Raw genomic sequence first — 426628 nt, 5'->3', positions numbered from 1 at the left:
TATGGACATCATCTTGTTTAATTTATGACTTATAACTGTAATAGAAAAGAGCAAATCTGACTCCATATTAGATCTGTCCTTTTGGCTTTAACCCCGTGCCCTGTTTTCTAGGCTTAGTCTTGCCAGCTCTGCACCTTTTGTAAAAGAACGTTGCCTTTAGCCTGCCTGGTAAACAGGACAGCCTGATCTCAAGGCTCTGACCTTTAAGGATATTAACACTTTTGCACTTACATAAAGATAACAAGTTGCAGAATAGAAAGTAACTGTTTTATTAGAGGTTTCACAGGGGCACCATGCCCTGACCCAGGTGGACAGCTGCAACAACAAAGAATTCCTACAGCAAGTTTGCAACAACCAATCACACCTCCTCCCCTTTTTAGTATAAAAAGAGCTGTAATTCTGACTTGGGTAAGATGGTTCTCCAAGACATTAGTCTGGCATCTTCTCGGTCTGCTGGCTTTCTGAATAAAGTCGCTATTCCTTGCACCAACACCTCGTCTCCCAATTTATTGGCCTGTGGCGAGCAGAACGAGTTTGGACTTGGTAACATAACCTCTCTGTAACTCATAACCTCTTTGTAAAGAAGTATCCTCACTTTATGTAGAAGGAAGCCAAGTGTGAATTTCCCAAGGTCGCTCGGGTGGTAATTGGCCAAGTAAGTCCTTGAGTTTGGGTCGTCTCACTCCAGACCCCAGCCGTATGTTCAACTCTAAAGCAGCGCTGGCAGGTGTTGGTGCGAATGTTGGTTGAATACTTCCAGCGACGGGGAGCTGCTCACAGAGAATCTCATTGCGCTGTTGAACGGCTTTGACTGGAAGTTGAGGCAACCTCTGCCTCCGTAAAAAAAATTCACTCGTGGGACCTGCTGGGGCAGCACAGAGCTTGTCCGCTCCCCGACAAAACAGCCTTACAGCCCCACCTGGGAACGGCCACTTCAGACCACAGCACGCGGCTCGTCCTTCCCCAGCTTTTTTAAAAAAGGATTTTACCACGTGTTTTGCTCAAACAAGCTACACTGTGTCCACAGCCCCTTTCTAAGGTGAGTCGGGCAACATCAGCGTCACTGATGGAAATCACTGCCCGCCTGGCTGGTCCCCATCCCTAGATTTCTGCCAGCAATTCACACCGAGCTCGCTGGGCCAGCTTCTGAACTTTGCCTGCCCTCACTTTTGGAAATCATTATCCACTTTTTTTTTTTTTTTCCTTACTTGAAGTGACTCTGAAAGCCCTGGCAATTTCCTGCAGCATCTGGGAGTTTCACCTGTGTGAGCCTAGAAACTCCCTTGAACCAGCTGGGTCTCCTGTATTCTCCTGCCGCACTGTGAACCCTGACCCCACCTACTCTCTGTCTACCTGTGCTTCTGGAAAGACAATTCTTTTGGGAGAAGTTGTAAGCTGGAGAAGCTGGACCTTGAACCCAGACCTCTCTGGCTCCAGTTCCCTTATTCTTGGTCCTGTCCACATGCACACCTTCTGAGCTCACACTTTCTGGCGCAGATCCCTGCCCCTGGGTGACGAGACCCCCATCTTCATTTTATAGACAATTGACAGTGAGTCCTGCCTAGGGCCATGAGCAATGGACTGGATGGGCTTTGCTCTGAGGAAGCCTGTGCCCCAGGCCCCTCTCTAGCAACGCCTGAATGAATGGGCTTGTAAACTTAGGGTTAATGTTTGTGACTCTCACCTTATGGTTAACCCTAAAGGAACAGAGGGGCTCTGAGTCTTGGTAAGTCAGGAAAGCTAACTAGAGCCAGTGAGGTTTGGGGCAAACTGAATGTAACTACCAGGAACCATCCAGGGCAATGACCATGCAGGTGTTAACCAAAACACTTGATTCCAGCTACGTCATTCGTGCTCGAAAAACTGAATTGATGTGCAGCAAAGATTTGGGTCTAAGATGCTTTTCTCTTTCCTAAAATGGGAGAATAAACAATTAGTCATTTTATCTGATTGCTATGAATTTAGGTAAAGAAAGAAACCTCTAAGCTGTGAATTTAGATAAATTAATCTCAAACCTCTAGGGTACAGGTTCTTTTTTTTTTTTTTCAACTTTATATTTGTCACCACTTGTGACAAAGCCAGGATTTCATACTTCTTTTGATCTAGTCAATGCTGGAGTTTGGCCTGAGCCGAGACTTCAGCCACTGCCCTCCGTGGAACTGCAGGAGCTGGTCTGGGCCTTCAAGTAGGCAGTTTGTTGGAGAGGAATTCCTTCTATTTGTGATGCCAGGCTCGGGACCCTGGGCTAATCCTGTCTTGCTTTGAAGGCTCAGGTGGGGTCCCTTCGTCCAGTAAGCACCTGGCGATGGCCGCAGCCGCTGTCACCTGATCACGTCCCCAGGCCTGTGCCCACACTGGTGCTGCCCTTGGCCTGGAATGGCCTTCCCTTTGCCTCTGTGTCTTGTTCTCCAGAACTGAGGTCATGTTTCACCTCCTCTCGGGAGCTTTCCAGACACCCCTAGACTGTGTTTAGGGCCCTGCCCCTCACCTTCCTCCAACCTGTTTTTGTTGCAGGGACCCTGGTGATCACTGACAACTGTCTGTCCCCCACCAGTGTGGCTTCCTCCGCGGTGGGGCCTGGGTCTGACCACCCGGGTCCCCGGCACATGGCGTGACGTGGGACCGGCACCTGAGCAGCGAGGTCTCTGGCTGTGCTCATGACCGGCATGCTCAGGTCAGTGGTCCGCAGCTTTCTGGCTGTCCCATGTGTTAGTCTTCTCTGCTAGCCTGGGTCCCAGGGGCTCAGAGCACCGTTTGGGGGGTCCTCAGCATCGCCCCTGCCCTCGGACCAGAGCTGGGTACCAGGAGGGGCTCAGCCCTGAGGCTGAATGTTTGCAATCTGGAAACACATACCTTCCCTGCTGCCTTTTTTCATTCATTTTCAAAATAAGTATTTAGCCTAGATTTGGACCCCCAATAAAACCTGCCAGGTTTCTCCTGATCTGAGCTTGCTGTCTGATGTTTAAACTCGACAGGAGAGCTGGGAAATGAATTGTTTGCTCCTAATTCACTCACGAAGTGATGCGATAATGATGTCTCCGAGTGTCCCCAGGTTTGCAGGTTGCGGGGAAGTAGGTGGGGGTGGTGAATGCAGGTGGGCTCAGAGCTGCCTCTGCTGAGCGGGAAGGGGGCAAGTATCTTAAATATGTTCAGTCCGAGGATTTGATCAATCACAGGCCTGGGCTGGAAAGGGCCTTTGTTATCCAGCCGTCTCTCTGTGAGCGACTTCCTGGAGAACAGAGCAGTCAGCCCTGGGGGAGCACCTGTGCAGGGGCCAGGCTGCAAAGCCTTCATTCTGAGCAGTGTCCCCCTTTTCTTGTGTGCACCTCTGCCTCCCAGGGACTTCTCCCTGCTGCCGCTTCTGCCCTCCAGGGTGACACAGGCCAGTGGGTTCCTTATGCTTGGAAGGCTGCTCTTTAGATGCGTGGACACATTTTTCTGTGAGCTTTCTGGGTTCCTGACACATACTACAAGGGATGGGCTTTTATTTGAGAACTTCAGCAGGTCAGGTGCTGGAGGGACAGACCCTCCGTGGCCCAGAGGAGCCTCAGGGGCTGGCAACCAGCGGGGGAGAGGCAGGCTTCTCAAGGAGGGGACACCCAGTACCCTGTCCCCTCCGCTGTGGGCTCACAGCCCTGCTGTCTCTCCAAGCGCTGTGTAACAGGTCACCTTTGCCTTCTTGTCCCAGGGGTTCCGACACCACGTGGGGTGGGGGAGGGGGCAGCCCTGTCCATCTGCTCTGCCACATGGCTCTGTGCTCTGTGAAGTGCTCCCCGTCACCCCGTTTCCTGGGTTCTCACTGCATCCGGGGCTCTGGTTCACTTGCTGCGTGCCCCGGGCATTCTCCCAGCTGGTGCGGCCTCACGGAGAGGGCGGGGTCCTCCCGCCTCGCTCACCTGTCCTTTGTCCACACAGCCACTTCTCAGCCCCGCAGAGGGAGCAGCTCCCAGACTATCCACCAGCCATTTCTGATGGGAGGCTGGGTTTTTCCTTAGTTATCTTTTTCAACGACCTGAATCAGGAGTCTGCCTTGTGGGATACGTCATCCCAGAGGGCTCCCACGTCTTGCAGAAGACGTGTATCACGTTTGACCCTGAAATCAGGTTTAACGCAACATGACCGCTACTATACTTGAGCGTATGTGACATTGCAGTAACGTTTTAAGTGCTGACTATGTTTTAGGCAGGATTTTAAATACCTCACCACAACTCTAGGAAATTTTTACCCCACTGCACTGATGGGGAACCAAAGCACAACGCATTTAAGTAGCTTGCCTCACAGCTCGGGGGGGCGGGGCGGGGGGCTGAGATGCAGACCAGGCTGTCTGGTTCCTGAGTTTGAGAACTGAACCACTACTTTCTACTGATCCCAGACAGCAGAGATGTTTGCCTTTTTTTTTTTTTTTCATTCCAGAACCTAAAACAGTAATTCATCGTAGACACTCAATGAGTATTTGTTGAATGAGCAAACAGATGACTGAATAAATAAATGAGAGGTGTCTCGCGTGTGAGGACTCTCACAGGAAGTGTTCAGCTTCTGCTTGGAACATTGTGCTCAAGCTGTAGGTGCATCAGAATCCCCTGGTGGGTTTGGTAAAAAGCCAGATGGCTGCCCCACCCTGGGATTTCTGATCCAGGAGGTCAACGATGAGATTTGCATTTCTAAAAGTTGCCAGGGGCTACTGAAGCTGCGGGGTTGGGGGGCGGGAGATGGGGGTAGGGTTTGAGCCACACTGGCTGAGAGTAAAATCTCATCGCACCTCAGAGAGCAGCTGGAAAGGTGCCTGACCAGAGCTGGAGCCTCGCTAAGAAGGCAGGAGCTGGTTACCCAGGGCCCACCGGCCTGCCGCGGTCAGGGCTGAGGCCGGCCCCAGACTCAGACCCTCCTGTTGGTGCAGAATGTGTCTGGCCCCAGGCGTGCCTCTTCCCAGCAGCCTCAGCTGGTCTGAGTCCTTTCAGCACCAAGTCCCAACCAGAACAACTCTGTGAGGAATGTCGTGAGTATTTATTTTGACGGGGGTTGCGCTGGATCTGTGGATTGCTTTGGGGAGTGTGGCCGTTTTGATAGTGTTGATTCTTCTAATCCAAGAGCACAAGGTATCTTTCTATTTCTTTGTGTCATTTTGGTTCTCGGAGTATAGGTAGCCTCCTTGGTTAAGTTTATTTCTAGGTATTTTGTTGTTTTTGATGCAATGGAAATGTTTATGTCATTTATAAAATTCTGGTTTTTGAAGTGGAAAAAAAATGAATGAAAGGCTGCAAATGGCAAAATATCCTTCTTTCTTAGGGGTGAGTTGTATTCCATTACGTATTTATTATGTGCTGCATCTTCTTTATCCATCTGCTGACGGGCACTTGGGACGCTTCCATGTCTTGGCAATTATAAATCATGTTGCTGTTAATAGCAGGGTGTATGTATCCTTTAAAATTAATTCTTATTTTGTGATTGGCTTTATTCCTTTGATAACTACGCAAGTTTAAAAAACTAAAGCTCTAAATGTTCTTAGAAACAATGAACAGTACATATATGTAAATTGAAAATACGTGCAGTAAAAAAGATGTGTTAGTTTCTGGCGTACAGTGTGGATGGATTTGGAGGGCATTATGCTAAGTGAAATAAGTCAGAGAAAGACAAATACTGTAAGACATCACTTATATGTGGAATCTAAAAAAATACAACTAACTAGTGAATATAACAGAAAAGAAACAGACTCACAGATGTAGAGAAGGAACACGTGGTGACCACTGGGGAGAGGGAGGGGAGGGGCAAGATGGAGGTGGAGGATTAAGAGGTACAAACTATCAGGTGTAAAATGAGCTACAAGGATGTGCTGTACAGCATGGGGAATAGAACCGATATTTTATAACAACTATAAATGGAGCTTAACCTTTAAAAACTTGTGAATCATTATACTGTATACCTGTAATGTATAATATTGTACACCTGTAGCGTACAGTATTGTACATCAACAATACTTCAATGTAAAAACAATATGATATTGTAAAAAAAAGTCTCAAGCAGAACACCAGATGCAGGGTGGCAATTACTTCATCAGAACCTTCCATGTATAAATCGCCTTCTGTACACCAGACATGAACGCACACATACATTCACATACACACTCACACACACATACACATGTATGTCTGTGCATTTCTGCTATGACAGCATAGATGTGGCCCTAAAAATCCTTGGGTTCTCCAAACTTGCACAATAAAAATGATCAGCCTTTTAGGAAAATGAGGTTAAAGGCAGACCACTCAAAATCTACCGTGGCTGGGAAGCTGAAGGAACCATAAAAATGAGCAATCGCAGCACCAGCCGAGTCTTTAGCTGCCGCTTCACTGGGATCTGTACCCAGCAGCACACACAGCCCATTCTCTGCTGCCTGAAACTTGGGGTGTGTCCACCCTATTCCGATATGAGGTTCTGGAGGTGATTTTAAATCCAAATTAAACATCTGCTCCAGGTGTAGCCTTCTTCGCTGGTCCACTGTTGCATACAGGGGGTTAGCTCACCCACAGCCTCCTAGGTGGCTTCAGCCCTAGAAAGCTTAGTGGTTCTAGTAGCTTCTATGTGGGTCACTTTGCTGTAGAGAAAGGCACTTCTGCAAGTTGTCGGCTTGGTCTGCAGCCGGCATACATGACCGCGGCCTTCTCTTTAGTGGTGAGAACACTGGCCCCACGGCTTCCCCACTAGGCTGTGCTACAAACAGATCTCACGATGCAAAGCGACCTCCCGTGTTGTAACAGAGGGGACTGGTTACGGCGAAATCGGATTTAAACCCAGAGCTGGCTGACGGCAGAGCCCGCCCTTCCCCCCATCCCGCTGCCTTCAGTAGGTGAGCCGGCGCGGGGCTGTGTGGCCGCAGGGATGCGCCTCCGCCCTGGCCGGGCTTTTGGGGGCCTGGCTGTGTCCCCCCACGGCACCCACCCGGGGGCTCACCCAGCACAGTGCTCAGCACAGGTTTCATGAATGGAATCCTATTGGAATCGGTAGTAATCAAACAAGTCAACCTTGGAAGCGACCCCTTTAGTAAACAAATGTCACATGTCCGTTAACTAGGTTGGGAGTTTGCGGGATTGGAGGGGAGTGACATTTTTGACACGGTGTCTGTGGCAGGCTTTCCTGGGGCCAGTTCTGGAAATTACCTTGGTGTTCACGGCCCAGGGCAGTTTGCCAAGGCAGCCAGCACGTGGGTGATGAGGAGCTGGGACAGAGGGTGCTTCCTGGGCTGTGGCCACACTGCAGGTCATGTAATGTGTGTTGTCTTGTGACACTGGGTGTGCATGTGTGTAGGAGAGTGACCGTGGGTGGCCCTGGGGCCAGGCCACTGAGGAGACAACAATCTGGCCAAGGGCAGCTGGAGGGAGACCACCACCGGCATGTGGAGGGCTGTGGGGGCTGGGACCTGGCCCGCGTGGCCCCAAGGGCGGGATGCTTCCCCCGCCCCGCGGTGCGGGTAGTGTCCATGCGTGACCTTAGTGCCCAGCCTTGCCCTTGCCGTCAAGTTGCTTGGGACTTTCATGTTCATTGACTCTCCAGCCAAACCCTGCAAGCCTCGGGATCAAAACTTCACTCGGCTAATCAGTGTCGTGTGATCTTTGCCCTGTGACATGAAGGAACGCGTGGCCTGTGCTGAGGATCAAAGTCCAGCCCTCCTGGCCCCCCAGACACTCATTCACCACATGACCCCGAGCTCCCTGGGCCGCAGATCTCCCATTTGTAAAAATGAGGGTAGTAACTGACTTCAGAGGGTCATTGGAGCCTTCAAGGAGACAAGGAATTCTAGAAGGATGCTGAGCGTGTGGTCCAACCTCCTAGGAGGCACAAAGAAGTAGATCACAGCAGCGGGCTTCTGCAAGCTTCTAAGCTATTTGGGGTGACAAGACACACTCTGAAAGCAGAAAATCATCACGTACACATTTGCCGTGACAGTGAAGTAGTGCAGAAAATCATCTATAGTTCCGCTTGTCTCTTTCCCGGAACTAGTGCCCCAAAACTGCTTGTTGAGGGTGGCAGGATGAATCTTGGGGGCGCCCTCCTCTCAAACTCTAGTCATAAAACCTACTAGAAGGATGGAGATGCGATTCTTCCAAAGTTTCACATTTTCTTTGTTCTCATCTGTGCGCCGGCTGTAGGTTCCCAGAGTGAAACCAAGATGCTCTTCATAAGTCTGGAGAGCGTTTATTTCAGCCCACGGATGCTCCCCATGCTCCCCTTCCTCATCCTCTTCAGACACAGACGGATGCAGTTTGAGAGGAAAGAGACAGTAAGCTTTTACAGCCAGCAGCCTGGGACGAGCACCCCTACCCCCAAACCCCAACCCCGAATATGAGATGTAGCAGCACGAATAAGCCTGTATTTAGAGTTTTTAGCAAGCCTGGCAGGATGGTTGACGTGAAGGATGCTCGTCCCCAGAGCTGGCAGGCATCTCTTCAGAATGGAAGGTGGCCAGCAAGGTGTCTCTCAAATGCTTGCCTGTCAGCCCTGCCGAGGCAGGTGAGCATTTTTAGCTCTCGGATAAATCGCCCCACTGTGGCGGTACCAGCTAAGCCCCCCTGATGTCATCTGCGGAGCCTTATTTGGTTTGAACGGGGATGCATTCCTGGCTGAGAAAGGCACATGCCCATCCCAGGATGTGACATGCGTCTGGCCGGGTGCAGCCCACACAGCTGTGCCCGCGGGCAGAGCCAAGCGGGCTGGCGCAGGGAGAGGGTGACAAGCGGCAAGGCTGTGTCTCTGGTTTGTCCTGGTTTGTCCTATAGTCTCCTCCCTGCCACTGGCTCTCCATTTCCCCCTGATTTTTAGGGCATTTGCAAGTGTCTGAAGGCTGGGTGGCTGAGGGTGGTCACCCCCAACGAGCACGCCTCCCAGCATTTTCTCCACATTGTCATCCACTGCTGCAACGGCTGTGCCTCACCCGCCACGGGGCTGGCGACGCCCGGCTGTTCCATATTCAATGGTGGGAGGTGATTCTGGATATATCCTCTGACATGAATTTAGTAATTGTGAACGTCACCGACTCACACTGTTTTTTAATATGTTCATGACTTCAGAGTCAGTGGGAATTGGAATTCCAAGAGCTCATTATTTCTCTTTCCAGGAAGAGGAAAAAAAAACATACAGATGTTATGACGTCTGGGTTTCCATGGTGCCCGACAGCCACGTCGGGAAGGACTCCTCTCCAGCACCCACTCTGCTTTCCTATTGGGGAGCGGGTACTGTCTGACAAAGGGGACGCTGGTTTTGAGTTCTCGCCTCTCCACCTGGCCTGAGGACACAAATCGCTCCTATTATTAAAAAAACAGACTTTGCTGATAATCTACTCTGTGTTAATTTTATACTCAAAATATCTTGGTTCTATATCCAAGTGAGTCTAGCGTTCATAAAACCAACTTGAAAACACATTTCCCCAGTGCAGTTGGAGGCGTTAATTGAAATTATTTAAAACAGAATGACATCATCTGAAGCCTTGGGAATATGGAGTTAGAAGCAGATGAATGGAATAGCGCCCTCCACCCAGCTGGCGTGGAGCAGAAAGAACTTGGAGGCCTGGGCTGCCGTCCGCGTTCTACCACTCGGCTGGTATATCCTGGATGAGAACGTGAATCTCCCCGATCCTCACTGTTCTCATCTGGAAAATGGGAGCAGTGTCCACTACCTGCTGCATCACCAGGATTCAGTGAACCAGCACAGGAGAAAGTGCTGAGCTCAGAGAAGAGAGTCCACTCACGGGTGCTGAGTTTAAAGAGAGAAAAGCTCACAGCAGAGGTCTGTGCCAACTCAAAACTCAAACTTGTAGATGTGCAGAAGGAGAGGATGGGAAGGGAGAGGGGAGGAGGATGGAAGAGACAGAGAGGAAGCCAGCTCACCCAGAAAAAAACCCAAGACAGAGATTTCCTCCAAAAGAAACACTTTGTGCAAAAAAAGCCATTTCAAGCTGCACCAGAAGTAATAGTTTACATGTATTAAACACTTATTAAATCCCAGATCCCGCACATTTTTCCTGGAAAAGACTCCCCCGGTGCGTTATGTGGGTTGGTATCAGCCTGGCTGCGAGTTAAAACTCCAGAGCTTCCCTGAGAAGTGGTTCATTTTCAATCTTAATATGAATGTGTACAATTTAGTGCTCCAAACAACCCTATTTAGTAGGACCATAAAATTAAATGCACTCCATAGACGTTGTCACTTTATCTCTGGATTCCCATGACGACCTTTTAGGTCACAGTTAAAGTTAAAGGACGGAGGCACCTGCCCCGAGGACCCCACCCAGCGTCGTCACCTGGGACCGTGTAGGATTCCTGACGAACTTGTCACTGGATCGCTGAAGACTTTCCTGAACTTGAGAAATAATAATCCTTCCTATTTGAATAGTGTTTCCTTATATTTATCAAGTGTCTTCTGTACCAAATTTTATGCAACCCAACATTTCTAATATGTAAGAGACATATTGCCATTTACAAATGAGAATCCTGAGTCCCAGAGAAGTTAAATGACTTGCATAAGGTCACTAAATGGTAACGCTCTGTAATCCTGGGAAATCCGGTGTCCCCTTCCCCTTCCACTGTGTTCCAGTGACGACCGTTACACTGCAAACCACCCCCATGCTGTCAAACACTCGTCTTGTGTATCATGCCCGCAGATCGTCGGGGTCAGAATCCGGAAAGTCCTGGTGGGGAGGACTGTTTGTTTCTCCTCCACGCGGCCCCCGCTGGGAAGACCCGGAAGCCTGGGCTGATGTGACAGCTGGAGGCTACAATTATCTGAAAGCTCATCACTCATTTGTCTCCCGCTTGAGGCTGACTGTTGGCTGGAACTTGGGGAGGGCTGTGGGCACCTGCAAGTGTCCTCTCCATGTGGCTGCGTTCCAAGAGCGAGTGTCCCCGGATGGGCTGAGCAGAGGCCACTCCACCTTCATGATTTGCTTTGGAAGGCACATTGCATCACTTCCGCCACAGCCACAGACCCGCCTGGATCCATGGGGAGGAAGCGAGAGCTCACCAGGCTGTGGGAAGAATGTGAGTCGCAGCCGGCTTGTGGATGTCAGGGGAGGCTGCTCTGGGAGGGCTTCTCTGGGAGGAAAAATGCCACCACTCTCCTCAGTGCCCCCCACAGACCTTCTATTCTTAGATGAAGGACAGTTTGGGGAGGTGAGGCCCCTTGCTCGGTTTACCAGGACATGATTTCTCTTATATGTGATTTACGAGTGGGGCTGAAAAATAGTGATGGCCGAAGGCAGCAGGATTTTCTGGTTTCTAGAATATCTTCTTCCTGCCTAATTCCACACGAGATCTGAGGTGGTTTTCCTTATAGCGCACACATGCACACACACCCCCTCTATTAAAAAAAAAAAAGATCACAAAGTAAAAAAACTAACATCAAAATCACATTTACTGTCTTAAAGTCATCTTTAAACAGGGATTGACCATCAGGTGAAGCTCTGAGCTTCCTGGAAGTCCAGGCAGACGGGCTAGGACTGTTCGTGAAATCAGATGCTTTTAACTCTCCTCCCCCTCCCCCATCCCCCCATTATCTTTCCCTGCATTGCAGCTGTCCACCTCTGGCTTTCTGGTAGTTTTTTTTAAAAGCTTCTTACTTAAAAGAAAAAAAAAGATGATGATGGCCTGTGTTCTTGACATTTCAAAGGAGAAAGTGAACTGGAGAGGCACAGCTAGGGTCACTGTCGGGCTGGGGTAGAAGGCTCCCGCCAGAGGCAGAGCACCCCCCGTCGTCTTGTGGCTCACACTGGCCTTCTTCACAAAATCCATACCGGTGCACGCACAAACAAAAAGTCAGCCAAAAAATGAAGATGTGGAAAAGTAAATTTGACATCTCGAAGGCAAACGGGAAAAGACAAAAGACGCCTTCTCCTTCTCTTTCAAGGAAACGGTGAATTCTGTGAGTGATTTCTTTGTGTCCCACTGAGCTAAGTAATGTGGCTTAATTAGCCCACTCCTTCGCAGCTTCTAAATTCTCTTTATTATTTGATTGAGTCCCATTTCACAAAAGGGATATATTCTGAGTGTGAAGAAATTAGCCATGAAATGAGCATCTCCAGAATATTGGTTATTGTCTTTTTATGTTTTGGGGTCTCTTTATTTAATATTGTTTTGAAGACCCAAAAGGTCTGCGGGCTCAGTTCTGATGTCTGAGCGCAGAGGAGAACATGGAGCTTGGGGTTCACTCACAGGTGCATGGCCTGGGAGTCCGCTTCTAGATCCTTTGCTCGTTGTTGTTACACCAGGATAAATGGGAGAGTGGAAAGCACAGAACCCAGGTCCTGGTGCAAAGCCAGAAGCTCCATGAGCTCTAATTAGTACTCTCGCCGCAAGCAATTGGGTTTACATCCCCCTTATGCTTAAAAGGCTTCATGGACCCTCTTCCAAATGTCATAACTCAACCTTCCCCACTTCCCGTCATCTGGACCCTCCTTACCTCTCCAGAACCATCCTTGGGCTCCTCCTCAATAAACCTCTTTCAGAGTCCGGAAAGCTCTGGGCTCTTTTTCTCCAAGTTGAGGAACAACACCTGCTGTTTCCTCTGCCTGAAATTTTCTTCCCTTCTCTCGCCCGCCAGTCTGCTCAGGTGTGGCCTCCTCCAGGCGTAAATCCGCGTCAGGTCTCTAGCGCATGCTCTGCCCCAGGGCCTCGCCCTTCCCTGTACTTGCACTCATCAGACGATGCTATGATGTCCAGTTATTGTGTTTTGCGGGCTGTGGTGATAGCAGACCCTGGGTCCTAAGTCTTATTCTGGAATCTTGATAAATAGCTGTGAGCAGATTTCTACTCTCAGAGGTAGAAAAGTGAATTTCCCTGGCCAAAGATGATGCTCTTGATCTTGAAGAGAAATCTCCTGAGAGGCGTGTTAGTTACGTAAACAAAGTTAAGACCCTCCTTCCACTGCTCTTGGAGAACACTGGAGGAACCATCAACCTGGATACAGCTGTTTAATTTAGAAAAATTTTTCTGCTTGGAATTGTAAATTGCAGGATATTGCTGAGCCGGTCACATTCTAAGAAGCTTGTGCATTTTTCCCCATCTCATGATATTTCTTGGTTCTGCTCAATGTGGGATGGATTTTGGTGCAAGAGTTGCTTGACTTGGGGGAGGTGAATGTTCTTATTCACAGCACTTTTTAGCAGATAATCAGGACTAAAATCTTGAGTTTCACAGAGACAATCAGGTGTATTTCGTCTCATGAACGACTTGACTAGATCACTGACACACTCAACTTGATGTTATTTAACATTGAGACATGCAGGATGTCTAGTCCAAGGGTTAGCAAATTGTAGGCCAAATCTGGCTCAGCACCTCTTTTTACTAAAAAAAAAAAAAAAAAAAAGCTTTATTAAAGCACAGCCACACTGATTTCTCTACTGATTGACTGTGGTTGCACTCATGCTACAGACACTTGACTGGTTGCACCAAGACCACATGGTGCACAAAGCCAAAAATATTGACCATCTAGCCCTTTCCAAAGACAATTTGCCATCCCCTGGTCTGTCCCACTGTGTTGTGATGTGACCATCTTGTTGGGGTTCACGTCTGTGGGAGGGTATGGGGTCACTCTGTTACCGAACTCAAGATCATATGCCTGACACACAGGGAGGCCAAAAAATACTGAAATGTTGGCGTTTGGAACAGAGAAAGGTTTATTGCTGGGCCAAGCAAATAACCCAACTCCTTGCCCCCAAAACCCGAACTCCTTGAAGGATTTCAGCTGAGCCTTTTTAAAGGCCAGGTGAGAGAGGGACATCCCAGAGTCTGTGATCAGCTGTGCACAATTCTCTGGTTGGTTGATGGTGATCAATCTTTAGGCACCAGAAGGTCTGGAGGCCACGTGCTTATGATTCTCAAGTACTTAATTCTTCTATTTAGTAGTTTTTTAGCATCTGAAAAACTCGGGAAATGTGCATGAGATACTGTTATCTGGGTACTTCAGAGAGGAGCTACAGCAGTGGATGTGGGGGGGGGGCCTGTCCCGGGAAGGCCCCATGGGGTCCTGCTCCCTTACAGCTCCTGGAGGAGAGGACATGCCCACTGGCAGCCCGGCTGGAAGTGAGGCTGGGGTGTGGCAGCTGCAGGGCAGAGGGGAAGGGGGGGCTTCCTCCTCTCTGTGGACCCAACCCCCTGCCTTTAGCCTGTCCGCTTCTCATGTTGCAGAAAAACGTGTTACAGCTCACTTGTGACAGCAACCTGGATCCGGGTGAGAGACCAAGCAGCACCCGGAGAGTTGGAGAACTCAGGTTTATTACACCAGCAGGCCCAGAGGGGTTAACACTCCAAGCTCTGGAGACGTCTATAGGTTTACACAGGCTTTTATAGGCTGCTAGTTTACACTTTGTAACATTGTATGCAAATAAGGTATAACAGAAGTTGACTAATTAGGAACAAGCTTTGTAGAAATGGTCCAATCAGGAGAGAGAGAAATAACCAATCAGGAGTGAGAGAAATAACCAATCAGGAGTGAGCTCCATGCAAATGAAGTACTACAAATGTACCAATCAGGAGTGAGCTCAGGGAACCGATAGGATTTTACGGGTAAGTTCCGCTTTCCTAGAAATAAACCATTTCAGAGGCAAAATGAGATAGAGCCTCTGGGCCAGGGAACCAGATGGTGCTGGCAGGAGAGTAGTGGCCCTGCCTGGGGGTCCTGCTGGTCTTTTTTATGGGGCTTCCCACCTCACTCACTTCAGGCTCTTGTTCTAGATCCCAGAAAGGATGGAGTTGTGCTATTTCCCCCTGAGAACAGCTGTTGGCTCTGGTGCTTTCTTTCTCAAAGCCGCACAGCCTGTGTGTGTGGTCTCCCTCCAAGGTCAGTGTATTTCGACAGTCTGCAGGGGAAGGGAGGGGGTTTTAACCTCTCGGACAGCAGAGTTCCTTCCTGCCATGGAGTAAGAACAGACATCAGGGACTCCACTACCCAGGATCAGCGTGCTTCGATACAGAGTAATTACAGACCTCACCCCTCCTCCACTGCTCACACCTCTTCCCACCCTCTCCCCTAACAGCCCCCCTACTTCCTGCCCCTCTGAATACCCATAAAGGGGCAGGAAGGGCCACTCCAACTCTGGATACCCCGGGGACCCCCCCACCCGAGGGTGGGCGCTCCATCACTTTACAGCGACCAGGTGCCATTAAGGAGCCACCTTATGCCCAAAACTGCATCACAAAAGCAGCTGGCTGGCCTGCCAGCCTTGCGCGCTCTCCAGGTTCAAGAAGGAGCAGCAATTATTATTAATGTCAAACTCCCTCTGCCTGCCGCCCGGGCCGTAGATAAGCAAAGCACAGACCAGACTTAAATCATCCGGAGTGATACCCAAGTCTCACGCCAGACTCTGAGGCCACCTGAGGAGCCAATCTGCCGAGCCTGCTTAACTGAAAGTGTCACCTTATGATCTCGATTGCGTAAGAGCTCCTGATGGTGAAGTCTCTTACGGTGATACTTTATACTGACAACAGCGCTAAATTAGAGGGTGCAGCTGACTGAAATGAGCTTAATTTTCCATACAAATATGGGCTCTTGGAAAGACATCACTTTTTTTCAGGTCGAAAATCGATTTTATCTCCCCTAATTAGGAGAATATGTAAAGCAAGAGGAGGGGAATGGTGTTCAATTTGCCATAAAAAGCAAACCCGGTAGTTTGTAAGATCACACTTTCCCAACAAGCGCTGGCCCATTAGAGGGGATCATACATAATTCAGGACCCACTTGTTACTGCGTGTATCATGCAGATTTGCTCAAATTACATTTAGAAAAAATGAGGTTCATCTTCTGGCTTTAAATAGACTATTAAAGAAAAGGGGTAGATAGAAAAGCCATAAAGAAGCAAATGATTTAAGTGTGAATGTGGGACAGGGAGGCTTAAATGTAGGAGGGAAAAGCCCCTGGTTCTGAGCCCCATGTTAAGACAGAGTCCAGCAGGTAACAGATTGTTTCCATTTTCATCCGACTGCTCTGCAAAGGTGCTTGCCCCCATTAGAAGTAAGGACGCTTCCATTTTGGGTGCCTCTTGCCTCTTGTCTCTGAGATCATCCGAATTTCTATTTTCTGGGAGGTTTTCTTCTTGGGCCTTAGAGGTTTATGTGAGGGGGCGGGATGAGGGGGTAAGAGAGACAGAGAGGCTTAGCCAGCTCGAGCTGCTATAACCAAGTAAGATGCTGGGTGGCTTAGAAACCACAGACATTAATTTCTCACCGACTGGAATTCGGCTGGAATTCTCAGATCAGGGCACCAGCATGGCCGGGTCCTGGTGCGAGTCTACAGCTCTTCCGGGTTGTAGACGTCTGACATCTCATTGCATCCTCCCATCATGGCAGAAAGAGGAGTGAAGCGCTTGCTGAGGTCCCTTTTATAAGAAACACTGATCTCATTCCTGAGGGCTCCACCCTCACGACCTTAATTACCTCCCAAAGGCCCCACCTCCAAATACCATCAGATTGGCGATCAGCATTGAAACCTGTGAATGTGGACGAGGGAACAAACATTCAGTATGTAATGAGAGCTCAGAGGAGGCAGGGTCCGTTTCCTCTGGGGAAATTTGCCCGACCAGTTGTCCAGGTGCTGAGCAAGGCCTTGGGAACTTGGAGGTGACAAGAAAGAGTCTGGGCAGGAAAGGCGCTTCAGAGACAGAAGACAGGGGCCTTGAAGAGAGGGGTTGGAATGGGCGCTGGGCAGGCAGCGTATTGGGGAGGGGGCGAAACCGCTTGGGAGAGACAGACAGAGAGATACTTGTGTCTGGCCAGCAGGAGAGGATGTGAAATGCCTTGCGACAGTGGCTGGCCCTGCCGGGATGCTCCGGGATGCAGGACGGGGAGGCCTTTGTTGATGGAACCAGCTGCCTCCTTTCCTAAAAGACGACTGTCTTGAGCCCCGTTCTGCATGGTGATGCCACCTGGACAGTAGAAGGAGGAGCACAGTGACCCTTGGAATTTCTGGAAAAAAATTTTTTCGGAGCTGCTCCAGCTGTCAGCTCTGAGGGAGAAGCTTGGGGGCTGGACGATCAATAAGCCAAACAAGGCCATGGGCAGCTGGGGAGTTTAAGGGCGGCAATTAAACAAACTCTGCATGCAAACCTCTGGGTGGGGATTAATTGAGATTTGAATAATTAAGCCTCCCTGGGAAAGTTGGAAGCAAGATACAAAGGAAGAAGGGCTTTGCTGAGGCCTGACCGGTGCCTGGGGAGACGTGAAACACCCCCAGCTCCTGCTCAAATGTCCGACTCCTGTGTCCTGAAAACCAGTTCCTCATGTTTCCCTGGCCCCTTTCCTTCTACCTTCAAGGTCTCATTTCAATCTAAGCTCCTCCTGACTCCACCAGCCACAACCTTAATCATCTTTCTGCTGGATTCCTGCAGGTGTCTCCTGGAAAGTCACCCACTCTGGGCTCTGGCTTTGCCAAAATTTCACTTCCTGAAACCAGCCCCAAGGGCGGCACCACTGAGCTTTGCCTCTGCATGGACTCAAGTCCTCCGATGTAACTTTTCCAACCTTGTTTGCTACTCTCCCTTGGCCCCTGTAGAAGTGAGCTCCCTGACCCCACATTTCCCCTACAGCTTCCTGCCTCTGTGCCTTTGCACACTCGGGAATGAATTTCCCTTCCCATGCCCTCTGCTAGGCCAGTCATATTTCCATGAAGCACCCCTGACCTCCCCCACCAGAAGGACCACGTCCTACTTTGCACGATGGTTATTTATGTGTGCGTGTTGGAGTGTTACTGGAGAATAAGTTCTTGTCTCGCATGGGAAAGAATTCAAGAGCAAGCCTTGGTGAAGTGAAAGTAGGTTTATTCAGGGAGATACACAATCCGCAGACAGAGTGGGGGCTATCTCAGAAGGCAAGAGAGGCGGCCCCAGCGTGTGGGGTTGTTAATTTTCATGGACTGGGTAATTTCATATGACAAGTGGGAGGATTATTCCAACTGTTTGGGGGAAAGGGCAGAAATTACCAGGAATTGGGCACCTGCCCACTTTTTGGCCTTTTATGGGCAGCCTGGGAGCTGTCCCAGAGCTTTGTGGGTGTCATTTATCATGCTCATTGTTACCATGAGCCTGTAATGAGGCTCAAGGTCCTACGGGAAGTCAGATCTTCTGCCATCTTGGGCTTAGTTGGTTCTAACCAGTTAATGTCATATCCTCAATTGCTGCGCCATCCTTTTAACGGTTGTGCCCTGCCGCCTTCCCTCCTTTCTTAGGAGGGGGTCATAGAAAGGATGTGATTGCTGGCTGACCCATGAGCTGGACCTGGGCCACCGGAGGCTCCTCACCCGCTCTCTGATCTTGTAGTTCTGCCCATAGTTCGTGGTGAGAGCCATTCTCAAGGATGCAGCCTTGAGAGAGCCCTGTGTGGTTGAGACCATCTGGCTGAATACATGACTGAACCCAGTTAAGGCCTCTCTACAAACTGAATATTCTGGTGGGTGGGTGCAGAGATATTCTCATCTTGTGGTGCCCAAGACAAGCGTCCAGTGTAAGTTCCACTGCTTACTAAGCCTGCACCCCACCAATCTGGGGCAGTCTGCCTCTTTCTTCTGTGTCCAGGGGCCAGTGTTGGATTTCACCCTGGGACTCAAACCAACAGTGTGTCTCATCACTTCTCAGGTTGGCAGCTTCTCGAATGAAAGGCTGCCTGATTTGGTGCATGAAACTGGGGGTGTCCTGTGATGGCAACGTCAGGGGAGGGAAGTGGCACAATCCCAGGGAACAGATGTGCAGTGGGATTTAGAGCTGTTCACATTTTGGAAAGACATTAAGGGGCATCTCTGCTTTATCCTGCAGCAGCTCCAGTAGGGCTGGGGTGGTTCCCTATGCTGAACGCATGAATGTTTCTGCCGTGAAAGTGGAAATGTTCGTAAGAAAAGGAATGAAGACGGTATTTAGCTTCAGTGAAGTTCAGGTCAGGTTTTGACCAAGAAAGTTAAGAAAAAGTTTTCTGAGCTTTTTTGATACTGGAACTGAGGTGAAGGGATTGCGGACCAGTGTTCCCTGAGGAATTCTCTCCGGTGCTCTGCAGGGATGCTGCTGATGAGAAAAAAGAGCTTGTTTATGCACTTTCCCAGGCAGACTGAAGAGTAATTCAAACTTAGCTGATATCACATCCCTCCCTCTCTAAATAGAGAGGGTTTAGCTGAATGGGGGATGACAATCGCAATGATGTATTTGAAACCGTGGTGGCCTCAGGAGATCCTTCTGGAATCATGGGACCTTTTTCACATGCACATCAGTGTGTGGTTGGAGGAGGTGTGTCCAGGTGCCAAGGGGTGATGCCTGCCGGCCCCAGCAAGTGACTTGAACATGGTCTTAGGGGGACATCAGGTTTTGGGGCGGGTCCCCTGTAACATACCACATTTATGATCACTTTGGTGATCCAACCATCGGACTTTAAAGAGGAAGCTGTCTGGAAAGGTTACATAAAAGGGTAGCTACGAGTGATTAAAAGAAAAAATACAGGTCTCTAGGTGAGACGGGAGAGATGTCGTTGTGGGTCTTAAAAGAAGAACAGCCTTAATATCGAGGAATCCTTGCTGGGCCCCGGTAACCTAGATACCACCTCTCAAAGAAAATATAGATCTGTTTCCTAGCTGAGCCCCAGTATCTTTCAAGTCACAGCTTCTAGGATTTATTGCAGGTCATTAACTGCTGTGCTACGACACAGGGAAGAAGTGAGAAGATTAAAGTAACAGCCAGGGCTGTTGAGAAATAATTTGGCCTGTCTGTGTTGCTGGGAGTGAGCTGTTAAACCATTATTACCTGTTAATTCTCGGTGTAACTTTGGGGAGGAATATTATTACCCAAGTGACAGAGATGTTTTTCAATTAACTCTGTATAGTCAGAGGTAAGTGGCTAAGAATTGGAGATGCATTTCTTAAGGTAAATTAGAACTCAGGTAGGCAAGGCCCTGAGTCAGGACTTGCTACATGATTTACCATCCAATGCAGAATGGAAATACAGGGGCCCTGGTTCGAAAATTAGTGAAGTTTCAAGATGGTGGCATTAAACCAAGCATGGGGCCTGTCTGAGCCAGGGGGCCTGGGTCAGGATGTGAGCCACATGCCCGTGAAGCCTGCCTGGCCCCAGGGCCTTCTGAGATTTTAGAAGAAATACAGTGTAGTAGAAAAATCAAGGGGCTCTATTCAAGCCAGACAAGCCTGTGATCAGTTCTCAGTTTTGCATTTTATTGGTTTGACCATGGACATAGTGGAGGGGCCTCTCTTTCCTCCTTTGTAAAGAGCAGCTAGGAAAACTAGTTCCACAGTGATAATACAATGATGGAAAAAATAAAGTTTGCAGAGTGCTTACCAGAGCACACGGTATCTAATAAGAACTTAATTAATCTTAGTTCCGTAGGAGTGTTGCTGGTGCCAGGCCACATCCTCTCTCCTGTCCCTCTTACGTCCCTACCAGCTGACTTCCAAATGCCAGCACCTGCATTTCTAGCCTGGTGAATTTTCTCTTGCTGCTGCCAGAGAATTAATCACCACCACCACCCTTTGTCATCCCTCCACCAGGCACTGAGGGAATCTGGAGTATCTGTGCCCCTGCTCCCTAGCTGCTTAGGTGGGATAGCTCTGAGTTGTGTGTCTTTCTCAGGGTCCCAGAGTTCTCCCAGTGGGGCAAAGCTCCGGTCTCTCCAGAGGTAGCTGGCTTGTTACACTGTCCTGTTGTCCTCCCCACCCCTCTACCATTCACCTGGTCTCCAGGTCAGCTTCTAGGGTAGCCCCGTCTCTGACAAAGTCCCACCCCTTCTCTTTCCCTTAGTGAGAGGGGTGGAGAAGATGCTGAAAAGCAGGGGCAGGGGCGTTGGCCCACCTGCCCGCTCAGCTGAGTTGGTGTTGGAAGGCTTTATCTGATCTGATATAATAACCAAAGGAGAAACTGACAGAGCATGGACTGGCCCTACAGCCACCGTGACTCAGAGTCCTTGGGGCCAGCACTACACTGCTTCCCCTGGGCTGCCTCAGCAGGGCTCCAGCTCTGGGCTCTTCCCAGAGAAAGTCACTGTGCAACTCCACTTCGGCCATGAAACCGCTGAGCTGGAGCTCAGTATCCAGAGTCACCACCTGGATTCCATCATCCACTGCTTTTGGCCAGAGAGAGCATTTGGGTCCTGGCATCCCACAGTAGGGTCCATGAAAACCCCAGAACTTCCCTCATTCTGGCCTTGGCCTTGGCATGTTCTGGCTGGGGCTGTTCTTCTATAGAGTCCCTGGGTTGAAAGCAGGACCACTTGGGTCTTCGGTGGGTGGGTAGGGAGGCATTCTTTAAGCATCTCAGTGTTTACCTTACAGTAGCTATTTGAATATAGAGGGTTTCAAGATTTGTTTTCAGATTCTTTAAATCTCTGCTTCACTCATTCAGTCTTGCTTGCAGTGCTCTTAGAATGGTTTTGCACAGCTCTGTTCCTTCTGTCTTTCTTTCTTGGTCCACTAGTTTCCTTTGGTAACATTTCCAGGCCTCAGACTCTCCTCCTTCTTCTTTCTCCATCTCCTGTTGGGGAGGGAGTATAAGAGCCTCACTGTGCCCTTGGAGCAGAAGATATTCCCCACTGTCATGCCAGGGTCCCTTTAGTGGTGTGATGAAGCCTTTGGGGCCCGTTCTCGAAGTAATGATTCTTAACGCGCAAAATAATACATATAGGATTACAAAAAGTAATATATAATTAGACAATGTTTTATTATATTGATATATCTATATAACACATCTCTCTCTCTATAGATAAAGTATTTAACTTTTAAGCCCCCAATTTTTGATTTAGTACAATATGTGCTTTCTATTAATGACTAATAACCCAACCTGGTATGGATAAAGTGACTTCCATAAGTCTGAAGCAACAGTGGGCACATTTTGATGTATCTGCAATGACTGTAATGTGATCCAAAAATAGCTGCATGTCCACTGGTGACAAAGCTGAATTACTGTTTCTACCACTCTGGTTTGCTTACTCTTATAATTGAAAGAAATGCCAAATTTCAGGCAGAGATGAATGAAAATGAAGACATAATTTTTTCCCCGTTCACGTTCTTTGGATGCCTGAATTAAACCCTCGGACCCTTGTAAAAAACGTTGTCCTAGAGTTTGACATGTACCCCAAACATTTCCCTGATTTTCTGCCTTTGCTACCCCTGCTAAGAGGGGTCAGCACTCTGCTTCCCTCGTCTACAGCAGGACCGGGGCCGATCAGAGTATGCCACAGGGCTGTTCCTACTTTTGACACCTGAGCCCTCACCAAGATCCTTGGGTCATTGCAACGGTGGTGGGCCTCAGACTCTAGCCACAGGAAGGAGTTAAGCATTTTGGCTAAAACGCACCGAGAGAGGAAAGATGTGTGATGCTCGTTCTTTAGGATGTCAAACCAGGTCACCGGCCCAGAAGGAAATTCAGCTAAAAACAAAGATTGCCCAGGAGGAGAACCTAGCTCTCACAGTGGTGGACATATGGGCTGGCTGGAAATCGACAAATAATTATATCTCATCCCCATTTGGCTTTCTTTCAAGACAGAAGATGAATTAGATATTGAGCAAAATTTTTGGCTGAGTGAAACCTAGATGTTCTCAAAGCCAGAAAAGAATGAAAGAGGTTGAGAGATGCTGTGAATAGGCCGTTGGAGAGCAGCAAAAGGCATCCTGCTGGGAGAAAGGTCACATGCAGAAAGAAACACTCAGCCCTAGACACTCCGTGTGCGGAAACAAAACAAAGCTACAAGGGTTTGTGGTGGAGACAAAGGAAGCTGGGGATGGCCAGCATCACTCACCCACACATTAAAAAAAAAAATTGAAGTAGAGTTGATTTACAATATTATTATTAGTTTCAGGTGTACAACATAGTGATTCAATATTTTTATAGTTTATACTCCATTTAAAGTTATTTCAAAATGTTAGCTATATTCCCTGTGCTGTACAATAAAAATATATCCAGGTAGCTTATTTACTTCATCCATGGTAGTTTGTATCTCTTAATCCCATACCCGTATCTTGCCCCTCCCCACTTCCGTCTCCCCACTGGTATCAGATAGTTTGTTCTTTATACCTGTGAGTCTGTTTCAGTTTTATTATATACATTCATTTGTCTTATCTTTTGGCTTCCACATATTAACATGGAGTTTTTGTCTTTGTCTGACTTATTTCACTAAGCATAATACCTATTAGGTCATCCATGTTGTTGCAAATGGCAGAATTCCATTCTTTTTTATGGCTGTGTAGTACTCCATTGTGAATATACACCTCATCTTCTTTATCCATTCATCCGTTGATGGGCACTTACATTGTTTCCATGGCTTGGCTATTGTAAATAATGATGCTGTGAGCATTGGGGTTCATGTAGCTTTTCAAATCAGTGTTTTCATTTTCTTCAGCTATATACCCAGCACTGGAATTGCTGGTTCATAGGGGAGTCCTCTTTTCCTATGTAGAAAGCCAAGCAGAGTAAGCCTGGTCCCCTGCTCTTGAAGGAGATAGTACAAAGGAAACATTTTGGGTTCAAATCCTAAAATATTTACTTCACATCCGGGAAGTTTCAAGGAGCCATAAACCTCTCTGAGCCTCACTTTCCTTACCTGAAAAATAAGACAGCGTTCTACTTAGAGAGTTGTGAGGATTAACCCATCCCTCCTTATGCCCTCGACACACCTGGAGTGGAAAGAACCCAGGTTTGGAGCGGGACAGGCGTGGGCACGTCATTTCTCTCTCTGAACGTCAGTCTCTTTGGCTGTAAAATGGGGATTAAAAAAATCCACATTGTAGGTGTGTTGCGGGTATTAAATGTGATAAGGAATTCCCCACTGCTCTGACATGGAACAGGCACTCAGTCATTAAAATGAAGTCAGGAATGTATTCGTTGTTAACGTCTGCTAAGCTGCCTTGAATTCCCTGGTGTAACCGAGTACATTTAGATTTTAAGAGGTCGGTTGGCCGATAGCCAGCCCGCTCACACTTCCCTCCTCGAAGACCCCACACTTGGTTCTAGACATTTTTGGTCATCAGAACTTCTAGGGACAGTTGTGCCCCACCACCTCTCCCCACAGTGGGCTTGGGAGGCAGGTGTCCTGTGTTCCTGTCCCAGCCGCCGCTTCCCACCTGGTGAACGTTTGCTGGGTTTCTCGTCTGTAAAAGGGGGAGTGGTTTCCATTTGCGGAGCTGTGTGGATGGATGGTGTAAGGGGATGAGGCGCCAGGAACCCAGCAGCTGCTCAGTTCTGCAGCCGTCAGGGGCTCTGCAGAGAGCCTCTGCGGGGACAGCCTACCTTTGTGACCAAGGTCCTTCTGTCTCCTGTGTCCTTACCACAGTCACATGCCATCACGTTGAGTGACCTGCAGCACTGCCAAACCATGTGGAAGTGTACTCCTAAAAACCCAGTCATGTTCAGTATTGACATCAGTACTATTTTCATTACCGATAATGATGTAACTGTGGGTGGGAATCGCAACCTCAAAGTGGATTTGAGTAACAGCTCTACCACTAGCTTCAAGACCTTGGGCCAGTTTTTTACCCTCAGCTTTAGGTTCCTCATCTGTAAAATATGGATAATAGCCGTCTGTACCTGATAAGATTATCGCAGAGAAGAAAGGAGAGAATGCACACGGAATACTTCAACAGAGTTGCTTCTATTCGGTGCTTAATACATGTGAGCTACCTCAAGCTTATCGTATTCTTGTGGATCTAAGACTTTTGAGAACCCAACCATAGTATGTACCATAATTTTTGCGATGAAAGTGCCACCCATGAATACGCCTTCTGGTGGCCCCACTTCCACAGAAAATGGGGCTGGAGGCTTGTCGTGGGCTCTCCAACCTCATTGATAGGAAGGGCCCCCAGGGCCCAACTATACACCTGCTCCTAGTGGCTTATGGAAACGTCCACGTTATACACACAAGCAGTACAGGAGTGAGCCTCGCGGAGCAGGGTTCCCCTTGGGGCAGCTTCTTTTTACTGCGAGCCTCTTCCCTGGATTTGGGGCATCACACACGCTGTGCGGGACCCCGGCAGACTCCCCAGGGGAGGATGATTTTTATAAACTTATACCTCACTGGACTCCACATCTTCCCCAAACTGCCTGTAAGAGTCCCTGCCTCACCCTGATAAAAAGCAAATGCTCCGAGGCTGGGTCATGAGGAGGGCTGGGGTCCTGCAGAAAGATGACACACCCGGAGGCAAGTCGAATACAGCTGCCAACTGGGAAGCTCTCTTGTGTTACTTATTTAACAAACACAAAACGTTGACTACGCCCAGGCACTGCTTTAAGTCTTTTTACAAATATTAACTCAATTAATACATGAAACCACATTATGAGGCAAATACTATGATCATCCCCATTGACGGAGAAGGAAACAGAGGCCCAGAGAGGTCAGAACACTGGTCCGAGGTTCCGCCGTGGGCTAGGGCTGAGCTGGGAGTCTCACCACGCTGCCTGTGTTAGCTGTTTGAAGCAGAGGGAAGGCTGCATTTCTCATCGGACCCTGCAGTAGATGCAGCTTCGCACTCACAGCCAGGGAATGAGGTAATGAATAGTGGACCCGTCTCCATCTCCCAGGGGTGACGGGGGCCATGTTGCCCTTCCCCAGGGCTCCAGCTGGATCTCCTGAGCAGACCTCTGCCCTGCCCTGTTCTCCAGGTTGTCACTTGATATCTGAGTCTCCATGTCTTAAGCCATAAGATGGGGCAGTGGTGTTGCCCACTGCCCAGGACTGGGGTGAGGACTGATGATGCTGGCGTGTGTGTGAAAACCTTTGTCCCCAAGCCCCTATGCATGATGACCGTATTCACAGTTTCACAGGTGGTGGGGATTCCCTGCCAGGTGATCCCGACTCCCCTGGGGCTTCCCACCCTCAGCCCGTCCGTGGCTGAACTGGAGACCCTTCCTCTCTTCTCTTCCTGCTCGGCCCTCAAGGCTTGGCCAGAACACAGAGGACCCCTCTTTGCTGAGTCTGAACCCCCTCTGTGGTGAGAGTACTAGTTCTTCATCCCTCCCCCCTGCTCTGACCTCTGTAGCCTGCACACCCCACACTCTGTCTGCTTTTCTGGAACCCTGACTCCAAACCATGGTCCCCCACTTCCTCTCGGTTTTAGTTATTCTTTGCTGCTTAACAAACTACCCAAGAACATCGTGGCTGAAAGCACCCATGTTTGTGATTTCTCAGGATTCTGGGGGTCGGGAACTCGGACAGAGCAGGGTGGTGAAGGCTCATCTCTGTCCCCTGCAATGTCTTCCAGGACCAGAACAAAGCGGGCAGCATCTTTGCTCGTCTGTTCCCTTGGCCTGGAAGGCTGGGCTCGGCTGGGTTGCCGTCTTTGAGTCATCTCCATGGCCACTCCACTTGGCCACCTTATGTCACCCTTCCAGCAGGACAGCCAGACTTTGTACATAGAGGCTAGGGTCCCCCACAGCACAGAGCAGGACTGCCAAGTCTTCCTGAGACCGAGGCCTGGAGCTGGCAGAGCACCTGTTCCTCCTGGCAATGAGGCCAGGAGGGGTATAAGCCAGGTGGTGAGGTGAGTGTGGGCAGCGGTGGCTCACTGGGTCACTTTGGAGCCTGGCCACCACCTCTCTGTGTCCTTTAATGATGACAGTGGTTGAAAATCAACCTGCATGCTTGTTTCCAGCCTACACAGAAACTTCCCCAAGACTTTCCACAGTGAACCTCAGTGACAAACTCATGCTCACCCCAGATGCCCCTGAAATTCCTGATTAATGACTGTCACCGGCTGGAGAACCAGCGGTCACAGAGACCTGACGATCAGTAGTCTGCCTCATTCAGGCGCTGGAAGCCTCCTCTGCTTGGCTGATGCGGTCAGGCTTTCTGAGAGCAAATGCAAGGGCAGCGAATGGCTCAGACGAGTCCACAACAAATTCTTTCTTTTTTTCCTGTTAATAAAGCCTGTTCCTGATAAACCCAGGGGACAGTCGGCTGGCAGAATGCTGCCGTCTTGCCTCCGCTCCCGCCCAGCCCAGTCTCAGCTGCTTTGTGGATGCAGAGCAGAATGCTGAGACCTAGCAAGTGGGTCTGTGCACCTGAGCACACTCTGTCCTTTTGAGAGGAAGGGCTGGGTTGGGACCCTTGGAGAAGGGGAGCAGAGGACGCACTGCACCTGCCCCCCAGGGCAGCGTTTCCCAGACTGTGTTCCTGGTGACACCAACCCTGACGGTGAGAAGAGGTGCCGTTCCCCAAAAGAGGTCCCCAACAATGAGTCTTGGAGAAACACACCTTCTAATGGTTTTCTTATGGTGAATTGGCACATCAGCATATCAAAGGCCCTGAGAAGGCCTGCAGTGAGGGAACATGTCCAACTTTGCTCAGCATAAACACTCCCAGACTGCCTTATAGATCCTCGTTTCCTTCTCAGGATAAGTTTCAAGGCCAGCCTTCTGAAGAGCATACTTTACAAGGGCTTCCTTGGAGCAGCCAGGGAGGCCCAGCCCAATCTTCAGATGCAGAGGGAAGAGCCGGGCTCTGAGCAGGAGAAAAGGGGAGAGTCTATACACAGTAGGGCCTAGAGCGGATGGGCCTGGACAGGAGGCGGGGCAGGGTCCAGCCATTGATGTCTTCGTCAGTTGGCTTCACTTCCTGTCTGCCATGGTGGCCAGCCTGGTTTCAAGGGCAGAGCTCCTTTCAGTGGTTGGCCCCATGAGTGTGGTCCAGGGAAGGAGGGGCAGCTGCTTCACCCAGACCTCCAAGCTCCAAATGGCCATGTGTGACGCAACCCTGCAAAGCCCCAGACGGCCATGGTTACCCTGTGACGTCTGATAACAAATTACAGAGGGGCACGCCTCCCTCCCTGTACTGCATCTAATTGACAAAGCATTGCAGTGAAAGTTGGCTCTCGTTAGCACTGGATGGGGAAGAGAATAAAAGAGAAAGCAAGGGAGAGAAGGAGAAAATAATCGTTCAACTTTCCCAAATCTCCTTTGCTACAACGGTAAAATGAGTTTCACATACATATTTAATGTGATTTTTTTTCTTCTTTACAAAAAAATACAACCTATATGTATTAAATTAAGAAGCTCCTGAAAGGTAGCTGATTTAATTGCATCTTTAAAAAATCCTGAGACCTTTTCTTCTGCAAATGTGATATAATTATCCTCTTAACTGCTTATTTTCAGCTGAGAATTCAAATGCTATAGGGTGTGAGAGTATTTTGTAAGCCACAAAATGATGCACACATGTCAGTTATCAATATCCTGTTGCCACTACTGATGCCCTTTGTCATGGACTGAATGTTTGTGTCACCCCAAGAATCATATTAAAGCCCTAATCCCTAATGTGATTGTATTTGGAGACAGGGCCTATGAGGAGGTGATAAAGGTTAAATGATGTCACAACTGTGGGGCCAGAATCAGATAGGGCTGGTGCCTTTATAAGAAGAGCAAGAAACACCAGAGATCTCTTTCTGTCCATGCACACTCAGGGGAAAGCCATGTGAGGATGCTGGGAGAAGGTGGCCATCTGCAAGCCAGGAAGAGAGCTCTCCCCAGGAGTCCAGTCGGCCAGCACTGCGATCTTGGTCATGGCCTCTGGTGGCAAAAACTTGGTTTATTTTCTAGATGTGCGATGTTGTGTGTGAGCTGTTATGTAAGCTGCTTTTCAAACGTCACAAAAGAGCGAAGATTAGATGCTGACCCTGAAGTATTTACATGTGGATTGTGACTTAGCTGGAGAACCTCTTTGACCGAGGTCCTCAGTGGCTATTTTTAGGGTCACTCCCTGTAGCCCTAGGTTGGTAGTTCTATTAACTATAGTTACTATACATATTTTTGCACATCTACTATGAGCCTGAAGAAAATGTTGGGCATTTTTGTATATCCTATTTTACGTAATTAAATATAATCCAATCATCCCCCACAAGAGGAAGTAATTGGCCTAAATAATCAAATTTAAGCTCTAGATCCAGCTACTGTATCTTTTAGCATCTAATCTCCAAGGTAATTGTTCCCATGCCACAGGTACTTTTTTGCCTCCAGGGATTAAAACCATTTTTCCAAGGTTTACAGTGGCAGAAGTGGGATTAGAGACTGGGTGTCTCTGACTGTGGAATGAAATCAAATGTTCCTTCATTAGAAGTCTATTTATCAGTTATCCGTACTAAGTTTCTGACAGTGGGCCAGGAACTGGGGTTTACAGTCCACTAAGACAGACCCTAATGGGAATATACGCTTATTAATTAAAATTCTTTGAAATTTTCATAGTAGTAGATAAATAAAAAGCCACTATGGATAAATAAAACGCCATTAGTACTAAGGGCTTGCATTATAAGTATATACATGCAGTCCCTCCCTCCAGTTTTCCCAAAGGCAATAACTTCCAACTCTTTTCAGCTACTTCTGGTATTTACTGTCATGTTTCGAAATACCAACACATTTATTCCTCTGTTTTTTGGCTTTGTTTTTATTTTTGTTTTTCCTTTTGGTTTTATTGAGATATAATTAACATAGAGTGCTGTGTAAGTGTAAGGTGTACACTGTATGATTTGACTTACATATGTCATGAAACAACTTCCTACACAAGTTTAGTGAACATCCATCATCTCATATACATATAAAATTAAAGAAATAGGAAAACATTTTGTTTCCTTGTGATGAGAACTCTTAGGATTTACTCTCAACAGCTTTCATAACTAACACACAGCAGTGTTAATTGTATTGATCATGTTGTACATCACATCCCTCATACTTACTTATCTTACAACTGGAAGTTTGTATTTTTTGACTGCCTTCATCCAGTTCCCCCTTCCCTCACCCCCACCTCTGGTAACCATAAATCTGATCTCTTTATATTTATTTGGTTTTGAAGTAAAACCAACCTGTAACACAGTATTAGTTCCTGGTAGACAACATAGTGATTTGATACTTCTAAACATCTCAAAACGATCACCAGGATAAGTCTAGTTACCGTCTATCCCCATTCAAAGTTACAGCATAATGATTGACTCTGTTCCCCCGACACTGTACATTTCATACCATGTCTCATTTATCTTGTAACTGAAAGTTTGTACCTCTTAATCACCCTAACCTGTTTCTCTTCTCTCCTCACTCCCTCCCCTCTGTCAACAACCTGTTTATTCTCTATTTTTATGACTCTGTTGCTATTTAGTTACATTTTTTATATTTGTTGTTAAGAATTCACGTGTAAGTGAAATTGTACAGTATTTGTCTTTCTCTGTCTGACATACCCTCTGGATTTATTCATGTTGTTGCAAATGGCTATATTTCATTTTCTTCATGGCTTCTTAATATTCCATTGTGTATATATACATGACACCTTCTTTATTCATTCATCCATTGCTTCCATATCTTGGCTATTGTAAATAATGCTGCTATGAACAGTGGGGTGTATGCATCTTTTTGAATATGTGTTTTCATTTTCTTCAGTTAAATACCCAGGAGTAGAATTGCTAGATCATACGGTAGTTCTATTTTTAATTTTTTGAGGCGTCTCCATACTGTGGCTGCACTAATTTACATTCCCACCAACAGTGCATGAGGATTCCCTTTTCTCCACATCCTCGCCAACACTTGTTACTTGTTATTTTTAGATAATAGCCATTCTGACAGGTGTGAGGTGAAATCGTGGGGATGATTTGCACTTCCCAGGTGAAGTCAGTTTTTGTGCAAATACCATACTGTTTTGATTACGGTAGATTTGTAGTATAGTTTGAAACCAGGGAGTGTGATACCTTTGAGTTTGTTCTTCTTTCTTAAGGTTTTTTTGGGCTATTTAGGATCTTTTGTGTTTCGATATAAATTTTAGAATTATTTGTTCTAGTTCTGTGAAAAATGCCATTGGTATTTCGATAGGGATTGAATTGAATCTGTAGTTTGCCTTGGGTAGTATGGTCATTTTAACAATGTTAATTCTTCTCCATGAGCATGGTATATCTTTCTGTTTGTGTAGTCTTCAGTTTCTTTCATCAGTGTCTTATAGTTTTCAGAGTACAGATCTTTTACCTCCTTAGATTTATTCCTACATATTTTATTCTTTTTGATGTGATTGTAAATGGGATTGTTTTCTTAAATTCTCTGATAGTTCATTGTGAGTTTGTAGAAATGCAACGGATTTCGGTATATTAATTTTGTGTCCTGTAACTTTACCAAATTCATTGATGAGTGTAGATGATATGATACTATATGTAGGAAATCCTAAAGACACCACCAAAAAATACTATCTATCTATCTATCTATCTATCTATCTATCTATCTATCTATCTATCTATCTATCTATTTACTTGTATTAAGTCTGACACAAATACAGAAAATTGTGTAAAGCAAATGAACTATTAAAAGAGGAACACCCTTGTACCCACCTCCTTGTCATGAGATGAAAGCTGAAGTCGCCCCAGATGCCTTCCCCAAGCCCACTCCCCAAACACAGCCCCATTCTTTCCCCAGACTCTGCACTGTCCCTTTACCGTCCTTGTCCTTCTCAACTGGCTCTCTTCCCAGCAGTTTTCCTCAGGGTGGCACTTTTTCCTGGAAAGGATCTTTGGCTCATTAATTCTGAGACTTCACAGGGCTCAGACTGCTTCATCCCCTTCAGAGTGTACAGAGGGCACCAGGTACTCACTTGCTAATGGAGTGTGTGAACACCCCCCCCCCCCGCCTTTCTAGCTGTTACAGCAGATTGGGGCCTGAGCTCTCCAGTGAACGCTTGTTGGTTATTTTGCAGCTCCTGGGTCCACCAGCCACCTCTCTGCTTCCTTCTGCACCGATGCTGATAGCATGTGAGTCTTATAACTGTCTGTGGCTTGTCCTCACCCACCCGTAACTTGGAGCTTATGGGGCACCTCATCACCTGGTTTTGTTGTAAACTAGGTTTTGGTTTTTGCTAATTTAGTTTCTTTATGAGTTTTTAGAGGGGTGATTTGGGGAGATTAAAAAAACACATTGCTCTCACTGCCATCTTCCCAGAATCTTATGCTATATTTCATGGATGTTTCTTGGTTTATCATTTTAAGACATTACTCATTGATTTTCCATCAGAGTAGACAGGAATTCAGCTTTCTCACAGTTCAGGGCCCACTCACTCACTTTCCCTTCCTCTAATCTTCCAATAAAGTTATTTCCCTGTAAAGTCAGTGTCTATTACTATAACTGTATTGTTTAAATAACATATTATGTTCATGTTTCTTTTCTTATACATATTTTTAGGGATTCCCCCCTGGAAAGTATACTTCTGGGATTATATATTATATTGTGTTATGTTATATTATATTATATTATATTATATTATATTATATTTAGATATATTATATATCTATATAAAATTTAAAAAAATATTTTCCTGCTCCCAACATTATCTGTGTCCTTTAAGTTCTTTATTTTGGTTCCCATCCTTCATGCTAGAGGCTTTCCTCAAATTTCTGTTTATCTCTGGTTGTCTGTTCATACAGTACGAGTGGACTTAAAAGTGAAATGGAGTTTTCCCTGTCGGTTTGTGTTGGGGAGAGGACTTGTCGATAAGTGGAACTGTTGCAGACTTGCCTTTTGTCTTCTGATTAGGTCTTTTCTTCCGAGTTGATCCCATTCCCCAGAGAAGTGTCCTCTGATCCCCTGCATGGAAGGTATTTCCCTGGACTGAGGACGGGGTCAGAATGGTAGGTAGACTCTGAGGAGTAATGCCCCTGTGTATAGCCTTTCTCTTCTCTGGCAAACAAGCCATGTCTTCTCTATTTCAGTTTCCATTGAACCAACTTTGTCTTCGTTCCTGTCCATCTTTGTGCATCTATGCATGAATACTTCCATGCACTGCTCCCTATCTGTATATGTATTAAATGTCAGTAGAGCTTGTTTTCATTTTTTAAAAGAAAAATTATAAATAGAAGTTCTAATATTTTCTTCCCATTCCCAAATAAATCATCTTGCAAACCACTCCCTTGGGATTTGTGCATCTGCGCCAGAGAACCAATGTCTGGAAGGGAAAGCTTCTTAGAGTGAAGCAGTAGCAACTTCCCTCTCTCTGTAGACATGCACCTTCCTTCCTTGTCTTGAGCCTTATGCATCTCATCTGCCTTCAGTGAACCTCATGTCTCCATGTCCTGGGCTCCCATCAATATTCATCTCTGCAGTCGTGGGAGGCAGCTTCCCTTAGACTCTCCTCCAGCTTCAGAAGTTAATTTGACTTCTCTTATTTCCAGTGGTATCCTTTACTAGTATCCTTTGTCTCTGTGGATTCAGACTTTACAAATTCTTTTACTGTCAACTTAATGACCTTTTGAGAGGAAAAGGGATTAACACATATGTTCCATCTGCCAGAAATACATTTTAACAATTAGCAATTAATATATATAAACAGAAGAGCATTAACATTTAAACAGCTTAAGTATTTTAAAAACGTCACATTAATGTAACATCTCTTATCTCCAAAGCACTTTAGGACATAGCCCTTCATTAGAGTACCTCACGAGGTAAATAGCAGAGAGATTATTACCCTCCTTCTAGGGGGCAAGGCTGAGACCTAGAGTACTTATGGGACCAGAGTAGCAGTGGGACTGGGTCAGACAAAAATATGTGACTCCTGGTTGTTATCGCTGTAGTTGTTTTAATCCCACCACCTGGCCATGAACTCAAGGAATATTCTGCACTTTTCTAAGAACTGTAATTCTGTGGAATTCAAGCATGTTAGTGCTTATTGATGGGCACTGAAGACTAGAATATACAGAGGGGACCCCACTTTGTGCAAGCGGAGGCTTTTAGTTGACTACAGAAATGTAAACATGACTCTTCTAATGCATTTTTAATAGTCTCCATTTCTGAACATTAGCCAAAGTTTGCATCTTTAGCAGTAACAGATTTGCCATACGAGCCAATCCCTCCCTTAAGAATTCTGAAGATCTGAACTTAACACCAGCCATTTCCTTTATTTCCTTGTTCCAGTGAGTTGATTCTCCTATGTGTGAGTTCTGAGGTCTCTGGGAGGGGTATTTACTGGGCTTTAACTGATCGGACAGCCTTGGTCAGCATGCGGGTTGACATTACTCTCTACCCTAATCTCTCTAGGCTGCTTGGATGTTGACTTAGAAACTCTTCCTCAGAATGGACTGAAAAAGCCTGTTTCCTTCAAGTTCATTATTCATTGGTTGTATTTTCAGCCTGACAGGCTATAAGCAATCAATTATAGATTTTAAAACTATCAATTCTACACTAGTAGGTATAAGATATTATTTGTGGTAAATAATATCTTTGTGCTAATCCCAGGTCAGGCCCAGCCAGGTTTTCTGCCTCTGTAACCGCCTTTCCCCTCCTCTCCCTGGAGTTGCCTTACTCCAACATGGACACATTACCAAGTCCAAACTCATATGGCTCCCCCTACATCAGGCCAATAAATCAAGTAACAAGTTGTTGGGGCAAGGAATAGCGATTTTATGCAGAAAGCCAGCAGACTGAGAAGATAGTGGTCTGGTGTCCCAAAGAATCATCTTAACCCAAGTTAGAATTCAGGCTCCTTTTATACTAGATGCAGAAGGGGTGTGGTTGGTTGTTGCAAACCTCTTGGTGCCAGAATCCTTTGTTCTTGCAGCTGTCCACATAGATCTGGTCACAATGTTCCTATAAACCTCCAACAAGACAATTGTTGTCTTCTGTTCTGCGACTTTTTCTCTATATGAATGTAATAGTGTTAATACCTTTAAAGGTCAGAGCCTTGAGAATGGGCTGTCTTGTGTATTTCAGGCTCTAGGCAACATTATTTTACAAAAGGTGCAGAGCCAGCTTGACTGAGCCCAGGACACAGAGCACAAAGGTTAGAGCAAAAGGAATAGATCCAATAGGGGTCAGGGTTGTTCTTCTCTGTTACAGCCACTCAACCTTTCCTGAACCAGATACATTTTAGACATGAGAAGGATATAAATAACTCTTTATCTATTTTGTGTATGTGTGTGTGTTTGTGTGCCTTTGGGGTGTTTCAACATCCAGTCCTCTTTCTGAGCCAATAAATAAAAGCAAGATAGTGTCGTGAAAAGGACACAAAATTTGGGGCTGGTTACACTTAGGCATGGATCTCATATCTACCCTTACAAGCGATAGGAGCTTAGGTAAGTCATTCACCTTCTATGAGTCTTGGTATACTTAATCGAGGTAAATTAAAAGTGCCTAGCATAGACTTATGTAAAGTTAAATAGACTCTTACTATATAACCCAGTAATTCGACTCCTTGGAAGCTATCCAAGAGAAAAAGAACATGTGTCTACACAAAGACTTATATACAAATATTGCTAAGAGTTTTATTAATAATAACTTCAGGTAGGAATGGCCCAAAAGCCCATCGATGGGCAAACAAATAAACAAATTATGGTATATTCCTACAATAGAATTCTACCCAGCAATTAAAAAAAACTGTTGAGATATGCTACATTCTTCTCAAAATAATGATTCTTGAAAATATACTGAGAAAGAGGAGCCAGACACAAAAGACTGCATGTTGTGTGATTGTGTAGGAAACTTTTAGAAAGACAAATCTAATCAATAATGATAGAAATCACATCAATGCTAACCTGGGGCAGGGGTGAGGGACTGACGGGGAAGAGGCACAAAGGAATCTTTGGGGATAGAAATGTTTCCATGTCTTGATGTGGGAGTAGTTATGTGAATATACACATTAGTCAAAATTCGCCAAACTATATGCTTAAAATGTGCGTGTTTTGTTGTATGTAAATGACACCTTAATAAAGTGGATTTTTAAAGAATGGCTGGCACAGTGCCCGACGTGTAGTTAGCGCTCAGGAGGTGTTGCTTCTCTCTTCGGTAGGTGCTCAGGGAAGACAGCATTGCACGGTCCCTGCCTTGGGCTCAGTCTTGTGAGTGGGACGTAAACAGATGTCTTCAGTGCCCCTCCCCTTCCTCTGAGCTTTCAGTACACAATTGTCTTAGTCCGTTTGGCCTACAAAACAGAATACTGTAGACAGGGTGGCTTAAATGACAGCACTGTATTTTCTCACAGTTCTGGAGGGTAGGAAGTCCAAGATCAAGGCTGCTGCCCATTTATTTTCTGGTGAGAACTCTCTTCCTGGCTTGTAGATGACCACCTCTTTCTATGTTCTCACGTGGCCTTTCCTTGGGGTGGGCACATGGAGACAGGGATGTCTCTATTCTTCTCCTTTTAAGGTTACCAATACCTCAAGCTGTGAGCAGAGGGATCAATTGTGGAGGAGAGTGTGATTCTGACATAGGGACCAGAGACAGTTCTTGAAAGAGGTGGGGTTTGAACTGGGCCTTAAAATATACATACAGCTTTTTCAGGGAACTCTTATGGGACCCAGAGAAAGGAGGGACGGAGGGAGGGGGACAGAGCAAGAGATGTTGAGATGTTGATATATTGGAATGGGAGTGAGCTGAGTGAGACCTAGTCCCTGTCCTCAAGGATGTCACGGTCTAGCGGGGGAGTGGGGTGAGTAGCAGATAAAGCACTTGTCACATTGCCCTGTGGTTTGATGCATAATTTCCCAAGTGTTGTGGGTTCCCAGAGGTTATCCAGTGGCAAGCACCCCGAGAGAGCCCTCAGTGTGGAGCTCCCTCACACCAAGGCTCCAACAGGAGGGAAAACTCAGCTTTTGAAAAAACTCTCCTCAGGCACAGCTCCAAAATTCAGTACAGAGTTCACAGGCCTGTTTTAATGGCTTTGGCTAAATTCATGTTCAGCGTTTGATTTAGAGCTTGCAGTGTTAATATTTTGTGCATAGGGCCAATTCTCTGGTGATTTTAATATTTCATTTATCGACTGATTTAACTTTTAATAGTATCCAAAGCCATCTCATTAGATTACTGTGCTGAAAGAGTGCCGCTGGAATAGCTATCCTGTTGTTCAAGTAAATTCAATTTGGACGGATGTAGCCCAGGGCGAGAGGCAATCGTGATCTCTGAAGCATTTTGCCACCCTGTATTCCAAACAAGTCTTAGCCTTCTCTGTGTGCAGGACTTGGACAGGACAGACAATTCTCCAAAGATCTTGGAGGACCAGGGGAGAAATATGATCTGGCGTGGCCAGTGCTCATCGTCACAGTAAAGTGTACATGAGTGCTGTGTCCCTGTCACAGCCGTATTTGGGGAGTTCTTAGAGGATAGTGGCTGTGCCTGGTTAATCTCTGAATCCCCTGCAGAGTTTTTGATGCAAGGTAGAGACTTATTAAACGTGTGAATTGAATGAGACCTGAATTTTTGTTTCCAGGCGCCAGAGAGTTCTGTCCTTGGTCCTGAACCGTTTAATGGTTTTTAAACATTGTCTTTGATGGAGTCGTAAAGGACATTTTCTGATATTTTATGATCATAAGCAGGGAGGGGCTATAAAGACATTGAGTGAAAGAACCAATACAATATCAGAAAGATTTTTCTATCCTGAGACACCCTCCATCTAATAAAAAATGTAGCAGATAAATGATCTCGTAATATTGTATAATCATAGACGTATTTATATGGTCTTCAAAACAGCTAACTTTTCTTTTGGCCATGTGATGTAAGGAAGTTGTGCAGACCGTGGAAATCACAGCACTGCTCTGAGCAGACCATACTCACACCTCTTCCTTCAGTTCTGACACCTGTGCCAGACTCTCAACCTCTTGAAAGAAAACTCTCAAGTGAAAAAAATACAGCTTTTCTAGAGATACAGAAACATTAGTTTGCTTATTCATTTAACCTAAAAACATTTATTGAGCAGCTTCTCTGTGCCAGGCATCTCAGTGACACAGTGGAATGTAAGACGTGGTCCTTCTTCCCCCCAGATTTACAATATAGTAGTGGGGTAAGATAGAGGATTGTTACACAAAGTCAAGACATTTAGGAAAAACCTATGATAGTGGGAGGCAAAGAGTATGTATGATTCAAATGCTAATCTCACCCAGAAACAAACTTTTGAATGAATAGAATAAAAATTCTCAAACTTCAATATGTGTAAGAATCACCCAGCAGAGAATCAGTAGGTTTGGGAATACGGATCTGAGGGTGTTCTCCAGGTGATGATGATGATGTTGAATACAGACCTCACTTTTAGGGTGAGGCTTCAGTAAAGTTTTTCAGAAAGAAGGTTGACATGTGTGTTACTCAGCATTCTCCAGAGAAACATATACATAATAATGTATTGGCTCATGAAATTACAGAGGCTTAGAAGTCCCACCATTTACCATCAGCTACTGGAGACCCAGGGAAGCCAACTGTATAATTCTCGTCCAAAGGCTAGAGCCAGGAGATCCGATGGTATAAATCCAGTCCAAGGGCAGGAGGAGACCCATGTCCCAGCTCAAGCAGATGGACAGGAAGGGAATGAATGCTCTCTTCCTCCTATTTTTGTTATATTCAGACCCTCAGTGATTTGGATGGTGCCCCCTACATTGGGGAAGGTGATCTACTTTATTGCATCCATTGATTCAAATGCTAATCTCATGTAGAAACATCCTCACAGATACACCTAGAGAGAATGTTTAATCTGGGTGTGCTGTGGTGTAGTCAAGTTGACACATAAAATAACCTTCATGATGTGTGAGAGGGGCCTGGAGGACTAAAGGTTCAGAAGGAAGCTGAAAACCAGAGCTGTGTTGGGAGCAGTCACATGTGAGACTGATCTTTTTCCTTCTCCTTCATGGTCAGGGAGATTCTGTTGGCTGGTTGGGTGGTGGGGGTAAGCTGTTCCTCCCTCCCTCCTATCCTTTCTCCTTCCCTTCCCTTCCCTGCCTTTCTCTCCCTCTCCCCTCCCTTCTCAGTGCTCCACATACAACTCTCCAAAAGCTGTCAGTGCTGACAAATAAGACCCTTCCCCAATAACCTGACTGATTTTTTGGTTCAAGGTCCATGGTTCTCTGGCTCGAGCAGAGCGCTGGATAAAGGTAGATGCACGGAAGACCCTTGGAGCTGGTCATGGCATTATTCGTCCGCTCTTTCCAAGCATTCCCAATTAGTCTGATGTGAAGACAGGTGTTAGTCATGGATGGGGTGGGGGAGGGAGCAGAGAGCTGTCCTTGGGTGGTTACAACCCATCATCAAGCCAGCTGCTTCTTGGATGTCGGAAAGAGCTTGTGTAAGAGCAGTGGAAGGTCATCTCAAGTCCCCTGGCTTCACGATGGACTCACAGATCCTCTCTCTCTTCATCAAACAGCTGAGAGCCTATATTCTAGATGCAATAGCGTTGCAAGTCCGAACTAGAGGTCTGCCCTATAGGAACTCGCTATTAGGTAGGGGGATTTAGATAAGAGCAGAAATAAGTGTATTATTCAGGTAGGAATTACCCAGCATGGCCCAGCACCTGAGCCTTCTTGAATATTGTTAAATGAATATGTTTATGAATACAGCCTGACTGCCCCCTCATCCCTCAAGCACTGAGTAATAGGGATGGAAACACTCTGGGTGGGTGGAGAGTGCCTCCTGCTCACAGATGCTGGTCTGATCTACTTGCCTGGACCAGCTTCTCCCACTTCACCCCCTTCCTGTAGTCGTCCCAGCCACTCGCCTCACCACTTGCTCTCCCATCTCCCCCACACTTGGTGCTCACTATTGCCTTCTCAGTTTTGAACTGGAGTCTTCTGTCATGATGCTGCGTTTTGACTGCATGGCATCTTGGGTAGCAGCCCTCATGACACCGAGGGCCCTCCCCTCTCAGAATTGCCCTGACATGCGCTGCTGACCCAGGTAGTTGGAAAGAAGTAGAGCCCACGTCTGATCCAGGGCTTAGGGAAGCGCTGTGGGAGGGACGCTTGAACGGGGTTTTGAAGGGCAGGTCACCTCACGTCATTAAGAACACAAGAAATGGCCAGTGAAGCCGTGCAGAGGCGTCCCCTCCCCTGATGGTCTCCACCCTCAGAAATGGATCGGACACTCAGCACCCCTTGGATCAGTCACTGAAGAGTGAGGTTCACTCTCCTGGACCCCAGTTCTACTTCCACCCTCTCTCATCTTGCAGGAAAATGAGTTTCTACAGGATCCCACGTGCTATAAAAAGGACAGCATCCTCTCCTTTGCTCTAAGCCCACTCCCATCTGATTCTGAAGGAATATTAAGACTGGATAAAGAATTTTGTGTTTCTCCATCCGTGATTTAGTGCAGTCATAACTGAGGTGACACTCTTGCTTTAAGGCTCAGCTCAAGATCACTCCTTCAGTAAAGCCACACCTGCCCCTGTCCCATCCCACATTCGGTTGGGATGAAAAATCCTAACTTTTTTCCTATAGGTATATTTATTTATCTGTAATTTATATATGTATTATTATACCGCATATTTTTTTTTATTTTATCTTTTATTTATTTATTTGTTTTTGTTGGGAGGGGGAGGTAATTAGGTTTGTTTGTTTATTTAGTGGAGGTACTGGGGATTGAACCCAGGACTTCGTGCCTGCTAGGCATGCACTGTACCACTGAGCTGTACCCTCCCCCATATATACATGTTATTAACTTTTATGTACTTATAAATATGCTACTATACTATGATTTATTTGTATTGTTATATATAAATATAAATGTTATTATGTAACATACACAAAAATAGAAAATTGTCAGGTTTGAGATCAGTACGACACAGATAATATTCTAAATTGTATTACAAAGTCCTTGTTTTGCTGCCAGTAGAATTGGTCGTAATATTTTAAAGTGAGTATTAAGATCGGATATGCTTCATTAGTTTTGAAATTTTCACACTAGATGATACAGCAAGGTATTGAAGTTTTAAGCTCAGTTAAAAAATAATCTTACTGGCTGTCAGAGGTGAAAAGGATTCTTCACAAAGAGATGTGCATCCAAATGGAAGAAGGCATGGGCCGCTGTGTTTACTAAATTATGATTCTCATTTTTCAATGCCATCCACCAATTACGCAAAGGTTTTTGTTGAAATTGGGCTAGTAAATTTCTGTCTCCCGGATGTCAGGCAGTAATTCTTGCAAACGAATTGGAAGATATTTCATTTTTATATTTTTAAACAAGTGGGTCCAAAACCCATTGAAACTTCATTTGGAAGATTTTGAGCAGGCTAGAGACTTCTGGTTGAGTGTGCCTCTGTGAATCTTATTATAGCTGATAACCAAGCTATTGGTAAGAAAACACAGTGATGGAAATGCTTTTGAAAATGCTCTTCTCCACCCGAATTTCTTTGGCAAAGTGGCTGCTTCATCACTCACTGTTGACCTTAAAGGGTCAAATTAAATCTGATTAAAAAAAAAATCTACCTGTGGCAGCTGCTGAGAGCCACTTACCAGCATCACTAAATTTGATACCCTATCCCTTTGTAAAGGAAAACTGCATAACCCAGCTTCTAGTTCATTCAGTACCTATTTCAAGTATGTTGAGTCTTCTAAAAGAAGGTCATGGTCACGCCTTACATTATTATGAAGTTTTGTGAAAATTCTACTATACAAATATCCTTTTCTCCTTAAATATAATTACACCAATGATATTCTGTGACACTACGTGCACCTCTTATACTTCTTTGCTGTGATACCATGAATGATGCTGGGAATGCATTTTGTGTATGACACTATCTCTGTAACCCCACTCTGGAATCTGTTTTCAATTTTAGTGGTTGTGTTTCTACAGTGTGTCTGTAAAACACAGTTACTGTTTCAAATTTAATTGTTGAGATTATATCTTCTTCAATAACTTTCCTTTTATGCTTCATATAAAGTAGTTCTTCATGTGTCACTACATCAGGGCCCCCAGAATGTGCCCTGCACAATGTCAGAGGCAAGCACCACATAGATTGCAATGTGTGTGATGCCTTCTGGAGTGTGCAGTGCACAACCTGGGCAACTGTATGAGGCATTGGAATTAAACACTTCCAATCCAAATCCATAAAATGGGACATGTTAGACACATCTGCACTTTAATTCAACTGCCTGGCAAAACATTGATACCACATAAATAATCATTTACCCCCACTTTTCCTACATAAATTCTTTTGTGTGTCTTCCAAGTGTATTTCCAACAAAGAATGCAATTTAATTTATCACCATATTGACGTATTGTAGCTGTGTATGATTTCAGCCGTGTTACTGTCCCAGGAAGAGTGAGAAATTCTTAAAAATCCTATATTCTGGGTGCTTTGTGCTTTCGAAGCCAAACCTATGTGTGTTTATGGAATATGGGTTATCTTTTAGTGGCTAGAAATTCAAATTTCAAATAGAACCCTTGTAATTTAATTGTTGGGGGAGAGGTGGGGGTTGACTTCCTCTGTGATTTGATTAGCGTATCATTATTGTAGAATAACATCATACCATCTTGCAGTGTAGATGAAAAAAATTCATACTCAGAAGTACCAGCGTCTCCTTTTCTTGTATGCTTGTACCTGCATTATAATTGTCTTCACCTAGATGTTTCTTTGCAGAAATTTTTGTAAACCATTTGTCCATTTTCAAATCAACACCAGATAGTGTAATCTGTGACTTAACTGGGTACACACAAGTACAACAGATGGCCAAATAATTTAGGGTACAAGGAAAGTAGCAACAAAACATGGACACCATGGTCAAGCCATCTCATTGGGAAATTCTCAGTTTTCCAACAGGATTCCGTGTGTCCCAGACACGTGGCCATATGACAGATGCATTGGAGAGGGTGCCAGGGTCATTCTGAGTATTGAGTTAGCACAATGCAAATTCTTATCTTTTAAGGTAAATAAATAAATACAGAAGTTTTATATTTTCCTCTATCAGCATCCCAGTATGGCTATATCCCATCTCAGAAATCACTGAGGTTAAATAACTTCTTCCTCTGTGGTCCCACTTACACCTATACTTGGAAAAAAGAAAGTTACTATTATTTTTTGTTTTTAGTAAAGTTACGTGTGCCCAGTGTAAGATATTTGGAAACTAGAGAAAAGTACAAAAATAAAAATAAGCCATGATAGTACCCCCTCAAAAGTGATCACCAAAAATGGTGGTATATGTCCCTCCAAGCTTTTCTTGGGTATTTAAAAAATATAGTTAGTGTTATCCTGTTTATACAATATTATATCTCAGATTTTCACTTAACAAGTTCCTCTGTTTTTAGCAACTCTCTGTAAATATTTTGGTAATAAGTGGTAAATCTTTTGTAGGGGTTTTGCTAGTGTAGGAAACTAACGTGGGCTTTGGGGCCAGCTTGTCCTGAGTATGGGTCCTGGCTCTTCCCACTAACCAGCTGGGTGTCACTGGGTGAGTGACCCAGCCTCTCTGAGCCCCAGCTCACTTTTTTTTATGAAGTAAGAAAAATAATGCTTAATATTAAGAGATTAAGAGATAATAGATGTAAGACGCTTAAGACAAGGTAGGTGTCCAATAGATGGTTATTATTATTTAGCAGAGGTTGGTCCAATTTAGCCTGCCACCCGGTTTTGTCAATAAAGTTTTATTAGAAGACAGCCTCACTCATTCCTTTATGTATTATTGACAGCTGCTTTTGCTCTATAAAAACAGTTATGTAGTTGTGACAGAGATCCAGTGGTCCACAGAGACGAAAATATTTACTGTTTTATACATTTTATAGAAAAAGTTTGCCAATCCCTGTTATATAGTATTGTCACCATTTATTCTTCATAACTCTATAAACTTGAACAGAGCTTTCTCTCGGCCTCTGTTATGGCCCAGACCCCCATCCATCCCTCTGGGGCCTGACCAGTGTCCTACATGCAAGGCCCTCTCTGATTTCCCTGTCCAGCAGCCACCCCTTAGATGTGTTTGCTGGAGAATTTACAAGCCCCTCCCCAGCAGCCCTCAACCAGGGATGGACAGGAGGTGCCATATAAATACCCCAGCTACTTAAAAAGAATATGAAAAACATATGTATGTATATGTATGACTGAAACATGATGCTGTACACCAGAAATTGACACAACGTTGTAAACTGACTATACTTCAATTAAAAAAAAAAATACCCCAGCTGCAACCCCATCTCAGGTGGGCTAATTCTGTCCTCGTCCACAGTGCTGCCCCAGGGGATTAAACTTTAACAATTCAGTTTGGGGACTTGCTTCCTCCTCTTCCCTGTCTCCCCCGTGGTGTTTGCTGGGATCACCTCCCAGTAAATTCCTTGCTCCAAATCCTCTTCTCAGGCTCTGCACTGAGATGCTCCCGATTTCTTCCTTCACCAGCCCTCCCATCACTCTCAATGAAGATAACTTCCTTGGTTTCCTCTGAGTTGGGATGGTAGTCAACAGATAAGAGCAGGTTGGGAGCATGTTTTTATTGTGGGTGAAGTGACTGATCACCTACAAGAAACAGGACGGACTGCTTAGGGGACAAACCCTCAGATTGACCCACTGCCTCTTCTCTGCACCTTCCCCATTCTGTTGACTGCTCCGAGTGTCACAGGTACCTGGTGATGTGGCATCTTTTTGTCTGTGGGTGGCAGACAATCCTTCGCCTGGGACACTGGGGATTGCATGGGGGGAGGTTGGAGGATGCATGAAGCACCATGAGGATGTTAGGAGGAAAGGCTTATGTAACGAAGGACTGTTTCTGAACATCTGGCAATGCCAAAAATCGTGCTGTGTTTTCTCATTTTTTATTTATTTTGCAGAGAGCTTTTCTGCAGTCCCCAGAATAACTTCCATGAGGGCCAGTAGTGGTGGCATCATGAGTCCAAGAAGCTGGGTCTGAGTGTCAGCTGTGGCCTTGACTTACAGTTAGAAAAGGCTGTTAATTACTTAATTTGTCTTTGTCTCTATTTGACCAGCTGGTAAATGGGGGTGCAATAGTGCATTGCATCTCATTTTAAAGAGCCAGTTGACCTTGAAAAAGCAAAGTCACGAACGTGGGGCTTGGAAAACTTTTGGATTAAGGGCAACTGTTCAGGCTTGTGTGTCTGAGCTGACTGTGTTTTTTTAAACAAAGGCTCTCAGGGAAGGTGGGGTTGACAGAACCCATCGATCTAAAGAATAGGCCAAGAGCTGTGTGTCTTGATAGGCCACTTACTCCTGGCCTGGTGCCTCAAGCCAGATCTGAGATGCCTCTAGAGGGAGGTACATGTGGGGCTCCCCATGGAGCCTCACGGCGCACGTGCGGGGCCAAGGTAGCTCCGGGGCCAGGGAAGCCTGGGCAGTCATTCCCTGCGCTTCCTGGAGGAAGCGAAGGGAATGTGCAGAGCCTCCTGCAGCATCTCCAAGACGTCATCAGACACTGCGCTCTTCCTGCCCTCTGATGGGGGTGGGGCTGGAGAGCAGCAGTCAGATGAGAAGCCACCGCGTGGTGATGTCAGCTATCAGGGGGGTAAGAGAGGTTTTAATGCCCAGAGCGAAGGTCCTCCTCACCTCATGCCTCTGGGTAGAGGGGGATGGCGGTGGGAGAGAGGACTGGATAAGGGAGGGGACAGGGCTGTGACTCCTTTGAGCCTGTTCGTGGACATCTGGGAGAGCAGGTGGGAAGAGACTGCGTGTCTGGTTCCCAGTCAGACTCGGGCCAGGAGATGGCAGCTTGAAAAAGTAAACTTTGAAATACACTCGTTGAAAATGATGAACCTTTGGAAAAGTGAAAAGAAGAAAAAGAAAATCATTCTATTCCCAAACCGAAGATGACTATAAACGTTTTAACATTGTCTTTGTGGTCTTTAAGAAAAAAAAATCCCACTTTGAAAACACAGTTGAAGTAATATCGAGGACAGTTTTGCATTTTGCTATGTTTTTCGTATTATAGCATAAACGTTTTTTCACGACACTAAAACCTTTTGTAAAACCACTTTAATGGCTTCATAATATCCTGATGAAATGGAATTACTGTGTGTCAGTCAGGGTCCAGCAGAAAATAGAAACACTCTAAGTATTTTAATAGAAAGAACTTCCAGCAGGGAGCTGGTTATACACAGTGAAGGAAGAACGGGGCAGACAGAGCCAAGCAGAGGATGGAGGGGGCCACCCAGAGATTAGCCACAGCAGAATCCACTTCCGGCCCCAGGGCTGGACAGCCAAGGGGAAGGATGCTGGACCAGTATCTGGAAGCAGGGACTGTGGGGCAGAAGCCAGAGCAGTTGTAGAAATGCCACGTAGGTGTTAAGACTGCAGAGGAGAGGCAGTGACATCCAAAGATGCTGCAAAAAGCAGAGAGGCAGGGGAGATACCCAAGGTCCTCCCTCCTCCCGCCTTCCACCTTGCACTAGGGTCTCTCACTGGCTAAATCCGACAGTGACCCCTTCCTTGCTTTAGACTTTCAGTGGGTCCCCATCACCTACAGGTAAAAAGTAAACTCCTTGCTCTGCTAGAACAGGCCCTTCCCAGGCTGACTGTAGCTTAAATGTCCATCTTGGCACCTCCTGTCTTCTGCCCCCTATTCCCCATGAAAAATCCCACCCCTAGGCCCACCAGACTTTTATTGTTTCCTTTAATGACTCTGTGCCTCCGTACATGCTGTTCCTGCATCTTAGAACACCCTTCTTATCCTTGTCTGCTTGATGAGATCCATTCATCCTTCTAGACCCAGCTCAACCATTCCTTTGTGGAGCCCTCCTTCACCCCTTCCCTGGGGCGTTCTTGAGGGTATGTGCCTATCTGTCCCCCACCGGACTGTGTACCCCTTTGTGGTGGGGGCCCCATGGAGTTGCGTTTTGCAGCTTAACCATTGTGTGTGCCTGGGCCAGAGCGAGTGCTTAGGAGAGCAGAGCTGAACGTTTGAAAATGCCATTTTCCTAGGCCTATAGCTGTTGACCTGGAGGGCTGTTAAGGGAGAAAGACAAATTGCAGAGTAATGCGTATGAAATGCCCCTATTTTAATAAAAACAATGATACCGCCTATATGTGTTTTATGAGCTTGGAGGGAAGTGTGGAAAGATACACGCCAGGCTGTCTCTGTTGGTTCCCTTATGAGGGGTGAGCTCCAAAGGGTGAAGGGAGATTATTTTTTACTGTGCATTTCAGTTATTCTTTTAAAATTAGGAGGCACTCACGTTACCTTTATTTTGAGAAGGAATTTGAAAGGTTAGATAATATGAAAAGAAAGTGATGAAATTTCTTAGAATTTGGCTGGGTCCACACTGCCTCATTTCCCTCTTTCTGGAAGCTTCCTGGAACCTGGAGTCTGTGATGGGAGTCCCTCGGTCTCAGCTCCACCCCTCCACGTAGAGGAGGTCCATCCTGGAGGAGAACACAGCAGAGGGGGCAGACGGGGCCACCATGGGGTTCAGCCCTACGAAGGAAACTTGGCACCGTCTTTGGGCCCATAGGTCCCCAGATGCTAAGCTCAAAAAATTCAGCCCTTGACAACGAGGTTGAATTTCAAGTGAGAGGCTTGGCTTAGCTTCCATGATAAACATCCTGAGCCAGGCAGGCTCTTAATAAGAAAATTGATTCAGCCCCAGGCTTAATCCCTGAGGTGCATTTTTTTTTTTTTCCAAGACAGCAAGTTCAGGGCTGTGCAATATCTGATTTAGATGTTTTGAAAATATATTCTTTGACAAGGCTTAATTAAAGTGGCTTGCACCTATATGGGAACATTTTACAATTTCCATAACAAACACTATTATTACCAGGAGCAATGTATTTTTTTTTTGTTCTATTGATGTCTTTTATGGTGATGTCATAAAAAGGAGATTATGACTTCTCATTATGAGGCAGATGGAGGAGAAGACGCATTTTGATTACCACAGAGGGGAGTGTGTTCTTTCCAAACAGTTACCTTAATAGCCGGAGAGGGCTGGCCGGGACGTGAATGGGAGGTCCCGGCAAATGACTTTTTTATGGGCCTTGCTTTATAGCAGCTTCCTTTTGTATGTTTTTAAGCCGAGATCCATCAGATGTGAAGCTGATTTTTCAGTTTGGCTAGAAACGAAGGTTCCACAGACTGTATCTGTTCTGAAGCCATTATTAAAAATGAACCAAATTCACTTTCTGCCTCTCTTAATTTAGTAGCAAGAAACTGGCTTACTTTAAAAATCCATTATGATTAAATAACACCTTACATTTATACAGTGTTGTGAGAATCATCCTTTTTGTTTTAAAATATATTTTGTATTATAAGAGTAGCACATTTTCATTGTAATAAATTGGGAAAACAGTCTTTCTCTATATTAAAAAAAATAGCCAGGTTTGACTACTCATGATGGATATATTCACCATATCTTTGTTGTTGTAAACATCATTTTGTTTATTTTTTTTCCAGCTTTATGGGGGTATAATTGACAAAAAATATATATATATTTAAGGTATACACCGTGATGTTTTGAGATATGTAACACTGTGAAATGACGACTACAGTCAAGTTATTCACATTTCCATGACCTCACAGTCATCATTCGTGTGTGTGTATGCACGCGGGTTTGTTACACCAAGGAGGGGAGACTTCTTGGTCCTTGTCTTGCCAGAAGGAATTCAGTCAGGAGACTAAAGCGTTGTATAAAGCAAAGTACACCTTGGAGAACTGAAGGCAGGCCAACCCCAAAGAGGATGATGGCCACGCCCCTTCTTTCTTTCTCTGCCTTACATCTTGGCTTAGGGGCGTTCTCATGACTGACCACTCACGCCCCTTTCGTGCCTGGGGATGCACATGTTCTTCCTCACACAGAAAAGCCCACGGTTGGGGGGGGTGCCCAAACTGCAATGCTAATTACGTTATAATGAGCACTGGGTTATGTTAGGTCGGGTCCTTCTCTCCACCACGCAGTCGCAGCATCCGGTTCTCACTGGTTTCTTTGTTGGCACTCTATTTAGAGAAAGTAAAACTCTTTGAAGCCCCTTATCCTGAGCACAGGTGTATGGTTATCTTCTGGACTGTTCCCTCCCCTTGCCTGGTGCCCACTTCTATCTAACTGCCTGACACGTTGAGAAGATTTGATTTAAGATCTATCATTTTTGCAAATTTCAAGTATACAGGACAGTACTGTCCACCGTGATCATCACGTGCTGTACGTTAGGTCCCTAACACTTACTCATCCCGCGTGACTGACACTTTGTGCCCTGCGATCCACACCTTCCAGTGCCCCTGCACCCCCATCCCCAGCCCCTGGTAAACGCCATTTTAAATGACTTCGTGGTATTTAACCTTGGATTGTAAACATAATTTACTTAACCGATTCTCTAATGTTGGACATTAATTCTTTTCAAGTTTTTCGTCTGTGTTAATAACACCGTGATAAACTTCCTTATGGAAAATCTTGGTCAGTCTTGCTGATTAATCTCCTTGAGTCAACTCTGAAAGTGAAGTTACCGGATCCAAGTGTCTAAACATTTTGCCAGCTAGCTTTCCAGAAAGTTTGTACCAGTTGATACTTCATATAGGAACACATAAAGGATACCTTGTATATCTTGAACATGTTTAATAATATTTGCCAGGCAGAAATATGATCTTACCTTCTTATTTCAGTCTCTTTTCCTGGATGACAGCAGTAATTGAAATTGTAGAGGTGGCTGGGCTCAGGCTGGCTCCTCGAGGGCCTTGAATGTCTTTGGTGCCAGGGATAAACACGTTGCCATTTTTGAGGGACATTCTAGAATAACTCCATTTAAATTCTGAGCTTAGGGTCAAAATACAGTGCTGTGCTTAAGGAATTTGTCTTACTTCTTCCGCCGTCAGAACCAGCAGTGGTGACCTACAGATATAGAAGAGGATTAGACCTCCTGTGATTTCCATTTGACTTAAGAAATAATCATGTCGTATGCAAGTCCGTGAAGCCCAAAGCAGACTTTTTTTTTTTTTTTTTTAACTGACTTCATATAGAGTCAGTTACCCTGAGCAGATTACGTTTGTAGCTCAGGCTAATTATCCGTGAATCGGGCACGCCAGAGGATGCTCTGACTGCATCCATAGTCAGGGAGGATTGGGCCAGACGAGGGACACACATCCCTGCAGAAACAGGGAACTTCAGAGATGCAGCTGAGAGGCGAGAAGGAAAACACAGGCTTGTAACATATTTGTAGGAGTAAATGGGGGGACAAAAAGCAGAAGCAATTAATTCATTTCTTTGGGAGCTAATTGATGAATCTTTACCCAGGACTTTCCAAGCCTCTTCCTTTGTTTCAAGTCCAAGGCTCACTGTGTTTTTCATGCCTAATTAATTAGGACATGTATTTCCTTCCTTTGCCAAGGGTACATAATTAATCATGCTGGGCTCCTGAAACCATCTTAGGTAAGTTTTTTGAAAGATATACCCATTGACTTGCCAGCACCTACGCAAGTCAACGATGGGATCCCGGAGTTCCTGTGCAAGGCTTTGGAAGTGTGCTTTTGTTTTCTTGGAGATTTTGACAATCAGGGGTTGGGTAGGCATTTTACTGACAGGCAGTTGAAATTGTGAAGCCGCATGTGGCGTTCTGGGAATTCCTGGGATCAAGCTCCCCCGGCTACAGGTGTGGGTCATTAAACTAGGTGGCCTCTGCAGGGCGCTCAAGGCCTGCGTCCTTGTCTCAAGGCGGCCCAGGTGCTCACTCTCCTGACTGGGGCCCTGTCTCTGCAAGACCAGTACCCTCTTGCCCAGCAGATAGCCTGGACCCAAGCCTGGGACATCCAAAGCAGAGCCCTGTAAAAATGAAGAAAGTTTCTGTTTCAGGGACTCATCTAGACATTTTTAACGTTGGACATCTAGGAAAAGGCTGTTTTGACTTTCTCATAGCATCAGTTTTGTTTGTGTTTGAGTTTGGAGCGTGTTTTGAATTGCAGATGTGGGTAAGGATGGAGTGAGCAGGGTACCGTCATCTTTTCAGAATGCAGGGTCACTAAAGGACTTAGCTGGATGCTGTGTCCCCTGGAGGACTCTGTGCAGGACGAGAGGGCCAGTAAGGGCATCGCCCAGAATCTTGCACAGTGGGCCCCACAGGGCTAGAGTGTGCAAACTGTTTGAAACGCCTTTTATCCAGTGCTACAGAGCTCCCAACTGAAGCCTTGCTGCCTGTGGCTTTTCCAAATAAGGAGCGAGATTTTGTCAGTATAAATGTACTCGATGTAAATACGCATCTGGGTGTCAGGCCTGTTAGCTGTTTACCCAGAGGGGTTTTACAGCCTCAAGTGGGTTCTCTCCAGGGCAGGAAACGTAATGAGATGAGGCTGCATTTTCTTGTTTTAATTACTTTTCTATTTGGAGCATACTTTCAAAGACGTCTTGTTAATTTTCAACAGTAGGTTTTTGGGGGAAACGTAAAAGAATGTTCTTTCCATTTCTCTTTGGGTTTTGTAGTTTGCTTGAGCCAGATGACTGTCCTGCAGCTGATCCATGGAAAACCCCAGGCCCAAGCAGGGATTATTATTGTATTATATATATTATGTTATTATACCAGAATATTAACGCTGGGATCACACGGTCCCATTCTGTTTTGGTCCGCGTGCACATGTCTTATGTCGAGGTAACTTAATGCTTTTACATCAATGGAAACTAAGGCTGAGCTGGGGAAATCTTTATGGAGCCAAGTGATTTACCCACAGAGGTCAGAATTCCTGTATTCTGGTGATTTGACTTCAAGGAAGAAAGCTGAGATGAAGGACTCAACCTTTAAGTTCCCAGATGACTAAAAAGATGAGTTGTCACCCTTCAGAAGGCAGAAGGAGACAGGTGGACAGGTAGAAAAGGCAGTGAGGGGAGGGCCCACTGGCCGGACTTGATATGCTGGGCCTCCGTCCTCTGGGTCAGAGGTCACAGGTCAAAGGCCCACTTGCCAACCCCTGCCCACACACAGGTATTTTTGGCCTGCAGAATGTTTAAAACTCCTGACTCAGATGTTGATTTTTTTAAAGGTAGTGATTTCATATAAAAATCTGACTTTCAGCTTTTTTGGAAAAAGAACTCCTGGTAACACAGCTTGCATGTCCCCATGGCAACCATTTCTGGAGCTGTGTGGGGACCACTCTCAGTGGACCCCGCCAAGCCCTTCTCATTCAGTATTGTGCCCCCTCCCCTCCTGGTACCCCAACCTTGCTTACTCCATTACCTGCCTGTGTCCTCTGGGTACCTGAGCTGTGACTGTGGCTCTAAACCGATGCTGTTAACACCAGTCTCCCCCAGTCTCAAGTCTTTTTGTCCTGCCCAGGCCTCAGTGTTCCCACGTGTAAAATGAGGAATTAGATTAGAGACGGTCCAGGGTCTCTCTCAACTCTCACATTTTGTGATTCTGAAATGATCTGGAATTTTAAAATCATTATTTCAGGTATACATGAAAAGCCAATTACACTTCTTTGACTTTGCAGAATTCCAAAATTCATGAAACGCTTACAAAGCCATTTGTAATTCGACCTAGTGAGACCAGGCTGTCTAGTAGCTCAGAATGTTTTGGGGAGGGTGGTGGGGCTAGTTTTGCTGTGGGATTAGTCTCCACATTTTAAACCAGCCGGGAGGCTGGAGGGACGGGCTCTGGGCAGGTGGACACCCTTGCTCTGTGCTTGTCTGGTGCCGTTTGTGTAAATCCAGCTTGAGCTCGGGTCTCCACAGCCCATCTGTTTTACAACCTCGTCTCTCACGCTGAATCTGGGTATCTTCTCTCCCGTCCCAGTCAGTTTCAGGGATGAGGAGAACCCTGGACCGGGAGTTAGCCAAGCTGGATCCTTGTTTTCGATCTGCATGGACTCATTGCTCACATCCCTTCAGTTTCCAGCTCTGTAAGACTGGAAGGAATTTCTTCGAGCTCTGACATCTGTGGTTCTCGGGTCCATCCTCTGCTTCTGTAGGAGACATCAAGGCAAAGCCCACAGAGGTTGCCAGGGACCCCACAGACAGTATGCTGGGGACAGTCCACAGAGCCAGCAGGGGCTCCTCAGTGCGCCGTGGCTGCGGGTCTCAAGAACCTCTCCATCTAATGGGAAAGATAAAGCACATACCGAAGCCTCTACCATGGGAGAAGAAATTGGTATCTTTTCTCTCCTTTTCCTCCACTTTTAAAGGTCTTTCATGTTCAACCTCTGGGCCTTTGCAGTGAAACAGAAAGAAAGAATTTAAAAAGAAATTCAGAAAGATGGGAAATCAGGTGAAATTTCCCCTGTCAGATTGATTTTTCTAAAATATGGCTCCAATGACATACTCAAATTCTTTGTCCCTGTGGGGTCTTGTATCAAGTTCAAATGCTTTGGCTGGCCCTGTCCCACCTGGCATGATGGCCTTCTGCATACTCACCAGGGAGGGGAACACCGACTTTCCGCCTTGTCCTCCCTGCGGCCCCCTGATCCTGCTGGACCTGCCCCCAGCCCACCCTGCCCCTCCTGCTCAGACCCCGGCCGGCCTCCGGGACCCCCTGCCGAGGTGCAGCTGACCCTGCTGACCTTCCCCGAGCACGTGCTGTCCTCTCTCAGCTCCCTCGCATGTGACCCAACCTGCTCTGGGATGTCCTCCAGGGTGGCCCTCTCGGTGTGTCTTGTGTCTTCACCTCGAGTCCTGCCTGTTAACTGCAGAGTTAGGACTTTGAGTTCCTGCCACTGGAGCCTTGGACCTCAGGCACTCAGTAAATATTTGTTGTGTAAATAAACGAAGGAGTGACTGAGTGAAGGACAAGATAAAGGGAACAGGTGGTCCCCCGGCCACTGTGCACCAGTTCTCAGACGGTGAACAGCTCTCCCGTCTTTCACCAGCTTCTCCCTGGCTGACATTCCCTCTGTCCGGCTGTCAGGGTGGCCGGTGAGCAGCCCCTAATGCAGGACATGCAGGGCTGGCCAGCATCCCTCCCAGGCTGAAAGGGATCTGATGTTCAAGGTCTTTTTCTGATGCCTTAGAAGGTGAGTTCTCTGAGGACCTTTACTACGTTCCTTCCTCTGGGTGCGCTGCTGTAGGGGAGAGCAAGGCTGCTCACCCTGTCTTCCTCCTCTGTAATATCTGCAGCCAAACATCCTGAGTCTGACTGGTTGGGGATGAAGGCAGGCTAAAGAAGGAGACAGCCTGGTCACGCGCATCACGCTCAAGGAAGCCACCGTTCATCTTCTCTAACTCCTTCTTACTGTGTGACCAGCATTGCCTGCAAGTTGCTCAAATACCTATTTTAATGAATAGACAAGAACGATCGAGAGTAACTGCATGAGTCAGCATTCCCCATAGAAACAGAATGCACTGGAAAGCTGGGGATTTAGAGCCAGTGTAAGAAAGACCCTCAGGCTTGAAACCTACGAAATGCTGAGTTTTCAGTTCAACTTGAATGCAAAGGCAGGGAAAAAAAAAATGAAGTCCCAGTCCAAAGGCCACCAGGCAAGAGTTTCCTCTTCAGCCTTTTTGTTCTAGTCAAACCTTCAACTGATTGGATGAGACCCACCCACAGTAGGGAGGACAACCTACTTTATTCATCTGATTTAAACGCCAATCTCATCTCAAAACATCCTCAACAGAAACAGAATAACATTTGACCCAATATCGGGACGCCCTGTGGCCCAGTCTGGCTGACACGTAAACGTAACCTTCACAGGAAGCAAATCAATAGATTTTTTTTACATCACGTGTAATTTTCAAGTGGTTTCCAGTGCTGGAGCATAATTTGTTCTGTTTTGTGTTGTCTAAATGTTCTGCAATTTTACATTCACCATGAATGAACCAGCTTCTCAGACCACTGGAAGGAGGGAGAGAAAGCGAGGGAAGGGTCAGTGGTGAGGGGCACAGACACCCCGTAAGGGATCCCCGCCTTGTTGTGCATGAGAACGTGACTCAGCTTTTCCTGAGACCAGCGTCAGAAGATGGAGGGTGCACTGCTTTAATGAGCTTTGTAGTCTGTGTTTCGCCTTAAGGAACCAGAATTGAAGAAGCGTGGGGGCATTTCTGGGAGATAATTTAGAGATAGCGAAATAGATTTTATCTCAGACACCCCGGGCTCTTTCTAATACTGGTTTTGCTGAGAATAAGCCACTTGAATAATGGATTAATTAATTAATCATAGGTATAATTTATTGAACATTGCTTCTGTGATAAAAATAAAGTGCTTACCATATATTATTTCTGATGCTAGGTGTTTTTTACTTTGTTTTACTTTTCTATTGAAGTATAGTTGATTTACAATGTTGTGTTAGTTCCTGGTGTACAACACAGTGATTCAGTTATACACATATGTGCATATTCTTTTCCATTATGGTTTTTTTTTTACAGGATATTGAATATAGTTCCCTGTGCTATACAGGAGGACCTTGTTGTTTATCTATTTTATAAACAATTCATACCTGCTAAACCCAGAATCCTAATTTATCCTCCCCCACCCCCTTTCCCCTTTAGTAATCATAAGTTTGTTTTCTACATTTGTGAGTATCTTTCTGTTTTGTAAATAAGTTCATTTGTGTTATGTTTTAGATTCCACATGTAAGTGATATTATGTGTATTTGTCTTCCTCTGCTTGACTTACTTCACTTAGTATGATCATCTCTGAGTCCATCCATGTGGCTGCAAATGGCATAATTTTATCCTTTTTAATGGCTGAGTAGTATTCCATATTGTGTGTGTGTGTGTGTGTGTGTGTGTGTGTGTGTGTGTGTGTGTGTACCACACCTTCTTTATCCAATCATCTTTCAGTGGACATTCAGGTTGCTTCCAGGTCTTGACTGTTATAAATAGTGCTGCTATGAACATTGAAGTGCATGTATCTTTTCAAATTAGAGTCTTCTCTGGATATACGCCCAGGAGTGAGACAGCTGGATCATATGGCAACTCTGTTTTTAGTTTTTTAAGGAATATCCTGTTGTCCCTAGCGGCTGCCCAAACTACATTCCCACCAACAGTGTAGGAGGGCTCCCTTTTCTCCACACCCTCTCCTACGCTAGGTATTTTTTATATTTCCTTATTCGAGCCAACCAGCAAACTTACTGTATGCATTTTGTCTCCACTTTACAGATGTTAAAACCAAGGCTCAGAGACATTAAGCCACTCGTGCCAGGTTGCAGGGCTGGTACACGCAGAGCTGAGACTCACATGCTGACCATTCTGACCCCAAAGTCCACGCTCTCGGACCCCCATGGTTCTCACCTTTGTGAGAATGTGCTGGTTTATACGCAGGCTGATCAGTCGTTCCCAGAGTCCTGTTAATGGAGCCATCCCCTCCCCAATGTAGCCACACCAATTTGGAAGAACTGTGATTCTGTTGTGATGGATGAAAATGGCATGATGATTCTGTGTGTTATGTTGGTAAAAGCAGGCTCCACCTGTATTACACATCCGTTCTCTCCTCATCACAGCATTATTCGGGGACAGAGTAAAACATGCGGCTGAGGGCAGACAATTTTAGCCCACAGCAATTTTCAATTTTAGAACACTTTTGCAGTGGTGCTCAGGAGGTACCTATTCCATGTGGAATAGACTAGAACATTTTGTTCCTTCCAAACAAACCTGGGGAGGGGGAGGAGAACAAAACCCAGCTTTTATTTGAAAAGCTTAAAAGGCTGCTGCTGTGGACTTAGTCATCAAATGTGGGTGCCCACACTGTCCCGCCCCCAACTACACGATGGGGAGCTGGGGAGGAAAGGAAGGCAGGTCCTGCCCAGGGAGGAGGTGATGGATTTTGGGGGCTTGGTTGCAGGGAGCAGGAACCTGCTCAAGTGCTCTGGGATAGTGGGGTGTTGGAAAGGAAGCAGAGTCCGGCCGGGTCCCAGGGGTGGGAGGGGAACACTGGGACAGTGCTGGTCCCTCCCCGACGAGTGGTCCCCATGCTGCCTCTGACCTCACATCCGCTCCATTCTTCACGGAGCTGCTTTCCTGGTCACTCGGTGCCACGCCCACCACAGGCAGATGCGTGGACATGAAAATGTTCCCAAGGATGACTCACTCCTTGGAAGTGGGGGAAACATCCGTTAACTTTCCGGGTCGCTTTCATCACGTCCCAGCTCTCACCTTCAGTTCCCATACAGACCTGCGTCTGAATGCCGCCTCCAGCACGTATCAGCTGACTTGGCCAAGTTCTCGTCACCCAGGTCTCAGTCCCCTTGGTTGTCAAGTGGAGAGGAAGGCACATGTCCCTGCTGGGAGGAGCAAATGGAAGCACCTGTGCAGAGAACTTAGGCGATCCTTATGATTTTTATAGCTCTCTCAGTCTGGGGAAGTGAGCTTTTGGGTCCAGGGTGCCGGCCGGGTGAGCTGCTGCAGACCCTGGTCCCCAAGGGCCTGGGCTTCTCCCCCTGGGGTCTTCAGTCAGGGAAGCTGGTAGAGGAGGGAGCAAGAGAGAAGGTGAGAGCAGGCCCGAGGAGGGATTGATTCTAGGGGCCAAACTGGGCCAGAGCTGGGATGCCACATGCAGATCGGACTCGAACTAAAGGCCCAGAGACAGTGGAAGTGGCCTTCAGGGTGTGATATCTGTGAGTCCAGGGAGTAGCTGTCACCTGATTCAGAGCATGAAATGAGCCAGTGATGTTGGAAGATTGATTTGGGCAGTGACCAAACCTCTGCTGTGTCCCTAGCCCCCAGCACAATGCCCAGCTCAGACTGGTGACTCCACCCACGTATGTCATATGAATGAATTAACAGATGAATGGCGGAGGGGGCAAAGGCTGGCATACAGATCACTGTGAGAGCAAACAGAACAGACCGGGGCATGAGGGACTGTGTGATGCTGGTGCTGGGCCCAGGGCACAGCAGAGGGCTTGGGGCAGAGCCAGGTAAATTGGGCTGGTAATAACACCGTCACCACCGCCCTCATCTTATTAATAGCTACCACTTTTGAGCATTGTTTTTTTTTTTTTGGGGGGGGAGCAGATTTTATATTAAATTATATTATGTATTTAGTTATTACAATCCCCCTGTGAGAGAGACATCATTACCTTCATCTCATACATGTGGAGACCGAGGCTGACAGGTTGAAGAGCTTTCTGCAGATCCCACGTCGAGCGAGTTGTGATCAAGCCCAGCTGTGCCCGGCTCCCAGCTATGCCCTCAGCCCCATCGTTGTGCAGCCTCCCTGAGTGGACCGAACCGGCTAGGCTACCAGGTGGCAGCCAAAGTCTCACACAGTCTGGGCTCCGTGACACGTCTGGTCAGAGCCCACCCATCTTGATGTGGGGAACTGAGGGCAGTGGTCTAACAGGCTGAGCTGGACAGTTTGGGCTTTGGATTCATGAGGAAAGGGCCCCTGGTCTTAACTGTATGGGAAGGGGGAGAAAGAGCGGCCCCTGGCGCACAGGGCATCCCTCTCCGCAGAAGGATGTGGCTGCACTGTGCACGGCTTTCTCCGGAACGGGAGTTTGGGTAGCACCTTTGGATGAGGAGGTCATGGGACCAAAGAGGGCATGGGTGTCAGGAGAGCCAGTGGCTGTAGACTCTGCTTGAGTTAGAGGCCTTGGCTGGGTGTACTGGACTGTTCTTGTAATATCATAGTAAGTCCATAAGTAAATATGGTATGTGGGATATCTATTTATTCTCTACCTGTCATCTATTTATCATTTATCTGTCTCTACTCTCCGTGTCTGTCCTCTATCTATCCACCTACCTACCTATTTATCATCTATCCGTCCATCTACTATCTGTCCATCCATCCATCCATCCATCACTTACCTATCCATCTATTTATCATCTATCTCTGCCTCTCCCTGTCTGTTACCTATCAATCTATCTGTCTATCTATCCATCCATCCATCCATCCATCTATCTGTCCATCTACTTACCTACTTACCATCCAGCTATCTACCTAGGCTGAGGATCTGAGTGAAGAGTAAGGAGGTCTGTGAACAACTTGAGAGGACTTAACGCTGAGCTTACTGTCTTCAACACACCCCCCTCGGAGGTGCCCCGTTGGAACTCCCAGAAGTAACCAGGGGAGACGTAGAGTGAAAGGGAAAGATTCAGCAGTCACACAGGTAGCGACGGCATGCTAGTCAAAATCCTCAATTAAAGTTCCCGTGACCCCATGGCTCCTCACGGGCCAGTGAGACCCGGGGATGTCTGGGCTCTCAAAGAGCGTGGTTTTGGCTTTGCTTGGTTGAGCTAGAGATTGTGGGCATCGATGTGGAAACATCACTGAGAGGCAGAGATAATTCAGGGGGGAAAAGTCAACCACCCTTGCAGGACAGCCCTTTCCTAACTGAAGGATTAAAGGTGTCTGTGAATTCTTTGGCAGCCTTCCCACCAGGAGGTGATGTTTACATCTCAACCCTTTGCATCCAGGTGGGCTCTGTGACCCACAGAATGGGATAGAAGTGATGCTTTGTGAAATTGGAGGCTTGTTCTTCCTGGCTCTTTGAATTCTCTTTCTAAGAGCTCTGAGCCATCACATAAAAAATCTGACTACCTGACACCATCGTGCTGGGAAGGTCACATGGCGCCTCTTCAGGCCAGCTGTGCCCAGCCTTCCAGCCATCCCCACCAGGGTGCCAGACATGGAAGCGAAGCCATCTGGTCCGCCTGACCAGCTCATCCACCCACTGAATTCCACTGAATGATTTCAGTTGATGCCATTTGGAGCAGAAGACGTACCCAACTGAGCATTGCTCAAGTTCTTGACCCATAAAATTGTGAGCTGTCATAAAATGGTTGCCTTTTTCTCTTTAAGCCACTGAGTTTTGGAATAATTTGTTATGCGGTAATAGATAACCAGAACAATCATCCTTCAGATCTCTTTTTCACCCAGATTGGCGAGGGCTTTCAGTGTGGGTCACAGGGACCAGGGAGAGGAGAGGACAAGTAATTGGCACACGAGGGCATTTACGGATGCTGTTGCTCTGAAGTTAAATCACTGTGGATGCGGCTTTATTCTTATCAGCTCAAGTCTAGTAAGTTATCTCTGGGTGCATGTGAGCCTGTTTGGCTTTAAAAGACTGGATGTACTGTGATGGTTCAGGACTTCTGGAGGAGAAAGGGCCACCCACCCTCTTCCACCTAAGAGCCTGCCTGGCCCACCAGCGCTGAAGGAGAAGGCCGATCCGCCTGAGTGGCTGGGGCATCACGAGGTCTGCCTGGTTGGGTGGGACTGGCTTCTGGGACAGAGGGTCTGGCTCACGGGATGATGGTCTGGCTTACTCTCCTTGGCCCCCTCATCTTCTGTGAACCTCCAGGGTGAGACTGAGGTCTCCTGTTCTTCACCAAACAGTGGAAAGGAAAGAGCTGTTGCTTTGCCAATGTAACAGCTGTGGCAAGCTATGCCGTACAGTGTGAATGACTGTAAACGTCAGTCTTTCTGAAAGTGTGTATCGGCCCCGTGCACTGTGCCTGGTCCTTGGAGTGTGTGTCAGCCCCGTGCACTGTGCCTGGTCCTTGGAGTGTGTGTCGGCCCCGTGCACTGTGCCTGGTCCTTGGAGTGTGTGTCGGCCCCGTGCACTGTGCCTGGTCCTTGGAGTGTGTGTCGGCCCCGTGCACTGTGCCTGGTCCTTGGAGTGTGTGTCGGCCCCGTGCACTGTGCCTGGTCCTTGGAGTGAGGAACTAGCTCTACAGGGATGACTGAGACCCAGGTCTGCCCTCAGAGGGCTCCCACCTGTTAGAGGGTGAAGCCAATCAAGAGGAGAATTGCATCGCAGGGAGCGAGGGCCACCTGGAGGACCCTGCCAAGGGCGGCGGACCCCCGGGGAGGGCGGTGACATCAGCTGAGAACTTGGCAATGGATTGGACACATCAGACACACAGGAACCAGAGCTCTTCCAGAATGACAAGAGCTTCAGAAACTGAGTGCTCTTCAGAGGCCTCGGTGGGGGTGACGGTGAGAGGTTCCTGCTAGCACTGAGCACAGAGAAGGTCCCGTGTCCTTGGAGATTTGTGTGGAAAGGAGTGAGGGTGGTGAATCCTGACAGATCCCACCAGAGGCCTCACCAGTGAGTGGTGACTTCTACTTGCTTTCTTAGGGGCCAGAAAGTGACACTGATGACGGGGAGGCTGCGCCTTTATTGAACGCCGACAGCACGCTTGGACCTCTCTGACAGTTCCCAAACATTTATGAAGGAGGAACTATCACTCCCACTTTACAGATGAGGAAACTGAGGGTTAGAGAAATTAAACATTTGGATGAAGCCCACACAGCTAGTTAGTGGCTGGGCTAGGTTTCTCATTTCACCCCGATCTGGTCCAAAATTTCACATTTCCTCTTTTCTGAAGAATGAAACTTGGAGTTAAATCCTCTGAGACTAATCTGGTCCTTTGTCATTTTACGTTTTCAGAGTCAGATTAACCAGGCTTTGGAGGGGATTCTGAGGTTGCCTAGACCATCCAACTATCACTTAAAACTTCACTGCACTTTTCCTACTTGAGAGGAGATTGAGACAGAGGCTGTGGAGACAAATGACCATCACTTACATGCAGTTTTCTGTCTCACAGCACTTGTCTCTGTAACAAATTGCAGTACATTTTCCCCTTTTTTACTTCTTCTATGATGCACATTTTCTCAAGTCTCCCTCCACCTTCAGTAGGATTGAAATTTATTGGGACACAAAATTGTATGTTCTCTCTGATCCTGATTGTATTATGTGGCCAGGAAGACCAGAAGGAAATACATCCAAAAGCTAGAAGTCATCATCTCTGGGTTATGGAGTAACTACGGATTTTTATGCCTGCATTTATTCTTTTTTTTCTGTACGGTCCAAGTTATTTTTGTTGTTGTTGTTGTTTTTAACAATGAAAAGCCCATTATTTGGAAAAATTTCAGGACAGCCTGATGGTCTGCAACTCAGATCGAGAGCCCTCAAATCCTTTCTCCACCCCGGGGGTCCAGGGACAGGGTCCCCTTCCTCAGGGGAGAGTGGGTGAAGGTGACCGAGGTCAAAGCCCTCCTTGTGTGTAGCTCACACACACACACCTTTGTGAGTGCCGGAAGGAGGTGTTATTTCCTCGCCCTGCCTCTCAGAGATGTTGGAAAAGATTAAAGTGGCAAAGTCAACAAGTTTCTTTGAACTTTCTAGAAGAAAGAACCGAACCGACAAAGGACAAAGAGTTCTTCCTTTGTAGCAGTAAAGGTGCTCTTCAGGAGAACGTGCTACACTAACTTCATTGACCGTCTGTAACTGTTCATGATCGTAATACTGCGATGCCCCAACTTGGCTAATTCCCATCCCAGCCACCACAGGGAAACTGCCCGTCTGACCGTGTTACTCCCCTATTTGAAACCCATATGTTACACACATAGAATATAGGTGTACATGCAGTTATATCCACACCCCAGTAGGAAACAAATGGCACGCTCTATTCAGGGTAATTTGAAGAGAGTTCACTAAGTTGCACAGGGGTTAGTTACAAAGACGTGGGTGATACTTTGGGGACCCACAAAGATAGAGCAGGAAACCAGATCCATTAGCAGCAGAGCTGTCCCCAGCCTCGAGCTGAAGGAACGAGGGGAGGAAGTAGTTATTGGAATGAGAAGGAAGATGCTGGGTGAACACTGCTGTTTGGCTGGGGGTGCATGGCCAGCAAGAGGCAGCCTTTGCCAGGACGGAGCCAGAGGGATAAAGCCTCAGACCCTTCTTTACTTCCTCTGACCTGCCTCTGGGGCTGCCCAGTGGCGGATGCCAGCAGGAGCCAGAGGGGCAAGTCTGTGGATGTGGTCCATATAAGGGGTCTCTAGGGGCAAAGGGCAGCGTGCAGAAGAGTGGAGAGGGGATCTCTCTCCAGCACGCATACTGTTCTGCAACTTGCTTTTTGAAAAAACTTAACAATTTATCATGGATATATTGAAATTAAAAAAAATGACCCTATAGTATTTAACTGTAGAGCTCTGCTGTGCATTTTTTCTCTGGTTGCCTACCGAAAACCATTCAGGTTATATCCATTCTTTTCTATTGCTGATAATGGCACAATGGATATTTTTGTAGATTAATTCTTGTGTAGTTGTACCAGTTTACCAACGAAGGTAATCCTTTGAAGCAGGATTATTGGTTGGAAGAGTATGTGTATTTTAAATACATACAGATTCTATCAAATTACCCAAACTTAGCTTCCACCATCATTTTTTTGCTGCACCCAGACCAACACTGGGCATCGTCCATCCTTTGAATCCTTGCCATTCTCGTAGGTAAGACAGGGTATCTTGGATTTCTTTACCTGTATGTTCAGTTGATCATTTTTATATGTTCTTTGACAACTTTACTCTGTGTGTGTGTGTGCGTGTGTGTGTGTGTGTGTGTGTGTGTGTGTGAAAGAGAGACTATGAATGTAAGCACGCTGCTTAAAATCTGTTACTTGTTTCTTTGTTGTGGGTTTAAAGTTTTCAATTTTGGTTTGTAAGAGCTCTTGGTCTATTAAGGAAATTTGCCCTGTATCTGTCATCTGAATTACAAACTTTTCTAACACAGATCTTTGCTTGACTTTTGACTTTATGTTCCACTCCATCACCATGGCTGTTTTAAAGATATTTATTTTTAATAAATCTAATTTGTTGATATTTTCCTTTACAACTTCTTGTTCTCATAGCTTGCTTACAAAGATTTCCTTCATTCTGAGATTATAAACATCATGTTCTTTTCTGTTTTCCTTCTCTCTTTCTCTCTTTTTCTCTTTCTTTCTTTCATCTTCAATCCAATTGGAATTAACTTTTATATAAGAATGAAATAGGAGTCCAGCCTAGTTTTATCAGATAGCTGGCCAATTATCCCAACACTGTTGATTAAATCATCCTTTAAAAAAAATCGTTTGTTTGAAATACCCCCTTCAACATTGCACAACTTTTCAGAGGAACTTGGGTTGATTTTCGAGCTCTTTGAGCTATTCTGTTGTTCTCTCTATTCTTAAACCAACAGTAAACTGTTTTGATTACTGTTGCTTTATAAAATGTTTTCATATCTGGTGTTGTTTTCCTTATTCTTCACCAGAGATTTTTCTGATTTTTCCCTGAGTTTTTCAAGTGTTGTCTTTCCAAAGAACTATAAAATCACTATGTCTAGTTCTAAAAATATCCTGTTGAAATTGCAACTAACACTGGCAAATTAGAGATATGGGCACAAAGGTATTAGCAGCAGCATAGTGTGGGAAGGGAAAAAAGCAATTGGAAAGCTGAACACCTATTAAGAAGATGATACATTAAAATGCATAAAATGCGTCAGTGGAAAAAATGTATTGGTGTTATCCGCATCCATATAGATGACTCTCCTAAGCATCATATTAAGTAAAAAAGAGTAAGTAACAGAGGAAAGAGAAAACAATGTTGTATGTGTATGCATCCATGTGCGCACAACATGCATGTGTGTAACATGAAAAAGTGTATTTTGCTTAAGAACACATATTTAAGCAGTACAAAGTGAAAAGAAATGCATGGAAGTTATAAACGCAAATTCAGTGTTGCAGCTACTCACCGTGAGGTGGGGAGGAGATACAGCGGAAGTGGGGGGCCCAGGTGTCTTCACTGATGCTGGTATTGTTGTATCTCTTGCTAAACTGAAGATATAGGAGTTGGTTCTATTAGTCTTCATCCTTTTTTGTATGTCTTAGATGTTGATAATTCATTTTTAATTAATAAGGTCTACTGAGTACATAAAATAAGTCATAAATAGAATGGGAGACTGTGCTCATTCTGAAATGGGGAATGTCAATGTTGGAGTTACTTCCATCCCCTCCGACTCCTACTTAGGCAGTGTACTTATCACTTCCCGTACTGCTTTGTTTTGAGACTATTTAAATATGTATGTAATTATGTTTATAAAACTATAAACACAAAACCAAGATTGAAATAGGGAAACATTTACCTGATTATTTAAAGAGGAATTCCCTCTTTATAGAAGAAATGCTAAAGAAACAAATGGGTTTGACTCGTTAAAAAAAATTTTAAGTATCTTCGATATTATGAAAATGTAAAAATTCAAAAGACAAATGAGAAATTAGAAAATATTTACATAATATGATAAAGGATTCTTATAGTTAATATATAAAAAAGGTTCACACCAGTCAATAAGAAAATCCTAAAACTAGTGAACACAGTAAGAACACACTGAAAAATAAATACAAATGACCAATAAGCAAATGAAGCAAGCTAGCCTTACTAAAGTGAATTAAAACAACAAGGCGGGTATTTGTTTAACCTGTTAAATAGCCAAAGATTAAAGATAAAATACTGGCAAGAGCTATGAGGCAGATACTCTTCACACACTGCTGGGTTGGGTTTTATCTGGTAAAACTTTTGGAAAGTCATGAGAAAATCTCTCCAGAGCCTTAAAACAAATAACTTTGAATCAGTAATCCCTTCTAGAGATCCATGCTGAGAAAGCAGGCAGAAATATTCATATATTCATTTGGGTGAACATCCATCCTCGTTTGCGTGTTTATTTACTCCACAGACTCTCTGAGGACAAAGATTTAACCGATACACTCCACTTTATCCTCGGGGAAGTTGTCATTCCATCTCTGTGGTTCTCACCCTCACCTCCAGGAAGACACTGTGTAGAGGGAAAGTTTTGTTCTTCAGAAGCAGAAGGGAGATATGCTCATTAAACGTGGATTTCTCCTTAAACTCAGGAGAAATGTCCTCGGTCTAATGTAACTTGAAGGCACGTGGTATCCTGTTTTTGCCGGGGCGTTTTCTGAGGGGCATACCCGCGGTCTGCTGCGGTTGGAAGCAGGGTTTCTTAACCTCAGCACTGCTGCTGTTTGGGGCTGGATAATTCTTTGCTGGAGGGGACTTGTTACCAGGTCCAGTCTCGTTCTGCTTGCTGCACAAGAGGCCAATGAATCTGGAGACGAGGTGTTGGAGCAAGGAATAGAGACTATTCAGAAAGCCACAGACTGAGTAGATGGTGGGCTAATATCCTGGAGAACCGTCTTCCCCAAGTCAGAATTCAGGCTCCTGTTATACGAAAAAGGGGAGGGGGTGTGGTTGGTTGTTGCAAACTTTCTGGGGCCAGAATCCTTTGTTCTTGCAGCTGGCCGCCTAGGTCAGGTCATGATGTCCCCGTAAACCTCTGGTAAGACAAATGTTATTCTCTGTTCTGAAACTTTTTTATCTCTATATGAATGGAAAAGTGTTACACCCTTAAAGGTCAGAGCCTTGAGAATGGGCTGTCCTGTAGATTTCAGGCTCTGGGCAACATTCTTTCACAAAAGGTGCAGAGTGAGCATGACTGAGCCCAGGAAACAGAGCGCAGGGTGAGCGCTAAAGGAGCAGGTGTAATACGGAGTCAGGTTTGTTCTTCCCTGTTACAGTCTGTCCTGTGTCCTGCACGATGTACAGCAGGGTCCCTGGCCTCTACCCACTGAATGCCAATAGGTGATAAAGGGTCAAGATAAAAATGCCTCTAGATGTTTCTGAATGTCTCCTGGGGGTTGAGAACCCCAGGTTTGGAGAGTTCTTCTTCCTGGGAGAGTAGGTCTCTTCTTGCTCTGGACTGGGAACACGCACCCTGCTTCTCTGTGGACGAGTGTTGATCTGGCATCACAAGAAGAGCATGTGGCGTGGAATTCCACTGGAGGGACCGACTTGGGAAAACGCTGCCTGCCACGCCCTCGTGGTCACTAACCCGCTGTGTGTTCTTGCATCAGCCACTTTCTGCTCAGGGTCTCAATTTCTCCAGCTGCCGAAATGAAGAATTTGAGCTGGAATCTGTGGCTTTTAAAGTGCCTGGCAGAGGTTCTGTTGAAGAGGCTGCCACGAGATAAAGGGGACAGGCTAGGAAGACATCCCTCATTCTTCTCCCAAAGAAGCTTCACTTTTGTCTGTTTTACATTTTGATCCTTCAAATAAGTGTTGTAACGAGGTAGTCAGGTAGAGGTGGAGCTGTGATGAACTGGTGCCCTGAGACATGTTCTAATGATGCCTATTCTGGGATGGCTGCATGGGCCCTTAGGACAAGGGCACAGCCCGGTGTGAAGGGGGCTGGAGTCTTCTACGGCAAGGACTTGGTGGTCCTAGTGGAGAGCTGGTAGCTCTAGGGCAGGATACTTGATTGGCCTTTGACTAATGGGTCTAGACTGGGAAGCCCACGGGAGCCATAGAATGTTCTGCTCTTCTCAGTGGGCTGCCCTGACCCTTGAAGCTGGCATGAAGCCAGTGGTGCCCAAGTTACTTTGCTTTTCACCGACAACAGCAAAGGCAGCAGCTGTGGCGTCCTTTAGCCTAAACGTGGATTATTTGAGTTTTATTCTTGCTGCAAAATGGTCCAGGATGGACCCTACGTCAAAAGAGCTGATCAAGGCCCATGAGGGCCCTCAGGGGTAAACATCTGAGGAGGGAGCTGTGCGTGAGGGACTAGAGGCACTTGATGTAGAGCCGTGATTTCCCCAGGATGGGAAGTTTAGGGACATAACGAGGACCCAGAACAGCAAATAGGACCTTGGGGGATGGCAAGTCAGGAGATAGCTGGGTCCTGTTTAAAAAAATGAATTAGTTTTTAAAATAAAGGGTATTGCCAGGGGCCACCGCAGTCCTGACATCCTCATGGTGGAGGTCTTCACAAACGGCAGACACCTGCGTCAGGAGGGCTGTTCCAAGGAAGCATTTGTCGAGCACTGATCTTCCTCCATTTCTCCAGACATATCTGCCTCCCCACTTTGAATCCCTTCATCATTGTGCCTGCTGTTTAATTCAGCATCTATGAAGGCATCAATCATGATACAAGCTTGACCCACATCAACTCATTAGTGTTCATGGCAGTCTAGGCTATGACTCTGCAAAAGAAGATGTTTCAAATATGAAGAAAAATATAAGAGAACCAAGGTGCAGGGAGTTTAAATGACACACCGCTGGAAAGAGGCAGATCCATTCTTCCAGTCCGGGTCTGTCTGACTTCCAAGTCCATAACTTTGGGTGATTCTGCCTCATTCTAAATCTGCGTTCACAATTGGCGTACATATATCCTTCATTATAGGACTCGTTCGGGTGGTTATCAGTGTTGTCAAGTTCCGGAACTTGGGGGCTGAACTCACCTCCTCTTTCTACTACCTCCCTTCTTCACCTTTTACTGCTTAGATGAGAAAGGACGAATACCAGATGGTTTCATGTTCTGTGCTTTTTGTGCAGTCTGCTTGGGCTGGCTTAAACAGCACAAATACATCGTCCCTCAGCTCTGGAGGCTGGAAGTCCAAGATCAGGGTGTCGGCAGGATCGATTTCTTCCAGGGTCTCTCTCCTCAGCTTGCAGGCAGCTGTCTCCTCGCTGTGTTTTCACATGGCCTTTCCTCTGTGCATGCTCACTTCTGGTGTCTCTTCCTCATCTTAAAAGGACACCAGTCATATCGGATTAGGGCCCCACCCATATGACCTCATTTAATCACCTCTTTAAAGACCAGACTATATATCTCCAAATATATATTCTGACATGTACAAGGGTTAACACTTCAACATTTAAATTTTGCAGGGATGCATTCCAGTCCATATCACCTTATCTATTTAAAAAATCAGTGAAATATGCAAAGATGAAAAAGAGATTCTCTTCATCCTCCAGGAGCTTACAGGCTAGATGTAGATACAGGGACTGATGAGCAGTTTGGGAGCCCAGAGGAGGGTCAGGCTACCATGGGCAATAGTGGATGAGGGAAGCTTCTGGGAGGAAGCAGCATACAGGGGGTCTTGAAAGATGCATACACATTTCTAGAAACCCAAAGAAGAGTCTAAAAATTAAATAGATGTGAGAAGTCAGCCCTCAATCTAATGTAATTCTGGAAGCGTTTCCTGGACATCTATTCTCCTCCAGGCATCAAGTTGAAGGGTGAGAATGCAAAGGCTGGGATATGCCCTTGAGTTGCCCGCACTCCAGAAAAAGTTGATTTTAGAGCATTTCAAGGATTGATAATATGCTAGGTAGGGAAGAGTACAGCCCACCCAGTCATCTGAAGTTGGCTTGTGGGAACAGCTGCAGACGTGTTGCTCATGGACCCAGGGCTGGGGGCAGGGGGCACTGCTGGTGCATATAACCTCGACTCCATTCCAGTCTTCCCAGAGCGTTCCTCCTGGCCTCAGCCCAGCATCCCTTCCCTGTCCACATCGTTCTGATTGAATACTTGGCTTCTGCCTGCACTTTAGTTTACATATTGTTCAAATTTTGAGTTCCACGTGGCAGGACCTTGTCTTTTTAAGTTCTGCTATTTACAGAGTTCACTCTGTATGTGTGATGCCCCTTTGAAGACACAAATGTGAATCAGAGTTTGGGTTCTGGCCACAACAAATTTTGACCTGACGGTGTCTAAATCCTGAAAACGTTGGAAGTCAGAATATGAACCCTTTGTCCCCACAACTCTGTCTAATTTCCATTAATTGCGCTAATATGCTGGCTCCTCTTTTTGATTGCATGCCCTTTAGAGGAAAATCATTGATACATTAATTACAGCTTCATCTGGAGGTTGGAGGATTTCTAAGCATCTATTTGAATTTCATCCCAAACTGGGGGATAATTGCCTATAAAAGGATCATGCTGGGTTAGATACTGAGATGGGGATTTCAAATATCCTTCCTCCAGTATAAATAGCCCAGTTGGCAGGCCAGGCATCTCATCACTCTGTGTAGCTTGACCAAGTCCATTTTCTGTGTGGTGATAACACAGGATAATAGATGATAGTTTGAGAGGTAACCTTCAAGCTCAACGACTGCGACATCCTTTCTGGTCCAGAGTTGTGGCGGGTGAGATTGCAAAGCCTGGATGTGGAGCAGTTATAAAGGATGCCTGCACCTGGGGGCAGCAGGGACACAGCTTTATTCTTCTACAGCGAATCCCAGAGGGGCCCATTCTGCCAATACAGGGTGACAACAGTGTTAACTAGAACTGTGGATGGCCCAGCTTAATTCCAGCAGATGGAGCCTTGCTGGGGCTGCCCTCCTTTCAAAGGTCAAAGGGGTGCTTCCTGGGTCTTGGCTGTCCGTCTTAGGCGGGCTGATGGTTACTGTCTCACCTCATGTGGGTCCCTGACTTTCTTTTTCTTCCCTACCAGTCCCTCCTGATCTGTGTATGTTTTTGCAGGTTTAATCATGCAACACTTTTCTTTAAAATGTCTTTAAGGTTTACTTATATTCCACCGTGAAACCACAGACGAGAATTACAAACTGAGGGTTTTGGCGATGTACACAAAAAAGAATTTTGGAAACAAATAATTTCCATAAATGAACATTGCTATTGCTTCCTCCTGGATTGTCATCACCCACATAACCAGGAGGGAGTTGGAAGACAGCCTTCCAGGCCCCTCTGATTGAGCTCCTGGCTGCAATTGGATTCTCCGATTTGGTGAATTTCTCTGGGGGGCCAGACTTACCGCCAAACGGGTGAATGGAGCACAGAACGGAGGGCAGGAACTGTGGGTTCTTACGCCGTCCACTGTGTCCCACGTGACCTTGGGGATGTCAGCCAACATGCAGCTGACATTGTATTTTAATACAATCACGTGCATTAAAACAGATAATGGCCACCACTTAAAACTACCATATATAAAATACTTACCATGTGCTGAACAGTAGATTCAGCAGTTTATGTATGTGATTGAATCTTCCCAACTTTGAAAGTTAGTTCTTATGCTGATTAGAGAAGTAGCTTGCCCCAAGTCAGAAAGCTGGTAAGAAAACCCGAGACCCAGAATGTCACTTGGACGCTGAAGTGTTTGCTCCTTGCTTCTTTCCCCACACCAGCCTGCCTCTCAGTGGTCATCTCTTGACCCTGTTGGGTTCAAACGTGTGCACGTGTCTGTGTCTGTGCACACAAACAGGCGTGTAAGTACCGTGCGCGTCTGTCGTGTTTCCTACGGAGGGGAGCGAGTTTTGTGTCTCTGGTCCCAAATCCCCGAGGACACAGTTTTATCATCTTATCCCTGGCCCTGCGCCATCCTTTTCAGCCTCTCTTGGAAGCGAGGACTCAGGGTTTTACTTTTCCGTGTAGATGAAAGCATCATGATTTTTTGGTACCATTTTTACTTTCTGTGGAATAATTGAACCCAATTTACATGTCACACATTACATAGCTGGTCACTTAGAGCTTTGAGAGTCCTGCACCGTGTGTGAGAGTTGAACTGTTTTTGTTTTCTGAAGAGTCGTGGGAAGGGACACGCGTCTCCTTTATCTGATGCTGAGGCTGTGCCATTTAATCCTCCCAGCAAGCTCCGAGATCAGAATTAAGATGATCTCCCCAATTTTATGGCTGAAAACACTGAGGCTCAGAGTGGTTACAGTCCTGGACTCAAATTATGCATCAGAAAAGGTGCAGGTGTGGGAATCTCCGGACTTGGGAGTCGGGTCCTCCCAGTGTGCCCTCCAGGGCTGGGCTGACCACAGGCCCCCTGGACAGGGAAGGATGGGGTCTGCTCAGGACGATCACGCAGGGGCTCAGCAAGCCCTATGCTGTGTCCTCCCTTGCGTCAATAAAATACGATCTTCATGCAGACAGCCCGATGTCATCCACTGAGTTCATTTAATCAAGAGCTCCCTCTGCGCTGCTGTCACTAAAAGAGAATTTCACTTTGGCCCGAATGCGGGCTGCAGGGGGGCACTGATGGAGAAGACCTTCTAAGAGATGGGGACTGGTTCCCGAGAACATCGCAGGGCAGGGGGCGGATTGCAACCCAAATCCACCCCCTTTACCTCGAACTTCACACTTCTCAAAGCAAGCTCACTGATCTTCCTTGATTTTGATACTTCACGGGTATGGTCATCCTCCTTTGACAGATGATGGAACAGACGCCCAGTGAGATTTGGTGACTCATGCAGCATCACCCAGCAAGTGTGGGACCCTGGGAGCTTCCTTATGATTAGGCAGCTGTGTCATGTGTTAAATGACCAGCCTTCTCCACGGAGTGGTTGCTTGTTAGCCAAGCTGCCATCCTTCCCATCTTAGTTCATGATTAAAACATCATAGTTCCTGATTAAAAATGCATACGTTCCCGTGGCTCAGCCTTTCTGCTGTGGTCTGCCAGGAGTGACTGTCTTTATGTTGAGCTGAAATCCCCCCCTTTCATCCTGATTCAGGCTCCGCAGCATCACAGAATACGTTTTCAGCTCAATTTCTCTCTTCTCCAGGGCTGACATCTCTGATTTCTTCAGTCTGTTCTTTATAGGAAGAATCTCAAGGCTGATGGCCGTCTCTGGATGACTTCCGGGTGTGTATATTGTGAAAAATGACCATTCGGTCCCCCAGGTCGGATCTAATCAGGTCAGTGCACAGGGGGACTCTGAGGCTGTGTTGGACCCCCTGGCGCTCCAGGGGAGACAGTCCCTGACAGTCTTCAGGGGACATGCCCTTCTATCCCACATGGGCCCACTTCCTGGTAGGATTCTCTGCTGGTTCTGGAGGTTTCTGTCTTGCTCACTGTGGGTGAGCTCTGTGAGGACCACCACTGCGATTCATCCTCTCCCCCGCCACTTCCCACCCCCGCAACCGTCGCCGCCCTACCACACCCGTGAGCTTCATGAACAGCAAAGCACATGTACTGAACATTGGTTACACAGAATGAGTGTCTCCAGGTTATAAGGAGATGAGAGACGGATGTTGTCCTGAGAACAGTTTTCCTACATCTGTGAAGCACATTCGAGTTTACAAACTGTTTCCATATCCATCATCTCACAGGGACCCCTGTCCCTCAGCCCGATATAGTAGTGAAAGCAGCATTGACTCCAGCCTGGTGACAGATTTTGCAAAGGTCAGAGATCAGAAAAATAGGGGGATGCTCAAAACAGGGGCCAGAGAGAGAGCGTTTGAGGCATAGTGGTTCCAAGGTCCGTGGGGAGGACACCACGTTGCTCAGACATGGGCAGGAAGCAGGCACTTAAGCTCGTGTTGGAAGCAAGGACTTCAGGAATAGAGGTTGTAGTCTGGGTGCTGCTTAAAACGGAGGCTGGCCTTTCAGGTCTGCTTTGGTGTGTCCCCCACGTGGGGCGTGTGGGTCAACAGAGTCAGGGGTGCAATGGATGGCAATGTGAGGATATTAACCATCTTTTTAAAAAAAATTTAATTTAATTTTATACATATATATTTGTACTGAAGCATAGTCAGTTTACAACGTTGTGTCAGTTTCTGGTGCACAGCACAATGCTTCAGTCATATGTGAACACACAGATACTCGTGTTCATGTTCTTTTTCACCATAAGTTACTACAAGCTACTGAATACAGTTCCCTGTGCTGTGCAGCATGAACTTGTGGTTTATCTATTTTATGTACATTAGTTAGTATCTGCAAATCTCGAAAGGTGGAGATTCCTGGCCAGTTGTGACAATACTAATCAATAAATCCAAAATTAAATTCTGGCCTCTGACCCCCGAACCCCAGACGTTTTCTATTACCCTGTTTCTACCTCAAGGACTTCATCTTTCCTGCCAAGCACAGTGACCTGGATTAGAACAAGCTTTGTGCGTCAGATGCTCTGTACTGTCATGCTTGAGAATCAGGCACTTAAACCCCACGTCTTGTATCTGGTTTAGCGTATTGAAACATCAATGGTTGTGGTATGTTGGGTTTTTTTTCTTTTTTTTTCTTTTGATTCAAAGCAGAAGCCAAATACATATATTTTTAACTCATGTGTATTTCTTGTTAGATAATAAGTTCTAGGGTTTTTCCACCTTCACACTGTTGTTGACCCCCTGGGCTGGATAATTCTTTGTCGTGAAGAGTGTCCTGTTCGTTGCAGGATGTTTACTCATACCCCTGGCCTCTGCCCCCTGGATGCCAGTGATAACCACATCCCCTCTCTCCCCCACTCTGCCCCCAGTTGTGACAATCAAAATGAATCCAGGCACCACGGAATGTTCTCTAGGGGGCAAAATTGCCTCCCACCCCCTCCACTGAGAAGCTGATCCAGTCACGTGATGGTGAATGTGAAAGATAGTGAAGGTGTAAGAACTGTCTCTCCTCCTCTTCTTATCACCTCACCAGCGATTTTCGTTTTATGCTTGGTGTTTTGGGTTTTTACAAGAGGACACGCTGGTCATCACTGAGGGCACACCGGCCTTGCCGGAGGAAGGCTGAGGGGAAGGACAAACGCGGAGAACGTGAGGGTCTCTGTCTGGGCGGCTGTCTAGGACTGAGGCCAGGGACTCCAGACTGGGTTTGCAAACTTTGGCAAATGTCGGCAAAAGGGGGAAATAAGAGCAGGGTCCAATACTGTGAAATTTACCTTGTCTTGAAAAACAAAAAGAAACAGACAAGGATAAACTGATTTGCTGTTTCTCAGAGGCAAGACGTTCCCTCTTGCCCTGGGCTCACGCAGCCTTCTCCCGTGGCCGAGCTGCACGCCGCTGTCTCCCCCAGGGCTCCATAGTTAGTATCTGAAGTCTGCAAAGTGTCTCCCTGAGCAACAGAGAAAAATGCATGCACGTTATTATTCTCCCAACAAGCCTCTGCAAGCAGCAACACTTCCGTTTGGCAGATGAAGGAATGGAGTCTTTTGAGAGTCCGTATTTCCTTTTTATTTTAATGGAAAAAAAAAAACCTTTAAATCAGTCTTGAATGTACCAAAGTTAGGAGTACAGCGCAAAACACTTCTGTTTTCCTGAACCATCTGAGATTAGGTTGCCGACTGCTGCCCCATTACACCGGGTTGTTTCCTGCAGACAAGGACGATCTTCTGCATAAACACAACGTATGCACAAAATCATGAAATTAACATCGCTGCTTTGTGCTCTTGTCAACCCTCGACCCCATCTGAGTTTTGTCCATTGCCCCAGTGATTTTTTTAGGGCAAATGCATTTAGTTTAGAGTCGTTCGATGTGTCTACGTGTCCTGTCTGCTTGGGTCTGGAACAATCCCTCCACTTTTCTTGACTAGTGACCTTGACACTTTTGAAGATTTCAGGCCACTTATTGTTGACTGCCCCTCACTTTAGTTTTGTTTAATGTTTCCTCATGATTAGATTCAGGTTATGCGTCTTTGGCAGAAATATGACAGAGGAGAGGGTGTGTCCTTCCGAGGTCAATTTCTTCAAGCATCTTATGTTTGTAAAGTATTTCTTTTAATGAAGAATGATCTTTACAAACCAAGTTTTGGGTGCTAGTGGTGCTCGTTGCTACAATGCAGAACATTTATATCTACAGATGAAAAATACAGTTGTACCTGTGTGTAGTGTACGTGTTGTATGTACACACAGGAACAAACACACAGACATGTCCTATACATGTTCCCTAGCTGTATCCATTGAGAGAATCTAGGAAGAGTGTCACCCCAACAGCATCATTTTAGCAATGTTTTAAGTTTTAACAGTGTCAGAAGCAAAATTACTGTGAACTTAACAAAAATCATTACTGGAAAGTTTGATTATTTAAATCTTTTATACTTATTGCATTTAAAATTTTTTGAACAATGAGTTTTAAACTTTTTGGTCCATGTTCTCCATCTTCAGAAGGACTGAGAAAATGAGAACTTTGCAGTTCAACAGTCACAAACTAAATGCATGGAAAAGAAATGTAAATAGTTAATCTTTCAAATGGTATGTTTTGTAACTTTGCAGCATTTTGCTCTGAAGTTATTAAAGCTTAAAACTACAACCTATGTTTTGGGACATGCTGGATATTGGAAACCATCAATTCACACAATAGGTATAATTCCAATTTAACAGAACACATTCTTTTCTAGTTTTTTCCCTTTCCATGTTCGTAACTCCCTTCTCTAAAAGTGAGAAATCTCCTGTTATGGTTATGTGTTTTCTTATTTTGTCTGTCCCTGTGTGTAACCTCTCACCTTTGCCATCTCCCCCGCCCCACCAGCCCTACCCAGGGCCTTCACCCCATGCTGGGCTGCGCTGCTCCCCCCGCCCCCTCCGCCCCCACCAGGCTCAGACTCCAACATCCTGCTTTTGGTGGTCCACCCTCATCCTGAACAGACTTTCCTTCCCCTTCTCTGGCTCCCATACCCCTCAAGGGGGCACTGTATCTCCTCCACACCCTCACTCCCCCAACACTGCTCAGCCCCACGCAATGGCTTTAGGACTGAACTGTTCAGGAAGAGGAAGAGGAGGGTGAACAGAAGGAAGCGGAAGGGCTCTTGAGGTTACATCCCACCCACTGCACTGCACCACTCTCTCTGAGAAGCCACTGGTTCTTACTGGTGTAAGAACACACTCTTCTTACCTCGGTCTGATACTTCTCCATCCTTCAGAAGTGGTTACCCCTCCTGATCATGGCTTCTTTCTTGAAATTTCTCCTCCTTTGGCGTCTAAATCTCCACCCTCTCTTGGTGTTTCTTCCATCCTAGCTCCACTGGGTTCTTCTTAAACTTTTGAGTGGTCTTTTCCTCTGCTCACCCCTGAAGTGTTGGTGCTTGTTCATGATTCATCCTTGGTTTTCTTCTCTTCTTATTTGACACCATCGCTTCGAGTGATCTCATCCCAAGATCACACAGGTAGCTGTGGATGAATGTCATTTACCCAATGCCAGACATAATGAATAACATGTCCCCAGATCAGAAACTGTATCTCAATGTTAACTCCCTTTGCTACAGGGCTTTTAAAAAAACTTTTTACCATCTCAGTGAACATCTGAATCTTCAAGAGTGATCATCCCAGTTCCAAATTTATTTGGCCTCCACAATTTTTTCTGTTGTTTTTGCTTTTGGAGTTTCGGTTAACCTTGTGTAAAAACCTTGGTTTTCAATGGAGCACAGCTTTCAATGGAGCACAGCGTAGGAGGTGCTGCTTTAAATTGTTGTTTCTAGGGGGAGGGTATAGGGGGCGGGTATGGCTCAGTGCGAGAGCGCAAGCTCAGCATGCACGGGGCCTGGGTATTGTCACCCCACTTCATAAGTGAGGGGACTTCTCGGAGAAGTTAGGTCAGATGCCGAGCATATCAGCTAGGCACAGGGTAGGTTTGTTTTACCTCTCTGAGCTGGCACTGCTTTCCAGGAAATTAGGTAATGAATCATTTTAAGTCTACAAATAGCCTTATAGAACTTCCTGTCCACCTCTCTTACTTTCTTAGTGAGCCAAGGCTCAGAGAAGGGAAGGAATTGTTCAAGATCACTGGTGACTTGGAGGTGGAGGCACAGCTGGAATTGGGGGCGCTGAGCTCCCTCCCACCCTACCCTCTGAGCGCCGTGTTAATTTCTTTGACTTTCTATTTCACCATTAGTGTCTTGGTCTATTTGGGCTCCTACAACACAATACCATCAACTGGACGGCTTGGGGTTCAAGCTCGAGGCGCCGGCGGATTCAGCACCTTGTGCGAATCTGCTTCGTTTCACACGCAGTCGTCTCGCACTGTGTCCTCACGTGATGGAAGGCGTGAGGGAGCTCCCTTGTGTAAGGACACCAGTCTCACTATTTAGGACTCTACTCTCATGACCTAATCACCCCAAAGGCTGCACCTCCTAATACCGTCACACTGGGGACTAGGTTTCAACTTAGGAATTCTGGGAGGGACACATTCAGTCTCTAGAAGTTCGATTTTCCTTCTTTCACCTTTGCTTTCTCAAGTTTCAACAGGTCATTTGCTTATTCAAATGCAGAAGTCCATTTGAGAGAAACATGGTGTACCCCTAAAGTAATTTTAAAATCAATGTACATATCCGAACATTTCCATCATGCTTATAAGGAGCTGCCAATGACAGTGTTTCTGACTTACTATAAAATATCGACATTTTATAATACAAACATTCCATCCCTTCTTTTAATGCATTTAATGGAATATAAAAACCATAGTGATTTTATACTTCCCATCATTCATTAAAAAGAATATATAAACTATTTTTAACAGTTGTAAATTTACATGGTTCCTTCTTCTCCTGACATTGTATTTGTGTATCTCTCCCCCTTCAAACTTTTAAATTAACATAACACATTATTACACTTAAAAGTCTTTTATTCATCATCCTATTATAAATTTCTGCAACAAAAATATGTACATAATTTACAATGTAATTTGTAAATTTCCTTCATTATTAAGGCTCTTAAGTGTTAACATTTTTTTCTGCATTGGATTACTATTACAATTATTTTTAATATGCAATTCATCAGTATATATATACGTATATAGCAAATTTGTCTATTTACTAATTAAATGTGGAAAGTACATTTTATTGGAAGTTACGTGTCTGTGAGACGGGCCAGAGGGATTCACAGCGCCATGATTCAAGGAGGCAGCTGATAGTTGCAAAATCTCTTTGTTTTATGCTCCAGAGGCAGCTTGGCATGGGGAGACTCCCGAGGGGTGAGAGGCACAGCTTTCTTTTGTGCAGTGGGTGCAGGATGGCTGTGAAAGGGCAGGTGGGAGATGCCAGCATGGTGCCAGCCTCTGCCGTGGTGTGTTCCTGGGCAGACTCTGAGGAAAGCATGTTTAGATGTCCAGGACTGGGAAATCGAATCCATCAACGTTCCGCCTGCCCTGAGAGTTTGGGGAAACTCTCTAATACCTCTAGAGGCCTCAGACTTCAGCTTGAAAACCAGGGCAGTCAAGGCAAGCCCGTGGGTATGATCTCGGTATGTAAACGTCCCACTGAAAAGAGAGGGGCTGTATTTATTGCTTGCTTTTGCAACTCATGATCTAGCGGCTTCTTGCCCTCATGTCTGTGTCTAATGGGATCGCTTAGTCGCTGGGGGTATTTTAAGTGCCAGCCTCTGTGCTGGGAACAAGAGAGACAGAGGTGGGTAAAACCTGGCCCCTGCCGACCAGATGTTCAAAGTCAGGAAGGGGTGTTGTGAGAAGCCCACTGTCACTGTTGTGCTGTGATGGGGTCTTACAGGAGGCACAGGGGGTAAGAGGGCATTTACAGCTGGGGGACAAGAAAGGAAGGTTTTATGGGAAAGACATCATTTTAACTGTCCCTTGAAAAAGTGGGTAGGGCTTGAACACTCTGAGAAGGTAGAACATTCTTGAACTTCGAGAGAGAGTCAGGGAGGACGCAGTGAGTTGGGGCTGCTCCTTAATGGGTGTCTGCCGTCCATCAATCACTGACTTGAGCAAAGACCTACAGTGACATGCAGGATGGTATCAAACGATAAGCGATAAGATGCCCGAGACAAATACAGGAGCTTTAATTGCCGTCTGTATTGAAGCAATTAACCTAATCACGGTGACGGTGTAAGACTGCGTCTCGCTCTAAAGGCATCTGCAGTGTGAAGTAACAGCTGCTTCTGGCTGCTTGCTTTGTGCTTTTGACATGAACAACTCCGGGAGGCAGGTTTTACTATTACTTTCATTATAAAGGAAACCAAGGCCCTCCGAGGGTTAGGTCTCTTGCCGCAGAACCACAGCTGGGAGGTGGCCGAGCTGGAATTCACAACCGAGTATGTCCAACTCAGAATCCTCTGCTCCGGCCCATGATCTGTACCCGGGCCCCTTCTTTTCTCTCCATGAAACCCCAGTGTGGCTCTGAATTCTGCACACAATTCACCTGGTGGACTCTGTTCTGACTGATCTGTGGCTGGTTCTGTGGCTGTTATCACAGTGGCTGTGACTGGCTGAGGGTGGCTGCGTGGAGAATAGACAGCTGGAGAAGAGGCCACTGTCTCGGGGCCACAGGAGGGTGCAGGATGTGTTCATTGTTGAGCCACCAAATGATCGTCGATTCAGCGAGCATTTATTGAGGCCCCATTATTTGCAAGATGCTCTGCTAGATACTGAAATATGGAAAGAAAACGCTCAACAGGTGCCCTGAGGGGCTTACCACGGAGGGGGGTGGTTCAGGCAAGCAGACCCTGAACACAACCGGGTGGGGACAACAGGGATGCGTGGGCCGAGAGTGCCCCGCCCCCTCCTCCTTAGGTTTCTATCACCCCCACCTCCTTCGGCCGTCCCTTGTCTCATTCCATCTTTAGGAGCCTGTGGTCAATATTATGATCTCGGTTTCCAGACATGAGAACTGAGGCTCAGGTTAAAGAGCTTGCCCAGGTACAGAGGGTCAAGGAGAAATCCTAATGGAACCCAGATCCCAGATGTTGGGGCTGGGTCTGCCCGGCAGCCGCAGGCCAGCAGCCGCGTTCGCACGAACACTTCTCATCCTGTGTTTTTTTTTTTTTTTTTTTTTTTTTGAGCTGAGTTATTTTTATCCCATTTCCTGTGCATATTTGTCTGCTTTGCTGCATAAATGCTACTGTTTGATGGTGGGATGCTTGGGTGCTGCCCGAGGCTCAGCTGGGTGTCACATGGCAGACATCATGAGTAATCCTTCCCTGAAAACTAAATTTGGAAGCCCCAAAGGTTTTGGATAAAAGACTGTGGACCTATTGCAGGGATTCCAGTTCTTAACAAAAGGAAAACAAAACCTTTTTTTTTTTTTTGAAGTCTATATAAAACGTAGTGGGAGTTAGAGGAGGGGGACTGCTCTCTGTTTGGGGGTGTGTCGGGGTGTCTGCGGCGGCGCTCACTTGAGTGAGATGGGAAGCAAGTCACAGAGATCTCACGTGAGGAAGAAAGCTGGGGTTTTGGATAATTCAGAGGATGCAACCAAGGGGCAGAGAGGAGAGGGAACTGGCCCGAGGCCACGTGTCCATTAGAATTGCAGATGGGGCTAAAATCCAGGTCGGGGGGCTCCAGGCCAGGGCCTCTAAGGCCTCCGGCTGCCTGACCCAGGCTGGGCTGGGCTATCTGGGGCCGCCAGGAGCAGAGAGTCCGCAGCCCCAGCGCCTCGGGCTTGACATGCCCACGTGGACAATGGTTTGTTCCAGCTCTTGTCTGCCTCTCTTTGTCAGCTCCCCAGGCATCTGTTGGTGGCCCAGGCCCTGTCACTGGCTTGTTTACAAGCACGGTCCCCCTGCTCAGCGCCTGGCTGGCTGTGGTCCTAGTTGGAGGGGCTGGGCGCTTCTCTCCATCTCCTGACGGAGGCCCTGGAGGAGCAGGGCTGTCTCAGGCTCTCCACCAGCCTCTGGCTCCCTTGGTTGGGAATTCAGCACCCTGTCAGAGAGAAAATTGCCTCGGATTCTTGTTTTTGATTCACAGGGCCTGTGGTGGTGCTGACATGATGGGAGGAGGGTGTTCCAGCCCCCAGGAAGCCCTTACAGCCAGCAACCCCCCTCCTTCCCTGGTCTGAGCTCAGAGGGGCCACACCCACGGGGTTTGGTTGGCTGAGCACTGGCTGAGCAGCGCGGATGCTCCCAGGGTAGGAGATGGGAGGGGCCCCTGAAGACAAGGCTGGGAGAGGATAATGACAAAGGGGGTGAGATGCAGTCACCCGAGCAGGTGGAGGCATGGAGGAGGCCTGGCAGGAGGGAGTGGTGTGGCCCTGCAGGTGGCTGTAACATGGCCCTGGGGAGTCAGCGCAGGTGACACCTGAGCTCTTGGCAGGCAGGTGACGGGCATCTGGGAGCCGCCGCAGTGCAGGTGACCAGGCTGCAGCTGCAGGCCTGGAGTTCTGGCTGGAAGCGGCAGATGAGGCAGCGGCCCAGGTTTGGAGAAAGCTCAGCTGTTCCTAACAGTTTCCAAGTCTTCACATATCACATCCTCTCTTCACCTCCAGCTTCCTTCCCTGCCAGCAGACCCCTCACCTCGTGGACTCCTAGGCTTCCTCGGGGTTCCTTAGGCACCACCTCCTTTAAGAAGGCTCCTGGGCCCCGCCCTGCTCCTGGCTGGGTTGGGAGCCTCTCCTCTATGCCACCCAGCACCCCTTCTCTCTGCCACACACTCATCACAGGGCCTTATAATCGCCCGCAGTTGTCCAGACCGAGCTCGCTGAGGGAGGAACGGTGTCTTGTCCGACTGAGTCCTAACACGCAGATGGCACCTCATCAGCGCACGACTCACGCTTTGCGTTGAACAAAGAGGGCGGGGACCGCTCGCTGCGGTTTAGCCCTTCTGGGCCTGGGGGGCGGCGCTGGGCTGATGGAGAAGGCGGGCGTGCGGGCTGCGAGGGGGGTGGGGAGGGAGGGAGGGCTGCTTCTCTCGTGGGCTGGGCCCGTGCCCTGCACTTAATGGGGCTTGGGGGGCAGGGAGAGAGCCTCAGGCTTGGACGGACCTGAGATGGAAGTGCCTGGAAGGGCTGCTCTGCCCTCTCCGCTCCTCAGCCCTCCTCTCCCCACCGTAACGGGCGTTTCACTCCCTGTACCAGCTCTCTGGCCATCTGACCACCTGTAGTTCCTGGGGTTTTTGAGCCACAAAATGGCAGGGACAATGTCTGTCTTCCTGCCTGCTGTGTCCGCACTGCTGGGCAGAGCCCTCAGCATAGAGAAGATTCCAGTAGCCGTTGGCTGGATACAAGATTAAAGAATTATGATCAGCTAGTGACTGCCTCTTAGGAGCCAGACACCCTGCTGAGCATCTTATGTGAGTTTTCTAATTTAGACTGTACACAGTGCTTTCTGATCAGTATCCCTGTTTTACTATCCCTAGGAAACTAGGTCAGAGAGGTTAAGTAACTTGCCTGATGTCACACAGCCAGGAAGTCACAGAGCTGGGACGGCAGCCAGGTCTGTATCACCTGCTTCCGCGCCCAGCCTGCCCCAGCGTCTGGACTCCACAGCCCCGACTTGAGCCCTTGGTTCGGTCCACTGTGCTCTAGAGATTCATCTCCTCAGAGCATCTCCCCTGCTTAGAAACCCGGAGTGCAGAATCCCCAAACTGCCCGGCCAGCAGTCAGAACTTCCACCAGCAGCCGCCCGGCTCTGTCTTGCTGCTCCCCAGCCCACACCCCCCTGACCAGCCCACAGAACTTTCTGGAGACTCTTTACTGAATTTGCCCTTCCTTCTTCACCTCGCCTCTCAGAACCTGGCCCTTCAAGGCCCAGTATCCTCCTTGCTGACCTTTACTAACACTCCTAGTGTAGAGTTAGTCGTTGGTTAAAGCCACCTCCACTCAGCATTTCCCGGGTTACCGTCAGTGTAGAGTTGCCTAGAATAACTTTTTCCCTGCCTTGGACACACTCTGACTCTCCTCTTCTGCACAACTAATTAAAAACGAACTAAAAATAAAACCACTGTCAGTATTAAACTGGCAAAAAATAAAATAAATAAAATAAAAATAGAACGATTCCTCCACTTCCACACAGTAGCAGCAGTTTCTTGTTATTCCAGAAAGGGAAGCTTTCTGTCCACATTCACATTATTCTCGGTTTTAATTGCCTCTGGAGCCTAAAAAAACCAGGAAGTTTCAGAGTTGGTGTTTGTTGGGTCTAAGTGATAATCCCCCAAAATTCTATAATTAGGTATGTACTGTGGTTAAAAGAGATTTCCCTGAGTTAGACTGATGATGATGAGTTTTTAAAGTTTTTAAAAAGTTTACAGATTTCTGTGAATTGGAATAAGACCTTCCCATTAAGATAGGTTTTTAGCTTATTCAAATTAAGCCTGAAGAACCAAAATAAAAATTCACCATAAAAAGATATGAATCCAGCTTCCACCCCAGGACATAGAGGGCTGGAAGCGGCATGGCTCACCACCTCTGTCAGGAAAAAGAGGGGGCCTGTTTTGAATTCATGACTGTGAGACCACCAGAAAGCTGAGGTCATAGAGGTCAAAACTTGTGGGACATCTCAGGAGAGACAGCGCCCTTAGGGAGAGAAGCTGTGAACACGTGCTCATGTGGAGGGGGGACACAGCATGAGTAGGGGGACCTCAGCAGAAGAGCTGTCAGATTGGTGGAGGCTGGGTGTGGACCAAAGGGACAGAGTGAACCTCTGTGGCTGCTGAACTTGGGGGTCTGTATCTTCCTGCAGACTTCTCCCACAGGCCCTGTGAACCCCATCCATCCCGCAGAAGATCTGAGTGAGAGAAAGAACAGCCGTGAGAGGGGACAGGAAACTGCCCCAGCCTCCCTCCGTGTCCTCCACAGAAGAGCAGCCCTACCCTGGGCCCCGGGAAGGTCCCCTCTGCTGTCCGTGGGCATTGGTGACTTCTCAGGGCAGCAGCTGAAGGGAGTGGGGAGGACCACTCCTCCCCGGGGGAGGGGAGGGATCAGGTGCTGAGCCTGTGACTGCAGAAGGGAGGAGGCAGGAGCAGCTAGCAGGCCACACTCCAGGGACCCAGGGAGGAGGGACAGGCACCTGAGATTAACTCCAGGTCGGAATTACGGAGACAGCACCTTCCCACCCCCATCCCTACCACCAGCCTAAAGAGGCTTCCACGACAGGGCAGGATGCTGTTGGGAGAGGAAGAGCAGAGGACAAGAATGTGGAAGGAGGCCCTTCCTGAGTCACAGCACAAAGGGGAGACCAGACAGACACTGACTGGTGAGCCCTAGACACAAGCTGTCTCTATGGGAAGTTTGAAGGCTGTGGTAGGCTGGTGGTAACTATGGCAACAGTAGGTCTCAAACCCAGCCCAGCACCTGACACCAGAGACTTAACCACAGGGAATGTGTATCCATTTCTAGACATAAAAACTGTTTACCTCAGTCTCTCCTGCCCTATACGTTCATGTCTTGCTTTCAACAAAAAATCAGGGGGTGTTTGAAAAGGCAAGAAAAAGCAACCCTCCCTACCCCGCCTGAAAAAAGCAGCAATAATCAGAAACCAACACAGACACGGCACAGCTATAGGAATTATCTAACAAGGAATTTTAAATAACTGTAATTAATATGCTAAAGGCCCAAATGGTTTCACTGACGAATGATACCAAACATCTAAGAAAGAAATAATATTAATTCTATACAAATTCATCCTGAAAATAGAAATGGGAACACTTCCAAACTCATTTTATAAGGTTAGCATCACTGTAATACTAAAGCCAAACAAAGACATTATAGGAAAATGGAATTACTAGTAAATCAAAGTCTTCAATATATAAAAGGGTACTACATCATGACCAACTGGGTCTCATCTCAGAAATGCAACGTTGGTTTAACATTTGGAATTTGATCAATGTAATTCACTTATTAAGATACCAAAGAAGACTATGAACGATCATCTCAATAGAGACGTAAAAAGCATTTGACAGAATTTAACACCTGTTTGTGACATAAACTGCAGCAGTTTAGAAGGAGAAGGGCACGTCCTTCTAATAAAGAGTGTCAGGAAACCCAGCACCAAATGCAATCTGTGGCAAATAAACCTAACTGTATGGCAGTGTGAAGGTGGTGGGGAATAAGGAGCCGACCTCAGCTAAGAAACTTTAGAAAATAATGATTTGCCTGAATATCAAGGTTAAAGACAGGAAAGAACTACTCACAAACACTGTACTCTGACTGGTAAGTTTGTTTCTTACAGGGTATGGGTTAGTAATTCTGAAACTGCTTAACATGACTGCTAGGATGTAACAGAGAAGTACATACACTGTAGCTAATGAGAGTGGAGTTTCTCACCGTCAGAGAAGGAAGAGACAAATAAGCCAGAGGGAGGAAAGTCAGCATGAACCCTGTGTTGCTGGATTAGATTTGGAGGAATCAGTATGAACTCATGTTTATTTTGATATGTCAGTGTGTGTACAGCTAGATAATTACAGAAATAATTATAGATGTGTGTATGTTGTTTCAGAAAAAGCAATATTCTAAAGCTGGTTAAAAATGGTTAAGAAGACTTTATTCAGGACTGTTGCAGTAGCGAAGAGAGGCTGGGCTCAGTTCTGAATACAGCAAAGCCGGCTGGAGACGCATAGCCAACGAGTAGAGTGAGGGGGTCAGTGGACAGAAATTTACTAAGAGGATGAATCAAGGGTCGGAGATTCTTGCTAAACTGACCTAACTGGATTCTTGCTGAAGGCAGATCCAGAGCTTAGACATCAGAGGTGGAGGATAAGGAACTTGACCAAACACCATGGATGATCCGATATCAAGGGTGCGGAGACCACCTTGCAGGATTCGCTGCTAAGACTGCGTTGGCCAGGCCAAAGGTCAGGATGGGGCAACAAGACCTGGCCAAGAAGAGGGCTCAGAGGAGCCCAACAAAAATTTGGTCAAGGAGAGTTTTGTCAGCATCCATGAACTGCCGTCTATACATCTGTTTCCTAGCCCTGGTCGCTGGGAAAGCCTATAGGCAGGGACACCTCGATAGCAATGAGCACAGCCAGCCCCAGACATTTGTTTCTAAACACCACCCTGCAGCAGAAGGAACCAGGGCTCCTTGGAGAAAGGGCTGAATCTAGGGCTGGGGCAGGGGGAGAAAAGGAAACTAATTCACCGGCATGAAATGTGGCTGAGTGAATAAATAGGGGAGGAGGGGCAAATCTTCCTTACAGAAGAGTTCCAATTAATAAATGTATAAGGAAGAAGGGAAATTTAAAAGTCACCATTAGAGTAACAGGTAAAACAGCTGCAGTCAAGATCAATGGATAAAATCTAAAATCCATCGGCGAGACTTTGAGGAGAAACAGGACTTTGGCATAGGTGCAAAATACCTCCCCACACATTTACTAGTTACTGCGGTGCTTTTCACATATGATGACGACTTCTTTGATGTTTTTCCCTCCAGAAGGCAGAGCTTAATACCTGTCCCCTTGAATGTGAGCTGGGCTTGGTAACTTGCTTTTAGCAAATAGGGAATAGGAAGGGAAAATCAGACAGCGCCTTCGTGAAGTGATGAAGGTCACAGTCAGCATTCGTAAGTCATGCTGATACCCTGTGTGTCCCCAACATGAAGATGTGATGAGAACACCCCATCTTGCGGTATCCTTCCCCCAAATCCAGAACTTCTGGATCAACAGCATCCCAAAGATGCAACATCGTGTCCTGGACTGGATTCTGGAACTGAAACAGGGCATTCGTGGAAAAACTGAGGAAACTCTAATAAAATCTGTAGTTTAATATCAGTTTGATTTCTTAGTTTTAATAAACAGACCAAAGTTTTGTAGCATTAGAGGAAACTGGTTGAAAGGGAAAGGGAAAAAAAACTCTGGACTGTCTTTCTATATCTTCTGTAAATATAAAATTATTTCCAAATACAAAGTTTAAAAAAAGATATTGGATTTTTACAGGGAAAATATAGTAGACATTATGGATAAAGGATATGGTCATTAGGCCAGAGATGTTTTTGGAGCAGAGCACGTGTTTCAGAACCAGAAGAGATGGGTGCAAGCCATTCTCTTCCACTCATGATTGTGTCCTTTTCCTGGGAAGGTCACTCGATACCTCTGAGCCTCAATTTGCTCATAGATAAAATGTGAATAATAAAATCCCATCCATAGGGTAATTAGGGAGATTAGATCCAAGTGCTGGATTAGCTTCAAGGATTAGATTCAAATGTGAGAGGCCAAGATAATAGTTAAGTATAACCATCATGCAATTATCTACCTACGTTCAAGTTTTGAATCTTTCCAAAGGTGGTCTGTGCCCCTTTCACTGGAGCCTGCTGGCCCCCACGTGAGGTGGGCAGGGTGGGATCATGACCCCTAGGAAGTTAGCACCAATTTATTTAATGAAGGAATATGCTTTAATTCCTGTGGTATTATATTAATTTATTATTTTCTACCTCATGCTGGAAGTAATTTAATGAGGAGAAGCCCCATCTCATAAGTAAGGCTAAAGACTTGTGCAAAGTCCTTTAGGAAGGTGGAGGCAAAGCTGAGCCCCGAATTCTCTGGAATTCTTCAGAATTAGCATTTTCTGTCTGGGCAACCGAGACCATGCCTCAGATCTCAGGCTCCGTATTGTAAAATGGGGAGTTGGCAGACACGGCTCTGGTGTAGTTAAGAATAATCGCCACAGGGAGATCTGGGTGGCCCTGAAGACTCTGGAGAGCCAGCACACTTGCAGGGCAGCGATAACAAAGCAACGCTGCTCTACGAATGTCCACTACGTGCAGGGAGCATCACACAGTAGCTGAGATGACCGCCTGCCGGGAACTCCGTAATAGTCACGGTCTGTTCCCTTCTCCAACTCCACCCTGACCCCACCCCAGGGCTTTGTCATCTTGATCCCAGGAACTCCTTTCTCTTCCTCTTCATTAGACCCTCCCTTGCCTCCGGGCCTCAGACTCAGCTGCCCCGGTTACTGAGCCTGGGGTCCTAGAGAACCTGCTAGGTGGTGTGCACTTTGCGGAGAAGGGCTGGATGCTCGAGCTGACGCAGCGTTTGAGAAGACGTGGGCTTTGGAGTGGAGGATCCAGGGTTTGCTGGCTGCACCACGCTAGAAAAGCTACTTAACCTTTCTGAGCTTCAGTGTCCTCCTCTGTAACTGAATTAACATCACCGAACCCATCGTAGAGCAACGAGGATTAACTGAGATAATTTGCATGAAATGATCTTGAAACAGTTCTCTTCCCCAGCCCAGAGTAGCAGGGATTTGGAAGAAAACAAACACAAACCAACACCTAGAAATAGCAGTATCTTTATCTGAAACCCACCACAGGTGAGTTTCTGCCCTTGCGTTCCATGTTGGGAAAGGCATTTTTTTTAAACTTTTTTTTATTGATTTATAATCATTTTACAATGTTGTGTCAAATTCCAGTGTAGAGCACAATTTTTCAGTTATACATGAACATATATATATTCATTGTCACATTTTTTTCTCTGTGAGCTACCATAAGATCTTGTATATATTTCCCTGTGCTATACAGTATAATCTTGTTTATCTATTCTACAGTTTTGAAATCCTGTCTATCCCTTCCCACCCTCTGCCCCTTTGGCAACCACAAGTTTGTATTCTATGTCTGTGAGTCTATTTCTGTTTTGTATTTATGCTTTGTGTTTTTGTTTTTGTTTTTTAGATTCCACATAAGAGCGATCTCATATGGTATTTTTCTCTCTTTCTGGCTTACTTCACTTAGAATAACATTCTCCAGGAGCAACTATGTTGTTGCAAATGGCGTTATGTTGTCGGTTTTTATGGCTGAGTAGTATTCCATGGTATAAATATACCACCTCTTCTTTATCCAGTCATCCGTTGATGGACATTTAGGCTGTTTCCATGTCTTGGCTGTTGTAAATAATGCTGCTATGAACATTGGGGTGCAGGTGTCATCCTGAAGTAGGGTTCCTTCTGGATATATGCCCAGGAGTGGGATTCCTCGGTCATATGGTAAGTCTATTCCTAGTCTTTTGAGGAATCTCCATACTGTTTTCCACAGTGGCTGCACCAAACTGCATTCCCACCAGCAGTGTAGGAGAGTTCCCCTTTCTCCACAGCCTCTCCAGCATTTGTCATGCGAAGGGGTGTGGGAAACACTTCTACCCTGATCTCAGATGACAGGATGAAACATGATGGGGGACCATTCCCACAGGCAGCCGTGTTACAGGGGGTAGAAATGCCCATAGCTATGCAGAGAATGGTGCCCCTCTCTGTGCCTCCACAGCATCTTGTTCAGACCGCGGCGTTTGCTCTTCCCACGCTGTTCCAGAATATTTTTCCGGCTGTTTCCCTGTTAGACTGTGAGCTCAGGATCGCGTCGTGTTGCGCCTTCAGTTGCCAGCACAGGGCCTGACTCAGCATTGGTGGTCAGCTAGTGCCCCACTAGATCAGTTCATCTAACTGAAATGCCCAGGAAAGTTGGAAAACACATGATTGATATTTTGATATTTATTTTGGGAGAAGATAGTGTTTAGAAATTGATCCGTCTTTGCTAATTGGGCAGAATGGGCTCTTTCCTTTGAAATCTGATTTCAATACGTCACCTCTTAGGGACCTCCTGTTAGCAGGTGACATTTCATTGTTATGCGCTAGCTTCTTCTTGATTCTGTTCTGGTGCCGGCAAGTGCATTTCTGTTTCATTTCACACAGGAGGCTAAGTGTTGAAAGCAAAACACGGGTCACATTTATCTTATATGGGAAGCGTCCTGCTGTCCTTCGGTGAAAATAATTGCTCGATTAAATAGAAGCATGGACCATAGGGTGGGTAACTTTTTGCCTCTTTATAGTTATTTACGGTTTAGAAAATGAGGTCCTCTCATTAAAATCTCACAACGACTCTGTGAGGTCGGCAGGCAGAGATGATCACCCCTACTGTTTGGATGAGGAAATTGAGTCTTATATAAATAAGCCGAGTTGCAGGACATCTGAGTCAGGACGAAAGCCTGGCGTTCCAACTCACCAGCTAATCTTTTACTCCATGGTCCCCACGGCCGCCCTGAATGTGAGCTCTGCCTTTCTGGTTATTTGCTGAAGTCTTAATTCTGTCCCCCACTCAGCCCCTTGTTAGTATGTTTCACTGCAGACTGCATCTATTTTTCTGTTTTATGGAAAACATCATTAATACAGTTTTGCTGTTCATTCTTCTGTATGTGTAATGTCAACAGGCTTGAACAGAGCTCAGATAATTGGACGGTGGGGGTTCTGAGCTGGGAGTTTATTGTCAAGTCGGCTGTCACCGATTCTTCAGCAGTGTGGGGAACTCAACCATGCAAAGACCTTTCTCTCTTACCTGCAAATCGTGCAGCATCAGCGCGTTAATACAGACAGCCTTACAGAATGCTAATTTTGTCATCTGGAATCTAAATAATCAGAAACACAGCTAGAGAATGGTCTAAATTGTATGTAGTAGCAAAGGAAAAGTTTAACATTTCTCTCTCTCTTCGGCCTCACCCTTTGTGAGAAAGCCTGAGTGAGAATGTCTTAGTTTCCTCATCTGTGGACTTTATTCACTGATATTTCGTTTATCCATCCAGTCAGTCACCATTCACCGGCCATCTGCTCTGTCCCAGGCCCTCAGGCACGTGCTGGAAATAGAAAGGTTAACGAGGCATCTCTGCCCATGTGCCTCGTGTTTTCAGATGAAGGGCAGAGGGAGACTGTACACTGTGGGACTTTTCTATACTCCCAGAGGTATGAACAGGAGCCCTGGCGGCCCAGCGTGGGCCGGAGTCAGGGGCATCCTCTGGCGGGGAGACACTGAGTCGAGTCCCAGAGGGTTGGCTGATCAGCAGAGGGCCACCAGTCTCCCCAGAGTTAAACCCAGGTTTGCTAACTCATCGAGAGTTTTTAAGTCCTCTTTACCACCATGGCGTCCCTGGCAATGACATCCTGGTATAAGGGGTGGAGGGAGAGCATGGGCCCTCGTGCATAGGGAGTGGTATGTACCAAGGCCCAGAGGCCGGCCATGGGGCGATGACTCGTGGGCACATCATGCCATTTGCAGTTGAGGTTTAGGAGATCTGAGCAAGGGGTGAGGATGGAGGGCTAGGAAGAGGCCAGGGCTGGGAGAGCCCCAGGGCCTGAGCCCAGAAGGTCATGTAGGTCTTACTCAGCCTGTGGGTCATGGGGAGACATCGAAGGGCTTTTAGCAGGAGTATGACCTGCTGACATCTGACTTTGAGAAGGCTCATTCAGGCAGCTGTGCAGAGAGATGGAAGGAGGGAGAAAAAGCTTCCTCTGCAAGACACAGCCAACGGGGACAGACACAGCACTCGCTCGTGCAGATGAAGCACTGAGCTAGAGGTCCTCGTGGGCAGAAGCTGCAGGACCTGGAGCTGGACCAGATGTGCGGGGGCCCAAGGCACGCAGTGAGGGAACATCCCAGTTTTGCTGCCTGTGGACTGTGTGACCTTGTGCAATGCACCTGTTTTCTGTGAACCCCCAGCTCCTGTCGGGTGAGCCTCGGATCCCTACTCTGTCTCCTCGCTGATTCCTGAGGTGACCCAGGGAAGAAGCAAGGCAGGGTGCCGTCTACATGGTAAAGTGCTGTCAGATGGGATTTGTTATGATCACTGAACTCAGAGGGTGGCAAACGATAGCCCCAAGGATCAAATCTGGCTTGCGGACTGTTTTGTGAATAAAGTTTTATTGGAACACAGCTGCACCCATCTGCTGATGTATTGTCTTGGCTGCTGTCACACTACGATGGCAGAGTTGAGCAGTTGAGACAGAAACTGCGTGGCCCTGAAATATTTACTATCTGGCCCTTGACTGAAAAAGTTTGCTGGCTTCTGACTTAACTGATAGGTGATGGCTCTGCCAAATTTAATTATTAAATTGACATGGGGAAATTCCAGAATCTCTTCCATTTATTGATTCGGCTGTGATCAGGCAGGAGGCTGGGGTGCTTGTGGGTGCCTGGCTTTCTGGTCCTGGCTTGGAATGATTTCTTGTAAGGAAGGGGGACAGTCAGTTTCTCAGCCCTGCAGAGCTCCTGTCTCGTGGAAAGCATGTGTACCATTCGCTCACGTCAGTTAGTCAGTTTCATTCTGAATCAGCACCTCAGAAGAAACACAAAGGAGACCGGTGCCAACGGGCTCCCTCTGAATCCCTGCACGACACATTCACACTTCTTTCCTTTTCCATTCTTTCCTCGTAGTTATTTTAGCCTGATTGTTGTTCATTTCACTTCTTCCCGGATTTCCTGGAGTCATTCTGATTCCCCACTTCCCTCTCCCAGTAATTTTCTTTCTTCGATTCCAATTCACAACCTGGGTAGTAATAAGGAGAAACCCAACCCAATTATAGTCATTATTTCTGCACGGCTCGGCTCCAGCCAGCCCGTCACACTGTCACTCCTTTGGTTCAAGCTATTCCGGACACCCCTTCGCCTTTCCCGGCTCTGAGGATGCCAGTTGCATGTTTACACACAGACCGGAACGGAGGCGAAAGGCCCCCAGCCTCCAGGTGCGCCTCCCTGCTTGTTTTTCCTTTCTTACAAAAGAAATCAATTTGGACGAAGTTTTTACATTAGGCTGCCAGCAATTCTCGGCTCCGGAAACGTCGGGAGGATTTAGAAGCTGCACGTGCTGCTAAATGTTGTCTGTGTTTAAAGCCAATGGAGAAACATGTGGGGCACCAACACAAATCACCTTCATTTCCCACTTTATTTTCACGCGCTAAAATAAAGTCTGTTCCGCAGACAACTTTGGAATGTGTGCTCTCAACTGTGAAAACGGGCCCACCTTCCCAGGCCTTATTTCCATTTAGTATCCAAGAGGGATTAAAAAAAGGAAAGACTAGAACATCGGCGCTGGCAGAGCCCTGCATTTCACTGCGCAGATGGTGCAGGGACCCAGATGTGCTGCGTGCGTTTATTTATTTATACGAACTACCATTGGATGGCTGCTGGGCAGCTGCGATTTCTTCATTTGTTCAGGCTTCATTCTTTCCTTTGTCTGATGTACAGCCAGAGATGACTTCCTGCTCCTGTCCTGAGCTGGTGACCAGAGCTGGGTGCCCCTCCCACATCCAATCCCCCAGGCAGGTTCTCCATCCCAGGCTCACTTCTCCTTCTGGTCCACCCCAGAAGGGTTTATTCACTCCTTCCCCCTGCCTCGGGGATTTCTCCACATCTTACAAGTGGGGTCCTGCCCCATCAGCCCTCTGGCCCTCCTGCCCTACAGCTGCTTCTGTTGGAAGGGTTTCTATGGAAGAATACACAGATGGAGGGAGGAGATGTGGGAGAGCAAACAATGTTCTGGAATGTCAGAATTTGCACGGTCGTTTGCCCAGGTCTGAGGCTCCTGATTTCCTCTGAAGATGAACCTGGATTTGTGCACGGAGAGACTCCTACTTCTTTGATTCCTGAGGAGGTCCTTGAACCTCGCATCATGGGCACTCAGCTCTGCCTTCCTCTAGAAAGCCCTCTCTGTGTTCTCATCCAGGTCTGGGGCACTGTCCAGGTGAGACCACAGGTGGGGACCAGTATCCCCAACAGTAGTGAGGTTCACTCTCTGCTCAGGGGACGTGAGGTGGCTCAGCTTGGCTTGAGTAAAGAGTGGGGTGAATAACAGAATAAGGGGTTTGACTTTATTCACCCCTTTGGAAGGATTTTGGGCAAAGGCTTGCTGACATGATCAAAGCTAAACTTCGGTAAATTTAATCTGCCACCGATGTCTAGGTTAGATTGCAGGGGATTAAACCCGGAGAGGAAAGCTTAATGAGGCTGTAGTTCAAGGAAAACAAACTGATAAAAGAGAAACAAAGACTTTGAGACCGGTGAGAGTTAAACTGAATTCACCTCCAGGTGAGGCAGTGACAGCCTCACCACCAGAGGGCATAGGCGCCGAGGGGTGGAGTCCTTCAGAGTCAGTCGGAGAATGAGGCAGGGGCAGCTGCGAGCCCTGGGATTCCTTGGCGAGGGGGTCTGACTGGGAGCAGCCCGTGTAAAGAATCTCCCAGCCCAAAGGCGAGGGTGGGGCTCATCAAGCAAAAAACTCAAGTTGGACAAGGAAGCCTGGGTAGTGGGTTTAAAGATGCCCTCGGCTTGTCAGTTTAGGATGGGCTGGTTGTTGTGAGCTGGGGGCCAGCTGCCAAGCCGCACGTCTGGTTGCTGAGTCTGAGCCGTGCAAGTTCCCCATCGGGCTGTTTTTGCTGGTCCTAACCAGTTTTCCTGGAAAATTTTGCTTTGGCTCCTGATTGCTGGCGGATTTACCCTTTTACGGTTCAAGGTCATTCTGGGCAAGTCATGTTCGAGACTTAGCAAAGGTTTCCTTTATCAAAACAAACCAACCAGAAACCTTGGACTAATCAGAGATCCCTACCCGGCTGTGGTCTGGGCTCTGTGTGACCCTGGGCGAGTCACCATAACCTCTTTGAGCCTCAGTTTCCTTCCCTGTGATAACACTTACTTTGTGGGAGGTGAGGAATCAATGTGATAAAGAATGTACCGGACACACAGTGGGCACACAGTAAATGCTGGCAAGGAGTATGATTGTGCAGTGGGGAAAAGCACTCCAAGATGACTGAGGCCGCTTGATTGGAAGCCTGCTTCCTGCAGGTAGTTCAAGCTCCAGGGAAGCACCTTCCAAAGGCCTTGAGCTGGGTCAGCCTGCATCACAGACTGACGTGCGCGTGGCTGGTTAATCCCTTCCTGATTCCGTGCTTACCACTCTTCTCTGCCTGCCGATCTGCCCATCTCCCCAGAGACAGAGAAGATGGATCGCCACCCTCCTGACCTGTTACAAGATTTAAGCTGTCGCTTAATTTGTTCCCCATTAAGTGCAGACGCATCCTCACCTCCTCACCTTCTCACCTTTTGCAGAGCTTGGAGGGCAGGCTGGGAAGGAAGTGATGAAGTCAGGAGCTGATCGGCTTCCAGGGAAGCCCTGTCTGAGTTCTCCTGGCCCACAGAGGCTGCAGGGAGGAATTGGTTCTCAGCAGCGGACGGGGCTCCTGAGCTGGGGCTGGGATCTGGCCACAGGCGCAGGGAGGGGGCCGATTGGGGGTGAAGGCTGTGAGCAGAGCTCCGCTCTCTGCTGCAGTGGATTTGTTTTAAAGTCACAGCTTTCTGGAAACCCTTCACCTTAGGTTAGCTTTCCCTGAAATGCTTATCTTAAAAGTTCTGGCTTGTGCACAAAATATTGAGCTGGGCTGCATCCTCCGGACTCCTGGGATGGGATTTGAAGTAATCAGCCTTTGAATTTCCAGGAGCCCTTAATCTTCTTTGACCTGCACGGAGCCACAGATTAGCCTGTGAAAAATCACATGTAACTATTTCTTTAAATCCTTCCCTGGGTTATTTCTATGGGGATTTTGAAGCATAGAATGTTTCAGCTGAAGGCACCTAAGAGGTTGTTAGCACAGGACCCTGAGATCTGCCTTCCAGTTGTCCCCGTTTTCAACATATTTATTCAGTGCGCAACTACAGCAACACTGCTAATGTGCTCGGTGCTTTCGTTATGTTTAATCCTCCACGTGATCTCCCAAGATCTAGTTCTAGAACTAGAACTAATGTTTCCATTTTACAGACGTGGAAACTAAGTTTCAGCGAAAATATGTCACTTGCCCAAACGAAGACATTGCCTCATCTGATTTAGGGTCTGGATTCAAATTAAGGTCTTCTGCTTCCACTGTTTGTATGTCCCCAAGACATTAGTCACTGCTGCAAATGGTGATTCATAGTGTCTTCTGTGAACCCAGGAGCCAGAGCAGATGTGGACCTACCATAAGGCCAATGAAGATAAAGCTTCAGGGCCCCTCATATCATGTTCATGTGATCAGGCCTTTTTGTAAGATTTGCAAAAGTAAGATCCTGTATCTGTAATTGGTTAAGAACATTGTCTCTTTCTACTCTGGTTTCCACCTTGTTTTCTATGCCATTTCACTTCCCCTTGGGTCAGGTGGCATGGAATGGCTATGGGCCTTTCTGGGATTGGCCAAAGGAGACTTGATTTGGGGGGTATATCTGCTTGGGCTCCATGGGATATATTCACACGGTCCCTGGCAGTCTCGGCGATAAGTTGCTGCTGCTTGTCCCAGAGGAGCAGGGTTTGCAGGGATCCTCCTGATGCTGCTGTGACTCACCTGGTTCCAGGGCACAGCGGTGTAGCGTCAGAGGCCATGCTGTAATATGAACAAGCCCCGGGGCACCAGGCGTCAGGCCTGGCTGGGTGACGCAGGAGAAACACAGTATGAGATGCACAGAACCAGGAGCCAGCCTATGGGAAATTCTTCCACCCTTGAGACGTGTAGAACTCCAAGTGGGATGTTTGATCCTCATCTAATGGTCAAATGGAAGTTCTCTCCTATTGAGAAGATAGTCACTAGTATATATAATTATAAATTCACTCTACTTTTTCTTTCTAACACATTTCAAATTATTTATTTTTCTTCTTTTTTTGTTAACACAACATTGTAAATCAACTATACTTTAATTTCTAATGTACAGCATAGTGATTCAGTTATTTATATATTCGTTTTCATATTCTTTTTCATTTAGGTTATTACAAGTTGTTGAACATAGTTCCCTGTGCTATGCAGTAGGACTTTGTTGTTTATCTATTCTATATATAATAGTTCGTATCTGCTAATCCCAAACTCCCAATTTATCCCTCCCCTCTCTCTTTCCCCTTTGGTGACCATACGTTTGTTTTCTATGTCTGTAAGTCTCTTTCTGTTTTGTAAATAAGTTCATTTGTGTCATTTTTTAAGATTCCACATGTAAGTAATATCATATGATATTTGTCTGTCTCTGTCTGACTTACTTCACTTAATATGATAATCCCTAGGTCCATCCATGTTGCTGCAAATGGCATTTAATTTTTTATGGCTGAGTAATACTCCATTGTATACATATACCATATCTTCTTTATCCAATCATCCATTGATGGACATTTAGGTTACTTTCATGTCTTGGCTGTTGTAAATAGTGCTGCTGTGAACATTGGGATCATGTATCTTTTTGAATTAGAGTTTTCTCTGGATATATGCCTGGGAATGGCATTGCTGGATCATATGGTAAGTTTGTTTTTAGTTTTTTAGGAAACCTAAATGTTTTCCATAGTGGCTGCTCCAAATTACATTCCCTCTAACAGTGTAGGAGGGCTCCCTTTTCTCCACACCCACTCCAGCATTCATCAGTTGTGGACTTTTTAATGATGGCCATTCTGACCAATGTGAGGTGATACTTCATTGTCGTTTTGATTTGCATTTCTCTGATAATTAGTGATACTGAGCATCTTTTCAGGTGCCTGTTGGCCATCCGTATGTCTTCACTGGAGAAAAGTCTGTTTAGGTCTTCTGTTCATTTTTGGATTGGGTTGTTTTTGTTGTTGTTGTTGTTTTGTTATTGAGTTGTATGTGCTGTTTGTATATTCTGGAAGTTAAGCCCTTGTCAATCATATTGTTTGCAAATATTTTCTCCCAGTCCATAGGTTGTCTTTTTGTTTTGTTTGTGGTTTCTTTTGGTGTGCAAAAGCTTCTAAGTTTAAGTAGATCTCATTTGTTTATTTTCACTTTTATTTCCATTGCCTTGGTAGAGACCTAGGAGAACATTGCTGTGATTTATGTCAGAGAATGTTTTGCCTATGTTCTCTTGTAGAAGATTTATGGTATTGGTCTTCTGTTTAAGTCTTTAAACTGTTTTGAGTTAATTTTTGTGTACAGTGTGAGGGAGTGTTCTAACTTCATTGATTTACACGCAGCTGTCCAGCTTTCCCAACACCACTTTGCCAAAGGGACTGTCTTTTTTCCATTGTATATTCTTGTCTCTTTGTCGAAGATTAATTGACCATAGGTGTGTGGTTTTATTTCTGGTCTCTCTATTCTGTTCCATTGATCCATCTGTCTGTTGTTGTGCCAAAACCATGCTGTTTAAGTTACTGTAGCTTCGCAGTATTGTCTGAAGTTTGGAAGTGTTTTTCCTCCAGCTTCGTTCTTTTTCTTTGGTATCATTTTGGCAATTCTGGGTCTTTTGTGATTCCATGTAAATTTTAGGATTATTTTTCTAGTTCTGTGAAAAATGTCCTGGGTAATTTGATAGGGACTGCATTAAATCTGTAGATTGCTTTGGGCAATATGGCCATTTTAACAATATTAATTCTTCCAACCCAAGAGCATAACTTTCCATTTCTTTAAATCTTCTTTATAAACTCACTATACTTCTGTTATTTGGTGAGAATCATGTAAAATGGAATTTCTCAGAATACTTGTATTTTAGAGTACAAACCTGCAGCATTATCACAATTAGTAACTCTGTGCATAGAGTCGCATTTCATGCATTCCCAACTGCTGCTAATAAAAAAGAAATTTTAATCAATCACGCTGGAGGAAAGATTGAGTTAATTTTTTATTGTCTTTATATAAATAGAGCAAATCATTATCATATGACAAGAGGATCAAAGAGTTTGCAGGCACAAAATGGAGAGCAAAAGACTGTAGAGGTGTATCTGGCAGATAATTAGCGACAAAAAGTCTGTTGTTTTCTAGTTTGTGGTAGATACATATTTGTCTGATTTTTAAAATTTGCAACTTGGAATAATTTACTTCTAATTCCAAATAATTGTTTACTTTAACTTCATTTTCATTAGTTACTCTGTATTACTTTTCGAACAGAGGACCCCCTCCAATTGTAAAAGTTCCAGGTTTCAGGTAAAGAACATCCACTCCTGGCTACAGAGCAATTTTGTAAACTGTAAAGTGCTGTGAGCGTGTTGGCAGCAGTAGTGCCAGGCCTTGGTAGGTGGAGACAGGGTTGGGATGGGACGGGCAGATACGAGCAAGAGTACGATTTGGTCTCTGCTCCCATGGAAGTTAGACATGGAGTCACTGGCCATAGTGGGGCAGACCATTAGGAGACTGTGACTGGTCCCATCACAGAAGGAAACATGAGGTTGTGTGGGACCAGAGACGGATCAGCACACCTGAGGCCCCCTCTTGCCCTCTTGTAGCCCAAATGCCAGCTTTTTAAACTGAGTGTAAGACCTCAGTAGGCGCCCAGGGACTTTCTTGGTGGTAGTGGAAGGAAAGCCATTGCAAATCTCACCCCAGAGAAGAACAGAGCACCTTCATGAATCCGAGCGCCAGAAAAATACTGATGCTTCTGACCCTTCGATGTTGACATTTGGAGGATCAAATTGATCCCAGAAACCTTCCCATATTCTAGGCCCCTGTCAAGATTCTGCTCTTCAAGAACTTCCCATTTGCTCAGCCTCCAGGGACCTCCCTCAAGACTCCAACTGTCTTTCCTACCTAGGTTCCTCCTCGGATACTTGGCATCTCCTGCCACGCACCGGCTGGGTGCTCATGGGAAACTCAGAACCACTTGGAGACTCAGATTCCACAGCTGCAAGATATTGGAGGACAGTGTTCAAATAGCCCCTGCCCCTCCATCTAAAGACTCGCGGTGAGTACCAGGTGTGCGGTGGGGAGAAAGGACTTGGTGAGCTGTCAGTGGTAATGCTGGTTCTCTGTACTTGTTTCAGGCTATGTCGAACCCTCCCAGTGATTCCTGGAAGGGGCACAGAGTTAATGATCTTGAGACCCCCTGCAGCTTTTGCTGGGGTAGGTGCTCAATTAAGATTTGGGGGTGACCAGTGGAATATGTCTTGGTTTCTGGAATCAGACCTGGGCTGGAACTTGTGTCGTCTTATAATCTTTGTGGCTTTGAGGAATTTCCTGCGTCTTGGGCATCATTTCTTCATCATAAAATGGGAAGAAAAAAGAACTTCTTCAGGGAACAGTTGAGGGAATTAATGAGGAAATTTATATAAAGTTGAGCGAATGAATGAGGAAATGTACGTAAAGTGCCTAGTACACCTGCTGTCATGTCCTCTAGTAAGTTTTGCTTTTGCAATTGTATTTGGAAAACCTTATAAAAATACTTACAAGTATTTATTTCATACTGTGACTCTGCTAGGCATCAAACATGAATGGGACTCAGGGTCACTGGTTGTTAAGAACGTGCATTAAAACCAAAATGGGATAACCTTAAAAAATACAACATATTGGAAAAATCTAAACTATCGGTACTATCAAGTTTTAGAGCACAGAAAAGCAACTCCTTTCATTTACTGTTGGCGGGAGTAGAAGTTGAATTCTTGGAGAGCAATTTCACAATTTTCTACTTAAATTTAAAATATGCATACACTTTTAATTCAGCAATCCATCCTCTCAGTATTTACCCTAAGGAAACATTTGCAGACGTAAATTATGAAAGATTTACAAGCGTTTTCACTGCAGCATTGTTTACGCGGGTGAAAAACTGGTCTGGCTTTTCCTCTGGTCCCTGATCCAACTGCAGGGATGGGCCGGATGTGGGTAGAGAGCCAAGAGTCTCCTACCTCACTGTGCACCGTGGGAGCAGGTGGCGTTCACCATCTTTGGCTTCAGCCAAAGCTCAGACTGCAGGAGCTCCGTGCCAGGTCCACTAAGAATGTAGTGCATCCCGGCTGGGACTTGGAGCCCAGACTGTGGAACCTTCGAGGTTATGGTCCTTAAATACTTCTCCAAAAATGAGAACACTGGGGCTCAGAGATGCTAAATGACTGGTCCAAGCTCACACAGCTCTTTAGCCACAGAGGTGACTGTTAATTATATGAGGTCATTGGTTGGTAATAGCACTTGTAGCTCTCGGTCTCAGGTGTATTATAAACTTTCATTGTGAGGTTCTTTATACTTTGTGATTGACAGCGACTGGTATATTGGTGTAGAATACAATGTATATATACACTGTATGAAAACATTTTGAGACTATACATTCTCCTTCTATATTTGTAATCAAATGATGGTGTGTAGGCTTAGTGGCAGATCTGAGACTCAAAACTAGGTTTCTGAGGCAGAGGGAGCAACAAAGAACACGCGTGATCCGTATCCTCAGGGATCTGATGTCACGCCTGGAGAGGCCAGCATGACACACACAACGTCCAGCCATGGTTGTCAGCTAGGGGGCGTCGATGCTGTCTGGAGGGATTTCTGGTTGTCGTAACTGGGAGGGGAAGGGATGCTGTTGACATCTAGCAGGCGGATGTCAAGGATGCTGTTAAAATCCTACAGTGCACCAAACATTGCTCACGACAAAGAGTCACCTGACCCAAAATGTCAACTGTGCCGAGGTTGAAAAGCCTTTCTCGTGCATGAAATGCTAAAAGCTGTGCTAGTGACTGTGCACCAGAAATTCAGAGGTGGAAAAAGTCAGGGCATGAGTAGAGATCCTATCTGTAACCCTCTCCCCAGCCAAAAAAGAGCATTGCCTCTCTCGCCGTTCCTGCCATCTGCCGGAAAGAGGGGTTCCCACACCTAGTCCATTCTCCTTCTTGGCAGCGGCATCTGGAAAGGAAGCCACTACCGAGGCCAGGGTGGGTGAAGGACCTTCTGCGTCCTGGCCATTCATCAATATTCAGGGCGCGTTGTAGAGGGTGCCTCCGAGATTTCCTGATTTGGATTTACCCTGCTCGAACCTCTACTGAGTACTCCTTTGCCTTAAAAGCTCCAGTGCTCCGGCTTTGAGCATGACTGTGGTCCGCAGAATTCCGACTGTGACCCTCCCTCCCTCTCCCTCCCTCCTGCTGCCCCCTGACTGCTGTCCCTGTGCGCCACTGCTCTGAACTGGCTGGTCGAGAACACAGCCTGCTCTTTTTCACTGCTAAGACCTTCCATGTGATTTTTTCTTGGGGGGGGACCGAAATTATGCTTAAAAACATCAACTTCCTGTTTTCCCAGAAGATGATTTTCTGAAGACAACAGACAGATGCTTAAATTAAGTAAGAGCAGAAATAGCATGATGAAGAGTTTCCTCCCTGGCGAGCTGTGGAGGCTGTGAGCCTGAATTTTTTTTTCCCCCATGCTAAAAAGGCTGCCTTTCGGAAGACAAAATTACTAATAGTTTTTGAAGAATGGATTCTTTTGAACATCATTCTTCCTGAATTCTCAGCTCTCATTGAAAGAACACTGCAAATGTTTGACTTGAGGGTCTGAGTTGAAAGCATTTAGTACCTGCCCCCTTCCCTCCCCTGCCCCTCCCCCCGTTACTCCTGCCTCCTTATTTGACAGGTAACCAGGTAACGTGGAAAGGGTCCTGGCCAAAGCCTCTCAGACAACGGCAGAAGTGGGCTGGATGACAGGTCTACACTCTGTTTCCTCTCCAACTTTAGCTCTTTGGTCTCGGTAGAATCATTGACGGTCTCTGATCTTCTTCACCTGATATCTGCAAAACTCAGGACAGAAATAGATGACAGCTCACTCCTTTGACTCACTGTGGCATTTATTCCTGAGTGGTTTCTGTGACTACAAAGGTCTGCTCCCTCCATCCTTCTTTTTTTCTTTTCTCTCTCTCTTTTTTAAGATAAAGGTATACAGCATGGTGACTTGATATACACAGTGAAATGATTACTATGGTCAAGCTTATTAACAGATCATCGTCGCATATTATTACCTTTTTTTTTGGTAATGAGAGCACTTGAAATCTACTCTCTTGGTAAATTTCCAGTATTCTGTGCAGTGTTATTGACTGTAGTCATCATCCTCCTTTCTTGTTTCCTCTGCATCCGCACCTACCGCCCTGCTCTGTTCTATGTCACCTGATGACACCTTACTAGGACGCAAAAAAGAACACTAACACACACCAGAATATTTTGACCAGACACCATCAGTTCATTTCATGTGTTTCTCTTTCAACACATGCAGGAGTGTACTTCCAACGCCCAGTAATAGTTTTCTTCCAATTCCTTTCTCTCTCCCTAGAGTTTGCTGAAATTACTCTAGTTAGATGTCTGTATTTTACCTCATTTTCTCATCTGTATTTTACCTCATTTTCCCATCTTTCTAATGCCGAGTTCCCTCTTTTCTTTTATTACTAACAAGCTGCATCTATAAAGTGAGGATAATGATGGTGAACTAGCTGAAGGCAGAGAGCCTTTACCAGGCGACCATTTTCAGCTTATTTTGGTATAAGATTTATTATTCAGTTACTCTTCTAAGGGTAGTCATACCTTTGGGAGAAGGCACTTTGATGAGAATTTGTAGCAGGACCCTCCTACTTCCTCAGGCCAGTCTCACCTCCTGTTTCTCAGAGAGTCTTTAAGTTCTGTATAAGCTTTAAAAGCCGTATTTTAAAGTCAACAACCCTTTGCTATGAATCCTTCTGGAGCTGAGTAAAAACCAACAAGCTTTCATTTGCTCATTCAGTGAATGTCTCCAGTGCATCTGAGTCGTACCAGCCTCTGAGGCTACAGATATGAACCAGACTGAGTTGTATCTTCCTGAAGCCTACAGACTAATAAGGGAATAAATACATTGACTCAATATGTCAAGTATGATTCTAGGTGCTGGAAATTTAGTAGTAGCTCCTTGCTGTTGTAAGGTTACATTTTATGAGAGAGAGGGAGGGAGGAATTGGAGGAGGGAGAATATTAACAAATAGGTATATATATATATATACACGAAAGTGACAAGAACCTATTTTAAGACTCTAGCTAGGGACAGACTTGCTTGTCTTTAGGCTGATACTGGGCTGTCAAGGAGAAGCGAGCATGTCAGCATCTGGGAGAAGGACGTTTCCAGGTGGAGGAAACTGCAAAGGCCCCAAAGTAGACTGAGTTTGTTGGGACTGAGGACAGAGAAGCTGTGGCTCCCAGAGCGAGAAGATGCCAGAGGAACATGGTGTGCCAAATGCTGCCGTGCATCATAGGGGTAGAGAATGTGGGTTTTACTCCAGTGCGATGGAAAACTGTTCACAAGTTTCAAGCAGGAGACAGACACAATCTGATTTCTGTTTTAAAAAGATAAGAAGGCCCTAACTTTATCAGATTTTGATATTAGAGCTTTTTGTCTTCGTAAAATGAGTTGGGAGCTTTTGGGACGCTTTAGAACAGTAGCTCTCAGATTTTGGTATGTGTCAGAATCCCCTGGACAGCTAATAAAGAATCCTGAAACTTAGACCTGCTGAGTTATGTCAGGGTCTGAGCCGCTGTTTTTTGTTTTTTTTTGTTTTTTTTTCCCACCAAGTTTCCTAGGTGATTCTTATTCATACCAGAGTTTGGAAATCACTAGATGAGAAAACAATGCAATGATCTGTTACTAAAAGTTCAGGTAAAATGCAGCTGGGAGCTCATAAGTTCCTGATGGGTTTTGCGATGGTCACGCTTTAATAATCTTTCGGGTTTCTTCGGTGGTAATTGATCTGCTCAACAGATCTCTCAAACAACTGCACTCACGACTGTAAAAGCAAGTGTTCTAAACATTAGTCAATGGACTCCAGCCATGTGTCAGAAGGATAAGACGTGCTGATGAGGCAGAGTTGTTTTCTGGTAAACCAAGTTTTAGCATCAGTGGAACCCGTGAGCGTTATCCATGACAGCAACAAGGTGAAGCTGAAAACCTTCACAGTCATAAGAGTAAGTGCTGAGAAGGCATTTGATAAAACTCGCAGCAGTTCCTAAGAACAACTCAGAAAATGGGAGGCAAGTATAGCTACTTACATGTGATAAAGACCAAGGACAACAAAAATGGTAATACTGATGACTAACAGTTGGTAGGAAAATATTATTCTAAATGGAAAGAATCGTTTCACTTAGAATCAGGAACGATGGCGCTAGGCTGCCATTCCTTTCATTATTTAACTTTCCGGGAGGTTTTAGTGAATGCAAAAATCCAAGAACATGAATTAACTGCTGCAAACATTTGGAAAGAATAAATAGAGCTGTATCTTTGCACTTGTGATCTATTTTATGTTTGAAAAACCCAAGGGAGTCTGGTAAAATTATTACAGTTATTAGGAGGATGTGGTAAGGTGGCTGGATATGGGAGGGGTTTACAAAATTATTAGTGACTTCTCCCTCATTTGATAAGGAAAATAACTCATTTACAATTCTCAAAAATTGGAAGTACTTATGAGTAAATAAAACAAGAAAGGCAGTAAGCCTGTATGAAGAAAACTATAACACAGGCGGACCTCAGAGATACTGTGGGCTTGGTTCCAGACCACTGCCATACAGTGAATATTGCAATAAAGTGAGTACATGGATTTTTTTGGTATCTCCCAGTGCATATAAAAATTATGTTTACACTGCACTGTAGTGTATACTGTGAAATAGTGTTGTCTAAAGATCAGTGTACATACCTTAGTTTAAAAATACTTTAGTACTAAAAAAATGCTAATCATCATCTGAGCCTTCAGTGAGTCATCATCTTTTTTGCTGGTGAAAGGCTTGGAATATCGCGAGAATTACCAAAATGTGATGCAGAGACACAAAGTGAGCACATGCTGTTAGAGTAATGGTGCTGATAGACTTGCTTGATGCAGAGTTGCCCAAACCTTCAATCTGTAAAAAACCAATGTCTGTGAAGCACAGTAAAGAGAAGCATAATAAAATAAGGTAGGTCAATAATCTATTTAAAGGCATGTTAATCAGTCTGAACCAAATAGTCGATGTATTGTTGGATAAGAAGACTTCCTACCACACGCTTGTGATTACCCTAAATTAGTAACTACATTTTAATGCCTTGCCAATCAGAGTCCCCGATTTGGGAGCGTATTGAGAAAATGATCCTAAGGTTTATACGTACGAGTAAGAGTCTGAGAGAAACTATGAGAGGAGATAGGAAAGAAAAGGAAGATCTGCCTCGCCAGATAGCATTATATGCTAAAGCCCCTGTAATCAAGCCAGTGTAGTGTTAGGTTACGAACAGACAATTGATTAATGGAACAGAAAACAGGGAACTCATAAGTACATCCCAATGACATGTAAGACTTTAATGTTTAGTACAACCAGCTTATTCATCTGAAAGAAAAAAGAAATAGGCACCCACTTTAAGCCATATTTTATCCTACGCCATATGTGAAAATACATTCCAGATGCATTAAAGAGTTAAATGCAGACAAATCTAGAAAACTACATGTACAGTATAGAAGCTAGGAATATCTTCTTAATTAAAACTGCAAACCCAAAAGCTATATAAGGATGTGAAGGCATCTTTGAATATATGAAAATTAAAATGTTTATGTATACAGAAAAACTCCACAAATAAAGCCACTTACAGAAGGCAGTGCTTTGATAGAATTTTTATTGCAGATATTGAACAAAGCATGAATGTTTTTGATAGCCAAAGATTTCTTACAAGTTGACAAGAAGGAAAACAACCATTAAGGAAATGAACAAAAGGCATAAACTGTCAGTTCAGAGAAAAGGCAGTACCAGTGGCTGGTCAACATTCAATGGTGTTTAAATTAACTCTCAGTTAAGGAAATGGAAATTAAAATCACAATGAGATATAACTTTACACCCATTGGCAAAAGTTAAAGGAAAAAAATAAAACCGATGGTTGTCAAATATGAGAGGAAAATAGTACTTTCAGTTTTAACTTAGAGCTTTGAAGAGTTACAGCTTTTTTATTAAGCAATGGATGACATCTATAAAATTTAAACTATATATATTCCTCTGACCCACTCTTGGTGGCCTTCCTCACAGAGATTAAATTCCCCAGATGTAAGGACTCATGAGTGAGGATGATTCGTGTGACATTCTTCATAGTGACAAATCGAAAAACAGAATGAAAGAAAACTGGAAGCAAGTTGGTGAATACCCACCAGTAAGGGAATAGCAATAAATTACGGTGCATGCATACTCTGGTATGCTATGGAGTCCTTGAAGAATGGATTAGCTGTTCAGTTGATTTGAAGGGCCTCCCACTAGGGCACTGTTGAGTGAGAAAAGTAAGATGCACTGAAATAGGAATATTAGGGTGCCATTTTGTAAATCAAACTGACAAAAATCCCTTCCCTATGCATATAGATCTATGTATACGCACATACGTATCTCTGTGGAATTGAGATAACTCCGAAAATAACATGGAGACAGCCATGGAGAAATGTAACTTATCAACATGGGCTATGATGTTTGGGGAGTGGGGAGGCCGATGGAGGTGGAGGAGAAAGATGAGAGAACAACACAGAAAAGGAACAGAAAAAAAGACTAATTTAGAAAGCATATATATAATCTCATTGGCATAACATTATGTACATGTGTGTACTGTAGAAATAAATAAAATATTTCAAAAATCAAAGGAATTCTAACAACGTTGAAAAGATCAAGCCAGGTAATAGTATGCAAAAAAGGAAGCAGGGAAAGTAACCCAGAAGTTCTCCTGACCAGTAATCCAGGCAAGAAATGATACTGGCTGGTACCCAAAAATAATAGTAAAAGGGTGAGAAGGGATAAATTTGGGAGTTTGAGATTTACAAATGTTAGCCACTATATATAAAAATAGATTTAAAAAAGTTTCTTCTCTATAGCACAGGGAACTCTGTTCAACATCTTATAATTACCTTTAATGAAAAAAAAATGAAAACAAAATATATGCATGTATATGCATGACTGGGACATTGTACTGTACACCAGAAATTGACACATTGTAACTGACTTACTTTAATAGAAAAAATTTTTTTAATTAAAAGAAAAAATAATAGTAAAGGTGGGAGAAGTGAACATACTTGGAGTGTGTCGTGGCAGTTATAGTGGGCAAGATTTTCTGATGGATTTAACAAGAAGCAAGTTGAAGGGTAAAGATGACTGAAGGACTCAAGGATGAATCTTAGGTTTTTGCTTTAGCAACTTGATAGAATACAGATCCATTTTAGTGACAGGAAAACTGCACGAGGAATGGGTTGGTTGAGGAAAAAATTAACGAGCCCTCTTTAGGGGCATGTTAAAAGTTTGGGATGCTCGCTGTAACTCTAGCTGGAAAGGTCAAGTAAGCTGAAGCACACAGACTCTGAGCTGACAATGCCCATCCCTCCCTTAGGCTAGTGGGGTCGTAGTGGTTGTGGGGGTGCATCGCCCTTATCTGCCCTTGGGGACCAGGACACCCTTCTCCACGGCTCTTCTCCATGCCTCCCAGCTGTGTCCAGTGCACACTGGTTCCTCTGCCCAGGCCTCTGTCCTCACTCCGTTCAGGTGATGTCCCCAAGAGCCCCCAATAAACCATCTGCTGACAAACTCTCCACTCAAGAGTCTGTTTTCTGGGAAACCTGAACCCTCAAGGTTACTGAGGTGGTTGGTGACTAAACTGGGACTTAGATCCAGTTCTCCTGAAGAAAAAGCTTCTCATCTTTCTACATGGCCTGAGAAAACTTTGGGATAACCTCTTTAGAAGACAGAGAATCTGGAGTTTTCCAGCCTGCTGCGGGCTGCCGGGGCCGGATAGCAGGTGCCCACAGTCAGGAGTGGAGCCGCTGCGTGCTTAGACCTACTTGTCTTCGTGCCCCTTCCATCAGGGCTGAGAAGCTCAGGTTGGCTCCAGGTCGGGCCCCCAAAGCCCTCCCCACCAGTCTGGATGTCGACTATGCATCTTGAAGGCCTAAGGCACAGGTGCTCCCCTCTCTAACGAACGCCTTCCCTTGGGTGGAATGAATGAATTCAGTCAACGACACACAGCAGTGCTGATCCCCCTCTGCGGCAGGCCCTGGGGTGATGTGGCCTCGCACACGCCTCTGTGTGCATTCCCCTTTGTGTTGCCTCTTCCAGGGCACTCATCACGGCGGTGATTATTTATACTGTGGTCTCTCCCACTGGACTCTGTGCTCCCCTGGGGTCACCCTCTTACTTATGTCTTTATTGTGAGCTTTTTGTATAGTGCCTGGTGCAGACTGGGTACATGGTGGTGGATTTTAATCCATTCATGACTTTACACTCATCTTTCTGCTTCAGACTTCCGGTTTCAGAATCTCAGGCTCGCGGAATGGTCACGCTCTTTCCCCGGCCCATGCTGACAAGTTTTTATTTCTGACGTCTCAAATAAAAGAGACACCGTGTAGCAATCATTTTACCCACGTAAGCCCTTTCTCGTATCTTAGCTCTGAGGATTCTAAGTGAAAAAGAGCAATGTCTATATTATTCTCTTTTTGTTTCCAGTCTATGTCTTCACCCTTGCTCTTAGGAATGCAGTCTGGTCTCTGTTTTTCTCTCCATTTCAAACTCCCTCTGGGCTTTAATTTACTTTGTTTTCCTGTCCAGCTTCTCTCATCCTCAGGGCCAACCTCTCCACTGGAGGCTTCGCCATTGCCCTGGAGCCCTGTTCCTTCTGTGATTCAGTTCTGCTTTCCTCTTCAGTCCCTCCTTCCGCCTTCACACCCCCATCCTGAAGCAAGCTTCCTTCAACTCAGATACCCTCTCCACCTCCTAATGCATCTTTCTTACCTCCCACCACCACCCTTCTCGAAGGAATAGTTTGAGTGTTTGCTTCCATTTACTCCTCATACTGTTGATACAGGAAAAATGGGGCGCGAGAGGATGGCTGTGTCCCAGGTCTTGGTCAGATCCTTGGGACGCACCCCATCAAGTGAGGGTCCTTGGCTTCGTGCAGGAAAGAGTTCAAGAGTGAGCCAAGGTGGACTGAAGGTAGATTTATTCAGAGAGAGACATACTCCACAGACAGAGTGCAGGCCGTTTCAAAAGACAAGAGAAAAGTCAGGAGGGAGGGAAGGAAGTAGGGAGAGAGAGAGAGAGAGCGTGGGCACCCCAGGATGTGGGGCTGTTAGTTTTTATGGGCTCGGTAACTTCATATGCTAACAAATGGGAGGATTATTCCAACTACTTTGGGGAAGGGGCTGCGATTCCCAGGAACTGGGCCATCACCCACTTCCTGACCTTGTATGGTCAGCCTGGAAACTGTCATGGCACCTGTAGGAGTACCGTTTAGCAGCCGTTGCATTATAATGAGCTATATCGAAGCTCACGGTCCACTGGGATTTGAATCTTTTGCCATATTGGTGCTAATGGCTGTGTCATTCTTTTAATGGTTGTGTCCTTTCCCCTTCCCTCCTGTCTCATTACCCTCAGTCACAAATTCTATGCTCTTGAAAGTGTTACGGAGAAGGTCGTAACTTTCCAATCAAGTCTTGCCCTCATTATCTTTAACCACTTGGGGACACTTAAAAAACTGTTAGCCCTCTCTCCTTTTGGAAATATTTCCCTTGGAGAAATCTCCAGTCATGTGGTAGAGTGAAAAAGAGTGTGGACATGGGAGTTAACCATAAGGAAGTTGTGAACAAAAAATATTGCAAGCTGCATCAGTAAACAAAGAATGTTGTGGCCACCAAGTCATCAGCCACTACTGTCGGACAAGCAGGTAGCCTGGCGTCTGTAGCCACCCCCACTGGTGCACCATGAGGGATGTGAAAAAAATAGGATGCTGGCCCTAGACAGCTGGATGCATATCCAAGGAGTGATTTCAATGAGCCCAAACCTTTGAGCCTTCCCACATGTAGAAAAGCCCTAAATTCTTCAACTTGAAATGTCTGGTTTTCTTTAGTTAACAGTAATCTTTTAATGTTCCGACCACCTGGTCTTTGTTGTAAAACTCCTATAAATCCTGGCTCCTCCCTACCTCTTCGGAGCAGTCCCTCAGAGCGATCTGAGAGGCTGTCATCCCGGGCTGAGTTCTCAGAATTGTCCACCGAATAAAACATAACTCTCAACTTTGAAGTTGTGCATTTTATTTCAGTCAACAGAGTTCATCTTCTAGTTCTACAGGAGTAGCTCTGTGGCCTTGGACAGCTTCTTAACGTCTCTCAGCCTTGACTTTCTTATCTGTAAAATGGGGAGATAATTGTAAAGACTGTATAGAATGGTCCTCATTGCCTTATCAAGCTCTCTTGATTTCCATGACTCTGCACAATCGTTGTTCTCTTTCTGTCTTTCTAACTGCAGCTCCTTTTTCTTGGTCTGCTCTGTAATAAAGATTTCCCGAGGGCACAAGGAATGAAGGGGTGTAAATGAGGTAATTTGACCTTTTAACAAGGATCAGATGGGAAGTTATGAATACAAAACTTTTGAGGAGTAAGTCCTTGAATTTTGGCTTCATCATTTACCTCATGCATAATTATAATCAGAAAAAAAATTTTTTTCTATCATTTCAACATGATACTTTAATTCATGTCCCTTTGCAATAATCTCTAATGATATTGCGACAATGTCTACATCAGGACTCTGATGGTAGAGAACACATTTAATCTATTGCCAATTGGACTGTTTATTATGCATTCAGAGTGAATGCAAGTTGTCTTGTGTTCCTTGAAAGGAATTAGACATGGCTTGATATATTAATGAAGTCATTACCATTTCATTAAACTGTATGTTTTGAACCAGACTATTCTGTGGCTTATTGAGATGCAGAAAGTGCATTCTTGTATGTGTATCAGTCATAGAGGCGTTGTATCATAGCATATGTTGTATTAGGCACAGCTGATGGGCAAACGTACGGAACTTGAAAGCTGCAGCTTTTTGCGTGGAATACTTTCCTGTACATGCATGGAATTTTGCACAAAATGACAAAAAGTCAGATGCATTTAAATAAAGAAAAAAACATGCAAAACAATTGCAAAATGACTTTATTTCAGGAAAAAAAAATTTATCTGATTCTCAGAAACTAAGGTGGATTTATTTGGGTATGTCTACAAATTATTATATGTAGAAATAATTTTCAACCTTGCATATTTAGGAGCAAAGTTTAGGAATACTCTTGTATAGCAACTACTATTACTGATTAATTGATTAATTCCTTGACGAAGCAAAATAGAGAACATAACCCAATCCTTTTATGCTTATGTTGAGGTAAATTGCTCAAGCTTCACACTACCAAAACTGTTGTATTATTAAAAAATAATAATAATAAAACAATAGTACCAACAGTACTAAAACCAGCCAGTGCTTTGGGAAGGAATCATATTTGCCATTTCATGTTTGAAAGGACCCAGGAAGGAGCCAAAATTGTTTATTAGATTTTAGGGTCTCACGGTTGGATTGGTTCATTGCGGGTATGAGGAGGTAGGGTTGCATCAGCGTCAAATCACAGACCCTGCACACAGGATGTGGGTTTACATCCTGTTTCCGCCATTCACCAACTGTGTGCAATCTTGGTGGTGGTTTTTTTTGGGGGGGCTATATTTTACATTCATCTAGAAAATAGGGGTAGTTTCGGCTCCTGGTGTATGCGTTTTCCAGGATTGCTTGGTGTGTCAACAGATCAGATGGTGGATGTGAAAATCTCATGTAAAATTGTGACTTACCATAAAACACTGGGGGTTAGCATTACGACTGGGAAATCAGGCTGAGCTGGGCCAGTGCTCAGAGCTGGGTTCCAATTTGAAAACAACTGACATTTCAGCTCGCAGGCCAGGCAAAGGCCATCCCTGAGATGCAGTGCATGTTAAGTAGAAGTTCCCTGCTGCCTGCCTTTTCCTTCCTGAAGGTGCCAGAGAAGTGTGCTGGTCTCAGTGGCTCACGTGGAGAGAGAACCCTTTAGAAGATCCCTAGATGGAGGACCTTTTATTGCTGTTGTTGTTTTTTTAGGCTGGAGAGACATGTGCACGTCATGTCGTATCACCTGGTCCAAAAACACGCTTCCTGGGTTTGGGATCTCTTGCTAGGCTCATGAGTGCTGGAACACAACCCTCCCTGGATTTCTTGGTGTTCCTGCGTGTCTCAGACCCTCTCTGCATCAGGAATTGACCAACTATAAAGAGAGAGAATGAATGCCTCCTCTTCTCCGCCGTTTGCCCCCATTCTAAGGGTAATAATGTCTAGAGACACATTTTCATCTCCCCCAAACACTATGGTTTATGTTCCCGTTAGAGACCTTCACTTCTTCCCCCAGGATACTGCTTTCCAGAGTAAATGAAAAGCTCTCTCTCCTTCTCTCTCTTTCTCAGAAGTGAGGCTGGGGAAATGTGCCACATCTTTCTATGTTCCTATATAAACTCTTAAGTTTCATAATTTGGAAGTTCTTCTCCTGTCAAACAAACTATTGCATGTGCAGGGGCATCTGGTCCTCACCCAGGCGAGGGAGCATCTTGCATCCTTCACAGTTTGGGCGCTATGATTACTTCCTGCACTATGTATTGAGCCTGCCAAGTAACAGCCATGCAGACCTTTAGCTTGGGCTCTAGGATGGTTATTCTGGGAGACTTAGTAAGTCCAGTTGAGGAATCTTTGGCTGAGACTTGGAGAGTCTTTTTGGGGGGAGGGATGGGAGGGAGGTATTTAGGTTTTTATTTATTCATTCATTTATTTATTTTAATGGAGGTACTGGGGATTGAACCCAGGACCTTGTGCCTGCTAGGCACAAGCTTTACCAACTGAGCTATACCCTTCCCCCCCTTTTAAGCAGCCTTTAAAAAGAGGAAACGGGCAAATCTTTTTCTAATAGGTGTCTGCTACATCAGGAGAATAACTTGAGGTTGACGATGCACTTCTTGCTTGTTACTCTGTGAGTGCTTGACCTCTCTCTTGTTTGTAGTATTTCCATGGAGACAGATTACCGTGTGTGTTTGGGACGGCTGGATACTGGTTAAGAGAGTGGTCATTCATAGTTTCTTGTCTGTGTCCACACACCTTTGGGAAACAAGGGGTAAGAGTTTTACTTGCTGGCATTGATGACATTTGTCACGAACCAAAGGTCGTACTCGATGGTGCCTTGGGGAGAGCACTGGACCAAAAGCCAAACTTGCATCAGGACTGGATTCAAGTTCTTACTGTTACTAATCAGATGGCCTTGGGAAAATCACTTCAGTCTGCTAATCCTCAGTTTCTTCACTTGAGTCATTAGGATGACTGAACTGTTTAATAGGAATTTTATGAAGATCAAATGGGTCAATGGGTGAGATATTTTTTTTTTTCAGTTCTGAGGTGGTGGTAACTGGACCCTTATGAAGGATATTTTTTAAAGAATTTTTATTAATTAATTAATTAACTTTGCTATATAATAATTTAAATATCTGATCTGCCAGTATACTCCTTCTTGCCGTACTTCAGGGCAAGGAGTGGAAAATAATACAATCTATGCCTGATTTTACCCATTTTCTATTCTCTTTGCAAGTTTCAGAAAGGCGTTTAAGTATTATGGCAGAAAGTGAAATCATGTTTATACAGGTAAGCGAGCAGCCCCTAGCAGAGGTGTTTATACCTTGGGAAACTGTGGACATCCAGAGTGATATCTGGGGCATGACTTCTATCAATGAGATGATACTCTGCTGAAAGGGACCTGAGGATGGGGGTTTTAGGCTCTGGTCAAGCCCCTGGGTATCTAAATGCCCTGGACATCGAGGGCACTTCCCGGAGGAGTGAATGGACCCGGGAGAGGTCACCTGGAGAGGGAGGTTGTGTCATGGACGTGGGTAGGCATCAGGCAACTGTGGGGGAGAAGTGGAGGTGCATCCGGATTTCCCCAGTGAACTTGCTCTGGAAGGAATGTGTCTTTGGTAGAATCCTATAGAACAGCAGAGAACTGCCCTCTAGAGCAACAGAACTGAGGGAGTCACCCTGAGCCAGGCACCCAGGAGGCAGGACATGGTGAGGTCACACGGAGACCCTTCAATGGCAGTAGTTGTTTGGAGTTGCCACTGCTTTGGGCTGTTCCTGGGTGGTCCCCTCTGCTGATTGTCATTGCTGTTGGGAGTGGCCCTTGGGAGTCCTAATGACTGGAAGGGATGATGCAACTAACAGGGACTGTGTCACCGGGAGGGTCGATGTTGGGACATCTGTTGCACAGAGACATCTTACTAAGCTGGAGTGACTGACTGATGTCATTTTAACTTTCCTGTTATATTTCTGGCACTTTGTAAACATTATTTTGTAAATCTTCATGATAGCTCTGTAATTCCGGTGTTATATGCATTTGACAAAGGTGGGAACCGACACTTGGAAAGTTTAAGTAACTTGACTGAAGTCACGCATATAATATGGTGGAGCTCAGATCTGGACTTAGATTGAATGCCAGAACCCAAGCTGTTTTCATTTTCAATACATTTTGTTGCTGAATATTCTTTAGCCTTTATTATCCCAGTGAGAGTCAGGTTTGATACCTGGAGTTGGGTAGAGACATTTTTTATCTTCAGTGCACTTTCTACAGAAGAGGAGGAATCACAATTTCCCACCTGGAAATCTGATGAGACTGGAAGCTCAGAAACTCTGAGTTACGGTTCCAGCTAATAACAGGGACCTTTGACATTGTCTATCAGTGGTTTTTGGCAAAATATATAGCTCACAGGAAACAAATTTCAGAAGAGAAAAAGGCTTCAATGAGAAAAAATATCTCCACCTGCTTCAAATAAACAGCATAAGTTTAAATAAAAATCAAGATGGCGGAAGCTGGGAAATTAGATGATGTGCTTGGATTTGAAAATCATGAATAAATGAGACAATATTAAAAGAGAACATCAAAAACATTGATAGAGTTGGCTTCCTGCCTATCAAACGGCATGTGCCTGAATGAGTTTCAGTGTTGACTGCTGGCTTCGAAGTGGAATTACCCGTTACGTAGGGAAAAAAAGAATCACGGTAGCACTCAGTGTCTGGCTTTAGATAATTGGCTCACCTGGTGCACCCTGGTAATTTAGGTTTAAAACTAGTTCAGATTCTATGATGATGAAAATCAGCACATGTATGGCAAATGCCCTTGGAAGAAAGCAAAGTGAAATGCTTTAGTGTCTTTGCCTGGCATCATGTCCAAGGTCCCTCTAGAGGGGTTGAGAATTCCTGACTGGCTTGCTGTCTGCCTTAATGATGACAGAGAAGGACTGAATAGTGTTTAATGATGTTTTAAGTACATCCTAAGTAGAGGCTCATGACCAACATCCAGGAGTAGAGAAAATGCAAATGAATGAAACGGAACAATAACCACAGCTTCCTCCTACTGCAGCCAGAATGAATAAAACTCAGAAAGTTCATGAGACTGGCCAGCAAGTGCAAGCCTGGAGGTGTGGTTGGCTCATCCCAGGCACTGCTGTTGACTTGATGTGCATAATCAGGGGCGTCGCTGGAATCTGAGTTTGCCAAGAAGATGCCTGGAAAGCTGAAAAAGACATTTAAGAGACTCCACTTTTAATTATAAATAAATAGGTACTTACTAAAGGAAGCCTGTGCTTTCATAGGAACAGAGAAATAAGAATAAAGAATTGACCTTAGTCTCATCACCAAACAAAAACCATCTCTTTAACCGTATCATGTGAATCCTTCCTATCTTGCCTTGTGTCGATTTTATTTTTTAAAGCACCATTGTAATCATATTGTAAATACAATTTATATCACATTTTCTGCTATTACTATTTAGCAAGCATGTTCTTTTTTAAAACCATTTCATAATTATATATTTCAATAGCTTTACAGTAACTTCTTGAACAAATGTACCATGGCACACCATGTCTGTATTGCTATCTGGTTTTCTGGATTCAATTTTTCACCGTCATAAAAAATTCCACAATGAATGTCTTTGTGCATGGAACTTATTTCCTGGCTTCCAAAGGATTCCTTTGGATTAATATCCAAAAATAGAATTTCTGGATCAAGGAATCTGATAAGTTCTTGATACATGCTAACAATTTGTTTTCCAAAAGGACTGTGATTTTTGTCTATTATAACATTTGCTCATTGGTATTAGGTATTCTAATTTTTAAACTGTTAATTTAAGTTTAAAAAGTATATATTTGTTTCATTTAAATTTATTGGATTGCTATTAAAATAGAGTATTTTCCCAAGTTGGTTGCCAAATACGTTTCTTGATGTTATTTGCTTTTTTTTTTTTAAATGGTTTGCCCATTTCTCTTGAATTGGCTCTAAACTGGTCTCCCTGATTCTGTTCTAACCATTTGATCCTCTACACGTTGCTAGAATTATTCCTAAAATCAATACCCTCATCACATCACCACTTCCTCCAATCTTTCAGTGGCTCCCCATGCCTTCTGAAGTAGAGTAAATTATTTACCCTCCATGGAAGGCCACCACATGGTCCAAGCTGCCACCCTGCCTGGGCTCGGGCAACTACTTTGGTAAATATGGAATTAAAGATGGAAATACAACTTCTGAGAGTTGTGCAGTGAGAGACTCATCGAGGGTCACACATCTTCTTAAATTCTAGCAGGTTGGCAGCCACAGTTTCTTTAATAAGAGAACCTGGATGAAGGGTTAATACGCCAGGGACGGTCCACGTCTTACCTTCATATTCCTAAGGGGAAAGCAAACCTGTTTTGGAGTTCGATCGTCTTGGGCTCCAGTCCTGCCTCTGCTGTCTGGCCCTGACCTGGGGCAGTCAGTGAGCCTCCATGGCAGCAATGCGCATTTCTCAGGGTTGTTTGGAGTTTGAATTGAAATGATAAAGTGCATCGTGTATACTAGGATGTTGGGAAATGAAAACCCTTCTAAATCAAGGATGCTCCTCCTTTAAAGAATGAAGGGCCACCTAAAACAGTCAGATTCATAGACGCGAAGAATGGAATGGTGGTCGCCAGGGGCTGGGCGGTGGGGAAGGAGCTGAAGTTTCCATCAAACCAGGTGCGTAAGTTCTAGGGCCCTGCTGTGCAATTTTGTGTCTGTAGGAAACCATGCTATGTCGTACACTTAAAAATCTGTTAAGTGAGTTGATTTCACATTAAATGCTGTTACTGCAATAAAATAAAATTATAAAGCATTTAGTTCTCGGGATTTTGTTGTTTTGAGCACAAGAAGCTTAGACTTGCCAAAATTCACAGCACGGGTTGTAGCAAGTTTAAGTAAAATAATGTTTAATTGTTGTCAGTTCTGGTTTTAAGGTCTCCCCTTAACTGGCAGGCAGTTCTAGCTTTTTCGGGAGAATCCAGATCCCGGCTGTCTTATTAGCATCATTTTACAGTTGAAAATATGAACTTCATTGTACAATAAAGGCTGGTATTTGTCACTCGCTGTTTGATCCCTAAAAAACATTTTTTAAATAATAAAAATAATGAAAAGAACAGTGTTTCCTCCCTTGGTTCGGCAAGTAACACATTACCAAATGCCAGTTTTGGGGAAAGTCTCGAGGATTCTTGTTCAAAAGGTTGAAATGAATGAAAAACTAGGAAAATCTAATGACAAAAATATTGAAAAGATGATGTGTGAGCAAAATCTTTTCCTCAACTCTAAATGGATGTTATTTCAAAAAAAAAAAAACTCTCAGAAACTGTAAACTGTTTGTATGTATTTGCAGATCCTAGAAATCACTTATTTTGAAAGCTTGGCATCAAATCAGAAAATACAAATAAAAAGTAGCACAAAAACCAATGCTGTGCTAAATGAACTGGATAGTAAAGAAATTATTTTGTGCTTTGAAGGAGACCAAGTTTATTAGTGACCAGAGGGCAGGAATCCAGTTGGTGAAGATAATTCCAGATTGTACATATGAATCCTTGGCTCTGAAACACTCTCCTAAATGTTATAGATTCCAGTGGCCTAAAAATAATTTAATGTATGTCCCAATTTTTTATGGCACTAAAAAAAAAATAGATGTCTGAAAACGGCTGCAAATTTCTCAAGTTGATTTATCTTTCACGAGTCACAAGAGTAAAGCCGGTTTTCCGATACCATGTCCTGCATTTATCTTTCCAGAGCGGGAGAGCATTCTAATTAAAACTAATCCAGTCACGAACTTGAAATATCAGGTACTTTAATGTGATTTGCTTCTTAACGGCCAAGACTATCTTGCCATAAATATTTTGCCCCTGTTTGGTTAGAAGCTAATTCAAAAAAGAGACAAAGCGGTAATCTGGAAAGCTGGGATCTTCAGTTCCGTCCGATGAGTTTGGAGATTGCTTGGTGGGGTTCAGGCTTGGAGAGGAAGGCATGGGGGCTCTGTTCCCTGACGCTCGAGAACCCAGGGCTGTGGGTAAATCAGTCAATAGTGTTGACACGAGTGCCTCATCTTTAAAGAGAGAAGGACCTCCCACAGCCCACCCCACAGAACAGCACAACACACCCCAACCCTCATTCCTTCCCTTGTGGGTTCTTCTTTGTAGCACTGATAACCGGGTGATGCAAAAAAGAGCTGGTTTCTCATCTGTTTTTCCTGCATTAGGAAGCAAGCTTTGTGAGTACCAGAAATTGTTGGTTTTGTTTGCTGCTGTTTTCAGACTACCTTAGACTATACTCACGAAATGATCCCAAGAAGTATTTGCAAGGATGAGAAAGTAAATGATACAATAAGACAAACCACTCCCAGTCCATCCTCTAGGCTTTGGTCATTCAAAAGGCACTGAATGCAGAATCAGCAGCTCTTCCCTAGATTCTCCTCCCTCCTTCCCTTTGCCACTATTCACATCCTAAAAGCCCAGTTAACATGCCTGTCTTAACCGCTGCTCTGGAAATTAACTTCTCCCTGCTCTGAACAGCTTAAGCATTTTCTAATACTTTATACTACGTTGAGCTATATATATTCCATAACAACTATAATTTGACTTGACATTGTATTATGTTGCATAATTATATTACACAATACTATACTATACTATATTGCAATGCAACTAGATTTGTAACATAATGTAGATTTTTTTCTCCTGTTAGGCTCTGAACTCCATAAGGTTAAGAAGTGAATTGTAACCATCTTTTTAATCTCCTCAAATGTCCAATATCTTGTATCATATGTAATGAATATTCCATAAATGTTTGTGGAATAAACAGCCAATTAGGATAGTACGTACATGAGAATCCTATAAGAAAGATCTGGATAGTGGACCATTCAATAGCAGAGAGATTACTCAGTGATTCTTCCATCAACCCTGTCTTCCTCATAAAGATGTCAGGTTTCCCAGGAAATTCACAATATGTGATACAGCCTCTTTTCTTTGAACAACTTTGAGACAGTGACCTCTAAGACACTCGTATCTCCCCAGCGCCATGCAACTGGGAGGGATGCTGTGCTATGATGGAATCAGGGACACTCGTGCTCAGTAGCTGTTCCCATCCTTTGCCAGCTGCATGGTGTGTCATTTGACCTCTCTGAACCTTAGTTCCTCTGTCTGTAAAATGGAAGAGGCATTCTTACCTCCCTACGCTCTTTTGATGGCTGAGTGAGAACGTGATTGTCAAGTGCCCAGGTGTGTCTGGCAGGTCCCAGCAAGCAGTGACCCCGATCACCTTTGGCATTAGAATTGGGGCTGTTCCAAATGCCTCCTGCACTTTGTGTCTTCATAGAACATTTCTGTCTGAAAGGAGATTAGAAATACGGTTTATTTATCATGCTTTGCCACTATTTATTTAATATTCATTGCCGATTTAATGTTCGTCTTCGGCTTCTGCACAGTTTCTTTGTAACATTCATGAAAGTCGTATTACTTGAGAACAGCTGAGCCCAAAGGAGGCAGGCAGGACACAGATCCTGGAAAAGAATCAGTTTGAGTTTACATTGTAACGATTGCAATCACCAGACCAGACTCAGTGCTGTACCAGGAATTCTACGTACCTTCTCTCTCCTTACCTGTCCTCCCACCCGCGCAGAAGGGGCATCTCCCATCTTCTTTAAGACATTGGCTCATTTTGTGCCTATTGGCGGAATTGGGTTAAGTAGCAGTACTCTTAGAAGACTAATTCTTCTTCTTTTTTAAGACCTGCTTTTCCTGAATATTTTTATTTTACTTTAAATTTATTTTTTAGGTAGGGGGTGGTAATTACGTTTTACTTACGTTTATTTATTTATTCTTGGAGGAGGTACTGGCCCTCATGCATGCTAAGCATGCACTCTACCACTTGAGCTATTCCCTCCCCTTAGAAGACTAGCTCTAAACTAGTCTTCCTAAACATTGACTAGTTTAGGGTTATCTGGGAGTACATCCTGGGATTGTCAGCTTTTGGTTTTTCAATGAAGCCTAAGCGAGGTGGGGAGGGTATAGCTCAGTGGTGAAGCTAAATGCTCAGCATGCACGAAGTCCTGGGTTCAATCCCCAGTACCTCCACCAAAAAAAACCCCCCAGAAACTCTGAGTGCTTTCTTTCAGACACAGACAATACTGGATTAAGACTGATAGCACTTACTGGGCAGGCATCCTGCCTTAATGAATTGATAAGAAGGGTCTGATCCCAGCCCAGTTTAAGCCATCAGGGTGCCTGCTCTGCCAGTTGTAGTGCTCACGTGTAAATGGGCCCTGATATTAGTCACTGTTTGATCCCTTAAAAAGCTTTTAAAAGCAATCAAAATTACAAAAAAGAATGAAAAGAACTGTGACTCCTCCCTCCCACTTTGGCAAGCAAGAGGTAGCCAACAATGCCTCCTAGGCAGTGATAACCATAATAAAGCCAACTGACGTGCACATTTGCAATTTGCAAAGTTCTTATTTGTCATTTACTTCATTATCTGGTTTATACCATATGTGTTGTTAGTCCCGTTCTCCACGTGAGAAGTTTGTGGCTGGAGGAATTTAAGTCATTTGCTGGAACACATAGGCAGTAAATGCTGGAAGTGAGATCAAACCTAGGCCTTTGGGCTTCCAACCCAATGAGTTAATGAGTGGATAGAGATGATTTTAAATGATCACATCTGTGCATCCGCACAGTTCTCGTATCTGCTTGGCGACTCCCAGTTACGTTTGTGAATGGACTCCTCTGAGGTGCTTCAAAAGCGTTGTCTGTCTTACATTAATGGCTTCTCGGCAACTGTGTTGACAAGGTTCATTTGCAAGCCTCATTCTCCATGGAGAGCAGGAAGGTAACCGTGTATGGAGGCCCTCTGAGAGTTATGACGGAGGCGGAATTCCCGCAGCCCTGAATGAATGGGCATTCACCGCCTCCTTCTTCCTCATTGTCCCGATGGTTGGTAGGGGTGTCGGAGGGTTAGGTGACTCTGGGAGGGCCACTGAGCGGGTACGTGGCGCTGTGGGTACAAAGGCCCCTCCCACTCCTCCCCCTGGTCTAGGGCCTGAGTGCCATGTGCTCACCTGAACATTAATTAGGGCTGATTTGTCAGTTGCCAGTGGAGTGTGAATCTCTGGAAAGAGGAGCAGATTTGGAGAAATTCATCCTGTTCCTTGGAAGTGAATCCCATCAGAACACCTTCGTCTCACTGTCCTCGGGTGAATGGAAGTGTGTTCCACTGCAGGAAGATGTGAGGGTGAAATTTTAATTGACTAAAAGGCAGGAGGTTCTCAGGGATGGTTCCCATAGCAACTGCAGTGTGTGTGTGTGTGCGCGCGCACGTATTTAATATGTGCATTAGAAGAGAAAAAGCAGCTCATGTTCGTGTGCAAGTCTGGCATTTGGAACTGGAAGGGAAGGGAACAGGAGCCCCCAGAGCAGCCTGATGCTGGACGTACTGTTTTCCTTGATTTGTGTACTTTCTCTCTAACGTGGCAACACCAATTCCATTCCTCTGTCTCCCTCTCTTCCTTGGCTTCATGTAGACTGGGCGCCACCTGGCACAAGGACACTCTGAGGACAAAGTCGCTGGCGTACGTGAGGCAGGGTCCTGTAACAGGTCTCCAGCATGCTGGTCTTTGCTTCTGGGGATGGTTCTGCCCCTGATCTGTGAGAGCAGAGGAACCAGGGGGCTTTGTTGGCAGACAGCCTGGGCCAAGTCCTGGCTTCCATTTATGAGCTCTGTCAACTTGGACGCGCCCCTTACCTAGGCAGAACTTTCTTTTTTTTAAATTTGTTTGTTTTGTTTGTTTTTTAAGCCCATCAAAGGGAGACAAAAGTGGCTTGTCCACTGTAGTATCAGGTCTGGGAGAAAGTTAGAAGACAAAGTGTGGGAGCTGTGCTTTTTTTCCTTCCCAGGGCTGGCAGGGAAGTAGGAAATCCACCTGGTTGGGGTTGCACTGTTTAATTGGAAGTCAGCATGACCGGGATGGTTGCCATGTTTGCTGGTTTCAGGTAACATGTAGAGAATAGTCCATCAGTCAGAGAGGAGGCTTTTTGGAAAGGATCCCTGGGGACGAAGGAACGGGGCAAGTGCAAGGTGAATCAGGGTTGTTCCTGTTTATCTCTCAGGTGTCTATTCTGTGAGCATGTCGACACCAGTGACTTCTGACTCATTTCACGGACCCAAGACCAAGGGCAGCGTCTGGCGCTTGGTCAGTTCTGGGCCAATGTTGAGCTGAACTGAATCTGAGCTAGTTCATTTGGCAAAGAGCAAGTTCATGTGCCAGGCTGGAGAGAGAAGAGAAACAACTTAGAATTTATTCAAGTATTTTGCATCCCATGATTTCTACATATAAAAGCACAAAAAGTGCTTTTAGAGGGTCAGAAACTTGGACTTTGTATATTCAAGTAGAGGCTTTTTTTTTTTTTTAAATCTGTGCTGTTGTGATTTTTCTTATTGTTTGAATAAGAAGCTTCTGAAAATTCCAGTGAGTCTCCGCTGGGCGACGTGGGGATGCAGAGGAGGGATCTTAACTTTGCACACAGCTTTGCTGGAGAGAAAATTGAGGGGGTGGCGGCAGCTTTTTCCTTGCAAGCCCTTGAAACCTTCTGTACTTGATTTATCTAAGGAATGATTTTTCTTATAATATCAGCAGCTGCTTCTCTGCCCTTTGGAGGGTAGAAGGAGCTCTGGGGTCCCTGGCAGCCTGCTCCTTCCTGCAATATGAAATCTGCCTTGTCAATTCAAGGTTGGGAATGCTGTTCCCAGCATCCGAGGGCATCTGTCATCTGGAAGAAGCAACAAAATCTTCCGACAGCCCCGAGCAATTATTTTGGAAGGATTTCCCTCCGGGCTGTGACAAGAGCATGTGGACAAGGCAAGAGCAGATGTCCCCTGGTTTGGAGGGGGTGTTTGACCTTGGAGGGCAGCATGCCATTTGGCATTGAGATTCTCTGTAATGAAATCTGGACTCCACCATGCATTTGCTCTGTGACTCTCAATCAGTTGCTTCACCACTCTGGGCTTCCTGTTTCTTCATTTGTAAATTGGAATCTCGATAGTACGTGGCTGAGAGTCATTAGGATTGAACAAGCTAATACACATTAAAGTCTTCAAGTGTTGATGCCTGGCAAATAGTACATGAACATCAATATTAGCAGCTGTTAGCACTGTCAGTGTCCCGATGATTCCAGCCATCACTGACTCCCAGTGGGGTCTCTTCTGTGTTCTCTAGAGTCAGATCCATGTGACACTTCCTGGGGATCTGCTATGTGCCAAGCGCAGTGACAGGGGCTTACAGGTATCTTTTTCCAACCTCAGAAGACGACAGATGAGCATGTCATTGCCTGATGGCTCTGAGCTGACTTCTGGGGGGAACTGGTGGGGGCCAGGCTTGAGACAAGGCTGTGCACGTACTTGTGTGGGGTGGGAGAGGCAGGCAAGAGGGGAGCATGACATTCTGGGCCTGGGGCTGCCTTGGCTGGGCATCAGAAGATAAAAGGAGATTTCCGGGGGCACAGCTCAGCCCTGAGCAGTTGAAGGCCAGCAGGATGCCAGGGGATGATGTGTCCAGGCTGATGCGGGTCAGGCTGGGGCCCAAGTTCTGGATTGAGAGCAGTGAGGCCAGGGGGCTGGGTAGGATGTGGGGGAGCCTCTTCAGTGTACTGTAGGATGCTGAGCGGTCACGAAGGGTATTGTTTCGGATCCAGTCAAAGCGCTATGACAGATGCAGCAGCCGTGGCAGGAACGGTGGGGACCAAATCTGACTGGTTCTCAGAATCCCCTGGGAGCTTGAGAAGAATGCAGATTCCTCTACCACACATCTGCCCAATTAATCGGATTCTCTAGGGGTAGGAATTGGAGCCGTACAGTCTTGGCGAACTCCCCAGGTATTGCTGTGCCCTTTTTGTTATCACTGATGGAGCCCGTCAGGGAATGAGCTGGGGGACAGCAGCTTCTGCTGAGAGGTTACCTGATGCCTGAGATAATGCCAGGCTCTTAGCACTGAAGGGACTGCAGCCTGTGTTACTGGGAAACCAGGAAAGCCTTGTTGCCGGCAGAGCCCTGCGTGCAGGTGGGACCGGCAGCAGGATAAGGCAGGGAAGACAAGACAGGACTATGGCTGCCAAGGGCGCAGGCATGCCTGGCAGGTGGACCCCCGCAGAGTCGGGGCAAGTGGCAATTCAGCTCGTCCCAGGCTGTGACTCCCCGGGAACCTTGTTAGACAGAAATTGAGAAGCATCACGCACATCCAGGACCCCCGCTGGGAGCAGCTGGAATCCCGTATGTCCTCACCCCGCCCTCACCGAACCCCTTCCCGGCATCTGCCAGGCGGGCTCTCTGAGCTGCGAGCTGCTACGGGCTGCCGCCGCCGGCGGGCGCTGAGGGTGTCAGAAAATGCCAGCAGGACCGCACGCCAGCGATGGACAATCTCCACCTCCCCATCTTTCATCTCTCTGTCCTCACTGCTGGGAATAGTCCCTTCACCGGCTCGCAGCAGCTGGAACCCTCCCGCTCCCTCGAGGTGATCATTCATAGATTGCTGATTTTTTAAATTGCCATCAACTTCCAGTTTAAGGCAATTCAATCCAGTGAAACACATACTTATCGAGGACACGTAATGAACCAGGCCCTGAGTCTGGTGCTGGATGGTATGAGAAAAATTAGGACAGGCTTCCAGTTCTCAGGGAGCTCCACGCACAGAAAGAAAAATGCAGGTCAACACATGTCATTCGGCAAAACTCTAATCTTCCAAAAGGCCAACATAAGAATTATTTCTGTGCAAGTTTTATCTCCTCTACCTGACGCATTTTTATAGAGGGCTGGGGACCATCTCTCATTCAACTTTCTCTTCCCACCCTCTGAAACAGTGAAGGGAGCATGTTTGGTATTCAGTGGATCTTCACTGATCTGGTTTGAATTGAGTTCTACCTAGCACTATGATTTTTTTTTTAATTTTTATTTATTTATTTATTTAATTTTATTGAAGTATAGTCCGTTTACAATGTGCCAGTTTCTGCTGTACAGCATAATGTGTCAGTCATACCTGTACATACATATATTCGTTTTCACCTAGCACTATGTTTTTCATAAATATTAGTATTTGATTTAAAAATGTTTAGGAACATATTATAGAATGGCAGGCTACAGGTAAGACAGATTCAGGAAAGTTTGCGTTGGATTTGTTTTATTTCTGGCAGTGACTGGGTTTTTAATAAACACTGACTGTAAGGAGTCAGGATAAAATATAGTTTGAACGCATTTAGACAACGCTGAATTAGAAGAACTTGCCAGTGCTCTGAAAGGGCAAATTGTGACACAAAATTATTTGGACAAATTAAAGGATTGATAAGCTCGAAAGGGATGATTTTCACTAGCACAAAGTGTTTGTTCTAGAAAGAAGTACTCTCTCCAAATGCTGTGTGAGAGAGAAATGGCCAGGGGTTGCCTTAGAAAACACCAGAGATTTGGAAGCAGAAAAGGAATGAAAATACCAGATGAAAAGGAAATCTTCAGATTTCGCTCTTTCGTTCCCCGACTGATGGAGTAATTTGCCTTCGATGTGGTATAGATGAAAAAGCATAGGGCAGGTCTGAGTTAAAACAGGGGGCCACAGTACACTGCACTGTGACCCTGGGCAGTTTCACCTCTCCCAGTGTCAGCTTCCTCCAGTATAAGGTGGCAGGCACTTCCAGGGCTGCTGTGAGTGATGATCCAATGAGAAAACAGATGTAAAGGGCCCGGCTGGATCCCTCGCCCGTAGCATGGACTCAGTAAACGGTCCCTCCTGTTACCAAAACAAACTTGGGTTTATCTGCCCATGTGCAGTAAAGCCAACTATTGACACCAGGTTGTGGTGAAGGAAAGTACAGTGTTTATTGCAGGGCGCTGAGAAAGGAGTCCAGACAGCGAGTGCTTAAAAAATGCAAACTCCCCCATGGCTTTCAGGGAAAGGTTTTCTTTTTTTTTATTTTAACTGAAGTGTAGTCAGTGTGTCCATTTCTGGTGCACAGCACAATGTCCCAGTCATGCATATACATGTGTATATTCGTTTCCATATTCTTTCTCATTAAAGGTTTCTAAAGACAGGGTGAAGGAGGGGCAGCGTGGGGTGCATGACCTGCTCGTGGACGTTCTTCTGATGGCGGTGAGGTTATGAGGAGTCAACATCATCAACCTTCTGGTTCCAGCAGGTCTGGGGTCTACGTGCTTGTTGGCAGCAGAAGGAACTTCTTCCACTTGGCGGGGGTTTCAGTACCTGCAAAACAGCTCACAGGATATGGCTCCGAATATTATTTATAACACTTGAAGAAGAACTAGAAGTCCTTGACTTTGTTTAATGGCTAAACTATTAGTATTTTGTCTTGCTTGGCTGTTCTCCTTTGCTTCTGCATTTTCTCACTTTTCTGATTCAATTCATTCTCTGGAACTTGAGGAAGGCCTAGGAAGCGAAGGTTTCTCTGCAAACAAGAGGCTGGCGGAGGACAGGGGAGGGGTCCTTCCCAGGAAGGTCCCATAGGGTCCTGCTCAGTTACACTCCCTTTACAGGTCCCTTCCCCGAGATAACTGTGGAGGGCTAAGTGGCAGCTCAGAAACCAGGAACAGGTTCTGCCAAACATTATGCAATTGTTCTTTTAATGACTCCATGGGCAATGTCATTGGCTTCCTCAGAAACTGAGCCTGGAGACATGAAGATGGAACTGGTGGTCATGGACTGGATGTGGGCAGCTGGTGGAGGGGCAGAAATGGCACTGAGATGCTGGGGACAAGCTGAGGCTTGTCCGGATGGTGGATTGTTCTGATTTGCGTCTTCCTCTTTGTCACCTGCAAGAACCCCCAGACAATGATTGGTGGGGTCCTTCGCCACCTGGAAGACTTTGCAGCTCCTCACTCAAGCCTGTTGGACTACGGACACCGGTGTGGGAGGTGTGTAGTCTCTGGGGCTCCGGGGACTGTTTAGACCAAGGAAATACCCGGATTCAGAGATGACTCCACACAAGCCTGGGTAATGTCCCTGCTAGGGGCAGCCTTAGACCATTTTTTGAAAAATAAAAAAAAAAAAAATCAGTTTTTTTGAAGCTCTTGGGTTCAACATGGGATGGCCATATATTTTGATCATCCAGAGCAGGACACTTTTGAGAAACAGTGAGGGCATCATAAAAATCATGCTGGGACGACAGACAGCACTAAGACTGTCCTGGGTGAAGCAGGACATATGACACTTTTGTCAGGCAGCCTGGGCAGAGGGGGCTTATATTAGATAGTGCTATCTGGAGTTATTTTCATTGTACTTGCAAGGACTTCAGCACATAGCTGAAGCTTCATCTTGATTTGGTGATTTCCTTTTGCTGCAATTAAGAGTTTAATTTTTGGAAGATTCTATTATGAGAAAGACCCACTAGGATTGGGAAGAATAATATAAATAGTCCCATTTGCATAATGATTTACAGTTTACAGAGCATTTTCACACCTATTATGTCACCAATCTGGACCTCCTCCCTAAACCTGAAACCTCCAAAATGCAAGCTTGGTGCCTCCGAAGCGTAACGTTGTCTACACCGAGCTCTGCGGTGTCTGTTCCATGCCTACTCCTCTTCCTCCAGGAAGCCTTCCCTGATCTCGACTCACCATCCCCACCCTCAGAGAAGGGTGCACCCCCTCAGTAACCTGTGTGCTTGTCTACCTTGCTAACTAGAGAGCATGTCTTTGAGGGAGGGAGTGGGACTGATTCTCTGCTGTATTCTGAGAGCCAGCTCAGAGAATATTTGCTGGATGAATGAATCTGGCTAGAACAATGCTTCTCAAAATTTAATGTACACCAATCACCTGCAGAGGTTTTTAAAAGGAAGATTCTCACATAGCCACCCTGAGTGGGGCCTGAAATTCTGCAAATGCTAATGCTGCATGTCCTGGGACCGTACTGGAAGTAGACACTCAAGCACTAATAGTTAAACTTGGCTGTTCATTGGACTCACCTCTGGAAGTTTTTGATTGACATGGAATTTCTGATGTAATGGATAAGGGTGCACCGGGGTATCATGGTTTTAAAAGTTCCCCAGGTGCTTCTAGTGTGCAGCAAAGTTGGAGAACCATGATGCTGCAGGGAAATCTGTCACAGATATGCAACTTTCTAAGTAAAGGGCGTGGTTCCCTGTAAAGCTAGAAAGAAGTGGGTTAATGGTACCTTACAATTTTAGAGTTCACAAAGGACTTTAAGATCATATCCATTATTTTATTAGTTCCTTACAACCTGGGAGGAAGGCTGTTTTTTCACTTGAGAAGCAGATTCAGCAAGGTGATCCTTATACAGCAGAGATATGAATCAAGCTTTTTTTTAAATTCCAAATTTAATTTTTTTCCTGAGGTCGATGGAGAAAGCTGAGGGTTGTGGGTCAAGTCCCAGCCCTGACAGTTGAGCTGGGTGTCACTTGACTTTGGGCATTTCTTCTATGTCCCCACCCCTCCCCCATGCATATGATACCCAGGCAGCCCTCCTGGGTAATCTGTGTCACACTGAAGCCCTTGGATGAATACACTCGTCTGCTCTGTGCTTCCCCAGCTGTCCCACTGATGCTTCAAGACCAGGCTCAGATGTCCTTGCTTCCCGTGGGCAAGTTTAATCCCTCCCATGGGTACATCTCTGGTGGTCACTATTAGTGTCTACTTCTTCATTTCCGTCTTCTAGCTTATAAGCTCTTTGAATTCATGGGCCATGTCTTATTTTCTTGTATTCCCTACACACATTACAGGGTCTCATATAAGATGTCCTCGGTAAATATGTTGAATAAAAATGGGTGATAAAATAAATTAATTATAGAGATTATAGAGAGATGTTTTAAGACTACAAGGACTTGGAAGATGATAAAAAACTACTTTGGAAAGTTAAAAGCATGATACTTAATGTAAGATATTACTATTACTATGATTATTAATAGAAATATTGTTGTTCAGGTATTAATTTTATTTTAGTCTTCCAAGATGCTTATGCATTTTGTGCCTGAAACTTTCAGTTGACTAAGCAAGCATTCTTGCTGTTTTAACAATTTGAGAATTACAGTGAGAAAAAGGGTCATTTATATTAATCAGCATATGGGGAACAAAAGGAAAAAAGGAGAGAAAAAAGAAGTTACCCATAATCTTGCCACCCAAATACACACTGGTAAAATTTTGATATATTTCTTTCCAGTCTGTTTTATGCACAGAGTGTTTTCTCAACCAGAGTTGTAATGATGCTGTTTGTGTACCATTTTATCCCTTTCTTTTTCACTTAAAATTATAGCATATTTATTCTGTCACATTATTACTACTTTTACAAGCATCTGTTTCAGTGACTATGTAATGTTGTTTCAAGCGTATACACCACAGTTTACATGCATATTGCCCTGCTCTTGGACATTTAGATTGCATTTTTCTTTTTGTGGATGTTGAATGATGCTGCTGTGATGACTTGTGATAAAGATTTTGTTTATCGGGTCAACGTCCAGAGAAGTGATCCCCCAAATTTACGTTATTCATTCGATCACCAGCAATGTATTCTCAAGAGTCATCATTTCGTTGTACTGTTTCCGTAGCTGGGTGTTAAGAAATTTTAAGTTGTGGTTAAGTTGATAGGTGAAAAATGTTCTTTCACATTAATTTGCATTTCTTTTATTACTAGAGAGTTTGAATAAATTCAAATGTTTAGCATGGGCTTAGAGGTTCTTTTGAGCTTTAAAAGGATTTTTTTTTTTTGAATACATAAACTTCTCGGGCAACTATTCTATGCCTCTCCTAATCTAAGAATCTATGATTCTCTAATATATAAATGCTGATGTCATTTAATAGACATTCAGTGAGCATCATCTCTGCCTAATACATAGATGTTTGGAAATTTTTCCTACCATATATTTAAAAATTGTTTTCTAATTAAACATGATGTAAATATTGGTAAACAGAAAAATGGCTACAGAATCATATTTTGCATGGTTGGAATCCTGTTACACACATAATTTTGTCTGTTTCTAAATTACATGTTACTTGGGGCTCTTTCCAATGATTATTTCAGAGAATGCAGGGTGTTCCACTGAATTGACATAAAATTTATTATTTTATAGCTAGTATTTATACTGCCTTTGATTTTACTTGATTGTTTTGGTGCATCTGGCTTTATTCCATATTTGAGATGATTTTCTTAAACTCACAAAAGTGAGGTTACTGGATCAAGTAGGCAAAACGTTTAAATGTCACATGCCTAACGTATTTCCTAAAGAGTCTTGAAAATTTGCTGTTTCATTACTGATAGAAGTTTACCAGTTTGAGCATTTTCATGGAAATCGGGAGCTAAATTTGAAAATTTGTTACAAATTTAATAGGCAGAAACTTCTAACTTATGTTGTAATTTGTATTTATTTTAATAACCAGATAGGCTGAACATTTAAAAATATTAGTTTACCAATTGCCTTTCTTCTTTTGTGAATTGGTTCTTCAGCTTTGTTTGTTTTGCTTGTTTACCTAATTAGTACCTTAATTCTCCTGCTATTTTTTTTCTTAAAAAAAATACCAAACACTCTCACCCATTTCACACACCCTACATCCTCTGCTTCTGGCAATCATCAGTTGTTTTTTTCAGATTCTACACGTAAGTTAGATCCTATAGTATTTGAATTTCTCTGACTTACTTCACTTAGCATAATGCTCTCAAGGCCCATCCATGTTGTGGCAAATGGCAGGATTTTCTTTTTATGGCTGAGTAATGTTCCATTGTATGTATATACCACGCCTTCTTTATCGATTCCCCTATGGGTGGACACTTACGTTGTTTCCACGTCTTGACTATTGTAAATAATGCTGCAATGAACATAAGGGTGATACCTTTCCAAGACTGATTTCATTCCTTTGGATAATACCCAGAAGTGGAAATACCAGATCATATGGGAGTTCTATTTTCAATTTTTTGAGGTGCCTCCATACTGTTTTCCCTATTGCCTGCACCAATTTCCATTCCTACCAAGAGTACATGAGGGTTTTCTTCTTTTCACATCCTCACCAACATTTTTTATCCCTTGTCTTCTTGATAATAGCCATTCTAAAGATGTGAGGTGATATCTCATTGTGGTTTTGCATTTCTCTGACGATGAGTGATGCTGAGAACCTTTTCATGTGCTTGCAGGCTCTTTGTATGTCTCCTTTGGGAGATCCCTATTCATATTCTCTGTCCATTTTAAAACCAGATTTTTTTTTATTGATTTGTATGAGTTCTTTACATATTTTAGATATTAACTCCTTATCAGATATATGACTTACAGCTATTTCCTCTCATTCTGTAGGTTGCTTTTTTCATTTTGTTGATAGTGGATGTACAGAAACTTTTTAGTTTGATGTAGGCCCACTTGTTTGTTTTTGTGTTTGTTGCCTTTGCTTTCAGTGTCAAGTCCAAAAACATCATTGCCAAGACCAGTGTTGAGGAGCTTACTGCCTATGTTTTCTTTTCTTTTTTTCCCTAAGGTGTTTTATGGTTTCAGGTCTTAGATTCAAGTTTTTAATGCATTTTGAGTTGATTGTTGTGGTTTGTGAGATACTGGTCCAGTTTCGTTCTTTTGCACGTGGTTGTCCAGTTTCCCCGCACCATTTACAGAGGAGACTATCTGTCCCCTTGGCTATTTTTGTCATTTTCTTCTGTTAACAGTCTTCTGGGGTACTGGAAACAATGAGGGAGGGATTCAAAGTAATTAATTTTTTTTCACAGATCCTACTTAAAACAAAAGGGAATTATCATCAAGTCATCTAAAAAAGCAGTGTTTCACTTAAGACAAAACTCTCCTGTTTCCTAGTGTACATTGTCCTGGAATTTCTGATAGATGGGTCCATTTGGATTATGTTATGTCTTACATTTTAAAGTGGCTGTTTATGGTTGAACAGCTGTGGTCCCTCCAATTCAGAGTAGTGTTTCCCTACAAATTTACAGAAACCTCAGTGATACCACCACCTTTAGTCTGATAGGGACAAAATCAAGAAAAGAATTGGTAAAATCTCTGGGGTGAAGTTTCTTGCCTCTTGCCTCATTATGTGGGGAGGGGAGCTATCTTATTTGTTTCCTTACTGATGTTTTCAGGGTGAAGGTTTGCCTCAACACCTCTGGCACCATGGTGGACACATCTGGACAAACAGAAATGCTTCCCCCTGTGCGTTGACCAGCTAGTCACATTCTAATTGAGAATTAAAATTGGGAATTGAGATATGGGAGGGAGGCTGGAAAGAGTGGAAAAAGAGAGGAGGCTAGAAAACCAACCTCAAAATTCATCGACATTTGAATAGTGGGGTAAGATAGCAACTAAGAAAGAAATGCATAGAAAATGGATCAAAAGAAAATACACCAAAATGTATTTAATCATCTCTCTACTGTTGGGCCTTTGGGTGAATTGCTGTTTTAGCTCTAGGCATAAAAGAAAATCTTTTGTGTGGTAAGATTATGGGTAATGTAGCTTTTCTTCCCTTCATGCTTTCCACGTTAACCCCTAATTAGCCCATCTTACTTTAGTTATCAAGTGAAATTATAATGTTAGAGCTATTAGTACTAGTGTTGCCTGTTTTATATGATGTTTTAACAAAGCACTGCACCTCAATATGTTTCTTTCTACATTATTATTTATTTGGATAGGAAAGTTCCCCAAAGATATGAACATACTACTTAAGGTACCTCCAACTCTATGGTCTGATCTTACGATCTATGTGTCTATTTTTCATAAAAAGAAATATCTGTCAGCCTCAAGTCACGCTAGGTCTGTACAATACAGCACTTAACAAATGGCATTCATTCTAACAGTTTAGCACAACAAAGCAAAAAAGGTTATTTTTAATTAAAAAAAGGAAGTCTAGTATCTTAAGGAACTCACCAGGAAATCAACAATACTGTGAATATAATGCTGTTGCTTAAAAGCAATGCTCTGAATAATTTAAAAAATTTTCAGGCACTTTTTAGGCAGGCACAGAATTGATATTTGTGAAGTAAATTTCTTCTAAATGAAGAATCTGAATATTCCTTTGTCAAATTTTTGTTTCATTTAAAATGCACGTGCTCTCTTGAAGGAGTTAACATTTATGGACCAGGTTATTATTATTATGTTTTTAACCAGAATTTGCTGGCATTAAAAAAAATAATTGATTACCTGAAATCATACCATACCTGATTTTAGATCTTTATTTATAGAATAATTAGGACATTGACTTGCCGAGACAAGGAGATAAACTGATGAACTTCCAAAAGCCTTTTCTGTCTATCTTAGGTATTTCAGAATTTAGGAAAAAAATAGAAATATTTCACCTAAAGCCTATATAATTTTATCCTGTGAAATGTGAGGGCTCCTATATTGGTCAAATGATATTATTTCTAGAATACATTTGTGTGTGTGTGTGTGTGTGTGTGTATGAATGGAAGATCCTTCCTCTATTAAGCAAATTTAATATTTAATTTTTCTAACGCTATAAAAGGTGCCAAAATAGCCACCTTTCCCACAGATTGCTCTAGAGGAAGGATTCTTGATTGTTTAAGCACTAAAGTTATTGGAAAGTTGAAGAAAATAAACTTGAAGTTACAAGCTATGGTGTATTTTCTGCAAATGAAGCAGGTTATTACCAGTTTCTTCAAAAGTGCTTGAAAGCTGTTACTGTGAAATATAAGAAAAGCTTTGGCATGGAATACTTCTGTTAGAGTCCTTTAAAAAGTCAGGAGATAGTGAGGAATTGAAGAGACTAATGGAATGTGTTATGTATGAAAACGGCTTTTTCTTTCCATGGGTTGAAGGTATTATATCTCAAGCCAGAGTTCACACAGCGTATCCTCAGGGGAGGAGGGGTCAGTGTGTTGGATTAATTTTTTAACAACCTTCTACTTGGTAGCGTTAAATGTATTCTCTCTCGGAACTGTTGTGAATTTAATGGGCCATTCTACACGCTGGCAGGAGATACTAGTATGGGAATTATAACGGAACACGCCAATCCATATCTTTTTCGTTACAGAGTTGAAAATAGCTTTTCTCTCCCCCCCAACCCCCAATTATGCTGCCCCAAGATATACCTGTAAGAAATTTAAACCTTTGAAAGTGAGCAATTTTATTTTGTTCTCGGATGTTTGGAAGATAAATCTTAGCTAAAACACATGCTAAAATAGTATCTTGTTATTGGAACGATTGACACCCGCAATTTACATGTGAATTCTACCCAACTGTATGGTGTTTAAAAGGATCTTTAATTATTTCACCTAATGTGACAGTGGCTGTTCCACTTGTATCTGCCCAGAGAATATTACAGAAGATTTCAAGGTTGATGGCAGAAACTGGTTTTAGATCACCAGTAGACTGGAGATTTCTAAGTGTGCCCTGCTCTATGATATGTGAACAGACTAATTTGCACACACTGTTTCAGAATTAGTAATACAATTCTTAACTGCATTTGATTTTTTTTTTGTATTTCAGTGGTCTCAGTTTAAAGCATAAGTTATTCAGAAGTTCAAAATGGTAGCCATTCATAGAATATTCCTTGAGCACCTTTTTAAGGTACCCAACTAGCTTCTTGACATGTAAACCAACCATTATAATTCCAAGTCCTCTAAGAAAAGCACACAGCAAAGACTCTTGTCCTCAATGGATTTCTCATTGAAAGTGCAGTTTTTTCCATAGTCTGAGCTCTCAGGGGCTCAGAGAGAACCTAATTTATCATTTTTATACGCTAGACTTTGTCTATCTCATTCTCCTTTATGCCAGTTAGAAGCTTTCCTTTTTATCACCTCTATTTTTGCAGTGGGGGGTATATGCTTCTTGTGTTCCATTGCTCTCTTGCGACCTGACTTTTTTTCAGGCTGTCCCAGGCAAGTTTAAACATTTCCGCGTGCTCTGGTAATTGTCCACACTTTCCCTTTATCGCATGTAGGACTGAAAGTATTTTCTGGATGAGAGTGTCTCATCTTTCTTTTCCTCTTTTAATGATAGAACCAAAACCTGTTCTCAAAACCAGACCTGCTTCTCCTGTTTCTGATACTCCCTTTCCAAACAATAGTGTTTTGTTTTTTTTGCCAATATACTAATTCTGAAGCCTTCCTACTATAGCTTTCTCTCTGCCTCTGACAAAGCTGATTCTTTGAATCATAGTATTTCTGACCACAGAGCTTTTAGACTTCATTCTTATATCATTTTTTTTTAAAAATTGAAGTATAGTCGATTTACAATGTTGTGTTAATTTCTGGTATATAACGTAGTGATTCACTTGCATATATATATATATTCTTTTTTATGTTCTTTTTCATTATAAGCTATTACAAGGTATTAAATATAGTTCCTTGTGCTATACAATAGGTCTTGTTATTTATCTATTTTATATATAGTGGCTAGTATCTGCAAATCCTGAACTCCCAATTCATCCCTCCCCTCCCCTTTTCTTCCTTTCCCCCTTGTTAACCCCATTTCCCCCCACTAATATCATCTTAATTTACAATAATTTAAGGGAGCTTTTTTCACCATTCTAAATCCCCCAAAATGAGATAACTCTAATATTATAGGGACGCTACTCATCTGTTATCTGTTTGTTCGCGAAGTTTACCCACTCAGTGACTCATCTCATAGTCTGAGTCTCTCACTCATTCAGACACTTGGAAGGAGGCAAGAAAAGTCCACGCAGGAGACACATGGACTTTCTCACGGTGTCCACGACTAGTCAGTGTTCTGGATGGAAAGCGACCCATTCGGTGATCAAGTCAGCTCCCCTGGGAGTGAGGGATGGAGGCAAGGTGGGGAGCATGGAGAAAAGTTTAGGAGAGAGACAGAATTTGTGCTGGCCTAGAAACAGAATGGATGTCTGACTTCTAATCCAGGGTTCCATGTACTGTGCCTGGAGGTGCACTCATCTCTAAAAAGGTTTACTTGTAGGACTTTAAAATTCTCCTTCAGCTCACTTATCTCCCAGTGAAGTCAGTGATCTCCAGAAAACACACGCTCTTTAGTGTATTCATTTGTTTTACTGCTGACTTGAAAATTTCCTTTATTCCACCTTCTGATGATCTGATCTGTTGGTTGAAGTGCAAAGGCCTCATCGTGAAGGACTAGTAGGCCAAGAGCTAAGTCCAGGAAGAACAGGAGGAGGGATCAACATCGGGGTGTGAAGTTAAGGGATTAAACTGGAGAGGAGATGAATGAAAGAAAACCAGACCCACACAGGGGGGCTTGGACTGAGGTCCTGAGTGGCTTATGAGACTGTTAGCCCCTAGGGCATGATGTGTCTGTGGGTCGGCCTCGTTAGAGAGCAAGGGGTGTGAATACTCTTTTAAGTACCATGTATATGGCAAAATGTTCAAGTTCAGTAAATGGCAGATTCTGATGCTAGAAGATGTCGTTGTCAGGAGCACTGGAAGGTCATCCTAAACCATAAGGCTGAGTTCTGTTTTTAAAACATCCCAAGTAAGGACTTTCAATGCCTCCTTCAGTGTTTAATGTCCCTTCCTAAGAGTAAACTCTTATTGCAAATAAGTTTCTACCAGTCGTTTCTTGTGTCCTCTTCCCTGACAATGGAGAAGGTTGAACACCATCCTCTGTACAGGGAATCTGACAGCCATTGCTTTTCTCCCTCAAACTTATATCCTAATGGTCTTAATCTTTCTTCATTGATTATACGTTTGTTGATCAAATGGTCTGTAATTTGGGTCATGGAGTGGGGATTTATATTTGTTGAACCCTTATGACCTGCTAATGTTGTTTTAGTCACTTCACATGTGTTAGTGAATTTGATTTGCCTTACTGCTCTAGGAGACAGGTTATTATGTTCATTTTATAAATGAAGAAATCGGATAAAATTTTTTCTGTGGACCAGGATGCACAGTCAAGAATGTGAGAGACATTGGCAAGCAGCAAATCATTAATCTCTAGATTTATTTTAGAATTTTTAAATTCATTTTTGTTTTTACCAAAGTAATTCTTGCTCATGGATTATATAAAATAGACAAGCAACAAGTTTCTTCTGTATAGCACAGGGAACTCTATTCAATATCTTGTAGTAACCTATAATGAAAAAGAATATGGAAACGAATATGTGTATGTATCTGTATGGCTGAAACATGATTCTGTACACCAGCAATTGACACATTGTAAACTGACTATACTTCAGTTTAAAAAAATGGGGCTAAAAGACTTGACGTAGTGACAGCAAATGCTTGTGTAGTGTGTACTTACATGTCAGGTACTGTTCTAAATGCTTTTTACATATTAGCTCATTTAATAATCACCACAACTTACTGATTTATTATTGATTATTAAGTGAGCTAATACGTAAAAAGAGGACACAAGAAACATCTTCAGGGAAGGGGACACAAGTAAGTTATCTCCATCTTACAGGTGGACACTGGAGTACGAAGAGGTTTATCTAGTTGTGTGAGGTCATAGAGCTTGTAAATGGTAGAGCTGAGATGTAAATGCTGTGGACTGAATGTGTCCCCCATGCCCCCATTCCTGTGTTGAAGACTTATCCCCAGGGTGATGGTATTTGGATGTTGGACTGTGGGGAGGTGATTAGGTCATGAGGGCAGGTGGAATTAGTGCTCTTGTACAGGAGAGTCCAGAGCATCCTTCCTCCTTCATTCATTTGAGGACCAGCGAAAAGACAGTCTTCTGTGAAGCAGGAAGTAGGCGCTCACCAGACACCACGTGTGCCAGGGCCTTGATCTTGGACTTCCCAGCCTCCAGAGCTGTGCGAAGGCCATTTCTGTTGTTTGTAAGCCACCCAGTCTGCGGTATTCTGTAACAGCAGCCAGAGTAGACCAAGACAGAAATCGTGGGTAGCTGGGCACACATTTTATAGGCCTGCTCTTCTGCTTGGAAAGGTAGCGGCAGCCCTGCCCGACTCCTCCCACGCCTGGTTCCTCTTCCTAGAGACAATGACTCTTAACTCTTTTTGACGTTTACCTGATAGTGTTTCTAAATAATGTATTTACACTGCCACTTATTAATCATCAGTTGTAGACTTGCCCTTTTGAGTTCCTCTGTGTAAGATAAGGAATTAGTTCTTACACATCCCTTTCCTTCTTATTTTCTACCCTCATTTTCTTAATCTTGTTGTCTCACAATTTCTAATTCATCAGTGTTTACCTTATGTAAATGCTCATGTAAATTTTGATTATTTATGAACCAAGTTGTTTATAATTATTACATTTTCTTTCGCATTTAATTTTTATTTTCCTTGAACAAATAATTGCCTCATTTATCATTGGCTTGGTTGTTTATGTATCTGTTTTTCTTTTGCCCCCATGCATTCAGTCCAATTTCATATGCTACCTGGTATTTTTTGTAAAGATTCAAATATGTCAGAAAAACTCATCAAATCTATGATTTTTTTCCCTAAAGCTCTCTCTCCTGAAATCCCTACTCTCCCTTTCTAGAAGGGACCAGTTATTGGCAGCTCTGGTGCGCAGCTCTCCTCCTGGGACAACTGGTAGCCTTTGTTCTTACTTCCTGGACCCCATGTCTTCCTCTTCCTGATTCACTCCCTAGCTGTATTATGTCAGTGTTCTGGTTCTCTATTGCTGCATAATAAACCACCTCAAAACTCACTGGCTTAAAAATATGTATTATCACCACCGTGCAGTGGGCTAACCGGGTCTGCTCCACATGGTGGTGGCGGGGGGCTGGGATGTACGCAGTGATCCTGCGGCTTGATTGTTCTGCAAAGGGACGATGGCTCACGCACACAGTTGCCAGCTGATCTTGCCTGTTGGCTGAGAGCTCCGCTTGGGCAGTCAACCAGAGCATCTCTGCATGGCCTCTCCAAGTGGCTTGGGCTTTTTTACTGCATCGCAGCTGGGTTCTGCGAGGAAGCATCCTAAGAATGAGCTTTTCAAGGTGCCCAGCGAGCATCTGCAGGTCCTCTTATTACCTAGCTTTGGAGGTCCTGGAACATCCCTTTTGCTGTATTCTGTTGTTCAAAGAAGTCACTAAGGCAAGCACAGGTTCCAGGGAGAGGAACAGACATCCTCCCTTGATGTGAGGAGCAGAATGTGTGCAGAGGTGGGGAAGGACCCGTTGGCAGCCATCTTTGAGGCTAAGAATATTTGTCATAAATCAATGGCAGCATTTCAGTGACTTAAATCAGCGTCATTTTATTTCCCACTCACATTTTTCTTCTCTTCTCTTCCCTTCCATCGTATGGCTCCACATTCCCCTAGAGCATTAGACTCCTTTGCTGTGATTTAACATGGTCTTTTCATTCATTGTGCTAGGCTTTTGGTGGGAGACTCATACGCTTCATTATGGGAAGATTTCCTGCATTATTTCTTTGATAAATTTTCCTTTTCTAATTTTTTTTTTTTACTTTTTATTTCCTTTTTTTTCATTCTGATTAGCTGTTGAATGTTGGATTGATTATCTAATTTTCTTATCTCCCTTTCTTCTGTTTATTTTATGTCTATTTTCTGGTAAGTTTCCCTCACTTTATCTTTGAACACTTTTATTAAATTAAAAATTAGCAGCTATCAATTTCAAAAGTAATTTTTCTTGATTTTACCTTTCTGTAGCATCTTGTTCTTGTCCATAGGATGTGTTATCTTCTTCTGTCTTTCTGATGATCTTGATCATATTTTTAAAAAATGTTTTTAAAATTCTTTGCTTCTTCTATGTCTTCAAGAGTCCTACTATCTTTTTTTTTTTTTTTTTTTTTGGTCCCAATTTCTCACATTAGAGGCCATTTTCACATATCCAGTGATTTTTTTTTCCCCTTGCTTATTCACATTAAGAATCAAAAAATTAAAAGTTGAACAATTAAAAACCCAATCTGGACTTCTGAGTGGGCATAACTCCCTCCGGTAAGGTTCCAGAGAAGGTGGTTTAGCATCAAGGTGTCCCTTTTGGCCCAAAGTCAGGACTTGGAAGTCCTTTCTCAGGGGGCATTTGGTTTCCTCCCCACAGTAATCTCTTTGCCTGGGGTGTGTATATGTCCGGCTGCTGGTGTTTTAGAAGCAGGGCAGGACAAGAGGGCTAAGGTAGCGGCTGTCTCTTACTGCTTCTGTTTTCAGCCTTTGTGCTCATTCTTGCCCTAATGCTGTCTGTTGTCTCCAAGTATGGAGTTTTCATAGATACATTTCAAACCTCCTGATGGGGTTTTTGTGGGGTGAAGTGATCACTGTCTGGATGCTCAGAGGTGATGAGAGGTACCCGGAACCTGACCAGGGGACTTTCATCTGGTCTCTGTGTTTACTTCCGGTGCTCATCCTTGCCTACACCAGTCCTGGTTCTTCCAGTGCTCTTGTTAGCATTTTTTTTGTGCCGCATTAGTGGCTTCCTTCACTCTGCTAAGGTGGTTACCATTTGTCCCTCTACTTGGTGCCTCCCAATTTTTGGAAATATTTTATTTGTTGATATCTTCTTCACTACTCAGTTTGCCCTTATAGGTTTGTAGATTTTTCATGCCTTTATTTTATTTAGCAGGGTTTCCAGAGGGATGATAGGGAGGGTGATCCCATTTCCTGCAGGGTTTTATATCAACAGGAGAGATCCACACTTAGATCCTAAAGTTGTCTCTTCACATTAAAATTACAGACCTAGCCTTTTCCCCAGAGCACTTAAGCTTAGGTCAGGAGTGGCTTCCAACACATCTATACCATGTCCTGGGAGTGACCTTCTCCCATTTGTATTAAATTTTAAACTTTTTCTTTCTTAAAAAACTGTGAGGAGTTGCCAGAGGTTTTCAAGGATAGGAATGGGAAGTCAGATTATGAATAGTAGGGCTCTGTGTGACTTGGTCTTACACAGGCTAGTACTGGAGAAAGCAAAGGCTTTTGGAGTCATAAGGATCTGGTTGTTAAATCCCAGCTCTGCCACTACTTGCTGTGTGACTTGAAGAAATTTGCTCAACCTCTCTGAACCTCATTTTCCTTATCTATAAAGTATTAATAACACCTACTCTGCAAAGATCTTTTTTTAACATTTTTTTATTGATTTATAATCATTTTACAATGTTGTGTCAAATTCCAGTGTTCAGCACAATTTTTTCAGTTATTCATGGACATATACACACTCATTGTCACATTTTTTTCTCTGTGAGTTATCATAACATTTTGTGTATATTTCCCCGTGCTATACAGTGTAATCTTGTTTATCGCAAAGATCTTTTGAAGACCTAAGGTAATGATGGTAGAAAGTGGTCTTGTGATGATGTTTAATAGATTGTAGCTGTTTTTACTCCTACTTAAAGTATTGCCCTGTCTGCCAATAAAGAGAAAGTTTCTAGAGCTACTGACAAATATTCTTTCTCAGTCCCAAACAACATGACACTAGCGGACAATGACTATTTAAAGAAAAACCTCATTTAAATACTTGAGAAAAGCTATCTCCTTATCTTCCCCATAAATCTTCTTCTTTGCTTCTCATAATGTAGAAATGAGTTCCCGGCCTGGAGACAGCAATATCAGGGCAATATTTTATAGTGTTATTGCACTTTGGATCCAAACATGCCCCGAGGACTTTATAAGCAAAAATGAAATTTCTTCCTATCCCTGTGGCATAAGCATTTCATTACTAAATTTATAGGCAGATAAACAGTGACTCACAAAAATGAAAACTTTCTCCCCAGCCTTGGCAATGACTAATGGAACTGGGCATAAAATAGCGCTCCATGTTCCTCTGTGCACCTCGTATTCACGTTCTGCAGCCTTAACCGCCCCCGTGTACCCGGAGAATCATGTGGAAAGTGAGATCAAAGAGGGGCTACCTCAGAAAGATACCAGATGTTATGTTGGGGCTGGAGTTGGGGGCAGGGGATGCTGGAGGGAGCATCACTGACATGTGATGCTGCAAAGACTGGATTTTACTGGAGTACGAAGAAAAAGTAAAAATGGGAGGGAGTGTATCTAATAGAACGAAATTATATCCAGAGACTTAATTCTTCTGATGACTAGCGATGGTCCAATAGCCATTCAATTTAACAAGTGTTAATTATCTACCTACTATGTGCCAGCTACACTCAAAGCCAGCACTGTATTGATTTTTCTCTCTTGACCCAGAAAAGCAGTCCCAGTTGTCCCAGTTCTTTTAACATTTCTTTATAGTTTTAATATGTAATTAGATAAAATTCTTTGAGGGTAGTTAGTCTCTGCTAATGAAAAATTTGATGGAATTCAATAAATATTGATTAATCATTATATGTGCAAAGCTTCACTAGGCTAGATCAGTGAGGGTTTCAAAGGTGAATAAAGACACAATTTCCACTCTCCTCTCCCCCTCCCCAAAGCCCACACTCCACGTGAGAAAGCAGACATCAATAGAATGAGCTTTAATACAAGTCATGTGGTGATACATGTTCTGCAAGGGGTTTACAAAATTCCAGAGTGGAGAGATGCAGAAGAGCTCTGGAAGGACCAGGGAATGTTTCACAGAGGCCATGATCTCTAGACTGAGCATTAAAGGAATAGCCAGAACTTTGACAAGAGGAGAAGAGAAGGAAAGGTGTTCTCGGTGGAGGGATTAGCCCAAGCAAAGGCACAGATGCAAAAATAAAAGCATTTACACCAAGACCTCTTCCAACTCTACAGCTGCCTGTTTGGGATAACTAGGAGCTCAGCTTAAAAAATACCTATTGAAGAATTGGAGTAAAGCCAATCAGATACCCTGAGCAGAGACCATCACTTAGTTAGATGTGGAGGACTCTCTGATTGAGAGAGAAAGTCGACTCTATTGTCTTCTTCTTTTTAAAAATTCAAAAGAAACGACACTAATTATCCCAGCGTGGGTCAGATATCACTGTTCTCTAGATCAAGGATTGTGGCATGGAATATGGGTTTTCTGAGAAGATGGTTACTTTCATTTGAACCCTGTTCAGGGTGGGACAAAAAGCAAAGCGAGGGGAAAAGGGTGGAAAAGTGGGATGCTTTTCAGGTCAGAAAATGACAGATGTGATGTATTATGGTAACTTGCCCCAAATTCCATGGCTAGAATTTAAATGCCAAGCCTTGTGATACTTCCATTGTGTCGTGCTGCTGCTTAAATGAGATGATGTATGTAAAACTCAGGAATTTATAAACCTTATTTCAACTATATTTTTTAGTTGTAGAATTTCCACTGAGCTCTCTTTCATTTCCTTTCTGAGATTCTTTGTTTAATCATTGTGTATATCTTTTTCTTAAACATATTTAAGATAGCTGTTTTGAAGTCTTATCCATAAAGTCCAACATGTCTTTCGCCCATAGATCTTTCTTTCTTTCTTGTTTTCTTTTTCTCCTCCTTCACTTCCTCACCACTTCTTCTCTTCCATCTCCTCCTTCTTTTGGTTATGGGGCACATTTTCTTGTTCCTTTGCATGCCTCTTTATTTTTTATTCTATTTTGGACAATAGTGAACACTGCATGGTTGAAAGTCTGAATATTATTGTCTTCTCTTAAAGACTGTTGAATTTCAGGTGGCATATTTACTAGTGGGTCAATTTGACCTTCTTGATGTTTGGTTTTCCATTTTGTTAGGGTGGTATATTAGTTTCATAGGCTTGCCTTAGCATATTTTTACAAACTTTGGAAACAATAGAAATTTATTCTCTCACAATTCTGGAGGCCAGAAATCTGAAATTAAGCTGTGGGCAGGGCTGCACTCCCTTGGAAAACTCTAGGGGAGAATGCTTCCTGGCCTCTTATCGCCTTTGGTGGCGCCAGGCATTCTTTGCCTTAGGGATGCATAACTCCTGTCTCCATCTTCATCTTTTCTTGACCTTCTTCTGTGTTTCTGGGCAACTTATTCCCTCTTTTATAAAAATCCTTGTCATTGGATTTAGAGCTCACCCAGATATTCCAGCGTGATCTCATTTAAAGATCTCGAACTTAATTACATCTGAAAAATGAAGTCATATTCACAGGTTCTGACAGTTAGAACACAGACCTATCTTTCAGGGGACCACCATTCTACCCACTGTGGTAGGATCTAGAATAGATCTAAGTCTAGAGACAGGGTAGTGCTATTCCCAGAGTTTGGGCTTTCTGAGGTCTCAGTTGAATGCCTGGAATTTCCAGCAAGCTGTATGCACTCTGATCAGTACGAGCTCCTATGTCTCTTAGAGCTTTTCTGTGGAGTCTTGTCCCATACATGTGCAGCTTCGTATCCAGCCAAGGACTTTAAGAATTAAAGCCAAAGACTTTAAACAAGCTCTTTCCTTTTGCTACTCCCTCCTCTGTGGTACCTTGGCCTGTGAATTCTAGCCAACCCATCCATCCCCAAATCTGATCTCTGCCTCCTCAGCTCAGCCAGACGGCATGCTCTTCTTGGGCTCCATCTTTCTGCACACAGTCTGAGAAGTGCCTCCAGGCAGAGAGCCAGGGCCGTCAGGAGGCTCAGCCTGTGCTCCGTTATCTATTATTGCTTCTCAGTTCCAAATCTGTTCCCTTCATTGCTAGAACCCTACCTGGTACATCTCTTGGATTTCCTTCTCTCAAGGATCACAGTCCAGTGCTGTCTGTTGTTTCATATCTGAAACAAGTTGTTTAATAGATTTCTTTCCCCAGTTTTACAGTTGTTTACAGTGAGAGGGCTAGTCCAGTACCAGTTACTCCATCATTGTCGGAAGGGAGGTTCCTTTATAAACTTCATAAACCACGCGTGCATTTAGGTGGCTGCCAAGTAGGAGCCTGGAATTGAAAAATCAGACTTCTTCTGGACCATCTTTTTTTCTACCAGTCAGGATGAAACAATGGCTGACCCAGAGGTATCAAGGCAGTTTCTCTCTGGAAGGTAAAAGGTAATCCATCTTGCAATACCAATTATCCACGTACCTTGGATGTAGCCTCAAGCTAGAGTTGGCGGTGCTGACCTAAGACAGTCGAGAGACGGTGCAGTGTGAGCGAGGGGTGGTGTATTGATACAGGATTCTTTATTAGTGCCTCACTTTTATTAGTCAACTGGATAAATGAGGTCACACTCATAGGATGGCAAATACAGTGGCAAAAGCATTCAAAGCCACGCAATGTAAAGAAAGCTTTAAGGGACTAAAGATGTGACATTAGAAACATCTTTAATTTTTGAAAGGCTGTCATGTGGAAGAAAGACTGAATTTTCTCTGAGTGAGCCAAGTGCTAGGAGCAGGATCCATGGGTGTTATAGGAAGAAATAATTTGTTGACTTGAAAAAAAAAAAGAATTTTCTACTAACCAGAGTTCTCCAAAGATAGAAAAGGCTGCCACTGGGGACAGTGACTATGTGTCACTGAAAGTGTATCAGCTTTCTTTTGCCGCTAAACACCCACAAATTACAACAACTTTAGCAGCTTAAAATAATACTCATTTTTATCCCAGTTATGCTGGTCAGAAATCCAGGCAGGCTTAGCAGGATACTTTGCTTAGAGTCTCACTAGGCTGGAAGGCAAGATATTATCTAGCTGAGAGGAGAATCGGCCTTATGTTCATCCAAGTTGTTGGCAGAGTTCAGTTCTGTGAGGTTGTAGGACTGAGGTCTTCAGTGCTTGTGGACTCTCAGTCAGGGGTTGTTCTCAGCTTCCAGAAACCATCTGCGTTCCTTGGCTTTTCATCCCTTGCATCTTCAAAGCCAGCAAAGGAGTATTGAGTCCCTCTTGTGCTTCAAATCCTCCTGACTCTTCCTTCTGCTACCATCTGGAGAGAGTTCTTCCTTCTGCTGCCATCTGGAGAAAGTTCTTCCTTCTGCTGCTATCTGGAGAAAGTTCTCTGCTTTTAAGGGCTCATGTGATTAGATCTGATCCATTTAGACCACTGTCTCTTTTTAAGGTCAACTGTGTCATATAACATCACCAATCAAGGGAGTAATATCTCCTCACATTTACAAGGTTTAGGGATTAAGGGCTATGGAATCTTGGGGGTTACTTTTTATAATTCTGCCTCCCGTAGGAGATATCCCAGCAGAGAATGGGATGACCACTCAACAGGGATGTCATCCAAGCTTCTCAAACATAGAATGGGTCCCTGGACTAGATGAACTTTAAGGTCCTTTTCAGTCCAGAGATTTTACGAGTATTTTATTTAAACAGGATGCACAAATAAAACATTTACTGAAAACAGGGGGTGCAAATAGGGAACATGTTGAGGGAACCTGTTGACATAGAGTAAAGAATTTCATTCATTGCTGTTCTAACATTGGCTAATCAACTTGCACTGTGGCAAGTATTCTTGGTGACAATGCTAAGTCCACAACATTTCTTTTATTCCCCCACCAACAAGGTCATTTCCTCTGGCCCCAACCTAGGACTGTTCTTCTACTCTACACCAAAGGATTCTGCTGTACACCTGTCCTACCTTTCTATATATCAAGGCTGCCTGTAAACAGTACAACTTTCATTCATTCACTGAGTTTTTTTTTTTTTTTTGAGCTCTTTCTATGTGTCAAGTTCTTTCCTAAATAATTCAAGGGTTTCAGAGATACAGAAGACATGATTGTCTTCTCTTAAGGAGCAAACTGTGCATGAGGGGAAATAAGTTGTGCACAGATACTTATTATTTAAGACCAAGTCGGTTGTGGGAATATATGGATAAAATGGTGTGGAAATTAAAAGGAGGAAGGAGAGCATCATTTTGTCCTGGAGGATCTGAGAAATATTCCTGGGGCAGAGAGAGTTGGCTTTTTCTATGGCTCTTGAAGGATGGGAAGGATTTGGGCACATAGGGAAGAGGGAATGGCATTTCAGACAGAGGGAGTTGTTGGGACAAAGCTGGAGAAATAGGCCAGAGTCATTTCATAGGGTCGTGAATGAAGAGTTCAGCTTGATTCAATAGAAAACAGGGAACGGTCTGCTACATGCATATAATAGTGATGGTCGCCTCCTCCTAGCAAACTTTACTGAAACAAAGCAATTCAAATATTCATAAAGAACTCATGCATAGGATTATAATGGCACACAGCGAACTTTGAACAAGAGGTAATAAACTAAAAATATTCCTGGGGAAGAAAGAACACCTCACTTTATCCTGTTTGTTCATTTTCCATTGCCTTTGATTCTCATTGTTCCTATTTTGTGGTTTGAAGCTTCTTTTTGTATTTGTCAATGAAGCCTGCGAGATGCTTTGAAAGCCCTGGATACACTTTATATTCTATTCCCCGCCCCAACTCCCCGCCAGCCCCCGCAGTTGCTTTAACCTATGTCTGTCAAAAGCATATTTTGTTTCAGATGAATGTGCATATTCAAAGTCATTTTTTAAAATTCCTTTTTAAAGTAAAATCAAATCAATTTTCCTTCCTAAAGTATTCCCTGGTTGCCTTTCCTTTGATTGCAGAGGCTTGTTTTATGCAACATCATCCAAAAGCGGTCACACAGGTTTCAGGTCTGTTTGATGCAGCAGCAGGGCTTATTAATTTTGAGGACTAGGTGTCTGTCAATAGGTGGGCGTTTCATGACCCCTAGAAAGGTTCCAGCTCATCCTCGGTCTTCACACGCAGACACCAGGGTTACTGACGCTTCTGAAATGCCCACATCAGGGCTTGAGGTGCGTTACAGCTAAAACGTTTCTGGCTAGTGTTGGGCTCTGGCACCTCAGGGTGACCGGAATACCTGAGAGCTGCGTTTAAGAAAGACTTTCACGAGAATACCAAAAGGGTAGTGTGAGCTCCATCGAATGGCGTGGGGAGAGGCTCCCGGGACACACTGCCCTTTCCCCACTATGCATTCGATGGTTGTAGCCGAGTGTTGTTTACGATGATCATTTGTCAGATATCACTCTTCTCATTTTAGAAACCCTTGGTGACTCAGCATATGTCTGCTCTGGAGACAGCTAGGGTCTTAGATGACAGAGGGGTCTTTGCTTGGGCTCCCATCAACTTGGTTGCTAGGCACATCACCCCTTCTGCCATCCTGCCTCCACTTCCTGCATCTCTCTTCTTTGAGGGTTCTTTCCAGATGGTTTCTTTAAGAGGCACCTCTGCCTTCAGAATGAAAGCGACCTGGATTTACATCTGGTTCCACAGCTTACTAGCTCTGTAACCTTGGGAAATCACCTAACTTCTTTTAGCCCACAAGGATACACACGTATAAATGTTTGGTCCATGTTAGATTTCCATTACTGTTTGGATTCATTTCATTAGAATGGTGAATGAATGTTAATTTCAGAAATCCTTGTTTTTTTATCTGCCTTTTATTTTTAAGCAGAGCTACCATTTGACAAGCATTGATTGACATTCATTTTTTCTGTGTACAGATCTCTACATCAGGCATTGTGAGAACTGTGGAATTGCAAGAGAAATGTCCCCATCTTCTTTAGATATCCCATCACATGCATTTTTATGAGCACTGGTGATTGATATGTCTGGTTGATGGAGATGCAGGAGCCATAGGGATGGACACTTAGCTTGTCCCAGAGAGATTTTATTCAGTAGAGTCTTGGTGTTTGAGGATTCCGTATTCGTGGTTTTAACGATTCATGACACCTGTAAATCCCATGACCTGCATGTAGTCATTTACAGTCTAGCTGAGCACAAATATGAATTTCATGAATCCACGACATGTCAAGTACACTTGGCTGGCTGCTCAGCGTCCTCATCCCAGCGTGCTGTGGCTGTTTCCTACTCATGGTTCGCTCTTCGTGGCGTGTGCCAGGAAGCAGGCCAACAGACTGACGGCGGTGGTGGAAACAAAGGGAAAATGAAGGGATTTTTAGAAAGTGAGGGCTCTTGGCCAGTTTCAGATTCAAAAAACAATCCAATAATGAATTTGGTGACAGTTTTGACCTATTAAATTAATGAGTTGAACCAAATTTTGTGTAGAATTTAGAAAACAATTCAGGACACTGGTTCGGTAAGAGGTAAAACTTGCAGTTGTGAGAGAAACAAATACAATTTGAACCCACACTGTTGGCACTGAAGAGAGGGTAGGAAAGGGCCAGAGCTCCCTGCTGTGATGCTTCGTAGAGATTCGCTATTTCTTGGACTCTTGGTACACCAGCTACTGCCACTACCCTGTTGGCCTCCAGGAGGCATTGCTTTGTCTTAAATGATAATACTGAGCAGGGGACAACAGATCCTTGCTTTAATACCCTGAGTAGAAGCTGGATGAGGTTTTACTAAGGGCTTGATGGTAACAAACTGGAAATGAATGATGCCTGGCTCTGTATCTGGTCTCACAAAGCATAGATGACTTGGCTTCAAGTTTGCGGTCTCCTAGCGGAGGTCTGTTTAATCTGGCTCCCAGGCCACCTTCATTGGCCCAGTTCATCTTTTCACATCCACTTGACATGCTCCCAAGAGGGTTAGATTCCTCAAATCCAGGCCCAAGAGATAAGCAAGGAATACCTTTTCCTTTAGGGGGAGAACCTTACCTCTGCCTTCAGAAGATGGGCTTTCTTGCTGGGACAAATTTCATTACAACCGTTACAATGTTGTAATATTAGCACAGAGAGGTTTTTAAAATAGTAGCAGACTTCTTTCATTATTTTTACTGTGACCCAGTGCCGCCTGTCACCGGTGCCTTGGAGCCCGCACCTGCTGTTTCACACTGCGTCCAGCCCATCAACACAGCCCCTCTTTATGTTTCCTTTAAAGATTAGATGTTCAGATAAACCTCAATGAGCAACTCAGAGTTCTAATGGGCAAGACAGAGAAGTGAGTTTAAATCATAATTCCTCAGCACAATGTGAAGCTACTCATTAGACATTTCCTGTTTCTCAGAGACCCTTCTGGATGGACCGTTCTATGGGCATGAGGAAAATGGGAGATGGGTTTTCCTTTCTGCCTCTTCAGCCAGGTTGAACCTGACTCCTCTCTTCACCATTTCTCACCCCTTTGTTGTGAAGAATTTAGCTTTAGCACAGCCAAACTGATCAGAGGGATTTGTAAGCTGAGGGGGGCACCACCACTCTTAGAAGGCAATGGGCACTTAACACATAGAATTTGATGGGAGGGTTTTGTTATGTGATACTGAGAGCAGCTTATGGAAAGTTTACTACTTTTTAGCTACTGTGTTAGGTGCTTTTCTTGGAGATGTTTTTCAATTCGTTGCTCACAAACACATTAGATGGTTTTATTATTCCCATATTGTTGATGACGATAGACTAACGTCCACTGGTGGAGTGTGGGTGTAAATTCCAGCGTTCCCGTTGTAAAGCCTTTATTCTTAAGCACTACGTTGAATAGCCTTTCATATACAAATGGGCTTCATACTGTACATTGGAACCAGTACAGATCCAGAAAGGTCATTTAAATTTTTTAGTTTTATTTTATATTCATTTACAAGAAAAATACATGCATCACAGCAGTCTTTCCTAAAGTTCCTTCAATGATAAGGCTTACATGGGATGAATGTTAGACATCCAGATTTCGCTGATGGAGAATCTAACTCGGTAGGGAGCCTGTGTTACTGATTTTTAAAAAGTTTAAAAGACTCCATTAAAACAGGGGTCCCTCCAGATGATTCTTGTTCCACAGGAAGTCTCGGAAATTCTACTGAGTATACCTGGTTCTTTTTGTATGAGGAGCCCTTCTGATGCCTTTAGCATCTCAACAGCTGTTGACTCCTCCCCAGTCTTGGCTTTTCCTGAGCCCTTCTTGCTCGGACCAGTTTTGAGTTAAATTTTGTATATGGTACAAAGACGTATAGATTGAATGCCATCTTTTGGCTAATGGATATCTAATTTTCCCAGCACCATTTGTTGATAAGGCTATCCTTTCTCCACTGAATTGCTTTTTATTTTTTAAAAGAGCTTTATTTTATTGAGCTATAATTTACATACTACACAGGTCAGCCATGTAAAGTATACAACTCAATGGTTTTAGTATATTCACAGTATTTTCTATCACCACACTGAAATTTGGAACATTTTTCTTATCCTGGAAAGAAACCCTCTACCCATGAAGTAGTCCCTTTTCAGTAGCCACTCCCCTGACCCTAGGTTGTTTGTGTCTTTCAAGGACTTTGTCTATTTTATCTTAATTGTTGAATTTATTGGCATAAAAGTATTTTAACATTATTTATTTTTACCTATTAAACTACTAATATCTATAGAACTGATTAGAGATTATTGATATTGGTAATTTCTATCTTTTTTTCCCTTAATTTACTAGTCTGGATTAGGGTGTCAATTTTATTAGTCTTCTTAAGGGACTAGATTTTGGTTACATTGATTGGCTCTATTGTTTTTCTGTTTTCAGTTTCATTGATATCATTCTGATTGCTATCATTTCCTTTCCCCCACTTTCTTTGTATTTAATCTGCTTATTTTTTAGGTTTGTAAGGTAGAAATGGAGGTCACTGATTTCAGACCTTATTCTTTTCTCATGTAGATGTTTAGTGCTATAAATTTTCCCCGAAGTACTGCTTTATCAGCGTACTGTACATACATAGCATACATTTGGATACTTCGTGTTTCTATTTTTATTCCCTTCAAAATACTTTAAAATTATCCTTTTGATTTATTACTTTATGCATAGGGTATTTACAAGTATGTTGCTTAGTTTCCAAATATTTGGTGACTTTTAGAGCCATCTTTTAGCTTTTGATTTCTCATTTGAATCCATTTGTTATGAGGACATCCTTTGTATGACTTGAATCTTTTAAACTTTGTTGAAATTTGTCTTATTGCTCAGATTGTGGTCTTCCCTGGTCCATGTTTCAGGTGCACTTGGAAAATATGTGTGTTGCACCATGGTTGGGTAGCATGTTCCATAAATGCTAATTAGGTTGAGTTGTTTGGAGTTGTTTTCAATTCATTTATGTTTTCCTGATTCTCTGTTTATTTTTAATCAATTATCAATATATGAGTATTAAAATAACCAACTGTGTTTTTTTAGACATCCACATGTGGATTTGTCTATTTGTCCTTGTAATTCTATAAATTTTCCCTTCATATATTTTGAGTCTCTTATCAAGAACATAAATGTTTAGGATTGTTAAGTACTCTTGATGAATTTATCCCCTTTTTCCTGTTTCATTTTGAATAGTTACGGTTGCTATGTCATTGCAGTTTCTTCCATAACATCTAACATGCTGTTAAGCCCATCCAGTGCATTGAAAAAAATCTCAGATACAGTTTTAATTTCTAGAATTTTGATTTGAATATCATTAATATTATTCCTGTCTCTAACATTTTGGACATATGGAATACAGTGATGATAATAATTACTCTAATGTCTTTGTATGCAAATTCTAGCATGTGTCAGTTACGGAAAGTTTCAATTCACTGGTCAGTTTAATCTTACGGGTCTTGTTTTCCTGCTTCTTTGCATGCCTGGTAGTTTTTGGATGCCAGCCATCATAATTTTACCTTGCTGGGTGTTGGATATTGTATACTTATAAATATTCTTGATTTTTACTGTGGGAATCACCTAAGTTACTTGAAAAGAGTGGACTCCTTTCAGGTCTTACTTTTAAGATTTGTTTGGTAGGACAGAGCAGTGTTTAGTCTAGGGCTAATTATTCTCCGATACTGAGTCAAGACCCTTATGAGTATCCTACCCAGTGTTCCATGAATTAGGAGGTGTTCCAATCTGGCTGGTGAGAATGAGCATTATTTTTGTCCTTTGTGAGCACTTAGTGCTGTTTCCTCCGTCCTTTCTGATGGTTCATTCCTTGAGGCAGTTTCCTCATACAGATGCACTGACCTGCTGAATGCTTGAAAAAGACTTCTGCAGATTTCCAGGTGTTATTGTGCAGTTCTGTCCTCTCTGGAATTCTGTTCTGTGAATGCCAGCTCCTCAGGTCTACCTGGATTCTCAGCTCCATCTCCTTAACTCAGAGAGTCAGTGAGGCTCTGCCTGGGTTGTCCCTTTCTGTACTACACCTAGAAACTTTCTCAAAGTGCCAACCTGGGGCAATCATAGGGCTCACCTCATTTATCTCCTGTCTCTCATGGTCCACTGTCCTTTGTTTCCTAATATCCAGTGTCTCAAGACTGTTATGTTATGTATTTTGTCTTTTTCTGTTGTTTTAATTATTAGGGTAAATCTAGTCCCTATTATTCCGATTTGACTGGAAGCAGAAGTCCCCATATACGAAATTTTGTAGGCATATTCATATGTGCATTTTTCTCTTGTGAGAGCTTCCACAGCTTCTATCAGATTTTGTAAAGGATGTGTAACCCTCTGTAGGAGCAAGAACCTCTCATTTATAGTAATTATCGTAGTCTTAAATTTCATTTAGTTCTCTAAATTTTTATAATAAATCTGTGTATTCCTTCACATATTTCTAAATTTTCTATAAATTTAAATTTTCACTAACTTATAAATACTGATATTTAAAAATAAACATTTTATACTCTTTTAAATGTATCAAATGCATTCTAAATGTCATAGTAGTTGGTACCCAGAATCCTCCATTTTAAAAACAGTGAGCAAGGTTTTCTTCAACAGTTGAAAATTTTACCTTGCTCCTCTTGCTCTTTGAATTCACCTTTCCATTCCATTTCTCTCGTAGGATGCTGTCCTCATGTAATGTATTTTATGCTTAAAGGCTTTTTATTACCCTACTGTGTCCAAGGTCACCAAGACAACCCCCAAGTTCAGTAATTCACTAGCAAGACTCACAGGACTCAGCATGTTGTCATAGTCACACGTGGGATTTGTTACAGTGAAAGCATTCAAAGCAAAATCAGCAAAGGGGGAAAAATGTATATGTGGTCAAGTCCAGAGGAAATTGGGCCCAAGCTTCCAGGAGTTCTTTCTCAGTGGAATCACACTGAGCTTACTTAACTCTTTCATCAGTGAGTTTTGACAACGTATGTGAAATATTATCAACAGGGAAGCTTATTAGAGATTCAGTGCCCAAGGTTTTAATTGGGGGCTGGTCATGTAGGGACCCTTTTTGTCCCCCAGGTTTACATTTTCATTTTGACTTAATCAATGGTTTATTTATTTTTTTTAAATTATGTATTTTGTATATAATTTAAAGGTTACTTTTCATTTACAATTATTGCAAAATATTGGTTATATTCCCCACGTCGTACAATACATCGCTGAGCTTAACTTACACCCAGTAGTTTGTACCTACCACTCTCCCACGCCTATATTGCTCCTCACCCTGACTGGTAACCACTGGTTTGTTCTCTACATCTGTGAGTCTGCTTTTTTTTCTTTTTGTTATATTCACTAGTTTGTTGTATTTTGTTAGGTTTCACATACAAGTGAAATTACGCAGTAGCGCTGCGTAGTGGTGACTATTCTTGCAGTCATCATGCATGTTGTCACCTCCATTCTCCCATGTCCCAAACAGACTTGCATCTACATATGCTGCAGCCGCCTCCTCACTCTGCATGAAACTTAGCAATGCTCACGTTCGACAAAAATATCCGGATTCAGTCTCACCTATAATTTTGAAAGATTTTGGGGAAATTTTGGGAAAATTGAGGAATTCGAAGGGAAAGGAAATCGCACATACTTCTGCTAACTTAACTGTTTAGTTTCCTCAATTGTAAAATGGGGATAATGATAGTGCCTACATCAGAGGGCTGCTGTAAGAACTAAGTCCTAACTCTTGTCATTATCCTGGTTCCCTTCTCTCCCCTCCCCTCTTCCCTCCTCATCCCCATTCCTCCAAGATGGCTTTCTGGAAAGCAGCAAGTGTTTACTCCCCTCTTCAGCATTCCTTTATGAAAACTATGAGGGCAACTGATACTCATACCACAAGGACTCACCTCTTCCAACAAAAATTGTCTTCCTAAGAGGAATTCTGAACCAGCCATTGGGAGAATCGCGTTTTCTCCATCTTCTTGCCCTGGGCGTTGATGGCCTCCTTCTGTGGGTCTTGAGGTGTCTTCTTGAAGTTGCTGCCATGAAGATGACCTGCTGGTTTTGGGAGGTTGGCCTCTGGATGATAACTTCTGTCAACCTCAAACACAGGCAATACGATCAGGAAAGTTATTTTGGTGATGGATTTGAAGGAAGGCCAGATTTTTTTCATTTTTTCAGAAACAATGTTAACTCATCTTGGATCCACCAAAAATCAGGACAGATATTTGTCACAAAGTGATCCTGTAATGAGTACTGACTGAATGAAACAACTCAGCATTTAGACCAACCTGTCTTCTTTCTTTCTCATAACTGATAAAAAGCTAAGGAGCTCCATTAGAATGGGACTCAAAAATGGTTTATCTATTCAACATGATAGTGGAGTACATTGGTGGAGGTATGACTCTCTTGCCAGTGTGCTGGAGTTCTAAATCAGGCTCCTACACATACTCTGTGCTTCAGTTTTCTCATCTTTAAAATGGGGATAATGTTTATCTCATAAGGTCATTTTGAGAATTAAATCAGTTAATATACAGAAGGTGTTTAGGACACTGCCTGGCATACAGGTAGCGCTCTATAAATGTTGGCTACTATTATTCATACAATGAACATTTCTAAATTGAATACCAACCACGTCTCATAAACTGTGCTGTCTGCTGGAGAATATGGAGATAGATGTGTTGCCACAGGCTGTGAGGCATTTGGACCTTCTCTGGGAGGCTGAGAAGTGGGTAGCAATGAGAAAGCACTGGGATGAAGTCTTGGCTAGAGCTGTGCGTAGAGCACCACGAGGGCACAGAAGGGAATTTGCAATCAGATATTGACTCTCCAGAAAAAACAAAAGCCAATGAATTCTTCTCCCCACAAATCTCTTATATTTACAGAGATGTAAATGTAACGTGGCAGATGATGACCTAAAAATTATATTCATTTCCCCCCAAGTTCACTTAGTCTTAGCAAATAGTGTAAAATAAAAGAAAACATTATTTCCAAAGCACTGACCTGGGAGCTGTCAATAAGGTAGAATTTTCAGGGCTACAAAGAAACAGTAGAGAATCAAACTCAAGAAGCAGTTTAGGGAACATAGTTTTCCTCCCAAGGGAAATGGTAGAAATTCTAGTGTGGACAAATAAATGTTTGGGTAAAAATCTAAGGTAACAGAAATATTAACAGCCTGGGGGAATTGGAGAAAGATTCTCCAGGAAGATTGTATTTGAATCTGGTCCTGAAGGGTAAGTGGAACATGTCAGATGGGAAAGCCACTCCAGGGACAGGAAGGAGCATGGACTGCAGCTTGGAATCATGGGAGATAAGTGTCTTGAGGGAATTCCAAGTAGCTCAACTTGGCAGCAGTACAGGGATTGTGACAGTAAGTGGTTAGCATTGTTTGGAGATGGAGGTTGAAGATAGGGCATGAAGGTCATATATGCTCTCTTAAGAAGCTTGAAGTGTAATCTAGAATCAGTGGGAAGGGCTGTAAGAAGGAGAGAGATTTGATCACACATTGGTTGAGGATGGATTGAAATTGCAAAATGGAAGGTGGTTGCAATGGTCAAAGAAAGGATCACATGGTCTCAAGCAGGGCAAGTGCTGTGCAGACTGGTACATTGTTGAGCTGATGCCACCAGAGGGTGATTCTCTGCTGTTGTAAGATGCTGTGGCTTTCCACAGCACATGTTAGTTTCCTAGTGTGATTACAGAGCTTACCTGCTGCCGGTGAACCTCAGTTAGAGCAAATAGGTATTATGTCTCATTTTTCAGATGAAGAAGCAGTTTCTTTAAGGTGAACTGACTTGTTCAAGGTCACAGAGTCAAAAGGTAGTGGTGGAGCAAGGACCAGAGCAGGTACCTGGAGCCCTTCTGCCGTGTCCGGTGCCACATGTACCCAGGGAGTTCATCACAGTTCCCTTCTTTTCTGTCACCCTGAAAGACGTGAAGCTGAAATCCTAAACCTGGACCACCCAGCCTCTCTCATGTCACTTCACCTTTCCTCCATGCCCCTGCCACCCCCAGTCTTCCTTTGTTCCTGATCCCTTTTATAAACTATGGAGCTTACTTTTCAGTTTCTACTGCTCTAGATCTTCTGGTCTGTCTGTGATCGTGGAGCCCCTATATTTTCTGACTTAGTAAGACCCCATTATTTCCTTAATATGGGGCCTTGTCTTCATTTTTAAGGGCAAGGCGTATAGCCTGTGTATTTCTTTGATTATATTTCAAAGTCATTCTCTGTGTATCATTGAGCCTCCTTTCCATAATTGTCTACTTTCTCAAAAGCCAAGCCCTATAAAAGTATTAAATTAATACCTACCTTTAAGAATAATTAAATGTGGAAGATTTATAACAGGTATCCATGTTCCATGGCTCCTAAAAGATTCTTTCCTCTTTCAGGTCTCCGCCCCTCATTTTTCATTCCTCTAAAAGAAATCTCAGGAATTGAATGATAAATTCGCTCCATTATTGCCACTTGGGCCCCCTTGGCTCCTTCCCTCTGCTGTTAAACTGCTCAGCCAGTTCCTTGGAGCCTCCCTGTCTGTTAGCAGATCAGCTTTGATGCCCCTAGCATTTGCTGTCAAAGGTTCTACTGATTTAGCATCAAATGTCAAAAGGAAAGTTAGCTATCATTAAATCCAGTCCTTTACAGATGGGAAAACAACGACTCCGAGAGTGGAAGTGACCTCCAAGGACACAGAGGAAGTGGGCTGTTGGAGGGGGGCAGAACCCAGGTCTGCAGCTCTTGGTCTGGGCTTTTTCATCCTGTCGCACCCTGGCTTCTGTCTCTACAAAGAAAATATTAATTTAAATGAAATGTGACTCTTGGGCAACCACAGGAATCAAGTGGAAGGTACAGTTCCTGACTTCACAGTCTGGCTCGGTGACAAGCTTAAAACACACGGCAAGTTCAAGGACAAGGCAACTTCATCACGTGCCAAGACCTGTTGGGAGAGTATGGAATAGTCTCAGGTGTGGAAGTTTAGATCGGTTTGGAGGAGACCGACCAGAGACTCCAGAATCAGCACGACATGGGTTTGGATTCATATGTGCTGTTTACCAAATAAGTAAACTCAGTGTGCCCCCTACTATCACGGAGCTTCAGGTTGCTCGTAGTGTGGAACAAATGAAGTAACAGAGATTCTGGGACTTAGCTGGCACTTGATAAACGGGAGCCGGGAAGGCTTCCTTGGTGGGAGGATGGAACAGGTACAAGGGCTGAGTTGTATTCCGTTGTGTTCTGTTGAGGGACAGAGTCAGCAGGCGGCGCTAGGGACTGGAGCCAGTGGGGCTGAGAAGACATGGATTTAGTGGGGAATCAGAGAGGAGCCCAGCCAGGCTGGCTGAAGAGGAGGTTTTGGAAGGGGGTCAAGGAGCATGGCTAGAAAGATGGGTAGAGATGGGATTGGAGAAGGATTGGAAGCTTCCCCAAGAAAGGCTTGAAATTCAATCCATCAATTCATATAATTTTAGAATGGAAGGGCCCGAGAGACAACCTAGTGCCCAGGCCCCCCAACTGAGCAGGGATGAGTACGGATTGTGGTCCCATTTTATTGCTTGGGGCTCTGAGTTTTAGGAAGGTAAAATATTCTGCCTTAGTGTTCCACCCCTGGCACCCAGGCACTGGTCCATGCCTGTCCCATCCATGGCACCGCATTGCTTTCCAGGAAGCATCGCCTCCCATGGTTGTATCTTCTGAGGCATCTGCTTTTTGTTAATTTTCATCCCTCTGTCTTTTACACCTCCCTCTGCCAACCGCCACCATCTCCAACAAAACCTGTTCCTCCTCCCGTCTCAGTTACTCACAGCACAGTCCATGCTGGGAGTCATTCTAGTGCAGACCCTCCCTTCCCCCATTCCCTGAAGGACTTAAATTTTAGGCAAGTCTAAAGCCTGGACATGCCAGGGGATGGAGCCCCTGGGAGACTGGTCTTCAGTGGACAGAGGTCCTCACTGGTTCTCTGCACCTGGAGAGGCGGGTGGCATAGCCACCACAGTCTGTAGGAAAGCTGGGGGTGGTCTAAACCACTCCATGCGACTGTGAGGTTCTCAGCTGGATCAGGTAGTCCCACCGTTAGCAGATCCCACGGTTGGGATCTGGAAGCCCAAGGGGGAAGTTTTCCCGTTCAACGTGGGCACTCCTGCGGGGGTGCTTGCTCTGTCCCAGGTTCTTAAGGTAGTTCTTGTATCCTTTACTAGCATGAATGTGGGTCCTTTCCCTGTGTCTGCTGCTGTCTTACTGACGACCCCATCTTCAATCATCTCCACTCTTACTGCCGCAGCCCTGACTTTCATCTTTCCTCTCCATCAAACTCATCTTGCTCAGGTCCAAACGGCCTCCCTGCCTCTGTGCTTGCTCCCTGCAGATTTTTGCTCTCACTGCAGCCACTGCAGTTCAGTTGAACAAACGTGTCCCGTCCATTGTCCCGGCTTCACCTCTCAGCTCCGGCCACACTAACCAGCGCCAGCCACTGACTGAGACACCCTTTCTCCTGCCTCCAGGCATTTGTCTAGGCTATTTCTTCTGCCCAGAACATGCTTCTCTGCTCATTCCCTCCCACTTTTGTCCCATTTTTTCTGGTTAACTGGTATCTCTCCATCATGATACAGCTTTAATATTGCATCTGGGCAGCTGGGTGACACTCTCCAGACAGGGTCAGTCGCTTCTAAGTGCGCACATCTCCTGGCGCTTAATATCCTGTTTACTTGACTTTTTTCTCTCTCAGGGCAGGGACTTCACTGCTGCTCATTATGTGTCCAGAGCCTGGCGTGTCGTGGGAACTCCATTAGCATTACTGGAATCGGTGAACTTTCTGTCAAGTTCTCTGCTGGGTGCCGGGTGTTTCTGACCTTGAAAATGCTCACTGCCTGAACACTTATCTTAAAACACAATTGTCCAGATCGCTTCTTGCTTTAACAGCTTGCATTATGGGCATCGTGGACACCAGGGTGGCATGTGAAATGCCCCGGACCTGGCAGGTCGAAGGAACCGGCTCCTCCTCTGTGTACTCAGAGCATTTTATACAGGCCTTCATTACAGCTCTCATCCCATTAGCCTCGGTTTTCTCTTTTATATGCTTTCTCTGACCAGGCCCCGAATTATCTCTGGGTTCCCCTTGCTTAGCACAGGCCCTGGAACTGAGTGGGTGCAAAACAAGTGTTTGCATGATTAAATTTCCAAAGAGGCAAAGGGAGAGGAAGGGGAAAAAACATCTATGTCCTCTTGTTATGGACCAAATGTTTGTGTCCTCCCCAAATTTATGTATTGAAAGCCTGGCCTTGCCATGTGATGGTATTAGATGGTAGGCCCTTTGTGAGGTGACTATTAGGATTAGATGAGGTCGTGAGGCTGAAGCCCCCGTGGTGGGATTAGTACCCTTATAAGCATCACTAGAGAGCTGGCCTCCGCTCTCTGCCGTGTGAAGACACAGTGAGAAGTGGGCAGTCTGCGACCAGAAAGAGGGTTCTCAACAGAACCTGACCACGCTGGTGCCCTGATCTCAAACTTCCAGCCTCCAGAACTCTGAGAAATGAATTTCTGTTGTTTGTAAGCCACCCAGTCTAGGGTATTTTTTGTTACAGCATCTGTGCTGACTAAGACACCCCCCACATCTGTCATCTGAAAGGGTAAGAAATGAGAAAGATGGAGGCCCTGGAGGAGGGCTCTTGTCAAATCTCTCTGCTGACTTCATGCTGTCATCCACTCTGTGAGCACCAGGGGCTGGGAGCACCACCTTATGGGCTTTTCGTGCAGGAATTCTGGATCTCTGCTAAGATGCTGCTGTTATTGGGGTGTCAGGTTCCTGGAACAAGGCAGGAAGTTGAGGGGGATGCCCTGGGCTGGGCTCAGTGGGGATGGCTGGCAGAGACAGGGTCCTTTCTGAGGGGCAAAGAAAGTGAGGAGGGGTGGCTCTTAACATCGAGAGTTAAAGAAGATCAGAGAGGAAAAATGTTTAATCCGTATTTTCACTTCTCCCACCAATGCAATGAAGACATTTTCCTCCCATCTGAATTCCTTGGACATCTAAGATGTATGGGGACCAGAGGCAGATAGCAAAATTATTTTTGAAAAACACAAAAGTTTCATTGTCAGGCAATCTAGATTCAAAAGCATCCCTGGGAGGAGTTTGACACGTGTATGCAACTCTACCTACCGCGAGGTCAGTTACATAATGACTTAACTTCATCCATAAAATGAGACTATTGCTAACTACCTCCTAGAGCGGCTCTGAGAATTAAACGTAAGAGACGATGTCAAGACTTACTTTCATGTCTATCACAGAGGAAGTGTTCAATAAAAGGGAGCTTCATTCCTGTCTAATGAGGATTTCAGAGTTCTTATATTAAATAAATAAACATCAGACTTTGGGGAAAATGTAAACCCCTGGTTTAATGAGCTGGATAGGCTAAAAGTTCCCTTCCATTGGGCTGACGTGATCCCTGAGTGCATAACTCTTGGAACTTCGTGCTGATCCCAAGCTCAGATTTGCTTTACTGGTATAATTTAGAAATGAGAAAACAAATCCATCAAGACTTCCCAAGGGACGTCCAGCAGATAAACTGCCCCAACCACAAAGTCCATGGAAGCTGGTGATGGTGGGAGTGGGAGGGAGCAAGTAGAACAGGGCTTTGGTTGTGCCAAGTGGCTGTAAGGCAGGAAGGGACTGGAGAGTGTGGTATGGTTTGTGCCATTTCTGGACCACTCCCTGCCCCATCTGCTCAACTCAATGGTCAAATAGGAAATATTTTCCTACCTAATTCCTATCCTCTCTTTACTGTCAGTAGGCAATCTAGAGGATAAAACTCAAAAAGATGGAGGCAAAATGGTACAAATCTAAGTCTGCAATAGAATTAGAACCAGGATGGTGACCTGCGGAGTGTAGGTGGAACATTTTCTCTTAGCTGGGTCGAAGGTGAGCCCCTCTGGCTCCAGTAGACACCAATCAAAAATAAATTTCCTTTCCCCAAACCCTCAGGGACCTTATGCAAGAAGAAGAGGAGCTACTTCTTCAAGGGCTACAGAAACAAAGCTTCTAAAATTCTCCCTGCTCGATACAGTTAATGACAACTCAGACATTGTATTCCACAACTGTGTCTGCATCTTTACTGGGACAGTAATCAAAGGAGCAGTATATTCTTCTTTTCCTTTTTGTTCATGTAGGAATCCCAGGTCAAGGGTCACCTTTATGAGAAGATCTTCCCTGATCCGGTGCCCCCTCCCTCCCCCACCCAGCCTCAGCCTGGCGCACCACCCTGTCCTCCAAGTCGCACCTTCTTACCGCCGTCTTAGAGCCTGCCATGCAGGTCTGTACCCACCTGCTATATGCCCTGCTAGAGGAAGCATCCTCCCAGACAGGGCAAGGTTTCATTCAGTAACTCCATAGGAAGTGAGCCCATATCTCTGAAAACCACCCAGACCTGGGTTGAAGCCCCAGCTCTGCTGGTGACTAGCCGTGTGAGCTGGTGCGCGTCCATTCCTTCTTGGAGCCGAGTTTTGCCAGTGGTGCCGCGGAGAGACTTGTGCTGAGCTTTCAGAGCTGGGGTGAGGATTAAATGAGATACTGTGTCTGAAACACTCGTACTGTATGCAATTTAGAGAAGGATTAGAAACTTTTTTTTTTTTTTTGGTTGAATGAATAGATAATCCACCCCCACGGCTGCCTGGACAAATAGGAGGCACTTTGTATAGCAGCAAGATGCCCCCCTTGGGACTTGATAGAATGGCTCCTGCAGCCTGTTGGCTGTGCTTTAAAGGAGTACACATGGTGTTTTCTCAAACTGTATTTGAAGATAGCTTACATCCAGTTATAAGATAAGTAAGTTCTGGAATCGAATGTACCTCATGGTGACTGCAGTTAATAACACGGTACTGTATACCGTGAGGTGAGTTGATCTTAAAGTTGAGTAGATCTTAAAAGTTCTTACCTTACACACACACAAAAAGTTTGCTGTGTGAGGTGATGGATGTGTTAACTGATCTTATTGGGGGTAATCATAGTGCAATAGACACATATATCAAGTCATGTTGGACATCTTGTGTGTATTACACAATGTTATATGTTAATTATATCTCAATAAGGCTAGAAAAAAAGTAAGAAAAAAGAAAATAGCTTACTTTGAGTTACTCTTGGAATATTTGAAAAATAATTAAAAAAAAATTAGAAGTGACCGTGTAAGAGACATTGTGAGTAAGAAAAATAAATTCATCCCCACTACTTCCATTAAAATAAATAAATAAATGAAACAAATAAACCTAATTTCCTTCCCTCCCTCCAAGAAAAAATAGAAAAGTAAATTACTAAGAATCTGAACACTTAGGTTTAAATTCTGACCCTGACATTTTGGGAGCTTGGGGAAAGCACACCTCATATTGAAGATGCAATTTCCACAGATGTTAAATGGAGTTGAAGGTCATTAATTAATTAACTAATTACATGAAGATGTCTTGAGTGTTTACTATGTCAGGAACTGCACTAATTACCACGGGTTAAGGGGGATGCATTAATACATCTAGATTACCCTGAATATTTCCTTCCAAATATTAGATTCTGTAATTCTGTGAATTCTCTAGGTTGACATTGCAGTGGGATTCTGTAGCTCTTAGGAACAGTAGCTAATTTTATAGCAGACAGAGTCATTATTTGCCACTAAAGAATGTTTCTAGCCTCTGGGATAAAGTGAGGCTCCAATGTGCAACTATGCAACAAATTGCTAAGAAATTCTATTGTTAGTGGCTTTTTCAGCTCTGCTCTTGCGTGGAATGCAGGAACTTGAGTGTCTCCGATACAGGTAGCGTAAGGCTGGTTACGAGGTGTCTGGCGATCCTTCATTCTGAGGGGTTTGGTGAGCCATCGAGAGTCTGAGTAGGACCATGACTAGAAGCTCTGCTGTAGGGAGATTCATTTGACAAGTTATGCACGTGCTTCCAAGCTTGGAGGGCGAGAGCCTGGTGAATATGCTAATAGTCTTATGCCAAATATGAGTAAGGAGGACTCGTGTCTTCATTAGCCATCGTAAAACCCTTAAGGAGACCCGCCCTTGAGTTCCTTTTGTTGAGCGTGGTGTTTTCAGAGAAGAAGGCAGCTCTGCTGAGAGATTCCTGGCTCTGGACTTTCACAGCAGGAAGAGCTAGGTCTTAACTGTTCATTACTGGGCTTGAGATTCCAAAGAAAAGGATCGTATCTCTAATTACACTTTCAGCATAACTGGAAATCATTTTCCCCTGCCATGACTTGAACCCCTGCTGTGTGCCCGGGCCGGGCGGACCAGACTATCATCCCTTCCGTTCTCTGGTCCTCAGTTTCTCCATGTGTCAGTAGACGGTTTGGACTTCAGCTCTGATGTTCCCCCATTTCCCTGTGGGAAGTGGGACTCTGGGTCCCTTAGGTACAGCTGGCAGTTCCTAAACTCTGGGGGAAAAAAAAAAAAGAAAAAAGGCAGTTCTGCCTGGAGCAGCAAAGTCATCTTGGTTTTAGCTTCAACTCTCTAAGGAACTTTTGGAAAAATCACCTCTCCTTTTTGGGCCTCAGTTTCTACAGGGTAAAGTAAGGGGTTTGGAAGACACTTTGATGTTTGGTGATTTGGGGTCTGGAATATCTGAGAAGCTGCTGGAAAGGTTCCCAACTAGCCTGAGAGAAATAGCAGACTTGCCAATTGGATAAAAAAAAAGCAAAGGCCGTTGCAGCCCATTTTCAAACCAGGGAGAGCCTTTCCTCTTTCCTCTGTGGGTGTTATGTTTGCATTTTGAAGATTAAGCAAAGAAAGCAGGGACCAGAACAAACGAGGATGTGGAAGGGCCTTGAAAGGCTCGATCCACAGTCTGATAACAATTCATGGCTGGAAATAAGAGACCAAGTCCTAAGACAAAATCAGCAGAAAATCTCCACAATCAGATAGTCCGTCGCTATGACAGTTGAGTTTGAAGTCTCTGAATTGCGCACAGTCCTCCGGGGGAGCGGGTGACAGTGCAGCGGCGGCACGAACAGCAATTACCCTGTTTTCTGGGCTCCAGGAAGTATTTTGAGCCCGTCAGCAAAGCATCCATCTGCTCTGCCTTCCTCCTTCCTAAAAAGTGCATCTGCAGGAAAGCCCAGGGCCGAAGGCCAGGAGAGCTGTGCTCCCGGTTCCTTTGCACACTTAGGTGAGGGGCAGCAATTCTGATAAAGAGCTCCCTGCTCTTGCCTGGAGTAGCCATGCAAGAAGGAGCAAATGCATTTTTAAGCTCGCAGAGGTCCACGTGTAGCTGTCCTGCTGAAATACCGTGCATCCTGCCTGCAGGGCTCTGGCGGGGAGCGAAGCGGGCTTGTCATTCTCCAAGCGCCCCCTGAGGCATTTGTGCAAACACAGGCCATGTGGAATTTCCATGGGTGCCTGGACTGTCGTGGGGAGTGTAGCCACCTACTAAGTGGGTTGTGAGTCTTCCCAGACTTTCCCTTGGCCCTTTACTCCATTCGGGAAGGTTTTATTAGATGCTTCCTATGTGACAAGTACGCCCCTTCCCCACTCACTCTCCATCCCTTTTAGAATGTAAGTTCCAGGAGAGCAAATATTTTGTCAATTTTGTTCACGGATGAGTATCAATTGTCTATAAAAATGCCTGGCATGTAGTAGACTGTTACACGTATTTAGCCGGACTGGGCCAGGGCCTGGCGATATTAACATAAGTGGAGGATTTATCCTTCTCTTGGGGAGCTGGCCATATAGTGAGGGAGTCAGAGTGCAGACAGATATTTATTGCAATGTGTTAGTCGTGGCACAGAGGTATGTGTGTGAGAGGCGTGAGGATTCTGGACTTCCCTGGGAGTTTTAGACTTTCCCCCCAGTGTCGTGTTCAATTCCGGGCACCATTCATCAGGACCCGCCCTGACAGTTCAGAGCAGGTTCCCAGGGAGGGCCCTGTCTCTGGACGGCTGTGGGAGGTATTGTGTTGAAGACGGAGAAGGAAGGCTCAGGTAGAAGTGGGCGTCACCGCAAACCTGACCAGCTGGTGAGCAGAGGAGGGCTGACAGTTCTGGTGTGTGGCTCCCGCAGGTAGCACCAGGGCCGGCTGCAGGAATCATCCGGTTTGCACATCTTCTTTCAGTGGAAGTGAGCTCTTTCTAGCAATCAGATCTCTAAGGTAGCAAGTCACCTTTTATAGGAGGTCTGAGCAGCAGCTGGAGGTGTGGTGGGAGGGATTCACGCACTCGAGAAGATGGAGCTGGACCAGAGACTGCAGACTTAGTTCCCCGTACACTCGTTCTGTGGGGCCTGTCCATCTGTCCCGCTGCTGCAGGGGACCAGAGGCTGAAGGGCACGGCATGCTCTGGCATGTATTAGGGTACGATTTCTTTTGAGCCAAAGAGTCTTCTGATTTTTTTTTTTTCTTTTTAATTACTGCACATTTCCTTCCAAACTCCTATGACCCACGATAAAGCTGACTTTTAAAACCATGTTAGCATTTTGCATTGGTTTACAGAATGTTAGGGCTGGGAGGGACCTTTGACATAATCTTCAAAAATGATTCTTAACCTTTTGGACATCTCTCACCTGCTTTAAAATGTCACAGAAGCTGTTTCCTGGGAAAATGCACAAACATCCTTACAGGGGAACGCCCATTCAAGGATCCTCCCGTAGTCTGTGGACCTCAGGGTGAGACTCCCTGATTTAGTCTCACCCCAAACCTTGTAGATGGGGAACTGGAGACCAGGAGGCTGCACTGAGGGGTGGGGGTAGGAAAGCCCAGAGGACCTGGAATCAGGGGGTCTTTAATTCAAGTCCTAGCTCTGCCTTTCAGAGATGTGCTCTTGGGTGCTTTGGAATACTAAAGAAGGGCTTTGTGTGGTCGGCAATGAGAGAATGACTAAAATATTATAAAGCGTGCCTTTTCGAGTCTTCCTGAAATAGAGAGGGGGAGAGAGAAGTGATAAAACAGGCCACAGAAGCAGCGATGGAGAAGCTGGATGGACGAGAATTTGGAGAGGGGAGCAGAAGCCCAGCTGTCAGGGTCCAACAGCTTGTGTTGGAACCACCAGCTTCCAGCCAAGCCAGGGCAGCATGGCAGGTCCACAGCAGGGTCCTGGTCCTGAAGGCACCCAATCCTTCCAGGACTCCTAGACTTCTAGCCTCACATTATTATGGGATGGTCTATACCTATGGTGAGGAAATGAAACCTTGCCTACTTAATAGGGACTAGAGGTGTTAAGGCAACTGTGAGGTGTCACGACACCCACCATTGACAGGATAAGGTGAGGGTTTGTATGAACAGTTGCTGCCCTGGGTTGACGTTGCTGCTTCCTTGGTTATGCCGAGCTGAGAGGCTTCCACTGAACAACAGTTTCTTAATCTCTACTTCACTCCAATGGCTTCAGAAGTGATGACTGCCTGGAAAAGGGTCTCAAAGCTAAGAGGGCAGCACAGTTAACGCCATGGACCTTCATTTCTTTGTGTATGTAATACAGCTAATCACAACGGCATTGCTTACAGCTGTAGCCAGGTGTTCAAGAAGGTTATTTGGGTGCAATCACTCTGTAAACTGGGAGTCAGGATGGGGATAGTCCCGTCTTGTCGTTCATGGCCAGGGCAGGAGGGAGTCTGGTGTTCTTCATACTTTGCATGTAAATCGCAGCTGAGCTTCTAGAGAAATATCTTGCTGTTCTTCGTCTGCATACTGTTTATGTCTGCTGTTGCACGGAGATTTGGAGATCTCATTTCAAACGAGACTGATCAGGTTTCAAATGTCTGACACTCATTAGCAGAGCAACTGTTGTGAAGGCGTTTAATTTCCTTCCACTGCAGTTTCCTCATGGGCATAAAAATACCAGCTTCAAAGAGTAATGTCCTCCCGTCCTGCCCCATGGATACCCGGTGAACCCCCAGAGAAGGAGGCTTGTTCAGCCAAGACCCCCTTCGCTGCCACCACCTCCCTGCCTTTTCTTTCTGTATTTATTTTTAACGCTAAGTCTGGTATGTATTAAGGTTTGTCTATTGCTAGTAGCTTTTTCTTGAAAGTTAATTCACATGCTTTATAATACTTAATTTTATGGTTCTTTGCCCACAGCGTTGAGTCCTTTGTCCATCGTTGCTTGGAACTGCATTCCTAGTGTCCCTGGAAGACAGTCTCCCCAGCAGGACCCTCGTCCCTCATCCACCGGGTTGCCCACACTTGCTGGACGCTGGTTATGGCCTTGGCCCATAAGAGCCCTGGGATCCGTTTCTCATCAATGATCAGCTCCTTCCTGGCAGGTTTCACTCTGCCTTCTTTCCTTCTTTCCTCGTCTCTCTCCAGCACATCTCTCCCCGCACTGTTGCCTCAATCACAGCCTTCCATCTGCCCCAAAGTTCTTGGCTGAAGATGAGACCAAACAAAGAACATGGACACAACTGGCCTTATTGGGTTGGTGGCTGGGATCACTGAGTCCTGGTGTGGTCACAGGTGGCTTTAAGATGAGGTGAGCTGCTGCCTTCATATTCCTTCTCCCTCATTTTTCGTAGAACCCTGATGTGATGGTGAATGGACCGATATTTCACCTAAGTTTGAATCCTTCTTTGTTCGACCCAGATTGGCTCTTATAGATAAGGTAGACAAACCTGGCTTAGGTATGAGGATGCTCTAATTTACTGATAAATCCAATTGTAATCACAATTTCTAAGCCTTTACTTCTCCATTTCTCATTCCCCCAAAACTAAAGGATACAAATATCCATGTATGATTTTGGTTGGCATTGAGTCAGTTTGTGTCAGTGGAATTTATTTATCTTTACAGGAAGAGTACAGAAAGCCTTCAACCTATCACCTAAACAGTGCCATAATTCTGCTATGGCTTCTCCTGCTCAGTGTTTATTTTGGTGAGGGTGTCTCACATTTACTTTCTCACATTTATTTTTGGTGCAGTTTTGTATGTGTTGACGTACACGTTAGATGTAGATATTTTAATTCTTCTGATTGTTTTAGTACAAACAACCTGGAAATACGTCCAGGCTGGCATTCTCTGGAGTTGTCTTGGGAGATGAGATGAGATGCTGCAGCCATTTATTTGTGCTTTTCTATTTTGATGAGGTTGAATTGGCCAGTGTTTTACTGAGAACAGACTCCTACTTGGTGCCCTGCTCCAGACTGGCACCCAGGGGGAGGGGAAGAGAGAATTCTAGCTACAGAAGTGGGCATGGTGGGGAACCTGGAGCAGGAAGAGCATATGCAAGATTCTCAGCAGCGAAACCCTAAACTAGGAGACACATTTCCAGCAAGTAGGATGGTGGGGTTTAACTTGTTATAATGGGCATTGAAACAGGGTACTGCTCAAAGTGGGAGGATTAGTGGCATAAAAGACTTATACAACTGCCCAGGAAAACCATGACAGTATCCACAATGAGCCCGTGTTGTCTTTCGTTCCTAAGTATAATTGGAAAACAAAGGATCATCAGTTTGAGGCAAACCCAATGGCATGAAAAAGGGCCCAGATGACAGGGAAAGACAAGTATCATATGCTATCACTTATATGTGGAATCTGAAAAACAAAAACTGATACAGATTCTGTTTACAAACCCCAAACAGACTCACAGACATAGAAAACAAATTATGGTTACCAAAGGGGAAAGGAGGAGAGGGATAAATTATGGGCTGGGGATTAACAGACATTGTAAATCAACTACAGTCCAATATATTAATTTTCTTAAACTGCAAAGAAGAAAAAGGATCCAGATGACCAACAGAGCAAATTCAAACAGCATCAAGACACTTAAACACAGACAACCCCCTATGTATTATTTTTAAATTTGAGAGCATGTTGTATCAATATAATCCGAAAAGGCCAATATAAAAAATTAGCAGTCAGCAAATAAAAACTAGACATGGAAAATTAAAAACATATGATGCTGAAATCAAAATGTCAATGGGTAGTATAGCCTGAATAGTGACGTCAGCACAACTAACTGGTCACAAAGATGAAGCCTAGGACGTCGTGTAGATGGACAGAGGTGGAAACCAGGTGAAGCAAATACAGACACATGAAGGATAAAGCCAGGGGTTCAACATCCATCCAATTGTACTTCTGGAAGGAGAAAACAAAAGTAATGCAGGAAATGAAGTAATCAAAGAAATAAATGGAAGATTATTTTCTGAGCTGAGGAGTCAAATCTTCACATGGAAAGGCACACTGAGGGCTGAGCTGGATTAATCAGAAAAGGTAAATCCCAGATTAATGAAAAATATATATTTCAGAAATCCTAGGACCGAGAGAAAATCTTTTGGGCTGTAAAAGAGAAAAACACATGTTATCAACAAAGAACATCGATTGTTTTCATTAGCAGCTTTGGGGGCAATAAATAGAACTGTCTTTAAAATTCAGAGGGAAAGTGGTTTGGATATAAAATTCTGTCTAGATAAACCATCAATTGGGTTAAAGCCAAAATAAAACACTTCTAGACATATATTATTTCAATTTTCGTCTCACATATCCTACATGAAAAAAATTACTTTAGGAGATAGTTTAGCAGAATAAAAAAGGAATCCACGAAAGAGGATGATATAGGGTATAAAAAAAGAGGGTATTGGCTCACAGCCTGAGTGAAGGAAGAAAGTTACAAGGAAATGAAAAGAGGTTTCATTAGGCTTGGAAAATTCTCTTTTGTACAACATAGGACTTTTTTTCTTTATGGGTCGAACTATATGACTTGATTATCTTTTTGAATGAACCTATAGACTCAGTATGGAAGACTTACAGAAGTCAGAAGAAGGAGTAAGTATTATAAGCTTTCCCAAAGTATAAATAACACTTCACACGGGGGCCGTTAGATGAGGGTGGCTCCGACGCCTTACACAGCGAATCAAAACCCAAGCCAGAGTCCACGCAGTGGAACTGAACGACAACCAATCAGAGAGCCAGGGAGGCCCTCCCAAATGAGGCGGCTGAGCGAGCCGCTGCCAGTCACGTCACCTCCTTGCTCTGCTTCTGTGTCTGCCCTGCGAAGGCCTCTTGCCCAGCTCCCGCGGGTGGACAGCCCCTGTTTTGGTCTGGCGCGGCCTTAATCGGGTAGATGTTTGCTCGGACACACTCTTCAACATTTTACTGTGCCTCGGTTTTCCTTTTAACACTGGTGAAAGCAAAGAGGAAGAGGAGGGAGGGGGTGCTGGGGTTTGTGTAACAGTGTGAACTTCTTTCCGCGCCGTTGAGAGCGGCCGCCCGCGGGGGGCGGGACGGGGTGTGGAGGCGGCGGGTCAATTTCACTTTCCTTATCGCTCTGATGGTACAAACACTGTTTTAATACAAAACAAGTCGGCCTTTCCTTTCATAAAATCCAGGGCTGGTGGTCTGCTAGACCCTGGAGTTTAAGTTTCCCCGGGCACCTCATTATTTATAATCAGATAGCTTTATATGTCTCTCCCATATTTGGACCCCTCAGAAACCAGCTGTTTTTTTTCCCCCCAGTGATGAGAAATACCCCCAAGTCAGACCACGCCTTCGAATGATTTTCCTTCCCCATGGATAGCTGTGAATATTCTACAAACAAGACTTTTAAAAGCGAAATACTTTTTATTTCTAGTAGCTAAAAATTGAGCTGCAAGGCCAGTGGTAGGATTTCTAACATTGGGATGAAAACAATTGCAAAGCAGCCTCATGTCGTTAAGGAGATTTTCACAAACGTGGAGGTGTTGGGAAAACAGCTCTTGCATTACTGCTCCTTCTCCCTGAATTCCCATCAACTCCGCTCACCTTGGACATCCTTCAGGAAGTGATGCTCACGCCAGTTTTGCTATGGCCCTCCCACGCAGGCAAGATCACTCTTTTTTTTTTTTTTTTAAGTGGGTCATTTATTCAGGATGCCAGAAAAAAAAAAAAAAAAGGAATCAGCAAGCTAATGAGTTATCTCTGTGCTTTGCATACGGACTGGAAGATTAATCTTTGTTAAGTGCTTGTTTAATGTTACGGTTAATAATTAGTTACCTCGTCGTCCTGGCCCATCCATCATTTTATTGAACTGTGGGGTTTATGTTTTTGTGCTTTTCCTCCACTCTTAAAGGTGGTTGCTTATCTTTGTTTAAGGTTGACTTTGGATGAAAGAAATCTGGATGGTTATTGAGAGAACTGTTGATGCTTAAGGGTTACATTTCAACGCAAAATATTTTTGTTTCTTGCTGTTTCAGTGAAGGTATCTGTTGATGAAGAGGGGAAGGAGAGAGTGACAAGAGCATTGGTTTGGAAATCAGGCGTGAGTCCCAGACTAGCCAGTTGGCACCGTGTACTTTGGTGCGATAACTTAACCTCTTTGGGCCTCAGTCTCCTCCTGTGTAGAGTGTGAGGATTGTACTGGAAGTCCACAAAAAACTGCTCCAGCTTTCACACTTTATAATTGTGTATGATAAGCCAGGAATAAAGCTCCTTCTTAGAAGCATCTTTCTTTTGGCAAAAAACAGCTGGCAGGTAGCTGCCTGTCTTAACCATCTTCAGTAGAATAGTAGTTCGACTTCTGCAGTATCTCCAGCCTCCACTAAACAGGCCTTTTTGCATTATCAGAAGTCACTATAGAAACCGCGTTGGCAGTACCTATTGTAAGGAGCCTTGAACATTTTCAGGGCTTTGGAAAACACAAACGAAAAGGAGGCGGAGGAATAAACAGGGGCTGTTGCTGTAACTGCCCTCCCTTTCAGCAGTCTCGCCACAGCCTCAGCGTTATTTAAAGTCCCAAGTGTTCCTGCAGTGCCTTTCAGGTGCATCAGGGATGCAGTTCAGGAAGTAGCATTCAGAAAACTAGCTGATGCTCTGGTCGTATGGAGGCCTTCAATATTATGCAAACCTGGGCGAGTCCTATAAACGCCCTGCTTCAGTTTGGTCTTTTCTGAAAAGTAAAGGAAAGGGAAGCAGACTGTGCAAAGCAGGGGCTGGAAGATGGGTTCTTCTACCTCCGCTGACTCAGTCACTGACCAGCTGTGCGTCTCAGTGTCCTCACCTGGGAAACAGGTTAGATGACACGAGAGTAATCTTTTAAAAAAATAGACCAGATGAGGGGAGGCAGAGCTCATGCTCAGAATGCACGAGGTTGGGTTCCATCCCCAGTACCTACAGTAAATAAATCAATAAACCATATGCCCTCCTGCCCCCCAAATTAAAAAAAAATTTTTTTGTTTTCCACTATTTATTTATTTACTTATTGAAGTATAGCAAATTTACAATGTTCATTTCTAGTGTACAGCATAGTGATTCATTTATACATATATGTTCCTTTCCATGTTTGTAAGTGAAAGTTTTTTTAAAAATTTTTTTGAGTTATAGTCATTTTACAATGTTGTGTCAAATTCCAGTGTAGAGCACAATTTTTCAGTTATACATGAACATACATACATTCACTGTCACATTCTCTTTCTCTGTGAGCCACAAGATTCTGTTTTCCCTGTGCTGCACAGTACAATCTTGTTTATCTATTCTACATTTTGAAATCCCAGTCTGTCCCTTCCCACCCCCCACCCCCTTGGCAACCACAAGTTTGTATTCTATGTCTATGAGTCTGTTTCTGTTTCTGTTTTGTATGTATGTATGTATGTATGTATGTATGTATGTATGTATGTATGTATTTATTTATTTATTTGTTTATTTATTTATTTATTTAAGATTCCATATATGAGTGATCTCATATGGTATTTTTCTTTCTCTTTCTGGCTTACTTCACTTAGAATGACATTCTCCAGAAGCATCCATGTTGCTGCAAATGGCGTTATGTTGTCGGTTTTTATGGCTGAATGGTATTTCATTGTATAAATATACCACATCTTCTTTATCCAGTCATCTGTTGATGGACATTTAGGCTGTTTCCATGTCTTGGCTGTTGTAAATAGTGCTGCTATGAACATTGGGGTGCAGGTGAAGTAGGATTCCTTCTAGATATATGCCCGGGAGCTGGATTCCTGGGTCACATGATAGGTCTATTCCTACTCTTTTGAGGAATCTCCATACTGTTTTCCACAGTGGCTGCACCAAACTACATTCCCACCAGCAGTGTAGGAGGGTTCCCTTTTCTCCACAGCCTCTCCAGCATTTGTCATTTGTGGACTTTTGAATGATGGCCATATTCTGACTGGTGTGAGGTGATACCTCATGGTAGTTCTGATTTGCATTTCTCTGATAACTAGTGATATTGAGCATTTTTTCATGTATCTATTGATCATTTGTATTTCTTCCTTGGAGAATTGCTTATTTAGGTCTTCTGCCCATTTTTGGATTGGGTTGTTTGTTTTTTTCTTATTAAGTCAGATGATCTGCTTAAATATTCTGGAGATCAAGCCTTTGTCAGTTTCATTTGCAAAAATTTTCTCCCATTCCTTAGGTTGTCGTTTTGTTTTACTTATGGTTTCCTTTGCTGTGCAGAAGCTTATAAGTTTCATTAGGTCCCATTTGTTTATTCTTGCTTTTATTTCTATTGCTTGGGTAGACTGCCCTAGGAGAACATTTTTGAGATGTATGTCAGATAATGTTTTGCCTATATTTTCCTCTAGGAGGTTTATTGTACCTTTTCTTATGTTTAAGTCTTTGATCCATTTTGAGTTTATTTTTGAGTATGATGTAAGGGAGTGTTCTAGCTTCACTGATTTACATGCTGCTGTCCTAAATTTTTTTTTTTAAATTAAAGAGACCAAAACCCACTGTTTTGGGAGCCCTGATACAAGAAACAGTGGAGCTGGTAAGTTGGTCATTAATGGGGGGACCCTGGATGTCTGCCTGTCATTCTGGCTCCTTTTTTTCTCCCCTACCACACAGGGTCAGGATTAGAAAAGAAATTATGCATTCAGGGGATTAGTCACTAATGAGATCTGTTGCTCTTTGGGATGTGTTGGTAAAGTGTCCAGTGTCAAAGCCTGGCCAGATGTCCTATGCTGACAACATGTAAGTGTTCAGGTTTATTGTCCATTCAGGAGTCATTGGCAAGAATCACACACAGGCTTCTGGACAGGGTTTCAACCAGTTTATTGAACAGGTGAGACCCAGGAGGGTGCAAGCAGGAAACTACTGTATCTGATTTTGTCCCTCCACCCTGTTCAATTGGTCATCACTTCCCAGGCTTGGATGATTTCGCTGGCATGCCTGGTCCATAGCTTTTTCAGTCATTCTCAGGTATAGGAGCAGCCTGACTTCCAGATACTAAAAAAGTCCATTCCCATCTAGATCAAAAGGTATATCGCTCATCCTGCTCCATGCTCCATGCTCTTAGCTTCTGGCCGCCTATACAATTTCACAGCATGATGTGGGTAAGCACAGCCTTGTCTGTTTCTCACCCTTCCTCCATCTTCCTCTTCTCATCCTCCGCCCTCATTTCTGTGCTGCTTCTGTGCTTTTCAGGATTAGAGTGAAGGATAGCGAGAGAGGAAAAGGGGAAAGCCCCGTGTGACTGGCAGTTTTGAAGTCTGGAATCAGATCTGCTGTAGAGCCCTCGCTATGCATGTTCCCCTTTGCTGATTTTCTCCCGTGGGGATATTCACATATTCACCTTATCCTGCCCTCCAGAGAATCCCTGATCCAGGCAATGTGCTCACAGGCAAACTTCTGTCTCCCCCAGCTGCTGCTCCAGTGGTTCACCCCACAAAGCCTCTGTCTTCTCGGGGCTCCCTGCTCTTCTGGGAAGTCCTCTTGGTGAGATCTTTTCAAGATGGCACAACTCGGGCGTTAGAAAACCTGTCCCTTTGCCCCTCCTCCAGAGAAAGTGCAGATCGCTCCCATTGAAAACAATCTCGCTCCAGTCTCTGTCTGCAGGGCAGCTCCACTTAACCTCTCACCTCCAGGCTTTTCTAGAAGAGACTCAGGCACCAGACTCTGTGCCCCACCTAACTTCAGGGGCCAGGAGCCTAGTTCTCCCAACAATGCTCTTTACCAAGTTCCTCTTCAGGAGCAGCGCAGGATGAAGCTAGGAATTTCTGCTCAGCAAACACCCAACTCTGGGATGACCCGAAGGTCAAGAAGTAAATTCACTGAAGCTTTGCTTCCTTCAGTTTCAGACACGGGTGGGGAGCAAGCCCCATGGGAAGGAGAGGCATGGTGGCACAGTGCTCTAGGTGGTCAGTTTACTTCAAAGAAACTTTTACTCTGATCAGTGTCCTTTGAATTTCTCTCTCTCTCTCTCTCTCTTTTTCATAAGCTAGAGGTGTCAGACAAAGAGACAAGGTGAGGGTTGTAGAACTGATTTTACTGTCTCATGGCAAGACCTACAAGGATAGTCCAAAGCTTCTCTTTAAAACGTGTGGGTGTTTGTTGTCTTTTTTTTTTTTTTTAACATTGGAACTTTAACAGAAAGTCAAAACCAAAGAAAAGTCCCATTTAACACCTGCTCTACAAAGAACTGAAAAATCAAAATTTCACTTTAATGGTAAGTCCTTGTCATCATGAGGAAAATTGCTGACCCTGGGAATGTCAGTGACCACTTTCATGTGTAATTCTGACGTGCGTTAACAGATCTACATCCAGGCTGGTGGTTCTCAAGTCTGAGTGTGTAAGACTCCTGGAGAGATCTGCTTACAGTGGGTCCTCTTTGGAGACATTCTCAGATATTCCGAGGCAGTAGGTGTGCGGTGAGACCTAGGGTTCTGCATTTTAAATGAACATCTCCTCCCTTCCTTGATTCTGGAGTCGCTGGTCCCTGGACCACAACTTTGAGAAGCAGCACTCCAGCAGCTCTGGTGCTCTCTCGCCCGTGCCAGAGGCAGAGGTCAGATTGGTCTAGTCTCATATTGAGAACAGAGGGCAGATCAGGTGAAAAGCTTGACCCTTGTGAAGCTCTCCTCCCAGGGCAGGCTCCTCCTGGTCTCTGTGTGCTCCAGGTCCTTTCAGATCACCTAGGGCTTGGTTACAAATGAGCACCAAAGTTCTGTTCAGAGCATGGGGACTGAGGGCTGACCGCACCCTTACCGTGGGTGACTCTCTGCCCTCTGAGGGGATAGAAATGGTGGGTGGGGAGGACGCTGGTGCACCTATAGTGACTGAGATTCCAGCCGTGGCTCTTCCCCGTCCAAGATCACTTTCATTTCTTCATTTCTGATGGGGCTCTTGTTTCCTTTTGGTTCTTTCTAACTCCAATAGGATTTCTAAAATTTCATGATTTGGATTATAGCAATTAATTTCATGGTGAAGTACATGGTCTCTGAAAATGAAACAAAACAAAACAAGAGAAAGCAACAATAATAACCTGGCTAACTCCTGAAACTACACTGGGTTTCCTTTTAGGTAAAAATCAATAAAGAAATCCTTGAGCGCCAAAAATACGACTCGTAAAAATGATTGCTTGTTATGTATACTAGAATGAGCAGTGAACTAATATTTCATATAAACTCTATATTTATTTTATTAAATTACGTAACTATATCTTATCTGAAAAAGCATTATTATCTTTTCTCTCCCCTACCCAAACTTCTCCCTAAGTGTGACCTAAGTTTATAACAAATAAAGGCATATTTAACTCCTGTAGTTTTTCTCTTTCTATTGTGAAGAACTTTTTGCTTGCCTGCTAAATGCTATGATAAATGATATGCTTAGAAATAAAAGTAACCATCCTGGGGTTCCAGTCATTAGGTATTCACAAAACTTGCATTTGGAATCAAAGGCAAAGGGTTGTGTCGTTAGGTCTTCATGATAAGACACTTGGGAGATTCTCAAATCAGAAGAAAACAGAAGGGGTTATTTAGAGAAAAAAAAAAAAAAACCCTGCTCATTTGTATGTTTCTGATATAGCATAATGTTACTAGGAAGATGCTAATCATCTAAAAACTAACAAGGAGCTAATAAATTTTGAAAAACTAACAAGCCAAAGGAAAAAATAAAGTGGAAAAGAGTTAAATATGAAGAGATAAAAAAGCAATAATTCTTAGACAAAATACTATGTGGCAAAAATCCATAATATCTCTTATTAATAATAAAGTTTCTTCTATAACTCCTTCAAATCGAAACCACCACCAACAAAAAACCTAATTAAAAATGGGCAAAGGACTTGAAGAGACATTCTCCAAAGAAGATAAGCAAATGACATATAAGCACATGAAAAGTTGCTCAACATCACTATTCATTAGGGAAATGCAAATCAAAACCACAATGTGATAATATTTTGCACTCATTAGGATGGATCCTATAAAAACAAAACAAAACAAAACAAACCAGAAAACAAGTGTTGGTAAGATTGTGGAAAAAATGGAATACTTGTGCTTTGCTAATGAAAACATAAAATTGTGCAGCCTCTGTGGAAAACATTATGATGATGCCTCAAAAAGTTAAACACACAATTACCATATGATCCATCACTTCTACTTCTGGGTATATATCCTAAAGAAGTGAAAAAAGGGTTTCAAACAGATATTTGTATGCCTATGTTCATAGCAGCCAAAATATGGAAACAACCCAAGTGTCCACTGATGAATGAATGGATTAACAAATGCAGTATATACATACAATGGACTATTATCCAGCCTTCAAAAGGAGGAAATATTGACACATGCTACAATAGCTACAATATGGATGAATCTTGACGACTTTGTTGTAAGTGAAATAAGCTAGTCACAAGAGAGCTAGTCACAGGGTTCTCCAAAGAAATAGAACCAGTAGATGTGTGCATTTATAAGAAGATATTTTTATTTTAAGGAATTAGCCCAATGATTGTGGAGGCTTGCCAAATCCAAAATCTGATGGGAGAAGCTGGAAAACTCAGGAAAGAGTTGCAGTTTGAATCCAAGGGCAATTTTCTGGAAAACAGGAAGAGCCAATATTGTAGATTAAGTCCAGAGGACATCTGCTGGAGAATTCCCTCTTGCTCAAGGAAGGTCAGTCTTTGTCCTATTCAGGCCTTCAAGTGATTGGACGAGGCCCACCCACATTATAGAGGGGTATCTGCTTTACTCAAAAAAAAAAAAAAATGCGAAGATATCCCATGCTCCTGGATTGGAAGAATCAATATTGTTAAAATGGTCACACTGCTCAAGGCAACATATTTAATGCAATCCCTACCAAATTACCCAGAATATATTTCACAGAACTAGAACAAATCATAATAAAATTTATATGGAACCACAAAAGCCCTAGAATTGCCAAAGCATTGCTGAAGAAAAACAAAGAGGCTGGAGGAATAACTCTCCCAGACTTTGGACAATACTATAGAGCTACAGTCATCAAGACAGCATGGTATTGGTACAAAACAGATATATGGACCAATGGAACAGAACAGAGAGCCCAGAAATGAACCCACAAACTTTTGGTCAACTAATCTTCAACAAAGGAGGCAAGAATATACAATGGAATAAAGACAGTCTCTTCAGCAAATGGTGTTGGGAAAACTGGACAGCAGCATGTAAAGCAATGAAGCTAGAACACTCCCTTACACCATACACAAAAATCAATTTAAAATAGATCAAAGACTTAAACATAAGACAAGATACAATAAACCTCCTAGAGGAAAACATAGGCAAAACATTATCTGACATACATCTCAAAAATGTTCTCCTAGGGCAGTCTACCCAAGCAATAGAAATAAAAGCAAGAATAAACAAATGGGACCTAATGAAACTTACAAGCTTCTGCAAGGCAAAGGAAACCGTAAGTAAAACAAGAAGACAACCTATGGAATGGGAGAAAATTTTTGCAAATGATGAAACCAACAAAGGCTTGATCTCCAGAATATATAAGCAGATCATACAACTTAATAAGCAAAAAACAAACAACCCCATCCAAATATGGGCAGAAGACCTAAACAAGCAATTCTCCAAGGAAGAAATACAAATGATCAATAGACACATGAAAAAATGCTCAATATCACTGATTATCAGAGAAATGCAAATCAAAACTACCATGAGGTATCACCTCACACCAGTCAGAATGGCCATCATTCAAAAGTCCACAAATGACAAATGCTGGAGAGGCTGTGGAGAAAGGGGAACCCTCCTACACTGCTGGTGGGAATGCAGTTTGGTGCAGCCACTGTGGAAAACAGTATGGAGATTCCTCAAAAGACTAGGAGTAGACTTAGCGTATGACCCAGGAATCCAGCTCCTGGGCATATATCCAGAAGAAACCCTACTTCAAAAAGACACCTGCGCCCCAATGTTCATGGCAGCACTATTTACAATATAAGTCTACCAACTTAAATGTTAATATCACACAAAAACACCCTCACAGAAACATCCAGAATAATATTTGACCAACTATCTGGGCACTGTGACCCAGCCAGGTTGACTCATAAAATCAACCATTGCATATGCACATTAGGTTCTTGGAGTCGTCAGATTCATAGAGACGGAAAGCAGAATGGGGACTGAGGGGAGGGAAGAATGAGGAGTTAGTGTTCAGTGGATACAGAGTTTCAGCTGGGAAGGATGAGTAGTTCTGGAAATGCTGGTTGCATAACAATGTGACTGTACTTAATGCCACAGACCTGTACATTTAAATTTGGTTAAAATGGGAAATTTTATGTTATATGTATTTTCATGCAATAAAAAAAGAACAACATGCTGTCTCTTCTTGAGCACCTCTTATACACCAGAAACAATTATGTGCATTTTCTCTTGTCTACACAGCTACCAACTGGAATGGTGTTATTATACCCCGTGTCCACACTTCAGGACAGAGCCAATGTAGGCAGCTTGTCACTCGTGGGGCCTATGTTGGAACCAAGGTTGTTCTCCCTTCAACCAGACCTCTGTTTAGCTGACCTCATTGCTGTTTGAAAGTCTCACAGGTGCTTTCTAGGGAAGCCTGGAGCATGGAAGTTGCTGGCTGGGTGAGGAGACAGGCCTCTCCAGCTTCAGAGGGAGGAGGCGGTGTGAAATCTCTATTCATCTCACCAGGACTCTGTTTTCTCAAATGCAAACTATGACCTCCTATACCAGGACTACTAAGGAATTAATTTAAAAGGCAGAATTCTTGCCCCCTCACACTCTTCCTAGAAATATGAACTTAATATTCCCTGGGGAATGTTTAAGCGGATTGAAGTTTCAGACTCACTGTCCTTGGAGGCAGTGCAGGTTTTCCAGAGCAGATGTGACCAGAAGCAGCAGCCATTAAACAGGCTAAAGGAGGAGGCAACTCTTCCAAGTGAATCCTACATCCTCATTGGCTTTTATTTAAAAAAAATTAGGACTATGTTCTCATGGGAAAAATGATCCAAAGGGTGAGTTGAAAATTTCGGTAAATACGTTTCATTCCATTCCACCATATTCAATTCAGCTTCAATTAACTCTTCTAAAGATCACCAAGCGGAATAAGACACAGTTCTTGCCCTCTTGCGGTTTCAGTCTATTAAGAAGACAAGAGCATGTACAACTAGCCATGTGATAAGTGTATCAAGAATAAAGTTACATGGGGCTCCCCAAGGACGGAGTGATGGGGCCATTTCATATAGGTGGGGGCTCGGAAAGCATTTCACTGTAACAGGGACTTTAAAGATGAATATAATTTTGTCATGTGGAAAAATGGGGAAATTCCATTCCCCAAAGAGGAAAATGCATGAACCAAAAGGCAGGACATGTTGCAGCCCACAAAGTGCCTTTGGGCACATTCTGGAATTTTCAATAATCACAATCCACAGTTATGAGCATATGTTATAAGTTAAAATAAGACAAAATTAGATGATTTTATTAATAATCGACAAAGTAGGAGCTGGTGACTTCATTTTGTCACGGCAAATCTCGAGATGAAGAGCTGAGTTCTAGGGCTTGTGAATCTTTTTAGTAGAGAAATTTCTAGAATAACACCTCTCTGATATGCGAAAAAGAGCGAGGGATAGTGCCAAGAGGCCCCTTTGGAGAAGTGCTCATGAGATGGTCCTTGTGAGAACTCTGTATATTGAAAAGCAGAATACAAACGAGTAATTATTATCAATGCATAGTTGTAATATGCTTTGTGAGGTCACAGTAGTGTTTCCTGATCTGCATGACCCAGTGCACCAGACTCTTGAGTTTGAAAACTGATCTTTGTAAAAATTCTTTTGGGAACATACATTTCATGATGCCACTGCAAAGTGGGAGTTACTAGAGAAATTCTCTTGCCCTTTTATGATTCTCACCCTCTTCTTTCCAGTGTAAACCTTCAGTCTCTGAGGAGGCAGCTTTCAGTCAGGTGCTAGAAAATTCTAGATCAAAAATAATTCATTTTAAGATGAGAGCAGCTGAAACTCTCTTGCAGGATGTATTTGGATTGTGGAAGTATCACTCATGAATCAAAACAAGCCTTTCTTTGGAGAAATGATTGTGTGTGAGGGGAGGTGGGAATACTTTGAGAAAAAAAATTTCCTCAATTTCTCTGAACTACGTACAGAAAAATGAAGCGAGGACTTCGGCGCCTTTCCCTAAAAGGTCCCAGCACTGCCGGAGTTATTCAGTCTTTATAAAAGAAATGAAAACTGAAGTCCACAGAAGGTCATTTTTCTGGGCAAAAGGAAACCTCTGGGACTAGCTTTTTCAGATAACTAGGGTACATTATTATAAATGAAATAACAAGGAACCCGAGGGGACACTGCTGGAGTGTCTCAGCTCCCCTGGGAATAGCATTTCGGCTTTGCCTGAAATTCGCTCAGTTTTCAGTGTCAGTGTCTGATAAATTAATGCTCGCTGGGAAGCCTTTGCATATATCTAGAGAGGAGACTTAGCAGGCAGGCCTGTGCTTCTGTGGATTCAGCTTTGAGGCATTTGTAGTAAAAAGAATATAAAACAACTTCTTCCTGGCGATTTGTTCTGAAGAAGAATTTCAAATGAACATCAAGTAGTCCATTACACATTCCTGAATATATTGTGGGAGGTGTTAAAAATCTCTTACATCTTTTCCGTGGCAGTAATCTGCATTTAGTGCTTGTCTGAAAGTTCCAAAGAAGTCCCCTGGAAAAACCCTATTTGATTGTGTTGTTCTTGGATTGATTTTAGTGTGTATCATTCAAAATCTTAAATTTCAAAATTGTCCCACCCTCTGCATTTGCATGCAGAATTTTGGGACCATGGGAAGGGAGAAGCGCCATGCCCATGGCAGATGCGTCCTGGGTGAGGTTTTTTAGAGAGAGCTGTCTGAACGTGGCATGTTGACATGATTGCACATGCAAGGAGCAGATCCAGGCAAGGGAGATAAAGTGGAATAAAGAGGAACATCTCTCTCCCAACACCCACCTCCTTAAATGACTACAAAACTTCGCAGCCTCCAGTCTTCTTTTCCTCCAAACTAGTCTTCACACAGTTGCAGGAAAGACTTTTCCAAACAAATGTACATCTGATTAGGCTCTGATGCCTTCCCGTGGGTCCCCTTCCTCAGTGCGGGTGGACCATGGGGCATCAGGGCACCTACCTCCTCCCTAAGCTTCATTTCCTCTCAATCCTCAGAATGCATGCCTTGCTGGGGGGTGAAGGTGGGGGAGTAGGTCATTTGCAGCTTTCTAAACCTCCTCATCTCTTCCATACCATAAGCCTTGGCCTTTGCTGTCTCCTCTGTACCAGAATGTCTTTCTTGCCCTTGGTCAGTAGATAAATCTCTCCGTTTTCTTTCGGGTTCTGGTGTAAGGTTTCCCACTGCAGAGTAAGGACCGTGTTTGTCTGGCTCACTGTGGGGCTGCTGAGGGCGGGACTAACACCTGATCTAGAGCAAACACTAGAGGAATACGTGTTGGATGAAGTGTCGCCTCCTCTGGTAGCCCCGCCGGCCGCTGTTACACCTCTTTGATTCCAGTGTGCTTTATACAAACTCCGTTAGCACTTAACTGCCCACTACTGCCATGATCTGTTCATAGCTCTCCTCCCCACAGACTACGGGCTCCTATAAGTGAGGGACCAGTGATATGGATCTATGTCCAGTGCTCAGCATAGACCTTGGGCCAGGATGGTCTTCCAGTGATGAATGAATGAATGAGTAAGTGAACTAACATTTTTCACCCAAGATGAGCAGTGGGTTAAATAGTAAAGTCAGTTATAATGGATATTTTTCCACTTCCTTTGAGTAACCAGCTCTTTTGCCAACCATTGTTCGAGAAGAACTTGCTATCTCCCCAACAGGGTTTGCCCTTCACTCTGGACTTCTGATCCCTCCATTTTCCCTTCATCAAAACAGAAACGATCTCAGATCTAGTCCTACTGCCTTATTTTATGGATGGGAAAACCAGTGTCCAGCAAAGGCAAGTGATCTAGTCAGTTGCACACAGGTGAAAGGTAGGACCCAGAGCAAACCCTTATTCCCCCACCCGTAGCCCGAGTCCTTCCTTGCAGCCCAACACTTCCTTGCAGTCTTTGCTTTCCAGTAACTGAGGTCCTGCCAGGGCTCAGACTCCCCAGACTGGTAAAATACCCAGAGCTGCCTTTAGTTTCATATGCTCCTTCTCCAAGGTAGCGTCTTCATTATAAGAAGGACCTTCAACTTTTTAACCCACCTGGTGCCTACCTGGGTTCCTAGCATAGAGCAGATGGTCAATATATGTTCTTTGAATCTGAATAATGGCAGGCTAGAAGGTTGAGTTTTAAAAAAAATGTGTGGGGGCAGATTTTGGTGAGGAAGCAACCACATTTGTCATTAAAGCAAAGATGAGTTATGACAAATGTATAACAGCAACTGTATTTCATAGTTGTGTGTGTGAACTTTCCCTGGATCCCAGCCAAGTGTGATTGGGAAGGATGAATTATTTTTTTAAAAAATTTATTTATTTTCTTTTATCTTTTATGGGGGAGGTCATTAGGTCCATTTATTTACTGTTTGTTTTCTTTTTAATGGAAGTCCTGGGGGATTGAACCCAGGACCTGTGCGTGCTAAGCATGTACTCTACCACTTGAGGATGAATTTGGAAGCTTACAAATCCCACACACATTCACACACTCACACTCACAACACATCATAGCGAAGATGATCCTCTAAGGTCAGGCTTCCTCTACCCTAAGTCTGAACTTGACAGGAACTTCAGAAGCAACTTCATCCTCCTAGTTGTTTGGAAATGATAACACACCTACTAGGCTCATCGGTGAGTGAGAGAAACATTATGTCCATTTGCTGAGACAGTAAAGAGGCAAAATTCAAACATTCCTTTTGATTACTTAGTTTATTAACTAAGATTCCACAAGCTTTGGGATGGACAGGACTAAAACCATCCTCTCTTGGAGAGAAGACTGTGGTTTTAAGGAAGTTGCAAAGATCTCTGCCCCGAGCTCCAGCCCTGTGCACACACCTGTTCACCATTCATCTCCACTGGAATGAGCCACGAAAACATTCCATTCCACATGCACACAATTAACCTCAGATCTTTCTGTTCAAAGCTGCTCCAGATTCTGTACTAATTATTCTGGAAAGTGGTGCAGCCATCTACCCAGTTTCCACCTGCACTCTCCTTCCTCCTTCTAAATGTTTCTGAGATTTTGGCAATAATTCCTTTTCTTGCTGCCCTTGTACCATCCCTATTCCTCCTGCCCCAATTCAGGTGAACTTCTCAGTCAAACTCTGCCCCTTGACATCTCTCCCATCCAAACATTTGCTCTATCCTTACTGGAAGGAAGCTTCCATGGTAGTGGAGGAAGCGTCCCTCCCAGCCCACAGCTTTGATCTTGACTCTAATTCTGTCTCCCATTGAGGCCATTGTGAGCTCTCTAAAATTCCATTCTTATCATGCCCATGGACCCTTTCAGAAACTCTTCAGGGGCATCTCATTGTCCTCAGGGTCCAGTGCAGGCTTGTTAATATTGCCCTGGAGGCCCACAAGAATGGGGGTGTACCCTCTTGGTGACATCAGGCTCTTTGCATCTGCCTTTAAGGTCTAGTCACTGAGACGGACCTCTTTGCCTTTTTATAATCCCTTTTGGCTTGCATTACTTTCCCCTGAACACCTACCTGATTAGTTTTTTTTAAAGGTTTGACTCAAACCAGGCATCTCTTCCTCTCTGAACTCTTCTCTGACATCCCCCCTTCTTTGTGTCCCGACTCTACCAGGTTGGACTGAGATCATGCACAGAGGATTGCATTGATTTCTTTGCATCTTCTTTCTCCAGGGCAAGAATCTTGTTCACATCCTCATGTCAGTGCTTCACTCGGTGCCTGGCACTGGGTAGGTGCTCAGTCATTTCTTACTGAATGAATAAAGCACAAGGAACAGGCATGGGAGGGGTGGCTGTAATGCTGGTAAGAGAATCCCAGGGTGGAGTGAGGTTGGCAAGCTCAGGCCTGCCTTCCAGAGGGCAGCCTTTACCCCTGTACTCCATGGCCCATTCTCCAAGGCTGAGCATTGGAAGTGAGAACTAGATTACAAGGTCTGTGGTACTTTCTCCCTTCCTAGGAGGAAAAGGCTGGAACCTGGGTGCAGCAAGCTGTAAAACAGGGTCACATTTGGAGACCTGGGCTGTGTTTGGCCCACACATCTGAAAGGTTTGGAAGACACATGTCTGATGGGTCATAAGGTGGGGCAGGGTTGGGAGGTGGGAGGAAGAATTTGAGTGTCTCACTTGGAGCATGAACTTTCAAGTTTATTCCATGCCCCACCTCTTCTGCTTATGAAGCTGCCATCTCCCCGGGTAATATGCATTCTTGATTGAGGGCTACTTTTTTTTTTTTTAACATTTTTTTATTGAGTTATAGTCAATAAAATGTTGTGTCAAATTCCAGTGTAGAGCACAATTTTTCAGTTATACATGAACATGTATATATTCATTGTCACATTTTTTTTTTTGCTGTGAGCTACCACAAGATCTTGTGTTATACAGTCCCTACTTCAAAAAGACACCTGCACCCCAATGTTCATAGCAGCACTATTTACAATAGCCAAGACATGGAAACAGCCTAAATGTCCATCAACAGATGACTGGATAAGGAAGATGTGGTATATTTATACAATGGAATACTATTCAGCCATAAAAACTGACAACATAACGCCATTTGCAGCATCATGGATGTTCCTGGAGAAAGTCATTCTAAGTGAAGTAAGCCAGAAAGAGAAAGAAAAATACCATACGAGATCACTCATATGTGGAATCTTTAAAAAAAAAAAAAAAGGAACATAAATACAAAACAGAAACAGACTCATAGACATAGAATACAAACTTGTGGTTGCCAAGGGGGTGGGGGGTGGGAAGGGACAGACTGGGGTTTCAAAATGTAGAATAGATAGACAAGATTATGCTGTATAGCACAGGGAAATATGTACAAGATCTTGAGGACTACTTTTAATAATACAGTGCTTTTGTGTGAAATAGCATAGATAATTGCAGAAGGGAGTTCCTTATCCAGGGTAGCCACAGTGCTGCTTCAGGGCATGTGACTAGGAGAATGGAACAACATCTGGTCCCCACTGTCCCCACTGCCTATGCACATGTGACAGCCCAGCTTTGACTTTCATTGTGGCAGGCCGACTGTAAGATGGCCTTAATGATCTCTGCCTCCTGGTATTCGCACCTTGTGTAACTCCCTCTCCTCGACTTGCTTCTAACTAATACAGTGTGATGGCAAAGGTGTTGGCATGGCACTTCTGTGATTAGGTTATAGGAGGTGGTAGCTTCCATTTGGCTTGTAGACTCTCTCTCTTCTGGCTCGGATAAAGCAATCTGCCATGTTGGTGTGGGGCCCACCTGGCAAGGAAATGAGGGTGGACACTGGCCAGCAGCCAACAAGAAATTAAGGCCCTCGGGCTAAAAACCCTCAAGGAGCTTAATCCTACCAATAATCTTGTGAGCAAGCTTGGCAGCAGATTCTTCCCCAGTCAAGCCTTAAGATAAGACCTCAGCCGTGGCCAGCACTGTGATTGCAGCCTTATGAGAGATTGCAGAGGAACCAACAAAGTTATGCCCAATTTCTGACCCATGGCAACTGTGGAATAACAAATGTGTGTTGTTTTAAGCTGGCAAGTTTGAGGCTGTTTGTTATGTAGCCATAGATAAGTAATGTCTTCATTTGTGGTTTTCTGACCATTTCTCTTTAGATCAAATCCATGGGCCTTCTTGCCCTGGGTCCTACCAGCACTTGTTTCCAAAAGGAACATGAACAAGCACATGGGTTGTTTCTGGCTTGTGATATTATGCATGGGTGACAAAGAAGGAAGATGTGACAATCTGGCCCACCTTATGGACAGGGAGTTGCAAACAGGACTGGGAACAGAACCATAAACCTTGTGCATGTGATGCACTGTCTGCTTTGCTGGGACAACTGGGAAGGAAACAACCTCAGACTGTAAGACCGTAGTCTTGGCCGTATCTGAAAACATGTGGCGTCTGCTAAGACGACAAGGAAGAGCCAATAAATCATCAAACAGGGCTTAGCAGCTAACCGTCGCACAGTGGTCCATCTGCTCGGCAAGACTGCTGTGCCACATTAGATTGGTTACACTGAGAAGAATAATTCTTTGGACTTGATAAATACTGTCTGTCTGTCTGTCTGTCTGTCTATCTATCTATCTATCTACCTACCTACTTACCTACCTATCCATCCATCTATGTATGTATGTATGTATGTATGTATGTATGTATGTATCTATCTATGTATCCATCCATCCATCCATCCATCCATCTATTTTTTTTTTCTGAAAGCAATCCAGGCATGACATTTAAGCTACACTACAAAACAGACTGTCAGCGGGATATAAATCCAATGCGATATGCTTTATCTTGGTACGGACAAGTAGCTCTCTGATATTTTTTTAAGGGAAAAAAAAATCAAGAAAACAACAAAATTTTCCCGTACAGCTGCAGTACACTTATTGAAATGCCTTTTAAAAAATGCGCTGAGTGTTTCTGCCTTGTAAGTGTTGAATCCTAAGTCGTATTTGTCCTCTACTTTGCTTCCATAAAATATTAGTGATAGAATGTGACTTAGAGACTCTCTGATTGAAACTTCTCATTTTATAGGTAAAGAACCAAGGTCAGGGGGTTGGGAGAGCTTTTCTCCATCATAAACTAGGATAATACAGAGAGGGGACAAGTAGCAAGCCAGGCACACCAGCTGGCATTTTGATTTCATCCTTGTGACAACCGAAGAGGTATAATCATGACCTCCATCTTACAGATGAAAAAGAGCAAATCTCAGGGATGTTAAGCCACTGGTGCTGGGACACACAGCTCATAAGAGGGGAGCAGAGCCTAGACTCAAATGCAACTCTTCCTGATCCCAGGGCCTCAGCCTTTAAACATTTCTAAAAGCCATAGTACCTCTGGGCACAGAGTTCCTAACGTTTGTTAAATACTCCTTCCAAAAGACCCAGCTGATATAAAGTTAATATTTTTTTTTTCCACCAGAAACCTTTGGTAATAAGCCAGTGGTCTAGAAATACAGGAAAGAAGGAGATGAAGTTCATTGCCTGCACCTGGTTTGTCTCCTGTACCGCCCCTCCAGGGCCAGCCCTGTCATCCACTGCAAACTACGGCTCTCACCTTAACTTTCCAATTTGCATGTTAGCTTTTGCTGCATTAAAAAAAATCCACAACTTAGTGGCTTAAAAAAAAAAAAAGCATCGACTAAGGAGTGTGTAGAGGGAAGGAGTCTCAGCAGGTGGAGAGAGAAACTTCCCTGAGTTGTCGTCCACGTGACCTACAGACTTTCCATAATCGAGCTCTTCAACTCAGCGTGCCCAGGTGAACACGTGGTGATCTCTTTAAAACACGTACCTTCCTCACTGGTCCCCTTTCCTCTGCCTGATGTCCTTCCCTCCACCATCCACACAGCTGCCAGGCTGTCTTTCTAAAAGACACAAATGAACACATTACTTCTTTGCTTGAAGTCCATTAATGGCTTCCCGTAGCTCTCAGGGTAGATAGAAAACCCTTTGGTTGAGCTGCTATAGCTTTTCCTGTTCTGGTCTTGGTTTTGTCTCTGGCCTCATCTCCTGGCACTCCACAACCTTCCTGCTTTACCTGGGTTTCTCTCCTGGCCTTTGGGCCTCTTCAGTTTCAGGCATGAGCTCCTCCTTGTGGTCAAGTCCCTTTCCTTCTCTGCCTGACTCCTACTAGTCCATGATGACTCGTATCTTGGCATACTCCTCCAGGAAGCCTTCCTTGATCATCAGTGGTTAAGGACATCCATCTCTGAATGTTAACTGCACCCCATGCTTACCTCTACCACAGCATATGCCTATATTCTACTATCTCTTTATTTGTCTGTCTTTCCCATTTATCAACTCAAATGCTGATGTTAGCCTCTGGAATACAGAAGACATTCAGTAATTATTTGTGACTGACTGAATGAATGAATGAATGTCAAATAACTAACAGTGCCAACGGGTAGTTTGTTTTCTTTCTCATGACTGAGATACAGCCTCTTATAAATGGATTTTGTAAAAGGTTTAATGTTCTTTTTTTTTATCAAGTTATTCCCCTCCCATCATTTCATGTTCATATTAGCCTGATTTCAGAAGAAACTGTTTAGCACAATTCAATTTTAAGAACATAAATTCAGAGGGGCAGGAAATGAGAAATTGCTCTTTGAAATGCTCTTGGGAAATTTCAGTCTATGCCTTGAGTTGTTGAAAATAAAATAGCTCCAGACCAGGATACAGAAGAGGAGGTGAAATGAAACCTTGGTCTATAACATTATTTCAGATAAAAATCCCTCTGGACCAAATGAACACCGTAGGACCGCTAAATTGACTTGTTAAAGGGATTTCTTTTTTAAAAAGTAAATACATGGTGAGAAATTTCATAAGCTACCTAGAGAAACTAGGGCTGGCAGAGGATGAACTCCTGGGTTCTGCAGTGACTAAGCACATGAAGGAAAAGATCTAAACTAGAAAAGCAAGAAGAGGGTTGTCAGGCACATCTGGGCCCAACGTTTCTCTGCTTTCTGAGCCACTGGGTCATTTGACATGATGATGACTTGATGGGGTGTTTTCTTTCTGTGTGTGTTCTGTTTTGTGTATGTGGAATGCAGATTTTCCTGATTGGAAGAGTTAGTCATTTTGAGGTGAGATGATGTATTAAGAGTTAGGGTTAGCTGTTCCTATGATTAATTCCATTTACTAATATAGCTTGAAGAAAGAAGAGATTTGAGTTAATTCTGGTTAAAATGGTTTGCTAAATAGCATTTACTCTGGACAGGTCCCTTTCTAAGGACTTTGCAAATAATTTACTCATTTAATTTGCATGACAACCCTAGGCACTGGGGTACCGTAATTGTCCCTATTTTACAGATGGAGAAGTTGAGATTCAGAAAAGTGAAGTTTCTTGTCCAGGACCACACAGCTAGGAAGCCGCAGAGCCAGGCTTTGAGCCAGATGGTCTGGCTGTAGGACACAGGTGCTTAACCACTACCACTAGGGAAGGAAACTTCATTAAATTCTTACTCAGTGTTAGCTATTGGAGTTTAAATCATTTCCTTTAATCTTGACAACAAATAAGGGATACCTTACTCTTCTTTTATCTAAGAAATCAGGGGCCGGAGATCATAAGGGAGAGTTGTCAGTGGCAGACCTGGGCTGTGATCCCTGGCGTACCTCATTCTAAAACCCACGTGCTATCCTGTACAGCCTCTGTGTACCTCCCTCAGGAAGAGCCCCTTTCTTTCAGCCCATTGGTGTAAGCAGTAATACTGTTTCAGATTTGTCTGGAATAAACCCCCCCCACCCCCAACCAAGTCAATCCTCATGGATTTCTGAGGCAGAAGGGGGAAATGTTGCTCCCTGCCATATAAGTGAGAAAACCCTTGAGTGAAAAGGGGAAGTGACTTGTTCAAGGTCAAACAGGCTGGAGATAAAAAAACAAGTGCACATTTTCTGACTGTAAGACCAATGTGATTTCTACTTTTTCACAGCTCCTTCAGAGTTGTTGAGTGACAGCTCAGTTGAGTGATCTTGAAAAGCTGGTAGATTGTTTGAAAATTTGCTTTCGACAACATCTTGAGAGCTGAATTTGAGGAGGAAGGTTCAGAAAGGTAACTTTGAGTTTCTTTGTTCAAAGGCAGGAACACAGAGACAAGTTTTCAAATCCTCAAATGATTGACTTGGGGAGAAGAAGTTAATTTTGCTGAACTTTTCCACAGTTGTAATCCAGCCAAGTCATCCTGGGTAAAACATTCTCTTCACACTCTTCTCACCCTGCTTCATGCTGTGTGGGTAAAAGAGGAAGGAGTAGTGGAATTCTTATCTTCTGATTCTTCACTGTGCCCAAGACAATTTTGAAGGCTCTTATAATTTTGAAAGCCTGTCTTCTCGAAGGGCAATAAACAGTTAGCCCCATTGAAGACAAATCCAATTAAACTGGCACGAGAGCGTAAATTAAACAGTTGAGGGGTGGTAAGCTCAGATGTTAAATCCTTGGGCAGAGATCCTAGCCACAATAAATCAGATCTTGGCTTCATTTTAACATCCAAATCATCTACTCCAAATGTCAGCCTCAAATCTGCCCAACCATGAAGCTCAAAATCAAATTAAACTTGGTGCTTTTGTTCTGCTGCGTGGGCCAATTTCTCTCTCTCTCTCCCCTCAGTATTGTCTCTCAACTTTCTCTTCTCTCCTGGGCTCAGAGTCAAAATCCAAGCTGGGACCTGCTGAGGGATCTTGGTTCTGAGATAGCAAAACAGGTTTAGACGGAAGGAAAAACACTCTAGTCGCACAATAGGATGGACCTGTGTTCTGGATTCAGAGGCAAGAAGGAAGCTGAGTGTAGTGCAAGCTACTCATTATGGAAGAATTTGAGGCTCAGAATGGAAAAAAAAAAGCAGCACGTTAAGGGGACAAAAGCACAGGGGAGCTGGATTTGAATTATGGCCCCTCCTTACCCAGGGGAATAATTGAGTGATGGGTCCTCTTAGGACCTTAGTTTTCACACCTTATAAGATGGAAATAAAAACAACAGATTTAAAGGAGATAGATAGATAGATAGATAGATAGATAGATAGATAGATAGATTGATTTTTATTTTACTGTGCAAGGTCAGATAGAGAGATTGTGAGTCTTGGAACCAGAACTCTGAGATACTGGCTCTCCAGCCACTGCCCACTTTTCCAGGAGACCCTTTAAAGCAGTCCTGTTCATTCTTTGCTGCTTTTTGCCTTTGCAGCAGTCTTTTTTATCAAGCCATTTTCTCTCTTGGAGAACAGCTAAGCACATAAAATTTTTCTGTTCTTTTTATGAACCTCAGGTGAAACCCAAGTTCTCATATGCAAATGAAGCCAGAACTCTTTCCCCTAAGCCAATTGCCTGTGGAGACGGTGGTCTCCAGAGAAACCAGACCTGAGAAATCCTCCCAGCACAATTCTCAGGCAAATGCACCTGTTTTTAATTAGCGCGAACAAAAACAATACTGCCAGCAACAAGCAAAGCTGGATAGCATCAGTTTTGGAAGGCGTTAACCCTTCAGCGCATCTCACTCCAAAAGGCTGGGAAGAAGCAAGCTCGGGGGGCCACCTCCAACCACCCTCCCTCCCAGCACCTCTGCCTTCCTCTGTGGGCAACCTCACCACCAGCCTCCCACTGAAAAAGTAGAAACTTCCTCTGTTCCCTCCAACTTAATCCCCTCCCTGGAACTTTGTTTTATCAGCGCCATATCCTGGTCTGGTGCACCCTCTACAAAGCTCCCTTTGGACCATTATCTCGTTTCTTCTTGCAACTACACGGAAGAAGATAGAACTACCTTGTTTCTTACAGCCAAGGACACCGAGCTCACAAAGGTCACGGGATTCTGGTTGTGCAGAGAGCTAGGATTTGAGCTCAGGGATGAATTCTGATCCAAAGTCCAGTCCTGGCCCACAGTCCTGCTCTCAGCCTCTGGTGCCACCTCCAATTTTTACAGCAGGGTTGAGTGGCTGATCTGCATAAAAATAACCTGATTTTGTTCCAGTGCAGGTGGAAAGACAATTTTTTGAGGAACATTCCCTTAGGCTCAGTGGTTCTCAGTTCTAGCTGTGCCTTAGAATCTTGGGGAACTTATAAAAATAGATGGGTCAGATCCCATCTGAGACCAATTATGTAGGAGTGTCTGGGAGTAGGCTCTGGTACTTTCTAGCATTCCCCAGGTGGTCCTAATACATAGTCAGGGTTCAGATGAACTCTGATGACCCTTCCAACTCTGCAACACTGAGGTTTTTCAGGTGGGGGAGGGGCCGTGGCACTAGGATGTTGGAGGAACGGAGGCCTGGGGCTAATTTCTCTTCAGAGCGGTTGGCAGCCTTGTATAAATATTATTCCCCTTTACACTCCGCGGTGGCATGGTGCCCTGGTCCCTTAGTTTGTGTTTACCTAATCGATCTGCAGGGAAATTAAGCAGGATTTGTATTGTCACATGTTCTCTTTCTTTTTCATAAGACTTGTGATATTCTATATGAAAAAGGTAAATTAGGGGTTGGGGGTTAACAGACACATGTTACTGTATCCAAAACAGAAACAACAAGGATCTACTGAATAGCACAGGGAACTATATTCAGTTTCTTATAATAACATATAATGGAAAAGAATCTGAAAAGAAAAAAAATATTTGTATGTATATGTATAACTGAATCACTTTGCTGTACACCTGAAACTAACAGTGTAAATCAACTACACGTCAATAAATTTTTTTTTCAAAAAAGAAGGAACTGCAGGGCAAAGCTGTTAGGGTGTCTGCCTCCTTCTAAGGCTATGAAACTTTTGTGAAGACAATGGAAGTTAAGCAAACCCTCTCCAGAAAAAGGATGTGCAAGGATACTACAGGACAGTGGTTCTTAAACTTTAACAAGCAGGCGTCAGAATCACCTGGAGGGTCAGGAAAACGCAGGCCCCACCCCCGGGCTTTCTGCTTCCAAATGTCTAGAGAGGGACCAGACGTCCTGCATTTCTAACAAGCTCCCTGGTGGGGCTGGAGCTGCTGATTTGGGGAGGACACTCTTTGAGAACCAATGCCCTCAGACAAAAGCCTCTTTTCTAGTCTGACTCTCCGGTATTGCAGGTGCCCGAGTTTCGGCACAGAGAGAGGTCGTCCAGCAAGCTCACGGCAGAGCAGGTAACGTCCGGTTCCGTCCATTTCAGGGCAACCCAATTCCATCCCCCTGACATAAGCAAAGGGTCTAAGACAAGGTCCCTGCCACTGACTTAAAGATCTGTGACTAATGGTAATGAAAGTCTAAATGTGATCATTGTCAAAGGACATTATCAGTGTCAGGGAAACATCTTAATAATTTGGGGGCTCGGGTGGAAGGAGGCACTCAGGGACGGTTTGGGGGAGGGGGCTGCATTTGAGCTCCATCCAGAAAGAAGCTTGGAAGGTGGGAACATATTGCACTGTGTATGGGAAAAATCCTTTATTACTTTGTTCTGGCTTTGTGCTTTGTGAAAACATGTCTCGTTCATAAAGGCTGTGAAGTGCTTTTGTGAGTTACTAGAGCTCCGATCTTCCAAATAGAAGGCGTCGTTCATTGGGGGACGGAGACCCCGCGTGCTCACTGGATGCCGAGGGAGGGAATAAATCCTCTCTACCCTACAGCAGCCAGGGCACTAGTGGGCCAAAGGCAGGAGCGAAGAGACACAGGAAGCAAATGCATTTGCTGCTTGGATGGGATTTTAATTTCAATAAACGGAAAGTGAAGCCAGACATGGAAACCCACCTCCCAGGAGGTGTAAGAAGCAACCTCTCTTTTAGGGAGTCAAGCTGAAATCACTGACAGTGGGTTTGAGGGGAGAGAGGACAGGAGGTGGAGTGGAAGCGGGGTGACTAGGCCAAGCTTCTGACATTTCCCTCTTCTCAGTACTGAATAATGGAAGTCCCGGGTGGGGTCATCTCGGATTTGGGAGAAGGAAATTGTGTGCGTGTGAGTGTGTGTGTGTTTTCTGTATGTGTTGAGGTCCGATCCTGGCATCTCAACATAAGAAAAACTGAGAAATAAGAGAGAAAGTGCCTGACCCGTGAGAGCCAGGACCCCAGGCTCCTTGCTCTGTTCTGCCCCAGATGCGCCTGTGACTTTGGACCGGCCGCACCACCTCCAGGGCTCCCGTCGCTGTGAGCTGTTATCTCAGGGCCTGGTCACTCCCCAGATCCACGATTCTCCAGGGCAGAGCAAGGAGGCTGGCGTAGGAGCGATGGAGAGTGACGTGGGTCTCCAGGCACAGCGTTGCCTTTGAACTCAGGCGCGCATTGGGGGAGGGGGCGGGTTTCTGCACGTTCAGCGGCTGAGCCCGTGTGTTCACTCAATCGGGAGGAGAACGGACCCCGGTGCCGATGAGATGTGAGCGCGAGTCCCAACGCTGCAAGTTATTTGATCTCACTTACCTTTTTTTCTCACCTGTTGGAGAAAAATTATGTAAAACTGAGAAAATAAGCACCTACTGTGTAGAGGTGCTTGCAGGATTGGATGAAATAGACACGTCGTGCACGGTGCCCGACCAAATGCCGGGTGTCCAGTTAGGGGTCACTACTGCGGCCACTCTGCTTAAAGCGCTATGTTACTGCTCCCGCTGCATCGACTCCTGGAACGTCCACTACGTTCTAGAAGGCAAGTTGGGGAGCGTGAACAGAAGGAAGAGTTAGAAGTCGTCCCTGCCCTCGGGAAGCTCACAGTCTGACAGCACTGCACACGCATGCGCGCCCCTCAGTGTATCCCGGCAACCGTGACAAAGGCTGGGAACAGAAAGGTCAAGGTGCCCTGGGAGTTTAGAGACAGAAGGTGCTTCTGACTGGGGCATCAGACAAGCTTCCTTGGGGATGTTGCCTTTAGGCCCGTTGGATGGACTTGAGTCACGAAAGCATTCCAGGGAGGGGAGTGCATTTCTACTCACAGTCACCAGCTACTCCCACCCTCCTGAACACACCTGATTTATGTGTAATCTGCATTGCGTTCATTAGGGTGAGCCTCCCAGATTTTAATCTTCCCAGATTTCAAACATTTCAGCTGGGTCCCTTTTCCCACAGGGCATTCAGTTCAAGTCACACAAAGGAGGCAGATAAATAGGTGGCTGGCATTACACTTTGTTTCTTTTCTGGGCCAGGCTATTTCGTGAGTTAATTATTGCCTGAGGATCCCGCAGAGAGCAAGGCAGGGACACAGGAGAGAGTGGGGTCCTTGGTCCAGCTCTCCAGAAGCCCCTGGGTGAGACAGGTTGGTGCAGGGTGGCATGGGAGCAGCACGTGTCTTCCTGGTTACAGACTCTGCCCTGTTTGCCCAGGTTTCATGGTTACATCTCTGGGGGCTTCACCAGTCTATCTTTGGAAACTTCACTGAGTTCATCAGTCCACTGATCATTCAGTAGACATTTATGGAGTACCCACTAGAATCACACATTGAATAGGATGCAGTCCTGGTCTGCATAGGTCTGTGTCATGGTCTAGACTAAAAACAGAAAAACACAAATAAGTATAAAACAAGGTGAACGCCTGAGTCCGTTTCTGTTTTGCAAGTACGTTCATTTGTGTTACCTTTTTAGATCCCACATGTAAGTGATATATGGTATTTGTCTTTCTCTGTCTGACTTACTTATTATGATCATCTCTAGGTCCATCCATGTTCAACGGGGTTCTACTGTATAGCACAGGGAACTATATTCAATAGCTTCTAATAACCTATAATGGGAAAGAATCTGACTATATATGTGTGTATGACTGAATCACTATGCTGTACACAAGAAACCAACATGACGTTGTAAATCAACTATACTTCAATTAAAAAAAGACAAAAAGTAAACAAAAAACAAAGTGAAGATAGAGATTGAGAAATGCCCACGTTTCTCTGAGTGTCCAGAAGGAGGTGCCTAACCCAGCCCAATGGGGCTGTGGATCCCGGGAGGCTCAAAGGAGGTCCCTGGCAGGTGACAACTTCCACTGGATCTCCTCCTGTGACCACCCCCCCTTGCTGCTTTAGCGGGCACCCTTGCACCAGGCTCCTGTGTTAGGCTCTACTATGTCAAGCATCCCACCAGAAGTGACTGTCATCATGTGACAGTCACACCTCTTCTCTGAACCTTGATTTTTTCCACCATAGGAGCTCCAGTCAATAGTGACTTCCAGTGTGGACCACCTTGACCCTGATTTCTTTGAAACCATTACTTTGGTCATCATTTTGCTCTTATGAAAACAGATGCATGATTTTTGTACTAATGTGGTATTTTTTTCCCCTCAAATTGTCTCTTTTCCATCATAATGAGAAGGGGACCCAGGATGTGGTGATACTGACAGTGCAGTTATAAGATAACTACTCCCTCTGTATTTTTTTAATCTTCTGGATTTCAACTAAATGCCAATAACGTGTCCTCCTTCAAAGTGGTAAGAGTCATACGGGAGCAGCTTTTGCTAAAGTGGGAAAGGTTCATTTCTCACCTGGGGCTTATCTTCTGAACACATTAGGCTCTTATCAACATTTTGGGAAAATACTTTGCATATATTTCTCATTGGGCTTTTTTTTTTAAACCAGTTTCTGACTTTTATTCTCCATGTATTTGTGTAAGACTCATTTCACAAATCCAAAGGAAGTCTGGCTGTGGGATTTTGAGATTCTGTGACATATTCTGAACGTGCCTACTGCCCACAGGTGGAACTGTTTGTACTGTCATCAAAAAGGCTTGACCGTGAGTAGGAAAGGGCTCATAAAATACCGTGATTGGCCACCATCTTCTAGGACACCAGGGGTGTATTCAGAAGGTCTTGGTTTATTCCCCTACGCGTTTGTCCATTCATGTTCCAATTCATCGAGAGCCTTCTTGACACACACTGTGTTTCACTGGAATTGATCTTCATTGTTGGTACAAACTGTGGCTTTCCTGTCTTTCTTCTTTTTGCCCAGGTTTGATCACAGCGTTTTGACCACGTGACTGCCTGTTCCTTTGGTTCTCTGACATAACAATTCCTACCTTATTTATTTATTTTCTCCAGGTCAGCCAATTAGCTGCAATCAGAATTTTGTTGAACCTCCTTCCCCTCAGATCTTCTGGCTTTGAGAGCATGCTTGTTTGATTAATTACCTACCAATTCCAACCTGGATTCCGTTCTTATAAACTCCCAGTTCTGTTTTTCCTGTGGTCTTCCCCCTTCCTCAGTTTTCCAGAAGCCTCAGTTTTCTTGTGTTGGCGGTCATCATTTTAGTCCGTGAGTCAGGACTTACTGCTGGGTGAGGCAAAATTCTCGGGTTGACAGTTACGCCAGTAAACAAGGACATTTGCCAACATTTGCATAAATATTATCCCACTAATGGGTCTACGTGTACATAGTTTCTCTCTCTCCCCTTCCCCACCCTCCCACTCCCTCTTATGAACAATATCACATAGAAAATGTGAGAAATGTGAGGGTTAAAGAATAAACGACATATTACTACATCAATTGCACACTCCAAATCTACAGCGGGAAGAGAAAAACTGAGATTCAGAGAGACTGGGAAACAGCCTCGCAGTTGAGAGTGTGAGTGACTAGAGCTTAGCGGTGCTCTCACTGAGGAGAGGGAGTTCTCAGTACAGTCACCCCCACCCACCCCTCTGAAATTTCCCCCACATGCACTGCTGTTCCCGGCATCCTCTTTCCTTGGCGGTGCCCCAGGGACCACACCCACATGTGGACCATCTTATAGCACATTTAATCTCTCCTAAGAATCAATGTCTTCAGAAGCCATACTAAGAAAGGCGAGAACTGACTTTGATCTGATTCCGGGAGGAAACATACCTTGGGAGGGCTCTGAGCTGTCTCTTTTAAAATGATGAATTAACTTTAATGAGTATTTCCTCACTAAATTTCTATCCCTATTAAGTATTTTGCAAGATTTTTTATTACTTGCTAAGAATCTAAGTTATTTCCTCTCATTTTTCTTGCAAAGGAGGAGTTCAATATTTTAGCTGCTCTCATTTATTGTTAATTCTCTTTTCCTACTCATTTATTAGAAGACCCATTTTTCTCTATGGTTTGTCTATTTCTCCCCTTAAGTGTTTATAAAATCCTCTCAAGCTCTTTTACCACCTAAAAAAAGTTACCCATTCTTTTTTTTTTTTTAAATTACCTGACTCTTTCTGGTTTGGCCTTTAGCTGAGGAATAATCAGATTCTCTCTTTTATTCTGATCCTGTTTCATTACTAAACTTCTTTAAACTTACAGTTTTCTAACTCTCTCTGCTAAAGCTGTAATGACAGTTTCAATTTTCACTCAATCTGAATGGGATGGAGCTGCAATTCCGTTTAATTTAATGGCATAAACTTTAATGAGTGCTTACTAGCTAACGCATGTGAAATGTCTGGCACAGTGCCAGGCACACAGTAAGCACTCAATATATGCCCATTTGTTTATTGTCATTTCCAGGCACTGTGCTTGCTGACCCTAGGTTACAAAGATGGGCAAGAAATGTGTCAGTGTTCCTGCTTAAAACCTGGCAATGACTTTCTATCACCTCCACGAGAAATTCAAGTCCTTCAGATGGAGCCCAAGGCTGTCCCTGATCTAATCCCTATCTTCCTCTTGACCTCTGGCATCAGTTACCATCTCCACTGCCATCTGGAAATGCAGCCTTGGTGCGGAGAGTCAGAGCTTCAAGAGTTTGCCAGTGGTTAGTATGGGAGTGTGGAATGCTTTCTATTTCCTCGGTCTGGTACTGTTTCCTTTCATAGTCTTCTCCTGATGCTTGCTTTTTCCCCCAAAGTTCCTCTTCCCTTCTTCTGTGCTACTTTCCAAATCTTATTACGTATACTTTTGTCCTTACCATAGCATATTGTGACTGTTTAAAACTTTCTCTCTCTCTGCTAGATTTTGTGTTTCTTCAGACTAGGGCTTCACCTTCTTTAGATCTGTATCCCACAGTTCCTAATTTACCATTCAAAACTTTTTTGTCCAATTAATGCTAATACTGGGCACAATTAGAGTTATTTTTTTGGAGGTCATGATGAACTGATTGGATGACCTAGGAGAGAAAGAATTCTTTATAGATGCAGAGATTTGGGAAGATTTTCTGGAAGACATGGCATTTTTATAGCCAAACCATGATGTACAAATAAATCTCAGTGGTGAAACATCATGGGGGATAGCACACCAGATGGAGAGAACACCTTTACAAAAAAGGGCAAAATTCACCTGCTCTCACAGGCAGCCCTCTCCACACAGCTCTCTCTTCCTCTGGGTTCCAGGAAATATTCACATTCTTTGCCCTCACTATGACTAGCCCCAATCACTGAACTTGCAGAATTCTCTATGCCCTGCTCTTGTATATAGTCCCTTTATTAAATTCCCCTCACATTACCTATAAAAACAAAACGAAACAAAACTTTCCCCCATAGTAACCATAAGTTTGTCTTCTATGTGAGTCTGTCTCTGTTTTATAAATAAGTTCATCTCTGTCTTTTTTTTTTTAAGATTCCACATATAAGTGATATCATATAGTATTTTTCTTTCTGTTTTTGACTTACTTATTATGATGATCTCCAGGTCCATCCATGTTGCTACAAATGGCATTTTTTCTTTTTTATGGCTGAGTAGTATTCCATTGTATATATATCACAACTTCTTTATCCAGTCATCTATCGATGGACATTTAGGTTGCTTCCATGTCTTTGCTCTTGTAAATAATGCTACTATGAACATTGAGGCATGTGTCCTTTTTGAGTTAGAGTTCCCTCCATGTATATGCCCAGGAGTGGGTTTGCTAGATCATAGGGTAAGTCTGTTTTTAGTTTTCTAAGGAATCTCCATACTGTTTTCCATACGGCTGTACCAAACTACATTCCCACCAACAGTGTAGGAGAGCCCCTTTTTCTCCACACCCTCTCCACTTTAATGGATTTTTGGAATATAAAAACTATTTTTAGTTGATGCTTCAGCTCTTTGTGTTTTAAACCCTTAGTGTCAATCGTTCAGTAAGAAAAAGACAGAAGTCCTCTTTTTATCAGGATGAATTTCAGCCAACAATTCTAAGACTAGATTGCTTTCTTCTGAAGAGGGAAAAAATGTTTATATAGAAATAACTGAATTAGTAACTCAAACCAATGAATATTTTTTCACTATTAAAAAAAAAGTCTGAAGAACTTCTGCTTCCTCCATCTTGGAATGCATACTTTTTGAAGCAGTGAGCTGCCAGGTGAGAAGTCCAGCTACCTTGCTGGGGAGACCATGTGGGCAGGAGGGGCACTAAGACCACATGGACAGGGAGAGGGGCCCAGTCACTCCAGTTTCGCAGATAACTCCCCCTTTGCCACTGTGTGGCTGAAACCATACGAGACCCTAAGCAAGACGCGTAGAACTTCCCAGCTGAGTTCAAACTACAGAATCAGGAGGTAAATAATCTAGTTGATGCTCTAAATCACTAGCTTCCAGGGTGGTTTATTACGTGGAAGTAGAAAAGCAGAGCAGCCCTTCTCATCTGGACCCCTTTCCTCTGCTTTCTGCTGCTTGCTGGTTTCACTGGCATACTTTTGTAAATGGATCCACTTTGTAATGAGCATCCATGGGAGACTGATTTCTCAGCACCTCCTGGGCCTTCCTGGGAAAAACTACCCAGTGTCTCTCCAGAAACAGTGATACTGTTTTCCATCTTCTTTCCTCAAGGACAAAAGGCACTTTACATTTCTTAAGGATCTGTAGGCATACATTGGCATTTACCATACATTATCTGAATTCTCATAACGTCACTAAAAATGAAGACCTTATTTATCAACAGTTTACAGATGAGAGAACTGAGGAGAAGTTATTAATAGTATATTGACTGCATTCCCTGTGTGTACATGACATCCCCGTGACTCATTCTGTAACTGGCAGTGTGTACCTCTTAATCCCCTCCACCTGTTTCACCTGTCCCCCCCCCCACCTCTGGCAACCACTAGTTTGTTCACTGTATCTGTGAGGCTTTTTCTGTTTTTTTTTTTTTTTTTAATTCCACATATAAATGAAAACAGACAGTGTTTGTCTTTCTCTGTCTGACTAATTTCATGTACCGTAATACCCTCTAGGTCCATCCATGTTGTTGCTAATGGCAAGCTTTCACTCTTTTTTTGTGGCTGACTAAAATTCCATTGCGTTTATATACCTCAGGGTCTTAATTCATCTGTCGATGGACACTTAGGTTGCCTCCGTATCTTGGCTACTGTAAATAATGCTGCAGTGAACATTGAGATGAATATGTCTCTTTGAAATTGTGTCTTTGTTTTCTGAGGATAAATACCCAGACGTGGAATTGCTGGATCATATGATAGTTCTATTTTTAGTTTCTTGAGGAACCTCCGTCATATTTTCTGTAATGGCTGTACCTATTTACATTCCCACCAACAGTGGACGAGGGTTTCCTTTCCTCCACATCCTCGCTGACACTTGTTACTTGTCTTCTGATGAAAACCCTTCTGACAGGTGCGAGGCGGTAGCTCGTTCTAGTTTTGATTCACATTTTCCTGATGACTAGAGATGATGGGCATAGGTTCATGTGTCTGTTGGCCATCTGTATGTCTTCTTTGGAAAAATTCCTGTTCAAGTCCTCTGCCCATATTTCAGTCAGACTGTTTTCATATTGAGTTGTATGGGGTTTTTTAAAAATATATTTTGAATATTAACCCCTTCTCAGACATATCCTTTGCAAATATATTCTCCCATTCAGTAGAGTGCCTTTTTGTTTTCTTGATGGTTTCCATTATTGTGCAAAAGCTTTTTAGTTTTATGTGGTTCCATTTGTTTATTTTTGCACCTGTTTCCCTTGCCAGAGGAGAGAGAGCCAAAAACATATGGATGGCTAAGGCAGATACCAGAGAGCATGCTGCCCATGTATTCTTCTACGAATATTATGGTTTTGGGTCTTAACTCTTTCATCCATCTTGAGTTTGTCTTTGTATGTTGTGTGAGAAAATGGTCTAGTTTCCTTCTTTTACAGGTAGCTGTCCGGTTTTCCCAGCACCACTTGTTGGAGAGACTGTCTTTTCTCCGTTGTACATACTTGCCTCCTTTGTCGTAGGTGAATTGACCGTAAGTGCATGGGTTTGCTTCTGGGCTCTCTGTTCTGTCCCATTGATCGATGTGTCTGTTTCTCTGCCAGCATTGATGCTATAGCTTTGTAGTATAGTCTAAAGTCAGGAAGCTTGATTCCTCCAGCTCTGTTCTTCTTTTTTAAGATTATTTTGGCTATTTGGGGGTGTTCTGTGTTTCCATACAAATTTTCATGTTATTTATTCTAGTTCTGTGAAAAATGTCATGAGTATTTTGATAGGAATTGCACTGAATCCACAGATTGTCTCGGGGAGTATAAACATTTTTCACAGTATTAATGTCTCTGATCCGTGGTCGTGGTGTTTATTTCCATTTATTTGTGTCATCGTCAATTTCTTTCACCAGTGTCTTATGGGTTTAAGAGTACAGGTCTTTCAACCTCCTTGGTTAAATTTATTCCTAGGTATTTTAATTTTTTTTTACATGATTGTAAATTGTTTGGATTGCTTTCTTGCTTTTTTCTGACAATTTATTATTAGTGTATAGAAAATGCAGTAAGTTTCTGTATATTAATTTTGTATCCCTCAATTTTACTGAATTATTAATTCTAATAGTTTTGGGGCGGAGTCTTCAGAGTTTTCTACATATAGTGTCATATCACCTGCACAAAGTGAATTTTACTTCTTCCCCTCCCATGTGGATGCTTTGTGCGTGTGTGTGTCTGACTGCTGTGACGAGGGCTTCCAGTGCTACACTGAATGAAAGCTGAGTGAGCGGGCATACTTGTCTTGTTCCTGATCTTAGGGAAAAGCTTGCATCTTTTCCATTTGAATGGAATATCTTCTTCCATCCCCTCACTTTCAGTCTGTGCATGTCTTCAGCTCTGAAGCAAGTCTGTTGAAGGCACCACATAGATGGGTCTCTTTTTTTTTTTTATCCATTCAGCCACCTTATGTTGTTAGATTGGGGCATTTAGTCCATTTACACTGAGTTACTTTGTGATACGGATGTACTTGTTGCTGTTTTGTTGCTTGTTTTCTTGTTGTTTTTGTAGTTCTTTTTCATTTAGTCTCTTCCCTTGTAGTTAGATGCTTAGTGTTATGTTTGGTTTCCTTTCTTCTTATTTTTTGTGTATCTGTTGTAGGTTTTTGGTTTGTGATTACCATGAGATTCATATACATATATGTTCTTATTTTAAGCTAGTAGTTGTTTACATCAAACACATTCTGAAACTTCGGCATTTTTTATCCTCCCCTCCCAAGTTTATGTTTCTGTTTTATGTTTTTTTTTTTTTTTTTACATCTTTTTGTGTATCCTTTAGCTACTTATTGTAGTTAAAATTGGTTTTATGACTTTTGCCTTTTAACCTCGATACTGGCATTTTAAGTGGTTAGTCCACCGCCTTTACTATATATTTACATTCAGCAGTGAGGGTTGTTTTTTTCTTTTTTTTTTTCATAGTTTCTTATTTCTTGTTATGGTCCTTTTTCCACTTAAAGATGGCCCTTTAAGATTTCTCATAAGGCCAGTTTAGTGGTGATGAACTCTCAATTTTTGCTTGTCTGGGAAACTCTTTATCTCTCCTCCTATTCTGAATGCTCACCACTAGGTAGAATATCCTTGGTTGCAGGCTTTTTTCTTTCAGCACTTTAACTAGGTCATGGCACTCCTTTCTGTCCTGCAAGTTTTGTCCAGAAAAAAAACCTCAGCTGACAGCTTTATTGGGTGTTTCCATTGTATGTTACTCTGCTTTTCTCTTTCTGCCTTTATAATTATCTTCATATTTAACTTTTGCAATTTTATTTGTGATATGTCTTGGTGTGGGTCTCCTTGGTTTCATCTTGTCTGTGACTTTTTATTTTTCCTGCACCTGGATATCTGTTTCATTCCCCAGGTTGGGGATGTTTTCAGTCATTATTTTATCAAATATATTTTCTGCCCTTCTCTTCCTTTTCTTTTTCTGGGATCCCCTATAATGTGAATATATTATGTTTGATATTGTCTCAGAGGTTCCTTAGACTATCCTCATTTTTAAATGTTCTTTTTTTCTCTTTTTGCTCTTCTGATTGGGTGGTTTCCACTATTCTGTCTTCCAGGTCACTTACGCATTCTTCTGTGTCACCTAATCTGCTGTTGATTCCCTCTAGTGCGTTCTTCATTTTAGTTATCATTTTCTTCAGCTTTGATTGGTTCTTTTTTATATTTTCTAATTCTTTGTTGAAGTCTCACTGTGTTCCTCTATTCATCTCCAGAGTTTTATGAGCATTTTTATGATTATTGCTTTGAACACTTTATCAAGTAAATTACTTACCTCTGCTTCATTGGGTTTTTTTCCTTTGGCTTTATCTTGTTCTTTCATTTGGAACATGTTCTTCTGTCTTCTCATTTTGTTTCATTTTCTGTGTTTGTGTCTAAATTAAGTGAAACAGTTACCTCTCCTGGTCTTAGAGGAGTCTTGTGTGGAAGTAGCCCTGTGCATACTGAGTGTGTCTGGCAGCTTTGGTGGGGAGGTGGGGGCTGGAGCTGAAACCAGTGTGAATTAGGGAATTTCCTCAGGTGTTATGGGAAAAATTCTGCTTTTTAACCATCACCATCTTATAGAATCTGTCATCTTTTGGAAATTGAAAGGTCCCTTCTTAAGCTGGTAATTCATAGTTCTTGCTGTTAATGAGATGTGATGTCCCAATAGGAGACATTCCAAATAGCAAATGGGCTGAAATGTGGGTGCACAGTACTTAGTCAAGGAAATATTCTATCTTTTTAAAAAATGTGGAAACAAGTTTCTCAATTAGTGCTTCCTCAGCAAAATTATTCTGGAGTTGTAGAGTCATTAGAATAGGAATAGGGTGGAGATGAGAGTGAGGGCAATCAATATTTCATTATAATATCTCCAGAGGTTTCCAAAGCAATGGATATGGGAGAAGGAGAGCTTTTAGGAAGAAAAATGATGCATATAAATGGCTCAGTAAAATAAGTGTTTTCACATTTTACGTAGAGAAAAACATAGTGTACATTTTAGCAGAGAAAAGTGGATATTTAAATAATTTATCAAGCTTACTTCCTTAGGGAAAATGCAGAGTAACAATAGCTCCATAGCTCTCTAGAAAGGGATACATTTTTAGTTTCTATAAGTAGAAAAGCACCTAAAATAAGAAAGGCAGCAAAAAGACAGCGGCAGAACATTGAACCAGGAACCTAAAGACCTGAATGTGGTTCAAGCTTTGCCACCTGCTAGTTGTGTGATGGTGGATGACTTGTTTTCCTCCCAGAGGCCTTAATTTTTTGATGTGTGAAATGATTAATAAAAGAGGAAATGCACAGGCTTTGGAGGGCTCAGGAATCACGTAGCGGCACCCCCCCCCCCCCCCGCCATTGCTTGCTGCCCCTGACTGTGGCATGTGGCCCTGGTTTATTTCCCTGCAACTCGAGGGTCCCCAAGCTAGGCTTGGAAATCTCTGAGCCAGGGGTCTTTCCCTTTCTTTCACATTATATGATCAAACTTTATATGAATTTTTTATTAAAAATTAGAATATTTATATTAAGAAGCTTATAAATTATTAACAGACTTACCATAGTCAATATACTATGGTTGTTTGCTGTGATCCATATCCAGGTGTTTAAAAATATCAACCTCACCTTCTTAATGGTCTGTGGACTTCCATCTTAATGGTCTGCAGGCTTGGGGTTCCCTGTCTCTTGTAGGCTTATAGAGGTCCTGCATATTCTGGAAAGAAGCTTCCACAGCTGCAGTGCTGGTACACTGTCAGTGTTCCCTGTGTATCTGAGCTATTCTTAAAACACAAAATTTAAGTCCAAATCATGTCAAGAGAACTCTGCAGTGTTTTTCTTAGCAGCTAATTGGTTTGTTGTGCTGAGGATGGGCCTCCAGATATATACCATCAAACCATCCCCTCGTAACACTGAAGGAAGATTTGTTAAGTGTGAGAGTGTGGGAGGGAGAATGACTAAGGGAAAAATTAAATTGCTGTGAAAAACAATAAAACTGCTCTTAAGTTTCAAGCAGTAAATTATCAAATTTGAAAAATCTAATCATACATATGAGCTTAGTGTTTAGAATGTTGATATTATGAATATAAAACGCTGTGTCTTCATTGGGCTGAAGTGGTCTCTGATATTTTTGAGGAACAGAGTTGGGTCTTACTCCTTTCTCACATAGCCTAAAAAGCTTCCCAGGAAACCCTCAATCTGTGGACTGCTGAGATTTAGACATAGGAGATGATTAATGTAATTCACACTATGGTGTTAATGGCTTTACTTTTCCCAGAATAATTTTTTTTCACCCTGGTTACCTGTGTGAGGGAAATCTGAGTTGCTTAGAGGCCTGATTTTTCTATTTTAAACATTAAACAACTTATCAACATAATGTAGTTTCTATGGTTAAAAAGCCATATAATAGATACATTAAGATAGGTACATAGTCCAATAGAATAAGAAAGCTTATAACGGCAACCACAACAATAAAACACCACTCCTTTGCCCTTCTCATCTACACTCCTGAATCCTGCCTCTTAGAACTAACCTATTTTCACTTGTGAGCCACTCTTGGTATTTACTTCCGTATTCCTGAATAATATGCTTGTTATGCCACTTTTTGATTTTTCAATTTATGTGTTGTGAGTTGACATTCTATTGTGAAACTAAGGATTTAATTTCTTTATAATTTCTCTCTGTACTTATATGTTCCCTCCTCCCTCCCTCCCAGCATGGCAATATTCCAGCTTTTGGCTAAATCAGTCATCAGTATTTATAGTTTTATGATTGTATAAACATTGTTCACAGATGAGCCATGTAGTATTCTTTGATATTTCCTTTTCCATATACTTTTCCGCTTTTCTTTGAATGATAAGTTATTTCTTTCATTTGCTAAGTTATCTAGGTACTTATCACTAATTTTTTCCAGACTCTGTAAAATACACGTCTTCTCTCAATGCAAACATACTTAAGTTCCAAATTTCCATTTTTTAGTATTAGAAATACCCTTTTGGTGGCCCCAGTATTCCTGCTACATTCTGGATTGCATCACTGGCATCTGAGGACTTGCATCCAAACCATTGTGAAAGTCTCTTAGCTTCTTGCCTGTTACGTTCTGTTTTCTGGATCCCATATATTCTTTGTTGGCTTACTTTCTTTTTTTTTTTTATTTTTTTTTAACATTTTTTATTGATTTATAATAATTTTACAATGTGTGTCAAATTCCAGTGTAGAGCACAATTTTTCAATTATACATGAACATATACATATTCATTGTTGTTGGTTTACTTTCTTATCTTTTTTTTTTTACTTTCTTATCTTGAAGAAGCATAACCTTTAGTAGCTCACTAAGTAGACACGCATGACAGTTAAACCTTTTTTTGAGTCTCTACATTTCTAACACTAGTTAAAGAAAAGACACCAACCTTAGATCTTAACTTTTAGAAATTAAGAAATACTCTCCTAAGTAATACTGGATACTGGATAAGAGAAAAAAATCAATTTTGAATTAATGAACTGTTTAGAGAAAAATGAATATTTTGTAATAGCCAGAGTCCCAGGAGGAAACAGAATTCCATTTGGATGTGTCAACTGTAGAGATTTTGATAAAGTGATTATTTAAAAGCTTTCAGTAAAGTTAAGACAATCAGGAAAGGTTGGGGCACCTAAGGACAAGTGACAGTAGGAAGCTGTTCTCACCCACAGGCTTGAAGGGACAGAGTGAAGAAACAATGTTAGAGGACTGCAGTGTGAACTGTAACTACGGAGGAGATGCTGCCTGGGAGGAATGTAGCCACTTCTACTACGAAAGCTGCTAAGATGGCAACAGGAGGGAGGAGAGCAGAGCTCCTCTTTCCTCCTCTTCTGATTTCTTATTGATGCCTCCCATGGGCAGCAAGAGAACCCGGGTGATAACCCATTAAGGCAGGGCCTGGGTGCACAGAGTAAAGCATATAAAGGTGGACGATGAAACTGCTGACTGAAAGTGGAGAACAACATATGCTTCCTGCCAAAAGTATGAGGCACAGTTAAGGCTGACCTCAAAGGCAAATTTATAGCCTCAAACATATATATATTTTTTAAGACAAAAATAGAGGAATTATTACCCATCTTAAAACAGTAGAAAATACAACAAAAGAAACTAGGAAAAGGAAAATATTAAAAATGAAAGTTGGAGTAAATGATATAAAAAGCAAAACAATAGCAGAAAGGATGTGTAAATCCAAAAGCAGTTTTCTTAAAAAAAAATCAAAAAGTGGATGAAGGCCTTAGAAACCTGAAGAAGAAAAATAGAGACTAAAAATACTTAAAATTAGAAATGAAAAGGTAATAGCCCCATGTGTGGAAGAGAGTAAGAGGGACTATTGCTTGCAGCCATTCTCTTACACATGAAACTTTTTCTTACAAAATTCAAATTACCAAAAGCCTTCTGGCAATTTGAATTTCGCAAAATTCAAATTACCAGAAGAAGGAGAAAACTTGAAGAATTCAGCTACTATACCAAAAAGGAAGACATTCGAAAGAAGATTAATAATCAAAAATTTATAAAAAGCTTCATGAGCAGTTTCATAGCTAATTTTTTTTTTAGCCTAATTCTTAGAGGATGGATGACCCTAATGTTAATTAAATATCCCAGGCTTTAGAGAGCGATTTCTCCAATTCATTTAAAGAAGTGACCACAGTCTTAGAACTTAATAAGAAAGGACAAAAAATGAAAAAAAAGAGCAAATGTTAGACCAGTGCTAGGAATAATGCTGTAGAAGTCCAAAGTGGCAAAAAAGAGAATCCAAACAGACTAAAGAAAAATACACTATGACAAGGAAGGTTTATCCCCAGAATACAAAGATGGTTTGATGTCAGCCAAAACATAATTTATTACCTACACAAAATAAAAGAGAGAAAAAGATATTATCAAATCCATTGTTGCTGAAAAGACATATGCTAAAGCTAAGCAGAACTTCCTAATTAAAGCTAAGTGAGCTAGGACTGAAGGAGTCTACATAAATACAATAACCATAAAGACAGTATAGTTTAAATATTTCATTTGTGTAGAGGAAGAAATGAAGTTCCAAGGGAGAGTTTTAAAAATTAGGCAGCAATATAGGAGTGGAGCAGGGAGAACTCAGGTGTTCTGCATCATGTTAATCTATTTCCACTGCACAACTTCACCACAGTTGTAGGGCGTAATTTTGTTAATGCTTTATCCTGAAATTGCAACATTTTCTTGGTGTGACCTTGAGATGTTTTCATTTCTTTCTTTCTTTCTTTTCACCGTTAGAGGAGGTGGAGAGTCTGCGATTCCCTCTTGGTGAGGCATGTGATGACTGCTGTCTGCAGTCCCGTCTTCTCTCTTCTCTATTCCCTCTGTATCTGTATGTGACCATCTGAAAGCTTTATCGTGGAGAAGGAGGATTACTTATAACAAAGTCATTGACTCATGCATGAGGAATGACTACCCATTCTGAGTTCATTTGCTTTAAAAATGCTTTAATTGGGCATCTCCTGGGTTCTATGTGGCATGTCAGGAAGTTGCAGCAGTCACTGATTAATTGGTTTGTCTCACAATGACACTGGGAGGAAGTATCAGTCCCATTTTACAAAAGAGGAAACTGAGGTTTGATGAAATGATGGGGAAATGGTTTTGGCCAGCAAATAGTTATCAGAGCTGGGATTTGAATCTATGTTACTTGATTCCAAATCCACTGCTTTTCATATTACATCACTGCTGCCTCTTGCCTCCTTGAGAATTACAGACAATTGCAGGACGTGGTGAAGGCAAAGGAGGTAAGGCCCCAGGTTCTTTCAATTGGAGACATGCACTGGGAGGGTCCCAGGACTCTTCTAGAAACTGGATTCTGGGCAGGAATCATGGCCTTCCCCAAGTGAAGGGTGAGACATAGCTCTGGGATCAGGGAGTTCTGGTTTACGTTATATTTCTGCTATTTACTAGGTAAGAACGTTTGGGTTACTCCCTCTGCTCTCTCACAGTCAATTTCCTTATTCCTTAAATGGGGATGGCAGTGTCAATTTCACAGGTCGTTCGGAGGATTAAGATCCTGTAGGTAAAGCGTCTGGCACAATGCCTGCAGTTAGTGACTGCCTTCAACAAGTGTGCCTTCCTTTTCTTCAAACTAGGATGATCCACTCTTCTACACTTACTTATTGAGGGGATTTGCTGTGTCAGATCTGTACATGGTACAGGTACCTGTACATGGAGGGAAATATTAGGCACCCTAGGAATACCTAATTGGTATTATCTTTTTGCTTCTCTCTTCCAATGGCCATGAAGAACTAACCACAAATTTAGATGTGGCATATTTATGTTAATAAACTATTTCAGACTCTTTCTTTCCCTTCAGCTTCAAATCTCTCAGGGAGTAACTTAGCAAGAAAGAAGGTGGTAATTTTTGCAGAAATTAGTAACTCTAATCCTTTTGTTCTGAAAAAAGATTTGCTACTAATAATCTTTCGTTTACAAATGAGTATATTTGAAGCTGAAGTTTAGGCATTTTACACTTTGATTTCAGTGCCTGCTATTCTGAGAGAACATATTACCAACTACCATTAATACATTTTATAACTTTCAGCGAAATAATTTTCAAGTTCTTATAGATAATACATAGGTAATACCTTTATCAGGAAAAAGTGCTTAAGACTGCTAAAAAAGTTAAAAATTGTAAAATATGCCACATGCTAAGCATTGTGCTTTTTTCTCTAAGGCCATTTGCTGGTGTTAAGATAGGGTTTGTTTGTTTTTCTATGTGGAAGATAGGAAATTTGTATCTTGCATCATGACACATTTCACTTCCTTGGCTAAAAACCGTTCATTATCTCTTTTGTAAGATGAATCTTCGGGCTCAAGAGGACAAAATCATTGGGGATGACAGATAAAGGATACATTTTTCTTTTCACAGTCTCCCCACGTGAGGGGAAATGATTCAGGAAAGATCAGTATTAGCATTTGCACACAGTAGGTTTGTAATGCCTTTGGAAGACTACGTGGTCAGGAGCTTGTACATTTCAAGTAAACTTGCTTAGTTAATTACTTCAAAACACATATTGTGGAATGATTTCAGTCTATTTAGAACCCGTGCTCACACATAAGTACATACACATACTATGTTAACATCTTACCAATTTAAATATATTAGTTCAATAAATTGTTGTAGATGGTTTCCTTGTAGTGAAATGACTCCTAAGTTTATTGACCATCTCCTTTGTCCAGGTGATTGCAGGTATGTGTTTTCCTTACACCTTAGCCTGTCAGGTAATGTTCACGGTCTCCATTTACAGATTTAGACCCTCAGGAGGGCTATGAAACATGGTCAGATTCACACATCTAGCAATGGGGGGAATTGCATTTCTAATCTCATGTAGATTCCACCGCCCCTCCTCTGACAAGCCTGGAAATGAAAGGCTTTTGTCTCCCAGGCCAGTGCATCTATTCTTCAACGCTCCTTGTGTGGTAAAACTGTGGGGATTCTGGATCTCTTTCTTGGATTTCTGGAAATCATAGGAATAGGCATCAGTTACGAGCACTTATTTTGGTGTCAAGGGATTCTTTTAATCCCCCTGCTTCCACGGGATGTCCACCTGGGACCTGGAGACTTTCAGCTTGGATTTTCATGCTCAAAGATGTGTTGAGTTAGTTGGTTCAGGCAAATATTTATGGAAAACCTCAGCAAAACCTGCTCTTTTCTCGACAGTGCTGTGTCAGTCTAAGTGGTGAATGAAGGAAGCCTTTGCTGAGCAGCTGCAGTGTTCAGGCAGCAAGTAGAGGTTGCACAGATGTGGAACGGGATGCTGCTGCTCTTACCCACCAGATGTCCGAGCTATCACTATCAAAATCACTATCAAACAGATCATCAAAATGAGCCATGAGAAAGGCCCCCCAAAATGCCCTAGGAATCAAAGGGTGATGGATGCACCCCTGTTAAGGAGGATGAGAAAATACTTCCTTCATTAGAAGTGGGTGATGGACCTTAATGGAGTGAGTTAGATTTGCACAGCTGGTGTTGGAGGTCAACAAGACTGTCTGATCTGAGGATGCTGTCCACGCACAGACGCAGAGGGAGGAAAGTGTAGGAACATTCAGCGAAGAGCTGTAATTCTTGGACTCTGTTCAGAGCTGTTCACTTGGAATGACCTCATACTCTACTTCCAAATCTTTCCTGGTTTTCCTGACTCTGACTTTGTAACTGATTTTCTCACTCATGTCTTCACGCTATTCTTTGGACCTCACACCCAGCTACACTTGTCTAGCTTTTTTTTTTTTTTTTAAAGAATGAAACAGCCTTCTCCAACACTCACATTTTAGACTCTTCCTCCATGTACTCATAAATTTACCATCCAGGAAAAATTGCTCATCTGGTCGAGCTCAGTCCCCAGAATCTTACATCTCAGTACAAGTCTGCCTGATGTTATGCTCACTGGCCTCATTCCAGTCCTGTTAGAGAAAACTCAGTGAGCAGGTAAAGAGACAGTGTTCTGGGATAGAGTGGCTAATTTAATACCTTTCAGTTGTCCAGTTCTTTGAGAGAAGGAGTAGCCAGAAGGCCAGATTGTGGAAGGCTTTCCTAGCCCATGAGCAGTTTGCGTTTGATTTTGTAGTCAAGAGAAGGCAAGGAAGATGTGTGAGCAGAGGAAAACATGGTTGGTATGGAGACAGTGTGATGAATCAGGGGGTATGCAGTAGGCTAGACAGGGAATTAGCAGGAGAGGAGAGGAGAGAGGAAGTGATGGATTCTAGAGATATGAGTCTAAAATGGGTAAGATGTAGTAATCAACTAAATGTTGAAAATGAGGCAGAGGGAAGACGCCAAGGTTCTCATTCTCCCAGTGGGCAGTGTTGCTGCCGTGAACAGGCAAGCGAGATGCTGCTCCCCCGTGGGCTGCTCTGCACCTGAGCCCTCCCTGCCCTGTGCTTTTCGTAAGTTTCCCCTCACATACGATCTTCAGAAGCAGGGGGCGTCCTAGATCATCTATCATTTAAAAGAGACCTCAATCCAGAGTACTCCAGTCAACAGGATTATGAAATTTCTTGGAGTTTCTAAGTCAGTCTGGCTATGACACATTCGTTTTCCTGCCAATCGGTTTAAGAAGGCTTAATTTCCTTTGGGGGCATGTTTATCTACCTATGTTTCAGTTCAGGAAAGACAAGGACCCTGTCCTCCACTCCTTTCTGTTTTACAGAACTGTCTGCAGTTTTGCAGGGACTGTTGATCTCCTGATGGTCTGAACTTGTCTCGCTCTGAACCAGGAGAATGGCCCTCAGGCTCCAGAGATTAAAAATAGCTAATAGGACATTTATGCAGGCTTGGGATTCCATTAAGCTTTCATCACTTTCTTTATCTTTGTTGAACACACTTTTCTCATGTTATCCTCCTGGGGCTTTGTCCTTTGAGGAAGGTAGGGGGGAAAATGCATGGTGTTAGAGTCTGGGGAAGCCAGTGTGGATTCTGGCTCAAGGTATGATAGGAGTGACATGGAACTATTGCCTGAAGTTATTTTTATAGTATCAGTAATTACACTTATTTATCTCACATGTACTCATGGGCTGTAGGCCTAGGCTAGGTACGAGTTACAGAGAAGGGGAAAAGACACAGCCCTTGCCTTCAGGCAATATATAGTCAATAAACAGACACAAGGACCGATCATTACAAAGGCCCTGACGGAGTGATGCACAAGGCAGATGAGAAAGGCAAGCTGCAGATTTGCCGGAAGCCTTCGTGTAGGAGGTAATTGGAACAGGATTGAACTTAATTATTGAGGAATTAGGAAGAGAAGACATTTCTGGCAGAAGTAGCAGCCTGGGTGACAGCATAAAGGCTCAAAAGAGAATGGATCCATAGGGGAATGGTGGCTCCTGTGGATGAATGTACCATAGGTTGTTGGGAGGGACAGGAAGACAGGACGAAGGACAGGAAGCGGGGCAGAGCTTGAGTTGGAACCATCCTCTGAGGCCCGGCTGTCAAGCCCATGAGTACCAGCCCAAGGAGTCGGGAGCTTATCTTGAGGACAGTGAGAGCCATGAAGTGTGACACACCAGGGATGACGACAGCCTTTGTCATGAAACCTGGTCTGGGCTGGGTTACCCGACCTCACACCCACATCCTCCTGTCTCATTCCTTGCTTTTCTACGTAACAAACTTCTCAAAGGAAGCCGCTGGTTCTCTTTTGTTCTTAATGCCCATTCCACCCACCCACCCATTCCAATCTGGCTTCAGTCCCCATTTCAGTGAAACTGTTTTTGTTAGGATTACCAAATGTCATTCTAAAGGGCCCCGCTTTGTTTTCATTTTCTTAGACCTTACAGCAATATTCCACGGCATTGTTACCTCCCTTCCTGATGGAGCTCCTTGGCTGCTCTGCCTACCTGTTCGACCCCTCCTACCTCACTGGCTTTCACTTCTCCAATTTCTTTGCATGCTCTCCTTCCTGACTTCTGAATGTAAGAGCACTCCAAGGCTCAGCCTTGGACACCCTTCTTTCATTTGAAAATCTTTCTCTAGGAGATTTCATCTACAATCCAGATTTTAAATTCCATTTGTATATCGATGAATCCCAAATTCATGTCTCTAGTCCTGTACACTGAACTCCAAACTCATCAATCCCACTGCCTTTTAGACGTCCTCCTGTGGATGTGTAACAGATCAAAACACAGTTCTTGACTCTCCCTCCTCATTCATGCTTCTAGTGTTCCGTATCTCAGAAGAGGACACTACTGTTTACCTGATGCTTCAATCCCCAGGCCTAAGTGTTGGTATAATCCTTAATTTTCTTCCCTTCTCTCACTCTGTATATCCTCTCCATTAGCAAATCTGTTCATTCTACTTTTATTTAAAAAAAATTTAAGAGCAGTTTTTAATTCACAGCAAAATTAAGGGGAGGCTACAGAGATTTCCTGTATACTCTCTGCTCCCATATGTGCATGGCCTCTCCATTTATCACCATCCACCACCAGACTGGTTCCTTTGTTCCAACAGATGAACCTACATTGACATTATAATCACCCAAAGCCCATCACTGACAGTAGGGTTCCCTCTTGGTGTTGTACGTTCTATGGGTTTAGACTGTCTTTACTCTTATGTCTACATGGCTGAATTCTCTCCCCATTCAGCTCGAATGGCATGTCTTCTGAGACACCTTCCCCAATTATGCTACTAAAAGTGATCTTCTGCCTTCTTTCCATCTGTCACTCTCTTTATTTCCCTCATAGCACTTCTTAGTATCAAAATTTTATTTATTTTTGTATTATATGCCTCCTCCCTTTGGAGTTTAAGCTTCTAAGGAAGAGCTCTGGGCTGTCTTTCTCACCACAGTATCCTTGGTGCTAGACCAGGAAATGCACATCATAGGTGCACAATAAATTTTTGTTTACACTCATACAAAAGGATGTCTCATCGCTCCATTCTCTATGGCACATTTTTAAGATAAACATTGACATGGAAGAGAGTTTCTAATCTTTCCCCACCCCTCATCCTATCCTGCCCCTCGCTGTTCCTGAGCTGAGTGCCCACAGTTCTGATGTGGTCAGGTTGTGGGGCGTGTTATCCAGCGAGTGTGCACAGGAGTGGCTCTTCTTTCTACTGCAGATGGAGCCTCTCAGTCTCTCTCCTCACCTGCTGCTCTGTTCCAGCCTCACGGTCAGACTCTGGTGCTGGTGTGAGTCAGGTTTATGGTGAAGAAACAGTTCCCAGAGTCCTTTAGGGTCCTTCGTATTCTGGCTTTGTTTACAACACAGCTTTGTGCTGACGTCTGAGCATAAGCCTAATTTTTTATGAAAAATGGTACTTTGATTCCTCTTTGAATGAAGCCTGCAATTATGGAGAGAATGCCTTGCAGGGCCAAGGTAGGCTTGGGCATCCTAGACCCTAAAGGATCTGTGTTCTCTGCTGCCAAGAGTCCTCCCACCTGCCTCTGGGCCATTATACAACGTTCCGCTTTCATGTTGTATTTAAATTCCTTCATGTCTAGTATCTAGCTTTTTAGGGGGAGCGTGGAGACCTCCTAAGAGGTTGACCTGCTTGTCCATGGATATGGTGCCTGTAGTGATGGAGCTGCTGTTAGGATTCTTGGCTCTAAATCTAAGTGACTTTTTTGCCCCCAATATTCTGCCCATTGCCTGTATGCCAGGAATCACTTCCTTGGTTTTTTTTTTTTTCCCATAGGGGTCAGCACTGTGTTAATTTCCCAGTGCAGAGCAACTTTGACTTAAGTATCTATGTTGATGAATTTCCTTGTACATCTTACATGTTAAAAGGAGGCAAGAGAAATTGCAAACACAAAACATTTAAATGTTTGAAAGACATTGTTCAGATTAAGTGAACGAAATATAAACTGCAACACTAATACTAACTTTGCACTACATATGTTTCGTATCATCCTATCCTCACTGTCTGAGGTAGAAATATAATAAAGATGCTTTCTGGAGAAAATATGGACGCATTTGCAAAGGAAAAGAGAATGCTTATCAAGAAGAGACGTGTATACACCTTGTAGCCTCTTTTCATGTTCTTCATCTGGACTATGCACCAAAATTACCATGTCTTTCAAAAGAATCTTTAATATGTAAATGTGAAATTAGGCAGATGCTGAAGTTGACATATTTCACACACATTCTGTCATTATATACATTGTCACTGCTGTGCTGAGGCCTCCTATCTCCCCTTGAGAAATCTAATTTTAGATTTTTACGTAGGCAAATATTATTACCAGGAGATGCAGAGCGGTTCATGTGAACAATAAAATAACAAAAATGTGGAAGGGCAGCTGAAGATAAGCAGGTGGCACTGATGTGTCTGCCTCTCTGGACAGAGCACCAGAGCACATTTTTGCATTTTTTCACACTATTCATTAACAAAAATATGTCAGACTCGTGCTATAAGCGTGTCATTTGTTAATGGCTTATTCTGTCTCTGGGAAAGGCATAGCTCTCCCTCATAACCTTCTGGGAGGAAATTAAAGAAAAAGTATGGCTCTCAGGAGTATGTATTTAGGCTGATGGGGACCATGGCAGGCCCCCCCCCCAAAGTGTGCCTCGTGGCATATTGATTACTTTGAATTAAAGTTACTTAGGAAATGGCCAACATGAGAGGGACACTGTGACTCTCCTTTCTGTCCCCCTAAAAGCAAGAAACAAACCTCTCACATGAAAAGCACTCCCTGCGTCTGGGGGTAGAAGACACCCTTATTACCAGAGATGAGGGATTTGGGCTGAGAACCCTACGTAAACAAACCTTGTTACTTATTTAAATTACTACCCCCAGTCTAGAGTGAGAGAAATCTAGAGTGATCAGAGGACGAGCTTGGGGTGTACCAGCTGTGACCCTCTGCAACCAGGTGTGGAGGTAGAGACTAATAACCAGTCAAAATCCTGGAGCACTTAAAACATACGTGAGGGAGTAAGGAACGCTGATGGAGTGGGGGTGAAGCCAATGATGGCTGCATTTAGAGCTGGGTACCACTGTAGGTGACCGTGGCTCAGTCCTGCTAGAGACTTCTGAATGACCATTTAGAATATACCTTAGAATTATCCAACTGAGAAGTGGGAAACGGAAGTATTTTACACATAGTCTCGATGCATTAGATCTCTAGCACTTCTGGACAACCCTGCACAAGGGCTGGGTGCCATCCCAATTTCTGGGGGATGTCCTCAGTGAAGAGGCAGAAAGACGCATATGCTTGAGGTAGCAACCTGTCGGCAGGCATGGGAGTCAACAGCAACAACGTTTAACCTACTAGATAATTTGCTTACTTCATTTCTTGTCTCCTCCTACTAGCTGTGGGGCCATGAAGGCAGAGTCTGGTTTGTAAGCACCATCTCTATAGAAATCTGTCCATCCCCTAGTCTCTGCTATAAGGTGAGGCATGATTTTATAGTTTGCAGACTTATTAGAACCAAATGGAGGTGGTGAGGAATACTTTTCCAAAGGAAGAAAGATGGAAAGGGGTTTAATCTGACATCAGTGCCCTTCGGTGGCAGACGCCCGGATGCTGGCCTTGGGTCTCATGGGATGCTTTCATGACATCTTCACAAACACACCTCTGATGTGGTGCAACTGCTGGCTGGGGCATTGTGCCCTCTGCCTGACCTTTCAGAGGTCACTCCCTTTAGCCTCTTTGAACCCCTCTGTGAACTGACATGAGTCATTTTCAGGATGAAAGAAAGCAAAATGTCAAAAGTGTCCATAGTATCCTATGAAGATGGGGGACATACGATACTGCGATGTACCTGCTCACCAGCGCCTTGTGACCCAAATGGGAGCTTAGGCAAAAGGTAAAATAGATGCACGTGGCTCTAACAAAAGCAAACTCATGAATAATACTTTCAAGATCTTTTTCTATTTTCAAGTTATTCTCAGTAATTTCCATGTGGGTCTTCCCACAGTGAAACTTCAGTTATTTTCAACAAATCCTATTACTGTCCTGTTAAAATCCAAAATTAAAATAGCTACTTCAAACATAATTACCTGATCAAGGAGCCCTGTAGGAACAAATACCACTGTTAATCTGGATCCCTGACTGTCTCGGCCAGAATGGGTACGTGGCTTGGTCAGCAGATCAAAAGCTTTGGAACCTGATCCATGTGGATTTAGCTTCCAGCTTTGCTATTTATAAGCAGTAATGTTAGGCAAGTTGCTTAACTTCTCTGACCTCCAATTTCCTTAATTGTGAAATAAAGCTAATAATTGAGATGCTCCAGGTAAAACACACAGTGATGCCTGGTGTGTAGCAGGTGGGTGCCTGTCCTCAAGGTCTAGAAATGAACAGTGTGGAATGAGAAGTCTTTGGTTTGAATCCCAGCTCGCTTGGTTGATCATAGACATGCTTTTTTTTTTTTTCTTTTTCTGTGCCTCTACATGGCTGTTCTGATGACTAGCAAAGAAAACAATAGTCCTAGGAACGTAGTCTGTGGTGTAATGATGAACTTTCCTTTTTATGTTTTAAAAATATGTGCAAGCATGTTTAAGAAAGATGTGTAAACCAAACAGATAGAAACAGGGTTCTTCCTTTATAGGAGCAATCTCAGGAGATAGAGAAGGAAAAATAACATCTCACTTATTTTCAGAACACAATCATGTGCACGATCTTGAAAGTGTCCTAATGAATGATAAGGACCACTCCTTACTTTCATCCACTTTTCAGTTTGCAAAGCACTTTCCCATGCATGCTGCCCGCTGCTCACAGATGCTTGCTGATCTGTTCAATGGAGGAGCCACGGCGGACATCGGAAAACACCACATTCAAAAAAAGACTCTGCCAAATGAAGATGTTTGCCCTTGGCTGGCTCTTGAGGTAGAGCGCTTATATATTTATTCTTCTAGGCTAGTCGCTCAGGTCTTCCCCCAAGAGATGGCTGACTCCATGCTTCCTTGGACTTTTCCTATTGTTTGCACACATCTTGTAATTAATCAACCAATCTGTAACCCTTCATCTCTCCTGAGCCAAAGAAACAAAGCTGTCAAGAAACATTTTGGACGGCTCTCTATTCAGAAAGTTGCTATGGCTCAGTGCAGATTTTATTGACTCCTGGAACGTGGGCAGCAAGGCTGGCTTCCTGACCTCGCCATAGACAAGTCTGTAAACTCCACTGAATGATAGATCAACTCGTTTTCATTTACCTGGTAGAAGGTTTTATTTGCCGCTCTTTAGCTCTGACAGTTTATTCTGTTTGCTTTTCATTTCTTAGCATCACTTATAACCCATTCAAGGATCTTTCTGGCATAAAATTCTATGGTGTTTCTGCGACTAAAACGGTCCAGTGTATATCATTATTATTGCTCCGAGTGTCACAGTTGTATCTATGACTTGTTAGTAGTCTCTTAGCATCGGCGTTCTCCAGGGCCATTTCCGAATTGTGTGGCTATCATTGAAATGCTAAGCCGAGGTCCATCTCGGGTCATCTATTTTTTGTGGTTCAAATGAATATCGACTCGAGTTGTTGGTCGTCATTAAATCTGCTTAGCAGGATTTTTTCCGAAAGATCCTGTTGCCTCAAGAGGAAGTCCTACACCCGCAGTGGTCAATTTTCAGCCACATCACCTCATTTGACCATTACGTTTTAATCAGTCCATGATGAAGTGGAATGAGTGAGGAGAATAGTTGACTAGGTACCTGGAAACACGGATTCCACTTAGACTCGTGCCACTTCAGAGATAAGAGCTCTTTGGCAAGTCATTTAACATCTCTGGAAGTTGGCTCTTGGATTAACAAACTCAAAGGGAAATTTCTAGATTAATATCCATAAGTATACTGTTGTTATTATTCCTATTGTCACGTATTCGAGGCTTATTCGCATTAGCAATTGATAACAAATCAGTAACCAAACGTGTTCTGACTCACTGCAATAGGAATCAATTGAGAAGCAGACAAAGGAGACCGACAGCTGGGGACAAAATTATTACTCGTATGACAGGGTTGAGGACACGGGTTGATCTCTAACTAGAGTTGGTCTTCTTATTATCCACTTGACTAAAGCCCCCGGAGCAGCTGGCCACTCACTGCAAGGGCAGAGCCCGCACTGGTAAGCTGTCCCGTAGATTTCTCCTGCCCTCCTATGCCTTCCCCTCCAGACCCACCGCCACAACTGCTTACACTGAAATACAGGCGAAAACCGTATCCATACCAATGACGTGTAATGTTAGTATCACAGAAGCGAGGGGAAGGCAGTTAGAGTTGCTAGTGTTCCGCGCCCTCCCCTCCCCTCCCACCACTTCACAGATGGGGAAGCTGATGCCCAGAGAGGCGAGAGTGACTTACCAAGCTCGAGAATAGTGAAGAAGTAGCGAAACAGAGGGAGGTGGTTTCTGTTTACTGTTAACGCAGAGACCCTCATTGGAGGAAATCCACCTACAGAGGGACAGTGAATAACTCAGGTGACAGCGGAGCTGCTCTGAGTGCAGTGGGGTGGGAGCCCAAAGCCACATGCTGTGCGCCTGTCTCCCAGGGCAGGTCCTTGAGGAGGTGTCCTGAACAGGGGCATCGATGACTGTAACATTTCCAGCGGCCCCCTATGTCTAACAACAATAAGAGCTAACCCCCTTTTTGTGTCCTTACTACATGCAAGGCCCTGCTCCAGGTGCGTTGTCTGTATTAACTTCCTCCCAACCATCCTAGCGTGTAGATGCTACCATTATCTCCATTGTAAAGACGCTTTAACCGAGTCAAGGAGATGTGGAATACGTTGCTGAGAGTCACGCGGATAGAAGGTAACAGCTCAGGCACCCAGGGCCGCGCGACTCCCTAGCCCTTGTTGTTGCCGACGAAATGAATCACAGAGCTGCTGTGGTGCAAAATGTCTCCCGAGATTCGGGTTTCTTTATTTTTTATACCATCTACACAAAGGAGTAACTCTTGCCAAGCACAGAGAGTAAACATTTTTTAGGTTGACGCATGCGCACTACATCTAAGGCTTCCTTATCTTGATTACACTCAGACTCTCCTGTTCCCAGGCCTGTTCCTTTTGAGGAACTAATAAACATTCTTGTTTGCAAGCAATGTTTCCCCTGGGAACGGGCAGAGTCACTTGGCAGGAATTTCTGTTTGCAGACAAGTCCGGCCACTTCTGTGAAATGTCCCGCGTGCAGGCACATCCACAGCTTCTATGCTAAGTTTCCTTCACTTGTTCTTGGAGTCTACGTAGTGCTGTTTGCTGCTTTACAGTCTAGAATTTCACTTTAATTCTCACCACTGCATCCTTGCAGTGAAGGTCTCTTTTTCCGGTTAGTAGAGAGGGGGGTTGAGTCTCAGAAAGGTTAAGGAACTGACCAAGACTCAAGCATCTGTTAGAAATGGGAGAACTGGATTTGCAGGGAGGCTGTTGGTGTATCTGAGCTACACTTCGGTTTATCTTGTGAACCCTGTAGGAGTGTATTGATGGTCTGAGAGCAAGGGAGACCTGGGTTCATGTCTTCACTTTATCATTTGGTAACTAAATGATCTCAGCTAAGGCACCTGTTGGGGTGTCAGTTTCCTCATTTGTGAAAAAAACTGGCCTTTGCCCTCAAATGCCACTCCTCACTGGAAGGAGTCCAGCCTTGAGACCAAGGTTGTGCCTCCAGTTTCTCCACTCACTGCTTGCTGTCAGGTGACCTCCAGGACGGTAAAAAACAACTTTGTAAATGTCAGTCTCCTTTGTCTACAAAAACAGGCATTATAAGTGCTGAGGACCAATTCTTGGATCTTTCAGGTTTCTACACATCCAGGTATTAATGGCCGAATTGTTTCAGACCGTCTTTTCAAGAATGTTTATATAAGCAAACGGCCCTGGCAACATACGGTGACTCCTTCCGCCACATGTTTATAATCCCATTTGGGAGAAAAGGATGGAGCTGGCTCCCTTCCCTCCCCAGGGTGGACCCGCTCACATTTCAGGGTAGTGAGGATAACAGATCTCCAGAGGGGAAGGTGGGGAGCTTGGCCAGAATTGCTATATGAGAACAGAGCCTCCTACTCTCAGGGTTCCTGAAGCACGTCACTGATGCGACAGTTCTTAGTCAAAGTGCATAAGGAGTGGGTGTGCCTTCCTTATCCTTTGCCCTCACTCACTGAATGGGCGGGACACCGATAACCGAGGACCGAGGCTCTCTAAGACGAGGAAGCCTGGGTCCCTAAACACGCGGTGGAAGGCTGCCCAACCAAGGTGCCCACAGTGGACGCTGATATGAGTGAGCAAAGAAGTTTTACTGTGTTACGCCACTTAGCATTCAAGGTTTCCTTTCTCTTGCATCTAACATGACCTTAACTAATACGCATCGTCATGTGGAAACAGCCTTTATTAATTGCTTTTTATATGTTCAACATTGTGCTAGGAAATTTTATGTGAAAATCTCATGTAACTATGGATACAGCCTTGAAATTTAGTTATTTTTAATTTTATAGATGAAGAACCTGAAAATTAGATAAACCAGATGTTTTCTGTTTGTTTGCTTTTTGGTTTTTGTTTGTTTAACAAGATTGCACAGCTAGTAAGAGGCCAAGATAGGGCTGAAACCCAGTCTCTCTGACTTTAGAAATTATGCTGTTCCTCCCTCTAAAAACTTATCATTTCATTACAGACTATTTAAATAAATTTGGCTCACACTCAGAATGCCAGAAAGAGCTAAAGCCAGTGATCTCCAGTATTCACTGGATTCCCTTCCTGAATTGTGTCTTGATCTGTGGCTCCTTGTTTTATGAATTCAACCATTTTTTTGCTCGTGGACCCTTAGTTCCAGATTCTGGTCCTCACACCCGCTGGGGACATTGTTGCTTTCCTGGTAGGTTAGATATGATCTTCTTGGTCTGCTCTGTGGTCCTAGCCTTCTGGTTACAGGCACAGAGAGATGAGTGTGGGAAGCCCCACATCCCACGGTGCCTTCCCAGCACCTACACTTGCCAAGACAACCCTGTTTCACCTCCCTTCTTACCAGGGAATGAGAGTGATGCTGAAATTATGGAAGTATTTCCAAGGTGCTTCACATCGCCTAATTTGCAGTACATTGCCAGGCTCTTAAAGAATGCAATATAAATTGTTAAGCCCGGTAGTAAAGTCTGTTACCACATAATAGAGCACGTAAATTATGGTGGGGCTGGCAACAGCCTGAGATTTCTCAAAGGAGTGCTTGTTGGAGAGCTGTGTCTGCTCAGTGCAGCTGCTGAAAGCGATAATGCAATCTACAGTCCATGTTTTTCAAGAACTAGAAAGGAAAATGTTTCGTTTTTCTGGACTGGCATGTGTGTTTTTGCCTCCTCTACCAGATTGGAAGCTCCTCAGCTAGATCACCAGGGCTTCCTCTTCCTTGGTCTCATCTCACACCTAGACGGCTGATGCACGTGTACTAAATGCCCATAAATTCCTGTGGCTCTTATTAGCCCTCGGAGAATATACCAACATTCCCCATAGAGGCCAATGAGATAAATAAAGACCATAAAACGAAAGACATACATCTTATGTTGGGATTAAGTCTCCAGAATGACTCCCAAATGAATAATGTAATTATTTCAATTAGATTCATTGTGCACCTGCAATGTGGAAGGTTCCAGGACGTGCACTGCAGTTGTAAGTGAGTAGAAGATAAAGTTCTGGCCTTCGAGAAGATTATATACTATCGGGGGAGTAATCCTTGACAGCAGTAACATTTAGATGTCATGAAGGGCTACAAAATTGTATAACGTCTGTGGCTATTAGTGATGTAGGTCCCGGAGCAAAGATTTTGCCAGCAAGAAAACTCCAGGCTAATATGGTTTCTCCAGAAAATTCTATCAAATACTTAAGAAAGAAAACTTGTATAAAATCCTCCAGAGAAAAGAAAGAGAAACGATATTTCCTGTTAGTTGCATGAGTCCGACATCACTTGAATGGCAAAATCGGACAAGAATATCACTAAAAAGAAACGTGAAAGGTCAATCTGACTCAAGAAGTTGCATTTCTGAAATATCCAAGGTGTGCATGATGGGTTGCCCTTTAGATATATTACAGAGTTTAGTTTCTTCATATTTTAAGGATTTTTTGTATGTATTCATGACAAAAATTTTTCTGTTTGAGAATGAGAACAAGAATACCTGTTCTCACCGTTTTTTCTTAACCCTGAGAGTTTTGGCCACTGCAATAAGGCAAGAAGAACTAATAAAAGTTGTAAGAATGGAAATAAGGAAGTAAACTGTCATTATTTGCCAATGATATATTAGGTGTAGCAGATCTAAGAGGATATACAGAGAAATTAGTAAAATTGGAAAGAGTTTAGTGAGGTTGTTAGTTATAAGATCAATAAAATAAAAGACTTTTTCATATACAGTAACACATGGAAAATAAAGTTTAAAATTTGCTACTTACAATTAGAAAATTTCTAGGAATAAATCTAATCAAAGATGTGTAAAACCTCTGTATGGAAAATTTGAGAGACGTTAATGAAAACATAAATGGAGAATTACTCCATGTCCACAGGTTGGAAGACTCAATATAATAAAGCTATCAATTCTTCCTAAATGTATCAATAGATCCAATGTGATTCCCATCAAAATCCAATGAGTCGTGTGACAGTGTGCAGAATTATTTGATTTATATGAAATAGTAAAAGGCCCAAAGTAGCCAATACATCCTTAAAAAAGGGAACTTGCTCTAGTTAATATAGAGATGTGTTTTACAATTACAGTAATTAAGATAGTAGGGGAGTAGTTAAAAGATAGACAGATGATCATTTGGACAGACTAGAGACCCCATAAACTGACACACACACACACACACACACACACACACACACACACACACACACACACACACACACACACACACACACACACACACACACACACACACACTTGATTTATGGTGCTCCAGCAACTGAATATCTATTTGGAAAAAAAAGAAACTTGATACGAACCTCAAGCCATAAGCAAAATCAATTGCGCATAAGTTGGAGATCTAAATGTAAAAGCTAAAATAATCAAATTTCTTGAGGAAAATTTAAAACCAGATGTCTGTTCAATAATCATCTTCACTTATAGAGTAAAAAAAATCCAGAGTCAGAAAACATGTTTGCAACAAAAGGTGTTTATCTAGAAAATGTAAAGATTTCCTATAAATCAATAACAGAAATACAGACAACCCAGTTGGGGGAAAAATGCAGGCAAGATATTGGAACTGACATTCCACCAAAAAGGATAATTAAATGATTAATAAATAGATGGAAATTAATATATAGGTGTTCAACATTATCATCCATGAAATGCCGTATAAAATACCCCTACACACTCACCAGAATGGCTGAAATTAAGAAGGCACCCATTATCAAGTGTTGGCAAGGTTGGTGAGGCAACTGGAAATCTTATTTACTGCTAATGGTTGTGTAAGTGGTACAGTTACTAAGAACGTATTTTGATATCTTCTATTAAAGTTGAGGATGCTATGCAATCTTTTGACCTAACAATTCTATTCCAAGCTATTTACCCAACAGAAATGTCTACCAGGTTTTAATCATAAATATGTTCACAACAGTTTAATTCACAATAGCAAAAGCAATTCAAAGATTTACCAGCAAAAAATAAAAGTGAGTACTATACTCCAGAGAAAACAAGTGAAACACAGCAACACATAGCAAGCATCATGGATATATTTTGCAAGTACATTGAAGACAAGACACTAGATGTAAAAAAAAACATTCCATGTCATTATAAAGGTCAAAATAGTCACAATTAAGCTAAAGTGATTAAGAATGTATAATTAGGTGCTAAAAATAGAAAAGAAAACAAGAAAGTAATTACTGTAAAATCAAGAAGGCAGTTCTGTTAGGAGGGATGAGCATGGTTATGATTAGGAAGAGGTATTCAAGTGGCTTTTGGAAGTGGAGATGCCTGGGTTTCTGCTTCCCTTAGAAGGGAATCCACATGGGCTAAGAAAAGGAGTAACTGTCAAGGGTAAAGTAGAACCTGATCTGACGGTGGGTGGATTTCTTCTCCTGAGTTATGAATAGCTTTGACTTTCAATAATTGCTCTATTTCTTGACCTGGGTTGGAGTTATATGGCTATTTAATTTATAACAGTTTACTATTCACAGTGAAAAAAATGTGACAATGAATATATATATGTTCATGTATAACTGAAAAATTGTGCTCTACACTGGAATTTGACACAACATTGTAAAATGACTATAACTCAATAAAAAAATGTTAAAAAAAAAAAAAAGAAAACTACCTGAAAAAATAACCAGTTTATTATTATTATTTTTTACTTTCTTTTTTTATTGAAGTACAGTCAGTTACAGTGTGTCAATTTCTGGTGTACAGCACAATGTCTCAGTCATGCATATACATACATGTATTTGACATCTTGTAATAATCTTTAATGAAAAACAATATGAAAACAATTATAATAGTTTATTAAGCTGTACATTTTTTTAAATTTAAATTTTTTTTTATTTTTAAACATTTTTTATTGTGTTACAGTCATTTTACAATATTGTGTCAAATTCCAGTGTAAAGCACAATTTTTCAGTTATTCACGAACATACATACATTCATTGTCACATTCTCTTTCTCTGTGAGCTACCACAAGATACTGTATATATTTCCCTGTGCTACACAGTACAATCTTGTTTATCTGTTCTACATTTTGAAATCCTAGTCTGTCCCTTCCCACCCCCCACCCCCTTGGCAACCACAAGTTTGTATTCTATGTCTATGAGTCTGTTTCTGTTTTGTATTTTTTTTTTTTTAGATTCCGCATATGAGTGCTCTCACATGGTATTTTCCTTTCTCTTTCTGGCTTACTTCACTTAGAATGACATTCTCCAGGAACATCCATGTTGCTGCAAATGGCGTTATGTTGTCATTTTTTATGGCTGAATAGTATTCCATTATATAAATATACCACATCTTCCTTATCCAGTCATCTATCGATGGACATTTAGGCTGTTTCCATGTCTTGGCTATTGTAAATAGTGCTGCTATGAACATTGGGGTGCAGGTGTCATTTTGAAGTAGGGTGCTGCTGTGAACATTGGGGTGCAGGTGTCATTTTGAAGTAGGGTTCCTTCTGGATATATGCCCAGGAGCAGGATTCCTGGGTCATATGGTAAGTCTATTCCTAGACTTTTGAGGAATCTCCATACTGTTTTCAACAGTGGCTGCACCAAACTGCATTCCCACTAGCAGTGTAGGAGGGTTCCCCTTTCTCCACAGCCTCTCCAGCATTTGTCATTTGTGGATGTACATTTCTTTTTATATACTTTCCTGGATATTTGTTATAGTTCATAATAAAAGGATTAAACTATGTCTTTAAGCTCATGTCACTTTCCTGAGCTTCTGATTTTATATATTTAAATGCCTAATGGACATTTCCACTGACGTGTTCCATTGGCATTTCAAACTCAACACACTTCAAATTAAATTTATTCAACCCCCAAATCTGCTCTGCCTGCTGAACACCACCACCTCTCACCTTGTTTTCCAAGCTGGGAATCAGAAGATTATCATTCATTCCTCTCCTTCAATAACTACATTCAGTAAAGTCCTGTTGACTCTGACTCTTAATATTTTTTTTAATTTAATTTAATTTAATTAGTTTATTTTTAATTTTTAAAATTAAAGTACAGTCAGTTACAATGTGTCAATTTCTGGTGTACAGCACAATAATTTTATTTATTTAATTTTTACTTTAGTTTTGGGGGGATTAGGTTTATTTATTTATTTCAGCTGAGGTACTGGGGATTGAACCCAGGACCTCGTGAGTGCTAAGCAAGCACTCTACCACTCAGCTATAGCCTCTCCATCCCTTCCCTCTTCTTCTTTTAACCTTGGCTTTCCTGTTCATCCTTACTACTGCTTCTGTGCTCACTGCCATGGTATCTGGTCTGTGTCACTTCAGTGGCTTCCTGAACTGTTCCTCTTTCCTCCTGTCTTGTCTTGCCTTTTTCTGTTCTGTCTTCCATGCTGAACGTCAGAAAGTTCTCTCATCAAAAACTAACCTGATCATGTCCACCCCCTCATTAAACTGGCACTGGCTTATGCCACCTTACACAAATCATCCTTAACTTTCTCTATAGCCTTATTAATTATGCCCTCTCACAGTGCCTGCTTCTGAAACAGTGTCTTATTTACTAAAGCTGCAGACATTCAAGAACAGAGCAGCGGCCTCAACCATGCCCCTCTCCCGCCTTCCACCCTTCTCTCGTACCATCTCCCTAAATTTACACAGGCACATTTACCTTAGCCTTTCAGTGTGCAAGGTGTTCTTATGGCACCTTGTGTACTCCTCTAGTGTAGCTTAGTAATACTGTCCTCTGCTCTGAGCTCCAGGGAGCACGACAGAGAAAGTACTCAGTGTTTTTTGACTGAACAATTTTGACTGAAAGAACTCAGAGGCAGTAAGTGTCACCTCTTATAAGAAGATTCAAGAGACTTCATTGTCCATCTACAATAGGCTTTGAAAGCTGATAGAAAAATCAAAATGGAGAGAATGCCACAAATGCAGTAGCATAGACAGAGATTCAAGTGTCTCCACGGGAAGGAGTGATTGTTCAGTATTTATAAGTTTAGGCCTCGTGTTGGAAGATTGATTTAAACAAAATCTGCCGTGTCTGCAGTTAGGCTGATCAACACTCCATCTGCCTGGAGCTTGATGAGAGGCATTATTTTCCATTGATTATTTTTATTCAATACATGACAGAAAGGCTACATTCCTAAACTGGCTGCAAAATCATAAATATTTAAATCCAAGTTATTTGCCATGCATAGAAATAATCAAGTCATGAGAGCTAACTTCTGTGTTTGGTGACTTGGCTATTGATTTTTACAGCTCCAGTCTAAATTCCGTAGCAATTCACTGAAATGTCTTGGGGGGGTTGTTGTCTTAATACTGCAGCCGTTGGTCATCTTACATACACAGGTTCAGAGAACGTGTGATCTAGAAAAGAATAGTGAATGGTCATCTTATATACATAGGTTCAAAGAACAAGAAATTTGGAAAAGATCTGAGCTATCATGTGTCTTAATCTTCTAAATCTCAGACAATGAAACAGTCTCAGGGAGTCAAGTGACATAGTCATAGAGCTAATGAGGGTTAGGACTGGAATCCAGGTCTCCTGCCTCCCAGACTAGGTCTCTTTCTTACTCTTTATCAGAATTGAAATGCACACATTAGTGATTCACATAGGAAAGCAGGGGACAGCATCCTGCTGTTCTTTGATTTATCTGGTAGAGATATGCAGACTGTTTATGCAAGTGAGTAGTTGTAACCCTGACAGCAAATTTCTACACACACACACACACACACACACACACACACACACACACAATGGAATACTACTCAGCCGTAAAAAAGGAAAGAAAGAATGCCATTTGCAGCAACACAGATGGATTTAGAGATGATCATACTAAGTGAAGTAAGTCAGACAGAGAAAGACAAATATCATATGAGATCACTTATATGTGGAATCTAACACAATGACACAAACTCATTTACAAAACAGAAACAGATCACAGACATAGAAGACAACTTATGGTTACCAAAGGAGGAAATGGGAGAGGGATAAATTGGGAGTTTGGGATTAGCAAGTACAAACTACTGTATATAAAGTAGCTTAACAAAAAGGTCCTACCATATAGCACAGGGAACTATATTCAATAACTTGTAATAACCTATAATGAAAAAGAATCTGAAAAAGAAAAAAATATATATAACTGAATCACTTTGCTGTACACCAGAAACTAACACAACCTTGTAAATCAACTATACCTTAAGAATAATAATAATAAAAGCCCCACTGCCTTTTGTCAGTGCATCTAGTAATCTATCTTTTTGCCAGTTAGGCCAGAGGCTTCCTCTCTCTTTCAGTCCTAGTGGGTGACTGATACACAGTGAGAGGTGGGGGTAGAGGAGGTAAAACCCCTCTGAGAACTAGAAAGAGTGAATGGCGGAGGAGGAAGAAACACACACACAAAATCACCCAGTTGTGACGGTAAAAAAAGCAAGAACATGTGAGTTAAATTACCTTGTCCGGGACCTGGCGCAGACTGCTTGCTCGATCACTATTATTTCCTGGTTTCCCTCCACTCTGAGAGGAGAATAAACTATGGGAGGTGCTCAAAGTGTAGCTGCCATGGCTGTTGGTTGGTTGATTGGAGAGAAATTCACCGGCTTTTGGTCACCAGATCTGCCCGTGTGGCCGAGCGCCCGGGGGCTCACGTCCATGGAGTATGCACTGTGCGCTGGGCACTGTGCTGAGTGCAGGCATGAGTTGTTGCATCTACTTTTCTTTTAAGCTCTATGATGTAGGTGCTGATTTTACCTTGATGTTACCCATGCAGATACTGGGGTTAGGAGAGCTTAAGTAAGTGGACCAGAATTGTGCCACTGGCAGGTAGGCTTCACCCAGGGCATCCTGACACAAGAGATGAGGCTTTTCACAATAGACTATACCAGCTTCCTTAATTTTAGTCCCCACACCAATATTAAAAAAATGGGCACAATCCACATTTATATAGAGCAGCATTTAAAGTAAGTGTTTGAGGCAAAGGAAAAAATTGCAATAGTGTTTAAGTTTCCTCTATATTACTAGGTAATTTCAGGGATAGAAATTTTCTAAATTATATTTTGTGCTTTCAACCAAATTCAAAGGTATAATCGTTTCTTTTGACATTATTTATAAAAGTGATTAATTCTTTACTTAGCCTTTTATGAATTCTATTTTTTTATATAAGATAGTCTTTCCCACTAATGAGTAATAAATTATACTCTTGATCTCTGTGTTACTTGAAATATACGATGTTTCTGTTCATTAGTAATTTCCAAATGGAGTAGCGTCTCAGGTAGGAAAACAATGATTCTGAAACAATGATTTTTAAAATGCAGTTACCCGGGTTTGTATTTAAAACTAGGAACTCAATATTATTTTTTTAAATAAAATTTTGCCAGGTGCATATAGTTTTATTTTGGTAGCTTCTCCCTGCGTGGAGGAAAGTGTAGTTGCAGGCAGGTGTTGCCTGGCTGTGCAGGTCGTGTTCTTCACACGGGTGTGTCCACGGCCAAGGTGCTCTGACAACTGACTCATACATCTTCTGAGCACTCATTATGAACATCACCGCCCAACTCCACTTTCAGTGCCATTACATCAGTAGCTTAAAAGCCACTATCGTGGGCGTGTGTCCACCACAGAAACTGACAAGCTCTACAAACCAGGGAGCCGGTGGTTAAACATTTACCAGCACACCGACTGGGCATGGTGAGGGGAGGAGATTAGCCCTTGCCCTGCTCCCTGATGTGGAGATGAGGACAAAGGGGCTACTTTTTATCATTTCAAACAAAGCTGCTCTCTGCTCACAGCCGCACACTCATGAGGTTATGACTCCGGGAGGAGGCACTGTCTGCTAATTTACACAAAGACCACAAGTGGGCTAACGGCCACTCGGAGTTTAGAACAGTGGTCCCCAACCCTGGCTGATTTTCATAATCATCTGAAATTAAAAAAATATATATATAGATTTTAGAGCTTTTCAAGGATTTTGATTTGGTTTATGTAGCATCCAATAATGGTTACTTACCTACTCTTCTCCCTACTGGCAAGACCTCATTTTAATCTGGAGTTTACTGACTCCAGTATCCAGGATGGGTAATTATATTTCTATCCCCAGGAGTTACTCACGAATGACACAAACCAATCAGGATGAGCCCATCCCTCTTGCTACTGATTTGTTGAAGGGTAGGCATGTGGCTCATTGTGATTAATTACACAGAGTTAATTACGCTAAGTACCTGAGGCTAATTACATAGACCACATCTGCTTTGAGGCTTCCCACGAAGGTCCAAAATTTGAGAAAGAGACATAAGAGAGGCTCTTTGCCTCTGCACATTGCTGGACATTGTATAATGGAAGCTATTTTAATGCCTGGAAGAGGTGCAACCATGTTTGATTAACAAGGAAAACCAGCTAAAAGGCAAAGCTGATACACTCAGCACTGTGGAGGGATAAAACTGGAGCCACTGAATGAACTAGTGTTAAAACCAACCAACCCCTCTAAACTTCCTGTTCATTGTTTAAGACACTTGGAGTGGGTATTTTCTGTTACTTGCAATTGAAAGCAATTTAATCAATATGTCTTAGATGAGGCCTGGGAGTCTGTCTCTTAAAATTTTTCCAGATTTTTGGAAAGTTCAAGAAGCACCAATTTAAATCTCCTTTAAATGGATGTACACTTTTATGAAAGGTATGTCCAGGTGTTTACCCACTTGGTTTTTGTGTGACCATGTAAGCCCGGAGGCAGATGGTACCCCAAGAGAACCATAGCAGGCCGTGAGCATCCCTGCCTCCTTGCCCCGCTATCCTGTAAAAATATCAGTTTCTACGTGTGGCGTGGTGTGAACAAAGTTGGGAAGTACCGACCTGCTGTGTGCGACGCGGTGTGGTGGAGACGAAATAGGACCAAATCACCGGATAGCTGTGACATCTTAGGCGTGCACTCTATCCACCTGCTGCTCGGTTCTGCCATCTCTGCAGTCATGTAAAGCTGGCTATTTTAATGGTCATGAATATGGATAATGCAGGTAAAATGCACAATTTGGATGTGATCTCCTAGCCACCTTGCTCTGTGTTTTTGCTTATGCTCTGAGTGGCAGATAGGGGAGTAGATTAGAGCTAGCTGTGCAATTCAGTGGAGGAACAGCCCCCCAGAGATAATAATAATACTGATGGGAGTTATTATTGTTTAGCGTCAACAGATAGGTATTGCCAGCTCTTTAAAAGCAGTCACGGAGCTCAGGTAGACTTTGGCAGCTGAGTTAAGTCCAGTCTCCCTTTCTTGCCCCTCATGCCCTTACTCTTGTAACATCCTCTGTTGGCCCAGGTCTTGATCCTTGATCCTTGGCTTCTTTTATTCAGGGCCTCTCCTATTCAGACTTCTAACAAAGACCTCTGCCTTCCTCAGCTGACTTGGAGCCTTGACTCAGTGGGGAAAAAAAAAAACAAAACAAAAAAATCCACCCCAAAAACCCCCAGATATTTACCACTAAGCAATTAAACAGAAAGTATTAGCTATATGTTTTCATTTAAAAATAATTAAAATCCACACAGAAAAAGAAATCTTGTTTCCACCATCTAAAGATATTATCTTAATGTTTTGTTGTATCTACATTCAGAATGATTTTTTATTAAAAAAAAAACCCACAAACATCTCAATCCAAAATCTACAAAACATCTCTGAATCTTGTCTTTCTCTCCTTCCCCTTTTTACATCCAATCCATCAACAAGTCCTGTGGATTATACCTCTGACTGTACCTCAAATTCATCCACCTCTTTGTTTCCACTGCCCTCCCCTCACCCAGCCACTGTCATTTCTTACTTGGTTCACTCCAGTAGCCTCCCAGTTCATCTCCTTGTTTTCACTCTTGCTTCACAGAATTCATTTCACTTTTCACAGTTTAAATTAAATCTTGTTATTCCCATCTAAAGAACTCTCTAGAGGCCTCCCACTGCACCTAGGGTAACATCTAGATTCCTTGCCAGTGGCTTAAAAGACCCAGTATGGACTGATCTGTCTACCTCTTCTCCGCTTCCCTTTAAGCATTCTTTTCCAGCCATCTCGCCCCAGGACCTTTGCATTTCCCATTTCCGCCACCTGGAACATTAACCCTCTGGCTTCTGCACATGGCTTCTCTTTCCCCGCCTCAGTTCAATGTTGCTTCCACGGGAAGACCTTTCCTGCTCACCAAACCCAAGCAGCCTCTCCAGACACCTGTTATCAGATCACCCTGGTATATTTCCTTCTTTGCACACATCATGTTCTTTCTTTTTTTTTTTTTTAATTCCCTTTTTTTAGAGAAGGTAAGATGCAGGGGGATCATGACCTTGCCCAACATGTATTGCTGTACCCAGTGTATCAAATAATTCCTGGCAATATATAATCAGTATCCAATAAATATGTATTGAACAAGTTAACGAACAAGTGAAAGAATAAGATCATGGTAAGTATTCCTTTTTGTGATTTTGGGTTTTCACTTCCTAAAATGTTAAGCTGTTATCTCTTAAACCTGAAAAAATGCCCACAGACCCACCCTCACCCCACCCCAAGAGCTGACTTACACATGAACAAATGCGAAAAGTATTTACATTCCTTATGCTTGTAATTCTTACATGGCTCTAGAAACAAAACATATTTACAAACTGCATACCGACAAAGCTCAAAACAAATGCAATTCAAATGGACAGTATTGTCTTAATGTGATAAATGGTATTTTGATGATACTAAATCACTACTCACAGGTAAATAAGTTATTGATTGCTGTGATGTGGGTTCTTCTGAATTCACAGGACTATCCTGTCATTTGCTTTGTGACAGTTCAGTTTTTTTCATGATCTTCTCTCTTTGCAATAACTTTAATTTCTACATCATGCTGTGACTTATATTCATTTGGAATGAGTGCGGTATACTGGAAACACACCTCTAGTCTTTTCTCATTAGCCTTTTTCAATTAAGTCTTGCTACTGGATATGATGTGATTTTAAATCTAAAGCAAAGAGGCCAGTGGAATCATGTTTCAGGCTTTTTTTTTTAATTCTTATTTTTTATTGAAGTGTAGTCGATTTACAATGTTAGTTTCAGGTGTACAGCAAAGCGATTCAGTTACACATACACTGGCTTATGTGAACTGCTTTCTCTGCCTGGGACATCCTTGTCCTTTCTCACGTGTCTGCCTGGCAAACTTGCCTGCACTCAGCCTCACTCCTGCCTCCTTTGTGGAGCCTTACTAAATTCTCTGGAGTGACTAGGGTCTTCCTTCTTCTAAACTCCTGCTAAACTCTGCCTTTCCTCCATTAAGCAAAGTTGTCACAGGATTTCAGTTGTTTTGCTGTCTGAAATACAGACTGTAAGTTGCTTGAATCCGGGGACTGTTTTTTTTTTTTTTCTTTTTTTTTCTCTCCTATTCCTAAATTCACAGTAGCTGGCAAAGCCCTGACAATGAGGTCGACCCCAGTAAATGTCTGTTTTGTGAACAAATGGATTGTCGTGGACTCGGAAAGGCAGAGCTCATTTCTAAGGCCATTACACCCACTGCATTTCTGGATGATTAGCATTTAGTTAGTGATCACAGCAAGTCACTGGGGCCACGGGATGCTGGTGAAATTGACTTTGTCTAGAGATAGGTGCTGGGACAGGTTAACCCTCAGTAAACCAGGGGCCATATGCTACCTACTTTATTCAGGGGGTTGACACTGTACCCAAACCTCTGTTTCCCAGTAGAACCTGTACAATATAAAAGCTTTATCAAGAGTGTCGCACCTGAAGGCGGCCAGAGCCCCAGCGCGTGGCTGCCCAGAGCATCGTGGGGCACGCTGGGGTGTCTCATTCGGCAGATGGCTCTCAGGTGGCAGAATCAACACGTGTGTGTTAGGAGAACCCAGCTGTCTGTTATCCCAAGAGCACCCATCTTTTCCAGATGCCAGATATATGTACTTTATTTTAACAACTTTCTTTCTTCCTGGAAACTGGAATTCTGTAGGTGGGACTAGGTGAGCCGTGCGCACAATAAGAACACAAAGGGAAATCTCCAAACGTTTTCCTTCAGGTTGAATGATTTGCTTGCTTCCCCTGAACCCCCCTCCTTTCCTGCACACCTACTGTTTCTCATACATTTCTCTTGCTCCTCACTGCCCTGAGGGAATCCTGAACATTTCCTCGTAGGAATTCTACGCATGATCTCATAGCAGATTCCTTCCAATTTCACCCCTTCCACGTTGTCCTCTCTGATCACCACTGCTTTCTCTCTTTTTGGAATTCCACTGGTGTTTGCTGTTTGGTATTTAGTCTGAACCATACTTCTCTGAGTTTCGTCTGTGCACGTCCCTGGGTGGGGTTTGTTAGAGTCAGAACCGGGGCGGAGAGTCTGCATCTCTAACAGGCTTCCAGATGACACCCTTGCTGGTGGTCCGTGGACCACACTTTGCATCACAAGGGTTTCGACTACTTGGCTTTGAGTGTCTTCCTCCCTCTCCTCCTCCTTCCCTCCCTTATCTCCATTTCGCTTCCTCTAAGTATTTACTGGGCTCCTTGTAGATTTTATACTGCGTGAGGAGCTGTCCTTTGTCATTTTAGAGGTAAAACTCACCTCTTAATAACTTTGTATTTTTATTTGCATTTTCATCTCACTTACCTATACATTTATACCTTTACTCATTATTCGGATGTAGAGTCTTTTTTCTTTAAACCTCAACAATTGTAATGTCCTTGAAGGCCGATGATTGACTGTCTACAACAGCGATTTGGTATTTTCAGGGAAAATAGCCCCCAGGCTGAAACCGGCAAATCTGGGCTCAATCCCAGGTCTCCTTCTCATTTACGACACCTGAGATTTGAGCAAATTCTTCAGCCTCTGCGTCTCAGTGTGGTCACCTGGGAGGGAGGAATAACAGTCACTGTGAACACGGCAGGAGATGCTGCTTGTTTGCCGAGTGTCCGGCACAGGGTTTGGACCCTCTGGCTCTGAGACGAGTTCATTTCCTCCCCATCTGCTTGGCCCGATCGGCTGCGAGAGTCTAGGGATTGAAGTGCTGGGGGGGTCGGGCAGAGGGTCGGGGAAGCAGTGCCTGCGGGAGGCTTAGTTTCCTTCTGCTCTGGTTTGCATTTTGAACCTTGAAAGATTTCACAGTATGCAGGCACCTGTTTACGTTTATGTTGATTTCAAATTTTATTTAAGACAATGCTTTGAAATTCCCGTTTGAAGCTCTGAGGAAAGATGGTTGATATTGTAACTGAGGTTTAAGATAAACCAGGCACTTTCTGTATCGTAAAAAGAGTAAAAGCTACTGTATTTTTTTTAAAGCTACTGTATTTTTACTGCTAGTTAATTTACCACTCGAATTGGCTGCAATTTCAAGTTCTATTAAAAAAATTCTGCTGTTACTTGATTTTGCGTTCCACTGGCAAAGAATGAAACAATCACTGGGAGAAATTTTAAACCTCAGAGAGCTGGAGTATGCCATGGGATAGGACCCTGACCTGCTATAGAAAGGCAGAACTGTCTTTTAGTCCTGCGTTTCTAACAACTTGCTGTGAGCTCTTCATAGAAATAACTTTTATTCTAGGCTCTGTTTCCTCATTATAGGATGAATAGGTAAGACTAAATGATCGTAAGATCCTTTTTTTTGGCTCTTAGAAAGAAAGGCAACTCTGATCCGTATTAATTTAGTTACAGGGATTGGGGAAATGAAAACTTCAGTCAAGTAAAACAATTTCTTTATAAGCTTTACAAATGAATAGTGTAAGCGCGATTATAGGAAGAAATGGTTAAAATGCTTGAGAGAACACTTTCAAGTAATTTGAGACCGTTGAAAAGTATGTATTTAGATACAAAAAATTGATGGGCTAATTGCAAACCATTCTTAACTGCTCATTAATGCACGAGAACATGCTTTGCTTAAATTGAGTCCCTGTAGATTCTTCACAGGAATAAAAGTATACCACTTTAAAAAATCCTACCTAGGTGGGGAGGGTATAGCTCAGTGGTAGAGTGCGTGCTTAGCGTGCACGAAGTCCTGGGTTCAATCCCAGGACTTTTTAAGGGACTTTACCTCCCTTAAAAAAAGTCTAATTACTGCCCCCCTGGCCAAAAAAAAAAAAAAAAAAAGTTCTTCTCAACTACTTGACTATACTTCAGTTAAAAAAAAAAAAATTCTGCCTTCAATTTGTGTTTGCTCTGCTAATTCATTTTGTGTCAGAGCAGTTATACAATGTTTCTAAGTATAGGCTCTGGTCCCAGATTCTGGATTCAAACCCTGGCTCTGTCACTTAGAGCCTGTGTGACCTTGGGCAAGTCACTCAGCCCCTCTGTCGAAAAAGCTTCAAACAGTCCTCACCTCACAGGTTAACGATGAGGATTACTGAAGGATTCTTTTTAGAAGGTTGCCTGGGACACAGTTCGTGTTCAGAAATTGTTGTGTTATCATAGCTTCATTTTCATGATTAATTTAGGTATGATGTATAATCTTGTAATTTTATATTCATAACTGAGGTTTTATCCTTAAAATGTCCATTGTCTATTCACGTTGCTCACATTGTTGCAGTTTTCATGGGAAGGAAGTGGCTGGGGACAAGCAGGTATCACTTTGGCATGTCACCTCGTGAATTTTGCTATCTTCATCCATTCATAAGAATGGTGGGTTGGATTAAAGTATTAGATTTGTTTTGCTTAATTGGGGATTGATGGCGTTTGGAGGGTTGATATGCATGCAAAATAATGCGAGTAGGTGCAGTTTTCTAGGGTAAAGGGCTACACTAGTCATCATGTTCTCAGATGGGCCCATGAAGGGTTAAGAGCCTCCTGTCCCGAGGACCCTCCGCTGCTCTTTTGACTCTATAATGTCCCACAGCTAAAGGAGTTTAGGTGAAATCACTTGGGGGAACAGGTTTTCTGGGGAAATTGAGAACTGAAACCATTTCCTGGTAAAATAGAAAACCGGTATTTTTGACAGTTCCTTCTGGCAATAATAAGAACAAGAAGAAATAGAGCCCAGATTTTCAACTGACAAATGACCCACTTGTCTCTCTATTTCAATGGGACAAACGCTACCTACTCAGTTCTTCGAGGAAAATTTGTGTTATTGTCAGGGTTGTTATTCAAGATTTACACCTGTGTGTATACACACACACACACACGTATATAATGATTACATTGATATTTTGGGAGTGTTTTGGGGTGTCATTCTTGATTTTTCTAACAAGACAGAAGGATGCACATTTTTTGCTTCAGTCGCACCACTAATCACTCTAGGTTGATCAGGTGAAGTTCTCTTGACTGGCTGTACGGTGACTGAATCCTTTCCCTGGGATTCAGGACCTGGGAAGACAGACCGGCAGAGTTGGGGCTGGGTTCTAGGCTGGGGAAATTAGCAGGGAATTTGAGACTCAGTACATGTGGGGCTGGGAAAGTGGATAAGACTCTCTTTAAAGGAAGACAGGAGAGGCACTTCTAAGCTGAGAAGAGCAGTACCACCAAATCCAGAGGAGTTAGGGGTGATGTCAGGCTCAAGATGCCAGAAGATTGAAGTTGGATGACAATGTCACTGAAGACTCAGTGATACACTCTGCAAAATGGGAATGAGAGCGACCTTTCATGCTGTGAAAAAAATCAGTGCCCTGTGATGCTGCACACTTTCTTTCTGGCAACCAAGCCACCACCTCTCCATGGCAGCACTAGTGGCTTGAAAGAGTGTCCAAACTCCAAATCCTAGAGAAGCTGCTCACGTAACTGATCTGGCCTGGCCACCTGTGCCCAAGGGCACTGCTGTACGAGGATGCGGGCTGGCTCTGGCCAGGCTCCATCCTTTTAAGAGTTGCTGCTTCCCCTTGCTCCTTCCTCTGAGTAACAGGAGCGCTCCTGGCACTGTTGTATCCAACCCTTCCCCGCCTTTCCTCTTAAAAGTTTCTCGAGAGTCCTTTTGAATTGAGATTTTTTTTAAAGCAATAAGAAATAAGTTGACAACTCACTCAACATGTGTATCACCTCTAATTAGTAAATGATCTCCTGTGTACATATTTAAAGAATATTACAAATGATACATGGTTTTCATTGGAGTGTGGTGAAACTGTTAATTATGAAACACCCCTTACTGGGAAACTGGCTGGAAAGACTTTTGTCTGTGACCTGGTTCTATTGGGATCTTCTCCTTCTTTATCTGGTTTAAATCTTTGAAATCCTCCCAGTTACTTGTGTGTCTTAGGCTTCTTCACAGTCCATATCAGTCCACCTTGGACCATTCAGCAATTTCAGTTTCTTCTCCATCTTTCTATTTGTCTCAATCTCTGTCTCTGCCTAGACTTCATTGGCCGGTGCATATATATATATGTATGTATGTATGTATTTTAACCTTTTGCTAGTGATATTGCTATTTTCTGTTTTACAGAAGAACTAACTAGAAATCTTAGAAGTCTTGGGAGGACATGTTGGTCTCTGTAAAAATACACCAGCCGTAAAACTCATCCTCCTGGTCTCCTGGGGTTGGAAGGGTTCTATAAGCAGAAGAGGATTTGCAAAGAGAGAAAACAGCTCTGCTATGGGATTTACCTAGAAAAATCTTTTATTCCTTCCTTCTTTCATTCATTCACAAACATACTCTGAGCACCTCATATGTCCCAGGCATTCAGATAGAATCTGGGGAAACAGAATTAAATATGGAATCATCTGCTGTCAAGGAGCACAAAGTCTGGTGGGAAAAAATAAAATGCTTGATACTTACAGTGCAAGATGAGAAGTGTTATGAAGAAAGGGGCACGCGAAGCTGTGGGAGCTGTGATACTGTGGCATTTGCTAAGAGAAGTATATATGTTTGGTCTTCATCCCTGTTTCTGGCACAGAGCCCCTGAAATTCTTGGAATTTCCGAAGAGATGAGTGATAAAAGTGTCTTTTCAGTTTATGTTAATGAGGTGACTTTTGGAAAGCCCTTAGATAACCTAAGGATGGGGCCTGGTTGCCAGGGGAACAAACCATGTGAGTAGAGGGTTGGACCTTTCAGTCCCACTCCGCACCTCTGGGGGTGGGGGCTGAATATTGAGTCCCATCACCAACGGCCAACGATTTAATCAACCATGCCTACTTGATGAAGCCTTCATAAAACCTCAAAAAGACATATGGATACATGGGTGGATGGATACATGGGGATTCTGGGATTGCGGCGCGTCCAGGGACCATGGAATCTCCACGCCCCTTCCTACATACCTTGCCCAGCGCGTCTCTTCTGCCGGGCTCTTCCTGAGTTAAAATCTTTTTATGATAAACCGGTAAACATAAATAAATGCTTTTTTGAGTTTTGTGAGGTATCCTAGCAAATTAATCATCCTAGGAACCGTGGTGGGAACTTCCTATTTATAGCCAGTCGTCAGAAGCACAAGTAGCAACCTGGGTTGGCGACTGGCATCTGGAGGGGGAGGGGAGGCAGGGGGAGGCAGCGGTACAGGATCTGATGCCATGTCCATGTAGACAGTGTCAGGATTGAGTTCACTGCTTGGTGGCATGGATGAAAACACCCACTGAAGGAGCCCAGAGAATGGCAGTGGGTGCCGCCTAGGATGTTCAGGAAGAACTCTGTAGAGGAGCTGAACTTGACCTTAGTCTTGACAAGTGGGTAGGAATTATTTCGATAAAAAAGAGTAGATTAGGAAAGGGCATTTCAGGCAGAAGATGTAGATGTTCGAAGACCTAAACATAGAGAAATATTTCAAGATCATAGAAATGTGAGACTGTGCTTCAGCACCTCAGGGGCAGGGAGGTTTTTACTCTGTGGCTCCTTCCTGGGTGTCATCTCCAAGCATCCTCACCAGCTGGCCTTACTGCTTCAGGACTTATTTTTCTCCATTGGCTGCTCTGTAGAGGTTTGGCAGCTGAACCATCTTGTGTCTTTCCTGTAGGGCTGACGCTGACACTTTAAAAACTGTCACAAATACATCAAATGGTTAGACAGCATTGATCAGTTTGATTTTGGTCCTGGACGGATCATTTCTGTTGTGAGAGACATGCTGGGAAGAGTGGAAAGGCCATGAAAACTGGAGCCAGACAAGCTGAGGACAAGTTCTTACTTCTCCGTGACCCGCGTCTATGATTTTGGGAAACCCACTTAAACTTTGAGTCTCAGTCTCCTGCAAGATGATGTGTAATAATAGTAACTACATTACGAGATTATTGAGAAAAGTAAACGAGATGAGGGATACAGAGAGAATTTTGAGAGATTAGGGTATGCTAATAATGGAGGTACCAATGATGAGTGTTACTAGTATGTATCACACACGTGTCTACATCTTTAAGTTACAGAAAGCAGTGCAGAATAAATCTGGGTTTGGGGAAGAAGAATATCTTGAGGAACTTTTGGAAGGAGGTGAGAAGACAGCTTACTGGACATGAAGTAGGAGGTGATTTGAAGAGAGCACCATGGACCCGTGGTGCTGGGGCACAGGGTTTTGAGATCCACTCCATCAAGCAGATGGAGCAGAGACAAGGGAGGAGAGGTTGAGGGGGTGTGTGCGGGGAGGCGGTGACTGAGCGCTGAAGGCCAGGACGACTGGGCTACGCGGTAGGAGATGCCGTGGGTGGAAAGAACTGTAGGACCATGAGCTTACAGATGGGGAGACGGTCCTGGTGAACGCTGCACCTCACATCCACATCCGCCTGGTGAGGACACTAGGTTCCTGAGTGGTGAAGGGATTTGCTCCTCGTCACAGCCATGGCCAGTGGCAGGACTGACATTCTAACTTGGAAACCCTAACTTTTGGTTTTATTGTTCTTAGCAGTCGCCTGAAAAAAAGACACTCTATTCAGTCCTAATTGTCATAACTTCAGAGAATAAGCTTAGCACCAGGGTATATTTACAAATACGTTATTGCTTATATTAATTCCTATTGGTGTCAACCCTCCTATGTTTACGTATATCAGGAGTCTTCCTCTGCACCTCCTTCATCACGTTATTTATTCACAAATTCATGTATTCATTAATTCAAACACACTTTTACTAGGGTTCCCTGTACCCTAAGTAGCATATGAAGCAGTGGGGATCTAAAGAAGAACAGGCCCTTGTCCTTAGCCTTAAAGGGACAGACAGACAGACACCTGCACTACTGTGCACTAAGTGTGTGCAGTAAAAATAAAAATCAGTTTTGAAAGTTGAGGTTGGGTGTCTCGGGGTGATGATCTGTGAACTGGGTCTTGAAGGATACCTAGGAGTTTGCTGGTTAGAGGCAGGGGATGGAGGTACATGGAGATAATGAATACTCCAGGTAAGTGATGTGCAAAAGCCTTCATGGCTGCAAAGCAGAAAATTCTGACAGCATCTGATAACCATGATGATGTTATGAGGGAGCAACACTGATGTGAGTTTTGGGGAAACATTGGTAAGTCTCAGCTAAGTAAAAGGTGACTTAATGGAAAAGATGTGAGAAGTTTAAACCCAGAAAAAGTTAGCTCTCTTCTAGCCTCAAGAAGAGGCGAATGATTTTGTGGCATCACCTTCACATTGGGAAACCCCAGCAGATGGGAGGCTGCTTTTTTTCTGCTCCGGGCAGTGGAGGAGAAATTTCAGAGGCTGTTTTCCCACTTGTTAAACTTCGGCAGCTGTGACTGGCTCCGCACCTGCAGAGTTTGGTGTCATAACAATGACATTGTTTCTGTAAAACTGAAGTAGTACTTACTGAGCTGTGGGGCTGCAGAGATGACTATGACACGATCTCTGCCCCCAGGGAATGTACAGCCAGGTGGGAAGATGGACAGGTGGGAAAACACACACGACATAGCAGGTTGTGCGCTGGAGGGTGTAGAAGCCAGCAGGGGGTCGAATGTGGCTTGTTTTCCTAAGGTTGAATCTTAAAGAATGAGTAGCAGACAGTGAAATGAGGGGAGGAGACTCTTCCTTCCAGAGGGAAAAACAAAAAACAAAACAAAACAAGAAAACTCTCAGAACTCTTGACTATGTGAGGTTTTTAGAGAATATCGATGTATAATGGGTAACTGATATAAGAGGAGGCCAATCCCAAGAAACCTTCCAGGCTTACAGGAGTTTAGATTTTATATCGCAAAGTTGGGAGATCCATTGACAGTTTTTAAGCAGAGAGCAATCAAAATAGTTTTCACTTTTAGAAGAATCATTCTGGCTGCAGTGCAGGGGAAGAAAAGGAGAGGGGCAAAATTAAAGACAGGGAAACCAGTCATCTAGCTCTTGCAACCACCCTGTAATGAGGTGAAGACGGATTGAATTAAGATGTAAAAATTATGGGATTTAATTACCCATTGTGGGAGGGGTGGAAGTGTATGGGAGTGTTACCAGAGAATTGGTTCTTGTCTTGTTGCAGAAAGAATTCAGAGACAAGACGTGGAGGTCAAAGAAATAAAGTGAGGATTTATTAAGCAATAGATAGTACGCTCTCGAGGGGAGAGCAGGCAGACTCAGGTGAGTAGCTGCCCTGAGTTTCTTTGGCAAGTTGATTATATGGTATGTAAAAATGGATGAGCAGAATATTCACTGGGGAGGAAGGGGTTTGGGGTTGTATTTTCTGACTTTCATCCCAGCTCCACCTTCCCTAGAAGAGGAGGGATTTTTGTTCTTATTTAATCTGGATCAGAAGTGTCATGGTGTTGGCGCATGATGGGTACCTCTTACCTGTGAGGCTAATTTTACTGTAATGAGGGCATAGTGAGCAAAAGGTTACTTTCAGATGCCAGAGATTCCTGCCTTATTCCACCTGTCTTTGCCTCCAGGACACTTGTCAACCCAAAAATATGTGGTTTCTTTTCAGTCTGGAGGTTCTTGCCTTTCTTTATCTGCTCAAGATGTATGGTTTGATGCCATTTGGCCCATGCCTCCCCCCTTTCTCTGCTCATATCTAGCTATCTGCCTGCTCTAACAAGAGGAGCTTGCTATGGCTCACAGATTTCCAGTTGAGTTGCCTGGGTAGATAGGCATGAATGAATTCATGTTGAATAAGGTTAGTAATACAGAAGGAGGACCTACTTTGGGGTGCTGGTGTATGTGTGATAAACCGAGCTTTAGATTTGCTTGATTTGAGGTGCCTGTGGGTCCTCCAGGTTAATATATCCTGTAGAAAGTTGGATTACAGAGGGGAGGGGAGGTCTGGAGCTGGGAAGAGATGTCTGAGCTTAAGATGGAAATCTGAGCATCACCAGCATTTAGGAAGTTGTTGGAAGTGGGGAGAGAAGGTGATTCAGCTTTACAAGAACAAATGATCAGAGAGGGAGGAGACTGAGGGTTGGACTAAGTGACTTCTCCTTTTAAAATTATAAACCAGAAACTTCAGATCTTTTTCATTTTTTTTAACACTTTTTATTGATTTATAATCATTTTACAATGTTGTGTCAAATTCCAGTGTAGAGCACAATTTTTCAGTTATACATGAACATATATATATATTCATTGTCACATTCCTTTCTCTGTGAGCTACCATAAGATCTTGTGTATATTCCCCTGTGCTATACAGTATAATCTTGTTTATCTATTCCACAATTTTGAAATCCCATCTATCCCTTCCCACCCCCTGCCCCCTTGGCAACCACAAGTTTGTATTCTATGTCTATGAGTCTGTTTCTGTTCTGTATTTATGCTTTGTTTGTTTGTTTGTTTAGATTCCATATATGCGCAATCTCATATGGTATTTTTCTTTCTCTTTCTGGCTTACTTTGCTTAGAATGACATTCTCCAGGAGCATCCATGTTGCTGCAAATGGCGTTATGTTGTCGGTTTTTATGGCTGAGTAGTATTCCATTGTATAAATACACCACATCTTCTTTATCCAGTCACCTGTTGATGGACATTTAGGCTGTTTCCATGTCTTGGCTATTGTAAATAATGCTGCTATGAACATTGGGGTGCAGGTGTCATCCTGAAGTAGGGTTCCTTCTGGATATATGCCCAGGAGCGGGATTCCTGGGTCACACGGTAAGTCTATTCCTAGTCTTTTGAGGAATCTCCATACTGTTTTCCACAGTGGCTGCACCAAACTACATTCCCACCAGCAGTGAAGGAGGGTTCCCTTTTCTCCACAGCTTCTCCAGCATTTGTCATTTGTGGATTTTTGAATGATGGCCATTCTGACTGGTGTGAGGTGATACCTCATTGTAGTTTTTATTTGCATTTCCAGATCTTATTCATTGTTGACACAGCCTTCGGGTGTTTTCCTATTGTGCAGACTTTGGCTGACAACAAAGTGTAAGTGCCAGGAGCTAGTTTTATTCTGTAGAGAAATTCTTCCCAAAGCAAGAAATTTCTGGCTCTCACTGTGTGTGCTCAGCCTCCAACAACTCTTGGTAGTTAGTAGTTTGGAACACATTTGGGCCAATATTTTTACACTAGTATTTTGAGTGAAATAGTTTGGGGTCATAGAAGCGAATGAGTATTCTCTGAGCCTCCCAGCTCATCTTTTGTTCTCTTGATCTGAGCAAGTTTGGCAGTTTGATCTCCAGGTGTTCTTATCACAAGGTGGAATTTTTACCTTTTGAAGGGGAAGGCAGTAAAGACCAAATGATTTGTCCTTTCTTTCTACCACAGTGTATTAGAGTTCTCTAGAGAAAAGACCAATAGGATATCTATGGAGAGAGGAAAAAATTTACTCATAAGTAATGTGCTCATGCAATTATGGAGGCTAAGTCCCACTGTCTGCTGTCTGCAAGCTGGAGACCCAGGGAGCTGGTGGGGTAATTCGGACCAAGTCCGAAAGGCCTGAGAAGCAGGAGCCCTGAGAGCAGGAGTTTGATGTCCTGGTTCAAGCAATCAGGCAGAAAGGGCTGAATCCTTCTTTCCCCACCTTTTTGTTTTATTCAGGCCCTTAGAGGATTGGATGGGGCTCACCTGCACTGGGGAGAGCAAACAGCTTTCTGAGTTCACTGATTCCAATGCTAATTTCATCTGGAAACATCCTCACAGATACCCCCAGAAATAATGTTTAGCCAAATATCTGGGCAGGATTTGTGGTCCCATCAAAGTGACACATTAAATTAATCATAACACCCCGATAAAAGGCATGGCAATGTTTGAGACTCCTAACCCGGCTTCCTCTGTCTTTTCATTTCTTTCTTCTTTCCTCCATCCCTTTCTGTGATTCACTGACCATTACCAGGACACCTGTTTTATCCCCCAGGTACTGCCGTGGGGGATTTGACAAATATAACACAGTCCTGGCCCTTGAGGAGGGCAGTCAGTTAGGGAAGATGGTGATTAAGCAAATACCTGCTGGGAAATGTGCAGGGTGATATGGGATAAAAAGAAGATGTCATGGGGGCTGGGTAGACAGTTACTATAGGTCACCAGGAGCTTTTCCTCTGGCACTCCTCTTGTGTTCCCCCTTCTCACAGTGGCTCTGGGCTTGTCCCTGTGATTAATTTGCCCAATGGGACACTGACTACTAGTATGATGCAAGCAGAAGCTTTATAAGCTCTAGCTCATTGGATCTTGGCTTCTCGCTGTTCCTTTTTGTGACCTGGTCACTGAAAAAAGCCAGAAAGCCACATGGAGAGGCCCTATTGAGGGAAACTGAGGCCCTACCCTGTGGACACAGCTGAGCTCCCTGCTCTGGCTGGTGCCAGCTGCCAGCCATTTGAGTGAGGCCATCTCGATCATCCAGCTAACCCACTGCCCCAGCAGTGTCCTGGGAGCACAGCAATCACTTGGCCAGCAAACAGAGTCATGAGAAATAAGAAATCGATGTTTTCAGCCACCAAGTTTGGGATTGGTTTGTTCCTGTCAGAGAACTGAAACAGGGCTCATCATTTCTTGATAATGGCTCCTCCAGCCCCCAAAGCCTTTCCGACTGCCCTCTCTTCCTTAATCTGCTGTTATGGAGTGATCTGTGCCCTCCCCCGACACCATTCATAAGGTTGAAGCCCTAAGTCCCAATACCTCAGAATGTGATGTGTGTGGAAATAGGACCTTTAAAGTGATGATGAAGTTAAAATAAGGCCTTCAAGGTGGGCCTCATCCAATCTGAATGCTGTCTTTATAAGAAGAGGAAACACAGACATACAGAGAGACACCAGGGATGCGTGCAAACAGAGAAGAGACCACGGGAGGGCCCAGGGAGACAGTGGCCATCTGCAAGCCAAGGAGAGAGGCCTTGGAGGAGACTGAACCTGCCCACACCTGATCCTGGGCTTCTACCCTCCAGAACTGTGAGAAAATAACGTTCTGTTGTTCAGGCCCCCCACGTGTGGTATTTTGTTACGGCAGCCCTAGCTGACTATTACACCCACTGTGCTAACCGTTTACCAGGTCATGAACTTCTGTCTTATTCGCATCCTCCTGCATTTCATCATCTGTATGCCTAGACTCATCATTTTCTTCCTGGGTTACTGCAACAGCCATGTTGCTGGCTTTCTTTGCTCTTTTCTTTCCCATCTCCAAAGTCACTCCTACAACCTTTAGATCAGGAACTCTCGACTCTGTTACTTTGACGCTTTGGATAATTCTTCATGGTGGTGGGAGGAGATTTTCTGTGTAGGGTAGGATGTTTGACAGCATCCTTGGCCTCTACCCGTTAGATGCCAGTAGCAGCACCATGGTCATGACAACCCAAACTGTCTCTAGACATCAGCGAATATCTCCTGGGGTCAAAATCCCCTCTAGCTGAGAACCACCATCTAAAACCCAATTGTTTAATTTCTCTGTTCAAAAATTCTTTAATGATTATCCATTATCTTTGGTACATTTCCCAGATAAGTTCCACATCGAGATGGGGAAATGAAAGGTAAGAGGGGTGTAACGATGCTTTGGATGACCTCGCCTTAGTTCTGATCTGAAATCAGGAGGTGCGTTTGGTTAATCTCTCTCCTTCTGCAGAGGACGTTAGAAATCTAAAGAATGGTACTTTAAGTAAAAATACAAGGGGTTTTATGTTTTTTAATCAATATGAATCACAATCACTCTGATGTGCAGAGGATATGACTTATCTTTCCACTTTATAAAATCACGAATATATATTACTTATCAGGCCCTTGCTCTGTGCCAGACACAACTGTGCTCAGAGCTTTAGAGGAATTAACGCATTTCATCCTCACAAAAGCCCTGGGAATGTGACACTGTTTTTAATCCTGTTTTTACCAGTAAGGAGATTTAAATGACATTCCCTTCCCCTAATAGCACAACTAACCCAGGCCAGAGTCCGAATTTGAACCCAGACCAGCTGCCTCTGGAGCTGTGACGTCTACGGTCCTGCATGTGCTATGGCAGTGAAGGCAGAAAACACGGTCTTGGTCTAGCTGAGCTTTTTGGCTGAGCTGATTTACCTCTCTGAATTTAGTTTCTCTGTCAGTAGAAGGTTGTGGTGTGGATAATACCTCTCCTGTGTCCCTCTGTGACTTTTGTAGAATTGAATGAAGTCTACTGCTTAGTACAACATAGGTGCACAGTAAGAATTCATTCTTGTATGTTTGTATAGTATATACATTAACCTGTGTCTATAATAGCTACAGTACTTGATCTAACCATGTCATCCGTGAGTTAAGGACAGAAGATGTGCATGGTAATGGGTCTTGAAAGTGTAAAACAACATATAAATATTTAATGCTGGAGACGTGTAGGTGTGTGTGAGTGTGTGTGCAACAGAGAGCAGGGAACAAGCATTCTAGCCTTTTGGAACATCTAGCTTGTGCCCAGTCCTTCTATGAATTTTCTCACTTGATTATCTTCAGAGGAGCCATTATCATCTTAATTAAATTTCTAAGAGCACTGAGGCTCAGCGAAGTTGTCGCTTACCCAGTGTCCTACAGCTTGTGAATAACAGAGCAGTCCCTCAAGCCGGGGTCCCTTTGGTTCGGAAATCCAGGCTCAGGTGCATGACTTTGCCTTCATGTGACTTTTGGAAGGTTTAAGTTTCTTAGCTGTATTATATGTTTCCAAATAGACGAGTGTCAAACCCTAATCAAGTGAAAAAATCCATAGGTGTTCATGTTCTTTCTGAAATGAAGTCCTGCAGGGTTGATAAACGTAACAGCTTAGCATCCACAGGGCAGAGCTGCCCCTGAGCGCGAATGTATCAAAAAGAGAAGCAGATACAGTAGCTTCCAATATTCATGTGTCCCCTCCCTCCCTCCCTCTCTCTCTCTCTCTCTCTGTCACACACACACACACACACACACACACACACACACACACACATACACATACATGCTCACATATGATCTGAAGTCTTCAAGATAACATAAAGGACTTGTGGAAAATTACTTTGCGTTAGAAGTAGCCGGAGAAGAGAGTTTGGACATTTATCAAAACAACTCTTAAGAAAGCCCCCTGGGAAATGAGGCTTCATCATAAATAAAGGTGACCTGAAGATAATTGCTAATTTTGTAACCATTTTCAAGTTCAGTGAAAAACTCAGAAATAAAAGAGGACATGAAATGACTGAGATGTTTAAATAATTATCTGTGAGCCCATGAAAGCAGTAAGCATGTCAGAAAACCCACAACCACTTACACAGATCGGCCTTGGGGACACTCATAGGAGCCAGGTAAAGAAAAGGATCATGTAAATGATTTCTGTGAGTGTCAGTGTTTTTGCAATTGTTTTTAATAGAGAAACTGTGAAGAAATTGGGAAACTGCAAGGAAAACAAAAGAAAATAGGAAGCAGAATTTCACAGGAAGAATGGCATGCCGGAGCACAAAGGCGTGGAATTATCTGTATGAGTTGTAGTAGGCGGTTGATGGGGCTTGAACGCTCATTAGTTGATGGGAACTGGGGACAAACGCTGCCCTAGTCCCGGCCACTCATCTCCCCTTTTGATGATTACAGTGACCTCCATGCTCGTCTTTCTGCCTCCAGGATTGCTCCTCGTTAAATCAGTCTTCCACACAGCAACCAGAAGGACCATTCAAAAGTGCAAATCTGGCCTCGGCACACTCCTGCTTAAAAGTCTTTCATGGCTCTGGTTTGCCTCCAGAAGAAAGCTCGAACTCCTTAGCCTGACATACAAGATCTTGCATGGTCTCATTTGCTTTCCTCTCCTCCGTCATCTCTTTCATCTCTCCCTACATCTCCTTAGGAACCTGGATGTGCTGCTTCTCCAACTGCCATTCCCTTGAGAAACTCCTATTTAACCTCCAAGAATCAGCTTAAATTTCACTTCTTCCAAAATGTCCCAAGGACCCCACACCCTAAGCTGAACAGGGGGTCCTCCCTGTGCTTCTGTGGTACCCTGGGATGCACCTCTCCTGGGGTGCACTCATCTCACGATGCTGTTTCTGCCCACCTGTTTTCTCCCGTCCCACTCCGATCCTGTGGAGGATCCTCTTAGCCCCTCACCTCAAATCTGCACACAAGGTGTGGAGTGAGTATTACTGAATTTATGAACCATGAAGGGATTTGTAAAAGAACCTGTGAGGAAAGCTTAAGAGAATTACTTTTCTCCTCTAATCAATAAGGTCATTCTGTTTGGGGAAACAGTGATGCTGGGAATGAACTCATGACTCTGAATGCTCTTCAAGCCCACTCTTCTTTCTAGATTCTTAACCTCGGTGCACGTCTGCCACTAACACAACTACATCTACCTGGCTTTAATTCTTCCTTCCCTTCACCAGACTGACACCTTTATTAGAGCATGGCTACTGATTTACCTTACATCAGAGCTAAAATATAGTTGATTCTTATTATTCATGGTAGTTACCGTCTTTAAATTCACCATGAATGTTGAATTAGCAAATACTGAACCATTGCTCTCAGGGTTAATACAGCGTTTGTTTCCTGTGAATCTCTGATCACAATATTTTTGTCCATCAGTTGATATACAACTTTGTTTTATGTGTGTTGCTGTGCAGAGGTATCGTTTAATATGTGTTGTTGATTCATTAATGTTGAACTTACGGCCAACGGCACTATAATTCATGCCTGAAGAAAAGAAAAATGGTGTAACACGGGTTTTCTCTGTAAGGCACGTCACAGCCTTCTCTTGCTTAAGAACACTAGACTGCACTTCGGTACTATGCTTGGGGGGCATTTTAAACACCAGACTCATCAGTGAAGAGCACACAAGTGTGAAAAGCATGGCACTAATGAAACCATGCAAAGGACATTTGTTTACAGTATGAGAACTGAAACCAGAAGGCAGACTGTTGTCTTGTTTGGCCTCAGCTGGAAAAGTGTGATTCAACATTGCAATAGAAAAGGCTGGTGAACTTAAAGTCAGGAACAGCACAAACAATTAAAAATGAAATGAACAAAGACTGAAAAAAATATGAACAGAGCTGTGGAGCAACTTCAAGCGATGTATGTGCAATTGGAGTTCCTGAAGGGCAGGAAAAGAGGTGAGAGAAAAAATATAATCAGGAAAAATTCCCCCTCCCCCCAGAAAAATCCAGGAAGGGGAATTATGGTCTAAACCAATTAAAGCCAGTTCTAAAGAGAAAATGTTAAAGACAGTAGGTCTGGGAGCAAGAGGAGGGGTGTGTTCGTATACCGAGGAATAAGGATACAGATGACAATAGATTTATCATGAGAAATAATGCATGTTAGAGGTGCTGAAAGAAAAAGAAATGATCATCCTAGAATTCTATACTCAGTAAAAATATGTTTCAAAAAAAGAAAGGAAAATTCCTTTTCCAATCATATAAAAGATTAAAGAATATATCTCTGCAAAACTGTACTGTAAGAATTTTTAAGGAAAGTACCTTAATCATAGTAAAGTTGATATCAAATAAAAATCTTGATCAGTAAAAAAAAAAAAAATGAACACTAGAAGTGGTAAATGGATAAATGTAAATATCTTTATCTTATTATTTAAATCTATCTCTTAGAATCAAATGTTTAAAGCAAAAAAAAAATAGCAATGTATTATGGAGTTTATAATATAAGAATTAGAGTGTATATGACAACAGGAGTGGAGAAATGGTATAAGGTTGTAAGTCTCTTAAATACAGTGAATTCTCTTAAGTTAAAGTTACACTGTGATAAATTGAAGGTGTATGTTATATACTTTAAATCAAGTTCTAAGTAACACAACAGAGAGTTTTATCTAATAAGCCAACAGAGGATATAGTATGGAATCATAAAAAAGTCAATCCAAAAGAAGTCAAAAAAAAAAAAAAAAAAAGAAACAAGAAACAAATGATATTAATCAACAGCAAATACCAAAGTGGAAGATTTTTATACCAAGACATATCAATAAGCACATAAATATAAATGGTCCAAACATTTTATTAAGAGGCAGATATTTCAGATTGGATAAAAACAAGACTGAACTGTGTGTTGATTACAAGACATACATTAAGTATAAAGAGAAAAATAGGTTAAATATCAAAGGATGGCACAAGATAATTCCATATTATCATTAAACAGAAGATGATTGGAATGACTATATTATTATCAAACAAAGTACCCATCAAAGTGAATGTCACCAGGGATAAGGAGTGTGATTTCTTGACAAAAGTTTATCAATTAAAATACATAAAGCAAAAACTAATAGAACTATAAGGGAAACAGACAAATGCACACCATAATGAGAGATTTCATCATTCTTTTCAGATAATTGATAGAACTAATAAACATAAAATTGGTAAAGATATAGAATTCTTGATTAATCGGCATTACCACCTAACTTGTCTTAACAGTTTAGAACAGAGTACCAATAACAGCAGAATATGCATTCTCTTCAAGTGAAAATGGAACTTTTACTAAGACAGACCATCTGTTAGACCATAAAATAAGTGTAATAAATTTAAAAAGATTCAAGTGAGATAAATTTTGTTCTCTGACCACAATATAATTAAGTTAGAAACCAATATTAGAAAGATGACTGGAAAATCTCTATTTAGAAACGAAGAAACAAAATTCTATTTTAGGAAAGAAGGGGAGTGTCAAATAAGTGAACTTAGTTTGCACCATAGGTAACTTGAAAGAAAGAAAATAAATGAAACTCAGAATACAGAAAAGAAGTAATAAATGTAAGAACAGAAATAAATAAAATAGCAAACAATAGAGAAAAACAAGAAAACCAAAAACTAGTATGACTTTTGAAAAAAAAATTTTTTTTTTTTACGGATGAATGTCCAGTTTGTTTCAGCACCATTTATTGAAAGGCTGTTCTTTCTTCACTGAATTGCTATTGCAGATTGCTGCTACAAATTCAAAACTTGTTGAACAGCAACTGATATATATATGTGTGGGTTTATTTATGGACTCTCTGTTCCATTGATCTCTTTGTCTGTCCTGACACTACTACCAACTGCCTTCATTACTGAAGCATTATAGTAATTCTCAAAGTCAGGTAGTGTATGTGCTACAACTTTATTCTTTTTCAAAGTTAATTTAGATATTCCTTTGCACTTCCAAACAAATTTTAGAATCATTGCCTACAGGGATTATGATTGAGTTTGGCTTTAATTTATAGATCAATTTGTGAAAAATTGACAATTTAACAATACTGAGTCTTCCCATTCATGAACATTGTATATCTCTCCATTTATTTCAGTTTTTCATTAATTTTCTCTTAGCAGTGTTTGCAATGCTCTTGCATGTCTTTTGTCAGATTTATTGTGTAATATTTTATATTTTCACACTATTATAGATGGCATTGTTCTTATAATTTTTATTTCTAATTTTTGTTGCTTATTTATAGACATGCAATTAATTTTTGTATATTGACCTTATATCATGCAATCTTTTTAAACTCACGTATTATTTCTAGTAACTTTTTTGTTAAGTCCATCCAATTTTCTGCATAAATGATCTTGTAATTTGTGAGTAAAGATTGTCTTCTTTATTTTCAGTTTAAATGTCCATTGCTTTTTTTCTTGTCCTAGTGTACTGGTTAGAACCTCTGGTACAATGTTGAATAGAAGTGTTGAGAATGGACACTCTTGCTTGCTTCTTATATTAGGATGAAAGCCTTCAGTCTTTCACCATTAAGTGTGATGTTAACTATAGGCTTTTTGTAGATGACATTTATTTTATTTTTAGTTACATCATGATTTTTTTAAAATTGAAGTATAGTCAGTTTACCATGCATCAGTTATTTCTGGTGTACAGCATATTGTTTTGGTCATACATATACATACAGTCATTTTCATAATAGGTTACTATAAGATATTGAATGTAGTTCCCTGTGCTATACAGAAGAAACTTGTTGTTTATCAATTTTGTATATACTGGTTAATATTCCCAAATCTCAAACTCCCAATTTATCCTTTCCACCCCTTTTCCCTTCTGGTGGTAATACATAAAATTATTTACTATGTCTGTGAGTCTGTTTCTGTTTGTATATAGGTTCATTAGTGTCTTTTTTTTTTTTTAGATTCCACATATGAGTGATATCATATGGTATTTTTCTTTCTTTTTCTGGCTTATTTTACTTAGAATGATGATCTCCAGGTCCATCCATGTGGTTGCAGATGACATTATTTTATTCCTTTTTATGGCTGTGTAGTATTCCATTGTATAGATATACCACAGCTTCTTTATCTAGTCATGTGCCAATGGACAGTTGGGTTGTTTCCATGTCTTGGCTATTGTATGTAGTGCTGCTGTGAACATTGGGGTGCAATATGTAGATGCCATTTATATTAGGTTGAGGAAGTTCACTTTAATTCTTCCTTTTTTTGAGTTTTTATCAAGAACAGATGTTGAATTTTTTTCAGATACTTTTTATGAATCTATTGAGACACTAGTATGGTTTTATTTTTAAGTCTGTTAATAGAGTGAATTATGTTTATTGATGTTTAATGGTTAAATCGACTTTACATTCCTAGGATAAATTTTACCTATTCATGAAGTATTTGTTTAAATACATATAAATAAATTTGTTATCAGATTTCATCTGTTAAAATTTTGATTAGAATATTTGCGTCTGTGTATGTGAGTGCTATTGGTCCATGATTTTTCCTTTTTGTAATAATAACTGTCTTTTTTTTTTTTTTGCTATCAGAATAATGCAAGCCTCAGGGAAAGAGTTCTGTAGTATTCCCTTCTCGTCAATTTTCTGGAGCCATTTGTGTAAAATTGATATCATTTTTTCCCTAGACATTTTGTGAAATTCCCTGCAAAGGGGAATGGGGCCTGAAGTTTTCTCTGCAAGAAGGTTATTTATAAAAATAATAGATGGCTACTTGATTTATCTACTTGTTCTTGAGTGGGATTTGGTAATTTGTATATTTTAAGCTACTGCTCACTCATCTAGGTGGCCAAATTTATTGGCATAAATTTACTCATAATAGCCCTTTAGTATCATTTTCAGATCTGTAGAAATCTATAGTGATTTCATTTCTTTCATTCCTGATTTGGTTATTTGTATCTTTTGTTGTTTTATTCCTGACCAGTCTAGCTGAAGTTTAATATAGCACACATTGAAGGGCATTTGGGCTGGTTCCAGTTTTTGGCTAATACAGATAGAGTCGCTATGAATACTTGTATACAGCTTTTGTGTAAACTTAAGTTTTCATTTCTTGGAGGTAAATGCCCAAGGGTGCACTTGCTGGCCCATGTTATTACCTGTTTATATATTTTTAAGAGACTAGCAGACTGTTTTCCAGCATGGCTGTGTCATTTTTCATTTAATTAATTATGTCTGAATAATCGATCCACTTTATCCCATTTTAACCAACATTGGCGCTGCCACTATTTTTAATTTTAGCTACTCTGATAAGTGTGTAGTAATGTTTCGTTGTGTTTTTAATGTGTATTTCCCTGATGGCCAATGATGTTGAACATCTTTTCATGTTTTTATTTGCCATCTGTATATCCTTTTTGGTGAAATGTCTGTTCCTGTCTGTTGCCTACTTTCTCATCAGATTGCTTGTTTCTTTTATAATGTTAAGCTTTAACAGGTCTTTGTATACTTACATTTTAGTCTTTTGTTGGATATGTGGTTTACAAATATTTTCTCTCAGTCTGTAGTTTGTCTTTTATTGTCTCCAAATGATTATTCATAGAGTTAAAGTTTAAAAGTTTAATGAAGTTTAATTCATCAATTTTCCTTTCCTTTTCTTTATCATGATTTTGGTGTCAAGACTAAGAACTCTGCCCAGTCCCAGACCCCAAAGATTTTCTTCAGTGTCCTTTTCTAAAAGTTATATAGTTTTACGCTTAAATCTACAATCCATTTTGAGTTACTTTTTGTAGAAGATGATGGAATTCCTTCATTTAATTGGTTTTCAAAACTTTGTCAAGAATCAGTGGAGCATACTTATGTACACCAGGTCATATGATTTTTCTTCTTTAGCCTGTTGATATGGTGGAATAAAGACCACTTAGTTATATTGTACAGGTTTTTATACACTGCATAGATTTGATTTGCTAATATTCTGCTGAGGATTTTTCATGAGAGATAGCAGTTTACTGTTTTGTTTTACTGTAGTACGATTTTTGAATGGTTTTGATATCTGGATAATACTGGCTTCAAAAAATGAGTTAGGAAATGTTGCTTCCTCTTTCACTTTTGGAAAGAGATTGTATAAAGTTGATGTTAATTGTTTTTTTAGATGCTCAGTAAAATTCTCCAGCACAACCATCTGGGCATGGAGACTTGTTTATGGATATTTTAAGTTTCAAATTCATTTTCTTTGGTTATAGTGCTATTCTGATTGTATATTTCATCTTAGCTGAGTTTTTGTAGTTTGTGGTTTTAGAGGAATCAGTCCTTTTCTTCTAAGCTGGTACATTTGTGAGTGTAAAGTTGTTCATAGTATTCTCGTTTTAGTGGCAGAAAAATGTGTAGTTATATTCCCTGTTTCATTTTTAATAGTGTTGCTTTGTGTCTTCTTTTTTAAAATAGCAGGAGCCATCCATGTAATTTATTATTTATTAGCTTTATTGCGGTACAACTAACGTACAAAAAGCTACACATATTCATTTATATAGGTTGATAAGTTTGGACAAATGCTTACACCTTTGCTAAAGGCAAACAAATTTTCTTAATTTTTTTCAAAGATTGAGCTTTTTGTTTGATCAACTTTCTATTTTTATTTTTTCAATTCCACTGATATCTACTCTTATTTTTTTTTTCCCCTCCAGCTTGATGAGTTTATTTTGCTCTTCTTTCTCTAGTTTCTTGAGGCGGAACTTAGGTTATTGACTTGAGATCTTTTTTCATTTCTAATATAACCACCTGGGGCTATAAATTTCCCTCTCAGCACTGATTTCACTGTGTCCACATATTTTGAGAAGTTACATTTTTGTTTTTATTTAATGTTATGTATTTTTAAAATTTCTTCTGAGACTTTCACTCATAGGTTATTCAGAAGTATATTGTTTAATTCCCACATGTTCAGGGATTTTCCTGTTGTTTTTCTGGTATTGATTTCTGTATGGTCAGAGAACCCACTCTGTATGATTTTAATTCTCCTAACTTTGTTGAGGTTTGTCTTATACCCCAAGATATGATCTGTCTCAGTGAATGCTTCATAGGTGCTTGGAAAAAAAAAGTGTAATCTGCTGTTACTGGGTGGGATGCTCTGTATGTATGTCAGCTGTCTTGTGAGTTGATTGTGCCATTCAGATTTTCTAAATCTTGATGATTTTCTCCCAGTAGCTCTCACATTTGCTGAGAGGGAGGTGTTGAAGTCCCAGTACAATTGTGGTTTTGTTTATTTCTCCTTTTAGCTGTAAGTCAGTTTGCCTTTCGCTTATTTCGAACCTGTCATTTGGTGTGTACACACTGAGGATCTTTATGTTTTTCTGGTATATCTATTATTTTATCATTCAGTGCTGCTCTTTGCTTTTAGTAATTTTCTTTACTCTACTGTCTACTTCAGCAGATATTACTGTAGCCACTCCTGCTTTTCTTAAAAAAAATCGTTTCATGGCATAATTTTTCTGTCCTTTAGCTTTCTGTCTACTTATGCCATTGAATTTGAAGTGAGTTTTTTTTAAGCAACATATAGTTGAGTTGTGTATTGTTTTATTCACTCTTCCAGTCTCTGCCTTTGATTGACATCTTTAGACATTTAAGATAATTATCAATATGCTAGCACTTAAGCTTTATAAATCTAATCTGATGGTTAGAACAAAAAATTAATAACACCATCTGATACCCAAGACAACGATATGTAAAAGTGTGTAAGATAAAGAGACCTAAGTTATAGTGAGTTTTCCACACCTCGCTCAAAGTGGCAAAATGTGGATACCAGTGGACTGTTAGGAGTTACCTACATATATTGTAATACCCAGAGCAAATGCTATGAAAACTATGCAAAAGATGTACTCAGAAACTTGATAAATATAAAAAAGAATCCTCAAAATTTTTCAAGGATCCCATAGGAAGCCAAGAAAAAAGAAAAATAAAAATCATAATCAGAGGAAAGAAATAAAAGGAAGATAATATTTTTCAATTGCTGAGAGAGAAGACTTGTGCCACTTCCTTCTGGCCCTCTGTGGTCTCAGATGAGAAATCCATTGTCATTTAAACTGGTATTCCCGTATCAGTAATATATCATTTACCTGCTTTCAAGACTTTGCTTTTGTCTTTAGTTTTCAAAAGTTTAATTATGATGTGTCTTGGCGTGATTCCTTTGACTTTATCCACTTTGGTGTTTGTTCAGCTTCTTGAATGTGTAGGGCTGTGTGTTTACCAAATTTGAGAAGTTTTCAACCATTGCTTCTTCTAATACTCTTTCTGCTCTACCCTCTTTCTCAGTCCTTCTGGGACTCTGATGAGACAAATCTTGGCTCTTATCACTGCTCTGGTCCTGAAGACTCCTATTTATTTCAGTTTCCTTCCTCTCTGTTGTTCAGGTTGGGTGAACTCTATTATTTCGCCCTCAAGTGTATTGAAGCCATCAACTCTGTCATCTTCATTCTACTATTGAACCCATTCAATTAAAATTTTTTTACATTTTTGTATTTTCAGTTTATAATTTTCATATGATTATTTTTCTAATTTCTTTGCTGACATTTCCCACGTTTTAATCTGCTTCAAAACAATTTGTAATCGGTTGTTTTAATGATGATTGCCTGTCTTAGTCTGCTCTGGCTGCCAGAACAAAATACTGTAGACAGGGTAGGTAAGACTACAGAAATTAATTTCCTTACACTTCCGGAGGCCGGGGAGCCCAAGATCAAGGTGCTGGATGATTCAGTTTCTGGAGACAGCCCTCTTTCTGTCTTGTAGATGGCTGCCTTCTTCCTGTCTCTTCACATGGCACAGAGAGTGTGGCTTGCTGGTGTCTTTTTTAATAAGGACAATACTATTATGGGACCAAGCTCCTACCCTTACGATCTCATCTAATATCAATTACTTCTTTAAAGGCCCCATCTCCAAATACAATCAGATGGAAAGTTAGGGCTTCCACGTCTGAATTCCAGGGAGACCCAATTCAGTCCATAGTACTGCTTTGAAATCTTTGTCAGATAACCCAACATCTGATACATCTTGGTCTTGGTCTTGGTGTGGTCTTTTCTCATTCAGATTGTGATTTTTGTTGGTTCTTGGTGTGATGGATGACTTTTTATTGTATTCTGGACATTCTATTTATCACATCTGGAGACTTGAGATCTTACTTAATTTTTTTATTTTTGTAGGTGGTCACTCTGACTAGTTTTGGCATGTGAGTTTCCTCCTACTTTTAGGCTGTGGTCCCAGTGGCAGTTTTATTTTCAGAATATGTACAGTGTTTTTTTCATCTGCTTAGGTCACTAGGTAACAGTGGGGCTCCCCTGGTCCGTGCTGGTTCTGCCTGAGGGGGAGAAATTGATTTCCCCATCAGGCCAGCAGGTGTCACTCCACTGAGGAGGGATGTGGTAAGATCCCACCTGCCCCAACCCTCCTTCCCTCAGGTTTCCCTAGTGTCTCTGGGAAGGAGAGGAGAGTTTCCGGCCCAAAAGAACAAAAAAGTTCCCTGGACTAGGCTGCTTCCTGGGACTGGGCCGTGTGTTTCCAGTTTTTTCCACCAGCCCTACTCATACACATTTTATTTTCTCATCTCCTTGTCTCCATCTCACAACACAGAGCCATGCTTCGCATATAGTAGATGCTCAGTCGTTCTGTCACTTGAATTACTCCTTTAATTACTTGCTCACTCATCAAGGGCATTGGAGATGGTTTTATTTTCCACTCTCATGGGTGTGTCTAGACAACTGTACATCAAGGATAAGCCTCTAAAAAGACTGTTTTAGATACAAGGCCTGGAATTTTCCTTTGGAAAGTAAGGGTCTACTTTCAGACAGGTAAGAGAGTGGCTTGGATCTAGCATTCCATTCTGTTGAGATTCTTTTGTTTCTATCACACAGATTTCTTTTGAGAGGAAAGGAAGAAAAATCATGCCTGCCTTTTGGCTTTTGTGAAGGAAATCTAAAGGATTTCAGCAAGAAATCTCAAGATTTTACATTGCAAAACAGGCTGTTTGTCTGGTATAAGAGGAATCCATCAGTGAGTAATTATTTTATTCCCTGTCACAGAGGATGGCTCAAGAAGCAAGTGTTCCTTAATTTTGATTGATGGGATCATAGAATATCAGAACTGAATGAGGCGTTAGAGAACAGCTGGTCCAAAACCTCTTACGTTACCAGGGTGGAAAATGAGGCTTATTTAAAATAATGGGTGGTCTGCCACCACAAAGAAGTGAGCATCGGTGGGCAGTGTGAAGTGGTGGCAGAGTGTGTTCTTGATCCACAGATGCCCTGGGCTTAACTCCGGGCTTGGCCACTTCCCGGCTGCGTGATCTTAGACAAGTCCATTACCTCGTCTAATTTTACCCCCCATCCCCATGGGGTTGTTAGGACTCAGCAAGATAATCCACGTTCAGTGCCTGGAAGATAGTAAGAGCTCAATAAATACAACTCCGGCCCCTCTAGGGACCACCCAACTTTAGCCCAGAGATTTTCCTGCTGCACTGTGGCAAACCAATTATACGTCCCCTGTTCCGTCTGATGTCTAGTTTCACTCTTTTTTGTTTTTTTATGAGCATTTGCTAAATACTTGCTGTATACACTGGCACTGGAGCTACAACGATGAATAAAAATTCCCCTTGGCCCTCTGGAGTTTGCCTTCCAAAGGGGAGATGCCCCCCCCCCCAAACAAAAGGATCAAAATAGAGACATGCACAAGGCACGGAGGCTAGGGGAGGGGGGAGTCTCTCCTCTCTTGGGAAATTACTTTCAGGGTGACTGTATTTTTCATCTGTTCACTGTGAGATGGGCAAGCCTGCCTGTAATGGCTGTAAGTAACAAATGGCCGCAAGATAATTGACCCAATAGTCTTTGGAAATGAAGATTTCTCATGATAAAGATTCCTATCAAGATATGCCTTAAATATCCCTGTTAAATCAGGATTTTGGGAGTTGGAGGATCTAGTTCTGAGTTATCAATAATCTGACTGGGCTGAAGTCAGATAGAGTCATCTTTTACAGTAAGTTTGGTCACAACCAGGTGGCTGAGTTTATTCAGAGTCAGTTTGCTGTTTAATGATCAGACTGAATGTGGAAAACTCAGTTTTAAGACCAAGTTCTAATTAATGAATGCTTAGTTCAGGAAGCAGAGCATATGCTGGGGAAGAAATGCAGAGTGCCATGGGAAAACACGAGGTGGCGAGTTAATTTTATTTATTATCCCAGGACCAGAGAAGACTTTTGACCTGAGTTTGAAAGATACCACTGGGGGATGACCGTGGTGATGGACAAAGACACCCCAGTCAAAGGCAGGAATTGTGCAAAGTGGACAGTGGGCATCGGGGGCAGCACACCGCCGGTGTGGATCCCCCATGAGCTTGAGGAGGTGAAGGAGGAGGGAACACGCTGGCTTTGGGGTGAAATGACTAGGGTCATGAATCTCATACTCAGGGGGCTGGGCCCCCGGACGTCATGCTGCAGGAAGTGGAGAGGTAATGGGCGTTCAGCGTGAAAACTGCAAGCTTGCTATTATATTGCCAACACAACCTCTGTTTTTTGCATCTCTGAGTTTTAAAGGACAGGGTATTAAACATATTTAAAATGGCAGATTTTTTATTTGTCACAATAGCCATTAGACACATATAAGGCACAAAGACTATGCTTTATAAAATGCTGTCAGAAAGGTCTTATGGATGTACTGTAAGGGACCCCAATCTGATTATGGCTCTCAGGAATGTCATCTAAAGCATTTCACTATTATCCCGTGTGGATTGGTAACCATGTGGACCTGCCTGCTGCAGCCTTGCCTTCTGATTGAATAATGATGTCCTCTGCCACTTGCAGGAAATGGCCAGGACCTGCCACGCTGTTCTAGATTTTATTTTTTCCTTGCAGGTTCTCTTGAGCAGTCCAGGTGGACAGTGAGGAGTCTCTGTCTAGTTTAGGTTGAAAGTCCAGGCATGAAACAGTCACTCCAAGATGAGAAAAGACTAGTTGCTTTTCAGGATTAAATGGTTCTGGGCTCTGTTTGCGTAAGCAAATTAATGAGCTGGGAAGTCTCATTTTCACAAGGGCTAAATTGTAAAGACACTACAGGGACAGACGCTTCAGTGTTATTGATATTTGTTCAGAGGAGGGAAGGAAATCTCATAGAATACCAAGGAAGCCTCCTAGTTCAAACTCTGTCTCCTTTTGGCAACATCATTTCAATCTCGGCAGAGGGGGACCTGGTGGAGAATATTTTTCATTTTGTCAGTTGCAGATTTTCCAAAATGCATGTGTCAGTTACTAAGTATGAAAAATAGCTTAGGGCATTTTTCTTCCCAAGATGGCGAAGTTTAAATTTTGAAGTAGAATCCTCTCTCCAGCTTCCCTTCCTTCTTCCTTTCTTCCCTCCCGCCCCTCTACCTCCCTCCGCCTTTCCTTCCTCCATCCTTCCATCCCTTCCTCCATCCTTCCATCCCTTCCTCTTCTCCCTTTCTCCTTTCCCTCTTCCTCTCCTTTCCTTCCTCAAACATTTCTTGAGAACCTGTGATATGTCTATCACAATTGGGGACAAATTTGACAAAGATGGAAAATTCAAGTCCTATTCTTAAGGAAATCATAGACCATTGGAGGAAGCAGACACCTAAAATGCATAATCACTTAATCACAATGCAACGCGAGGAGTGATTTGATTCCAATTATCTTCAGCCCAAAGGAGCTTCCCTGAGTTATCTTGGGGGAAAAAGAAAAACCTTAGCTTGGGGGAGGGTTGAGCTAGCTCAGCAGTAGAGCGTGTGCTTAGCATGCACAAGGTCCTGGGTTCAATCCCCAGTACCTCTGTTAAAATAAACAAATAAGTAAATTAAATAAACCTAATTACCATCCGTCCCCCCAAACCAGAAAGCCTTAGCTTGTCTTTTGAAGATATCCAGGAGCCTGAAACTGAGCAGTTTATCCTCTAGTAAATGTCTGATGGAAACACGCTTTCTGACGAAGGCACAAAGAGCCATTCTTCCAAAAAGCATAGCTAATTTGATAGCTCAGGAGAGCAAATGACCAAATCTTCGTATCTGACATTTTAAATAGAACTTTTATGCTTACGTTTGCTTGTGACAGTGTCATCCTGGAAATGTTTACTCTTCAAATCAACTTTAGAAGAGGCTGGGCAAGATCCCCACTCACAGAATTTCATTTCCTTCAGGAATGCAGTCTATCAATTCCCAAACTGAGTTCAAGGCCAAGTTCTGCTGCATGTATGGAAATCACACAACTGAGAGTTTGGGCTTAAAATACATTTTATGTGTTTGTTTAATTTGAAGTACAAGCCTTGTAGGTGACATTCATTTAAAATATCATTGGCCTTATAACATCTAAGCAATAAACCATTCAGTTCTTAAGCCCAGGGGGAAGCTACTATTTTCCTCATTTTAGTGATGGAGTCTCTGAGATTTGGGGAGGTTAAATGCTTCAGTTAACACAGCTGGTAGGTGACTAAAGTCTGAGTGTGAAGAAATTGTTGAGTGTCCCCTCTTTCAGCTCTGCCTCACCCCAGATGACACATGGCAGGTAAAAGAGGAGGTGTATGGATTGGATATTAAAACAAACTTCACAGTGCTGTAGAACCCACCCATCTGGCCATTCAACAAATATTTTTTGAGTTCCTGTTACATGCAAAAACAGAAACAAAAAAACCCTAGGCACTGGGGATATGGTGGTGAACAAAGAAGACAAAAATCTGCTTTCATTCAGGGAATATTCTAGAATTTCATGTTAGACAACAGACAAATAAATATGAGGTATAGTATGTACAATGGAGGTAAATTCTGTGGAGAGAATGAAGCTGATAAGGGCAGCCGGGGGTAGGCAGAGAAGGTGGGAACTCAGGAGAGTGAGGGATGAGTCTTGTGATGGCTCAGGGAAACTGCTCTGGCAGAGGGAACAGCGGCCCCTGAGGTAGGGCCAACCTGGTGGGTTCGAGTCACAGCAAGGAGGCCAGTGGGAGTGTGGGGTGAGCACTGAAGAGCCAAGGAGATGAGGTTGGAGGGGTCACAGGGCAGATCACATGTTGACCTTGGACCCTGGACTCAACTAAGAGGGGAGGTGGTAGAGATTTGGAGCAGAGGACTGATGCGAGCTTACATATTGCAGCAGGCTGGTTTCGACCACTGCACTAAGAAGGGACCACAGGCTGAAGCAGGAAGACCTGTCAGGAGGTGCTGTGTGAGTCTAAAGGAGGGAGACGTGATGCCATGGACCAAAACATTATTTCTCCAGACAAGAGGTGTGGTCCTAGAAGAATGTCCGGTCCTCTGGGCAGAAGATGAGCTCAGTACCTCTTGTCCCATCTTCAGTCCCTGGATGTTGGTGTTCTGCTGTTACCTTATAGTTAACACTTCACCACATTGATTTCTTTTTTTTTTTTAATAATAGGCTTTATTTTTTAAGAGCAGTTTCAGGTTTACAGCAGAATTGAGCAGAAAATACAGAGTTCCCACATAGCCCTCCCCACTCACACATATCTACTCCCTACCCTCAACATCCCTCATCAGTGAGGCGTATTTAGTATAATGATGAACCAACATGGAGACACTATTATCAGCCAAATCCCACAGTTTACATTAGGGGCCACTCTTGGTGTTGTGCATTCTATGGGCTTTGACAAATGCACAATGACATGTAGCCACCACTATAATACCATACAGAATAATTTCATTGCCCTAAAATTGATTTCTTGAGCTCTCCCAGAGATGTCAGATCCCAGGATCAAAGAGCCTTGGGCAAGTCACGTAAACTCCTTGGGCTCTTGAGTGCTCATTTTAGAATGATGGGAGTAATACCTAATCAGTGAATCTTTCAGAAACATTCCGAGAGATGTATATGAAAGAACCTAGTTAATAGAAAACCACTATACAAAGTGTGTGTGGGGTCTTATATACCTCATAATATTACTATTATTTTGCTAACATTTCTACAGTCATCTTCATTCCATGAGCATCAATATGAAATGTCTAAGCTGTTGCCTTTCCTTTGTCCTCCTGTCTCCACTGTTTTGTCCAAGTTTTCTTCCACAATGTCTTTCCCTTCTGTCCTTTTTTGGCCCCTGGAGTGCTAGCCCTTCTAGGGTGACATGGAGGCCATTGAAATAACCTTTTAGGGAATTGCCCTGCCTCTTCTCTCTACCTTGCATCCCATGTTCCACATTCTTTCCTTACCACATAGATTCTTAGTTGAGCAGTTGGCTTCCTTCCCAATGCAGTCTCACCCTTATCTTCCATCTCATTTTTCCCCATTCTGTTATATGAACCTGTGGTTCCAGAGCTTCCTCACCATCTCCTGCCATGTTAAATTGTTCCTGTTTCTGCTGTTTGAATTAACCACTTCTATTTGAAATATCCTCTCCTCCTTTCTTCCTGTTTAAAACTCCTCTGTCTTTCCTGCCGCTTCCCCCTATCCCAGTGCTTATTTCCCAGTAAAACCATCTTTAGGTAACCCTTGGTCCTGAGCCCAGCATGACTCATGGTTGCTACGCGTAACTGCAGACTCAGCATAGCTCTTCAAAGACAAAAGGAGACCTGAGGCTAAACAGCCGAGGCTTCAAATCCCAGCTCCTGTGATCATTTGCTGTGTGATTTTGGATACATTATTTAACATTTCTGAGCCTTGTTTTCTCAACTTCAAGATGGTTATAATAGTGGCTACCATGTCAAATTGCTCTAAGGATTAGAAGTACTTATGTAAAGTGCCTAGCCAGCCTGGCCATAGAAGTAACTGCTCAATAACTGATAGCTGTTATTGCAATTATTCCTGGTATTATCATAACCGCATATAACCATCACTGGTATTTTCATAAAATAATTATCATTTACCGTCAGCGTGAACTTCAGAACTTCCTTTTCACCAGGCTAAGCTTCCCTACTGTTAGGTTGAGGGAGTTAATCTAGCCCAGTGTTTTCCAAATGCTTTAAAACTGTCTTTTATAAAATCACACATTTTTCTTCAGTGTCCTTTAAAGTAAAAAAAAATAATTTAGTATTTTGTTTAAAAAGAGATGCAACCATTGGGGTAAAGTGATTCTTTATTTTCAGTCACATCCAAAGATGGATTTCAGAGAACCAGATATTCCATCGTGTCCCTTCCAGATCTGATATTTGGCATAATTCTGTGGCTTTTGAGGGGGGAGAAAAGCTCACCTATGTCTAATTTTTCTATCCAGAAATGACACTAGACTTTGAAGTTCACTAACATCTTTTGCCTCTCCAAAATCTCTTTTTACAGGAAAATTATATTTCCATCATTTAAACATAAAAGGCGGGGGACCATGGAACTTCCTTCTTTGTTACTGTTTGTTGGGCTGGTACAGCCCTTGCTCCAGGGAGAATCAGCACACATCCAGGTAGTCAGAAATCCCCTCTTGTAGCATGTGCTGTACGTGGTGCCTCTGTAGATGGTTTGACGCAATGGGAGCTGTTGACTCTAGAGGACAGGAAATTTACACACGGTTAATACTATTGATTCCCCTTGTCTGGAGATTAATTTAGAAAAAAGAGTCTGTTATTAGTATGAAGATGATGTGCGATGATGGGGAAAGGAAAGGGGGGGTGAATCAATACCCAGGAGTCACCATTAATGTACTACCCCTGCTATCATTCTGACAGATTTGCGGTCAAATGCTATTGATTTTTCATCAGCGTTTTCAGCTGGCTTCAGGAGGTGAGATCTCTGGGTTTTGAAAAATGAAGGGTTTTCTGATAGACATTTTTGTTCTAGCTTTTTCATCCAGGAGACAGCGTCTGAGATTTGCTGGCTCAGCCTTCAGCTTCTGTTGTATCATGTCCTTTCAGCTTTGGCTTCATGGCGTGGAAGGGAATCAGTGTAAAAGGCAGGCATCCTTGGAGGAAGGAATGGGGTTGCTTAGAGAATGAGACTTGCCCGGAGTAACCGTATAGGAGCAGGAGAGGGTGGTTAGATGCGCAGGATGAACTTGAGGACCTTAGGGCAGAGATGGGAAGTAAGACACTAATTAATAATCACTTAGCACGTGCCATGCGCCGAAGCCTTACGTACGTCATTGCATTTAAATCTCGTAATCTCCAGATGACAAAGAATGGAAATCAACAGAGTGGAAATAACTTTCCCACGTTTACACAACTGGAAAATGCAGCTGGAAATCAACCACAGGATTGTTTGAAATCCTGTCTGTTTCTCTCGAGATGTTTTAGTTCATGCCCATGTTTGCTGTCAGTGATGGGTGCTGAATTGCCAGGTGCCCGACTTTGAGGGACTTCGGTGAATCAGAAAAGCCTTGAATATGGATCTTTGTCCTGAAGTGACACATGTCTCTCCCTCCTTATTCCCGATCCTAGCCATTTATGCTTGTGTTTCCCACGGCAGAAGGCAGATGCTTTGCTGGGGTGAATGCTCCACCATATCAGATGATGATGATAGTTCTTGCTCTCAGCCCACATATGCTTAGACCTTCATAGTAAACCTAAAACAAGGTTTGAAACTGAAGGATGAGTAAAATTGTGACAGCTGCTTACCAGATGTGTCGCATCCTCATCTTCAAATTCATCCCTCGCTCCCTACCCTACTCCAAACTCCCAGGAGTCTTTGATTGCACTGGAAGGCCTTGACGCAGTCCATCCATCAGGTGAAGGCACTTCTCTCTGCAATTCCAAATTCTGTGATGTCTGATGATCACATGTAATGCCATCTGTCCATTCTGTAGCTGGGCCCCTAATCTATGTGAGATGACATCAAGAGGGAAAAAAAAAAAAAAGAACTTTGAATTGAAATAAACCTAAACATTTGCTGTAGGACCGGCATCTCACTAGGCAGTGGAATAATGCAAAGTTGAAGGTTAGCAGTCTTCTCATCTTCAAGGAGAGAGAATCTAGAGGCAGATACTTATGGGAAGACACACACATACCTGGAAGGCTGAGTTGGGTAACTGCCCTAATGCAGGCACAAAACCCACAGGGCAGGACGTGTTTATTTTCATGTGGGAGGAACAGAGATGACTTTCCCAGGTGGAAGCTTTTTATTGCTCTTTTTGGCTCCATCTTCTCTGTCCCTGCATGGAGAACATGAGTGCCTGTGTTGAGATGAAGGCTTGGAGGACCAGGATACCTGTGTACAATAAGATTTCAACTTCCCTACCTCCCATTCCTCAACCTTCTGGAACCTAGATCCTGGTCTTTTCATATCCTTTCATTTCTTCTCACAGAAGGAAAATGAATGACCTCCTATTTTCCAGATCCTAGAGAGTTTGTCAGAAATTATCCCACTTGAACTCCCCATGGTACTCAATTCTGCAGACTATGGAATATTATTTTTCCCTTGGCCTCTATGACACCACACTTCATAAAGTGTTTTGAATTAAAGAGTAGGGAATGAATCCTGGTGTGCGTTCCTTTTAATATGAAGAATATTTGTAAATTATCACACAGCCTCTAACATTTTCTGAAGTCAGCAGACAGTCATTATATAGTTATGTTGACAATCAAATTACTAGGACACAACTGTTTCTAGTGATGGGTGGTAAGGACTTTAAAAGGGTTCTAAAGAGATTAAATTAAAAATCTTAAACTAAGTTGCACTCATACCTAATATAAAAATGCTCATTTTTATTTCTTAAAAATATTACATGCAGATAAGGATTTTACTTGCTACTCATATAATAATGAATATCGACCATTTTAAAGAGAATAAAACAATTTCTTTTATCAGTATCATATTTGTACTATCATTGTTCATATTTCTAACCGCAGTGGAATCACCAGTATCTTCATTGTCCGAAAGAAGGATGAATCAGAAAAGTAAAGAGTGGATTTGCATTGTGAAAACTCCCCAAGAGTAGGGAAACTGAGCCAGAAGCCATTAGCCTGCACTTATAAGAATATCTTAGGCAAAATGTTGCTGCTCCCTCCAACAGAACAAATACCAAAAAAAAAAAAAAAGAAAAAAGAAAAAAGACACAGAAATGTAATATTCATTTCTGTATGTGGCAAGCGAAAGCCTCAATTTTGCCACTTGTTCTTCCCTTTTAGAGACCCCCTCCGTGTTATTTTTTAAAAATATTTATTTATTTATTTATTCATTCACTCATTCATTTTTTTTGGTCAGGGGAGGTCATTAGGTTTCCTTACTTATTTACTATTGGAGGAGGTCCTGGCGATTGAACCCAGGACCTCATGCATGCTAAGCATGTGCTCTACCACTTGAGCTACACCCCTCCCCACTCCCCTCCATGTTATTTCTGGTTGATTGTTCTAGTTTCCCATTTCCCAAGGTCTCCCAGTACACAGGTATGTACACGTGCTGGGCCTGTGTGAACTCCACACCCAAAGGAAAACAGAGTATTTCAGACAGATCCCAATCCGGTTTTCAATATCTGCACGTAGGAGAACTTGAAACCTGTTGACTCCACGTGTATATTTTCATTTCTTTTTAGTGTTTACTTTTAAATTTGTGTTTTAAGGTACACTTTTAAATACCTTTGACTCTATTTAGCTGGGTCTGCTCATTTGCGTTTTCGAGGAGCTGCTCCCACCTTGGCGAGATACCAGGTTTTGAATGCAAGGACCTCCCCCCGCCCGCCACCCGCCGCCACCATGGTTTTCTCAACATTTACCAACTTAGAATCTGAAATTTGACTTGTTCAGCATTTTAATCCTGTCTCCATTCCATCATGTCCCTTGACACGTGGTCTGCTATTTGTATCTTCCATAGGAGTCTCTACCTGCCTTTATCTTCATCTTTCCTCTTGGATTTCATCTTCTTTTGGTTCTTGCTGTGCCTTAACAGCCCTCTGAGAAAGGCACCCCTGTTGGTGCCCAGTAGACTGCCAAGTCAGTCATTGGACTAGAGTTAGAGCAGAAGGCAGAGGAAGTAACGGAGAGCTCACGGGGGCTGGGGCCAACCTAGCAATCTTTTGTCTAAGACCCAGGTATCTGAAAAATGGTTTCTGACTATTCACAGTCAAAGGTTCTGGCTCAGGACCTCCCTTGAGAGCCCAGGTCTATCAGTCAAGGGGAGCAACCAGGGTTGTCGAGTTGCCGGGATTCCTGCAGCCCGAGGAGAGATGTAGGAGGAGCTGGTACCAAGGAAATTAGGAGGGTCTTCTTCCAGTGCTGGGGCTAACGCTGGGGTCTTAGATCGTCAGCACTGTACCATCAGCTGCTGTCTGAGCTTCCGAGAATGTAGAGCATGTCTCCTTCTGTGTATTCCATGTGTGTATGTGTGTACCTTAGGTGATGATGGTATGTGCGTGTATGCTTGAGTGTGTACAAACCTGCTTCTGCATGGGTGACTATGGGAGGCTCTTTGTATGAGTGTGCAGATGTGAAGATATATGTACGCGTCTCGGGGAAAGTGCTGTGTACGCTGAGAGCCAGCACTCAGTAAATATTTGGAGAGTGAATAAATTATCCCACTTGTTCAGTTCCATAAATATTTATGGGATAGTTTGATGATGGTTAGAATCATAACGAGTGGTAATAATGTAAACAAGAGAAAACTTCCACTAGAATATGTGTGGAAAGAGGGGTTTGCCCCAGTATCTGCTCAGGAATTATCCAGGAGGCAGCTGCTTCTTTGTAGAAATAGACACCCCTCCTTGCTGTTCTCACTTTGGACTTATGCTCACTTTTTGCTGCTCATTACCTGTGACTCTGGGCCATTGTTTTTTTTTTTCCAGTAGCTTTCGCTACGACCACACAGGTATCATTCATGTAGATGACTGCCTTTCCTTTACAGCCTGGGCCCTTGATTTTACATAACTCTGCCAAACATTCTGTTATTTAAGACTTTTAAACTATGGTTTGGGGATAACTAAAGGGAATTACAACATTGGGAGTAAGACTCTTAATGTGAGATGCTAAACAGATTGTTTTCAGCTACCAGGGGACTAAGCTACATCACCTACCAGGACTCCTATCATGGGTGGAGGGTCTCGGAGGGAGATCCAGTCCCCTTATTCCTCGAGCGTGTGAGTTTCGGTCTTGCCCTGGGAAAACTCCACGTCCAACTATAGGGGTTAGAATTACTCAAGATCCATCCTTGTCCCTCCTGTGGGACTCAGCATACTGCAGTCACAGCTGTGCACAAGACTGCACACGTCCCAGGGCCTGAGTTGCTTGTTCTGTCAAGAACAAGTGCACGTGGGGCTGGTGTGCAACAGTTTAAGGCGGGCGACTGCATCCCCAGGCTGGTCCCTTTTCACGTCTCTCCACCGGGATGAAATAAATATACACACCTCATTCTTCTTGGGACCTTCTGTCCCAGGTAGATAAACCTTGGGCTGAACACCCAGCCCCAACCCCACCCACACATGTGAGCGCATGGTTCCCAGGGCAGAGAAGAGCTCTCCAAGACAAATACAACCCACATCCCCACGTCTGTATAAGAGTATTCGTCTGTATAAGAACGTATCTCCTAAAGTACATACACGCAGTCTACAAGGGTTTCTTCCTGGTCCCAAGGAGGGTGGTGTTTTACATTGTGGAGCAGTTGTCCCTTCCTTTCTCTACTTCTCCCTTTCCCTGTGGTGTATTAGTCCATGGCAAGGAGCCCACTTACACGTATGAAAGGGGGCTCATAACAGTGCCATTCCAAGACCTCCCATTATCTCCAGTCACTCCCCATGAGCTCAGCAAAGACCAGGAGCGTGCTTTCAATGTCTAGTTTCATCTTTTTCTTGGACCAGACCAAACCCAGGGTTCGGACTTCCTTCCTTCTCCACACCAACCTTTGGGAGGGGCAGGGATTGGTATAAAGATACATTTCCTCATCTGTAGCAACCCCTCGAGCAGTGGGGAGCAGAAACACTTTTCCCCTTATAATAAGACTTTCACCTTAATTCATATAATAGTCTGTCATTTACAAAGAACACGGATGACCCTCTCCACCTGAGGTTAAAATTTAAAAAAAAAAACTCTTAAAATAATAAAATAGTTTTACATACATTGTCTCATTTAATGAACCATCTTGAATTTAGCACGAGCAACTCTCCCTCCAAAAGAGCTTAAGAAGCTTTATCTAAGGGTCCTGGGGTGTGGGAGAGATGTGAGCAGTGACTGCCTTCCCCACCCACTGCTGAGGACAGCCCGGTAACTTCTCATCAAGTTGTCTGTCCCCCTTATTGGCAGTTTTGACTTGACCTTACCACTGTGCACTTCAATGATCTCTAATCCATAGGCTGTTAAGATGCTAATGGGGAGGAAAAAAGTCCTTACCCAGAGGAAGCTCTGGAATCCCCCCCTTTCATTCTGTGCAGTGGTCTTTCTTGCTCTCCTTCTGAACCACACGGAAGAGTGAAGGGAGCAGGCTGCCCTTCTTTTCCTTCTTAGAAGGTCACCAGTTCGATACAAAGAAGGATGCATTTCTAACTTCTTTAAAGAGAGGCTTTAAACATATTTAAATCATCCAAGTTGCCGTCTACATGGCTTCGTGATGTAAAGCAGCATCAATGGTTGTGTAGATGGAGAGGACTGTAGCAAGTCAGACACACAGGGAGCAGAAAAGGGAAGGTTTTTATGAGGCTGATACATTTGGCACCTTTATATTTTAATAAAGAGCTCGTGTCTAAATTATGAGAATGTTCTTGAGAATGAGGCACGGGCTTCTGGAACCTTTAGTATTTGAGGATATTTTAACTGCAAAATAATAACTTGACTGGAGCTTCTTTGAGTGGGTAAGTAGTAAAAATGACAAGGGGCATTCAGAGATGCTTTCACAGTATCCCTTCATCATCTGAAACTTTAATAGAGTCACGATTTACTGAAGGAATAACATACTCCTATACATTAAATGCTGGGGGTGTTACAACGTTGAATGTTCTTGGAAACTATCTGTTCAATTACGTATGTTCCTCCAGAAATTCTGCTGAGATTACGCGCGTTGCACTTGATCGGAGTGATTTTTGCAGACAACGACTGCTGTGTTTCACTTTCTTTCCAGCACAGCTTATGGACGAGTGATAACTCTGAATCATGGTTATGTGGGGTTTTCCAAGGTTGATGAAAAGCCCAATTTTGTTGCCTGTGAGGGAAAAAAAAATCTGAAGCTTTTCTCTGGGCGGCACATATATCTGAATAACACTGCCATGTTAAAATTACTTAATTAATTAAATAAATCATTGTCTAGCGAACCGGCTCTCAGGTTTAAATTCAAAGTGACAACAGCAAAGAAAAAGCAAAGCAGAACAACACTTGCATTTAAGTCTGGGCTCTCATTAGTATTCCTTCCCAGTCGCAGGGTCTTCAGCAGAAAATAATGCAAATTATGTAATAGCATCATTTTGAGGATAATTAAGGACATGAATATGCAAGTCCTCTATGTGTTATAAATTCCTGTTGCTAATTATAACCATGATTTATTAACTCAAGCAGTATTAATTGAAGTCTTTCTGGGTATTGTGTTAAGCACTGTATCAGAATAAAAAGATGAAACAAAAAAGATAATTTCTGCTTTCAAGGAGCTTGCAGTCTACAATAACATTAATGGCTAGCATTTACAGGGCACCATTATGCCCAACACTGGGTAAAGCAAAATTTTAAAGACAAACGGGGGTACAAAGAGACCATGTACAGTGGAGCCTGTGAATAGGCTAATTGTAAGAGCTGAGTTTGCATCTGGACCTGCCAGGGTCCTGGATAAGTTTGGTGGAAGCTTCTGGACACCCTAAAGACATAGAATATCTAAGGATCACACTCCTACCCCTAGGAGGTGACCCTGGCATGGATGTATGGACTTCACCAGTTACAACGGTACTACTGGTGGCCCATGTGCATTTCAGAGCCCCACAGCGGCCACACCTAGATCTGCCCAGACACAGGCAAACCTCATCACAGCAGAAGCTTCCTAAGCTTCAAGGGAGCATCTGTATGGTCTGCTAAGCATCATGCAACCCAGGGGCAAATGTGACCATAATGGGGATGGGTAAGTCTATGCCTATTAGGTGACAGATTATAATGGCTTCTTGGATATAATTTTTCATCTAAAATTCTTTAGCAACTAGATATGTTAACCTATTGGCCACCATGTGTTATGATCTGGGTTAAATGCTGTTGAACTGGTGACTGATTCAGCCTAATATCCTGGGAAAAACGTGTTCAAGGATAGGTATGATCATTCATTGTACAACAGACTGCGGTGGGTACCACTGTTATCCTCATTTTAGACCACAACCTAGAGGCTTAGAGAGGTTAAGTAAGATGCATAAGGTCATACAGTTTGTGCAGCTGGAGTTCCAGTACAGACAGGGTTCTTGATCACAACACAAACATGTAGATTTGAGGATGAAGTCAAGAATACCAAACTCTGCTTTGGGAAGTTCCATTGGGGAGGTGACTTGCTTAAACGAATCTGAAGAATGACGAGGCATCCTGCAGGAATGGGAATGGCCACATCAGGGTAGGGACTCCCTAGGACAAGGGCACAGAGGGAACAACAAGCAAGGGAGGAACACAATCAATTCACATGATGCTCAGAGGTGAGGCTTCACAGAGTACAAAGGCCAGCCTAGGCAGACCTTGGTTTGCCATCGAAAGGAGGCTGCCTTCCATCCTGTAGGAGATGGGGAGTCCATCAAAGACTTTTTAAGCAAAATGGTAATGAATTTGGGTTTTAAATTTAGGAAGATGAACCCTGAGAACTGTAAAGGAGTAAGACTTAGAGTCCCATGAGGGAGCTGAAATACTGGAGGGTAGATGAAGAGATGACTGATGACTGGTGGTCTCCTCCTCCCTAACATTTACATCATGGTGTAGCCAGAAGGAAGGGGGTGTAAAATGTTTAAACAGAACCCATGGAGCTGCTACAGCAGGGAGGGGGCTAGCGGGAATGCGTTAACGGGAAGTGAGAGGGACTTGGGTTTTGACCATCGAGAGGTTCATTTTCAGTTTGGAAGCAACTATGATGTGACTTTTCCCATCCGAAAGGATGGGATTTACTTTGCATGCTCCCACATACACACAGGTGTGTGCACAGACACGCACACCCACACATGCCCAGAGGCAGAACACAATGTCAGCTCACTCAGAAAGAGACAGAAGCCTCTAACGTCTCTCTGAAATACGTAAAATGTCCTTGATGACAGCTCGACATTAAAGTGAGAACTTGAGACAATTACCAATAGAAACAAAATTCTTTCTACTGTTATCAGTGCCTCTTAAAGACAAATCACAATTCCAGTGCAGGTTATGTGGGGCAAGAACGGTGCACAACACAGAGGTTGCCTTCAGGGTCCAAAACATGAAAAAGAGAGATTTTTTTTTTCTAGTTAAGGGTTTTTTTTAACATAACTTAGGAGAATTGTTAAGCTAATATTAAGATAATAATATAATATCAGTTAGCTGGAAGCCTGAACACCAGACATATCAAACAATGAAATTATTTTTTATTAATGAACAATCGTTTAAAAAATAATGCCATCGTTATAATCGAAAATGCCTATAATGCTTTAAAGTAACTTGTTAATAATGGTAATTGCAAGATGTGGGAAGCCCTAGATGAATTCACTGACAATCAACCACAGACTACTTTACTGAACAGTTAGCTAGTTTACTTTGGAATTGGCCCAACTCCAATTCTACAGAATTTAATAGCAAAGGACCAATAGAACAATTTGCTAAAGGACCCTTTTACTTAATACTTAATTAACCAAAAAAAAAAAAAGCAACAACTTTTTTATTAACCACTTAGTGTAGAGCAATTATTTGTGTTTCACTGAGGCTGGCCTAATATTCTGTGCATTTTTACATCATATTTTGTAAGTTTTGAATTTCACTATGTTAATAGCATGAACGTCAAGGATATCAATGAATGTATGAACTGTCTCTCCAAGTTCATGTTAAATCCAGTCTTCTGGCTTCCCCGCTACCCTCAGCTCATGAATTTACTTCTTGAGCAGGAGAAAAATGAAGGATTTGTACAGAGTAAACCTGAATTTTGTGCTTGGGAAGGATTTTGTATAAACATTTTCACACACTACATTTTGCATGCATCACTCAGGCACATACATGCCCATGCAGACACAGAGGCTCTTCTTTATTCTTGGATAGTCCTTGCAACTCAGTCCCTATATGGAGTAAAACAACACTGTATTTCTCATCTCAAATGACCCTCACTTGAGATCTGATTCTATCGGGTCTCCATCACTATCTCCATGGGTATGTATAATTTCTGTATCATTAAAAAATAAAGAGTAATTGAGCTATCCACTCCTGATATGAATTTTCAGGCAGAATCTATATATTTCATAGCACAGGTAAAAATAAAGATGTATTTCTCGTTTCAGATCCACAAATCTCTTCTGAAATGCTTACTGCTTTATAGGCAAATTATGGGCTATTTCTTACACATAGTCTAAGGTGTCGTAATATGTATCTATCAGCCTGACTAAGCAAGTCAGGTCTGTGGATATGGGCTAGAGTGTGTATGTTTGTGTAAGTGTGTATGTGTGTGTATTGTTTTGGTGGATGTGTGATATATACAGATAAATGAGTGAAATATTCCCAATCTTGGTGCACAAATCAAGTGGTATCACCTCTTTTCTCTCAATCATGAAAGCAAATCAGTGAATCAACTAAGTAGAAAAGGCAGTAACCTGGATTGGAAATACACTGAGTGAAAGAAACCTATCCTATCACTGATAAATATAAAATATTTAACATTTGTGGCCTGCTTGACAGGTGAAATTCAAAAATATGAAAAATTACAAACCAAAAGCATGCTGTACATTAACTATCCTCAAAGAAACCAGAACCACTAGGAATTTTATCATTGATTGATAGAAATCTCTCTCTCTCTCTCTCTTTTCTTTCTTTCTTTCTTTTTTTTTTTTTTAGTAAATCAATACTTCAACAAACTGATCATTTGAGCTTGTGATTCTTGGGGAATTAGTTGGCTTGGAGATTTTGAGGGAGGATGACAGTACAGCAGTGTCACAGTGGTCTTCTAGTAACGATTTAGTTGTATGTTTACTAGTGTTTATATACATTGGAAATAACTGTTTGAAAGCATTTGTAGATACCATGGATTGCAAAGTTATAGCTATGTCTTATTCAGGAAGAAGAAGTAAGAAATAAAAAGGAGAAAGAGAGAGCATCAAAATTAGGAAAGCAAAACTTTCCCAGAAATTTTCAGCCTGTTTCTGCTTGTATCTCATTGGACAAAATTGTGTCACATGGTCAATCTTAGCTGCAGGAGAATCTGGGAAGTGCAGTTTTCATCTTGGCCCATTCCTCCTCCCTCAAGTGTAACTGCAGTTCTGATCAGAAGGAAGGAAGAGGACTTGGATATTGGGAGAGCAACCAGCAGCGTCTCCCTGCCAGAATGGAAGTTTCTCTTTCTCATTGTCTTTTCTGCTCACTGTTTAAGTCCTTACTGTGATAGATCTTTTTTTTTTTTTTTTTTTTTTTTTAATTTGTTGTCTCCTTTCCTCCCCATTGAATTATATTTTACTGTAGCACTTCTGGGTAGAAGGGTTAGGGATCATCTAATTTACCACTCCTTTTGTTTCACTGATGAGAAAACTGAGGCTCAAAACTGCAGTTACCTGCCCGAGGTCACATGATGAGTTTGAAACCGCAAGTAGAGCCCCAGGCCAGTGCTGTTTCCCCAGGGCCATGCTGCCTGTGGGGAATGAGAAGAAAAATCAAATGGACATATTTCACTTTTATTTTTCCGAAGTGAAAGCTCCAGCCACCAACTTCTTTGCATTTTAAATTATTTGCACTTGTGGAATTCAATTTCTAGCCAGCCAAGCATAATTGTAACACATTGCCAGTTTTTCTTATTAAGCTTCCTACACACTCTGTTACAGGATCATGCAGCTGCCAGACGGGAAGGGGAGTTCATAGGGGCCTCTCTCCACTTGTTCATCAAAAAGATTAAAAGCCAGTATATGAGAATAACTTCACAGAAGCCACCGAAAACCATTGCCAGAAAAATACCCCAAATAATATTTCCAGCTTCCTGCCATTTTCTGAACCATTTTTTAGAGATTGCTGCTCAAAAGAGGCTGTATGATAGGTTGGGGAGGCTCTGACTGAGGAACATGGGTCCTGGCCCTCTTTCAGTCTCTTCTATGAAATGAGTGACCTTGTGCAGATCACTTTCTTTCTCTGGCTCTCTTTCTCCTGCAGCAAGGGGAGGTTGCTCTGGAATTGAGATCTCAGCTCTGGTTGCACACTGGATTGAATCACTGAAGGGCATTTAAAATGATCGGTGTCTACATTTCCCCAACTATTTTGTTTTTATTGGTTTTGGGGGTAGGGCATAGGTATCAGCAGTTTCTGTAAGCTCTCTAGGTGATGCTAATATGTGGCCAGAGTTGAAATCCACTGAGCTTGATATTCAAAATGTGGCCCACTGACCAGCAGCATCACATAGCTTGTGATATGGTGAGAAATGCAGAATCTCAAGTCCCACTCCAGACCTGCTGAATCAGAATCTGCAAGAACCTCAGGTGATTCAATCTACTACAAAGCTAGAGAAGTGCTGCCGAGATTCCTCTCAGCGCTCTCATTTCACGATTCTATAATATTGGGTTGCTTTCTTGCTCAAAAACCTTCAGTTGCTCCCCATGCAATCTAAATTCTTCAGACTAGTGTTTAAGGCTTGTTATCACTAACCTAGCCTTCTCGCCAAACACCCCTCCTGTTATGTGTTCCGACTTTTGGAGATCTGTTTTCTTTCTTTATCCCCCAGCAGCCCTTGGTTGTTTCTGCCTGGCTGGCATGCCTCCCAAGCCCAGGTGTACATGTCAAAGTCCAGCCAGCGGTGACTTGCCCTGGCCCACTGCGCATCGCTAGCACGTACCCGTTCTGCTCTGATTTGTGAGTTGCCCGAGGTACCTTGGATTGTTACCACTGGATTTCTTTTTCTTACCTTTGTATTTAGACTAGAAGGTCTTTTAAGACAAGGACGATATCTCAGCCATCCTTGACTCCCAAGCACACACTCAAAACAATACGGCGGACAGGCAGTAAACGTTTACTATCAAGGCTTACTGGAGTGAGAAGACCAGTGACCTGAAAGGGACATGAGGTGGATTTTGTAATCCCCGATGGAGTGACCTTCTCTGGGTCTTGGTTTTCTTGTGCATAAAAGACTTTTAGGTGCCTTCCAGCTCTGGCATTCTGGTATTTGTTGGGACCCAGTTTTATCCAAACATGGTCCCTGAAGACTGAGTCCTCAGCTCTCCTGTATTTACCAGTAACAGTTTGCACATATGAAGTGTGTTCAATTTATACAATCCTTCATACAGGCTTTCAATATACTGTCTTATCCTGCCCTTGAAAATAAGCACTGCCCCATAGGTCTGAAACTGAAAGAAATCAGGCTAATTCGGTGAGAATCAGGCAGCTGAATGAGTGAGAAACTAAATAAACTTGGCTTGGTCTTTCCATTCTCTTGTTTGGTTTTCAAGGGAATTGTGACCCTTTGTCTCTCAAGGATTTGGTTGGGGGATCGGTTGGAAATCAACTGTGGTTTTTGCCCTGAAGATTTTTCTGCTGAGTTACACAGCTATCTGGTCAACCACAATAAGCACCCCCCTCACAGCTATTTACAGCTCACATCTTACCATTCTCAGTCAGCCCCACAACAACCCTGTGAAAGAGACATACAGGAGCTAGCACAACCCTAGTTTGGAGCTGATGAGGCAGGCTCAGAGAGGTCAACTGATTTGCCAGTTATTTTCTGTGGTTTTCCAAGGTCTGGTTTTTGTTTCCGCTGCCCCAGAAGCACCTGGGGGAACTTACCAGCCCCTCAGAATTCTTGGCCCCAACTCGATGGAATCTCTGGGGGCGAGGCTCAGGAGCCTGTCGATGTGAAAGTCCCCTGGGGGGACTCTTCAGCGTATCGGAGTATGAGAACCACCTTGCAAGGAAGTGTCCTCTGTCCCCAGGAGGACTAATCTGAGCCTCAGGGTGGCTGCACTGTCTCCCTTCCCCAGGCAAAGGCTTGGAAACTGGGTGTGTTACCATAGTCATCCGCGCAGCCGTTGAGAAAGGTTACCTCCAACACAAATTCGGCATGGAGTGGCCTGGGAATCTTGCTTTGTAAACAGTCTTGTAGATGAACTTGGTACTCAGCAAGGCTTGGGAACTGTTTTCCTATGGCTACGTTGAAACCAGACTGGGATATTTTTAAAAGGCTGCAGTCAGCAGAGAGAGTAATTTGTAAGTGGATAACCTGATGCATTTAAAGTAAGGCCATAGCGCTGTCTGTCTACCTTCCACTCTGTCTCCTTTGGAAAGACCTCTTCCCCCTACTTGACAGAAATGCCTTGAAGACTCCTTGAAGTCTTTATAGGAGAGAGAAAGGCTGAGGGAGGGTTTCCCAGCTTCTGGTTCTCTGTCCGAGGCCGGCACTCTTGCCACGCTCCCATGTTAGCGGGCCCTGGGCTACACGCAGACTTCTAGCTCCCAGTAGCTTCTGGGGTGGAACTGCTGGTGTTGGTTTCCTACACAGAGTCAGATAAAAATAGAAATAACAAGCCCTCATGTCGGAGAGCACTTTTCCATTCACAAAGCACATCCGCATCTTTTTATCTCATTAATCCTCCCTGACAACAGACCTGTGAGGTAGATGCCGTTACCCACACGTTACAGATAATGAGATTGAAGCCGAGAGACAAAGCGCCCAGCTCTGTCGGGGTTAATGAATCACACGGGGAGCGGACTACCTGGGGGTTCTGGTGCCGGGACCGCTGTTCTTTCCACTTAGCATATCAGCCCACCCCATTCTCACAACGGCCCTGATGGAGCAGGTGTTTTATTCTCCTCGTCCGAGGGCAGAGCTGGGGGTAGACAGGATAAGCCCCAAGTCACCCAGCTCCTAAGTGGGAGGACCAGGATCCAAACCCAGTTCTCGCCCACTCTCAAGCCAAACTGTTCTTCCGGTTTCATGGCGGTGCCATCTTCCTGGCAGGCTTGAATTATCAGCTGTGTTTAGCGCACATTGTCGGCATCAGCTGTGCAGAGGGACCGCCACGCTTCAGTGCGCAGGGCCTATAACAAATACTCCACTGACATACACTCTACTTTCTGTTTTCTTCTAAAATGCTGGTCCTGACCCATTAAATTTGTTTCATAACCCACTGAAAGGCCACGACCTGCAGTTTGAAAAACTCTTTTCAGAGTGTTCGATCATTTGCTTATGATACTTACTTGCACTTTTTCTACTTGGTCAAAACCACAAGTGGAGAAACTGGGACACGTTCCTTGCTGGTCAGCCTCGGATCTGATCGGCTTGGGCTCCTCCGCCCAGGCCCTTCCTGGCTTCCCTGGCCCCCTGGGCCAACCTACCACCTCCCCGGCCGCAGAGCGGGGATGCTGGGGGCTGGAGGTGAGTGCCCGCAGTGCAACGTCTCCTTGTTAATGAGCACATCCTTCACAGCTTACCCTTTGCTGACGACTGTGAACAGTAATAAAAATGTGAGCAAACAGGGAGACTTTAGTGTGTTTATTGCTGCTATTGAGAAAATAATGTGATAATAAACAGGGCTGGTAGTGGAAATTGCTTCTAAGAATAAAATTATGTTATTATGAGTTACATGCAGCCATCAAAAAGCGTTTCGTCTCTCCAAGTGGGAACTGCCTGGCTGCTTGGCGCGGCTCCATGGGGCCTCCCTCCCTCCCGGGGGCCCCACTGCTCTCTCCTCTCTCCAACTTGAACTTCCAGCCTCATTGACTTCTTGGCATTGCCGATCTTTGGAAAGGGGGCAGCCTGGGTGGCACTGCGTTTTAATTAGTGCATTTAATCCCTGGCCTGTGTGCTGACGATGCATGTTGCCTTTCTTTGCAGAGTCTCATTAGGTCTGGACGAGGAGACTCTTCTTTAGTATATGATGGAGAAATTAACCTGGGCGCCGCAGCAGTGGTCCATGTGGAAGAGGATCGCCTTTTATATCCGCGAATAGCCGATCCTGTCATTAACACGGGCATCAGAGTTTAATGAAAGTTTGAGAGCTTCGCTTCTGTACTAATTAGAAAGAAAATGACAGAAACTACGTCAGGCTTGTAGAGCTGAGTTGGCTTTGATGACACCCAGACTTCCACAGGCTAAGGACAAAATGCCTTGAAGCCTTTTCATTCAGGCTTTGTCCATGATTCTGCCTCGTACCCTGTCTTTTCACCATGTTTGCTTATATTCCTCTTTCTGCTGGGAATCTTTCAACTTCCAGCATTCACCTGTCCAGATCTTACTCAACCTGCAGTGACCTTCCCAACCGTGACATCCTACAAAAAGTTACACCAAACCCCATGAGCTCTTCCTTCCCCATGTGATGCCCACATGCGATTAGAGAACTTGTCCTGGTCTCCTGAGTATGAAGCTAATTGCATCTCATCCTTTATTAGATCATAAGCTTGTGGATTCAGAGTGTGGTTGTCCTTCATCTCTGGTCTGGCCCAGGGTACATCAGAAGCCACCTGGGGTGCGTGATGTGGCAGAAGATCCAGATGAAGTGGGCTGACTGTCCGATCTCCATCGCGCGGGATGAGGCTGGGCTAGAGAGAGGCGAGACAGGCCCCTAGCATGCAGAATGTAAAGAGGAACTTGCAGGACCCCAGGAGGGAGTCTCTCTTGAAGGTGCTTGTCCTAGACATGTCTCCTGCCTTACCCCAGTCCTGGCCTTGCTGAGCAGACTGAGGACGGGGCGGGGGACTCTCTTAAAGAGGCACCTGCTATTCCTTTTATGAGGACAGCGTAGACTTCTATGACCAGGATTTGTCTGAGAGCCTCCTCAGCTCTGCCTTTGTCCTCTGAAGGTCCTCTTAGTTCTGTGGCTTTCCTCCTCACCCAGTCCGTTAGGGCTTGGGCCTCCACTGCTGTATGTGTGCTTTCGGTGGTGTGTCCCAGGCTTGCTCATCCTTGGCGCCCTGCTCTGGTCCTTCATCCACCCCCCACGTGGGACACTGCAGAGCCTCCCCTGGTGCCCCCGCCTTCAGAGTCCCACTGCGCTGGGCCTGGTCCGTGCTCCATCTCAGAGTGGGTCCAAAAGCTACTCCGGTGCCCTTCTTCCCAGCCACCATTGTCTCCCCCTCTTCCTCAGCCCATGTGGGCAGAGACTGAGTCCCCAGGGCCTGCAAAAGACGACATCAGTGGGACATTCGTGGATTTTACAAAATTTCCTGTTTAATTTGCAATGGCAAATCAGAGTGCTTAAGCAGAATTATAAATGAGATTCTTTAAAGAGTAGACTGCGTACAGCATGTGAGCATGATAAGGAGGTAGTGTATTTGATGGAGCTTTGTGTTTAAGGTGAGGGTGAGTCCCTTCACTCCTTCGTTTATTCATCCAGCAGGGCAAAGGTCTGGTCTAGCCGCATCAGGAGCTGAGGCCGACAGGAGGCTGCCTTCACACTCCTCACCCTCTACAGGGAGGAAGCAGAGTCACCTAGGACATAATCCTTGAACAAGGTCATGGTAAGTGGCATAAGTGAGAAGAAAACAAGCCGGGGCTGGATGGCGAGGGGCTGAGGATGGGGCTGTGGTGATGGGGAGGTCTTCAGAGGTGATGGCATCTATGCTGAGACCTGAGGATTGGAGGAGCTGCCGAGGGCATTGCCAGGGCAGAACAAGAGCAGCGGCTGGAGGCTGGGACTCTCTCCACGGGTCTGAGGAGCAGGGGCTGGTCGTGCGGCTAGAGGACCATTAGTGAGGGCAGGAGTGGCACCAGAGGGGCTTGGAGAAGCATGTGGAGGTCACATTCAGCAAGGGCTTTGGACTTTGTTCCTGGTGGAACTGGAAACACTTGAAGGGTATTGATCAGGCGAATGACATGATTTGATTTACACTTTCAACGATCACTGTGGCATATGTGCGGACCAAATTGCGAAGGGCCCAGAGTTCTGCACAGCCACCCAACCTGGTAACTATGCTTTTAGACAAAACACAGAGGTCTGTAACATATAGAATGCATGGCAGACTCTAATTTTAGGCAGTTTTTATATGTTTCTTCCTGGCTAGAAACTTACCTTTAAGAACAAACAAACAAAAACAAAACCAAAAAAGCTTTTTGTTTGCAGCAAATATTTATAATTCTCTTAATAATAGTTGTACATTTTCCCCCTTTTTGTCCTTCTTTTTTATCAAATCCACAACACCCTCATGCTGTTCAGCATGTGCATAATATATGCTTGATCTTTGCCTGTGTCCTTTTCCAAGAAAACTGAATGTAAGTCTATTGGCTGAAGGAGCAGATGTCATTTCTTTGAATTTGTCACACAGAAGAACCTGTTATTCACTGATGTCCAGTTTTATTTGGTCTTTGGAATAGCAAAGCTCTTTAGGGATAAGAACACTTTCACAGTGCTTGAACATCATCTCACAGAGGACACTTTCTCGGTAAAAACAATCTCTGGCCCTCACTGTGGTCACCGGGGAGGAAGTAGCAAAGATGGCCCCTATGTCCAACTGAGTATGTGTCCTCTTTGTAATGACCTTCGGTAGACCCACCCCACCACCCTCTGAATCTCTATCCTCCTTTATTCTGAGAAAGTGGGTCTGCTCAGAGGCTAGTGGGGAGCTCTCAGAAGGAACTATCCCTGCCGACACCTTGACCTCAGACTTCCAGCCTCCAGACCTGTAAGATAAGTCTCTGTTGTTTGAGCCCCTAAGTTTGTGGTACTTGGTTACGGCAGTCCCAGGAGGTGCCCGACCCAGCTCCTGCTGATCACGGTCTCTGGGGGAAGCCCCAGGGATCTGACTTTTTCAAATGCCCTTCAGTGGCTTCTGAGGATGGGGAGGGGCTGGGATGCACAGTTCCATCTCCCTGCCTGTCCTGTCCCTGTGCATCCTCAGATGCTCCCCTCATATCTGATCCCCCGCCACCCTCGCTGACTTGCTCAGAGGTTTTCAAGGCTCTTGTGGGATGTTTGGCCACATTGCAATCACAAATGAATCAGTCAAGATGAGACTGTTCACTTACTAAAACAGACATTTGTTGCCATTCCTCTGGTTTAGAAAAAAAATTGCGAGTATGTCATCCTAGTACCTAATACACATACAAAAAAAACTAAACTTCCAACTGCATTCTCTGCACCTCGCCTGGTGCTGACTACGTGCTAAAGCAAACGTTGTCAGGGATGACAGTCTTTCTAATTTCAGAGAATCTGAGTAATGTAATTTGAAAACTATGGTTCCTGAGCCATTAGCTAAATAGAAAGAGACCGTTCTTCATTCTAGAATGTCTGGGGGACTCTGTTCTTTCAGAGAGACCACGGGGAGAAACTTCTTCCCAGACAAGCCGAGTTAGCAGTGTGTATATAGAAACCAAAGACAGGAGGGAACTTTTAATTATACTTCTGGCCAGTTTGATCTCCACGACCAGCCTGCCCGTCCTATAGCACCGACTTCTCTATAGTGATTGAGCAGAGGTGTTTTATTACGAGTCTGTGTCTCAGGAACCTGGAACATTCTTCACTTCACCCTTTGGGCTGAAATTTACCAGGCTTGTTCTCAGCCCCCAGGTGATTTTTTTTTTCTCCTGAAACTGGTAAATTTCTGCTCAGCCATTTTTATGCTGCTGGAGCACAAAGCCTAGTTATCATGCTCCGAAAATTGTTTAGATGCTTTCCACCCACTGCCAGCCAAATAACAGGAACTAGTTTGTATTTTTTTTTCCTAAAGTGAAAATTTTCCATGGCCTCTTTTGAGTGCAAGAACTGATTCTTTGTCACAGTGTGAGGTTTTCTCAGCCTGAAGCAGTACAGGAGAAGGAGAGAGCGTGGGCTCGAGTTTGAATCACACTTTTCCAATCATTATTTGTGTGATCTCGGGCAAGGTTATCTTTTCCCCAACCTTGTTTTCCTCATCTGTAAAATGGGACAGTAGCACCTTTCAAGTTTATGGTGAGGATGGGGCACTGATACATGTGTAATGGCTGGTGACATGGCACAGGTGGGGCTTCTTAAATCTGGATTCTCACTGGAATCACCTGGGAGCTTTTAAAACAGAACTTCCTCTCATCATGGACAAAATGAATTTGATTCTTGTGGTGCGACCACACCTGAATCATTTTTATATTCTCCAGGAGATTTGGAAGCTCGGTGAAGTTTAAGAGCTAATGGGTCCAACAAAGATGAACTTCAGAAGCATCATGCCAAGTGAAAGAAGTTGACACAAGAGACCACAAACGGTATGAGTCTTTTGACATGATGTGCTAGAAATGGCAGAGCTGTGGAGACAGAAATTCAGTGACAGGGCCAGGGATCTGGGGAAGGAGATTACTGCACAGGGCACAGAGGAATGTTTTTGGGTGAAAATATTTGATATATTGATTTGTCAATATTCATTCACCTGTATGCTTCCAAAGGTAGATTTTATTGTGTGGAAATTATACCTCAGTTCAAAAAAGAACTCATAGCATGGGTCCTCAATAGCCATTATTTTGATGATGATGATGTAGTAGCAGAAAGAAGGCAGCAGGAGTTTGAAACAATTTCCAAAGGTTGTGTTTTTTGATGAGGACCAGCTTGAAAGCCATGAAGCGTTACAAGATAGATAGCCATAAATCCATAATTTGAAATGTGCACATTAAAATGAATGCATTCGACATGCTTTTCGTTCCAGGTGTTCAGGTAAGCATGCCGAATGGGGTTTGCTGACTCTTTCATTACTAATGATGAATAAATCACAGATGATTGGAAAGAGTGTTAGCGTGGGGACAAACACTGGGGGCATTTTCAAGCCGAGTTATCCAAACTCCCTGAGACTTTCAAGAAAACAATCACAGTGAAGCAGAGACTCTTGGGAAATTCTTCCTGAGTCCCGTTTCTGCTGGCGCTGGAAGAATGGTGCTTCCTGTTACTCAGGTTTGCAAAGGAAGCCTTGAGAAGATGAAATGTCTGAAGAGCAAAGAGGTAGGAAGTGGAGATCAGCCAAGACCTCTGGGGGAGGTTTCCACCTGAGATGGGTCAGGGCTGTCACTCAGGTGAGACTTTCTGTCCTGTTCTGCTGGTAATTGGAACTCGAGCGCACACCTTGGCTTGGTCCTTTGGGACTGTGGTTCTCCAGCGCAGAACAGGTCAAAATATTCCACCCCCCTTTTTCCAGTTGCGTAACCTATGTTAAGGGACCTAAACTTTCAGAGCGTTAGTTCCCACACCTGAAAAACGAGGGTGATGCTGTGCACTCTGCTGGATAGTTGGTGAGGGAGAGATAATGTACCTGGAGTGCCGTGTCCACTGTGTAGTAAAACATCCTATATTTAATGAGTCAACCCACATGCCGGGCACTGTTCTCTTAGGTTTACCTATTTTAATTCATTTACGTTTCACCACAACTCCAAGAGGAGGATGTAATTGCTGTCCCATTGTATGAATGAGGAAATGGAGCACACAGAGGTCGGTCATTTGGCCAAGGATAGATGGAAACAGCCTGGCTCCAAATCCTGTGTTCTTAACCACCGGTGCATCCCCGGTGCGTGCTTGCCAGGAACTGTGGCAATCTGCAGAAAGTTGAGCATCACTCATTCATCCTTTGGTAGGATCGATTCACTACACGTTTCTAGGTCCTGTGCTGCTCTGTCTGTGCATGTGCATGTGTATTTGGTGGGGGAAGGTCACTCAGATGCAAGGCAGTGAGTTTTGCAGTAAAGCCTGGAGACCTAGGTCCGAATTCCTGTGTGCCCTTTCCTAGGCGTGACATTTGGCAGGTCCCTGGATCTCTTTGGGCCTTTATTTCACTTTTACAAAACAGGAATATGGGTGTATTACCAAGGGTTAGAAGGGTTAAATAAAATGATGGATGTAAATGTATCTGGCTATTGTCCAAATGTATAGGATCTTGGTGTATGTGTGTGTGTGTGTGTGTGTATGATTATGTGCATATATATGTATAAAAATATATATTTTTTTGAGATTAAAAAATTGCAGAAATTTTTGAGAGAAGCTTGCAGCCTAACAAGGTTCAGGGAGCTTGTATTTCTGACTTGGTTTTACAGTTTCCTTTTTATTGATGGTGGTCTCCAGCCAGAGCCCTGGTGTCTGTCCTGCCGAGTAAGGAGGGAGCATAGTGCTCACTCTTAAGGACAGAAACCTGGGCTTGCAAACACAGAGTGATCTGGTTTTTGGCAACCAAAGCCCTGAGTCCACTACTTTGTGTCGAGGATGGTGCCTGGCCTGGGGGACCTTCCGGAAGGGAGGAGACGTGATCCCTGTTCTCGAGGAACTTGGCAACTAGCTTCGGTGGCAAAGCTACCACTGCACTCTAGGAGGGTTAATGGGGTTTCTGTAGTTGTTCACCTTTGTATCTCCTGTACCTGGTCAAGTGTCCAACCCTTGCTAGCGTTTCAAGAGTATTGAGCCATGAGGGTCTGGTTACCACCAGAGAGAGCGATCAAGGGCTCAAAAGTGCTGCCACCTACAGGTGAACTAGACAACTAGGCATTTCTGGGCTTGGGGACTTCGGTCTTTATGGAAATCAAGCAAGCCTCTTCTCTCTCCTTGCCAGAGGTTCTGAGATGCAGCTTGCTGCTCTGGGAATTGTTGGCAATTTTCTCTAATTGATGAATTTCCTTTCCATGCTGGAAGAGTAAGCTGTCAGTGAACACTGCCCAGGCTGGTGACATCTGATTTCTTAGCCTGCAAGGCTGTGGTGTCTTCTCTGTGGAGTCTGGGAAAGACCTGTGGGCAGAGAACTGACCTGTACGGAAACTGTGCGTCCATCCTTACTTAGCGTGTGACCCTAGGCATGCCACCCTTTGCTAAGCTTCGCGTTTCTTACCTCACCTGGTCCTATGACCAGCTACCAGTCCTGTGTGCCCACTGTGTTCCAGGTCTCGTCCCAGGCAATAAAGTTTGCCACTGAGGACAGCTCCTAGGATTAGCTGGGGAAACAACTGTGGGTGCCAGGAAGAGGCCCAGGTGTTTCTGGGAGACCTCCTCCCTCTCCAGGCCTCTGCTTCCTCGTCTGTAAGGTCGCAATGCCGGTCCTTGCTTAGGCCTTAGGATTAAAACTGAACAAGTACTTCTGAGGGGCCTTGGGTTTTAAATTGCGACGTGGGAAGACGTTAGTGGCCTGAGAAGAGAGGTCCGCAGGCCTCAAAACTTCCCCCTCCCTTAAGCTCTTCCAGTCTCCCTCCTGGAACACCCAGCTTCTCTCCAGGGAGGAGTCAGGCTTTCAATGCCTGTCTCGCTGCTCCCACTGGAGGTGGAGGTCGCGTCCCTGGGAGAGGTGAGTTTTGACCTGGGATTCCTGGCAGCTGGGGTGGCCTGGAGCCAGGGAGGGGTGCACTTTCCCCCCGCACTAGGTTGGAAAATTCTTTAAAGGGCCACTTACCTGGAACTTAGTGATACATCTAGAGTCCCTCTGGATTAGGATTTGAGCCCCTGGAAGGTTCGAATAGATGTCTCATCCAGCCATGCCTCCTCACCCTGGGACAGGACCCTGCCCAGGGCAGTGGCTTTATGAAAATCCACTGAGCCGAGTTATGTGGCGCTGAATCACTGAAACACGAAAACAGCTGCTGGACTGTGTACTAACACCAGCCCCGCCAGGCCTGGTGGGGGTCAGTCCTGAAAGCTGGTATGTCGGAGGTGGGGCTGGAGGCAGGCTTATTCTCCCTGACAAATAGGCAGTGACTGTTTTCCTACACCCTTGGGGTTTAATCTTCTCTTTTGAATCTGGAAAGCCCATGGCACTCAGCACTGAAACCCATTACAGAGCAATTGTCCTTGGAGCTCAAGTTCCCTTACAATTCTTTTCATGGGAGGCTCAGATGACTGGCTCTGACATTATTCTGTGAATCATAGACACTTCTGCTCCAGGCACTTAGAAATGGTTTTCACCTGCCCGGGTCGCCTGAGAAATAGAACTTTGTTCCCCTTTTTGCCCTCTGAATGCCCTCATCTTCAAAGAGGGAGCTCTCGCCAAAGCCTTTCCCCTGCCTCCACCTTAGAGGGACGTGTAATCAAGTACTGGAAAGGCCCTAGACGTGAGATAGAAACACTGTGGAGACTGATCTAGTGGAAGCAGGCAGGAATACGATTCTAAGAATCACAGATTCAAGGAACGTGAGGTCAGGAAGCACCTGGGGACAGGAGGCCTGAGGTGGTGGAAGGCCCACTCACAGGAGCAGTTCTCACACCAGTTGTGTGTGAGATGCGACCACTGCCATTGATGCAGGAAAGACAGATGTGGGGCATGAGGAGGGCCATGTCCCAGGCTTTGGTTGAGTCCCTGGGACATGCCCTGCCAAGCGTGGGTCCTTGGGTTAGCACAGGAAAGAATTCAAGAGTGAGCCATAGTTGAGTAAAGGTAGGTGTACTTAGAGAGATGCATTGAAAGGCAAGAGAAAGGCCATAAGGTTTGGGGGTTGGGTGCTTAGATTAGAGTAAAAGTAGGTACACACTCCATAGACAGATTGCGGGCCGTCTCTGAAGGGGGAGAGAGAGAGAGAGGGCGGTGGCTGTGGCCACGAGGTGCCCTGTTGCCAATTTCTGTGGGCTTGGTGGCTTCATATGCTAATAAGTGGAAGGACCAGTCTAGCTAGCCTGGGGAAGGGGCTGGGATTCCCAGGAAGTTGGCCATATCCTACTCTTTGACCTTTTGTGGCTAGACCTTGGGACCGCCGTGGTGCCTGTGGGCACGTTATTTACCATGTTAATATATTACAAAGAGCGTATAATGAAGCTCAAGGTCTCCTAGAAGTCAAATCTCCCACCATCTTGAGCCTCAAGGCCTACTGGGGGTTGAATACTTCACCATTTTGTTGTTAATTGCTGTGTTATTCCTTGAATGGCTGTGCCCTGCCCCCTTCCATCCTGTCTCACCAGTAGATGCCGGTAGATGTAGCCGGTGTCTAGGTTCTTGGATTTATTAAGGGATGGATAGTACGCTCTCAAGGGGAGGGCAGGCAGGCTCAGGTGAGCGGCTGCCCTGAGCTGCTTTGGCAAGTTGATTACATAGAGTGTAAATCGGCAGAATATTCATTGGGGAAGGAAGGGTTTGGGGTCGTATGCCCTGATTTTCATCCCAACTTCACCTTCCCAAAGGGAGGAGGGGTTTTCATCCTTATTTAGTCTGGATCAGAAGTGTCATGGCGTCGGTGCATGATGGGGACTTCTAATCTGCAAGGCTAATTTTATTGAAATGAAGGCATAATGAGCAAAAGGTTACATTCAGACTTTGGAGATTCCTACCTTTTCCCTTCTTTCTTTGTCAGCCTCCAGGCTGCTCATCCCCTCAAAAGTGTGACCACTATCAGCCCAGAGGTTACTGCTTTTTTTTCCCTCTGCTCAGGGACCCCTGGTGCTCACATGATGTGGGGTTTCCTGTATTTGGCCTGTGCCCCTCCTTTCTGCCCAGTTCCTGCCATCTGGCCTGTGTCCCTCTTTCCCTGCTCATATCTAGCTCTCTGCCTGCTCTAACAGTGGGATTACGGAGTTCAGGGGCCTGGCCATGGTCCCAGTCCCACTGCTCAGCTTTATCCCCATTAGCCCCTGCTGCCCTGTTTCTAAGCACCTGGGGCTCCCTGGACGTGGGAGACCCGAGTCTCTTCCACCTGCTGCTCCCTGTTTAGAACACCCTTCCTGGTTGGTCTTTGCCTGTATGTCCTTTACCTAATGATTCTAGTAATTATTTAGAACAGACATCAATTTGACTGAACATTTTCTGGGATGTTCCATTTCCATCAGAAGTACCTCCCTCTTTCAGAACACGCTGAACTTATTAATTAGCTATTTCTGTTCAATAGTGAGCCCTGAAATGGCTTTCAGTTGGGAAATGAAATGGCCAAGACCAATTGTCAGAAAGGTCGCTGTTCTGGCTTCTGTGGGAAGCGTGGCTGCCCGAGTGGAAGGCCTGGACCAAGGGAGTGGGGGATGCGGGGCGATGGGGAACAAAGGGAGTGGTCCGGGGGAGGGGAGGGAGGTTTGCAGTGAGGATATAAGAGGAAGATTAGCCTTGGTTCCAAGATGGTGCAGGATGAAGGAAACACCCAGAGCGCCACTAAATGAGCGCTGGCCAGATGCTCACAGGAAGCCTATACTGAGTGGGATGGAATGGAACGGGGGACCTTCTGGGGTTTTCTACTGACAGGTAGTCTGGCTGCAGAAGTTCTCAACAAACAAGGCAAAAACACTTGATCGGAGTTTTGCTGAGGCGTTTCCTGAACCAGGTGTAAAATGCCACCATGGGGGCTGCCTGATCTGTCCGAGGGCAGCGTGCCTCTCTGCTTCCCCAGTGTTCTCCCGTGTGTCCACACCAGGAACACGCAGACACGCTTAGCGCATTCTACCCAGGAGCCTTTGCTCCCCCACTCCCCGCAGCCCCCAAGGATCCACAGTCAACTTCCTGCCTATCTGTAAAGGAGCAGCCCAAAGGACCTCTTTTCATGGAAGTCAGAAGTGCTGTCTCTCCCTCTTTGGGATCCTCAAAGCTAATTTTAAGGCCAATGTCACGTTTTTCCCCATGTGTTCAAGTTGAATAGGCATACAGTTTATCTGTTCCTTGCTCCTTGATAATCACTTCTGTACCCTAACCCTCTCTGGCCCCAACCGGGCAGAATGCTTGTACGTAGCTGATGCTGGGAATTGTTCTTGAAATGGATGAGACAGAAATAATGAAGCCTAGCCTTTCTGGGTGCCAAAGACCATGACCATGACCCCCCTTCTTCACTGAAAAAATCAGGGAAGATTATGCTTTTAACTTTTTGCTGAGAAGAGCTTTGCAAATATGGTACATGTACAGACAGACTCGGGGACAACGGAACCAACATAAAAAATTAAAGTGTGTACGTGTGTGTTGGGAGGGGGGTTGGGGAGGGGCACAGAAACACACAATAAACTCATAGTGCTGAGCGCAAAATAAGCACTCAAAATACCTGTACAGCCTTCTTCTTCCTGCCCTTTCTGGGTGGAATCTTTCAGAATTGCAAATACTCTGAAGATCCCTCCACTGGAAGAGCTGATAAAGGAGAGGACCGGCCCCCGGGAGGCCTCCTTGCCTCGTGCCGTGGTGATCCTTTTACTCTCCCAGGCCACTGGTCAGGCTGGACTGCACGCCTGCAGTCTTTCTTGCTCCCTTATTGTTCACACATTCTTTCCAGGAAAATCCCACAGTCCTGGCTTCTGTCTTCCATAATCAGAAACTGTTGCTTGCCAAGGAGTCTTTCCTTTAACCTTTACATGAAAGTAAGTCAGTGGATGTGGGACAATTCTGAGACTGTCTCCTTGCCCTATGACACACGGTGTGTGACAGAGTAAAAGTGGCCTCTCCCACTCAGGCACTGTGGAAAATACTTACTTCTCTCATCAGAGGCCAGTCTACCACAAGGCAAATAGAACAGTTTCCAAATAATTCAGTTATGCTTCTGATCTACTTATTTATATTGCTTGGGACAAATATCCCCGATGTTTTTGAGAATAGGATTGTGCATGGAAGGGATATCCTGAAGGGAGTTTGAGCATCATAAGGCCCTCTGGCCGTGGGCCGGAGCCTGGACCGTGTGGAGATTTTGCATCCAGAAGTGACAGGTGTTTCCCAGGCATGTCAAGGTCAGAGCAGTAGTGGGCGCTCCTGTTCCCATGTTGTGGTTATGTTGCATCAACCAATGATCAGCCGATATCTCTTCCACACTCTCCCCTTTGTAGGGCAGCTGTGACATTTCGAGGATTGCCTCTGTCCTCAGCTCCAGGAATGGGCTCTGATTTGCCTAACTCATCAGAGAACTCTTACTGCCTTGCCACAGTAACTGGTGTGGGCGACCCAGATGTTAATCAGTCAACGCACAGCTGTCCTCCGGCCACGGGGACTGGTTTTGTCACGGCCTCACGGTCTATTTCAGGTCAATGAGATGTGAGGGGAAATATGATGGAAAATTTGGGGTACAGCTTCCCCCTCTCTCTGATCCTCTGAAAAAAGCCATTTTGCCTCTGTGAGCCTGAAAATGAACTCCACCCATAGAGGAGAACACGGCTGAGTTCAGGAGAGAGACACCCCGAGGCACAGGCTTCAGGCAACCAGGAAGCCGGCTTCACCTCTGGGCTTCCCATTATGTGAACCAAATCGTTTACGCATTATTTAAATTGGTTTTCCTATGATTTGCAACATGAAACAAACTAACTGATAGCGGGACAGGGTTATAGACTTGGTGGGAGTGTGGGTAAAGTCCAGAGGTTTCCTAGTGGTGGGGCTGCCCGAGGACTCGAAGGAGTTCCCCAGCAGAGAGCAGAACATGGGAAAAGGCAAGAAGGGGTAACAGGAATAGTGTGCTTTGGGGAGTTGGTGGTGGTTCTGTATGTCTGGGGAGCTCCAGTCCTTCCAGGAGGGACAGTAGCCTGGCCATTGAGCTCCTTGGGGATTCTGCGTCGTCCGCAGCAATGAGTCCCTGGTGGCCAGCGGATTGCCTGGAACATACATTGTGAAGAAATAAATCAATGAATGAATAAATCAATGAACGAATGGATCTCTTGTTGCTCCCAGCCATGCAGATGTGTAGGTACAGGAAGGGTTAGAAAAGTCAGCAGTGAGAGGCATTGGAGCAATCAGTTCCCAAGTTCAAGATGGAAGCGGCCAGAGTGACATGATTCAGGTCCTCCCTGGGGACAGAGTGAGCTGGAGAGACTCTGAAGACATTGGGACACCATGGGACCTGCCCTCAGAAGAGCAGCCTTGGAATTAACATTTGGAGAGGGAGTGCCTGTTGATCGAATCCCGTTTAGAAGTACTCCGTTAAGAGACTTGCAGGCTTGATGGGGTTACAGATCTGCCTGGCGAGTATGTTCTTCCGGAGCTGGTGGGATGACTCAAGCCCTGCGGAGACGGACAGTCCCGTAAGATTACTCAGAAGTCGGTTCCAGGGGCTCCGGCCCGGAGACTCTCAGAGTAATTATAGTATCAACCGCGTTATCAGGGCCAGCCAGGCCTCCCGAGAAGCCTGGAATCAATCTCTAACATTTTGCTTTTATTTCTTTACCAACTGCAAGACAGAAATCAACTGGGGACAGCCTAGAATTTAACATGTGCTTATCGCTTTTGTGGGCATCATTGAAATCAGAGAGCCCAATTAAGTCATCCAGTGGCCAACATAGAATTCCCTGGTTCCTGGAGAGAAGGTTTGAGATCCTCCACTTCCCTTCCACAACCTCTGGCCGCTCCCTCTGTTAAGCATCCATTTTCTCTCCTGTTTCTGAGCCTCGTGCTCTGCCCTGGTGCTTTGCTTACAGCGTGGAAACACACTCACGTCTCTGTCTTAGCAAACTCGCAAACCCCACTTCTCCTTCCACCACATTTCTCTCTCCAGTTTGTGCCTCAAGTTCCTCATTTACGTCTCTCCCCACGTCCATGGAGATCACCTGGATCAAGGCTCTCGGCTTGCCATCTCCGGTCCCATCTCTTCACTCTGGTGCTCTCTGCACTCGGCTTCTGTCTCTTCTACTCTCCGAAACAGCTCTCGCCAGGGGCAACCATGACCTCCTGGTTGCCAGATGCATTGGGCATTAAAACGCTGAAGACACTTAGGTGACAATGCAATTATCATCAAACTCAGACACCTTGCAGAACCTCTTTAAGAGCAAATGGGGACGAACATGGGGGCAACACACATAATATGACTTTCCCGGAAGAAAAGGGATGAGGGATGCTCTAACAGTGAAATAGTTTTATAGATATTTGCTCATCTGAGACAGTGGACATGTGGTCCGGAGAGGCAGACCAACTTGCTCAAGGTCAAATAGCCCATTAGGACTTGAACCCAGGCCTCTTGCCTCTAAACATTCATTCAGGACTCACTGTACCTCAGGCACTGTTCTAGATATTTTACAACTGTAATTTGTGTAACAACTCTGTAAAGTAGATAGTATTACTCTTGTCCTCACTTTACAGATAATGAAGCTGAGGTATGTGGAGTGGTAAATGACTCCCCCAAGGCCACAGAGCTAGAAACGTCAGAGGTTGGGTGGAACTCTAGAACCCAGGCTTAATCGCTGCGCCATGCCACCTTTCCATTGTCTTGTCTTACCATTTACGCCAGACCTTCCCAACCAGGCTGTCTGTCTGTGGTTAGAAGTGGTCCTAGACCGTCTCCTCGGCTCTAGGGACAGCTGGGTGGGCCTTGGGGCAGCCAGAGCGTCTGCACTGGTCCCCTCTTGCTGGGAGCTACCTTCACTCTTCACTCCAGTGAGTCACACAAGTGCAGTTTTTTCATGTTCAACGCGACATGCAATAATTGAGTAAGTTTGGCCCACGTAATGCAATATTAAGCTAAGTATTCTGCATATATTTGTTGATTTAGTCAAACAGTATGTTCATATGGTGTGTATGGACCTCAAAAATCTTACAATTGTTGCTGTAAGGTTTGCGGGTGCCGCCGCGAGCTAAGGGAGCGGCAGGGATAAGAGGAAGGAAGGGGTTCTGTCAGAGTGCTCATTACGCCGGAATTAGTGCTCGTTTTTCTATATAAATACCTTCTCTTGAATTTCCCGGAAGATTAACTCTACTCTCACTTAATATTCTAAAATGTTCTTTTGAAATCAAACTCATGGTTAATTATATAGAATTCCTATATGAAACGAGACAGACTTGCTACTAGAACAGAATTACTATGGACAGAGAAAGACCATACCATGTAGTTATCTTACAGCCTCGTGTTAGCTGTTTGCCCCCTAAGACAGAGACTTTAATAATTAAGGGTGTTACTAAAAGCATAAGTTGTTGCTAATTAATACATGATCTCTTTAATCCCCCCCCCCGACTCTCTGCTACTATTATAATAAAAATACCTCTTAATAGTACTTAAGCGTTTAACAACGCCGACAGCACGACATTTGCATGGAATCTGTAAAATATTCTCCTATCTGATGTCTGAAATGAGGGTTTGGCATTAATGAGGACTCAGATGTCCCTTGGAATCTTCAGTAAGATGAATCTCTCTATGAGCCTTTCCCCAGATACAGAGTTCAGACTCATCCCCAGGGACATTTCCACTATTCACATTCTCAGATTTTTTTTTTTTTTTTTTTTGCCATCTGCTGTGAGGGAATCACTCAAACCAGCTTGAGCAGCCTCCAAAGGACAGCTCCCAGGGAGCGGTCAGGGAGAAGGGGGTTCCAGAGAGTCCAGGGGCAGAGGAACAAAGTCAAGGGCTTATTCTCCTGTGTTCAAGCTTCTGTCCCCTTGAAGGGCTCACCCCATCAAGGGCTTTGCTTCTTTTAGAAGGTCTGCTGTTTCATCGTGTGAGAGGAGACTTCTCTGATGAACTATTCTTGGGTTTGCCGTGGGAGCGCAGCCCTAGGGTTGGTGTTGGTTGGGCTATAGTTTGGTTTGATTATTGGTGGATGTATCAGTTTTTTATGGTTGAGCAAAGTACCACAAATTTGGTGGCTTAAAGCAACACAAAATTATCATGTTATAGTTCTGAAAGTCAGAAGTCCAAAATGGGTCTCACGGGGCTCAGGCCAAGGTGTCTGCAGGTCTGAGTTCCTTTACAGAGGCTGCAGGAGATAAACCATTCCTTACCTTGTCTAGCTTTTAGAGGATGCCATGTGCTTTGGCTAATGGCTCCTTCCATCTTCAAAGCCAGCAATCGATGATCACGTCTTTTTCACATTGCATCACCCTGACATTGACCTCTCTGCCTCTCCCTCCCGTATCTAAGGACCCTTGTGGTTCCCTTTGGCCCACCCGGAGAGTCTAGCATACTCTCCTCATTTTGAAATCAGATGATTATCAACCTTAATTCTATCTGCTACCTTACTTCCCCTTTGCCATGTAATACAATACATTCACAAGTTCCTGGGATAGACGTTGGGGAGGACATTATTCTGTCTACCACAGTGGATGATGAGTCCAGCATCTTCAACGTGACTTTTTGACTACCTGGCCCTGATACCAATACCATTCTTTCACTTGGGACAGCTAGCATAATTGGAAAAGCAATCGGCTGGCTTGTCAATCAGTTGACTGACATTCTTAATATGTCCAGAGAATTCTAGAGAAAACGCGAGCACTCAGTCCAATTTGTTACCTCTACTGCATTTTTTTCTACCAGCCATAGCTCACTGGTGTCTTAGGGTAACTTAGAGACTAGAACTATTACAGTCATCACCAATACTAATAATACTTTTTTCTTCTTTTTCTCCCTCTTTTCCTCCTTTTTCTTCTAACACCTAACTTTCATCGAACATGTACTATGTACTGGGAACCAGTGTACCTTCTTTAACAGAATTAGCTCATTGAATTCACATAGCAATCCTGTGAGCTAGGTATTATCTCCTCATTTTACTTACGAGGAAACCGAGGCAACAGTGCATGTGCCAAGCACAGGATTGGTGTTATCATCTAGGTCCGCATCTCCATCCAAAGAGACTAGGAATTAGGGAGAACTAACACGTGAGCTCGAAAGGAAGGAACACAGCCTGACTAACATGATTCCACTCACTGCTCCCAACATGCTGCTAAAAAGCCCCAGTATCCACGGGGCTTTTCAACTCTGTCTCATGTGTTTCGTGTACATCCTCAGCCCGTTGAGAAGGTCTGCTCTGGGGTGAACATGTCTCCCCTAAATGGGACTTTGTCTTTCATAGGTGCATTAAAATAAAAGAATCCCAAATATTCAATTGGATGGTAACGTAATTCTCAGTTAATAAGTCTCTAAGATCTACCTGGCATAAACTGTTGTGGGTGATGTAGGCAAATGTAGGCAAACCATCCTACGGAATCATTTGAAGGAGGCCTCTCCAAACAGAGCTGCTTCAGAGTTTAGACTGAGTAGTCACGCGAGGCCGCCTGCCAAAATTTATTTTCTGTAATAGCGATATTCCAGGTGCCCTGGGCTCCTGACTCTAATGCATTTGGCTGTGGGTTATATACATTTTGGTTTCTAAATTTATATCAAGCAGACAGTTCAGGTGGTAATGAAATGCTTTGGGTAAGTATAATTTTCTTTTCAAAAGGAAAGTGGCAAAGAACTGCCAAGGTTTGGGGGAAGATAATAACCTCCTTTATATTTAGCTGGTGACAGTCCTCCGGGAAGCTCCAACTCCTCAGACAAACATTACAGGGACACAGGTCTTCCTGATGCCCTTGAAAGGTGAGTGGTAGGTAAAACTGTTTTGGGTCCTGCTTGGCGAAGTGAAGTGTGGAAATGTCTCATGTCCAGAGCCAGCCTGAGCAGGGGGAGAACTCAGACCAGTGTAGATCTGCCGACCTCAGAGCACCAGCACCTCATGCATTTGGTGAGGTTAGACCGTTGCTACTAATCACAGTCATCATATTTACCAGACCATGCAGATCTCCAGTCACAGGCTTGGGAAAAATAAGTCCTGTCGAGTCTCAGTCCTTCTAGTTTTCCATTTATGCGTCTCTCTGGGTACGCTTAGGGGGACAGCTAGGGGCTGCTGTAACAAAGTAACTCAAACTCGATGGCTTAACAGCTGAAATTTATTCCCTCCCCGTTCGGGAGTCTGGAATCTGAAATGAAAGTGTTGGCACAGCCATTCCCACTCCAAAGGCTCTGGGGGAGGATCCTTCCCCGCCTCTTTCTAATTTCTGGAGGTTGTGAGCGACCCTTGGCATCCTGTGACTTGTGCATACATTTCTCCAGCCTCTGCCTCCATCTTCACATGACATACTTGCTGCGTTTCTCTGTGTCTGCATTTCTCTCTTCTTCTAAGGACACGATTCTCTTTGCGTTAGAATCGTTCTAATTGGGAGTTCGGGATTTGCACCTCTTGGGGAGCGATGGAAATGTTAGGTATCTTGATTGTGGCGGTGGTTTCATGGGTGTGTACACCTGTCAAAATTCAGCAAATTGTACATCTGAAGTATGTGTAGCTTACTGTACAGAAATTTTTTTTTAAAACAATAAGGTTTTTTAATAAAAGAATCACCCTGGTGGGGAGGGTATAGCTCAAGTGGTAGAGCACATGCTTAGCATGCATGAGGTCCTGAGTTCAATCCCCAGTACCTCCTCTAGAAATAAACAAACCTAATTACCTCCCCCACCAACAAAAATAAAATAAGCAATACAATAATAAATAAATAAAATACATAAGAAAAAGAATCAACCTAATTCCAGTATAACCTCATCTGGACTTGATTACATCTGCAGAGGCCACGTTTCTAAACAAGGCCATTTTCACAGCTACTGGAGGTTGGAACTTCTGCATATCTTTTTAGGGAATACAATTCCTCAGTTCAGTGAGTAACTGATCTACCGAGACTCAATCATTGCCAACTTCTCAATGTGACAGTTTTAGAGAGACAGCGATCATAGTAAATGTGATCAACTTACTTTCTTTTGCTCAGTAACCCAAGTTAACACTCAGAGCCAAGTCAGGCCCTGGAGGATACCAGCTTTGGAGCAAGATTCCAACCCCCATGGCGACAACTTCCTTCCCCTGGTGATGCATTTCAGGGCAATTTTGTGCCTACACAAAGGATAAGGTAAAAAAAAAAAAGTGATGCTGGAAGAGTTCTAAGACTAAAGGAGGGAAAGAGAAGGAAGTCACTGCCCAAGAGATGGTCCAATTCTTACAGTGATGATACCCGCTCAGGCTCTCCGTCCTGAATTGCTACGAACCGACTCCGGCCGCCAGCCCTGCTGAGGGAGCCGGCAGTATCGGACATGGACAGTGTGGCCTCGTCCCTTCCACTGTGGTATCAGCCGACCAATCCTCTACCAAGTCCGATCACTGAAAGCTCTAGCCTCACGACTGCTACCCTCACACCTGCAAACCTGTGTCCGGAGGATGGCTAGTATTTTAAGAGGGTGTCCTTTTCCTTTATTGAGGGGTCATGTAAGAAATGACTGAATAAAGCATGTTTTTCTACCTTCTATAAAAATTCTGCTGAAGAGAGCACCCCTTCCGTGGTTCTGTGCCCCTTTGCAAGGCTCTCTGTAATGATTGCCCCTTAAAAGTTGCTACTAGAACAAGGTTTGTCTTTCCTGTCACCCTGTTTTCCTTGTTAGCAGGGAACGATAGCAGGAACAGCTGGGGGGAGGTTTATTGTGGTTTGATTTTTTGCTTTTGTTGTCAGAAAACCACCAGGGTCTGAGTCCTTACTTTCCACCAGATGTTACGCTAGTTGCTTTTGTATTTAGGCTTGCCTGTCGGAACAAAAGCACCATCTTATAGGCGGGCTGCGGGGGAGGCAGACCTATGTATTGTCCCTTCCCTGCCCAGGGGACCAGAACTTGACTCTAACAGCCACGTAGGGACTGCCAGGTCCAGACACCTCAGTATCACGGAGCCCAGGGTGGCTCTTCAGTATTCTGAATACAGTGGTAGAGTTGCTTGAAAGTGGCCAAACCCACATTGTAGAATGAGAAGTACATGCTGTTTTGGCACATACAGAATTACAGGAATTATAAGGGATTTTTAAAAAGATGTATGAATAATAAATCCATGAGTAGGCTGGAAGGATTCTGGCTAGACGCCCTCATGGCACCAGTTGCCAAGTGACCAGTCCTCTGCTGTTTCTCCTCATCTATAGGGATACCATGTGGTCCAGCCATCCCCTGTCATTTAGTGCTTCCAATTGTTCTTGAAGGCAATGCCATCTCCACAAACACTGGGGTGTCTCCATTTCAGGATAAGCTTTAGGATTAACCTTAGGGCTATACACCGTGCGTAGAGGTGCCCAGAGGCCACTGAAAGACAGCCCAGTGCGTGAGGCAGGACAGAAATCTGGCATCCACACCCACCCTCCCCTTTGTAAATCATAGAGGAAGTGTGTGTGTGTGTGTGTGTGTGTGTGTGTGTGTGTGTGTGTGTGTGTGTGTGTGCACACTCAGGCACGATTCTGTTCCCTGTGAGGAAGCATCTTCAGAATTTACTGTATACACATCCATTTCCTCCACCTCAGACCTCACAGTCAGTGGTGTGTAAATTGGATTCTACTCTGTCTAGAAAAATGAATGAATGTGCACCCAAAGCCCTCTGGGTTGGAAAGCAAGCATGATGGAAAGAGGGCTTTGGGAAGTATCAGTGAAAAAAACTTACAGAAGGAATCAGGGAGGAAAGAAAAACATCAAAGGTCTGAAGAATTGAATCGGTGAAGGTGAGATAGAGCATCTTTGTTCATTCATTCATTCATTCATTCATTCATTCATTCATTCACTCAACCATAATTCCGTGGAGCGTGGCATAGGCACCATGCTCTCTGTGTTAACCATTGGAGCAAAATACGGAACATAAACGACATTCAGCAGGGGCAACAGAACTTAATTTTTAAAATCTGATTAATTAATCACAAAAATGTAAAACAGCAGCTCTGACACTAGTGTCATAAAGAAGAAAACGATGCTAACAGGAGCCACTAAGGGGAGACGTGACCGACAGAGTGAGTGAAAGGCGAGAGGGAGAGCGGTTCGCTCCACGAGAGCATCTGCTGAAAGCATCTAAGAGTGAGTCAGTCCGTAAGCAGATGGACTGCGTTACAGTCTCAGAGAACGCCAGGGACGGAAGGGACCTGGGGCCTGCCCTTTGTTTTACAGATGGGGAGACTGAGGCCCAAGAGGCCACAACATAGGAAGTGTCACCCAGCCCTGCTCGTCTCCCTTCCTGCTGGATTGTTCCTCCACGGGGTTACAATTCCCTTAACTCTCTAATATGTATGGATGTGTGTGCATGTATATACGTGTATGTACATGTCTGTGTATATGAACATACAACTTATTTGGTTATTATTCACCTTTGTTTACCTGCCCTGACTAGAATGTGACCTCCACGAGGACAAAGATTTCTGTCTGTGTCATGTGTTCCCTGTAATCCCCTTGGCTGTAGGACTGTGTGGCCCCTGCTTGGCACGAGGAGGTGTTTGTTACCTCCCCGCCCTTTGTCACACCTCTGCTGAGATGGGACGGGAATGCCTGTGTTCTCTCCTTGGTTATCTGGTTATCCCAGTCCAGGGAGGGTTGAGACTTACTGTGATGCATCACCTGGGCGAAGCTGCTCCCGCCCACAGGTTAACCGGTCGTGTTGTGTTTTGCGGCCAGGAAGGAGGAGACTCACCATTGTTGAGTCTGTAAATATAAAACAGGGCCTCCGAGTGAAGAGTGTTCTTATACAAACAAGGAAACTTCAAGGAAACAAAGAGGTCGGAACCCCGAGCCAGCTCTCCCAGTCCAGCCTGATTCTGGAAATGGAGATGCGGGCTGGCCATGGCTGGTCTTGCAGGATAATCAGTCAGTGTGTGGGCTTCCATTTTGCAATGCGTTTGGCTGCAAGGTCCAAAAACATGACATGGCTGGCAGTGGGACGAAAAATTTTCACAAAGTATGAAGTCTAGACCCAGTGAAGTCTTCAAAGATGCAGGCTTCTTCTGTCTTTTTTTCTCTGCCATCGCAAGAATGTTGGCTTTTCTCGCCCTCTTGTGTTGTCTCCTGGTGATGAGGTGGCCATGGTACCCCGAGGCTCGGGTCTGCACTCCCAGCAGGACGAAGAGGGAAGGGCAAATGACGGAAAGGGCCAAATCCGACAAATCTCTCCTCCTTTGGAAGGAAAGCAAAGCCCTTCCAGAAGGTCTGCCCGGGAAACTTCTAGGTACAGCTTACTGACCAGAATTTGTCACATAGCCACCTCCAAACCAATCAGGGATGAAGGGCGATGGGAAACCCACCTGTGGTGTAACAAATTATGATTCATGATTCATGACGGAGTAGGTCCACCCCCGAAAATCAGTGGGTCTCCCCAGTTATCCAAACAAGTCATGGCTCCATTAGGAGAGAAGAAGGGGACAGGGAGTGGACTTGTGAAGATGCTGAGAGGGCCTGCCACAGTGCTCCAGGGTCAGCCACCCCGAGCCCTGTGTGTTCCGGGCTCTGCCCCGCAACCGGGTCCTTGCCAAACTCCTCAGAGCCTTTGGACACACTTTTATTGCTTGTTGTGTAGAGAGCACCCAACTGGGATCCCAGTTTGGGTTTTCTCATCTTCCCCCAGAACTTCTCCCGATACTGGCTCGGGCACCTGTTGGAGGGCCTCATTCTGAATGTCTGCACTGGGCACGACGCCATCTATTGTCATAGTCAAGTTCCAAATTAGAGAAATAATTCCACAGGCTGAGCAAGGAGAGGAGGGGCTCATGCCCCCCCAATTCCGAACTCCCCGAAGAGTTTCAGCTGAGCCTTTGAGGGGAGTCCCAGGGTCTGTGGTCAGCTGTGCACAGTTCTCTGATTAGCTGACAGTGGCCAGTCCTTAGGCATCGGAAGGTCTGGGGGCTATGTGTTCATGATCATCAAGTAGTTAATTTCTTCCATTTAGTGGTGGTTTTTAGCATCTGAAAAACTCAGGAAATATGCATGAGATAATAATATCTGGGTACTTCACAGAGGAGCTATAGCAGAGGATATGGGGGAGGGGCCTGTCCAGGGGAGGCCCCTTAGGGTCTTGCTCGGTTCCACCTGGGCAGGTGAGGCCAACCGACTTAGGGGTGGAGGGGTGGGGGATGGGCAGGGATCTAGCAAAAGCTACGTGTGACCAAGATCAAAACTATGTTCTCCAAACCAGAGTCTCTAGCAATAACATTATTACTATTGTTTTTTTTTTTCCTGAACTGGTACGTGTTTTAGTTTCCAAATTGGGTTTGAACTCAGAAGAGAAGAGAGGTGCGATTTATTCAGCCCTTCAGCTCCAAGCAGCCTTTGCTCTGCTGGGTCTCCCTGGATCTGGGTCTCCCATTCTGACGGAGTGATGGTTGAAAGGCCGCCTTTCCTATCTTAAAAGGAGTGCTGTCCAGACGCGCCTCTTCTCCCTTTTCATGTCTGTTCAGCAGGGCCTCGAAGCTCACAACCATTCTCCTAAGGGAACCCCTCTCTTCCTCCAGCTCAATCAAGATGCCATTCTTCATTTTGCCTTCACCCTCCCACAGCAATCCTTCTGAAGGAAAGGGCCACCCCCCTCCTCCTTTATGAGCCAATACCATTCTTCCTCGAGTCCTTGATTAAATCTGAGTTCTAGAGGCTGAAAGTTCCAAAGATTTATTTCCATAGAGATTTTCTATATCGTAGCCCAATGAGGGGTTTTATTCCCTTAAGTGATAAAGTTCCCTATAATATTCAGAATGCTGTTGGATGAAAGCAATGCAAAATCCAACTTAATGTGAATTAAATAAATGTACTGCTTCACATGTCTGGAAGTCCAGAGGAAAGCCAGGCTTCAGAATGACTATACCCAGGGATTCCGGCTCTGTTCCGCCTCTCCTGGGCCTGCCCTTTGCCGTGGGCTGGTTTCCTTCTCAGCGTGCTTTCAGCAGTTTGGCCCTCATGTCAACATTGTCTAGAAAAGGAATAGAGGGTCACTTCTGGATATTTTCCAGAACAAGGAAGGCCTTTTCTAGAAATTCCACTGGAAACTTTTCCTGAAATAAAATTGCCCTGTATTGAGTCTATTCCTAAAGCAGTCGTGGCACGGGCCACTCCTGGGGCTGGGGGTGGGGGTGGGGGGCTTTCCTTCTGCTGATGTGAGCTTAGTGGGGAGGGGTGGATTACTGAGCTAGAGGGAGACTCTACTTGGAAGGCAGGAGGGCGAGACTGGATAAGGGCAGACAAGCAAAAATTCCCACCTCAGTCCCATTCCTCTAAAACAGTTCACTGATAAAAGTCTACACCTCTGTGGCTGAACCCACCGTCTGGATCTCTGAAGCTCATGCCCGTGGCCAGGGGTCATGTCCAGGGTCACCTGACACCAAGCAGGTCCAGCTGCTTCTGAGAGGTGATGTACAAACTCTCTGCATGCAGGAGATCCCAAAAGACCCTCCTTAGCTTTGGGAGCCGTTCAACATAAGATAAAGAAGAACCTGTTAGAAGCTGCTGATCTGGAGCCACACACTTCCTCGGAGTTTAGTGTTTTAAAGGTAAACTCTTCATGTTAGTGATCAGCTTGTCATTGATCTGGATTTTCACGGTTAACAGTCTTGGCTGAGAAATGCAATCCATTTGCCAGCAAATGAAACACAGAAGTTCTGCTTGAAAAAAGGTTTACTTATCCAAGAAAGTATAACTACTAAATACTTGCATGTTACATATATGATAAAGGTCTATTATATGTTAAATAAATATGTAACATATACACACGCGCTCTCCCCTCATGACTTGGGCCAAGACACAGTATGCCTACTTCTGTATGGAGAAGTAAGGCGAGAGAACATTGACTCCTTGGGGGAGGCAGGCAGAAAAAAAATCCTTCTCTTTTGTGTTAGGCTGGGTTCTCTAAGAAGCAGACACTAAGGCAAGGTTAAACCTGCAAGCACTTTATCAGAAGACGTCCATGTGCAGAAATGAGCAGAGCCAGGGCAGGCCAGGAGAACAGTCAGGTTTGACCCAGAATGAAGGACAGAAGAGGCGTTTGAGTGGGGATGTCCCGAGAATGCTGAGTTCTCCCAGGAAGGCTCAGCAAAGCTGGCAGGTGAATCCTTGAGCCGAAGTTGACTGACGGATGTGTCCCACGTCTCCCAGGAAAGTCTGCAGAAGCAACCCTGCTGGACTCTGTCTTTGGAGCCAGAGCCTTATGTGCGAGCCTGAGGCGAAAGGAAAATCAATGATTTTTTTTGTTCTAGGTTTTATATAAAATTTTGATATATTTGTCCACCATCGTTTTTGCATTATTTTTTATTTAAAATATTTTCACCAAATATTATTTATATTTATCACTGAGTTGTTTGGTGCCTCTTAAATTTTTGCACCAAAAGCAAGTGCCTCACTTGCCTCCTGCTGGTCTAGGTCCTGACTGATGCAGGGCAGCCAGGCTGAGGTGGCCTCAGTGCACCAGTGATGGGTTTCTGGGTGCACTGGCTGGAGTCCTGTAAGATGCATTCCTGTGATGACCATGCCCTCTCTTTGGGAGGAGGAAGTGACAGGACTGGAGGAAGCACCTTCCTGGGAGGATATTGTTGGCAATGGCCAGCACATCTGTCAGGTGCAGGAAGGATTAGTGGCCCTTGTTTTGAATGAGCTGAGGCAGAAATGCATGAAGATCTGGAGAAGAGAGGCTGGCAGGAGGTACTGTGAGACACCATTCAAAGGACTCCCTGAAAAGAATAAAAGGAATGCGATGCATGTAATATTTAAATAGATTTAACTTTGGGATTTTTAGGGAAAGACCTATCATTAAAACAAGGTGCGTAATGAATAGAACCCATAGTCAAAGATTAATCCCTCTTTGCTGGAAGTTGTGTTTGTTTGGGAGTAGACCAGCTGGCCCTTCCCCATAGGCAACAGATGACCCTGAAGATGATTTTTCACTCTGAAACTCTAAAATTAACTAAATAATTCTAGGTCAAGGTTGGGTTTAGTAATTGTTTTGAGACTGCAGCAAATTCCACGTGTGTGGGACTTCAGATCAGAGAGGAATGACTTTGTAACAGAGCAGGGACCCTATGAGGTCTTCCAGGGACAGACCCCTCCCCCATATCCTCTGCTGTAGCTCCTCTCTGAAGTACCTGGATAATAGAATCTCATGAATATTTCCTGAGTTTTTCAGATGCTAAAAATCACCACCAAAGGGAAGAAACTATCTACTTGATGATCGAGGGCACGTGGCCTCCAAACCTGGCACCTAGGGGTTGATAGTGTTAACCACCCTGTTCCCTTCACATCAGCCAGTCAGAATTGTGCATGAGCTGATCATGGACCTTGGGATCCCCCTCCCTTACCTGGCCTTTAAATACTCTTTGCTGAAATCCTTTGAGGAGTTCGGGGTTTTCTTGGGCATGAGCCACCCCGTCCTCCTTGCTCTGCCCTGCAATAAACCTTTCTCTGCTCCAAACTCCGATGTTTTGGTTTGTTTGGCCTCACAGTGCATTGGGCACATGAACTTGCATTTGGTAACAACTTCTCGCTGGAAACCGGGGAAGGATGCAACACTACCTTCAAGAATCGTGTAACCTCCTTCAGCTTGTTAAGTGTAGAAATTGCTTCTTGTTTCTGATTAATATCTGGTTACCAGCGTCCAGAACAACAGAGAATGGCACACATAAGACGACTGATAAACATTTGCTGAATGTATATGATTGGATGAACATTTGAAATGTTTATTTAAAATAAATGAAGAGTCTGGAATGAAACTCCAGGCAGAGGCAGCATTTTGAGCAAAGGCATGGACGTACAAGAACATCTACTCGTGTGGGAAATAGTGTATAGTTCAGGGCAGAAGCAAAGAGCAGGGAAGGGAAGGGTGGGCCAGCTGGAAAGGAGCCCAGGTGGAGGAGTCCTGCAGAGAATCAGGCGGAAGGAGCTTGGCTGATCTGGGTCAGAGCCCATCTCACTGGCAGCTTTCCATTGTGGATGCCCTGTCTTGTCACAGGCTGCTAACTCGGGATCCAGGGTGGCCGTAGTAAAGTCAGGTCAGCCCTTCTCTTCCCAGGTCTGTAGGAGACCCACACCTGCCGCCGCACCCCTTCCCTTTGCAGCATGACATTCGCTCCTTAGGCTCCTGCTGTGCTTACCCTGTACGAGCCTGCATGGTTTGAAGGACTGGCTGGATTTGAGCGTTAGGATGAGAGCTACAGAGCAGAACTTGACCCAGGAGCAGACTCCACATTTCTGGCTGATAAGCTGTTTCTGGGTGATCTATGCAGAGTCGGGCATGCCTCGGGAGGTGTCTTTACCCCCAAGAGAAGGAAGAAAAGACGCGAACATTTCCGACTAGTGTTAATACATGTTCCTTCATTTTTTTTTTGGACTTGGAAACATAGAAAAATAAAGCAATTATTTTCCTTCTGTTTGAGAAACTATATATTGAAAGGAAGCCCACAGCAAAGACATCTCTGTTGTGTCTGCTGCTCTCTTCACACTCTGTCGGACGGTGCAGGTGCCTGAAATAAAGTGCCCCAAGCCTCTTGTCTCAGTGCAGACCCTTCTCCCCAGCTGTCTCTCTGCTTCCCGTCAGGCTGATAGCTAACAACGTCTGATTGCAGGCGATTGGATGATGCGCTTGGCCCTTTTATTTGGCTTCTGTACAGCACACTCCTTTTCAGTCTTGGCTCTGTGTACCATCTGTGGGCCAACAATGTGCAACTACCCCCTTTTTTTTTGTTTGGCTTTTACCATTAATCTATCTGTCTTTCTTTCTTTATTGAAGTATAGTTGATTTACAATGTTTCAGCATTATAGGTTATTACAAGACATTGAACATAGCTCCTTGTGCTATACAGTAGGTCCTTATTATTTATCTGTTTTATATAGAGTAGTTTGTATCTGCTAATCCCCAATTCCTAATTTATCCCTCCCCTGCCCTTTCCCTTTTGGTAACCATAGTTTGTTTTCTATGTCCGTGAGTCTATTTCTGGTTTGTAAATAAGTTCATTTGTATCATTTTTTTTAGATGCCCCATGTAAGTGATATCATATGGTATTTGTATTTCTCTGTCTGACTTACTTCACTTAGTATGATAATCTCAAGGTCCATCTGTGTTCCTGCAAAATGGCGTCATTTCATTCTTTTTTTTTAATGGCTTTAATTTATATTTCTCTGATAACATACAATGCTGAGCAACTTTTCATATGTTTTTTTTATGACTGAGTAATATTCCATTGTGTAGATATATGTGCATGTATATCCTTTATACACACGTCACATCTCCTTTATCCATTCATCTGTCGATGGGCATTTGCAACCTCCCATGTATTTAGACATCTGGGACATGAGAAGCTAGTTTGGTCCCCAAGGTCCCTAGATTTTTCTTATCTGGAAAGAAAAATATTTTAAAAATCACACAAATCTTACTTTCCAGATTAATAAAAAATTTAAACCTTTGTGCATGATACCAAAGTGCATTGGGTGGGATAAGCAACCTTCCAGATGACCTCCTTGGCTCTTAAAGTAGTTGTTTGCCTCGTCTGAATCCAGCTAAGATGATCGGTGGGTACTACCTGTCAGACGATGGGCAATAGGGCGTGTGTTGACTCTGGTCCCCTCAAGGGCCATCAAGTAGAGGTGTCACTGCCTCCAGTTCATGACTGTGAAATCCCAGGTTCAGGGAAGACCTGTAACTTGCCTCTGGTCACTCAGCTGATGGATAGTGGTTCTAGAATTCTAGTTTATGTGGGTTGGATTTCTGTGTCTGACTCTTTGCTGTCCTTTCTGTTTCCTCCCACTGACTGACAATGAGGGGCTGATTTCCAGGGATAGCATTGTTACATATCAATTTAGGCATAATTGTCTTTTGATTCGATGAGTCACTAGGCATGGGAGCAGCGACTCCCTGCCAGAAAAGCTCCCCCAAATAGCGCTGGGGATGGCTTCCACTAGGGTTCAGGAGTATTTGCTTCAACTTTATTGATGAGACCGTTTCAATCAAGTTTTATGATCAGTTGTAATTAGCACTCCTGTGGCTGCTAATTCTTCTTTTAATTCATTTTTCTTTTTTCAGTCTGGAGCTGAATTGGTGGCTAAAAAGATTCAAAGATTTCCTTGACTTTGAAAGAATCCATTTCCAACTGCATTGCTGTTATCCAAACCCCACGAAAAAGACAAAGCAGGGAACCATCCCTGGAGATCATGTGGGAAAATATTTATGTAAAACAAGCTGATTGTATATGGATTCTTGTGGCGAGGGGATGACAGATTCACCATGAATTAAAACCATACCACTCTGGGATCTTTCAGAACGGACTTATATTTTTCCATTTAAGAATGCCACTTTTATGATTATTCCAGGTACAGGAATTGATGTCTTTCCTTGGGCTTCGGGTATCCAGTGGGGAGTGCCATTTATGCGAGCTGATCCCTGTGTTAAAGCTTGTGCTATTAAAAACGCAGTGCTCTTAAATATTTATAATGAGAAAAGTAATATTCAGCATCTTACATGCATTATTAACAGTTTCTAAATACATCTTCTAAGTCAATTACAGCGTGTGTTGTACCCTTGCCATCGAAATTTACCTTCCCATTTCAGTTATTACATTTGCGGCCTAGGAATGATAGGTCCCCAAGGAGTTTTGTGACCCAGATTCAGTTTCCATATGTTCAGTGCTTCCTGGGGTTTCATATGCATTCACGACTACTCATATGTGTATTCATACTCGTATAAAGTTAAAATGTCTCATTATTGAGATTTCAAGAACATATTAAAAGATAGAGTACTTGACTGAACTTTGGATGACCTGGGTTCTCGTTCTGGCCTCGCTGCTGACTTGCTGGGTGCCTTGGGCAGTCCTTTCTAGCTTCATTTCCCTCATGGGTGAAATGAGGATTCAGGAGTAGACAGCGTATTTCCTGCAGAGCACAGGCAGGCTCAAGCCACACACCTGACAGGCTGGAGGAAAGGCAGTTACAGTCACTTGACAGAGTCTGGCCCATGAGGCATGCTGCAGGGACTGGACTGTGCCACAGGGTGAGGATGGTGGTCAGTTTGTACCTTGTGGCTAAAACTTACTCAGAAGGAAAGGGGTCAATTCACTGTCAGTCATCCCGGAACAAGAAGTGCTGTGGTTCTTGGAAGGAGGAGAAGATTTTCGTATTAGTGTCGACTGAATGTGTCTCCCCACACACATTCATATGTTGGAATCCTAGTCCCCATTGTGATGATATTAGGAAGTGGGACTTGGGAAAGTGACTAGGTCATCAAGGTGGAGCCCTCATGAATGGGAGTAGTGCCCTTTTCAAAGGGACCACAGAAGGCCCCCTCCTCTCTTCCACCAAGTGAGGACATGGCCGCCTGTGAACAAAGAAGCGGGTCCTCACCAGACACCAAGTGAGCCCGTGCGTTGACCTTAGATTTCCAAACCTTCAGAACTGTGAGAAATAAATGTTTATAAGCCAGCAGTCTGTGCTGGTACAGCAGCCCTAACAGACTGCGACATTTATCTAGTGGAGAGCTTAACCCACAGATGTGGAAATGCCTAGAAAGTATATGGGGGAAAGCTAGGGTTGGCTCTGACAAGAAGTGGGCAGGAGTTGGGACTCTGAGGTTGCGTTTGTGTCAGGGGGTTTTAGAGTTTCCACTCCTAGCAAGTGCACATGATTCTCTCTGTTTACTTAGATCCTGGGGTCTTAGTATGTCTTCCTGACGTAACTTGGCTGTGAGTTCTGCTATGGGAAATTAAGGAGATCCGTGTCCCTCCCTGTGATACAGGCTGGGGTGTCAGGGAGGCCGATGATGCTAGGACCCTAGTCAGTGGCTGCAGAGGAAGAAGCATGGAGACTGGCCCCGGGAGGAGGACTGGAGAAACTTGTGTCAGGACCTATGAGTTGCAATCCTCTGGGAAGCCCTGAGACCTAACAGGTGAGGGCAGGATGTGTGTTTGGGGAAGGACAGAGAGGTATGATCATCTTACCTGCCATGCTGAAGATTTTATCTTCCACCTAGCAAATGGGAGATAGCTAAAGGCTTTTGAGCCAGGTGGCAATAAATCATATTTATATTTCGTAAAGGAAACCATGGAGGCAGTGTGGGGAGGTCCCAGGGAAGAAGGATGCACAGTGGTCCGATGTCACTCTTTGCATCCTACGTCAGGCTTCATAAATGCTGGAAACTCAATATGGGGCTTCAGATGTTTGGAGTGGTTGGTCTGGTTATCTCGTGTTCTCATTTTGGAATCCAGGTTGTCCCTACTCCCTCTAAACTCCTCAACAGAGCAGAGGACAACTAACCATGGCTCTAGGTTTGCATTTATCAAATTGGTAACCATCCCTCTTTGAAGACTTCTAAAAAAAAAAGAGGGAAAATGCAAATGTGTGTATGTGTGTGTGCACATGCGTCGGTGTACACATGCCTGCCTGTGTGTGTGCACACCCAAGTGTGTGTGTGCTGATTGGACTTGACGACATGGCACCACAAGTGCGGGAGGAAGAAATCACCAGCCCGAGAAATCACGTGCCCTTATTCATGCCCTGTGACAGTTAGCCCTTTAACTCTGGGTAGATCGCAGCTAACCCGGGACTGTCTTTCCTTCTCTGTCAAATGGAGGTAGGGAGGGAACTAGACTTCTAAGCCCCTTGTCAGATATAACATTTTTATTTTATAAATAATTCCTTCCATCCTCTCTTAGAGCTGGTACCCAGTTTACAGACATTGTGAATTGTTTCAATTCCATGGCATGCTATCTATTTGATGTAGGGGAAAAAAATAACAGAAAAAAGAGGGAAGAATATATTAGATTTGACCTTGGCAGTTTCATTTTAAAAAATGTTTTCAAAATGGCACGAACAAGCAAAAAATAATCTAAGCAAACAACAGATAGACCTTTTACCATGGAAACCGTGAGACAATAGATGTGTGCTGTCGATGTAAGAGAAACTGACAGTATGAACATATAACACTGTGGGAAAATTTCCGCCTTGCAGAAGACCTGGATAAAATAAGATCTTTTGGTATCTACACATCTATAAGAAATGAAGTTCTGAATTCAGAAATATGATATTACATTCGCTTATATTAAAACAAGACAAAGTTTGATAAATGCTAGGGCCAATTTTTTCAATGGCAGCACTATTGAGATTTTGGACCAGATAATTTTTCATCATGGGAGGCTGTCCTGGGCACTGGAACTTGTTTAGCAATATCACTGGCCACAAACTTGATGCCAGGAGCATCCCCTCCCCTCATCCCCAAGTTGTAGAAATTAAAAATATCTCCAGACATTATTGAATAGGAACAAAATTGGTGAACAGAATTACCACCATTTGAAAATTACTGTCCTAAGAGTCAAGATTTTTCAAGAGTAAGTAAGCATAGGCTTTAGAGCCAGACAGACCTGGATTTGATTCTTCATTCTGCTATTTACTCGCTCGTTAATCTCAGAAAAGTGACCTGTCCTTCCTAAGCTTTGGTTTCTCCATCTGTAAAATGGAGATAATATTGACCATCGCCCAGGATAGCATGAGGATCAGATTAGACAGGATAACAAATGTGAAGGGTCTGGAATACACGTGCCCAGTGTGGTAAAGCCATGCTGGTGATGACAGGGAGCAAGGAGGATGCAAGCCCTACTCTAGGTTAGGAAAAGACACAAATGGTGAGTAGTTGCTTGCATTTATGTATGGATGTGGGAACCAGCATCAGGACCCCTAAATGTTCACAGCACCTTTAATCACAGTAGAGAAAGCAGAGCTAATATTTACTGCGTGTCTATTAGGCATCGTAGCCCCTTAGTGTTCATTATCTTCTTTAGTCTCCGAGTACCCATTTGTGATATCATTTATGAGCCCAGTTTTCAGATGGGATAACTGACGTTCAGTGAGATAAAGGATCCCATCCAGAGTCCTAAAGTAATGTCAGGTTTGTCCAATTTCAGAGCCCACTTTCCCCCAAAATGAGATTGGAGGCCAGGGATAACCAGCATTGAAATCATTATGTTTGAATAAGAGAGGAATTAATATGAATCTGAAAGGGGATGACTTTGCTCGCAACATTTCTTTCCTGAACATAAATCATTAGAGCTGAGTGAGTCTGTTTCAAGAGCTGAGCTGCAGGAACCATTACAAGTGTTCAGGGGCGTACGCGCCTCCGTTTGCAAAATACAGAGTCTGCTTTGCAGCGTGGATTCACTGCACGAGGAAAGCTCATAGCGCACATTAATTTATTCTAATATACAATTAAAAATTCAGTCGACTAGATTCTCCTTTGTCAGCGCACTTCTGCAAAAGCTGTGCCTAAGAGAAGCCTTTCTTCCAGTCCTCCCTGGCCCCAATCTTTCACGCCGGTTGAGGGGAAAACCCTCTGATTCATGGGTCAGAGAATTGGGTTGTGTTGCTTTTGAAATATCGGTGCATGGTAGGAACGGTTTCCAATTACAGGGGGCTGAGTGCACAATCCCAGCCCTGTTCTATTTAAATAACTGCTGAATCGCCAAGGCTGCTTTCCTGTTTCTAGCTCCCTGAACAAGTAAATAATGGAAAAAGGGGGGGGGGGGGAATCAGCATTTGTAATAAATAACCATACAACCTTGGTGTTGGAACCTCTTTTCTTGATCATATTTCCTCCCCCATGGCAACCCCTTTTTTCCTAATAGAATTCTGAAATAAAAGTTGCCTTTCTAGATAAAACTTAGGCTGCAAACTTAACTTTTGTTTGCACATTTAGGAATGCTTCCAGCAGCTTGTCAGTGGGAAATCATACCGACTTTGGGGTCACACAGACTTAGTGTTCAATCCCAGTGCTGTTCACAGCCAGCGTTACCAGTGGAAATGTCTCTTACCTTGTGGAGTTTGAATTACATGGGATTTGAAGTCAGACTAACCTGATCAGGGAACTTAATTTCTATGAACATCTGTAAAATGGCCAGGTCATCATATGACTTTCAGGATGAGAATCAGTAACATACGTGAAATTGTTAGCATAGTTTGTAATACACAGCAGGCATTTGGTAAAGGGATGGCTATTATTTCATTGTTTTCATCCATTTCCTTCTTAGACAGAAACATATAGTGGGTTATTATTCAATTTATGTTGTAAAATATGCAGAGCTGGTATAACTCAAGTTGCATTGACGGCAGATACACAGATGGGTTTAAAAAGCAGAAGTCTGTGTGGACCAGAGATTGGCATTCTTTTAGGAATGAGCTGTGGGCTTTGTGAGCTGTATTATGACACGTGGGTAATGCGGCTTAGAGGTACTCGTCATTCAATGCTTAATTACTGTGGGGAGAGATGGGAGGGCCGTGTGTGGAGGGGGCAGGGGTGATAGACATGGGAACACAGGCTTGCTGCCTGCCTGCCTGCCTGTCCCTGAGTCACTGAGATAACGGGAGTGCCTTTTGATGACACCATCTCTGACTGACAGGCCCAGGGAGGCAGAGGCGGGTGTGCTGAGCAGGCAGTGGTATTAACCAAAGGATGGCGGACGTCCCCTAGGTAACCTGATTTAAAGGAGTCATTTGGTCCAGGCCCAGCTGCTGTTTGAATCCCTGCTCCATCTTGCCAGCAAGGCATCTCCCAGCCTCTGCCCGGGCCCCTGAGCCGTGCTGAGCTCACTGCTTCTGAAAGGGCTCAGGTGTAAACGTCAGGGAAGAGACTTCTCCTCTGGGTGGAGCCTGGCCTTGTCTGCCTGGGTCCTTGTTCTCACCTCTGGGCGCATGCTAAGTGAGTCTGTTTTCCTCTTCGTGTGAGGCCTTCTAGATCTCGATGCCGCCTGTCATTTCCTCTGCGTCTCACTGGATGTCTCGTCAGGGACGGTGCTGGCAGTGGAACCGATACTTAGAGTTACAGGGAGGAGGTGGAGAAGCTGTGGGTGGAACTGGAAATTGCCGAAGTGGGGGGTCTTTGTCCTTCTCCGAGGCACCCTTGCGCACAGAGATGTGTCCTTATTCCCATCCCTGGAACTGTCTCTCTATGTCACTTCCTGTGAAACGGAGATGATAATATTTCCTAAATTTGTGAGGCTCAAACAAAAAACTGAAAATCCTGTGTAAACTGTGAACCATCAGGCACATGACAGTGGATCTCATGACCATGACTGATAACATTTCATCCTTCTCACTTTTTTTTTTTTTTAAATTAGTCCCAGAGAAGTTTCCGAGAAGTGTTGCTAACCCAGAGTCTCCTCACACTTTCGCTTTTGCTGTGACGTGTTTGGAAAAGGTGTCACGCCGGGTACTTGTCAGCCACATAGACTGTAGATAGATGGCCTTGCCACTGCCCAGGCCAATGCGGCATGAAAGCATTCAAGCTGGAATTCAGGTCAGTCTCCTTAATGATGAAAAGTGCCCGCAGATTTGCCACCAGAAACAAACAAGAGGGTGTGTGTCCTTCCTGTCACTGGCATTGGCTCGTTTTGCTAACAGTGTTGCTAATTCAGCCACCACAGCTTCGGTGTTGACCTGGAAACTGGCTGCAGCCCAGCCCCAGGCCGTCCTCACTTGGTCGCCAGTGACTCCTTGACTACGAGGATGGAATGTTCAGCATTGTCTCGGGCTCACACCCGGGCTTTATGCTGGGGGCCAGGGAGCAGGGAGCAGACTCCAGGAGTTCCCAGATCTGTGAGAGATTCGCACACTCGCTCAATCACAGTAACCAGTGGAGGGCTGGGAGAGGGCTTCCTGGTGCTGTGGGAAGGGAGGGCCACCTCCAACCCCAGCCCAGGCAGAGGTCTCTTCGCTCCTCTGGACCCCACCGTGATCATTTATATACACCTCTGTCTCCTATTGTGGCGTCTACCTGTGGCATTTATGAGTTGAAAACATACTCCTGACTCTCATGGGACCATTTGCTTTCCCAAGCTGGGTTTGCTGATTGATCTGCAATGAGCAAGCATGGTTTCTGACACAGTCGTTGATAAATGTGCCGCGAATGACAACTGAGATTGAAGAAAGATTTCTTAAAGAAGTTTCTGGAAGCTCTTTCTGGAAGAAATAGGATTTCAATGAGCTAAAAAAGGATAACATTTCAGGTGTGAGCCCTTTGAGCAAAGGCTGGGCGGTGGGAGAGCTGGCCTCTTTGGGAAGGGCCTGGCTCAGAGGCCGGGATCCAGGCTCACAGTGGAACACCTGTCCTGGGACACTGGGTACCATTTGGAACTCACTGACGGGCCTGAAGCTCTTGGAACAAGTGTGTTGTCTGGTGCCCGCTATGAAGCTGAGTTCACTGAGTCTCAGAGTAAGCACGTGGCTGAAGTTCACAGAGCCAAGTGGCTGACCTGGGATTTGAAGACCCCTGTCTCTGAAGGCCATTGCATCATGTGGCCAGGTGCCTGAGCTGTATTTATTGGAGTTTCACTGTCAACCTGAACGTGATGCGCTGCTGAGCCCTGCCTCCCCTGAGCACGCACACTTCCCACCCCCTACTCTCTTCTGAGGGAGTCTTTCTCTGGAAGGTGTTCGCTTCACTCTCTTCCTCATATACCATGTTTTCACCAGAGGTGGGCTCAGTGGAGATCATTAGAAATCACTGCCTTGCACTCTTTGTTTAGACCCAGGGAAACGAGGCCCCCGTGGGTAGTCCCCGGCCGAGCGCCCCTGAGAATAGGATAGGGCGAGCGAATCCAGGTCTCCTAACTCGTGTCGTTCCAATTGGCCTACGTGGAAAGAATCCTGGAGAATGTGTCGTTCCACTTAGAAGCTGCTACCAGAGAGAGTTTAACATATGGCAGGTATTTTTAATTGTAGAAATTAAGGGCACTATCCTTAGATGGGAAAACTCATTTTGGAAAAGTGATTTCCATGTTGACAAAATATTTAACTCCACCCATCTGTTACTACAGTTATTTACGAAACATCCGTGCCTGGTTTTGCCTAGATTCTGTCCTTCGAGACTTGTGGGTAGCAGATCAATCCTGTTCCAATAGGTCCCAGGACACACATGCAGAATAAACAGCCAACTGAATGAATAATTTTTGAGCACCATTCTGTGGGGGGCCGAAGATCCAGGGCCATGAAGGCTGCGTAATTCAGCCAGGCTCTCCTCTCCCTTCCAGGACCACACTGGGTGCACTGAGCCTCTCCCTCTAGGACCACCCTGGGTGCACTGAGCATCTACTGCAGGCCCAAAACTGCAACGGGCATCTCATATTTGTCATCTAATTTCACTGGCTGAGTGACCCTGGGAGACAGAGATAGTTCCCCTATTTGCAGATGAGCATGATGGCATTAAAGGAAACTAAGAGATGTGCCTAAAGTGAAAAATCTAGCCTCTGGTACCTTTTAGCAGTTTGAAACAGGGTGAACAGAAGGTAGAAAGCATTAAGATGGAACAGAAAGTGTAAGAAAGAGGAGGCAGCGGGTAGATTCAACTTCAGTTGGAAATGGGACATCAGGCCACTTCTTAATGCTGCTGCTTCCCAGAGTCACTGCGAGGGCTGTTTTATCACACTGCATTTGCGGGTAAAGTCTCAAGATGGGAGGTGGTCGTCTGTATGGCAGAGGGGATGCAGGGAAGAGAGGCTAGGCAGACTGGTTCAGGGGCATCGCCCAAGAAACCTGGGCTTTCTTGGCACAAAGATATCTACCACCTGGCCAAACACTCACTGCTGTACTAAAAGATGTCTTTTTCCAAGTAAGAAGATGGCTGTGTCCTCAATCCAGGCAACCCATTCACCTAATATCAAGAGCATCTGGAAAATGTGGTTGGCAACAGAAGAGTGCTTAATGAGCTGGGAATTAAAGCAAAAGAAGGTGATCTATAGAGCCCAGGGCTTGGCTCGCAGGCAAAATCTGACCCACCATCTGTCTTTGTCAATAAAGTTTTATTGAACACAGCCATGCCTGCTTCTTTACAAGGGTCCCTGGCTGCTTTCACGTTACAGCAGCAGGGCCGCGCAGCTGCAACAGAGAGCAGATAGTGTGCGAATCCTACGATATTTACCATCTTGTCCTTGACAGAAAACCCCTTGTCAACCCCTGATCTAGTCCATACAGACTTGATGCACCTTATTTCTTATTCCCACGTCCTGTAATTCCATTTCTCCAGATCTCTCAGGTCTGTCTCTTGTCCTGTCATTCCCATTGTTTTACTTAAGAGCCTCGGAGAGCTGCCGATAACTAATCCCAAATCAAAGAACTTGGGTGAAAAAGGAGGGCATAGCTGGCCCATATAGCAGGTCCGGGGCTGAGTTGGCTTGTAAACACCTAGAATGGGAGACTCGGAAGCTACCTTTGTTTTCATTCTCTGAATCTCTGTGTGGTTTTTTTTTTCCCATCACTTTTATTCTCACCTACTGTAGAGGCTACTTCTCATTGGGAGGAGTGACTGTTGGCTGCTTTGGGTGTTGATAAGTGAAGGGCTTTCTTTCCCTGGCTCAAGGCTGAAAAGTCTTGGCAAAGCCTTCTGACTGGTCCAACTTTTAGTCACGTATCCCTTCCTGGGACTGATCCCTGTGGCCAGTGACAGAAGGTAGTGGGGAACCATCATGGGTCCAGGGTCCAGCCTGGCTCCTGTGGACACGGTCTAAAGCAGAAGGAGGACCACAGCAGATCCAGGGCCTGGGCACTGGGCAGCTACGCTGCACTGAACATCACTCACAACCGATTTCCTCCAGCCCCACCTTCTTCCTTCAAGCCTTCAGCACATCTCTTCGGACCAACTGCAGTCTTCTCATCTCACCCAGTTCGAGGCATCCTAGACCCTGCTGCTGGAGGATGGCTAAATGCAATCTCCTCAGGTCCCTACACTTAATCTTGAAACACTGGGATCATCTCCATCCCGTCTCTTCCTCCCACAGCCTAGTGACCAATAGGAGAACCTCATAAGCAGCTCTGGTCAGTCCTTCTCCTTTCACTCCCCTGTACACACCCTTCACTCCAGACAGAAAGATCAGGTCCATCTGTAGTTCCTTCTACACGTCTGTGAATCACATACTGCTCTCTGTGCCCAGAATACTCTGTCATCCTTATTCATCTGGTGAGCTTCTGGCTCCCAGCTCCCTTTCTGAATCCTTGGAACGCCCCAATGGGTTTACCGCGAGCACCAAGAAAGCAGGCTCATGGCTCGTTCACCCACGTGTTCAGATACGGCGCCGCCGCTGCTGCAGTTACTTAGGGACGAAGCAAGTAATTCTGGTTCTGCTCCCCCGTCCCTCCCTGCGTGGAAATGTCTTTCAGTGATCAACATCCCTCCCTGTTTTCCTTTCTCAATTTCTCTGTCTGTGCTCACCAGGTATTTAAAATGGCATGTTCTTTCTTTGCCTGGATCAACTTCATTGAATAGGATCTACACTGGACCTGCTCTTTTCTGCATCTCCTCGTTCTTGGAGCCAAACGCACCTGGTCTTCATTCCCAAGAACCACCTAGATTCCCAGCTTGACTGGGGAAGTAATCTGTTATGGTTTTGTTTGAGAAAATTTAAAAAATCCCCATAGTATAATACACACACACACACGTAAGTGCATATGCGTGTATTTCTATAATGTGTTTACACACATTATGTAATATACAGATATCAGTAATCCTCAAAAATCCCTCAGATCCAAACTGGATTATTTCCAGGCGAATCTTTGGAGCAAATTTCAAGACCGAACAGACTTAGAGGCAGGGAATCTGCATTTAAGAGCTGTAGGTTCTACTTTTTTAAACCTCATCCGTTTCAACATTTGAAGAGAATAAGATTTGGAATCACGGGTCCAGGATTTGAGCCTTGGCTCCCCCTTTGCTGTATAATCGCAGGGAGATTTTACTTAATTGCCTTGCGTCTTTATTTCTGCATTTAGATCATAGTTACCTCTCACAGGTTAGTGACCAAAGTTAAAAGAGAATGTATAGGGAAGTGATTGAGAAACTGTGAAACGCTGTGAAAAAATACCAGTTATTACAGAAATAGAAAGCAAAGGATTCAAACACGGAATGTTTAACGTGCTCTCCCTGGGGAAAATATTTTAACCACTCCCCGCCACAATCTGCTGTTACCCCAACAAAGGATGATGTGGAGCCTCCCAGGTAACTTAATTACCTGGAGGAACGACAGCTTTAGCAGAGCTTCACAACTGCCATCCGAGGACCCTGGCGGGTTTCAAACAGAAACGGGACCGGAGCTAACAGATGTGGCCGCCTCTCCCCGGGTCCCCTCGCTGGGGAGGTGCAGCTGCTGTTCCGCCTTTATCTCAAGCAGTTGGACTTTGAAATGTGACTGTGCTTTTGTGAAACGACCCCCCGCCCCTTCCCCGTGGAGGCTTGATTATCTGTACTTTTCCGGAGGACGGCCGTTTGCCCAGGTGACTCCATGCTGACGGGCAGGGACAGAGATTCTCCACAGAGCATCACGGGTGCTGTGGGAACAGAAGGGGTGGAGGTGCAGATTTTAGAAGCCTGTGCACACCTCAGATGGAGCGGGCTGACGGGCCCCGACAGTAAATGCAGCTGTCGACGCTGAAGAGATGGCCCGGGCCGTCTTTAACCGTCACAAAGTTTTGGCAGCGATGCTGGGATATTTGTGGAACTGCTCAGAAGCCTTCCCTTTCCCCAGTTTGGAAGAAAACCAACGTAAGCACTGTTTGGAAGAAGATAACAGCAGAGAGGTGGGGAGTAAGGAAACCAAAATTTACAAGCTGTCTCTTGGTCTCCACATTTGCTTTTTTGCCTTGATCATATCAGTGTTTGTAAATAACTTGTGTTTTTCCTTTCCGCTTTGTGTGCACTTACAAATCGGCTACATGCAGGGTGATACTGGGAGCTATTTGCAAGGTGTTCTGGGAAATGTGTTCACTCTGCCCTCCGACGAGTGAGAAGTTTTTCAAGGGACTGTTATTTCACATCCTGAGCTCCATCAGGCACTGGGCAGTAGACCCAACACACACATGTGGTCTGTGCCCCATTAATATTAAAAATGCATTAGTCAGTCTAAACTTTTCTTTTGTATTTCCTAAGGCTGATCAATCAGCAATGAATTGCTCCTATTTGTAGAGAAAGAACAGATTTAAAATGACAAAACCAGAACATTTCTCAGAATTCTGAGAAGGACTGGCACTTTGTTGTTGTTGTTTTTTTCCCCCAATGACAACAAAACTTCAAGTCTTGGAAGTCTGTCGGATTTGGAAAGGCACTTCTCTCTCTGAGTCTGTGCATCCCAGATGGAGTGGTTGTTCCAGGAAAACAATCATGGTTATGTTCAGGAGAGCTTACTTGGCAAGCAAATTATGATCGAACTCATGCTATTGTGACATAATGTAGGAGTTTATAATTGCAATTTGTTATGAAACAGTTGGACTGCATCCCAAGGATGGATATTTTAACGCTGCGTGGAGAAAACGGAAGGCATGGCATTGCGAGGTCGGATGAGACCGCAGAGGAAGACTGGCTCTTAGGAGGCCTCACTGTTGGGGATTTACTTCGTGAAACCACGGTCTGGCCCCTAATCTCAGAGATCTGGAAACTCAACCTCACCAATGTCCTAGAGTTGACCATATTTGGAAAGTCCAGTTTATACCGAGTAAACTCAGGTTTAGAGACTGAGGACAATGTTATTTGTTGATCAGGAGAAATAGAACTGACAGGCCAGCCCTTCTTTTTGGCTTGATCAATACACACCCTGTAGGCAAACCCCACAGGAAGACAAGATGCCCAGTACGCTTGGAATCAGGGAGAGGCAGATAGTTCCATCAACTGCACGTGGCCTCCTGCATCCAACTTCCCTTTGCATAGTGTCCCCTGTCAGGTTGTCAGACTCATCCTTTAAGTGCCCAACAGGCCACCTTTGGCCCTAGGGGCCATGGGTTGCCTCCTGGTGTCTCCCTCAGCGGCTCGCCCTGCCTGGCCCAGGCCTTCCAATCTTCTCAATACACCCCCTGCATCGTTCTTTAACTGTGATAACACTTCCAGTTACATTAAAGTCGGGGCCAGGCCAATCATGTGTCTTCCCTTCAAAATGGCATCCGTCAAATATTCACTCAGGACTTCCTTAGGGTTGAAGTGGAGCTCCACACAGGGGAGACACTGTGGAGCCTGCCAACCATACTCCTCATTGAAAGAGATTCTCCCAGATTAATTTTATTTTCTTCTAATACACGCGCGTGTGTGCGCACACACACACTTTATTCAAGGATATTTTAGAACATTTTCAATCAGTGCTACAGGCAGCTACCTGCTGCCTTGCTTCTGACTCCAGCTAAATTCAGAAATAATTCTTTGCCTGGCCAGAGAACCCTTTGCTCTGTTTATGATTGAGAGTAAATAGACTTGTGTGTATCTCTAAAGCCTGTCGATTCACTTTATTTTGTTTGAAAAAACATCACTCATGTATCTACCCATGCAGCAAATGTTAGCTGATCGCCTTCTAGGTGGAGCCCTGCCCGAATTAATTATATAGAGAAGGATGACATGCAGTCAGTTCCCCAAGAGCCATGTCTCCGGAGGGAGACAGGTGGGTGAACAGACCGTTGTAACTCAGGGTGGTGAGAGCAGCAGTGGGGAGGTGCCAGGCAACTTGGGAGAACAGAGAAAGGCAACTAACCTGAGAATGACGGTGGGTTTCGGAGAGACTTCCTGTGGGCACTGCTTGAGAAGTAACCGGCCTTGGATGGGTGCGGGAGGGCTTGTTCGGCAGAGTAGAAACCTGAACTTACCCGTGATGAGCTGAATCCATGGTTTAATTCCAAAGGCAGCATGAGCTCTCTCCCAGTTTTCCAGCCCTAGTGTTCATCCCAGTCTGGCCCAAGCACCTCCTACACGAGGGAGTGAGAGCCCCACTGGGTGGCAGGACTCCCGGATCCAATAATAACCATGATTAGACGTCCAGTACTTCATTGTCTGTTAAGCAAATCCACACTGATTGTCTCATTTGATTTTCTCAGTTAGCCTCACACAACTGGAGTGATGTCACTCACAGGTCCTGTCTGGCATCGTCTAGAGACATTCTGGATTGTCGTACTGGGTGCGGGGAGGTTGGTACTGACTTCTCTTTGGTGGAGAGATGTCCCTAAACATCCCACGATGCTCAGGACACCCCAAATGTCACAGTGCTGAGGCTGAGAAGCCCTGTCCTGAGATTATCTCCATATTTACAAAGGGAAACCGAGTTCGTAGGTCCAGCTGTGTCCAAATTAGCTGCGTGATCTTCGGCAAACCATTTAATCACAAGCTCTAATTCTCCTACTGATAGAATGAATACTTACTTTAAGATTAAATAATCTATACGATCTTTTCCAAATCTAAGAGTCAGTCAGTCCATGGATTCAAATATAAATTTCGAGTGACAAATCAGCAGACAGATTTTTCCTGCTGCAGAAGTTACTGTGGTAATACACTGATTTTTCAATGCAGTGTTTTATTTGAACAATAAATAATGGGTTCACTCATCTAGACACTTGGGGGGGGTGCCTTAAATGTACATGGCTCGGTGACTTTCCAGAAGGCCCTGCTCTCTGCCTCCAACCTCCTCTCTCCTCCCCAGCAGCAGAAGCTGCAAATTCAAGGTACCCTCAGGACTATCGAGAAATTTAACCAGAAGGACAGAATAGTTCACATGGAGACAATGTGGTTTCTAGAACTTGTTGAGGTCATTAAAGATTATCTGTGTCCTTCAGCACCCCTCCTCCCTACTCCACACAGATTCTCCACACTCTCCATCCCGTGACCACCCGCACATCCTGCCCTCACAGACGGTGCTGTGGTGTTTTGGGAAAAGTGCGTGGAGAATCGCCCCTTTGAAGGGTAAGCCAGTCGCTAAAATACAGTGAGAATGATAACCTCAACTCATTGAACTCTTACCATGTACTGTTTGCATGATAACCCTTGAAGGTGAGTATTATTCTTTCTACTTGACAGATGAAGAAACTGAGGCTTAGAGAGATTAAGTAACGTGCTTTGAGTTTTTGTTTTGTTTTGATTTGATTTTGTTTTGTTTTGGAAAGGAATAATGAAAATGTGACAAAAGATGTGAGTGTTAAATAGGAAATGATTAAATTTATGGTCCAGATGAGATGGAGGGGAGGGTATTTGTTGCATAGTCTTTATAAGACCTTTGATGCATACGTGTACCAGGGCTGGTGAGGCAGGGTAGCATGATGGAAAAACATGGTCTTTATAAGCCTAAATATCCTCACTTACAAAATTGAGGTCATAATTCTTGCCTTTGAGGTTGAATATTATATGTTAAATGCAAACTATGATGCCTAGAATATAGTAGATGCTCAGTAAGTAATGGTAGCTATCATTCCTGCTATCTGACCTTTTGTGCAGATGTGATCTCTGATACCATCAAAGCTGGGAAGAGGCAGAAAAATTGGAAGAATGTTGAATTATCATATTTGAGTTTGCTCAACATCAGCAATTTTTATATGTTGGTCAGACTAATTCTAACGAATCTCCCAGCATGTCTTGGCAGTTCTGCAAATTTACAGGGCTTGGTCCATGAACATTGTTTGGCAATTTCTTATTCAGTTGGATTCATAAATTGAGCCATTTCTTGACCACCTTATCTGCCAGTTTATTCAACTCTCTTTGTTCCCATTCCAAGTTCATTCTTGAAGGAAATGTTTCATATTTAGATTTGATAAAAATAAATCTAGTTCTTTCTCTACATTAGGTGATCTGCTAGGCACTGTCACTCATTATTTGGGTCCCCACGGTGATACTGCCCAGTGGGACTACAAAGTTGAGGACTCTTACTGATCCTCAACAATTTAATGCCCTCTCTGAGAAAGAATCTGACATCAGCCTCTCTCTCCTGCTGCTGCCACAGGAAAGGAAAGAGCCAGCAGAGTGGGAAGGGATAAGGATGGAAACATTCCCGTCTGCTAAAAAGCATTGCCTTCTGGTCAACACGTAGACTTAAAGGAAATTACAACCACTGCAGCGAGTGCTTTCCAGTTACAAAGGCAAAGTCTTTTTTTTTTACCAGATAAGAGATACTTAATGAATCAGAGTAGATAGAATTAATTTGTACATCTGTGCGTACATCCCAGGCAGGGGTTGTTTTCATTTTTCCCAAGAGAAGCTATACAGGATGGAATCATGCCCCAACCCCCAAAGTCATGTCCACGCAGAACCTTAGAATGTGACCATATTTGGAAATAAAGTCTTTGAAGATGTAATCGAAGTTAAGATGAGGTCATATTGGAGTAGGATGGACCCTGAATCCAATATGACTGTTGTCTTTCTGAGATAAGGAGAAGACACAGAGACACAAGGGAGAACCCTACACTGGGGCAGAGACAGAGATTGGAGAGATGTGTCTACAAGCCAAAGGATGACAAGGATTGCTGGAAACCACCAGAAGCTAGGAGAAAGTCATGGTACAGATCCTTCTTCAGAGTGTTCAGAAGGCACCAAGCCTGCCAATACTTTAATTTCGTACTTCTAGATTCCAGAACTGTGAAATGATACATTTCTGTTGATCCAGCCATCCACTTCATGATAACTTGTTACAGCAGCCCTGTGACACTAATGCAGAGGTCTTTATAAAACCTCGGTAAAGAACCTTACCGAGGTGCTTTGGGACCTTGATGGCTCTAATGATCAATCAGAATTCACTATCATCCCCTTCCATTGGGTACCACTTTTCTTTAAGCTGCCAGAATATCAGCCATACAAAGCGGTGTCACAGAGACCTTTGACTATAGATTATTTCCCAGATGGAAATTGCCAGGTGCTGGAAAGTTATCCCAACACACCTTCCCAGCTTAAAATTCTCCTTTAGTCTTCATTTGACTATTGTTTTGTTTTGTTTTTCAATTGACCTTTGTTTTAAATTGAACTTGAGCAAAAACAATGGAATTTGATATGACAATAAGATACTGGTTCAGTTTTCTGTTACTAAGAGAATTCAATTCATAGTGTGAAGAATGCCGGTGGGTCTTGCTGAGTGTGTTCCAATTTATGATTAATGTGTGAAAGGAGTGGAGGTGTTTTAAAGAATGTCCTTAAGGTTTAAATCCTCTCCAGCCTCAAAACAACCAAGAGAACAGCAAGACCAGCCAGTTCTTACCAGAATCACCATTGGGACTGCAAACCTTTGTTCCTTTCGACTCTATAGGAGACACAAAAGAGAACAAAGTCATGTAAAAGTCAGTACTTAGGACAGGTAGAGCATATGAGTAACTTTGGAGTACTTGAAGGGGTAGTCTGTTGGGAAATTGGTATCCAGGAAGAATGAGGCATGGTTTTGGAGCCAGTATTTGGGAAAAAAGGTAAAAATTCCAGATGCCAGGTCATTGAAACCCATGGTGTTGTCTTTAGACTTTTCTGTGTAGTCAAGTAGACCTTGAGCTGAGCTAAGGAATAAAGGGAGAGGTGAGGAGATGGGTTATTGAAATCACTCTGATTTCTGTTGGAGGAGAAGTATGGAACAAAGGTGAGAAGGGTCAGGACTCTAACCGTCCCCACTTTTTCCTCATAGTGTAGCTGAGCTTCACAGTCTCGCCTCCTATTGCTTCATCTCCTGAAATTGTAAATACGTGGTGGGCACCTAGAAAGCGTCTTCCTACTCATTATTTCATTTGGTCCCCACACGCACTCTGACATACACACAGACAACTCTACGTACGTATCTGTACTCCTCTTTTACTTGAGACTCAGAGAGGTTAAAAAAAATTTCCCTAAATCACACAGCAAGTAAATAAATGAGTTGAAATTCAACTATGAATCTGATTCCAAATCCTAGCTTTTTCCATGTGTACTCTGTTGTCTTGGAGAACCCCTGTTAAGCTACTTCCTTTGATGGCTCTGAAAGGCTGATCAATACAAATCTAATCGCTAAGCTAGTCATTAATGCTAATACAGCACTCTCAAATAAGCTAGTTGTGAAAATTATATTTTTATTAAAATCTATCAAATTTATATCTTTTCTGTTTTGAATGTCAACAGACGTGCATTTTAATTCCCCCCAAAAGTCTCCTTCTTCTTCCAAACAGGCACATTTCTTTAAATAGAACTTTTAGGGTATATAGAATGATTTCTAATGTCTGTTTCACTGAAGATGTTCACATGGGAGCAAGGGATACGACAGTGTTACTCTAAATTACCTTGGAGCTAGAGATGGCATATTTCTTCACGTAATTTAACACAGGATGAAAGCAGTGGTGTCAAAAATCTTAAAACGTCAAAGTAACTACCAATGTGTATTGCTGAACTTCTCTGGAGTAATTTAATTAGTTTAAATAAAACATCATGAATGCATGTCTTTGGGGGATAAATCCTGGCTCATCACTCTGAGTGGGTCAAGTGCTTCGTTAACATCAGGTTAACTTCATTAGCAACTAGTGAAGATACTCCGAACAAATGAGGTCATGATAATAACCAGAAATAATATTGCTACATACCAGGCGTGCCATATGCATCATTGTCTTTAATTCTCATGAAACTTCATGAAATAAGATTGGCTTTACTCATGTTTTAAAATAAAATCAGAGATATCTTAGGTAAGAAACTGCAGAGTTAGGACATGTGCACAAGATCCTACAGCTAATCTTAACCCAGATATAAATCCAAATACAGGTTTCCCCCACTCTCTGAAAATAGAGCGATCCTAAACCTTTTGTAAGCCAAAATTTTTTTGTGAAAGTAAAGTGGCCTGAAGTGAACTTTCAAAAAATGATAGATACCTGAGGACTCAGTATTTTGTTTCCTCTCCTCTGTGGCCAGAGTGGTAGACTGAAGAGGCATGTGAAATGTTAGATGCCATGTTACTCTCTGCTCATTCAGCCATCATCCAAAAGACATTTGTTGAGTAATTATTAAATGCCAAGCACTATGCTGTTGGCTGGTGATACAGAAGTGAATACAACAGATATGATCTCTTTTCTCTAGAAGAAAGACACATCCTGAAAGTCATCACACTAACAATGAACAGAGTGGTAGTAAATAGTCTAAAGTAAAGAACCAAAGGCTGAAATTGAGAATGAGATTAGGGGAAAGATGGAGAGTTATCCCTGAGAAGTGACACTTTGGTTTAAGGATGAGAGGAGCTGGTTGTGTGAAGAGTTGAGGTGGGACATTGTCTTCACGGCAGAGCAAACAGCATGTGCAAAGGTCCGGGGCCAGAAGGAGCTGGGCATTCAGTAAGGGCCAGAGAGAGGCTTGACATGGAACTGAGAAACAGGCAGGGCCCAGTTCATGGGGACATTTTTCTTTCCTGGGTTGGAATTCAGGTAGCAGTGAGAGAAGAATGAGGAGATATGTGTAGAGAAAGAACCAAAGACACAGTGTCGCTGGAGTGAAATAATCCTGGTTTCCATGATCTGAGGAAGAAGTCCACGGACGGCTCAGCTCACAGAACTGCTTTAATTCTGTTCCTCCCCGAGGCTTGGTCCTTAACACTGCTCAGGACTCCTGTGTCCCTAATAAATTCACAGTAACTCGTTCTATTGTAGATTTCTTAGGGTTTTCCATGTAAACAATCGTATCATCTACAAACACAGACAGTTTTACTTATTTCCTTCTCATGTATATACCGTTCATTTATTTTTATTGCCTTATTTCAATCTTTAGGACTTTCAGCCTAGTATTGAACACAAGTGGGGAGAGTAGGCATCTTTGTCTTGTCCCAGATCCTAGGGGGAAAAGCATTTCAAATTTTATCATTAAGTATAATATCATTAGTAGGCTTTCCCAAAATGCCTATATAATGTCAGTGAGATTTCCATCCATTTTTAGTTCAATGAGAGTTTATAATATAAAGGTTATATCATGAATGGGTAGTACATTATGTCTGTTGCTTTTACTGCATCTATTGATCATAAGTTTTTTCTCCCTTATAAAGCTGTATCACCTTAGCACTCAGGATGGGTCCTACTTGGCTAGGATGTAGTATACATCACTAGACGTGATTTTTTTTAAATTTTGCTAAGGGTATTTGCATCAATATTCATGAAGAATATGGGTTTATGTTTTTATACTAAATTTAAAAAATCTAGTATTAGAGTTATGTGATTCTTATATAATGAGTTAAGTATTTCCTCTTCTATTTTCTGTGTTTGTGTAAGATTGGTGTTTGTATAAGATTCTTTCTTCATTACATGATAGAATTTGCCAGTCAAACCATCTGGGCCTAGAGTTATCTTCATGAGAAAGTTTTTAATAAGTATTTCAATTTCTTTAATTGATGTTGGGGTTTTCTTTTTTTGTGTGTGTATATATATATATATATATATATATATACACACACACACACACACACAAAATATACAAATATGTATATATAATATATATTAAATATATATATTTATTGAGGTACAGTCAGTTTACAATGTTGTGGCAATTTCTGGTATGCAGCACAATGCTTCCGTCATACATGAACATACATATATTCTTTTTCACCATAAGTTACTATAAGATATTGAATGTAGTTCCCTGTGCTATACTGCATGAACCTGTTTATCTATTTTATATATATTAGTATCCACAAATCTCGAATTCCCAATGTATGTTAGGGTTTTCAGTTTCTCTGTTTCATTTTGTGTCAGTTTTGATAAGTTCTATTTTTCAAGGATTTTTTTCCTGTTTCATATAGTTTGTTAACTTTTATGTATAAAATTGTTCATAATACTTTCTGGCTCACAGTAGTGAATAACATTTTAAAAACAATTCTTGATGTTAGTCATTTATGTTTGCTCTCTTCTATTATTCAACTTTGGGAAATTATTTATTTTTTCATCATTAGAAAGAAAAATCTTTTGGCTTTGTGCTTTTTCTCAATTTTGTGTATTTTCCTTTTTATTGATTTTGGCTCTTATTTTTAACTTAGTTTGTGTTTACTTTGTTATAATTTTTCTAGCTCCTTAGATCTTGGGGTCACTGATTTTAAATTTAAAGCATTTGAAGCTATAAACACCCTTCAAATCAGTGCTTCCTCTTGCATCTCTCACATTTTGATATATTGTTTTGCATTATCATTCAGTTAAAAATATTACAGAATTTTCTTAGTGATATCTTCTTTAACCCAGGGATTATCTATGTGTGTTATTTAATTTCTAAGTATTTAGAAATATTCCAAATTTTGTTCTGTTATTGATTTCTAACTTAATTCTGTTGTGCTCAGAGAACACAGCTTTTATGACTTAATAATTTTAAATTTATTAAGAATTATTTTGTGGCTTAGCATATGATCTGACTTGCTAAATGTATCAAGCACACTTGAAAAGAGTATTTATTCTCCAGTTGTTGAGTTCGGTGTTTTCTAAATATCAATTAGGACAAGGTGGTTGCTACTGTTGTTCAGATCCTCTATAGATTTTTTCTTGTTGTATCAATTTTTGAGAAAATGTTTTTAAATCTCCAACTGTGATGGTGTAATTTTCCATTTTTCTCTTCAAATCCATCATTTAATGCTTCGTGAACCTTTACATTGAAGCTCTGTGTTAGGCACATACACATGGGTGACTATTACATCTTTCTAATGGATTGATTATTTAATCATTATGCAAAGTTTGTCTTAATTTCTAATGCTGCTCTTTGTCTTGATAATATCAATAGTAGTAACAGATTCATAGCCTTACATTTACTATTAGCGTAGTATATCCGTTTGCATCCCGTTTACTTTCAACTCATCTGTGTTTTTATATTTGACATGTGTGCCTTGTAAATAGCATATATTTACATCTTGTATTTGATCAGTTTTTATAGTCTCTGTCTTATTTGGAGTTTAATGTTGATATGGTTGGATTATGATTTTACTATTTGTTTCCTATTTGTTCCTTCTGGTTTTTGTTGTTGTTCTGTTATTCTTTCCATTCTTTATTTGGATTATATATTATAATTACATTCTATTCTACCTATTGAAGGTATGTATATGTGTGTGTGTGTGTGTATGTATGTGTGTGTGTGTGTGTGTGTATAGTGGCTTTTCTATGGATTACTTTATACACCCTTAACACTGCACAGTCTGCTTAGAGTTAGCATTGTACCATTTCACATAAGATGTAGAAAACTTGAAACTACAGAGGTCAACTGACCCTTGTTCTTTATGGTAGAATCTTCATGTGTGGTACACATGTATAAGGTATCACCCCTCTAAGACAAATGCAATATTTTTTTTCCTTAAATAGTCTCATGTATTTTGTTGTTGATGTTTTCATTTAACTGAACAGGTGTTTATTTCGACTTTATTCTTAAAGGGAATTTTGTTTAGATATAGATTTGTGGGTAAAACATTTCTCTTGTTTCTGTTCTTTAATGATTGTGTTGCAGTCTTTTCTTTCATCCATTGTTTGAAAGAAGAAGTCAGTAATCATTTAATCATTATTTCCCTATAGCTAATAGGATATAGTATCTAGTTTTATGGTCACATATATGATGTATATTATATGTTATATATAAAAATATAGTTAGTCTTTTTCTTCTCTGGCTACTTCCAAGATGTTCTAATTTTCTCATTTTTACTAGTGTACTGTAATGCTCACAGGCATGTTTTACTTCCTGTGTGGATTCATTGAGCTCCTTAAATCTATGAATTTATATCTTCCTCAAATTTCAGTATTTTTAGTCATTATTTCTCCTCCTGTTTCTCCCCATTTGTGACGTTCTCTCTCTAATCCTTTGGAATTCTATTTTCCTGTTGTTAGAATTTATGATATTGTCCCATTGGTCCCTTGGGGACCTATTAATTTATTTCCTCATCTTTTTTTTTCCCTCTCTGCTTTATGTTGGATAGTTTCTATTGATCTACCTTCAAGTTTAATGACTCTGTCCTTTTCTGTTCTGTTAAACCCATCTTGTGCATTTTTTTTTTTTACTTCAAATAATGCCTTTGTTAGTTCTAGAATTTTCAGTTTTTTAGTGGTTTCTTCTTGGCTAGTATGTCTTGTCAATTCATTTCTTATGTGCATTATTTCCATTTTTGCTAATGAGCATAATTATAATAAATGCTTCAAAATCCTTGTCGGCTAATTCTAACATCTGTGTCATTCGGCTGTTACTCACCATTGATTCTTTCCTCTAAAGCAGGAATCAGCAAACTGTTTTTGGGAAGGGCTAGACGGTAAAGGATTTAGGGTCTACGGGTCTCATACAGCCTCTGTCATACATTCTTCTCCTTTTTCCCTTTTCCTTCTTCAACAAACTAATGGTTAAAACCATTCTCGGCTACCGGGCCATACAAAAACAGGCCAAGGACTAGATTTGGTTCACAGACAAGTTTCTAACCCCTCCTCTGGGGAATGGGTCACATTTTTCCAATTCCTTTGTCTGTCAAGTATTTTAGATTATATCCAAAGCACTGTGATTTTTATGTTATGAAATTCTGGACTCTATCCTAGTCTTCAGAAGAATATTAATTTTTTTCAGTGGTTGTAGCTGGAAGTTAACTTGATTGGACTCAAACTATCTTTTTGAACTATGTGCTAGGCACTGTAGTTATTTTTTTATACACATTTGGCCGTTTACCCCAACAGTCGCATGACGTGGGCTGTATGACCATCTGCATTTTACAGACAAGAAATCAGATTTAGCGAGGTTAAATATCTAGTTTCTTCACCACCCAGCTCAATTCTTCCTTCCCTTGTGGAGCTTTACCTGATTTGTCCAGCCTTTAATGGCCTCCAAAAAACCATTTTGTAGATACATCTTCTTTGACTTGCATAATACCTAGCATTGTACTGGATGCTTAAAGGACTCAAAAATGTTCTAAATTATCTGTTGCTGTATTAGTTTATCAAAATAGAATTTAGGATATATTGCATCCATTTCACTGTAATCTTCCTAAAACACAAATCTCTTCATGGTGTTCTCCTGATGAAAGTCCTTCAGTGTTTCCTCGTAACCCACTGGTGAAAACCCCACCTCTGTTTCTTGTTACAAAACTCTCTCCATGATCACATCTCTGCCAGTCAGTTCAACCTCACCTCCCACTGCATCTGCCTAATTCGCCTAAATCAAACTGTTGCAATTAACATGCCACCTGCGTTCCTGCTACTCCCGAGCCTGTGCGTCCTCTTCCCCACAAAGCAGAGTCTCCAGGACTCAGCGCAGGGATCATTATCTCTATGACGTGTGTGCTGTTCCTCCCAGGTGTTCCTGAATCCTCGCGTCTCCATGCCCCGACTCCACCCCACGCAGAATTTTATCACAGCATCCAGAAAGTTTTACTACACTTGTTTGTTTAAATATTTTTGCTTAAATATTTGTTTCCTCCCCTAGATTTTGAAAGTAGGAGATCTGTACCCTCATTTCTGTTACAATGGGACTTAGCGTTATAGTTAATAAATATCTTAATTAATTAATCAGTTTTAATTAATTACAGTAGCCACCCCCCCTTATCTGTAGGTTCGCTTTCTGCAGTTTGAGTTATCTTTTCCACCATTCCCCCTTATCCACAGTCCAAAAATATTAAATGGAAAATCACAGAAACAAACAATGCAGAAGTTTTAAAATGCATGTATTTCTGAGTAGCATGATGACATCTCACACCTTCCTACTCTGTCCCACCAGGATGTGAATCATCCTTTAGTCCAGCATATCCAAACGGTATACACTACCCTTCTGTTAGTATAGGAAAAACCAGGGTATATATAGGGTCCATTACTATCCACGGTATCAGGCATCCACTGGGGGTCTTTGTACGTATCTCTCATGGATAAGGGGGGACTATTCTAATGAGTTTGTTTTTGATACCTTCGTTGTCTCAACCTTATAGTTTGGATCCCCTGTTCCTTGCTTACCTGCCACTCAAAATGAATTCCTGTGGGTTCTCAGCCACAGACCAGAATGTTCACCCCTGTCATCTGCATGGATTCTTTTTGTATTAAATTCATCACAGATCCTCTCATCCCTCATCTTGGAGGGGAGTGAGTCCCTGCTCTTCTCTGCCTCGTACACCACTGGCCCACTCGCTGGGCCACCACCTGTGTGTCACACCACCTGTGTGCCAATTAGACATATGTCTCCGTATGTGGCATTTACAGAGACCTCCACTCAGGTGCTCGACTGTACCTCACCTTCAAATACTTACCTTCTTCCCAGCTTGCCATGAAGCAGTTCCACGTTTTAAGATCTTTTTTGTGTAGCTTTCCCCCACAAAGAATTGCTAACATTTATATAGTGCTTTATAATTTATAGAGATTATTCTACTTAATTCCCCAAGCAATCTTGTGAGTTATTTTGATCATCATCGCAATTATCAAGGTTAATATCTTCTGTATGGTGCCAAGCAACACATTGTGGACAGTGGGGGGTCTTGGAAGAAGGCTCAAGATAAATTTAATGAGTATTTGTTGATCACCAAAGTGTGAAAATCATTGGTCTTGTTGCTGGAGGGCATGGAAAGGTGATCAAGTTCTAGTCCTTGTGCTCAGAGAGCTAACAGTCCAGTAGGAAGTGGTAGAAACACCATAGCAATAATAATAGTAAGAAGAGAAGAAGATGATAACAATTGTAGCAACGAGTATGTTTGAGTATCTGCTATGTGCTAGACATTTTAGTACACTTAATATATTTATTTTTATCCTCAAAGTAACCTTATGAGATGGGCATTGCTGTACCATTCTTATGGATAAGGAAACTGAGTTTCAGAGACATTTAGTGACTTGCCCAAATTTGCACAGCTAGTGGGTGGCAGAGCTGTGCTTCTAAGGATGACCGCCTGGCTCTCGAATGCCTGCTCTTTCCACTACACCACCCTGCCTCTTGGATGCAAATAACTGCAGTTCAGAGTGAACCAAGTGATGAAGCAGAACAGAGGACAGAAAGCTCAATACTACTGAGGACTAGAGAAGAGCCTGGGATTTGGAGTGGAGGGGGACATATAATTTTATGAATAATATTGTGTAGGAGAGATTTGGGAAGGAAAAGTACTGAGGTTTAAAAAAAAAAACAAAAACAAAAAACCAGCCTGAGCTCCCTAGGGGAAGGAGGGATTAATCAACTCTGAAATGGGTCCTGAAAGGTAGGTATAGGGTAGACCAGTTAGAGATGGACAGACGTCAGTCACTGGGGAAGTAATGTCAGTTGGACCTAGGGGCTGACTGAGCCTTATGGCGGTGCGAAGGGCTGAATCGTGTCCCGTGAAAATTCACAGGTTAAAGTCCTAACCCCAGGACCTCAGTATGTGACTGTATTTGGAGTTAGAGTCTTTACGGAGATAAATTAGTTAAAATGAGACCATCAGGGTCGGTCCTAACCCAATATGGTTGGCGTCCCTACAAGAAAAGAAACTTAGGACTCAGATACCGAGAGGGAAGCCTGTGTGAAGACACAGTGAGAAGGGGGCCACCTGCAAGCCAGGATGAGAGGCTTCAGAAGAAACCAGTCCTGCCAACACCAGGCTTCTAGCCTCCAGAATTGTGAGAAAATAAACACTTCAGCAACCCAGGCTGGGGTACTTTGTTATGTAGGCGAGGCAAACATAGTGCAAGGAGTGATGGAGAGAAAGGGTTCTATTTTATTTTAATCTGGAAAACTAAAAAAAAAAAAAAAAAAAAAAAAAGCCTATATATAATATTATACAATTACAAAAATATATTTTATATATAATATATTTTTGAGAGCATAGGTGGCTGGGAGGGAAAAGACAGGAAGTTTTAAGGGCATAAATATGTATTAATTGATCCCTTTATTGATTATGCATGGAAATTGGCCAATTCTAGGAACTCGACTGAGGCCAACTCTAAAGCTGCTGGCAATATGTAATTTAATGTAACGTGGCATCTTGCAGGTGACCTGGCCTGATCTGTGCTCCTCCTTCGCTCTGACCACAATGAGAAGGAAATTTCACTGCTGTAATGTCAGCTCAAGGTTGAAACATGACTTGGCCCTCCTCCTCCTCCAGGGTTTTAATAAAGGTACCAGGGCTGATCAGAGATTGGAATCATGCTTAGCAGACCTGCGGCTGCTTTTAATTTCACAGAAGTAATTGAGATTTATGAACTCCTTATTAGCTCCTTAAAATAAAATGAAGAACTTGAAATTCCCATCTGTCAAGATTAGGGAGGGAAGAATTTATTTTTGCTTTTAAAATCTTACTTTAATGAAAATGATTCCTTTTCACCTTTCCCTTTTTCTATGACTTGGGAATAATGGTCCCATGAAGAGTTAAAGAGGGGTTAGGACTAGAAAAAGGGAAAGCCTGAATCTTTATTTTCAATTCCGCAAATATGTTGAGTATGTGCCAGAAATCCTGCCAGGCTCTGGGGATACAAAGATGAATAAAACAAGATACCTGATCTCAGTTTGAAGCAAAGTTCTTCTGACTTAAATACATTATATTTTTCGCCTACTACATGGCCAGAAATTTGGAAAACTTTCTCAGTTGGTCTGCATAATGAGTCTTCAAGGTCATTTTGAAGAAAGATTAGATTGCTCAAGGTCAAACAGTGGTAATTGTGATTTGATCCCAGCTCTGATTCCAGAGTTCTGGAAGCCTGGGCTGTTCTTTGGTTTAGGCATCACAGATGGCTTCTGCCAACCTTTGGACTCTGGCGTCAAGTCAGACCAAGCAGAGCTGGCTGGCTGCCGAGAGGAGGGTTGGGAATTCATCTGGGGAATATGATGCCTGCTCAGATCTGCAGAGGGCTGTGTGTGTGTGCGTGCATGAGTGTGCGTGTGTGTGTAGATTTTTCTCCACCCCTATCTTGCAGTGGATTGTGGTCTTGCTTGTGCAATTCTTCTCTGGAGTCTATTTTGTGAAATATAATTGAAATCGAAACACCAGTGATTTTTAATCATACTCCTAATTTATATCTCATGTAACCATATGCCAGTGTTCTCGGAGTGTTACAGGGATATGAATTATGCTGAAATTGGATTAGGCAAATACACATTTTCCTTAAAAAATAGATACCCAGAGCAATAATTTAATTCTGCCAACTCTAAAGATTCTCTCAGAAACACCCTGTGTATCTTATCAGCAGCTCGTTGTGAATTTTCTTCTGGGCTACTTTCTTTGCCTTTTCATTTCCTTCCAGAATCCACTGTATTTAACAGACATTAGCAACTGCAGGAAGTCAATTTATATCAAAACCATCCCTAAATGTAGGGAAATCAAGTTTTCAGAGGAAACCATCAAGACCCTTCTTCCATTCTCCAGTTTTGGGGGACACAAAATAGGATGCAATTAGGTACCATTTCCCTGGAAATAGATTCTTTAAGCTATATCGCAGCTTGAGTAAACAATTATTAGACCAGAGCTTCAAAACCTAATAGGCTGTGAGACAGGTATTAGCTTCCTGTTCTGTGATAACATCTTGGTGGGCTGAGGACATTGATGTGAGCAAACACTACTCAAAGGATGTGCTTAGACTGGGGTATTGTAACTCGACATTTTGTTGAAATAATTTCTTCCTAGTAGTAAAGGCAGAGGTTTAACTATTACAATTTGGATAACACAAGTGCCAAGTGTGGGTTTTTTCCCTATATCACTAAGCAGTTAACTCCATCCTGATACTATCTTCCTGGAGACAGCGTCAGATCTTACAGGTTAGGGGTTCAGTCTTACAAGACTGTCTCCCCCCTCCCATCTCCTTCCCCTTCAGGTACCAATAGCAAATCCACTTTGTCACCTGTGCCGCTGAGGGACTGGCTGTAAATCAGAGGTTCCCATGACCCCCTCCTCTGGTCTGATTAATTTACTGAAGTGGCTCACAAAACTCAAAGAAACATTTTACTTACACGACTGCCTGTTTATTTTAAAAGATACAACTCAGGAACAGATAAGTGGAAAAGATGCTTGTGGCAAGATATGTGGGAAGGGGTGGGGAGCTTCCCAAATCTCCAAGCCAGAGGCTCTCAGAACCCCATCCTTTTCGGATTTTTATGGAGGCTTCATTACATAGGTATGATTGATTGAATCATCGGCCACTGGTGATTGAACTCAACCTCCAGTCCCTCTCTCCGCCCGGGAGGTCAGGGGTGGGACTAAAAGTTCCAACCCTCCAATCACATGCTCGGTTCCCCTGGCAACCAGTCCTCACCGTCTGGTACAGGACAGAAATCACCGCCTTCACATAAACTCAGATATGGTTAAAAAGGAGTTTGTTATGAGTATCAAGACACCTTTATTGCTCTTACCACTTAGGAAATTTCAGGGGTTTTAGAAGCTCTAAGCCAAGTGCATATTTCTTATTATAAACTGCAGTATCACAAACATGTAACAGGACAAGAAGTAATATTGGAGCGAAGAGTCTTCCTCAAACAATTCGCTGGGTGTCTTCCATATGACTTCAGAAGTGACACTGGGGTGGGGGTGGCTTCAGTTGTGGCTTCTGGCACCAGATGACCTGAGTTTACATCCCTCACCTGCTCCTCCCCAGCTGTGTGACGTTGGCCAGACTACTTAACCTCTCTGTGTCTCAGGTTCCTCAACAGTTTGCTGTGAAGATTAAAGGAGCTAATGTATGTGAAATACTTAGAATACTGCCTTGTCCATAATACTATTTATTGAACAAATGTTTTCTATTGTCATTTTAGCTCCGTTTAATTGGCTAAGCATAATCGGTTGTGATAGCTCCTGGAACATGTTACCTCACATAGCAAAAGGGACTTTGCATTCTTTTTCTTCTTCTTCTTTTCTTCTTTTTTTTTTTTTTTTTTTTCTTAATGGAGGTACCAGGGATTGAATCCAGGACCTCATGCTAAACATGCCCTCTACCACTGAGCTGTACTCACTCTCTGTAAAGGGGCTTTGCAGGTGGGATTAAGGTAAGGAATTTGGGATGGGGAGATTCGGGTAATCTGGACAGGCCCCGTATAATCACAATAATATGGGAAAGAGGGAGTCAGGAGGGTCAGATCCCCCAAGGAAATGCGAGGAAGTAAGCTGACTTTGAAGGTGGAGGTTAGCATGCGTCAGGGAAAGCAGGCAGCCTCTAGAAGCTGGAGAAACCAGGGAAATGACTTCTCTGGAACTTCCGGAAGGAATGAAGCCCTGCCAACTCCTTGATTTAGTGAGGCTTCTGGCTTCCAGAACTGTAAGATAATAAATAATGCGGTGTATTGTTTAAGTCACTCACTCCGTGAGAATTTGTTACAGCGGCCATAGGAAACTAAGACTGACCTTGGGCTATTCCTGAACAATCAGTGGCTCCCTATTGCTTCTAACAAGAAACACAGGCTTCATGGCTGAAAGCTTCCTCACACTGTGACTTCTCAGCAACGTTTTCTACAGTTCCCACATGAGAGCTCTGTTCTACAGCAAAACGGCTTTACTTTCTTTTTCTAATTTGCCTCCCGTGCCATCATCTCTGTCACCACATATGCATTTTGACTTTGCCTGGAAAGACCTTCTTCTCCTCTCTCTATCAAAAAAGGATTTCCCATCCTTCAAGGCCAAGATCAAATGCTTCCAAAGCCTTTCCAATCCTAGTTGGCCCTCTAGCCTGGCTCACAGATCTGCCCTCAAGGGCTAAGCAGTGTGTGGATGGAGCTGGCTGGTAGAAAATATTCAAACAGCTGAGGCAGGAGTAGCTTCAATAGCCAACCTCTGCCACTGCCAGCCTGCAGAGCTGCAGGGGACGCGTCGCTGACCTCGGGCCTCCGGGGCATTCTCTGTTCTCAGAGGCCAGGGGTTGAGCTTGAGATTTTTGAGCCCTTGGCTTCAGAGGCTTGAGGTTTGGGCAGAAGCTGCGCATCCTGGTTCCTATGACGGTGTTCAGGCTGTTGCTGGTTTCTGGCATCAGATCCCCAAGTTGGTGGCCAGACTGCTGTGTGCCTGCTGTGGGACCCTCCTTCCCCCTCCCACACACAATCCTTTCCACATACAAAGCTCCAAGTGTTCATTTCACTTTCCAGATCAGATTTATTCACCGAAACATGGCACCTTACCAGTATCTAACCCCTGTCCCCCTCCTCCCTCATACCCCCATGCACTAGGATTCCTTTGTCAAAGAAACAAAACCATTATGATGTATTTTAACATGAAAATCACTTCTTTTAGTTGAGAGGTCGAGATATAGAAATGATCGTGTTAAAAAAAAAAAGAATCTTGACTGATTCATTTATAAAATCTGAGGCTTTTTTTTGGGTCAAGAATGAAACAAGGTCAGGGTAGGACTGAGAACCTAGTGACCTAGGGATGTCCATTTCCATGAGAGTGGGTGCTCCCAAATAACCAGTTCAGTTCAGGGAGCAAAAATGAAGTAACTGGAGAGGAAAGAATTTAGCCAAGTACACACAGCAATGAGTGACTAGACTCCTGACTTGGTCCTTAGTTCTTATCTACTTTCTGGTAGTATAAAATGACTAATTCATATTTTCTTTACTTCTATCTGATTCTACCAACTCTTTTCTAGGTGGAATCAGAAAATGTGTAATGATATGAGAATTTTTTTTAGATTCCACATATGAATGATATCAAATGGTATTTTTCTTTCTCTTTCTGGCTTACTTCACTTAGAATGATGATTTCTAGGTCCATCCATGTTGCTGCAAATGGCATTGTTTTACTTTATTTTTTGTGGCTGAGTAGTATTCCATTGTTTGTGTGTGTGTGTGTGTGTGTATCTCACATATTTTTTAATCCAGTCATCCGTTAACAGACATTTGGGTTGTTTCCATGTCTTGTCTATTGTAAATAGTGCTGCTGTGAACATTGGGGTGCATGTGTCTCTTTGAATTATATTTTTCTCTGGATCATATGGTAAGTCAATTTTTAGTTTTTTTAGGAACCTCCATACTGTCCTCCACAGTGGCTGTATCGATTTATATTTCCACCAAGAGTGTAGGAGGGTTCCTTTCTCTCCACACCCTCTCCAGCATTTATCATTTGTAGACTTTTTAATGATGGCCATTCTGACTGGTGTGAGGTGATATCTTATTGTAGTTTTGCCTTGCATTTCTCTAACAATTAGCGATGTTGAGCATCTTTTCATGTGCTTTTTGGCCATCTGTCTGTCTCCTTTGGAGAGATGTTCCTTCCTGGAAGTAAAAGTTGATAGGAAAATTTGTTCTTTGTGTTGTTCTCCTGGGTACCTAATTTTATTCTTGCCTCTTTTGAGTCTTAATACCTCAAGACTCTTATGTTTCTCTTCTTGCACATAAAGTTAGCATATGAGATCTGAACAAACTGTGTGTTATCCCTATTCTTATATTAAAGTAGAACTGCTGAGTGCCCAATTTCATTAAATTATTTTAGGTTCTCTTCTATGACTGAAGTGTCAGTTATGGTTGGGTGATTTTCTGCATCTTAATTTCATAAAAATATTGTTCAGTCATTAAGTGGTTGAAGTTGACTAATTAAGGGAGAAACTTTTTACCTTTTAAACTTATTTTTCTTTACTCCTATTCAATTCCACCTACTTTTTTCTAGTTGTACCTTGGAAAAGTCCAATAATATTTGACCTCAGATTCTAGATCCTGATTCTGAAATCTCAATTTCCAAATCTCACATAGAATTTCATTTAAAAAATTGTGTGTTTATCTTGTTAAAGGAAAACTTGGTGAAATGATATTTTTAATTTTATTATTCAACATTTCCCTTTTTATATTAGATTATACATTTCTGTGAGACTCCTAGATATTTTGGGCAAAAAAACCCCAGCAACAACAAAAAGCAAAAAACCAAGGTACTTAAGATAGCTTGTGATAGAGCACTCTTATCATGACTGGGATTCAAAAGCTTTAAAAAATGAAGAACTTAGGGAAGTGAGTCATCCTCCTGGGTGAATAGAAGTGAAGTTTTTTTTTAAATGTAAATTTTTTAAAATGAGGAGCTGAAATGTACAGGGCATATTTTTAAATCTTATGCTGCACAAGCTGGAAGCTCTGGAAATCTACTTCCACTTTTGTCATGTAAATTCCATGAATGGGCTTAAAGGTCCTGATTCTGCAGGTAGGACCAGCAGGTGCACTTGCCATCCCATCCAAATCCTTGAGAAAACTGTCTCCAGGCAAAGAAAGGGATGGGGAGAGGAGGGCTGGGGTGAGCAGAGATGTGTGATGAAGAGGAGGAAATACTGAAAACTCCAATTTGACAAGAGGTCTGAAGTGTTCCAACAGTGGAAATAGTTTGTGTGCTTTCGGTTTTGGATTCTCAATTGGAATTTGTTCTAATATTTTCAGATATTTTAAATTTTGATGCTGTGTTTCCTAAATACTTTCTTGTATTCCAAGGTCCCTATTCTTCCACATGGGAACTATTAATTGGGACTCTTTCTAGTTAGATCCTTTAATTCTAGGATATTGTCCCTCTGGCTGACTTTTTCGAAACTGGGTTCTTGAGTGATGGGATGTTTTGGACAATGGCCAAAAGCAGACCTTAATTTTGTTCTTCTATCTGGGAGAAAACACCTTGATGTATTATAAATGAATTAAGGAATTGGCCAAGGCATCGTTTAAATTTTTCTGTTTACTATCATTTTTTTTTTTTTGCTGTAGATCTGAACTATAGTGTATATTTTCTAAAGACTTGTGTGGTTCCTCTCATGGTTAATTTGAAAGCAGAATGTTAAAGTATGAAGGACATCAGAAATCAAACAATCTGATCTCTCTTCCAAAGTAGAAATCTCCTCTGAGAAATGAAGTAGATTGAGTTGTCTCTGGGTTTCATAGACTTAATTGTCTCGTCTTAAGTCTTGGAGATTTTAGATGATCTAAAGAGAGCTGTAAGCCGTCTCCCCTAAGAAAATGGACATTTGCATTCATAACACAATTTTAAGGTTTTTCACTAGCCTCTTGGACCCCATGCTGGACCACCCGAGGGGTCTGTAGGTCCAAAGTGAAGAATATCTCCTTGTATTCAAATCCTCCACAAGGTGGTCATTCAACCCCCAACTCGTTATCCAATAAGAAAGAACCTATGGTTTCCAAAGTAGCTCATTCTGTTCTTGCTCATCTTCTTAGAACGTTCTTCCCTTTACTGAGTTGAAATGTACCCCCCTTCAATTCTACCAGGCATCCTTTTTCTACTTCTTGTCTTCCTATGGGACAGCTGGTTTCTATTCCCTATGGCAGGGACTCCTCGCATATTAGGCGGCAGAACTAATAGTCAACCCTGGGTCTTGCTTTAAGTTCCTGAATTTGTCTAGTCCTCATTTTACCTGGTTTTCAACTTTTCTCACTAACCTCACTACCCTGGCATAGAAAGGAATTGCAAACAGAGGGTATGAGTTTGACTAGCTGGTGAGAGGTTGGCCACTGAGTTGATAGTTTCCATGCCAAGAAAAGATCTGCAGAGGTCTTGTAACTTAAGATAAGCAAAAAATCTTTCAAGATTCCCTGCTAGGGAATCTAATAAGAGTTGTGGATTGGCACAGCTGTAATTTATAAACTAGTGTTTCTGCAAGATGAAGAAATTCTGACAACAGCCATGTTAAAGGTGAAACACAGAAGAAACAGCAGCGTATTTCTCAGCATTCTTACAGATAGACAGTACACATCCCGTGGTAGGCAAGCCAGTCAGTCCACAGAAGACTAGAAGAGACATCATTTGAAGGCAAAGGAAAGGAAACATTTTATGTCCAAGAAAGATACGTTTTAAAGCCAAGCAGTGATACAGGGTTCAGATTCCAGCTCTCCTCCTTAGTAGCTCTGTAAAATAGAGCAAATTGCTTAAGACTTCACATCCTCAACTGCTACATCAAGAGTAAGAAAGCAAACGTGGGGCTAATGCCACCACTTGCTAAGGAGGCAGTTACATGGTCTGCATTGAACACTGCATGTTAATTACTGTACGTTACTGATGTTGGGAGCGGGGAGCCTACAGGTGGTTACATTCCCTTCCTACTTTCCTCAGTTTAAAGAATCACCCCTTCCTAAGTGCTATTCTTTCATTCGATCTATAGCTAATCCTTATGTGATGGGTGGGGCAGAAATGATTATCCACACTTTCTTGTAGGGAATCTGAGACACAGAGCAGTGATGTGCCCAAGACTGTAAAGCAAGTATATAGTAAAAAGCAAATTTAACTCCAGATCTATTAGGTGAATAAATGGACTTTTTCCATACCACTGGCTTCAGTGCTTTTATTAAGAGGAGATAAAAATTAAAATTTCCCCAGAGACAGCAAGATAAAACACAATGCCAAAGCCAAATCACGATTGAAGAGGTTATACAAGAAATGGTTGAGAACTGGTTCTTGGACGCCTGGGTTTATCAGTTAATGAGATGACGTATGAAAAGAAGTCAGAATGGCTCCCACTCCTGCCCATGAAGGAGACCAGGCTGGGAATTGCTCTCCCAATGCAAGTAATGAGGATTGCTCAAAATAAATGAAACAATAGTTTTAAGGCTTTGGACAGCAGGCTGGACAAGACTGTGTGATCTCTGAGAGCAGGGAAACAAGTGCAGTGAGCCCCATGACCACCCAATTTTCTGCCTGGAGGCAGTTTCCAGGTCCCAAAGGGGAGCCCAGACAGAGTCCCTAGGCAGCTGGAATTCTAGAGGCCAAGTACCGGGACGAAGGGAACTGAAAAGATCTGCAGAGGCGTCCCCTTGAATCTCTGCCTGAATATTGATGCGTACATTCATGGTGTAAGACTCCACAAGGCTGAACAATTCCCAGAGCTCACGGAGGCCTGGCAATAATCTGTATTCCTACCAGTTTAGGGGAAGAGACCTCATAAAACAGAGAAGTGGGTAAAGTCCTGGGAAGGACATAGCCTGAGTACTTAGTACAGCCCAAATTACTCAGGTTTAGACTAGAATCTGCTTTAGACACAGCCTAACAAGCTTACAAACCAGCCTTGAAAGGCTGTCTTATCCTAAGTCATGCAACTGGCACAAAACCAGCACCCAACAAGCTAACATTCACAATGCCCAATAGACATTATAAATGACTTGGCATGTCCCAAATCAAAAAGAAGTGGGGAAGGGAATCATTGCGATGAAAGAGTAAAGATATATGACATTTTCTGGAGAAAGAGAAGTTGCTGTGCTGGGAGTCTCTACCCTCTCCATACCAAAGGGGAAGGCAAAGGAAGAAATCTCCTTGACATCCAGCTGTGTGTGTGTGTGCTTGCATGTGTGTGTTTGTAGGGATGTGGGGGTGCAACCATTGGACCACTTGGAGAGTTTGAAAGAATTCCCTGCAGTTGAGACATCGAAGGACAGAGAAAGCTCAAGTAGCCTTCAGCAGTAGGATAATGGAGGTTGTTTTGTACTCCAGAGTGTCAGAGCAATAGCTGTGTGAATGTCTCCTATGAATCAGTTACGGTGACATGAGCAAGGAAGCCATTGTGGGTCCTTTTGGTTCCTGTCGCATAAACCACCCTAGAGAGCCAGAGTGTTTCCAGCAAGAGATGAATGCCAGTGTCTGGGGAGCTGAGAATGAACTTGCTCTGTCCAGATTGAAGAGTGGTCTGGACAGAGTTCTCCGCCACCAGATTACCTGTTAAAAAGGGAAGATTGATCTTAGTGATCAGCCAGACCAGGAAGGGGAAGTCATCTGTCAAGTACAACTTTTCCTCTCATCTATTTCTTCTTCCTCTACCAGATTTCACTCTGGCAAATTGGAGGATGTAGCTAAAGTATGAGTAAAGAACAAGATGAGTGGGAAAAGAGCCAGCCCCCGTCACACTCCCTTCCTTAAAGGGAGGCAACCATAGGTCCGAGCTGGGGGGAGGAGGGAGGAAAATCCAACCTTTGGTTAATATCTTGAACTGGGTGCATTCTAATTTCTGAATGAAGATGGGTTTGGGATTTAAAGTGAGAGAGTCTGTCACCTATGGGCAAGCAAGAAAAAGCATGGAATCTGCTCAATTTCCTTTTAATAATCAGAGAAAGATGAATTCTTTTAAATACATTTTAAAGGGGAAGTGAGAGCAAACCTGGAACTCTGTGCTTAATCAACAAGTTACATTTCCTATAACAAAATAGAGCTCTGCCTATCAGTGCCTCTTGAAACTTGCTTGGCTACAGCTACTTATCAGTCTATTTATTTAAAACAAATACTCAGTTCTGCTGATTTTAATGCTTAGTATATATTCATTCTAAATCTTACAATGAGTAGGGTTCTGTGATAAGAAACACTACTCTTCTCAAGGATGGTGTCCTTTAACAGGAGAGACAGTCTTGTGAACAAACATATTGAATATCTGTGATATGTGATACAATCTTATCTAGAGAAATTGATTTTTTTTGGCCCCACTAATTTATACTCTTCATTGAGATAAATAACCAAAACTTGCCTTGGGGTAGCGGTAAGAAAAACTTGTGATTTCTGTTTGTTTCTTATTAAGAAGCTTAATAAAAACTGTCTCCCTTGCTGGTAAGGAGAGCTAGTTTAGGCAGGGAGAGGGGAGGTTAAAAAGAAAACAAAGCAAATTTCTCAAGGAGTCCAGGGTCCAATGAGAGGGAAGGCGTTGCTGCCCCACCCCCTTTCTCCCTTCGGGCTGAGTAAACCCTAGAATTCTCAGGCAGCTAATGGGTAGGGATAGGCTAAGGACAGTAGATGAGGCTGTGAAAATCTCAAGTGGAGGACAATGGATTTTTCTGGGGGAAGAGACTTGAGTCGTTCATGGGAATACTCCTAGAGATGTGATGGTTATTTCCATGCTTATCTGGGAGTGAAAGGTTGTGTCTGTTATATACAGAACTGCAGAGAAAGAAATGACTTGCATTGCCCATAGGTTAGGGGTTGAGGAAGCTTCCAAAGTACTGTTTGATCAAAATAAGCAACAGGATCACAAGGTAAGTCTATTTTTAGTTTTTTAAGGAATTTCTATATTGTTTTCCACAGTGGCTGCACCAAACTACATTCCCACCAGCAGTGTAGGAGGGTTCCCTTTTCTCCAGACCCTCTCCAGCATTTATCATTCATGGACTTTTGAATGATGGCCATTCTGACTGGTGTGAGGTGATACCTCACTGTAGTATTGATTTGCATTCCTCTGATAATTAGTGACATTGAGCATTTTTTCATGTGCCTATTGGCCATTTGTATGTCTTCCTTGGAGAATTGCTTGTTTAGGTCTTCTGCCCATTTTTGGATTGGGTTGTTTGTTTTTGTTATTAAGTTGTATGAGCTGTTTGTATATTCTGGAAATTTAAGCCCTTGTCAGTTGCATGATTTGCAAATATGTTCTCCCATCCCATTGGTTGTCTTTTTGTTTTGTTTATAGTTTCCTTTGTTGTGCAAAAGCTTGTAAGTTTAACTAGGTCCCATTTGTTTATTTTTGCTTTTATTTCTATTGCCTGGGTAGACTGCCCTAGGAGAACATTGCTAAGGTATGTGTCAGAGAAAATGTTTTGCCTATGATTTCTTCTATGGGGTTTGTAGTGTCTTATGTTTAAATCTTTAAGCCATTTTGAGTCTATTTTTGCATATGGTGTGAGGGAGTGTTCTAACTTCATTGATTTACATGAGGCTGTCCTGTTTTCCCAACACCATTTGCTGAAGAGACTATACTAAGTGAAGTAAACCAGAAAGAAAAAGAAAAATGCCATATGATATCACTTGTATGTGGAATCTTAAAAAAATGACACAAATGAACTTATTTATAAAACAGAAACAGACTCACAGACATAGAAATCAAACTTATGGTTACTGTCGGGGTCGGGGAAGGAGGTAGGAAGGGATAAATTGGGAGTTCGAGATTTGCAGATACTAACTACTATATGTAAAATAGATGAACAACAAGTTTCTTCTGTAGAGCGCAGGGAAATGTATTCAACATCTTGTAGTAGCCTATAATGGGAAAGAATGTGAAAATGAATATATGTTTGTATATGTATGAGTGAAACATTATGCTGTACACCAGAAATTGACACACATTGCAAACTGACCATACTTCAGTTAAAAAAAAAAAGTAGCAGACTGCAAGCTCTTTGAAGGCAAGTTCTGGACTTACAGAGCTAAGACAGGTAGCCAGTGGCCGGGACATGAAGGTAAGGACTTTGGGTTTTATACCAAGTATGATGAGAAAACTTGGGCGGGATTCTGAGCAGAAGAGAAATACCATCAGCTTTGTGATTTAAAAATAATGTCAAATAAGATGACTGTTAGGTGATGACAGAGTGTTGGGGGCGAGGCTGGGACAGTTAGGAGTCTACTGCAGGATTCCAGGTAGAATGCGAAAGCTCCCTGGCCTAGGAGTGCAGTTATATAGAGTTACAGAAGGGTGAGAAGTTGTAGAATTTGGATGTATTTTAATGATAGCTCCACTGGGATTTGTTGATGAATTAGATGTAGAGAGTGAGAGAAAAAATAGAGTCAGGCTGAGCAGTACGTGAATGGAGATTTTTTTTTTTTCACTTTAACTGGGAAATATTAGGGGAGCAGCCAGTTTGGAAGGGAAATTGAATGACTTTTTTTTTTTTTTTAACAAAATGGCTTTAGGATTACAACTAGCTAAGCAAGTGGAGACCATAGTTTGATATGGGAGTCTTTGAATTCAGAGGAGAAATGTGGTTGAACATACAAACATGGGAATTGTCCGCATGTGGAGAAATAGCATTTAAAGCCATGATTCTGAATGAGGTCACCTAAGGAACGTGAGTAGGTTGAAAATGGAAGGTCAAGAACAGTAAACCTCTCGAACACATCAGCATTTAGAGAGCAGGGTGATAAGGATTCAGCAGCAAGTTGGACAACTGGTAAAAATAGACCAGAGAATATTTTGTCCAGAAAGTCAATGAAGACATATCTCAAAAAGGAAGATGAGATCTAATATGTCAAATGTGGCTAAAAATTGACCATTGAGTTTAGCAGTACAGAAATATTGGCAATGGCTGTCTCAGTGACGTGATGGATACAAAAATCTGCTAGAAATGGTTTCAAGGGAAATAGAGGGAAAAAAACCCCAAAAACCCTTGAGGACACTTATAATAGACAACTCCTGGGAAGGAGAGCAGAAAAATCAGGAGGTTCATGGAATCAAAGTTGTTGGTTTTTACTGGTTGATCTTACAGGATGCTTGTATGCAGATGAGGATAAAACAACCAAGACAAAAAATATGATGATGTAGAAGAAAAAATGAGAACCACAGGAGTAATATCCTTGTGTTGATGAAACGGGATGTGATCAAGTGCCTAAGAGAAGGCAGCGGTGTGGACAGTGTGTCCACTGTCACGGGAATGAAGGGGGTGCAGATGGCCATAGACTAGGGTGCGATTTCGGTGCTGTGTTGTGATGGTTCAGATTGTTAAAGCTGCTGTGTATCCTGATGAATCAACACTCACGCTATACCAGTTGTCAGAATCCTGTGAAGTCATAATTAGGTACAGATAGTGGGTAGGTTTACAGATTTGGAGGCGGGAGAATGCAGAACCTCTTGCAGTGGTTCCAGTTTGTTAGTGAAATAAGAAGTAAATGCCAGCAGCTGCGTGAAAGAAAGGGCTCGAGTTCTGAGGTTTGAGAGGGAAGGATATGGTATGAAACAGTGACCTTGGAGAATGAGAGCACCCACGAAATGTATTTGAGTTTGGGGCTGCACTGAAAGCTCACTTGAAGTTTGTGATCATGCATTTAAATTGAGATCCAGTAGCATGAATGTGGATGTTTTTTTTTTTTTCTTTCCCAATCTAGTTTTGTTTAGCTGTTTGAATGTGAGTATAAAGTAGACTGAGAGTTGGGTTTAACCAGGGCTGTCGTGTTGTGTTGCCAAACCTAGAGAGAGAAGTACGAGAGGGTTGAGAGTTTATGGAAGAGAACTGAAGTGGTGGATCAGAAATCAAAACCAGACGTGAGGGGACAGGAGGACATGAGGCGTAGAAGGACAGTGAAAAGGTGATAAGGTCAGCTGCTTTGAGATCTTGCTGGGCTCATGGAGCTTTCGGAGTCAGGCTAGTAAAGGAGGTATTGTGTGTGGTGGGGGCGGGGTGGGAGGAGATATGTAGACGGAGATTGGGAGACTTAAAATAGAAATTTTCGAAGAAGTTTGTTATCAACAGTGACATAGTCTAAAGGTGTCATGATGGGAGTGAGTGAGAATGAAGTAGAAACGGAGTTATGGAGGCAAGAAGTTGAGACCAGTGTGTTGGTTTGATCATCTGCCCATATTTTGAAATCACATGAACGAAGGTGGGAGTAAAAGTGGAGGGAAGAATGACCCGGAAGTCTTCAGTGCGTAGAAGGGAGTGACCTGGAGGTCAAGGGTGACCTTTTAGGGAACTACAGTAGGTGAAATTATTTGCATCAAATAGCTGAGAGTTTTCAGTAGAGATGAAAGAATCAAATCAGGAAATGTTCGTGAGGAACCTGGGGAACGCTTAAGCCTAGCTCCAAATCCTGTAATAAGTAGAGTGTGGGAGGAAAACGACCAGTGACCAAGTTAGGGCCATAAATCTAAATTCCTCACTCCAGCATCCAGTGAAATGCAGAGAATGAGCAAGAAAATTGGCGTCACACTAACCTGGACTCAAATCACACCTCCTCCAATCACCAGTCCTGGGCAGCCCTTAGCCATCTCTCTGAGCATCAGTTCTGTCTCCTCCAAACTGGGTGGAGGGCCTCAAGGACGTGGGAAACTGCTCTCCAAAGGGGGGGCGCTCCCCTCACCTGCCTGCCAGACACTCTCTCCCAGTCACCAGTCAGGCCCCTCTGGGCCGATCAGCATGTAAATCATTTGTGCATTTGATCACTTGTTGGAAACCACTTACTGGGCCTAGTTTATGCTGGGTCTTGTGGGGATGAATAAAGCCCAAGTTTCCAAGCCCTGCCCATCCTGGACGCTGTCGTGACGGTTGTAATCCCTGACCTGTGCATAGTGCTTAAAAACATCTTCACAGTTGTCATAATGTCATAGTTTTGAAGAAAGTTCAGAGCGTCTGACTGGTCTAAGCCAACAAGTGCTGAATTTGGGATCCAGTCACAGGGGACTGATGTCCCAGCCAACACCCTTCCTACCACACAATTTTCCTTGTGCATCTGATTATCTATTTGTGTGTGTTTTACCAAAAGAGACTTCGCCTTCTGCGTCTGCCTTCTCCCTGCATTTCTTTAAGGGGCACATCCATCAGTTCAAGGGACAAGTGCAGCCTAAGAACATCTTTGAAAAGAAGTAAAAGAAAAAAAAATGCCCTAATCAGATGGATATAGTGAGATAATGTGTGAAAAATCTTTGGGAGTAGATTAAATATCTTTATAAAAATGTAAAAGTAACAATGTTAGTTTTTTGTTGTTGTTGTTGTTTTGTTTTGTTTTGTTTTTAATAAGCAGGATGATGTAGCAAAGGTTAGAAAAGGCAGAACCAACCTGGGTGACCTGTGGCCAGTCTCTCTGGATATCCTTTCCTGGCCTAGGTTTCCACATCCATAAAATAGAATCTGAATACATTCTGCATGGGATTGTTCTGTGGCTCAAATGACATAATAGTAAAGAATATTCTTTTAAAATTGAAAAATGATGTATCAGAAATGGCCCTTAATGTTTCTGTACGTGGGAGGAGGTGTCCCCCAGCCTGGGCACGCCCAGGAGTGTGTGTATATCACTTGTGGTACAAATGATGAGGAAGCTGGGGAGGGGCTTTCAAAGCAGGTGGCGCCGCTGGGACCCCTGCAGATAGGCTGTGGTGTTGTACCCAAAGAAGGATCGTGCCTCCTGGAAGCTGCTGGTTAGTGCTGAGAGGTACAGGTGTGCAGGGGCAGGTCGTATCTGCAGGGAGCCTGACGGCAGCTTCTGGAATAGCCCTTGAAGAGGGGCACGGTGCCCCAGGCTCTCTCTCCTTTGCTCTCTTCTCAGTAGACACGTTCACACCAAGAGCCAAATGACTCGCAGAGATTCAAGTCTGGTTTCTGTCCACAGAGCTCAGCGCTTAACATGGGGTTGAGCATTGATGTAAATCATGGCATTTCTAAAGACAGACTTAAATTCAGAAGGGAATAAAGTTGGGGAAGGCATTTTGGAGAGGGCTTGGAGGAGACGGAAGAGGCTCCTGGGAGCCCTGAAACCATATCGCTGATCCGATCTTTGCCTTGATCCTGTCCCCATCCGCAGCACGAGACTGAGTACACAGTAGGTTCTTAATCAATGCTGTTGATTGAGCCAAAGAGGGAAATGTTTGCAGGGTGACTGAAAAGCAACTTGATAGGATTCAGGACATGACTCAACTTGTAAGTCCACAGAACTGGTCACTTTTACATTTTGTGTCCTGTATCCCATTACAAAGGAGGCTTATTGTCTTTTGTAAATAACTTAAATATCTTCAGTTCATTTCTGGCACATTCCATCTTTGAAAGTCTTTTGCATTTACTGTGGGTTTTTTTTTTTTTTTGGTTCCTTCCATGACTAAGCAGAGACCACCCAGGAAATTGATTGTGGATCCTTTTGGAGGGTGATTTTTGTTTTTGCTGCGTTTGCTCATTTAGAGGATAAATTTAACTTTCCCTTTCCAATACTGTGCTGTACACAGTTGGACTTGGCATTTTTGCTAAAAACTGTGAGTCATTTTTCATAAACAGGGATTGTCAAAAGTGCCTGATTCGCATTATAACAACAAATACAGAAAAAGACCGAAGCTGAATGAGCTCAAAATTTTCAGATGTTCTACGAAGAGAGAGGGCGTGGAGTCACAGTCTTGGAGAAGTCACTTAACTTTTTCAGTCTTGATTGTTATCATGTTTAAAATCAGGAGGATAACGGGAGTACAATAAAAACCATCTCATGGTTATTGGGCAATATTATGTATAGAAGTTGCACTATTCTTCTGTTTCTGAAGTTTTATATACATAATAGGCTATTTGTACAGTCTGTTTTATTTTATGGGTTACTTACATTATCGTACTTCAAAAATAAATCATTTGTTAGAAAAAAATCATCTATCCAGCGTTAAAATTGGGATGCTTTAAAGGAACAGTAGAAGGATATTGAATAAGGCAGAGAATTTAGTGAAGCAGCCAGCCCAGACCCAGTTCAGACTGGGTCTGGGTGATTGTGCTTCTACTGGGAATGTGTTATTTTGGGATGGGGCAGATTTTTGTCTAGGAGCTTTCCATCTCTAGAACGGATCAAAGTAAACGTTGTGAAATAATTACAAAGAACAAATGGAAACGGTTATGTGCTATGTGAACTATAAACCCATGCAGTTCTACATCTGTGCAAACGTAGGTGACCTAGCGGACATGCTCCACCAACTGGACATAATTTTATAGTCAGATCACAAAGGAGAATTCAGCTGATCAAATTCAACTGATCTTACACAGGTTTCAGGCCAAAGAATGAGAATGCAGTGACCGGTTTTGGTCATAGTAGGAAACTAGTGTGGTATTTTTAAAAGCAACAGAGGTAGGGGTGGAGGTAGATATGCCTTTGGAAAGTAACTCGTTATCAAACAACAATTATATAATATTATTATAGCAGAATTATTTTATATGGCAGAAACCATGAGTTGCTTATTCAATATCTATTGTCTCTTCTTTCTTACCAAGAGAACCCTCATCTTATACAGAGCAAAAATGTATCCAGCTCAAGGTCTCCCATCTGGGTCAAACCCCTTGGGAGGGTTCTCCAAAAGTTCCACTTTTCTGTTGCCTCATGTATGTGCCTTTATGTGCCACTCACATAAAGACATATTTCTCTAGCTACAAATAAAGCCAGGAAATGCAGTCTTTTTACTGCAAATATTATGAACTAGAAGAGGACGTAAGCATCACATAGCCTGATGTTTCATTTTAGTAGTTCAGAAACTGAGACCCAGAAAAAAGGGCTTCATTTCCTGGCTTTCTCTGCAGCTGAAGAAAGGGGGTTATGAGCCTGGTGATAGCAGAATGGGGCTTTTGGCCTGACCCTCTTTTCATTCTTTCTGTACGAAATTCAGAGATGGTAGCTGGAGACCCAGTAGCTACCTTAGCTACCTTGTTACCATGGGAAATTCTTGAGGATGAAAAGCCGTCCTGAAAATGGCTGCCTAGAAAGATGGAAAGATTCAGTCTCTGAAAAGGGAAGACAGCCTTGAATTGCCTGCATCTTGACTTATTTTATAGATTTCTGACTTGTTTAATCAATGTTTCATAAGGTTTTCTTGTTAAATGCAGCAAACCAGTATGAATTGATAATATGCACCATGAATTTAAAAAAAGTGAGAAGAAATATAAATGTGTACAAAAAAAAAAAAAAGATATATAGGAGATCTCAGAAGAATGCTCTGCTCCAGTTCTTAGGGGAAAACTCAAAAAGAAAAAGGCTTATTCTTTCTGAGTGAGAACAAAGGAACTCTCCATGGTCCTGCCTTGGGAATTTGGGATGGTGGGAACCTCAAAGTAACAGTGTTTATTTGGCATTTACTGTTTTCAGTGTGTACTTTTTCTTTGGGAACTTGTTGAAGAGGAAAGGTGGTTAAATGCAGAAAAAGAAAGTTTATGCTCTCCCCTAACCACATCTTGATAACATATCTGTAATGATAGCTACATTTTTGGTGCACATTTTGCAGTAACTCAAATACAGTGGTCTTGCAGAGTGAGGGCTATACTCTATCATCTTCATTTCAAAGATGCTAAGAATCCCAGAATTTTTAAGTACATTACTCTGGCCATAATGGTAATAAGTTGGAATTTTAGATCCAGAGATGACTCAGAAATCTGACAACTGCTTATTACAGTACATCATTGAAAAACAAACAAACTTGCCATTTATTACCCAACTACTATGGCTCCAGTACTCTATCGGGCACTTTACAATGATTAGTTTTTCAGTCTTTAGAACAAAGTCGTAGATAACAAACCTGAAGCCCACAGAGATTTAGTAGCACCATCAAAGCCAAATGGCCATTTTGTAGAAGAGCAGGGATTCAAGCCCAGCTCTTGCTAGCTCCAAAATGTATACTGTTTCCACTACAAAATTAGAGTCTCCTCACGGGAATCTAGACAGTGCACACCATTAGGGACTGTGGTCTTGGAGCAGAGGCTGGCATCCAGATGTGCTAACTGTGGCAAGCATCTGGGTCAGATAAGGAGAGCACCCCCACTGGCATTGAGGCCAGTGTGCAGAGCTGGAGCTGTCTGCATTCTGCGTGTTCGGTCAAATTGAGCAGTCGAAGAGGGTGAGTGATTTCAGTTATGGGAGAAGAAGGGGGGAGTTTAGCTTCTTCTCCATTAATGACCAATGTATCTGGGACACTGCATTGAGGTGGCCTCCTGAATTTGGATATCCTAGATAAGAGAGACCCTGAGGCCGAGAGCAAGGTGGCACTCCTCTGGTCTCAGCAAGCTGCTTTTAGAAAAAGGAACTTCTTGGAACCACTCTCCCACTGTGTGGAGCATTTTCCAGGCTTTTCAGGCAGTTCAAACTAAATTTGAAAGCCTGCTCGAATAATGTGAATGAATAGGCACTTGACAGATAAAAATCTCCGTTATCCTGCAGAAAGCACCCCAGCCTGGGAGTGAGGAAACCTCCTTCTGCTCCCAGTCAGCCATCTACCTCCGCATGACCTTGGACAACTCACTTTTCTCAGGGTCTCAGTTTTCCTGTTTGTTTGTAAAATAAGACATTGTTAGACAGTGAGACCAACTTCTCTCAGTTTTCTCAGGACTGATCTAGTTTTAAAACTGAAATTCCTGCTTCCAGGAGCTCCCCCTCAGCACCTCCACAGTGGGCAGGTTCCCTAACATTGAGATATGTGATGTCAGTGTCCCCTTCCAGTTTAGATCTCCAACTCCAAGTCCTTCCCTCTCTAGTCTTTCCCACCTGTAAAACTCTTGATTTGGATTCACTGAGGGGACTGAAGCATGGGGTCATTAACTATGCTGATTTCCAGGCTGAAGTCCCATGGCCTGGGGAATCCCTCAGTCCCAAGCAAACTGGGACAACTGGTCACACTATGGACGAGGCCCCTTCCTGCTCCGACCTCTTAGGTCTTTGTGCTACAGGCTCACATGCTGCAGTGGCCAGGCCTGACCTCACCGGCCAGATGAACCCCTGGTTCTCAGAACATGGTGAGCGGGAAGGGCTGAGCTGGCAGGGTTCCGAGGCTCATGGTAAGTTCTTCAAGGTGTCTCTTCCCCGGCAACTCCACATAAAACTGTTTAATAAGACAACAACTAAATCGCTGTCCTGGTTTCACACATGTGTTTGCACAGGAAAATAGCTCACATGGTTTTCTGATGAGGGGCTATAATCAAGCTCAAAAGAAAAAACTCGTGCTGGACTCTGGTGTGGACCAAATTACTCTATTTCTGGAAGATAATCCTATGATCCTTAACCAAGTGACCGATACTAGGAAGGAGACTCACGCCGGCATTTCCAGGATAGAGGTCAGTACAGGTGACCTGGCTTGGTTATGGTTAGGATTCCTTGGGGAGGTGGTAGAAAGAGCCTAAAACTTGGAGCAAAACACTTGGGATCACATGCTGATGCCACCAGTTACTTGACTGGGACACTTCAGTGGTTCTCAGTTCAAGGAACCTCACTACCTTTCTGTCGAAAGCGATGAAGGTGCAGTGGTCGATGGTATTATTTTTCAAAATATCCTCTGCCCCTCCCGGGCTGCCTCCCCTAAGGGGACACTCCTTGTATAAGGGGATCATTCTTCCCACCCACTGACATCAAGCTTAGCTCTGTGATACCCTTAGGCCAAGGGCATGTGAGCAGAAGCTTTGGGAGGTGGCTTGTGCTTTGCCGTCATCTCTTTTCTCTCTGCAACAAGATCGGTCTATTAGTTTGCTAGGCTGCGTTAATAACCTACAACAAACTGTGTGGTTTCAACAGTAGAAATCTCTGTCTCACAGTCAGGAGGCTGGAGGTCTGAGATCAAGGTGTCAGCATGACTGGTTTCTTCCTAGGTTTTTTTGATTAAAATTTTTTGAGGGGTAGGTAACTAGGTTTATTTATTTATGTATGTATTTTTAATGGAGGTACTAGGGGTTGAACCCAGGACCTTGTGCTTGCTAAGCACGCTCTCTACCACTGAGCTATACCCTCCCTGCCTTTCCCAGGTTTGTAAAAGAGAATCTATTCCATGACTTTCCCCTGGTGTTTGGTAGCTTGCTGGCTATCTTTGGCATTCCTTGGCTTGATCCCTACCTCATCTTCATATGGTGTTATCCCTGTGTGTCTGTCTCTGTGTCCAAATTCCCCCCTTTTATAAGGATGTCAGTCATACTGGATTAGGGCCCACTCTAGTGACCTTATCTTAACTTGATCAACTACAAAGATTCCATTTCCAAATAAGGTCACATTCACAGGTGCTGATGGGTTAAGACTGCAGTATCTTTTGGGAGACACAGTATACTCCATGGCAACCAGCCGTGGCACAGTTAGGGCTACTCTGTCAGCCTGAATCCTGGACTAAAAATGTTGTGGAGCAGGGTGACGGCCAGCCCATACTGGACATGTATATGAGCGAGAAATACATCTTTGTTTTCACAAGCCACTTTGATTTAGGCATTTTTATTGCTGCAGCAAAACAAAAAAACCAACTCAATGGCATTGCTGTGAAAATGAAATTAAACAAGGGACATGAAAGAGGTTTGAAACTTGCATATCCCTCTATAGAAGTGAGGGGTAATGCTGATAATTTTTTCCAGTTCCCAGCCCTCATCATAATGGAATTTCATTTTGGAATATTGAGATCCCCAGTATTCAAATGGAAATACACTAAATTCTGAGTCAGAAGGACTTTCTGACCTAGGCTCTTGTGTTGCTTGACTTTGGGGAGACCCTTCTTGCTACCAAGGTTCAGTTTACCCATCTGTAAAGGGAGGGATTTGTACTTTTCATGGTTTCAAGTTCCCTCCCAACTCTGATATTGTGAGCTTTGCTCACATTTATCACTATTTGCTGGATGGGTTAGATCGCTCTGGTTTGGCCCAGAATCATTTAGCTGCCAAATGTGTGGCTTTTGGAAGCACACTGTTTTTTTCTGAAGGGCAGCTGTGTCTGAATAGCTAATGGATTTAATCAAAGAGGCAGTAAACACTGCCTCTTGAAGATATGACTATGTCAAAGAATGGTCTCAGATAGCTCCACCCCGGGAAATGAATGGGGTTGTCTGCCTGAGTTGGGAGCTACAGAACGCCTGCCCCAGTGATTGGGGTTTCTTTGAGGAACAACAGGCTCCAGGAGAAGTGGCCAAGTGTGGTCTGCCTCAGAGAAAAGGAGCAGCCTTAGACAGCGCAGCCCATGTGGGAGATATTCCAGCTCTGAGTCTAACAACCGTGATGACCTTGGGCAACTCTGCTTCTGGGAGTGACAGTTGGCTCATCTGAAAAATGGGACTAAAAAAAGATAGCTTATGAGGATCCCAGGAATTTGGGTAAGGTCCATGGAGTGGTTTCAAAAAATGGACAGGTTTTGCAAATGCTCTAATTTTTAAAGGAGTGCATCGTAAAATGCAGAGCGAGCTTTGGAGTAAGCTATGGGATTTAATCCTCCCTCTCCCAATTACCCTGGGCAAATCAGGTGACCTGTTAGAGCTCAACCTTCCTCATCTGTTAAATAGGGATAATTATTCCTACTCCATAGGGCTGTTGGGAGGATTAAATGAGATCTTATAAACCTAGCAGAGCCCTCTATGCATGTCAAATAACAGCAGTTTTTATGTTTTATTGACTTTTGATAGACTTGAAAATAATACATAAAATTAAAATTAAGAAGAAATTTTTGACGTCTTCTAGTCCATCCTTTTGCAGATGCAATAACGTGGTAACAAAGGGAAACTGGCTGTCCTGCCCAAAGTCACACAGCTAGCAAGTTACACATGTGGGACGAGAACCCATGGTTCCTAACACCTTTTTTGGTGCTCCTTCTACTTCACTATGCTTTTGGTGAATATCTTTCACTCCAAACATGTGGGGTCCAAGGGGTATATCACATATAAAACCCAAACTCACAGCCCCTAGGCCCTCTCTCCTCTCTGCACCCCTTTGCCCTGTTGACCCAGTGTGGTTGGACTGAAAGGAACTGGCCAAGATGATTAAGGTAGAACTTCCCAGGCGGTTGTGCTGATCGGTTATCTTCATTCTAGTTTTAATCTTTAGGAATAGTGTTTATTTGCCATGAGATACGTCTTTCATAGTTTGTTTATTCTCTTTCACGTTTGGATTTTCCCTTTGGGATGTTGAAACATTGCTAAGATACTTGGTAGCAGGCAGGGATCGGTTAGGGCCAGGGTGAGGGAGGACATGACCTACTACTGGGGGAATTCTTATGAGAAGCCTTCACACATTATTTTCTGCTCTCCTTTCCCATCGCCACCTGCTCCCCAGTTCAACTCACCACATCCTGCAAGTCTCTCTCGTGAAATCTTTCGCCCTTTTCTGGGTGGAAATTGCTAAGATTGTCACTAATTTGAGTGGTGACAGGGGGTGGATGATCAGGAAATAGTGCTCATTTGTTCTTTTTCTCACCTGGTGCAACCCACTGGCTCATGATAAAAGGTCCCCCCACTCTTGGAAGCCTTGAAAAGAAAGTGTTTATTTTCTCCACTTTACTATCTCCTCCCCAGAGGAGGAGAGACCTGCATGATTGACACCATCCAGGATTAGGGCCTGGAGATGCACAGCCACTCCTCTGCTCTCTGCTACCTGCAGGGTTGCTTCGTCTCCAGCTCCTCTTCCATGTGATGAGTCACCAGGACAAGCTCTGCCGCTGGTGAGGGGAGCCCATGATCCTCCTGGAACCGTACTGTGACTGAGCAAGTAAATTCAGTGGCAGCTCTAGGGCTGCGGGAGGCGTTGGCGGGGAGAACAGGCTGTAAAGCACATTTTGGCCTTTTGGTCCCAACCAACTCCAACTTCACTGGTCCAGTTTTACCTGCAATCAAGCTGGTGTTTCGATCCTGACTCCTATGTATGTTTCCCAGCAGGTTTTGAAGCCCTTTCAGATTTTTCATTTATTTGGCCAATAAATATTTGACTGTGCACTGTTTACCAAGCACTTCAAAGCCCTGAGGATGGAGAGAAAATTAAGACCTGGTCCCTGCCCTCAAGAAGGCCATGCATGGTCTTTATTAGGTACATACAGAATTAGGATATAAGGTGGTGGTTCTCAGATTTGTATAGGATGCCATAGAAGCATAGAAAATGGGGTATCAAGAATAATTTTAAAAGTTGGAGATACTAACTATTATATGTAAAATAGATAAATAGTAAGGTCCTACCTTATAGCACAGGAAACTATATTCAGTACCTTGTAATAGCTTATAATGAAAAAGAATATGAAAAGGAATATAAGTCTATATACTTATGTATAGCTGAGTCACTATGCTGTACACCAAAAATTAGCACAACATTGTAAATTGACTGTACTTTAATTTTTAAAAAATACCTTCCCTAACTCTGAAAAAAGAAAAAATAAACTTAAGAAAAAAAGGCTGGAGAAAACATCCTGTAGAAGGTCATGTGACCTAAATACTGAAGATAAAGTAGGCGTTCATTAAAGGAAAACATAGGGATTGAACGGGAAGAAAACATTCAAGGAAGACGCAGTAGAGCACCGTGCACGTGGGATACTGTGAGTAGTTAGGGTTGCTAGAACTTAGAGCCCAAAGGTAGGTCTTCCTCACTGGGTTCAAAATTCAGTGTAAGTGCTTGTTATTTATGCAAAGAGTGATGGCTTATTCTCTCCTCCGCCCCAGGAGCCTCTCTGCACGTTTCCCCTTTGCTTCATCTCGTAGCAGTTAAGTAGATCATTTTTCATGGTGTCCATTTGTGTGCGGTACATGTCGCTGGAGTCTGCTTTTTGTTTTGACCTTCAACATCCTTCTGCTGTAGACTGAATTATGGAATTGTTTACCTTTTCCTGTGTAATTTGGCCACTGCCCCTACAAGAGACAGTGATTTTCCCCTGGCTAAGGCTCAGTCATGTGCCTTGCTTTCCCCATTGGGCTTTTAGTAGATGTGATAAAAGCTGGGACTTGGAACACACTTGTGCAGAGGACCTTGCCCGCTTTCTTGTCCATCATGGCCATAAGATCCCCTTCCCTGCTCCATGCCAGAAAAATTAGACCTCTATGTGATCCCAGGCAGCTACATCACTTCAGACTATACCCAATAATGAGACACACAGAGCAGATCTGAAGAGCTGTACCAGCCAGACCTACAACTCCAAGCCCCGCTGCCCAGGCAAGGCCAGCCCAGGTCAGCCCCACCAGACCTGAGGATGAGAAGCAAATCCCGCTGGGATCAGCAGGGCACCTCGCATCTGACTGTGAGTGAAAAATAACCCTGTGAGATGCCACCAAGATTTGGGGATTGTTTCTTATACAGAAATGGCTGAAATGTCCTCCGTCTCTCCTTGGTCTATGTTGCCTGAGGAATTGCTTGGCAAACTTTCAAATGCTCTACACCTGGCTGACCAGGGATTTCAGCAGAATAACAGTTACGGTGATTAGTGTCCTTTAGCAACTCATAACTAAATTGTTCTTAGAACTTTGACAAGAAGAAACTGTGCAGGTTATTATCTGTTATCCCCATAGTGTATGTCACTAGGTGTTAATAATAGTTGAAAAGTGCAATAAAAAAAGCAAAGAGATCCTAATAGAAAAGTATTTAAAAGCACTATCTAAATAAGTCCTTTTTAAAGGGAAATAAATACTATATTATGCTTATTAGAAACTTCATGAAATAAACACATAGAAAATGTAGAGAATGGAACAGAGTGAAATGAATAATTCTGACAATTTCATCATTTAAAAGATCCCAATGCATTAAGTTAATTAAGCATGAAGTTTCGGGAATTTTAGTAAGTACAGAAACAAAAACAACATTGAAGGAACCATGGGGGGAAGTTGACATAAATCAGAAGGTAATAAACTTATAAAACAGATAAGTAGAATTTATAAATTCAAAACACGATTTAAAAATTAGATTAAGAATCATGGAATGCTCTCTGCTAAAACATTTGTTTATCCCCCTTCAAAAAACCCTCATTTTCTGTAAAAACATAAATGACTAAAAGTGATTCAGGAAGAGTGAAAAACCTGAATAAACCATGGAATTGAAAAAATTTGTATAAAAATTATACCTCTGTGTGATCCCAGGCTTGGACCATTTTACATATCTTCTGTTTTCATGTAATAATTTCTATGCTGTTGAAATGGTTCTAAAGAAGAGAAAAGTCAGAAATACTCACAAATTTATTTTGCCAAAACCTGACATTGGTAACACAGAACAAGGAACCAGGATCTCACCTGTACTTTTGAAAATAGATGGGAGAAAAGCCTTTATAAAATACCAAGAAATTGAAATCCCAAAGTATATTTAAAGATCAGTATACTATGACTGCGTAGGTTTTATTCTTGGAACAAAAGGCTTTTACAAAATTAGTTGTATTATTTTAATATATCATGTTGATATGTTAGAGAAGGAATATTTTTCATCATCTGAGAAAGTGCTGAGAAGTCACTTAATGAAATCCATTCCCCACCCATTCCAGATAAATGACGAAAAGTAAAAACACTCCGTGATATGTAGTGAACTAGGCGTATAAAGACACTTCTTAAACCTTATAAAGACTATCTACAGTCAAGAACTAACTGAATACTAATGTTGAATCATTACAGGTGTTTCTATTAAAATTAGGAGCAAGTCAAGATTTTTAAAAAGCCCATTATTACACCCTTTCAAGAAACTTTAGGTAATTCAGTGATATATGCAACAGATAGAAAAGTTTTAGTGATTAAAAAGAAGTAAAATTATCACTGGTAGAAGATGATATGATGACTTATATAGTAAATCCAAGATAATTAAGTATCTGGAATATTCAAGAGAATCAGCAACCTGTTCAAATGAACACATGAATTGAGTAACTTAGCTGCGCAGGGGTGGGGTGGGAAGGAATAAAATTACAAAAGAAAAAAAAAATGATTGAATCTCTACCATATCCAGGAATAGCAAGAAGACGCAAGTCTACATGAGGAAACCGAAAGTATTCACAGCAAGACACGAAGGAGATATGAATAAATGGGAAGATACGTCATGCCTTCAACTGGGAAGAAAAACATGTCAATTATCTTTGTATTTCATTATAGTCCAATTTTTAAAATTCAGTGGATCATTTTTAGAATTCAAAGTGGTTCTAATCCAGAGAAATAAATAAATAGCAGGGGAAATTTTGAGGTTGATGGAAATCTTGAATATTTTCCCCACCAGATGTTAGAAAATGTTTTAAAATGATAATAATTAAAACAGCATGCAGCTATTGCTGTGCACAAACTGGGTAATTGGAGGAGAGTTTAACAAAGGGGCTACTGACAAAAATGTGAGCAGATTTTGGGGAGACTAAAAAGGGATTGTGTAATATCGGGGCCAGCAATAGGCAAGAATCCTTAGGTGGGAAGGGCAGTTACAAAACCAATGAGAGGACCACTGACAGGACGAGTTCTTCGGCCGAGGGACAGGCTAACCCAAGGCCACGTGACCGAGAAGAATACTCCAACATCACTCCTCTTTCCTCTGAATCCTGGGATATCTCCCAACCAGAAGCCAGGGTGCTGTTGAGGTCAGCAGATAGAGTGGGACATAATGGCTATAGATCCAGAGAGTGCCTCTTGAATGGCAACTGAAATATGACACTAAATGCCAGAACTGACAATGGATCAAAATAGACAGTCTAAAGTAGACTCTAAAATATTTATTTATTCATTCAGAAAATATTCATTGAGTGCCTACTCAATGCATAAGAGCATTAGTGTAAGTCAATAAGAAAAACAAGATTATTCAATAAATACCACTAGAAAATTGAGTAGCCTTTGGAAAAATCAGGTCAGTGTCTGTGCAGAACCATGCACATGGACTCATCCAGCACCCACTCCCATCTCTTTCTAGCTTGGCTTCCTATACTGCAGACAGAGGCTGGGAAGCCTAAAATTTCAGGCTAGCTAATACAGTAATTGACTTGCTCCTAATGTTAACAGGAATGTTCCTAAGAGCACAGATTCTGGAGCCAGGCAGTGTGGGAACAAATCCCAATCTACCGTCCATTCACTGCTTGGTATGGGGGCAATTCCTTTCTGTGTCTCAGTTTCTCCATATGTAAAATGGGGATAAAACAATACCTACCTCGGAGGATAGTGTAAAAATTAGTTAACATCTGTGAAAGCACTGGCACTCAATAGGCATCGCATAGTGTTAGCTGTTAGTCTACTGAGCAGACTCCCTTGCAGCTAGCATTCAGCATGTGGCAAAGGTGCTAAACAGGAGCTGCAGCTGTGGATCTTGGGAAGGCAGAAGTGGGCACCATGAAGTGGCAAACAGTGCCCAGGAAGCTTGTTCTTGTGGTAGAAATACTTGATTATTCTGAGCAGTTGTTGTGGGGTTCCTTATTCTGGTCCCCAGCAAGCAGCAGTAATGCGTTTCCCCTCAGATGCTCCCATGATGTGAATGGAAATATTTTGTCTGTCTGTGATGCTGTTTGGCATCCAGCCCTCCTGGTAATTCATTAAATTAGCTTAAACTCCTTAGTAAATCCCTCTCTGCTTAAAGCAGCGAAACTAGCTCTGTGTGACCAGCCCAGACCATTGCCTTATGTCAAAATAAAACCCAGATAATTAACTACTTGATTATGAAAAGTAAAGCCGTTTAAGAAACGATCAGAAAATAAATGTCACCTCATAAAGGACCTTGGCTTGAAAAAAGGAAAAAACTGTAAATATAAAAACACTGGAAGAAAATCTTGAGAGATTTGACCACATAGTTTATATGTTAAAGATCATCACTAAAATTAAAATACATGTAGTAGGTTAAGATTTCAACAAATTTGACAATGGTCCTATTCTTAACATATTAGAGTTTATATAAAATATTACAAAAATATTAAAGCAGCAATAAAAATGAATCTAAAAGACACCATCAAATAATTTATATCAAAATAAATGCAGTATATATAAAACATGTATTTACTGGTAACTTAAAAATGCAAAGGAATCATTTAGAAGTGAGGAATTTGCCAAATTGGCAAAGTAAAAAGGATTTATTTTTATTCTGGCAATGAGGGAGTGAGATAATATTCTCATTCTCTGTTGGTGGGACTATAAATTGGTAAAGTCATCCTGGAGGACAATTTGGTAATATTTACCAAGATTTTATGTAGTCTCCTCCTGGCTTTAAAAGCAGGTCACTCAACCATACTTCATGCTATGGCTGCTCATAGAAAACAACTTGAAAACAAAGTCTGTTTCAGGCAATTGCCCACAGCTACTCATGAACTACTCTGAGTGTGGCCCTCCGCAGTGACCCCTGGCTACTGAATCCCAGCTCCAGACACCAACTCTGGATTCAAGAGCTTTTGGACCCTCAATTATGCCAAACTGTTCAGACTTCTCTAGTTTTCAGATTCATTTTGACATCTCACCAATACTCTGGTTTCCCAGCGTCTCCTTCAAACTCAGAATGAGGTCCCTTCCATTTCTCCCAATCACAGGGACAACCTCATCTCAACTCGCTGGCCCACCCTGCTGGCTGACTTCCTCTCCATCCCTCTTCATCCTTTTTCTCATGTTAGGCAAGGAATATTGGAACAGCTCTCATTCTAGATCCCAAGTTGATTCATTTTTGCCAAATGCAAAAGTTAATACTATATAACTTCCAGAATAAGCGTAACTGAAAAGGCTTCTTAGTTACTAAATGATTTTTTTTTTAATTTCCTTTTCTATTATGGTATGTGACCGAATCTCTTATATATTGTCTCTTCCTGACCACTTTCAAAAATGCAATTTCTACAACTGTATTTTCTGTAGCAGCTCACTAAGCTTTTAGGGTGATTTCCATTCCCCTCAAATATTTTTAGATTCCTCCTCCTCTGGGGATGTAAAATTCCCTACTTCTCATTTATGAATCAAGGATTTTGAGAATTATTGCTTTAGCAATTTAGAAACTTCCTATCTTCCTTTTCTCCAAATTTTGAGCAAAATGAGTTCTCTTTAAACGGAGAAAGAACGGTAAAGGTGCTTTTTATATTTATCCTCTATTCTTCACTATAGCTCCAGTTAATACAGGTCACTTTATAATGGTGAATTCTCTGTAGAAATCAAAATGAATTTTGAAGAGAGGATGAATGGGGTCGATTAAATGGCAAGTGTAGCCAGTCAGACAGCAATCTTTACTTTCTCATTTCGGCACCTTTAATAGCCTTTCTGAAGCATTGTGTTGACTGTCCTGTGGAGGAGAGGTAGCTGTTGGATATTCATCTGAAGGCTGCCCACTTTAAAAGTTAAAATAGGATAATAATCCCTTAGAGGTGACTTATCTTACTTTCTTAAATGCTAAAAAACCACCAACAGCAAAACAAAACAAAAACAAAAACAGAAAACATATCTCTAGTCAAAATCAGCTTCTTACTTTCTCATATATATCAGCAATCAGGATGGGAAAGGGTATAGCTCAGTGGTAAAGTATGTGCTGAGCATGCACAAGGTCCTTGGTTCAATCCCCAGTACCACCATTAAAAAAAAATCTTAAGAAAAATCACAGTGGCTACCCCATATTTGTATTTATCTAAATTTTTTACTGAGTAAACTTAAAAAGAACCTATTACACAAGAAAGAAGAAAATGAAATAATAATTTACAGCCAACCATACTATACAGAAAAAAGTCTACTCATTATTGCTAGATGCATGTAAGTTCAGTCAACAGAAAATTATCAAGTATCTTCTGAAAGTGTCCCTCACAACATATTAGGGGGCAAAGAACAAGTGAGGCTGAAATGCAGGAAGTGTTACAGTTGCAATGTGCATAGAGTGTTACTGGGATGGAGGAGGAAGGGTGACCAGTACTACCGAAAGTTCTGCAGAGTTTTATAGATGACAGGTGAGTTTGAATGTAGAGCAGGAGGAGTCCATCTGGAGAGGACAAAAAGTTTACTAAAGAGGACAGAAATATTGGAGAGTAAAAATGGCAAAGACCATGGCAGAGAGGCAAGGCGGAAAGGGACTCCGTGGGGAGGTATGACAGTTATGAGGACAGCCTCTTGACGGCTTCTGTGCAAAGTAGATCAACATCCAAAATGTGTCCAAACCCTTCTGTCCTGTAGTATTCTTCCTAGATGACTATTTCAAGGAAATAATGTAAAAGAAGAGGAAAAAGAACCCCAAGACATGCAAAGCAATTGATAGCAGGTATTTATAGTAATAAAATGAGACACAATCTCGAAGTCCAGCTATTCAGAACACTTTATCTTAAAATAAATATTGTGAAATAAAGAGCTTGCAGGTTTCATTAGACATCAGAAGAATGTCCCCGCATGGGTGAAAAATGGTGTGACTGTTATGAGTATAGTTGTATAAAACCTAGAAGCAGAATTAAAAGCAGGAAAGAATTATAAAGGGACAAACATTGTCAAAATAAGTTCCTTGGTTTTCATTTACAAGATTTTAGGATAGTTTAATTGTCAATTTTTAAAACACTTGTTCTAGTCCACAAGCAAAGAAACTTCAGTCTAGTGAATTCTAAGCTTCTGGACTTGGACTTGGACTTGGACTTGGACTTGGACGACTTTGAGTCTAAATTTCCCTTTTAGGGTAACAGTCAGCTTTTAGTCAGCTATAAACGTTGTGTTGAAGTTCACAGGACACATTCACCATGATACCCTATATTGGTCATAACTTAAGTCTAATACTTTTCAGAGGGTTGAAATCATACAGAAGATACTAACTCTTTTTTTTTAAACTGGAATTAAATTAGAAATAAGATATCTCAACCATATTTGAAAACCAAGGAACACACTTCTAAACTCTTGGGTCAAAGAAAAAGAATAATAAACCCAATAAACACAATAAGGAGTGAAGAGGGACACACCACTACAGAGTTGACAGACAAAGAGTAAGTATACATATAAAACTGTATGCTCATGAAATTAACAACTTACTGAAATTGACATATTCCATGAAAATCTTCATAGGTGATTGTAATACACAGCCAAGTTGATAATCTCTGATCAAAAGGATGCCATATATTCATAACTGACTGGTATCTGGCTATTTCTCCAATCCATCCCCTCATACCTCCAATTTGCTCGCATCTTTTTCTGACTTAAAATCTTCAAAGGTTTTAGTTTTCCCACAGCGTATTGTCCTGGCTTCTTAATTTGAAGGAAAAAAAAAATACACACACTTCATGATCTGTTTCTTATTTACTTACCCGGCTTCTTGTATTGTCATTCTCTCCTTTATCTCATGTTCCAGCTATAAACCCCCCAAAAATTAAGTACCACATTTTATTGATTCTGAAGTATACATTTTTCATAGTCCCACATCTCTGATATTGGGATGTGTTTTATAATCAGTGAAATCATAGAACAAATTTGCATGTTATTTTTCCTTAGTGGTACCTATACTAGTAATGTAATACCCATAGGTGCTAGGCTTTCTTTCATGCCCTTTTTAAAAATTTTATTGTGGTTTTTTTTTTTTTGGTATTGAAGTATAATTGATTTACAATATTGTGTTAGTTTCAGGTGTACAGCAAAGTGATTCAGTTATATATATATACACATATGATCATTTTCCATTATAGATTATTACAAGATACTGAATATAGTTTCCTCTGCTATAAAATAAATCTTTGTTATTTATCTATTTTATACATATTATGTGTATCTATTAATCCCATACTTCTAATCTGTCATCGCCCTTTTCTCTTTGGTAACTGTAAGTTTGTTTTCTATGTCTATGAGTCTGTTTCTGTTTTGTAAATAAGTTCATTTGTATTATTTTTAGATTCCACATATAAGTGATATTATATAATATTTGTATTTCTCTGTCTGACTAACTTCATGATCATCTCTAGGTCCATCCATATTGCTGCAAGTGGCAATTTTGCGTTCTTTTTTATGACTGCGTAATGTTCCACTGTGTGTATATAGCCCACATCTTCTTTATCCAGTCATCTGTTAATGGGCATTTATGTTGCTTCCATGTCTTGGCTATTGTAAATAGTGCTGCTATGAACACTGAAGTGCATGTATCTTTCTGAATTAGAGTTTTCATCTTTTTTGGTTATATGCCTACGCGTGGGATTGCAGGATCATACAGTAGCTCCATTTTTAGTTTTCTAAGGAATCTCTATACTGTCCTCCATAGTGGTTGCACCAAATTACATTTTTTCATGCCGTTTTGATTAAAGACATAGAACTCTGTCTTGCTTCTTTTTCCATCTTTAATCTACTGGTGATCTGAACTTTCCTCCATTATCACAAATGTCATCTCCCATTTCAAATTTTCCTTAACACAAAAACTTGTATTTACTGAGTGTCTATTATGGGCTAGGCTGTATGCCACATGCTTTACTTATGGTGTCCCTTTTATATTTTATGACCACTTGATGAGCAAGAGGTATTATTCAAGATTCATGGAGGTTAATTAAATTCCCCAAAGGTCACACAACTCTCCAGAAAAACCAAAAAAGCAACAAAACACCCCTAGCACACCTGGAATAGAACACAAGTCTCTTTGCTCCTAAAGCCTTTGTCCTTCCTGTGACGCTGTAATTCCTTTCCTAGCCAGGCCCCATTACTTGTCAAATTAGGCATACTTTTCTCAGAGCTCCTACAGTATTTATTTCACTGTACTGTAATGGTTTTTTTTTTCACATCTTTCTGATTTATGAGGTAATAAAAATACTTTATTACTAGATCCTGAAGACTTCGTAGAGTGCCTGATATATTGCAGTGCCAAGTAGTAACTATTTTAATCCATGAATAAATGAGGAACCTTGGCAGTGAGATCTTCCTGGTCCCTATGCTTCTCCCAACCACACACACACTAGAGGTAGTATCAACGACACTGGAAAATTAATCTGAAAACAGGGTTATGAGCTAGAATTTAGAAGTGTGAACTCGGAGGCAGTGATAACCAATGGCTTTCATCCCCCTGCTTCCTCTTACCTGTTGCTAGTTTATCAGGGCGCTGGGTTCAGAAGGATCTGAGGCTGTGTCAGCTCAGTGAGAAGTACAGGGACTGATGTCTTCGCTGTCTCTCCTCCCAGGGCGGGGGAGGAGAGGGCGGCAGCATTCCTGTGGTGTATTCGCCATCGGCACTTGACTCTTGTTCTCTCCATCTTCCTTTACAATTGCTGTTCCCTCTTTTTGGAAAAGTCTTCCTCTAGATAAGGCTCCAAGTCACTCCCTTATTTTCTCAAAAATTCGGTTTAAATATCAGTTTGTCAGTGAGTGAGAGTCCACCATTCATTCTAAAATAGCACATTTCCCATCCCATCACTCACTATACCTTTTGAGTGCTTTACTATTATTTCTTGCACTTATGGACATTTTGCATTATGTTATATATGTCTCTTTATTCACTTACTGTTTGTCTTGCTCATGTGAGCTCTGTGAGGGCAGAGATTTTATTCTGCTCACCCAGGCACCCAAGGCATACCCAGCACACAGTCCATGTTGAGTCAATAACAAAATCACAAGTGCAGTATCCTTTTCCTCTTCTTTCATGGCAATGACAGCAGACAACAAGCATGATAAAAGCCATCTATGTCATTAAAGAATTTCTTTTTAAAAAAAATTTTAATACCTTTATTGTGGTGTAATTCCTGTACAGTAAACTACACATATTTCAGACGTACAATTTGATGAATTTTGATAGCTGTCTACATCTGTGAAACCACCACCACAATCAAGATAGCTAACGTTTCCATCACTCCCGAAGAAGGTGCAGATTTTGAACTTACCATTTGTCACTGCTTATGTTTAAGGTAGATCAGTTCTGTAAATTCCATCTCCTTGATGTCTAATATATTCTGTATGTCTGACCCTTTGTAATTCTTGTATTCTTTTCTAACTCTTACACTCCCACCTCTCTCTTTACTGGTCTTTACCATTAGAAACATTTTCTGCTTCTCCAACAAGAGAAAATTTTGAGGCACGTTAACTATCTAGTCCAAAGAACTGCACTCTTTATTTCCTTAAGGGATGATTTCAGTGATTTCAGGTGATTAACCCCTACATGTTTCATCACTTTCTTTCCCAAGTATTTCCTAGGGGCATAGTCTACCAACTTGCCCAGACTATGGTAAATTAGTCTGATTTGCCAGTATCTCCAGGTCAATGTGGGTAACAGCTCTGATGTTGAATGTTCTTTCTTTCAGTGTATATATACACATCTTCTTTATCCAGTCATCTGTCGGACATTTCAGTTGTGTATAGCACAGGGAACTATTTTCAGTATCTTGTAATAGCCTATAATGAAGAATAATATGAAAAGGAATATATATATCTGAATCACTATGCTGTACACTAGAAATGTAACATTACAAATCGACTATACTTCAGTTTAAAAAAGAAGTTAACTGCAAGCATAGTGCCCATGTACCACAGGGAACACAGATAAGAGTGAACTGTTCCTGTGAAGGATGGATGATTCCTTGAGAATTCTCTGACCACTGAAACACACCCACAGGTGCTTCTTGTATGGTTTCAATGCAGCTCAGACGTCATCACTGAATAAAAAATTGGGAGTAGGTATTCGTCTTTCCTTTAGTAGAATAGTTCCTGTTTTCCTTTAAAAACCACCCACAGTCATCTTCCTCAGAGTATTTCTATTTGGGTGACATTCAGTAGCCCTCTGATTTTTATCAAAAAGGTTTTGAACAATTACTATATACTTGAAATTCTGCTAAGAGGGCTAAAAAAATAAGTAAGACAAGATCCATTCTCTTCAAAGATTTCCTGTCTAAGTGGAGACAAAGCAAACCCATTCAGGAATTAGAAAACCTGTAATCTCAGTGGTTAAAAAAAATCACTTAATATTTTAACTTAGGTTCATTTGATACAACTGATTGCCTTTTATGTACAAAACACTATGGGTGGACAATTTTACAGCCATTTCAAAATTTAACTTCACCCTAATCCTACAAGTTAAAGTTCATGATCTTTTTCGTAGGGGAAGGGACCAAAGCCCAGGGTGATGATCTTTCCAAGATTATTCAGCCAGAAAGCAAGGAGTCAGACTTATAGCCACACAGTTTTTAAAATCCAGTGTCCTTTTCATTATGCTACCCTTCTGCTAGATGATTTACTTACTGAATTCTATCTGCTCTGGTCTGTTTTGATCTCTGGTGAGTTCATGGTTCGTGAGGAATAACTAATGTCATTTAGAAATGGAAATTCCAAGGGTTGAGTCATAAGATTCTTTCATGAGACTGGCCATGGGTAAACATCGATTCACTGCTGTATCTCATGGTTCTGCTCGCCTAGCGATATTAAACAGGCCTCTTTACGTGTATAAATATGTCCTTCAGCCAGCTCTCTGCAGAGCCTGACTCATGCCATTACCCTGCTGTTAGGGCTGGCCAGCCACTAAACAGGCATTCACTTGTACAACTATTACAGGCTGTTGCCAGAAAAATTTAATCGGAATTATGGCCACATTTTTCTTTTTTTCTTTCCAGGGATGGCCTTTTTTTTATATATATATAAACATTTTTTATTGAGTTATAGTCATTTTACAATGTTGTGTCAAATTCCAGTGTAGAGCACAATTTTTCACTTACACATGAACATATATATTCATTGTCACATTCTCTTTCACTGTGAGCCACCACAAGATTCTGTATATATTTCCCTGTGCTACACAGTACATGGCCACATTTTTAAAATCCAGAATATTAGACTTCTTACAAGGAATTAGAAACATAGTATATATTGATTTGTGGTTATTGTTCTGCCTGTTTTTGAGAGACATTTTCCCAAGCGCTATATGCAGCATAACAATTATTTTTTTATTCCTATAGTTTTTATTGAGATATAATTAACATGTAACATTCTATTAGTTTCAGGTGTACAACACAATAATTCACTATTCATATATATTGTGAAATGATCACCACAGTAAGTCTAGTTAGCATCCATCACTGGACACAGTTACGTTTTATTCTTGTGCTGAGAACTTTTAAGATCTACTCTTTTCACAACTTCCAAGTATACGATACAGCATTATTAACTATAGTCACCAAGCAGCATAAGAATTATTATTAATAAATGCACAGTCCTCTGGTTCCTGTGACACATACAGGCTCCTTGAATATCACCCAATGAGTATATCTCTGGTTCTGAAGCTCAGGATGAAAAACTAGAGAATCACAGCCTTGAGGCTGGATTCCATTTTGGCTTTCAGGACTTGAGACTTCATTCCAGGAGACAGGACCTCAAGTCTAGGTGATTACTGTTAAGTGTTGTAGAGCTGATCCAGGGTTGGGATGGACTATCCTAATGCCTACCTCTCTTATGTATATGTTATTTTGGAAAATGAAGAGTTCATCTTGCTCATCGACCACTGCCAGAGGTTTAGTATAAATACTCCCACGTGTTAGCTGGAAGCGTGAAGTGGGTTTTCCCTATGAGAAAATAGTGGAAGGAGACCTTTGATTATTCTGGGAAAATCTTGTGAGAGACAAAAAAACGTAATGGCTTCAGGTCAGAACACCTAAATTAAAGCGTTGGTTCTACTAAATACAGGATGTTTTAATACTGAGCTGGGTGTTCGCCCCTGCCAGGCCTCAGTGCCTCCATTTGTGCACAGGGGACAGTGAAACGTGACTGAGGCAGGTTGGTGGTGAGGATGACAATGGAGCTACATTGAGCAAAAGTCAACAGTTACTCCTCTGATGACATCAACTTATTTGCCTCCTTGGATGATTTCACCATTATAGACACATCTAATATTTAGGACATTATTATAGCAATGAAAGAGTTTGCAAAAGAAAAAAGTCATCCTAGCTTTATAAGATTGGAGACTTAGGATATTATGTTAGTGTTTGTTACTTAAAGTTATTCTGATGGATGGACTCTTGCTCTAAGCAGCCCATGTTAAATTCCAAATGTAAGCCTATTGGAGGAACAGAACGGCAGCATCAGCAGTCCTCCTTGAGGGTTCTTGTCAACTTGACAGATTTGACAGGCAGACAAACTTAATTTATTAAAATATTCTGCATAGCATATTTAAGACAAGGGGTTTTTATACTGTAAATGGACTGTTTTCACAGCCTTATTAAAATAAATGCATAAAGTCAGCTGTTTTTCTTTGGAATTCATTAGCATGAGATTCAACACTTATGGGACCTGCAAGACAGTTGCTGATACTTGTATACCTCGACATTTTGGCTCTTTTTCAATCTTTGTATATAATCTAGGATGTCTCCTTTTTAAAGCAAATAGGAATTGTACTTCAGGAGGAAAATTTTGTCTATGTGTTCCATTTCATGGAGATATTTACTGACATTATTAGAAGCCATTAGAAAGCCAGTGCTTCTCCCCGAGGACCATTGGAAACACCTGAGCAAATTTTGGGTTTCCTTAGACAAGAAGTTGAGATTTGCTTTTCTTCAAAGAAATTCTATTATTTGTACTGAAGGAACATTGTCAAAGTTAATAGATTTCCTTTTTTTTCCCCCAAAGGCTATTTTAAAATTAAACACAATATGCTATAAAATTGAAATATTTATATTGATGGTGAGCCAGCACCATTTCGCAGAGTTGTCAGTTTCCTCTTAGCAATGGCTTCACCTCAACTATTCGTTCTGTCTTGGCAAAATGGCCTTACTCTTGACACGCTTTGCACACTGCCTCTGACCAGTGTCCTCATGGCTTCTACCATCTTGGCTGTATTTTTTTTTTCCTGTAGCTCACCGTGCCACTCAGAACCGACCTGTCCTCCCGGCCGTGGCCTTGGCCCCTCTCCTTGAGCAAGAGCACCTTCCTCAGGTGGCCTAAGATCACCACTGCTGTGGGTCCAGCCCCACTCCAGGAAGCCCCTCATTCGCACAGTTTCTCACTAGGGAATTTCTCTTAACCCCCTGAACTAAATTTTAGGCAACCAGTTCATCTATCAATCAAAGATCTTGCCTACAGAGATATGCTGGGAGGTGAATTAATTGGTAAATTAAATGCTAATAACCTGCCAATCACAGTAGTTCCACCACAAAAGGGCTTTGCCTCAATATATTCAAATCTCACTTCTACAGAATTTGAAGGACCAAACTCACTCTAAAAATAGCGTTTTACACAGAAATGACGGAAGATAGTCTATTACACTTAAATAACATAAAAAGCATGTCTGTGTTTCCCAACTATTAGTAAAGATTCAACAAAAATGTGTAATTATCTTAAAAACATCATTCAGATCTACTATGCCAGCCAGTGACTTTTCATTTCCTGAAGTCAGTATCTACTTCCAAATGCTTCTTCCTTTAGCTTTCTAAGGTATTGTTTTTTAAATGATACCCTGGTAATGACCTGTACTGCGGGCTGCAGTGGACTATGGCTACTAGTGCGCCTGTCTTCTTACCAGATGGAGCTCTTCAGTCTAGACCATGCTTTGTATCCACATGAGCAAAAACAAGGCGTGCCTTTAATACTCAATGAATGTATAGGGAGTTGATTAATGTTCCCATTAGAACATTAACTTAAAAATAGCACCTACTGTTCTTGTAGAAGGATAGTTGCTTTTGAATGAAGTTAACTGAAGTGGATTAAGTCAGCATTGGTTGAGCATCTATTATGGCAAGATGTTAGATCCTAAGGAATCAAAGATCAAAATGCCAAGATCTCTGCCTCAAGATTAAAACCTATTTCAGAAGGTAATCTGGTTCCCATTAACTTAAATAAATTGTGTTTGACATGGTTTAGGGGCTGAAAATCGGACTATTAAATGGGTGGAGTGAATATCAAGCATTTGGGTAGAGAGCCACAGGAGCTCAGTGTGAAAGGATTAATTTGGCCCATTGTGGTTGAAGTAAGGGGGGGTTCAGGAGAGGTTTCACAGAACAGCTGATAAGTGGACTGAGTCATAAAGGATGAGGAGGATTTTGGTATCAGGCCAAAGAGGGCAGAAGGATGTTCCACACAAATGAAACAGTTTGAGCAAAGGCATAAAATGATGAGGCTTTAGGAGAAGGGTGAGTGGTTCAGCACAGGTGACTCAGCTAGAATGTGCAGTGATGGGTCAGGGGATGAAGCTTCAGAGGCTGGGGTGTAGTGGGCAGAAGGGAGCCATACTTGAATGATGCCATGAGGTCTGGGTTTTATTTGGTAAGTTATGGAAAACCCTTAAAGACTAACATGGGCAGAACAGATCTGGGCTGCCAAGCACTTATTTTGTTGGTCTGTAGAGGGTGGACTAACTACCCTGCTCCCGTTTCCTTGTGTAGACCCTGCGTCATAGAATTACATGCAAATAAAACAGATGCACACAAGGGGCACTGATTCCCGAAATCAGAGTAGTGAGGCTGCAGAATGAAAAATCTTGTCTTCTGTCTCCTCTGGCAGTTGCTTTCTGGGCAAAAGCAATGTTTTTTTTTTTAACCATACTGCATATTTATCTGGCTTTCTAACCCCAAATTAGTAATATTTCATTCTCAAGAAGTACTCCACTCTTGAGTTTTAACATTTCTTTTCTCAACAGGATATTATGGTTTAAAATCACAAATTAAAATGGATTTTCTGAAGGACAGATACCTATAACCATGACCAAAACCATATTAAACTATATTAAATGTCCAGAGGTGCTAAGAGAATAATAACTCCCTGGAAAAAATCATGAGATGCTCTTCCGGAGAGTTCCAGGGAAAATGGCAAATCTAAAACCATATATATTTTATAAGACATTAATCTAGTTACATTTTTAGTGCTCAGTTGCATTTCAAATAATTTCGAATTATCCTAGCTGTCCAACCAGCCTGGAGGGCCAAGCATCAAAAATCAAAGGCGACTGGCTTTCCTTTGCTCGCCATGTTGGATCGTCAGGCGAGAGGAGCCTTTCCTTCCTTCTACACACGCTGTAGATGTATTTGCTTAGTAGTAAGACTGGGAGAGATTTTACGTCCCGAAAGGGGAGCAGGACTTGGGTTTTCAGTAGACGTTTTCTGCAGGGACTGAACATGGCCATCTAGGCCACTTACTAAAGTGGCCCATATGGGAAATGTCTTGTCTCATCTCTGCTTCTTACTACTTCTCAGCTGTCTTCTAAATCTGCAACTCTCAAAGCTCTCTCACCGGGGCAGAAATTCAATTACCAAGAGGAGAAAAATATGCCCTTCCATTGTAATGAAACTCATAAAGTTAATCGTTGAAGCAGTGCTTGTCCAGGTATCACCAGGGCAGAGAAACCTTTCAAACTACGTGTGGCTGATCTTCCATCATTTGTAGTGTAATATCACGCAGTGTAGATTCCTCGTAATTCCAGCTTATTTTCTAAACAAACTAATTTTCTACTGTATGGTTCTCAGGGAGAATCCTGTATGTGTTGATAGATGTGATATTTTTAGCCCATTCCTCCTGTGGTTTGGCTCAGAGTCAGCTCGTGGGCAGCAGGCCTTACAGACTTCCGAAGGAGCCAACCCTTCTTCCTTCTCCACTTCATCCATTCATTCAATAGATTCTAATTGAACACCTATCGCCAGAGTTAGACTTTGCAGCTGCAAAAATGAGAACGTCACAGGGCCTCCTCTAACAGAGCTCAGTGTAGGGAGAGACAGATTCAAATAATATTTATCATCGAGGAGACTCTAGGGGAGGTGTAAACAAATTCACTGGGAGCACACAGGAGAAAGTTGCTAAAACCACGCTGAGGTAGTTTGGAGATAGACTGGGAAGGATGGATAAATAAGAGTTTTCCATTCAGGAATCAAGAATGGCAACCAGGTAAAGGGGAACAAGGTAGAAATTCACAGAAACCTGAATGAAAATTACATACTATGCAACACTTTGAGAGTTCGAGAGAAATGCAGCTGGTCGTGCACAGGGGTGGGACCGTGCTGCACCCTGACTGCCCCATAGGAGCTTGGTCTTTATCTTGTGAGCAAAGTGTCTGTATCTGGAAAGATCACTATGGCTAAAGGTGTTTGGCCAGAGGAGCCAGGGGAAGAGAGATGGGTGAGGAAGCTATGGAATAGCCAGGTTGAGGTGAGGATCCAGACTGGGATAAGCAGCAGGTGGATTTACAAACAGTGGCTTCGAGTGTTTTTGACTGTATCTGTGAAGTATCCATCATACCCCCAGATAAAGGATGGTGTGTCCTATAAATATAATCAAGAGTAGAGAAGAAAGACACAAGAAACTCTCCTCTATCCCCACACACGCTTACACATGGCTGACTCTCTCAGTGACTAGGGAGCCCGTGAACTCTTCCTTCTGAGGCTCTTCTTGGACTATATGCTCCTTTCCAGACGTGATTCTGGCTTTGGCCTTAAAATCACATGAGTGATCTGATAAGCCTTCCATGATGTGTGTAGGGGATGTGTCCTTAGTGTGTCACCTCTAAAAATGCAGAGGCCTCAGTCTTCTTGAAGATGATAAGGTCTTCCTTGAGTAGGGTTGCCAGGTAAAATACTGGATGTGGAGTTTTGTTTGAATTTCAGTTGAACAGATCATTTTTAGTATAAGTATGTCCCAGATATGACATGGGATATACTTATACTAAAATGGTTTTCCATTTTTTATCTAAAGTTCGAGAGTAACTGAGTGGCTTACATTTTCATTGGCTAAGCGGGAAAGCCCTACCCTTGAGCTTAGCGTCTCTCTGGCTCAAACCCTGAGCAAACACTTCCCCTGAGAAGCAGGAGCAGGATGAAAGGAAGCCTGTGCTGTTAGAAGTTGGGAGATGTTTTACAAAATCATTGGCAGTAGGTTCCCTCCGGATCCGCTCCTTCCCCAGGAGAATCTGAAATCTGAAAACAGTGGGCTTGGCATTGAGCAAAGAGCTGGCATGTTGCAGGACTGTTGGAGGGGGAAATGATTGCATTTAGAATAACTTATTTGTTAAAGCAAATATCAGTATACTTATAACAAAGAGGCCCTCAAGTTTCCCACTGCAGCGTGGATGGAACATTAATGTCTATGTCACAGATTGATGACAAGAATTTCCTTAGGAAGCGTAACAACAGTCAGCTGCCTTATATGATCTTTTCTGGTTTGTTTTGTTTTGTTTTGTTTTTTGAGCACTGAATGTAGCTCAAATTAACTTGGTAAGCATTTATTTTATGCTTAAAATTTAGGATATTGGCCCTAACCACATCTAATATTTTCCAAGCCTTTCCCCTTTAAACCAAATTAAGTTCAGAACTCATGTTCACATTAAAAAAATAATTGGATTATAAAAGCCAACAGGCATAGCAATTATTTGGAGATTTTAATATATGAGTAATGTTTATTTAGAAAAATACCCATGACCAACACCATCAAATCTAATTTTCCCAGAGAGTTATGCTAGCAATCTAGTAGGTTTTCCCTGCATATAGAAGAATATTTTTAGCAAGAGCTTCAATAATAAGCTTCCTTCTGAAGGAATCATCTTGTGATTCCATGCGAGAAAAACCTCTCCTTGAGGTAAATGAGAGATGAAGTTGTGAGTTCTTGCAGAAGTATTGGTTTACTTACCCCTTTCTGACCAAATGGCAAGAGGAGATTTTCTCTTTGGATACTTTGATAGCTTTTCTTTTCCCCCTTGAAGCATACAGAATATCCAGAATACTCTTTAACTGAAATCAGCCTTAAGCTTCATAAATTATATTTCTGTGAGCCTTCTAAGGTGAGAAAACCCTCCAATTTCAGTGAAAGAAATGTAGGTTCTCCTTAGAGTTAAGCCAAGTGGTGGGATTTCTGATTTTCCTAGCGATCAAGTATCACCAAGAACCACTTAAGTAGAGAAATGCCGCAGTCTTATATATTCTGAGCACCTACTATGTGCCAAGCCCCCAGTTTGGGCAACTGATAATCTGGGTGCTCTCAGTGGATGCGTAGATCACACACCTCATCCGCAGTAAGGTCAGAGAAGGCTGTTTTTCCTTTCCCCCAACATATTCAAATACTCAAATCGCTTATATTACAGGTTCAAATGAGGTAAACATACAACCTAGGAGTTACAAAATCAAAGCGATTTTATAAATTATTAAATAGTTGGAAAATAAGCTCTTGGCTTTCCAGCCTTCAGACAGAATGGAGAGCAGGTATCTCTGCTGAAAAGCTTATTAGTTTCTTTTATCATCTCGTAACCTCCCCGCTTCATCTTGTGTCTCATTTTGCAATTGCTTCCTAATCTTTATGGCTTTCCTTTGAGTCTTTTGTCAGCTTTAGAGAAACAAGGAACATACGTCTTCTAAAAGTGAGACTAAACTAACTGCAACTCCCACAGTTTCTTCTTTTTGTTTCTGTTTAGTTTTGGGCGTAGCTGCCTTGCTGGTCCAGTTACTCATTAGCTATTTTGATTCCTGGAACTCTTCCTGTTGATGCAGATCTCAAGTCACTCCCCATTTAAAAAAAAAAAAAAAGTTTGCATGTGTGTGTGTGTGTATGTATCTCTGAATGAAATCACAATTACTGTAGGTAGAAATGTATCTTTATATATGGGTACACATATGTCCATGTGCACATACATGTGTAAATGTGTATACATATGCATACATATGTTTATAAGGATTATATATATATATATATATATATATATATCTCCTGCTAATAGCTAGTCATTGTCAACCAAAAATCGAGTTGGGTCTTAGACAATCATTTTATAAGCACAGTTCATAATGTTTCCAGAAATCTCAAAGCCTGTGCTTTTCAGGTGCAGACCCTTTATGCACATGGCAAATCATCTCTGAATGCCAAATCTAACTAGAGTCTCCTCATTTGTTTAAAAAAAAAGCAGAACACTTTAAAAACAGGCATGTAGATGAAAGTAAATTAGGTAGCTGCATTATGTTTGTGCAATTAGTATGAGTTTCACTGAAATTTGACCCTGCTCCATGTACGAAAAGCCGAAGACACTGAGTTCTTAGGGGTGTTGAAAGCATACACAATAATAATCAATAGTTTGAAGACTATTAGGTTATGCTGATTATTCAGGAAAATCTTTTGTAAACACCAATAGCATGCTTGTCTTAAAAAAAAAATCATTATTCAAACAAAAGTGTTCACCATAGAAACATGACACAAAGAGGCAGATAGACATCAACATTCTGAAAATCTGATAAAACTAGGTAATATCACTGAATTTACAGCTGCTTCTGTGTTTTCTAATTTTAATTAACTTTAGTATTGCTTCATTAAATGACATAATCATGACAGGCATTTCAATTTTTAAACACTGAAGAACTTTATATATATATATCTCTATTTGGCTCATTAATATACTTTTAATTTAAAAAAATAAATGCAATATATGTTATTTCTACAGGATTTTTTTTTAACAAAGGGATATACTTTAGGAATAACAGTGTTTCAGAGCTGGTTTGTTTAGAGTATATGTAGGCTCCCTTCTTACCATACACCCAACATTGTTTTCCTTAACTACAAAATGGGAGACAAAGCACCCTTTGGGGTAAACATATTCTTTTTTTTTTTTTTTTTTTTTCAGTAGTTTGCTTTTCAGAATCACTCTCCAAAGTAGAGAAAAGCTGAGGGTCTAGCCTAAGGATAGCTTTCTTTACCAGTGGCAGGACCGACCACCAGCTCAGCCATACTCAACATCATGAAAGTTATCATGTGAAGCTGTTCAAGGATAACGAAAACCAAAACGAAATTCCTGACCCTTCTTCAAATGTCAGGAGGCTTTTGGCTTAATTTCTAGAACTCTGAGAAAATCCAGAGATATCTTCTTCACTCATAATAAAAGTCAAGTCTGCTCAAGTCATCTTTGAAGAGAACGTCTATCTTCTTGGTTTCACTCCCACAGTTAATAAAGTCCTAAAAACATACACCATTTTTCAGCATAAAAGTCTGAGATAATATCTTGATAATGTCCTCTTCACGATGCACTAGGAGTAGAATTATTCTGCCACTGGTTATTATTAATATTGACCAACAGATCATAAATAATTATTTCAGGAGGAATGTGAGGACCTGTGCAGACCTGTTAAGTTTCCTTTGAAGCCTGGATTTTACTATTGAGAATTTGTAGGTGTTTTGTCAAGAGCCCAATCCTTAATAGACCAATATAGTAATGTGTGCTACTTTGGCTGCCAGACTCTTCTTTTTATTGCTAATCTAGTCTCAGCAAGTATAAAGCTGATAAGCCATCCCTCTGTTACAGTGAGCCTCTTAGTAAGAGCAAAAATCAGATTACCTGCCATCAGAGGAAGTAAATCTTCATCTTAAGTGTGAGAGACTGATTCAGTTCTTTTGCTAAAGCCCGCTCCCTACCCCCACCCCGTGAGTGACAGGTGGGAGACAAAATGTCAAGGAGTCCTCTTGGAACAAATTCTTACGATGGTATTTAATACAGCAGAGAGCCAAGATACAGTAGGAGGACACAGTAAAGAATGTGGAGTGTGTAGATACAATAAAGAATTTCGGTTGACGATCTGCCATCTGTTAACTTGAAAGAGGAATAAGTAAGGGAAATAAATGATTTTCAGTTCACCCTACATGCAAAGTTAAGTTCCATATTACAAAAGTTTTCCTGTTGTATGTGCTGAAAGGAAAGCATATGCATTTAAACATTTTTAAAAAATAAATCACTCAACAGGCTTAAGAAAAATACTCTAGTTCATCTTTCATTGATCTGACCTTTTAAATTCAAGATCAGGGGATGAATCCAGGAGGAAAACCAAAAAAAAAAAAAAAAAAACAAAAAAAACAAAAAAACAGAAATGAATCATTTTACCATGAAAAAGGCATTTCCAGTCTCAGCTAACCTCAACTAGTTTTTATTGCATTATTTTTGAAATGCCAGGAAACTGGCTTTGGCCATAATATTTTCGATCCAACTAAATCACAGCTGTCAATACGCAATTGCTCGCAACAATTAGCTAAACACCATTATTTGACAAGACCCCTTGAAAGGGACATAGATGCTGTGGGTGTCTAACACACACAGAATCAGGTAACAGTTGTTAGTCAGGCTGAGGCTGCAGCACAGGGGGAGAAGTTGGTAAGTCCTTGCCCAAGGAAAGGGTGTCAGTCAGCCTTAATTTTTTGAAAAAAAAAAAAAACAAAAAACACATTCATCCTGATTCTAGAAGTTCTTTCCGGTTTTCAGGAATAAACTGTGGAACTGGCTAAAGAGGAGGGGGAAAAGCCACCAACGCCACATTCTTTTTTTTTTTTTTTTTTTTTTTTTTTTTAAGATGGGGGAAAGGAAGAAAACTAAAAACGCAAATGTGGAATGGTGATGCTATACAACATGGAAAAGGCAGCATCATGGAACCTGCTAGCAAACTTCCACCAAAGCAGTAAACCCCTCAACTGACAGAAATTCAGCACAAAATACACACTGATTAACAACTCCACCATTACTAGGGCTATTTAAGCCCCCCGCCCCCACAAAAAAATCAAGTACAGTATTTGAAAACAGAATTCTCATAAGATTCGAGAAAAATAGAGTGAAAAGGCAATGTTAGCTAAGCTCTTAGCTAAATCCGCTCTTAATGGCCCCCAGTATTTAAACTATCATGGATTAAAGCCATGAAAATAAAAATTTCAATTTGAAATTTTATTAGCATGTTGCTAAAATGGTCAATAAAAACATCAACACGATAAGCTTTGTTGACATAGTTGGAAAACTGCTCTCTAGCTTTTAAAACTTTATTTCCACTTTCCGCCTTCTAAGATTTCTATGTTAGGAAAAGCCAAACTAAATATACTGGCTATGGTGTTGTAATGATGCTGGTTTCTGGAATGTTGCCATGCCTTCCCCCTCCCTCTCCTCCAACTCCTTTAAAAATTTGGTTATTTTTGAAACGCGGCCCCAGGAGGGAGCAACCTAAGGTTAAAAACAAGCGCCCTCGGCACAAATTCAAGTTCTTGGACACCAGGTGAACCTTCTCCTTGCCGGGGGGCGGGGCCGACTCTGATCATCAAATTAGCTGCGCCATTTTCCTCCGGGGACCGGGGAGGCTTCCCTTCTACCAGCGAGGGAGACTCACAGGCAAAGGCGGGTGGGGGATGGCGTTCGCTTCCCTCAGTGGAAAGAATAGGAAGCAAACACTGTGTAGCTTAGCCCGGAGGCTGGAATACAGTGTCACGAGACCAGGGGCTGGAGAGCTGGAAAAGTCCCGGGCAGCCTCGGGAGGACCCGGAGTCTCGAAGTGCTCTCTTGTGGAATTATTCCCAAGTGCATAAGGGACAGGCTTGATTTCTTGGAAATCCTGCAATCTGGGGACACATCCATACAGGAGCTGAACTGTGCCCCGAAAAGATCAATTCTCACCTCCCACCGGTCTGTGCGTGCGCGTTTAGAGCGGCGATGGTCCCTTTCTAGTAGGTCGGGTGAGAGTCACTGATTAGTGACTCGTGGGGGAGGCCTGGTCCCTGCTCCCCTCATCTCATTCTTCTCTCCCCACTTAAAACTCAAGGGGAGAGCGCACGCTGGCTCGCCCGACACCGTCACCACCACTGGGGGCCTCAGCCCGGCGCGTACAGCCCTTTCAGTCCCGGGGCCAGGTCCTGAGACTTCCTGCCACTTGATGGAGGGGTGCGAGGCTGCAGCCTGGCCACTGGGCACTCGAGGAGGGGCGGGGGGGGGGCGTGAATCTCCGGCCTAGAAGCCCGAGTGCGGGGGAGGGAGCGGGGCGCCGGGAGACTGGAGGGGCAGGCGCACCCCCCAGCAGGCTACTCCTTGTCGTCCACGAGGTCGGCGAGCTCCTGGAGCACACGCAGGCGGCCGCTGGCGTCGATGCGGCGCTTCTCGCGGATGAGGTCTTCCAGGCTGTGAAACCTGGCCGTGTGCACCTTGTTCTCACCCAGGTGCACCTTGAGATAGTACTGCTGCTGCGGGGGCTGCGTGCCGGCCGGCACCTCCCCTCCCGCCTTAAACTCCCGCTTGCCGAAGCGGCACCAGGCGGCGAAGCTCTCCGAGTTCGTCCAGCAGATCTCCTCGCTCTTGAGGCCCAGGTGGCCGCAGGCGTTCTGCACCACCAGCTCGGCCACCAGCGGGCGGTAGCGGTACCAGCTATTCACCACTCGGCCCACGTTGGCCGCGCCCGCCTCGTACAGGCTGTCCTGGCGGATCTCGCCTTGGTGTAGGTGGATGATCTGCCCGCCGCCCACGTAGACGGCCCAGTGCGGGGCGGGCGCGGGCGGCTCCGGCGCGGGCTGCAGCCACAGCAGCTCCAGCAGGTCGCCGGGCTCGCAGAGCGCGGGCAGTGCGGTGACCGCGTAGACACTCAGGTCGGCGCCCTGCGGGCCGCCGCTCACTTTGGAAAAGATGCATTCCTGGCCCCGAAAGGCGGAGAACTGAGTTTCGTTGAGGACCAGCTGGTGCAGCAGGTGGTGGTGGTGGCGGCTGGGGCTCTCTGGGCAGGGAGTGCAGCCCGGGGGGGCCTTCACGCCAAACTTGTCGGGCTGGCCGCGTTCGTCCAGGTCCTCCTCCTCATCTGAGAAGAAGTAGGCGACCCCGACCCGCAGCTCGTCCTTCTCGATCCCGGATGGGTCCCCTGTGGGCAACTCGCTGTAGTTGAGGTGGGTGATGCGGTCCAGTTGGTTGCCCATCAATGACGCGGCGAGGCGAGGGCCAGGAGCCGGGATCTGCGGAAGCACAGAGGAGAGGCAGAGACACGATCAGAGTCCGGCTGCCCCTGCCCAGCACAAGCAGCGTCCCTGCGACCCGGCCGCCCGAGCGCCTCTACTGGAGTCAACCGCGCCAGCCGAGCACCCCGTACCAATTTGGGGCCAGCACCCTCACAGAAGCCACCAGTCCGGCGGGCGAGAGCTGCACGCCAGCACAAAGCCTCGGACCCTGTACGGGAATCCGGTCCAACTCCCACAAGAGAAAAGGCAGGAGGGCTGGAGGCCGTGTGGGGTCCCAGTGCGGAGCACAGCGCGGGTTGTGGCATCTTGAGAGTCGGGACACTCAGAAAGGACGGAGGGGTAGGTTGGGAGAAAGAAGAGCTTGGATCAAGCTGCGCTCATATTTCTACCCCCACCCTCTCCAGCCCACCTCTCTGGTTTACACTAGGTCACACTCCTCCCCGACAGCGCCTCGCACAATAACAGTCAGACACATTCGCAGGCACTCACTTGACATCAGCAAAATTTTAAACACTTGGAGTCCAGACACACACAGGCTGGTACACTCGTGTGATGTCACACACACACACACAGTGACAAACCTTCGCGACGACACACTCAGACCCCCACATTCCTACACAATTCCAACCCCATGCTTGCACGCTCGCCAGTGCACGTACACCCACGCACCCGGGCACACCTGCCCACATAGGCAGGCACGCTCTGCCCCTTAGTTCTCTTGCCTTCTGCCCAGCAGAGCCAATCTGGCTGCGCCAGGGCGAGGCTGCTCTGTCTAAAATAACCTAACAAAGAGGCAAGGGAAGGATGGGGGAAGCCAGTGCGGTGTATGTATATGCGCGGGTGTGCGTGTTGGTTGTGTAGCGAGGTCCACTTTCAGCCAAAAGACCCCTCTCCCTCCTACCCGGCACAGGGTCCAGACAATCGGAGGAAGAAAACACGTTTCCAAGGCAAAGAAAGCTGACTCTTCGTACCCGTGATTTCCCTGCTCCCGAAACCCCAAACTCCTTTAAAGTCTCCTGGTCCCCATGGGTGCTGTGGAGGTGGTGGTGGCGAGCGGGTCCTGGGCGGCGAGTGGGGCTGCGTCTCAGCTCTGCCCCGCGCGGATCGGTGCGGTGCGGTCCTCGGCGCGGTGCCCGTGAGCCTGCCCGTCCGCGCTAGCAGGGGAACCGGCTCCACCTGAGCAGTCCCGACTCCGTTCTGCTTTCCTTCAGCCCAGCGGACGACTCTAAGTAGCCTGAGCAGCGACTTCCAGGGCCCGCCCTAGGACGCGCTGATTGGTTGGGGCGGGTGCCCAGGCCTTGTCAATCTCCGCTGGAGGGGGAGGGACGCAGGGGCGGGCCTCCAGCATGCGCTCCGCCCCGCCCTGCCCCCGCGCACCCGAGCGCGCGCCGCCCCCGGGAGAGGAGGTGTGAGCGCCGGCCGGGAGCGCGCGAGGGGTTGGGCGCTTCGGTACGGCGGCTGTGCGCGCTTCCATCCGCGCTTCGCGGCTGCTCCAGCTGTTCGGAACTGTGCCCACCGTCCGCCCGCGTTCTGGGTTCTGGGAGAACAGACTCCAGCAATGTAGCTGAGTCTGCGGGTGGAGAAGCCCCAGTGCACCCCGGCACGTAGGGCGGCCCGGGGCCGGGAGTGACATTGTCAGAGGCGGGTACCTGGGGCTCTCCTGGGGCCCCTGGAGCCTTGGTTCCCGATCGTCCCTGGGCTGGTCCTTGGCGCACAGACTTTTTCCAGCCTGGCAATGGCGCCTTTGAAATTGCGCCTTTGCTCCTGCAACCTTCGGCTCGTCTCCTTTGACCCGTGTGAAACTGCTGACCCAGCACTGGCGTCTGGTTTAAAAAAAAAGCGCGGTGTCAAATGCGACTGAGAAGTCGGAGCCTTAGCCAACCCCTTCCCGGACTGGGCCTGTAATTTTGGCCTGCAGTTGTCTGTCTGTGAAAGGGGTGCATCACGAATACCGACATACTATTGTTTTCCAGCCCCCAGAACTGCCTTTGCTAAGGGATTTTTGTTTGGTTTTGTGGGAGGAGAGTGTCCAGCAGGAATTAATGATCGCTTTTCTGGATGGAAAGTTAATGAATGTGCCCTGGATACTGGATGCTGAAAGATGAGTTTCATAGATGTGAAATTCTAGATCAATCGTTTAAAAAGCTTATAGCGTTAAGCCTTGAAGAATTCTTAGACCATTGGTTCTACTTTCAAGGCTGGGTTCCAGCAGCTTCTTGGTGGAATCTACTTTTTCCCTAGGGAGAACTGAATGCTTCCTCTGTGTGTCCCCTTGGCCACTGGTGCAAACTCTTAGAGGTCTCACCCCATTTTATTGCAAACCTGTGTCGTGACTTTCTTCCTCTTTACAAAGTGAATGCCTTGAAGATTGGCTTGAGCTCTACACAGCTTTATATTGGGGGCCTTTTTATCAATACTGGGTGTAGAATGGACTCCATTAGCAATAATGAAAATGAAAACAGACAAGGTTTATTGACCACTTACAAGCTGCTAGTTGCTAGCCATTAGAGATTTAAGTAGATGACTTAATCTTCATGCCTCTGTAGGGGATTTACTAATATACCCCCACTGCAACAAATGAGGAAACTGAGGTCCAAATCTCAGTGCCAGCAGTCTACCCAGGGTCTATGGGACTTCAGGACCAGTCTTTAACCTGGCTATGTTGTTTTTGAATGAATAAAATCTTGTTTCATAAGGTAAGAAAACTTGTGTTCCAGAGAAGTTAGCTGATTGGCCCAAGGTTACATGAGGACTGATGTATATTATAAAAGCCTTAATTATTTTTTTTTTTTGGTAGACGATTCTGCTTAAGTATTTTCAAATTACAAGGTCACCAATTCTTGTTCCAAAGGTCTCTGTATATCCCATAGCCTCCAAAAATGCAGTGATTTAGCAAATTAGATGCTTAATAAGTATTGCTGCAGAAAATGACTTGAAAATGACCATCTGTATACACTTGATGTGCATAAATCTTTTCAAAAATGTGGCCAATGCTCATGTGCAAGTTATGAGACTACAAGTTGCCAGCCTTGGAACTGACCACAGGTTGTGATGGTCTTTTTTTTACTTGCTATGAATAATAAACAACTCATTTTGGCCCTGAAATCAAGAGAACTGAACAAGTGACTTCAGAAATCAAGAACAGAGTTATTGGCCTGGTTATAAACTGGACTTCAGGGATCTCTGGGAGAAGTATCTGAAGAGCTCATTACTGGTGTCTGAGAGGAACTCACTGAAAGTAGCTCACGGCTTGATGCTGAATAACTTCTTTTTCTTTTCAATCCTCTGTCCCTCCCAAGTTCAAATCTTATGCACAGACATTTATAACATTTTGTGTGGGATGCTGCATCCTGTACTGCCTGTCCTGTTCCGTAGAGTAAGCTGACTGCTCTTTCTTAGTGTTGCTCAGTTTCCCAACATTGAAAAGGATAATTAACATAAACTGTTGTCAGGGCTTTGAGATACTGTGCCAAAAGTTTAAAAGATCAATATGCGAGATTTTGGATTTCCTTTCCATCCCTCTCCCTTGCCAGGTTAAAGGCTTACTGCTTTTGTAATCACAAGGGAGAATAAATGCCCTGAGAACCCCCTGGAAATAGAAGGCAGAGACACAGACTCTAAGGCACGGAAAAGAAAAAGTTAAAAGTAAACTAAGGAAAATGCATCTACTCTATTTAGTCTTTTGGCAGTTACAAAGACTTTAATATAAGAAATAGGCCAATCAGATGCCCACATTAGAAAACCCAACGTTTATTTTCATCGCAAAATATTGTTTGCTAATAGGTTTGTCTATTATTTCTCACCCCATCCTGCCTTCTTTCACAATGAGGAGATAGTGCCACCCGAAGCAGAATACAGTCACCAAAAGAGCAAACTCTGGAAGCCAGCTACTGTAGTTTGAATCCTACTTCACCATTTTGGATCTGGGTAACTTTGAGTCAGTTAACTTAATTTTTCAGGGCATCAGTGTCTTCATTTGTAAATTGTAGGTCAGATAGTATCTATATCGTTGAGTTGTTGTGAGTTCATGCAGGCAAGTATGCTTGATACATAGTAAGGTTTCAATCAGTGTTACCTATTATTATTATTGTTGTTGCTGGAAAAGGGGAGAGGGTCCCATATTCTAGCTGTTATGACAGCTGTTCAGTTCTTTCTCTCCTTTGCCCCAGGCAAAAGCTAACCCAAGATGGGGGTCCAAGGCTGTTCTGGGCTGAGGTGTGACTGCCCTTAGATTGTTTCAAGGTCTACAGCTCTGTATAGATCTCTGGATGCGAGTCCTGGGGCTGATTACATCCTGGGTCGCACAGTATTTCGAATTGTTTTAAAATGAACTTTTCATGGTGTGAGGCATTTGTATGGACAGTGGTGAGCAGAGGAGTCATTAGAAGTCAGTTATGTGTACATTACGTTTTCTGCTGGTGCCCTCGGTGCATCCTCCTCCTTCTTTTCCTCTTGGTCCCTTCTGCAGCACTGTGTGAAAGACTTTCTCCCAAATTTCCCTGACCAGGTCCTTGGCCCAAACTGTCATCTTTTAAAATTGACCCTCTCGGTACGTGTTCAAAAGGAATGTTCATTCTCTTCATCTGCTTTGTATCATTGCTTAGTAAATTTTTTTTTTTCTGCTTTTAATCGTAAGCAGACCTTTATTTGTTAGTTTCTTCCTTTCTTTCACACCTCAAAAATCTACTGAAATTTCTGGAAGAAAACTTTCCTTTGGTTAGCAGGGGTCTTTATGTGACTCAGAAAGGTGGTAACCTCCCAGGAGATGAAAACGTCTGTTCCCCTTTTCATGTGTCGGTGAAAGAGGGTTGCCGTTGGTGGTTGTGATTGCAACCTAATCAGAGGTAGGAGTAAATAATCTCATTCTCCTGAAGTTACATATTTTTAGTCTGTGCTCCCTCTAGGTTTTAAGATGAATGAGGTCAGGAGTCATGTCTCTTGCTCCTTTTATCTTCTGCTGCAAGCACGAGGCCTGACGTAGAGTATGCACTTAACCCAGCTTTGTTACATCACACAGAACAAATGGACAAATGAATCTAGATTACTTCCAGCTATCATGCCTGTGTGATTTTCTACTGTATTGTTTTGTAATATGAACCTATGGTTCTTTAGTTCAACAATTTTAAGCCAATGTATTTTGAATGTATACAAGTATTGTTCAGTAAAGCTGCCTATTTAATCAAATGCCCTTTTTAGCATTCAGCCTTTAAGGAACTGTCCCTTCCCCTGTCCTTGACTGTCTTAGGCAGTCAGTATACTCACACTGCCAGCTGCTAAACACTCTGCACCCACTTGGGACAGAGACAGTGCAATGGCCTCACCAACCCCATTTCCTTTCCTTCTGGGCTCACAGCAGAATTACATATCCCTGCTTACCATGCATTAGGTGGTACCATGTGATGGAGTCTAGCCAGTGGAATGTGAGTAAGATCCCCAGGCTCAGTCCCAGATGTACTGAAACTTCATCTCAGGATGGGCACTAGAAGTCTTAAACAATCTCCCCAAGCATCCTATATTTTATTTATTTTTTGAGTTTTTTTTTTTTAAATGAGGGTACTGGAGATTGAACCCAGAACCTCATGCATGCTAACCATTTGCTCTGCCACTGAGCTATACCCACTCACCCCCCTTTTTTTTATATTTTATCTTTTCCCCAAGCATTCTAGATGCAGCATAATCATCGATGGTCAAGCTCTACTTAAATGTAAGAAATTATTCTTGATCTCTTGAGAGTGCCAGCCCTGGAAGAGTAGGTACTTAATACATACTTGAAATTAGGTTTTCCAGAATTTCTGTGGTCCGTTGCCAACGGAAGTGAGCCTCCTTTCAGACTGCTCTTACTAAGCAGGTAAATGTGTACGCTTACATTCAAAAGTGTGTGAAGTCAGGTGGTTTTTTTCTTGCTATATGATAGTTGTGGGGCAAAGCTGATGGTTTCTGTCTCCTTTCTGTTGTTTGAACTCCCATGCTCCAGTCCACTGGGCTAATAGGCTGTGGTTTGAGAGGACACCTGGGTGAACAAGGAAAATCTCTGCTCCCAGAGGGTGCATTCCTCATTTGGCTGTTGATCGATGTGACTGATGATGGAAATCCTGGGTTGGTCCTTGGTATTACTTCTGAATTCCCTTCCTATGACTGTTCCTTTTCTGGCCCCATTCCTCTCAAAGACCAGTTCATCCCCCAGGGCTCTGGGCTCTGAATGCCATCTCCTCGTGTCTTCTTGACAACCTCGCACTTTCAGTCACCGCTTTCCTTCACCTTTGTTTATAATCCTACCTGTTCTTCAAGCTCCGTCCCAGTTACATGTAAACTCTTGGAGGTCTCTCACATCTTGTAAACATCCCTGGCTATACATCTCCCTTGAGATGTAACCTAGCTTGAAAGAATTTTCGATACACCTTTATCCCAACCCAGCACAGGCTGCCTTCTTCCCAATGCGTTCTCATTGCATCATCTTGTCTGCTGCTTTGACTTCTACCATCTTTCCATGTATTGATTCCCTAATGGAAATCTCCAGTCTCCATCTCTCTCCTGAACTGCAGACCCAAATATCCAAGAGCCTAGATGAGGTGACCTGTGGCTGTCCCACAGACACCAAAAGGGCAGGATGTCCCAAGCTGAGCACAGATTTTATCTGGAAACAAATTCTCCCCCTTGTGTCTTTCCTTTTGTGGATGGGCACCACTGCCTTCCCAGTTTATCCAGCCAATGCCTAGCCATCATCTGTCACTTCCTCTCATCCTCAGGCCACATATGACCATGCCACCTCCTGCTGTTTCTCCCACCTGAGTGTCTTTCTCATCTCTCCTCTTTAGTCCATTCCTACTGCTGCCATCTTAGTCCCAGTCACCAGCACCCCCCATCTAAATCGCTGCTGCAGCCTATGCATTGGTTCCCCAAGCCCAGGATTTCTCCCACAGTCATCTCCCCCACTGTAACCAGTGATTTCTAAAATCTACATTTTGGGGGTGCCTTCCCTCTTTGACTCTCCCTGCATTTTAAAAAAAATTTTTTTTATTGATTTATAATCATTCTACAATTTTGAAATCCCATATATCCCTTACCACCCTCTGCCCCCTTGGCAATCTCCCTGCATTTTTAGGTGACGCTCCATTGATGTTAGGAAAATTTCCAGAGTCCACGTGGCAACCTCAGGCTCCAGCCCTTACTTGCTGTTCCACCTCGTCTTCTGCTCCTCACCCTCTTGCTTCTGGCTTCAGCCTTACTAATTAAGCTTACTTGTTTGTTTTTACCTTTTCTTCTGCTTCATTGCTCTTTCTCGTGTTACTGCTCTGTTCCCTCTGCTAAGATTCTTTCCTCCCATCTTCCCCTGACAAGAAAGTTCTTTCTTCAGGTTTCAGTTTAGGTTTCACCTCCTCCTGGTGGTCTTCTCTGACTTACCGCATCTGCCTTAGATCGATCCCTTTCATGGTGCACCCTGGTCTCTCCCGATTATATCGATACGACCTAGTTGTTTGTCTATGTCCGCTACAAAAACGTGCGCTCTTTAATAGGAGGGACCGCGCCTCTGATGCCACGCCCCCGGCCCCGTATCCCCATCACTGAGCTCTTTCCATGCTGCCAGGTGGGGGCTTACTGCATAGGTACTGAATAGGATTGAATTGATAGTGAGAGCTCTTGGAAACCTGAAGACTCTGTCTCTCTCTCTTTTTGTCTGCTCGCCCCTTTCCCGTCCACTTAAATTCCCCTGTAGCCTAAACCAAAGGGCAGGGCATCTGTGGTAAACTTGTAATAAATACATTGCTAATTGATAGAGATCCTTTAGACTTCAGTAAAAGTGGAAAAGTGCTTATTTTAATACAGTCAGGAGTAAAGTAGCTGCAGAGATATACACTCCCACGTTCTGTGGGGCGTTCCCTTCTGCCGTCAAGGTGCCTCGTGTTAACTACTGATGCCGATTCACTTGGTTTTCCTCAGTAATTATACTGATCATAATGAAGTATTTATTTTCCACATGTCAAAAGCTTGGATCTAACTATGCACATAGCACATACTTCATAAAGTACGGCTTCTATTTAAAACCATATACTTAACGTACCTCTGCTGGGAACACATACTCGGCCTATTTCTAAACTACCAAGGGGAGAGAGCTTCGTGTGTGCGTGTCCTCCTACTCCCATACCATCATCCCTCTTGCTTTAGCGTTGCCCTAATCGCTCTCTGTGTCTGAGCCTTTGTTCCTGATGTCTGAGCTCGCTCTCTTCTGTAGGGCAGGTTTCGTGGATCAGTTCTCTATTAGAGTGCCTGCGTGCAGACCCTGGCTCCATTACCATTAGCTGGAGGGCCTTGGGCGAGAAGCTTAATCCCTATGTGCCTCAATTTGTTCATCTTTAAAATGTGGAGAATAACAGTATTTTTCCTTAAGGGGTTTTGGTGAGTATTGAGTGAGAGAACATATTAGAAGCACCACGCACCGCATCTGGCCCAGAATAAGGTCTTAATAACTATTAGCTGTAATTCAAGAATTCTGCCCTACTGGGTCCCTAGCATTTTTCGTGTATTTTTATTTGTTTGTTTGGGGGGGGGTAATTAGGCTTATTTATTTATTTTTTAAATGCAGGTGCTGGGGATCGAACCCAGGACCTTGTGCATGCTCAGCGTGCACTCTACCCCTGAGCTCTACCTTCCCCCAACAGTAGCATTTTCCTTCTCCATATTCCTCCTTTATAATATATATATATTATAATATATATATGTATATATATTCTGTGTTATCCTATTATGATGATTATTATTATACTGGAAGACATAGTGTTAAGCCTGAATATTAGACCCAGAATATACCTTAGATACTGTCCGTAACATTAAGTCCCCATTTGATTGAAAAAGGATTTCTTGAACGTGTACTCTGAACCGGACACAGGGCTGGGGCCTGAGGAGTCAAAGGTAAAGAGGACACAATTCCTTTTCTCAGTGGAGCTCTTGTATGTGGAGAGTTGGCCGGGATAGGAGCCAATATAAACAACCGAAAGCAATAAAATGCTTTAAAAGCATGTTAAAAAGCACAGAGGAGGGAATTATTAACTAAGGGAAAGGTTGGGAGGAGACTGTCTTACAGAAAGACTCTGCAGAATGAATATGATTTTTCCAAGCAGGGAGGAGTGGAGGCCTTCCCATTAAAAGGAGGAGCCTACGTAAATGCTTAAGAGTCATGAAAAATGTGATCTTTTCAGAAAGCCTTGAAGTGCTTTGGTATTGGGAGAATGTGGAGTAGATTTGGCTGGGTCAGGAAGGGGCCCTTATGTTACACCGTTTTAGAAATGGTTTTCCAGAAGGTCATTCTGGCCCCCGGTGGGGGAAGACACCAGAGGTGGGGAGAACGCTGATGGGGAGGTCACAAGAGATGGCTCGGGCTGCTGTACCAAATACCATAGCCTGGCTGGCTTCGATGACAGAAATGCATCTCTCACAGTTCTGGAGCTGAAAGTCCAAGTCAGGAGTGAGGTCAGGTTCTGGTGAGAACCTCTTCCTGGACTGCAGACACCTTCCTTCTCGCTGTGTGGTCATGTGCTGGGGAGAGAGAGAGTGAAAGAGAGAGAGAGAGGATGAGAGCGCTCACCTATCTGTTAGGGCGCCGATGCTGTCAAGAGGGTTTCACCTCAGTAAGGCTCCATCTCCAAACAGCATCACATTGGGGGTGAGGGCTTCAACATGTGAATTTTGAGGTGATGCAGACATTCAGTCCATGGCACTAGGTAAGGGATGCTGAGGACCTGGGATAAGGCAGAGGGAGTGGGGGCACAGAGGAACCTGTGGCTTTGAGATATCTGTGGGAAGAGGAATCAAGAGGGGTTAGTGACCATTTGGATAATTGGGACAATGGGATGAGCTGGGTGACTTCAACTTTCTGGATTGGACATTTGGGTCATACCTGGGTTTGCCTGGATGGTCCAGCTTTAGAGGCCCCAGTGCTGCTCCATAAAAAAAGTATATTTCTTTTCCTGTAGCTCTTAACTCTCCAAAATATTATCCTCCTCCAGCTGCTTCAGAATACCTGTCTTCCTTCATTCATTGACAGTTGTTCAGCAAGGCTTGTTTTCTTACTGTTCTCTGAACACACAACCTACTTGCTGCCTCTCTTCTGGAGCTCTGATCGCAGTGCTCCTTCCCCATGGCGTGTGCTCTGTATTCCTTCTCTAACCATCCTTGATGGGAAGAACTTTCCCCAGCTGCTCAGAGTGATGCTGTCTGTTCCATCTGCTTTTCCCATACCTTTCATTGGTTTTCTGTGGCAGATTCAATACTGCGTTCTCATCACCATCTTTCTTCCTGGAGATGCAGGGACATTCTTTATCTCCAGCTTCCTTGCACTCAGAGTTCTACCCCATGTGCCCAGAGTCCTCACCAATGGGAATGTGAGCACACATGCCATGTTCCCTGTGGCCTGGGACACGTTTTGCCTCTCTGTACCACCGTTTTGAAGAAGGAACTCTAAAGTGGTAACTTGAAAATTACCAGGGATGAGAAGCAACCAAGGACGAGAAAATTGACTTTAAATTAGACTTTATGTAAGTGACTAAAAACAACCACCAAAGCTTTCTTGTGGGAAACTACTGACATCTGGGAGTTAACTTGTCAATGCAGCAAATCGTGATCTATCCTGACTAATATGACCACTGATATTTGGTGTCATGTTGTGGTGTAGGAACAAAATCAGGTATCCCTTTTTTTAATTGCACACTGTGCTTTTCTTGTGTTTTGGTATATATCTTTTGAATGGAATTGAACATTTGATGACATGAAAAAAGACTTTCTCAGATGGGAGATAAGGTAATAACCATGTGTTAACTGCCCCAGCCCATCATCAATTTCCTCACTTTTTTTTTTTTAACACTTACCTCCTTTCAATTAATGTTTTATCTTGTGTAATTGAATCTGTTTCCTCAGGTCAGCAGATGACCACTGTTAATTAGTCAGAATCTTTCTTAGTCATATTCTATTGAATTAGCCTTTGTGTTTATGAAGAGAGATTGAAAGAATGAAACTTGTCTACTTCTGACAGTCTACTATTAAAGTCCTTTGGTAGAAGTAAGTAAGCACATGTACACTTGTATTGTCGTTATTATTTATTTTGGGGGGGGACACAGGAATGCTGACCTCAGCCAAAGTGTCGGTTAGTGTTGCTATGCTACCGATGAGACTGGGCCCCGCTTTTTCCATTTGTGTCTAACATACTCTTTCATTGCATTTTCCCTTCATATCCCTATTTTGGTAAAACGCCACCAATTTGAAATGTGTATATATCGCATCCTGCCCTTGAGGACCTTCATCAAAACAAGATATTTTAACTAAAAAGAAACACTAACAATTTCCTCTGGCCATGTATTTATTTTGTCATGAAAACCCCGTGTCTCCATGACACTGATTTTTTCAAGTTCATTATCTTAAAAGTGACTTTTTCAAATGTTACAGATAATACTCCATGGCTGAAAAACCAAGGAGAAATTCCATCTGGATGACAGTAGCCATTTACAGATTCCTCGAGTTGTCTTCTCCCAGGCTGACGTGCTAGCGGGATCTCTCAAGTAATGCTCGGGACTGGTTCCAGCAGAAAATTTGAACCGTAGCACTTTATGTTTTGTTTATGTTTTCTTGTTTTTAGATACAAGTTGCAAGTTCAAACTGAATCCTCTCTTCTGATTATGGAAAGTGTAGGCTGATAAGGCTTTGAATTTTTAAATTTGTTTTTCTGCTGAAGCTGCTCTTTGGAATGAAGGGAGGATGACTAGCAAGAAGCGTTGATTTTCCTTCCTTTCATCAACTCTGTTGTACTAACAAGAGCGACCCGGATCTGGCGTGGGAATCAGGAGATCTCAGTCCTTTCTTAGCTAGGAAATCTCTGGGTGGCTTTGAATTAACACATGCCTTCTTATGGTACTTATTTATCATGTGAATTAGGTGGGGTGTGTCTCCATCATGGGTGTCAACCAGGAGTACACGTGAAAATCAATCCGAGAACGTCTGTAAAACCCACATCCCTGAGCCCCATTCCAGACCTACTGAACCAGAATGTCCAGTTAGAGGGTAGTTTGGGAGGTTATAGTTGCTTTTCAAGAGATCAGACTGGCATAGACCCATTAGCTGGCATCCTTTGGATGCAGGCAGTAAGTAGAGGTTCAGTGATGAAGGGGAGAGCAAGGAGTCCGGAGCCAGAGTGCATACTTGCTGGGGGTATTTACAGATAGCCCTGAGTTGGGAAATGGCTGCAGACATGGAACCCTACAGGGCGTGGAAGGGCTGGTGAGGGCAACACCAAAGCTAAGCCACACCTCCTTTACCGTCTTGATCAGGCTCTGCATTTGTTTGTTATATATTGTGCATGTGTGTGTCTGTCTGTAGTGATGATGAATCACTAAAATATAATGTTTGGGGCCTCTTTGCAGTTTCCCAGTTAGGGGTCAAACCTCCACCCTGACTTCGCTCAGTTACATGAACTGGTTTAAATAGATCCCTAACAGGAGAATTATAGGGGCATGGAGAGGATAGAACCAGGCTGTGAAAATTGGCAAACCTGCCCCTTGCCACGTAATCAACTCCATTCAGTCCAGTCTCTATCAGTTAATATCTTTAAGTGCCATTCTATGCAATGGCTTCTACAGGACAGGTGTGGATGGAAGGAGAGGAGGGAGGGAGAAATGAAATGAGCAAAGCTAGATTTACAGACAACTATAAGATAATGAGAAGGCATGGAAGGACCAGAGGAAGGACAGACTGAGAGGTGGGATGCAGAGAACGAGCCATTAATTGTGGCTGGTCAAGAAGGGAGGCTTTCCAGGAAGGAAACTGTCTGCTAGACCGGAATTCTCTCATGCTGACTTTGGAAAGATCATGGAAGAAGAGTCTCATTATAATTATTATTGTCTCTTTTATTTATTTATTTTTTTGTCCCAAAGCAGTGGAAAACCCTTTATCCTAGTGGAATAATCTAAGAACGAGACCTTACTTTCTTACTCTTCCTGAAATGCTGGTGTGCATTCTTTCAGAGTCATTCCGTCTGTTTGATTTGTGTCTGTCATTTTCACATGGAACTGTCTGCTTCTCGAACCGTGGGAGGTGGGAGGCCTGGGTCAGCTGCTTCTTCTGTGCCCTTCTTCTCGTCGCTGTGCGAGGCACACAGGAGGTGCAACGTTGGTGCTAACTGAATACACAGAAGCACGCTTAGTGAAGATCTGTGGAACAGTGAGGCTTCGTTGATGAGGACATTGATACCTAGACTGTGTTTCTTTTGGAAGAGATCAGGGTCTGTTAGTCCCGTCTTCCTAGCACCCCTCTAGGCTAGGTCTGAACGGCAGTAGCTCCCCTTTAGAGACGGAAGAACTGAGGCACAGAGAGGTCCAGTGGTTTGCTCAGATTGTATAGAACACAACTCCATGACTACACACTGATAGGTAACCTCTCCCTCCTGCATGTCAGTTTAGGGTTCATGACAGTGTGGGGGGGGAGGCACAGGGATTATGTGAATGTTCTAGGTGAGGACCTCAGGCTCAGAGAGGGGAGGTGTCAGGCAGAAGGTTCTCGAAGGAGATGGCGGCTCAGGGAGATAACGTTACAGTGGGTGAGACACATTCAGAAGAGCTTACAGGGCCTGACAAATTGCTCCAAATGAGTGGCTTGAGAACACACAAGGGTGGGGTGGTCCTCCAGTGGAAGACAAGGGGTTTGGATGGGGTGGTGGGTAGAAGGAAGCCATGTTCCTCTGAGAAGGACTCAGAGCACGGGGGTTTGGGTGCTTGTCCAGGCTCCCCCATAGATTTGTTATGTCACCTGGGGGAGGTGATTTCCTTTCTCTTGGCCTCAGTTTCTTTACCTGCAAAATGAGAGAAATGGCCCAAGTGATTTGAAAGGTTACTTGTAGTGCAAATGTGTTGAATCCAATACACAGAGCTCCCATATTAGCAAATAAGGACAGGATGGGTTATTTTAGAACAAGAGCCTCTCTGACTGAAGTTTGTGATTCTAAAAATTCTTGATAGGTAAAATGAAGTTTAAATCAAATTATCTGAGATCCTGCAATGTTGGGGGTATATAAAGATGATGGAGAGATGATGAGATGCAGAGTTAATAAGAGAAGAACACTGTTTGGAATACTTTTCAGTGTTACCTGGTGATGGAGTGAGGGACACACTGTCCCCTAGGTTCTCTTTGTCCTGTCACCAAGGGTGGGGATGGACTAGGAGTGGGTTGCCTTGGCTCTACTAGTTTTATGATCTTGGATAAATACTCAGTTTCTTCCTTGAAAATTAGGAATGACATAACCAGCTTTGACCCTTCCTAGGGAGCTTTATGAGGATCACATGGGATAACCTGTGTGCGAGCGCTTTGTAAACTGTAGAGCGCTGTACAAAGATGCCCATATGTGCGAGGGTTTATTACTGACTGCAAGCTCTCATGGTCTCTAGTCACTCATGTGGCTATGGGGAACGTGACCAACTGCCCCCGCCTGGGTCACTCTGGCCTCAAAGTTGGTCTTCGGGGGAAAAAGAGTGAAACTCTTTCTGTTAGCTTTATCTAGATCCCTGAGTTTGCTGGTTCATTAAGAATGGAGGATGACCCCACCCGGTTGGCCAGTGGGAAATGGAATGTAAATACCATTCAGACCTCCCCTCTGCTGGGCACCTGACACGGTTGAAGGAGTTTTTACCAGCCCCTGTCCCTTGTCACAGTATGTGATCTTGAAAAAGTCCCTTCCTTCTCTGGGCCTGAGTTTCTTGCTCTTTCGAATTTTAAGGGGTTACGCAGGATGATTTCTGGGTTCCATCCAACCTCAATTCAATAGGGTTTTTGAATGAAGGGTTTATTTATATATAAGACAGAGTCAGGGACCTTCTGGTGTCACTGTGCTTCGAGCTAGTGCCTCATTGTGCTACTGGGAAGAGGGCCCGGGGTGGCCTGGCACTGACTTCCCAGTTTCCCCCGCCCCCAGCTGAGACCAGGGGGCTTGACTGGACACAGGCCTGTTGTCAGATTTGAGCATGACTGCGCTGACATCTGTGCTCTCGGAGAGGTGATGCCATCTCCGAAATCTTGAACGTGAGTTCTTTGGCAGCCTTGAACCAGAGAGCCCCTGGCAGGTGGGAGCGAGCAGGGCCAGGGCACTGAACTCTGCACTCCAGTGTCCCCTCCCTCCGAGGGATGGTCATTGCACACCTACCAGTTAGGGAATTTTGATAATTTGATAAGATAATGCATGGGCCTAAGAGATAAAGCCGAAAGAAAAGCAAGACCATTATCATCCTAATGAGAGCACACTGGTTTCTAGTGGGTGGGAGGGAGGGGCCACACTCCCCTCTGGTTCTGGTTTGATAATGTTCTTTTTATTTTAGCTTGGATGGCATCAATGGGGCGGATCCCTTCCTGATTATTCATTAAACATGTGCTGTTCTATGCACCTTTCTGTGTCCATGTTTATGTAACCGTTTTCAAGGGTTAAAATATTAGATGGTGCGTGCGCAGCACATAGAGCAAAATGTAAGCGTCCGATAAACGTTTTTACTGGCACCATTGTCCCCAGCTGACTGAAACAAGTGAGGCATGACGCCCCTCGTTTCATGATCAGGCCCCGTGGGCTGAAGAAGTCCCCCGGTGGAGAGAGGCCTTCATACTCAGCTTTGTGGTCAGACGGGGAGTTCCAGCTCTATCTCTGAGCCTTACATCAGCATGGAGAATCTGTTTCTGTCTGAGTCACATTCATATTCTCTCTCTCTCTCGAAGACATTTTAAGGTCTTTTCTACACGGCCAACACCACTGGGCATAAAACCAAAGATGAAATGACAAGGGACTCCCTCTTTTGAGGGGCGAGATGCCTGCCGTGGGTAATGGGCGTGTAAGCAGATCGGTACCCTGATGGGTTAGACAGGTGACGCTGCCCTTGTCTCACCTACAGAATGAAGGTGAGGCCTGCAGGTTCCGTAGGCACGAAGTACATCCTTGGAAATGGTGGTGGTTGTCGTTACAAAAGAGCACAGTCAGCGGGTTCAAGTTAGCAGGGTTTCTAATCTGGCTCCTGAAGGACAGCTGTGATGTTTTAATTGATGAAGCAGAGTGGGGAGGACGCGCATTTCAAGTCCAGTTTTTGCATTTCAAGCAGAGTGATCCCAACCCCACCCACCCCTGGACTTGCAAAGGGAGAGGCCGGTCAGACTGAGCTGCCGGGGGAGGGTTAACATGTGTGGGAACAGGTGTGCTTACTTGCTGTTGCAGGCTACGTCGCCTTTAAAATATGTTTGAACGTTGTCACTTTGAATCTCCTGGGATTTGAGAATAGACCAGCTCCTTATTTTTATAATCAAAAAACAAAGTGATCTCAGCCTCCCCAAAGCATTGAAATACGCTGTAGTGTTAGCGCTTAGCCATGGATTTCCATCTTTGGTGAAGTCGCGTTTTGCTTTAGCATCATTTCTTCTTTCACTGTTATTTCGTTGGCTATAGACACTATTAATTCTTTCTATGTTAGTGTTTCACCCTTTCATCTTCCCAGTAAAGAGCAGCACTTGCTATGAAACACAATGATACTGGAGGGGATAATTTCTTTATAATTATTATGTGAGGCAAGACGCTAAATGAATCATGGGACTCATTTGAAAAAAAAAAAAACAAAACTTTGGTATATGTGCTAATCCCTCATTCCAGAAAATTCAGCTGATGTGTCTGGAGGCACAGCCAGCCCTCTTCTGACCAGGAGCTCCGTGGAGAACCAGCTCTGGTGGTAGAGCCTCCTCATCCAGGGCAGGCAAGGTGGTTGTCTTGGCCTTTTGCAATGTACACAAATGGTGGTCTTCTAGATCTTTCCACATTCCCTTTGTGCCCTGACACTGCTTCCAGGCTTCCTCCCTGCCACCCCTCATGTCCTTACTGCCCCTCTGCTCGGTCTGTTGGCCAGATCCCATCCCTCCAATTGCTGAACCCCATCTACTCATTTTCTCTAGCAGGAGCCCACACCCTCCCAGCTTCTCTTCCTAACCTCCTTCGCCAATAATTTCTTGTCCACTTGGCCATGCCACACCCTCAATGAATGCTCTGGAAAATCAAAAGCTTCCTAAAACCATCTCAGCCCTCAGGGAGTTGATAGACCAGTGGAGGGAAAACTTTGAGAACCTGCATAAAAGTATGGCCCCCTTTTTATAGGAAAAACTACACATACATCACCTTAAAAAGTCCGTGGCATCTCTGAATCAAGGCACCCAGATTAAGAACTGACGTCATAAAAATATGAATGTGGTAGTGTTGAGGCATTTCCCAACTAAATTCCTGTTTATTCAGAGTTTGGTCTCTGAGTTACATGATCAAAGAAAACAGAACAGAATATGATAAACAAAAACCAAGGCAGAATTAAAACAAACGAGTTAAGTCGTGATTCGGTCTACCAGGGATACCATATCAGAGTAAGATATTCTTACCTTTAACCAATCAGTAGTTAAAGGATGGTGGATTTACTCGTCTTTGAAGGACATTAATAGTCTCACCATTACCTGCTTCCTGCTCCCTTCTGAACACGTGAAGACCGTATGTCTTAATCTCCCCGCACTGGGAGAGGACACTATGATCAGTCTTGGAAGTGACATCTGCCACCCCAGGCTGAGACGGGGACAAGTCCTCTGCCCTGCAGTTCTCTTTCCTTGCCAAGCAGGAGGCTTCAGGTTGAGACAATGGAGCCAGGCACCTGAGGCCGGCTGCATCGCTGAGTGCGGCCAGGATACCACTCCGACCTGCCCTGGAATTTGCGTGAGTGGAACATCAACCTCTGTGTTACATCACGGAGATTTCTGGAGTTGTTTGTTCCTGCCCCAGCTCTTGGTTTACCTCAGCTGAGGCACCTGCCGAGGGTACTGGTGTTGAACGAGAGGGCGTGCTGACTTCCGCTGATTCCTCTGCTTCGTGGAAGTGATGTTTTCGAGCAGTTGGTTCTTCCCTGTGCATCCTTCGCCTTGTCCTCCTCCACCTGCAGAATACAGATGTCAGCCGCATCCAGGTGTCACTATAAAAATAGCCGCGTTTGACCTCCCTGGTCTGAAATGCTGGGGACTCCAATTTTGCAGGAATAATTGGTTACAAGGTATCTCGCAGGCATTCCTACAAATGTGTCTTCTAGTCAGTTCTCTCCCCGGGAAATTGCATGAATGACCTGTGGGAGAAGAGAGAGTCAACAGTGATCGCTAATGTGATTAATTAAAGGACTTAGTAGAAATGACCGATGGAATTTACTGGTACCTTGGAGGGATTAACACTGGTTAACCACGTGGGTCGAGGAGGCAGGTTAATGAATGATTCAGCCGCTGTGAGACGGGCTGGAGCATTTTTCAGTGGAGCAATGAATAAACATCGCTACCCCCACGTTACAGGTGAGGGGGTCTCACTTTAATCCCTGAAATGCTCGCACCCTCTGTAATTAGGTAATTAGTTTAGGAAACAGTGTAACAAATACACGAGGAGAAATAAAAACAACAAATGCATGTGAATAACTAGGAACCTTTTATTTTTTATCAAATCATTACTCTCTCTGTCTTTTCTTAGTGAAGTGTAGTGATCTTCCCACGAGTCTCACTGCCTTTCCACAGAGATGGGGGCCAGTTTGGGCCCTTCAAACAAAAGCAGTTTTTTGGCACTGACATGAGCTCTTGTGGTTTCCGGATCCCAGGACAGGCCCTCTGCCTGAACCCAGCCAGGTTCTCAGCCTTCGACTTTCACGCATGATCAGCAAACGCCTCCCAGGAGAGCAGGAAGTCCTCGGTGCTCCTCTGCAAGGGACTTCCTTCTCCAGAGCTGTACAGTCCTAATCTCATTCTTCATTGCTTCTCTGATTCTTTGGGGAAAAAAAGTGTTTGTTTTAATTTATCTTGCTTTTCTGATTGCTTTTGGTAGAATGAGTGCAGTGTCTTGAAGACTGCTCTTTTTCTCAGAAGCAGAAGTCTTCAAAATTTGTATTTGCAGCTTTACTGGAAGTGGAGATCTAACAGTATTACCTCAAAATAGTATTAGCCTGTGTTGGGTAGAACCAACCAGCCAAGCAAAAAATAAATAACTTTGGGTGGGGTGTCAAGACTTCACAACCAGTTACCATGCAGCTAACTGGATATTTATAAATTAACAATTGACATATAAAAATTTTTATATAGTATAGAACAACCTGTTGGACCCCAGGGGCAGAACTCTTATTAATCTCTACATCTAGAAAGAGATTTAAATTTCTTCCTTGCTCCATTTTTTAAGGAAAAAAAAAAAAGGTTGGACCCCAAATACCACCTGTTTCACCAGTGGTTTAAAAACATCCAAAAGAAACAAAAGGGAAAAAAATGAAGCTACTAAATTCTTCTTGGGGGAAAATAATCTTATTTCTCTGATTTCTGTAAGGCCCATTGCTTAACTACAATACTGCTCAACTTGGCTCCAGTTGCTTGGCGTCATTTTGTGAGGAAGGGAAATTTCGCCTTCCTAGTCTGGGCCTCCATGTGCCTCTCCCCCAGATGAAGGCACTGGATTTCACGACAGCTAAAGAAGTTTTTCTTTGACTCCCTTTACAAGATGAGATTTCTTTTTGAGATTCACACTTCTTTTTCTTTAATAGATCAATTCACATAACCAAACTTACTCTTTAAAAATTCCATATCACTGACTTTAATGTTCCTTCCCTGCCCCAGGTGTATCCATTATCTAGAACCTCTCTAACTCAGTAAAACTATAGTAGTGCACTCCTAATACAGAAAAATCTTCATTATTGTCTTTTATTCTGCTGCATCAGGGCAGGATCCCCCTACAGAAACTTTCCGGGGCTATTCTAACTAGGAGTCAAAACTGAACAAAACTTCACTCATTCAAAGCTAAGCCAAAGTTGATTTGGACTTCAAGGTTAAGGTGATGCAGTGATTGACCGGTTAGATGAAACAGATGCTGAATAATACATATTTCAATGCTTAAACACTGTCATTTATTTTGAATATCATATTATGCTTTTTATTTTCCTGGAAATTTTTAAGTGGCTTTTGAACATGAACATGAGAAAAAAAAATTTGATCTCCATCATCTGTGACGGATAGACCCACAGATGTTTATCCATCAAAGAGATTGTTGGGAGCTTCTTTTCAATGGTCTGGAGGCAAGGCAGTGCAGTCTAGATAATCAATACAGAGACTCCATGATGTATTATAATCCCATGCTGCCTTTCGCAAGAAGCTGAAGACAATATGCTGTGGATTAAGACTTATGAGTCTTGGGTTGTAGCCAAGCTTTACCGCCAACCAACTCAAAGACCATCCAGAATCACATTTCTCCTCTGGGCCTGACTTAATCTTATCTGTAAAAATGGAGTGGGATTTGCAGGTAGGGGTAAGGATGTTGTAGCCCCACTGGTGCTCAAGAAAAAGCAAAGAGGATGCAAATTGACTTTCTTAGGAGTTTTGGGAAATGACAGAGGAGTTTCTGGCTGTCACAGTAACTGAGGGATGTCGAAGGCAGCTGGAGAGCTGACACTTAGTTATGTTAAGCTTTCCACATACTGAAGAACTGTTTCAACCCAAATGCTCCTGGGTCCTATTCCTTGGGAGAAACACCAGCAAATGAGCTCTAATGTTATTATATTTTTTCTGGTGTGAGTATTCTTTAAAAGAATCTTAAAAAGAATCCTAAGGGGGCTTATTCTGTTTTCCCCTCGCAGGTTCACATGCGAGGACATCTCTCTGGAACGCTCATCAAGGATGCCAGCCTGAAATTTCCCATCTTCCCTTCAGACGTCTCGGAAATGATAAGTCAGGCTTCCAAAGGCCTTTTTCTCCACTTATGTGGGAATCAAAGATGTAAAATCGCTTCTCGCTGGTCCGTTTTGCTCTCAGAGTTTGATGAACTGGTTCTGGGTTCCTTTCTTTCTTCCCCCAGAGGAAAAGGTCATGGGAAGGCCACTTTCCTTCCGACTTGGCGCGCTCCTCCCCAAGCTGAAGTGCCCTTTATTTTCACAGTGACTCCTTTCAGTGACTCTTTGTTCCGTGAAGCCTTCTGTTGACAGTCTGCTCAAGGGGCTTAGAATGAGGCTTACGGAGGATGGATGGGGGACTGAAGGACTGGGTGCAAGTCACTGAGCCAGGCATTCTTGCTCTGTTTCCTCTTCCTTAACCCCTTATCCCCTCTTGCTCCCTAAGGTTGAAATGCCCTTCTTAATAACTTCCAATCAGTGCTTCCCTGTCTGAGGAAATAAGGCACAAAACAAGGGAAATAAAACGTGTTGAATCTGTCGACATCCACTCTCGACAACATCATGGCAGGAGCTTTGAGTCCTCTCTGCCCTCCCACAGTACCCCCCCTCCCCATTCCCCCCCATCCCCACCCCCAGTGTTTCCAGTGTGATTTTTCATGCTCAGAGTTTCCTCTGGAACAGTGTCTCGCTGGTTCTTTCAATCAGTGTTGATGCCTCATGTCTTCCCAGGCTCTGTTCTCTACCAAATGGGCCATCTTAGAAGTTCAGGGCTGGAAGGTAACTCTGACATAATCTGAAACCATGACCCCGTTTAACAGATCTGACCAGTGCTGTCCATAGAAATATAAAGGGAGACACATATGTTCATTTAAAATTTTCCAGTAGCCACATTCAAAACAGTTAAAGTAAAAAGAAATAACTGAGATTAGTAATATATTTTAACCAACCCAATACCTCTGGAATAGTATTATTTCAATGTGTATTCAATGTAACATTTATTAATGGGGTATTTGCATCCTTTTCCTCATCTTAAATATCTGAAATTCAGTATGTATTTTGCAGACTTCAGTGTGGACTAGCTGCGTTGCAGGTGCTCAGTTGCCACCTGAGACTCGTGGCTACTGTTGAGCTGGCCCAGGATTAGAACAGCAAATTTAGGGGGAGCAAGTGACTTGCTTAAGGTCGTACAGCTTGTTGACAACAGAGCCAGCCTCTTGATCCCTGCTCTGGTGTTTTTCGTGAAACAGTGTCTGCTTTGACAATGATAATGCTTAGGACGCGTCTTTAAACTTGGAAAATGGATTATATAAGTCTCGAGTGATTTGGCGGTGAAAATCTATAGTGGTTTTAGCATAACGCTAAAAAGATTATACCTTCTAATAATTTCTGTTTTATGAGATTATTGTTATAAGAGGAAGATGGTGACCAGAAAATTTCATTTCCAGTGATACTGATGGACAAGAGTTAATTTAAATTGTGATATGAACATCTGTCTTCTTTCAGGTCTATTTTGATTGTTTACCGAGTAATAGCATCTATGTCAGTAGCTAGGTACTAGGAAATTACTGCTTATTTCCATTAGAATCTATCAAAATGCACATTTTAGAAGCGGCTCTTTGTTTTAGCTTCTCCGTCTATGCTTAATTCCCGTCTACCTTAATTACCAAGCCTGAGGGCTTGGCTCTAAGCTGCCATTGTACTAGGCCTGTTTCAGGACCACCCATGCATGTGAGACTCCAAAGACAAAGCCTTGGGGGTCTGAAAGTTCCACACGGAATCCCAAAGTATGAAACCTGATTCATGCAAAAATGAACACTCCCAAGTTTTAACTTGCATTATATTCAAAGTGATCAGACATCACAGTGAACCAACGTCTCTGGTCCTTGGCTGGAAATCCCCACTCTCACTCACCATATGCTCTCGAGAAATTCACTTTATTTCCTTACAATCAGTGCCCTTTCTAAGTGGCAAGGAATGATATCCACCCTACTTACTATGTAGGACTTCACTTTCTAAGATGTTTCAAGGAACACTGGTCCCACGGGACTGCACTATCAAAATGGGAAATCCATGGTCTGCCGAGTTTGGGAAATTCTGAATACTCTTGGAGGTTCAAAATACATAACAAAATGTATTTTAAAGACCTGGGTAGTATTACAGAAAAAAACAATTTTTTACTTAACTTAATATTTCTTAAATGTTTGTGAGCCAGGAATGATTTGACCTCTTTCTCCCCCACTACCCATTGCATGGAACAGGCTTAGAGAAATGTTGTCATGGAGTATTTTAAAGGCAAAATGGACAAAGATCTGTGAAAGATACTTAGATATTTAGATGTCTGATACCATTTCTCAAGCATAGGTTGTTAAAACACGATCAGTGCCTTACTTCTAAGAGTGTCTTGCTGCCCCAGTATCAGCCTACAGTCTCCCCAACACTGCACTTTTCTTCTGCAAACATAGAGTTTTATATTTAATGCTGTACTTGTTCATCTACTTTTGGCATCAATTAAACAACAGATATCATAGGATAAGAAAATTGTGGCCACACAAAATTCAGAATTTAAGATTCTAAAACATCACACTCTTAAGTGTTTCACTCCATACTGTCTTCTCACTTCTCCTCCTCCCCTGCGTCTTCCACTTTCTCCATTCCCCACCCCCCCTTCCCTTGTCCCTTTTCCTTCACTGTCTCTGATGATGCAGCCTTTTGATCTAGGTCAACCAAGTTATATGAGTCCTTACTTATTGAGAAGAGCACCACGCTAGTTCTGGGACCAGAAAACAATGCAGCCTGGACGTCGCTCTCAAGAATCTTACTTTCTGGTAGACAAGATGTTCATGTAACATGATTCTAGCTGAGTGTGATGCATGTAATAATGGATTCTCTGTAAGTCTCCTGAACAATGGAGTTGCCTAGACAATGGAGGGGTTGACCTTGCTGGGAAAGTGGAAAGGACCTTCTTCACTGAGTGCTTCACACAGTGTGGGATGTCTGAGCACACCTGCCAGCAACTTGTAGGCAGTCAAGGGTAGGAAGGTGGTTCCACTAGAGAGGGCGGAATGTGAAAAGGCACTGAGGCATGAAAAGGCAAGGTGTACATTGGACATGCAAATCATCCAAGTAGGCAGTGGAAATATGGAGAGAAAAATGCTAAGGCAACATCACAAGGGGACCTGTATCCCTACTGCCCGTTGGACAGGAGCCTCCTAACATTTTAAAACCTTGAAACTCCTTGATATTTTTTTACCTGGAAGCTCAGAATTTGCTTGGTACTTTGTCTGGCTAAAACGAGGCCAGGGAGCTTCTAAAAGGTACAACTGGAAAGTCGCTGCAGTAGAATGTGATCATATTTGCATTTTCTAGTAGAAACACTGTCGGGTTTTGTTAGAGGATAAACAGTTTTCCAAACTAAGGGAAGAGGAAAGGGGCGAAGGAAAACATTCACTTTCTTGGGTGCTAGTTAAGATGGAAGTCCAGGAACCTGTCTTGCTGTTCAGTAACACGTGGAAGCAGCTTTCAAGAAAAAGAAATGCTGGTGTACAGTCCCTCACTCTACTCTTAAATATGCAGGAACGCATTTTAAAAACAGTTTAGAACTAAAATCAGACCCATTTACATCTTCTACTCCTCTGAGGCCTTTTAGCGATAGACATGTCTAAGCTGCGTTTATTCACAGGGGAGCAGAATTATCTCTGATTACCAAGCGCTACCTGCTTGCCTGAGAGCTGTAACAAACCCCAGCTCGGTCCACTGGGGTAGGGGCGGGCTTGTGAAATCAAAGATGGGGAAGGTTTGGGTGAAAGGATGTTTCTTACACATATTGTAAAGATGGGTTTGAACTTGGAAGTGTCAGAGACAGAAGGCTTTGGGTTACTTTTATTGACAGGCCTGGATGGGCTTCCTCAAGAGACAGCTCCGTCCTTACAAGGCTGTCTTCCATCAACCCTCTCTTGATGTGAAGGGTTTTTTAACTCCGCCCATAGCAATGCAGCAGACAAATGCAGAAAAATGGACTCACCTGGCTTTTAAATCCATATCTATGGCTTCTTTTCTCCCATATAAACAGAAATGCAAAACCAAGGCCTTGGTATGTTGTGTCTGTTTTGTTTTTAAATTCCTTTTTATTTTTCACAGAGTAATACATCTTCACCATGGTTTAATTTAAAAAAAAAAACACATAGATGCAAAAAAAAAGAAATTAAAAGCTACTGGTAATAACTCTGGAAATAACTGCTCTGAATATTTTAGAGTATATCCTTATATCCTTCTAGATTTTTTTCTTACACACACGCATATTACAATATTTATTTAAGAAATGAGATTATGTTGCACAAATTGCTTTGTTACTCAGTTTTCTCATTTTAAAAACATCAGAAACAAAAATAATTTTAAAGTCAATAAATAGAGTTCGTTCTACAACATAGCTCTTCTCTGGACGTGTACTATTTCTTTATAAAGATAGATCCTCATTTATTTAAACAAATTCTTATTTCGAGGCATGTGGTTTCCAGGCTTGCCCTGTTCTAACAGTACTAGGAAACATCCCAGCTAAATTGTGCCTTCATTTATACTTGTCTGAGAATAATCTGCTCGAGTGGAATTTCTGGGTCCAAGGCTCTGTGCACTGTGAACGCTGTCGACAGGCTCTATACAACTGTCCTCAAGGATGATGGCGATCCTTTTTCATACCCCCAGTGTGAATGTATGAGGCTACTTCTTTCCAATCAGCATCACCAGTTCTAGTCAATGTTTCTTCAGTGAGTTTAATCTCGTTTTGAATTCCTGGGACTCGACGCCTCCTCCTCCGATTGGGTCTCGTAGAAGATGCGCTCAAGGAGATGCGGCGAGGGTCGTCGTGGTGCGTGAGGCAGAGAAGGGCTGTGTAGGACCGGCTCGGTGCTGTGCCCACAGGGGATTTAAGTTCATGATGGGGCTTCACCCCATCGTTTATTGATGGGTTTTATGTCTGAGCTGTGGAAGCTCCAGGGCAAGGAAGAGCTTACTTACTTACAAAGCGAGGGGATTCTCTGCATCCTGAGGCAGGTCCCTTATCAGGGAGTGAGAAAGAGATGCCTCAAGGACCCTTAAAAGCAACTGGAAGCAGGGCAAGTCAGGCAGGCGCAGGGATCCAAGAGGGTGGACAGTTTAAAAGTAAACATAGGGGAGAAGAGAGTGGGAAGGGATAAATTGGGAGTTTGAGATTTGCAGATACTAACTAATACATATATAAAACAGATAAACAACAAGTTTATACTGTACAGCCCAGGGAATGATACTCAATATCTTGTAGTAACCTACGGTGAAAAAACATATGAAAACGAATATATGTATGTTCATATAAGACTGAAGTATTGTGCTGTACACCAGAAATTGACACAACATTGTAAACTGACTATACTTAAAAAAAAACCATATATATATTTTTAAAAGTGAATATAGTCATTGGCCAGAGCTTGGAAATACTAAAAGCCCTCAAGAGAAAAATGATCTTCTCTAGGGCATTTTCACTGAGTTATATTTCAGCATCATGCCATTGCCCTGTCTGGAGCATGGCTTTTTTTTTTTTTTTTTTTTTTTTCTTCCTGGATTGAAAAGCATTAGAGCATGATGGCGAAGCAGGTTGGCGGGGAGAGTCAGCATTCTGGCCCCGCCATCTCCTGGCTCGTGGAGTTTGAGCTCTTCTCCGAGAGGTTTCCAGGTCTGTAAGGAGTGGTGATGACATGTGTAGGGCTGTGTGCGGGTGGGTGGGAAGGGATGGGATGGTGTGTGGGATTTAGTAACCCTCCCTCCATGGCAGTGCCACACTTGCTTTGGTCCTCTGTCCTCTGCTTACACAGAGGCTGCTTGGACCCCCTAGAGATGACTCACTGGGTCACAGAGGGCGACAAATGTTGCCCCACCATTCACCAACTTCCATGGTATCACGTTGAGCAGAGAGCACGGGAGAACTTCCTTTCCTGTTTTCTTAAATGGAATCATTTTCCTGTACTTTCCTGCCAGTGCATCATTTTGTCCTCATAAGTCACATCGTCTGCTGGGTCTCCCTCTCTGTGCTCGTGGCTAGAAAGCTGAGGGGTGAACGTGTGGCCGACTTCTGTCTACCACGCAGAGCCTCACAGGAGTCATTCCGCATACCGGCCACCCTGCTGCCTGCATCTTCTCTTTCTTCTATGTATTCCTCACCTGCTTATATCTTCTCAAATTTAATTTTATCTTGTATGTATGCTGTAAACAACTTTAAATTGCTTTTTAGAACAAGGCAGTGCAGAACAAAAGGAATAAAAATAAAAGAGAAAATAAAACTCATCCATGGTACCCACCCTGAGGTAAATCCTATTTTTATACTGCAGTCATTTTCTTCCTTCCCCCCTCCTTCTCACTGTCTCTGTCTCCATCCATCTCTTCATCCATCCATCCATCTAGTTTATCTGCAGGCATGCAACGTATGATTTTTCACATAGTATTAGTCCATCAACAGTTTATCATAAAAAGTTCATCGTAAAATGACTTTTAATGGCCATCTAGTCCTCGATCATATGATAAACCGTGGTTTACCTAATTATTCTTGTCATTAAAGTTTAGGTTGTTATTTTCCTTTGCCGCATAACATTCATCTTTATAACATGATCACCATCACCCCTTATCCATTTGTACAAAGCTTGGCTTGTGTTTGTTATAAAATACATTGAGATATGTTACTGGCAATAATCTTTCTCCTATTACAAGAAATGAAATTAAAGCATAATAGTCACTGTATCCGTCCAGCAGAGTTGGGAAGCAGGGGAGTAGAACTCCCTGCATCAGCAAGGAAGCAAGTCTATAGAACTTGGAGTGAAAATGTCTTCTCCCTCGGGCAAGGCAAGCAGAGAGCTTCGCTAGAGAAGCTGGTGAGGATTGCAGACAGAGCGTAGGGATGGATCCCTGCTACCCAGTGCTTCCCCTTCCTCAGACTTCCAAAGGCAGCCTCTGGTGGGCTCACCTAGGATGGGGTAGAGGACTGTCACTGGAGTATGGCTCCCAGGGAGCCTGGAGTTCAGAGACTTCATCACATCTTCCCCAAAGACCTGATCCCTCATTACCTGGTTTTCAGGCAAAGTACTAGAATCTGACATCCCCAGATATTTCCAGGGTTTTGCGTTAGATGTTTGCCCCACTCCTGAAGGGCATTTTTAAACAGGATCTTGGAGCTTTCAGCGTTTATCTTTCATTAGAGATTAGGAGCACCGTTTAAAATTCCTCTGCCTAAGAGGCCCCTGCCTGTAGCTTCCATGCCTTGTTTCCAAGGCCTGAGGCCTTTTCTTGTGCCTCTGTGATTAGGCGACGTGTTCTGTCTGCGTCTCCTGACTATAGTCATCCTTCCGTACCCGAGGGGAATTAGTTTCAGGAACCCACAAGGATAACAAACTCCAGGGATGCTCAAGTCCCATATATGAAATGGCGTAGTTCAACATCCTTGGGTACAGAGGACTGACTGTATTCCATCTCCCACTGCTATTGAAGTTGGATTCAGATCTCTTTCAAAAACTACCATGTTGCCTGCACAGGTCCTTCTGGTTGTGATGACATCTGTGTCAGCAAAAGCAGCTCTTGCTCGTGCTCTTTTCCAGAAGCAGGTCTGGGTTGACAGTAGCCGGTGGTACTAAAGTCACTTCTTGCAGAAACAGGAATGGTTAAAGTCAAGACCGGTATGTCCTGATAGTGCCTTTAAAACAGGGTAAATCTCCTATAAACCTAATTAATCCATTCATCCATTAATTAACTTGTTCGTTCTGAAACAGGGACGCCCCCTACGTGGCCATGCAGTGCGTGTACTTCGATCATTCTGTCTCTAGGATACAAATGCTCAGTCTCTTCCCCATCTGCACTCACATCTCCCATCCGTCATGAGTAAAAACTCTGACAATCAGTCAGTCGTCCCCTAAATATCTCCCTCCTCCCTGTACTGTGTCTTGGAGGCGAGGGTGGGAGGAGAGGGGAGGTCATTTCTACTTGGCAAAGGAGGTGCTGCTGGCTGAGATGGAGGTGACCTTGGTGAGTTGCACCCAGGGACAGTACCTGGTCCAACTGCCCTCCCACAGCAGCTGCAGACCCAGGCCATCATCACCTTCTGCAGCAGTGAGTCTTCAGTTTGGGGCTGCCTACTCCCCAGTGATGTGCTGAGGGGAGAAGTAATAGCCAAATTGGCAAAGACATTTGATTTCAGGTTCTCTTGGCAAAGATTTGGGCTGAGGCAGGCTAGTGGTGATGCTGCCACTTACGGGCATGGGATGTTAGGGGCGCGGGATGGTGGGAGAGGGGTGGAGAGCAGGTCTCTCCGACACAAGCCTTGAGCTATCAGGAGGGGAGGCTTGGAAGGCTGACCCAGTTCAGAGGCTGGGTCCACCACGAGTGCTCCTATACGCCGGTCTCTCGGGGCAAAATATGAACATTTTTAGCTCTGCCAGTTAACTTTGTTTTCAAGCACAGCTACCTCACCAAATATCAGTGCTAAGACATGGTTACCTTTGTTACCCCAGGAACCCAGTTGTCCCCTCCTTTCCCTTCCCGATGGTGAGCTTTTCTCTCTAAAACTCTAAAACACGAAGGGTCCAGTCAGATAATCTTTCTCAAGAGGATGATTCGACTGATCACTCTTCTGAGCAGGCCACCCCAGGGCTTCCACAGTGATGCCCATTCCTGCCAATACTGACATGATTTGTAATATTCTCATGAAAAAAAGAACAAAAGGCAACACTATTCCCAGAGATAACCTGCCACTCTCCGTCTATCTGTTCATTCATGTGGCAAACCCCAAGGGCCAGGAGCTTGTAAATAAACCATGGGCATTCCAGACCTGGGCCCAGTGAGAAACTTGATTTTTCCCCACCATTTCTCACTTTTCCCAGGATCTTTCTGGCTTCTGGCACCTGGACTTTGTCTCCTATTATTGGCTGGAGCAGGTGCCTCACAGTTGATGGCTGAAGTGAGTTTCTCCACGTGGATGCTGGGTCCCCCTAGGATCCAGCTAGAACTTGACTCCTTGGCCCTTTGCCCTCCTGGTCCCTCGGGGCAGCTGCTCTGTACCTGCAGCCCCGGGCCCAGGACCTTCAGTCTGGGGCTGGCCAGGCCTCCCTCAGCCTCCCAGAGGGGGCATTGCTTACTGTCCCTTGTGTCACAAATTATTCAGTCCGATAAACCCTGGGCAATGCATTTTCTGACTTAGTTTATTTCTCAAGGGTGCTTTTAAAGTCATCTTTTTGCAAGGGACGGGGCTGGGCTTTAGCTTATCTTGTTGGTATTTTGTGAAAGATATATGGTTCTTGAGTATATTTGAAAAATAATCTCCCTTTCTTCTCAGTCCTATCCCATCACTGTCCAAGGTCAAAAATGCCCTTCTTCCCAGACTGTGCAAGAAACCATGGATAGCAGAATAGAAATAATTTCTCCTAATCAAAATGAGTCATTTCAATAACTAAGTTGAAAGGGCACTAACTCACCCTGAGAGCTTCTTGTTTGAGACCTACCTTTGTCACCAGCTAGCTGTGAGACCTCTGCAGTACTTGACCTCTGGGACCCTCTCCTCTGCCCTTTGGAAACAGAGGCTGCAGCATGAGTGTACCAAAAGGATGGTGCATCTTTAAGGATACAACATGAACAGATAACCAGAGCTTCGATTAGATATTTTGTTTTTACTCTATGGATAAACCTTGATATTTAGAGGGTAGCAAAATTGTGCTCCTCTCTGTACAGCCATTTGAAGTTAATTAGGCAGTGAATCTTAATTACCTATGTTAGTTGAGCCTGCTAAAATAAAATGTGCACATTGTCTTCCAATCTGCCATTAAGAGCAGAAGCACAGTCAGTCATACCCTTGGTCAGCGACCACTGACTCAAGGGTGTTTCAACTCATGAGTGTATTTTCCCGTCAGGCTAAGAGTTTCCAGCTCTGGGATGAGCCGCAATGTTCTCTCCTGAAATGAGGAGGGACACCTAAGGACACAGTAACATGTACGCCCCGCCACTCCTGCACAGCAGGGGCATTGGCTACTCTTAAAAACCTTTCCTCAGGCTGTTAAATAGCTCTGAGTCCACCACACTCCTCTTCCTCAACTTGTAAAATCTTGCATCTGCAAATATCTCAGGCTGCCATTACTGTGAGAGCAGTGAGATCTCTAGGAGTAAGGTCATCCTCATTAGAACAGAATGTTTCACTGTCTGGATTTCGATGTAGCATTTCACACACCCCCTTCTCCACTATGTAGAGCCAAAGAATTTTAGAAACCATCTAATTCTTCTCCTCATCAGGGCCATTTTTCTGACATGAAAACTGAGTCTCAGGTGGGACAAATGTTTTCTTTACAGTCATGCAGCAGCTGGTAGCAAACATAGAACTAGAATCCAGACTTTGAATGCCGGTTTATTACCAAAAAGTGTGTGTTTGGTTTGATAAAGTGGAATTTAAAATGCTGAAAGTGGAGGGGAAAGAATTTCAAAAGATTAACCAAAGGAAAGATTTTCCCCCAATGGGCTGTAAGCCCTTTGATGCAGGCAAAGCCTTGGAAGTGGATCTTGGTTAAGTTTCCTTTTACAGCTGTGCAGACTTACACTTCTCCTTCGTACCTGGGAACACGGTGCATTAGTCATGCAAACAGAATCTATTTGTCTTGAGACTTTGCAGAGAAGGGGAAAAATGGTAATGGCAAAATTAAGAGAAGTGATCACAGCTGTGCTTTGGCAGAGCAACCCGGAACCACCACCTAAAGTGAGACGCGGAAGCCGTCCTTGAGAAAGAAACCCTGATGAAGACATTAATGAGAGCAGTTCTATTGATGCGCCTGGAATCCCCAGTACAGCTGGCTCTCGTGTCTCAGCCTTTCCAGTTTTAAGGCATTTAAATACTAGATACCTCATCAAAATGATGCAAAATCTATTTGTCTTCTTGTGTGTTTTAAATGTGCAAAATAAGTCATGTTTTACTGCTGTAAGACATTAGAATGTTTCAGTGAGGGAGGTTAGAGGGCTTTATAACATGCAAATATCTGAATATGGAAACGATTACTATTAACCACTCAGTAGTTTGTAGGTACTTGCTTGAAGTCTAGGCACTTGCCAGGCAACCCACGTTATTAAATATGTGAAGCAGAATCTCTCACCAGGCGATCAACACACACCTGCCGCTGCTGACACATTGGAGGCCCTTGACGAGTGCAGACGTATGGGCCCCCTTCCACGGCTGCTGCAGCCAGTTCTTTGGGGAAGCATCTGAGTATTTGCATCGCTAACCTGCTTCCTGGGGGCTTCGGATACAGGAGAGTACCCTAAGAGGATGGACACTTTTCTGCCTCCTTATTCAAAGCTACCTCCTCTGTTGGATGCATGCAACTTAACCTGAGCTTAAATTGGGTCGAAAGACAGTTTGAGGCAAGTTTGTGACTGGCCTTGTTTTCCAGGCCAGATAATTGAGGCTTTACTCCGTAGCAGTGGGTAGCTAAGCACGATCTTTGATCAAAGTAGACCGCTAGACTTGTGTTAAGAAAAATAACCCTGGTAGCAGTGGGGAGGAGAGGCAGCAGTGAGAAGACCGATCCAGTAATCCAGAATTGGTTCTCAGTGACTATTTCTCATCTTTTTATGTTGCTGCAAAATCATCTGATAGGAAAGAAAATGTATGAATTCCTCTCCACCCTCCTCCGCACCCCGCCTTCCCTGCAGGAAAAGAGAGGCTTGGAGTGGGCTTCTTTCTTTCTCTGCGTGTTTGCCCCTCTGCGCTGGTGGGGCAATAGCTAGTCTGATTAGCGTTAACGATGCCCTGGTTTAGTCCGGGAGGCCTCCACTTTGGGCGTGCATCAGCATCACCTGGAAGGCGTGTGAAGCCGACTGCTGGCCCCGCCCCCGAGACTCCTGATTGGTTGGTCTGGGCCCAATAAGTTTGTGCTGCTAACAAGCTCCCGGTGATGCTGGTGCGGCACCCGACAGAGAACCGCTGCCTTTAGTCCGAGCTTCTCTTTCCCTGGAGGCCTCAGGAAATAGTAAGTTTTCCCCCCTACTTTGAGTTTTAAGTAAAATAACTTCCCGCAGCAGGAAAGGAGGGGGTCAGGGGTTAGGGGTGCCGCTGGGAGAGTGGGCTCCGCCCAGGGCTGGGGGCCTCTGCGGGCGCTGGGGGCAGAGGCTCGGCTCCGAGGCCAGAGCCCGGGCCTGGAGACAGGGGTCTCTGGAGCTTTGGCCTGTGGTTGAGGACAGGGGAGCACTGCATGCCCAGGGGGTCCGTTCTTCGGTCCTGGGGCCCAAGGACAGATCCACAGGGAGGCCCAGAGTGTCTGGGAGAGAGGGTGGCTCTTCAGGGCTTGGGCCAGGGCAAGAAGAGGGGCGCCGGGACCACCCTGTTGGCCTAACCGTGGCCTCCGAGCTCCGCGTCCAAGCGCTGAGCCAGTGTTTTCCAGGCGGCCACCTCGGTGGGGTTTAATTTGTTTTCTTTTTCAACGAATTAAATGCACCTGTGCTGGTCGTATTCTCATTTTGGGGAGGCCTCCTGCTCCAACCTCTTCAGCCCAGGGCTACTTGCGTAAGTCAGGGCGGGCCTGTGGCTGGGTCTGGCTGCTCCACATAGGTGCAAGGAGATGAGGGTGCTCCATGGGGGCCCAGGCCCAAAGGCAACCTCCAGTCTGAGCCTGCCGCCCGCTGCTTCTCTTCACCAGGTTTCAGACAGGAAGACAGCCAGAGGGGCAGGCAGGAGGACTTGGGCATCAAACCTCTCCTCCTACTCTGTGCCGTTTAGAAAGAAAGTCACCTTCTGGAGAATCTGCGTCCTTGCTCAAATGAACTGGTAGTGCTAGGCTTCGGCCTAGAAGGTTGTAATAGGTTATACATGGAATTGCAGTGACCAGCTGACATTCTATGACTGGGACTTTAAACTACTGAAAGCAGCTAAATTGTACACCAAGAACATTCATGGGTGATGTTTCGGCCTTTAGATGGTTAACACCAGGGCTTTGATAGAAAATTCTAGAGCGGCTTTCCTAGATTCTGTCTTGGTTTTGTTTTGAATTTCATCCTGATAAACAGGGAGCTGTGGACCCTTGGATTCATTTAGCTTCCGGAGGCTGTGGAATCCTATCCATGGGGCCTCAAGTTGGTTCTTGAGTGTTCCCTTTAAAAGCCCTGAATGTGGGTTTCAGAGACCCATCCTGAGGTCGATGGCAGAGAAATGTTGCATTTTCAGTCAACGAACAAATAAGGAATAAGATTTCCTCCTTTGTCAGCAACATAGCATCTTGGTGGGTTGAGACAGAAATTCTATTAAATGGAAACAGCATAAAAACATCCTAGGTCTGGAACAGACTGTTTTCAGGGATTGAGTTTGGTCAGTTAAGTTGGAGCAGAATTTTTTTTTTAAACATGTTTTTGTTGTCAAGTCAGAAAAGAGCAGGGGAAAAGTTAACGAAAAACTGAAGGAGGACTTGCCAGTTGAAATGGAACAGGAAAGGGATTTTCCTCACCAAAAGACTGAGAACTCAAAATCTGAGAACACGGATTCAATGTGCACCACATTTAATTGCTTTTAAAGGAAGAACCAAAATGAAGGGGATGATTTAGTGGTTACTTGATCAGAGGCTGGATTTCTCCCCTAAATTTTAGCAGCATTAAGCAGTCCATTCTTAGAGTGAGCCAGGATGTTCCCAAAGACTGTCTGGGGCATTACTGAGAGACCTCTTAGCACCAGACAGGGATGGGGGCTTAGGGAGGAGGGGCTGGTCAATCATAAGAGCAGATGGAAGCCCCCTTGAGACCCAGGGCAGGTGCGTGTAGTGGCTACAGGGGACTTGCTCAGATTGCTAAGGGAATGTCAGCGTAACGTATTGACTTCGTTTTTAAGATGACACAGCTGCTGGTGAGAAAAGGTGTGTTGTGCACGATGAGGGGAACACAGCTAGGACATTTATGGAGGAGAGAGATTTAGGACAGCTAACATCCTAAATTTTAGCTGGAAAGGTCACCACGATTGAAATGAGTTCTCCTCATCGGTGGGGTGCATTTATTCTTCAGCCAACTTGAAACTGACTAAATTCATCTCAGGCTGGGGATAAAACAAAACAGAATCTGAAGGTGTGTGTATGCTTAGCCCACAGTAAAAGGAAGGAAAGCCCAGTGGTCCAGCAGGCAGGGTCAGCCCCACATTTGGTTGAGAAGAAAGAGAAGCAACTTCGAAAGTAAGTTCAAAAAAATTTTAAACATCACTTGGCCTGCTGAGAAGGACGAGAAAAAGAGAGGAACTGGAGCTTTCAGAGACTCACCCCTCTGTGATAGGAAAATGAATAAAGAAAGAAATTTTGCTGCTAGGAACACAGAGTAGGTGAGTCAAGGCTTGGGAAATTTAAAGGTTGAGGGATGGGAAGGTATGCAGGGAAAGCACATGGTCTGGGGCATATTGATTCTAACTGGCCCCCAGAGGTGCACAGGCTTTTGGAAGTTCATGAATTTGCTGAAGGTAATTTTAAACTGAGACAAATATAGAAAATTGGAAGACTTCCCTTAAAAGATAAGCTTCCCAAGCTTGTGTAACCCAAGAATAAGTGGTAGAAGCAGTCAGCACCCAGACACCGCAGTAAAACACGCCTCGGCATCTTGCTGGGGCTGGGTGACATCGCAGAGAGAGCGAGGCACTGAGGGTGGTCTGCTGAGCTGTCTTTACAACCACCTCACACGTGCGGGACCCCCATAAGAGCTGATGTCGCTAGTGCGGTGAACGCTGTAGTTCAGTGCAGCGTTCTGGAACATACAGTTCAGAACCAAGATGGCACTTGGGAGGGCTGGATCCTAAGAAGGAGTGTCTGAGTGTAACTAACTGTCTCAATTTTTAAAAATGTTAGGTTAGGTATAGCTCAGTGGTAGAGTGCATGCTTAGCATGCAGGAGGTTCTGGGTTCGATCCCCAGTACCTCCGTTAAAAATAAGTAAATAACCTCTTACCACCCTCCCCCAAAATTAAATGAATGAAAAAAAAAAAAAGAAAGAAAGAAAGAAAGAAAGAAAGATCAGTCCCAAATGCCACTCCTAGAGGAAAGAGTTTGTATGGGTTCCTCCTCTCCCCCCACCGTCCTCCCAAGAACCCAGAAGGTCACAGTGAGCCTCTCCACAGGGGATCTCTTCATGCTGATGCTAGATGGGTCCCCCAGGACCGGGAGACCAGCATCCCGGCGGAAGTGAAACCCAGAGCGTCTCCTCGCTTTTCTCAGCCCGCTCAGGCCTCTGTTACACGTATGGGTGGAGACAGAGCTGTGAGCCTGGGTGACTCTCCGAGTCGTGCGCGACGGTCTGGAAACACAGTTCTCTGCGCGATCGCCGCTCGGGGGCCCAGGGATGTCGTTGTGCTGTCTCGAGACTGTTCTCTTCCTCACATACTCTTATGTGTCCTTCTGACTTGGAAGAACCATCGTCGTGAGGAACTTGGAGTTGCACTTGGACCCACTTGGGGAGGGGCTAGCGCAGTGCCCACTCCGGCAGAAGCTGGCTCAGGATACAGGTTCTCCCAGAGAAGCCAGACTCCCTCGCAGCGCCCCCATCTGGCTGAGGGAGAAAAGGATGAGGAAGTAGGAGTCTAGAATCTAGAATATGTAAGAAATCACATGAACGTAACGTACTATCTTATGGTTCTGTAAATTCAAAGTAAACAACAGTCAAATTAATTAGCTGGCTCTGCTGGGCTAGCATTAAGGTCTTGGCAGGCCTGCACTGCCTTCTTGAGGTTCTGGAAGAGCCTGTTCCCTTGACTTCGGCTGCTTCGAGAGGCTGTCCACATGCCTGGGCTCATGGTCCCCCTTCTCCATCTTCAAAGCCAGCAGTGTTAGGCTGAGTCCTTCTCACGCCATCTCTCTGGGTCTGACTCCTCTTCTGCCCCACTTACGGTCCCTTATTATGACATCAATCAGTACATTACATTGACAATAGTCTGGGTGGGATAATCTCCCTGTTTTAAAGTGAACTGATTAGCAACCTGACTTCTCTCTGCAACCTGCAGCCTTAATATCCCTTTGCCATGTAAGGTAACGTGCAGGTTCCAGGGATGAGGACGTGGACATCTTGACGGTGGTGGGGCTGGGGGCTGTTGTTCTGCCTAACACACAGCGCGAGGAACTTCGAGTTTAATTCTAACTGTAATTTACAAAGCAGAGATGATTTTTATTTTTATTTTTACTTCCTCTCTTGGAATGTAATAATGGGGAATCACATTCAAATCTGAGGCATTTTAGTTACTCTTCATTGTTTATCTTGTTGGGTAGTATTTGGATGATAGACTGAAATGAGAAACAGGTGATGAATTTTTGGCCTAGGGTGCAGCAAGTCTGTGATGCTAGTTTAATGTCCTTTTCTGGCTCTTTCTGAGGGCCTCTGGGGACGAGAGCTGCACTGCCCAGGTCACAGGAGGGCTCATAGGTCTGGGCTCGTTGGCAGAAGCAGGAGACCTCAATGCATTGATGATCTTTCCTCCTGAGTAATGCAATTCTCCTGGCTTCCAGAATCTTGGCAATTGGATACAATGGGTTAAGAGAGAACAAAATTTAGGGAGAAGCCAGAGGAATAGTCAGTCAGTCATTCCTTCCGATGTCAAAGAAGACTCTGCTCTCTTCCCCATGAGTGGGGACCTGTAGTGAGCAATTTCAGATTTTCTTTCGAGCAGTTTTCTTGGGTTTCTACTAATCTGGTTACTGGGAGTCGCGCCCCCTCCCTCTTCGCTTGCCTTGTGGATGTGTAATTCCTTTCTGCTTCTTGTCTCAGTGTGATAAAACTAGACCCACCCACTGTCCCAGTGCGACTTATTTTTGCTTGTGATCAGATGGGTAAATCTGATACAGCCTGCCTGCAGATCCTGTTAGTGTAAGGGGGCGTGGAGGGAG

General features: G+C 43.5%; 1 protein-coding gene and 1 long non-coding RNA gene across 3 annotated transcripts; one reads left to right on the top strand and one right to left on the bottom strand.

Annotated features, from left to right (window-relative positions):
- The first annotated feature begins 1940 nt into the window (after window positions 1-1940).
- LOC141573395 (uncharacterized) lies at window positions 1941-288762 on the top strand. Its single transcript, XR_012499089.1, has 4 exons — window positions 1941-2674; window positions 98682-98831; window positions 285924-286047; window positions 288656-288762. It is a non-coding gene; the product is annotated as an uncharacterized LOC141573395 (long non-coding RNA).
- A 99205-nt stretch (window positions 288763-387967) lies between these two features.
- On the bottom strand, window positions 387968-390275 carry LRATD1 (LRAT domain containing 1). 2 transcript variants are annotated; one of them, XM_074341684.1, is made up of 2 exons: window positions 389955-390275; window positions 387968-389050 (listed from the first exon to the last, which is right to left on the bottom strand). In XM_074341684.1, the coding sequence occupies exon 2, from the start codon at window positions 389012-389014 to the stop codon at window positions 388136-388138; it is 879 nt and encodes a 292-aa protein (XP_074197785.1). In that variant the 5' UTR covers window positions 389015-389050; window positions 389955-390275; the 3' UTR covers window positions 387968-388135. The 2 variants fall into 2 exon arrangements, with proteins under 2 accessions (XP_074197785.1, XP_074197784.1); XM_074341683.1 differs by having other exon boundaries at window positions 390025-390274.
- Between the last annotated feature and the right edge of the window lie 36353 nt (window positions 390276-426628).

The sequence above is a fragment of the Camelus bactrianus genome, chromosome 15, assembly GCF_048773025.1.
Source record: "Camelus bactrianus isolate YW-2024 breed Bactrian camel chromosome 15, ASM4877302v1, whole genome shotgun sequence".
NCBI lineage: Eukaryota > Metazoa > Chordata > Mammalia > Artiodactyla > Camelidae > Camelus > Camelus bactrianus.
This window is presented reverse-complemented; position numbering and strand designations above follow the sequence as displayed.

Bases quoted from the DNA above. Each gene is read 5' to 3' on its own strand.
- LRATD1 (XM_074341684.1), bottom strand. From the start codon at position 389,014: ATGGGCAACCAACTGGACCGCATCACCCACCTCAACTACAGCGAGTTG.